This window comes from Jaculus jaculus, chromosome 18 (assembly GCF_020740685.1).
Source record: "Jaculus jaculus isolate mJacJac1 chromosome 18, mJacJac1.mat.Y.cur, whole genome shotgun sequence".
Lineage (NCBI taxonomy): Eukaryota > Metazoa > Chordata > Mammalia > Rodentia > Dipodidae > Jaculus > Jaculus jaculus.
This window is the reverse complement of record NC_059119.1, coordinates 14,562,457-15,089,727: the sequence shown is the minus strand read 5'-3', so window position 1 is coordinate 15,089,727 and position 527,271 is coordinate 14,562,457. Positions and strand designations below refer to the sequence as shown.

The 527,271-nt window shown below is 44.7% G+C and overlaps 11 protein-coding genes, 2 long non-coding RNA genes, 3 other non-coding genes and 1 pseudogene across 63 annotated transcripts; 10 read left to right on the top strand and 7 right to left on the bottom strand.

The window, feature by feature from the left end:
* Positions 1-4,650: 4,650 nt before the first annotated feature.
* On the top strand, positions 4,651-4,756 carry LOC123455937. The gene has a single exon (XR_006634234.1). It is a non-coding gene; the product is annotated as a U6 spliceosomal RNA (small nuclear RNA).
* An 80,379-nt stretch (positions 4,757-85,135) lies between these two features.
* Plau (plasminogen activator, urokinase) lies at positions 85,136-92,593 on the bottom strand. Its single transcript, XM_004657947.2, has 11 exons — positions 92,504-92,593; positions 92,241-92,315; positions 91,654-91,684; positions 91,402-91,509; positions 90,779-90,953; positions 90,518-90,609; positions 90,172-90,388; positions 89,793-89,941; positions 89,059-89,199; positions 87,948-88,096; positions 85,136-86,275 (listed from the first exon to the last, which is right to left on the bottom strand). Exons 2-11 carry the CDS (start codon positions 92,295-92,297, stop codon positions 86,099-86,101), a joined length of 1,296 nt encoding a protein of 431 aa, XP_004658004.2. The 5' UTR covers positions 92,298-92,315; positions 92,504-92,593; the 3' UTR covers positions 85,136-86,098.
* Positions 92,594-135,565: 42,972 nt separating this feature from the next.
* Camk2g (calcium/calmodulin dependent protein kinase II gamma) lies at positions 135,566-211,665 on the top strand. 19 transcript variants are annotated; one of them, XM_045137354.1, is made up of 23 exons: positions 135,566-135,707; positions 137,252-137,346; positions 153,856-153,915; positions 163,585-163,639; positions 164,544-164,609; positions 172,583-172,655; positions 172,805-172,907; positions 173,326-173,409; positions 173,850-173,944; positions 175,123-175,245; positions 177,319-177,402; positions 177,734-177,776; positions 180,551-180,616; positions 182,486-182,529; positions 195,702-195,734; positions 197,804-197,872; positions 199,055-199,099; positions 202,093-202,141; positions 203,994-204,107; positions 206,155-206,230; positions 206,585-206,679; positions 208,637-208,881; positions 209,648-211,665. In XM_045137354.1, the coding sequence occupies exons 1-22, from the start codon at positions 135,643-135,645 to the stop codon at positions 208,867-208,869; spliced, it is 1,770 nt and encodes a 589-aa protein (XP_044993289.1). In that variant the 5' UTR covers positions 135,566-135,642; the 3' UTR covers positions 208,870-208,881; positions 209,648-211,665. The 19 variants fall into 19 exon arrangements, with proteins under 19 accessions (XP_044993289.1, XP_044993294.1, XP_044993292.1 ...); XM_045137355.1 differs by having other exon boundaries at positions 135,612-135,707; positions 137,276-137,346; XM_045137359.1 differs by lacking the exon at positions 173,326-173,409.
* Positions 211,666-212,282: 617 nt separating this feature from the next.
* Ndst2 (N-deacetylase and N-sulfotransferase 2) lies at positions 212,283-223,797 on the top strand. Of its 2 annotated transcripts, none has more exons than XM_004657933.2 (15): positions 212,283-212,364; positions 212,985-213,091; positions 216,090-217,406; positions 217,743-217,830; positions 218,135-218,289; positions 218,472-218,657; positions 219,444-219,572; positions 219,843-220,025; positions 220,115-220,211; positions 221,636-221,759; positions 221,900-222,074; positions 222,445-222,615; positions 222,708-222,817; positions 222,980-223,082; positions 223,174-223,797. In XM_004657933.2, the coding sequence occupies exons 3-15, from the start codon at positions 216,402-216,404 to the stop codon at positions 223,297-223,299; spliced, it is 2,652 nt and encodes an 883-aa protein (XP_004657990.1). In that variant the 5' UTR covers positions 212,283-212,364; positions 212,985-213,091; positions 216,090-216,401; the 3' UTR covers positions 223,300-223,797. The 2 variants fall into 2 exon arrangements, with proteins under 2 accessions (XP_004657990.1, XP_044993288.1); XM_045137353.1 differs by having other exon boundaries at positions 222,708-222,780; positions 223,174-223,315.
* A 106-nt stretch (positions 223,798-223,903) lies between these two features.
* Positions 223,904-241,191, bottom strand: Zswim8 (zinc finger SWIM-type containing 8). Of its 5 annotated transcripts, none has more exons than XM_004657928.2 (26): positions 240,692-241,191; positions 237,011-237,164; positions 236,681-236,775; positions 236,360-236,532; positions 236,084-236,191; positions 235,877-235,958; positions 235,638-235,758; positions 235,034-235,235; positions 234,724-234,899; positions 233,468-234,461; positions 232,471-232,602; positions 232,151-232,330; positions 231,867-232,050; positions 231,412-231,510; positions 230,142-230,266; positions 229,470-229,710; positions 229,214-229,372; positions 228,505-228,733; positions 228,037-228,329; positions 227,676-227,899; positions 225,880-226,368; positions 225,521-225,680; positions 225,226-225,402; positions 224,949-225,068; positions 224,516-224,626; positions 223,904-224,381 (listed from the first exon to the last, which is right to left on the bottom strand). In XM_004657928.2, exons 1-26 carry the CDS (start codon positions 240,897-240,899, stop codon positions 223,921-223,923), a joined length of 5,697 nt encoding a protein of 1,898 aa, XP_004657985.1. In that variant the 5' UTR covers positions 240,900-241,191; the 3' UTR covers positions 223,904-223,920. The 5 variants fall into 5 exon arrangements, with proteins under 5 accessions (XP_004657985.1, XP_004657986.1, XP_004657987.1 ...); XM_004657929.3 differs by having other exon boundaries at positions 224,045-224,381; positions 224,516-224,694; positions 225,497-225,680; XM_004657930.3 differs by having other exon boundaries at positions 224,045-224,381; positions 224,516-224,694.
* A 3,874-nt stretch (positions 241,192-245,065) lies between these two features.
* Chchd1 (coiled-coil-helix-coiled-coil-helix domain containing 1) lies at positions 245,066-246,914 on the bottom strand. The gene is made up of 3 exons (XM_004657927.2): positions 246,774-246,914; positions 246,513-246,631; positions 245,066-245,368 (listed from the first exon to the last, which is right to left on the bottom strand). Exons 1-3 carry the CDS (start codon positions 246,895-246,897, stop codon positions 245,255-245,257), a joined length of 357 nt encoding a protein of 118 aa, XP_004657984.1. The 5' UTR covers positions 246,898-246,914; the 3' UTR covers positions 245,066-245,254.
* Positions 246,915-246,980: 66 nt separating this feature from the next.
* LOC123455752 lies at positions 246,981-271,901 on the top strand. Of its 4 annotated transcripts, XR_006634124.1 has the most exons (6): positions 246,981-247,420; positions 260,768-260,923; positions 265,973-266,410; positions 266,939-267,161; positions 268,662-269,332; positions 269,919-271,901. It is a non-coding gene; the product is annotated as an uncharacterized LOC123455752 (long non-coding RNA). The 4 variants fall into 4 exon arrangements; XR_006634120.1 differs by lacking the exon at positions 268,662-269,332; XR_006634122.1 differs by lacking the exons at positions 246,981-247,420; positions 268,662-269,332 and adding an exon at positions 247,479-247,537.
* Positions 251,345-259,488, bottom strand: Fut11 (fucosyltransferase 11). The gene is made up of 3 exons (XM_004657926.2): positions 258,737-259,488; positions 258,008-258,633; positions 251,345-251,887 (listed from the first exon to the last, which is right to left on the bottom strand). Exons 1-3 carry the CDS (start codon positions 259,433-259,435, stop codon positions 251,740-251,742), a joined length of 1,473 nt encoding a protein of 490 aa, XP_004657983.1. The 5' UTR covers positions 259,436-259,488; the 3' UTR covers positions 251,345-251,739.
* Sec24c (SEC24 homolog C, COPII coat complex component) lies at positions 259,597-290,655 on the bottom strand. Of its 5 annotated transcripts, XM_045137257.1 has the most exons (25): positions 290,576-290,591; positions 289,390-289,488; positions 286,918-287,117; positions 280,482-280,617; positions 273,841-274,013; positions 273,295-273,666; positions 271,562-271,698; positions 270,287-270,355; positions 268,772-268,883; positions 268,412-268,539; positions 267,030-267,168; positions 266,702-266,817; positions 266,407-266,531; positions 266,077-266,268; positions 265,818-265,911; positions 265,490-265,606; positions 264,622-264,792; positions 263,887-263,983; positions 263,651-263,796; positions 263,397-263,535; positions 263,144-263,262; positions 262,869-263,048; positions 261,322-261,513; positions 261,018-261,107; positions 259,597-260,818 (listed from the first exon to the last, which is right to left on the bottom strand). In XM_045137257.1, the coding sequence occupies exons 3-25, from the start codon at positions 287,087-287,089 to the stop codon at positions 260,678-260,680; spliced, it is 3,357 nt and encodes a 1,118-aa protein (XP_044993192.1). In that variant the 5' UTR covers positions 287,090-287,117; positions 289,390-289,488; positions 290,576-290,591; the 3' UTR covers positions 259,597-260,677. The 5 variants fall into 5 exon arrangements, with proteins under 5 accessions (XP_044993192.1, XP_044993193.1, XP_044993196.1 ...); XM_045137258.1 differs by lacking the exon at positions 289,390-289,488 and having other exon boundaries at positions 290,576-290,655; XM_045137261.1 differs by lacking the exon at positions 270,287-270,355 and having other exon boundaries at positions 290,576-290,590.
* A 7,609-nt stretch (positions 290,656-298,264) lies between these two features.
* Positions 298,265-309,477, top strand: Synpo2l (synaptopodin 2 like). The gene is given in 5 exon segments (XM_004657822.2): positions 298,265-298,330; positions 298,332-298,370; positions 300,200-300,351; positions 300,939-301,453; positions 306,167-309,477. Coding segments are annotated over 5 exon segments (2,901 nt in total). The 3' UTR covers positions 308,296-309,477.
* Positions 307,578-328,959, top strand: Myoz1 (myozenin 1). 2 transcript variants are annotated; one of them, XM_045137770.1, is made up of 6 exons: positions 307,578-307,676; positions 316,855-316,945; positions 319,220-319,398; positions 326,765-327,005; positions 327,365-327,530; positions 328,449-328,959. In XM_045137770.1, the coding sequence occupies exons 2-6, from the start codon at positions 316,873-316,875 to the stop codon at positions 328,678-328,680; spliced, it is 891 nt and encodes a 296-aa protein (XP_044993705.1). In that variant the 5' UTR covers positions 307,578-307,676; positions 316,855-316,872; the 3' UTR covers positions 328,681-328,959. The 2 variants fall into 2 exon arrangements, with proteins under 2 accessions (XP_044993705.1, XP_044993704.1); XM_045137769.1 differs by lacking the exon at positions 307,578-307,676 and adding an exon at positions 314,798-314,858.
* Positions 328,960-335,436: 6,477 nt separating this feature from the next.
* Positions 335,437-447,632, top strand: Usp54 (ubiquitin specific peptidase 54). Of its 14 annotated transcripts, XM_045137201.1 has the most exons (24): positions 335,437-335,563; positions 367,698-368,538; positions 374,518-374,610; positions 401,723-401,857; positions 404,570-404,683; positions 404,819-404,901; positions 405,088-405,153; positions 405,340-405,445; positions 405,554-405,700; positions 408,773-408,922; positions 411,591-411,759; positions 413,210-413,380; positions 414,723-414,854; positions 415,037-415,417; positions 416,559-416,784; positions 418,099-418,232; positions 419,416-419,583; positions 425,982-426,101; positions 426,932-427,127; positions 431,585-431,798; positions 432,888-432,966; positions 435,604-435,725; positions 443,595-443,781; positions 445,983-447,632. In XM_045137201.1, the coding sequence occupies exons 2-24, from the start codon at positions 368,392-368,394 to the stop codon at positions 446,546-446,548; spliced, it is 3,906 nt and encodes a 1,301-aa protein (XP_044993136.1). In that variant the 5' UTR covers positions 335,437-335,563; positions 367,698-368,391; the 3' UTR covers positions 446,549-447,632. The 14 variants fall into 14 exon arrangements, 13 of the variants coding, with proteins under 13 accessions (XP_044993136.1, XP_044993127.1, XP_044993124.1 ...); XM_045137192.1 differs by having other exon boundaries at positions 431,585-432,966; positions 435,604-435,722; XM_045137189.1 differs by having other exon boundaries at positions 431,585-432,966.
* LOC123455861 lies at positions 389,711-389,812 on the top strand. The gene has a single exon (XR_006634176.1). It is a non-coding gene; the product is annotated as a U6 spliceosomal RNA (small nuclear RNA).
* On the top strand, positions 417,007-417,114 carry LOC123455869. The gene has a single exon (XR_006634183.1). It is a non-coding gene; the product is annotated as a U6 spliceosomal RNA (small nuclear RNA).
* LOC105943979 lies at positions 428,535-428,947 on the bottom strand (annotated as a pseudogene).
* A 2,229-nt stretch (positions 447,633-449,861) lies between the features above and the next one.
* On the bottom strand, positions 449,862-450,897 carry LOC123455780. Its single transcript, XR_006634136.1, has 3 exons — positions 450,834-450,897; positions 450,545-450,629; positions 449,862-450,067 (listed from the first exon to the last, which is right to left on the bottom strand). It is a non-coding gene; the product is annotated as an uncharacterized LOC123455780 (long non-coding RNA).
* Positions 450,756-524,439, top strand: Ppp3cb (protein phosphatase 3 catalytic subunit beta). Of its 4 annotated transcripts, none has more exons than XM_004657917.3 (14): positions 450,760-450,846; positions 472,033-472,233; positions 472,907-473,031; positions 477,821-477,932; positions 484,675-484,820; positions 485,453-485,592; positions 485,696-485,773; positions 485,879-485,973; positions 488,771-488,896; positions 505,479-505,556; positions 514,406-514,487; positions 515,393-515,490; positions 520,913-520,942; positions 522,824-524,439. In XM_004657917.3, exons 1-14 carry the CDS (start codon positions 450,762-450,764, stop codon positions 523,000-523,002), a joined length of 1,575 nt encoding a protein of 524 aa, XP_004657974.1. In that variant the 5' UTR covers positions 450,760-450,761; the 3' UTR covers positions 523,003-524,439. The 4 variants fall into 4 exon arrangements, with proteins under 4 accessions (XP_044993327.1, XP_004657975.1, XP_004657974.1 ...); XM_004657916.3 differs by having other exon boundaries at positions 514,403-514,487; XM_045137392.1 differs by lacking the exon at positions 520,913-520,942 and having other exon boundaries at positions 450,756-450,846.
* Positions 524,440-527,271: the final 2,832 nt, after the last annotated feature.

Here is a 527,271-nt window from a genome sequence, read left to right as displayed (position 1 = left end):
ATATAAGGGTACAAATATTATTTTCTCTTAAGTATAAAATATCATCCCAGCCACTAATTTTGTAATCCAAGCTCATTGCTGGTCATACTAACCCCCTAAGATGCTATTTGGCACAGTCCTTTGCTCCCCTCCTTCCCTTATTTGCACTTATGTTTCTATCTTCACATTTACATGCGCCCTCAAAAATCATTCTTTTATTTTTTTATTTTTTATTTATTTATTTGAGAGCAACAGACACAGAGAGAAAGACAGATAGAGGGGGAGAGAGAGAATGGGCGCGCCAGGGCTTCCAGCCTCTGCAAACGAACTCCAGACGTGTGTGCCCCCTTGTGCATCTGGCTAACATGGGACCTGAGGAACCGAGCCTCGAACTGGGGTCCTTAGGCTTCACAGGCAAGCGCTTAACCACTAAGCCATCTCTCCAGCCCTCAAAAATCATTCTTGACAGTTGTTAACACATGTCAACACCAATGCCCTCTACAATCTGAGCTCAGACCAACCTTACTGCTTCTACAACCTAAGCCAGAGCCACATATAGGTTAAATAGCCTACCTACCAGAACGCACGTAAACTCAGAACAATCAGTGTTCAAACTATAATTATAGCTTTACCATTTGACTGAAGTATGAATGTCTCTGACCATATTTCTTTCCTGTAAAAATGGGACAATCCATTTTCATAGATCTGATGTAAGGATCAGTTGAATGAATTTTGGCATCCAGGAGACCTTCAGCAAAAAGGAGCCATTGGCTGGGCATGGTGGCACACGCCTTTAATCCCAGCACTCAGGAGGCAGAGGTAGGAGGATCGCCGTGAGTTTGAGGTCACCCTGAGACTACATAGTGAATTCTGGGTCATCCTGGGCTAGGATGAGACCCTACCTCAAAAAACCAATATATATATATATATACCATTGCCTGGAGAGATGGTTCAGTTGTTAAAGGCCTTTTGTTTGCAAAGCCTGGTGGCCTGGGTTTGATTCCCCAGTACCCACGTAAAGCCAGATACACAAAGTGGTGCATGTGTCAAGTTCATTTGCAGTGACAGGAGGCCCTGGTGTACCTATATCTGCTCTCTCTCTAAGAAATAGTTTTTTGTTTTGTTTTCTTCAAGGTAGGGTCTCATTCTATCACTCTAGCCCAGGCTGACCTAGTCTATAGTCTCTATAGTCTCAAACTCATGCAATCCTCCTACCTCTGCCTCTCAAGTGCTGGGATTAAAGGTATACACCACCATGCCTGGCTTAAATTTTTTAAAGTAGCCAATATTACTATTGGGACAATCACAAATGAGCATATTCAGACTCCAGAAACTCTTGGTGGAATTTAATGTTGAAGGTTTTGTGTACATTTCCTTTTCAGCCCAAAAGCTTTCTATACTTGTATAAATCTTGCAAATTGGGCTGGAGAGATGGTTTATTGGTTAAGGCACTTGCCTGCAAATCTTAAGGATCCAGGTTCGATACCCCAGTACCCACAAAAGCTAGATGCACAGGGTGCCACATGTGTCTGGAATTTGTTTGCAGTGGCTAGAGGCCCTGGCATACTCATTCTCTATCTGCCTCTCCATCTCTCTCTTTCTCTCTCTCTCTAATAAATAATTAATAAATAAATCTTGCAAATTATAGTAAGCAAAATTCTAAGATTTCCCCCAAGATTAAAGGATAGTGTTCTCTAGCTGTATGCTGCTGACATTCCAATAAGGAGATACCATGGGCCTGTGGTTAGGAGTAAGGCAATGGACTTAACTTTGCAAGAGAGCAGACATTCCAGAATGAGCAAGTCTAGAGGTAGGTGCATGTTCCAGGACAGTGCTTAAATGAATCAGACTGGAGTGAATGTTCATGCAACTCAAAGATAAGGGTGAAAAAGTAAATTTCCACAAGGTTATAACCTACCAGCATTAAGGACTGTGGCATATGCTTTTTTCTGTGGCTAGCTCGACATATTGTTAACTATGTAATTAGTATGAGGACCACTAATGATAAAGAACATTGTAAGATATGTAAGAGAATTTGTCATTTTTAAGCTACCAGTAATTAGGAAAGAAGTTTTGATGGTGACAGATATATACAAAACTATCTATTCTTTGAAGTCCATAGCAATTCTGGGGTGGGTGGAAAACATGAAGTAGAGCTCTCTTTCATATGCATACTGAGAAATTATAACATAGTAACAACTGTCCATTTGTGAATACAATTTGTGGGGACTTAAGGATAGAGCTGGATATAAAATCTGAGTTTTCAATATTTACTCATGACACTCAGTTTCTCTCCAGGTTTTTGTGCTTGCTCTTGATTACGTTTGGACTGTTCTATGTCAGTTACAGGCCTGAGTTTATATTCATCTGCTCAGCATACTCCATGCATGAGTGAAGATACAACTTACACACATGAAAACTGCATCCTTCAGCTTACCTCAACTCTTTCTGTACTTAGACCACCTTACCAGCTCTTTCTCCACATGTCCCCACATCAGAACCACATAGTGGCTTGATTAGTAACTCTTCCTTCCCCTCTCAAAGGCTGACATATACAGGCCCCACCCTGCACCCAAAACCACACACACTTCCCCCTTCACTTTGAAAACAGTTTGGTTTTTTTCTTTTTTTGACCAACCATTTTTTTTTATTCAGTGTGCATTTAAGTCAGTATGCTTTATATTTTCTCCAATTTTCACACTTTTTGGTTTGATTTTGTTTTTCTTTCATTGTTTTTATTTTTTATATTTTATTTAGTTATTTGAGGAGAGATAGACACAGAATGAGAATGGGTTCACCAGGGCCTCTTGCTTGCCCCTGCAAAGGAACTCCAAACACATGCATCATCTTGTGCATCTGGCTTACTAGGGTAGTGGGGAATCAATTCTGAGTCCTTAGGCCTCCCAGGCAAGTGCCTTAGTCACTAAGCCATCTCTCCTGACCTTGTTTTGTTTTTTTTCTTTTTCGAGGTAGGGTCTCTCTCTAGCCCAGGCTGACCTGGAATTCACTGTGGAGTCTCAGGGTGGCCTTGAACTCACAATTATCCTTCTACCTACCTCTGCCCCTCAAATGCTGAGATTAAAGATGTGTGCGAACAAGTGGGGAACATTTCAAGCTTATGTGTTATGTGACAAAGTTACAAAAAAGGCTATTAAAATTATATAAAATTCTAGCTCCTAGAACTGGTAGTTACTGTTAACATTTTCTTTTCTTTTCTTTTCTTTTTTCTTTTTTTTTTTTTTTTTTTGGTTTTTCGAGGTAGGGTCTCAGTCTGGTCCAGGCTGACCTGGAATTAACTCTGTAGTCTCAGGGTGGCCTCAAACTCACGGCGATCCTCCTACCTCTGCCTCCCGAGTGCTGGGATTAAAGGCGTGTGCCACCACGCCCGGCACTGTTAACATTTTAATATATTCTCTTAACCTTTTCTGTTCATATTTATGGGTATGTACAAATTTTTATCATACACTTTTTTTTTAAACTGAGATCATACAAATAGTATAAAATCCACCTCAATTTTTAAAAGATTTTATTACTTATTTATTTATTAGAGACAGAGAGAGGGAGAGAGAGAATGGGAAGAATGGGCATGCCAGGGCCTCTAGCCACTGCAAACGAACTCCAGATGCATGTGCCACTATGTCCATCTGGCTTACGTGGGACCTAGAGAATCAAACCTGGGTCCTTATGCTTTGTAGGCATGTGCCTTAATTGCTAAGCCATCTCTCCAGCCCTAATGTTCAATTTTTGTTCCTGATATTTTCATATTAACATTATTATATAAAGAACTTGGAAGCCGGGCGTGGTGGCAGTTCGTTTGCAGTGGCTGGAGGCCCTGACACGCCCATTTTCTCTCTCTCTCTCTATCTGCCTCTTTCTTTCTCTGTCACTTTCAAATAAATCAATTTTTAAAAAAAGAATTTAAGGGGCTGAGGATGTAACTCAGTTGGTAGAGTGTTTTCCTAGTATACATGAGCACACCTTATTAAAAAAAGAAAAAGAGGGCTGGAGAGATGGCTTAGCAGTTAAGCACTTGCCTGTGAAGCCTAAGGACCCTGGTTCAAGGCACATTTCCCCAGGACCCATGTTAGCCAGATATACAAGGGGGTGCACGTGTCTGGAGTTCCTTTGCAGTGGCTGGAGGCCCTGGCACACCCATTCTCTCTCTCTCTCTCTGCCTGCCCCTTTCTCTCTCTGTCGTTCTCAAATAAATAAATAAAAATGAACAAAAAAAAGAAACAAAATAAAAAAACTGGTGTGATGGCACACACCAGTAATACCCACACTAGGAGGTAGAGATAAAAAGTTCAACATCTGGGGCTATAGCCGTGGTGGCACATGCCTTTAATCCCAGTTCTTGGGAAGGTGGCAGCGGTAGGAGGATCGCTTTGAGTTTGAGACCACCTAAGACTATATAGTGAATTCCAAGTAAGCCTTCGCTAGAGTGAAACCCTACCTCAGGCGGGGAGAGTTCAACATCTGGGCTGGCGTGATAGCTTAGTGACTTAGGTGTTTTCAAAGCCAAAGAACCTAGATTCAATTCTCCAGGACCCACATAAACCAAATGCATAGGTGGTACATGTATCTAGAATTTGCAGTGGCTGGAAACCCTGGTGTGCTTGTTCTCTCTCTCTCAAATAAATAAATAAAAATATTTTTAAAAAGTTCAATGTTGTGCTCACTTTGGCAGCACATATACTACAATTAGAATGATACAGAGAAGATTAGCATGGCCCCTGAGCAAGGATGACACCAAATTTGTGAAGCATTCATATTTTTTTAAGTTTGATTACAATTAAAAAAAAAAAAACATAAAAAACAAGTTCAGTGTTTCCAGGCATAGTAGAGCATGCTTTTAAAAAATTTCAAGGTCATCCTTAGTACATAGCGAGTTTAAGGATACGTGAGACCCTGCCTTTAAAAAGGTGGGTGGCTGGAGAGATGGCTCAGAAGTTAAGTCCCTTGCTTGGAAAGCCTTATGACCTGAGTTCCAAAATCTGATTCCCCAGTACCCAAGTAAAGCCAGCTGTGGGTTGCAACTCCACATGGGGTCACATAACCGAATGTAGGTGTCTCAAACAAACACTAGGAGGTCTGTGAACCCACAATGACCAGGAATGAATTAAAAATCAAATGCACAGTGATTCGGAGGTGCCTGGCAGCACTCTCCCATGTTGTATCTCATGCCTCACTGCAGCCTTCCATGGAACATGCCGTCACACTGCACATCCCCGGTGAATGCTGCCAGTACCTTTTTGACTCAGATTCCAGAGCAATATAAGTATAATTTATTTCCTGTTTTGCTTTGTTTTTAGAGTTAGGGTCTCACTCTGGCCCAAGCTGTCCTGGAATTCACTATGTAGTCTCAGGGTGGCCTCAACTCATGGCAATCCTCCTACCTCTGCCTCCCAAGTGCTGGGATTAAAGGCATGTACCACTGCACCCAGTTTATATTATGAATTATAGTATTTTTTACTATATATATATTTATATATTTTTTTAAATAGAAATTCTTCTGCTCATATACAAACATAATTATGTACTTTCAGAAAATAAATACTTGCAGCAGGATGTGGTGGCACATGCCTTTAATCCCAGCACTTGGGAGGCAGAGGTAGGAGGATTGCCATGAGTTCGAGGCCACCCTGAGACCACATAGTGAATTCCAGGTCAGTCTGGGCTATGGCAAGACCCTATCTTTAAAAACATAAAAGAAAAGAAAAAAGAAAATAAAGACTTTCAGTATTTTCCTCATATCACTGTTCAGCATATAAATAATAAGTCAGTATCTTTGGATTGGATTTTGTTAGAATGTTTGAGAAATTGCTGTCTTGAGTTTCATGAAAAAAAATCATTAAATGAATTTTGGCTTAGGATTAGGTAAGAATTTCCAGCAATTTCTGCAATGACACACTGAACGTAGTTCTAATATCTTGTACTATGTATTCATACAAAATGACATTCTTCCCATTGACAATTATAAAATCAACATATCAATCAATTCTGAAAAACATTGATGTTATGTGTCCTATAAGATCAAATGTTTAGCCAAGATTTAATTATTTGTATAAAAATAAACAAGCACATCCATCTCACTTGCATGCAACATTGCTATCATATTTAAAATGATGTATGTCAAAGAAATACCTTAAAATTAATTTGTCATTTATTATCAGTAAATGTTTGATTTATGTACCTATCTTATATACGTTATACCTGGGTTTCAGCAAAACTATCTGGTGAAAAGAGTGGAACAAGAGCCGGGTGTGGTGGTGCACGCCTTTAATCCCATCACTTGAGAGGCAGAGGTAGGAGGATCGCCATGAGATCAAGGCCACCCTGAGACTACATAGTGAACTCCAGGTCAGCCTGGGCTAGAGTGAGACCCTACCTCAAAAAAACAAAAAAAAAGGAGTGGAACAAGTTTAAGAAGATCTGGGTATAGATATAAAAATAAATACAGGGCTGGACAGATGGCTTAGTGGTTAAGGCACTTGACTGCAAAGTCTAAGGACCCAGGTTCAACTCCCCAGTATCCATGTGAGCCACATGTACAATGTGGCACATGCATCTGGAGTTCATTTGCAGTGGCTAGAGCCCTGATGAACCCATTCTTTTTCTCTCTCAAATAAACAAGTAAAATATTTTTTTCAGAAAAAGAATAAATGTAGACATATATAGATTGAGAGAGAGAGATCTTATCTCTGCTTTTCCTTTCTGTAGTTTTGGTTACCCAAGTTCAATTATGGTCTAATACTGTTAATGGAAAAGTCCAGAAATAATTTACATGTTTTATTTTATTTTGTGGTAGGGTTTCTAGCCCAGGCTAACCTGGAACTCAATCTGTAGTCCCAGGCTGGCCTCAAACTCACAGTGATCCTCCTACCTCTGCCTTCCAAGTACTGTGGTTAAAGGCATGCACCACCACACCAGTATACATGTTTTAAACTGTGTTCTGTTCCATATAATATGATAAAATCTTGTATCTTCCTACCATGCCTACCTGGGACATGACTCGTTCCTTTGTCCAGTGTATCCACACTGCATATGGTATCCATTCATTAGTCATTTAGTGGTGATCTCAGTTATCTGATCAACTTTACATTACTTGTGTCCAAGTACCCTTTATTTTGTTTAATAATGACAACTCAGAGAGACCAGAATACTGTAATGTGCTTCCTTTAAGTGAAAGGGTAGAAGTTCTTGGTTTATCAAAGAGGGTTATAGCCAGTGCTTTAGTTACTGCCCAACTCACTACCCTCAATAAACTATTTTCCCTAAAAAAAAAATTAAAAATAGGTCTGGAGAGATGGTTCAGAGGTAAGGTGCTTGTCTGAAAAACCTAACAACCCAAGTTCAGTTCCCCAGTACCCTTGTAAAGCCAGATGCACAAAGTGGCACATGCATCTGGAGTTCATTTGCAAGTGGCTAGATGCCCTGACATGCCCATTCTCTCTGTCTCCTCTCTGTGTCTTTCTGCATCCAAATAAATAATTTTTTTTCCAGTCATGGTGGTGCATGTCTTTAATACCACCTCTCAGAGACAGAGGTATGAGGATCACTGTGAGTTCAAAGCCACCCTGAGACTACATAGTGAATTCCAGGTCAGCCTGGCTAGAGAAAGACCCTACCTCAAAAATAAATGAATAAAATACTATATGTGATGGTTTATATTGACTGTCAGTTTGATAGGACCTAGAATCGTCTGGAAGGGATTACCTCGACTAGGTTAACCTCTGGGAAAGCTTGGGAAGTATTATCTTTTTTTTAAATAAATATTTTATTGATTTATTGGAAAGAAGGAGAGAAAGAGGCAGGTAGAGAGAAAGAGAGAATGGGCGTGCCAGGGCCTCCAACTGCTGCAAATGAACTCCAGATGCATGGACTCCCTTGTGCATCTGGCTTATGTGGGTCCTGGGGAATTGAACCTGGGTCCTCAGGCTTCTCAGGCAAACACTTTAACCACTAAGCCTTTTTCCCAGCACCCATTTCTTTTTTAAAAAAAATATTTAATTAATTAATCAATTTGTTTATTTGAAACAGGAAGAGAGAGAGAAAGAGACAAATAGAGAGAAAGGATTATTTTGATTAGGTTAATTGAGGTGGGAAGACCCACCTTAATGAGGCAGCAACATCCCATGGGCTGGGATCCTGGACCATGTAAGAAGAGAGCTGGCTGAGCACCAGCATTCCTGTCTGCTTCCTCACTGTGCTGAGTGTGACCAGCTGCTTCAAGCTCCTGCTGCCATGTATTCCCTGCCAAGATGGGCTGTCACCTCAAACACTAAACTGAAATAAGCCCTTCCCTGCTTTTAATGGATTTGTCTTAGGTATTTTGTCCCAGCAATGAGAAGGTAATTAATACACTGAGGTGGTTAACATCTACCATAAGAACTAACCTTCCATCCAGGAAATTGTGAAAGAGGAAAAGCAGATTCATGCTAGTTTTACTGTCATGCCCCAGACTGCAAGAGTTAAGACCACAGTGCATCAGTACCCATGTAAAGGCAGATGCACAAAGGGGGAAAGTAGGTGTCATGCCCATTTCTTCTCTCAATCTCTTTCTCTCTCCTCCTCTCTCTCTCTCTGCTTGCAAGTACAAATATTAAAAATAAATTAAGGGGGAGGGTGCTGGAGAGATGGCTTAGTGGTTAAGTGCTTGCCTTTGAAGCCTAAGGACCCCAGTTTGAGGCTCACTTCCCCAGGACCCATGTTAGCCAGATGCACAAGGGGGCGCACACATCTGGAGTTCGTTTTCAGTGGCTGGAGGCTCTGGCTTGCCCATTCTCTCTCTATATATATTTGCCTCTTCCTCTGTCGCTTTCAAATACATAAATAAAAATAAAAAAATAAAATAAAAAAAAATAAGTGTTGGAGAGATTGCTCAGTGGTTAAGGCACAACCTGAGTTTGATTCCCCAGCCAGATGCACAAAGTGGTGTCTGTATCTGGGGTCCATTTGCAGCGACTGGAGCCCCAGGCATACCCATTCTCTCTGTCTCTCTTCTCTCTCTCTCTCTCTCTCTCTCTCTCTCTCTCTGCTTGCAAATAAATAAAAATATTTTTAAAATATTTAAATCAATCTGGGTATGGTGGCACATTCCTTTAATCCCAGCACTCGGGAGGCAGAGGTAGGGGATCGCCTTGAGTTCAAGGCCACCCTGAGACGGCATAGTGAATTCCAGGTCAACCTGGGCTCAAATGAGACTAAAAAAGAAAAAAAAGAAACAAAGAAAAAAAAAACAATAATAAAGAGAAAGAATAACACCTAAAGCAAGACTTTGATGTTTAAAAATGTTTTATTTATTTATTTATTTATTTATTTATTTATTTATTTGAGAGACAGATGGGCACACTAGGGCTTCCAGCCACTGCAAATGAACTCCAGATGCATGTGCCATGTTGTTCATCTGGCTTACATGGATGCTGAGAAATTGAACCTGGGTCCTTGGGCTTCATAGGCAAGTGCTTCAACCACGAAACCATCTCTCTAGCCCAAGACTTTGATTTTGACAAAAATAGCTCTTCTAGAAGATACCCAATAATGCCTACATTTAGGTACAAAGAAGGTACCAGGGCATACAACATGGATAACAACCCTGGTACCATTTGGCAATGCTTCAGAACAAATGATTGTCAGAAGTAATGTACACAGTAAGGAATACACACACTCTCAGGGCTGGAGAGATGGCTTAGTAGTTCAGGCACTTGCCTGCAAATGCTAAGGACCCAGGTTCGATTCCTGAGCCTATGTCATTTAGATGCACAAGGTGACACAAGCATTTGGAGTTCATTTGCAGTGGCTAGAAGTCCTGGTGCGTCCATTTTCTCTCTCTTATCTGCCTCTCTCTCTCAAATAAATAAACATGAAAGTTAAAAAAATATATACACACTCTCAAATTCAAACAAAAACTAAATTTCAGAGAGAACATGTGTTCATAAAGCTCTTATTATATTGTAGTTATAATTGTTTTATTTTTAGTATCAGTTATTAATTTCTTAATGTGCCTAAATTTATAGGTTAAACTTTATTATAGACATGCATATACTGAATAGGAAAAAGCACAATGTACATAGGATTTCATTCTATCTGGGGTGTAAAGAATCCACTGAAGATCTTGAAACATCTCTTGGAGATAGCATAAGGAATTGGCTCACATGATTATAGAGACAAGCAAGTCCTAAATTCTGCAGGTTGGGTTAGCAAGCTGGTGACCTAGGAAATCATTAGTTTAGTTGTGGTAGGAGGATCACTGTGAGTTCAAAGCAGCCTAAGACTTCATAGTGAGTTCCAGGTCATTGTGGGCTAGAATGAGACTCTACCTCAAAAAACAAACAAAAAATTTAAAATTTAAAAAAGAGAAGAAGATCACTGTGAATTCAAGGTAGCCTGAGCTAGAGAGAGACCCTATCTCAAGAAAACAGAAAAAGAAAAAATTTACAAAACAGAGATATCAGAACTAATACATTCAGTAAAACATTCCCACAGACATGATACCACTTTACTCATGCCCAGTTTCAGCCTGGATTATGTAGGAGTCTCCCGGTCTTCTTGTCTCCAGCTTTGTCCAGTAGATTGTTAACTGTGTCACACAGTCTGCCTCCCAAGTGCTGAGATTAAAGTCATGAGCCACCACTCCCAGCCTGGGCTGGAGAGATGGCTTAGCTTCTTTGAGATCCTGCTTCAAAGAAGAGAAAAAAGCCCTCTTGAAATAAACATCAAAAATGGATAATTTGCTTCACTGTAGTAACTATTTTACTATTTGTATGGATCACATATCCTCATGTAATAGCCTTAAGTACATAAATTAATTATTAAAGGGCTGGAGAGATGGCTTAGTAAATACAGTTGTCTGTAAAGCCAAAGGACCCAGGTTTGACTTCCCAGTACCCATGTAAAGCCTGGATGCACAAGGTGGTGCATACATCTGGAGTCATTTGCAGTGGCTAGAGGCCCTGGCATACCCATTCTCTCTATATATATCTGTCGCTCTCAAATAAATAAAAATAGGGCTGGAGAGATGGCTTAGTGGTTAAGCGCTTGCCTGTGAAGCCTAAGGACCCCAGTTCGAGGCTCGATTCCCTAGGACCCACGTTAGCCAGATGCACAAGGGGGCACACGCGTCTGGAGTTCGTTTGCAGTGGCTGGAGGCCCTGGCACGCCCATTCTCGTTCTCTCTCCCTCTCTATCAGCCTCATTTGAGAGAGAAAGAGAGAGAGGGAGAAGGAGATGGAGACAGAGAGAGAATGGGTGCACCAGGCACTTCAGCTGCTGCAAACAAACTCCAGACATATGTGCCACCTTGTGTATCTGGCTTTATGTGAGGCTACATAGTGAATCCCAAGCCAGCCTGAGCTAGAGTGAGATCATACCTTGAAAAAGCAAACAAACAAAAAAAAAAAAGAAAGAAAGAAAAAAACACTTGCTTACAAAGCCTTCTGGCCTAATTTGTCTTCTTTGTAGATACTTTTTAGGAAAAAAGAATGCTACTTTTCTTTATTTTAGATTTTTTTTTTTTTTCACAAGATAGGGTCTCACTCTAGTTCAGGGTGACCTGGAAATCACTCTGTAGTCTCAGGGTGGCCTTGAATTCACGGCAATTCTCCTACCTCTGCATTTCATACCTGAACAACCAAAGCCTGTTCCCAAGGCTATAACCACATGAACTATCACTTAAATTTATCTATTTCCATTTATTTGAGAGAGTGCTGGGATTAAAGGTGTGCGCCACCATGCCCGGCTTTTTTAGATTAAAAAGGGAGAGAATGGGTGTACCAGGGCCTCCAGCCACTGCAAATGAACTTCAGATGTGCGCCCCCTTGTGCATCTGGCTAACATGCATCCTGAGGAATCAAGCCTGGGTCCTATGGCTTTGCAAGCAAATGCCTTAACTGCTAAGCCATCCCTCCAGCCCTCCTTCTCTTTTAGATAAATAAATAAGTTTTTTTTTAAATCTAAAAAAGCCGGGCGTGGTGGTGAGAGCGTGAGACATAGTGAATTCCAGGTTGGCCTGGGCTAGAGTGAGACCCTACCTAGAAAAACAAAAACAAAAACAAGCAAAAAAAGAAGATAAATTATTCTATGTATATCACATTTCCAGAAGTTCACAGCCTCTTAAGAAGCACTTGCCTCTTCTCTCCCTAAGAGACTGAATAGGTCTTAGGAGTAGATGGAGCAAGACATGATGGCATCACTTAGAGGCTATAACAGCATGTTCCCATTTCCTTCATCACTCTGGGCTGCCGTAACAAAACAGCCTGCATAGCTTAAACAACAGGAATTATTTTTCATAGTTCTAGAAGCCTGGAAGTCCAGCTGCATGATTTTGTCACCAGGATTTCTTCCTGGCTTGCAAATGGCTGTGTCATCCTTATAACCTCACATGGACCAGTGGTATTGAGGAGTATGCTCTAGTCTCTCTTTTCTTTTTAAAAAATGTTTTATTTATTTATTTGAGAGAGAGAGAGAGAGAGGAAGAGGCAGAAAGCATGCTAGAGCCTCCAGCCACTGCAAATGAACTCCAGACACATGGACCACCTTGTACATCTAGCTTTATGTGGGTCCTGGGGAATTGAAGCTGTGTATTAACCACTAAGCCATCTCTCCAGCCTTTTCTTCCTCTTATAAGGACACTATACACATCATGAAAGTCCTACCTTTCTGATTTCATCTAAACCAAGTTACCACCCAAAGGCCTTACCTCCAAACATATCACATGGAGACTAACCCCCATGTTACACATACATTAAGTCCAGATCATCTCCATTTCAAACGGAAAAGTTAGAAGTGCATATAAACTAATAACTTTTATCTGTAGCCTCTCATACCTTAGCAAAACTCTTTTTGTTTGTTTGGTTTTCAAGGTAGAGTCTCACTCAAGCCCAGGCTGACTTGGAATTCACTATGCAATTTCAGGGTAGCCTCAAACTCATGGGGATTCTCCTCCCTCTACCTCCCACCTGCTTGAGATTAAAGGTGTGAACCACCATCATGCCCGGTTCACAAAACTGCTTTTAATAACTATGTTTGCCTCCTAATCCTTGGTAAAAAGTATAGTTAGATTAAATTAAAGTGTCCTAAACCAGACCTGTGCATGCCTTCAGTTCCAGCCTGGATTACAGAGTTCTGGGTCAGCATGGGCTAGAGTGAGACCCTACCTAGAAACACACACACACACACACACACACACACACACACACACACACACACACAGTGTTCCAATAGTAGAGGAGGAACTGGAAAAAGGAAAAGTGATTGATTTAGTCTTAGGAGCATGATTTAGAACACAGTACATGCATTATACTTATTAGGTCACTTACATTCATACCAACTCCCTTAGAAAAGCGCTATTACTTTTTCTTTGAAACAAAGGAAAAAGGTTCAAAAAGTTCAGTTACTTACTGATGGTTATTCAACTGATTATATGCAGAGAGCTGAGAATTTAACTTAAAATCAGAGTAGCTTTTCCCCCCCATTCTGAACAGTCAGCAAACACCAGTGAGACTTTGGGAATAGAAGGAAGGAATGGAGAAAGTAGGGCTGTGTAGCAAAGTCAAACTCTTCCCTGTTATATTTTTGCATGATCCTAGTTGCTGCAGCCACTTGCTGCAGCCTCCCCGCAACCCCTAGTGTTTCAGCTGTGCTGAGGTGCTAATGAGTCCCTAAATGCTGCCTGTCTTAGCCTAGAAGCTACCGTACTTGACTAAGTTAGGACGCTGACAACTGCTGTTGGCTGGACCACACACTCCAGTAAAACTTCCTTATTTGGTAAATTCTTTTCCTTCCTATTTGGGCAAGAAGACTATAATCTCGCATATAAGACAAGCAAAATGCCTTGACCTATATCAGAAAGGGCACTCAGAAACACCAAAACAGAGAGACACCAAAAAAAAAAAAAAAAAAAATCAAGTATATTTCTAACTATTTTGCTTCAAGGAGAAAATGGTGGAGGCAGGGAGTGTGCCTCATCAGAGTTAAAAGGACATTGATGAATCTGTATTCCATCATCCCCAGAAACTGTTCTGATCAGCCCAACACTTTGAATCTCAGTTGTATGAAATTTACTAACTTTATGCTGTAGTTAAGAAAATGTATACACTGAGTATGGTAGAACATGCATGTAATCCCAACACACCTGTGCCTGCCTCTGATCTCACTGTCAGTGTGCCAGGCTTGTAGAAGCCTGCCAGAACTTCCAGCTTTATACATGGGGTCTGAGGACTGAACTCCGGTTCTCCAGTTTGAGTGGTGTGGTGGTTTGATTCAGGTGTCCCCCATAAACTTAGGTGTTCTGAATGCTAGGTTCCCAGCTGATGGATATTTGGGAATTAATGCCTCCTGGAGGGAGTGTATTGTTGGGGGCGGGCTTATGGGCTTTATAGCCAGTTTCCCCTTGCCAGTGTTTGGCACACCCTCCTGTTGCTATGGTCCATCTTATGTTGGCCAGGGGGTGATGTCCACCCTCTGCTCATGCCATCGTTTTTCCCTGCCATCGTGGAGCTTCCCCTCGAGCCTGTAAGCCAAAATAAATCTCTTTTTCCCAGAAGCTACTCTTGGTTGGGTGATTTCTACCAGCAATGCGAACCGGACTGCAACAAGTGGCAAGGACTTTACCCACTGAGCCATCTTCCCAACCCGTGTGTGTGTGTGTGTGTGTGTGTGTGTGTGTGTGTGTGTTTATGTTTTGTTGTTGTTGTTGTTGTTTTTGGCTTTTTGAGGTAGGGTCTCGCTTCTAGCCCAGGCTGACCTGGAATTCACTACATATTCTCAGTGTGGCCTCCAACTCTCTGGCAATCCTCCTACATCTGCCTCCCAAAGTGCTGGGATTAAAAGTGTGCTGCTCCACCACGCCTAGCTCTGTTTGTTTTATCAAGTTAGAGTCTTACTCTAGTCCATGCTGACCTGCAATGTACTCTGTACCCCCAAGCTGGCCTCACACTCACTGCTGTCCTTCTACCTCAGTCTCTCGAGTGCTGGGATTAAAGACATGCACTCCTATGCCTGATTATATGTTTATTTTTAAGATTTTCTTTCTTTTCTTTTTCTTTCTTGGTTTTGCATGAGTATTTGAGTGTGTCAAGGAGGGGGTGTATATGTGCATGTGGAGGCTAGAGATTGATATCACTCTCTACCTTATTTTTTGAGCGCATCTTTCACTAACCCTAGAACAACCTAGTCAGCAAGCCCTACGGGTCTTCCTGTCTCCACCTCTGCAGTGCTGGGATGACAGGTGCATACCACCATGCCCAGGTTTTATGTGGGTGCCGAGGATCTGAACTCAGGTCCCATACTTGAACAATAAGCACATTATACTGAGCCACTTCCCTAACCCTAATATTCTTCCTTCCTTCCTTTCTTTCATATTTAATTTAATATGTGAGAGAGAAAGAAAAGAGTGAGGAGAAAGGAGAAAGAAGCAGAGCAAGAATGGGCACCCAGGGCCTCTAGCCACTACAAATGAACTCCAGACACATGTGCTACCTGGTGCATCTGGCTTTATGTGGGTACTGGGGAATCGAACCTGCGTCCTTAGGCTTTGCAGGCAAGTGCCTTAACTGCTGAGCCATCTCTCCAGCCTAATTTTCTTTTCTTTTTTTCTTTTTTGTTTTTTTGAGGTAGGGTCTCACTCTAGCTCAGGCTGACCTGGAATACACTCTATTCTCAGGGTGGCCTCAAGCTCACTGTGATCTTCTACATCTGCCTCCCAAGTGCTGGGATTAAAAGTGTGTGCCACCACACCCAGCCTCTAATTTTCTCTCTTGAAAAAGGCTGGCCTGGAACTTGAAGTAATCTTCCTGACTCAGCCTCCTGAGTACTGCTATTATCAGCATAAGCCACCATGATCAGCTGAAGGTATACACTTTCAAATTGTGTAAGGTGTTAAAACAGAGAGATCTGAATAACAGGAGAATATATATGCTCAAATGTAATTCAGTACAGCTTCTAATACCCCAAACAGAAGTTATACCTATTTTTGAAAATATTTGTAGGGTGGCCCAATGGAATCAACTTAAGTGTCCATCCCTGTCACTCTTGGAAACTATGCCCAGAAATAGCATGGGAGAATGATGAAAAGAGTATGGGTGTGCCAGGTGGGGAGGTATGACTACACAGGGACACTCAATCTCTATAATTGAATAAGGAAGAAAAAAAGAGGGACAGGGAGAGAGAGGAGACAAGTCACTAACTTCTAACTTGCTAGATGAACTTAGGCCAATTATTTGACCTCTCTAGGCTTCAATTTGGTCTTTTCTCAACAATCTTCAATGGCCTGTCCGTAACTGTCATTCTGTTTTATAATTCCCATGATTGTGGAAAGGACTTGTCTAGGCTAAAGTGTGCAAGAGGGCTTCCAATACCCTTTAGACTCACCCCTTATCTCCTATCCCCTCTTGGTCCCTTCACCTCCTCAGCCCCTCTAAAGCCCAGGTCTTAATGTTACTCTTGCCTTCCTTCCCAAAGCTACTTCCTAAAATGCCCATTGGTATTCAAAGCATAGAAAGCTTAGTACCAGGCTGGAGAAATGGCTTAATAGTTAAGGCACTTGCCTGCAAAACCTAAGGACTAAGGTTCAATTTCCCAGTACCCACGTAAGATAGATGCACAAGGTAGCACATTCATCTGGAGTTTGTTTACTCTAGCTGGAGGCCCTGGCATGCCGGTTAACACTTTCTCCCTCCCTCTCTCTCAAATAAATATATTAAAAAATCTTTTTAAAAAGAAAGCCTAGTACATTCTAGGGTGCTTATCAGATCTTATCTGTGCCATGTTCTATTCCCTCATTCTGCTCTCAACCACCTGGACCTGGGTAATGATGGTAGTGATGGAGAAAATCAAATAAAATAACCCCCTTTGGGTTGTGAAGATGGCTCACTGGTTAAAGTAAAGGCTTTTGCCTACAAAGCCTGCTAGCCCAAGTTCAATTCTCCCAGGACCCACATAAAGCAAGATTGCACAAAGTGGCTTAAGCATCTGGAGTCAGTGCAAATAATCAGAACACACATGCTTCCCTTCAGAGGCCCTTAATAGTGGCATTCTTCATTTAGGTAGAAGGGTAGTATTATAGAAGGGTAGGTTTCTTGTGCCCCTCAGACTGCATAAAAGGGCTGGGGCATGGCTCAGTACTTGCTACACAAGCATGAGGAAAGGCAAGCATGGCTGTCCATGCTGATCCCCCAAGCACTGAGGTGAGGCAGAGACAGGATCTCTGGGGTTCACCGGTCAGCCAGCCTAACTAGAAAAGCAGCTCCGGGTTCTCCCTTGAGAAACCTTGCCTCTATGACCAAAGGCAGAAGAAGAGTAGACAGATTATCCTCTGGCCTCTGCACGTGTGTACACAGAGCTACAGGCATCTGTACACACATGTGTGTATACTTCACCCCCCCCACCAACACAACACACACACACACACACACACACACACACACACACACACACACACACAAGATTGCATAATGGGCTGCCTTCTCTGCTCTGGTGGACCCAGGGAAGTTGTGTTATCTTGGCAGGAATATTGTAAACCCAAGATGGAGTTTTGTTTCCTTCTGCATTAATCTGCAGCTAATGCCAGTGAACATTATCCTTGTTTAATTACATTCACTAACCAACTGACACAACTTCCCCTGGGAAGACGCTTATCCGACTCTGACTCATGCTTTACAGCATGTTAGATTTGAGGAAATGGATAATATACGCCCCGCTGGCTTTGGAATTTTAAACAGAAACCCACATGCTGTTGAGCCTCCTGCTTACTCCCAAATATGGGAGAATGTGTGCCCCAGCCACAGTTGCAAGAGGCATGCTCAGTGTGACAAAAGGCAAAACCCACAGTGTGAACAGAGTGCCAGGCAGGGAGGGCCATAGCCAGCAGCTACTCAGAGGCAAGGGAACAACCATAAGAAAGGGGAGAGAGGCACCCCTCAGGACTATATCCCTTTTCTGTTTCCTAGATGATGTAATAGATAGAGTAAGACACATTTCCCAGCAGCAGGAACTAAGGAGGGCCCAACCTTTAAAAGGCTTGTACAGTAGAGCTCATAGACACAACTAATCAGCCCAGGAGATGAAACGGCATGAGCCTTGTACTGAGTTTGTCAGGTCACTCTGATCCCAGGTCACGATGAAAAACCCTGTGTACCCCAACATTCTCTACAGAGTAATGGGGCAGGGAGGGTAACTGTCCTGGTACCTGAGCAAAGGGTGGAGTCAGAATCTCAGATCAGAAGGAGATGGCCCTCAACTAGAGGCCAGAGATGCATACTTTTTGTTGCTGTTTGCTTTGCCCTTTTTTTCCCCCCTTTTACTTGAGAGAGAGATAGAGATAGACAGAAAGAGGCAGAGAGAGAGAAAGAGAGTGAGTGTAGGTGCACCAGGGCCTCCTGCCAATGCGAACCAAGTCCAGATGCATGCACAAAGCCACTTTGTGCATCTGGCTTTACAAGGGTCCTGGGGAATCAAACTCAGGTCATCAGGCTTCACAAATGAGCACCTTTAACCTCTGAGACATCTCTTCAGCCCTGTTTTGCTTTTTTTCTCTTTTTTTGTTTTTTTGAGGTAGGGTCTCATTATCGTCATGTAGTCATGGCAGGCTATCACTCTGGAGAGCAGAACTGATGATGCTACTGCTGCCCCAAGTTTGGGGCCCTTGCTATAGATGGAACCCTGCTGTCGTGGCTGCTCATGAGGAGAGAAACTTTGGGGACAGAGGTAGTCAGACAGAGGGCAGGTCACATGAGACAGGGGAATGGAATTGCCAGAATAGGACCTCAGTTGAATGGCACGTTGAGAGCTCACAGGACCTCTGTCATCTGAACACGCATGGCTTCAGGAAGCTAGACAATCACCAAGAGCCAATGAAGGGACTACCTTCAGGGACAGTGCCATTCCTTGCTAAGTCATGAGATGTTACTGAGCAAGTAGAACAAATGTTAATCACATAAAGGCAGGTCACGACAGAAGCTAGTCATGAACTGAAAAATCTGTCTCTCCTTCCCACTTTCCACTAACCAGCAGCTCTCCTGCTATAACACAACCACTCTCTCTTTCTCTCTCTCTCTCTCTCTTTCTCTCTCTCTTTTTCCCCCCAGTGCAATGGATAGAACCCAGCATGCTAGACAAGTGCTCTACCACTTAGTTATATCCCCAGCTTCCATATTTTCTCTTTTAAAAAAAGATTATCGGGCTGGAGGGATGGCTTAGCGATTAAGGCATTTGCCTGCAAAGCCAAAGGACCCAGGTTCGATTCCCCAGGATCCATGTTAGCCAGATGCACAAGGGGGTGCATGCATCTGGAATTCCGTTTGTAGTGGCTGGAGGCCCTAGTGTGCCCATTCTGTCTCTCTCTCCCTCTTTTTAGTCAAATAAATAAAAATAAAATATTTTAAAAAAAGAATATCAAGCCAGGTGTGGTGGTGCATACCTTTAATCCCAGCATTTCAGAGGCACAGGTAGGGTAATCACTGTGAGTTCAGGCCATCCTGGGACTACAGAGTTCCTGGTCAGCCTGGGCTAGAGTGAGTCCCTACCTTGAAAAACAAACAAACAAACAAAAGAATATCACAAAATGGTAAATTTTCTCCATAATTTTAAGCAAAGATAGCAAACCAAATTAAATATTCAAAGGTTCTATTCAAGTACTAGCCAGGTACCTGACCATGCTTAGCTTCCAATATCAGGCATATTGGAGGTGGTATAACCATAGACAGATATTCTATTCTCTGTCCTTACTCATCATATATGTTCCTTAGTTCTTTCCCCAAGCACTATAATATACATTATTGCATTGAATCCCCTCAAATTATGAGTATTTATTGTTATTTCCTTAAGCAAATTACTTATTTTTTTGCCAGCTTTAAAAAAATATTTTATTTTTATTTATTTTAAGATTTTACTTTTATTTATTTGAGAAAGAGAGAGAGAGAGAGAGAGAGAGAAATAAGCAGTAGAGAGAGAGAGAATGGATGCACCAGAGCCTCCAGCCACTTCAAACGAACTCCAGATGCATGTGCCCTCTTGTGCATCTGGCTTACATGGGTTCTGGAGAATCAAACCGGGATCCTTTGGCTTTGCAGGCAAATGCCCTAACCACTAAGCAATCTCTCCAGACCCTGTACTTTTTTTAAAAAAAAATCTATTTATTTATTTAAGAATGGAGAGAAAGAAGCAGATATATACAGGGATAGAGAGAGACAGACAGACAGAAAATGGGGGTGCCAGGGCCTCTAGCCACCACAAACTAACTCCAGAAGCATGTGCCACCTTGTGTATCTTGCTTTATGTGGGTACTGGGGAATTAAACCTGGGTCCTTTGGCTTTGCCAGCAAGCACCTTAGCCAGTAAGCCATCTCTTCAGCCCAACTATGTCTCTTTCATCTACTTTCTTCTTCACATATTTGTGATATTCACATGTCTACTGTGTAAAATTATAGGCTATTTATTCCCAGTGCTGTGTTGTATACCATCATGTGAATTCACCACAATTAATTAAGTAATTAATTTTATTTATTTAATTTTGGATTTTTAAAATTTTATTTATTTATTTATTTATTTATTTGGTTTTTCGAGGTAGGGTCTTACTCTGGCTCAGGCTGACCTGGAATTCACTATGTAGTCTCAGGGTGGCCTCGAACTCTCAGCGATCCTCCTACCTCTGCCTCCCGAGTGCTGGGATTAAAGGCATGTGCCACCATGCCCGGCTAATTTTGTTTTTTTGAGTCAGGGTTTCACTCTAGCCCAGGCTGACCTGGAATTCACTATATAGTCTCCGGGTTACCTTGAACTCACAGCGATCCTCCTACCTCTGCCTCCCAAGTGTTGGGATTAAAGGTGTACACCACCATGCCCGGCTTCTCAATTAATTTATTTATACTATTTGTTGGTGGATATTGGATTGTTTTTTTCCTGTTGCATAATAGTCAATAGGACCAGTGTGAACACTTTTATATGCTTTTATGTACACAAGCTTACATATATGTAAACATGTAATTCCTTATCAGATTGTATGCGTATTTATTGAGCTTTGATAGATCATACCAATTTACACTCCCACTGCAAGTGTGTGCGTTCCACTTGCCCCATGTGTCCACCACTACTTTGTATTGTCTTTCCATGTAGGCTTTGTGAGAGTATATAGAATATCCCATTGTGCTTTTAACTTCGTTTCCACTGCTTGATGAATTGAGTACCCTATCACATGGTTTTTAGCCTTTTGTATATTCTGGCTGACTTTCAAAAGTTTTTTCTGACCTAAGGATATAGCTCAGTGGATAGACTATCTGCCTAGCTTGCACAGCGTCCTGAGTTTGAGCCCCAGCAGTGCATAAACTGGGAATGGTGGCACGAGGGAGGTAGAAGCAAAAGTTACCCTTGGCTACGTTGTGAGTTCAAGGTCAGCCTGGGATACATGAGACAATTCTTTTTCTATCTTTTAAAAAATATTTTATTATTTATTTATTTATTTATTTATTTATTTATTTATTTGAGACAGACAAAGTCAGAGAGAGAGAGAGAGAAGGAAAGAGAGAGAATGGGCATGCCAAGGCATCTAACCACTGCAAACAAACTCCAGGCGCATGCACTATCTTGTGCATCTGGCTTACGTGGGTCCTGGGGAATTGAACCTGGGTCCTTTGGCATTGCAGGCAAGTGTCCCAACCACTAATCCATTTCTCTAGCCCCATGAGACACTTTTTTTTTTTTTTTGAGGCAAGCCCAACAGACTGGCGAGAGCGAGAGAGAGAGAGAGAGAGAGAGGAGGGGGGGGAGAATTGGCATGCCAGGGCCTCCAGCCACTGCAATCAAACTCCAGATGCCTGCGCCACCTAGTGTGCACGTGCGACCTTGTGCACTTGCTATGTCAAGTTGCTTGTACTATGTCAAGTTAGCTAAGCTGACATGGTGTTTGCAGAATTCCATCCCTTGCTTCTTGGCCAGGGTTGGCCACAAGGAAATCTATAGGATTGGGAGGGCACAGTGGAGCAGCTACAATTATGCTCAGAGGGCTGATGGAGGTCAGGCTACTGCCGCTCATTCACAGTGACCCAGGTCCACTTTGTCACCCTGGGAGAGTCGTTGGGACCATGCTGCTTCAGCTCCCACCAGGATCTTTAGGTTTTTCAACTCCTGAGCCAAGAATGTGCTCCCCTTCACAACAAAGGACTCTGAGACATCAGCAGGCCACCCACACAATTGAAGTAGGACACTCTAGAGACAGTGGGAGGTGGTGCAGATTCGAGTTCATGCTTATGGGTGCCCTCTTTTCTTTCAGGTTCCCGTTTGTGTTCACTCGGCCACACCTCACAGTTACATGGTCTTCCTGACTTCAAGTCTAATACTAGAAGCAGAAGCAACAGTTGTACAAACTGTTAAACCAGCTCCCACAATTGTGTAACATAAAACCCCTAGAACGAACCTCTTATTCTATGCCATCCCTAGCAGTTCTGCTTTCTGATACCAGGTATTAAGAAGAAAGCCAGGGACTGGAGAGCTGGTTTAGCAGTTAAGGTGTGTGCCTGTGAAGCCTAAGGACCCATGCTTGACTCTCTAGGTCCCATGTAAGCCAGACGCACAAAGTGACACAAGCACACAAGGTCACACATCTGCACAAGGTGGCACACGCATATGGAGTTCAATTACAGTGGCTGGAGGCCCTGGTAGCTAGTTCTCTTTCTCTCTCTCTCTTTCTCTCTTTCTCTGTTGCTGTCACTTTCTCACATAAAACAAAAGGCAGCTGGGCGTGGTGGCGCACACACGCCTTTAATCCCAGCACTTGGGAGGCAGAGGTAGGAGGATCGCCATGAGGTCAAGGCCACCCTGAGACTACATAGTGAATTCCAGGTCATCCTGAGCTAGAGTGAGACCCTACCTCAAAAAACCAAAAAATACATAAATAAATAAAAAATAAACAAGTTAAAAAAATAGCCGGGCGTGGTGGCACATGCCTTTAATCCCAGCATTCGGGAGGCAGAGGTAGGAGGATTGCCGTGAGTTCGAGGCCACCCTGAGACTCCATAATGAATTCCAGGTCAGCCTGGGCTAGCGTGAGACCCTACCTTGAAAAACCAAAAAAGAAAAAAAAGTTAAAAAAATAAAGAAAGCCAGCCAGGCATGGTGGTTCATGTCTATAATCCTAGCACTGGAAAGGCTGAGGCAGGATGATCTTCAAGAATTCTAGGCCAGACTGGGCTACATAATGAGTTCTAGGCCAGCCCGGTCTGCAAGATAAGACCTGGTTTCAAACACCATCCCCCACCAAAAGGATGAAGGGAGGAAAAAAGAAACCTAAAACCCAAGTAATGGTTTTCTCTAATCCCACTCACCATGAGGGCCATTGTCAACATCTTAGTGTGGCTCCTTCCTGCCCCAGACACTTGAATTGTGGAAAATAGATGAGATTCAGACAGTCTCTAAGTGAGAACTCAGGGCTTGACTAGCTGTCAGCAGAACTGGACATTCAGAAGACTGGCTTCATTCCTACCAGCTGGGTGTCAGAATCCCTGAGTGACCGTAAGTCCTCTGACCTTCCTGGGAAATACTCAAGCTCTGAGCTATGGAACATATAAAATAAACTTTTCTAGGTTTTATTTTTATTTTTGTTTTTTAAATATTCTATTTATTTACTTGAGAGATAGAAGAAGAAGCAAATAGAGAGAATGAGTGTGCCAGGGTCTCCAACCACTGCAAACAAACTCCAGGTGCATCCGCCACCCTGTGCATCTGGTATATGTGGGTCCTGGGGAATTGAACCTGGGTCTTTAGGCTTCATAGGCAAGTGCCTTAACCATTAAGCCATCTACCCAGCCCTGTTTTGGTGTTTTCTGGATGTTTTTAGTGTCTCTCATGCATCCCAGACAGGCTTTGAATGCATTAAGTAGCCAAGAATGACATCGAACTCATTTTTTTTTAATTTTAATTTTAGTTATCTTATTTAAAAAATATATATATATATATATTTATTTATTTATTTTGGGTTTTCAAGGTAGGGTCTCACTCATTATGTAATCTCAGGGTGGCCTCGAACTCACAGTGATCTACCTACCTCTGCCTCCCAAGTGCTGGGATTAAAGGCATGCGCCACCATGCCCAGCATAAATTTTAATCATTTTAAATTTATTTGAGAGAGCAAGAGAGAAGGAGGTGCGCGGACACACACACACACACACACACACACACACACACACACACACACACAGAGAGAGAGAGAGAGAGAGAATGGAAGAGAATTGGTGTGCCAAGGCTTCTAGCCACTGCAAACAAACTTCCAGATGCATGTGCCACCTTGTTCCTCTGGCTTACATGGGTCCTGAGGAATCGAGCCAAGGTCCTTTGGCTTTGCAGGCAAATGCCTTAACCACTAAGCCATCTCTCCAGCCTGAACTCAAACTCTTTTTTCTTTAATCATTTTTATTTATCTAATTTTATTTACTTATTTGAGACAGAGAGAGGGAAAGAGAGATAGTGAGAATGGGAGCCCCATGGCCTCCAGCCACTGCAAACAAACTCCAGACACATGCACCACCATGTGCATCTGGCCTTTGTGGGATCTGGAGATTCGAACCTGGGTCCTTAGGCTTTGTAGGCAAACTCCTTGACTGCGTAGCCATCTCTCCAGCCCCGACCTCAAACTCTTGATCCTTCTGTTTTATCTCCTAAGTGCTGGAATTACTGGTGTGCACACCCAGAAACTTTTTGCTATATGTTTTTCCTGGGCTTTGTAGCCACTTGCTTTTACAGCTTCCCTGTTTTGATCTAACTAAATTTTAGGAGTGTGAACTTCCTATACTTTTTGGGGGGTAGAGGTGGGAGAAGAATCCTCTAAACTAGGGACGTGCTCTGTCATTGATGTTCAGAGCACTAACCACAAAAGTGGCAACCAACAGGGGGCCAGAGTGAGCCCAAAGGTTTGCTCCTCTCACAAAATGTTTCTCCAGACATCAGAGAGAAACGTAGTCCTTTGATTTCAAAATTACTCTTTCAAGGTTCTCTTTAAAATATATCAGAACTAAAGAGATGGCTCAGCAGTTAAAGGTGTTTGCCTACAAAGCCTGATGACCTAGATTTGATTCCCCAGTACCTACATAAAGCCAGATGCACAAAGTGGCACATCCATCTGGAGTTTGTTTGCAATGGAAGGAGGGCCTGGCATACCCATTCTCATTCTCTCTCCTTCCTTCCCTCCCTCTGTTTGCACATAAATAATGTTTTTAAAAAATTAAATATAATCTAGGTGAGGTGACACACACCTTTGTTTTGGTAATTTTTTTTTTATGAGAGTGAGAGAGAGAGAATTGGAGTACCAGGGCCTCCAGCCACTGCAGTTGAACTCCAGACACCTGGGCCACCTTGTGTGCATGTATGACCTTGTGTGCTTGCGTCACCTTGTGCATCTGGCTTCAGTGGGGACCTGCAGAGTCGAACATGGGACCTAGGCTTTGCAGGCAAGTGCCTTAACCACTAAGCAGTCTCTCTAGCCCCTGCACACACCTTTAATTCCAACACTAGGGAGGCAGAGGTGGGAGGATCACTGTGAGTTCAAGGCCACCCTGAGACTACAAAATAAAATTCAAGGTCACCCTGGGCTAGAGTGAGACCCTATCTTGAAAAACAAACAAAAAAAAATCAACTAAAATATAAATACTCCTTAGAGAGGAAATACATGGAATTTATAATTCCTCCAAATGAATGATATGGTGTCATAAATGTTTTCTTATACCTGGTATGTGGTGTGGTACACATCTGTAATCACAGTACTTGGGAGGTTCTGGCAAGAGGAGATCATAAATTTGAGGCCAGCCTGGGCTACATAGCAAGACTTTGAATTACAAAAGAAAAATTAGCTGGGCGTGGTGGTTTATGCCTTTAATCCCAGCACTTGGGAGGCAGAGATAAGAGGATCGCTGTGAGTTCAAGGCCACCCTGAGAATACATAGTTAACTCCAGGTCATTCTGGGCCATAGTGAGACCATACCTTGAAAAACAAAAAAATTGGCCAGGCATGGTGGCGCATGCCTTTAATCCCAGAATTTGGGAGGCAGAAGTAGGAAGATTGCTGTGAGTTTGAGAGGCCACTCTGAGAATATAGAATGAATTCCAGGTCAGCTTGGGCTAGAATGATACCTTACCTTGAAAAATAAAAAATAAAAAATAAATTGTTGATAGAGGACAGGAAGACAATTTGCAATTTGGCAGAGCCTTCCAGACACCGAATTTTCTTATTTATTTGTTTATTAGAGAGAGATAGAGAATGAGTGAGAATAAGTGCATCAGGGCCTCTAGCCACTGCAAATGAACTCCAGACGCATGTGCCACCGTGTGCATCTGGCTTACGTGGGACTTGGAGAATTGAACCTGGCTCCTCAGGCTTCATAGGCAAACGCCTTAACCACTAAGCAATCTTTCCAATTCCGAATTTTCTAAGAATAAGGGTGAACAAGACATTTCAGCTCAAACCCTAGTCCTGGGCTGGCCACTGCTCCTCCCCTGGAGGGTGGACACACCGGGTCAGAATTGCTTCCCTGAAGTGAAAAAGTGGGGAACAACTAGGGCTGGCCTGTCAATTAGAAGCTACTGATGATGAGCAAAGGCTGGTGGCACACTCCCTCCCAGCACGTCAGTTCTGCCCGACTGGTTTCTTGAAGAGGAACAAAAAGTAGACGTTGTGTTTAAGTTCTTTTGTGGCTTTGTTTCCTTTTCTCTTCCAGTAGCTGCAGATACTGGTTGCCTCTCTGGCTCCTCTGCTCCTTGTCACTGCCCCTCAGTGGAGGGGACAGTTGCCCCACATGTCGTCTGCTGAGCTGGAACCCGAGGCTGGCAGGGAGGCCGCAGCTCAAAAGCACAAGGGCATCCAGGGGTAACATTATCCTGCCAGAGCTGAACAAGGAACTGAGTGTTTAGAATAACTTCAAGAAAAGTCGTGGGCGTTTCCTCTGTCAGGGAAACGAGAAACCACAGTGAGATAATGGATAGCTATATTCAGGTCACAGATTATCAGCTGCCACTGCTGCTTCCTGCGCAGAATTCGATGAAACTTCTTTCTAGTCACTCACCGAGCCTCCTGGGTTCTGTGAGCATGAGTGGCATGGGGCTCAGAGTTCTGCCTGGGGAGCTGATGTAACCGAGAGGTGGGAATTATTTTTTCACATTAAAAAAATTTTTTTCAAAGACTTAAAAATTTATTTATTTTTATTAACAACTTCCATGATTGTAAACTAAAATTATTTTAAAATACTTTTTGGCTGTAGAGATGGCTTAGCGGTTAAGCGTTTGCCTGTGAAGCCTAAGGACCTTTGTTTGAGACTTGATTCCCAAGGACCTATGTTAGCCAGAAGCACAAGCGGGCACACGCATCTGGAGTTCATTTGCAGTGGCTGGAGGCCCTGGTGTTGTGCCCATTCTCTCTCTCTCTATCTGCCTCTTTCTCTCTGTGTCTGTCACTCTCAAATAAATTAATAAAAATGAACAAAATTATATATAATTTATTTATTTGAGAGAGAAAGAGGTAGAGAATGAGAGAGAGAGAATAGGTGCACCAGGGCCTCCAGCCACTGCAAACAAACTCCAGATGCATGTGCCCCCTTGTGCATCTGGCTTACATGGGTTCTGGAGAATCGAACTGGCATCCTTTCACTTTGCAGGCAAGCACCTTAACCACTAAGCCATCTCTCTAGCCCTTTTTCATGTCTTTGTTTATTTTGTTTGTTTCATTTCTCAGACAAGGTCTCTTGTAGCCTAGCCTGGCCTCAAACTTGCTATGTAGCTGAGCATAACCTTGAATTTCTGATCCTCCCAAGTGCTTGGATTGTAACAATGTACTATCACACTGGGGTTTATACAGTGCTGGGGACTGAACCCAAAGCTTTGTGCACACTAGGCAAGCACTCTATCAACTGAGCTATACATTTCAAGTCCCTAGAAACTAGTTCTTGTTTTTTTTTTTTATTTTTTATGTTTTTAAAAAGTATTTTATTTATTATTTGAGAGAGAGAGAGGCAGATCAAAAGAATGGGCAAGCCAAGACCTCCAGGCACTGCAAATGAACTCCAGATACACGTGCCACCCTGTGCATCCAACTTTATGTGAGTACTGAGGAATTGAACCTGGGTCCTTAGGCTTTGCAGGCAAGCACTTTAACTGCTAAGCCATCTCTCCAGTCCCCCTTTTTTTCTTTTTGAGGTAGGGTCTCAATCTAGCCCAGAATGACCTGGAAGTCACTCAAAAGGCCAGGCTGGACTCAAACTTATGGTGATTCTCCTACCTCAGCCTGGCAGGAGCCAATTCTTGATGGGGAAGATGGTGGATAAGAACCAACAGGAAGGATTATTATTACTAAGCTTTTGCTATTTTTTACCAAAAAAAAAATGCTAATAAATTTTCATGCATTATCCCATTTAAGCCTCAAAATCACCCTACGAGGGCTGGAGAGATGGCTTAGCAGTTAAGCGCTTGCCTGTGAAGCCTAAGGACCCTGGTTCGAGGCTCGGTTCCCCAGGTCCCACGTTAGCCAGATGCACAAGGGGGCGCACGCGTCTGGAGTTCATTTGCAGAGGCTGGAAGCCCTGGCGCGCCCATTCTTTCTCTCCCTCTATCTGTCTTTCTCTGTGTCTGTCACTCTCAAATAAATAAATAAATAATTTTTAAAAAATCACCCTATGAGAAATAGGCTATTATTACTTCATTTTCTAGAATAGGAATGGGATTCAGACGTGGCAAGTAAAGTGCAGTGGTCACAGTGACAGCTGAGTACCAAAGCCTCCCTCTCTACCTTCCATCCCCCCCCCCTTTTTGTTTGTTTTTGTTTTTGGAGATAGGGCCTCACTGTAGCTCAGGCTGACATGGAATTCACTATGTAGACTCAGGGTGGCCTTAAACTCACATAAATCCTCCTACCTCTGCCCCCCGAGTGCTGGGTTTAAAGGCGTATGCCACCATGCCCAGCTTAGCCTCCCTCTCTTTCTTCCTTCTTTCATTTCTTCCTTCCTTCCTTTCCCCTATTCCTCAATTCCCTCTGACCTCTTCCCCCTCTCAATACTGATCTATGACTCACATAGCCATGTAACCACTAACCAAGAAACCATGTGACCACTGACCAAGTAACCATGTAACCACTACCCATGTAACTATGTAACCACTATTCATGTAACCACTGTCCATGTAACCATATAGCTACTATCCATGTAACCATGTAACCACTATCCATATAACCCCTATCCAGGCCTAGGCTGGACACTTCCATCAATTCCCAAAGTTCCATCATGCCCCTTTTCAGCTACTATCTAGTCTCCAAACCCCAAAATAACCAATTTGGGGTGTTTGGAGGGATGGCTCAGTGGTTAAGCGCTTGCCTGTGAAGCCTAAGGACCCTGGTTGGAGGCTCGATTCCCCAGGACCCACATAAGCCGGATGTACAAGGTGGAGCATGCATCTGGAGTTCGTTTGCAGTGGTTGGGGGCCCAAGCATGCCCATTCTCTCTCTCTCTCTGCCTCTTTCTCTTTCTGTCTGTTGCTCTCAAATAAATAAATAAAAATGAACAAAAAATTTAAAAATATAACCAATATTTTGACTTCTGTCCTCAGATTAGTTTTATGTATTTTTTAATTTTATACACATGAAATTATACTTTTGTATCTGAATTGTTTTGCTCAACAAAATACGGGTTTTCCCACAATATTATTTTTGTTTGTTTCTTGGTTCTTTTGAAGGCCCTGCTCTAACCCAGGCTAACCTGGAATTCATTATGTAGTCTCAAACTGGCCTCAAACTCAAAGCAAGATTCTCCTACGGATTGGCCTCCAGAGTGCTGGACCTAAAGGGGTGTCCACATTATTTTATTTATTTGTTTGTTTGTTTGTTTGAGAGAAAGCGGCAGATAGAAAAAGAGAGAATGGGCATGTCATGGCCTCTAGCCACTGCAAATGAACTTATCACATATGCCACCTTATCAATCTGGCTTACGTGTGTCCTGGGGTTGAACCTGGGTCCTTAAGCTTCGTAGGCAAGCACCTTAACTGCTAAGCCATCTCTTCAGCCCCACATTATTTTAAGTGTCAGCACTTTGTTCCTTTTTTACTGCTGAGTAGTATTTATTCTATGACTATATCTCTGAAGTTATTTATCTATCCTCCTGTTTATGAATTTAGAATTTCTCCATGTTTTAAACTATTTTGAATACCATTGTCATCAGCATTCTTTTTAGTTAGGAGTATTGCCTAACTGTATTTCCAAAGCGATAAGAACATTTTATACATCCAGCAACACTGTACAAAAGAGTTATAGTTCCCAGCTAGAGATACGGTTCAATGGACAAGGTGCTTGCTTGCAAATCCTGCAGGTCTGGATTCAATTTCCCAGTACCCATGTAAAGTCAGACAGACAAAGTGGCGCATGCATCTAGAATTTGTTTGCAGTGGCAGGAAACAGTAGAGTACCTATTTTCTCCCACCTTTCCCCCTCTCTTTAATAAATATAATCTTGAAAAAACAGTTCTACTTCCTTTACCTTCTTGTCAACACATAGATTGTCAGCCCATTCATTCTAGCCATTAGAGTGACTGTGAGAATCAGGGCTAAGTCCAAAGCTGTTCATAAGATACATTTACTTATTTATTTTTGTTTGTTATTTCAAGGTAGAGTCTCATTCTGGTCCAAGCTGACCTGGAATTAACTATGTAGTCTCAGGGTGGCCTCGAACTCTCCGCAATCCTCCTACCTCTGCCTCCCGAGTACTGGGATTAAAGGCGTGCGCCACCACGCCCAGCTAATAAAATGCATTTAAAAATATGATACAAAGGTTGTATCATAAAATTCTGGACTGGGTGTGGTGGTGCACACCTTTAATCCCAGTACTCGGGAGGCTGAGATAGGAGGATCACCCTGATTTTGAGGCCACCCTGAGACCACATAGTGAATTCCAGGCCAGTCTGGGATAGAACAAGACCCTGTCTCGAAAAAAACAAACAAAACAAAAAATACTGGACTGGGGCTACTGCTACCTCCATGGCTCTTTATCTTGGGTGGGACTAAGAGACAAAAGAGATGCAATGCTGGCAGCAAGAATAGAATGCAGCTGCTAAAGTCAGGTGAATGCCAAGAGGTCTGCTCCTCCATCATTTCTACGAGTGCCCACCATGTTCACGATCATGTACGTGCTTTTTCAGGGAAAAGCTCTTTTGCAGAAAGCTCTTTTGTGGCTTCTGGTACAAGGGAGTGCCAAGTGTGTGGCTAGTGTGGTCAGAGCCTGCTGACAGGGTCAGCCCTGTCTTTCCTAACAGCTTGAAGTGGTTCAAACCAGAAGACCAGGGGGCTTTCAAGGGTTGGCCTGTCCCAGGAACACTGTGGCCCAAAGCATCAGGACCTTCCAACTACATGACCACATGTCCCATTCCTTGGAAGGTTCTTGAGCAAGTCTCTCTCAATCAGTTTTCTTGACTCTTTTTGTTATTGTTATTGTTGTTGTTTTGAGGTAGCATCTCGCACTAGCCCAGGCAGACATAGAACTTACTCTATACCTCTGTAGCTCCAGGTTGGCCTTGAGCTCATAAGGACCTGCCTTACTTCTGCCTCCCCAGCACTGGGATTAAAGGCATGCTCCACCACATCCTTTCTGGGGTATTTTTTGACTCTTAAATGGGAGCAACAATGCATATACTGTCCACACAGGCCTTTCACAGGCTTAGTACAGTTTCTAGGCTGCCCGTTCTACCAGCTCAGCTTCTCTCCATGTCCCCTCCTGTGCTTCTGCCACATTGACTTGTTTAATGCCTATGAGCAGGACATTTTCACTTCACAGTGTTATAAAAAGAGTTCTTGGGCTGGAGAGGTGGCTTAACAGTTAAGGCACTTGCCTGCAAAGCCAAAAGACCCAGGTTCAATTCCCCAGAACCCATGTAAGCCAGATGCACAAGCTGGCACATGTGTCTGGAGTTTGTTTCTAGTGGCTGAAGGCCCTGGCACACTGTTCTCTATCTGCCTCTTTATCTCTCTCTCTCTCTCTCTCTGCCTGTTTGAAATACATAAAATAAATAAAAATATAATTTAAAAAACTGTTATTGGGCTAGAGAGATGGCTTAGCAGTTAAAGCTCTTGCCTGCAAAGCCTAAGGACCCAGGTTTGATACCCTAGTACCCATGTAAGCCAGATGCACAAGATGGCTCATGCGTCTGGAGTGTGCTTGCAGTGGCTGGAGGCATTGGCACACTCATTCTTTCTATCTGCCTCTTTCTTTCGTCCCTCAAACTAATTAATTAATTAAAATGAAAAGTGTAAACTGGATGTGGTGGCACACGCCTTTAATCCCAGCACTCGGGAGAATTGCCGTGAGTTCAAAGCACCCTGAGAATACAGAGTGAATTCCAGGTCAGCCTGGGCCAGAGTGAGACCCTACCTCGAATAACCAAATAATAATAAATAAATAAAATGAAAAGTGTTTGTAGCAGACAGCTTCAGGTTCACTGAGATGAACTTCCAGACCAGGCACAGTTATGGAGGAAGGGATATTTATTGAAGCTTACAGATCCAAGGGAAGTTCCATCATGGCAGCAGAAGCTGGCCTGCCTTCACAGGTCCAAGCAGAGAGAGAAGCACAAGCCAAAAAGCCACACAGCACAGCGCACTTCAGGAACTCCAGGTGGAACTAGGCACTTGGCATATCTTTAGATATGTACCACACCTTGAGATCCACCCAGTGACACCTCCTCTAGCCAGGTGGCTACAGATCCAAACTACAAACTAATAAAATACTGAATATATTGGGGGCCATCTATTCAAACTACCACAGTGTTCTTAAACAAAGTGTTCTCTTTCTCTGGAATACCCTCCTTACTGGCAAACTCCTCCTCAGCTCTCAAGATTCAGCCTAAGCCAAACCTGTCAAGCTTTCTTGACCATTTCCTACACTCTCCTGGAAGATGAGCAAACCTGTGACACTCTGTATTAGACATCTTCTCTCTGCACTGTGTTCTTGTGCATCGTCCCACCAGACCAGGAATTAAGTGTATTTCAGGAACATAGCTTAGTAAACATCTATTGAGGAAGAGAGGGGGCACAAAAGGGAGTGAGGGAGGGCTTAAGATGAAAATGAAGTATATAAACAATGAAAAAGAAAAATTAAACCATTATTGTCTTTGATAATAAAATAAATATATTGGGGCTGAAGAGATGGCTTAGCGGTTAAGGCACTTGCCTACAAAGCCAAAGGACCTAGGTTCAATTCCTTAGTAACCACGTAAAGCCAGATGCACAAAGTGGCACATGTGTCTGGAGTTCATTTCCAGTGGTTAGAGGGCCTGGCATGCCCATATCCATTGTCTATTTCTTTCTCTCCCAAATAAATAAAAATATTTTAAAAATTTTTTTATTTGCTGTGCATGGTGGTGTACCCCTTTAATCCCAGAACTTGGGAGGCAGAGGTAGCAGGATTGCTGTGAGTTTGAGGCCACCCTGAACTACATAGTGAATTCAAGGTCAGCCTGAGCTAGAGTGAAACCCTACCTTGAAAAACCAAAAAAAAAAAAAATTATTTTTATTTATTTGAGAAAGAGAGAGAGAAAGAGGGAGAGAGAATGGGTACACCAGGGCCTCCAGCCACTGCAGATGAACTCCAGATGCATGTGCCCCCCTACCCTGTGCATCTGGTTTATGTGGGTTCTAGGGAATTGAACTGAGGTGCTTTGGCTTTGCAGGCAGATGCCTTAACTGCTAAACCATCTCTCCAGCCCCCAAAATATTTTTTTAAAGAAATATATTCATACTGCAAAGCATTCAAGTGATGCTTTTTCATTTTTGTTTTGTTTTGCTTCAAGGTAGGGTCTTGCTCTAGCCCAGGCTGACCTGGAATTCACTATGTAGTCTCAGGGTGGCCTTGAACTCACGGTGATCCTCTTACCACCGCCTTCCCAGTGCTGGTATTAAAGGCGTGTGTCACCATGCCCAGCAACTCCATATCCTTTTTTTTGGGGGGGGGGTCGTTGAGGTAAGGTCTCACTCTATCCCAGGCTGACTTGAAACTCACTATGTAGTCTCAGGGTGGCCTTGAACTCATGGTAATCCTCCTATCTCTGCCTCCCGAGTGCTGGGATTAAAGGCGTGTGCCACCACGCCCAGGTTTTTGTTGCTGTTGTTTATAAAAATATTTTATTTTATTTATTTGAGAGAGAGAGAAAGAGAGATGAAGAGGCATGTAGAGACAGAATGGGTCTGCCAGGGCCTCCAGCTGCTGCAAACGAACTCCAGAAGCATGTGCTACCTTGTGCATCTGTTTTACGTGGGTCCTGGGGAATCAAACCTAGATCCTTTGGCTTTGCAGGCAAGCACCTTAACTGCTAAGCCTTCTCTGTAACCCTTTTATCATATATTTTTAAAAAATATTTATTTATTTTTATTTATTTGACAGAGAGGGAGAGAGAGAGAATGGACACACCAGGGCCTCTAGCCACTGCAAATGAACTCCAGATGCATGTGCCTCTTGTACATCTGGCTAACGTGGATCCTGGAGAATCAAACCTGGGTCCTTTGGTTTTGCAGGTAAACACCTTAACCGCTAAGCCATCCCCCCAGACCCTTATCATAGATTTTAAATCCCTAAAGTATTTTGCTGTTGAGTTGTGTTCATGAAAATATTTGTTTCTATGTTCTTTTTCTACCCAATTTTCATTTCAGATTATACCATCTTCCAGAATCCTATGGTACCTGAGGCAAAATGAATGGGATTCAGTTCAAGGACATTAAGAAAATAGTGGAGGAAAAGCTTCAGACATCTGGAAGTAACTATCTGTCACTTGAGGTCCTAGTCTCAGATCTCGTGAGTGCTCAGAAGGAAGATTCACAAGGTAAGTCAACTCGGACTTCATTGCAGAGGTGTGCACTTCTCCTGTGAACCGTGAATCATCCTCATGTCTCCTACTTTGAGCGTCTGCTCGTAGCAGTAGATCCAGAATTTTTTCTCGTTGTGCAGTTATTAGTACTAAAAAGCAGTTAAGACACCTCAGACTGGGGCCAAGGGCTCCTTGTATAGAGCATGGAGACTCCAAAGAAACCACTGAGCTACCTTCTGCTTAAGATGGTGGCAAGGGGCTGGAAAGGTGGCTTAGTGGTTAAGCCCTTGCCTGCAAAGCCTGAGGATCCCGGATCAAGGCTCGATTCCCCAGGACCCACGTTAGCCAGGTGCACAAGGGGGCGCACGTGTCTGGAGTTCGTTTGCAGTGGCTGGAGGCCCTGGCATGCCGATTCTCTCTCTCTCTCTGTCTCTTTTTCTCTCTCTGTCGTTCTCAAATAAATAAATTAAATAAACAAAAATATTTTTTAAAAAAGATGGTGGCAGGGACTCAGTGCCAAAGCAGCCATTTTGGGTTTCAGTCCACCATGGCTGGGAAGGCCTAGCAGCAGTAGCTGGTGACAGCTGGTCACAGTCAGTCTATGGTGAGGAAGCAGAGTGATGAATGATGCTGTACAGCCAGCCCCCCCCGCTCTCTGTATGCTTTTAAAATTTAACTCACGGACATATTTCTACATCAGTAAAAATGTATTTATCCACTTCCTTTTAATAGTTTCATAGTGTTCCATTGAATAATGAGCAATAGCTTAGATGTTTCCTAAACCTGTGTGAGTTTAAATGCCTATGGAACACCAATAAAAAAATAAATAAGCTTGAGGCTGGAGAGATGGCTTAGTGGTTAAGGTACTTACCTACAAAGCCAAAGGACCCTGGTTCAACTCCCCAGGACTCACGTAAGCCAGATGCACAAGGGGGCGCATACATCTGGAGTTTGTTTGCAGTGGCTGGATGCCCTGATATACCCATTCTCTCTCTTTCTCTCTCTGCCTCTCTCTCTTTCTTTCCCTACCTGCCTATTTCTCTCTCAAGTAAATAAATAAAACAGTAAAAACAAACAAACAAATAAATAAACTTAAAAGGCAGTGTGGGTCATAAGTTGGTACATTTACCCCAGGAAGGATCCCATAGCATCCAGACTGCAAACACCCATTTGATAGTACCTGCACCGGTTGGGGACAGACTAGGAAGGCCTGAAGCAAATGGGCCAGCTACCCAGCTCACATTTCACTGGCTAGAGTATGGCAGGATCCAGGACCCCCAGCAGGAGCATCCGGGTCCATAAACTGAATGGAACAAGCTTAATTTGCTTTACATGAACAAACTGGTTTTGCAGAAACAGGAAATGTCTCTCATATTTCAAGTCCTAAAATAGAAGAAATATGCTAGATACACAGGGATTTGGGGAATTTGGCTAACAACATGAAGTAACTTTTATGTGCATTTTGAATCTGAGGAGCTCAGCATGAGCTGTTATGCATTTCTCAAAAAGGCGGTTAAGTGAGAATCAAGGAATGTTCACACAGTAATCGGATGGGGAAGGAAATACCTCTAAATGTGTCTGTTCTCAAAGGTGCAGGAAATGGGTCCCTTTGTGCCCTGTTGGAGAGACTGCAATTCAGTAGCAAGGGGGTCAAGCAGGGCCGGGCCTGGCCTTTCCCTTCAACCTGGCTTCAGTTCTGCACACTGGCTCTGGTGTGCCCCTACTTAGCACTGTGCTGTACCCCAGGCTGTGGTCTGGAGGCTCGTTCACCCTCACACGTCCTCCAGCTTCCTCAGCTATTCCTATTTGTTCTCTGCTCTCAGCTTACTGGAGGATGGCCCTGAGTGTCTGTGTAAGTCCCCTGTCTACATTCCATGACAGCGCTGCTCTTCAGAGCAGTGACCACAACCACAAGTAACATGTCGATGTGGACGAGTATTTGTTTCGTGACGGTGTCCTCCCCTGGGAACTGTGTCTGTTTCTTCATGGATGGATTCCCAAGGTCTCATAGACGTCTGACACAAAATAGATTTCCAATAAACACTTGTTGAGTGATTAAATGCTTTCAGAGGGTAATCTCTATCAAAATTATAAATGTGGGCTGGAGAGACAGCTTAGAGGTTAAGGCACTTACCGGCAAAGCTAAAGGACCCAGGTTCAATGTCCCAGGACCCATGTAAAGACAGATGCACAAGGTGGCACATACATCTGGAGTTCAGTTGCATTGGCTAGAAGCCCTGGTGTGCTCATTCTTTCTCTATCTGCCTCTCTCTCTCAAATAAATAATTTTAAAAAACCTACGAATATGGGTTGGAGAGATGGCTTAGCAGTTAAGGCATTTGCCTGCAAAGCCAAAGGACTCAGGTTTGATTCCCCAGGACCCACATAAGACAGATGTACAAGGTGGCACATGCATCTGGAGTTCATGTGCAATGGCGGAAAGCCCTGGCATGCCCATTCTCTCTCTGTTTGCCTTTCTTTGTCTCTCAAATAAAATAAAAAATGCTTAAATTTTTTTTAATCTACAAATAATACCAATAGGGAGTTTCAATATAAACTATGGACTTGGGTGATAATGTGTAAAGTAGATTTATCAATTGTAACAAATGAACCACTTTGGCTAGGGTTATCAATAGTAAAGCTATAGATAACACACACACGTGTGTGTGTGTGTGTGTGTGTGTGTGTGTGTGTGTGTGTGGAGTTGTATAGATTTTTTAAAATTTTTATCTATTTATTTGAGAGAGAGAAAGAGAGGCAGAGATAACAGGCTCACCAGGGTCTCTACCCACTCAACTCTACCCAAACAAACTCCAGATGCATGCACATCTTGTGCATCTGGTTTATGTGAGTACTGGGGAATCAAACCTAGGTCCTTAGGCTTTGCAGGCAAACACCTTAATCATTAAGTCATCTCCCAGCCCTGGATTTTTTTTTTGAGGCTGGGGCTTGAACCTAGGGCCTTATGCATACTGACCTACATCTCTAGCCCTCTTTTTATTTATTTATTTTTAATCTTGAGACAGGGTCTCATTAAGTTGTCCAGGGTGTTCTTAAACTTGCAATCTTCCTACTTCAGCATCTTGAATAGTCAGAATTACAGGCCTGCACAACTAGGCTTTATTTGAGATTTTTGTAATTCACACTCAAATTTAGCATGGACTTAAAATTTCTTTAAAATTGAAGTCTAGGAGCTGGAGAGATGGCTTCGCAGTTAAGGCGTTTGCCTGCAAAACCAAAGGATCCTAGTGGATTCTCCAGGACCCACATAAGCCAGATGCATAGAGGGGCACATTCATCTGGAGTTCATTTGTAGTGGCAGGAGACTCTGGCACTCCCATTCGCTCCCTCTCTCTCTCTGCTTCTTTCTCTCTCTCAAATAAATAAATTAAATTAATTGAAGTCTAGAGCCGGACATGGAGGCGCATGCCTTTAATCCCAGCACTCGGGAAGCAGAGGTAGGAGGATCTCCATGAGTTCGAGGCCACCCTGAGACTACATAGTGAATTCCAGGTCAGCCTGGGCCAGAGTGAGACCCTACCTCAAAAAAAAAAAAAAAAGAAAAGAAAATTTAAGTCTAAGGGCTGGAGAGATGGCTTAGCAGTTAAAGTGCTTGCCTGTGAAGCCGAAGGGCCCATGTTTAACTCTCCAGGTCCCACATAAGCCAGACACACAAAGTGACACAAGCACACAAGGTCACATATGTGCAAAAGGTGGCAAATGCATCTGGAATTCAGTTGCAATGGATGGAGCCCCTGGTACACCAATTCTCTCTTTCTCTCCCTCTCTCTCTGTCTCTGTCTATCTCATTAAAATAAGACAAATTAAAGTCTAGTACCAGATGTGGTAATACATGCCTTTAATCCCAGCACTTAGGAGTCAGAGGTAGGAAGATCACTGTTGAGTTCAAGGCCAGCATGAGACTACATAGTGTTATGACAAGACTCTACCTCAAAATAAATAAATAAATAAATAAATAAAGTCTAGAGCTGGGGAGATCTCTCAGTGATTAAAGGCACTTGTTTGAAAAGCCTGATTCTATTCTATGCATACCTTTAATCCCAGCACTCAGGAGGCAGAGGTAGGAGGATCACTGTGAGTTTGAGACCACCCTAAGAATACAGAGTGAATTCCAGGTCAGCCTGGGCTAGAGTGAGACCTTACTTAGAAAATAAATGCCCCCCAAAAATAGTAGTTAGCTTAAAGCCAGGCGTGGTGGCACACACCTTTAATCCCAGCACTTGGGAGGCAGAGGTTGGAGGATCGCAGTGAGTTGGAGACCGTGGTGGTTTGTGGGAGGAGTGTGGGCACTGTAGCTGGGACAACATACATAGAGAGTATTCTGGACATACTGACAGGTTCATTTCTTAATCTGGGTGTTTTACCTTATAATAATGGGCTAAACTATACATTTGGCTTAAGTGGTTTACTGTTTTATTTTGCAACAAACTGAGAAGATGGTTTCATGGGCAAGAGCACTTGCCATGCAAGCCTAAGGGCCTCATTTGTCCTGAATTTGATTCCCTGGCACCCACATAAATAGCTAGGCATGGCCACACATCCATGCAACCCAAGTTCTGTGGGGAGCAGAGACCTTATAACCACAGGGGCTAACTGGTCAGGCAGTCTGACCAAATAGAAGAGCAGCTCCAGGCTCAGTGAGAGACTCCATCTCAAAGAAACACAGTTAAAAAGAGGACACTTAACATTCTCCTCTGGCTTCTGCATACATAGGCTCAGGGCCCAGGGCATGGAGCATGTGCATACAGCATGCACATACAAAATTAAATATATATTTTTTAATTTTATTTATTTATTTATTTATTTGAGAGCGACAGACACAGAGAGAAAGACAGATAGAGGGAGAGAGAGAGACAGAATGGGCACGCCAGGGCTTCCAGCCTCTGCAAACAAACTCCAGACGCGTGCGCCCCCTTGTGCATCTGGCTAACGTGGGACCTGGGGAACCGAGCCTCGAACCAGGGTCCTTAGGCTTCACAGGCAAGCGGTTAACCTCTAAGCCATCTCTCCAGCCCCCAAAATTAAATATTTAGGAGCTAAGTATATAGCTCCATAAGAGAATGCTTGCCTAGCTGAGAAGTGACAGTAGAGACAGCACTGAGGCATCTTGATCACACCCCCCAAGGATCAGGGACCATTTCGGAAGAAGGGGCAGAAAGAATGTAAGAGCCAGGGCTGGAGAGTTAGCAGTTAAGGCATTTGTCTGCAAAGCCAAAGGATCCTGGTTCGACTCTCCAGGACCCACGTAAGCCAGATGCACAAGGTGTTGCATGTGTCTGGAGTTCATTTGCAATGGCTGGAGGCCCTGGCACACCCATTCTCTCACTCTCTGCCTCTTTGTCGCTCTCAAATAAATAAATAAAATAATTTAAAATATTTATTTATTTATTTATTTGAGAGCCAAAGAATGGGTGCACCAGGGCTTCTAGCCACTGCGAATGAACTCCAGGTGCATGCACCACCTTGTGCATCTGGCTTATGTGAGTACTGGAAAACTGAGCCTTGAACCAGGGTCCTTAGGCTTCACAGGCAAGCACTTAACTGCTGTATATATATATAGCTATCTCTCCAGCCATAAATAAATAAATAAATATTTTTTTGATAGAGAGAGAGAAAGAGGTAGTTAGAAATGTGCATGCCAGGGCCTTCAGCCACTGCAAACGAACTCCAGAAGTGTGTGCCACCTTGTGCATCTGGCTTATGTGGGTCCTGGGGAATCGAACAAGAGCTCTTAGGCTTCACAGACAAATGCCTTAACCGCTAAGCCATTTTCCCAGCCCCTAAAATATATATATACTTTTTTAATTAAAAAGAAAGAATGTAAGAGCCAAAGAAAGGGAAGAAGTGCTTATGATGCTGTCATCCAAACACAAAATGGCTTTGATATTCATGACCTCATGGTGGCTGAAGCTACCTACACAAAACCTACATCATAGGAGAAGAAAAGATGATATCAAAATACTAGTGAGACTAGTTGGAAAGAAGGGATTCAGTGGAGGGGGGATTTAGAAGGGAGGAAAGAGAGGTGTTTGTAGGGGATTATGATCATGGTCCATGTTTATGGAAATTGTCAACAAAAAATTTAAAAATATTTTTTTTTTTTTTGTTTTTTCAAGGTAGGGTTTCACTCTAGTCCAGGCTTACTCACTATGTTGTCTCTGGTGGGCTTGAATTCAGTGATCCTCCTACCTCTGCCTCCCAAGTGCTGAGATTAAAGGCATGTGCCACCATGGCTGGCCTAAAAAAATAAAAATTTTTTGTTGTTTTGTTTTTCTGAGGTAGGGTCTCACTCTAGCCCAGGCTGACCTGGAACTCACTATGTAGTCTCTGGTGGCCTTGAACTCACAGTGATCCTCCTACCTCTGCCTCCCAAGTGCTGGGATTAAAGGCGTGTCCCACTAGGTCTGGCTATTTTTTTTTTTTTTCTAATTTACTTTCCACATCAATCTAGTATGTGCCTCAGTCAGAGCAAACCTGATTCTTATACATAAACTGCTTTGGAGAATTTTTATTCAATTATTACTAATCGGCTTTTCTTCTTTATTGCATTGATAAAACTGGCCACCCTCCTGTGGTAGAATCCACAGCTATGACAAGGCCCTGTGAAATAACTCTGTAGGCTAATTTGGGTACATGAGCAGAGAAATGCAAGACTTCAGGAACTTCTGAATATGCCTCATGGACCGTATGGGTTAGCTCTGCCACCACAGCCAAAAGACTCAGACTAATATAAAATAAAGAAAAAGAAGCTAGAGAGATGGCTTAGCAGTTGAAGACGTTTGCTTGCAAAGGCTGCTGACCCGGGATTCAATGCCCCAGTACCTACATAAAGCCAGGCGCATAAAGTGGCACGTGCATCTGGAGTTTGCAGTGGCAAGAGGCCCTGGTGCACCCATACTCTTTCTTCTCTCTCTCTCTCCCTTTCTTCTCTCATAAATAAGTAAATACGTAAATAAGAAAAAGAAGATAATCAGGAGAGGGTTATACCCACATCCCCAGGGCCCAGACTTCATGCACCTTTGATTATATGAAATTAAGCTAGGCCCAAGGCCCAGCACTAAAGAGGCCCAGAACTGAGGAGGGGAATAAAAAGAACCTAAGCTATTTTTTTCCCCTACAGTTTAGAGATTCATCTTCAATACTGAATGAGATTTGGGTGAAGGGGGGCAAAGCAGGCTGTGGTGACAGAAACTGCTCTACTCGTGATGACCAAAACCTCCATCTTCTTGAAGTGAGACTTCGCCTGACTTTAAATGCTCTGTTTTCCTAATAACTTGACGTGACTCTGGTCAAGGCACTAACCACAGCAGCTGCACTAAGCTGTGGGCTCCTTCCTATGTGTTATTTTTATCTTGAATGCTTACTAAGACCCACTTGGTCACCAGTATACTGAGGAGAGTTTGGAGGCCTGAATCCTGCTGTGATCCCCACAGAGATAGACACTACATGGACAGTTAAGATATATTTTTAAATTTTTATTTATTTGTGCATGTGTGCCCATGTATGTATGCATGTGGGGTACATGTGTGGCATACTGCACATGTAGAAGTCAGAGGACAAACTCAAGGTGTCTGTGATCTTTCTCCATCTTCCTTTTTTATTAAATTTTTTTAAAATTTATTTTGTTTGAGAGCAACAGACACAGAGAAAGACAGATAGAGGGAGAGAGAGAGAATGGGCGCGCCAGGGCTTCCAGCTGCTGCTAACAAACTCCAGACGCGTGCGCCCCCTTGTGCATCTGGCTAACGTGGGACCTGGGGAACCAAGCCTTGAACCAGGGTCCTTAGGCTTCACAGGCAAGCGCTTAACCGCTAAGCCATCTCTCCAGCCCTTCCTTTTTTATTAAGGCAAGCCCAATAGACTGGCGCCTCTCTCTCTCTCGCTTGCTCGCTCTCTTTCTCTCTCTCTCTCTCTCTCAGAGAGAATTGGCACACCAGGGCCTCCAGCCACTGCAATCAAACTCCAGGTGTGTGCTCCTCCTCATGCACATGTGTGACCTTGCATGCTTGTGTCACTGTGCATCTGGCTTACGTGGGACCTGGAGAGTCAAACATGAGTCCTTAGGCTTTGCAGACAAACTCCTTAACTGCTAAGCCATATCTCCAGCCCTTTTTGGGGGGTGGGGGGGGGTTATGAGGTAGAGTCTCACTCTAGACCAGACTGATCCAGAATTCACTATGTGGGTGGCCTTGAACTCACAGCAATCCTCATACCTCTGCCTCTCCAGTGCTGGAAGTAAAGCATGAGCCACCAAGCCAGGCTTTTCTTTGCCTGCTTTGAGACAGGGTGTCTTGCAGCTGCAAAGGAATACTGGCCCCTGAGCTTTGGATTCCCCTGGCTCCACCTCCCATTGTCTTAGGAGCCACTTTGCATCCAGCTTTACTCAAATGCTGGGGGATTGAACTAAGGTTGGTGGGTTTTGCAAGCATGTGCCTCTAACCACTGAGCAAACCTCCCAACCCCCAGGGAATGCATGCATTTTTATTAAATGGCTGATTTAAGTCTCCTGAGTGCCCTTAGAACAAGGTCTTTTACTAAAAGCTGGATCACAGAGCTCTACTTTAGCCACATGGGCTCATCAAGAATTCCTGCTCCCTCTTTCTCCATTCGAGATTTCATGACCTAACCAGCTGTATGGAGGAGGATGTTCGGCTTGCTGGGAGAGGCCAGGCTCCTGATGGTAACCATACAGAGTCAGAAAGCAGAAAGGGAGGAAAAGAGTCTTAAGTCCCACATAGCAGTAAAACATGTCATCTCGGGCTGGAGAGATGGCTTAGCGGTTAAGCGCTTGCCTGTGAAGCCTAAGGATCCCGGTTTGAGGCTCGGTTCCCCAGGTCCCACGTTAGCCAGATGCACAAGGGGGCGCAGGCGTCTGGAGTTCGTTTGCAGAGGCTGGAAGCCCTGGTGCGCCCATTCTCTCTCTCTCCCTCTATCTGTCTTTCTCTCTGTGTCTGTCGCTCTCAAATAAATAAATAAATTAATTAATTAATTAAAAAAAAAAAACATGTCATCTCTCAGTGGTCTTGCTCCTGAAACCACTGTCAGAATGCTTCTTCAGCCTCCATCATGGCATAAACAGCCTCGAGGCAAACTGATCTTTCTTGAATCCCTTTCCACCCCAAGGTCCTCTTCACATTGTACCCAGGCCTTCCCACTCAGCCTCGGCTCCTATCCCACTTCTGGCCAAGTCGCCTTTCACCACTAGCCCAGCAGAGGGCGCCAGAGTGATGTAGATGAAGCCGGAGTTGACAGGTGCTGGGAAAGACAGGCTCCCAGAGGGCCCGGGGAACCAGTAGAACCTTAGGCTATATCTGAAGCCCTAAATAAATGCGAGGCCCTAGTCAAATGATCCTTCTACTGAGCTGCTCACTCTCTACTCCCACATCCCACAGTCCAGGCCACTGTGAGATAATACAGCAAGTGTAGAGTAAAAAAGGGGAAGAGGGGCTCAAAAATTAGATGTCATCACAGTGGAAAATACTCTTGTTGCTTTCATTTTTGTTTTGTTGGTCTTTAAATTTTTTTTTAATTTATTTTTACTTGAGACAGAGAGAGAGAAAGAGAATGGATGTGCCAGGGCCTCTAGCCACTGCAGACGAACTCCAGGCACATGCACCACCTTGTGCATCTGGCTTCGATGGGACCTGGAGAATCAAACCTGGGTCTTTAGACTTCACAGTCAAGTGCCTTAACCGCTAAGCCATCTCTCCAGCCCTTGTTCTGGTTTTTGAGACAAGTTCTTGCTATGTAGCCCCCACTGACCTGAAACTTACTATGTAGTTTAGGCTAGCTTCAAACACATGTGCAATCCTCCTGCCTCTGCTTCCTGAATGCTGATATCACAGGTATGTGTCCTCACACCAGGTTTGGTTTTTGCTTTTCGAGACCTGGCATCTCTAAATTACAAAGGCTAATCTCATACTCCTATGACTTAAGTGATTTTCCCACCTTAGTCTCCCCAGGAGTTGGGGGATACAGGTGTGCACCAATATGCAGACTTGGAAAAATGTCCTTACTTCGCTTGGGGAATAGAGCTACATGGAGAGAGGGAAGATTCCTTGCTGTCTGGCTGCTTTCTACATAAGCCTCCATCACAAAAGTCTACTCTGGACCGTTATCCACCTCTTTTTAGGCCCCAGAACATTTTCCTGTGTTTGTGTGGTTTCTGTCAGAACAGGAAGTCTTCCTGGAAGTCCTCCAGAATTCCAATATCCTCTTCCTTACCCAGGGGACACTGGCTTTAGGCTTGCACTCCACCCCACCCTGCCTCCATTCCAGACCAAAACAACAGGAAATTATCTTCCCAGGAACCCCTGGGGTCCTGCCCTCAGGATGAGCATCAAGCTGGGCCTGCCTTCCCAATTTATTGCACTAAGCAAACAACAGCAAGAGAGAAAAAGGTTATCCTTAAAAAAAAAAAAGTTAAAAACCACAGGAATGCAAAGAAGAAAACAACAATGACACACACTTCCTCAACGATGCTCTTCATTGCACTTTTTTTTTTTTTTCATTGTCCATCTTTTTGACCTGGTGCTTGAAGGCTGAGTGCCTTGTGTGATACCTCAACCAGGTCTTCCAGTTCCACTCAATGCCCCAGGCCCTCAACCTTTCCACACTTGCTCAACTGCTGCTATACTCATGGCATCTACTCATCAAGGGAGAGGATAAGGCTGTATGACTTACTGACTGACTGTGCTACAAGAGCTGTGTTACAGACTCAAGAGTCCATGAAACACGGGCTGCAGACATAGCTTAGTGGACAGAGCACTTGCCTAGGGTACACAGGACCTTGGATTTGATCCTAAGCATCACAGGAAACAGAGTCTCTCTAGGTGCTCCTGGGAAAAGAGGTTCTGGAGTCAACCATGTTTGTGAGACATGCAATTCGGGTTCCCCATCCCATATCCAGGGTTGACGTTCAAAGAATCCCAAAAACTAAAAGCCATTTTAGAACTTGGGGCAAAATTGAAATGCAACATTTCAGGTCCTTCATGTAACCTAACTAGTGTTAGTGTCTCTGTTTTACCACAGAAGTACTTTGTTTGATAGTAGTCCCCCCACCCACCAACTGGGTGCTATGGAATAAGTGGTACATTCCCCATATTACCTTATTAAGATATTAAAAAAATCTAAATTCCAAATATATCTGGCCCCAAGAATTTTGGGATACTGTGAACTATATAAATTCCTCTTAGGGACACTTAACCTGTTCACATCATATTAAAGGCTTTGAAAAGTCTTCTTTTTTACTTTTTTTTTAATGTTCATGGCAAGAAGAGCATGGTAGAATAGAGCAACCCATGTCATAGTAATCAGGAAGCAGAATAAGAGAGAATGCCTCTTCTCATGGCTTTCTCGTGATCTCCTTTGATTCCCTCGAGGCCTCTAGCATATGGGATGCTGCCATTCATGTTCATGGTAAGTCTTCCTCCTTTAGTTAATACCTTCCCAGAGATGAACTTTACTAACATTCTAGATGCTTCTCAGGAAGATGGCGGCGTAGGTACCACGCCAAAGCAGCCTAGGGGGAAAAAGACCAAAAAAACTCAGCAAAATACACACTTTTACTAAAAAGTAAGGTGTATAGGAAATTGAAGCAGCAGCGGAGAAGTAGAAGAGATTCAGAGCATCCAGAGCCCACACAGGCCGGCAAAAGCGGCCCCGGCAGCTCCTCCAACCGCGGCAAGTGCACCAGAAAGCCGCCAGACTCGGCTCCAGCTGCAGGAAAAGCCCGGTGCTGGAGCTTCCACTCAACGGAGCTCTCTGTAACTCAGGAAACGTGAAGGGAGAGTGGCAGTGAGCAATGGAAGAGCAGACCACGAGGTAGAAGAACACGTGGAATAGCGAGAGAACCAGAGCAGCTGCGGCTCCCTCTCCCCCCCCACCCCCACCGCCTGAGCTCAGCTCCAGCGAACAGAGCAGTGTCCCGGAGACCTGGCCACGCCAACTTGAGCCAACAGCAGGACCCAAGCAGGAGCAGAGTTCAGCAGCAACATCAGCGGCTCCAGCACCGGTATCAGTGGCCCCAGCAGTAGCAGATCCAGTAGCAGCAACAGCGGCAGACCCAGCAGCAGCAGACCCAGGAGCGGCAGCAGCAGCAGATCCCGCAGCAGCAGCTTCAGTGGCAGCAGTGGCAATGGACCCAGCAGCAGTAGCTTCAGCAGCAGCGGCTACAGACCCAGCAGTGGCAGCTTTAGCAGCAGCAGTTCCAGCAGCAGGGATGCTGATCTGCAGGGCCACACTTGCCAGGCCCGGTTTGCCCCACAGGAAAAGCCAGTGCCCAGCTCCAGAAATCAGAACAGCAGCCCGACGACCCAGGCAGCAACTTGACTGAGACCAAAATCATCCAAGGTAACTGGGCTTGCACCAGGGAAGGGTCTCACTTGGTCACAAGCTGACTTGGATCCCTCAACAGACCAGAAATCTTAACCTCTTTGTTGATAGAGGATCTGGTTGTTATAATAACTACTCTTGCATACATACTTGGGGCTGTTTGTGATTGAATGTGTACAGTGTTTAGTTAAATTTTAGAATCTACCTGTATTTTATTCCAGTCAGCCTGCTTGAATACTCCCATAGCAGGGAAACTCAACCCCTAGGAACACCTTTGTAGATACTCTGAGAGTCTTAAGAGCCACACCTAACACCTTAAGCTCCTACCCTGAAAATATATAACACCAAATCAATTGATACAGCTAAGAATACCCAGCTAGCTAGAAAATCCAAGCTTTGACTTAATCCAAGATGCAAAAATATATACATTATAACACAAGAAACACTAAAAAGCAAGACGATATAAATCCACCTAAAAGTATTAATGCATCAGAAATGTCCTCCAGTAAGAACGAGCTAGAGGAAATGCCTGAGAAAGATTTCAAAAGAATGATTGTAAATATGTTCAAAGAAGTCAGAGAACAAATCAAAGGAGTCAAAGAGGAACTTAAAGAGGAAATCAAAGGAATCAAAGAAGTTGCAGGACACCAATTTCATGAAATAAAGAGGGCAATACAAGACATAAATAAGGAAATAGAAATAATAAAGAAAAACCAGTCAGAATTACTAGCAATGAAGAACACAGTTAATGAAATAAAAAACTCTGTAGAAAATCTCACCAGTAGAATGGATGAAGGAGAGGACAGAATATCTAAGCTAGAAGACCAGGTGGCAGATCTAATACAGTCCAACAAAGAGAAAGACAAACTTATAGAAAAGTATGAGTGGGAATTTCAAGATATTCGGGACACTATGAAAAGATCCAATATAAGAATTCAGGGCATAGTAGAAGGAGAAGAATTCCACTCCAAAGGCATAGTAGGCGTCAAAAATCATAGAAGAAAATTTCCCCCAAATTGGGAAAGAGGTACCAACGCAGATACAGGAAGCCTTTAGAATCCCAGCCAGACAAAACCTGGAAAGAACCTCTTCTCGTCATATTATAATCAAACTTCCAAACACACACACCAAAGAAAAAATATTGAAAGCAGTTAGAGAGAAAAATCAAGTTACCTACAAAAACAAGCCCATCAGGATTACAGCAGATTATTCAACACAAACTTTTAAAGCCAGAAGGGCTTGGAGTGATATATTCCAAGTTCTGAAAGATAACAACTGTCAACCAAGGTTACTTTATCCTACAAAGTTATCCATTCAAATAGACGGAGAAATAAGGACATTCCATGACAAAAGCAGGTTAAAGGAGTATTTGAAGACAAAACCAGCTCTACAGAAAATACTTGATAGAATCCTCCATGCTGAAGAAAAGGAAAAGCACACATATAAGGAAACTAGATGCTTCTCAGCCCAATCATTTTGACAATCAAAATGAACCACAAGCTAGAGTGAAACCCTACTTCAAAAAACTAAAAAAAAAAAAAAAAGAACCACAAGTCTACCCTCTGTCAATGGTGATGCCCAAACACTACTACCTCTTCCTCCTCCTCCTTCTTCTTAAAAAATATTATTTATTTATTTATTTATTTATTTGACAGAGAAAGAGGAAGGGGGAGAGAGAGAGAGAATGGACACACCAGGGCCTCCAGCCACTGCAAACGAACTCCAGACATGTGCACCCCCTTGTGCATCTGGCTAACTTGGGTCCTGGGGAATCGAACATGGATCCTTTGGCTTTGCAGTCAAACGCCTTAACCGCTAAACCATCCCTCCAGCCCCTTCTCCTCCTCTTCCCCCTCCTTCTTCTTTTTATTTTTGAGGTAGGATCTCACTCTAGCCCAGGCTGGCCTCGAACTCATGGTGACTCTCCCACCTCTGCCTCCTGAGTGCTGAGATTAAAGGCGTGCGCCACCATGCCCGGCTCACACCTTCTTAAGCTAATATTCTGCCCCTTGCGTACACCTCATAACGAAAAATGTAATGTATTTCAAAGAATCTTCTCAGTAGTTCCAACATTGCTCAGAAGTCCCAGTCTTTGGTCGGAAAGCTGGCTCAATGGATAAAGCACTTACCACACAAGCAGTGGTACCTGAGATCAGGTCCGCAGACACCATGTGAAAGGTGGAAGCTATGCCAGGCTTCTGGAACCCCCAGCCCACCTACAACAAGACGGGAGGTGGAGACACCAGCCAACAGAGAGCTAGGCAGTGAGAGACCCTGCCTCAAGTAAGGTGGAAGACAAGGACTGACAGCAAAAATTGTCCTCTGACTTCTACATGCGCATGCACACATATGTATCTGTACACGTAGTAACACACACGTGCATACACCACACACAAGCACATACTTAAAAAAGTTTCTTTGGGGCCTCAAGGCAAACTATTACTTGTGAGCCCCTGCAAAATAAAAAATAAGTGTGGAAGCCGGGCATGGTGGTGACACATGCCTTTAATCCCAGCACTCGGGAGGCAGAGGTAGTAGGATTGCCATGAGTTCAAGGCCACCCTGAGACTACATAATTAATTCCAGGTCAGCCTGGGCCAGAGTGAGATCCTACCTCAAAAAATTAAAAAAAAAAAAACAAAAAAAACCCGTGGGGCTGGAGAGATGGTTTAGCAGTTAAAGTGCTTGCCTGCGAAGCCAGATGCACAAAGATGGTGCATGCGTCTGAAGTTCATTTGCAGTGGCTAGAAGCACTGGAGCGCCCATTCCCTCTCTGTGTCTTTATCTGACTCTCTCTCTCTCAAATAAATAAATAAATAAAATTTAAAAACATACAGGGGCTGGAGAGATGGCTTAGCAGTTATGACATTTGCCTGCAAAGCCAAAGGATCCTGGTCTGACTCTCCAGTATCCACATAAGCCAGATGCACAAGGGGGCTCACACGTCTAGAATTCCACTGCAGTGGCTGGAGGCCCCAGTGCGCCCATTCTCTGCCTCCTTCTCTGTCTCTCTCTTCTTTCTCTCTCAAATAAATACAAAAATAAAATATAAATAAATAAATAAATACATACATACAAAGCCAGGCATGGTGGCGCATGACTTTAATCCCAGCACTTGGGAGGCAGAGGTAGGAGTTTAAAGCCACCCTGAGACTACATAGTGAATTCCAGGTCAGCCTGGGATAGAGTGAGACCTTACCCCCAGAAAAACAACAACAAGAAAGAAAAAATAATAAGTACATTATTCCCAAGATCTAATGACACAAAGTAAGCATTCTCATTCCAAAAGGGAAGAATGGGGACATAGATGGGAGGAATTGGTTCATACCAAGACTGATACCCAGCAGGGCAAACATTAAATGCTATAATACTGTGTCCAGCAACCAGAGCATGTGGTGGCATGATCTGAGAGACCCCAAGGTCCGGGGCAGCCTGACTCCATGGCACTTTAAAAAATTTATTGGCCTGGGGAGATGGCTTAGCTGTTAAGATGTTTACCTGCAAAGCCAAAGGACCCGGGTTCAATTCCCCAGGACCCACGTAAGCCAGATGCACAACAGGGCACATGCATCAGGAGTTCATTTTCAGTGGCTGGAGGCCCTGGAGCACCCATTCTCTCTTTGTGTGTCTCTCTCTATTTCTCTCTCTTGCTCTCAAATAAATAAATAAAAATAAACCAAAAACATTTGTTTAAGGTTTAAAAAAATAAAAAATAAAAGTGAATACCCTTGTTTTGTTCCTGATTTTAGTAGAAAAGCTTCAAGTTTTTCTCCATTTAGTATTATGTTGGCTGTAGGCTTGTCATAAATAGCCTTTGTTATGTTGAGATATGTTCCTTCTATTCCCAGTCTCTGTAGGACTTTGATCATGAATGGATGTTGGATTTTGTCAAATGTCTTTTCTGCATCTAATGAGATGCTCATGTGATTTTTGTCCTTCAGTCCACTTATATAATGCATTGCATTTATCGATTTGCATATGTTGAACCATCCCTGCATCTCTGGGATAAAGCCTACTTGGTCAGGGTGAATCTCATCTTTCTGATATATTCTTGTATTCTGTTTGCCAATATTTTGTTGAGAATTTTTGTATCTAAGTTCATGAGGGAGATTGGTCTATAATTTTCTTTTTGTGTTCTGTCTTTGTCTGATTTTGGTATCAGGGTGATGCTGGCTTCATAGGAGTTTGGTAGGATTCCTTCCTTTTCTATTTTATGGAAAAGTTTGAGAAGCAATGAAGCAATGAAGGTCTGGTAAAATTCACCAGTGAATCCATCTGGGCCTGGACTTTTTTTAGTTGGGAGATTTTTGATAACTGCTTGGATCTCCATACTTGTATAGGTCTATGTTAATCTCATCTTGATTTAATTTAGGTAGGTCACATAAATCAAGGAAATCATTCATTTCCTTTAGATTTTCAAACTTAGTAAAGTAATATGTTCTTATAGTATGACCCTATGATTTTTTAAATTTCTTTGGTATCTGTTGTGATGTTGCCTTTGTCATCTCTAATTTTATTAATTGTATCTTTTCTCTCTTTCTTTTGGTCAGATTTGCTAAGGGTTTATCAATCTTGTTTATCCTTTCAAAAGAACCAACTCTCTTTGTTTCATTGATTCTTTTTGTTGTTGTTGTTTCTATTTCATTAATTTCTGCCCTAATCTTTATTATTTCTTCCTGTCTAGTGATTTTCAGTTTGCCTTTTTCCATGACCTTAAGGTGAAGCATTAAGTTGTTTCCTTGCGACCTTTCTAATTTCTTAATATAGACACTTAAAGCTATAAATTTCCCACTTAGGACTGCCTTCATTGTGTCCCAAAGATTTTGGTATGTTGTGTTCTCATCATTTGACTCTGAATTTTTTTGTTGTTGTTGTTTTTACTTTTTGGTTTTTCAAGGTAGAGTCTCACTCTAGCTCAGGCTGACCTGGAATTCACTATGTAGTCTCAGGGTGGCCTCGAACTCACGGCGATCCTCCTACCTCTGCCTCCCGAGTGCTGGGATTAAAGGCATGCGCCACCACGCCCAGCTGACTCTGAATTTTTTTTATTTCCTTCTTGATTTCTTCATTGACCCATTCATCATCTAGTGGTATATTGTTTATTTTCCATGATTTTATGTATGCTTTATAGCTTTTCTGGTTATTGATTTATAGTTTGATCCCATTGTGATCAGATAGAGTGCAAGGAATTATTTCAAATTTCCTGTATTTGTTAAGATTTGCTTTGTGCCCTAATATGTGGTCTATTTTAGAGAATGTTCCATGTGCTGTTGAAAAGAATGTGTATTCTGCAGCATTTAGATCAAATGTCCTATAGATATCTGTTAGGTCCATTTGTTCTATAACATCATTTAATCCAGATTCACCTCTGTTTATTTTTTCTTGGGATGACCTCAGTTGATGAGAGTGGGATGTTGAAGACACCCACAACTGTGTTTGGTGTTATCTGTGACCTTAGTTCTAACAGCATTTGTTTGATGAAATTGGGAGTCCCCATGTTAGGTGCATATAGGTTTAGGATTGTAATGTCCTCCTGTTGGAGTGTTCCTTTAACCAATATAAAGTGACTTTCCTTATATTTCCTAACTAATGTTGGTCTGAAGTCTACCCTGTCGGATATTAGGATGGTGACCCCTGCTTGTTTTGTAGGCCCATTTACTTGAAACACCATTTTCCAAACTTTCACCCTAAGATAGCGTCCATGCTTTGTAGAAAGGTGAGTTTCTTGGAGGCAACAAATTGAAGGATACTGCTTTTTAACCCAGTCTGCAAACCTATGTCTTTTGCTTGGGGTAGTGAGGCTGTTGATATTAGGACTTATTATTGAAAGGTGTGTATTTATTTGTGCCTTCTTTATTCTTTTTTAGTTCTTCCAGGTTTATCTTTGCTCTCTTGTATTAACTAGTATTTGAGTATGGTTTATTTTTTCCAGGTTCCTTATATGTGTGTTTTTCTTTCTCTTCAGAATGGAGGATCCTTTCAAATATTTTCTGTAGAGCTGGTTTTGTCTTCAAATAGCCCTTTAGCCTGCTTTTGTTGTGGAATGCCCTTATTTCTCTGTCTATTTGAATAGATAGCTTTGCAGGATAAAGTAATCTTGGTTGACAGTTATGCTCTTTCAGAACTTGGAATATATCATTCCAAGCCCTTCTGACTTTTAAACTTTGTTTTTGTTGTTATTTATTTATTTATTTAAGAGTGACAGACACAGAGAGAAAGAGGGAGAGAGAGAGAGAAAGAGAGAGAGAATGGGCACGCCAGGGCTTCCAGCCACTGCAAAGGAACTCCAGACACGTGTGCCCCCTTGTGCATCTGGCTAATGTGGGTCCTGGGAAATCGAGCCTTGAACCAGGGTCCTTAGGCCAGAGAGATTGCTCAGTGGTTAAGGCACTTGCCTATAAAGTCTAACTACCCAGGTTCGATTGCCCAGGACCCATGTAAGCCAGATGCACAAGGTGGCGCATGCACCTGGAGTTCATTTGCAGTGGCTGGAGGCCCTGGTGTAACCATTCTCTCTCTCTGTCTCTGTCTCTCTCTCTCTCTCTGTCTCTTTCTCTCTCTCTCAAATAAATAAATAAAAATTTTTAAAAATTAACCCTCACAATTCCCATGTAAACATTTAGGAAACAGGATGTTTAGAAGAATTTAACTGTCTTGAGTTTTCAGATGTAGGAAAAATGTAGATCTTTCTGAAAGCTCTTAGGTTCAAGAGCCAGTTTATCCTGCTCATGGATAAGGCTGGGAGCAAGATGAGATGAGAAGTTCAAACGGCAATGATAGAGTCAAGAGTTTGATGGCTCACATCTAAAGACAGGGACACAGGATTCTGAAACATCCAATTAGAATGAACTGGTAACTGGAGAGTCAAACCAGAGAATCAGACAAGAACCAAGAGGGAGACAGTTAAAGGTTGAGCTAAAGATCAGAAATGAAGAGATTTGCAGGATCCAAAGCATGCAGAATTTGAGCTGGACATGGTGGTGCACACTTTTTTTAAAAATATATTTTACAGGGGCTGGAGAGATAGCTTAGCAGTTAAGGCTCTTGCCTGCAAAACTAAAGGACCCAGGTTCAACTCCCCAGGACCCTAGATGCACAAGAGGGCGCACATATCTGGAGTTTGTTTGCAGTGGCTGGAGGCCCTGGTGTGCCCATTCTCTCTCTCTCTACCTGCCTATTTCTGTATCTCTCTCTCTTAAATAAATAAATAAATAAAATATTTAAAAATATATTTTATTTACTTGAGAGAGATAAAGAGGGAGGGACACAGAGAGAGAATGGGCGCACCAGGGCCTCCAGCCACTACAAACGAACTCCAGACACATGTACCCCCTTGTGCATCTGGCTTATGTGGGTCCTGGAGAGTCAAACCAGGATCCTTTGACTTTGCAGGCAAAAATGCCTTAACCACTAAGCCATCTTTCCAGCCGTGGTGCACACTTTTAATCCCAGCACTAGGGAGGCAGAGGTAGGAGGATTCATGTGAGTTCAAGGCCAGCCTGGGGTAGAATGAGACCGTGCCTGGGGTGAAGGGGAAAGCACTCAGGAATTGAAGTACCTCACAACAAAGATTCCTTGAAATGAAGGCAATCTTTGCCTCATCCTGTGAACTTTTTATAATTTTTAAAAATTTATTTATGAGAGAGAAAGAATGGGCACCCCAGGGCCTCCAACCACTGCAAAGAACTCCAGACACATGTGCCACCATGTGTATCTGGCTTACATGAGTTCTGAGGAGTTAAACCTGGATCTTTAGAGTTTGCAGGCAAGTTCCTTAACCACTAAGCCATCTCTCCAGCTTCTGTGAGATTTTATGTGCACCTAGTAAAGGCCTGTACCCATTTTGGAGTTGATAAATAGAATTATAAGGGAGCATTCCTGGTGTGTCAAATCAATGAACAGAGGACGTAATGTCCTCTCTCGATCTAGGAAAAGGTATTACCTTATGGTATGACACTAAGAGATGTGTGAGAACAGAAGATTCAGACAGTGAAGGTTTTGGATGTGCTTCTTGAGTCTCTGGTCTTCCAGCTGCTGGATGTTAATATTCTTTGAAATTATGACCAAAACATTGTGTTTGGGTACTATGTCTTAGCAGAATCAGAGCAGGGCATCCTGGCGCTCGGAACATGCATGTGAAGAGGTAGCCAACTTGACTAGTATTCATTCATAATCCTGGGCCTGTTAGATAGTGATAAGAAACCCTTCAGAGTTAGCTGTGGATAATACTAGGGTAATTCATTGTCTCCTCTGAGCTCCTACAGCTAGGGCATGGGAGGAGCAGGAACACACTGGTAAAACATATGCTGAGGCCATCCCAGGCTTTGCTGTAACTGACCCCTAGCTCTTGCTGCCATGACAGTGGTATGTATAAGACCTTCTATATTTTATGTCATTTATTTTATTTTTTGAAAGGGAGAGAAATGGACAGATAGAGCGTGGGCACTGCAGGGCCTCTAGCCACTGCAAGCGGCACATGCTACCTTGTGCATCTGGCTTACGTGGGTACTGGAGAACTGAACCTGGATCCTTAAGCTTTGCAGGCAAGCATCTTAACCACTAAGCCATCTCTCCACCCCACAAGACTTTTTAAAGCAGGCACAAGTGGCTCGCACCTATAATCCCTGTACTTGTGAGGCTGAGGTAGGAGAGTCCCCGTAAGTCTGAGGACGGCATGGGCTATCTAGTAAGTTCCAGGTCAGTCTGGGCTATAAAGTGTGACCCTACCTCAGAAAACAAAATGAAACAAGAAGTCTCTCAGCTTCCTCAGCACATCACAGCCTCTAGCCACCACCCACTGGCTTTCCAGACCATGGAAATGAATGCATTGTGTACGGCGGGGCCCAGTGGGTGCGATCATCAAGCACTCAGAGCAGAAGGGAACCTGTCAAGTGGCCACAAAGGTCCTTCGGGCCTCTGGAGAACACCTGCAGCTGCACTACATTGACCTGAAAGACTGTCTTTTCTTCCTGGGGCTGGTGAAGTGCATGAACTCCGGGCCTGTGGTGGCCATGGCCTGGCAGGAGGGGCTGAATGCCATGGAGGCTGGCCCAGTGATTCTTGAACAAGGGCCTGTGTTTGGTTGCCAGCACAGGAAAAAAAAAAAAAAAAGTCCTTTCCAAAACTGTCACATTCACCATTTGCTACCTTCCAGAGCCTGCCCCCAACGGCTGTCTCATGTTTTCTAAACCTTGGCACATTGATTTTGATTTTTGTTTTTTGTTTTTGTTTTTGTTTTTTGAGGTAGGGTCTCCCTCTAGCTCAGGCTGACCTGGAATTCACTTATGTAGTCTCAGGGTGGCCTCGAACTCAACAGGGATCCTGCTACCTCTGCCTCCCAAGTGCTAGGATTAAAGGCGTGCGCCACCATCCCTGTCTGACACATTGGTTTTTAAAAATATTTATTTATCTGATAGAGAGAGAATAAGATAGACAGTGAGAGAGAGGGAGCGAGGGAAGGAACGGGGCACCAGGGCCTCCAGCCACTGCAAATAACCTCCGGACGCGTGCACCACCTTGTACATCTGGCTTGTGTGGGTCCTAGGGCATTGAACCTGGGTCCCTTGGCTTTGCAGATAAGCACCTGAATCATTATGCCATCTCTCCAGCCCAACACATTGATTTTGAGCAGCTTATTCTTTGCTATGTGCAGCTATTCTGTATGTTACAGGATGCCAGTTACCCACTAGATGCCAGCAACATTCTCCCAGTTGTTACAACCAACCGTCACCTCCCCCTCTGGGAGGCACTATTTCATCCGAATGGACAGGGAGGTCACACGACAGTCTGAGCATCTGTCTGGGTGAAAGGAACAGCTGTGTCCTGGGCTGGTTGTACCTAGACATCTATACCATTCTCTATATGATCCTGCCCACTGTAACTAACCTCTGTAACCCTCATAAAGTAGAGAAAATAATAAAAGTGTCTTGTGGAAAAGGTGGCAGGAAGAATGTAAGAGCCAAAGGAAGGGTAGGACTCCTCACAATGCATTCTTCCAGACACAAAATGGCCTGGATATCCATGACCTCACAGTGCCTGGCAATACCTATACAAGACCAGTATCATAGGAAGAAAATATGATGACACCAAAATAAAAGAGAGACTGATTGAGAGAGGGAGGGACGATGATGGAGAGTGGAGTTGTCAAGGGGAAAGTGAGAGGGGGAGGAAAGTATGGTTTATTGTCTGCTATTTTAGAAGTTGTCAATAATTAAAAAAAAATTTAAAAAAGAATCTCAGGACCTTCTGGGAAGACTGAATTAGCTAACTTGTGTAAAAACATTATGAAAAAGAGCCAGGCGTGGTGGCGCATGCCTTTAATCCCAGCACTCGGGAGGCAGAGGTAGGAGGATCACTGTGAGTTCAAGGCCAGCCTAAAACTACATAGTGAATTCCAGGTCATCCTGCCCTAGACCGAGACCCTACCTTGAAAAAGAAAAAAGGCACAAAACATTATAATATTTGGCACAGGTGAGCATTCTCCCATACCTGTGGATTATTATTAATCCTGTCCCCCCCCCCGCCAGGGCACCACACCTGCCGTGAAGGTGACCACTAACTGCCCTTAAGCTAGCTTATAAAACACGATCTGACCTTGCCGTTCTAATTTCACTGCTCCACTCCTAACATGTCACTCCAGTACTGCTGACTGCATTTCCAGGGCAGCAGCCAAGGTTTTTTTATGGCCCCTGTGGTCTTCCCATATGCTGTTACTCCCTTTGTCTGGACCTCTCTTCCTCTATCCTGACTAACTCCCACGCACCCTCCAGGTCCCAGCTTGGACAGCATCAGGTCCAAAAAGGCTTTTCCTTGCCGGGTCTTGACAGAAGAACTCCTTTGGCAGTTCCCTGGTGTCTGCACTTCCCATCATCGTGCGTCTGACACTGCGGTCATAGCCTGGTTATGTCTGAATCACTCTGCCGACTGCGCTCTGTGAGGCAAAGGCGGCACTGTCTTGCACAATACCGAGTCTCCAGAACCAAGTGCGGTGCCTGACATCCAGCGGGGCCTTCTTAACATTGGTTACTTCATTTTTATTTTCATTTATTTATTTATTTTCGAGATAGGGTTTCACTCTACCTCAGGCTGACCTCAAATTCACTATGTAGTTTCAGGGTGGCCTCGAACTCATGATGATTCTCCTGCCTCTCCCTTCCAAGTGCTGGGATTAAAGGCGTGTGCTACCACACCAGGCTTCATTTTTATTTTTATTTTTATTTGATGTTTTGAGGCAAGCCCAACAGGCTGAACTTTTTTCTTTTTTATGCAAGAGAGTGAGAATGAGGACTGGAGGGATGGCTTAGCGATTAAAGCATTTGCCTGCAAAGCCAAAGGATACAGGTTTGATTCCCTAGGACCCACGTTAGCCCAATGCACAAAGGTTGCATGTGTCTGGAGTTCATTTGCAGTGGCTGGAGGCCCTGGCTTACCCATTTTCTCTCTCTCTCTCTCCCCCCCTTCCCTCTTTCTCTGTCAAATAAATAAATAAACACAATACTTTTAAAAAGAGAGACTGAGAATGAGAGAGAGAGAGAGAGAGAAAGAATTGGCATGCCAGGGCCTCCAACCATGGTAATTGAACTCCAGACCCCTTGTGCGCATGTGAGACCTTGCGCATTTGCATCACTATGTGTCTGGCTTACATGGGACCTAGAGAGTCAAACATGTGTCCTTTGGCTTTGCAGACAAGTGCCTTAGCTGCTAAGCCATCTCTCCAGCCCAACATTTGTCTACCTCATGATGGAATTTCTAAACTGTTTCTAGCATGAATATAGAAGACAACTGTCTTTTGCTCTTCCTTCCCAGGTAACCAAGTACTGGTCTTCCCATTTGAACAGGCCATACTTGCAAACAGAACAATCTTTAAAAGTTACCTAACAGTGTAGGGAGAAGAGGAGGGCTTCTTCCTGGTCCTCCAGCCACCGACTTTCCCTCCTGGAAGCAACTATATTTATTGCCTGTTTTCATGAAACCTTCCAGAGACTTCCAAGAGCATATTTTGTTTTATTTTATTATTTATTTACTTTTGAGACAGGGTCTTTCTGGGTAGCCCTGGATGGTTTAGTACTCATTATGTAGCCCCAGGTGACCTCAAACTTCTATGAATCCTCCTGCTTCAACCTCTCAAGTACTGGAATTACAGGTATACATCACCATACCCTTCCAAATGAGCATTTTAAAATTTATTTGTTTGTTTGTTTGAGGCAGGGTTTCATATAGCCTAGACTGGCCTTGAACTCATTCTGTAGTGGAGAATGACCTTGAATTCCTGATCTTTCTGCTTCTACTTCCCCAGTGCTAGGATTTCATGCAGCACCATGCTGTGGGTTTATACAGGGCTGGGAATCAAACCCAGTTTCCTGCATGCTAGACAAGCACTCTACCAGCTGGGCTACATCAGTACCAAATTTTCATTTAAAAACTATTTAAACCAGGCATGGTGGGCATACCTTTAATCCCAGCTCTCGGGAGGCAGAGGTAGGAGGATCACTGTGAGTTCGAGGCCACCCTGAGATTACATAGTGAATTCCAGGTCAGCTTGGCCTAGAGTGAGACTCTACCTCAAAAAAACAAAACAAAAGAATCTTTTTGTGAGGTACGGTCTCGCTGTAGCCCAGGCTGACCTGGAATTCACTAAGTAGTCTCAGGGTGGTCTCAAACTCACGGTGATCCTCCCACCTCTGCCTCCCAAGTGCTGGGACTAAAGGTGTGTGACACTACACCCAGCTTAAACTTCTTGACAACTTCCAGACATATAAAACAATAGTACATGATCATAATACCTTCCCACTTCTCTCCCTTTTCCCCTTCCTGAATTGCTTCGTCTTTACAACTAGTCTCCCACTTTTTTAAAAAAAGTTTTGCCGGGCATGGTGGTGCACGCCTTTAATCCCAGCACTCGGGAGGCAGAGGTTGGAGGATTACCATGAGTTCAAGGCCAGCCTGAGACTACAGAGTGAATTCCAGGTCAGCCTGGGCTAGAGTGAGACCCTATCTCGAAAAACAAACAACAAAAAAAAAGTTTTGATTGTTTTTCAAGGTGAGGTCTTGCTCTAGCCCAGGATGACCTGGAATTCACTATGTAGTCTCGGGCTGTCCTCAAATTCACTATGATCCTCTTACCTCTGCCTCCTGAGTTCTGGGACTGAAGGTAAGCGCCACTACATCCGGCTTCTCTTCTATTTTGATGCCATCAGGTTTTTTCCTCCAATTATGCAGATCTTGTATAGGTAGTATCATCCACTGTGAGGTGATAAATACCACGACCACTTAGTATCTAGAAGACACTATTATAAACACTCCTACCCTTCCTTTGACTCTTACATCTTTCCACCACCTCTTCCACTGTGGTCCCTGAGCCTTGGAGGGTATGTGATAGTATTTCTTAAATTTTATTTATTTATTTGAGAGAGCATGAGAGAGAAAGAGGCAGAGAAAGAGAGAGAGACAGAGAGAGAGAGAGACAGAGAGATTGGGTGAGCCAGGGCCTCCAGCCACTGCAAACAAACTCCAGATGCATGTGCCCCCTTGTACATCTGGCTTACATGGGTCCTGGGGAATTGAACCGAGGTCCTTTGGCTTTGTAGGCAAATGCCTTCACCACTAAGCCATCTCTCTAGCCCCCAACAGTATATTTTATGTGCCACATCTTCATTATCCACTCATCAGTTGAGGGATATCTAGGCTGTTTCCATTTCCTAGCTATTGTGAATTGAGTGGCAATAAACATGGTTAAGCAAGTATCTCTAAGGTAATGAGATGAGTCCTTAGGATATATGCCTAGGAGTGCTACAGCTGGGTCATATGGTAGATCTATTTTTAGCTGTCTCAGGCATCTCCACACTGACTTTCACAATGGCTGGACCAGATTACATTCCCACCAACAGTGTAGAAGGGTTCCTGCGTTTCCACACCCTTGCCAGTATTTATGGTTATTTGTTTTCATGATGGTAGCCAATCTGACAGGAGTGAGATGGAATCTCAATGTACCAACAGTGTATTTTAAGTGGAACCTTTCTAATCTAGCTCCCAGGCTTTTCTTAAGGGGCACCCCAGTCTAGGAATCCAGTCTAGGTAATCAGCAGAGTCCTTCCCTTTTGTCCAAATAAGCTGTCCCTAGTCATTAGCATGGACTCACTGAAGCAGAATACAAACTTGACTCTCCTCAGAGGGCAGTAAGATGAGAGATGGCAGACAACAGGGGTGACTACAAGGGAGCCATCAGGTAGACCCCTTCTCTCAAATGTTTTAGATGGTCTATGCACATACACGCAACAGGTAAAAGCAAAGGTTGCGGGGACAGTATGCTCTAGGGTCACCCTTTTAGAGCAGTGCCACCTGCAAAGCCCTACCCTCTCCCTCACTGCCTTGAGAAATCCAGGAGGGTCAGACCCAGCTTCAGGCTTCCTTCTCCCTCCCCAGTTAGAGGAAGAGGACCTCAGTGCTTAGTCACTTCCCATGGGGCTGGGTTCTACCTGGGAGTCTGAGTCACCACACAGGTGCCACCAGGGAGAGAGGAGTTGCCCATTGTGACACATCCCTTGCCCAGGGAGGAGATTAGCCACTGGGGGTAAGATGTGAGGATTCCAGGGACCACTCCAAGTCCCTGTTTTATTTTTTTGAGACAGGGTCTCATGTAGTCCAGGCTTCCTTCAAACTCACTACGAAGTTGAGAATATAACCTCTGATCCTCCTGCCTCCACCTTCCAAGTACTGGGATGACAGGCATGCGCCACCACCACATCCAGTATATGTAATGATGGAGATCAAAACCAGGGCTTCATGCATGCCAGTCAAGCACTTTGCTAACTGAGCTACATTCCCAAGCCACCACCCACTCCAAGTCTAACCCTACATGGTAAGAACTCCTGCTGTTCTGCGGGTTGGGAGTCCCAGGGCAAGGTGAGGGCTTCTCTTCTTTTCCCTTCCTCCCCCTCATTTGCATCTTGAATTACCTCAGTGGGCATGACCACCAGTCTCCTGACAGAGCTTGGGAAAAAGTCCCCATACTCCTAGACATAACAACAACCATGTTTTATTTCCCTTCTCCTCTTCCTGAGTTGAGAGTAAAGTCAGGGAGTGCAGAGAACCAGTAAAAGTGATGAATCTCAAAGCAGCCTCAATTGCTGACCAAACCTTCTAGCTGTTGCCAGGGGCTTCCTGGAGCTGGCCAGAACAGCCCAGCCCTGGGAGGAGCTGGACTCTGTGCTGGGGATTTCCACTTGATTTCACAGTCCCTCCAGCAACTGTCATGACTTCTATTAAACTTGACTAAATGTGGTATAATGAATAATGTCCTCTCAAACATGTCTATGTCCTAATCCTTGGGCTCCGGGTATCTTACCTTGCATGGCAAAAGAGACTTTGAAAATATTAAGCTAAGGATCTTGGGATAGGGAATGATTCTGGATTATCCTGGTGGGTCCAATACAATTCTCAGTGTCCTTCTAAGAAGAAAACAAGGACTAGAGTTAGTGAAGGGGTGCTGTGACATCATTAGGTTAAGAACCAAGGAATACAGGCAGCCCCTGAAAGCTAGGAAAAGCAAAGAAACATTCGACTGGAGTATCTAGTTCTGTTAGCCCGTTCTGGACTTAACTTCCACCTTCTCTCTCCCTCCCTTCCTTCCTCTTTATTTTCATTTTATTTTTTAAATTTTTATTTATTCACTTACTTGAGAGAGAGAGAGAGACAGACAGACAGACTGACTGACAGACAGACAAGAGAATGAGCATACCAGGACCTCCAGCCACTGCAAACGAACTCCAGATGCATGCGCCACCTGGTGCATCAGGCTTACATGGATCCTGAGAAAACAAACCTGGGTCCTTAGGCTACGCAGGCAAGTAGCTTAACTGCTAAGCCATCTCTCTAGCTCTCTCTCTCTTTCTCTCTTTGAGGCAGGATCTACTGTAGCCCAGGCTGATCTGCAACTCACTCTGTATCTCCAGGCTGGCTTCAAACTCACAGTGATGTTCCCACCTCATCCTCCTGAGTGCTGGGATTATTGGTGCACTCCACCACGCCCTGAAGTTCTCAACTTTACTTTATTTATTTGTTTCTTTTTATTCATTTATGAGAGAGAGAGAGGGTGAGGGAGGAAGAGAGAGAGAATGGGCGTGCCGGGGCATCCGGCCACTGCAAACAAATCCCAGATGCACGTGTCACCTTGTGCATCTGACTTATGTGGGTCCTGAGGAATCGAATCTGGGTCCTTTGGCTTTGCAGGCCAATGCCTTAACCACTAACCAATCTCTCCAGTCCTCAACGTTGCTTTTAGAGACAGCACCTCACTATGCACCCCTGGAAAGCCTTAAAGTTGCTATATAGACCAGGCTGGTCTTGATCTTTGGTGATCCTCCTGCCTCTGCTTCCTGAGTGTTGGAATTATAGGCTATACACCTGGCTCAATTTTGGGCTTTGAACTTCAAAAACATAATATATTTGGGGTTTTTGTTTGTTTGTTTTAGTTTTTCGAGGTAAGGTCTCACCCTAGCCCAAGCTGACCTTGAATTCACTATGTAGTCTCAGGCTGGTCTTGAACTCACAGTGATCCTGCCATCTCTGCCTCCAAAGTGCTGGGATTAAAGGCATACACCACCACGCCTGGCTTATTGTTTTGCTTTAAAGACACTGAGTTTATGGTCATTTGTTACAGTATCAATATGAAATTAATGTGGATGTTGAACAAGAGTAAAGTATTAACAATAGTAATTAAGTAATTTTTTAAAACTAGGTAGCATTGGAATTGGGAAGTACACAGTAGACCAAAGAATTTTAAGAGTCATGATACCAAAATACACAGACATTAAAGATTCTGCTGGTGGGGGGCTAGAGAGAAGGCTCAGCAGTTAAGGTGTTTGCCAGCACAAGGTGACACATGTGTCTGGAGTTCTTTTGTAGCGGCTGAAGGCCCTGGTGTACCCATTCTTACTTTCTGTGTCTCTTTTTCTCTCTGTCTCATTCTCTCAAACACATAAACAAAATATATTTTTTAATTATTCTGATGAGGAATCAAAAAAAAAAAACAAAAATGAGGAGGGCCTGGAGAAATGGCTTAGCAGTTAAGGCGCTTGTCTGTGAAGGCTAAGGACCCAGGTTCAATCTTCCAGATACCATGTAAAGTCAGATACACATGGTGCATACATCTGGAGTTCGTTTGCAATGGCTGAAGGCCCTAGTGTGCCCATTCTCTCTCTCCCCTAAATAAATAAATAAATAAAATTAATTTTAACAAATGAGGAGCACAGTAGAAAAACACAAAATATGGGTAGAGGTATATACCTAAAAGGTAGTTCTGGTGAAGGCTATTACAGGAATGAAAAATATTTCACTGGAAGCTGGAACAATGAGATGAAGGGATTATTCCTGTTAAATAGTGGCAGAAAAAATAGCTGAACTGTGTTGTGCAGTTACACAGAATGTAGCCATGGTAAGCACGGAGCTTGGATATTTAACTGAGGAGAAAGCAAAGTACTGGAACTGCATCCGGCTTATTCTCACCCTTTGCAGTAAGATTCAAGAAGAAGAAAATTAAGGAAAGAGCTATAAATTTAAAAAATGCAGGAGAGGGGCTGGAGAGATGGCTTAGCGTTTAAGCTCTTGCCTGTGAAGCCTAAGGACCCCGGTTCTAGGCTCGGTTCCCCAGGTCCCACGTTAGCCAGATGCACAAGGGGGCACATGTGTCTGGAGTTTGTTTGCAGAGGCTGGAAGCCCTGGCGCGCCCATTCTCTCTCTCTCCCTCTATCTGTCTTTCTCTCTGTGTCTGTCACTCTCAAATAAATAAATAAATAATTTTAAAAAATGCAAGAGAGATCTGTGAAGCACTCGGCTTAAACAAATTGGAAGAGGTGCTAAAATTAAGAGATCCATGGGCTGGAGAGATGGCTTAGGAGTTAAGTAAGGTACTTGCCTGTGAAGCATAAGGACCTAGGTTCAACTCCACAGACCCCACATAAGCCAGATGCACACGGTAGCACATACATCTGGAGTTCATTTGCAATGGCTAGAAGCCCAGGCATGCCCATTCTCTCTTTCTCTCTCTCCCCTTCTCTCTAATAAATAAGTAAAAAATAAAAATAAAAATAAAAATAGGGCTAGGGAAATGGCTTAGTGGTTAAGGCATTTGCCTGCTAAGACTAAGGACATCGGCTTAATTCCCCAGGACCCGCATAAACCAGATACACAAGGGGGCGCATGAGTCTGGAGTTCATTTGCAGTGGCTAGAGGTCCCAGTGTGCCCATTCTCTCTTTCTCTCTATCTTCCTCCAAAATAAATAAATAAAATATTTAAAAGAACCTCACAGTCTTTATAAAAAATAAAATATATTTTTAAAGAGATTTGGGCTGGAGACATGGCTTAGCGGTTAAGGCACTTACCTGCAAAGCCTAAGGATCTATGTTCAACTCTCCAGATCCCATGTAAGGCAAATGCACAAAGAAGCAAGCACAAGGTCACACATGCCCACTAGGTGGCAGAAGTGTCTGGAGTTTGATTTCAGTAGCTAAGGCCCTGGTGCACCAATTCTCCCTCTCTCTCTCTCTTTCTCTCTGTCTCTCTCCCTCTGTGTGTGTCTCTCTCTAAAAGAATTAAAATAATTAAAAAAGAAAAAGAAATTCAGGGGGCTGGAGAGATGACTTAGCAGTTAAGCACTTGCCTGTGAAGCCTAAGGACCCCAGTTTGAGGCTTGATTCCCCAGGACCCACATAAGCCAGATGCACAAGGTGGCACATGCATCTAGAGTTCGTTTACAGTGGCTGAAGGCCCTGGCATGCCCAATCTATCTCTCTCTCTCCCTCTCTCTCTCTCTTTCTCTCTGCCTCTTTCTCTCTCTGTCTCAAATAAATAAATAAAAATAAACAAATTTTTTTTTAAAAAGAGAGATTCATATCAGGGAAGACTGCTCTGTGGGGAAAGCCAGAGTATCCTATACAAGCTTTTGCTCATACCTTAGAAGAATCATAAGGTATTTAATCACATAGGCTTTTAAAAAAATTAAGCTGTGACTAATGGATCTCATCAACCATCTCAAAGATGGGATTAGTTCATGAAGTTGGGGAAACCTCTTATCTAATGGAGTGAATGGGATTTAAAAATAATTAAATAAGTAATACATGATGATCCATTAGGCTCCTTTTTAATGTAATTTAATTTATATTATATTATATTATATACATATATATATATAGAGAGAGAGAGAGAGAGAGAGACAGAGACAGAGACAGAGACAGAGAGACAGAGAGAGAAAATGGGTATGCCAGGGGTTCTTCTTGTCTCTGCAAATGAACCCTAGACGTGTGCTCCACCTTGTGCATCTGACTTATGTGGGTAATGGGGAATTGAACCTGGGTCCTTAGGCTTTACAGGCAAATTCCTTAACTGCTAAGCCATTTCTCTAGCCCATAGGCTGGCTCCTTTTCTTATAGGGAGGGGCATTGCACAATATCTTGATATGTAGCCCAGGCTGTCTTCAAACTGACTATAGACATGCACTCAACCTCATAAGGTTCTTAAGAATCTAATATCAAAAGAAACACTACCAGCTGGGATGAAAAGAAACAAAAAGAGAAGGAAGTAAAAGAATGCTGTCTTGCTGGATGTGGTGGCACATGCCTTTAATCTCAGCACTTGGGAGGCAGAGGTAGGAGGATTGCTGTGAATTGAAGGCCACCCTGAGACTCCATAGTGAATTCCAGGTCAGTCTGGGCTAGACTGGGACCCTACCTCGAAAAAACAAAAACAAAAAGAATGCTGCCTCCTAGCATTTGAGAAGTTGAGGAGAACCTAGCCTGGACAACATAGTGAGACCCCATCGAAACAAAGAAACCTGTTTTTGGCTTCCTGAAGGACACCATGGTAAACTTATCCTGCTGCACACTGGATGTGACAGTGTGTACCTGTCCCCTCTAGTCCAGAGACTGAAGCAGGCTCTTGCTTGACTGAGCCCAAATGTTTATGACTATCTTGGGCAACATGTCAAGACCCTTTCTCCTAAAATATATAAATAAATAAATTAGTCGCATGCAGACATCTGATACTCCTTAGGAATAAGGACTCACTCCAAGGATAGAAGGGCAAACCCAGAGAGCCAGTGTTGAACCACACATGATTATTCCCCAGCCTTGAAATCTAAAGGAGTTTTCCCAGATGGATTTTAAAATTGTTCACAACTGCTGCTTTCTTTTCCCCTTCCATTTTGTCCTTTTTAAAAATCTTTTATTTTTATTTATTTAGTTAGTTGACAGAGAAAGAGAGAGAGTGAGAGAATGGGCGTGCCAGGGCCTCCAGCCATTGCAAATAAACTCCAGACCCATGTGCCCCCTTGTGCATCTGGCTAATGCGGGTCCTGGGGAATCAAACCTGGGTCCTTTGGCCTTGCAGGCAATTGCCTTATCTGCTAAGCCATCCCTCCAGCCTCCATTTTGTCCTTTTTTAAAATGGGAATGTCTATAAATGCTACCCTAAATCTGTTCCTAGGAGGAACTCTCTCTCTCTGCTTGCAAATAAGTAAATTTAGATAGATAGATAGATATTGATAGATAGATAGGTATTGATAGATTAGACATAGATATAGATATAGAGCAAGCAGAGAGAGAGAGATGGTGGGGGGGATGGCCTGCCGGGGCCTCTTGCCACTGCAAACAAACTCAAGATATATGCATCACTTTGTGCATCTGGCTTTACATGGGTACTTGAAAATTGAACTCAGGCTGTCAAGCTTTGCAAGAAAGCTCCTTAAACAATTGAGCCATCTCTTCAGCTCTGAATTGTTTTGTTGTTATTGTTGTTTTCAGGTAGGATCTTGCTCTAGCCCAGGCTGACCTGGAATTTCCTATGTAGTTTCAGGCTGGTCTCAAAACTCACAGTGATCCTCCTACCTCAGCCTCCTGAGTAATGGTACTAAAGGTGTATGCCACCATACCCAGCACTAAATTGTTTCTTGAGTTTCCCAGGTTCACAGATAGAAAGGATATGTGGGGTTGGAGAAATGGCTTAGAGGTTAAGTTGTTTGCCTGCAAAGCCAAAGGATCCAGGATAGATTCCCCAAGACCCATTTAAGACAGCTGCACAAGGTGGTACATGTGTCTAGAGTTTGTTTGCAGTGGCTAGAGGCCCTGGCATTCCTATTCTATCTCTTTATCCACCTCTTTCTCTCTCTCTCTCTCAAATAAATAAATAATAATAATAATCTAAAAAGAAAAAAGAAAGGATATGTGCCTCATGATGGACTGTCCCTAGCATCTCACCCATTTCTTAGTTATTTTTCACACTTCTGTGACAAAATACAAATAAATGAAAGATCATATGTACTAGTGAACATCTGCAATCTCAGTACTAGGGTAGCTGAGACAAGAAAATTTCTAAGTTCAAGGCCAGCCTGGTCTATGTGGCAAGTTCCAAGCCATCTAGGTGTACATAATGGAACTCTGACTCAAAAACGACATTTTTGGAAAATCAGCTTACGGGAGGAAGGGTTTATTTTGCTTCATAGTTTGAGGATATGGTCCACTATGGCAGGGAAGGCAAGGCATCAAGAATAGGAGTGGCTGGTTTCATTGCCTCTTCCGGTTAGGAAGCAGAGAGAGATGAACGCTGGAGCTATGAATGCTTTCCCTCTCTCTCTCTCTCTCTCTCTTTTCATTTCTTGTTTTTTCGAGGTAAAGTCTCTCTCTAGCCCAAGCTGACCTGGAATTCACTCTGAAGTCTCAGTGTGGCCTCAAACTCACGGTGATCCTCCCACCTCTGACTCCCAAGTGCTGGGATTAAAGGCGTGTGTCACCACGCTCAGCTTTCATTCTCTCTGTCTCTTTTTGTAATTTTTTTTTTTTAATGAGAAAGAGAGAAAATTGGCATATCAGGGCCTGCAGCTACTGTGATTGAACTCCAGACACATGCACCACTTTGTGTGCATATGTGACCTTGCACACTCGTGTCACCTTGTGCGACTGGCTTATTTATGATCTGGAGAGTCAAACGTGGATCCTCGGGCTTTGCAGGCAAGTGCCTTAACCACTAACCAATCTCTCCAGCCCTGCTTTCTCTTTTATTCAGTGTGAATGGAAGATGTCACCCACATTCAGGTTGGGTCTTCCCTTTTCAGTTAAACCTTTCTGGAAACACCCTCATAGACACATCCAGAAGTGTGTTTCCATGGTGATTCTCAATCCAGTTCATCGACTATGAAGATTAACTATCACAAATGGTGAGACTGAAATTAAAATGAGGTTTTTGGACTTTGAATTGATGTTGTAATAGGTTGAGACTTTGGAGAATGTTGGCATGAGGTAAAACTATTATGCATGAGACAAATGTGAATCTTTGGAATTTAGTGGGCAAATTGTAGTAGACTGCCCCCCTGGACTCTGTGAATATGTTAGTGTACATAGCAAAAGGGATGTAGCAGATATGATTAAGGACTTTGAGATAGGGAGATCCTATATTCCTTGGGTAGATCCAGTGTAGTTGCGATGCATGAGAGGGAATGGAGGGCTGGACATGGTGGTTCACACTTTTAATCTAAGCATGCAGGAGGAGGATCTAGAGTTCCAGGCCAGCCTGGGTTACATCTGAGCTACACATTGAGACCCAGTCTCAACAATGGGGAATGGGACAGAGAGAAAGAATGTCAGGGTTATAGAGAAGATGTAATGAAAAAGACAAAGATCAGTGATGTGGGGCTGAAGAGATGGTTTAGTGGCTAAGGTGTTTGCCTGCAAAGCCAAAGGATCCTGGTTCAATTCTCCAGGTCCCACATAAGCCAGATGCATAAGGGGATGCATGCAGCTGGAGTTTGTTTGCAGTGGCTGGAGGCCCTAGTACACCCATTCTCTCTCTCTCTCTCTCTCTCTCTCTCATAAATAAATAAAATATTTTTTTTTAAAAAAATCTGTGATGTGGGGTCATAAGCCAAGGAATTAGAGCAACTTCTAGAAGCAGTTAAAGGGAGACACTCAACTTTCCCCAGAGCCTCTGGAAGGAACCCAGCACTGGGTCCTTGCCGACCTTGAGAATTATAAGTTATTTGTGTTTTTCAAGTTTACAGTGACTTGTTACAGTAGCAATAGGAAAGTAATATACTAATCTGTTCCTTTACTAAGCTCCATACAATCAAAGGCAACCTACTCACACCTGAGGCTCCCCCAGCCTCTTTTTCTCTCCTGAATTTCCAATAAGAAAATCCATATCTAGCCTCCCATAGGTTGTTTCTTTCCTGTTCTTTCACTGTTTCCATTTTCCAACCCTTCCCGGATCTGCATCTTCCTTTGAGTTGATGGTTGTCAACTCTATATGTGTTAAACACTCACAGAAGGGGTAGAATATTGAAGAGCCAACTCAGACCTGATTCTGTCAGACTCTAGGACAAAGTCTCTAGAGGTAGGGATAAGCTTAGCAGGTAATGTCTTAATGGTCCCAAAGTAAGGATTTTGTTGTTGTTATTTTGGTTTAGTTTTTTGAGTCTCATTCTATAGTCCAAGCCAACTTCAAACTCAAAGGTTTGAAAGATTGTCCAGCCTTCAGCCTCACCTAGTCGTGAGATCATAGACATGTACCTTCACACATAGTTTCCCCAGATAATTCTAATGAGCATGCAGCACTGAAAGAAGCTGTCAACCTGTTGCTCTGTGATAATCCAACTTTAGCATGCCAAAAGATCACCTGGAGAACTCTAAATGTAAGTGCCAGGGTTTCAGACCCAAGAGTCAGATTCAGTACATCCGATGTAGACTCAGGATCCTGTTCCTTTAACAAGCTCCCCAGAGATTCAGATCAGGTGACATCTGGAACATTGAGAGACATTTCCACAGCCCTTCTGTCTGCTCCCTCCCCAAGAGACTCAGCTAATTGATAAGATGAATTCATAGATCAGTGAGTCTCAAGCTTTGATAAATATAAGTATTACCTAGGGAACTAACTAAAATTACATACCAGATACCAGTCCAGTTTTAAGCCAGGTTGTGCATAACATGGTTCTAAGGAGGTGCATTGCTTCTTGACCTTTCATCTAAGATCAATTCAGGCTGGCTGGGCTGCATACTGAAGCCTGAGAATTAATGTCTAGATCAGTGGTTCTCAAGCTTGACTGCAACAGAATTCCCTGAAGGGTTGTTAAAATACAAATTGCTGGGTCCCACCTCTAGGGCTTTTTGTGTAAGAGATCTGGGGTGGGGACCTGATAATTTGCATGACTAAATGCCAGATGACATAGAAATCACTCATGTAGAGACCATATTTGATTAACTACTGCTTTATTTTTACTTTAGTTTTAGTTTTTTGAGACAGGTCTCATGTAATCCAGTCTGGCCTTGAATTCACTATATAACCAAGGATGACTTGAACTCCTGATCATCCACCTCTATCTCCCAAGTATTGGGGTTACCAGTATGTGCCACCGTGACCAGCTAGAATTACTGTTTTAGATTAATGTTTTAAGCAAAATATTTATCTGACTGTGTCTGCATTCCATTATTTCTCCTCTACTTCTCAACCATGAAAGAGATCAGCTAAGGAAAGAGAAAGGTCCAATGGAAATAAGTACTCAAAGAGGTTGTGGCCTGAGTCCTCGATATGGTGTAAGTTCACTATAAGAGTACCATGGAATAACTCGTGTGTGTGTGTGTGTGTGTGTGTGTGTGTGTGTGTGTGTGTGTTCATACATTAGTGGGTACACATGTGGGGGGGTATACATAATATGTACATAAATATGTACATAATATGGCAAAAGGGACTTAGCAGCTATGATTAAGGGCTTTGAGATAGGGAGATCCTATATTCCTTGGGTAGATCCAATGTAGTTGCAGTGCATGAGAGGCAATGGAGGGCTGAGCATGGTGGTTCACACTTTTAATCCCAGTGTGCAGGAGGAGGATCTAGAGTTCCAGGCCAGCCTGGGTTACATCTGAGCTACACATTGAGACCTAGTCTCAACAGTGGGGAATGGGAGGGACAGAATGTCAGGGTTATAGAGAAGATGTAATGAAAGAGACAAAGATCAGTGATGTGGGATCATGAGCCAAGGAATTACAGCAACTACTAGAAGCCAGTAAAGGGTCAATGTTGGGAGTCTTAATCGTTCACTAAACCCAGATTTCACTAGTTGGGTAGACAAAGTAGCCAGCATGCCCTGGGTATCCTCCTGTGCCCACCTCCCCAGGGCTGTGATTACAGGTGTGTGCCACCATGCCCAGCATTCTGCATGGATCCTGGGGATCTGAACTCAGGTTCTCATAATTGCATGGCCAGCATTTTGCACACTGAGCCCTCTCCCAGCCCCATCCTAGAATATTTCTAATAACTTTCCAAGGCCAGAGATGGCAAGGGTAGTCAAATTATTCCAATGAGAATAAAAGTTATCTGCTATTAACCCCATATATCCAGCCCCAATAGAACTTTCCAGGAGGAATCTCTCAGCTGGTGATACTGAGGGGGATGGAGGTCTGAGGAATGAGAGAAGAATCTGAGGCTGGGGCTGACACTCATCACCAAGATAGTTTAGGAAAAAAAAATCAGGCTGAACCTACAGAGTTCTCCTCTCCCGACTTATACATACCCTGGAAAGGAAATGTTGAAGAGACAAGGTAAGGATGAGAAGAGTCAGGTGAGAGATATGCCATCCCCTTGGTGTCACATGAAGAGGAAGTGAAATTTTAGAGCAACTGGCAGACCACAGAAAGAAAGGATGGGGGATTGGTCTGAGAAGCCCACTAGCCAGGGTCTTCACAAGATTTCCACTCCCATAACCTGTAGCATGGCTGTCTGCTAAGTTCATATGATTTTCTAAGCCACCGTAAGTCACATTTCAGTTTTAGGAACTCAGAAGGCAGCCAGAACCTAACATCTGCTGATCTCCTTATACGTGCCAGAGACTCAGCCTTTAATTCTCTGTCGGTGCATCTCGGGACAGGAGGCTTGGGGGAACTTCTTGGATTTGGATTTAGAACCACAGTCACAGGGCTGAACACCACTGAATTATTTAGGGGACTAGCACCAGCCCACACAGACTAGAATATCATCACTGCTTGGTGATGGGAAAGTTCTCCAATTAGCTGGACAGTAAGAGGTCATGTTTCCTGCCTTGACATACTAATACCCCCAAATTCCATGAATGATAGCCCTAACTTGGCCAGCCAATCAAATATGGCCTTAGGGCTGTCACTTATAGTGGAGCCTCAGTTTCTTACCTGTGAAATCATAAAGCTACTGTATCTATCTGAGGACAAGACACCTAAACCAAATGCTAGTCCTTCTCCCCATATCTCAAGCCAGCACTAAGTCTGCTCTACCTCTACAAATCTTGAATATGTGTTCTCTCCCTTCAGGCCCCACAGCTGTGGGTCCCTTATATAGTCTCACCTAGGCCCCCAAATCTTTTTTCCATCAATTTTTTTTGCTAACTTTTTTTTCAAGTATCTTTTAAAAAATATTTTATTTATTTATTTGAGAGAGAGAGAGAGAGGAAGAAGCAGAAAGAGAAAAAGAGAATGGGCATGCCAGGGCCTCTAGCCACTGCAAATGAACCCCAGGCACATGTACCCCCTTGTGCATCTGGCTTACATGAGTCCTGAGGAATCAAACTGGGGTCCTTAGGCTTCACAGGCAAGTGCCTTAACCACTAAGACATTTCCTCAGCCCTCAAATATCTTTAAAAAAAAATTCTTCCTTCCTTCCTTCCTTCCTTCCTTCCTTCCTTCCTTCCTTCCTTCCTTCCTTCCTTCCTTCCTTTATGAGAAAGAGGCAAACAAAGAAAGTAAATGGGTACACCAGGGCCACCAGTCACCGCAAATGAACTCCAGATGTATATGCCACCTTGCACATCTGGATTACATGGGTCCTGAGGAATCAAACCTGGGTTCTTTGGCCTTGCAGGCAAGTGCCTTAACTGCTAAGCCATCTTCCCATCCCCATCAATTTTTATTTTAATTAATTAATTAATTTACTTGAGAGAGAGAAAGAGAGATAGGTTGAATGGGTACACAAGGGCCTCCAGCCACTGCAAACAAATCCAGACTCATGAGCCACCTTGTGCATCTGACTTACATGGGTCATGGGGAATTGAACCTGGGTCACTTGGCTTTGAAGACAAATGCCTTAACTGCTAAGTCGTTTCTACAGCTCTCCATCAATTTTCTTTATGAGGCAATCCCAACAGACTGTCTTTGTTGTTTTTAATGTGTGTGTGAGAGAGAGAATTGGCAAGCCAGGGCCTCAAGCCACTGCAGTCAAACTCCAGATGCATGTACCCCCCCGTATGTACATGTGTGACCTTGCATGCTTGTGTCACTGTGAGTCTGGCTTATGTGGGACCTGGAGAGTCAAACATGAATCCTTAGGCTTTGCAGGCAAGCACCTTAACTGCTAAGCCATCTCTCCAGCCCTCATTTTTTTAAAAATATTTTTATTCTTACTTATTTGGGAGAGAGAGAGGGAGAGAATGGGCACACCAAGGCCTCTAGCTGCTGCAAATGAACTCCAGACAAATGTGCTTCCTTGTGCATCCAGCTTACATGGATCCTGGAGAATTGAACCTTTGGCTTTGTAAGCAAGCGCCTTAACTGCTAAGCTATCTCTCTAGCCCTCCATCAACTTTTTTTTTTTTTTTTTTTTTTTTTTTTTAGTTTTTTGAGGTGGGGTCTCACTCTAGTTCAGGCTGATCTGGAAATCACTACATAGCCTCAGGGTGGCCTCAAACACATGGCAATTCTCCTACCTCTGCCTGAGTGTTGAGATTAAAGGCATGCGCCACCATGCCCATCTTCCATCAATTTCTTTTCACACTGCTCCAAGCTCTTTAATGGCTCTGGGTCACAATAAAGTTCAAAGTCCTTCTTGTGGCTGGATCCTCTAGGTCCTAAGGAGCCTGCTTTTCCTCATTCCTCCAGGCAGCCCTCCTCTCCCATGTCACCCCTACCTCACACACTCAAACTGCCTGCTGTTCGTGGAGTGTTCCAAGCTTCTTCCTCTTCACGCTTGCACTTGCTGCTCCTTCTATTCAGTGTCATTTCTTCCTGAAGGCTCCATTCAAGGTCACTCCCTCCACCTTACTCTTCCAGCTCTCTAGGCCCATCCTGCTCATCTTCCTCACTGATGTTCTCAGCATGCTCTGTGGCTGTCCCAGTACACAGCCAGAATTCCAATCCCATGACCAAGTGCTCAGTGAATGAGTGAAGATTCAAAATCAAATGAACCAGGCACATCTCAAACCTCATTATCTTGGATTAAGAGTGCATGCTCAGGGTGTTGTTTTGAGGGGAGGTTGTTTTGTTTGTTTTGTTTTTAAATTGGTTCTTGTTGATCCCAGGATAGCCTTGATCTTCCAGCCTCTACCTCAGGAGTGCGTTACAGGCATGTACCACTGTGACTGGCTTTTTTTTTTTTTTTTTTTTGGTTGTTTTGAGGTAGGCTCTCACTCTGGCCCAGGCTGTCCTGGAATTAACTAGGTAGTCTCAGGGCGGTCTCAAACTCATGGTAATCCTCCTACTTCTGCTGAGTGCTGGGATTAAAGGCATGCACCACCATGCCCGGCTAGAACATTTTTTTAATACAAACCTCCTTGGATTAGTAAGGCATTAAAGTTAATGAGTTATTTTATACCCTAACTAGGTGATCAAGCGGAACAAGGGCACAAGAAGAAGAAGAAAAAGAAAAAAATACAATAAGGAAAATAGGTAGAAAGGCAGGGGTGGGGAGGGCACCTAAAAGAAGTTAACCCACATTTCTTTTAAAATGCAAATGATACTGTCTCATATGTACATGTTTACAAAGACTTTCACATACTTTATCTCTGATGCCTCAATCCTGAAAGGTCGGTTGGGCGAGTTTTATTATTAATTATGTTGTAATATCAGGCATGGAGAGATTTATTATGACAGGAAAAGACTAATAATAAAATACATAAAGAAGATAAGATGATAAAATGTTCAGAATATGAACATAACTATTTTTAAAAAGATAGAAAGATATGCTGGGTGTGGTGGTACACACCTTTAATTCCAGCACTCAGGAGGATTTCAGTGAGTTCAAGGCCACCCTGAGGCTACAGAGTGAATTGCAGGTCAGCCTGGGCTGGAGTGAGACCCTACCTAAAAAAAAAAAAAGAAAAAGAAAAGAAAAGAGAGATAGTGGCTGAGAAATAGCAAAAGAAAGGGGAATTGAAGCCCTAGCACACACCTTTCTTTGATCCCAGCGCTCAGGAGGATCTCAGTGAGTTCAAGGCCATCCTGAGGCTACATAGTGAAGTCTTTGTCAGCCTGGGCCAGAGTGAAACCCTACCTCCCATCTCCCTCAGAAAGAAAAAAAGGAAGGGGGAATTGGAGACCAGGTGGGATTTAAGGCAGGAAGTAAGGAACCTACCTGCCCAGGCTATAACCAGGGCACAGACCACTATTAAGCACAATCGGAGTCATTAAGCAAGTTCACATTTTCAGAAGCTTACTCTGCTTAAATGAGCACTATGCATCGGGGAGGGTGTAGGACTGGAAGGAAAGGTAAAACCACGAGGGAGATGGGAGGCTGTTGCATTCAGCCAGGCAGAAGTCGAGGGCAGCTTGGCTCAACTAATGTGATGGTGGAGATGGAAGAAAGAGATAGTAGGTGAATCCTCAGGATTGGGTGATGGATAGGATTAAAGGGGTGAGAGGAATGACTCCAAGGTTTCTGGCTTGTATAACTGTATGGAACTGTATGGATGTGGTTTCATCATCAGAGAGAAGGGGGGGTGTTAGAGAGAGAGAGAGAGAATTGGCATGCCAGGGCCTCAGCCATTATAGTCGTACTCCAGATGCTTGCACCACCTAGTTGAGCATGTTCAACCTTGTGCTTGCCTCACCTTTGTGTGCCTGGCTGACGTGAGATCTGGAGAGCTGAGCATGGGCCCTTAAGGCTTCATAGGCAAGTGCCTCAACCACTAAGCCATTTCTCCAGCCCAAAAGTCAGCTTTAAGGTAGTGTATGTCAACAGGCCAAGGTGCCAGGTCGGCAATAGAAGATATGATACTAAACCGGGTATGGTGGCTCACTCCTTTAATCCCAGCACTTGGAAGGCAGAGGTAGGAGGATTGATGCGAGTTCCAGGCCACCCTGAGACTACATAGTGAATTTCAGGTGAGCCTGAGCTAGAGTGAAACCCTACCTCAAAAAACCAAAAATAAAATAAAAAGAAGGGACTAGCATTCAGAGGAAGAGATGTGGCTAGAGATCAACATCTGTGAGTCATCTGTTGGTGGTAATTTAAGCATGAATATGAGAGAGAAAGTTTAGGTTGGGAAGAAGAAAACATTTAGTATTAGGCTTTGGAGAGCCCAATATTCAAGGTCAAGAAGAGGAAATTTAAATTTAAAAAGAAATCCTGAGGGCTCAGGAGTTAAAGGTGCTTACTTGAGAAACCTGTTGGTCCAGGTTCAATTCCCCAGCCATGTAAAGCTGGACAGGCATTTGTAGCAGAAAGAGGCCCTGGCATACCTATACACATGTGCAAATAATTAATTAGCTAATATATATAAATAAAAACCAAGTGTGGTGGCACATACATTTAATCACAGCACCACTGAGAGTCTTGAGTTACTTGAAGACTGTAACGACAGGCTTAGTATTGAAAGAAGGAAAGAGAAAGAAAGAAAGAAAGAAAGAAAGAAAGAAAGAAAGAAAGGAAGGAAGGAAGGAAGGAAGGAAGGAAGGAAGGAAGGAAGGAAGGAAGGAAGGAAGGAAAGGAAAGGAAAGAAAGACCCAAAAGCCAGAGATGTTAGCAGTGACAGTGGATATAATGAGAAAGTTTTACTTGGATAATTATTTTTACAATGGAGTAAAATTTGTTGTTGTTATCGTTGTTTTTGAGCTAGGGTCTCACTCTAGCACAGGCTCACTAGAACTAACTCCCTCTAGTCCTAGGCTGGCCTTGAACTCACAGTGACCCTCCTACCTCTGCCTCCCAAGTGCTAAGATTAAAGGCACACACCACCACCTCTCCTGAATGAATGGAAATTTTTAGGTAGGAAAAAAAAATTTAATTCAAAGTGCTTTGATCCTCATTAGCCTTCTAGATTTTGAAAAATAGAACCTGGAGGCAAGAAGTGATATCAAAATGTTGACCTAGCAGGACTTCCCAGTACTGCCCTTTAGCAGGCATCTAGAGGAGGGAGAAGGGCTCTCAGAGGCGCCCGCTAGGCCAGGCACTAACCCTGTGATTTCTGGATCACAGAGTACAAAGAGGAAGGATGGCAGGGCGCCTCTAAGGAGATCTTAGGACAGAAACTACTGCATTGGGTTTGAAGGGAAGCTGGTGCCCGCATGAGCATCAGCTTTGCATAAGGATCCTCACCAGCTGGATGCCACGAGCCCCTTCCTCTGCCAGCTGCTTCCTCTTTCCCTCTGTCTGCCCACAGCCTCCTAGAGGCTTTGCACTGCTGCTATAGTGCACTTGCCATTTCTTTCTTTTCTTTTCTTTTGTAATATTTTATTTTATTTTTGTTTTGTTTTGTTTTGTTTCGAGGTAGGGTCTCACTTTAGCCCAGTCTGACCTGGAATTCACTCTGTATTCTCAAGGTGGCCTCAAACTCATGGTGATCCTCCTACCTCTGCCTCCCAAGTACTGGGATTAAAGGCACATGCCACTATGTCTGGCTTAATATTTTTATTTATTTATTTGACAGAAAGGGTGGGTGAGAGAGAGAATGGGCACACCAGGGCCTCCAGCCACTGCAAACGAACTCCAGACACATCTGCCCCCTGTGCATGTGGCTAATGTGGGTTCTGGGGAACCGAACCTGGGTCCTTTGGTCTTTCCTTGACCTAGAATGTCTTTCTCCTTCATTTGGCAAATTCTGTGCACCTTTAACAGCCCAAGTGAAATATCATCTCCTCTGTCAAGTCTTTGATTCCCTAGGCAGAATAAAGAGCTTCCTTATCATTATTTCATGCATACTTTTATTGTAGCTCTTATCTCCTCAGATTGCCATTGTGGCTCTGTTTCCTTTGCAAAGTTGTTAACTCCTTAAGGACTAGGGCCATCTATCTCATCTGTTCTTATAACCCTAGCATTTAAAGAATACCTGGCATGGGCTGGAGAGATGGTTTAGCTGTTAAGTGCTTGCCTGTGAAGCATAAGGGCCCAGGTTCAAGGCTCGATTCCCCAGTACCCATGTAAGCCAGATGCATAAAGTGGCACATGCATCTGGAGTTCATTTGCAGTGGCTGGAGGCCCTGGTGTGCCCATTCTGTCTCTCTGCTTCTTTCTCTCTCAAATAAACAAAAACAAACAGCAACAAAAAGAATCATAAAAGAATACCTGGCATATAGTTTATCAAGAAAGAAAGAGGCCGGTTTCGGTGTGGTAGCACACACCTTTAATCCCAGTACTTAGGAGGCAGAGGTAGGAGGATCGCATGAGTTTGAGGTCACCCTGAAACTACATAGTGAATTCTAGGTTAGCCTAAACTAGAGCGAGTCTCTGGACTAGAGCGAGACCTGACCTCAAAAAAGGGGTGGGGGGAAGGGCTGTGGAGATGGCTTAGTGGTTAAGGCACTTGCCTGCGAAGCCTAAGGACCCAGATTTGATTCCCCAGAAATCAAATGTGAGCCAGATGTACAAGGTGGTGCATGTGTCTGAAGTTTGTTTGCAGTGGCTAGAAGTCCTGGCACACCCATATCTGCCTGTCTCTCTTTCTCTCTTCTCAATCAAATAAATAAAATATTTGTTTAAAAAAAAAAGGAAAAAAGAAAAAAGAGAGGGAGAAAAAATGGGTAGGAGGAAGAAGGAAGGAAGTTATTGAATGATTGCCAATGTGAATGCAAGGTCAAAAAAGGGCCTAGGCTATCTTTTCTCCCAATTTGTTATTTCAAACTCAGCAACATTATTGACACATGCTGCAGCATAGCTGAAACTGGAAAGCATGATGCTAACTGAAGGAGGCAAGACTATGTATTACGTGCTTCTATTTATGTGACACATTCAAAACTGGCAAACCCACAGAGACAGAAAGTAGATAAGAGGCTGCCTAAGGTTGAGGGAATGGAGAGAAAAGGAGCATTGCTTATGGGTTCACGCTTTCTTTATGAGGTGATGAAAATGCTCTAAATTGATTGTGATGGTGCCCAACTCTATAAATATACCAGAAAAAAAAAAAGCATCAGGTTGTTTACTTTAAATGAGTGAATTGTGTAGTATATGCATTCAATCTCAATAGAACTGTTATTTTTTTGTTTATTTTTATTTATTTATTTGAGAGTGATAGAGAGAGAAGGAGGCAGAAAGAGAGAGAATGGGTGCACCAGGGCCTTCAGCCACTGCAAATGAGCTCCAGATGCATGCGCCCCCTTGTGCATCTGGCTAAAGTGGGTCCTGGAGAAACAAGCCTCAACCCGGGGTCCTTAGGCTTCACAGGCAAGTGTTTAACCACTAAGCCATCTCTCCAGCCCAAGAACTGTTATTTTAAATATCGTCAGTAACTCCTCACCCAAGTCTGATTCCAAGGAGTGCTCGGATGTGTTCCTGCTGGGAAGGAAAGTGGACTCAATGGGAATGAGTGTGCAGGAGTGGCTATTGTGGGGTTCTTGGCTTTGAAAATGAAAACAGCATAAATGGAAATCAAGTTGAGTCCTAGTAACAGAGTGGGCCACAGGTATCTCAGGAGGAAGGATTCTGGTGAAAACGGAAACCACTTCAATGAAACCAAATTTCAGCATAAAAGGCTGAGGTTGCTTGAGCAGAGTGAAGTTGTTCTTTGAAACTGGTGACTAAGTGTAGTCCCCTCTAGTAGAGCCCATGATGGAGCCAGCTGGCTGGATTCAAACCCTGGCTCTGCATTGGCGGTTGTATTGCCCTGTGCAGGTCCATCCGTCTGCCTTTGCCTCCGTTTTTTTTTTTTTTTTTTTTTTGTACTTTGCAGTGAGACTAATAACAGTATAGTCCCCTTCCTTCCAGGGCTGTGGTAAGGATTAAGTCAGACACTGTGTGAGGAACTTAGTTAGCATGGTGGGGTCATAGCACTGACAAGAAGACAGTCCCTAAAGTGTGCATTGAGAGCCCCGAAACAGTTGTGGCAGAGGCTGGTGTCTGCCTGAGTGCACTCTGAGGTTCAGGGAAGAGAGAGTTGGGACTGAGGATTGCTGGCCGCCTCATTGCTCAATAAACCAGTGGGGCTTGTGCTTCCTGCCTTCAGTGTCTGGGAGGCCTGATGCTGCTTGAGCTGTTCAAGTTTGGACAAGGTCTTTCTCAGCCCTCCGGGGAGAAACAGAAAAGCAGCTCAGCCTGGGCTGGGCCCTTAGCTTCCAATCATGCCCCTTCTTTTCCAGTTAAGTTCCTGTTCCCACAGAATCCTCTTTGCAATCCTGGGATGAGAGAAAGGGAAGGCGTTTCCCTTTCTGTTCTATAGAAATTGACTCAGTTTTATAAAACCCACTGATTGGATGCTTTTATTGGGTGTCAGGATAAACCTTAATAGAACCTTAAAACCATCCTAGGGGGTAGATATTCTTATTACTTTATTTTTATTTATTTATTTATTTATTTATTCATTTATTTATTTTTGAGGTAGGGTCTCACTCTAGCCCAGTTTGACCTGGTATTCACTATGTAGTCTCAGGGTGGCCTTGAACTCACGGCAATCCTCCTACCTCTGCCTCCTGAGTGCTGAGATTAAAGGCATGTGTTATTTTATTTATTTGAAACAGAGAGAGGGAGAGGGAGAGAGTGAGAATGGGTGCCTCTAGCCACTACAAACGAACTCCAGATGTATGCCCCACCCTATGCATCTGGCTTACATGGGACCTGGAGAATCGAACCTGGGTCCTTAGGCTTCACAGGCATACGCCTTAACCGCTAAGCCATCTCTCCAGCCCTGTTATCTCTTTTTTTGTTGTTATCTCTTTTTTAAAGTTAAGGAAGCTGGACTACAGAGAGACTAATGGTCTTTTTTTTTTTTTAATCTTGTTTGTTTGTTTTTGGTTTTCGAGGTAGGGTCTCACTCTAGCCCCGGCTGACCTAGAACTCACCATGTAGTCTCAGGGGGCCTCAAACTCATGGCGATCCCCCTACCTCTGTCTCCCAAGTGCTAGGATTAAAGGCATGAACCACCACGCATGGCATTGGTTTTTGTTTGTTTGTTTGTTTTTTGGTTTTGTTTTTTATGAGGGAGGGTCTCACTCTAGCCCAGGCTAACCTGGAATTCACTAGGTAGTCTCAAGGTGGCCTTGAACTCACAGTGATCCTCTTACCTCAGCCTTCTGAGTGCTAGGATTAAAGTTGTGTACCACCATGCCCAGCCTAATGGTCTTTTCCAAGCCACATAACTAGTGTTAAGATTGTTATTCTTGTCTAGGCCGCCTGATTCCAGAATGCATGCTGAGCCACGGCAGCACACCATGTGAAACAACGTGCTACATTATGGGGATTAAAAACTCAACACTCTGGGCTCTTGACCTCGGGGAGCCACAGCCAGGAGACCTTGTACCTTCAAAACCTCACTCAGAAAACTTACCATTCACACAGAGAGCTAGCCCTGGCCAGATCTTGAATTTTCTGGCCCTTATATTCTGACCATTTGTTGCCTAAGGGGCTCAGTCAAGGACACATATCAGAAGCACCTGGTGAGCTTTCCTAAAATCACGAGCCCTGGCACCAGCTCTGACCTGAATCATAATCTCTACAAGTGGGGCACAGACACGTATATATTTTTGAAAGGTTCTCAGGTGACTTGGTTAAGAAACATTGCCAGACTCATTAACGTGACTTGGAAATTCCCATATTTTTGGCATCTAATTATATCTCCCTCCCAGACTGCCTTCTACACCTCAGTTCTTCATAACCTGATGCTTGGGTTGAAGTATATGGATACCCTATTAGCCAGGACATTATCTGGCTCCACGTTCTGAGCCCCTTGGTATTACGGATAACAACCAGCTGCATTTTAACATACTGAAAAATCAGCCCCATACTGGGATGAGGGGAAATTCTATTTTCTTTTCTTTCTTTTTTTTTTTTTTTTTGAGGTAGGGTCTCACTCTAGTCCAGGCTGACCTGGGATTCACTATGGATTCTCAGGGTGGCCCCCAACTCCTGGCAATCCTCCTACCTCTGCCTCCTGCATGCTGGGATTAAAGGCATGCGCCACCATGCCTGGCTCTTGTTTTTTTTTTTTTTTTTTTTTTTTTGGTTTTTCGAGGTAGGGTCTCACTCTGGTCCAGGCTGACCTGGAATTAACTCTGTAGTCTCAGAGTGGCCTTGAACTCATGGCGATCCTCCTACCTCTGCCTCCCGAGTGCTGGGATTAAAGGTGTGCGCCACCACGCTCGGCTTCTTGTTTTTTTTTTAAAGAGGGTTTTTGTTTTGTTTTGTTTTAAAAAATATATTTTATTGCATTTATTTGAGAAAGAAGGAGAAAAAGAATGGGTACGCCAGGGTCATTAGCCACTGTGAACAAACTCCAGATGCATGTACTGCCTTGTGCCTCTGGTTTATGTTGGTCCTGGAGAATAGAACCTGGGTCCTTTGGATTTGCAGACAAGCGCCTTAACTACTAAGGCATTTCTCCAGCCCGAAATGATATTTCCTTTTCCCTGAATGTCACAGATTGATGTCAGGGCTGGAATCAGCAATCTTCATGCCCACAGGGGTTCTATTTGGTTGAGGTCAGCCCAAGGATCTTGGAGAGCAGAGAGAAGAGAATGTGGTCCAGCCAGTCCTGAGGAGGACTGCTGCGCACTAGGTGTAGTGGACTAGGCTGCAGTCAGCTACTTGGGCGGCTGAGGCAGAATGATCATAAAGTCAAGGTTTGCCTGGGCAACAGTTTGAGTTCAAGGCTGGCCTAGGCAACTTAACTAAACCCCATCTCAAAATAAAATAAGATTGGGCTGAAGTGATGGCTTAGTGGTTAAGGTGCTTGCCTGCGAAGCCTAAGAACCCAGGTTCAATTCCCCAGTATCCACGTAAACCAGCTGCACAAGGTGGTACAAACGTCTGGAGTTCCTTTGCAGTGGCTGACGACCCTGGTGTGCCCATTCTCTCTCTCTCTCTCTCTCTCTCTCTCTCTCTCTCTCTCTCTCTCTCTCTCTCTGCCTCTTTCTGTGTCTTAAATAAGATTAAAATTAAGTAATATAATAAAATAGGGGCTGGAGATACAGCTCAATGGTAAAGTACTTGCAGCCTGTAGGAAGCCTGGATTCAATCCTTGGTACCACAAAGAGAGAAGGAAGAGAAGGAGGAAGGGGAACACTGTGTACTGTTGTCCAAGGTGTACACTGCACAGTGGCATCAGGCTGAGGAGGCAACTGGGAGCTAAACTTGGCCTGACAGCATTTACCAAGCCCTGAGTCCCTGACTTGTTTTGTACCTTTTGTGCCATAGACGCATTGCCCTATGAGTCTCCTTACCTCGCCTTCCCAAAGCCACCTAAGTACAGACGTGCTCCATACACTCGTAAAACTCACCACCAGCCCATGCACAGAGGGCAAGCAATTGTTTGCTGTTTCCTGAATGCCACAGATTCACAGGTTTTTGCTATCTTAAGACAGAATCTCACTCTGTAGCCCAGGCCTGGAACTTAGTAATTGTAGTCCTTCCTGGTTGGCCTCAAGCTCCAGGAATTCTCTGCCTCATCCTCTCAAGTGCTGGACTTGCAAGTGAGTCACTGCACCTAGTTTGGATCTGCAGGGTTTTATTTATTTATTTATTTATTTATTTATTTATTTATTTATTTATTTGACAGAAAGAGGGAGAGAGAAGAGAATGAATGGACGCGCTAAGGCCTCCAGTCATTGCAAACTCCAGACATGTGCGCCCCCTTTTCATCTGTCTAACGTGGGTCCTGGGAAATCGAACCTGGGTCCTTTGGGTTTGTAGGCAAACGCCTTAACCACTAAGCCATCCGTCCAGCTCTGGATCAGCAGTTTTTACTTGTGAAAATGTTCTTCTTGTTCAAGAGGGGTTCCGTCCAGTCCCCCACGAGAAACTGGAACACGCTCTTCTTTCAATGTTCCCTACTTCCCTTCCATCCAGGCACCAGAGAAAAGCCAGAATCTTCAGAAAAATCACATTTTATTGATCATCTTACTCAGATTATAAAAAATGGATAAAATTATAAAAATAACAGAATATAATTAATTAAATAATCAGTACGTAGCAGTGGTTCTTTCCTCATCCAGTGAGGATTGGATGAACTAGACTAATAAGTCAGATAGAATAACTGGCCAGAAAAAGGGGGTATCTATATTAAAGTGAAACAGACATTTAGTGCTGGTCACGGGTCATGCCTAAGGAGGGTACATTCACATGGAGACCGAGAGGCCCCAGCATCACAGTAAGTTTAGGGAAGTACCTAGACCTTCAGTTAGACACAGGAACACACCAGCTCTTACTTAGGCTTACCACTCACAGTCAGTGCACAGCGAACAAACACACACACACACACACACACACACACACACACACACACACACATATATATAATTTCCTGATCCATTCATAGAATGCCAGAGTCCTTCCTTCAAGTTATTAGTGTCTCTTCCCCAAACCACTATTCCCACACTGGCCAAGTTCCCTCAGAAGACCTCAGCTGATACATTTCCTTCTTGGGAAATGATTCATTTCCCAATAGCAGGCTTCATGGATGACCCCTATTGGGGCAAATAGCTCTCTTCCCACCTATGCACAAGAGACATGATTTTTAACCCTAGGAGGATTTAGTCCAGAAAAAAAAAAAAATAGATAACTCCTGGTCAATCTCATCCTGAGTCAGGACCACCTGTCCATGCTGGTCAAGATGGTCTGGGTTACCAGCACCCAGATCCATGCCTAAGGGTAAAGCTGTTGTCTCTTACTCTGGTGGGCAGCACAAACTAATCATTTCGGCACAGCCTGTTTTCCCCAGCCTCATCGCTACAGCTGATGGAGATGACCTTGCTGTGGCAATAACGATGGCGATGACAGTTCAGCATGGAAGCAGGTAGTCCATGTGTTTCTTCCTTCAGCTCCCTGGGAGCCTTCAGAGGCTTAGGCTATTCTCTTCTCTAGTATTGGCTCGGATCCAGCTCAGGAACTTTGAGACCCTGGTGTAGACACCTGGTTTGTCCTTCCAGGCACATCCACGGCCCCAGCTCACAATCCCACTCAAAGTCGGATGGCCATTGACAGAGCAGACCAAGGGTCCTCCAGAGTCTCCCTAGGAAGCCAAAGACACAAGAAATGAGCTGTAGGAGAAATGAGGAAGGGGCCTTCGTATCCCACCACCCAGTCATGCCTGAGAGAGCAAGGAGAGGTTCCTAGAGTCACAGACCTGGGTGAGTCCCTATTTTCTACCCTATCAGCTATAAAATCTTCTGCCTGGACTTTATCTGCCACCATTGCACCCACTTTCCCAGACCCTTCTAGTCCTACCCACCATGAAACATAGCATTCTCAGTCTCAGTTTTAGATCTTTCAACTAAAACACCCTTCTCTCTTTCTTCCATTAATATATTTATTTATTTATTTATTTAAGAGAGAAAGAGGCAGAGAGAGGGAGAGAATGAGCATCCCAGGGCCTCCAGCCACTGCAAATGAACTCCAGATGCATGTACCCCCTTGTGAATCTGACTTACATGAGTTCTGGAGAATCAAACTGGGATCCTTCGGCTTTGCAGGCAAACACCTTAACCACTAAGCCATCTCTCCAGCCCCCTCTTTCTTCCACTTCTTTCAATATGCACCAAATTACATTCTCCTAAAAGCATCTCTTTCCTAACAACTGACCTTTTACAATTCATATTGTGTGTATCATGAGTACCACATTATATTGCCACTGTTCCCTATTTCCCTTTTTAAAAAATTTTTCCTTTTATTTTATTTTAAGACAGAGTCTCACATATCCCAGACTGACCTTGAACTTGCTGTGTAGCTAAGGATGACCTTGAAGGGTTTTTTTTTTTTTTTTTTCCAAGGTAAGGACTCATTCTAGGCTGACCTGGAATTCACTATGTAATCTCAGGGTGGCCTTGAACTCATGTTGATCCTCCCACCCCTGCCTCCTGAGTGCTGGGATTAAAGACGTGTGCCACTACACCCAGCAAGAATTTGTAACCTTTAAAGTTTTGGGGAGGGGGTTGTTTGTTTTTCGAGGTAGGGTCTCACGGTAGCTCAGGCTGACCTGGAATTTACTATGTAGTCTCAGGGTGGCCTCAAACTAATGGTGATTCTCCTACCTCTGCCTCCCGAGTGCTGGGATTAAAGGTGTGTGCCACCATGCCCGGAAACCTTGAAGTTGTGATCCTCCTGCCTCCACCACCAGGTTTATATGGTGCTAGGGATCAAACTTCTTTCATGCAAGGCAAGCACTGGATCATCTGAGCTGCATCTCTAACCTACTTCCTTTTTCTTGTGGTCTCCCCTCACCACTTTGTGCATCTGTCTTTACATGGGTACTGGGGAATGGAATCTGGATTGTTGGGCTTTGTTATTTAACCCCTGAGCTCCAGCAGTTTTTTTTTTGTTTGTTTGTTTGTTTTTGTTTTTGTTTTTGAGACAATCTCTTGCCATGTAGCTCAGGCTGGTCTTGAACTATGTGACCCAAGCTGGCCTTGAACTCCTGATCTTCCTGCCTTAGCCTCCCAAATATAGGTGTTCTCCATCCACTATGCTCAACTGTTCTTATGGCTTTATGGTCTTATGCCCCCTGTCTTAAAGAGAGTGGCGCGTGTTTGAACATATAAGGATTGACACAAGCCTCAGAGCTCTGAGTCCTTGATTCTGACTTCTTAGGGTTTTGGCTAGAAAGAGCGTCCCCAAGGCTGACAGGATCGGGTCTAGAGCTCTGGGGAGACTTGAGGGTGATGAAGAAAGATGTCTGGGACTCTCACCTGGCAAGAATCTGTTTCCCACTGTGGGTCAGCAGCACACAGCATCTTGTGGGTGACTTCAGAGCCATAGTAGTGGGGCTGCTGACACTCCTCATGGGGAATGAGCTTCACAACACCAGTCTTCAGGTTCTCTGGATAACGGTAGTCAGCTAGACGGAGGAAATGGGGAAAAGTTTGTATTAGGATATGTCTGTCCAGTGGGACTCTGTAAGAGAGAGAAGTCAAAAAATTGTCTCTACATCAAAATAAAAGAGAGACTGAGCTGGGCGTGGTGGTGCATGCCTTTAATCCCAGCACTCGGGAGGCAGAGGTAGGAGGATCGTCATGAGTTCAAGGCTACCCTGAGATGACAGAGTTAATTCCAGGTCAGCCTGGACCAGAGTGAGACCCTACCTCGAAAAACCAAAAAAAAAAAAAAGAAAAAAAAAAAAGAGAGAGATGTGGAGGGGATATGATGGAGAATGGAGTTTCAAAGGGGACAGTGGGGGGAGGGAGGATATTACCATGGGATATTTTTTATAATCATGGAAGTTGTTAATAAAAATTTGAAAGAAAGCCAGGTGTGGTGGCGCATGCCTTTAATCCCAGCACTCAGGAGGCAGAGGTAGAAGGATCACCACGAGTTCGAGGACACCCCGAGACTACATAGTGAATTCCAGGTCAGCCTGAGCTAGAATGAGACCCTATCTCAAAAAAAGAAATTGAAACAAAATGTCTCTAGCTGGGCATGGTGGCGCACACCTTTGATCACAGCACTCGGGAAGTAGAGGTAGGAGGATCATCGTGAGTTCGAGACCACCCTGAGACTACATAGTAAATTCCAGGTCAGCCTGAGCTAGCATGAGACCCTACCTCAGGGAGAAAAAAAAAATTGTCTCTAGTAGAAAAAGTCCTACTTTTTTTCATCCCAGTCTGAGCATTTGCCCCATCCATAACTGCTCATCCTCTATTTACCTCAGTGGCTCATCCTTTCCTACTCTATCCCTAGACCCATCTGCCACCTCTATAGTGCTTCCATCTCTGTCTCTAGTCTTTGCTCATTGTGCTGTTGTGCTTACTACTGAGGTGCAACACCCCCAGACCCTCTCAATCAGCCTCAAATGTCACTTACTTGCATTCTCTTTTCCAAAGCCGGTGATCTCGCACTTTGAGCCATATTGGGCATCACCAAAACTAGGGGGCAGGCAGATAGTTTGTATGGTCCGGGATGGCTGCGCGCACTGGCCCCTGCTGGTACTAATCTTCAACAAGGCTGGGAGAGGAGAAGATTGGAAGGGAGAAATCGTTACCCACTGCATCAAGTGGTCACCATCTCTTCCTTCCAATGCTGAAAGACTAGCTATGTCTCTTAAGGCCACAGGTCATCCAAGGAGGTCTGTTGGTAATTTGTCACCTGGAAGCCTCTCCTGGCCCATACGCCAAGGGTTTTGTTCTGGCTGCTGCTGAAAGCTCAAGCAGACAGGGGTGCCCCACACAGCTGAACAGGTTGTTCCCTGCAAAAAGCTCCTGCTGTGGAGCTGAGCTGAAATCCAGCCAAGGTTTTACTCTGCATACTCTATAGACATAAGCTGCATCTATCCTTCCTTGCACAGACAGGGCATTCCCAGTCTCAGCCATATGTCCATAGAGCTTTTTCCACTCAAAAGGAGCTACCTGTTTGGGAAACTCAAGATCTCTACAAAGGAGTACTATACCTTGCTGCTCCTCATACATTTTACTCTGTACATTTCTCCACCATCCCCTTCTTACATAAGGCCTGGGCTTCAAGTTCCCCTGACAACTTCCACTTCTACCTAGGTCTCCTCTTGGACCCCTCTTTTGCTGGCCACCCTCACTGTAGCTCACCAATATCATTATGGTGGGCCAGGTTGTCAGCATTGTAGTTATCATGCAAGATGAGCTGCTGCACCTCAAACTTCATCTCTCCAGGAGTTTGAGAGTTGAGCTTTGAACGACCCAGGTAGACAATGTAGTCCTCCTTGTGTTGGTAATTACTGTGGGAAATGAGATGTGTCAGACAGCCTGGTCTCAGGAAGTCCTGTCACTTCTCCCTCCCCATCACAGAGACCTCAAAGTGTGTCTCACCCCCCAGGCTGTGTGGGCTACATGGAGACAGGATGAGGGGAAGAATCATTGTGGGATCTTCCTCATTGTAGAAAGGAGAAAGGGACACGCTGGAGTTGGGATAGAAGAGGGACAGAGAGGAGAAGACAGTGGGACGTACATAAAACAGTGTGTGGCGCTGACCACCCAGCAAGGACTGATGAGGCTGCCACCGCACACGTAGCTGACAGAGCCTCCTCGGTGCTTCCTGTAGATGGCCGCAAACCAAGGCTGATCCTCAATGGTGGTGAATTCTCCCCCAACAATCTTAAAGCGAGGCCTCAGAGCTTTCTGGCCACAGTGGAACTTTTGCTGGTCTAAATAAGAGGGCTTTGTTCCTAGAAGAGAAAGAGTTGGACGTTTTGGGGAGGCAGGCGTCATGATTCCTCCCTCCTGAGATGGAAGAGGAGGACATGAGAGTTTGTCTCCTTCCACTCCACTGTCAATAAAGGACCCGTGACACTCACCAACAGAGCAGTCATGCACCATGCACTCATGGACAAATTGCTTTAGGCCAATCTGCACGTAGCACCAGGGCCGTCTCTGGTTGTTTGGGTTCCTGGCAACATGGAGGAACCGGGGATGTCATTCTAACCCAGAAGACCATCAGAATACTCAGCCAGAGAGGCCTGGCTTTCCTCATGCTCTAGCCAGCACTCTGGGCATGGAAGGGGATGAAAGCAAAGATTTCTGGATAGGCTCCCGGTACTTTTTGGTCCCCACCTCACCTGCAGTAATTGTGTTTCCCCAGGCCTAGGTCAAGAGCATCATGTCTGTGGGCATGGTATGTTTGCTGAAGGACGGTGGGAGAGTTCCAGGCCAGGCAGGGCCGACCCTTGGTGTCCATGTTGGCCTTTCCTCGGTAAAAGCGACCATTCCCCTCATAGCAGGTTTTTGATTTATCTACAAATGATGTAAGGATTAAGAGAATATTAGAAAAAGGTGAAAGTTCAGACCAGCATTTCAGAGATGACATGCTATCGGACCTGGCAGATGACACTGGACACTGGAAAAGCTCTTTTTACCTTACGTTTCATGACATAGTATGTATTTGGTGGGGGAGGGGTTGGCTGTATGTCTCTCCTGACTTTGGCACTCCCCCCCTCCCCCCAGGTAGAGTCTCACTCTAGCCCAGGCTGACCTGGAATTCACTGTGTAGTCTCAGACTGGCTTCAAACTCACAGCGATCCTCCTACCAGCTTTTTTTTTTTTTTTTTTTTTGAGACAAGATCTCACCTTGTAGCTCAGACTACATGCCCAGCTTCTGTCTACTCATGCATCCTATCCACCTTTCCCTATCCTGGAATCTCTAGTCCTCTCTCCTTCCCAATTAGACTCCAGATCTCCATACCTATTTCACAGTGCTCCCCTTGGAATTTCTTTGGGCAGCTGCATCGTAGAATGTGGGAGAAGTACTTGTAGGTCACACACGTTCCTCCATTCAGACAACCACAGTTTGCTAGAGATCATAAAGGTGGGGTGAGCTAGGAGCTTAGGAGGAAGCAAGGGGAAAGCCCACCCCACAGCAGGGACAGAGAGGGGATGCATCCCAAGGCTTTCCAAGATGTTTGTGCAGCCAAGTGTGCAAAGGGTGGATACTCACATGCATCAGGTGCTTCAAGTTCATGGCTGTCCTGCAAGAGACGGAGGTCACGGTCACCAGAGTTTTCTTATGCGGGGCTCCACAGTGACCATAAACTGGCCCAACTCCCAAATCACTCACCACCTCTATCATTTATCTATCTCCCTATCTATCATCTATCTATCTATCTCCCTATCTATCTCCCTATCATCTATCTATATCTTCCTCCATGTCTGTCTGTCTATCATCTATCGATCTCTACCTTCCTCCATATCTACCCAACTCTGCAAAGGAAGCCCGCGGTTCCCAGTGAGGAGTCATGCATTCACTCAAACAAGCTTCACATACCAGGTTCCCCTAGGCTAGGGGCGTCCCAGTGGCTTCTTCCTGCCTTGCCACACAGCGCAAACTCTGGATCTTCACCCCCCCCCCATCAACTCCCCTCCTCCCAACGACAAGCTGTTTCTACGTCCCCCAGGGAAGAGTCTGGACCTGTGACACCCAAGGACTCCAGCTCCTTGTGCAGTCCCTCCCCCTGGTTCTGTTCAGGGGTCCCACAAGACCCTCGCTTCAACCACCGTCAAAGCCGAGAGAACCGTTCCACTCACTTCGGAGTCGCTCACCACCGGGGCGCACAGCATCAGGCACGCCAGCAGGACTTTCATGGTGGCGAGGTAGGGATCCTATGAAAAGGAAAGGAGAAGTCAGGGCAACGAGACGCGGCTGAGGGTTACTGCAGTTCGGGGGAGTCGCTCTGGGTCCACTGCGGGACGGAGCCGGCCGGGGCCAGGCTCCCCAAAGGGACGCGCGGGAGGCAGGGGAGGCGCGCCCGAGCATCCCACCCTGCGCCCTGCCGGCCCGCGGCGCTCACCAGACTGCAGCCGAAGGATGCGGGCAAGCCACGGGGGTCGGGATGACTCTCACTGGCCTCCCGGGTGGCGGTGTCTGCACTGTGCGGCTCGCTGGCCGAGCCGGCTTTATATTAAGACCCGCCCCGGCCCCGCCCAGCTCGGCTCGGCTCTCCCGCCGCACTCTTCCTTCCCTTGCCTGCCCTGCGGCCCACAGCTGTCCGGACCGCTCTAGCTTTCGCCGGTTGGACAGACAATACTCGGCCTTGCCATCCGAGGGCACGAACGCAGTCTGCACTGAGACAATGTTCATTCTCCGCTTCTTTCCTTCACCTGGTCCTCCTGGCATAGGGCCCGGGGCGATGCCACCGCCTCCGGAATTGCAGAGTGGAGAGGGAGCTGGGGTGACTCGCTCCCTGCCCCTGAAGCCTGCTCCTTTGGAGTCTCCAACGCGCCCATCCTCCATCCCTACCAGCCTAGGAAACGGGTTCATATCTCTGGTTGGAAGGGTATGGTCTTGCTGTTCCTGTACTCTATGGACGTGAAAAAAATGTATGGTACATAACGTGTCCTGAAACGCCGACACAAAAACACCTGCTAACCAGGGCTGGCCTTTGGACGAATGTTGGGTCCCCAAATATCACCAACAGAAAGTGAGCAGTTGACAAAGATGAGTTAATTGCTCGCCGCAGTAAAGAGTTTAATCGTGTCATTAGAGGGGGAAAGGATAGTCAGATTTTATTGACGTGTATTGCTTGGTTTAATATGTCTCTGACAGGAGGCTTCTGAAGGCATGGTAAGGATTGGATAAGGGTCATAACAGGCTTGTAGCAGCAAAGTCTAAGGATGCAAACTGTTGATGCTTCCCATTGAATTATCCATGGATTCCCCCCACCCCCAAGTAGAGTCTCACTAGCCCAGAACCTGGAATTCACTATGTAGTCTCAAGGTAGCCTCAAATTCACAGCGATCCTCCTACCTCTGCCTCCCCAGCGCTGGGATTAAAGGGGTGCGCCACCACGCCCTTCCTATCCATGGATCTTTAGGGATTTTTAAAAATTATTTATTTATTTGAGACAGAGAGAAAGAAAAAGAGGTATAGAGAGAGGGGGAGAGAGAAAATGGGTGTGCCAGGGCATACAGCCACGAACTCCAGATACACACATCTCCTTGTGCATCTGGCTTATGTGGGTTCTGGGAACTCAAACCTTGGTTCTTTGGCTTTGCAGACAAGAGCCTTAATCACTAAGCCATCTCTCCAGCCCAAGGGAAATATTTTTTATGGTGACATGTGTTCCTTTTTTTTCCCAAATATTTTTTTATTTATCTATTAGAGAGAGAGAGAGAGAGAGAGAGGAGAGAAGGGGTATGCCAGGGCCTCCACCTGCTGCAAACAAACTTCGGATGCATGGGCCACCTTGTGCATCTTGCTTACGTGGGTCCTGGGGAATCTAACCATGGCCCTTTGGCTTTGCAGGCAAGCACCTTAACCACTAAGCCATTTCTCCAGCCCTCAAGGGAATTTTTTTTTATATGAACTATCCATTTATTTGCTGGAAAGAATAATAAAGACAATGAAAATAGGGCTTGTCATGTATTTTAGCAGTAGAGTACTTGCCCTGCATGCTCAAAGTCCTAGGTTGAATCCCTAGCACCATAAAAATTAAAAAAAAAAAACATATCTTATTAATGTGGCAAGGTAGGAAAGACAATGGAGTAGTCGCCAGTGGAATCTGGGCTGTAAGCTGCCGAGCAGTAGGAAGTTCTTCCTCCCTTCAGAGTAGAGCAGCACTGGGTCTGGAGGGCAAGATAAAAAGATTTATTTTTCACTGTATGCCAATTTGCACTATTTTTTTTTCTAAATTTAAACACATCCTTGTGTCACTTACTCCAAAAAGATAATTGTACATTTTGAAGTGCATAGGCATTCAGCTTTCTACTTCATCATGAGACACTGCTTATATTCAGGTAAAACAATTGTTTACCAAATAAAACTGGCCTCAAGAAAGGCAGATCATTTGTAAATGGCTCCACTTGAACTTCCTGAGGACAAGCACATACATGGTGCCTACAACACATGCACACACATGCCCCGGGCACAGTGGGAAGTACGCAGGAAGGACTCCATGGTTCAGTCACCTCCATCTCTGTTCTGCCATCAGATAACAAGGACTTGGGGTCATTTTGATGCTACCCAGCAGCACTGGCTCCCTTCATAGGAGAGGGGAACCAGGTCCTACTATTTCATGAGGGCCCAAGCCTTGGTTTCTTTCCCTGTCTGAGCAGCATAGTTGAGAGAGGCAGAAAGAAAGCAAGGAAAAGTGCCACCAGGTAGGAAAGAGGAAGGCCCCTTTTTTCCACCCCAGGCCAAAGGTCGAGGTATAGCAGACTCTGGATGGGGAAAGTGCAAGTTAACCATTCAGCTTAAGGGAGGCAAGTGGCCCATCATCCTCCAGTTAGTTTCCCTGTGCCCGCTGAGCTGCCCGTCATCCAGGGGACCACTGAGTCAGAGATTCCGTAGGTCTTACGGCCCACTTGCTACTTCCTCTACAAGACTGTGGCCAATTTTGTTTAGCTCTAAGAACCCATTAATTGTAAATAAACGTGATCAAAATGTAAACAGAGAGACGTTACAGCCTGAGGATTTACCCCGAAACTCTAGGATAGCTATCAGGAAATTCCCAGCAGGCTACTGTGATTCACATAGCTCCCCCATGACCCCCCCCCCAGCTCTCATGACTCCGAATTACTTGGCTGGAGGCTGTCATGCTGATTCTTTGAGTGCAGGGTGACCTCATTTCCTCCTGGACAAACCGTTATGCAGCGTGACACTCCTCTTCTTCCTCTTTCCCCTGCCACTTCTTCACCTGGGTGAACAATCGCCACTGTTGAGCTTCAGAGATCTCTGAAACCTCTGGTCACCTTTTGGTGCAGTCAGTCTATGCCAGACAGTCTATGTCCACAAAGAACTCATCCTGGATATCTTGGTTTCCCTTCGAAGTGGTATGTGCTTTATTCACAGAGGTACTTTATTGTGAATGAATCAGTGAATACATAGGAACAAAGCATTTGGGGCCATCCTGGAAGGTCTTTCTTTGTCTCTCAGAAACAGTACCAGCTTTTATTATAGTATTTCTGTCTTGTGTTTAAAGACATTTGGGGGCGGTTGGACCCTGCATGCATGGGGCATGGAGGAGAATACGGTGGAGAACAAGGATACATCACTACATCAAGAACAGAGAGCTGACTGTCTACCAGGAGACACCTCCACCTCATCTGTGCAGGCCCAGAAGTCATTACAGGGGAAGCAGTGACACGAATACTGCTCTTGTGGCTGGCCTGAAAACCAGTTCCAGGGAAATGGCAAACCTCATAAAAACAGAGATCTAGAGTCTACAGAGAAAACAACCCTAAATCAGATCTCTATCTGGCCCACCAAGGCTCAGGAAGCATCGTGGAAGGGAGTGTTTGGAAAGACTGTAAGAGCCTCTGGATGGAAGGGAGTAACCCAACACACTACGTCCCTCCCATCCCTGCAAAGACTGACTGAGGCCTCTTGGTCCCCACAATGAATACCAATAATCCCACCGAAGACCCTTGGTAGAATTGGGGGGGGGGGGAGAGGGTCTATGTGTGCAACCTTTTCATAAAAAAACTAATAAATTTATGCTGGCATGGTGGTGCACACCTTTAATCCCAGCACTCGGGAGGCAGAGGTAGGAGGATCACCATGAGTTCAAGGCCACCCTGAGACTACATAGTGAATTCCAAGTTAGACTGGGCTAGAGTGAGACCCTACCTAAAAATAATAAAAAGGCATCATTTTGAGATCTTTAAACTCAGAACTGTCCTGTGATATAGACAGGTTTTGTCACTCTAATTCTACAGATAAGGAAAATGAGGTGGTGAGAAGCTGATGAGTAGGCTGGAGAGATGGCTCAGCAATTAAGGCACTTGCCTGCAAAGCCTAATGTCCCAGGTTCGATTTCCCTATACCCATATAAAGCCAGATACACAAAGTAACAACATGCATCTGGAGTTCGTTTGCAGAGGCCCTGGTGTGCCAATTCTCCCTCTCTCTCACACACATCTCTGTCTCTGCTTGAAAATAAATAAATTTGGCCGGGCATGGTGGTGCATGCCTTTAATCCCAGCACTCGGGAGGCAGAGGTAGGAGAATTGTAGGGAGCTCAAGGTCATTCTGAAACTACATAGTGAATTCTAGGTCAACTGGGCTAGTGTGAAACCCTACCTTGAAAAAAAAAAAAAAAGAATAAATAAATTTGAAGAAACCTACCTTGGGGGGTGGGGAAAGAACAAGAAAGAAAGAGCTGATGAGTGACAAAGACCACCAGGGCCCAGGTCTTTTCTGTGCTGTACATCTCACTGTCTCCATCAGGAGAGGAGAAAAGCTGGTGGGTGATGTAAGGGGTTCAGGCAGGTGGTATGAAATGATCCAGCTCAGGTGTTCAGCTCAAACCTTCCTACTGAATTTAGAGCTCTCATTCCAGAAGCACTGCTTGGACTTAGGCCATGAAGCGAATTAGGATGCACACTCTGCAATGCAAGTTAGTTACTGATATGAATTCCAGGAACTTACTTTGTGGTTTAGACTAACTGGAGTTTCTGTTGAGGATGAGAAGATAAGGAAGTGAATGTATATGATTTCATTTTTTTGTTTGTTTGTTTTGGACATAGGGTCTCACTCTAGCCCAAGCTGACCTGGATCTTACTCTGAAGTTTTAGGCTGGCCTCGAACTCATGGCGATCCTCCTGCCTCTGCCTCCTGAATGCTTTCATTCTTTTCATAAGTCCAAGAGGGAAGACACTAACCTCTGCCTCTGTGTCTCAGGGGTCCAGTCCTCCTGAATCACATGCAGCAAGAGAAGACGACAGAGGGGCCCCTTGCCAGGAGCTGCTTTTTAAAGGGCAGGCAGATGTGGAACAAAGTGTCTGGACCTAGTGTGGTCTTGGGACTCTACTCAGGAAACTGGGCCTCTGAAAGGCTTTTGTGTTTGTTTGTCTGTTTGAGACAGGTCTCACGTAGCCCCACGTTGGCCTCAAACTTGCTCCTACCTCCGTCTTATAAGTGCTAAAAGTACAGGCACATGCCACCTTTCCCAGGCTCTGAAAGGCTATTTTCTAACTAGCTGGATCCAAGGGGAAGCTCACATTGAGTCACAGGATATATTCCTGGGCTGGTATACTAAGACTATTCAGCATTGTACTGTAAATGAATGATCTCAGACAAGTCACTTAACTGTTTTTGCATGTGAATGTATTGTGGTGTGCATGTGAATATGTATACATGTTGGTATGTGTATGGGCACACTTGTGTGTGCACCAGTGAAGTGTGTGTGAGTGTGTGTGTACCAGTGCATATGAAGGCCAGAAGTCAGTAGCAGAGTTCTTCCTCTATCACTGTGCACTTCCTCCAGTTTATTCTTTGAGACAGGGTCTCTCACTGAACTCGGAGCTTACCAACTCAACTAGACTAGCTATCCAGTGAGCCCTGGTGATTCTCCTGTCTCTGCTTCCCCAGAACTGGTATTGCAGCTAGGTGGGGCTGTGCTCAGCTTCTGCATGGATAGTAGAGAATCCAAGCTCAGGTCCTCATGCTTGTAAGTAACACTTTATACCAATTCAGTCAGCTTCCCAGCCTTTCACAATATATGTATTTATGTATTTATTTATTTATATATTTGAAAGGAAAGAGAGACAGAGAAAGAAAGAGAGAATGGGCACACCAGGGCCTCCTGCCACTGCAAATGAACTCCAGACACATGTGCCACTTTGTGCATCTGGCTTTACATAGGTACTGGGGAATCGAATCCAAGGCATCATGCTTTACAAGAAAACACCTTTAACGGCTGAGCCATCTCTCCGGCCCCCTCACTTAATATTTTGTTTGTTTGGTTTGTTTTTCGAGGTAGGTTTTCACTCTAGTCCAGGTTGACCTGGAATTCACTCTGTAGTCTCAAGATGACCTTAAACTCATGGCGATCCTCCTACCTCTGCCTCCTGAGTTCTGGGATTAAAGGCAACTGCCACTATATCCACTTAATTCATTTGAGAGAGAGTGAGATAGAGAGAAAAAGAGGCAGCCAGCCACTGTAGTCAAACTCCAGACGCATGTATCACCTTGTGGTGTTACATGGGTACTGGGGAATCGAACTCCACTCCTTAGGGTTTGCAGGCAAGTGCCCTAACCACTGAGAAATCTCTCCACCCCTTCCACATACCTCTTTTTTTAAAATTTTTGTTTATTTTTACTTACTTATTTTAGAGCGACAGACAGACAAAGAGAGAAAGAGGCAGAGAGAGAAAGAGATAGAGAATAGGTGCACCAGGGCCTCCAGCTACTGCAAACAAACTCCAGATGCGTGTGCTCCCTTGTGCATCTGGCTTACATGGGTCCTAGGGGAATCGAGCCTCAAATCGGGATCATTAGGCTTCAGAGGCAAGCACTTAAATGCTAAGCCATCTCTCCAGCCCCCCACGTACCTTCTTGATCTCAGTTCTCCCATCTGCAAGATGAATCAAAACAGGTCCTACCTGTGACTTACTTTTCACATTGAGTGAGATCGTAACTGTGTGAAAGTGTTCCTTCCTTCAGTATTTATGATGGACCTACTATGGGCCACACACGGTTCTAGTTGTGAGAGAGGAAAGATGAGTTTTATAAGCTATAATTCCTGTCTGGAGTGCTTCCCTTCTTTTCTGGACTGTGGCTACATTGGCCCAGGTCATGCTGGAATCCATCTCAGGATTCCAACTAAGTAGGGATGCCGTGTCCTTGGCCCACAGTTCCCAGCAACTGGGCAGCTGGGACAGACAGCTGCATGTGCAACTCGCCCCACAACGCTGACTCCCACTCACTCCCCCTCCCTGCCCCGTCTATGGCTCTGGTCATGGAGGAGCTCTTCTACATGCTGGCAAACAGATGCCTCAGTAGCTGTGGAAGGGGCCATGGAAGACGGGTCATATAGTTTCCTTAAGTCTGTGGACCCCCTTCTGCCTGTGTATTTAGTGGCAGAGGCGCAAAGCTGGCCATGCCTGGGCCTGCAATGTGATAGGGGAGGTGCTGGAGCTGCTGAGCCCCCAGCAGCCTGTGGAAAGGGGCGGAGGGAAGCCACATACTTGCCTCCTTACTCATGGAAAGCAACGCACCCGGGGGCAGGACCCTGAGGTTATGCGATGTCGTCAGTAACACAGAGAAGCAAGGGTCAACTTCAGCCTATGACTCCCTAAACTTCCCTGCCCTTGTGGGGCTCACCATTACTGGCCTGATTTCTAGCCCCACCCAGGCCAGTCAGCTCAGACCTTAGCACGAATATCTGTTACCTTGGCAACTTTCCCTCTGTCCCTAATTCAAAACACAGTATTTCAGAAATATACTACCTTGGACTGGAGGGATGGCTTAGCAGTTAAGGCACATGCCTGTGAAGCCTAAGGACCCAGGTTTGATTCCCCAGTACCCATGTAAGCCAGATGCACAAAGTGGCACATACATCTGGAATTCATCTGTAGTGGCTGGAGGCCCTGGTGTGTCCATTCTCTCTCTCTCTCTCTCATTCTCTCTCTCTCCTTCTCCCTCATAAATAAAAAAAAAAGAAAAAGAAAAAGAAATGTACTACCTTAAAACAGTATTGGCCAGGCGTGGTGGTGCATGCCTTTAATCCCAGCACTCAGGAGGCTGAGGTAGGAGGATCACTGTGAGCTCAAGGCTAGCCTGAGACTACATAATGAATTCCAGGTCAGCCTGGACTAGAGTAAGACCCTACCTTGAAAACCCAAAATAAATAACATAACATAACATAACATAACATAACATAACATAACATAACATAACATAACATAACATAACATAACATAACAGTACTGGTCATGACTTTCCAGACTTCCAGGATGTTGATTCCCTCACCAGGAAGCAAAGTTAGTCCCAGTCAGGCCTTCGTCCTAGAGCCACTACTTTGAGCTGACATTATCGGGTTGGGTAGTAATAAATCTGAAGTGGAAGAAACTAAGGGGGCGAATAGCCAGGGACAAAGAGTTGGAATGGAAAACCAGAAACTGATGGACTTGCTGAAAACTGCCAAGAAATCAGTGATGTTTAGGGAAATATGTTCAGCTTAGGACCTTGAGTACTAAGCAAGCATTCTTGTTCAGAAGAAAAGCAAGATAACATCCATAGCCCTTATGATGTATACCCACGTGTGTTCACAGCTCTCTTAAGCCAGATTCTACATACTACTATTCTATCTTTAAAGCAATTGCCAGCACTTCCCTTTCCATTCCACAGAGAGGAAAATAGAAGCTAATGAAGGGAAGTGAATCACTGAGTCCATTCACTGCAATGAGATTCACGACTTATAGAGTTTGAAGGACCTCGTGACACATTTCCACTCTCTCTCTTTCTATTCTAAATCCTCACCTCCTTCCTTCCTGACCACCCTTTGTCCTTGCCCTTGGTCTCTTTGTCTTCTGTACCCACCTGCAGATGATGTTGCTTTCCCCCACGCAGTAACAAGCAACAATTTGATGAGCCTCTGAGGAAGGCTTGAGGTTGGAAGAGCCAAGTCTTCTTTTTTTTGAGGCAAGCCCAACAGACTGTTTTTTTTTTTTGTTTGTTTGTTTGTTGTATTTTTTAATATGAGGGGGAGAGAGAGAAAGAATGGGCGCACCAGGACCTCCAGCCACTGCAGTCGAACTCCAGATGTGTGCACCCCCTCGTGCATATGTGCAAACTTGGGCTCTTGCATCACTGTATGTCTGGTTTACATGGGACTTGGAGAGTCAAACATGGGTCCTTAGGCTTATCAGGCAAGTGCCTTAACCACTAAGCCATCTCTCCAGACTGAGACAAGTCTTTGAGGAGAGGTCTGTCTTCTTTCAAAATATGCCATAGGGCCAGGCATGGTGGCGCATGCCTTTAATCCCAGCGCTCGGGAGTCAGAGGTAAGGGGATCACCAAGAGTTCAAGGCAACCCCTGAGACTACGTAGTGAATTCCAGGTCAGCCTGGGCTAGAACAAGACCTTACATTGGAAACACACACACACACACACACACACGCATACACACATATGCCATAGGACTAAATGCATACATAACTGTGGGAAGAGGGAACAGGGACTTGGCAAAGACCCCAGGAGGCAGGTGTATATGCAGCAAAAATGGAAAAACAGGATATGAATATTCTAAACAGAATTCCTTATTTATTTTGGGAGCAACGATAATGAAAAGTGCAATAGGAACTAAAGAAAAGGTCAGTTGCCTGGTACCTGCCTTGAATCCAAGCACTTAGGAGGCCAAGGTAGGAGAATTGCCATGAGTTCAAGGCCAGCCTGAGACTATAGCATGAATTCCAGGTCAGCTTGGGCTACAGCAAGACCTTACCTTAGAAAAGAAAAAGATGTTTTCTCCAAGGAGATCTTTTTTTTTGTTGTTTGTTTGTTTTGTTTTTTCCAGGTAGGGTCTTACTCCAGCCCAGGCTGACCTGGAATTCACTATGGAGTCTCAGGGTGGCCTCGAACTCACAGCGATCCTCCTACCTCTGCCTCCCGAGTGCTGGGATTAAAGGCGTGTGCCACCATGCCTGGCTTATTTTTTAAAAATTAAATATATATTTATTTATTTGCAAGACGAGAGAGAGACAGAAGCAGAGATAGAGAGAATGAGAGCATTGGGCTTCTTGTCACTGCAAATAAATTCCAGACGCATGCACCACTTTGTGCATCTGGCTTTTCATGGGTATTGAGGAACTGAACCCAGGCCATCAGGCTTTGTAAGAAATCACCTTAACTGCTGAGTCATCTCTCCAGCCCCTTATTTAATTTTTTTGTGACAGGTCTCAGAGTAGCTGAGACTTTGTATGCCACTGTGCCTAGTTTTGTTATCTATGTTTAACAAGGGATAGAGTATAAGATCTCCTTGGAGCTGGGCGTGGTGGCGCACGCCTTTAATCCCAGCACTCGGGAGGCAGAGGTAGGAGGATCGCTGTGAGTTCGAGGCCACCCTGAGACTCCATAGTGAATTCCAGGTCAGCCTGGGCTAGCTTGAAACCCTACCTTGAAAAACAAAAAAAAAAAAAGGTATGGCTGGAGAGATGGCTTATTGGTAAAGGTGCTTGCCTGCAAAACCTAAGGATCCAGGTTCAATTCTCTAGCTCCCACATAAGCCAGATGCACAAAGTGGTACATGCATCTCAAGTTCATTTGCAGTGGCTAGAGGCCCTGATGCACCTATTTTTTCTCTCTCTCTAATAAATAAACAAAATAAAAATAAATCTTTAGCTGGGCATGGTGACATACACCTTTAATCCTAGCACTTGGGAAGCAGAGGTAGGATGATTGCCATGAGTTCAAGGCCTGAGACTCCATAGTGAATTCCAGGACAGCCTGGGCTAAAGTGAGACCCTACCTCAAAAAACCAAATAAAATAAAATAAATCTTTAAAAAATTAAAAGATAGATAATAATAACCAGTTTTTAATTGTGTGAACATTTCTTTTCCATTTTTTTTTCTTTTGTTTTTGTTTTGAGGTAGGGTCTCGCTCTAGCCCAGGCTGACATGGATACTTATGGAATTTAGAAAACTGTCTCTGGGCTGGAGGGATGGCTTAGCGGTTAAGGCATTTGCCTGCAAAGCCAAAGGACCCAGGTTGGATTCTCCAGGACCCACATTGTCCAGATGCACAAGGCGGCACATGCACTTGGAGTTCCTGGCACACCCATTCTCTCACTCTCTCTCCCTTTCTCTGTCAAATAAATGAACAAACAAAAATAAAATGTTTTTTTTTAAAAAAGAAAACTGTCTCTGAAGTGATAGGAAAACAGTTGAGTCAATAAAGTGCTTGCATGAAGACCCGAGTCCAGTCCCCAGAACTCACATGTAATGGGTATATGATGGTGTGCACCTGTGTCCCAGCACCAGGAAGGTGGAGACAGGAGCATTCATGAAGCTTGCTGGCCTTCTACTCTAGCCTAATTGGTGATCTCCATGCCAGTGAAACACCTTGTTTCAAAAATAAAGGTAAGCTGGGTGTGGTGGCACATGCCTTTAGTCCCAGCACTTGGGATGCAGAGGTAGGAGGATTGCTGAGAGTTCGAGGCCACCCTGAGAATACAGAATGAATTCCAGGTCAGCCAGAGCTATAGTGGAAAGAAAGGTTGGGTGGTTGGGGGTGAGGTGCTGGAGAGATGACTTAGTGGCTAAGGTGCATGCCCGAGAAGCCTAAGGACTCAGGTTCAATTCTTCAGGTCCCGTGTAAGCCAGATGCACATGGTAGCACATGCACCTGGAGTTTGTTTGCAGTGGCTGGGAGCCCTGGCACACCCATTCTCTCTCTCTAATAAATAACTAAAAATAAAATCTTAAAAAAAAAAAAAAAGCCAGGTGTGGTGGCGCACACCTTTAATCCCAGCACTCGGGAGGTAGAGGTAGGAGGATCTCTGTGAGTCTGTGGCCACCCTGAGACTCCGTAGTGAATTACAGACCAGCCTGGGCTAGAGTGAAAACCTACCTTGAAAAAAAAAGGTGGCTGACATACTTGAGGAATGAAGTCCAAGGCTGTCTTCTAACTACCACACACACTCACAAGTGTGCCCACACATACAAACACACACACAAATGTCCCCCCTGCACACAACTCTGAGACAGTATTCCATTTAGTCAGGAAGTTGGGGGCATTTGTCCTTATACCGGGGAAGTTTCTACTTTTAGTTGTATGTTTTTATTTGATTTGGTTTGATTTTTTTTAAAGACAGGGGCTCTTGTAGCCAGCTGACCTTGAATTTCATTATGTGGCTGAGGCTGACCTTGAACTCCTGATTCTCCTGCCTCTCCCTCACAAGTGCTGGGATTAGAGGTGCATGTCAGGCTCATGGGGACTTCCTACTTCTAACCTATGACAATGGCCCAGGAAAGCTTTGGCTGTCCAAGTCCTGTCTGTTTTGGTTCCTGCCTACCCAGCTGGAGCCAGACTTTAATAAAAATGTTCTTCGTTTTGTTTAATATAACCAGCCACAGTTGTGTCTGCAGGGTTTAGACAGGAAAGTGATCACGGGTGTTCTGGCTATATGTGGATCCTGGGACCTGTCCACACCAGTCTTCCTTTTTCACAATCATTATTTATATGATTTTATATTCCACTATAGGGAAATATCAACAGTACCTACTTACTGAGCATACCCTTTGTTTAACAGACTTTGGGTTAACAGCTCTGTATGCCATGTCATTCCCATATTATGGTCAATGAAACTAAAGCTGTCTGAGATTAAATAACTTGCCCAAATTCACACAGCCAACTGTGTTGGGGATGGAACCCAGGGCTTTGTGTAGTTCTGCCAGACTTGTGTGATGATAGAAACAACTTGGTTTTCAAGTCTTAAAAAGTAGATATTTTTCTGGTTAGGCATGGTGCTGCATGCCTTTAATCCCCGCACTTGGGAGACAGAGGTAAGAGGATTGCTGTGAGTTTGAGGCCACCCTGAGACTACATAATGAATTCCAGTTCAGCCTGGGCTAGAGTGAGACTCTACCTCAAAAAACCAAACAACAAAAAAAGTAGATATTTTTAAGTTTACTTCCTTTAAAATTTTAATTCATTAGATTCATGGTGGTGTCCTGGATATATGAGTTTTAATATTTTCTCTCTCTCCATATATTTTTTTCTATTGAAATATACTTTTTTTTTTTTTTTTGAGGTAGGGTCTCACCCTATCCCAGGTGACCTGGAATTCACTGTGTAGTATCAGGGTGGCCTTATACTCATAGTGATCCTCCTACCTTTGCCTCCTGAGTGCTGCGATCAAAGACGTGTGCCACCATGCCCGGCTTTGAAATATATGTCTACAACCACAAAAGCCATGTAAAAATCATATCCCCCAATGCATATGTAGTGTGTGTTGGTTTATGTTTCCTTCCTGGGAATGCCCAGTTAGACCACCAACCTTCTATCTAGCAGAGCTTCTCCAACCTTACCCTTTAAGATGGAGGCCAGGGCTGAACAGCAAACCTGTGAGCAGAGCTCCCCAGACAGTGATGAGTCAAGGAAGGGGATGTACGCTCAAGAGCCCCATGCCAACCAAGCCACCCTGAGGCACTTTTCTAAAAAGAATCTATTCTCAGAAAGTTAATTGCTTCAGTACTTTTGTACTTGTGCTTTTTTTTTTTTTTAAGATTCCTAGTGATAGCTGCGTTTAAAAAATGCCAAATGAATAATAGCTAAAGCGAAGGGACTTTTCTATAGGATGATAAAAAAAAAAAAAAGCTTGAGGAATGCAAAGAACCCTCAAAGTCACAGCAGAGGGCTTCTTATGACCTCAGGAAAATAAAACAAAACAAAACTGGGAACAATGCAGTCAAAGAACAATGCAGAGTTGAAGGTAGCTGTTCTTACCAGTACTTTTCTATCTGCATGACTTCCTCATAGACCCTGTGTTGGCTCCTTCTTGAACTTCTTGAGGTCTGATTTTGTTTTAATTTTGTTTTATTTTTTTTTATCCTTGCTAAATGTAGGAATTTCTCTTTTTTTTAAATTTTTTTTGTTCATTTTATTTTATTTATTTATTTGAGAGCGACAGACACAGAGAGAAAGACAGATAGAGGGAGAGAGAGAAAGAATGGGCACTCCAGGGCTCCCAGCCACTGCATACGATCTCAAGACGCGTGTGCCCCCTTGTGCATCTGGCTAACGTGGGACCTGGGGAACCGAGCCTCGAACCAGGGCCCATAGGCTTCACAGGCGAGCGCTTAACCGCTAAGTCATCTCTCCAGCCCTTGTTTTAATTTTTAAGGTTCTTAAAAAATATTCGTTTATTTGAGAAAGAGATGAGGGGGGAGAGAAGCAGAGAGAATGGACATGTCAGAGCCTCTGGCAACTGCAAATGAACTCCAGATGCATGTGCCACCTTGTGCATCTGGTTTATGTGAGTACAGGGGAATCGAACCTAGGTCCTTAGGTTTCTCAGGTAAGCACCTTAACCACCAGGCCTAAGGTTTTTTGTTTTTTTTTTTTTTGAGACAGGGTCTCATGTAGCCCAGGATAGACTCAAACTTACTATGATACAAGGATGACCTTGAACTTCTGGATCCTCCTTTCTCTCCCTTCCAAGTGCTGTATTCCCGGTATGCGTCACCACACCTGCCTGATTCATGCATTGCTAGGCATTGACCTTATCCTAGTGCAGACCCTCCGCTCCATGCTGTAACATCCTGAAACGTTACTCAGTCTGAGCACAACAGTCAGCTTGTGCTATTTGTAAAGAAAGTTCTACCCCGACTTCTAAAATTAGAAGAATCAAGATCAAATCAAACTGTTCATTTCATTCAATTAACCAGAAAGCACTTTAAAATACCTAACACGTGAGCTGGAGGAATGGCTTAGCAGTTAAGGCGTTTGCCTGCAAAGCCAAAGGACCCAGGTTTGATTCCCCAGGACCCACGTTAGCCAGATGCACAAAGAGGCACACGCATCTGGAGTTTATTTGCAGTGGCTGGAGGCCCTGGCACGCCCATTTTCTCTCTCTTCCTCCCTCCCTCCCTCTCTCTCTCTGTTAAATAAGCAAATAAATAAAAATAAATTAAAGACACCTAACACACACTATGGTCTGAAGAAGAAGACAGCTCTCCACTCTGAAGATATATATATAGTGCATACAAATATATATATATATATATATATATACACACAATGTACTATTATTACATCTCTAAAAGGGAAATCATGTCAGATGCTACAACATGGCTAAACCTTGACAACATTATGGTAAGTAAATACTGCCATACAAAAGGCCAGTTACCTGTCCAGGCATGGTGGCACACTTCTTTAATCCCAGCACTGGGGAGGCCAAGGTAGGAGGCTTGCCGTGAGTTCAATGCTACCCAAAACAACATAGTGAATTTCAGGTCAGCCTGAACTAGACTGAGACCCTACCTCAAAAAAAAAAAAAAAAAAGGCCAGTTACATGTGGTATCTAGAATAGTCAAATTCACAGAGACAAAATAGAATGATGGTTCCCAGAGGCTCAGTGAGGAGTGGGAAATAAGGAGTTGCTGTGTAATGAGTATTAAGCTTCCATTTTTCAAAATGAAAGAGTTTTGGGCTAACATCTATTGTCCAGCCAAGTGAATATAATTAACACTGTAGTCTAGGCTGACCTGGAATCACTCTGTAGCCCAGACTGGTTTCGAACTCATAGCAATCCTCCTACCTCAGCCTCCTGAGTGCTAAGCTTAAAGGTGTGTGCCACCATGTCTGGCTTGGAAAGGTCCTACTTTTTGCTTTTGAGTCTTAAAGAATTCATTTAAAGGGCTGTATCATGAAAACCCTATCCCATGGACTGGAGTGGAAAGAACTAGGGGCAGAGAGCCATCCAGTGTCACTTGTTAAGTCCAAAAGCTGAACATTAGCTGAGGCTTTCTCTGGAGGAAGAGGTGAAGGTTGTGGTCGCTGATTCCATCTGCGAGCCTCGCTGACTCACTTCCCTCCATAGACTCCATTTTCCCTTTTGCGAGTGCAGACGGGCGTTTTTTCCACCTGCTTCTGCAGAAGACAGAAATGGCTATAAGAAAGAGCAATTCACTGGGCGTGGTGCCACATGCCTTTAATCCCAGCACTCGGGAGGCAGAGGCAGGAGGATCACTGTAAGTTCAAGGCCACCCTGAGAGTACACAATAAATTCCGAGTCAACCTGAGCTAGAGTGAGACCCTACCTCAAACACACACACATGCACGCACGCACACGCACACACATACACACACAAACACACACACAAAGAGCAATTTAAAGCTGAGCATGGGAGCTCATACCTATTATTCTTCCACTTCGGAGGCTAAGGTAGGAGAGTATTGCCATGAGTGTAAGATTAGCCTGGGCCAGGTGAGACCCTGCCTCAAAAGAGAAAAAAATGGCTGGAGAGATGGCTTAGCACTTAAGGAGCTTGCCTGTGAAGCCTAAGGATGCAGGTTTGATTCCCCAATACTCACATAAATCAGATGCACAGTGTGGGTCTGGAGTTCATTTGCAGTGGCTATAGGCCCTGGATTGCCCATTTTTTTCTCTATTTGCACCCCCCTCTCATATATAAATAAAATATTTAAAAAAACTTTTGAGAGAAGAAAAGAAAAAAGCTGGGAGTGGTGGCACATGCATTTAATCCCAGCACTTGTAGGAGGATGGTTGTGAGTTTGAGGCTAGCCTGAGACTACATAATGATTTCCAGGTCAACCTGGGCTAAAAAGAAAAAAAGAAGAAAGAGAGGGAAAGAAAGAAAGAAAGAAAGAAAGAAAGAAAGAAAGAAAGAAAGAAAGAAAGAGAAAGAGAGAGAGAAAGAGAAAGAAAGGGAGGAAGGGAGGAAGGAAGGAGGGAAGAAAGAGGGAGGGAGGGAAGAAGGAAGGAAGGAAGGAAGGAAAAAGAAAGGAAAGAGGGAAGAAAAATTAAGGAAGGAAGGAAGGAAGGGGGGATTAATTTACATCAGACTCCTTTTTCCTTTTTGTGGTAATGAGCCTTGTGTGGTTCTGGGCAAGTGTTCTGCCATTGAGCCTTACTGGGCGCCTTCAAGCAAAGGGAAAAGGTATGGACTGACGCAGCCTACAAGGTCCAGGCTTGATATGCACATGGGAGGCAGGTTTGACCTATTCTTGACATCGGAAACCCTTAGAGAGGATGTAAGTTTTAAACAATATAAACAAATGTTGCCCAGAGAGGCTAGGTTCTGGGAATATGCATAGGGCATTCTGACCAAAATTCCAGGTCTCCAAGTTCCCCTTGAGGAGTCAGGAGGATCATGATATGCAAGAGGTGAGTCACCACACCCAGCATCCGTCCTGAAGACCTAAATCACCATCTGTGAGTCTTGGCAAAGAAAGGGGCTACAGGGAGTCCTAATTCAAGTAGTTTAGGGGCTGAAACAGAGGGATAGAAAATATTCCCCTGGATTCTAAAGGGACTAAGAAATAACTTTGCCCAAAGATCTGGATGCCATTCTAACGCTGAGGTCGGTGGCAGGGCAGAGCAAGGGTTGGTCCCCATGGACTCAGCACAGTTGCCTCTGGTCTGGAAAACTTCATGGAAAAAGGAGCTCAGAAAATTGTGGGCCTAAAAAAATTGACTATATCCTTCCTAAAGTCTGTGTTATTTCTTAGTCCAACTATATATAACCAAAAGGCAGAGAAATGGGCAGTTTTTCAAGCCTGGCAGACAGACCAAGAAATGCAGGAGAAAAGCATTACTGGGCTATGGCAGTTTCATTGCAATGGGGAAATGTCAGTTCTCAGACCTGGAAAAGTTTAGTAGGGTCTCAAGAGGAGCGGACCCCAGGAATCTGGAATACTCAGATTTCTGGTGTACAGTGTTCCTAAGGATTTTACATACCATTTCTTAACATGCATTAAAGGAGCAATTTTTAAAGATTTAATTTAATTTTTTTCAGTATTTTCATAGTTTATGTTTTACTGATTCCATAACATAATGGAGTTTTTTTTAATGTATTTAATCATTTCGTTAAATACATTTTAAAATTCCCCCCCACCTTTTTTTTTTTTTTCAGGTAGCGTCTCACTCTAGCCCAGGCTGACCTGGAGTTCACTATGTAGTCTCAGGGTGGCCTTGAACTCTCAGAGATCCTCCTACCTCTGCCTTTCAAGTGCTGGGATTAAAGGCATGCACCACCACACCCAGCTTGTTTTTATTTTTTGACATTCCCATATATGTATATAATGTATTTTGGTCTTATTCTCCCAAATTACCCTTTCTTATTTATCTGCATCCATCTCCCACTAAAACCCTTATTCTTTCCAATTAATATCCATCCACTTTCATGTTCCCCTTTTTTTTTTTTTTTTTGTGTGTGTGTGTGTGTGTGTTTGAGATAGGGTCTCACTTTAGCCCAGCCTGACCTGGAATTCACTATGGAGTCTCAGGGTGGCCTTGAACTCACAGAGATCCTTCTCCCTCTGCCTCCCAAGTGCTGGGATTAAAGGCGTGCGCCACCACGCCCGGCTTCATGTTCCCCTTTTTTGACCCACTGAGTTAAACTAAATTTGCCTGCGTGATCGTGGGTGGGAGATTACTTACTGGAGAATGAGCCATTTACCACTGGCTACCCCACTGAAAGCATGACTCCTGGGCTAGAGAGATGGCTCAGAGGTTAGGAGCACTTCCTGTGCAAGCTGAAGAGCCTGAGGAGGTCTGAAAGGCCTCTGGAGTTCTATCCCCAGGACCCACGTAAACAGCTAGGCTTGGCTACACAGTAGCCCCAGGCCCATGTGGAGCAGAGGCCTGAGAAGCATCAAAACTCTGGGATCAGTGAGAGACTCTGGCTCAAAAACAAGAGGGTGCAATGGTGTGAGACACAGCTAAGTGCCACAGGGGCGCAAACACGTGCACACACCACATTATGCACACACAAGCAAAAAAAATAAAAAGAACATAACTCCCTCTCCCCAGTGACTGTTAGCTCCCATTAACCACTCTGGGAGATGTGGGACCTTTTAAGCCAGGAAAACTTTTTTTTTTTGAGACAGGGCTCATGTATCCCATGGGTGACTTTGCACTCACTTTGTAGCTGAGAATGACCTTGAACCTCTTGAACCTTTGAACTTCTGACCCTCCTTCCTTCGCCTCTCAATTGCTGGGATTAATATAAATATAAGTACATACACACATACTATTTTTTAAAAAAAATTTATGGGCTGGAGAGATGGCTTAGCGGTTAAGTATTTGCCTGTGAAGTCTAAGGGCCCCAGTTCAAGGCTTGTTTCCCCAGGACCCATGTTAGCCAGATGCACAAGGGGGTGTACACGTCTGGAATTCGTTTGCAGTGGCTGGAAGCCCTGGCGCGCCCATTCTCTCTATATATCTGCCTCTTTCTCTCTCTGTCTGTCACTTTCAAATAAATAAAAACAAACAAAAAATATTATTTATTTATTTATTTGAGAGAGAGAGAGAATGGGCATGCCAGGGTCTCCTAGCCACTGCAGATGAGTTCCAGACACATGTGCCACCTTGTGTATCTGGCTTATGTGGGTACTGGGGAATCGAACCTGGGTCCTTAGGCTTCACAGGTAAGTGCCTTAACCACTAAGCCATCTCTCCAGCTCCTATACATACTATTTTATCACTAAAAAAAAAACAAAAACAAAAACCCAGAACCCTATGGCATAGCTAGTAGCTATCTACCAGGTTCTAAGAATGGAACTTAGGGACCCAGGACATGAGAAAGCACAGTAAAGATTTCCAGAGATATAGGTGGGGATAAAGACATAGAAACCAGCTCACAAAAGGAAAGGATAAAGTACAGGTGTCAGAGAGGAAAGACCAAGTTGACCCAAAGGGAGCCCTGTGAAAAGATCAGGCTGAGGGCTGGGGGTGTGACTCAGTTGGTGGAGTGCTTGTCTAGCACACATAGAGCCCAGGGTTTGATGCCAAGCACCGCATAGATTGTACATAATGGATCACACTTATAATCACAGTACTTTGGAGATAGAGGCAGGAGGATGAGAAGTTCAAGGTCATCCTTGGCTATATAGCAAGTTTTAGGCCATCTTGGGCTACATGAGACTCTGTCTCAAAAACAACAACAGGGCTAGAGAGGTGGCTTAGCAGTTAAGGTACTTGTTTGTGAAGCCTAAGGACCCAGGTTTGATTCCCCAGTACCTATGTAAGCCAGATGCACATGGTGGCACATGCATCTGGTGTTCATTTGTAGTGGCTAGAGGCCCTGGCATGTCCATTCTCTCACTCTCGCTCTCTTTCTGTAATAAATAAATGAAATAAAATATATTTTTAAAAAACAAACCTGAACATGGTATGGTGGCAGTGCGTGCCTTTAATGCCAGCACTCAAAAGGCTAAGGTAGGAGTGTGTGAGGCCACTCTGAGATTACACAGTGAATTCCAGGTCAGCCTGGGCCAGAGCAAGACCCTACCTCAAAAAAACAACAAAACAAAACAAATAAACAAACTTCTAGTTGTGATAGCTCATATACCTGTAATCCCACCACATGGAAGGCAGAGGAAAGAGGATTGAGACAAGTTTAAGGCCAGCCTGGTCCATATAAAATTCCAGGCCAACCAGGAAAAAAAAAATCTTCAATCTGGGTCTTTTGTTTGGAAGGCACGTGAGTTTCCGAGTTTAACCCGCAAATGACACATGATAGTATGCTTCTGGGGTCTTACAGTACTCTACTGCGATCAGCCCACATTTCCCTTCTCAGGCTTCCTGTCTGCTTCTAAACCAACAGACACCACCACAATGAGTAATCCCTACCAAAGCTTGACTCATTTTTAACCTAAATTTGGTGATCAAACCTAAATACCCTGGAATTTGGCATTATGGCTCCAAAGGTATGGTAGGAACATAGTTGGGTATATTTTTGGTGGAGTTAGGTTTTTTTTTTTTCTTTCTCTTTTTCTTTTTCTTTCGAGATAGGGTCTCACTCTAACCCAGGCTGATCTGGAATTCAGTACATAGTTTCAGGGTGGACTCCAACTCAAGGCAATTCTCCTACCTCTGCCTCCCGAGTGCTGGGATTAAAGGCATGTGCCACCAAACCCATCTGGTTTTTTAGAGACAGGGTTCCACTCTAGCCCAGGCTGACCTAGCAGCACTCATTTATTTATTTGAGAGAGAGAGTGTATGGGCTCTCCAGAGCCTTTTGCCACTACAAGTGAACTCCAGACACATGCACCACCTTGTGCATCTAGATTTACATGGGTGCTGGGGAAATGAAGCCCAGCCACCGGCTTTGAAACAAGTGCCTTTAACCGTTGAGCCGTCTCCCCAGCCCAAGAGATGCAGCCTAACCTTTTTGTTGTTGTTGTTTGCTTGTTGTTGTCCTTTTTCATTTTTTTTTTTTTTCAAGGTAGGGTCTAGCTCTAGCTCCTGTAGCCCCAGGCTGGCTTCAGACTCACAGGGAGCCGCCTTCCTTTAAGCTGTATTTGAACTCAGAAAAAGGGATTAGGGAGGTAAGTGCTCAGCAGATAAGAGCACTTGCTGCACATGCACGAGGGCATGAGAGGGTCTGACTTGCCCTGAGTTTGATTCTGCCAGCATCCATGTTAAACAGCTGGGCACGGCCACACATGCTTGTAACCCCAGTCCTGTGACGAGTGGAGATGGGAGGCTGGGGCTCTCTAGTCGGCCAGTCGGTCTGAAAGTGGCAGTGAGAGACTTCTTCTCAAGGGAACACGTGGAAGAGGGGCACACCTGATGTTCCCCTCTGGCTTCTGCTTGTCTCTGCACACATGCACACGGGGCACACACGTCTGCATACACATGCATACTCCACACTTCATACATGAGTGTGCAAAGTTAAAGTCAGAAAAGAAGAGTGGGCAACACAGTACTTACCCAGTATACGTGAAGCTGTAGGTTTGATCTCAGGCGCAGCATGAAATGGCCATGGTGTAGAATACCTGTAACCCCAAATCAATATGATATACGTAGCATCAGAAGCCAGCATACACCTGGCTCAAAGCGAAATGACTTTGTTTGTTTGTTTGTTTGTTTGTTTGTTTTGAGATAGGGTTTTTTTGAGATAGCACGTGCCCCGCCACGCCCGGCCCAAAGCTAAGTGAAAATGAGGGTCAAGGTTAAGACTGGCACCGCGGTTCTATAAGCAATGGTGATCAAGGTTGGGAGAATAAGGAGTGTATTAGAGTAAAGATCACAGCAGAGTTTGGGTTGGGTTTTTGCTTTGGGGTAGGAATTCATGCTGAGGTGTGCACCGTCTAAGCACTAGGGCCGACAGCCATTCTGTGCAGTGACTCATAGACAGCTGCCCTTCCTCCGGTGATCTTGGTTTGAGGGAAAGGAGGGAGTGTATGTGTGTGTGTTCACATGTGGACAAAGCCCAACAGACTGGCCTTTTTATTTATTTATTTATTTATTTTTATTTTCTATTTATTTCTTTGAGAGCAGCAGACAGAGAGAGAAAGAGGCAGATAGAGAGAGACAGAATGGGCGTGCCAGGGCCTCCAGCCACTGCAAATGAACTCCAGATGCGTGTGCCCCCTTGTGCATCTGGTTAACATGGGTCCTAGGGAATCGAGCCTTGAACAGGGGTCCTTAGGCTTCACAGGCAAGCACTTAACCACTAAGCCATCTCTCCAGTCCTAACCTTTTTTATGCAAGAGAAAGAGAGAATTGGTGTGCCAGGGACACCTGCTACTGCAATTGAACTACAGACACCTGTGTGCCACCTTGTGCATCTGGCTTACATGGGTCCTGGAGAATTGAACCTGGGTCCATTGGCTTTGCAGGCAAGTGCTTTGACTGCTAAGCCATCTCTCTAGCCCTTTTCTCTTTTTTATAAGATAGGGTCTCTCATTAGCCTAGAACTCACCAATTAGGCTAGACTAGCTGGCCAGAAAGCCCCAAGAATCCTCCTATCTTTGCCTCTCAGCGCTAAGATTACAGGCATGAAGCTGGCTGTGGTAGTGCACACCTTTAATACCAGCACTTAGGAGGCAGAGGTAGGAGGATTTCCATGAATTCAAGGCCACCCTAAGACTACATAGTGAATTCCAGGTCTCACTCTAGCTGGGCTAGAGTGAAACCCTACCTTGAAGAAAAAAAAAAAAAAAAGAAAGAAAAGGTTACAGGCATGAACCACCATGCCTAGCATGTTTCTCTCATGTGTCCATTTGAGTATTATATGGGAAGGAGAATGCATGTGCCATGGCTATCAGTCCTCATATATATACATATATATGAAAGAGAACAAAATGGACATGTCAGGGCCTCTTGCCACTGAAAAAAACACTAGAGGCATGTGTGTGGCCTTATGTGGGTACTGGGTAATCAAACCTGGACCAGCAGGCTTTGTAAGCAAGCACCTTTGACCTCTAAGCCATTTCTGCAGTCCTCTACTACTTTTTTTTTTTTTTTTGAGGTAGGGTCTCTATCCCAGGCTGACCTGGAATTCACTACGTAGTCTCAGGGTGGCCTGGAACTCATGGTGACCCTCCTACCTCTGCCTCCTGAATGCTGGGATCAAAGGCGTGCACCACCATGCTCATTTTGGATTTTTTTTTTTCGGTCAGTTGTTTTTGTGACTTGATTGTTCAGTCTGGCTGGCCTAGAACCTTCCATATTCTGCCTCTCAATAAACTCATATGCCACTTTGTATCCAGCTTTCTGTGGGTGTTGGGGAATCAAAATCAGGACATCAGACTTGAAAGCAAGTGTCTTTAATCTCTGAGCTATCTCCCCAGCTCCTACAACTGGCATTTTTATCTGGGTACTAGCGATCAAACGTAGGTCTTCACACTTGGTGTGGCAAGCACTTTATGGACTGAGCTATTTCCCTAGCTCCATTTCTTTTCCTTTGGTTTTTCAAGGTAGGGTCTTGCTCCAGTACAGGCTGACCTGGAATTCACTCTGTAGTCTCAGGGGGGCCTCAAACTCACAGTGATCCTCCTACCTGTGCTTCCCGAGTACTGGGATTAAAGGCGTGCACCACCACGCCCGGCGCTAGCCCCATATTTAACAGACTTTAAGAGATCTATAAAAGCATAGGCCTTTCACAGGAAAGTTCAACCACTGCATCTCCTTCATTCTCCTTCCCCCACCTTGGGAGGTTAGCCCAGTGAGACTGACTGCAAGCCAATTTTCAGGGCATCCTGCAAGCTCTAGTCCTTATAGCTTTGATCACCCCTCTTCCATCGATCAGCCATCATCCATCCATCATCATCCATCCATCTCTCCATCAAACAAGATTCATTAAGTACTTCCTGGTATGCTCTGCTGTGTCCAGAACTTTGCTAGGCTCTGAGATCCAACAATGCAGGAGAGGAGAATGTTGTCTGGCCTCCCTGAGCGTCCATCTGTAGGGAGAGACAGGTGGTGAGGTGGCTTTCTTGTCCATTTTTGTATTTGTGGGAGCAATGGTAAGTTCAAAGGCCAATTTAGGAGAAAGATTATAAATTAAACTAGGCATGACAGCCAATAACTGTAATAATAGTACTTGGGAAGTGAAGACCAAATGACCAGGAGGAGCCCAAGGCTAGCCTTGGCTACATAGTTGGTTTGAAGTCAGCCTAAGCTCTATGGGACCCTGTCTCCAAAAAAAGTGAAAAATTATTTTTTCTTTGCCCAAAAATTACTCTTCCCCTAGCAACCAAACTGTGAGTGTGTGTGTGTGTGTGTGTGTATCTGGGCTGGAGAGATTGCACAATGGTTAAGGGACTTGCTGCAAAGCCTAAGTACCCAGGTTTGATTCGCCAGTACCCACGTAAAGCCAGATGCACAAGGTGGCACATGTGGCTGGACTTCATTTGTAGTGGCTACAGGCCCTGGCATGCCCATTCTCTCTATCTGGCTCTCTTTCTCTATCTGCCTCTTTCTACCTCTCAAATAAATAAATAAAATATTTTTAAACTATATATGTAGACAGAGAGCTGGATAGATAGAGACATAGATATAGTTTGTTTGCTTTGCTTTTTGAGGTAGGGTCTTGCTTTAGCCCACGCTGACCTGGAATTCACTATGTAGTCTCAGGCTGGCCTCAAATTTACAGCGATCCTCCTACCTCTGTTATCGGTGGTGCATGCTTTTAATCTCAGCACTTGTGATGCAGAGGTAGGCCTTGTTGCAGGGTAGCCAACCTAAGGACACAAAACATCCATGTTTACATTGAAGGATGGCTTTGTAGCTCAGCAGTGGTGTTGGGATAATGTGTGCAATGTCCTAAATTCAATTCCCAGCACAGCAATAAAATAAAAAGGCTGGGGATCGGGATTAGCTCAACTAGCAGACTGCTTGTCTAGCATGCACAAAGCCCTGGGTTGCATCCCCAGCCCTGCATAAAACAAGTCTGCCTGCAATCCCAGTACTACAAAGGTGGGAACAGGAGGATCACAAATTCAAGGTCATCCTCAGTTACATAGTGAATTTGAGACAAGCCTACTTTACATGAGACCTGTCTCAAAAATAAGTAACTAGGGGACTGGGGAAGTGGCTTAGTAGTTAAGGCACTTGCCTGCAAAGCCAAAGGACTCAGGTTCAATTCCCCAGGACCCACGTAAGCCAGGTGCACAAGATGGTACGTGTGTCTGGAGTTTGTAATGGCCGGAGGCCCTGGTGTGCCCATACTCTCTGGCTATTTCTATCTGCCTCTCTCTCTCTAAAATAATTAAATAAATATTTTAAAATAAATAAATAAATAGGGCTGGGGAGATGGCTCAGCAGATAAACGTGCTTGCTAGCAAACCCTTACTTGGCTCAGGTTTGATTCCCCAGTATCCACATAAAAGCCAGCTGCACAAAGTGGCACATGTGTCTGAAGTTTGCAGTGGCTGGAGGCCACTTGTTATCTGACTCTTGTTCTCTCTCTCCCTCTGCCTCTCAAATAAGTAAATGAAATATTTAAAAAGATGGTCAGCAATGAAGCCCTTTAGTTAAGAACAGCCATTCCTACCCGTGGCTCCTGCTGCAGCCTTCCCTTGTTAATGTGGCCTCAGCAGCCACTGTTAAGTCAAATGAGGTCCCCTGGGAAGTCTCAGAGTCGAGCCTGGCCCAGCGACCCATGAGGAGACACCTCAGCAACTACAAGCCAAACTGGTTCTGTAGCTACAGTGACAAGCCAGGGCCTGCTGGCTGCAGGGTCCTCAGAATCAGACTTTCCTGGTATCTATTCCATCATCTCCACCAGGGCCACAGTCACAGCTACTGCTGCACGTGCTCTGATCCCAGGTCACCTGGCCTCTTGTCACAACAGGAGGGACCAAGAGTGCAGGGGTGAGGAGGACCTGGTGCAGGGAGCAGTGAGTTCCCTCCCCTGGCACCTCTAGCCAAGCTGGCACTCTAGGTAGTCATGCAGTTCATCACCCAAAGTGGTGACGGGAAGCTCTGTCATCTTGGGGCTGCATGAAGACAGACAGGCCAGACCCTGGAGGATAGAGGGTGCACCTGGCCGGGATGCCCAGACAGGCCCAGGGGGTGACAAGCAACACGTTAGGCCCAAGCCCTGTCTCCGGGAGTGTTTGCAGAGCCTGTGCTATTTTCGGTTCCTTTGTCACCACTGCAGGCAAACTGGACTGGAGGAGTCTGATTAGAAGGGAAAGAACCGGTTTAGCAGAGCTAGGGTGTGGGCATTTGCTTTCCCTAGTTGGCGTTGTAGCACCAAGCAGACGAACCTGCTTAGGTCAGTACTTCTGGGCCCAGGACTGGGTCAGAATTTCAGATTTCAGCAGTAGTTTCAGAGCATGTTGTAAGGAAAAGAAAAAAGTAAAGAGCGTCCAGGGTCCAGAGGCTGTCATTCCGTTGTCCTTCTTTCTTTCTTTCTTTTTTTTTTTTTCAAGGTGGGGTCTTGCTCTAGCTCAGGCTGACCTGGAATTCACTGTGTAGACTCATAGTGGCCTTGAACCCATGACGATCCTCCTACCACTGCCTCCCCAGTGGTGGAACTAAACGCATGAGCCACCACGCCTGGACAGGACAGGGTCTATAATTCCTACATCAGGATTAATCATATCAATCATAACACCTTATTTTTTTGGGAGGGGGTGCTGGCTTGGAGGTAGGTATTCACTTAGCCCAGGCTGACCTGGAACTCATTCTGCAGTCCCAGGCTGGCCTCGAACTCACAGTGATCCTTCTACCTCTGCCTCCAAGTGCTGGGATTAAAGGCGTGCCCCTGGGCTGGAGAGATGGCTTAGTGGTTAAGTGCTTGCCTGTGAAGCCTAACGACCCGGGTTCGAGGCTCAACTCCCCAGGACCCACGTTAGCTAGATGCACAAGGGGGCGCATGTGTCTGGAGTTCGTTTGCAATAGCTGGAGGCCCTAGTGTGCCCATTCTATCTGTCTCTTTCTGTCCCTCTCTGTCTCTCTCAAATAAACAAAAATAACACAAAAAACATTTTTTTAAAAAGGCATGCCCCACCATGCCTGGCTGATCCCATATTTATGAATGTGCTTTACAGGTATACAAGATGGCCTCATAGACGTTGTCTCATTTGATACTTGCTACAGCATCCTTGCTTGCCTGTGAGGCAAGCATATATTACTATTCACCCACCTGAAACAAGAGAAAGCTAGATCTCACCAAAGTAAATGACTTGCCCAAGGTCAGGCTGTGGTAGGTCCTGAATCAAGGAACACAGAGCTGATATGGAGGGATCGTTACAGAAAGATAACTTAGGGAATGAGGGCAATCTCTCATTGTCTACTGGTGACCCCAATAAATGTGAGAGGCCTTATGAGTCTGTGGTCTTCAGAGTGGAACCCCCCCCCCACACACAGCCTGTTGGTCTGCTCTGGAATTACAGGGCCATCATAGTGGGCCTCTGGACAACCTTGTCTCATCTTTTGGCTGGTGGGTGGAGAGGGTTTTTCTGTTCCCTGCATGCTGGCCCCTGAGTCAGCTCTCTGGCATTGCCCTGGCATGTCCCGGGCCCCACGCCCAGGCAGTGAGGAGGAGCTGGCAGATTGCCCAGGGAATGCTGCTGTCTTAACTCAAGCCAAGTCCTAATTACGACCCCCTTCCCAGAGGCAGCTCAACAATGGCTTCATTGGCAGCTGTGACTTACAGACACAGGGTGAGTCTCCCCTGCCCCCTGGACTTCCTGGTACAGATGTCACTGGGTACATACATGCCTTTACCTGATGGCTGCAGCCCAAGGGGGTATGCAGGGATCAAATCCATTTTTATAGACTTTAGCTGAGCCAGGCTCCTACCCGAGGGCTCTGCTTGGGTTTCTGGTCACATCCAAATAGCTTGGGAAGGAGTTGCTTTTGGATAGAAAGGGAGAGAACAGAGCCAAAACTGTAGCCTGAAGCTGCCTCAGCTGTTTCTGGGGCTCTGACTCAGAAGCTGCCTCTCAGGGATGTTGAGCACATGGGTCTTGGAGTGTCTCATCCAGGCACAGTGGAATGACCATATGGGCAGAGCGATTTTACACTTCTCTGTCTCTTCTCAGAACACCCCTTGTGTAGAAACCGCCATGGGATGGACTGAAGGCTCACCTTGGAAGCCCCCATCAGGATAAAATGAAAGAAGAAAGGGAGGAAGGAAGGAAGTGTGGAAGGAACGGAGGGGAACAGAAACCCTTCCAACCCTTCAGTCCCCAGAGATCTGTCCCTAGTAGTGACTGACCTCAACAACAAACTTACACTAAGAAAACCCTACATTGAGTGACAGTTTGTCTCTAGAGAGATGGGTTCCATTCTAACATTCCCAACCTTTTGTTTCTGGGTGAAAGACTGTCCCTCACATCACATTCATTTGATAAACATTAGTTGACAGATAATCAGAAGAAAGACACTGCCTCCCTCCCTAAGCAAATCGCCCAAGCCACTTAGAGAAAGTTAAGCAGAAAAGCTGTCTTGAAGTGGTCTGGCACGTCCTCATTCCCAGTGCCCACTACAATCTCATGTGCCTCAGACCTGTCAGGAGACACTGGGGATCTTTCCAGCTCCACAGAGGCAGGAGCTCTATACTGATGGAGTTCATTTTGTTTCCCTAACATCACCTCGACAGCTGATCACACAATGCAATCATTAGAGGTTTGTCTCAGTTAGATCCCCAAAGCTTGAGGATGGGATAGGAAGAATTTGTTCACCAGCTCGTCCCAGAGTCTAGCATGCTGCGTGGAGCACAGTATGTGTCAGCAGAGTCCTCAATAGAGATTTGTGGGTTTGGCTAGCTGAAGGAAACTGGAAGTATCTAGCTGCCACCTGAAGCTTTGGTCCCAGAGCTTATTCCAGCTTCACAAATCAGATTGGGTCTGGAGAGATGGCTTAGCAGTTAAGGTGTTTGCCTATGAATCCTAAGGACCCATGTTCCACTCTCCAGGTACCACATAAGCCAGACACACAGTGATGCAAGCCCACAAGGTTGCACATGCATCCAGAGTTTGACTGCAGTGGCTGGAGGTCCTGGTACACCAATTCTCTCCCTCTCTCCCCCCCCCCCTCTCGTTTTTACATTTTAAAAAAAGGCAGTGGCTGGAGAGATGGCTTAGCCGTTAAGCACTTCCTTGTGAAGCCTAAGGACCCTAATTCGAGGCTCGATTCTCCAGGACCCATGTAAGTCAGATGCACAATGTGGCGCATGCATCTGGAGTTCGTTTGTAGTAGCTCAAGGCCCTGATGCACCCATTCTCTCTCTCTGTCAGTCTGTTGCTCTTGAATAAATAAATAAAAACAAAACAAAAAAAATTAAAGCAATCTGTTGGGCTTGTCTCAAAAGAAAAAAAAAGAATCTGATTGGATGACACAGAAGCTGGAAACATGGATAGACTGGCTCTGGCCTCGGGTTCTAGAATACACTTGGTGGTGCTAATGACCCTTGGGGTGGGTCAAATAATTGTTATCTGGTAGCCCAGTTGGCTCTTTAAAACAGGGCCTACAGTGGCCTCTAGTGGACAAGGAAATCACTGGTTTTTTTGGAGCTTTTTTGTTGTTTGTTTTGTTTTGTTTTTTGGTGGTTTTGTTTTTTTTGAGGAAGGGTCTCTAGCCCAGGCTGAGCTGGAACTTGATCTGTAGTCCCAGGATGGCCTCAAAATTGTTTAGTGGTTAAGGTGCTTGCTTACAAAGCCTCACTTCCTGGGTTCAATTCCCTTGTACCCACAGATGCACAAAGTGGTGCATGCATCTGGAGTTTATTCACAGTGGCAAGAGGCCCTGGTGTGCCCATTCACTCTCCCCCTTTCCCTCTGCCTGCAAATAAGTTTTAAAATAGTTTTTCACTTTTTGTTTTATTTTATATATTTTTAATGTGTACTTCATTTTTTTTTTATTTTTTTTTATTTTTCGAGGTAGGGTCTCACTCTAGCCCAGGCTGACCTGGAATTCATTATGGAGTCTCAGGGTGGCCTCAAACTCATGGTGATCCTCCTACCTCTGCCTCCTGAGTGCTGGGATTAAAGGCATGCGCCACCACGGTACTTCATTTTTAAATATACTTATTTGAGAGACAAAGAGAGATAAAGCCAGGTGTGGTGGTGCATGCCTTTAATCCCAGCATTTGGGAGGCAGAGGTAGAAAGACCTCTGTGAGTTCGAGGCTACCCTGAGACTACCTAGTGAATTCCAGGTCAGCCTGGGCCAGAGTGAGAACTTATCTTGAAAAAAAAATCAAGAGAAAGAAGCAGAGACACACACAGAGAGAGAATGGGTGCACTGGGCCCTTCAGCCACTACAAATGAACTCTAGACACATGTGCCACCTTGTGCATCTGGCCTACATGGATACTGGGGAATCAAACCTGGGTACTTAGGCTTCTCAGGCAAGTGCCCTAAATGCTAAACCATCTCTCCAGCCCCTATTACCCATTACCCTGGGTGTTCTTCTTGGTGGGGTTATGGTACTCACTGTGGGATCATGGAGGCCTCAGTTGGTCCCTGTGGCATAGTGGGGGAAATGTCCCTTAGGATATTCCCACCCACTCTGTGGCTCTTACAGTCTTTCTTCCCCCTCTTCTGCAATGTTCCCTGAACCATGGCAGGCCTGGTAGCAGTCTGATTTAGTGTTGAGTTCTCTGCAGCCTCTGGATTTCTGATTTGATAGGTTTTTACTAAACACTGTGTCTGTCACCATCACCCTGGAGCTGGTTGTCAGGTTAGCAGTAAGAGCAATGTTCATGATGTCACTTCCTCTGCAATTTCTCCTGGGCCATGGCAGATGTAGTAGAGGTGGCACATCTTGTGGTGGGCTGTTGGCTATCTTCTTGTCTTATCAATGGATCTTAGTTCACCATTTTCTGTCCTCTGTAAAATAAAGCAGATTTGCCAGCAGAGTGAGAGCAACTTGGATTAAAGGGGGTATGCAAAGTTATTTGAGAGCCCATTCTACTTCTCCAGAAAGCAGTGGGAACTTCCTTCTGAAGTCTGACTTTCCTGACCATGGGATTTTTACTTGCTTTCCAGTACGAGATATGAGTTCTCTCCTACTGAGAAAGCCTCATGTCCAATCATAGAACAGCTGATTACCCCCAGAGGCTATATTCCACTATTGCACAAGTGTGTACTTCTTGTCTGGCTGGTTGATTTCATAGTCTGTAGGGCCCTACTTTTTCAGGCTGTCGGTAACTTTTGTCCTCCAGTAGCTCCCATAGGACTTTTCAGCACTATGAAGGCTAGCCAGAAGGGAACTAATTTCCCTTTTGGTTCCAGCATGTTATTCCGATGTCTTATGACTGTAACCTGTAATGTCTTCAGCAATAGGGTCTTACCTTTTAGCTCTGGCTTGCTAATAAATAAAGTAGAAAAAAAAAGACAGGGCTGGAGAGATGGCTTAGTGGTTAAAGCGCTTGCCTGTGAAGCCTAAGAATCCAAGTTCAATTCTCCAATACCTACATAAGCCAGATGCACATGTGTCTGGAGTTTCTTTGCAGTAGTTAGAGGCCCTGGAGCACCATTTTTTCTTTCAAATAAATTAAAAAAAAAAAGTTTAAGATACACAGGGCTGTAGAGAGGTCTTAGCATTAAGGCACTTGGCTGAGAAGCCTAAGGACCCAGGTTCAGTTCCCCAGTATCCACGTAAGCCAGATGCACAAGGTGGCACATGTGTCTGGAATTCATTTGCAATGGTAAGAGGCCCTGGTATTCCCATTCTTTCTCTCTCTATCTGCCTCTTTCTCTTTCTCTCTCATATAAATAAAAATTTTTAAAAATGATTTATAAAAAGACATACATCGGGCTGGAGAGATGGCTTAGCAGTTAAGCGCTTGCCTGTGAAGCCTAAAGACCCCGGTTCAAGGCTCAATTCCCCAGGACCCACGTTAGCCAGATGCACAAGGGGTGCACACATCTGGAGTTCGTTTGCAGTGGCTGGAGGCCCTAGAGTGCCCATTCTCTCTCTCTTTCTCTCTCTCTGCCTCTTTCTCTTTCTGTCACTCTCAAATAAATAAGTAAAAGTAAACAAAAAAAATTAAAAAGGCATACATCATGTATAGTATACACTGCATGGCTGAAAACTAAGAAAGAAGACAGTAACAGAATATAACGAAGACTCTGCCCTTAAAGAACCTATAGCCCTATGATCTCAATGAGGAGAAAAAATTTTAAGTCTGGATATATAAATATATATGTGTGTGTGTGTGTGTGTTTACACTGAATGTGTGTCTGTACATGCCAGGGTCTCTTGCTGCTGCACATAAATGCCACACATGCCTCTTTTTGTATCTAGGGCTTTACATGGGGGCTGGAGAATGAAATCTGATCTAGCAAGCTTTACAAGCAAGTACCTTTAGACACTAGGCAATCTCCCTGGCCCAAAAGACTTTTGTGCTTTTTTGTTTGTTTTTCAAGGTAGGGTCTCACTGTAGCCCAGGCTGACCTGGAATTCACTATGTAGTCTCAGGCTGTCTGCAAACTCACAGTGTTCCTCCTACCTCTGCCTCCTGAGTGCTGGGATTAAAGGCATGCGCCACCATGCCCGGCTCCCAATTTTGTGTGTGTGTGTGTGTTTCTCTCAAGCTGACCTGGAATTCACTATGTAGGCTCAGGGTAGCCTCAAACTCATGGCAATACTCCTACCTCTGCCTTCCAAATGCTGGGATTAAAAGCATGTATCACCATGCCTGGCTCCCAAAATATTTTTCAATATTTTATTTTTATTATTTATTTGACAGAGAGAAAGAGGCGGGGGGGAGTTGGTGAGGGAGAGAATGGGCACACCAGGGCCTCCAGCCACTGCAAATGAACTCCAGATGCATGCAACCCCTTGTACATCTGGCTTACATGGGTACTGGGGAATCAAACCTGGGTCTTTGGCTTTGTAGGCAAGCTCCTTAACCACTAAGCTATCCCTCAGCTCCCAAAATAATTTTAAACTGAGCCTATAAACCAGACATGCTGGAACGCTCCTGTAATCCTAGTATTTGGGAAGCTAGACAGGAGGATCATGAGTTTGAGGCTAGCCCGAGCTACATAGAAAGACCCTGTCTCAACAAGCATAAAGTAAGGCCATAATCAGCTGTCATTCCAAGGACTGAGTTTGAAAAATCAGTGCAGCCTTTTGTATCTTAGTTTTTGTTTTTTGGTGTTTTGGTTTGACTCTTTGATAAACAGTCTTATGTAGCCCAGGCTAGCCTAAACTCACTATGTAGTCAAGGTTAGCCTTGAACTCCTGATCCTCCTCCCTCAACCTCCCAAGTGCTAGGATTACAGGGATGTGACATCATGTATGAAGCTGAGGTAGGTGCAGTGAGTTTGAGACAACCCTGAAACTACATAGTGAATGTCAGGTCAGCTTGGGCTAGAGCAAGACCCTACCTTGAAAACTCAAAAAGAAAAAAAAAAAACAGGGCTGGAGAGGTGGCTTAGTGGTTAAGCGCTTGCCTGTGAAGCCTAAGGACCCCAGTTCAAGGCTCGGTTCCCCAGGTCCCACGTTAGCCAGATGCACAAGGGGGCGCACGCGTCTGGAGTTCGTTTGCAGAGGCTGGAAGCCCTGGCGCGCCCATTCTCTCTCTCCCTCTATCTGTCTTTCTCTCTGTGTCTGTCGCTCTCAAATAAATAAATAAATAAATGAACAAAAAAAATTAAAAAAAAAAAACAGTAAGAAGAGGACTCGGTGTGGTAGCTCGAGCCTGGGCCTGTAAGTCCAGCACTCAGGAGGCTGAGCAGAAGGAATTCCTGGAGCTGAGACCAGCTATACACTGCCATTATTTTAAAAATATTTTATTTTATCTATTTATTTTAGTTTTTTGAGGTAGGGTCTCACTCTAGCCCAAGCTGACCTGGAATTCAGTGTGTTCATCTCAGGGTGGCCTTGACCTCACCGCACTTCTCCTACTTCTGCCTCCCTAGTACTGGAATTAAAGGCGTGTGCTACCACACCCGGAAAAAATATTTTATTATTATTTATTTATTTGAAACAGAGAAAGAAGAAAAAGAGGGAGAAGAAAAAAGAGAGAGAATGGGTGCGCCAGAGCCTCCATCCACTGCAAGTGAACTCCAGACACATGCACCACCTTGTGCATCTGGCTTATGTGTGTCCTGGGGAATTGAACCTAGGTCCTTTGGCTTTGCAGGCAAGTGCCTTAACCGCTAAGCCATCTCTCCATCCCTAAAAAAAAGGTTTTTAAAAATCTATTTATTTGCAAGCAGAGGAAAAAAGATGAGAGACACCTAGCTAATTGTATTTTCAACAGGATACAACCAGTTAGTCAGAGTCAGAGGTGGAAATGGTCTTCAAGGTTTATGTTGGGGGTGGTAGTGGGAACTGAACCTAGGAACACATATGTGCTAGACAAGTATTTACCACTGAGCTATATTCCTAGCCCTCTTTTTCTTTCTTTTCTTTTTTCTTTCTTTCTTTCTTTTTATTTTATTATTATTATTTTTATTTTATTTTGTTTTATTTTGCAGAGCCTCCAGCCCCTGCAAATGAACTCCAAACACATGAACCACTATGCATCTGGCATTACATGCTGTGATAGTTTGATTCGAGTGTCCCTCATAAACATGTGTTCTGAATGCTAGGTCCTCAGCTGGTGGCAATTTAGGAACTGGAGCCTCCTAGAAGCAGTATATTGTTGATGGTGGGCTTATAGGTGTTAGAGCCAGCTTCCCCTTGCCAGTGTTTGGCACACTCACAGCTGTTGTCTACTTGATGTTAGCCAGGAGGTATGTCCACCTTCTGCTCATGCCATCAGTTTTTCCCTGCCATCATGGAGCTTCCCCTCAAGTCTGTAAGCCCAAGTAAGCCCTTTTCTTTTCTCCCACAAATTGTTCTTGGTCAGATGTTTCCTGCCAGCAATGCAAAGCTGACTGCAACATGTGATTCCTGGAGAATAGAACCCAGGTCATTAGGCTTTGCAGGCAAGTGCCTTAACCACTGAGCCTGCAAAACTCCAGACCTTACACTGCCTTTTTTGTTTGTTTGTTTTGTTTCTCAAAGTAGGGTTTCACTCTAGTCCAGGCTGGACTAGAATTCACAATATAGTCTCAGGGTAGCCTCAACCTCACAGTGATCCTCCTACCTCAGCTTCCCAAGTGCTGGGATTTAAGGTGTGTGCCATTAGGCCCAGCTCATTCATACATTTTTAAAAGGCAAATAGTGAGGAGGGTGCTTTTTTTTTTTTTTTTTTTAACTATCTAGGCATTTATTGAGTACTGCCACACACCAGGCACTGAGGAAACCAGGTTGAACATAAACAGACACTGCTCTCATGAGAATCATAATCCACAAAGACATGAATAAAATTGTACTCGGGACAAGAGCTTTAAAGAAGTGGTAGTTGGCACTTTGGGGGATGTCATGACAGAGATCTGATTTGTCAAAAGGTCAGGGAAAGCTACTTGGAAAAATCAATGCTTGAACTGGAGGACTGACAAAAGTGGTAGAGGTAGGGAGAGTCATTAGACATTTTAGACGGCCATTTGTTCAAAGACCTAGAGTTTACCTGTGGCACTTATCTTTTCTCTTGTATCCTGTGTATTCCTTTTTTTTTTGGTTTTCAAGGTAGGGACTCACTCCTTTTGCCTAGGCTGACCTGGAATTCACTCTGTAGTTTCAGGGTGGCCTCAAACTCATGTTGATTTTGCTACTTTGGCCTCCCCGGTTCTAGGATTAAAGGTGTGTGCCACCATGCCTGGCTCAAACTTGCCTTCTTCTTTTTTCTTTGTTAAATTTTTATTTATTTAATTAATTTGAGAGAGAAACAGGCAGAAAGAGAGAGAGAGAGAGAGAGAGAGGATATGGGTGTGCCAGGGCCTCCAGCCACTGCAAACAAACTCCAGATGCATGCACCACCTTGTGCACCTGGCCTACGTGGGTCCTGGGGAATTGAAACTAGGTCCTTTGGTTTTGCAGGCAAGTGCCTTAACCACTAAGCCATCTCTCCAGCCCTTCCTTTCTGTTTTAAAATTTTATTTATTTGAGAGAGGGAGAGAGAGAAAAAGGCAGAAAGAGAGAGAAAGTGGGTGCACCAGGACCTTCAGCCACTGCAAATGAACTCCAGATGTGTGCACCTCCTGGATGCATGTTTGACATTATGCACTTGCATCACAGTGTGTCTGGTTTACATGGGACCTGGAGATTTCAACGTGAGTTCTTAGGCTTTGCAGGCAAGTGCCTTAACCACTAAGCCATCTCTCCAGCCCATACTTATCTTCTTATGCCCAGGCAGTAAATCTCTTTTTAGGCAGGCTGTCTTTCTGGCCCTTTTTTCTCTCCTCTACAGCAGTTAGGACTTAAGCGTGGCAAGGGCAGGGACACAATTGCCTACAAGCCCAATGAGGGGACATTGGCTATCCCCACAGAGACCCTTAACATATCATTCCCAGGGTAACTGAAGCACTGACACTGTGCCCACATCTCTGTGGTGGCAAAGTAACAGCTTCATTTCTGGCTACAGGCCTATATTTATGCCTGTGCTTGGTGAAGGAATCTCCTCACATTGCACTGGGGATTCAAGTCTCATGTGTTTGTGAGCATGGAGGTTTATAAGCTTACATAGGGACTAGGGAATCGAACCTAGGTCCTTAGGCTTTGCAGGCAAGCGACTTAACCGCTAAGCCATCTCTCTAGCCCTAGTTTACCTTTCTACACTTCAGTTTCCTCTTTTATGAAGCAGGGCTGGTCATTCCTGCACTCACAGAGTGATGGTGAGGATTAAATGGAATAGTTTATATAGAGCATTTTGAAGTCTTTATGGGCTGGGGAAATAGTTTAATGGGTCAAGAGTCTGAGTTCTATCCTCAGCACACCCATATAAAAAGCCAGGCAAAGCCAGGTGTGGTGGCACACATGTTTAATCCCAGCACTTGGGAGGCAGAGGTAGGTGGATCACCATGAGTTCGAGGCCACCCTGAGACTACAGAGTGAATTCCAGGTCAGCCTGGACTAGAGTAAGACCCTACTTCAAAAAAAAAAAAAAAAAAATCAAATGAAGTCAGGAGTGATAGCACACACCTTAAATCCCAGCACTTGGGAGGCAGAGGTAGGAGAATTGCTGTGAGTTCAAGGCCAGCCTGGGACTACAGAATGAGTTCCAGGTTGACCTGGGTCCTGCCTTGAAACAAACAAACAAACAATAACAACAACAACAAAAGCCAGGTTTGGAGCTGGAGAGATATCTTAGCCGTTAAGGTGCTTACCTGCAAAGCCAAAGGACCCAGGTTCGATTCCCCAGTACCCACGTAAGCCAGATGCACAAGGGCACATGTGTCTGGAGTTTGTTTGCAGTGGGCGCACCCATTCTCCCTCTGTCTGTCTCTTCTCTCTCTCTCTCTCTCCTTGTAAATAAAATAAAATATTTTTTAAAGCCAGGTGTGGCCACCTATGCCTGTAACCTTGTTCTCTGGCAGACAGAGACAGGGGAATAGCACTGAAAAAAATGGCAGTGTCAGGTTCCGTCAGAGACTATCTCAAAGAAATAAAGTGGAGGACTGATGGAGGATACCCAGCGTTCTCCTCTGGCCTCTACCTCACATGTGCACGAGACCAGTGCATTTGCATACACATGTGCATACACACAGCACACATACCACACACAAAATAAACAACAACCACACACACACACACACACACACACACACACACACACACACACACAAAGTACTTACATCCCAGGACTGATTGTCATTCCCACCACACAGTAGCTCACAGCGGCTCCCATTCCAAACCTTTGCTTGCCGCTCCTTGCTGCCTTCACATCCACCCACCAGGGGGCCCCACAGGCCTTTTTTCTCTCTGTGTAGTGATGCCTTCTAATTACCTCCACACCTTTCTTTCGCCTCTCAGGAGGTTCTCTCACCTCTCCACCGTGCTCCACCTCTTCATTCCATATAGCTTATCCTCGTGCCCCGAGTTCTTCATTCATTTCACAATATTTACTGAGAGCCTCGTTGGTGCCAGGCCTTTGTGGTAGGAGTTGACATTCTAAAGGGAACAGATTCGATACCTCTTGCCTTCAAGAAGCACCTAGTCTATAGGAAAAATAGCAAAAACAATTCCTGGCCTAGACTTGGGAGGTGTAAAGGGCAGTTTAGTCCTTTAGAACCACCCTCTTCTCTGGAAAATGGAAGCTTGTTCCTCCTTGTTAGTCTTTCCATGTGATAATTTTAATTTTCCAGTGCTGCAGTTGAAATTCAAGCACCACTGAGCTATAGCCCCCTCCTCACTCCAAACACCTTAGCTTCTCATCTTACACGCCCTTACAATTCACTGAGTTTTTGAGCTCAGCTCTTCACCCCGGTACCTCAGACTATTCCACATTCCTCAGTTTCTCACAGCCAATGATTCAGCCCTCACTTCAAATAGCCTCAGCCTCTCACTCAAAAAAATCTCAGTCCCCTTTCCCTGAGTCTTCAGGAGCTCAGCCCCCTACCTCAAATACCTCGGCTCTTCCTTTAAGAAATACCAGTGATTAGTTTTATTTGTGGCTCTTAGCCCTTTTCCAGCAATTAGGAGATGGATGGGAGGGAAAATATTCCTACCAGAAACAGCGACTTAGTGGGAAGTAGTTTTCACTAGGAATGGAGCCTATCATATTTTCTGCACATGGCTGTAACAACAACAACAACAACAACAAAAAAAACTGGCTTATTTATTTATTTGAGAGAGAGAGAGATGAAAGCAGATAGAGGTAGAATGGGCATACCAGGGCCCCTAGCCACTGCAAACAACCCCCAGATGCCTGTGCTGCCTTGTGCATCTGGCTTACGTGGGTACTGGGGGATCAAACCTGGGTCCTTAGGCTTTGCATGCTAGCACCTTAACCGCTAAGCCACCTCTCCAGCCCAACACTGGCTTTTCTGATGTGGCTGTCAAGAGGAAGGGTATTCCTCACTCCCAATTTTGGAATCATTTAAATGTTTTTATCTGACTTGCTTTCCCATCCCTATTATCACATATTCGCTATTGTTTCAAATACTTCAGCACTTAATAATGTGTTCTCTCAGAGAGAGTTCCTTGAAGAGAATTCATGATGTCATCACTCCTAATTCTCCAAAACTTGTGATAGCGTGTTAGAGCTGGAGGGGCTCGGAGCATATGCTAGTCCAATGGGTTTCAAACCCAAAGACTTTGACCTTCAATCAAGTGTGTGTGTGTGTGTGTGTGTGTGTGTGTGTGTGTGTGTGTGTGTTGGTCAGTAGCCGGAGCATGGCAGTCAGTGTAACTGAAAACCCCTTATGGATACAAGAGCAAATGGAGCAAATTAATTCCATTAGAAATGATTTTACAACACCCCCCTCTGTTTCCAAGGGCATCAACCTCCTTGCATTTACTTAGGTATTTGTTTATCCACTTATTTGTTGAGGCAGGGTCTCACTATGTAGTCCTGGCTGGCTTGGAGCTCATGGTGTAGGCTAAGCTAACCTCAAACTTGCTGTGAACTTTCTGCCCTGGCTTCCGCAGTGCTGGAATTTACAAATGTACGTCATTACACCTGGCTCCTCTTACATTTAAATACACCACTCCTGACTGCTCCTTTTTCCTTAGTTCTGAAGCATCAGTACCTAAAATTGCTGGAGAGATGGCTTAGCGGTTGAGCGCTTGCCTGTGAAGCCTAAGGACCCCGGCCAGATGCACAAAGGGGCACATACGTCTGGAGTTCATTTGCACTGGCTGAAGACCCTAGTGCGCCCATCCTCTCTCTCTCTTTGTGCCTCTTTCTCTCTCTGTAACTCTCAAAAAAAAATTTTTTTTAAAGGCAGTGTGGGAGACATCTGTCATTCAGGGGGCACTATGCAATTTCCAGTGGCTTCGAAGAAAAAGATCAGAACAAGGGAGAGGGTCCTGGGGTCCCACCCAGTTGGGTACCTCGGTAATTATCAGGGCATGTCACGCCTCCATCAGTCACTGTTCTCAGAGCTCTGGCATTGCCTGAGTGCTGGCGCTGCCCAGGGGACTGGCTGCAACCGGAACAGCGTAGCAGCCCGCAGACCCCACGAGGTTGCCATAGATACTGATGCGCAGGGAGCTGGTGAGCTCGTTATTATTTGTACGCATCTTCCCTCTACTTGCTGGGGGGTAGCTGGAGGTTGTGTGGGTGCCCCAGCAATGGGGACCAAGGAGGGTATGTGTGTGTGTGAGAGAGAGCACATACAAATGTCTGTGGGCTGACACAGGGACATGTCCGAGCCTGTGCTATTGACAGAAGTCGTGGAGGAAGGGGGAGAGCAAGGTAGATCTAGAAAGGAAAAGGAACAGAATAGATTCTTCCGAATACATGGATGCTCAATTTCTACTTCATTAGGATCTTGCACTGAAAGAGTGAAGCACAGAGTAGGCAGTTGGACATTTGTCAGAAGGCAAGTATCTCCGTTGACACAGTAATGACAGTCATTCCCAAGGTTTAGCCCTAGATACCACCCCCCATCATCTTTCTTTTTACCCAGAAAAATTGATACACAGTGCTTTATATGGTTACCCCAAGACATCTAGTGTAGAGACTTCATCCTCAAGTGGGGTGACAACCCTCTCATGGCAGGCAAGTAAGACTGGTCAGGTTACTGTCTTTTTTTTTTTTTAAGATTTTATTTTCATTGTTATTTACTTGTTAAGAGACAGAGGGAGAGCGAGAGAGGGAGAATGGGCACACCAGGGCTCCAGCCCCTGCAAACAAACTCTAGATGCATGTGAATCTGGCTTACATGGGACTTGGAAATTTGAACCTCGGTCCTTTGGCTTCATAGGCAAGCTCCTTAGTCACTAAGCCATCTCTTTAGCACCCCCCCTTTTTTCTGGTTTTTCGAGGTAGGGTCTCACGCTAGCTCAGGATGACCTGGAATTAGTCTCAGGGTGGCTTCGAACTCACAGTGATCCTCCTACATCTGCTTCCCGAGTGCTGAGATTAAAGGTGTGCACCACCATGACCGGCTGTCCGGTTTTGTTGTTGTTTATTTATATTTAATTATTTTAATTTTTTTAAACATTTTCCTCTAGGTTACTCCTAAAAGACTTCACCACAGCCCCGGTCTGTACTTGTTCTGACCTCTCTCCACCTCCTCATTCCACCTTACATTAATGAATATACAGTTTCAAGTATCAGCGTCTAGAGGTCAGGACCAAGTCGCCTTGAGCACTCTGGAAGGGCATACTGCGGATCATCTGATATGCAGCCTCCATTTCTGGGGGCAGGCTAGCAAACAGTCACTCCTGCCTTGACAGCAGATGACAGAGACTTGAGACTTACTGGCATCCCCATGTTCACAGCCTCCTTACCTTACCCAAGCTGAGACTTGGGACCTGGCTCTCAGCCTACTGCTCTGAGGTAGGAAGTGGCCTTGCCCCCACTGCTTTACTTCCTGTTGCCTTTGGGAGGGAGGTACTGTAAGGCATAATGTTCTGCTACTTGGACACTTTTCTTAGTCTTTCTTTGCTCTTCTCCCAGGTAATTAGTTAATGCTTTTCCTCTTGGGCTCTACTCCCCCACTATTTCCTAAACAGCTGCCCCTCCCCCTTGACAGTCTGATTATTGGAGCAGCTTCCAAGACTCTGGGGTAAGGAGAGGAGAGGACCCCCTTCTCCCAGGGAGCTTCGCTCTTCCCATCCCTCCAGGAATTGGCTTGAGAGCCTGGGATGCTACTCAGACTCTCAGCTGCCTCCCCTGGCAGCCGGAGCTGCTGACGGAGAAGACCTGATTCCCAGTGGGCTCCTGCTGTAATCACATCTGAGCAGCAGTTGGCTGAGCTGCACCCTGCCCAGTTGGGGTTGGCCCTTGACTTGGGGTTCAGCTGTCTGGACAGGTTGGGAACTTGCCCAGCCTGTTTCTCCTCCATAGAGACAGTTATGTGGCTTTGCCTCACCAACCTGTGATGTCAGGGTGAGACATTCAGCCTCTCTCATTCAGCTAATAGTGAGGGTCTGAGGATTCAATGGCAAGTGGAGGAGGAGGCCCTACCCTTCCCAAGTCCTTCCGGAGCGCACAATTTTATGGGAAGACAAATATCAGACAAATAATATTCGCAAATAGTTTTAATTAGGTACTCAGCACTATTCTGAATACTATATGTGATTTTATCTAGTAAGTGTTCACAATCCTACGAGGTAGATAGTATTATTATTCCTAATACTAAGATAAGGTAGAACTGAGGCGCAGATAGATTACATGAATTGCCCAAGGTCATACTGGTAGTCAGTGAGTTGTCCAGAAATCAAGCAGGGTAGTCTGCTCCACTATTGTGCTCATACCAGAAAAATACATCATTACAAAATGTGAAGTGTCATAAAGTAAAAGTGCAGGATGCCCTGAAAGAAAACGGGCATGTTTTCATTTTATTTTCTTTTGCTCTTTTTGTCACCAATGCAGTCCTTTGAGTCATTCTCCACCCCTCCCATCTCTTCCCTTTCATTACTAACCTATGAGAGAACGTTAATTATTTTTTCCCCCTTCTAAGATTGGAGTATAGGAAAGTCAAGTTCCACCTGCATCCTTGCCCCGGGTCTGGTCTCCCTGATCAAACCGCGCCCCGAAGGTTTCTGATTCCTTGTTTTTATTTGCTATTCCTAAATCAAACCCCTGCTGTTTGCACAAGTCCAAACCGTTGGCACCCTTAGGGAAGGGCTTGATGGGTGGCCGTCTCTGCACAGCCTGGGTGGTGGTGGGGGGAACGGAAGAGAGAGACCCAAGTGTACAGCTTTTCTTTGACCTTGGCATTCTCTCCTCCTGTAAAACAAGCTGCTCTGCGGGTTCGAAACCCACGTGGTTGGTTTCTTCCCAAAGCTCCGTGCTTCAGACCCCCCCCAACACACCACTCCAATACATACTTTCGCACACACACGTCCCTGAGCGCTTACAAGGGCCGGCCCCGGGACAAGCCCACAGGTCGCAAACCTCCCTGCTCGCTCCTCTCAAGTGGGGTGGTCGTGAGTGGGGTGGACACCACTCCCTCCACCAGCTTCCTCCGCTCTGAGGTTGGTGTTGGGGGGGGTTGGACCCAGCTCGGGCGGCTCCCGGGGCCCAGGGCGTGGCCGGTGCCTGGAGCCCCTCCCCCGGGGGGCGTGCCGGGGGGGGCCGGCGGGGCTGGGGGCGGGGCCGGCGGGCGGGCGCGGGGGTGTCCCTCCCTCCTCCCTCCTTCCCTCCCTCCCTCCCGCGCCCGCTCGCTTGCTCGCTCGCTCTCCCCGGTAAAGTCTCGCGGTGCTGCCGGGCTCAGCCCCGTCTCCTCCTCTTGCTCCCTCGGCCGGGGCGGCGGTGACTGTGCACCGACGTCGGCGCGGGCTGCACCGCCGCGTCCGTCCGTCCGCCCGTCCGCCCGCCCGCCACTATGGCCACCACCGCCACCTGCACCCGCTTCACCGACGACTACCAGCTTTTCGAGGAGCTTGGCAAGTACGGCCTTCCAGCCGCGGGCCCTCCTCCTCCCCGACCCCTGCCCCAGCTGCCCGGGCTCGCTGCGGTTCCTCGCCCCGCCTCCCCCCCCCACCGGCCCTGCACCGGCCGCTGCAGCGCCCCCCTCGATCCGCCCCACCCCACCCCACACTCCCCCCAACCCGGCCAGCCTTTTCCCGCGTGTCGTCCCGGTGTGTGGGGGAGGTAGGTGGGTGGTCCTCTGGCCTCCCCATCTTCCTCCTCCGCTTCCCGGTCCCGCAGCCCCCTCCGCGCCCTTGCAGCAGCTCTTGCCCCGGGGTTGCTGCACGCCGCGCTCTGCCGCGGAAACTGCAGCCCCGGGGACCTGCTCCTGGGCGCCCTCCAGCCCCGCCCCTCCCGCCCCCTTTTCAGGTGTCCCCCTCTGGACCCCATCCGCTTACAGACCCTTCCCCACCCTGCTCCATCTCATTCTCTCTCTCTCTCTCTGTCTGTCTGTCTGCACCCAGTCCCCAGCTCCCATGCGCTTGGCATTCAGGACCCTCCTCAGCTCTGCAGCTCGCAGCCCGCTGCGGTTTGCCCGGGTGTGGGGAAGATGTTTGGTGCCCGGCCCCGCCCCTCCACTCCCCCCCTCCCAACCCCCTCCCGCCCAAGCTAGTGACCGCGTCCAGGATCCCAGCCTCGCTGCTGGGCAGTGCTGCGGCACCCCCGGCCCCTCCCCCCACCCCTGCAGTGGTCCCGGGAGCCGAGCCGCGCGCCGCAGCCGCAGCATCCCCCTCCTCTCCGCACCGAGCTGGCCGCCGCCGCCGCAGCCCCGGCCCCGCCACCCCCACCCCCGCCCGTGGCGCACAGCCTGCCCACTGCAGCCCCTGCCCTGCCAGACCCCCCGCCCTCCACCCCGTGAGATTATTTCCAGAGCCCAGAAGTGCGAGCTCCTATTTGGCGGGTCACGTAGAGGGGAAAATGTCCATGGGGAAGGGGAGCGATGGATGCTAGACTTGCAGCTGTGCCCCCCCCCCCCCCGCCTTGCTGTCAGCGGAACTGGGATGCAGTAGGGTTGGAAGGGGTCTCTGGGGTGGGGCGGGGGAGTGAGGATGTTGAGCCTCACTTTTCCTCTACGCTTGAGGAAAATTTCTCCCAGGCAGTCTATACCTTCGCCTGCCCTCAACTATGTCTGCTGAGGAGGGCAGGGTGGCCCTTCTCTCTCCTGGTTGTCTGTGTGTGGGACCACGAGGCTGTCAGTGAGATGCAGCAGGTGTGTGTAGCATCTGCCCACCAGCTCCCGGCCCGAGGTCGAGGCTGTTGCTTTGCCCAGGGACCTGATGAGGGGGTGGGAGCCGGGTGGTACTCCACCCACATCTGTTCAGTATCATAGAGTGGCCTCATCCTACCTTATGTTGGGTCTTGGTTGTCACAGTGTACTGGTGTGTGTGTGTGTGTGTGTGTGTGTGTGTGTGTGTGACCAAAAGTCTGGTGGTGGGAACATCATTATTGTCCTCAAACCTTAAATGTGTCTGTGTCACTTTGCCCTGCTCCGTGTCCCAGTTCTTTCCCCCTTCTCCCTCCAGGGGTGCTTTCTCTGTGGTCCGCAGGTGTGTGAAGAAAACGTCTACGCAGGAATATGCAGCAAAAATCATCAATACCAAGAAGTTATCAGCCCGAGGTGAGTGGACCCCAGACTGACCTTTCTCCTGCAGTTAGGACTCTTCTACAGATGCCTTAGGGGTTGGGGACAAAGTGGTAATGTGTTTCAGCATGTACAGATAAGTTAGAACTTTAGGGTGGGTGGACTTTGACCATAAAGGAGTGCTGTGGAGAACTGGAAGTGTTCAGGGAGAAAAGAATGGCGATGTAAGAGATGTGTGCAGCTGGAGTGATCCTCAAAACCTTGAGGGAGTTTGGCCTTTGGTGGGAGATCTAGGCCTGGTGGGTGGTGTGGAAGAGAAAACTCTATCTAAAATTTGGGGCACTTGGAGCCCCTTCTCTGGAGGGCAGTGGTGGCCTCTGCAGGCCCAAACTAATCCTTGTGCCCCAGTAGTGACTTAGGATGGAAATGCAGTCATTGAACAGTTCTGATGAATCCAGGCCCCCCCTGCCCACCAGGCAGCAGAACAGACTCCCAAGGGAAAGAAATCTGTAAACATCAGGGGAGGCTGCTACTGGCGAGGGCTTCTCGGGAACAGATCCTGCCAGATGAACTTGATTGCTGTTTTTTTGTTTTTTTTTTTTTTTTTGATCAAATTACAAAGTTATTGGTGCAGCAGCAGATGTAGTCTGTCCTGGGTGGAGGGTGATGATGTCTCGTGGTCTGGAAATCCCAGTGGCCTGGTCTGGGCTGGAGCTGCATTCATTGCCTTGGGGTGTGAAGAGCTTTAAGGCTCAGGTCCTAGAGCCTCGCTGTCAGATCCTCACCAAGTACCCGAGAGTACCTGAGACTTGGAAGGCCAAGGACTGTCTTTAACACCTTGAACCATATACACTCTGAACCTCGTGTTGGGTGCTTGCCAAGCTCTCCTCATTTGATATGTGTAGACCCAGCAGTGTGTGAAGTGCTCAGCGACTGGGTCTCATTGGTACAGAGGTCAGGTCCTGGAGAACTGCAGGGTGCAGACCAGGGACAAAGGTAAAAAGATGCAGAGGAGTCAGGGCTGGGGAATGGGACACCCATAAACATATTAGGAGACAGGACAGATGCCCTGGGGAAGATGTGGTCTCCAGCCAATAATGACGTAGGCAATCTCTAGAGCAAGAGATGTCATAGTCCCCAGTATTTAGAAGCTATAAAATTCCACAGAGATGACAGTGGGCTTTTGTCATGTTGGCAGTTGTTCCAGTTGTCCTGGGACCTGTTTCTCAGGGCTGTATCTGCCTTCTGGCCTGGGAGTCTTTCTCTGTTCCCACTACCAGGCCTTGTTTTGCTTTCTTCTACCCAGCTCCCTGTCTCTCACTGTTCATGTACGCTGGCTATAAAGTTGACTTTTTTTTTTTTTTTTTTCCTCTTGGGCACCTCTAGTCCAAGGCAGTGGTTGCCATAGAGATATGTGGGTGGTCAGGTGCCCTCCTCCCCTGGGATGGGGGAACAGCAGTGGTTGGGCTCCGTGACAGACATCTTCTGGTAAAGAATGGAAGATGCAGGCAGGAATAGCCAGTTGATGGATACCTCCCCAGGCCCACATAGCATAGCCGATGTCTGCTGTCCCCTACTGATGGTGCATGGCTTTTCATTTCTTGTATCACCAGTGTCCTGACCCAGGGTTCTGAAGGTAGCTGGTGTGGTGACTGTGGAACTACCTGCTTTGGACTTTGATTTTTCTACTCTTTACCTACCCTCCTGAACTTCCTGATCTTGTGATAGCATCTCTTTTCTTCCTCATCCTCTCCACCTTATCCTGTCTTTCCCAACTGGTATCTTTTTTTTTTTCCACTGCCCAAATTGGGTGAGATTTAATTTTTCTGCTTTTCTTTTCCACTTGAGAAATCTTGTATAAGATCATATGCACCAGGCAGCAACTCCCCCACTTGAGAGATGGTTATGCCAAGACTGAGGCTCTGTTGCATGGCTTATGTACCAGGTTAACTTTAGGACAGAGGCTTGTTCCTGGTGGATGGGCTCAGATGCCAACAAGAGGGGTCAGGAATGTTAAGTGCCAGTACTGTTCAGAGATGGGCGAGTGGGAGGGTGTTGTCTTGGAGATAGTGGGAGCAAGGAGTGGGCTGGGTCATAGGCACTAGCTTATGGGATTTGAGCTTCTGGAGAGAGTTGGGTCAAGATCCCCACTAAGCTAGTGCCCGTGGGGTTTGGGAGCGAAGGCTGCGGCTTCCCTGCAGCCTCTCAGTTTACGCTGTATATTTTATAAAGGTACAGCAGCTGGGGCTGGGTTTCACTCGCTGCTGTCTGTCTGTCTAGGGCTCTGCAGGTGTTGGATTTCTGTGTCTGGGAATGTCATGGACCCACCAGGGTCACCTATGAAGGTCTGAAGGGGTTTGGTGTGTCTGCTGGGACTCTTTGCCAGCTTGCGTTCTTTGTGATTCTTCATGTTGCAAACTGAAAGGAAAGAAAGGGTATGGAGCTGCTTTTCCTTGGTATCTGTGGTAAAGTGCCCAAGAGGCCTTGGGGAGAGATCACTTAGTCTTCCAGGGGATCAGATCTGGATAGGAAGCCTTTCTTGTAGTCTACCATTTCTTGTCATTGTGGCCTCTGAGGCCCATAGAGGTGGTTGGATTGCCAGGGTAGGGTGTTCATGCAGGCGTACATTGGACACTTGTTTGTTTATTTTTTGGCCTGCAGGCTACCTACATAGCTGGTGAAAGTCATGTGACATCCTCACTGTATTTGCGTCAGTGTACTGATAGGTGTGGAGTTGAGTCTCTTACAGAAGTCTGTGGTTCTGAGCTTAGCTCTACTGGGCTGAAGGAGGTATTTAAAATAGGCTTGGATGCAGGAGCTAGTGGGCCAGGTGACGGCAGTGATAAGTCGTTATTTTAAGATTTAAGAGCACCCCCCCTCCAAGGAGCCTGAGCCCTTATGTCTTTTTTTATTTTTAAATCTTCGTATTCCCTTCTTATCTTTATTCATATGCATACAGATTTTCACCTCGTGGAGCATAACATTTTATATCCTGTTCTCTTTGCTTATATCCAAAGCATATCCCCATATTGCTACAGTTGAAGGGCAAATGGTCCTTTCTGATGCCTTTTTTTTTTTTTCCCTGAGGTGGAGTCTCAGTCTAGCCCAGGCTGACCTGGAATTCACCATGTAGTCTCAGGGTAGCCTCAAACTCAAAGAGATCGTCCTACCTCTGCCTCCTGAGTGCTTGGATGAAAGGCATGCGCCATCGTGCCCGTCTTCTTTCTAACTTCTGCATAACTTAAGATAGGTCCTTGCAACATTCTAAGAAACCTTTATATTTTTACTTATCTGGATTCCAGTTATTTTACTACAGTAATACCCTTGGCCTTACTGAGAGATGCTACCAGAAATAGTGTCATGAAATCTGTTACAGTAGTTTCTCACTGTTCCGTCCATCTATATCAGCTACTTATCTACTCCAGGTGAAGAGTTTGCTGTATGTAAGAAAAGCCTTCCTTTTGAGGAGAACCAGGAAGGTGAGGGAACGGACCTCATCTGTTTCTTTACTTTTATATAAACAGGCATGAGTAAAGTGCCTGGTACATACTGCATATACATGTTGAGTGATGAGTGAAGAGGACTTTGTAACCCATCATGGTTGCTGCTTTGGCCCCTGAGTCAAGTTGCTGGAGCCCTTGTTCCCTGTTTCTGGCTAGGGTTCCCCCTTTTTGTTCCAGGGACCAGGCTGCTTTGTAGAGGACAGCTGAGGATAAAGACCTGTACTTGAGGCACAAGGCAGTGCAGCTTATGATTCCTCCTTCCTTGTCATTAATGACTTTATAAGACCACTGTTGGGACTTCCACTAAGCAGTGACGTTGAGTTGTAGGGAGCATAAGGCTCACTTTGAGTACTAGTTGAAAATGCAGCATCTAAGGTAGGAGAGATGGCTTAGCGGTTAAGGCACCTGCCTGCAAAGCCTAAGGACTTATGTTCGAATCTCCAGGTCCCACATAAGCCAGATGCCCAGTGATGCAAATGCACAATGTTGCATCTGTGCACAAGGGGGCGCATGCATCTGGAGTTTGTTTGCAGCGGCTGAAGGCCCTGGCATGCATATTCTCTCTCTCTCTCGAAATTAATAATAAAAAAAAGAGAGAGAGAAGAAAATGCAGCTTCTTGGGTTCTATCCAGAGACCGTTCTTCAAGAACCTGTATTTTCTTTAATTTTATTATTTATTTATTTGAGAGAGAGAAAGAGAGACAGTGAGAATGGGCATGCCAGGGCCTCCAGCTTGCTGCAGATGAACTCTAGATGTATGTGCCACCTTGTGCATCTAGCTTATATAGGTCCTGGGGAATCAAACCTGGGTCCTTTGGCTTTGCAGACAAGCACCTTAACCACTAAACCATCCCTCCAGCCCGAGTCTGTATTTTGTTTTGTTTTTGGTTTTGTGAGGTAAGGTCTCACTCTCTAGCCCAGGCTGACCCAGAATGCACTATGTAGTCTCAGTGGCCTCGAACTCACGGCAATCCATCTACCTCTTCCTCCCGAGTGCTGGGATTAAAGGTGTGTGCCACCACGCCCAGCTAGAATTTCTATTTTTTTGTTTGTTTGTTTGTTTTGGTTTTTCGAGGTAGGGTCTCACTGTAGCCCAGGCTGACCTGGAATTCACTATGGAGTCTCAGGGTGGCCTCAAACTCACGGCAGTCCTCCTACCTCTGCCTCCCGAGTGCTGGGATTAAAGGCGTGCGCCATCATGCCGGCTCAGAATCTCTCTCTCTATATTTTTTTTTTTTTTTGGTTTTTCGAGGTAGGGTCTCTCTCTAGCCCAGGCTGACCTGGAATTCACTATGGAGTCTCAGGGTGGCCTCGAACTTAAGGCAATCCTCCTACCTCTGCCTCCCGAGTGCTGGGATTAAAGGCGTGCGCCACCACGCCCGGCTCAGAATTTCTATTTTTAAACACAGGCTTCAACAAATTTCATGCAGGTTATACACGAACCACTCTTTAAGAAATGTTATGTGTAAGTAGGGGCAGATGCTACATGTGATGGTACACACCTCTATTCCCATCATTTGGGAGGCTGATGTAGGAATATTGCTGCAGGTTCTGTGGCAGCCTGGGATATATAGCAAAACTGTGTCTCTTTTTTTATTTTATTTTATTTGAGAGAGAAAGAGGCAGAGAGAGAGAGAGAAAGAATGGGTGCACCAGGGCCTTCAACCACTGTAAATAAACTTCAGACGCATGTGCCACCTTGTGTGCATCTGGCTTACGTAGGCCCTGGGGAATTGAGCTTGAGTCCTTTGGCTTCACAGGTAAACACCTTAACCGCTAAACCATCTCTCCAGCCCAAGGCTGTGTCTCAAAGCAAACAAAAATGATAAAAACACAAAATCGGCGGTGTCAGTTGCTTCTGTCATCCTCCTGGAGTTCACCAGACACAACTTCTCCCTGTAGTGTCTCTGCTTCTGTGTGGCCGTCTGTGTGTATGAGCAGTCCTCTGATTAGGAGCCTTGTTCTGGGACCCCAGTTTGGGGTGTCACTCTGTGTCTGAGGCTGAGTGGCTGGTGTTGTGGTATGTTGGCCACCAGAAGGGTAAAGGCTGTCCCTTTCTGGGTCCAGCTGGCCCAGGGGACTGAAATGGGATCCCTTTGGATAGTGCCAGCTGAAAGTCCCCACCCCCTTGGTGTTGGCCTGAGTAGCCCCCATGACATTTGTGTCCCCTGTGGTATCTCCAAGTAAGACTTTCCTGTTAAGGATCGGGGTGAAGTGAGGGGACAAGAAGGCAGAGTGGGGTGGCATTGAAGGGAGGGGTGCAGGAGGAGGCTGTGTGTGGCACTGGAATGCTGGGACTCATGTTGGGAGATTCTGTGCAAAACCACGTTTTCCTTTTGAGGATAAAACAGGGCAGTTTCTGGTAACAAAGTAATAGCATCCCGCATATAAGTGATCGGGTCTCTGACTTCTACAGTGGGTCGGGGAGTAGGTGGAGTTGCCTCCTCTTGTGTCAAGGCTTCTGCTTGGCCATTCTCATTGTGTGGTCATGATGTGAGACGTGGGACTTAAGTCACACAGCACTGGCCCATCACTCTGCCCAGGCATGCACTTTTCCCAGAGGGACCTGGGATACTGGTGGGTAGGGGTAGAGGCTGGAAGGTGCCTCTGCTTTTCTTCCTGCTGCGTCTTCTCATCCCTTGTCATCATAATAACCTTGTCAGAAGCTGTGCTGAAACCCTAGAGGTGAGTGGCTGACCCCATTCTCGGCTGAGGCTGGAGACGGGAAGGGAGGGCCGGGTGTGACCAGCTCCTGCCCCCTTCTCTGTGCTGACTGCTCTCTGAACAGCTTTGGCAGGCGGACAAGGACCTGATCCCATAGGTGCCAAAAGGGTGGTGACAGCAAGAGATGGGCACTTTGCACCTCTTGAGCGCCTCTCTGCAGAGGTCCCTTGTCACCTGCCCATGGCCAGACAGATCTGTGCCAGGACCGTTGGGGAAACCAAGGCATGGGAGGTTGGTTAGGAGTTTGGTTTTGGTTTCGTTTCAAGCTTTTGCTGGCGCTCAGACCCTAGAAATCCGTAGGCAGCGATGGCCTTCGCTTCCCCTTGGGCTGTACCTTTTCAAGCACAGATTTTGGTACTTGGTTCCCGTGACAAATCCTGGTGTGTCATCCCACACCTCTCCACCTAGCCCCCAGAGCTCTAAGCCCAGAAGAACAGATCCCTCCTTACTGCTGGCTTGGGCTCTGCCCTCATCTGGGCCCATGTTTCTTAGATTCGGTGCTGGGGGCATTTCCAGCCACCCCCTCCTCCCCAACACTGTTTCTACTTCCTGGGCCCTGTCACCATCAACAGCAGCAGTAGTAGCTTCCCATCTGCTCCCCTCTTTCCTCCTCTCTCTCCTTCCCCTCCCCCTGCTTGCCGCTGCCCTGGGAGGAGCTATTTTTAGGGGCTGCTTCCTGGGATGTTTTACTTGGGGCTGGTTACCATGAAGGAAATGTCACCAAAACAGTGGGCAAAGGCTATGGGCACCAGGAGACCTGCCGGGGGCACAGAGAACTCAACAGCTGACCCGGTTTTGGCCCATGAAAGTGGCCAGAGTGTCCGCAGGCAGAGCCTTGCCTTCTTGGGGCTTGCCAATGGCCCCATGGGGATTCTCTCCATCAAAAATGGTTGGGAGCTTGAACAGTGGGCAGTGTCTTGCCGCCTCTTGCCTTTCCTTCCTTAGTAGGCTTCTCCTTGTCTTAAGACCCAAAGGCCACAGTGGGGATCAGGACTTAGTGTTACCTGATTAGAATTCTTCAATTTAGAGCTGAAAAGGTACACGCATGCATGCGTGTCTGTCTGTGTGGACAGTTCAAATGAGCACATTTCAGGCCCTGTTCCCTGTAGTCCTTGGTTACTCCTTAGGTGTACTAGTGTGAAGGAGCCGGGCGTGGTGGCAGCACTCAGGAGGCAGAGGTGGTAGGATCGCCGTGAGTTCAAGGCCATCCTGAAACTACGTAGTGAATTCCAGGTCAGCCTGGACTAGAGTGAGACCCTACTTTGAAAAGAAAAAGTGTGAAGAAACCAGAAGACACAGATCCTGCTCTTACATGGTAGACAGACTGTGCCTTTAATTGGAGAATCTTTGCCCCTTTTGAGTGAGATTCAAAGAGTGAAGGAACATGGCGTCGTTGAGTCAGGGAAATGTCAGTGGGGTTATGGCTTGAGATTCCCACTGGCCAGTGCCTAAGGCTCAAGGTTGTTTATAAGAAGTTGGGGAAGGTGGACTATGGCACCAAAGGCCTATATAGTGCCCTCATTTCTCCTTGTCAAAGTAGTGCCCAAGGAGGCAAACAGGACTTTATTGTTGGGAAGGAGGTGGGGGCACTCAGGAGGGCAGCAAAATGAGACTACCCCCCATATCAAGTGTCATAAATAGAATGGGTCTGCTGAGAGCTTCTCATAATGGTTGGGGTCTCCAGCATAGGTTTCTTTGAAAAGGGAAGGGTGCCTTTGAGATTTGAATTTAGGGAGAGACCTCATAGCCAGAGTATGACCAAATTCTTATTCCAAGGTACTACTAGAGAAATGTCACTAAATCTGTGGGCAAGTTCCTAGCAGGGCTGTGGCATCTTGGCATCTTCCCTGGCCTCCAATTTTGAGGAAGGGGAGGAAAGGGTATTTGGAATACGTAGGCTTGCCTCTTGGGGTGGAGGGGCAAGGTGGCGCTCCATGTGAACCTTTGCCGTGTGCTGTTACCTTACTGCCCGCTTCCTCTTTTCCGCTCCCTGGTTGCACCTGGTCACTTCTTGCTTTGCTACCTGTGTGATCGTGGTGTCTTGGACCAAGTCCTAAAGCACTAGAGCAGAAGATGAGAGCCCAAGTTTCTTAGGATTCCTGTTTGTCAGGACCTGGCTGAGCTCCGGTGGACTGTTGGGGAAAGGTCCAAGCAGGAGCTGGAAGTCTGGGATGACGCCTTCATAAGGCTGCGTCTGCTGTCTGCTCCTGTTGCCACCTCTGCTTTTGAAAGGGGGAAAAAGTCTTGCAGAGGGCTGTGGTTGGAGCTGAGCTGAAGGCCAGCAGGGTGGGTCTCCATGGCAGTAGCACACAGGCTACACAGGCAGGAAGTGGCCCTGTGCGAAGTGGGAAGTGGCTGTTGTCAAACAGGAAGGGGGGGCTGGGCTGTGGGAGGGAGGATGGGAGGAGCCCAGTAGAAAGGTAGGCCGGAGGAGGGTCAGCCTGGGAAGGTCCCAGCTGTTCCCTAGTGGTGGCTGACAGGAGGGCTGTGTGAAGAGATGAGGCTGGTGGGTTCTCACCTACCTTGGGATGCTGGGCCTAGTCCTCATCACTGTGGACCAAGTCAGCTCAGCAGACTGAGACCTTTTGGTGTCAAGGATGCCTTGCCACACAGGGACACCCTTGTATGTAGGAAAAGATATGCTACAAACTAAACTACTTTTTATTCTTGCTAGGGTGGAATAGTCCCTTTTTCCTCAACTGTGGACCTGTCCTGAGGTAACTACAGGACAAGAGGTGTAGGGAGAAAGAGACGGGAGGCCACCAGCGGGAGGCCAGGCTGGGGCGTGGCATAAGAAGCTGTGGTAGGCAGAAACCACATGGCTCATTGAGCAGAGAGCTTGGGGATGGCAAGGTGCCACTGCCAGTGAGGCCGAGGAAGAGGAGGGATCTTGTGGTCAGCAGCACTCCCTGGGGTGGCCCTCTCTCTGAGGAGACTGTTGTGTGCATTCATCTGCAGGCTATAGACATGGGCAAACTTGCCTCTAGAATGGCAGTAGAGGACCTCGTGGGAAGCCAGGACAGATGGTATATTTCAGAACCCGCGTCTGCCCGGGCAGAGGGGAGAGCAAGCTGATCCTGTCCTCTAGTCTCTGGCCATAGCTGTGGCCACATGCCCAGCCCAGGAGACCTTGTTCTCCTTATTACTTTGCTCTTTTTTAAAAATTAATTAATTAATTTGCAAGCAGAGAGAAAAAGAGAGAGAGAGTAGGCACTCCAGGGCCTCCAGCTTCTGCAGATAAATTCCAGTCGCATGTGCCACTTTGTGCATCTGGCTTTATATGGGTACTGGGGAATCGAACCAGGGTTGTTAGGCTTTGCAAGCAAGTGCTTTAACTGCTGAGCCATGTATCCATCCCAGTTACTGGGTTCTTGGAAAGAAGGCATTTGCTATGTGCCAGACCCTATGCCAAGTTCTCTGCCATATTACCTCCTTTAAACTTAAGGTGTTGATGCCTGCCATTGTAGTAATGCTAGCACTCAGAAGGGAAGGTAGGAAAGTCAGAAATTCAGGCATAATCCCTGTTATATAGCAAGTTTAAGGCCAGGCTGGGATACATGAAAATCTGCCTTAAAAGAAAAAGAAGGGGGCTGGCGGGATGACTTAGTGGCTAAGGTGTTTGCCTGCAAAGCCAAAGGACCCAGGTTCAGTTCCCCAGGACCCACATTAGCCAGATAGATACACAAGGGGTGCACGTGTCTGGAGTTCATTTACAGTGGCTGGAGGCTCTGGCACACCCATTCTCTCTCTCTCTCTCTCTCCCTCTTTCTCTGTCAAATTAAGAAAGGAAGGAAGGAAGGAAGAAACAAAGAAAGGAAGAAAAGGGGCTCAGTGGTTAAGGCACTTGCCTGCAAAGTCAAAGGACCCAGGTTCAATTCCCCAGTACCCATGTAAGCCAGATGCACAAGGTAGTGCATGTGTCTAGAGTTCATTTGCAGTGGCTAGAGGCCCTAGCATGCCCATTCTCTCTCTCTCCCCCCCCAATAATTTTTTTTTTTTTAAGAGAGAGCAGGGCTGGAGAGAGCTTAGCGGTTAAGTGCTTGCCCATAAAGCCTAAGGACCCTGGTTTGAGGCTTGATTTTCCAGGTCCCACATAAGCCAGATATACAAGGTTACACATGCATCTGGAGTTCGTTTGCAGTGGCTGGAAGCCCTGGAGCACCCATTCTCTCTCTCTCTCTGTCTCTCTTTCTGTCTGTTGCTCTTAAATAAATAAATAAAAATAAACAAAAGAGAGAGAAAATGTAAAGCTCCTTCCCAGATATGTAACTGCTAGCTGGTTCATTTACCTCCTGTGGGTCCTTATCAGATATCATCTCCTTGCTGAGCCTTCCCCTTACCACCTCACTTAGACTTTCTCCTTCCCCTGCTTTATTTCTATTTATTTATTGTTGGCTTTTCAAGGTGTAGGGTCTTACTCTAGCCCAAGCTGACCTGGAATTTACTCTGTATTCTCAGGGTGGCCTCGAACTCATGGCGATCCTCCTACCTCTGCCTCCCTAGTGCTGTGATTAAAGCCATGCGCCACCACGCCCGCCTCCCTGCTTTATTTTTCTCCACGGCACTTGCAGCAATATCTGATTTGCCCTTGAGTTTCTTCCTTCTCTGTGCCCCCTCCACCACCTCCTTCCTCATAGAATGTGTGCTCCATGAAGGCAGGTCTGGCTGGCTGGTTTATTCACCACTGGTTTCCCTGCATCTAGAAGCAATGCCTCCTAGCTGGTAGGTCTCACTAAATGTTTTTCAAAGGAATGAATGAGGCTCAGGTGAGTCTAATAACTTACCAGATATAGCAGCCCTGGACTCGATCCAGGGCTTTCTGACTCCAAAAACGATGTGTTAATTGCTGTACTTCGTGGCTTAGAATCAGAACAGGACCAAGGCACAGCAGTGGGGTTTTGAGAAGACATAAGCCTTGCCAAGATAGGGAGATTTGGCTGTGGGTTTAGGGTTGAACGACATGGTGACACGGGTTCTTTGGACCCTGGGCAGCTCTTTCGAGGAGCTGGGAGCCTGAATCCTCTTGTCTCCTCTCTCCACTCTGAGTCATTGGTAAAGCCAGAGCGTCCTTCCTTATTTTTAGTGCTGCTGCTGTTGTGGGGCTGTAACCATTAGCCAGTAAGAGACTTAAGAGAGGAGATAAACATTAATCTTCTGGGCCTTCCCCTCAAGCTGCCACCTCCGCATTGCAAGATGCTATTCTCCTACACCTGCCCAGGCAACATAACCCAAAAGTTGTGGGTCAAGCGTGGTGAGGTGAGTAGTCAGAGATAGAGTGGATGGATCTGCAGCTTGGGGGTCTGGCTTGCTTGATACCTTGGTCTCCAGTCAAAGGCTGGGAGGAAAGTGGGTTCTCCCTGATGTGTGACCATATTTGGAAAGAGCAAGCCCCCCCCCCTTCCCCATTAAGTGAGGTTATTGCTTTTTCCCTGCATGCTTCCTGACCACATCCTTCTGCCTGGAACCAGGGGATACCAGGCAGTGTGGGAGTTGAGAGTTCACTTGGGTTCTCCTGGCTGAATCCTGATCCTTGGTCTTGGTAAACTCAAGGTGAGAAGAAAGGCCTGACCCAGATCTTTGGCCAGCTGGGATGGATTAGTACTGGGTAGCAGGAACTAAGCTCTGTTTGTTCCCACCTCTTTGCACGAAGCACAGCTATTGCTAAAGGGAAAGTTTAGGACAAAGCTGGGGGCCGATTGGTAAAATGATCTATGTGAGTTCTTTCTGTCTACAATCTTTATATTATCTTAGACTGACAGGCCAGAGGTTGAATCCTAATTCTGTCACTTTCCTACGGGTGAGTCTTTGTTAAGTTCTTTAACTTCCTTAGGTCTTGGTTTCATCATTAGTAAAATGGGAGCAACCACAGCTCCTGCCTGGTGGGATCATTGTGCACATCGCAGGAGGCTGTACAGAGGCTCTCTGCAATGTAGAGTGGAGGTAGGCTGGGGAGAAGCCCCAACCAAGAGAGACAGGACTTGCTTGGCCCGAGGAGTTGGACTGTACTGGATTCTGACCCCTAAAAACTACAGTGTTTGGCTGATGCTCTTACTTTTCTTCATTCTGTTGTCACAGCATAGTGATGGAGAAAGAGGGAGCTAGGTTCAGACCATCTGTATTGACATCCTATTCATGTAAGCTTCTCTCTCTCTCTTTCTCTTTTTTTTTCCCTTCAACGTAGGGTCTTACTTTAGCCCAGGCTGACCTGGAACTCACTATGTAGTTTCATGGTGGCCTCAAACTCATAGGAATCCTCCTACCTTGGTGCTGGGATTAAAGGCGTGTGCCACCACAGCTGGCTCATTATGACTTTCTGCTTTTGAGCCTTTTTTGCTTCATTTGTAGGTAATAGATCTAGTCAGATCCCATTTACAGTTTCTGCGAGGATGAACTATACTAGTTTTTTTTAAATTATTTATTTATTTGAGAGAGAGGTGGGGGGGGGCAGGCAGGAATAGGCAGATAGAGAGAATGGGTGTTCCAGGGCCTCCAGCCACTGCAAATGAACTGCAGATGTGTGCACCACCTTGTGCATCTGACTTACATGAGAACTGGAGAATTGAACCTGGAGTTTTTAGGCTTCACAGGCAAGCGTCTTAACTGCTAAGCCATCTCTCTAGCCCTGAACTGTAATAAGTTTTGCCTCTGCTGACATGTAGTAAATGCTCAGTAAATGATGGTGGTTACTAATGCTGCTGTTACAGTTAAGGCCTTATTGAGAGTCCCTGTTTACAGAAAGAATTCTAGGAAATACAGCTCCCCTCCAACGCTTCTGAAGAATTTATAACTAAAAGATAACTGTTGTGATACATGATGTGGGAATCATAACACAGTGAGAGAGAGGAGGGAGGGTCACGGAAGGGAGAAGTCACAGCCTGCCAAGAAGAGTGAGGACGGCTTATGAGAAGGTAGCCTTGGCTGGATTCCAGCAGGTAGCAGTGAGGCAGAGTGCGGAGGCTTCTAGGCTTCCTTGCTCTGAGGAGCACCCTCTGCTTCTTGGAGCTCTGTCTTCCTGTGCAAGGGATTGGCCTCCACCGCTCGTTTGGATCTGAGTACTAACAGATTCTGGTCGTTTCCTCAAAACAGTAATCCCGGGGCTTGAGTTCAAAGAAGTTAGAGCTCAAAGGGTGGGTACCCCAAGGATTCTGGCAAGAAGCAGGTTTTGTGTCCTGGTTTCTCGTTCTATGAAATGGCTCTCATAGTTGTGCCATCCTCTTGGAGTTGTACTAATGATTAATGAAAAGATGTGTCTGTCTGATTTAGAAGTGAGCCCTCAATAAAGCTAGCTATTATTTTAAGTCATCACTATCTTTTGATTTTTTTTTTTTTTTTTTTTTTTTTAGGATTGGAGAGATGGCTCAGCTGTTAAGGTGCTTGCCTGCAAAGCCTAATGGCCTGGGTTTGGGAGAGCTGAATGCATTAGGTGGCACATGCATTTGGAGTTTCTTTGTAGCAGCTAGAGGCCCTGGCATGCTCATCATATTCTTTCTCTCTCTTCTTGCAAATAAAATAAAAATACTGAAAAAAAAGTCTTTAATTTAATTTTGGGGTTTTTTTTTTTGCATGTGCTTAATGCCCATTGCTACTGCAGATGAAGACCCATCTGGCTTTATGCGGCTGGCAGGAGAGTTGAACTTGGGCCAGCAAGGCTTTGCAGACACGTCCCTTTAACTGCCGAGCCATCTCCCCAGCCCCAGTTGTTGTCATCTTGGTCGTCCACTCCTTTGTGGTCAGCACCACTCTGTCCCAGGGTTGTCATGAGGGCTGCCTAAGAGAACATACAGAACTTCTAACATAGTGCTGTCTCATTACTAGGCTTAGTGCGCCTTAGCCTTTCTTTTATTTTTTTAGATTTTAAAAATTCGTTTGAGAGAGAGAATGTGTGTGCACACTCCAGGGCCTCCTGCACTGCAAAGGAACTCCAGAAGCATGTGTGGGGACTGGGGAATTGAACCCGGGTCCTCGGGCTTCACAGGCAAATGCCTTAAGTGCTAAGCCATCCCCCAAGCCCGCACCTTAGCTATTACTCTAGTCCCCCTGTGTCCTTGGTTGTTGCTTTCCACAGTTGCAGTTACCTGTGGCTATGATCCAAGTTTCTGGAAAATTCCAGAAGTAAGCAGTTGAATTTTAAATTGCATGCTGTCTGAGTAACATGTTAAAATGTCTTGCCATCTGCTCCATCCCATGCAGGACCTGAATCATCCACATACCCATGCTGTGTAAGCTACCCGCCCGTTAGTCATTTAGTGGCCTTCTTGGTTAGCCAATTGATCAACTGTTGTAGTATTTTTTTTTCTTCTTTCTTTCTTTCCTTTTTTTTGGAGAAGGGGAGCAGTGATTGGACCCAGGGCCTTGCACATGCTAGGCAAGTGCCTCGCCACTGAGCTATATTGCCAGCCATTGTTTTTTGGGGTTTTTTTTGAGACAGGATTATGCTATGATACTATATAACCTAGGCTGGCCTTGATCTCATGATCCTCTTGCCTCTGCTTCCCACATGCTAGGATTACAGACCTATGCCACTGTGCTTGGATTCACAGTGCTTTTACACAGGGTTTAGTACTACCTGTGGTCTCTGGCACATCTTCTGGGGAAATATGCCTGGCCCAGTGAGTCCCGTCATAGAGGAAAGAGGACCAGAGTTTTAGATGAAGGCCTGGATTCAGATTCTTGTCTGCTTCTCACAGATGTTTAGCTGCTCAAGTCATTTTTTTACTTTTATTTATTTATTTGAGGGGAGGAGAGAAAGAGGTAGATAGAGAGAATGGGCCTCTAGCCAGTGCAAATGAACTCCAGATGCATGCGTCACCTTGTGCATCTGGCTTACATGGGTACTGGGGAAACGAACCAGGCAAGCACCTTAACCACTAAGCCATCTCTCCAGCTCTCAAGTCATTTTTCATTTTTTTTACGATTTATTTTTATTTAATTATTCATTAAAGGCACAGAGAAAGAGAGAGAGAAAGAAAATGGGTGCGCCAGGGTCTCTAGCCACTGCAAACGAACTCTAGATGCATGTGCCACCACATGCATCTGTCTTATGTGGGACTTGAAGAATTGAACCTGGGTCCTTAGGCTTCGCAGGCATGTGCCTTAACCACTAAGCCATCTTTCAAGCCCTGAAGTCATTTTTTAAAAAAAATGTTTTTATTAGGCGGGCATGGTGGCGCTCGCCTTTAATCCCAGCACTCGGGAGGCAGAGGTAGGAGGATTGCCAAGAGTTCAAGGCCACCCTGAGATGACAGAGTTAATTCCAGGTCAGGCTGGACCAGAGTGAGACCCTACCTCGAAAAAGAGAGATGGCTTAGTAGTTAAGGCACTTGCTTGTGAAGCATAAGGACTCATGTTCGACTCTTCAGATCCCTCATAAGCCAGATGCACAAGGTGACACAGGCGTACAAGGTTGCACATGTGTACAAGGTGTCACATGCATCTGCAGTTCGATTACAGTGGCTGGAGACCCTGGCATGCCCATTCTCTCTCTCTCTCTCTCTCTCTCTCTCTCTCTTGCATTTAAAAAAAAAATGGCCAGTCTGTTGGGCTTGCCTCAAAAAAATAAAAATAATTAAAAAAAAAATATTTGCAAGCAGAGAGAGAGAGGAGAGAGAATGGGCACACCAGGGCCTACAGCAGCATGCTGCAAATAAATTCCAGACACATTTCACTTGGTTTTACATGGGTACTGGGGAATAGAGCTTGGGTCATTAAGGCTCTGCAGGCAAGCGCCTTAACTGCTGAGCTCTCTCTCCAGCCACTCAAGTCATTTTCTTATCTGGAAAAGGTGGACTGTCTCTGGGTTTACTGTGACTTCCTTTGTTAATTTAGCAAATTGCCACAAGTGCCTAGTCAGTGCCAAAAAATTAAAGGAATATGGGGCTGGAGAGATGGCTCAACAGTTAAAGGTGCTTGCTGGCAAAGCCTGACAGCCTGGATTCAAATCCCCAGTACCCGCATAAAGCCAGGAGACTCTGGAGTTCATTTGTTGCTACAGGAGGCCCTGATGTGCCTGTTCTCTCTCTCTCCCTCCCCCCTCCTTGCTCATAAATAAATATTTTTTTAAAAATGAAGGAAAGCCGGGTGTGGTAGCACACACTTTTAATCCCAGCACTTGGAAGGCAGAGGTAGGAGGAACGCCATGAGTTCGAGGCCACCCTGAGAATATAGAGTGAATTCCAGGTCAGCCTGGGCTAGAGTGAGACCCTACCTCAAAAAATAAAGCAACAACAACAACAAAAAAAAAAATTAAAGGAATATGAATAACCAGGTAACCACAGATAGAATGGGCAATCAATTTTTGTTTTCTTTTGTCTCCTTTTAGATCATCAGAAACTAGAACGCGAGGCCCGAATATGCCGACTTCTGAAACATCCAAACATTGGTGAGTGCACTGCAGAGGATTCTGGGAGTGTTTTAGGTGTGGAAGGCAGGCAGAGCAGAGGTCCGCTTTGTGCAAGGAGTTACTACTTTCAGTCATGCGTCTTCACCTGGTATCTCTTCTTGCCTAAGCAGAATGGCGCTGCGTGTCAGAATTCTAGAGCTTTTTGTCGTGAGGCCTGAGTGTCTCCATGGCTGCTGTGCCATCTCAGGGCTGGGATGTGAGGCCTCTGACTGGGCTTCAGACTCCCTTTCTCTCCTTTCTCCTGCCTTTGGGCTGAAGTCCAAGGCCGTCAGTGTGTGAGGTTCCGGGCTACCAGCCTGCCAGCATCCCTCACCGGGAACCATCCATAGCCTGAGCTTGAAAGACTCAGGATTTTGTTTCTGGTCCTAAAAAGAGTTTGTCCCTTTGCAGTGTCCTTCCCACTCTGGGGGTTTCCATGGCATTCCCGTTTGTGTTCCCTGACTGCCTGGCTTCTCTGGAGAAGGAGTGGCAGGAGCTGCTCAGATGGGGAAGGATCAAAAATGGGGGGGAATTTTTTCCCTGCTCCCACCCTGAGTGGGGTACAAGAGCACATTGTTGGTTGTTCTAAAGCTCGAGGAGGTTTGCCTGCCACAGCCCACTCTGGCTCTGTTTTACATTGTTTAGCTAAAACCTCCTTTGCCAGAAGCTTTGGCTCTGATTTGGCGCTCCTTACAGAAGGGACAGAAACTGGGCTGGCTGCAGGGTCTGAGCAGAAACTCCAGTGTTGTTGACTCGAAACAGACCAGGGAGCATCTCCTAGGTTTTCCTGAAAGCCCTGAGTCATCACAAAAGACAACACGTGGTCTGTGCTCCTCAGGCATGGCCTAAATATCAGGGCTCCCACAGTGCCCTGAGGCTTCCTGCCCTGTTCTTGGCGCTAGGGCTCCGAAGCAACTTGCTAAAGCTCCGTGCTGCCTCCAGATCTCAGAAGGCTTGGTGAGAGTTCAAATGTGAGAGAGCCCAGGTTGCACACCAGCCCATGGGGAGAGCAGCAGCTCCGAGGTAACCAGAACTCCAGCCATGCAGGGCTTTATAGATCGCAGTCAGAGCAGATTGGCATAGCCAGGGCTGCTGTGCCGCCTGGTGTGGTGTATTCCATGCAGCCAGTACCTCTTAGCCAGTGAGTCCTGGCCTTAGAGCAGTTGGAGCTCCCCTGTCTTTGGCCTCTGAGGTTAGACCTTCACCTAAAAAACACAGTAGGTACCAGTGTGTGGGCTAGGACAAGAGAGGACCAACAGAGAGAGAAGCACTTAGAGCAGCAGTCACAAATCCAGGCATGTTTCCTTTGGCTGGTTCAGTGGTCTAAAAGTATTTTTTTATTATTATTTGCTAGTATTTAAAAATGAGATTTCAAGGCTGGTGAGATGGCTTAGTGGATAAAGCTCTTGTCTGCAAAGCCTAAGGACAGTTCGAGTCACCAGTAGCCACATAAGCCAGGTGCACAAGGTGGTACATGCATCTGGAATTTGTTTGCAGTGGCTGGTGTGTACCCATTCTCTATCTGCCTCTTCTTTTATTTATTTATTTATTATTTTTATTTTTATTTTTTGATTTTTGGAGGTAGAGATTCAGTCTAGCCCAGGCTGACCTGGAATTCACTATGTCGTCTCAGGGTGGCCTCGCATGTGCCACCATGCCCGGCTCTTTTTTCTTAATTTTTAAAAAAATTATTTCTTTTTATTGACTTGAGACAGAAAGAGAGAGAAGGAATGATGCACCGGCCACTGCAAACCGACTCGACACATGTGCCACCTTCTGCATGTGGCTTATGTGGGTTCTGGGGAATTGAACCTGGATCCTTTGGCTTTGCAGGCAAGCGCCTTAACTGATAAGCCATCACTCCAGCCCCTTTTTTGTTTCTTGTGACTACTAAGCCATCCTTCCAGCCCTCTACTCTTTCTCCCTATTTCTATCTCTCAAATAAATAATTTTTTTAAATGAGCCAGGCGTGGTGGTGCTTGTTTTAATCCCAGCACTTAGGAGGCAAAGGTAGGAGGATTGTGTTGAGGTTCAAGGCCACCCTGAGACTAAATAGTGAATTCCAGGTCAGCCAAGACTAGAGCAAGACCCTACCTTGAAAAAAGAAAAAAGAAAGAAAAATGATCCAGGTGTGATGATGCATGCCTTTAAATCTAGTACATTTTGAAAACATTTTACTTATCTGTTTTTTAAATCAAAAGGTTTGTCTCCAAAGCTACCCACCAGCCCAGGCAATTTGATGTCATAGTCACAAGTCTCAAAGTTCAAGGATAGTCATGTCCTTTTCTTTTTGCTGCTTTAAAAAAATGTTTATTTAAAAGATACAGAGAGAGGCAGATAGAGAGAGAGAGAGAGAATGGGCGTGCCAGGGCCTCCAGCCACTGCAAACAAACTCCAGATACATGTGCCACCTTGTGCATCTGACTAACGTGAGTCCTGGAAAATCGAACCGGGGTCCTTTGGCTTTGCAGGCAAGCGCCTTAACTGATAAGCCATCTCTCCAGCCCCTTTTTTGTTTCTTGTGACTACCTCATATATCAGTGATGAATTATGCACACATAGGGAGGAGAACAGAGGTATAGAACTTGATGATAGAGCGAGCAGACCTACCTCATCTTCATCAGTGATGTGGCAAGGCAAACCATGAGGGGTGAGGGCATAATAATGCCAACTGGGAAATGAACAGGCCTGTCACAAGTGAAGTGCCCCCTTTTTACGTTTTTGACCTCTTAGGCTTCACTTGGGTGCACTTTGGGTGCCCCCTTCCTTTTAGCTCAGAGTAAAGACACAGAGGAGACCATGTATCCCAGGTATTTACACTATCAACCAGGCTGTTAAACCCAGGAAAGGCAAGCTTAATGGAGTCATTTTGTTAGCATTGGTTCACTTAGGACTGTGCTTTTGTTTCATGACTGCTCACAGGTCCTGAGGGATGTTTTGGTCCAAGGACCAATTTCAGGGTCAAGGGCAGGCAGAGAGAAGGGTGCGTCAGGACTGTGTCCTAGGAGCATTGGCTGGCTGAGCGCTCCAGCTTCTAGTGGGAACCAGGACTCCTAGAGATGTGGCTCAGCTATGGGTCCAGGAGGTTGCCATGGATCCAGACCTGGCTTGTGGCTGGAGAGAAGGCAGTTTTGTGCCCCCTTAATTCACTGTTCCTCTCTTCTCCACTGCAGTGTCTTTAAAAGTCCTTTAAAGCAGTGGCCCTTTTGGCTCTGGCCTTTTTAACTCCATCCCAAAGGGAGACAAGCAAACTATCCCAACAGTGGTACACAGTTGAAGAAGATGAGAGCAGATATTTAGCCTCAGACTTGGAGGTGCTTGAATTCAGAAAGGGTGGGCTGGGGAGTTGATTCAGTCATTAAAGACGCTTGCTTACTTGTGAAGCTGCTGACTCGAGTTCAGTTCCCCAGTACCCAGGGAAAGTCAGATGCACAAAGTAGCACATGCGTCTGGAGTTCCTTTGCAGTGACAAGACACTCTCTTAAATAAATAAATAAATAAATAAAGAAAGAAATACGTAAATAAATAAATAAATGTTTTAGCCAGGTGTGATGGCTCAAACCTTTAATCCCAGCAGTCGGGAGGTAGCATTCAACCCTTACCGCAGCGTCGTAACATCGCTGTGAGTTTGAGGCTAGCCTGAGACTGCATAGTGAATTCCAGGTCAGCCTGAGACCCTATCTCAAAAAACAGAGAGAGAGAGAGAGGGAGGGAGGGGGGGAGGGAGGGAGGGAAAATCTCACATGAACAGAAAGTCAATACAGATGGTCTGAACCTACCTCCCTCTTTCTCTGTCACTATGCTGTGACACCAGAATGAAGAAAAGTTAAGAGCATCATCCAAACACTGTAGCTTTTAGGGATCAAAATCCAGTACAGTCCAACTCCTCAGGCCAAGCAAGTCCTGTCTGTCTTGGCAGGGGTTTCTTCCCATCCTGCTTCCCACTCTACACTGCAGAGAGCCTCTGTACAGCCTATTGTGCTGAGAGCCTGTTGGAAGAGACAACCCTTAAACTGTGGATTTTGGGTAATGGTGTGTCATTATAGGTTCATCTGTACAAATGTACCACTCTGGTGTGGGCTGTTGATAGTGGGGGAAGCTGTGCATGTGTGGGGTTGGGGCTGTGTGATCCTTCTGTTCAGTTTTGCTGTGAACCCAAAACTGCTCTAAAAAAAAGTATATTAATTAAAAACAAACATAAGGCCTGTTGGGTAGATGGCACACTGTTGAACTCAGAGAGCCCTGGGAAAGTGGCCAGCTGCTGGGAGTTGAGCGGAGGAGCTCGTAGTGCTAACAATCTGAAGTCTGAATGGAGTGCGTTCTACCTGTGATCTGTTTGCTCTCTGCTCAGAATTCCTCTAATGAATAGACTCTGTCTTCCTTTGTACTGAGCTGCCCCAGCAGTTTCGATCATAGTCTAGTGTCTGTGGTTTAAAGCAGCACTTCTCAAACTTTCATGTGCTTATGAATCAGCCAGGGAGTGTGTCAAAATTCATATCCTGATAAAGTAGGCCTGAGGGAGGAGCCGAGATTTCCCATGTCTTTCCCATCTTTAGGTGGTGTTAATACTGTGTGGTCCATACTTGGAGAAGCCCAGGTTTGTGGCTTAGGAGCCATGTGTGGGATTGAGGCTATGTGAACCTTCTGTTCAATTTTGCTGTGAACCCCAAACTGCTCTAAAAAAAAGTCGCAATAAACTTCATGAAAAGCTGGGCATGGTGGCACACGCCTTTAATCCCAGCACTTGGGAGGCAGAGGTAGGAGAATTTCCATGAGTTCGAAGCCACCCTGAGACTACGTAGTGAGTTCCAGGTCAGCCTGAGCTAGAGTGAGACCCTACCTTGGAGGGAAAAAAAAAAAACAAACTTCATGGAGTTGTTAAAGGGATCATCAGAAAGTAAGAGGAGTGGGGATAGAGGTGGAGATGAGGAAATGCAAATCAATAGTCCAATTCTCAAGACCTCCCCCCAACTCAGTTGATAAATTATTCAAGTCAGGCTTCCATTTACCTTGGGCCCAGGGCCCATTCAGCTGATACTAAGCATAGCAAATATAATTGTAAGAAAAAATAAATTTTTAAAATATTTTATCTATTTACTTGAGAGAGAAGGAGAAGGCAAATGGGAATGGGCACGCCAGGGACTCTAGCCATTGCAAAAAAACACAAGACACATGTGCCACCTTGTGCACCTTGCTTTACATGAGTACTGGGGAATTGAACCTGGTTCCTTTACCACTGAGCTATCTCTCCTACCTGAAAAAGGAAATTCTGAATAATGACTGATAATAATGCCCATGGGTAGAGAGGGCTGAGTCCTGCCACAACTGGGCCTTGGGCAGAAGACTTAGTTCCCCAGAATCCTCTGTAGTATTAGGTCTCCCCACTATGTCTCTGATAGAGGACATTTAAAAATATTACTTATTTGAGAGAGAGAGAATGGGCATGCCAGGGCCTTCAGCTACTCTAAAAAACTCCAGATGCATGTGCCACCTTGTGCATCTGGCTTATGTGGGTCCTAGGGAATCGAACCTGGTTCCTTTGACTTTGAAGGTTAGCACCTTAACTGCTAAGCCATCCCTCCAGCCCTGATTTGGACATTTTTAGCAGTGATACTTTTTTTTTTTTCAGTGTTATTTGGAAAAAGATTTGTTAAGGTTGTGCGGTATATTGTTTGGTGGTTTTTGAAGAATTAGAAATAGCCACACATGGCATTTAGGTTGTGAAGGTTTCTCTGTCCTTGAAGATGTTTTTAAAAACTGTGAGAGTTTTTTGTTTGTTTGTTTGTTTGTTTGTTTGTTTGTTTTGGGTTTTTTTTCCTGTCCTTTCTCCCACTCATTTTAGAGAAGAGTAATTTGGTTTGCTTCTGATGTGCAGTAAGTGATCCTTTTTGTTTGCCATCTGTAGACCTGGTGTGTTCTTCCCTTCACGTCTCGTTGTTAGCCTTGGAATTGGCTGGGCATCACACGGCTTTATTCCATGCATCTGTAGTACCCTTTATGTCTGCCTTTTCGCTCTCCATCTAGTTGTACTATGTTACATATGTGTATAGTTTCTGATTGAAATCTTTTGGCCAGGCGCGATGGAGGCACTCGCCTTCAGTCCCAGCACTCAAGGAAGGCTGAGGTAGGATTGCCACGAGTTTGACCCTGCCTCCAAAACAAAACAAAACAAAAATTTTAAAAGCCTGTCTTCCCCCTTTACCTGTAAGCTTTCTGGTGACAGGGCCTGGCTCTTTTTCTTCATAGCAAATGTATTCAGTTGTGCTTGCTTGCTTCAGAGTAGCTTCAAGCCAATCAGAATGGCCAGGGCAGGTAGGAGCAACATGAACAAAGCAATTTCATAGTCATTCTGTGACGTTAAGAGTCTAGGTGTCAGTTTGTCTTCAAGTGTTGGTTTTGCCACATAGTGTGACTTTTGGGCTGGTTTCCTTGTCCTTCATATGGGGACATCTTAAATAGCTAAGTGGCCAAGTTAAGGCAAAGATCCAATAAAATAATGCATATAAAACATGTGACATGGGTCAGAGATGTAGGTCAGTTGGTAGAGCACTTGTCTAGCATGCAGCAGGCCCTAGGAACTACCCCTAAGCACAGAGTCAACTGGGTGTGGTAATCCCCTACCTCTAATCCCAGCAGTGAAGGTGGTGGGAGACCCAGAAGTTCAAGGTCATCCTCAGCTACAGAGTGTGTTCGCAGTTAGCCTGGGCTCCATGAGACCCTATCTCCAAAAAAGGGAGAGGGGACCTAATACTTGGAATACAGGAATAGGTCAATTAAATTTTAATCATTACAGTTTCAGCCTTGATTGTCAAGAACTGACTGTGTTTAAAACAGCGACTAAATTGTGCCTCTTGAGCCAGGTGTGGTGGCACACGCCTTTAATCCCAGCACGTAGGAGGCAGAGGTAGGAGGATCGCCATGAATTTGAGACCATCCTGAGACTACATAGTGAATTCCATGTCAAGCTGAGCTAGAGTGAGACCTCTACATCGAAAAAAACAAAACAAAACAAAATTCTCTTCCTGTCCTATTTCTTTTTTTAAAAAATTATTTTTTATTAAGTTGCAAACAGACAAAGAGGAGAGAGTGTGTGCGTATGAATGCACCAGGGCCTCTTGTGTGCACCACCTTGTGCGTCTGGCTTTATGTGGGTACTGGGGAATTGAACCTGGGCCAGCAGGCTTTGCAGGCAAGTACCTTTAGTCACTGAGCCATCTCCCACAGCACAGTAAAATAAAAGGGAAAGATAACAGTGTTAGAACTCCCTGGTCTTGATGTGTGCCAGGAGCCTTGCTCTGGGTTTGCATCCGGACCACTGGAGCTGGGTGGCCTGGAGGGATTAGTCTTCCCTTGCCGCTCTTCTGCTAATCCCTTCCCACCTGCGCTCTGTGTGTGGCCTTCCTGGAGAAGGGCAAACCAAGTGCCAGTGATGCCCTGTCTGGGCAGAGGCCTGGAAGTCTGTGACTCTGGCACAGTTCTCTGGCCTGTGGTGCTGGGGTAGGGAGTTGGCGGGGTATATCCAGGTGAGACCGTGCTCAGGGCCATGCCTAGCAGGGAGGGTGCTCCGGCTCCCCTGGGAATGGTCGTTAGCGTCCTTACCTGCTGTCTTGTCAGCTCAGCATCCTGCCGCTGTTAGTCAGCTCCCTAATGAAGCTGCTCTTTGGCTTCTGGGACAGCTGATTTCTAGGGGATTATTTGTATTACACACTTTAATGCTTTTTAATAGCAAATTTTTAATTAAATGGAAAGTCCTTTTGGAAGCAAGGGAGCAGCCGCGGCAGGACTCAGTGTGAGATGCCAGTCTGAGAACAGAGAAGCAAAGTGAGAAAGAGTGGAGGCAGGGCTTTGGGAAGCTTAGCTGAGCCTGGTTTTGGTAGGTAGAAGGCATAAGTCGGGCGGGGGGGATCTGATTATCATTCCTTCCTTCTGTCCTAAAAGCACACCTAGCCCACCTAGTTATCTGCTGGCTAAAGAAGCGTGCAGGATTGAAAAACCAGAGAGGGTCATACTGGGTAGGCAGTGTAGTAAGTGTAGTCATTAGGCCCTGGATCCAGCCTGGTCTCTTGAGTCCTCGTTTTTCACTTGAAGACAAGGACTATGGTGACGTGTACTGCTTTGTGGCAGCTGGGCCATGTATTTTGCTTCCTGGCTGATCTTGGTTCTTTGGGTTGAAGGGGAGGATCTGTAAAGAAGCCATTCAGTTCTGAAGAGATACTCTGGCACTGGGAAGGGGAAAGCAGTCTGGGCCCACCAAGGAGGAGGCGCCACGATTTCTTTGTACCCAAGCATCTCACCAGTTGGCTTGGTGTCGGGCCATTCCTGAAATGCTCCGAGAGGTGCTCCTGTAGCTGCTGAGGACTGGAGCAAAGGTCAAGCAGAGGGAGCCCTTTAGAACAGAGGCTCCCCATCAGGAGAGTTCAGGTGAGGGGAGAAACCGGGACATTCGGACAGACAGCCAAAGCAAGCCCTGCTTGCATTAGAGTGATGCTCGGAAGTTGGCATTTAACCCAGAGGTGGCTTTGTGGGCAGAAGCTAGAGAAGAGACCTCAGAAGACATTAGGTTGGTGTTTTGCCCAAGCACTTTGGAGGTGGGGACTGGGAAGGAATCCTGTTGGCCAGCTGTCCCTTGCCCTTGGTGAATTGCCCCAGTCTTCTGCATGTACTGTCCTCTTGAAGCCAGCCATGATGCCATTGTAGGCACATCTGTGAGCTATCTCTGGGCGACTCTGTTGCTTCGCTGCCTGGCACACGCGGACTGCCCTGTGTTTCTCAGAGGGCTCAGTGGAGGGAACCTGCCGTGGGAGTCAGAGAAGCCTGGCTTCACATCTTGACTCACCACTCAGTAGCTCGTTAGCCTTTCACAGGAGACTTTTAAGGCTCTGAGCCTCTACTGCTATCTGTGGAAATGAGGACCGCATCTTAGGAGGGTATAATAAACTTCTTAAAGGCAGGTACCATGTCTGTCCCTCCTGAGATGCCACCACTTGGCTTGGGATATGCACACAGTGGTGCTCAGGGTGTTCTTGTGGGATCAGTAGTGAGCACAATAGCCTGACACGGGAGTTGGCGCAGGGTGTAACTGTGCCTGTGCGTGGTCATGCATGCTGGTAATCTTTCAGAGGCGAAGGTGGATTGTCACAGGTGTGAGACCAGCCAGGGCTACACACACAGCAAGACTATCAATAAACAAAGTTACTGTGTTCGTTGCCTGTACGTGTATGCAGCCTTCGGGGCTCACGATCCCTTACTTACCCTGCTCCACGTGCCCGCCTGCTGGGCTCCACCTTCCACCCGCCTTCATCCTCCTGTGCCCGTGTGCTGCTGCAAGCGCTCCCAGGCTTTCCCATCCTGGCATTCTCCATCTCCTTGCTGTCATCCATTCGTCATGAGTTGTGTCTTAGGACCACCGCTTTAGGGAGGTTTCTTTTCTCCCTCTCGGCTGACTTCTAACCCTGTCTCTTGCCTTGTTCAGAGATAGACCCGAGCCCTGGTCTCTTGATGCGCCTGCGTGCTCGTGGCCTGGGGCTTTGGCCACTTTTCTTTGCAGTGTCTTCAGGAGGGAGCCGGGTGAGGCTGACAGGAAGGGACCCAGGGTGGGGTTGTCTAAGGAGACTAGGATTTCCGCGTTTTTCTCTCTGTTAATCTCTGTCCCCGTCTCCTCTCTTGCAGTGCGCCTCCATGACAGTATTTCTGAAGAAGGGTTTCACTACCTCGTGTTTGACCTGTAAGTGCCACTCTCTCTGAGGGTATGCGGGCCCTTTCCCTCCAGCTGGTTCAAGACGAAGGCTTGAGAAAAGGTTAAAATTGAGTCTTCAGCCTCTGCCGGGCTTTCTTCTCCGTTGCCCGAGGAGAAGGACTTGATTGTGAACTTCTTATGGGGACAAGGGTGCCAGCCCGGAGCGCCCCCCCCCCAGGGGTCTCGTTGCTCACTTGTGCTCTCCCCACAACTCGCACCTCGGGAATGGTGCTGCTCTTGCATTTCTGTTCTACAGTGCGCCTCCTTGTGCATTAGCTTGTGTCTTGTTCCTTTTGTGTTGTCCTCAGTGGAGAAGTACAGTACGAACTCTGCCTGCCCTGAAAATCTCCAGGAAATGGAGGGCAGCTTGCGTTACTTGTGAACTGGGCTCCACTTGGTTCTTCTTCCATTTTGGTTGTGACCTAATGTCTTAAAAGTGGCTCTTGACCTCCTGGAAATCCCTCCCCAGGATTATGGTTGAGTTTCTATGTCTCTGCTGTCATTTCTGTTCAACTTCAACAGGAGGTCTGTCTGTCTTGGACAGCTGTATAGTAGTGTTCATATTTGTCTTGAAAAGCTATGACTTCGGGTGGAATTGAATATTTTTTTTTCTCTTAGATCCCCTGTATCTTTTATCACTGCATCAGTGTTAGCAACTCTGTAGGTTTTAGGAACAGAGCTGTCTGGAAGGGTCAGCCCGTGACACCACATTGAAGAAGCCTTATTTATGGCATTGAAATACTGAGCATGTTCTGGGGTCTCGGACAGAGCACACATGGAATTAGGACTGGCTCTAAATGATACTCTGTAATATGACTGTGTTACATGTTGGATGCCGCAGTGGGCCAGGGAACCCCTGTCTCCCCTTGACCATTTCATCTGTTACTTACAGTGTCACTGGCGGGGAGCTGTTTGAAGACATCGTGGCCAGAGAATACTACAGCGAAGCAGATGCCAGGTGAGGGGAGGGCTGTGGGGTTCGTGCAGCTCTGGTGTTTAGGACTAAAAGAAGTCTAGGCAACCTTAGGGGGCCAACATTGTATTTTACTTGACTCGTCTTTGGGGAAAATCAGAAGAGCTCTTGTCTGAAAAAGATTCTGTAGAGTTGGGCTAAGGTTATTTTGTGGGTGATATTAGAAGTCAAAAATTCAGCCAGGTGTGGTGGCACACGCCTTTAATCCCAGTACTGGGGGCGGGGGCAGAGGTAGGAGGATTGCCATGAGTTCAAGGTCAGCCTGGGACAACATAGTGAATTCCGGGTCAGCCTGGACTAGAATGAGACCCTACCTCAAACAAACAAACAAAAAATTTTCAACACTCGGGGTTGGGAAATTGGCTCATTGTTTAAAGGCACGTGCTTACAAAGCCTGCCAGCCTGGGTTCAGGTCTCCAGTCACCCATGTAAAGCCTGTTGCAAAAAGTGGCCCAAATGTCTGACATTCCATTTGTAGGGCAAGAGACCCTGGCACACCTATGCACACGTATACAAATAATTAACTAGAAAAAAATTCAATTTCCCCATATCAGTTTCTTGTAAGGCGTCTTCCAGGATTTCTTTATCTTGTAACCCTAAAGATGCCTGTTCTTTCTACTACTGTGTACTCAAAAGCATATATAAGAGCCATCTCTGTACCTCCTCATTATTTTTGGGGGTTGGGGGAACAGGGTCTCATGTAATTCAGTCTTCCCTCCAACTTGCTATGTAGCCAAGGATCATCTTGAACTTGTGATCCTCCAACCTCTAACTCCCTGGGTACTGGAATTATAGGCATATGCCACTCTGCCTAGTTTACATGATGCTGGGGATAGAATCCAAGGCTTTGTGCATGCTGGGCAGTCACTTTACATCTTCATCTCTTTCCGGCATCTCTACATTTTGTTTGTATTTTTAAAAATTTTTAAATTTATTTGAGAGTGAGGGAGGGGCAAGTAGAAAGAATGGGTGCAGTAGGGCCTGTAGCTGTTGCAAACAAACTGCAGATAAACGTGCCACCTTGTGCATCTAGCTTACATGGGGAATCGAACCTGGATGCACATGTGCGATGTCATGTGCTTGTGTTGCTTTGTGCATCGAGCTTATGTGGGATCTGTAGAGTTGAACATGGGTCCTTGGGCAAGCACTTTAACTGCTAAGCCATCTCTCCAAGCCTACTTTTTTTAAGCTTTCTTTTCTTTTTTTTTTTTTTTTTTTTTTTTTTTTTTGTTTTTTTGAGGTAAGGTCTCACTCTAGCCCAGGCTGACCTGGAATTCACTGTTTAATCTCAGCGTGGCCTCGAACTCATGGTTATCCTCCTGCCTCTGCCTCCCAAGTGCTGGGGTTAAAGGTGTGCGCCACCATGCCTGGCCTAAACTTTTATTTTATTTTATTTTCGAGGTAGGGTCTCACTCTAGCTCAGGCTGACCTGGAATTCACTCTCCATTCTCAGAGTGACCTTGAACTCATGGCGCTCCTCCTGTCTCTGCCTCTCGAGTGCTGGGATTAAAGGCGTGTGCCACCACGCCCTGCCCTAAACTTTTATTTTTATTTTTATTTTTTTTTTAATTTTTTATTTATTTATTTGAGAGCGACAGACACAGAGAGAAAGACAGATAGAGGGAGAGAGAGAGAATGGGCGCGCCAGGGCTTCCAGCCTCTGCAAACGAACTCCAGACGCGTGCGCCCCCTTGTGCATCTGGCTAACGTGGGACCTGGGGAACCGAGCCTCGAACCGGGGTCCTTAGGCTTCACAGGCAAGCGCTTAACCGCTAAGCCATCTCTCCAGCCCAACTTTTATTTTTTATGAGAGAGAGAAAATGAATTGGCACACCAGGGCCTCTAGTCACTTCAGTTGAACACCAGACATGTGCGCCACCTTGTACACACGTGTGACCTTCTGCGCATGCATCACCTTGTGTGTCTGGCTTACCTGGGTTCTGGGGAGTTGAGTCTGGGTCCTTAGGCTTCACAGGCAAGTGCCTTAACCGCTAAGCCATCTCTCCAGTCCTCTAATTTTTTGTTGGAGGGGGGGAGTTTCCAAGATAGGGTCTCACTCTAGCTCAGGCTGACCTGGAATTCACTATGTAGTCTCAGGGTGGCCTCGATCTCATGGCAATCCTCCTGCCTCTGCCTCCTGAGCGCTGGAATTAAAGGCGTTCGCCACCACCACATCTGACCTTTTTTTTTTTTTTTAAATCATAGTACGTACAAGCCACTGAACTGGGGACCTGGGGATCAGAGAGAGAGATGATGGAGCAAGTGTGGCATCTGTTTTGAAGTAGTATGAAATTGAAGAACCTCTTTGGGAGCTTTCAGCTTCTGTCACCTTGTTCCTTGACGGTCATAACCAATGCAACATGGGTCTTTTCATCTGGCAAAGTGTTCTGTGGTCCCCAGCCCTCCATGGAAGCCCTAATATCTCCTTCATGGGACATAGCAAAATTCCACACACACCATAGCTCTCTGGTGCTTGTTTTGGCCTGCCTTCCCCACCTTGGCTCTTCCTCCAGCCCCACTTCTCTGAGTGATGTCCCTTACAACCCGGTTTTGATCATCGTGCCTGCCTCCTTTCTGGTTTATGGGGTAGCTCAGGCTGTCTCTGGAGAATGGGGGAGTGCAACTTCCTCACGAATTTCTCAACCCTGAACAGCCAATGTTTGCTGATCAACTTCAGATGCTTTAAGCCTCAGGAAAAATTCTCAAGTAGAGAGATGAATTCCAGTGCCAGCAGGGGAGGACCAGGCTGTGGGCGGGAGGAGGCTGCGCTAGCTCAGGGAGCTGCGGGTAGGGTGGGGGACTGTACCAGTGAGCTTGGCCTGGCTCTGCTGGGACACTTCGCACTTTTGCCATTTTTGGCCAGAAGGCTCTCCCTGCTAGCCGGACTGTGTTCTAATTATACATTTCTGTGGAGACTCTCCTAGGCAGCTCCGTCTTAAAGTTCCTTTGGGGCACTCTTGGGCCCTGTTTTGTGGGAAGTTCATGCTTCAGTTTCTAGGAGCCTGATAAGATCCCTTAGCCTTTGGGTCTGGTAGGTCCCCCATCACCAAATTTTAAGGAGTCATAGTGCAAACCACCCAGCCCAGCACACCTGGATATTCTGTAGACCTTCCCAGCACATCTGGATACTGATCTGCAGATCTGGTGTTATTTGGTGACTAGCATGTGTTCTTTAGACCAAGCTTCCTTGGCCTCAGAGCTACTGACCTTGATGTCAGGTAATTTTGTGTTGTGAGGGTCTCTTCTATGCATGGTAGAAACTTAGAAATATCCCTGGCCAGAATACACAAAGTAGCAAGTTGTGCCAACCACAGTTGTCTCCAAACACTTCCGTATTTCCTCTGGGAGGGGTGTAAATTCACCCCCACTGGAAAAACCACTGCTGGGGCTGGAGAGATGGCTCAGCGGTTAAGGTGCTTGACTGCAAAGCCTAATGACTCTGGTTCAGCTCCCCAGTACCCATGTAAAACCAGGGCTGTTGGGAGTTCATGCAGCGGCTGGAGGACCTGGCATGCCCATTCTCTCTATCTGTCTTCTCTTTATCTCTGCTACAAATAAATAAAAATATTTAGGGCTGAAGAGTTGGCTTAGTGATTAAGGCACTTGCCTGCAAAGCCTAACAACCCTGGTTCAATTCCCCAGTACCCATGTAAGCCAGATATGCAAGGTGATACATTCATCTGGAGTTCATTTGTAGTGGCTAAAAGCCCTGGTGCACCTATTCTCTCTTTTTTCATATCTCTCTCTCTCAAATAAATAAATTATATATATATATATATATATATATATTTTTTTTTTTTTTGAGGTAAGGTCTTGCTTTAGCCCAGGCTGTGTAGTCTCAGGATGGCCTTGAACTCATGGCGATCCTCCTATCTCTGCCTCCTGAGTACTGGGATTAAAGGCGTGTACCACTTTGCCCAGCTAAATAATATATTTTTTAAAATATATTTTTAAAAAGACAGAAAGCCGGGCATGGTGGTAGATGCCTTTAATCCCAGCATACGGGAGGCAGAGGTAGGAGGATCACTGTGAGTTCGAGGCCACCCTGAGACTACAGAGTGAATTCCAGGACAGCCTGGACTAGAGTGAGACCCTACCTCAAAAAACAAAACAAAATAAATAAATAAATAAATAAATAAATAAATAAATAAATAAATAAAAATTAAGAACAAACCACTGGTATAGATTGGCCACACCTACTGCCAGGAATTGACTGTAGGGCTGGCAGGAGGTTTGCAAGGTGGATAGCCTGTTCTAAGCAACAGCAGCTCAATGGGACTCAGAGCTAGGTTGTCTGTGTCTATGCATAATCTTCAGAAATGCTCCATAGGTGTCCTATCGAGAACCCTCTTAAGTGTTTTATTTCTGGAATAATCTGTGTGCTTCTTCTATCTCCCTAGTGGATGATAAGTCTAAACACAGCATACTGTGTCTTGTTCATCTTTATGTTTTTTGTGGTACCAAGTACACCTTACGGTCACTTAATAAATGTTGAAGCAATTGAAGGAGTGCACGTTTCCCCAGAACAATTTAGGTGGCTTAATTGAACTCTTTTTCCTAAATTACAACATAAACTTCTTTATGAGAATCTTTGCTGGGGGCTGAGGAGATTGCCAAGTGGTTAAAGGCACTTGCTTGCAAAGCCTGCCCACCCTGATTCAATTCCTCAGCCACCCACATAAAACCAGATAGGCATTGATTTGAGAAGGCGAGAGACCCTCATATATTCATACACACTTGAGTGCAAATAAGTATTTTTAAAAAATGCTTTTATTGGGCTGGAGAGATGGCTTAGCAGTTAAAGCACTTGCCTGCAAAGCCTAAGGACCCAGGTTCTAGTCCTCAATACCCATGTAAACCAGAGGCACAAGGTAGCACATCCATCAGGTTTGTTTGCAGTGACGGGAGGCCCTAGCATGTGCTTTCTCCCTCTCTCCAAAACAAATAAATAAATCAATATTTTTACTTACTTATTTGCAATCAGAAATAGAGATAGAATGGATGTGCCATGGCCTCCAGCCACTGCAGATGAACTCCAGATACATGCCCCACTTTGTGCCTCTGGCTTTATATGGGTTCTAGGGAATCGAACTTGGGTGGTTAGGCTTTGCAGGCAAATGCCTTAACTGTTGAGACATCTCTCCAGCCCAAATTGTTTTTATTGTTGTTGCTTTGATTTTTTTTTTCCAAGGGAGGGTCTCACTAGGTCAGGGTGACCTGGAATCAATATGTAGTCTTAGGGTGGCCTCGAACTCATGGTGATCCTCCTACCTCTGCCTCCCAAGTGCTGGGATTAAAGGTATGCACCACCATGCCTGCCTCCAAGTTTTTTTTTTAAATATTTTTAATTTATTTAATAGAGAAAGAAGCAGAAAGAGAGAGAATGGGCATGGCAGAGCCTCTAGCCAATACAGATTCCAGATGCATGTACCACCATGTGCATCTGGCTTACGTGGGTATTAGGGACTCGAACCTGGGTTCTTAGGCTTCACAGGCAAGCACCTTAACCACTAAGCAATCTCTCCAGCCCCCAAGTATTTTAATTTTTGTTTTTCAAGGTAGGGTCTTGCTCTGGTACAGGCTGGCCTGGAATTCATATGTTATCTCAGGATTGCTTTGCACTCATGGCGATCCTCCTACCTTTGCCTTCCAAGTGCTGGGATTAAAGGCATGCACCACCATTCCTGGCTGCTGCTGCTGCTGCTTTTCTTTTGGATGAAAGAATAAAATACAACTTGCAGAGAAAGAGAAAAAATGAAGGAGTTGAATGGTCTCACCTTTCTTAGGAGTTATGTCTCCTGATGTCTTGCAAACAGATTTATCAAAATAAGAGCTTCTGTTATAGTCTCTTCTGTGCCCTTTAAGTGGCTCACTCTGGAGAAACCATGGAATCTACTTAGGCCTCAGTTTTCTTTTCTATGAAGTGCATGTTGATGAGGATAAGGAGAAAGGGGGACTTTTAGGTGGGAGATGGCACACACCTAGCATTCAGGAAGCTGAGAAGTGAGAAGATCATGAGTTCAAGGCCACCCTGGGCTACCAAGCAAGTTCCAGACCAGCTTGGGTGTAGACAAAGACCACGCCTCAAAAAGACAAAAATGGCCTGGATATCATGACCTCACAGTGCCCGACCCTACCTACACACGACCATCATAAGAGGAGGAAAAGATCATGACATCAAAATAAAAGAGAGACTGATTGAGATGGGGAGGGGATATGATGGAGAATGGAGTTTCAAAAGGGAAAGTGGGGGGAGGGAGGGTATTACCATGGGATATTGTTTATAATCATGGAAGTTGTTAATAAAATTTTGAAAAAAAAAGGCAAAAATGAAAACAAAAAACAAAACCAAGAGGGCTGGAAAGATCACTTAGTGGCTAAGACACTTGTTTGCAAAGCCTAAGAACTAATGTTCAAATCTGCAGGTCTCATGTAAACCAGATACAGTGATGCAAGTGCACGATGTCACACATGTGCACAACGGGCATGTGTCTGGAGTCCATTTGCAGCAGCTAAAGGCCCAGGCACGCCCATATTCTCCCTCTCTCTCTCTCCCTCCTTCTCTCAAAATAAATAAATTTTTAAGTTGGGCTTGGTGGCACACTCACTCGGGAGGCAGAGGTAAGAGGAGTGCCATGAATTTGAGGCCACCCTGATACTACATAGTGAATTCCAGGTCAACCTGAGCTAGAGTGGAACCCTACCTGGAAAAAAAAAAAAAAACAAAATTTTAAAAAAGAAGAAGAAAAGGGAACCCTTATACACTGTTGGTATTGTAAATTAGCACAGCCATTTTTGGAAAACTGTATGGATGTTTCTCTGGAAACTAAAAATAGAACTACCATATGATCCAGCAATCCCACTACTGGGTAAATACCCAAAGGAATTAAAATCAGTATGTTAAAGAAATGTCTGTACTCCCACATTCATTGCAGCATTATTCACAATAACCAAGATATGGAAACAACTTAAAGTGTCCGTCAACAGATGAATGATGATATAGGGCTGGAGAGATGGTGTAGTGGTTAAGGTGTTTGCCTGCAAAGCTTAACTACCGGAGTTCAGTTTCCCAGTACCCATCTAAAGCCAGATGCACAAATGGAGCATGCATTTGGAGTTTGTTTGCAGCGGCTAGAGGCCCTGGCACACCCATTCGTTCTCACTCTATCTTTCTCACTCCCTCTCCTCTGTATCTCTGCTTTCAAATAAATTATGAAAATGTGATGTATACTACTGAGCCCTGAAAAAAAAAAAAAAAAGGAAATTCTAGCCAGTTGTGGTGGCACACACCGTTAATCCCAGTACTTGAGAGGCAGAGGTAGGAGGATCACTGTGAGTTTGAGGCCAGCCTGGGACTACAGAGTGAGTTTCATGTCAGCCTGAGCTAGAATGACCCCACTTGGAAAAAGCAGAAAATAAAAATAAAGCAAATTTTGTCATTTATGACTACATGAATGGACTTGGACAAAATAAGTCAAGTACAGGAAGATACATACCATATGATCTCACTTATATGTGGAATCTAAAACTAGATGATCTCATAGAAGTAGAGTAGAATGGGGGTTACCAGGGGCCAGAGATGGGGATGGAGAAAGGGGAGAGGAGCCAGGCATGGTGGCACATGGCTCAGTGGTTAAGGCATGTGCTTGCAAAGTCTGCTGGCCCATGTTCAATTCCCTAGTACCCAATAAAGCCAGATCCACAAAGAGGCCCTGGTACACACATTCTCATTCTCTCTCTCTCTCTCTCTCTCTCTCTCTCTCTCTCTTCCCTTTTTGAAAATAAATATATTTAGTAAAATAAAGTGAAACTTGGAAAATAAAATAAAAACAAAATAGGTTACGTTAGATGCTGTCCAAAGTGATAGCTCCTCATTCAGTGATTTTGGTCCACAGCATGTGGTCTTGGATGTAGTGGTTTAACAATATGCTGGTATTTTTCTCTTTCTGCTTTTTCAGCCACTGTATACATCAGATTCTGGAGAGTGTTAACCACATCCACCAGCATGACATTGTTCATCGGGACCTGAAGGTACATACTGCAGACGTCTCTCCTTTGCCCCCTGTTTGTGACGCGTTGACGCCACCTGCTGCTTGGCAGTGGTACTGCATGAGCCTAAAGTGGGCTCCCTCTGCACTCCTAGTGGGTGTCTCATACAATGCTCCCCATTCCTTTGACAGCCGGAGAACTTGCTGCTGGCAAGTAAATGCAAGGGTGCTGCGGTCAAGCTGGCTGATTTTGGCCTCGCCATCGAAGTTCAGGGAGAGCAGCAGGCTTGGTTTGGTAAGCTGTCCCTGTCTTCTTGGAATGCAGCCCCCGCCCTTCCTCCTCTTCCTGATCTGCCTTCCTCTTTCAGAGCTAGAAGCCAGACCTTTAATGGTCCTGGACTCCTAGGAGAGTGGAGGAGGGTGGGAAGGCACAGAGATCCTTTCTGGCCCTTCGTGACTCAGTACAGTGCATCTAGCTGCTATCAGCACTGTGTCCTGGGTGCCTCTGGGGAGATGCTGGAGTTCCTGGTAGGAGCAGGGCCTTGCCCTCTGATTTAGATTCCAGGCACTACAAGAAGCCCAGCCTGTGTGCTGAGAGCGCATACAGCAAAAGCAGTAGGAACGAGAGGGACTCTGGAGGAAATTGTGGATGTGGATTTGCTCAGAGGAAAAAAACTGGGTTCAGTGTGGCTCTGCCCTCTCTTCTGCTACAGGTTTTGCTGGCACCCCAGGTTACTTGTCCCCTGAGGTCTTGAGGAAAGATCCCTATGGAAAACCTGTGGATATCTGGGCCTGCGGTAAGCCCATTCCACACCCTCAGCTTTTTGGTGTTAAGGGCCCTTGGCTTCCAGTGAAAGAGGCATTACTGTTCCCTGTGGGTCCCTCAAGGGCCCTGCTGCGTGTGAAATCAGTGTTTGCTCTCATTTCCCTGGGAAGGCTGTTGTCATTACACCCTCCTCCCTGGAGCAACTTCCTGGATTATGTTGCATCCTTCTTGGAGAGGGACTTGCCCACACCTTAGAGGACAGGAAGTGCCGAAAGAAATCTGACGTGATGTGGTGACATGAGGAGCGAGGCACTGAAGGAGGGGCTAGTGGCACAGCACTTTGATCTGGCATCCATCTTAAACTCTGGCCTGGCTTTACCTTTCTGGGTGGTTCTGAGCCATGCATGGCCTCCTTGGTTCCTCGGGGAAGTAGGTGGCTGACCCCAGTGACTGGTGTGTTCTGTCTCGCAGGGGTTATCCTGTATATCCTCCTGGTGGGCTACCCTCCCTTCTGGGATGAGGATCAGCACAAGCTCTATCAGCAGATCAAAGCTGGAGCCTACGATGTAAGGATGGGTTTTCTAAGAGCAGAGCAAACATTCCAAAGGGGTTGTGTGTTGTTATGTCACCTGAGAATGGGGCATCAGGGGACTTTGAGGACCCAAGGATGGGCATACAGGACTCAATTCTTGCCACCCTGTGGGACAACTTTTCTTTTTAAATTTTGTCTATTTGAGAGAGAAAGAGGCAAAGAGAGAAAGAGAATGGGTGTGCCAGGACCTCTAGCTACTGCAAACAAACTCCAGACACATGCGCCACCTTGTGCTTCTGGCTTATGGGTACTAGGGAATTGAACCTGAGTCCTTTGGCATTGTAGGCAAGCGCCTTAACCATTAAGCCATCTCTTCAGCTTTTCTTTTCTTTTTCTTTTTCTTTTTTTTTTTTAAATTTATTAGCATCAGAGAGAGAGAGGGAGAATGAGAATGGGCACACTAGGGCTTCCAGCCACTGCAAATGAACTCCAGACGCATGTGCCACCTTGTGCATCTGGCTATCGTGGGTCCTGGGGAATTGAACGTGGGTCCTTTGGCTTTGCAGGCAAGTGCCTTAACTGCTAAGCCATCTATCTCTACAGCCCTTCTTTTCTTTTTTTGTACCCTTCTTTAGTATCTGTAAAATTAAGGAAGCACTGAAGCCCTTTGATCTATATTTACAAAGGGTAGAGAAGCAACATGGTGTGTTGCATCACACAGGGAGGGTTCTGGAGGCTCCCTTCACTACAGTGGTAGTTGGTCACATTGCTGAGCTTGTTTTTCCTTAGTAAGAGAGAGAACTTGAAAAGGAGAATGTTGGGGTCTCCTCCCTGCTGTGACCTGATATTTTTGCATTCTAATCATTATTATTCTCTTTCTTTCCTAGTCCTTTTTTTTTTCCTTTATTCTCAAGGAAGGGTCCACTCTAGCCCAGGCTGACCCGGAATTTGCTATGTAGTCTCAGGCTGGCCTCAAATTCACAGTAATCCTCCTACCTCTGCCTCTTGAGTACTGGGATTAAAGGTGTGCTCCATCATGTCCGGCCTCTTTCTTAGTCTTTAAGTTAACAGTGGCTCTGGGATCTTCCCCAGATTTCTCCAACTCTTTGTCAGGCAACTTAGGGGACCATAAGGTATCCCAATTACAGGAATTACAAAGGAGACAGCCTGCATTTCATCATATCTCCCTTCTCCCATGTTCTCGATCCTTAGTTCCCATCACCAGAATGGGACACGGTTACTCCTGAAGCCAAGAATTTGATCAACCAGATGCTGACCATAAACCCAGCAAAGCGCATCACAGCTGACCAGGCTCTCAAGCACCCATGGGTCTGTGTAAGTGTCTTTGCCCCAGGTCTTGGAATTAGAATGGCAGCCCTTGATGTGTCTTCAGTAACCCTTTTACACCGAGCGTCATTCCAGCAGGAGGGCTGGGCAATGAATAGACCCCTGGGGTCAATAAATGTTATCAGAGGAAATGGGCTAGAACAAGACCCTACCTAGTAAAGCCAAACCAGAATAAACACAACCACCACAAAGACAAAGAGCGTTCCAAGTTCAGCCATGAAGCTTCTATGCTGGATTCCTAGGCAAGCCCCCTAGGCTGTCAATGTGGGTTGGTAGGCTGTCTTTTTATACGCAGTCTATCAAACTGAAACATCTTATTTCCAGACCAAAAAGGGAGTGTGTATGTGTGTGTGTTTGGCGGGGGGGTGTCTGGCATAGTTAAGGATCTCTCTTTTTTTCCCCCAATTTTTTATTTTTATTTGAGCCAGGTGTGATGTTACATGTCTTTAGTCCCAGCACTTGGGAGGCAGAGGTAGGAGGATTGCTGAGAGTTTGAGGCCACCCTGAGACTACATCGTGAATTCCAGGCCAGCTGGACTATAGTGAAACCCTACCTCAAAAGAAGAAAAAAATTATTTATTTATTTGAGAAAGAGGGTGCTGGAAAATCAAACTCTGGTCCTTAGGCTTTGCAGGCAAGTGCCTTAACTGCTCATCTGTCTATCTAGCCCCTTCTTTATTTGAAATAGAGAAAGGATACTAGGGAATAGAACTAAGGTCCTTTGGCTTTGCAGGCAAGTACCTTAACAGCTAACCAACTCTCCAGCCCCATATGTATGTATGTATGTATATATGTGTGTGTGTGTATATATATATATATAATTTGAGATAGAGAAAAAAGGTACTGGGGAGTCACACTCTGGTCCTTAGGCTTTACAGGCAAGTGCCTTAACCACTCAGCCATCTATCTAGCTCCAGGATCTTTTCTTTTCTTTTAGTATATTTTACTTACTTATTTGAGAGAGAGTTGGTTATGGTGGTGCATGCCTTTAATCCCAGCACTCAGGAGGCATAGGTAGGAGGATCACTGTGAGTTTAAGGCCACTCTGAGACTACATAGTGAATTCCAGGACAGCCTGGACCATAGTGAGACCCTACCTTGAAAACAAAAAAATGTTAAGTAGTTTGAGTGTCAGTAAGACTATGACTATAGAAATGCAAGAGAATGGGGCAAGAAAGATTTCATGACATACAAGTTTTTGTCTAAGGAGTTGAAATTTAATTCTGGAAGCATAAGGGTTTTAAAGAATATGAGCTTTGCATTTAAGGTCGCTTTGGAAGCCGTGTAGAGAACAGAATTGATGAGGCAAGACCTGGAGGCCAAGCCAGGCATGATGCCGCATACCTTTAATCCCAGGATTTGGGAGGCAGAGGTAGGAGGATTTCCATGAGTTCAGGGCCACCCTGAGACTACTTAGGGAATTCCAGGTCAGCCTGGGCTACAGTGAGACCCTACCTTGGAAAAAAAAAAAAAAAAAAAGCAGCAAGGCCAGATGAAGTAAGTTTTGGCTGAGGGGAGAGAGAGGGGGGTGGGCAGCATATAGTGAATAGTCTACAAATTCATTAGATAAAGGATTTAGTGTCCAGTTAGATTTAGGGCATGAAAGAGGAGTGGGCTTGATGGGTACTGCTGATTTTCACTTTGGGTCAGTGAGCAGATGTCTGTACAGTTCACAGACCTAGAAGAGGAAATGGTTTTGTGAGAAAAGGTGATGACTGAGGGGTTTTTTGTTTTTGTTTTTTGAGGTGGTCTCACTCTAGCTCAGGCTGATCTGGAATTCACTACGTAGCCTCAAGGTGGTCTTGAACTAACGGTGATCCTCCTACCTCTGCCTCCCAAGTGCTGGGATTAAAGGTGTGCGCCACCACATTTGGCAGCCTTGAGTTTTGGGCAGTGCCGTGTCTAAGCATTGTTGTATCGGTGACCTTATTTGATCTTCAGAGTAACTCTGTGGTAGCAGAGTGCACACCTTGTCATGGCACAGCCATTTGTGCCAAGTCTGAAGTGAAGGGCCAGGGATCTGCTCTGGGTATCTCATGGGCCTGTCTGTTTGGCTTCTAGCAACGATCCACGGTGGCCTCCATGATGCATCGCCAAGAGACTGTGGAGTGCTTGCGCAAGTTCAATGCCCGGAGAAAATTGAAGGTGAGTCTCCCTTGTAGGTCACCAGCCTCCTTCACTATATAGTCTCAAGATGTCCCAGAACTCATGGCAATCCTCCTACCTCTGCCTCCCTAGTGCTAGGGTTAAAGGCGTGCTGGCCACTTTGGGACTTATAACTGTGTAGCTCCTGTCCCATCACAGGAAGAATCTCCTCCCCCTGCTGGTTCTAAGCTGCGAAGGTTGTGTATGTTTGGGTCTGTGGTTTGCTAGAAAGATGATGTCTTCAAACCCTAGCCAGGCACTCCCTTTGCCTGAGGCCAGGCTAACCCTCTTTAGAGTCCATCTGCACTCATGACACCATCTCTTTCCCCAGGGTGCCATCCTCACGACCATGCTTGTCTCCAGGAACTTTTCAGGTACGTGTTCCCCACTATGTGCTTTAATTCTGCCAAGGTGAGTGGGTCAGAAATGGAGCCTGTCTGTACCAGGCAACGCTAGTGTCTTAGCAATACCTTGACCAGGCTCCATGATCCTGATTTCTGATCCTGATCTGAGGTACTGCTGCTACTGGGCCATATTCCTGAAATTCTTTGCAGAGGAGGGAGCCTTTTCTGGGAACTCAGACTGATTAATTCTTTTTCTTAAAAATCTCCCAAGGAGTAGCTTGTCCAGCCTTCCTTGCCCCTGTACATTGTTACTTAATTCTCTGAGGACTATCAACAGGAATATTTTAGCCAGTCCAAGGTATCCAGGGAGAAAAAAAAAGAGAGAGAGAAAGAAATAAAATATAGTGAATCTTCCCAAATGTACCCACTGAGATAATTTTTTACTTCATTGTGTCCACTGAGATGATCTTTTGCTTCATTGTGTCCAAGCAGAGGGTTGCTTAGTTGAAATTATTCCAAGTGTTTTATACTTTCACAGAAATAAACTTAAAATATGCCTTGTGACATTAGCTATAAAAGTGAAGAAGTTGGGACCAGCAGGTGGAAGGGGCAGGAACTTTCTTAGGTGGGCATGAGGAATGGGGAGAGTTGGGGATCAGTACTTTATAAATCACACTTGACATTTCTTTTTTAAGATGCAAGACACTCCAGTCCCCTCTGCCCCGCCTTCACCCTCACCCTCACCCTCATCATTGTTTGCCCTCAGCTGGGAACACAGTGGCTTTTCTATGAGGAAAAGATTAATGTCAAGACTTAACTGAAGACAGGTCTCTCCCCGGCTTGCTATTGCCCTGGTCTTCCCTGTCTCTAACCTCCAGCCTCGCTGTTTTGGTTCAAGACCCACCCCATCCCCTTTCTCATCTTCCTAACAAGACTCCTTCCCTCGCTTACTACCTGCACCGCCATGGAGAGGGGCTTGTGCAGGAGTGCCAGCCGCTGCTCAAGGTGGACGGCCTCTCTGGACAGGGCTTGCTTCCTTGAGCTCACGTTTCCATGGGCTCAGCTGGGCTGGATCCTCATCCTGGGTCACCCAAGGGTTTTGGCTTAGAGGAGGCCACAGGCAGGAAGGCCTAGGGGTTCACCAGCTCCGAGAGCCACGGCGCTCCAGAATGTCAGGACTGGACAGTGAGTAAACCAGGGATTTACCCTGGTTTGGAGGCTGGTTCCTAATCTTGTGGGTAGACACCAAAGGAAGATCATGGCCCTGGATTTGTCCCCTCACAGAGGGGACCAGAGGCATGTGACTGGCTGCCTCCCACAGAGTTGTGGCCCCATGCTGATGGTCCTTGCCCTCTGATCACTGTCAGCTTCGACTTTGCGGGTTTAAGAGCCTTCCTAGAGGACATGGAAGGGCATTTCTGTGCTGTCCACAAAGTGGTGATATTTCCTTCTTTCCTCTGAGTCAAAGAAACGTGAGGGCACACTGCCGCTGCCGCCTCTTGTTTAGCCTGGCCGGTCAGTCGCGGTGGCAGCATGCCCTGTCCTGAAGCCTTGCGCTTCACGTCAGCCTCCCTCTCCCATTTAATGAAATCAGCGTCCTGGTTTCAGGCAGTCGGGCTGTCTGTCAGGAGAGCGCACTCGTGCGTTCCACAGAGAGCCTCCCAGCCCTTGAGCTTACTTGACCCTGGGTCAGTGGAGCCGAAACAATGCAGTGATGCAAGGGCTCCAGGGTGGCTTCTTCTGCCCGGACTTTCAGACAGATGAGGACGGAGCTTACCTATCTCTGCAGTCTTCTGCAGAAAGAACTGTCTTTCAGGTGTAATGAAGGGCCCTCACCTGTTCCTTTAGGCCGAAGCTATGTTTCCCACAGGAACTCAAAATGGTGGTTCTCTGTAGCCCTGGATCGTGTAGTAGCTTGGTGAATGGTTTAAAAAAAAAATGAGGGCTTCCAGAAGTTATTATTTTGTCAGCCTGAGCTTTCTGGAGCTCATTTCTTGGGCATCTTCATCCCCTCAATGCATTAAGAAATACAGGCTGAGCCAGGCGTGGTGGCGCACGCCTTTAATCCCAGCACCGTGAGGCAGAGGTAGGAGGATCACCGTGAGTTCGAGGCCACCCTAAGACTACATAGTGAATTCCGGGTCAGCCTGGGCTAGAGCAAGACCCTGCCTCAAAAAAACAGAAAAAAATACAGGCTGAGACAAGCTGCCTCTTTTGGCTACCTCCCTTAAGATGGAAAGGGACCTGCGACTTGGAGGAGCTGGAGATTTTCTGTAAATGTAGCTGCCCAAGGGCCATGAGCCCTCTCAGGCCCCAGTGCCTTGCTGCTGTTGGAAAAGTGAGGGGAAAGGGGCTGCTCCAAGCTCGCCAATAATGAATGGGCTCATGTCAGCCAAAACTGGGTAGCCTCAGAAAGACACCTGCCTCCCACCAGGTCAGGCTCTTTACCTGTAGACTGACCCCTGAGGCAACCATGGGGCCAGCACTGGAGCAGTTACCATGAAGTAGACGTGTGGTATCCCTTCACCCCGTCCAAGCCTGGTCCACACAGGCCGCCAGTCTGCCGCAGGGCTGGGTGCTCCTGTCTCCTCAGCCTGCCCCCTGCTGCCTCCTCTCTTCCCCACCCTTGGCTTGGCTGTCTTGGCCACGCCACCTGGGCCCTGCTGTGCGTGGGCGGCCAGCGGTTCCCACGCCTCCTGCCAGGGGGCATGCTCGCTGCTGACTGCCCCCCCCCCGCCCCGCCCCGCCCCGCCCCGTGACTACATTGCGGCAGCTCTGTGCACTGAGAGACTGTATCCCCTCAGTTGGCAGGCAGAGCTCCGCCCCCGCCTCGCCTGCCGCGAGCGCCGCCGCCGGCCTGGCCGGGCAAGGTACGTGGCATGAGTCCTCCCTGACCGCCTGCCTTAGCTCCCTGCCACCCCAACAGGAAGGCCAGCATGCCAGGCCCACTCACCAGGGAGACGAGTCCCATGCTTGTGGGCTGAGATGGGCATGCCAGACGGACCACCTAACTTGGCATCTGCAAGCACATTGGTGTTATGAAGCCCCCCTAACCAGCCATGCATGCTGGGCGCTTGCCAACTCTCAGGAGGCAGTAGCCTGGGGACGTGGAGCTGGGCAGTAGGAGCCTTTCTTCCAGATGGCCTGACCTGCAGACAGCCCGGTGCTAAGACTAGACTCTTGCAGCACTCTCTAATGAATGCCCCACAGAGGAAGCCCGCAAACTTGCAAAGTCTAAATTTGTAAGCTGCCAGGTCTACAAGGCTATGGAGTGCAGAATCCTCAGCCAACCAACCACCCCTCAGCTTGGATCTTACTTAGCCCCACTGTACCCTAAGCCACATCAGCTCTCCCTGCCTTAACTTTCCTCATCTCTGTAATGGGGATAACAGGTAACACAGTAACGCATAAGATATGTATGTTGTAGATTTTCAACTCTTGTCTATTCAGGACAGCTATCTGGCAATCCTGATGTCAGGGCACCATCCCAGACAAATAAAAGCAGAATCTTTGGTGGATGGAAGAGGCATAAGTATTTTCTGAAGTGCTCCAGGTGTTCTCATGGGCAACCAGAATTGATAACTGGCCGGTACATTTAACAATAGGTAGTCAGGCTTACTAATACACACACTAAATTTTAAAAAAGACCTTTTTTTCAAATCCATCAAGACTGGAAGTAGGGATAAAGTCCATTTTGCGATGGAAGGACCCCTAGTCTCACTGGAGAAAGACAGAGCACAGCTTAGATAGGAATAGCCACCTCAAGGGCAGAGGGCAGTAGCAATAGTGACAACAGTAGCCAATGGTCCTTGGTTCCTGTGTGCCAAGCATTCCAGTAAATGCTTTGCAAGCATAGACCTATTGGATCCCCACCATTATCCTGTGACCTAGATTCTGTTTTCTACACAAGGAATTTAAAACTCAAAAGTGGTTAAATGACCCACTTAAGGTCACACATTCAGCAGTTAGTGGAATGAAGATATGAATCCAGGGCCTTCCAGGCGGATCAGACAGTTGGGCTGACCCGTGCCTCAGGACTTTCCCACCCTCTGCCTGGAGTCCCGCTCCATGCCTGGCTAGAATCTATTTGATAGTTCATTATTTTCTGTCTGGTCCTTCCTGCTCATAGGTTCAGACAGTCTGGGAAAAAAGGGTAACATCTAGAACCCAGTACACCAAGTGAGATCCTGCCCATTGAAAGCTTCAGCCCCCTTGGCAAAACCCTCCTGTAGGTGGTCCTGGTGTCTGTGTCTGTGTCTGTATGTCCTCACGTCTGGTCTCCTTCGTGAACCGTGACACTGTTTTCTTGAGAACACCCTGGAGATGTCTTGCATCCTGCCAGGGCGGCTGTCCAGAGAACCTCCGTGGGGCCCTCACCGCTTCACCCCGGCACTCGGCTTCATGGCCTGGGTGGAAGATGTTGAGGATACTGCTCCCGAGAGCCCCAGGTGGTTCCAGTTCCAAGTGTGGTTTTTCCTCCTAAAAAGCACAGGGTGTCTGTTTCTTCCAAGCCCTCCCTCTTCTGTGGCAGAAAAGGTCCTGAGGTGCCATGGCTCTGACTCATCCGAGATGCCCATCGTGCAGGGAAGCCACTGGGAATGGCTTCTTTCAGGGGCCTGGAGACCCTCGGCCTTTGGCCCCTTATCAGCACAGCAGTCTTTTGCAGAACCAGCTGCCAAACTTCAGGTTGGAGAGAGGGTACGATGCAGGAGACATGACTTGCTTCTTTGTTTCCACAGCTGCCAAAAGCCTACTGAACAAGAAATCAGACGGCGGTGTCAAGGTAGGTGTCTCTCCAGCCTTCTGAATAGAAACTAGCTTCTCTCCCAGCGGTTACTGGTGAATTCTGGGCACCTTGTTCTCCCTTCTTGTCCTGAATGTTCTGTTTTAATCCAGAAGCCTTTGTACTCAGAACAGAACAGCGGATTCTACTTAGGGAACAAGGGAGAGGTGTCTCTCCTGGTCTTAGCTAGATAGGCAAGATGCCGGGGAAGTGATCTAAACCATATTCTTACTTGAGATAGTCCTGAACCTGACTTCTACACACCAGCCTCATCTCCGGGGCAGAATCCTGGGCTTTTGGTCTGCTTAGGCCATTTAATCATTCTGCCCACCCTTTTCTTTCTGAAGCACAACTCCTTTTAATCAGATTAAGTCAGTGAGCTATGGTAATTCACATATGGTACCTTTCTGCTGTTTTTCTTTACCTGTGAAACATTTCCAGAATCCAAGTCAGATACCACTGAGAAAAAGCATCTCAAACATTCTTAAGGGTAGTGACATGGTGTGTCACAGCTCATTCCCTTCTAGTGTTGGAACTTTTTCCAAGGACCACAGGGACCAACAGAAAGCCCTTCTGGGATTGGTGGCTTGGCTGAGGTGAAGACAAGAGTCTGGGGTACCCACAGTGCCTGGGGTACATATAAATGTTTCAGAGGTGGCAGAAAGAGTCCTGCAGCTGGGACGTTGGTAGGAGTTAATGCTGTCTTGAAAGCCACCAACTGACACCACAGAGAATTTTAAACTAATAAATAATCTAAACCTTCAAATCTCCAAGAAAAATAAAATTGGGCCATTTCCCAGTATCTTATGTGCATAGTTAAGATATCCACTTATGCCCCATTGTTCTCTGCTCCTTTCTCGTTCCCCTTTTCTCTGCAAGCCTGCTTCTGTCCCTGTGCACCTAGTAGGAGAACCGGGGCTCTGCACATTCCTGCTGACATAGAGCGTGGGAGCTAGGTACCCCCTGGTTCTAGGCATGAGTTCTAGCCAAGCAGAGAATGGGATAGATTTAGTTGGAGAATTTGGATATTTATATGTGGCTAAGAAACTAAAATAAAAAACAGGTAAGAACTTACTTTTACAATTATTTAATATATATCTATCAGGTCTGGTACTGAACATGGTTCTGAGGGCACAAAGGAAGTTTGTTCATTTTTTTTTTTTTAGAGGTAGGGTCTCACTGCAGCCCAGGCTGATCTGAAACTCACTCTGTAGTACCAGGCTGGCCTCTAACTCACAGTGTGCCTCCTACCTCTGCCTCCCAAGTGCTGGGATTAAAGTGCCACCATGCCTGGCCCACAAGTATGTTCTTGTTTCACCTTAGAAAGAAGAAAATGAGCACATCTGGAATCAGCTAACCACTGTCATTGTTTCCTCATCTACTGGTTCAGTCCAGAGAGCCTGTGGTGGAAAGCTCAAGGCATGTAGGAAGATGAACCATTTCAGTGATTACCACTAGGATATGGAATTGGAGGGAGGAAAGAACACTTTGAATGCGTTTTATTTGTTTTGTTTTCATCTCGGAGAGAAAGGGAGTGTGTGCACACCAGGGCCTCTTGACACTGCAAACAAACTCCAGATGCATGTGACACTTTGTACATTGTGGGTCCTGGGGAATTGAACCCAACTCAGCAGGTTTCATGAGTTCTCATAGCATGTTGATGTTCTCTGCTCAGCTGATAGACAGATGTCGGGCAGACATGGTGGCACATTACTGTACCCAGTATTTGAGTCTGAGATAGAGGTGGTGGTGGTGAATTTGAGGCCATCCTGGGCTACATGGCAAGAGCCTGTCATTTATGTGTGTGTGTGTGTGTGTGTGTGTGTGTGTGTGTGTGTGTGTGTACATCATATTTACATCATATGCATATATGTGTGTGTATATGGGGGCCCAAATTCTAGGGCTGTGGAGGTGTGGATGGAGATGAATGGTAAAGTACAACAAGGTCCTGGGTTTGATTTACCAGCACTGCAAAAAATATTTTGCAGTTTGAGCAGACTTGAAGGTTTGTGTGTTAGACTGTGGGAAGTAATGCAGGCCACTGACTGGTAAAGCTGTATTAAGAGTGACAAAGCTTTGAAGGGCTTAGAGGACTACTCATTAATAGAACACATGTTTAATGTGCACGAGGCCCTGGGCTCAGTCCCTAAAACACAAAAGCAGATTTGCCTGAGTGTCTGTGAGTGAATGGAAGAGAAGAAGAGCCATGGATAGATATTAGTTAGCATTTGGTACATTCTGGAAGTATGGTTCAAAAGAAAAGGTGGTTAGAGGGCTGGAGAGATGGCTTAGTGGTTAAGCGCTTGCCTGTGAAGCCTAAGGATCCCGGTTCAAGGCTCGGTTCCCCAGATCTCACGTTAGCCAGATGCACAGGGGGGCACACGCGTCTGGAGTTCGTTTGCAGAGGCTGGAAGCCCTGGCGTGCCCATTCTCTCTCTCTCTCTCTCTCTCTCTCTGTCTTTCTCTCTGTGTCTGTCGCTCTCAAATAAATAAATAAATAATTTTAATAAAAAAAAAAAGAAAGAAAAAAAGAAAAGGTGGTTAGAAGTAGCAAGGGATAATAGTCAAAATACTTAACCAGCAGAAAAGTGCAGGTCCTGACTAATCAGAGTAGGAGTTGCCTAAAGTCATGGCCCAGCTATACCCGTGATACGGAATACCTGCTCTGATCAGAAGTAGATCAAATGCTCACACTGATTGCCGACTGTTTTTAAAAGATCAACAGGTTGGTCATGCTAGTATGCTCCTGTCTGCACTCTGTAGGCTATAGCAGGATGAAAATTTTTGTTGTTTTTGTTTTCTGTTTCCGAGGTAGGGTCTCGCTCTAGCTCAGGCTGACCTGGAATTCACTATGGAGTCTCAGAGCAGCCTCAAACGTGTGGCGATCCTCCTACCTCTGCTTCCTCAGTGCTGGGATTAAAGGCGTGCGCCACCACACCTTGCCAGGATGAAATTTTTGAGGCTAGCCTAGGCTACATGATACCCATCAAGGCTGGAGAGGTAGCTCAACAGTTAAAGGCACTTGCTTGCAAAGGCTGATGGCTTGAGTTCAATTTTCCAGTACCCATGTAAAGCCAGATTGACAAAGTGGCACATGCATCTGGGGTTTGTTTGCAGAGGAAAGAGGCCCTGGCCTGCTCATCCCTACACCCATCTAGTCTTTCTCTACTTGCAAATAAATAAGTTTTTTTTTTTTTTTCAAAACACATCTGCTGGGCATGGTGGTACACACCTTTAATCTCAACACTGAGGCTGAGGTAGGAGGATCACTGTGAGTTCTAGGCCAGCCTGAGACTAATTCTAGGTCAGCCTAGCCTAGAGCAAGACCCTACCTCAAAAAACATAAAATAAAAAGAAAAAAATCCATCAGAGTCAATGTCAAGGCTCCTAATCTTAATTGTTGAACAAAATTGGTGCCTGTACTAGAAATGGGAATGATATGAAGAAAATGCACATTTAAGAGGGAAGAGTTTTGTTTTGCTCATGGTGGGATTAAGGAGAAGGTAGCATATTTGGTGGAGATGTATTTGGGAACCACCTGACACAGCCCAGGGGAACGTCTAGCACTGGACATGTGGATTTGGGACTCAAGGGAGTACATTACGTGAGCACATCCTCTTAACCTGTGTTTTATAGATGCTTGCTGCGTGCCTGGGAGGGGGCGAGGGCAGCATCTCCCCTTTAGATGCTTCTGGCAGGAGAGAGACAGGGCAGCCTCTAGTAGTGGTGCAGTCTGAGAGGTGGGAGGATCGCAGTAAATTCGAGGCCAGCCTGAGACTACAGACTGGATTCCAGGTCAGCCTGGGCTAGAGTGAGACCCTACCTCAAAACAAAACAAAACCAGAATTCTGGGAAACATGTTCACAGGAGAGACATTGGGGGAGTGGAGTGAAGCCTCCAAACCAGATCAAGAGATCTTCCTGAAGGACATAAGTGAGTTTGAAGGATGAGTTGGATTTTGCATGTGGAGGAAGCTGAAGCCTATTGCAGGCAGAGAGAATAGCACATGTGAAGGGCACACATTTGAAAATCGCATGGGGCCAGCATGGTGGCACAACCCTTTAATCCCAGCACTTGAGAGGCTGAGGTAGGGGGATCCCATGAGTTCGAGGCCACCCTGAGACTACAGAGTGAATCCCAGGTCAGCCTGGGCTAGAGTGAGACCCTACCTCAAAAAATGGAAACCAAAAACAAAACAACAAAGAAGAAAAAAAAAAAAAAAAACCTCATGATTCTTGAAACTTCCTATCTTCTGACTAGAGGGAAGAGTGACCACAGGAAACAGAACGTGAAATATACCAGGGACTCAGAGCTGCAGGGGAGATGATAAATGAATAGAGAGCCCATTGTGAACTGGGTTTTATTGTTGCTGTGGTTTTCTAAGACTGGATCTCAGGTAACCTAGGCTGGCCTTAGACTCAAGTCTGTAGCTGAGGATGGCCTTGAACTCCTGATCCTTCTGCCTGCACCTCCCAAGTGCTGGGGTAACAGGAATGTGCCACCACTTGACCTGGGTTTCTTACAGAACTCATGGCTTTATATATACCACCCCAAAGAAGAATATCAAACACAGCCACGTAACATGAGCTAATTAACACATGGATGCACTGTGTACTACAAACACAAAGAAGCTAATTTAACACATACATAGATTCCAGAGCCAGGGCAGAGCATTTGCTTAATATACACAAGACTCTGAGTCTCAAATTTCCAGCACCACAGAAAGAAAACAAAAATACAGATTCCAGCCAGCTGTGGTGATACACACCTTTAGTCCCAGGCACCTAGGAAGCTGAGGTAGGAGGATCACCATGAGTTTGAAGCCAGCTTGGAGCTACAGAGTGAGTTCCAGGTTAATCTGGGCTGGAGTAAGAATTTACCTCAAAAAAAAAAAAAAAAAACAGATTCCAGCCAGGCGTGGTAGAGGATCACAGAGAGTTCAGGGCCACCCTGAGACTAAAGTGAATTCAGGTCAGCCTGGGCTAGCACAAGACCCTACCTCAAAAAAACAAAACAAAAAATACAGATTCCAAGGCATATCCAGGAATGCAGATTTCAAAGGCCTTAAGTGGAAGACAGAGTCAACCACTGAATTTCTTTTAATTTATTTACTTGAAAGCAGAGAGAAGAGAAACAGAGAGAATGGGCTCACCATTTTCTCCAGCCACTGCAAACGACCTTGAGATGCAAGTGCTACTTTGTGCATCTGGCCTTACGTAGGGACTAGAACATTAGACCTGGGCCATCAGGCTTTGCAAGCAAGCACCTTTCACTGCTGAGCCATGTCTCCAGTCTTTATTTTATGTTTTGTTTCACTCTAGCCCAGGCTGATCTGGAACTTATTCTGTAGCCCAGAATGGCCTCAAACAGTGATCCTCCTACCTCAGCTTCTAACATGCTGGGATTCTAGTGTGAGCCACCATGCCCTGCTTCTGTGCTCCTTTGAGAAAAAGGTTCCAGCTGGGTGTGCTCGCGTCTTTAATCCCAGAATTTGGAAGGCAGAGATAGGAGGATCACTATGAGTTTGAGGCCAGCCTGAGACTTACATAGTGAATTCCTGGGCACATCAGGGCTTCTAGCCACTACAAACAGACTCCAGATGCATGCACCAGCTTGTGCATCTGGTTTTACATGGGTACTAGGGAATTGAACCTGGGTCCTTTGGCTTTGCTGACAACCACCTTAACTGCTAAGCCATCTCTCCAGCCCTTGAAATTAATTAATTAATTAATTTATTTATTTATTTGTAAGCAGAGAGAGAGATGGATTATGAATAGGTGCACCAGGGCCTCCAGCCGCTGCAAATGAACTCCAGATTCATGCACCATTTTGTGCATCCAGCTTTACATGGGTACTAGGGAATCAAACTCTCAGGTCATTAGGTTTTACAAACAAGCACCTTAACTGCTGAGCCATCTCTCCAGTCCAGTAATGTTTTATGGTAAGTGAAAATTGGGATATATGAGACAGGTGCTTTAATCAACTAAGTGATAGAACCAAATAAAAGTCTATGACATAAAAAAAATTGTGGGGCTGGAGAGATGGCTTAGTGGTTAAGATACTTGCTTGCAAAGCCTGACATCTGGAGTTTGATTCCCCAGTACCCACATAAAACCAGTTGCACAAAATGGCACATGCATCTGGAGTTTGTTTGCAGCAGCTAAAGGCCCTGGCATGCCCATTCTCTCTCTCCCTCTGTCCCTCCTTATCTTTCTCTCTGTGTATGCAAATAAATAAATAGTTTAAAAAAAAAGAAATATTTGCACTGCTGTCTAAATTTATTTATTTATTTTGCTTATTTTTAAGGTAGGGTTTCATTCCAGCCCAGGCTGACCTGGAATTCACTATGTAGTCTCAGGGTGGCCTTGAACTCATAGCTATCCTCCTACCTCTGCCTCCCAAGTGCTGGGATTAAAGGCATGCACCACCACCTAAATTTTGTTTATTTATTTATTTGACAGAAAGAGGGAAGAAGAGAGAGAGAGAGGAAGAGGCAGATAGAGAATGGCATGCCAGGGCCTACAGCCACTGCAAACGAACTCCAGATGCATGCACCACCTTGTGCATCTGGCTAATGTGGGTCCTGGGGAATCAAACTTGGGTCCTTTGGCTTTGCAGGGAAATGCCTCAACCACTAAGCCATCTCTCCAGCCCCTAAATTTTGTTTTATAAAAACAATGAACTTGGGCGAGGAGGTACTTGGCTCAGTAGGTAGAGTGCCTGCCTATTCTGCAGGAGGGCCTGAATGGTTCCTAACACCACACATAAAGACAGGCATGGTTTTATGTGCTCACTGCAGTCCCAGCTCTCAGGAGGCAGAGACCAGAGGATCACAAGTTCAGAGTCATCCCCAGTTAAACAGTGAGGCCATCTTGGGCTGCATGAGACCCTGTCTCAAAAAAATGTACTTGTTGGACTGGAGAGATGGCTTAGTGGTTAAGGCCTTGCCTGTGAAACCAAAGGACCAACATTCAATTTCCCAGAACCCACATAAGCCATATGCACATAGTAGTATCACGTGTGTCTGGAGTTCATTGGCAGTGGCTAGAGGCCCTGGTGTGTCCATTCTCTCTATCTGCCTCTTTCTCTCTCTCCAATAAGTAAATATAAATAAAGTACTTATAGTTTCTTACTTAATATATAACTTGGAGAATGAAAGAGACCTGACAGAAGCCAGGCATGGTGGTGCATGTCTTTAATCACAGCACTCAGGAGGCAGAGGTAGGTGTATCACTGTGAGTTTGAGGAAGTAATGTTTTTTTGTTTGTTTGTTTTGAGGTAGTGTCTCACTCTAGCCCAGGCTGACCTGGTACTCACACTTAGTTCCAGGCTGGCTTTGAATTCATCATAATCCATCATAATTCATATTCATAATAATAGGTCATCCACCCGAGTGCTCACATGTACCACCATGCCTGAGCATCTAGGGGTTTTGAAATATTTTTATTTATTAATTTGTAATCAGAGAGAGACAGAATAGACGTGCCAGGGCCTCTAGCTGCTGCAAATGAACTCCAGTTGCACGCGCCACTTTGTGCATCTGACTACAGGGGAATTGAAACTGGGTTGTTTGGCTTTGCAGGCAAGCAATTTAAACACTGAGCCATATCTCCAGCCCTGTCTATGTTTTTTTTTTGTTTGTTTGTTTTTGTTTTTTTGTTTTTTGTTTTTTGAGGTAGGGTCTCACTCTAGCCCAGGCTGCTCTGAAATACACTTAGTCTCAGGCTAGCCTCAAACTCATAATGATCCTCCTACTTCAGCCTCCCGAGTGCTTACATGTATCACCATGCCTGCCTGTCTAGGGGTTTTAAGGCAGGAGGATCAAGAGTTCAGTGTCAGGGCTAGAGAGATGGCTTAGCTGTTAAGGGGCTTGCCTGCAAAGCCTAAGAACTCCTGTTCGAATCTCCAGGTCCCACATAAGCCAGATGCACAATGATGCAAGCCCACAGTGTTGCACATGCAAGCACACGACGAAGTGCATGTGTCTGGAGTTTATTTGCAGCTGCTGAAGACCCCAGCATCCTATTCTCTCTGCCGCTCTCAAATAAATAATTTTTTTAATTTTATTTTTCCATCTTTTCACAATTTTTATTAACATTTTTGATTATAAAAAAAATTTTCCATGGTTCAAATAAATAATTTAAAAAAATTTAAAAGAGTTCAATGTTATCCTCTGCTATATTGTGACTTCAAAGCTTGCCTGGGCTACAGTTCCAAAAGAGATTGCACGTGGTGGTGCACGACTTAAATCCCAGCAGTCGGGAGGCAGAGGTAGGAGGATCGCCATGAGTTCGAGGCCACCCTGAGAATACATAGTGAATTCCAGGTGATCCTGGGCTAGAGTGAGACCCTACCTCGGAAAACTAAAAAAATAAATAAATAAAGTATAAACTTATGTGTAACTTACGATGATATTTTTTTAATCACATAAGAAAAAAAGTACTAAGAGCTGTAGAAATTTGGGTTATTTCCCCTTCATCTCTTGTTTTCCAAATCATTTGAAATGTGATTGCAGTCCTTTTTACTCAGAAGCATGAAAACAATTAATAGTGTGGTCGCATGAGGGCTGAGGAAAGGAAAGAAGACCAAGTAAGACATGAAGAGGCTGACCTCTGTGGCTCTCATGGAAGTTGAAGTGGTGACCTAGCTTGTGAGGGAGGCCCGGAAGGTTGCCTAGAAGGTCCTGAGCTTTTAGCATTCTGGATTCTTCTTCCAGAACCCATCATCCCATCCCACTTCCCTCTTTGATTTGTCTGCCTTCTCACTGTTCCTAATAGGCGTGTTGAACCTGCATCCCAGCATAGCTATGAACGTAGCCCAACACACTGTCAACGGCATCATTTCATGGTCTCAAAGATGGGACATGCCTGGTTTAGAAGCTTTGGGCAAGATGTTTAAAGTTACCAGCATTGGTGTGAGCAGGCTCTGTCGTATACTCTTGAATTGGGGCTTTCTTTAGATTTTTTTGAGGGTAGATTGTCTGACCCAGGGCCTATAGAAAAGTGAGATCTACTTTTTTTTTTAAATTTTTATTTATTTATTTATTTATTTGACAGCGACAGACACAGAGAGAAAGACAGATAGAGGGAGAGAGAGAGAATGGGCGCGCCAGGGCTTCCAGCCTCTGCAAACGAACTCCAGACGCGTGCGCCCCCTTGTGCATCTGGCTAACGTGGGACCTGGGGAACTGAGCCTCGAACCGGGGTCCTTAGGCTTCACAGGCAAGCGCTTAACCGCTAAGCCATCTCTCCAGCCCTGAGATCTACTTTTGAGGACAAGACTGAAGGAGTCCCAAATGCTGAAATTCTGAGAAGCCCCTAGGCTACAGTTGCTTGGCATTCTGCTAGTCTTGGGCCATCCATGCTTAAATAAATATTGCCAGGTGTGGTGGTGCACACCTTTAATCCCAGCACTTGGGAGGCAGAAGTAGGATGGTTGCCATGAGGCCACCCTGAGACTACATAGTGAATTCCAGGTCAGCTTGAGCTAGAGTGCGACCCTACCTCGGAAAAAAAAAAAGTGTGTACATACATACGTACATACATGCATACATACATGGAAGGAAGGCAGGCCAGGAGGACAGGTTATAGTTATTTCCCTACATATTGATGGAAAAGAGGCTTGAACCCTTTCCATTGTAAAAATTTAAGTATATGTGTAGTTTTTAACTAAAAATGAGACGTGGTCCTTTAAAAGTGGTCTTGCATTTAAACAATGCAGTGTTTTGTCTGAGGAGCTCAGCTGTGCGTGGCTGAGGGCAAAGCCCTGAAATGATAGAGGGAGAAACCAAAAGATGGGCACTAGCCTGGCAAATACCCTTAGAGTGGTCAGGGGTGATGGTGGGTTTTCCTGAGAAAGCAGATGGCCAGCTAGGAGAAAACTGAAAACAAACTCCCCATGAGATTGAATCCACAGCTGAAAGCTTTCTACTTTAAAGTCCAGATAAGAAAACTGGCCCGGGGACGGGGGGAGGCTGGAGAGATGGTTTAGTGGTTAAGGCACTTGCCTGCAAAGCCAAAGGACCCAGGTTCAACTCCCCAGGACCCACGTAAGCCAGCTGCATAAGGGGCACATGCATCTGGAGTTCAGTTGCACTGGCTGGAGGCCTTGGTGCACCCATTCTCTCTCTCTCTCTCCCTTTCTCTATTAAATCAATAAATAAAAAGAAAATGAGTGTTACCTTTAAAAAAAATAGAGCTGGGGTGAGAGTTTATGGCTAAAGGGTCTTGCTTGCAACCTGCCAGCCAGGGTTCAATTTGTCAACACCCGTAAAGAGAGTAAGACAGGAGAATCTGAGGTTAGCAAGCCAGCTCATCTGACATTATTTGTTTGCAGCAACAAGAAACCCTGTCTCAAAAGAAGGAGGAACCTTGAAGTTGTCCTCTGACCTGCATATGCATGGCACACACAAATAATAAACTTTTTTTGTTTGTTTGTTTTTCAAGGTAGGGTCTCTCTCTAGCCCAGGCTGACCTGAAATTCACTATGTAGTCTCAGGCTAGCCTCAAACTCACAGCGATCCTCCTACCTCTGCCTCCTCAGTGTTGGGATTAAAGGCATGTGCCACCATGACTGACTAATAAACTAATTTTTTAAAATTTATTTATTTGCTAAGAGAAAAAAAGAGAGAGAGAGAGAAAGAATGGGCACTTTAGGGCCTCTTGCCACTGCAAACAGACTCCAGATGCATGTGCTACTGTGTGCATTAGGCTTTGCAAACAAGTGCCTTTAACAGCTGAGCCATCTCTCCAGCCCCTAATAAACTAATTTTTTAATTTTTTTGACACAGAGAATTGGTGTGCCAGAACCTCCAACCACTGCAGTTGAATTCTAGAGGCGTGCATCATTTTGTGTTCATGTGCAACTTTGAGTGCTTGCATCACCATGTGCAGCTGGCTTATGTGGGTGCTGGGGAATCGAACCTGGGTCCTTAGACTTTGCAGGCAAGCACCTTAACCGCTAAGCCATCTCTCTAGCCAATAAAAAGAGATAGCCAAGCTGCATGTGGTGGCATATGCCTTAATCCCAGCACTCAGGAAGCAAAGGTAGGAGGATCGCCATGAGTTTGAGGCCACCTGAGACTACATAGTGAATTCCAGAGCAAGACCCTACCTCAAGAAAATGAAAAAAAAAAAAAAAACCCAAAACACAAAAAACTTAAACACTATTTGAGTAAAGGGATAAAGATAATAAGTAAGCAGGAAAATAGATAAGTAAGTAATTGTCTAGATAAATGATAGATACAACTGTAAGGTAACTTTTTCCTTGAGAAATAATTTTGGAAATAAAATCTCGTATTTGAGCTAATGCCATCTAGACATGGTGGTATACTCTTGTTATAAGAGCTTGGGAGATGGAAACAGGAGGATCACGGGTCATTCTTAGCTACACAGCAAGTTCAAAGGGGGCTTGGCCTACATGAAATCCTGCCCCCAAATAAGCAAGCAAAGGCTGTTGTGAGCCCACTGTGGTGGCACATGTCTGTATTCCAACTACCTGGGAGGCTAAGACTGAAGAATCTCAAGTTCAGGACCAACCTGAACTACATTTAGACCTTATTTTTAACTACATGAATGAATGGCTAATGCAAAAGAAGTCTAATCTTGAGGGGTTTTACCCCCTTTAGTTCAAAGTATGGAGCAGTCTTTTAAATGTTTGCAGTCACCTTCGTTTGATCATAATACATTGCCAAAACAATTCATTGTACTTGGGGGCCAGGCATGGTGGCACATGCCTTTAATCCCAGCCCTCAGGAGGCCGAGGTTAAGAGGATCACTGTGAACCTTGAGACTACCTCAAACAAAACAAAACAAAACAAAACAAAAAAACAGTTTTGAAGTAGAATGTTGGTCCCATGAGGGCAGAAGCCATTTCTGATGTTTACTATCCCAGAATGACCCCCAGTAAGTGGTGTTGGATGTTGTTAAGTGAATATACAAGTCATACAACAGACAGACATATTCCAAGGGGATTTCTGCCTCCCAGTGCACTAATTATAAAACTCATAATTAGCCTTTACCTCTTAGACACAGGCTTCAGAGGTGCTGTGTAGTCTTGATTTTTGATGCCCTTGTTTCAAATCAAATCAGACAAAGTCAGCATGTAGAGAAGCAGAGGAGCCATGTTTTCAGCATTCCCAGTGGTGGCCACCTCCGCATCCTTACGACTGCCACATTCTCAATCACCAGCACTCCTGTGTTTCCAAGTTCCCAGTAATTGCAAAATGTAATCGAACACTGAGATGCTTTAAACAATCATGGTCATAGTGACCAAGAAGTTGTCAGAATCCAGACGTAAGCTAGTTTCCAAAGGCTCAATGTGGTAGCACACGCCTTTAATCCCAGCACTTGGGAGGCAGAGGTAGGAGGATGGCTGTGAGTTCAAGGGCCCCCTGAGACTACATAGTGAATTTCAGGTGAGTTTGGGCTAGAGTGAGACCCTACCTCGAAAAATCAAAATAAATAAATAAATAAAAACAGCATCTTTATGTGAGAGTAGCTCAGGAGCACAGCGAAGTCTGGGTGCAGAAGTCAAATGTTAGGAAAGCTGAGGCTGTCATGTAGCAGCTTTTGAGGTTTACCTGGTAACTGCTGGAATTTCAGACAGACTTTAGCATTGAAAATGTAAATGCCCTTATAGGCTCCCCAGTCCTGTGAACCCAAACTTGTAATTTTGCAGTAGCCGGATGTTACTTACCCACATAGACTTGTGACTTAATTCCCCTGACCAAGGGAGTGGGTTTGGTGGCACACTCTTTTAATCCCAGCAGTCGGGGAGGCTGAGGTAGGCGGATTACAGCGAGTTCGAGGCCACCCTGAGACTACATAGTGAATTCCAGGTCAGCCTAGGATAGAGCGACACCCTACCTCAAAAAAAAAAAAAAAAAAAAAAAGCAAGGTTACAACTTCTCAAAATATGTTTGTGAACTGAAGGAAGAGCAGTAGTTCTTCAGGCTCTGAGGGATGCGTGTGTGTGTGTGCGCGTGCATGCACACGCCTGTTGGTCTATGTGCTGTTTTAACTCCTCTGGTGCTAGACTCTAGATCTCCTCCTCCTCCTCTTTTCTCCGTGATGGCAGAGCCCCACGCTGGTGCACTAACCTGCAATGTCTCTGTGCTTCTCTTCTTACCTCCTCTTTCCCCTTCTCTTTCCCCTTTGCTGTGGTGTGTCCAGAAAAGGAAGTCGAGTTCCAGCGTGCACCTAATGGTGAGCCTTGCCTGCCCACCCATATGCCCACTCCATGCTGCCTGCACCCGCCTGCTCGCCACGCAGACCCATTCTGCCATATGTGTGTGCGTCACTCATCCTTACCTGCATGTTTGTGCTGTCTGGGCAGGTGTGGCCTGTCCTGCCAGGCCTGAGTCCATTGCCCAAGGTCCCTGTGGCCTCAAGAGTGGGCATTAAAAGGTGCGCTATGACACTTCCTGCTGTGGCAGTTGGGTGGCCTCCAGCTGCCCAGGGTAAGAACTAAAAAGGCTGGCTAGGGACTCAGGATCAGGTAGCAAGCACAGAGAGAGAGAGACCCTCACCGAATGTCACTCAGAAGGCAAGGCCTGATTCACCAGACATGAGTAGCTGATACTCAGTGAGTGGTATGTGGTGGGCAGAAGAGCTGGCTCTTAACTCTCATCCTCCTGGCTTTTCCTCTGTGCAAGTCTCATTCTCCCACTGTGCCAGGGTTGTAGCCTGCCTGCCTGCCTGCCCAGTCCTTAGGGGAAATATCTGAAAGACTAGAGTGAATGCCCCCTTCTTTCTCATGAGACACCAGGGCACCAAGGGAACACTGCAGCCCAGGTCATTATGAAACCATCCATTAAAGCCAGAGGTGTGGCCACTTGGGTATCATTTCAGCCCTCTACACAAAAGGCAGGTTTTCATAGGCAGCCTGGAATTCTTGTTCTCTGAGAGGTCTTGGCGTCAGCTGGGCCTTGCGGGAAGTACAGCCTTCTCCGGAAAGCCAGCTTCAGCAGCTGAGCTAGGAGGGCTCCACTTTCTTCCCTCTCTGGAACAGAAGGGAGCAGCTTCTGCGAGTTGGGACCCGCAGGGACTCACTCCTCTTTCCAGCCCGTGGAGCTCAGTGGAGTCTTGCAGTACTTGGTGGTATTGGCTCAAGATTCTGTGCTTAGCCTTGGGTTTTGGAGTGGGGTCTCTCGGCCTCTGACAGCAAGCTGGGGGTGGTTGGCTTCAGGTCCATGAGACGGGCAGGTATGATGCAGAAGAGTCTAGACACCTTCGGCGTGTCCTAAGAGAGAAGCAGCACATTCTGGCTTGTCGGCATGTCTTCATGCAGCGCAGAGAGGCACATTTGTCTCCACCTGTTGAGTTCTCAGAGGCATCTGGCTGCTCCTTGGTGGCCGCTATTCCACTGGGACACCCAGTGAGACAGTTACAGCAGGTGGAGCATTGTAGGAGGCAGAGCACCTTGACACGGTTCCCTGCACGGAAGGTTGGCCTCCTTCCTTCCTCTCCAGCCTTTCTCCGGTCCTTCCTGGCTGTGCACTCGAGTGTTTTGGAAAAGAAAAACAGAAGACAAGGAGATATCCCTGATGTTCACTTACCATTCGGAATATCAGCTTGCTGGGTAGCCTGCTCCTTTCCAGAGGCTTTTCCTGGGACTACAGCCACACAGTCCCCAACAAGATCTGCCTGCCCCTCCTTGGAGCTCTGACCTCACTTCCAGATGCTCACGTCCAAGATTTATCAGGTGGAGGGTGACACGCTTAGCCCGATCTCTGTTCCCTACGGCCCATGGCTACGTTTATATCCAAAGTTGAATTCCATTTCTTTCCTTTCTGGACACCAACTCCTAGGCCAGGTTTTCTTGCTTGTCACCTCTTCTCTTCACATCAGGCTTCAAGCTGAGGGGAAAGAAATGCAGGTGACAGGTGGAAGGACAGCAGGGGAACCAGGGTTTCTGAATTTTGTTATGAATCAACATCTTTTCTACTTGTAACAATGGGAGAAAGGTCCTGAATTTCTTTGGATCTGGTATGATTGTACCCTGAATAAGCAGAGATTACCGGAGAGATGCTTTAAAACAAGTCTTCTGTCCGACAGTGAAGATGCCTGCAGAGCTAAGTCTCTGGGGCTCCCCAAAATACTCCCTTTCTTCAGTCATCTCTCCAGCCATCACTCCCATCTGCACAGTGTTAATGCTGGCCACCTTGGGCCTTAGTGCCTCTAGGCAGGGCCAGGGGGCAAGGGAGGTCTGGGAACCAAACCTGAGCAGCTTCGGTGAGTCTGGAGGAACTAAACCATCTGTTTTCTTGTCTCAGCCACAGAGCAACAACAAAAACAGTCTCGTAAGCCCAGCCCAAGAACCCGCGCCCTTGCAGACGGCCATGGTACCTCCTGACTACAGCTTTTCTCCACCTGTGCCCCTGGCTGCCTCCTGCCCCTTCCCCTCTTCCTCTTCTTGCCTTCCCCTCGAGGAATCCTTAGCTTCTTTCTTTGTGTGATTTCCACAGAGCAGGCTGCTCCGTGTGCTGTCCCATAGGCCCCTCGCCCTTCATTGTCCTGCTTGGCCACTCTCCATCCTGCATGGCAGAACCACTGCTCCGGCACCTCTTACTGTTGGGGGAAAGAGTGATCAGGGCTCAGCTAACCCTCCCAGCCCCAGACTGGCATTCCAAGTGGGTCTGCCATGAGGGCCGGGAAGGTGAGGCACTACTATTAAAGGAGAAAGCAGGCACTCTCTTGATCTCTCTTCATAGTACTTAGAGGCCTCTGTGTGGAACCTGCCTGTGCCTCTCTCCTTTGCAAAGGCAAGAACAAGAACCAGCACTGGGATCCCACACCTTGGATGGTTCCAAGTTTTCTGGGGTCCTCAAGACCCCACTCCCCCACCCCTGAGTTCTCTCAGGGCTCCTGCAAGGAGCCTTGTGCGTTTCAGAGCTCTCTGTCTGCGAGCGGTAGCTAAGTGGAGGGTTAGCAAGGGAAAGAGAGGAAGGGATTCTCGTGCCTGCTTTTTCCTGTGACCCATCATGCTGCCTGGTATGATTCCGCAGGGCCACTGGGGAAGACAGACGGTGAGCAAAGCAGGCAGCTCCCTGGGCTCAGCTTGCTGAGGGGCATCCTTGGTCTTCCTAGGAGACTGCACCATTCTGCTCGCCCTGTATCCCTGTCTCCTGTCAGCCCTCCATGAACACTGTTGGCAAGGCGTGACCTATGCCCTGAGTCCACAGCCGCTCTTGCATACTTGCCTTATGCACCCCTGCCCCCAGCCCATGTGGAAAGACTCCTAGTAACTAGTAGGGTTCATGGACAGAAACCCTTGACCTCTAGGCACTTGCCTCTACCCAGCTTCTACTCCTTAACAGCCAGTGCTGCCATCTAAATCCAGGGCTTCTCGGCTCCCTGGGATGTTAGTTGAGCCAGGATATTTTATCTTGTGGGGAGGGCTAGTGGGCAGGCCTCGGTGGTCATCATAGGGTCTCTGAAGGTACTGGGGTGAGGGTGGAGGTCCCTCAGGGAGGAGCTGAAGTTTCCAAGTCAGGAAGGTAATTATTACTAATCTTCTCTCCCAGGAGCCACAAACCACGGTGGTGCACAACGCGACAGATGGGATCAAGGTGAGTGAGTGGCAGCAGCTAAGCTTGTCCTGCTTTCTGGCTCAACAGGAGACAGGGAGACTCTGTCTTAGCTGGGGCCCAAGAATCCTGTGGTGTCACCCTGAGGCTGAGGTGCTTGTGGAGGCCACACTGCCAGCTTAACAATTGCTCCATTCTGAGGAGGAGCAAAACTTTAGGGGTCTGTGGTCAAATCAGTCGGCTCTGAGTCCTGGCTTTGACCCTTAGGGCAAGTCACTTAGTCATGGTGTACCCCAGTAGTCTTACCTGTAAATTGGAAATAACAATAATAGAGTTTTTCCTGCAAGAATTGTGAGGTTTAAGTAAGAATAGAAGTTAGCTTTGCCAGGCATGATGGTGTATACCTTTAATCCCAGCATTTGGGAGGCAGAGGTGGGAGGATATCTCCCTGCCTATTTCTTATCTCTCTCTCTCTCTCAAATAAATAAAATATTTTTTAAAAAGTTAGCTTAAAAATTCAAAAAAGGGCCGGGCATTGTGGTGCACGCCTTTAATCCCACCACTCAGGAGGCAGAGATAGGAGGATAGCCATGAGTTCAAGGCCACCCTGAGACTACATAGTGAATTCCAGGTCAGCCTGGGCTAGAGTGAGACCCTACCTCGAAAAACTAAAAAATAAAAAAAAATTTAAAAAACTCAGAAAGGGCTGGAGATATGGCTTGGCAGCTAAAGCCCTTGCCTGCAAAGCATAAGGACCTTGGTTCAACTCCCCAGAACCCATATAAGCCAGATGTACATGTTGGTACATGTATCTGGAGTTCATTTGAAGTGGCTAAAGGCCCTGTTGCCCCATTCTCTCTCTCAAATAAATATTTTTTTTTGGTTTTTCTTTTTTTTAAAAAAATTTTTATTTATTTATTTGAGAGCAACAGACACAGAGAGAAAGACAGATAGAGGGAAAGAGAGAGAATGGGTGCGCTTCCAGCCTCTGCAAACGAACTCCAGACGCGTGCGCCCCTTGTGCATCTGGCTAACGTGGGACCTGGGGAACCAAGCCTTGAACCGGGGTCCTTAGGTTTCATAGGCAAGCGCTTAACCGCTAAGCCATCTATCCAGCCCTCAAATAAATATTTTTTAAAAATCAGGCTAGGGCTAGAGAGATGGCTTAGCAGTTAAGGCATTTGCTTGCAAAGCCAAAGGACCTCAGTTCAATTCCTAAGGACCCATGTAAACCAGATGCACAAGGGGACACATGTCTGGAGTTCATTTTCATTGGCTAGAGGCCCTGGCACATCCATTCCCTCTCTTCCTCTCTCTACCTCTATCTCTCTCAAATAAATTAAAAAAAAAAAATCAGTGCTCAGGAGGCAGAAGTAGGAGGGTCACCATGAGTTCGAAGCCATCCTGAGACTACATAGAGAATTCTAGGTTAACCCAACCTAGAAGTGAGACCCTACCTAGGAAAAAAAAAAGACTATAACCAGAACTTGTAACATTGCCCTTTACTACATACATTATGTGCATATATGTATATATGCATATATTTTTTTGAAGTAGGGTCTCATCTAGCCCAGGCAATCCACTATGTAGTCTCACAATGGCCTTGAACTCACATTGATCCTCCTACCTCTGCCTCCTGAGCACTGAGGTTAAAGGCGTGGGCCACCACGTCTGGCTATACTCCTGTATTTTCACAAACATTAGTCTATTGGGCCCCACCACTCAAAACTCTACAGAGATGATTAGACAAATTTCCTGCCCATGGAAATGGTATGGTGGCAGATGGAGGTAAGGAGGTAAGGCATAAGAAACCAGTAATCAAATAAGGTAAAACCCAAAATCTAATAGTGATAAGTGCTCTGGGGGTGGGGGGGTACTACCTAAAGAGAATGAACAGGGTCTTTAATTAAGTGGTCAGGGAATGGCCTCTGTGGTACAGATATCCCAGCTAGAAACTAAACATTAGTGGAAGGAGGCTGCCAGGCAAAGTACCCTAGGCATATTGAACTGCAAATGTACAGGCTTGGCCTAGGTAAGGGCTGGAAGGAGCAAGTAGAACTGAGCTTGATGAGCAGGGTCCAGAGCTAGGTGGGAGGGTCATGAGGCTGGAGAAGCAGGCTGGGCTTTCAGTAAGGATTTACATTTGTTCCAGTAGCACAGAGAAGCTATTGGCAATTCTTAGCAGAGGAGAAGTATAATCACATTTGTATTATAGGATCTCTGTGACCACATTATAGGCAAGAATTTGAGGGAGGAAGCAAGAGTGGAAATAGTGAGACCTGGAAGCTATGTTAGAGATTCATGTGCAACGGGTTGATAACTTGGACAGATTATGATTTATGCTTTTATTTTTTCTTTTTAATTTTTTAATTTTTTTATTTTGTTTTTCAGTTTCTCGAGGTAGGGTCTCACTGTAGTCCAGGCTGACCTGGAATTCACTATAGAGTGTCAGGATGGCCTCGAACTCACGGCGATCCTCCTACCTCTGCCTCCCGAGTGCTGGGATTAAAGGCATGCGCCACCATGCCTGGCATGGTTGTGCTTTTAAAGAAAAGATGTGGGATTCACATTTGAGGTAGAATTACAGATTTTATTTTTGATTGGCCAATGAGGATATAAGAGAGAAGAATTAAGAATGGTTCCAGGCCGGATGTGGTAGCAGAGGTAGGAGGATCGCCATGAGTTCGAGGCCATCCTGAGACTCCATAGTGAATTCCAGGTCAGCCTGGGCTACAGTTAAGACCTTACCTTGAAAAACAAGAACAGCAACAACAAAAGATGGTTCCAGGGGTTAGCTAAGTGAGTGAGTAAGTAAGTAAGTGGGTGAGTGAGTAGGTGAGTGAGTGGGTAGATAAGTGAGTGGGTAAGTGGTGGCATCTGAATTGGAGATGCCTAGGAAGGGCATTTGAGAACCTAGAATTTTCCAAGTCAGAGTAAGGCTGGAACTGGAAGCATTCTTCTCATAGGAACTCATGCTCTGCTTTTCTTCTTGGACCTCCAAACTTCCAAGGGTCTGAGCATACGTGTTCTTTCAGGGCTCCACAGAGAGTTGCAATACCACTACAGAAGATGAAGACCTCAAAGGTAGGTGCTGGCCCTTGGAGAAGAAGCCCAGGCTGTGACCCAGGTACCTTATCACTAATGGAGCATCTGCCTTTTCTGTCCCCAGAACTGGTGGGGGTGGAGGGTGGTGGTGGTGACTTTTTACACCACAGAAGAGGGTTTGGCATATAGCTACTTTCCATGGGCTGAGACACAAGGCCCCCACCTGATGTTGCTGGGCTGGGCTGGGCAAGCAGCCTCTCCTCTTTAACCCAAGTATAGAAGAGTAGCTTACTTCAGAGAGTGGTTGTTGTCACTGACAACGGTGGAGCACTCAGAACATGTGCCTCTCATGTCCCTGCAGGAACAGAGTGACCAGTCTGCCTGATTTTCTCAGGAAGAAGGCAATTCCTAGGATGTAAGACTCTTGAGTTTTAAACCTGGAACAAATGGTAGAGGTGTAGATCAGTGATAGAACACTTTCGTGGCATGTTCAAGGCCTGGGTTTAATCCTCAGTATCATGACACACACACGTGCACACACACGATAAAATTACAACTGGGCATGGTGGCACACGCCTTTAATCCTAACATTTGGGAAGCAGAGATAGAAGGATTGCCATGAGTTCAAGGCCACCCTGAGACTACATAGTGAATTCCAGGTCAGCCTAGGCTAGAGTGAAACCCTACCTTGAAAAACCAAACCAAACAAAAAACAAAAAAAACAGGGCTGGAGAGATGGCTTGGTAGTTAAGGCACTTGCCTGTGAAGCCTAAGGACACAGGTTGTATTCCCCAGTACCCACATAAGCTAGATGCACAAGGAGGAGCATGCTTCTGGAATTCATTTGCAATGGCTAGAGGCCCTGGTGTGCCCATTTTTTCTCTACCTCTTTCTCCCTCTTTCTCTCAAATATATTAAATTAAAAATATTTTTAAAAACATGTAGGACAGTTTGGGCTCACTGGGATGAACTGGCCACTCTAGTCCTGAGGTCTGGCCATGAATGATGGAGTCAGAACTGATCTGGTATCTTTGCCTGCCTTTGCAGATCCATGAGGACCCTCAGCCTAAGCTTGGGGCTAACTAGAGTGCCAAGGGCTGTAGGGGACATGATTGGCCAGACCAACGGCAGTTTTCCTGCGTTTTGGATTGGCCTCCTGGAACTGATCTCTTTGTCTTCAGTAAATGACTTCCAGCTAGGCCATCAGAAAAGATAGAAGGTGTTTTAGGACAATGCTGTGTGCACACCCACAGCTAGTAAGGGGCACCAAATCTTTGGGAATCAAAAACATTGAAAGTGTCTGGGTGTGGTTGTGCACGCCTTTAATCTCAGCACTTGGGAGGCAGAGGTAGGATGATCGCTGTGAGTTCAAGGCCAGCTTGAAACGACAGCAAGTTCCAGGTCAGCTTGGGCTGGAGTGAGATCCTGCCTAAAAAAAAAACTTAAAATATTGAAGGCATATACGTATAAGATGGTAGGAATAGTGCCACCAGGGCTGCTGGGAAGGAGATCAGGTCAGTTCAGTTCTGGTGATAGGTGCTGGCAGAGGAGGAGGCCCCTTCGCTGCTGGGCGCTTGGCCTCATGGTCTGGCCCTCTTCCCCCAAACATCTTCCCCAAGAGTAGGGGTCTTCGTACAGGCTGTTGTAAGGCTTCTCTGGAAGCTGCAACCCCCCCAGGTCTGTGCACCTTCCCGGTGCTTCCGCCTGGGAGGCCTCTCTGGCAGGGGCAGCGGAGTGGGATGTGGTCCAGCGTCCACAGCAGCCCCAGGCATCGCCTCGCCCCGGCTCCGCAGTGCCACGGGCTTGGGTCCTGTCCGGCTTGCTCGCTCACCTGCCTTATTCTGTTTGTTTTGGCTGCTCTGCCTTGCCCTGCCCTGCCCTGGCTGGCTAGCTGCCCCGCTCCGCACTGGGAATGGCAGCTCGATGCCTGAAGGACGGAGCTCCCGGGACAGAACAGCCCCCTCTGCAGGCATGCAGCCCCAGCCTTCTCTCTGCTCCTCAGCCAGTAAGTGTGAGGGGAGGCACATTCTGGCTTCCAGCTCCCTGGCTTTATCCTAAAGCACCTCAGGCATCCCCACCCCGAGAACTATCAGTCTAGCTCAGCCGCCTATGTCAGTCAGCTTCAGGGGCATGGCCTCTGCCAAGGGGTGAGGGCAACTGCCGCAGGCACTGTTAATATCAGGCAGGGCCCCGACTTTAGAACCCAAAGAAATACCAGGAGAGAAAATGGAAAAACATGGGTATGGAGGGAGGGAGTAGAAAGCTACTGGGAAGTTTAGCAGGCCTCTCCTTGGCAGCAGCTAGGAAAACCAATACAGAATTGGATCCATGAGTGTGGGAGTGGGTACAGTGGTGAGCTAGAACAGCCGAGGCATTGTGTGGGGTTGTAATTGTCCCCCAGGCTTAACCCGCATGAAGAGCATGGGTGAGACTGACCCATTTAAATCTCAGCTGTGCTAGCCCGGTGTGGTAATACACGGCTGTACTCCACCACTCAGGAGTCTGAGGCTGAAGTATCACAAGTTCAAGACCAGCCTGTCTCAAAAAAAAAAAAAAAAAAAAGCTTTATTACCTGTTACCTTAGCTCCCCAGAGCTTCAGTTCCTTTCTGTATTGGGGGAGGAAAGGCACCTACTCTAAGCATCGTAATTTTAAAAAATGAGGTTAAGTGTCTACCTGAAACTGGCAGGAAGTTCGTGTTTATAGTTTTAGTTCTGTATTGAAGAGTGCCTTTTCCTCCCACTATCTATCCTTGTAAGTTTCTAAACAAAATCCTCCTCACCTAGAGGGCCCCAGTCAGGTCCTCCAGAGGGGTTTGGCAGGGTTGGGGCACATACCTGCTTGCTTGCTCTAGAAAGGGAATAGAGCTCATTGGTTCCCCTAACGTGCTGTCTGCTTGCCCATAACTGTGACCCAGTGGTGATGACCGTTGGGTCCCCCTTCAGCTGCACCTCTGGCCATGCTACCCGCTGCAGCCCTGCCCCTCGGCCCTGTCAGCCCAGCAGTTCCACGCTGGTGCTGTTCTAATGCTCACATCTGTCTTGCAGCCTCTTGCTTCTGTGAGGAAAGGCTTGTGGCCTGGCCTGGCCTGGGGTTCCAAATCCAGTCAGGGTTAGCCTGAGCTTCATTCCGAGCTCGCCCCAACTGCTGCTATTGGTGGCGCTGTCTGTGAGTGAGCTTGCCCGAGAGCAGGATGTCACCGGCTGTCCTTTGGCTTGGAATGGGATGGGAAAGGAGGTACTGAGGGCACCAGCTTTACCCACCTTTTTCAGTCTGAGCCTTGTCTTGGTTTTCCTCAGGGACATTTCCTGGCCTGAAAGCTGGTATGAGATTGAATAGCTTTTCTAAGACTTGTTCAGGGTAAATGGAATCACCTCTCTGGTGAGAGGCTGCCAGAGGCGTTTTTTTTTAATAGTTCCAAGGTCTTTGATCCCAGAAAAGTCCCATTGAAGGAGATGAGTAGGATAAAGAGAATTAAGCATCTGCCCTAGGGTTCTGTTCAACCCTCTAGCTAGATTCTGCTCTCAGGCCAGTGCCCAGAGCTATGTTCTGGATCACTAAATAAGAGGTTAAGAGTGTGGGAACCGAGACCTGACTGAGGCCCTTCCGGTGAGAGAAGTAAGCGGAGGCAGGTGGGGAACGGCCACATCAGGATCTGTTTCTCAGAGAAACTGATCTGCTGGAGACAGGACACACAGGCTTTGGCTAGAACATTCGTGATAATGCAGCACCACCACCACCCCCACCCCACCCCCGCTGTTAAAAGCAAGGGATTTTCTTCAACCTAGTTGTTGATGGAGGGGGCAGAAAAGACCACAGATCTGTAACTAGTGGGTGGGTTTTGAAAAGAAGTGACCATTGTCCTGCCAGATGTCACATGGCTTGGAGAGAAGGGTAGGTTCACTCCTACAGAGATTCATAAAGACAGAGGAGGGATGTCTTTGACAGAGAGATCACAAGGGACTCCCTGGAAGACCAGGGATGGCTCTCTTGTCTCTTGGGAGATTGCCAGCAGGTAAATTGGTGAATTTTTTTTTTTTTTTAACCTCACAGTGCGAAAACAGGAAATCATTAAGATCACAGAACAGTTGATTGAAGCCATCAACAATGGGGACTTTGAGGCCTACACGTGAGTAAAGACCCATTACCTTGAGATGGTTGGTCATCTCTCAAGGCCATCTGTGTTTCCAAAACGCAAGTGGGACCCTTAGAGAAAGGGCAGGCAGGGCCTTGAGTCATGTCTGAGTTAGGCTGGGAGCCCTCCCAGGTAAGTTCCTTGTGACTGATAAATTCCCTGTCATTCTGATACCCAACCAAAAGAGCAGTACTGAGTGGCACATCCCTAAGATTGTAGCTCTCACATGCAGCATGACCCATAGCTAACCTCCTATGGGATAAACATCATTGATAAGAAAAATATGACTCTCATAGAGACCTGACAAACGGGTGTCTTTTTTCTTTTCTTTTCTTTTTCTTTCTGCAGGAAGATTTGTGACCCAGGCCTCACTTCCTTTGAGCCTGAGGCCCTTGGTAACCTCGTGGAGGGGATGGATTTCCATAAGTTTTACTTTGAGAATCGTGAGTGGGTTCGTGCTGCTGATATACTCCTGCCTGCCCCTTCACCCTCTTTGTGTCTCTAACCCACCTCACCCATTGCCCATTCCCCATCCCCCCACCCCCTTATTTGACCTTCCTGCTGCATCCTGCTCTGTATGCTTGCCTCCTTATGTCCCGCTGGTCTTGTGCTCTGCTGGTCTTAAACTGACACACTGCTCCAGAGCCAAGTGTCCATTCATTCTCCTGCCGTATCCTGGCGGAGTTGTCGCCACAGTTAGGGTCACTATTTCTTGAGGCATCACCCCTCTCCAAGACAGATTTGCAAACCTTTCAAGATTAAGTTGAGATGATCTCTGCAAGTAATAATGAAAGTCTGTGGTTGAAGGTTTCACACTGGAGGGAATTAAGACCAGAGTAAGAATGTACAAGCGAGGTCAGAAATTGTGGCTAGGACTGGGTGTGGTGGCGCACACCTTTAATCCCAGCACTCGGTAGGCAGAAGGTAGAAGGATCTCCGTGTGTTCTAGGCCAGCCTGAGACTACATAGTGAATTCCAGGTCAGCCTGGGCTAGAGAGAGACCCTACCTCAAAACAACAACAGATGTGGCTAGGATCTTCCTGGACCTTAAGGGAAGCAAGCATCCTGGGTGTGTTTTTTTTTGGGGGGGGTATACATGTTCTAGATAGCTCCTGATAGTGGTGGGGAGGATAAGGAATTGAATCATCATACCCTCCCATCTTTCTCCAGTCTGAGACCCTTACTACTCCTTGCTTTCTCCTCTTGCCCATTTTATCCTGGGTCTTTCCTATTCTGCCCTGAGTTTTCTTGTGGTTATTCCCACCCTCCACACAGTGACTCCTACCTTCTAGGTAAGGATATTAGCCAGAAACAGAACTTATGTCAGTTGCAAGGACTGTCTCCTGCAGTCTCTGTGTAACGCTGGAATGAACTAAAGCGTGAATCTGTATAAAAGTGTTGCAGTCAGGTTTGCATTGCTGTTAGAAATCACCCAACCAAGAGCAGCTTCTGGGAAAAAGAGATTTATTTTGGCTTACAGGCTCGAGGGGAAGCTCCACGACGGCAGGGGAAAACGATGGCATGAGCAGAGGGTGGACATCACCCCCTGGCCCACCTAAGGTGGACCACAGCAACAGGAGGGTATGCCAAACACTGGCAAGGGGAAACTGGCTTTAATACCCATAAGCCGGCCCCCAACAATACACTCCCTCCAGGAGGCATTCATTCCCAAATCTCCATCAGCTGGGAACCTAGCATTCAGAACACCTAAGTTTATGGGGGACACCTGAATCAAACCACCACAAAAACCATCACCATGTGTGTCACAGCTGATAACGGGCAGTTCGAGTTCCTTTGCTTTTCCCCCAGAGAGTACTGGAGACTCAGGGGAGATCCTAAGCAGGGTGTTCTGGTGACTTTAACTTTTGTGCCCTTTCTTTTTAAGCCACAAATTGTGATGATGAATATTTTGAGCTCACGATTTGCTCTGCAGCCTTAGTGAAGGAGAAGCCAGCCTGATGAAATCTAAACATCAGCCTGAGTGGAAAGACTATAGGCTATGTTTTATTTTATTTTTAACCATAGGTTTTTATTAGAGCCACATAGTCCTGAGTTTAAATAATTGATTTGGACAGATTACTTAATCACCTTGAACCTGTTTCCTCCTTATAATGAATAAAATGTTAATGAAGAAATACAGCTCCTGCATGTAACCCCTCCTCCCTCAGCACAATGCCTGATTACAAGAGCAGCTGCTATTATTATTATCACCCGTGTTTCTCTTTGTTTTGGATTAAACTAATGAAATGTGGCATCCTGACCTGGAGGGTATGTTGGAGGGACTCGGGGTTTCTACCAGTGGCTGCTGGAGGGAGGGCAAGATGGAAAGTACAGGCTGGGAGGAAAATGCCTTTGCCCAAGCCTGACACCCAACTACCTCCCTTTCCCTGCCCCCTACAGTCCTGTCCAAGAACAGCAAGCCCATCCATACCACCATCTTAAACCCACATGTCCACGTGATTGGGGAGGACGCAGCTTGCATCGCCTACATCCGGCTAACCCAGTACATCGATGGGCAGGGTCGGCCTCGCACCAGCCAGTCAGAGGAGACCCGGGTCTGGCACCGCCGGGATGGCAAGTGGCTCAATGTCCACTATCACTGCTCAGGGGCCCCTGCCGCACCGCTGCAGTGAGCTCAGCCACAGGTGCACTTGGTGGGGGAGGAGGGCCTGGTGGGGCTTGGGGCAGGTCAAACCAGACAAGAAAGAAGGCTAGAAGGTAGTACTCTGGGAGGAAGTACGGAACATCCAAGAGAAAAGCCAAGACTGGGCATGGTGGCACATGCCTTTAATCCCAGCACAAGGGAAGGCCAACCTGAGACTACATAGTGAATTCCAGGTCAGCCTGGGCTAGAGAGAAACCCTACCTCAGAAATCCAAGCCGGGCGTGGTGGTGCACACCTGTTAATCCCAGCACTCGGGAGGCGGAGGTAGAAGGACTGCCGAGAGTTCAAGGCTACCCTGAGACTACATAGTGAATTCCAGGTCAGCCTGAGCCACAGTGAGAGCCTCCCTCGAAAAGCAAAAACAAAAAAAGTATCCAAAAGAAAGAAAGAAAAAGAGAAAATCCAAAGACTGGGCAGTATATATATAATTTGTGCTCTAAAATCAGATGCCAGGAGTCCAAATTGATTGGATGCATGCAGACTGCCCCTCGCTATATCTCAGTTTCCTTGGTTGTCAAAAAGAGAGGGAAATGATGCCTACTTCCTTGTAGGAGTGAAGATTAAGTGGCATAAGATAACGTGTAACAGGTGCTCCACAAGACAATGCTATAGTTTAACGTTAGCCCCTCCCCCACGCCCCACCTTCTCAGGGAGACTCGGCCATGCGTGCTGTGCTAAAATCCCAGGAAGTCATCTGTGTGCTCACTGTCCTCTGTTTTGTTGCCACCTTCTGTCCTGTTTGACAGGGGCATTAGGAGATTCCAGCTGGAGGTCGAACCTTCGCAGCCAGTGGCTCTGGAGGGCCTGAGTGACAGCGGCAGTCCTGTTCGTTTGAGGTTTAAAACAATTAAATTACAAAGCGGCAGCAGCCAATGCACGCCCCTGCATGCAGCCCTCCCGCCCGCCCTTCGTGTCTGTCTCTGCTGTACCGAGGTGTTTTTTACATTTAAAGAAAAAAAAAACCAGAAAAAAAGATTGTTTAAAAAAAAGAAATTCGTACCATGAAGCGTTTTAAAACCATCGATAGCCCTTGGGCTGGCAAGAAGGCAGGAGTTTGTGTGACGCCCATCCTGGCATGAACACTGGGCTCACCCACCAGCCCTCAAGAGGTGAGCCCAGCCTCAGGCCCCCATGGACTCAGGGGGACCAGGCAAGGGCTCTGACGGAGCTATGGGGAGGCCATGGTGTGACTGCAGCCCCTGAGGCGGCCTGCTTGCCCCAGATCTAACAGTGGACTTCTTCAGAACATGCACAGGCACCTAGAATGAAGCTGATGAAAACACCGTGGCCATCAGACTTACTTAGGAGAGAGCGCAGAGCTGCCAGCCTGCTACAGAGACCGCTGAGAAGCAGGGGCCTCGGGACTGAGGGCCCAGACTTTGCTGTGCCGTTCCAGTTCGTGTAGGAAGGAAGAGAATTGGTGCTGCAGAAGTGCGTCCACTATGAAGCCAATGAGAGAACTCGTGTGAATCTGACATGCACTCACTCACTCATCCATTTCTATGGGATGCACAATGCACGTGGGCCCTGTTCCTGAGGCCTGATTCCTGCAGTTGGGAAGAGGAAGGGGTTGCTGCTTTGCTTCATGTTTGTTTTCTTAGCAAGGAGAGAGCAGGGGCTCCTCTCGCCACCTCTGACAGTTCTGTTTCTGTGCTGATCTGGACCATCTTTGTCTTGCATTTTCACGGTGGTGGCCCCCACGCTGACCCTCATCTGGGCCCGGGCCCTCTGCCAAGTGCCCCTGTGGGATGGGAGGAGTGAGGCAGTGGGATAAGAGGTGGTGGTAGTTTCTATGCATTCAGGCTGCCCTCGGGGCTGCCTTCCCTTCTTTCCTTGCTGCACGTCCATCTCTTTCCCTGTCTTTGAGATTGAACTGACTGCTCTGCTAAGAAGTGTCCTCTCTCAAGAGGCCTCTTTACTGACCAACTGAAGTATAGACTTTTCTGCTGGACAATCTGCATGGGCATCACCCCTCACCTGCATGTACCCCCCCCACCAAAAAAAAAAAAAAGTGTCCAGAGCCAAGGCTCCTACATTCATTGTCCTTCTCTGTGCTCATGGAGTGCCATTCCAGGATGAAAAGATCTGTACCCTCAGCAGGTAACAGAGAAGATAATGAAGGAGCAAATTGGCCACAGCTTTGGTTTCACCCTCTATAAAAGTGTGTGTATTATTATCAGCACAGCTATCTGCACTTGGGGGGAAAGGTGGGTAGATGACAGCTTCCTGGACAACCTTCAGGAGGCATACACAGGAGCTGGACAAGAGTCAAAACTACAGGCTTTGGAACAAGCTAAGAAGAGGACAAACTCATGGGTGCTGGAGCTTGGATTTAGCCAGGTTCCTTAAGCACCCTATGCATGCCCCAAACCCTACACCTACCTAACCCCTTCCTGCCCTGCAGCCTGCAGTGCCAGCTCGCAGTACCTTCACCAGAGTTTTGGTTTTGCTGGCTTGAAGACAAAAATAAATGGTCTTAGAGTTCACTGAGACCCATAGCTTCATATGGCTGCTCCAAGCCCCACTTCTTAGCATTCTTTCTCCTCTTCTGGGGCTAATGTCAGCATCTATAGACAATAGACTATTTAAAAAAAAGAAATCACCTTTTAAACAGGAAATGGAAGGCATTTGATGCAGAATTTTTGCATGATGACATAGAAATAATTTAAAAAAAATAGTGTTTGTTCTGAATGTTGTTAGACCCTTCATAGCTTTGTTACAATGAAACCTTGAAGATATTTAATAAAATAACCTTTAAACAGTCCATTGCGTTAACTGCTGTGGGGAGACAATGGCCAGGGGTGTTTGGATTCTAACGGCTTCAGACGGAGCCCCAGCATCTTTTCCCACTGTCTTTGGGCCCTTGGAAGAAAAACTTGGGCATACACGGGAAGTCTCCAAGCACTCACAGGGACGGCCTGGGAAACGGGAGGGAGGAAGTGGGCTCGTCAGTGGTGGGAGTGATGGTTTGGCCCCGCCCCCTTCCGGGCTGGTCCCGCCTCCCCCCACCCCCCCGCGTGGGGCGGAGTGGACGAGCCCGTCCCCACTCGGCCCGCCCCTGCTCGCGAGTGTCGGCGCCTGACGCTCGGCGGACTGTACCACCCTGCGTGGAGCCGTGGGGGGGGTCCGCTTCGGGTGGACGCGCGCCACGGGCCGCGTCGGGGAGACGCGAGGGGCTCGGCCGTGCACCGCGGGCGGGCGACGCTCGGAGCCTGCGGGGTAGCCGGGTGGGGGCTTCCGTCCCTCCTCGAGCGGCCGGCCGCACGCCGGCTCTTCCCTCCCCCCACCCCCCGCGGGCGGCAGCGGTAGTCGGGTCCGGCTGCGGCCCGGAGCGTTCGCTTGGGAGATGGCGGAGCCGCCGCGCCGCGGCCCGAGGAGGAGGCCTCGACAGCACGGGAGCCCGGCAGCCCCGGGACGCGGCGGCCGAGCCCGGGGACCGCGAGGACGCCGCCCACTCGGCCGGGTGAGCCGCTGCCTCCCTCCACAGGGACTCTCGGGGGTCTCTCTCCATCACTGTAACCCCGTGAGTGCCCGCCACCGAAACCACCCACAGGGTCGGCGTCCAGGGCGGTACGGCCCAGCGAGATAACCCCCCCCCGCCATGGGGAGTTGGGGGGTCCCCGTCCACCACCCTCCCGCACTTGTCTCCTCCTCTCCTGTTCGCCACCCAACGCCTGGGGCCCCCTCCTGCCCTCCCCACTGCCTGCCTGGATGTCACCGCAGTCCCCTCGCCTCTCAGCGCCCCCCAGTGCCCCGTCCTCCCCCCCCCCACGTTGATGCCCCCGTCAGTGCGTTCAGCTCCACCAGCGACCTCGGGTTTACAGGGTCTCCCCACCCTGGAGGCCACGTCCCCACTCGGGTACCACCTTTCCATACCCATGGCATCAGCTCTGCTGGCTTTCCAGCTGGCGGGCCCACAGACGCTCAGCCCTCTCCTATTTGCTGTCCGGTTTGTCCGATGACCCTTGAGAAACTTCCCACTGTGACAACACATGTTCCTCTTCCAATATTTATCATCCTGCCCCCCACCGGCCCCAGTAGCTCTCCCATGACCCCTTCCCTAAATGTTGCTGTCTTCTCTAGGTATGAAGCTAAAATGCAGCGGTTAACAGTACCGTGCTCTGGAACCTGACAGGCCTGACCTTTGAATCCCAGTTCCTCCACCGCCTGAGCTGTGTGATCCTGGGCAAGTTAGTAAACTTCTTTGAATCTCAAATTATTCATGGGTAAAATGGGAATGAGCATGGCACCTGGGTTTTTCCTACCTCTTAGAGCTGGTATGAAAATTAACTGGATACTTCCTTTTTAAAAGAAAAAAAAAAAACTATGTCTGCCGTGGGGGCACACGCCTTTAATCCCAGTATTCGGGAGGCAGAGGTAGGAGGATTGCCATGAGTTAAATATATATTTATATTTATTTACAGAGGGAGAGAGAAGGGTACACCAGGGCCTCTAGCCCCTGAAAATGAACTCCAGGTGCTTGTGCCACTATGTACATCTGGCTTTACATGGGTACTGGGGAATTGAACCCAAGCAGTCAGGCTTTGCTAGGAAGTACCTTTTTAACCATTAAGCCATCTGTCCAGCCCAAATACGGATACTTTCTGATGTACATCCTAACAAACTTATCATAAGTTGAGGAGATCCTAAGTCAGAAATGCATTTGATACACTTAACCTACTGAGCATGATAGCCTAGCCACACAGTGCACTGTGGAGTGTCAGTCCTGTAACCTGGTCATGTGGCTAACTGGGAGCTGCTCTTCGTTGCTTGACATCACATGAGAGTATCCCACTGCCCATCCCAGTAGCCTGGGAAAAGATTAAAGTTCAAGGTGCGGGGTTATAAATACTAGCCTGGCATGTGCAAAACCCAGGTCATCCCCAGCACTAAAAACCAAACACAAGACACTGAAGTACAGTTTATGCTCTGTGTTTATCATTTGCTCTCTGTAATGAAGCATCAGTCAAGGCCATCTGTAAAGCTCCTGGAAGAATGTCTGACAAGTAGTACTCTCTCAGCGATATTAGCTATTACTGACGTAAGTGATAGAGCCCCAGATACCACCTTGCCCTTGGTGACTTCTCCCTACTGTGAGTCCCTAGTTTCCTCTGATTCTTAGAATTCAGTGCTGTCTGTCTGTCTCTCCTCTCAGATTGAATTCAGGAGCCTCCTGCACTCTGTGTGCTTTGCCACTGATCTATGACTCTAGCCCCATCATGGTTTTTACGCTCTCTCCCAGCTCTCCTGTCAACTAGTTATACCCAGGCCAAAGCTGAGCTCTTCTTCCATTTTGTGTCTGAATTCTGAAAGACTGTCTCTCCCTGTTCATCACTGAGGTGTGTGTACTGGGATTGTCAGCCACAGGGCTTACTAGGAGTAGCTAAGATAAAGAGTGACTGAAACTCGTAGAAGCAGTCTATTTATGAAAACAATAGAGCTAGAGAGATGGCTTAGCAGTTAAATGCTTGCCTGTGAAGCCTAAGGACCCAGGTTCAAGGCTCAATTCCCTACATAAGCCAGATGCACAAGGTGGCACATGCATCTGGAGTTCATTAGCAATGACTGGAGGCCCTGGCACTCCCATTCTTTCTCTGTCATTCTCAAATAAATAAATAAAAATAAACAAAAAGAAATAAAAAGAAAGAAAGCCCCGAGTTAGGTCTCTTTGAACCTTTTTTGTTTGTTTGTTTTGTTTTGTTTTTTGAGGCAGGGTCTCACTCTAGCTCAGGCTGACCTGGAATTCACTATGTCGTGTCAGGGTGGCCTGGAACTCAACAGCGATCCTCCTACCTCTGCCTCCCAAGGGCTGGGATTAAAGGCGTGCGCCACCATGCCTGGCTTGAAACTTTTGTTTTTGTTTTTCGAGGTAGGGTCTCCCTCTAGCCCAGGCTGACCTGAAATTCACAATGTAGTCTCAGGGTAGCCTCGAATTCACAGCGATCCTCCTACCTCTGCCTCCCAAGGGCTGGGATTAAAAGTGTGCACCACCACACCCAGCTTTCTTTTTTTAATGTAATTGTTTCTGTTTCTGACATTTTCATGCATGTATGTAATGTATTTTTCTTTTTTTCTTAAAACTGTTTTCTGATCACATTGTCTTACTCTTTCTTATTGACTGGTAAGATATAAGCTTCTGCTGCTGTTATCTGTCACTCTGTTCTATAACAGGACTCAGTCCTTCCTGTAATTCCAGGCTAACTCGGACCTGTCTGTGCTATTCTGGAATAAGAACGTAATACCACCTTGGTTACTGTAGGAAAGAGAACTGGCATGGACAGAAAGAGACTGTAGACTTAGTTTTCTGACTTTCTTGGGTGCTAGTAACTTGGTCTGCTTTGGGGCCACACAATCCTGGCGCAGATGAGGTGAAGGGTAAGGGTTAGAAAAATTTTCTCAGGCAGTAGAAAGGAAAATCTCCAGGTTGTGGATTCAGAAGCTAATAGAACAAGCAGGTAGCTAGTAGTACCCTTTCCCCTCTCAGGTTCTCCTACCCTCCTGTCCTCATGACTGCAGATTCGTTGGTGCTGTTGGGTGTGATAGTGGGTTTGATTGATGTGGAAGATTAACAAGCTCGTGGGTTTCCTCCTATCTGATGTTTCGTTGGGCCACGAGACTTCCGAAGCTCTCCATCCCGTTCTTAGAGAGAAACCATAGCTCCTGCTCATTGGCCAGCTGCTCAGTCACGGTACTGGGAACCAGTTCCTTCCAGAACAGACCTACTTGCACCTTCCTGGGCTGTTTGGTCTCTTTTAGCCCTTGATAAGCAGTTGTAGTACACTTCTCTGGCTTGAACCAAGAATTTGGACATTCGTGCTAGGTATTCTAGGAACGGATAAAGCTATGACTCTAAGGTATGGGACTCAGCTTGTCTTCCTCTATAGGAGCTCCTCCCACCCCACTTTTTTTTCTTTTTGTTTTTTGTTTGTTTGTTTCGGTTTTTAGAGGTGAGTCTCAATTTAGCCCAGGCTGACCTGGAATTCACTATGTAGTCTTAGGGTGGCTTCAAAGTCATGTGGATCCTCCAACCTCTGCCTTCTGAGTTCTGAGGGATTAAAGGCGTGCACCACCATGCCTGGATCCTTTTTTTTTTTCTTTAGGATAAATCTAGTGAGCTGAAGGTGAGAGATAGGATGAGGAGGAGAAGGATTAATGACAGACTTTCACGTTAATTTCTTTTTCTTACAGATCTACAAACCTGCCTGACTTCTGATGTGAATAGCTCCACCTGAGCTGAGGGAGCTAGATTTTCAGCCTGAAGCATGGGCCAGGAGGCCATGGTGACCTGAGACCAGTGGACTCTGTCCAGTTACTCCTTGCTGTCTTTCTGCCCCATGTACCGCCTAAGAGGATTTGCATCCATCTCTTCAGGGAACTGACCCTGAGGGAATCCATTCCCCTATTGTCCTATTTTTCTGTCCTCCCCAAATAGTTCCACCCTACAGAACTCCTGTCTCCCATCCCCCGAGGTGGTCCCCATCCCTCCCTCATCCCCCCGCCATGCTCCAGCTGTGGAAGGTGGTACGCCCAGCTCGGCAGCTGGAACTGCATCGCCTCATACTGCTGCTGATTGCTTTCAGCCTGGGCTCCATGGGCTTCCTGGCTTACTACGTGTCTACCAACCCCAAGGCCAAGGAACCTCTGCCTCTGCCCTTGGGAGACTGCAGTAGCAGTGGGGCAGCTGGCCCTGGCCCTGCGCGGCCTCCAGTCCCACCTCGGCCTCCTAGGCCTCCAGAAACAGCTCGAACCGAACCCGTGGTCCTTGTATTTGTGGAAAGTGCATATTCTCAGCTGGGGCAGGAGATTGTGGCCATCTTGGAGTCTAGTCGCTTTCGTTACAGCACTGAGCTGGCACCTGGTCGAGGGGATATGCCCACGCTGACTGATCATACCCGTGGCCGCTATGTCTTGGTTATTTATGAGAACCTTCTCAAGTATGTTAACTTGGATGCCTGGAGTCGGGAACTGCTAGACCGGTACTGTGTGGAGTATGGCGTGGGCATCATTGGCTTTTTCCGAGCCCATGAGCACAGCCTTCTCAGTGCCCAACTTAAGGGCTTTCCCCTGTTTCTACACTCAAATTTGGGGCTCCGGGACTACCAAGTGAATCCTTCTGCCCCCCTACTGCATCTCACGCGCCCCAGCCGCTTGGAGCCAGGGCCACTGCCTGGTGAGGACTGGACCATCTTCCAATCCAATCACAGTACATATGAACCAGTGCTTCTTGCCAGCCTTCGGCCAGCTGAGCCCCCACTACCAGGACCAGTGCTGCGTCGGGCCCGGCTTCCCACTGTCGTGCAGGATCTAGGGCTTCATGATGGCATCCAGCGGGTGCTCTTTGGCCACAGCCTTTCTTTTTGGCTCCACAAACTTGTTTTTGTTGATGCTGTTGCATACCTCACTGGCAAGCGCCTCTGCCTGGACCTTGACCGCTACATCTTAGTAGACATTGATGACATCTTTGTGGGCAAAGAAGGTACTCGCATGAAGGTAGCTGATGTTGAGGTCAGTATTGCCATCTCTGAAATGTTTTTTCTTGAAATTTGTTTCTGGCTTGTCAGACTCTGTCTTTATTCTGAGCTTGTCATAGGTACAAAGCTCCTGTGCTTTGCGTTGTGCAGGCAAGGAGAGTGGCAGTTATAGTTCTTCATCTGCTTTGTCTTTTTTTTTTTTTTTTTCCTGAGGTACGATCTCGCTCCAGTCCGGGCTGACTCAATCTCAGGGGGGCCTTGAACTCATGGTGATCCTACCTCTGCCTCTGGAGTGCTGGGATTAAAGACGTGCACCACTGCGCCTGGCCTGTTTTGTCCTTCTCTCTGATGTCTCTACTACTCTCCTCAGGCTCTGTTGACCACCCAGAACAAACTCAGGACTATAGTCCCCAACTTTACCTTCAACCTGGGCTTCTCGGGCAAATTCTACCATACTGGTGAGCTTATTCTTAACCCTGATCCTTCTACATATCAGTTTTAGTTTGATCTGTCTCTTCACCGTTCCCCCTGGATAAGAGGGGCGAAGTTTGGGGTCAGAGTGCTGTGAGGAGCTAGTGGTGGACTTGAAGTTAGCTGGAGCTGGATGGCTGGACGGCATGTTGACAGTGGGGCACATACAAAGTCTTGGGCCTTGGTGCAGGGGACAGGAATGTCCCAAGGATGGAAGATAGTCACTGTTGTTACAAAACAAGGGACATTGGGGCTGACTGGTTGTGGTTAACTCTTAGTGTGTGGTCACAGGGACAGAGGAGGAGGATGAGGGGGATGACATGCTCCTGAGGCACCGCAGAGAGTTCTGGTGGTTTCCCCACATGTGGAGCCACATGCAGCCACACCTGTTTCACAATCGTTCTGTGCTCGCTGACCAGATGAGGCTCAACAAACAGTTTGCTTTGGTGAGACCCTTGAATCTTTCCCATACTTTCTCCCAAAGATAATGCTTCCTTTTCATCTTCCCCTAATGAAACACCCTTAACCTTCCCTTTCCAGTCGTCTTTCTGTGGAGGCATCCCCACCCTCTTTACCCTCTATTCCCCAAACCTCACCAGGTCCTGGTGAGAGTCTATGCCATTCCCAGGAGCATGGGATTCCCACGGATCTGGGGTATGCTGTGGCCCCCCACCACTCGGGTGTGTACCCCATCCACACGCAGCTCTATGAGGCCTGGAAATCTGTGTGGGGCATCCAGGTGACCAGCACTGAAGAGTACCCGCATCTCCGCCCTGCCCGCTACCGCCGTGGCTTCATTCACGATGGCATCATGGTGAGGGGCTCCTACTACAAACTTGAATCAAACTCTACACTTACAGCCTTCAGCCTGCACTGACATGACTTGTTAATTTGCCATTTCAAACTCATCCACATAATAGAAGCTAAAAATTAGGAAAAATAGGGCTGGAAAGATGGCACAGTGATTAAGACATTTGCCTGCAAAGTCTAAGGACCCAAGTTCAATTACCCAGTACCCATGTAAAGCCGGATGTACAAGGTAGCACATGTGTCTGGAGTTCATTTGCAGTGGCTAAAGGCCCTGGTGTGCCCATTCTCTCTCTCTTTCACAAAAATAAGTAAAATATTTTCTTAAAGAATTATGAAAAGCTAGGCTTTCTTTTTTAAAAGTTATTTTGGTTTTTCTGAAGTAGGTTCTCACTGTAGCCCAGGCTTACCTGGAATTCAGTCTGTAGTCCCAGGCTGGCCTCAAACTCACAGTGTTCCTCTGCCTCTGCCTCCTGAGTGTTGGGATTAAAAGTGTGCGCCACCATGTTTTATTTATTAGAGAGAGTGAGTGTACACATTCCATTGGCTCTTGCCACTGCAGACTAACTCCAGACAGTTGAGGCACTTTGCACATGTGACTACGTGGATGCTAGGGAATCAAGCCTGGGCTGGCAGGCTTGCAAGCAAGGGCCTTTAACTACTGAGGTACCTCCCCATCCTCACACTAGGTGTTCTACAAACCCAGGAAATCCCTATGACTGACTTTTCCTTCATCTATTTTCCATTCTACCTTTCCTGTCTCATCTGTTCTTGTGTCCTCTTTGCCTCTTAGGTGCTCCCCCGTCAGACATGTGGCCTGTTCACGCATACAATCTTCTACAATGAGTATCCTGGAGGTTCTCGTGAACTAGACCGGAGCATCCGAGGTGGAGAGCTCTTTTTGACAGTGCTGCTTAATCCGGTAAGGTGGCAAGAAGAGCTAAAAGAGCCGGGCGTGGTGGCGCACGCCTCTAATCCCAGCACTCGGGAGGCAGAGGTAGGAGGATCGCCGTGAGTTCGAGGCCACCCTGAGACTACACAGTGAATTCCAGGTCAGCCTGGGCTAGAGTGAGACCCTACCTCGGGGGAAAAAAAAGAGCTAAAAGACTGAGAGCCAAAATGTTTGCAGACTGAGGCTCCTGATTCTGAGGTGGGTTAGGCTCTCTAAATCTAACATAAGGTCACCTTGCAGATCAGCATCTTTATGACTCACCTGTCCAACTATGGAAATGACCGGCTGGGCCTGTACACCTTCGAGAGCCTGGTGCGCTTTCTCCAGTGCTGGACGCGGCTGCGTCTACAGACTCTTCCACCTGTCCCTCTTGCACAAAAGTACTTTGAACTTTTCCCTCAAGAGCGAAGCCCACTATGGCAGGTTAGGGTGGAACTCAGGTGGATGAGGTCCTATGGGAGTTGGGGTTTAAGTAAAGGTTAGTCCTTATCAGATCCTTGCTTCATCTTCAGAATCCCTGTGATGACAAGAGGCACAAAGATATCTGGTCCAAGGAGAAAACCTGTGATCGACTCCCTAAGTTCCTCATTGTGGGTCCCCAGAAGACAGGTAAGTAAATTGTCCTTAGCCCACTTACCTTACCCTGCATTAAACCTGAAGGGTCCCTTGTTAGCCCTACTCCTGGTTGATCTAGTCTCTTGAGACAGAGTCTATGACTCATGTCCGTAATTTCGACACTTGGGAGGCTGAGGTAGGAGATAGCCAAGTAGTTCAAGGCCAGTCTGGACACATAGTGAATTCCAAGCTATTCTGGGCTATAAGGTGAGATTCTGTTTCAAAATAGCAGGGTGTGGTGGTGCACACCTTTAATCCCAGCACTTGCGAGGCAGAGGTAGGAAGATTGCTGTGAGTTCAAGGCCAGCCTGAAACTACATAGTGAATTTCAGGTCAGCCTGGGCTAAAGCAAAGCCATACCTTGAAAAACCAACAAGTTGGAGAGATGGCTTAGCAATTAAGGTGTTTGCCTGTGAAGCCAAAGGATCCAGGTTCGATTATCCAGTACCCACATAAGCTAGATATACAAGGTGGCAAATGCGTCTGGAGTTCATTTGCAGTGGTTGGAAGCCCTGGTACACCCTGTCTCTCTCAAATAAGTATATTTTTAAAAGTCTGGCCAGGCATGGTGGCACACATCTTTAATCCCAGCATTAGGGCTGAGGTGGGAGGATAACCATGAATTCAAGGCCAGTCTAGGATACATAATGAGTTCCAGGTCAGCCTGGGCAAGAGTGAGACCATCTGTAAAAAACAGCTGGGCATGTTGGCACACACCTTTAATCCCAGCACTCGGGAGGCAGAGGTAGAAGGATCACCATGAGTTTGAGGCCACCCTGAGACTACAACCTGGGCTAGAGTGAAACCCTGCCTAGAGAAAAAAAATCATCATCATTTGAAGTTTTGACCATGTATGTGTAGTTATTTTGTTTTGCTTTTAGGGTGGAGGTTGAACCCAGGGTCTTCATGTGCTAGGCAAGTGCTCTACCACTGAGTTTACCTCCAGCCTCCACATGTGGAGTTTTAAAAAGATCTACAAATAGCCAGATCTGATTGTGCAGGCCTGTAATCCCAGCTACTTGGGAGGCTAAGATAGGAGGATCTCAAGTTCCAGACTACACAGTAAGTTCAAGAAAGCCTGAGCAACTTAATAAGACCCTATCTCAAAACAAAGAGATGTAAGGGTATAGCTCAATGTTAAAGTACTCACATGCCTAGGTGACACCTGTGACACCCTAAGTCAATCCCTAGTGCAAATACGTTGTGTGTGTATGTGCATGCATGTATGTATACACACATACACAAGTGCTTCTCATACTGTCAAAGCAGAGGTCCACCATTTTAACCTTTCCCGAGCCTCTCACTGTAGTTTGGCCAAAGGGATTTTATTACCTAGAATAATTGTTGTCTTCATTTCTTCAAATTCATGCTGTCCATCTGACCTTGGCTGCAATGGCCTGTCTTTCTGTTCCATTTAGGCACCACAGCTGTTCATTTCTTCCTGAGCCTGCACCCAGCTGTGACTAGCAGTTTTCCTAGCCCCAGCACCTTTGAGGAGATTCAGTTCTTCAATGGCCCTAATTACCACAAGGGTATTGATTGGTGAGATTGGGATCCCTTTGAGTGCCTCTCAGAGAAACATTTTTTCTCCAAAAACCCCACTGCAGCAGCTTCTATCAGCTCAGACATCTTGCTCCTTCATTCTGAAAATTCCTCTGCCTTTTTTCTGTGCTCATTCTTAGGTACATGGACTTCTTCCCTGTCCCTTCCAATGCCAGCACTGACTTCTTGTTTGAAAAAAGTGCTACCTACTTCGACTCAGAGGTTGTACCACGGAGGGGTGCTGCCCTCCTGCCACGAGCCAAGATCATCACTGTGCTCACCAACCCTGCTGACAGGGCCTACTCCTGGTATCAGGTCTGCCTACAGCTAAGGATATATTGGGCCTGAAGGGAGGTGGAGGAGCTAGTAACTACCAAGAGGGTAGGGAAAACTAAACTAGTCCCTTGGGGAAGGTAGCTATTACCACACCAAGAATGAGGAAAATAATTTTGTCAGATCCGAAGTCCTGGGGCTGGGAAGATCATCAGTTTAAGGTACTTGCTTGCAAAGCCTGCCAGCCTAGTTTCAAGTCCCAAGCCACCCAAGTAAGCCAGATGCAAAACGCAGCACAGGCATCTGGTGGTGTAGAGGCAAGAGGCCCTGGCATACCCACACACACACAGGTGAAATAAATTAAAAAACAAAACAAAACAAGTCCCTTCTGCTCCTATATGTTGTCTTTCAGCATCAGCGAGCACATGGAGACCCAGCTGCTCTGAATTATACCTTCTACCAGGTGATTTCAGCTTCCTCTCAGGCCCCTCTGGTACTACGCTCCCTCCAGAACCGCTGTCTGGTCCCTGGTTACTATTCTACCCATCTACAACGTTGGCTGACTTACTATCCCTCTGGACAGGTATAATCCCCCAAGAGCCCTCACTGGGGTCCCCCTAACCTACAGCCCAGAGTCTTAGGAATCCAGAGGGAACCACATCCGTATCCCTTTAGTTGCTGATTGTGGATGGGCAGGAGCTGCGTATCAACCCTGCAGCCTCAATGGAGAGCATCCAGAAGTTCCTGGGTATCACACCCTTTCTGAACTACACACGGACCCTCAGGTGGGAGAGCATGACCCAGGGAAGGAATGACTGGGAGAAATGGGGAAGTAGATTGTCCTCTTTGGAAGAGATGTGTCCCTGCGCACTGGGAGAGGTAGCATGCATTTATGGGGCTTGGATCTCTCTTCTCCCTGACATCTGATGACCTGTTTGTTTGAGCAGGTTTGATGAAGATAAAGGATTTTGGTGCCAGGGACTTGAAAGTGGTAAAACTCGCTGTCTAGGGAAGAGCAAAGGCCGGAGGTACCCAGACATGGACACAGAGGTAAGTAAAATCTAGGGCAGGGAACTCTGCTCCCTCTCTGGGGAATGATCTTACCCCGCTCCTGTTCATTTTTTTTTTTTTCTCCTGTCAGTCGCGCCTTTACCTTACGGACTTTTTCCGGAACCATAATTTGGAACTATCAAAGCTGCTAAACCGACTTGGCCAACCTATCCCCTCATGGCTTCGGGAAGAACTGCAGCATTCCAGTGTGGGCTGATGTCCCAGCCTTCCTCTACCAGCAAAAAAAGCCTGCAGCTTCCCTGAGGGGCAAGCTTAGAGCTGGGTCCACAAGGGGGATTTGCTTGGTCTGGCCCTCCCCTTCTACCTCAGTGGCCCTCAGGACTGAGATGGCTGAGAAGGGAAGGGCATCCCTTTCCCAATAGCTCTGGGGCTAATTAAGGGGTGTCCTTTACTACCCCATACCATGGTACTAAGTACCTTTGATCCATGAACCTGGGAGGTGGGAAGGAGAAGGTCCAGGCAGGGTGTAGAGGAATGTATTAAGTCAATGATTTCCCTCTTCATCCCCAGCAGTGTATCTGTCTACACCTGGCTATGGGAGGGACCCTTGCTGTGGCAGTGGGAACTACCTGTGGCCCGGCCTCCCTAATGTCGTTCACATTGAATGGGGACGAGGTCGGACAGTGGCTCAGAGAGCTGAGTATGAGCCCTAACTGTGGGCTACAGATAACCTGAATAAACACCCTTATTTTTCTGTTTTGTCTGCTTTCCTACTGTGAGAAAAATCTAAAAGCAAGCACCAAATGTTTTCCCCTTCTTGAACTGTACAAGGAGGAAAAGAAAGGACAGGCTTAGCAGAATAGAGTAAAAAACGAGTTTATATATTTATAAATGCCAAATAAATATCAGAGGCCACCCAACACCCCCTCCCAGACAAGGCTGTTTCCCCCAGCCCTAGGTTTCTAAGGTCTGAGACATTTTGGTCCCAAGCTACAGCCCAGGTACAGCTGCAGGTCTGGGTTACCAGGGAACTGTGTGGGGATGATCTGTCCAGCCAAGAGTCACTCCCTCTGTGTGAGGGGCCCCCATAGCCACAGGCCTGTGTCCCGGTATAGGGCCCTAGAGGGGCCAGACTCAGGGAGAGAAGGTGGTCATCTCTAGGGAGACCCGCTGCCACAGCTCCTTGGTCTGCTTGCTGCGCTTGAGGTTCTGCAGGATGTCGTTGAACTGCATCATGCCCATGGGAGTCAGGCAGAAGGCGCTGCGGGCACTGCGGATGGCATTCACAAAGTCGTCGTAGTCGGCAGGGGTCAGGTGAATCAAGCGGTGGTGGATGTACTGGAGGAGGACAGGTGGAGGGGCGCCTCAGTACAAAGCCCAGAACTGAGCCCCTCCTCCCTTCCATGCCTTGGCTCTGGTCCGGGACTGCCCAGTAGGTGCTCCACCCTGCCCCATACTTCCTGTGTTATCACCTGCATGTACGCCTGCTGGCAGCGCTGCACCAGCTGGTGGAAGGCCGGGGCACGGAGGTGGTTGTGGGCCTGAGCAGGGCTCAGCCGAAGCAGCGTCTCTATGATGATCTCCTGCAGCACAAACGGGCTCAGCACCCCCTTGGCTGCCCCCACACAGAACTGGTGCACGTAGTTCACTCCTGGGGGGCAGGGGGAGGGGCATGAGACGGGGGTGGCCACTTCTGCCCTAGGGTCCCAACTTCTGTATCTCAGCTCTGGTATGGCAGAGAGCATCCATCCATCCCAGGAGCTGAAATAACCTTCCGCCCCCCGCGCACGCACACATACCCGACCAAGGCCTCAACTCTGAGCAAGAGCTAGGAAGGAGGTCTGGGATAGGAAGGTAAGGAAAGCAGGTGGGGAGGACAATGGTCCTGGGGAGAGGAGATGTTACCCAGCTTTGTTGCCAGCCCCAGCAACCATTTGACATCATCAGTGTAGGGGGGGGAGCGGGAGAAGTTGTTGGGGTGATCGTTGTGTGCCCGGCGACCCAGCATCTCCAGTGCCAGCATTCCTGGGGGATGAAGGTAGACAAGTAATGGGGTACACACCTTTTTACCTTCCACCCTACCCTGGGTCCTGACCCACAGTAAACAAGAGCTAAGCCCAGGAAGGGTCCACTGAAGAACTGGCCCAGCTGCAGGTGGCAGTAGAGAGAGACTTTCTCTCACCAACACGGTAGGCAGCGTGCAGGTGGTGCATGCTGTGGGGATTGACAGGCTGGCTGTGCGTCTCCTCCTCAGGTGGTGGAAAACCTCCGCTCACCAGAGGGCTTGGCTGTGTGGTCAGGGCAGGCAGTGAGGCACCCTGGATGGCTGGAAACGTGGATGCTGGGTGGACACTGCTCACTACGGGTGGGGCAAAAGCCGTACTGAGAGTCAAAGGGGCAGAGAAGATTCCCTCCCCACCTCCCCTGTCCAGTGTGCCTCCCCCTCCATTCACCTGCTCCCTGTCCCCACAACTCACAGGCCACACTGGTGGGCAGTGGGAGCCCTGGCTCTGTGTGGTAGGGATGGACTGTGATGGGAGCCATGGAAGGGACAGGGAAAGATACAGCAGTGGCAGCAAGTGAGGGAGGAGTCACTGAGTAAGGGTACTGAGCCCCCAGGAATGCAGGATGCACACCCTAGAGACAGGAGGAGGAAGAAAAGATGGCAAGTTAGGGTACAGCTCTCCCTTCACAATACAAATGGGTGCCTCCACATTTACTTCTAAGGACTGGCCATCCATTCTCCCACCACCTCACCACGTTTGTGCGCAACCCTATTACACTCCCAGAGTGTACTCTCCCACACGCCCCACCTCCAGCAGAACACTCATCTCACCTGTGCGTATGCAGAGCTGGGCACAGGGAAGACGGCAGGCCGGGGCATATGAGGCATGGGGTGGGCAGGGTGAGCTGGGTGGGTGAGGTACTGAGGGCTGCAGGGCAGGTGGGGCTGTAGAGCAGTATAAGGGTGCAGGCCAGGGGAGTGACCATGCCCCAGGCCTGGACCTGGATATAAACTGGACCCCACTGAGATGACTGGAACCACGGTTGCTGCTGCTGTCACTGCTGCTGCAGCCACTGTAACGGGTTCAGTCCCAGGGCCCCCTCTGCCCTCAGGCAGCCCTCTCCCAGCCTCCCCAGCTGCCCTGATCCCACTGGCACTACAACTTGTGGGCCCTTCACGGGCTGTGGATGAGCCACCTGCTGTTTGCTCATACAGCCAGAACCACTGGTGAGCAACCTCAAACAACACTTCGGGGTACACGCCCCCACCCTTAGCCGCCTCTTCCACTGCCATGCAGGCCTTCTCCAACATCAGGTTATCCTGGAAGGAAGGGGCACAGAATGTTAAGGGGAAAGGGCTTACCCAAGGAATGGTGTCAGATGACATTCCCAATCTCCCTCCAGGTGGCTAGCAGAGGGTGGGCCCCAGAGGTCAGAGTCAGTTAGCATCAAAGCAGCAGGTGCTTCACAAGGACACTGAACGCGTACTTGCTGACCAACAGGTGTCAGTACCCAGGTTATGGTCTGAGTTCCAAATAAACCACCCCTCCCATCCAAACCTCCTCACCTCTTGGAGGCCTTCCCCAAGTTAGCTATCCTGGGTGATCATCTTGTTTCCTGAACTAAACACCTCTTATTTCTTTGTGTGATAATAATCCTAGCTTTAGGACTGTGACAGTATGCATGTAATAGACATAATATAATGCAATATTTAAAATAGAATAGGATGAACTAAATACATATTAAGGGTTGAGTATCTCTGAGAATTTTAAATGTTCCAAAATCTAAAACTTGGGGGCTGGAGAGGTGGCTCAGCGGTTAAAGGAGCTTACTCAAAGCCTGATGGCCCGGGTCCAACAAAACTTTTGAATACTTAACATAATGCTTCAAGTGGAAAATACCCTGAAACTTGTTTTTAATGCACAGAATTGTTTAAAATATTGTATAGAGCTATGGATTGTAGGTCTGCTTGCATAGCATGCATAGGGCCCTGTGTTTGGTTACCTTCAGGCTGTGTGCAAAAGGTATATATTTGAAATTTCATGTTTAGACTTGGGTCCCATCCCCAAGATACTCCTTATGTGTATGCAAATACTCCATACCCCAAAAACCGAGCACACTTCTGGTCCTAAACATTGCAGATATTCAACATGTAATGTGGAAAATGTCTCCATGAAAGGAGAAATTCAGTATGCTTCATAAACTCCTGGATCTGGAAATCAAGACTAGAGCCCTTAAACCCCTACAGTAGTATGTGCCTACAGTTCTAGTTCCTTGGGAGACTAAGGGAGGAGGATTTCAAGTTCAACTTAGTGAGAGTGCATCTCACATTAAGAGAAAAAGAAAAAAAAAGGGGTAAAAAGCTGAAATTGAAAAAAAAATGTTTTTGAGGCAGGGTCTCACTCTAGCCCAGGCTGACCTGGAATTCACTCTGTAGTCTCAGGGTAGCCTCTAACTCACGGCGATCCTCCTACCTCTGCCTCCCGAGTGCTGGGACTAAAGGTGTGTGCCACCATACCCCGCGAACTTTTTAAAAAAGGACAAAAAGCTGGGTTCTTAGGCTCCCCATGCCCAACCTCCCCGCAGAGATGATTGTGAGAAGGTGCCCAAATTGCACATAGAAATTACCTGTTCCTTGCACTGCACCAAGGCCCGCTGGATTTCATTAGGATTCAGTGCATGGGCATGAGGCAGGCAGCTTAGAGCCAGCTCTGCCGCTGCCCTCACCATATTGGAGTCTCGTGCTCGTGATGCTCTGTCAGCCAGGGATGCAACCTCAGGGGGTGTCAGATGCCCATCCCAGCATTCTACCAGTATAGTCAGAGCCGCACTGCCAATCTCCATTGCCTGCCCTTTGGGGAGAGGAGAGAACCTCAGTGGTTATAACTGGGGTATGGAGATGATGTTTTTCATCAGATCATTCATATCACAAAGGCTCTTATTTCTAATTATCCTCCATTTTGTATCCAAATCAGGACACTGGACTTACCTGTAATCCAGGAAACGTGGGAAGAATAGGTACGTGAAAGCCAGTTGGGAGAAACAAAGTTGTGCAGGCCAAGGGCATAAAGCCCAATCTCGAAGGCGCAAAGGTGCAGGTTGCGGTGAGGACCCTGGTGGCCCCCTGAGGAAGATGGATGTGTGAAAATGGAAGTGCTGCTGTTGCCCCCTGCCTTGATCAGCACGGTCTTCGCCAACTCGAAGTAGAAGTGTGCAGCTGCCTCTGATGGCTGATTGGGTACATGAGGGGCATGACTCTCGGGGCGGCGACCCTTGTAACACCTGAGGGGGCAATGGGGTAGGGACGGGGTTGGGGTTTCTTCAAAATGGGTATCCAGGTAGTCTGGTTAAGACTATAAAATAAGTGAGAGATGTTGGGGGACAATGGTGGATCACACTAGGGATGAAGCTGTGAGAGTAGGCTAAGTCAGACAAATTGGTATTTCTTCTTACTGACCTGCCAACTTCAACTGTTTTGGCCCGGGCCCCTCCACTGGCACTGGCCCGGCGACTTCCACTGGAGGATGAGGAGCCCAGGGAGTCCGAGGAAGAGCTGCTAATGCTGTCACTGTCTTGTCCTCGACCCCAGGAGGTGGGGGCCCAGCCTCCTCGAAGTGGCCTTCGGCTTAAGGTGGGGGAGCTATCCGACGTTGTTTCAGGGGCACTGCTGTCAATGCTGGCCATACCTAACCGCCGACCCCAGAAATCAGTTATTGTTCTTTTCTTTTTGTTTATGAGGTAGGATCTCACTCTAGCCTAGAACTCACAGTGATCCTTCTACCTCTGCCTCCTGAGTGCTGGGATTAAAGGTGTGTGCCACCATATCTAGCTAGAAATCAGTTTTTGAACTTGGGAGGCAGAAGTAAGAGGATTGTCTTGAGCTCGAGGCCAGCCTGAGACTACATAGTGAATTCCAGGTCAGCCTGGGCTAGAGTGAAAACCTACTCAAAAAAAAAAAAAAAAAAAAAAAAATGCTGGGGGTGATGGCACATGCCTTCAATCCCAGCACTGGGGAGGCAGAGGTAGGAGGATTGCTGTGAGTTCGAGGACACCCTGAGACTACATAGTGAATTCCAGGTCAGCCTAGGCGAGAGTGAGACCCTACCTCAAAAAAAGAAAAAAAGTAACACCCCTTCCCTCCATGCCATTGCATGGGCTTTTCCTACCTGTGTGCTTCTTTTTAGGCCGCCCAGGGGACCCCCAGCCCCGTCCATTATATCCTCCACGACTGCCAAGAGCCAGGCGGCTGGGAACCTTCCCCTCAGGCCTTGGAGTCAAAGCTGCCTCAGGTGGGAGACCCTCACAGGGCGAATGTGGAGAGCTTTCTGGGTGAGAAAATAGAACACTGGGATAAGTTCAGGAAAGGGCATACCAACATGACTGTGTATTACTCATCCCCCCTGCCCAGTGCCCCCACCTCACCAGGCACATTCTTCTCTGTGAAGCCCTCAGTGGGGCCTGGCCCAGCCCCTGCCACATTCCCTGGCTGAGCAGGCCCTGCAGAGCCTGAAGTCAGTGGTTGCAGTGCCCCTGGGGCCGATGGGGCCCCATGCTTTGAAGGAGACCTCTGGTTGGCTGTGGCTGGGCGGCTAGATGAGTAGAACGAACTCAGTGTCTGTGGCTTATGCGTCTGGCTCTCCCGGTCCAAGAGTTTGTCTAAGATCTAGAGGACAGAGAAGCAGTGACAGGATGTCCTTTATCTCCCGAATTCTACTGTCCTTTCTTCCTTGACACAGCCTAATGCTACCTCTTCAGGAAGCCTTCCCCAATTATAACTACAGGATAACCTCCCAGCTTACATGTCTTGATAGCCTCCGTACACTTACCTCAGGACTGAACATACTGATATTCAATAAATATTGAAATAAATGAATGATTGACTTTATGCTCTCTGCTTCTCTTCTTCCACCTCATGCCCAAGCACACCTATAAGAACCATTGGTCTCTTGTTCTTTATGAGAAGTCTCCAAGATTGCTTACTTACCTCTTAGGGGTAAAATGGTATTTTTCTCATAATACTGGAAACTTCTGAGAAAAATGCTGACATTTGCTTTCTTTCTGCCCAGCAAAAAGCCAAGTACCTCAGTTCCTTACCTTCTTGAGCTTAGCCTGGTCGTCCTTGTAAGTGATCATGAGTGCTAAGGCCAGGTCACCCTTCTCCCGACGTGTGCCTTCGCATAGGAGGGGATGTTCTGCCTCACTCACTGTTGTCTTCATGCCTGTCAGGACAGCCTCATGGAGATTAAGAGTGATCATAGCTCCCAAGACAGTAAAATCAAACAAATCAGAATCAGCCACAGCACATGAGGTAAAGAGTTCTCTTGACCCATCCCCTATCACAAACAGGTCCCCATTGTTTATCATATCCAGCTATAAAGCTGTCCGCTATTCACTGGCCCACTCTACCTAAGCAGCATGCACCTATCACTGTAGGAAGGATGAGCTCCTACTTTCATGAGGACTTGACTGCAGCTGGTTTTCAATTTAGGATTTTTTTTTTCTTTTTTGGTTTTTCAAGGTAGGATCTCACTCCAGCCCAGGCTGACCTGAAACTTAATCTGTAGTCCCAGGTTGGCCTCTAACTCACAGTAATCCTCCTACCTTTGCCTCCCAAGTGCTGGGATTAAAGGTGTGTACTACCACAACCAGCTAGGGGTGGAGGGTGGGGTGTGTGTGTGGTTTTTCAAGGTAAGGTCCTGTTCTAGCCCAAGCTGATTTGGAATTCACTATGTAGTCTCAGGGTGGCCCTGAACTCAAGGTGATCCTCCTTCCTCTGCTGAGATTAAAGGCATGTGCCCCCACACCTGGCTAGGATTCTGCTGGCTTGCAACCCAACTATGTAGCTGTGGATGACTCTGAACTCCTGATTCTCTTGTCTCTACCTCCCAAGTACTGGGATAACAGGTGTGTACCATCATTCCTGGTATTAACAACTCAGTATAACATTTTTCTATCTAGAATTTACTAACCATTTGAGCCCACAATCCATAACCTGCCAAATTCTTGGGAAATTTCCCTAGATTTCTGTTTTGCTGCCCTTGTAACACCCACCATCTTATAGCAGACATTTGCTCTAAATTCGTATTCTTCTTCTTTTTTTTTTTTTGAGGTAGAGTTTCACTTTAGTCCAGGCTAATCTGGAACTCACTCTGTAGTCCCAGGTTGGCCTCAAACTCACAGTGATCCTCCTTCTATCAGGTCCAGCTTCCAGCCCTAAATTCTTGATTATATCATTAGCACTAACTAATTGGTTCACACAAGTCATTCTGACTTTCCCATTGCAGCTCCTCAGGAACAGACCCAGGTTTCATGGCCCTTGGGCACTGGGCTAAGCTCATCTCATGGACTTGCTCAAGACACTCACCCAAGGCAGCAACTGCTGCTTCAAATCCCAGCTCCTCATCTCCAGGCATCTCATTATTCCAGTTGCGACTGGGGGGCCGGGAACCCGTGGGAGAAACCACTGGATGAAAGTTGGGCTAAGTCAGGCATACAAAAATACCACAGGAAAAGCCCGGCGTGGTGGCACACGCCTTTAGTCCCAGCACTGGGAGACTGAGGTAGGAGGATCGATGGGAATTCAAGGCCAGCCTGAGACTAATTCCAGGTCAATCTGGGCTAGTGCAAGATCCTACCTCGAAAAACCAAAAAATAAAATAAAAATAAAAACACCACAGGCAAGAATGCAAAGGAACCCAAATCCCTCATCATCCCAGAGTACCCATGAAGCCACCTGGGGTCCTTTAAGTGATTGGGACAGCATCTTGGGGCTCTAAGAAAGCTTCCCTCCTCCCCCATTTCCTGTAGGGACAGGCATACCTGGAGTACAGAGAACGTCAAAGATGAAACTAGCCAACATGAGGGGCAGCACAGGCCGATAGTCACAGAGTGTGCCCTCCCGAAGTTCTTCTGCCCGGCACCGCATTGTGCTCATCTCACTGGGACCCAAGGGGAGCTTCTTGAGTAGGGCAGCCACCTCAGATTCCTGGTATGCCAGCTTTACCTGAGCAACAGAAAGTAACTCAAACCTCCTATACTTCAGTGGAGAACAAGGCACAAGGATCTGAAGAGATTAGGGTATAGGCTCAGAGAGAACCTCTGACCTCCAAGGCCTTGGTAGAAGCTGGGGGCCGCTGCAGCTCCAAGGCAAACATGCCAACTCGGAAGGCCAGGTTGTGGTGCTCTGGACGCTCACTTAGCACTGTCAACAGGAAGGCTGCCTTGGTCAGGGTGTTGGTAGCCACCCAGGTCTGACGGCTTGTGGAGACCTTGTTCTTCTTGCCCTGAAGTATAAAGTACAAGAAAGTGGGCAAATGAGTCTGACTTACCTCAGTGGAGGTAGGAGGAGGCTCTCACTTGGGGTGGGGTACAGGAGCAGGGGTGAATGGGGGCCAGGAAAGTAGAGGAAGGAGGTCTCTCTCACCTTGGCAGGGGGCGGCTCTACCTTGAGGTCGGGTGGGTTGGCTAGCAGGTCCTGGGCAAGTTCCACGGTGAGGCGGGAGGCCTCACTGCTGTAGCCATGGGCGTGTAGGGCCTCAGCACAGGCAAATAACACCTGAAGAGTGCAATAGGGCCAAACAGGTTGAAGACCCCCAACTTTGAGGGCAGGTCCTCATGTTTATTCGTATACACATTCCCAGACCATTAATGCTAGATACCCTGCTGATCCTCGACATACCACAAGAAACCAGTCTGGGTTACAGAGACACACCAATATGCAAGCTCTTGTAATGCTAGCTACTAATAAGTTCAAAAGAGGAGCAAAAGGGTAGGATGGCTCATTGGGACTTGAGGCAGAGGATGGTCTAAGGGAAGACTTCCTAGAGAATATCATCTTTTGTTTAATACTGGATCTCACTATGTAGCCCCGGATGGCCTTGACCTTGAGATCCTCCTGCCTTAGCCCCCCACCAAGTGCTAGGATGACAGGCATGTGCCACCACACCTGGCAGGGAGGGGATTCTGAACCTAGCCTTATGCCTTTCTCTCTCAGACATGGTCTGTAAGGTTTTGAGACTCAGAAAGAACAAGAGCACACCAGGCCAGGTGAGAAGAGCATTCCAGGAGAAAGGCCAATTTGTAATAAATCTGGGCCATGAGGGAGTGCAGCAGTCTTCATGCATGGGTCCCAATGAACCATCCTACCCTGGAGAAGCTGGCACAGGTCAGAGTGGAGTCTCATGGGTCATGCCAAGGGCCTTCATTTCTAGTCTAAGGCCAATGGAAAAGTACTGAAGAATTTTAAGCAGCAGAATGACACAGTAAGTTATTTAAAAATCCTCCAATGTGGAAGCAGTGGCAAGAATGGATTGCAAACTAGGCACCAGGTGAAATCTTGTTGCAGACTTATAAGCCATACTAACAGTCCTGACACTTCCAACTAGAACCCAAGGCCCCTCCCAGCCCCCAGGACCCCTCACCTCCATTCGGCTCTCCTGTTCCAGTGGTTTCAGCCCAGCAAAGAGGTCGTGCTCCTCCCCAGCCCCGCCCTCAGCCTTCTCCTCCTCGCCCCCAGCACCATCTTGGGCATTCAGGTAATATGCTTGATAATCATCATCTTCCTCTCCGACTGCAGGGGTTGTCTCTTTGGTTTTGGCAAGGCCACTGCCACTCTCATCTGTTGATGGGAGGTCATCCCGGTTACAGACCTCCCCAGGCAGGAGGCCAGGGGGCCCAGCAGAGGCTGTGGGAGGTTCAGGCCCTTCCGAGAAGTACACGCCAGCATCTTCCTCATATGTATCTGGAGGCTCAGGAAGAAAGGTGGAAGGTCCTCTGGAGCCAACAGGGGGAGGACAGGGTGGAGGACTCTCGGGAAATCCACCGAAGGTGCTGGCCTCCGCACCCAAGGCCAGGCTGCTGTCATCCAGGCTCATCTCTGCCAGATCCGGTTCCAGGGAGCTGTCTTCACTGCTCAGCCGTCGCTTGCTCCCACCGCCTGCTGAACCCTTGCCCCCACTACCAGCCCCACCCAGTGCTTTTGCCTTGCTCCCACCTGGACCCATCTTATGCAAAGCCTTATCTCCCCCTTCAGCAGAGAGGCGGCGAGGACCTCGCTGTGATGAGGAGACCCCCTCACCCAATCCCTTGCGCTTAGCCCCAGGTTCCTTGGGCCTCACAGCTGGCTCAGCAGGAAGGGGTCGGGGCCGGTCCCGGGACTCCTCCAGACCCCCAGAACGGGAGGCTCCTGGCCGAGGGGGCAGGGCCCGAGCCCAGCACAGGGCCAACTTCCGATCAGTACCACTGTAGGTAACACCAGGAAGTGGGTAGGCCTCTTCCCAGTTAAAGTAGCAGGCTTCCACTGCTGGCCGGAAGCCAGGGAAGAGTCGTTCTAGGGTCTTCTTGTGCTGCCCTCGCTTTACATTCTCTATCACCTTCAGCTGCCACTGGCGCAGCTGCGCACACAGTTCCCGGCGGCTGTGGGAACAAAGAACAGGAAGCTGCTGGGAGATGACCAGCAATCTGCACTGCTTGTGGAAAAGAAGGGCTGGATAGGGGGTACCCTGAAGAAAGGAAAGAGGAAGTGCTTCTTGAGTCATCAGTGCAAGAGGCAGGAGTTTTGGAAAGTGGGAGCTATTAGCGAGGGAAGGAAGAAGGCCTCTGAGAAACAATGCTCAGCATTTCCCAGATATATGTTCAAGGAGGAGAGGGCCCAGGCTGTCCTGGAGGGAAAACTCACCGCTGAGGGCTGAGGGCAGGATCCAACACAGCCAGCCTCCATAGTGTGACCATCTCATCACACATGCTTGCACATGCATGGGCTGCCACCTCTGACTGCCCATTGCTACGGCCTGTATGCCCACTGGCACTACTGTGTGAGGCTGAAGTGCGCACGCTGTACCACCAGCCGGTTATCTGGAAACAAAGAAGGCTGTGACATACACCTGATAGCTCAGAAAGTCAGAGCATGTTCCTGTCTGAAAAGGGAGAGTGAAGCTGAGGAAGGAAGAGAAGGAACAGCCTGTAGCTCCCCAATGCTGGGGCATTACCTGTTCATAGGTGAGGCACTGGTCAGTGAGGATTTCCAGCAAGGGAGCAGCATTGCTGTCCCTCCGCTTAAACATCTCTCGAACAATGCTAAGCAGGTTCCAGACACCCTCTGGCTCACGGCCCCTCAGAGGGCGCAGCAGACATGCCCACTCAGCAGCGGCTGGAGGCTCCGTGGAAGACAGATACATGGAGTTCACATCACTGCAAAAAGAGTGGGGAAGATGGTGACTAAGAGGGGGCTTAATGAAGTGGGTGACAGTACAATAGGGCTTTCATTCAATGGCAATCTTGACCCAAAATACAGAGTGTGGGGGCAGAGGGAAAGGATGGCCATGGCAAAACTTCCTAATCTTTCTCTGCTTCAACTTCCTAATCTGCCAAAGGAAAAAATGACTCTCACTGTACCCAGATAAGAAAGCACCCTGGGACTGTACAAGGTCATCATCATCCTTGGATTCATCAATGACATCTATGTGCCACAAACCATGCCAGCGAGGGTAAGAGAAGGTGTGAGGCATAGACCTTAGTAGAACAAAGCAGCTGTCAGCAGTGCGAAAGAGGTTCCCCACCCACCACAGACTCAGGATGCAGAAATCCAACTACCTGAAGACCACAGGCGAGGGGCCACAGAACTTGTGCAGCGTCTTCTTGATGTTGTCAGTGAGTGTTGACTCATCCAAATACCAAGTGCTCTGGTCTGAAGCCGAGGGCCCTGCTGTAGGGTCTGGGGATGACAGGCAGTCAATCAGCTGAGTGTCTGGATTCACCCAGCTGGATTCAGGGAGACTTCAGTGTTGCTCTGCATTAGCAGCTCGCTTGTTTCTACTGCCTTCCTTTCTCACCTGGCGCTCCACATACTGTGTTGATAGCTGTTGACTGGGAAGAGAGGAGTTCATCTAGGAGGCGCTGGGCTGTGGGGAGAATCTGAGGGGAAAGGGACAAAGGCAGAGAGAACAAAGCACAGGTGAATCTAAGCAAGCCTAGACCCAACACAGAGGCTGACACACAGCCTTGGAGCCAGCTGGGGAGGATGTGCCAGCCTCACTCACCTGCTGAGGGAGCTCACTGATAAGGTACTGAGCAAACTTCTGAAGCTGGTCTCTCTGAAGCCGAGACAGGGACTCCGAGACTGGGGCCCGCAGGCAGACTGCAGAAGCCTAAAGGGAGCAAAGAAAAACAGAACCATCTGAGAAAAGGTTTTCTGAGGCTAGGGAAAGATGGGCAGAGTAGGGGAGGCAAAGGGGCTCACATTGTGGCCAGGCATGCAGCAGAGAAGGGGGGAATGGAGCGTAGGATAGGGCCAGGATAAATTGGGAGGGCCTCACGTTGTGGATGCGGAAGAGACAGAGTGCCACGACATGGGTGCACCATTTGGCGCCAGCCCCACAGGTGCAGCTGCAGGAAGTAACCCGGCAGCGGTCAAACATCACAGCCACATTGTAGGCCCCTTTAGGAGGGACCATCTGCGGTGGCACCACTGTAGCACTCAGATGGAACCCTGGGGAGAAAGAAGGGTATGGTCAAGGAGGACTGTGATGACCTAAGTATCTGCCTTTAAATAACCCCACTTTTGCACAGAGGTTCCTAATTTATGTCACAAGAGATGGAAGGAACAAGGCTGCCACAGGGCTCATTGAGGCCCTTACCTATCTGCAGTGGGTCCTTCACAGCCCTCATGCGGAACAGCTGATCCCCTCGCTGGAACTCATCTGCACTGCCATTGGCTAAACATGAATACAACCTGGGAGAAAGAAAGGGCATTGCTACAACCCAGCAATAACTTTCTACGAACCCTGTTAGAAGCTATAATGCCCTAGGCTCTCTCTCCATTATCTCTCCTTCTTGGAGAAAATCCCAAGCACTCTTTTCCCCTCTCAGCACAGCCCAAATACAGTATCTCTTTTGTTCTGCAGAAAGCCTAGCAGCCTGTGTGGGATATCAGAACCCACTCTCCACCATCAGTTCTGTGGCCTCACCGAATGTCCTCTTCATTTTCAGGAAAGCTCCAAAAAGCAATTCGGAGCTGGAGCTGTTCAGGCACTGGAGGATAAACTTTCTCCACCACTTCAAATGGGATGTGAAATGCCACCTGCTTTGCTGAGAGCTCCACCAACGGGATCACCAGTCCATCTTTGGAAACAAAAATTGCGGTGGGGGAAAGGGAAGGGGATATTAAAAGGGCCATAATTACTTGCTATTGATGTTAGTGCCACATACTGGGCCCAGAGAAAAAGAAACACACACACAGACACACCTTCCTGGGGGAGGGGAGCCAGGTAGTCTCCCTGCTACCTCAGGCCCAGAAGAGACCAGGGAAATTCCAGGAAACTCCTGGCCAGACAGATGTGTTATAGGACTCTAGCAAATAACCTCACAGAACTCAGCATCAAATTTCCACTGACCCCAAATACTTTAGATTCATATTACACTGTTACTGTCTCTGGCATTCTCACCCATAACTGCCTTTTAACTCTCCCTTCTCTACATGACTACAAGCTTCCATCAAAGGAAGGAAGACAGGCCAGAGCCCGAAGAGTTATTTAGGTACCTCAAGAAGCAAGAGATTTCTGGAAAGATGGCTTAGCAGTTAAGGCATTTGCCTGTAAAGCTAAAGGACCCAGGTTCGATTCCCCAGGACCCACATAAGCCAGACGCACAAGGGGGCGTACACATCTGGAGTTTGCAGTGGCTGGGAGGCCCTGGTGTGCCCATTCTCTCCTACTCTCTACCTCTTTCTCTCTCTCAAATAAATAAATAAAGCAAGCATATTAAAAAAAAAAAAAGCCGGGCGTGGTGGCGCATGCCTTTAATCCCAGCACTTGGGAGGCAGAGGTAGGAGGATCACTGCGAGTTCGAGGCCACCCTGAGACTACATAGTGAATTCCAGGTCAGCCTGGGCTAGAGTGAGACCCTACCTCAAAAAAAAAAAAAAAAAAAGAAAGAAAGAAGGAAGAAGAAACAAGAGAGCCTGCACAGTCCTTGGCATACCTAAAGGCTGACTTCCAAACTGGAAACCCTCATAGGGAGGTAGTTATCCAGGAGACCTAGTTGTTTGTTCCTAAAATCACCTGTACTAAGAGGATGGAATTAGCACTCAAGTTTTCCACAGTATTTTAAGAAAAAGCAGCAATAACAGAATAGATTGCACATCTACCAAATGGCCAATCAGATTAGAAGGCAGATCAGAAAAATCACATAACTGCTGAACAGGGGGCGTGGTAGCCCACACCTTTAATCCCAGCACGTGAGAGGCAGAGGTAGGAGGATCGCCATGATTTCAAATCCGCCCTGAGACTACATAGTGAATTCCAGGTCAGTCTGGGCTAGAGCAAGACCCTACCTCAAAAAAAAAAAAAAAAAAAAAAAGCCAGGCATGGTGGTGCATGCCTTTAATCCCAGCACTGGGAAGGCAGAGATAGGAGGATCACCTTGAGTTCAAGGCCGATCTATATATTATATAGTGAATTCCAGGTCAGCCAGGGACAGAGCGAGACCCTACCTCAAAAAACCAATAATAATAAAAAAAAAATGGGGGGGTTACACCTTTACCATATGAGTAAGCAACTGAAGTTGGCAGAGGAGGGCCTAGGATAGAAATGATCAAGGTAGGCCTGAGAGGCTGCAGCAGGAGTATTCAAAGTCCAAGGACAGTCTGGGCTTTGCCTTCCAAGGAAAGAAAGAAGGGAGGGAAGGAAGGAAAGGGGGAGAAAAAAGAAAGAAAAAGGCAAAAAGTTAAAGCATTAACCTATTCAGGAAGGTAACAACTGCTAAAAGTCTTCATCATCATGATTTCAGTTACTTCCTCCAAAGTGAGGGAGCTTTGAGCACCAAGGCCACATACACATGCAAATATAAAAGAAGCAGGGAGGCCACAGAAGATCCCCACTGAAACTGTTTATAATCGCTGTGTGTGTGTATATATACAGATGTACTCTCTCTTCAAATGGGGGACTATGCCCACTCTTGTGACTCCTAGAAAATCAGCACATGCAAATCTCTATCCCAGAGGGGCTCCAGAAATCTCTGCAGGGCAGTTTGCAAACCAGGACTCTTGGAATGGTTTGTCTGAAATCATATCAATTAAACACCTCAAATCTTGAAGAAAGCCAACCTTGGGAGCTGAAGAGATAGCTCAGCAGTTGAAAGTGCTTGCTAACAAAGACTGACAGCCCAGGGTTCGATTTTCTAGTACCCATGTAAAGCCAAATGTACAAAATGGCATATGTGTCTGGAGTGTTAGCAGTGGCAAGAGGCCCTGGCATACCCACGCTCTCTCTCTGCTTGCAAATAAATACATTCTAAAAAGAAAAAAGAGAGCTGGAGAGATGGCTTAGCTGTTAAGCGCTTGCCTGTGAAGCCTAAGGATCCTGGGTCAAGGCTCAATTCCCCAGATACACGAGGTGGCACATGCATCTGGAGTTCGTTTGCAGTGGCTGGAGGCTCTGGTGGGCTCATTTCTCTCTCTCTCTCTCTCCCTCCCTCCCTCTCTCTCTCTCTCGCTCTCAAATAAGTAATAATAAATAAAAATTTTAAAAAAAGAAAAAAAAATAAACAAAGAAAAAAAAAGCTAGCCAACTTCTACCGAAGTCTAGAAGAAAATATAAGCAGAACAGGGAGAGGATGTGGTGAGTCCTGAGCCAATGGGACTCCTCGTGATCTTCATTCTCCTCGAACAAAAGTAAAAATCTTCACAGCATCAGCAGTTAAGGCATTTGCCTGCAAAGCCGAAGGACCCAGGTTTGATTCCCCAGGACCCACGTTAGCAGATGCACACCGGGGCAGGGCGCAGGCATATGGAGGTTTTGTTGTTGTTGTTGTTTGTTTGCAGTGGCTGGAGACCCTGGCGCACCCATTCTCTCCCTCCCTCTCTCTCTCTCTCTCTCTGTGTTAAATAAATAAATAAAAATAAAAATATTTTTAAAAAATCTTCACAGCATTAACCACCAGTTCACTAAAGGCCCAAGAATGAAAAATTTACAGCCAAAAAAAAAGGCAGGAAAAAGGTTCATGAGGAGAGCTCAGAAACAATTACCCACTCTTGCCCAGATCTCAAAATACAGGAATCAAAGTCTTCAATTTACTGGTCCCAGGCTGGGCTTCTGACTGACTGACCCCCTCTAACTACGAAAACTTAACTCTGAGCTATGGAATCTCTCACAGGCCAGTTCCCTTCCACTTTCCTCCCGGCGGGATCCTTTTCTGAGTGCTGCCGTGATAAGAGATCTAGTACGAGCGAGAAGCGCTTTTTGCAATGTGGGTGACAACACCTCAAGTGGTCACTTCTGCACCATCCATCCCTCACCGCATTCTGTTCCGCCCACTTTCTTGATTGGCCAAGTTAAGTGTTCTTAAATCAAAGAAGGGATTCTTCTCCCTTAAGTCCCATCTTCTCAGGCGTAAAGGAACGATTAAAAAAAAAAAAAAAAAGGATATTTACAGTCCAACCCAGGACGCCCCTGACACAACGCACGCGTGCACACACACTGCCGTGGAGAGATGCCACCTCCATGCCGGAAAGACCGGTCAAGCCAAGTCCTGAAGTCCGTTTCTGTGGTCGGGACAGCTCCCGAACAAGGCCCGGGGAGGGCCCGCCGGCTTCCCGGCACGCACCCTCATATCCTCGCCCGCCGCCGCCCGCCCGTCCCGCTCCTCCTCACCTCGCATCCGCGTCCCTCCACCGCCACCTCCGCCACCGCCGCCGGTGGGCGAGTTGGGCCCCGCCGACTGTTTGCGCCATCCCCGCCAGTTCTGGCAAAGGCTCTCTGCCTCGGAGATGAAGGAGCAGAGTGAATCCTCCTCGAAGCGGTCGGAATCCTCGAACGAGAAACGCTCACCGTCCTCCCACTCGGCGAACATCAGCTCCATAGGGCCCGCACCCCCCGGGGCCGGGTCTCCCCCCGCGGATCCGGGGCCTGCACGGCCACCGTCCGGGGACTGAGGGGAGGCCCGGAGCCTGAGGGGCGAGCCGGGGCTGGGGGTGGCCGGGGCGCTCAGGGCGGCCGTGCCGAGTGAGGAGCTCAGACCTGGGGGAGATACGGGATCGGGCCTCGCCCAAGAGCGTGCTGCGAACCGGGACTGCGGCCAGTCTTGCAAGACTCAAGGCCCGGACGAAGCGCCGAGCGGACAGGGCCTCTAAAGCGGCTGCTGCTGCGGCGGCGCCGCCTCCCTCCCTCCCCCCATCAGCTGATCCGAACTTCCGGCCGCGCCGGCCACCACCACTTCCGCCCTCGCGCGCTCGGCCACAGCACCGCCGTACGGACGAGGGTAGGGGACATGTTTGTGCACCTGCTACGTTTCCTTCTGTTTTTCTCGAGCCTATTCTCGGACAGCGAGGAGAAACCGCTCTCCAAAGCTATATGAAACAACGACAGATGCCAGCCATGACTCGATGTCCCCCAAAGAAGTAAACAACCGCTGTTCATGTCGACAAGTGTAGGCTGTCAAAGACAGTGTGCGGGGTCCATTGCACTGTTTATTGTCCTAACTAGATAGGCCCTGGGGCCGCAGCGCCTTCTGGGAATTGTAGTTCAGAAGCCTATATATATATATATATATATATATATATATATATATAAATTCAGCCAACTTTAGGGTCTAACTGGGAAGCCCTGGAAAGAACGCAAATGCTTATTCTTTTTGTCAATACTGCCTCTGGCTCTAGGAAATCTCACTCTCCTTTGTGGGTGTGCGCTATAGAACCTTAAGGAGTGTGTTGAAGTTCATGGGTACACACACACACTTCTGTTTACTGTTGTGAATTATACAACAATTATGCAGAAATACAATTATCAAAACATTAAGGGTAAAGTATGGTGGCGCACACCTTTAACCCCAACGCTGGGGAGACTGAGGTAAGAGGATTGCTGCAAGATCGAGGCCAACCTGGACTGCAGTTAGTTCCAGGTCAGCCCGAGCTAGAGTCAGACCCTGCTTCAAAACAAAACCAAACCATTAATAAAGAAAAAAAAAAATGGCTTTTCGAGGTAGGGTCTCGCTCTAGCCCGGGCTGACCTGGAATTCACTATATAGTCTCAAGGTGGCCTTGAACTCCGGGTGATCCTCCTACCTCTGGCTTCCCAGTGCTGAGATTAAAGACGTAAACCCTCTTAATTTTAATATCCCACTGAAGCATTAAGAACTCCACTCATCTCCACAATTAGTGCTATGAACTATATAGAAAAGGTTAACACTAGGTGGGGAGATGGCTCAGTGGACAGTGCTTGCCATGTGAGGCAAGTATGAAGACCGGAGGTTGAAGACCCAGCTCCTGAGCCAGACAGGGAGGGATGCCTATTTCTATAATCCCAGAGCTTGGCAGAGGGAGACGAGGGTCCCCTGGGACAAGATATCTAACCAGTTTGGCCATCCAGATCTGAGTTCAACCAAGAGACTGTGTCTCAAAAAGCCAGGTGGACAGAGGGCTGGGAAGATTGCTCAGCTGTTAAAGGTGTTTGCTTATAAAGCCTTCTGAACCAAATTCACTTCCCCAGTACCCAAGTAAACCAGATGCACAAGGGGGTGTGTTCATTTGCAGTAGCTGTATACTCTGGCCTGCCCATTCCCTCTCTATAAGCCTGTCTCTCTCTCAAAGTGGATAAATAAAATAGAAATTAAAAAAGAGAGTAGACAGAGGAAGATACCTAACATCAGCCTCTGGCCTTCACACACACACACATATGCGTGCACACCCACTCACAACACATACATACAAAAAAAAAAGATTAAAGTTACGGTGGAAAGGGCAGAGTACATATAAAATACTATACCGTTGTTCCTTGTAAACAACAGACAAGAAAAGTGAACAGATAATACACAAAGAAATTTACTGCATATAGTCTGTTTCACCATTTGAGAGAATTAAGTGTGAAGTTACTTCAATGGGATTATTAGAACAAATGATAATTAATTCTGCCAGATTGCTGCCAGGTAGAATAAAACTAGTTGGGCATGGTGGCACGTGCCTTTAATCCCAGCACTTGGGAGGAAGAGGCAGGAGGATTGCTGTAAATTTGAGGCCAGCCTGAGAATCCATAGTGAATTCCAGGTCAGCCTGGGCAACCATGAGACCCTACCTTGGGGTGGGGGAGACTATGTAGTCTCATGGTGCACCACCATGCCCAGCTATTTTTTTTTTTTTAATGGGGGAGGGCTTAGGTAAGGATCACTGGGCTGGACAGATGGCTTAGCAGTTAAGTGCTTGCCTGCAAAGCCTAAGACCAGTTCAAGGTTCAATTCCCCAGGACCCATACATAAGCCAGATACACAACATGGCACATGCATCTGGAGTTCATTTTCAGTGGCTGGAGGCCCTGGCATGCCCATTCTCTGTTTCTTTTTCTCTCCTTCAAATAAATAAATAAAAGTAAAAATATATAAAAACATTTTTGGGCTGGAGAGATGGCTTAGCAGTTAAGGCACTTACTTGCTTGTGAAACCCAAGGACCCAGGTCCAATTCCCTAGAACCCACGTAAATCAGATGCACATGATGGCACATACATCTAGAGTTTGTTTGCCCGCATATTCTCTCTCTCCCTAATCAATAAAATTAAAAAAATAAAAATATTTTCATTAATTTGTGAGAGAGAATATATGAGAGGAAGTGGTGTGCCAGGGCTGCTTGCCACTGCAAATGAACTCGACATGCATGCACCACTTCATGCATCAAGCTTGGGCAATCAGGCTTTGCAAACAAGCACCTTATAACACTTGAGTTATCTCCCCAGCCCCCAAAACTTTTGAGAACCCAAAACGTTTTTGTTGTTGTTAATTGTATATGTCAAAATATATCTGCAAGGCTGGTCATGATGGCGCATGCCTTTAATCCCAGGAGGCAAAGGGAGGAGTATTGCCCTGAGTTCAAGGCCAGTCTGCAGCTACAGAGTTCCAGATCAGCCTGGGCTACAGTGAGACCATACCTCAAAAAAAAACAATGTGGTGGTTTGATTCAGGTGTCCACCATAAACTTAGGGGTCCTGAATGCTAGGTTCCCAACTGATGGAGATTTGGGAATTAATGTCTCCTGGAGGTAGTGTATTGTTGGGGCCGGCCTTATGGGTATTATAGCCAGTTTCCCCTTTCCAGTGTTTAGCACACTCTCCTGTCACTGTTGTCCACCTTATATTGGCCAGGGGGTGATGTCCACCCTCTGCTCATGTCATTTTCCCCTGGCATCATGGAGCTTCCCCTTGAGTCTGTAAACCAAAATAAACTTTTTCCCAAAAGCTGCCCTTGGTCACACACACACATACATATATACACATACACGCATCATGGAGAGGCTAAGCATGAAAATATGCTCTCACTAAATACAGTTGATGACAAAATGTATGTATACAGGGAGACTTAATCATCCTTAATATCCAAGGGCAAGAACACTAAATGGTGAAGGATTTCAAATGCATACTAACTATATACTTAACCATACTTAACTACCCTAGGAGGCAATGAACTCCCAGTGTATAAGGGAGAAAACAGAGTTGAATGGCATAGCAGTTAAAAGTAGGGATTCACTCTAGCCCAGGCTGACCTGGAATTAACTATCCAGTCTCAGAGTGGCCTTGAACTCACAGCAATCCTCCTAACTCTGCCTCCTGAGTGCTGGGATTAAAGGTGTGTGCCACCACTCCTGGCTCTTTTATTTATTTTTTTTGGCGGGGTGGAGGGGGGGTCGGGGGGGAGGCCCAGGGCCTCTAGCCACTGCAAATGTTCTCCAGCCACATGTTCATCTGGCTTACTTGGGTTCTGGGGAATGGGACCTGAGTCCTCAGGTTTCACAGGCAAGTTCCTTAATTACTAAGCCATCTCTCCAGCCCAATGGTGCTTCCTCATAAAGCCTTTCAGCCCAAGTCCAAATCTGGAATTCCTTTGCAATGGCAAGAGGCCCTGGTATTCCCAAACACACATGTGTACCCAAGCATATAAACATTAAAAAGAGAGTTCTAGGGGCTTAGTTTAGCTCAGTGGTTGAGTTCTTGCTTAGCATTGGAAAGGCCATGGGTTCCACTTCCAGGAGAAAGAGATAAAGAGATGGTCAATTTCCCTTCAGTTTTATTTCCAGACAAAGGAGAACTTCCATCCAGAACGTGATTCCAAAGAGCAAAAGAAGTGCTTTGCTCATTTCACCCTTCAGAAAGGGCATGGCAGTACAGATGCAAGCATCCCTGAAATGCCTGTGCATAGTTCTCAGAAATGATCGTCCATTGTAGATGCTCCTCTGCTTTCAGCTGAGGTGAGGTTTGTTAGGAAACTTGTTTAACAACTTGTTCATTTTGTGGGGAGGTAAACTCCCAGACTGTCCCAGGCTTTCCTGGATTGATCTCATCCGTCGGGCTTCCTGAAAAAAAAACAACCAAAACAACAGTAACAGCTCTAAACTTTGACCAGACCTAGGCCCATAGTTTTAAAATACTCCAAAACACACTGAAGATATTAACCAGCCCCAAGAGATCAATGTTACTAGCTTTCAACAAAAGGGACTTGGGTCCTACAATGACTGTATGATTTGAAGTTTACTATTCTGTCTGGCAACTAAATGGAGGGTGAGAAACAGCCTGTCCTTAGATAATTACACTCTCTTAAGTTCTACTTCAGACAATAATGTCTATGTGAGCAGCAACCTAAATTTGTCACAAGTACTTTCCCAATTTGTAATGTTAGGATATATTGCACCTCAACTCGGAATCATGAAATGAATCAGTTAAGATTAGCTGGGTGTGGTGGTGCACACCTTTAATCCGAGCACTCTGGAGGCAGAGATAGAAGGATCTCCGTGAGTTCAAGGCCACCCTGAGACTACATGGTGAATTCCAGGTCCACCTGGGCTAGAGCAAGACCCTACCTCAAAGAAACAAAAGAAAAGAAAAATCTGTTAAGATTTTTAAAAGGAAGGGGAAAGTGGGAGGAGGGAGGGTACTACCCTGGAATATTTTTTATAATCATGGAAGTTATTAATAATAAAAAAAATGAAGAAAAGAAAGACTTAAAAAAGGAAAAAAACAATGAGATGGAGAGGTAATATGATGGAGAATGGAATTTCAAAGGGGAAAGTGTGTGTGTGGGGAGGGAGGGAATTACCATGGGATTTTTTTTTATAATCATGGAAAATGCTAATAACAATAAAAAATAAAATAAACAAAATAAATAAATATAGGGGAAGAAAAGTCTTTAAAACTCTACTTTTCCACTTTGACATGGGTAAAGTAGTTCTCAAATGAATTAAAGGACCTTTCGATAACTTAGCCAAAGGCAGGGAAAGCCGGGCATGATGGTGCACACCTTTAATCCAAGCACTCGGGAGGAAGAGGTAGAAGGATGGCCGTGAGTTCGAGGCCATCCTGAGACTACATAGTGAATTCCAGGTCAGCCTGGGCTAGAATGAGACCCCACCTTAAAAAGTAAATAAATAGATAGACAAAAGGCAGGGAGAACCATTCTTTGTATTCCCCTTCTCTCTTCGCAAGCACCCCAGGAACTGTCACCTGAGCCCTAGAAGCACAGTCGAAGAAGTCCTGGATCTCTTTTCGGCACGCTTCGTCGCGGAATTCATGCTGCTTCCAGCAAGCCATCATCACCGACATCTCCGTGATACAGGTGGCCTCTGGAGAGGAAGAACTGGGAGCCCTTCAGTCCCAAGGAAGACAGTCGGCACCTTCGCGTCCTGCTCCCCAGCCGTCCCCTGCCCTCCTCCACGGCCGTCCGCTCCAGGCCGCCCTCCCCACCCCCGGGCTCCGAATGCTCACCGCCTTTCTCCCGGCGTCGGTTCCCCACGCGATCAGCTAGGATGAGGGGTTTGTTGGGCTTCAGCACCGGCTTCCGCGGGTTCCCAAGACGCACCAGGCGGCCTCGCAGACTGGGCGTCGCCATTTTGCAGCGCGCTCCCAGCAGGCTCCGCGGCGTCGTGCGTGCGTGCGTGCGTGCGTGACCCCGCGTGACCTGTACGCGCTTGGCGCCCCGCCCGTGTACAGCGAGGCGCACTCTTCCGTGTTCTTTTGTTTTTGAGTATTTTTTGTTTTGTTTTGTTTTGGGTTTTTGTTTGTTTGTTTTGGTTTCCGCTTGGTGGACGCTGGGTTCCTGCGCCGGCGAGTCCAAACCGTCAGGTTAGGAAACTCGGGGCCCCTTCGCTGACCTGGGCCGCTCCTTTAGGGGCCCTGGGCCTTGAGGACTTAAATACTGGGCAGAGAACATCCAGGAAAGGGTCGCGAAAGATGGACAGACATTGTTGATGGTAGCCGGTTGCTCTAGACTCTGAGGAACATTGGCAGGGGCAAAATCACAGAGGACAGGATCGGAATGAGACGCTAGTGGTGGTGCACGCCTGTGATCCCGGCGCGCGGGAGGCAGACCTCGGAGGATCGCTGTCAGTTCGAGGACAGCCTGAGACTATAGAGTGTGTTCTGGGCTACCTAAAGTGAGATCCTGCCTCACAAAAAGAAAAGTAAGAAAAGTATGGCTGGAGACATGGATTACCGGTTAAGGCGCTTGCCTGCGAAGACCAAGGACCCAGGTTCGATACCCTATATATAGTACCTACTTATAAACCAGATGCACTAAGTGGCACATGCGTCTGAAGTTTGTTTGCAGTGGCTACAAGCCCTAGCGTGCCCATTCGTTCTCTCTCTCAAATAAATAAAAATAAAACAAAGTATAACTAAAAAAGAAAACATAGCTGTGCATGCCCTTACTCCCAGCACTTGGGAGGCAGAGGTAGGAGGATCACCGTGAGTTCGAGGGCACCCTGAGGCTACATAGTGAATTCCAGGTCAGCCTGGCCTAGAGTGAAACCCTACCTTGAAAAACCAAAAAAAAAAAAAAGAAAGAAAGAAAGAAAAGAAAATGAAAGCATAAAAAATAGATAAGAGAAGGGAGAAGGAAAGAAAACAAGAGCATAAAACTATCAAAAAAAACCAAACATTTCGGTTAAAAAAAAAAACTTTCTCCTTTTATTTTTATTTTATTCTTTTGGTTTTTCAAGGTAGGTTTTCACTCTAGGCCAGGCCAACCTGGAATTCACTATGTAGTCTATATATTCATTTACTTACTGATTTATTTATTACTATTTTTTGGTAAGGGCATGCACAGCTATGTTTTCTTCTGCCTCCTGAGTGCTTGCACCACTAAGCCCTGGCAATATTTTTGAAATTATCCAACACTCTTAGCCATCAGCGAAGTGCTAAATAAATCGACTTTGAGACTCCATCTTACCCCAGTCAGAATAGCCATCGTCATGAAAAAAATGACAAGTGCAGGTGAAACAGGAACTTTTATTCAGTAGTCTAAACTGGTGCAGCCATTACGGAAATCAGTGTGGAAATTTCTCAAAAAGCTAAAAATACAACTACCATACCTACACCAGTCTAGGCACATAACTAAAGGCCTCGTTTTCTGTAAATTAGCCAGCAAGCCTTTGGGGACCCTCCTATCTGCACCTCCTCTAGTGTTAGGATTACAGTATATGGTGCTTTGAATGTAAAATGTTTCCCATAGCCTCATGTGTTTTGCCTGCCGGTGATAGTTTGGGAAAGTTGTGGAGCCTTTGGGAAATGGCACCTTGCTATGTCTTGGGGAACAGACAATGAGGTTTATCAGTCCAGGCCACTGGGTGTTCAAAGCTAGCTCACCCTGACTGTCTCCTTCCCTGCAGCCCACTTTCCTGCTTGTGCTGTTTTCCAGGCCACGATGAAATTTCCCTTCAACACTAAGCTGAAAGAACACTTTCCTCCCATGTTTTCAGTTGGGTGCTGGAGCTCTGAACTCAGGTCCTCCTAATTGCATAGCAAGCACCTTACCAACTGATCCACCTCCCCTACATGCTAATTTAATGTGTGCAAGTGTACCTGAGTGTGGAGGCAGAGACCACAGGCCCAACCTCAGGTGTCCTTCCTTGGGCATTATCCTTTTTTTCAGTCAGTCTGTCATTGACCTAGAACTCCCAATTTGCCAGACAGGGAACCCACCTCTCTGCCTCCCTAGTGCTAAGATTACAAGCACGCACCACCGCAGCAGCTTGTTTCAGAGTTCCTCATGCTTGCAAGGCAAGCACCTTACCAAGCGAGCTCTTTCCAGCCCTACTTTGTGTGCTAATTTTTTAAATTTATTTTTATTTATCTACTTGAGAGAGAGGGAGGAAGAGGGGGAGAGAGAGCATACGGGCATGCCCAGCAACTGAACTCCAGACGCATGTGCAACTGGCTTACATGGGTCCTGGGGAATCTCTCCAGCCCTTGTATGCTAATTTAAAAATAAAGTTAAATTTGTAAAAGAATGAGAATTTCCCTCTGATATCTACATTGCTGGTTTTCTCCACATCCGACAGGTTTCCCTTTGTCACACTTAACCATCATCAACCTGTTTTCTTCAGAGCACCTATCCCAATCTGAAGTTACTATTTATGACCTTCTCTACTCTGAGCACTGTGAGAGAGGAACCTCTGTGTATCTTCTTCATTGCAAATTCCCACGCCTTCTAGGTGTTGAATGGAAAAAGCCAAGTGTGGTGGCACATGCCTATAGTCTCAGCACTCAGGAGGCTGAGGCAGGAGGATCACTGTAAGTTCAAGGTCAGCCTGAGACTACATAGTGAATTCCTGGGCTAGAGAGAGACCCTACCTTAAAAAAAAAAAAAAAAGAGGGGCCTGGTGTAGTGGTACACGCCTTTAATCCCAGCACTTGAGAGGCAAAGGTAAAATTGCAGTGAGTTTGAAACTACATAGTGAATTCCAGGTCAGCCTAGGCTCGAGTGAGACTCTACCTTGGGGGGGAAAAAAAAAAAAAAAAAGATGGAGAGATGGTTTAGCGGTTAAGGTGCTATCCTTCAAAGCTAAAGGACCCAGGTTCAATTCCCCAGAACCTACATAAGCCAGGTGCACAAAGTGGGCATGTGTCTGGAGTTCGATTGCAGTGGCCAGTGGCCTTGGTGTGCCCATTCTCTTTCTCTCGCAAATAAATAAATTATTTTTTCAAAAAGGTTACATGAACAAATGCCTAATATTTTTTACAAGTCTCCAACTTTATTCCAGCTGCCAAAAATAACCAGGTAGAAGGCATTATTTTAAAAGTGGTTTATTATATAAAATAAAGCAAGAGATAATAAAAAAAATAGTAACATTAGCCAGACGTGGTGGCACACGCCTTTTACTCGAGAGGCTGAGGTAGGAGGATTGCTATGAGTTCGAGGCCAGCCTGAGACTATTCCAGGTCATGCTGGGTTAGAGTGAGACCCTATCTTGAACTCTTCCCCTCCCCCCAAAAAATAGCATTAAAATAATAAAGCCATCAACCTCGTGTTCCCCCCTACTCGGGTAATATAAAACAGATACTTCTGCCCCAGTACCCACAACCTGCTCCAGGTACTGGCTGCTGTTTACAGAATGATTGAGCCCCAAACCAGAACATTAACTTGGCGTGTTTTCTCCACAGGGAAAGTGAAGTTTCTAACTGAAAAGTGCCATTCCTAGTTCTTTCCCATGTGGGAATGTAGCACCTGGTTTACCCTGTGAAAACTTATACAATAATAGGAATAAAGGAGTCTGGGACACACTGAGTACAATCTGAATTTTCAGCTACAATCATTCATAAAAAAATGCTTCATTCTGCATAAAAGTGCTAAAGGAATGCTAATGTGAGCTGTTACAATCATGGAAGGATGAGTCTATGCCTTGTATAACCATTTCTTACCTTCCTAATTGCATATAATGACATGAGTCCTAATTTAGGGTTTTTGGGTTTTTCAAGGTAAGATCTCACTCTAGCTCAGGCTGACCTAGAATTCACTATATAGTCAGTCTCAGGGTGGCCTCAAACTCTCAGTGATCCTCCTACCTCTGCCTCCCAAGTGCTGGGATTAAAGGCATGAGCCACCATGCCCAGCTGTAATCTAGGTTTTAATTTCTGCAATATTTACTTTGTAATGTGACTCCATATCTGCACTAAATTGAGTTGCAAGCTTAGAAATCAGAGTTCTGTGTTTGACTTCTCTTGAACTATATGAAATACTTTTCTAGTCCTTACTGACCTGGAATTCACTTTGTAGTTTCAGGGTAGGCTTGAAATCATGGCGATCCTCCTACCTCTGCCTCCTGAGTGCTGGGATTAAAGACGTGTGCCACCAGGCTGGGCTTCAGATGTGGGTGGGTTGGTTGTTTTGTTTTTGTTTTTATTTATTTATTTTTTTTTTTTGAGGTATGGTCTCACCCTAGCCCAGGCTGACCTGGAATTCACCATGTAGTTTCAGGGTGGCCTCAAACTCACAGTGATCCTCCTACCTCTGCCTCTTTTGTTTACTGCCAGAGACAAAATAGGTTAAGCAAATTTTCCATGCTATTATGAAAGACATCTTTTATTAAACAGTAAAATGAAAGGCTGAACAGCACATGCTTAGCATGTGTGAGGCCCTGGGTTCAAAGGTTCAAACTCCAGTCCAGCCAGGCGTAGTGACGCATGCCTTTAATCTCAGCTCTCAAGAGGTAAGAGGACTGCAATGAGTTCTAGGCCACCCTGGGACTACATAGTAAACTCCAGGTCAGTGGAAGAACACTCGTTGAGCACGCTCAGAACTCCATGTTCTATTCCCAGCACAAGGAAAAAGAACATCAGAGGACATAACCACCATAAGACAGTGGTGGTAAGGGACTGTGTGGCTGATGCTCCTGAGGTGCCATGGTAGAACATCTCTTCAAACTGTCCACGTTAAAGGCTCTTGCAAGGGCATTTAGAAATTTTGGTTCCTTTTCATGAAGATCTGATGGAGGTAATCCCAAAATTTCCTCTGCTGTGTTTCATTGTTGTGGATCATGGCAGTGAGGGCTTCCCCCTGGTCCAGACTTTGCCAATAATCTTGCAGCCACATCTCTTTCCAGCTGAAATATCAAAATGGAAGGGGAGTAGATTATAGAAACACAGCAGTAATGGGTCTTGTCTTTCTTTGAGTCAGACCAAAGAAATCTTAGGCAGATACTGTGGCCTCTGGCTAGGGTAAGACTGCTGTGAAGGGAAGGACAGGTAAAGGAAATCTAGAACTGCTCAAGTATGAGCCCAAGTGAGAGGAAGCCAGCCACAGACACCAGGTTATCGCACAGTCCCATGCAATGAGGTAAATTTGCCGACTGGCCTCCTCCTGGCTCCCAAATGTGGAGGCAGTCACAGCAGAGGCCAGACTATGGCATCACAGCAGTAGTATCACGGAAAGCAAGGGAGTAGGCAGTGTCTCTGATACAGAAGTTTATTTTATTTCCAAAATCAAAATGAATGTATAGAGACAGCTAGTGCCTAGAAGAAATATTCTTTGAAGGTTTGTGTGCAGTGTGTATGGTATGTGTGTGTGTTGTATGTATGTGTACAGACGCATGCACCCTATGCAAATGCAGAGGCCGGTGAGAAGTGTTGTGTCCTTTATTCTTCCTTGCTGCCTCCTTGAGGTGAAGTCTCTTTTTTTTTTTTTAATTTTTTATTTATTTATTTATTTGAGAGCGACAGACACAGAGAGAAAGACAGATAGAGGGAGAGAGAGAGAATGGGTGTGCCAGGGCTTCCAGCCTCTGCAAACGAACTCCAGATGCGTGCACCCCCTTGTGCATCTGGCTAACGTGGGACCTGGGGAACCGAGCCTCGAACCGGGGTCCTTAGGCTTCACAGGCAAGCGCTTAACCGCTAAGCCATCTCTCCAGCCCGAGGTGAAGTCTCTTACTGAAACTAGAGCTGCTATTTTCATTTTTTGTTTCCCTGGTCCGAATGGCTGACCAGTGATATCCAGTGATTCTCCTGTCTTACAAGATTGTGGTTACAGGTGTGCACTGCCACACCCAGGTGTTTACATGGGTGTAGGTGAATGAACTCGGTCATCTCAGGTCCTCATGTTTGCACTGCAAGGGCTGTGACACACTGAGCCATTTCCTCAGTTCCTGGTTGTTTCTGTTGTTGTTTTCGAGGTACGGTCTCACTCTAGTCCAGGCTGACCTGGAACTCATTCTGTAGTCCCAGGCTGGCCTCAAACTCACTGAGATCATTTATTTCTGCCTCCCAAGTCTTGGGATTAAAGGTGTGTGTGCCACCACACCTAGCTTCCCCCCCCCACACACACACCAGAGGTAGGGTTTTACTGTAGGCCAGACTTACCTAGAGTTCACTCTGGAGGTCCCAGGCTGGCCTCAAACTCATGGCGATTCTCCTACCTCTGCCTCCCAAGTCCTGGGATTAAAGGCTTGTGCCACCACATCAGGCTCGTGTCTGCCTTTAAATTTTTTTATTTTATTATTTTATGTTATTTTTTGGTTTTTCAAGGGAGGGTTTTGCTCTAGCCCACGCTGACCTGGAATCCACTATGCAGGGTGGCCTCAAACTCAAAACAATCCTCTTACCTCTGCCTCCCAAGTGCTGGGATTAAAGGTGTGCAGGGTGGCTGCCTTAAAAAAAAAAATAGAATTCCAGGTCAGCCTGAGCTAGAGAGAGACCCTACCTCAAAAAAATAAAAAGGACCTTATGTACTACAAGCTGGCCTGGAATTCACTATGTAGCCCAGGCTGACCTTGAACTCCAGGCAGGGTCTCACTCTAGCCCAGGATGACCTGGAACACACTCTACAGTCCCAGGCTGACCTCTAACTCATAGCATTCAGCCTACTTCAGCCTCCTGAGTGCTGGAATTAAGAAAGATGTACGCAACCACTCCTGGCTAGCTATTTTCTTAATGTTTTACACTTCCCTTCTAGAAAAATATGTCCAACATAACCTAAATTCTTGGTGGAGGACTCATAAAGACCAGGCTTTGCCAGCATCATATATGAGCAGCCCTCTGCTGCCATCCACTGTTCAGTCAGCTTCTGCAGGCCATTCTCTCCCCAATCTTCCACGTGGAACTCCGCCCATGCAGGCCTTATTTCCTAATGCCACTATTTTTCTGGTGCCCTCCTACGTGACCTACTCATTTTCTTCCGTCAAGAACTGACTGCTACTGTTAATCTTTTTTTAAAAAATATTTTTTTGTTCATTTTTTATTTATTTATTTGAAAGTGACAGACATAGAAAGACAGATAAAGGGAGAGAGACAGAATGGGCGCGCCAGGGCTTCCAGCCTCTGCAAACGAACTCCAGACGCGTGCGCCCCCTTGTACATCTGGCTAACGTGGGACCTGGGGAACCGAGCCTCGAACTGGGGTCCTTAGGCTTCACAGGCAAGCGCTTAACCGCTAAGCCATCTCTCCAGCCCTAGTGTTAATCTTTTGAAAGCATTCCTTCAACTCTATCTAGTGTGAAGGTAATATAATTTCTCATCCCAATCAGGGTATTTAAGACTGAAAGAAGTGCTGGCAGTGCAACTCACTGGTATGGCACTTGGTTAGCATATTCAATGCCGTGGAAGCAATTCTCAGCATTGTAACAGGGAAGAGGAAGTAGGAGGGTCACCATGAGTTTGAGGCCAACTTGGGTTACAGAGTAAATTCCAGGTCAGCCTGGGATAGAGTGAATCTCTGCTTTAAAAAAAGAAAAGAAAAAAACAAGCAAGATGTTGTGGCACACACCCACACCTTTAATCCCAGTATTTGGGAGGCTGTGGTAGGAGTTATGAGTTCAAGGCCACCCTGAGATGACATAGTCAACTGCAGGTCAGCCTGGGCTACAGCAAGACCCTACCCTGGAGTGGCAGGGGGCTGAAACAGAGACTGGAAAAATGGCTCAGTGATTAAGGTGCTTGCCTGTGAAGCCTAAGGATCAAGGTTTGATTCTCCAGTATTCTCGTAAGCTAGATGCACAAGGTAGCACATGCGTCTGGAATTTTCTTTGCTGTAGCTAGAGACCCTGGTGCACTCATTCTTTCTAACTGCTTCTCTCTCTCTCTCTCTCTCTCTATATATATATATATATATATGTGTGTATGTAAAATGTTTATTAAAAATCAGAGCTGAGTGTGGTGCCAGCACTCAGGAGGCTCATGTAAACAGTTTGCCATAAGTTCCAGGTCAGCCTGGGTAGTAAGATCTTGCCTCAAAAGAACAGATGTTGATCGGGCGTGGTGGCGCACGCCTTTAATCCCAGCACTCGGGAGGCAGAGGTAGGAGGACTGCCATGAGTTCGAGGCCATCCTGAGATTGCATAGTAAATTCCAGGTCAGCCTGGGCCAGAGCGGGACCCTACCTCGAAAAACCCCCCGCAAAAAAAAAGAACAGATGTAGGCTGGGCGTGGTGGTGGATGCGTTTAATCCCAGTACTCAGGAGGCAGAGGGAGGAGGATCGCAGTGAGTTCAAGGCCACCCTGAGACTATGTAGTGAACTCCAGGTCAGCCTGGATAGAGCGAGACCCTACCTCGAACCCCCCCCCAAATAAAAAAAACAGATGTGCTGGGCAGATGGCTAACTGGTTAAAGGCGCTTGCTTACAAAGCCTACTGGCCTGGGTTTGATTCACCTCAATTCATCAGTAACCATGTAATACCTGATACACAAAGTAGCACATGCATCTGGAGTTCATTTGCAGGGGCAAGAGTCCCTAGTACACCCATAGTCTGTCTCTGTCGGTCTCTCTTCTGGAAAATAACTAAAAATAATTTTAAAATAAAATTTTGGTTTGGTGGCACACACCTTTAATCTCAGCACTCAGGAGGCTGAGGTAGGACTGTCATTAGTTCAGTTCAAAGCCAGCTTGAACTCGAAAGATCCAGTGAAAAGTGAGACCTGGAAATACACACACACACACACACACACACGCACGCTAAAACTCAACCAAACAAAAGGTATAATTAGGGATAGAGAGATTGCTTAGTGGATAAGGGACTTGATTGCAAAGCCTAAGAATTACTTTGATTCCTTAGTACCCAAGTAAGCCAGATGTACTAAGTGGTACATGTGTCTGGAGTTCATTTGCAGTGGCTAGAAACCCTGGTGTGCCCACTCATCTTCCTGTTTCTCTCGCTCTCTCTCTCAAATAAATCGACAAATGTTTCAATTAATTACTTTTTGGGTTTTTTGTTTATTTATTTGATTTTTTTTTTTTTTGGTTTTTCGAGGTAGGGCCTCACTCTGGCTCAGGCTGACCTGGAATTCACTATGTAGTCTCAGGGTGGCCTCAAACTCTCAGTGATCCTCCTACCTCTGCCTCCTGAGTGCTGGGATTAAAGTGTGTGCCATCAGGCTCAAGATAAATATTTTTTTTTAATTTTTAAAAAAAGTGCTTTTAATGCCAGGCGTGGCACACCTTTAATCCCAGGTCAGCCTGGGCTAGAGCAAGACCCTACCTCGAAAAACCAAAAAAAAAAAGTACTACTAATAATTATGTATAAACCCTAACTATTGCATGCAGAAAAAATCCTTCTAGTAGCTAGTAATGGTGGCATACACCTTTAATCCCAGCATTCAAGAGGCAGAGGTAGGAGGGTCACTGTTTGTTTGAGGCCAGCCCTGGAGTATAGAGGGAGTTCCAGGTCAGCCTGAGCTAGAGTGAGACCCTAGACTTCGATCAACAGGAGCAGCAACAACAACAAAAGCTTTCCTAGGCTGGAGGGATAGCTTAGTGCTTAAAGCACTTGCCTGCGAAGCCAAAGGATGCTGGTTAAATTCCCTAGGACCCACATCAGCCAGATGCACAAGGGGGTGCACATGTCTGGAGTTTGCAGTGGCTGGAGGCCCTGGCGTGCCCATTCTCTCTCTCGCTTTCTCTCTCCTTCTTTCTTTGTCAAATAAATAAATAAAAATAAAATTTTTTTAGAAGGCTTTCCCAATGCTCTTGTTGGGCTGGGGATCCAGAGGTGTAGCCTTGGTGGATGAGTACTTGCCTCTCATGCACAAGGCCCTGGATTCAGTCCTTAGCACTGCCAAGAAAAATACTTCACCTTTGTAATCTCCATTCCCACCACCATATCAAAGGTGCTCAAATAACTAGTAGGGTTTTTTGTTTGTTTGTTTGTTTGGTTTTTCGAGGTAGGGTCTCACTCTGGCCCAGGCTGACCTGGAATTCACTAGTCTCGGAGTGGCCTTGAACTCACGGCAATCCTACCATTGTCCACATAAGCTTATTTTCATGTGTTGCCTACACAGGCCTGAAATGCAATATGTAGCCTAAGGTGGCCTCAGTCTTGTGGTCCTCCTGCCTCATTCTTCCCCAAGTGCTGGAACTCTAGAACTACCATGCCAACTGGAATTTGCATATTGTTTTTAATTTTTTAACTTTATTTATTTGGGAACAACAGAGAGAGAAAGAGGCAGAGAAAGAGAGAGAGAGAGAGAATGGGGTGCACCAGGGCCTCCAGCCACTGCAAACAAACTCCAGATGCATGCGCCCCCTTGTGCATCTGGCTAATGTGGGTCCTGGGGAATTGAGTCTTGAACCGGGCTCCTTAGGCGTCACCGGCAAGCGTTCAACCGCTATCTCTCCAGCCCAGCCTTTTCCCTTTGTCTTCTCTTCCCAACTACTTCTTTTTTTCTAAAATATATTTGTCTGCGAGCATAGAGTGTGTGCACTACAGCTAGAATATGGATGCACCAGGGCCTCATGCTGCCGCAAACGCACTACAGATGCATCTGGCTTTATGAGGGTACTGGGGAATTGAGTGTAGGCCGGCAGACTTTACAAGTGTCTTCAACTACTGAGCCATCTCCTCATCCCAACTTTCTTTTATCTGTGTGTGGATGTATGCATGTATGGATGTACACAGACACACGTGTATTTTGAAACGGGGTCTTGCTATGTATCAGTCTGGCCCAGAGCCTGAGCTGACATTACAGGGCATCGTGCCATCGTGATAAAGTCTTACTGTGCAACTGAGGATGACTTCTGACTCCCCACTCTAGTCTTCCTGCCTGGGCCTCCTCAGGGTTAGGGTTACAAATGTATGCCACCATGCTCAGCTAGCTCGCCAGCTACTGTCCACATCATAGAGTGAGCCCACCTCACAATTTCCGCATACTCTCCACATCCAGAGTTAGATCCTTCTCCACAGCAAGCAAGTAAAGCATTTGATCTGAAAGCTGCAGGGAACCCCAGCAACCGTACCTGTCATTCTCGGGAATGTCTTCAATGTTGCCAAAGCCAGGTGTGGGCATTGGACAGTTCATGTGTGAAGGCTGGGCAATGTGAGGCTCAGGGACAGGGACGTCCCCGGGAGAGGCCGCGTGGGCTTTCTCCGCGCCCAGCCGAGCCAGTTCGTGGTCACAGACGAAACACTCAAAGCCATTGAGGTAGTTGGGCATTAAGGGGTCATTCACTCCCCACTCTCGGTGCTCCAGGCTATCCAGAAGGAACTGATTGGTGATGCCCCCAGGCTGCTTGTATGCCAGGTACTTCATGTACTCCTCGTCATTCTTGTCCAGAAAGTCAATAAATTCTGCCAGCTTCTGAGGGGACTCGAAGTCGTCAATGAGGATGATGGAATGGTTATTTGGCATCCAGTCCCTCACAGAGGGTGAGCCGCGGTACACCGGCACAGCACCTAGGTGCATGGGGCGCCACAGCTTTTCTGTCATGTAGTCATTGCAGATGGCATTTTCGAGGGCCAAGTGGAACTTATAGCGGGACAAAAAGGCCAGGAGCTCTGGATCCTCGGTGGTGGCCGTTGCTGTGTCCTGTAAGCGCGCGGTGGGCAGCTCCCGATTCTGCAGGCATTTCCCGTACGAGTCCACCTAGGCGGGGCAGAGTACGGCCAGCAGTCAGAAGGGTTCGGCGCTCCGCCCGCCCGGCCCGGCCCGGCCCGTCCCCTCCCCGCCGCACGCCGCGCTCACCCACCGGGATGTAGCGCATGAGCTCGCGCACGTAGCGGTCCCGGTCCGCGGGCACGTCGCAGTGGGACTGCAAGTAGAGGAGCGGCGCGTACCCGCGGCGGCGCCACTCGGCGCGCTCCCGGAGCGGAGGCGCTGGCCGGCGCAGATAGGCGGTCCCCGGAAGCCACTGCAGCGGCAGCGGGTAGTCCGAGTGGCGGCTGAAGGTGGCAGTGAGATTGAAAAGGCGGATACCCGGCCCGTGGCTCAGCAAGAAGTTGTTGAGCGGCGACTCTTCGTGCAGAAGCGCCCAGCTCTGGTGCGCCAGGCGCGGAAGCGGCGCGTCGGACGCGCGGAAGTCGGTGCCGTAAAAGAGCAGCGCGCGCGTGCGCGGGTCGGCGCGCGCCCGTCGGTCCCGGGACGCCACGCACGCGCCGCGCGCGCACTCGATGCGCTCCGAGTCGCCGGGGAAGTGGGGGAACAGCCCCGGGCTCCACCACAGCAGCACCGGTAAGTTCGCGGTCTCCTCCCTCCCTGGCGGCCGAGCCCCAGCACCGCGCGCCGTCCCCACCGCGCCTAGCGCCGAGGGAGGCCGGAAAACCGTCCCGTCCCACGGCTCCGCCCACTCCGCCTCCCCGCCCTGTGCCCCAGGCCCAGAGCTGCTAGCTGTGCAGATACCGAGCACCCCCAGGGCGGCCAGGACAACCCCGGTGCGCCCGGCAGCCATGTCCACTCAGGCAGCCCGCACCACTCGGACAGCTGCAGACCCCGCCCTGGGCCAGACGGGACGAGGTCCTACGCCACGGGCACGGCATGGGGCGCATGCGCGGCTCTGCTCAGCCCCAGGCCGAGCTGTGAACCGAAACGACGTGGAGAGAAACGATGAAGTTAATGGTTACATCTTATTTTATTTCTTTACAAATTAAAGATGCATTGAAAAATAAACCAATGAAGAGAAATGAGAGGTCCAGAGCAGGGGCATCCCAGGCTGGGAGCAGGCAAGCCTGACCACCATCAATCCTAGCCCTTGTCCTGCCCCAGCCTGTTGGGGTTGGAAGATAACTGTCAGCCACTCAGTCAATACTGATGCCAAGTGGTGTCCCGGCACAAGACAGGGCTCCAGCCACCTCTGCCTCTCCCCACAACCCCCAGTTTGGAGACGCCATGTTTCCAGTGGGAGCTGAGTGGGATGTGGGCTGGCCGCGTGAGGTATTGCAAGTTGATGATCAGGCTCCCTACAGAACCATCCAGTGTTGGGCCTCTCCAGGTGGAAAGAAGGTTGGTACCTCTCTCGGGTGTTAATATACTTTGCAATTCAGCTCCCAAGCTCATCCATCTCTGACAACGTGCTTCTTATCCACGAGGTGATCGCCAGTCATTCCGGGGCGAGCAGGCACGCAATGGGAAGCAGAGAGACAGCTAACCATTCTCAGTAACTGACTTGGCTACTGAGCTCCAGGGCCAAAAAGGACCATTTTTCTCTACACCACTTGGAGTCTGCACCCCAGCTCTTGCGCAGCTATATGTTTTATCCCTAACATAGGAAGTTGCTGATGACACAGCTGAACTAGCCACCTCTTGTAGTAGTAACGCTGGACCACCCTCCCTGCCTGTCCTTTCCTCTTAGAGGCTGGTCCACAGGGACCCAATACTGCCAGAGTCTGGGTGCCTCCAGACCCCAACACCGAATCATATACAGTGAACTGAGAGACTACATTCATTACAAGAGGATTAGCAGGAAAAGGAGGGTAGTGAGGGGACAGGGTCACCTTCCATCAGCAGGACATGACAGAGTGGCAGAATAGTTGAGCCCAGAAAGAAGGTGTCTCCTTATATCTCTCCCTCCCCACAAAGAGACTGAGGTCAGCTTACATGACTTATAAGATATAGAACTGTCCCGATTTCTCTGGCATCCTGGGGCACTTTCTGGAAGCTGGCCTGGGGACCCTATACCATTTACCCACTTGCTTTAGCTCAGTAGCTGCCGAATCTCTTTGTGCATGTGACAGAGAAAGTCCACATAGGATGCTCCCCCACTCAGGCTCTTGTCTTCCACCAGGAAGTGCTTGAACAGCATCTCCAGCTTGTCCTCCTGCTTCACCACGATGAGCTACGGCCAGAAAGCAGGGTTGTGAGACAGGGCTGAAGAAAATGAAGCATCCCCAGAAATCAGCAGATCACTTCCCACCTCCCTTCCAGCTGAGGACTTGACAAGGTAAGAAATCTAGGGTTCAGATCAGTTTTGCTAGCATGTGCAACACCCAGAACCGCCAAACACACACACACATACACAGTCTGATCAGTGTTACCTTCATGTACCGCATTCTTTGTGCCCTTAAGCTAGCAATGAGGCCTCGAACCTTCTTGGAAAGTGGATTATCCAGAACTGGCAGAACACCCTGGAACACACAATCCATTCATCACTGTGACACTGAAGGAGCAGCACAAATTCAATGCATTATCTGAAACAGGGAAGCCTGAAAGAAACTTACACATCTTCCCTTCCCCAGAGCATCCCTTGGTATATAAAGGGGCCAGTACAGTAACAATAGTGGCTCTCCCATCACAAAGTATACCTCCACACCCATATTAATCCTGATGCCCTTTTCTCACCAAGCCACTGGTGATCTGAGTGAAGGAGGAGACATTGAAAAGGCTCTGGACAACGCCCTGTTGGACACTTGCTCCCACCCAGAGGAAGAGGTTGAGCCCATTCTCCAGCAAATATATATCGCCATTGCTTAGACGCTCTTCAGATGCTCGGACTGCTGGTGGTTCACTGGTACTCTCGATGGGAGACTTTGTCTAGACAAATGGAAGAACCATAAGATACACACCTACCCTCAGAAAGCTATATCCCCAGTAACTCGGTCCCCTCTGTAACTCAATAGGCAGTGTACATAAAAACAAACTCTTAGGGGCTGGAGGGATGGCTTAGCGGTTAAGGCATTTGCCTGCAAAGCCAAAGGACCCTCGTTTGATTCCCCAGGATCCATGTAAGCCAGATGCACAGGTGGCACATGTGTCTGGAATTCGTTTGCAGTGGGTAGAGGCCCTGGTGTGCCCATTCTGTCTGTCTGTCTGCCTCTCTCTCTCTCTCTGACTCTCTTGAAAATACAAAACATAAAAATAAATAAAATATTAAAAAACAAAAACAGGGCTGGAGAGATGGCTTAGCGGTTAAGCGCTTGCCTGTGAAGCCTAAGGACCCCAGTTCGAGGCTTGGTTCCCCAGGTCCCACGTTAGCCAGATGCACAAGGGGGCGCATGCGTCTGGAGTTCGTTTGCAGAGGCTGGAAGCCCTGGCGCGCCCATTCTCTCTCTCTCTCTCTCTCTCTGTCTGTCTCTCTGTGTCTGTCACTCTCAAATAAAAAAAACAAAACAAAACAAAAAACAAAAACAAATTCTAGGGCTGCGGAGTTGGTTCACAGGTTAAAGGTGCTTGCTAACAAAGCCTGACAACCCAGGTTTGATCCCCCAGTACCCACTTAAAGCCAGATGCACAAAGTAGCACATGCATCTGGAGTTTACAGTGGCAAGAGGCCTTGGTATGCCCATACACTCACTCACTCTCAAGTAATAATAATAAAAATAATATCAACATTGAAAGATTCATCCTTAAAAAAAAGGGAGGCCGGGTGTGATGGTGCATACCTTTAATCCCAGCACTGGGGAGGCAAAGGTAGGATGATCACTGTAAGTTGAAGGCCACCCTGAGACTACATAGTGAATTCCAGGTCAGCCTGGGCTAGAGTGACACCCTACCTAGAATCCCCCCCCCAAAAAAGGGGGAGAGGGGACTATGATGGGAGAGGAGTTGTGAAAGGGAAAGTGGGGATGGGAGGGAATTAATCATAGTTTATTGTCTATAATTATGGAGCGGCGCAGTTAAGGCACTTGCCTGTGAATTCTAAGGACCCAGGTTCAATTCCTCAGTATCCACATAAGCCAGATGCACAACGTGGCACATGCATCTGGAATTGGTTTGCAGTGGCTGGAGGCCCTGGCACACCTATTCTTTCTACCTTTGCCTCTTTTTTCTCCCTCCCTCCCTCTTTCTCTCTCTCAAATAAAATACTTTTTAAATAAAACCTTAGTGTCAGAGATTACGAATCTCACACCCTTTCCTCAGTGCAATATCTCACAGTCTGTCAATCGCACCAGTGGTAAGAGGCGAGGGTAAAAGAAGACATTGGTCTCAGCCACATCCATGGAGGTAACCAGCTGCCGGACATAGGCACGGTCATCAGTAGTGACTTCAGCTCCAGGCTGCAGAACATCACTCTTCAACACACAGTTCAGGTAAACTGGGAGTAGCTTCATGCACTCAGGAAGGATCAACTGAGGAATTGGTAAAAAAGAAAAATGATCATGAGAAATCTCTCCCAAATGCAAAAGTTTGTCCCACCATCCCCTCCACTAACATCATGCCCCACCTGTCCTGCAGAAGAGGGGCTGGCACAGTTCTTTCTGTAACAAGCCAGGATCTGGGCACACTGGGTGATGAGAGTGTCCCGTACAGTCTTCACGGGGCTATTCAGCACACCACGGTATGCTAGGTGGAAAGTGGACATAGCAGGTACTGGTCAGCCATATACCACATGTCTTTCCACCATCACAACTACCCAAGAATGTGGAATGTTTGACCTGGACCTTTTTCTCATCCCCAATCCCACCCTTTATCCTTACCAAATTTGGCCATGTAGTTGATGAGTGTGTCAGTCTCACAGTTTCGATACAGATCAGCCAACTGGGTGCAGCAGTTCAGGGCCAGGTTGTGGATGCGGAGCCGACGCTGCCCTGCACAGCTGGTATAAAGCAGGGCACACTAGGGGAAGGGAGAAAGGGGGAACTCATACCCCTCACTCACAACTCCACCCACTCATCTTCCTCCCAGTGAATGCACCCAGCACTTCCACCCCAGCCCATCTCCTGCCTGCCACCTGCAGGACAGCGCCACTCTCTTCATTGAGCCGATCGTCATGTTTAAACTCCACGGTCACTGTCTTGTCCCCATCCAGCCCAGCCAGCTCCACATCTGTTGTGTTGCTCATGTAGAAAGCTCCAAAGAAATCTACAGCACGAATACCTGAGGCCACAAGGACAGGTCAGGGCTAAAGGTATGCCATGTGCCTCCCCCTCAGACTTAGCCCCCACAAGTTCTTGAACCAGAACTGACCAGTACTTGTCCGAACCCGCATCACAGCATCAAAGCCAACAACCTTCTGTATGTCACGACGCAAGTCACTCAGGAACCGTTCTTGATCATTCTCCACCTGCAGCCCCCAAACCCAGAGGCATATTACTGACCATACAGCTCACCCTGCAGCTGGTCTTCTGTACCCCTTCCATTCCACAAGCCGGCTTTGTCACAATAACAGTGAAAATGAGAATGGTGATCATGATAGCTTTTAAGCTCTTATTACATGCCAAATATCACATAGAATATGGGTAATTACTTGGTTCTGTAGACAAAAATCCAACTAACAAAACTCTTTTGCAGATTAAATAACAAAGATGGGATTAATTAAGTATTTTATCCTAGGATAGTAAGTGGTGGGTGGGGCTTGAATATCAACCCAGGACTGACTCTTAAGATTTATGTGCCTAATCATGACACTTACAGCTCCCTTCCAGCACAATTCTTTTTTTTTTAAGCTTTGTGAATTTTTTTTAAATTTTTATTAGCATTTTCCATGATTATAAAAAAATATCCCATGGTAATTCCCTCTCCGCCCCCCACTTTCCCTTTTGAAATTCCATTCTCCATCATATTACTTCCCCATCACAATCATTGTACTTACATATATACAATATCATCACAATTCTTATGAATGAGTCAGTAGCTAAAATGTTACTCCACATAGTACAGCATTTCCAGCCCTGCTGCAACCTGCCATCCAGAATCCCATACCTGAAAACAGGCGTATTTGTAGACAGAGCCACCAGTGAGCTGGGGTACAACAGAGAGTGTGGCCACATCCACATACTGATTAGGGAAGAGGAACAGGTCCACACAGCAGCCCTGGGCCACACAGTCTTTGGCCAGAGTCTGATAGGCACCTGTCTGAGGCTGGAACAGAGTCTGGGGAGGAACAGAAGACATGTTCAAATAAAGCTAGGTGTGGTAGCTCACCCTGTAATCCCAGCTCTCAGGAGGCTGAGGTAAGGGATTGCACTGAGTTTGAGGTCATCCTGGGCTACAGACTGAGTTTCAGGTCAACCCGGACTAAAATTCAAACAACTCTGCCCTACTTGAGAACCGTACATGCAATAAGGAAAAGTACTCCTATTTTAAGACCTCAAACGTACTACTTAGCAGTATGGCTCAGAAGGAGGAGAGCAGGGGAAAGGGAATGGAAAAGGAAAGAAGGAGAAAGGGAAGCAGGAAGAGAAGGAAGAAGAGGGGAAGGGAAGGAAAAAGCTTCAGGTTGAGGTGGCTGCATGTTTGTAAACCAGCATGAGAGGCAAAAGCAGGAAGATCACTGCAAGTTTGAGGCTAACCTGGATGATACAGTGTGTGTGTGTGTGTGTGTGTGTGTGTGTGTGTGTGTGTGTGTGTGTGTGTGTAGGGAGTGAGGGGGACAGGGAAAGAAGGGTGGGTCAAGTTCAGTACACCAAGAGCTTTAGGATGGGATAGGGCAGAGAAGAGAGAGCAGTGGGTCAGGTTGGCAGTCACAGATGGGAGATGTGGAAGGGCAGAATGTGATCCTAATACCCTGGGAAAGAGTTAATACCTTCTTCTGTAATGGAAAGTCCTCCCTCACTTCCCAGTGCCCCACCTTCTCCTTATCTGTGTTGATCAGCTTTCTGTCATCTCTGTTCTTCAGCCTTCCTGGGGCCTCAGCCACAGGCAGGGATGTGTGGAACAGAAACAGCTTGCCCGCACACTCAGCAGCCTGGGAAAGAAGACAGGGTTACTTGTTCATTGCTCCCTTGAATCATCCAATACTCACCTATGCCTTTCCTTACACTTACTAAGCACCAACTCTGTCACACAGACTGACTTATAGCACAGTCAGTTACTGAAGAAATGGGGGCTGTTTCTCAGGGGATAACATGGCCAGAGAAAACAAGACAAGAGGAAGTTGTCAGGGACTTGAGCCTTACCTTCAGAGCCTCCATCCCAGCCTGGATAACTGGTGCAAATACTGTCTCTGTTTCCCTTGTATCTGCAAACATTTCTGGAATCTGATCCAGTAAGCTGAAAAGACAACCAAAATTGCTATCCAGATTTTTGTTGCTTCAATTCTCAATACCCCCAGGTGCCACCAGACTGAAGACTCTCCATCTATTGGCCCTTCTGCTCAATTCCTGGCCTTCAATGGTGGGATTTTCCCACCCTACCTCTCTTTACCCCCACCATTACCTGGTGATGACTGCTCGAGACTCATTGACATTGACCAAGAAGCCATCCAGCAGCGGCACAAACATGTCAGCCACGTCAGATACAACCATCATCTGTGGCTGAGCCAATGAGCTCTTCACATTGTAGAAGTGGAGCACCTTATTGTAGGTGACAAAGCCAACCCGGATTGCTGATTCTTCTGCCCCGCCCTCCCTGTAGAAGGTGACATTGTTACCCAGGCTGGCCACCTTTATCGCCACCCACTTCATCATCACAGTGCACCTGCCCGGTCAACCCAGACATCCCGCCATTAACCAGAGGAAAGCGGCACCCCAGCTCCATGATTCTCACCTAGGTAAGTAGTCCAAGAGTGACTTGAGCTCCTCACAGAGGAGCCTAACAAGACCAGTCCTAATGGCATTATAGGAGACATCAATCATGAAGATAAAGGCAGGAGGGCTAGGGAACTTATTGTTCTGTACAGGAAAGAAACGTTGGGGGCAGAGGAAACCAGTAAGCAGGCCAGCAGTCTAGAGCTCAATCTGAATTGAAGGGGACAATGAAGGGATGAGGGCAATGAGAATAGCTAGTTTGGGCCATCTCCTTATCCTCCCCCCAGTGCTCCTTTCCCACTGCCTTCTCTCACCTTGCAGTAATCGACAGTAGCCAAGAATTCATAAGAGCCCAGGGACAGCTCAGGACGGTCATAAGCATCCACACGTTTGCCAGTATGATCCAGATGTTGGAAATACTGGGGGGGGACTGAGGGGAGAATATAGTGTGTCACTCAAAGGCCCTTCAATCTTGCTATGTCTCATTCTGGTGGAGTTGCCCTCACCACTACAATGCCCCACATCTCTGTGTGTGTCCTCCTGACCCACAGCTCCTGGAAATGGACTTGCATCTATCTGACTGGAGGAAGAATGAAGATGCACTGAAGGCCCTCACCCAGAATGCCAGCCTCTGCCACGTACCATCGTTGACACAGCTGCAGAAGCAGCACTGGAAACGCCTCCCTCCCTCAACGAACTGCATGAAGGGGCACATGTATGCTTTGCAGCGATTACAGCGCAGAGGGCCAGACTCCCCATGGTCCACGACATAAGGTGAAGCCTAAAGAGCAAAAGAAGGGGCTGAGACAGAGAGGCTACAGTGGGGTCAGACTTGACAACAGATGAATAGAAACAGACTGCAAGGGCATGACAAAGATTTCTTTTGCCTGGGGAAGTACAGTAGATAGGAATGAGGACAAAATGGGGAAGGTCCCTAAGAGTCTATAGTCCATCCTCTCTTCTTGCTTCCATCCCAGAAGGCAATTCTCCCTGAAAATAGAAGGCTCTGAAACAGGCCATAGCAAGCCAGGGTCTGCCAGAAGGCGGCCAAAGATTATCCAGGACTCCCGCTCCTGACACTGCCATCCAACCCTTCCCTGCTTCTCTAGAGATGACTCCTGCTTCCTTCCCTAACGCTGATGATACTTCTTCCCTATCACCCACAGAATTCTGGGACACCTGATGTCTCAGGCCAATGTCACCTTACAAAAAAAAGAATTATATTCAGTCATCCCCACTGGGACCCAGAGAGGAAGGAGAAGCAGAATATAAACTAAGCCTTTTAGGTGGGCGTGGTGACACACATCTTTAATCCCAGCACTTGGGACCCAAAGGCAGAAGGATCGCTGTGAGTTCAAGGTCACCCTGAGACTACACAGTGAATTCCAGGTCAGCCTAGGCTAGAGAGAGACCCTTCCTCAAAAAACAACCAAGCCGGGTGTGGTGGCGCACGCCTTTAATCCCAGCACTCGGGAGGCAGAGGTAGGAGGACCACCGTGAGTTCAAGGCCACCATGAGACTACATAGTGAATTCCAGGTCAGCCTGAGCTAGAGTGAGACCCTACCTCAAAAAAAAAAAAAAAACAACCAACACTGTGATCTGGAGATGACTGTGGAAGAAGTGATAAGTTCCTACAGCAGTCTTCACCCAACCAGCTGTCTGCTGGGTTTTGTGTGTGTGTGTGCCAGGGTCTGGCTATGTAGTATGGCCTGGCCTGGAACTTGAAAGCCTCTTGTCTCAGCCTTGTGAGTGCTAGGATTATAGGTGTACACCACATGCATAGCTGACGTTAACTCTTTCCATAAGGCATGTTCCTCCTATGAACCCTGGTCTAACATAGCTACTTGTTGGCTTTTGCTTTCTTCTCAACCATTCCTTCCTGGCATTGGCCTTGAGAAAGAAAGCCACTGAAGACACTGTCTGTCCCACCCTGACCAACTGAGATGCCAGCCAGAATCACATCTAGGAAGAAGCCTTGTTCCCCCTCCGTTTTTATTGTCTCCTAGCCCCTTCTCTGACTTACCTCCTCTGGAGGCAACCTTGCCAGAGGCTTGATGACAGCTGCCAGGGGCACCTGAGCTTGCTTAGCCATGTCAGATGTGCAAGGGATATTATAGGATGTGCATCGGATGTATCGGGGGCTTGCATTCCCTGAAGGAGGTAGAAGACCTGAGTCACATTACAAAATCCCTTTGGATACCAGCTTTCCATTGGTGATACACTCATCACCTCCACAAACACTAGAGCTGATGGTGGCTTTTCTCCCTCTGAAGGCTCTGAAGGTGGAAGGCCTGGTCTCTGTTAAAGACTGATGAAAGTTGCATCCACAGCTGACAACCACAGTGAAGAAACCGCCGTAGGGAGGAGTTAATGCCCCTCTCACCTTGATCTTTCACCAGGAAGTTGGTAGTGACTAAGGGTGGCACCTGGCCCCGTACACCGGTAACAAATGGCTCTGAACCCCGGTTGTTCCTGTCGTCCTCAATAACCTGAATCTGCAGGAAAGAAGTGAAATGAGTGATGGGATAGAAGAAAAGGAAGTGGCAGATCCCAAGGTGCCAGGAGAATGGCAGGCGAGAGCCGCAGCAGAGAAACCAACAACTCGTGCACCGGGCCTGCTCTCCTGGAGACCACATCAAGCTGGACAGACCATGGCCAGCCGGGGTTCCGGATGAATCCGCCACGGGCCCCAACAGCTGGTGAGCCCCAGCTCTGATCCCAGACATCAGACATGGTTGGATTCGCCTCTCCTCCCCCACCAAGTCTTTCCCTCTTCTTACCCAAGACACATTGAGTCAGAGCAGGGAGAACAGATGATACTAACTCATGTAGAAATGAAAACTACCTGGAATGGCTCTACACTCAATGAAAACAACAAGGGAGAGAGAATTAGCAGCCAGGAATGATAAGGAAGGCAAGGAAGCCGATGCTGCCCTCCTTTCAGGTAGGCATCAGTGGGTCATACAGGAGGGTAAGAACCCCAATCCTTATGACCCAATCCTCAGCCCCCACATTTTAACAGACAATGAAGGAAACAAACAAAAAAAAGGATATGCAAAGCTGGTAATCAGACCCTTGTTCAGGCTGGTGATCTTTGGTCAGTTACTTCAAGATATTTTTGATAAAGCCAGAAAAAGTCAAGACAATCAAGACTATCACACAGCAGAAATGGCTGAAGCTTAGATGTACACCGGAGTCAAAGCCGGGCATGGTGGTGCACGCCTTTAATCCCAGCACTTGGGAGGCACAGGGAGAAGGAGCACTGTGAGTTTGGGGCCAGTCTGGAACTACGGAGTGAGGGCCAGGTCAGCCTGGGCTAGCAAGAGACCCTACCTCAAAAAAAAAAAAAAAAAAAAAAAGTCATAGAAACACACCAGAGTCAAAGACTCTCCAGATAAGAACATGGCCCACATTCTCCCAAACTAGTAATCCCTTGCCCAGGAAGAAATGAGGAAATGTGGTATCCCTAATTTGGGATGCCATGAACCTGTACATTCATAGCCACCCACACAAATATTTCTTCTCAACAGGCTACAGACAAACCAAACTGGAAGGTTCTGCTGCTCAACTCAATCTGGTTCCATCAAATGCCACACACAGGCTCCAGGAGGAGCCAGCAGGACTAAAATCAAAGCTGAACATGCCACCTGCCCCCATCCCTTAGAACCTGACCGTCCACCGTCCCACATTCAAGGCACTGCTAAACAGCTTGCTTCTCTTCATTACAGGTGACTCGAGGCATGCATATCCTTTAGCTTGTAAAGCAAGGATCTAGAAGGACTAAGGGAGGAGGATGGAGAGGGATGGACATGGTGGATGAGGTGGAGATGAGGTCACAGGCATGCATGAGTGGCACTGACACAGGATGACACGCACACACTCCCACCACTGCACTTACGGGACTGGGAATGGCATCAGGGTCTATTCTGTGCCTGGTTTTCTGCTGTGGAGGCAGCTCATTGAGTTGCTTTTAGTGTTTTAACAATAAAGGCAGCAGGGGAGTACAGGGAGGGAGACAAAAGAACAAGAGGCAGATGTTACTTCTCTCGACCCTGAGGAGTTAAGCTGAGCTGGCACCCAGCTCAGACTATTAAAATCAGAGTCCATTTAGAAATGTCAAGTCTCTGTAGTCCAACATAGAGAACTCAGTAGCTCAGACTACAATGAAAAAGATAAAGGGAGGGAGGAGAACCAGGAGGCAATGGGGGGCTAGATGGGAGAAACCTCCAGGAAAAACAGGAATGCTCCTCCACAAGGCCAACCCTCCTGTCTAAGGACACTGCTGAAAGATGCCTGGGATGTGTCCAGCTAGACTCTCCTTCCCACCATGAACGATGGGACAGAAAGGAGGGGCTATCAATCCTCTTGTGTTCCCCTCAGTCAGCAGGCTCCCTCACCGTGGTGGTCCCCAAAGTCAAAAGGAAAAGAACAGAATGGAATATGACAATGGCTAAGTATGGTGGGGTAACTGACATAGCAATGTTACAGACAGGATATAAAGTGGCCCCTGTTGGGAATACTCCTCTATCCCCCCACTCTGTTAAGGAGGGTATGAAGATTCTGATGGCTCTACGGTGAGAAGCACCATCTTCCTGGGAGAAGCAGCTTCCCCACTGGAACATTACTTGCGTACTATCCTCATACCTACAACGGCAGATTCCTTTTCTCCATCCATACTGCACAGACTTGACAAGAGGAGGGCACCCTACTACAACACTGGCCAAGCAGGAGCAGAGAGGAACCAGTGACACTTTCCTGTTCTGACTATGTAACACCAGAGACCTCACCTGTCCTAGCAATCAGGAAGAACGATGTCCTTCTAAAGCAAAGGGGACAAAAACTAGTCACTACTCCACAAACGAGCAAAGGTAACCATGGTATGTATGTCCAAGAGTGACTGCGCACAGCCCTCACCCCATAGGCCTATCAACACTGCTCAGCACTGTTGGTTTCTCTTTCTACCCTGAGCAGCTGTAGAGTAAAACTGCCCCTAAAAGACCTCTGGGATTTCACGTTCTAGGCCAGACTCGAAACTTACATCTAGATTCTAGGTCTTCCAAGATGATGAATGGAAAGGGAATGTTGTCAGAAAATGCTAAGCACCTTATCTAGGTCAGCCTGCTTTTCTGGTAGATATATGCACTTCCTCAGGACTGCATAAGCATCTACTTACAGGGCTGGGGATGGCATCAGGGTCCAGGCGCTTAGGAGGCAGTGGCTGAGGAGGCCCGGGCTGACTGCCAAAGTTGGGCGCTCCAGGGTAGGGACCCCCATAACTGGGCTGAGGGCCTCCGGCTGGTCCAAAAGAACCTGAGAAACAAGTGCACAATGTTGATGTACTCAAAATCCCCTCCTGGTCTCTTCTAAAGCCCTTGGGGGAAATAACTAGATACCTTTAAACCTAGAATTATGAGGTATAAGCTGGATATGGTGGCTCATGCCTTTACTCCCAGCAATCAGGAGGATGAGGTGGGAGAATTACTGTGGGTTTGAGGCCAGCCTAGGGCAACAAACCAAGTTTCAGGTCAGCCTGGTCTAGACTAAGACCATGCCTCCAAAAAATAAAAATTAAAAAAAAAATTTTTAAAGGACTGAAGAGATGGCTCAGTGGTTAAAAGCACTTGCTTGCAAAACCTAACGGTCTGGGTTCAATTCTCCAGTATCCAGGTAAAACCAGATGCAAAAAGTGGCATGTGTATCTGGAGTTTGTATGCAGTGGCTAGAGGCCTTGATAAGCCCATAGCCCATTCTTCCTCCTTTTTTTTTTTTTTCTTTTGGTTTTTCAAAGTAGGGTCTCACTCTGGTCTAGGCTGACCTGGAATTTACCATGTAGTCTCAGGGTGGCCTCGAACTCACGACAATCTTCCTACACCTGGCACAAATAAATAAATAAATATTAAAAAAAATTTTTAAAGAATTATGGAGCCAGGTATGGTGGCACATGCCTTTAATCCCAGCACTCGGAAGGCAGAGGTAGGAGGATCGTCATGAGCTTGAGGCCACCCTGGGACTACATGGAGAATTCCAGGTCAGCCTGGACCACAGTGAGACCCTACCTCCAAAAAAAAAAAAAAAAAAAAAAAAAAAGAGTATTATGGGGCTGGAGAGATATCTTAGTGGTTAAGGCACTTGTCTACAAAGCCAAAGTACCTTGGCTCAATTCGCTAGGACCCATGTAAGCCAGATGCACAAGGGGGTGCATGCATCTAGAGTACATTTGCAGTGGTTGGAAGCCTTGTGTGCCTATTCTCTCTCTCTCTCACTCTGCCTCTTGCCCTCTCTCAAATAAGTAAACAAAAAAATAAAATACTTTTTTTTAAAAAAAGAGTTATGAGGTACACTAGTGTCTGACAAAGACAAAGCCATTCATGGATAAACCATTCTCTCTGGACTATGAGAAAAAAAATACAAACTTCACATCCCAGTAATACCCTGAAGCCATCCATCTAGTTCACCATCCCCCAAAAGCATTACTAAACAACAACAAAAAACCTACTAAAGCCTGGCTTGGTGGGGCATGCCTTCAATCCCAGTTGGGAGGCAAAGGTAGGAGGATCACCATGAGTTAGTTCGAGGCCAGCCTGAGACTACATAGTGCATTCCAGGTCAGCCTGCACTAGAGTAAGACCCTACCTACGTAAAAAAAAAAAAATAAAAAACTACTGGGCTGGAAAGATGGCTTAGTGGTTAAGGCATTTACCTGTGATGCCTAAGGACCTAAGTTCAAGTCCCCAGAAACCAAGTAAGCCAGATGCATAGGTTGGTGCATGTATCTGGAATTCATTTGCAGTGGCCAAAGGCCCTGGCATGCCCAGTCTCTCCCTCTCTCATAATAAATATATGAAAAAAACAACAACTGAATAGCTCAAGCCTTTGGCTTCTAGTCAGACACTGGTGAAAACTCACCATTTTGTTGCAGCTGATAGCCTGGCTGCTGGGGGGAGTGCATAGGTGGCGGTGGTACTGGGGGCCCAGTCATCTGGGTTCCTGGAGGCAGAGCTTGAACAGGAGGTGAGGATACATGGTTGGGCTGGCTTACTGGGGGACCCCCAAAGCCCTGTCCAGGTGGGAGCGGACCAGTCATTGAAGGCATCCGAGGACCCCCTGAAGCTGGAGGTGTGAAGCTGGAGGCCAACGGTGGGGCAGATCGCAGGGGAGGCTGGACTCCAGGATGACCTTGGGCCTGACTAAGGGGAGAAGCCTGGCCCTGAGGATAGGAGCCATAAGGACCAGAGTTAGGGAAACTTCCTGAGGCCGAGGCCAGCGATGTTGGTGGGCCTAAGAAAAAGAAAAAACAGAGGTAGAGGCAGAAGCCCAGTTACTCTGCCTCCCTTTGGGGTAAATCACTTCATTCCCTGCAAGACTGTCCCTGCATCTGGGACTCAAAGGCACAGGAAATAAAACACACACAGATACTCCCACAGTCACATTGCTGTGGTCATCACTACTCACCATAGCCCAACCCAGAAGGGGGAGGGGCTGGGGCCACAGCACCACTGAGCTGCATTCCAGCCAGCTGCGCAGTCACCTGTGCACTTGTTGGGGGGGGACCATAGGGCTGAAGCACAGCTGGCTGGCTGACCACAGGGGCCAGTGGGGACCCAAACTGCTGAGACCCAGGGAGCCTGTAAAAGAAGAAAAGAGGTGAGTGACAACACAGTTGGCATGTCTTCAAAGTTGGCAAGAATTCCATATTATTACAAGAAGCCACATTGTGTTCTGGCATTTCATGTTCATCCTGAGTTCTTTGATGACTTCATACTTGTATATCTGTAGGCAAATTACATTCCTAATTATCTGTACAAATAAGATCTATGGCAGAACTTATTTTTCACTATGCTTACTTCATAAGCATATCAAGTACCCTCCAGTCAAATACATTTCTTTTTCTTTCCTAAGGTAGGGTCTCTAGGCCAGGCTGACTTGGAACTCAGTCTGCAGTCCCAGGCTGGCCTTGAACACTCAGCAATCCTCCTACTTCTAGGGGCTGGAGAGAGGGCTCAGCAGTTAAGGCACTTGCCTGCAATGCCTAATGACGAGGGTTCAGTTCCCCAGTACCCATGTAAAGCCAGATGCACAGAGTAGTACATGCATCTGGAGTTCACCTGCAGTGCCTATAGACCCTGGCGCACATGTGTTCTCCCTCTCTCAAATAAATAAATACTTTTAAAAAAAGAAATGTGAGTTTAAATAAGCCAAAATATTAATCACTTTATCTTGGGTTAAGTTTTAGAAGAATCAGGTCAGAGCAGCAGGTCTGTGGGGTCTGGCATTTCAAGCTGTTTGGAAAGATGGATATTCTGCCAGGAAAGGGTTAGAAAAAAGATGAAACTGAGTAGCCTTTCAATGGGGTCTACTTAGCAACACCTTGTTACTTCAATAGCTATATGGGACACTCATATGACAACACATAAATATGAATACAGGGACTGGGGAGATGGCTCAGCAGTTTAAGGTGCTTGCTTGCAAAGCCGGCCAACCGGAGTTCAATTTCCCAGCATCTACATAAAGGCAGATGCACAAGGTGACACGTGTCTAAAGTTTGTTTGCAGTCCTGGCATGCCCATACTTTCACATTCTTACAAATAACTAACTAACTAACTAGTTTTTTTTAAAAAAGGCTGGGGCTGGAGAGATGGCTTAGCGGTTAAGTGCTTGCCTGTGAAGCCTAAGGACCCAGGTTCGAGGCTCGATTCCCCAGGACCCACGTTAGCCAGATGCACAAGGGGGTGCATGCATCTTGAATTCGTCTGCAGTGGCTGGAGGCCCTGGCGGGCCCACTCTCTCTCTTTCTCTCTCTCTGCCTCTTTGTCTGTCGCTCTCAAGTAAGTAAATAAAAATAAACCAAAAAAAAATTAAAAAAAAAAAAAAAGGCTGGATGACTTAGTGGCTAAATTCACCTGCCTGCAAAGCTGAAGGACTCAGGTTCAATTCCCCATGACCCACATAAGCCAGATGTACAAGGTGGCACATGCGTCTGGAGTTCATTTCCAGTGGCTGACGGCCCTGGCGCACCCATTCTCCCTCTCTATCTGCCTTTTTCCCCCTCTCTCAAATAAATAAATTAATTAATTAAAAATAAAAAGCCAGCCGGGCGTGGTGGCGCACGCCTTTAATCCCAGCACTCGGGAGGCAGAGGTAGGAGGATGGCCGTGAGTTCGAGACCACCCTGAGACTACATAGTGAATTCCAGGTCAGCCTGAGCCAGAGTGAGACCCTACCCCGAAAAACCAAAAAAAATAAAAAATAAAAAATAAAAAAAAAAGCCAGGCAGGCAAGGTAGTGTACATTTTTGTTTGTTTTTCAAGCCTGGCCTAGGCTGAGCCCCTACCTCAAATAATAATAATAATAATAATAATAATAATAATAATAATAAATAAAATAAGTGTGAATATAAATCATCCCAGTAGCATTGGATACCAACTATAGGAAGCTGTACTGGTGTTTCACAGTGATATTATTGCAGAAATCTACTATGTAAGACATTATATATGCAAGCTCTGTCTGGAACTTCAGGTGAATCAAATCGTTCATAACAGTAGTTATCTTCCCTTTCTCTTTCAACTTTTCAAAAAATATTATATTATTTTTTTGAAAAGATTTTATTTTTATTTCTTTATTTACTAGAGAGAGCTAATGGCACACCAGGGTCTCTATCCACTGCAAACAAATGCCAGATACATGTGCAGTTGGCTTACATGGGTTCTGGGAGTTGAACCTAGGTCTTGAGGCTTTGCAGGCAAGCACCTTAACCACTCTGCCATCTCTCCAGCCCTCTTTGGTTTTTTTTTTTTTTAAAGGTAGGGTCTCACTTTGGCCCAGGCTGATCTGGAATTGACTATGTAGTCTTAGGCATGTCTTGAACTCACAGCCATCCTCCCACCTCTGCCTCCCAAGTGCTGGTTTCAAAGGCATGCACCATAGCTGGGCATCATGATACACGTCTTTAATCCCAGCACTTGGAAGTAGAAAGATCACTGCAAGTTCAAGGCCATCCGGAGATTACATAGTGAATTCCAGGTCAGCCTTGGCTAGAGAAAGACCCTACCTTGGGGGGAGGGGGGGAGGCATGTACCACCACATTTTGCCAGGCATGGTGGTACACGCCTTTCAACAACACTCTGGAGGCAGAGGTAGGAAGATCACCATGAGCTCAAGACCACCCTGAGAGTACATAGTGAATTCCAAGTCAACCTTGGCTAAAGTGAGACCCTACTTTTATTTAAAAAAAAGAAAAGAAAAGAAAAGAAAAAGAACCCAAAGAGGGCTGGAGAGATGGCTGAGTGGTTAAGGTGCTTGCCTGCAAAGCCTGAGCATGCATACATGCATACATACATATATTCTCCCAGACCACCTGGCTTTGCACTCAAGCACCTTTAAACTGCTGATCCATTTCTCCAGCCCAGCTTTATTTTATTATTATTTTTTTTCCCCCTGAGGTAGGGTCTCACTCTAGCTCAGGCTGACCTGGAATTCACTATGTGGTCTCCGGGTGGCCTCGAACTCTTGGCAACCCTCCTACCTCTGCCTTCCTAAAGGCGTGCACCACCACCCCAGCTTGGTTTTGTGTGTGTGTATGTTTTGAGATAGGGTCTCACTGTAGCCCAGGCTGACTCCAGGATGGCCTCGAACTCACAGCAATCTTCCTTCCATTGCTCCTGAGTGCTGGGATTAAAGGTGTATGCCACCATACCCAGTTAGACATGAGTTTTTAAGACAGAATCTTCCTATGTTACCCAGGCTGGCATTAAACTCTGGAGCTTAAGCAATTACCTGCCTTAGCCTTGGCAGTAGTTGAACCTACGGCATGTGGCACCATGACTGGCTTGTGCCCAGCCTTACACATGAGGGTTTTTGTTGACGTTGTTTTGTTTGAGACAGGATCTCACTGTGTAGCCCAGGCTAGCCTCAAACTTGCAGTCCTCTTGCCTCATCTTCCCAATGCTGGTGTAAGCCATCACATCTGGCTTGGACCATTTTTGCTGTTCCAAAATATTCAGGCTAGAGAAATGGCTTAGCAGATATGGCACTTGCCTGCAAAGCAAAGGACCCAGGTTCAATTCCCTAGAACCCACATAAGCCATATGCACAAGGTAGTGCATATGTTGTTCACAGTGCCTGGAGGCCCGGGTGTGCCCATTCTCCCTATCTGCCTCTTCCTCTTTCTCTCTCTCTCTCTTTCAAATAAATAAATAAAACACTTTAAAAAAATTCCCTCATGTCCATTTGTTTATTTTTAATTTTTTGGTTTATTTTTATTTATTTATTTGAGAGTGACAGAGAGAAGGAGGCAGAGAGAGAGAGAATGGGCACTCCAGGGCCTCCAGCCACTGCAAACGAACTCCAGACGCATGCACTGCCTTGTGCATCTGGCTTACGTGGGTCCTGGGGAATTGAGCCTCGAATTGGGGTCCTTAGGCTTCACAGGCAAGCACTTAACCGCTAAGCCATCTCTCCAGCCCCTCATGTCCATTTGTAATCCCCAAACTTCTTCTCCCCAATCACCACCAGCCACCATGAGAAAAGCAGGGCTCCTTTCCACTCCCCTCTGACAGTGAGCAGATTTTTTTCCTACTTCATAAACAGTTTCAACCTCAAACATCTCACAGGAAAGCCCAAGGACTTCTTATCCCCAAAGCCTGCTTAAACTCAAGTTCTTGGCTTCTCAAAATGGTAATTCCCAATCTACAGGCAGGCCTATAGTCAACTTGCCACCCTGACTTTCCATCATCCCCACTTGGCCTCTGGAACTTGAGGATTTCATTTTCTAAGAGCTTACCTAAGAGTTCAAAATACTATGAGTTTGTAGCAAAAAAAAAAAAAAAAAAAGTTTTCCAGTTATAGTAATCTATCCCCCACCTGAAAGGCTCTAACCCACTCCAGGTAGGCAGTTTTCTGCATCTCCCCACTGAAGCTGTCTTTATCAAACCGAGCTGCCAGTTCTCAATCCTCATCTTAGGTTTCTGCAGCAACTGACAAAGCCTTCTTGAAGTGCTCCTCAGGCCACCACTCTCCTGGCTTATCTCTTACCTCACTAATGCTCTTCCCCTTTGTCAGGGAATAAGCCAGGGCCTTGGGCATGGTGAAGAAGGGCTCTACTTCTGAGCTCACCTCAGCCTGTACCTTGACCTTGACCCTCATATCAAATTAATTTTACCTCAGGGAACTTACATTTGTTGTACTGTCAATCTAAGACACTCTTCCCTCTTTGCAAGCTTACTCTTCATTTCAGGGAAGTTTCAAATACTTCAGAGAGGCCTGCCTGACCAGCATATTTAAAACAGCTCCTGGGCTCCTCATCAGTCACCCTCCATATAGCTTCACCCTATTTTGTAACTTTAGGCATATGTGTCTACCTGTTATCTTGTATATGTTCCACTTGTTTGCCTTATCCAGGCTTATATTCAGTGCGAGCAATATGTATTCTGTATACTAAGTTAGAATCACAAGGTGACTTCTCCCTTACCACATCACCTGCCTCAGTATACTTTCTTGTTATTATATTTGTGTATTTGTATGATGTATGTGCATATATGTGCCATGGTGTGTGTATGGAGGTCTACGGACAACCTTGGGTGTTTACCCTCACCCGTTACCCTGCTTGAGAAAGGATCTAACTTGTTATTTTGTTTTTGCCACTTTGCTTCATGTGGGCCAGTCTAGCTGTCTAGCAGTCTAGCACATTCCTCTGGCTCTGTTTCTCAAAGCTATAGAGACCTTGATATCACAGATGTATGTGCCATTGTGTGTGTGTGTGTGTGTGTGTGTGTGTGTGTGTGTGTGTGTATTTTGAGGAAGGGTTTCTCTACAGTCCAAGCTGGCCAAGAACTTACTCTAGCCCCAGGCTGGCCTTGAACTCAAGAGTGATCCTCCTACCTCAGCCTCCCAAGTGCTGGGATTAAAGGTATGCACCACCACATTTGGCTAAAAAAAAAATCTTTTTTTTTTTTTTTGAAGTAGGGTCTCACTCCAGCCCAGACTGATCTGTGACCTTGAACTCACAGTGATCCTCCTATCTCTGCCTCCCAAGTGCTGAGATTAGTGCTGTGCACCACCACACCCAGTGAATTAAAAAAAAAAAAATATATATATATATATATATATATATATATATGAGACAGCAAAGAGTGAGAGAGAAAAAGACAAAGAACTGGTGTGCCAGGGCCTCTAGCTACTACAATCACACTCCAGATGCATGCATCCCTTTTGCACATGTGTGACCTTGAGAACTTGCACCACTGTGTGTCTGGTTTACGTGGAACCTGGAGAGTCGAACATGAGTTAGGCTTTGCAGGCAAGTGCCTTAACCACTATGCCATCTCTCCAGCCTAAAACTTTTTTAAATTTTGGTTTTTGTGGTAGGGTCTGGCTCTAGCCTAGGCTGAACTGGAATTCACTATGTTCACTATGTAGTCTCAGGATGGCCTCAAACTCACAGTGATCATCATCCTACCTCTGCCTCCTGAGTGCTGGGATTAAAGGCATGTGCCACCATGCCCAGCCTTAAATCTTTTTTTTGGGGGGGGTGGCGGGGTTGAGGTAGGGTCTCACTCTAGCCCAGGCTTATCTGGAATTCACTATGTAGTCTCAGGGTGGCCTCTCATGGTGATCCTCCTGCCTCTGCCACCCAAATGCTGAGATTAAATGCATGCGCCACCACGCCCAGCCAGTCTTAATTTTTTTGAGACAGGGTTGCACTATGTAGCCCTAGCTGGACTGGAATTCACTACGTAGATCAGACTGGTCTCAAACTCAAGGCACCTGCCTGCCTCCTGAATACTAGAATTATAGGTATGAGCCACCGCACATGGTTCATAGATTCTTAATCTTTCTACTTAAAAAAAATATATTTTTTAATTTATTCATTAGTGAGGAAAGAGAGAGGGAAAAAGATGAGAAAAAAATGGGTATACCAGGGCCTTCTGCTGCTGCAAACAAACTCCAGATGCATGCACCACTTTGTACATCTGGCTTTAAATGGGCACTGGGATTTGAACCTGGGCTGGCAAGCTTTGCAAGCAAGCACGTTTAACCACTAAGCCAACTCCCCAGCCCTTTTCCACTTTTATCAGATCAATTTTAGGTTAACATACCTTTGCATCTGAACAGTGGAGCTTGGCCCATTCTGTATATCACCTTGGCCAAACTGGCCATATGCAGCCTGGCCACAAGGGGCCTGTGCTGTTGAGACTGGAGGTGCCCCTGAAGAAGGTGGGGCTCTTGACACACCTGAAGGAAAAGGACAGAAATTTAATGATTGGTTAAGAACTTTTTCCTCCATCCTCAGCCAAAGCAAGAATCAATAAGCAGGACCTTCACCAACCCAATCCCACAGCTACATAAAACAAAGGACATCATATAGGCCTCGCTACAGCACTATTCTGAACGTGAATGTCTACGAGACAGGTTACTCTCACAGACAAGCAGACCATGGTGAAGCTGTATACACAGCCACAAGAATGTAGGGCCTCACTCTGTTTAATATGTTCTCTCTACAATCCAGAAGAGCCCTCTACTTTCATATTTTTATTTCTTTATTTGTCTGTTTTTGTTTTTGGAGGTAGGGTCTCTCTCTAGTTCAGGCTGCCCAGGAATTCACTATGTAGTCCCAGCATGGCCTCAAACTCATGGTGATCCTCCTACTTCTGCCTCCCTAGTGCTGGGATTAAAGGCATGAGCCACCATGCTCAGCTTCAACTTTTTTTTTTTTTTTAATTTTTTGTTTGTTTATTTGAAAGCAACAGAGAGAGAAAGAGAGAGGGAGAGAGCGAGAATGGGCGAGCCAGGACCTCCAGCCGCTGCAAACGAACTCCAGACACATGCACCCCCTTGTGCATCTGGCTAACGTGGGTCCTACGGAATCGAGCCTCGAACTGAGGTCCTTAGGCTTCACAGGCAAACGCTTAACCGCTAAGCTACCTCTTCAGTCCTCAACTTTTTTTTTTTGAGGCAAGCCCAACAGACTGGCTTTTTTTTTTTTTTTTTTTTTAATGCTAGAGAGCAAGAGCAACATTGAGCGCGAGAGAGAAACAGAGAACTGGCTTGCCAGGGTCTCCAGCCGCTGTAGTTGAACTCTAGACATGTGCAACACCTTGTGCGCATGTGTGACCTGGCACTTGCATCACCTTATGCATGGCTCATGTGGGATCTGAAGAGTCAAACATGAGTCTTTAGGCTTCACAGGCAAGCATGTTAACTGCTAAGCCATTTCTCTAGCCCTTCAGCTTTTTTTTTTTTTTTTTTTTTTTTTTTTTTGGTTTTTCAAGGTAGGGTCTCACTCTAGCTCAGGCTAACCTGGAATTTACTATGTAGTCTCAGGATGGCCTTGAACTCTCAGCGCTCCTCCTACCTCTGCCTCCTGAGTACTGGGATTAAAGGCATGTACCATCATGCCCGGCCCCTTCAACTTTGTTTAAAAATATTTATTTATTTATTTGAGAGAGAGAAACAGAGAGGAAGAGGCATGCTAGGGCCTCCAGCCATTGCAAATGAACTTCAGACACATGCACTATCTTGTACATCTGGCTTATGTGGGTCCTAGGGAATCCAACCTGGGTTCTTAGGCTTTGAAGGCAAGTACCTTAACTGCTAAGCCATCTCTCCATCCTGCCCTGAACTTTGTGTTTGTGTGTGTGTGTGTGTGTGTGTGTTTTGTTTTGTTTTTTGAGGTTTGATCTTGCTTTATCCCAGGCTGACCTGGGATTCACTATATAGTCTCAGGGTAGCTTTGAACTCAAGATAATCCTCCTACCTCTGCCTCCTGAGTGCTGGGATTAAAGATGTGCACCACTGTACCTGGCCTCCCTGAACTTTTAAGGAAAGTCTTACTCTACGATTTAGAGTCTTGGAGCATTTGTGATAAAGGTGGTACAGAAGATATCCAAGTAATAAACTGAACTATGCTATAAAGCAACTAGGCATTCTTTTCTTTTCTTTTTAGTGCTGGGGATTGAATCTAAGGCTTTGTACTCTTCCACTGAGCTACGCCTCCAATTATAAGAAAGGCACTTTACAGGGAGACTTTTATTCTGCCACTCTCTTTTTAATTTTTTTTTTTTTTTTTCTTTTTGGTTTTGCAAGGCAGGGTCTCACTCTAGGCCAGGCTGACCTGGAATCCACTATGTATTCTCAGGCTGGCCTCAAACTCATGGCAATCCTCCTACCTCTGCCTCCTGAGTGCTGGGATTAAAGGCGTGCACCACCACGCCTGGCTCACTCTTTTTTTTTTTTTTTTTTTTTTTTTTTTTTTTGAGGTAGGGTCTCACTCTGGCCCAAGCTGATCTAGAATTCACTACATAGTCACAGAGTGGCCTTGAATTCATGGCGATCCTCCTACCTCTGCCTCCCGAGTACTGGGATTAAAGGCATGCGCCACCACGCCCGGCTTCACTCTCTTTTTAAAATATTTATGTATTTACTTATGAGAGAGAATGGATATGCTGAGATCTCCTGTGCTGCAAACACACTTCATGGGACCTGGAGAATCAAACCTGGGTCCTTATGCTTTACAGGCATATGCCTTAACTGCTAAGCCATCTCTCCAGCCCTTTTTTTTTGTTTGTTTGGTTGATTGTGTTTTTTTTTTTTTTTGGTTTTTAGAGGTAGGGTCTCACTGTAGCCCAGGCTGACCTGGAATTCACTATGGAGTCTCAGGGTGGCCTCGAACTCACGGCAATCCTCCCACCTCTGCCTCCCCTCCCGAGGGCTGGGATTAAAGGCATGCGCCACCACGCCCGGCCTCTCCAGCCCTTTTTAAAAAATATTTATACTGCCAGGCATGGGGGCACATGCCTTTAATCCCAGAACTCATGAGGCAGAGGTAGAAGGATCGCCATGAGGTCAAGGCCACTCTGAGATAACACAGTGAATTCCAGATTAGCCTGTGCTAGAGACAGACCCTACCTCAAACAAAACAAAACAAAAAAACAAACAAGCAAATATATATATATATATGTATATGTATATGTATATGTATGTATGTATGTATTAAACTGGGTGGGTTGGTGTACACCTTTAATCCCAGCACTTGGGAGGCAGAAATAGGAGGATCACCATGAGTTCAAGACCACCTTGATACTACATAGTGAATTCTACGACAGCCTGAGCTACAGTGAGACCCCACCTCGTAAAAAATAAATTGAGGGCTGGAGAGATGGCTTAGCAGTTAAGGTACTTGCCTGTGAAGCCTAAGGATCCAGGTTCGACTCCCTCAAACCCATATAAGCCAGCCACACAAGGTCACACATATGCACAAGATGGCACACATATCTGCAGTTTGACTGCAGTGGCTAGAGGCCCTGGCACACCAATTCTCTCCCTCTCTCTTGTTCTCTCTCATAAAAAAATTTGTACTTGTCGCGCATGGTAGAGCATGCCTTTAATCCTAGCACTTGGGAGGCAGAAGTAGGAGGATCACCGTGAGTTCCAGGTCACCCTGAGACTACATAGTGAATTCCATGTCAGCCTGGACCAGAGTGAGACCCTACCTCAAAAAAACAAATAACAACAACAACAAAAAAAAAAAAAACCTGTACTTATTTGCAAGCAGAGAGAGAGAGAATGGGCCCACTCTCTTGTTTATACACTATATATATTAAGCACATTCTTTTTACCAACTTCTATACTTAGTAATTTGTTTGTTACAAGTCAGAGACCTAATTACTGTTGAAGAGTTCAGTCAGAACAGTTGGCCTGTCCTCCCTCCCACTAATACTGTCAGTCACCTGCAGCCTCACAAAAGCTGGACTCTTATCCTTTCCATTCATCAGATCTGCCATCAAAACAACTTGACTACCCTTAATCATCCTTCCCACATCAAGTGCACCAAGTGACAAGTTATGTGGCAAATCATTTTTGAAATGCTGCTGACCCATGTTCAAACATTCTTTTCTTTTGCTTTGCCTTCAGTAGAGATTAAACATAGATCCTGCCTGTAGGACAATTAATCTGAATTTGCTCATTAGCCATAACAGAACCAGATAGGTTTTCCCCTCAATAACAAAGCTCTCCCAAGAGAGAATGACAACTCCATTCTGCTAAGTCAGAACCTGACAGAGCAGACATGGACTCTGTCCAGTCAAAGTCCCAACCCAGAATAAGGATTTCCTAAAAACTGGGACCTACGCCAGGCATGGTAGTGCATGCCTTTAATCCCAGCACTCAGAAGGCAGAAGTAAAAGGAATGCCATGAGTTCAAGGCCACCCTGAGACTATACAGTGAATTTCATGTCAGCTTGGGCTAGAGCAAGACCCTACCTCAAAAACAAAAACAAAAAACAAACCCTGAGACTGACTTTTGCCACTTCGCAGTATTTTTTTAATCTTTTTTTTTTTTGGTGGGGTGGGGATATTTTTCAACATAGGGTCTCACTCTAGCCTAGACTGACCTGGAATTAGTCTCAGACTGGCCTTGAACTCACAGCAATCCTCCTACCTTGGTCTCCTCGGTGGTGGGATTAAAACTCATGCACCACCATGCCTAGTGGTCACAGATATTTTAACAGGTATGATTAAAATAATACTTCACTTTCAAAAAAGCTTATCTATGCCTTCTTGGTGTCTTCTTTTTCCCGTATTTTTTTTTAAACATTTTTTTTTATTTTTTTTAATTTGAGAGCGACAGACACTTAATATATATAGAGAGAAATATATATATATATATATATATATAGTGCTTAATATATATAGAGATATATAAATATATATATATATATATATATATAGTGCTTAATATATATAGAGAGAAAGACAGATAAGAGGGAGAGAGAGGGAATGGGCGCGCCAGGGCTTCCAGCCTCTGCAAATGAACTCCAGATGCGTGCGCCCCCTTGTGCATCTGGCTAACGTGGGACCTGGGGAACCAAGCCTCGAACCGGGGTCCTTCGGCTTCACAGGCAAGCGCTTAACCGCTAAGCCATCTCTCCAGCCCGTTTTTCCCGTATTTTTTACTAAATTTTTCTATTCTATTGTGAAAAATATTTTGTTGTGGTTCTGGGGATTGATCCTAGAGTCTTATACATGCTAGGCAAGAGTTCTGCCACAGAGCTATATCATCTTTGTAACTTTTTTTGGTTTTCTGAGGTAGAGTCCCACTCTAGCCCAGGCTGACCTGGCATTCACTATGTAATCTCAGACTGGACTCAAACTCATGGCAATCCTCCTACCTTGGTTTCCCAAGTGCCAGGATTAAAGGCATGTACCACCATGCCAGGCCCCTTTTTTGGATTTTCTATGTAGGGTCTCACTCTCTAACCCAGGGTGACCTGAACTCACTCTGTAGTCTCAAGATGGCCTTGAACTCACAATGATCCTCCTACCTCTTCCTCCTGGGATTAAAGATGTGCACCACCAGTCCCAGCTTTCTTTAAACTTTTTATTTTAAGACAAAGTCTTGTTAAGTTTCCTAGGCTGAACTTAGCTTATTCTGTGGCCCAGACAAGCATTGGTCCTACCTTAGCCTCCTACATTGCTGGAATTACAGTCCTGTACCACCAGGCCTAGTGGAATCTACTCTTTTAAATATAAAAAGTCTAACATACCCTGAGTCCTCAGCTAGATTAACCAACCAAAAATCTGCTGTCTACTTTCCAAAAAGATGCTGTGAGTGATGTGTAGAGTATCAGCTGCTCTTCTTGAAAACACAATAACATCAAACGTAGGGGACTGGGACAGCTCAGTCTGTTTATAGTGTACACAGTGCCCTAAATTCAATCCCAGAAAACATACACATACACACACACACACACCCTCCCCCCCTCCCTCCCTCCCTTCTTCCCTCTCCCTCTCTCCCTCCCCCCCCCCCAATCTAATGCAGCATCAGGTTATCTTGTATTTTCCTGGTATTACACAGCATCTAAGAAGACTGAACTCAAACAAAGGAAAAGGAATGACATTAGAAGGAAGATGAAGAATACCAACATTCAGGTACACAAATACACTTTTCATCCCAGTGTCAGTTCATAGACAAAATCTCTAGTCCAGTGAGAGGCATCATCAAGATATATGAGGAACAGGGATGGAGAGATGGCTCAGCAGTAAAGGTACTTGCCTATGAAGCCTAAAAACCCAGGTTCAATTCCCCAGGACCCACTTAAGACAGATGCATGAGGTGGAACATGCATCTGGCATTGTTTGCAGTGGCTAGAGGCCCTAGTATGCCCATTCTATGTTTCTCTCTAACAATAAATAAATAAACAAAATAACATATGAGGAACAACTAACTTCAGGGAGCCTTTAGGTCAAAGGCAGTGGAAAAGCTGTAACTACAACCCTTCTATTTTAGCTCAACAATTCAACCAAGTGAGGCTGTCGGGGTGGCACCACAGAAATGAGCCACCACTGATTCCGAAGATGCCCTCTCACTAGAAGTCTTAAGACAGAAATATAATCACACAGACTGCTTGCTCCTAGGGCTCTCAGTTTCAGAGAGCCAGGTTCATGTTCCTCTATCCCAGCTTTTCCAGAGCAATCCATTTCAATCTCAAGACTATTTATTCTCATCCTTAACCCAGTAGGAATCTAGAAATGTACCTTGAGGATGTGTTTGCTGATAGCCTGGCACTGGGCCATTATAGGCTCCATAGGGAGTAGGGGGGACTGCAGACCCTGGTTGCCCACCATAGCTGGACTGATGATACCCTGGATAGATAGGCTGTGACTGCCCAAATGGCGGCACCGGTGGAGCTGACTGGTTGACATTCATTATGAGAGCATCCCCGATGTGGTCTCACCTATTAAATGAGAGACAAGAGAAATGAGTTGAAATAAACTTTCTTTTAAAAAATTTTTTTTTCTTTTCAAAATTTTTTTATCAACAACTTCCATGATTATAAATAATATCCCATGGTAATGCCCTCCCTCCCCCCACTTTCCCCTTCGAAGCTCCATTCTCCATCATCTCCCCTCCCCCTCTCAATCAGTCTCTGTTTTATTTTGATGTCTTGATCTTTTCCTCCTATTATGATGGTTTTCTGTAGGTAGTGTCAGGCACTGTGGGGTCGTGGATATCCAGCCCATTTTATGTCTGGGGGGAGCACGTGAAACAAACTTTCTAAAGAGAGAGCAACTGTTCGGGGTAGGAAGTAGAGTCAAAGAGAGATTGGCTTTTTCAGGCAGTGATCAGCTTAATCATTCCCACACTAACACAGGATCTCAGTTATTTTCTGCCCAAGCCAGTACCCAGACCCCGTCCTGAAAGCCAGGATTTTGTTACTGTGAACCCCATGCCGTGTCACTGCCAAGCAAGTATAAAGTGCAGCTTCACACAGACCCAGTGGAATGAACAGCAGCCTCCATTCCCCAGTGGTATGATTCCCAGTGGGTAGTCACACAGGGAGTTCTGTGGCTGATAACTATCATGATGTCACAAGTAAATAAAGCAATGTTCCTTCCCACTTTCCATTCATTCTTTTCTTTTGTTTTGTTCTGTTCCTCAAGATAGGGTTTCACTCTAGCCCAAGATGATCTGGAATTCACTCTGTATTCTCAGGGTGGCCTCGAAGTCACGGAGATCCTCCTATCTCTGCCTCCTGAGTGCTGGGATTAAAGGTGTGCGCCACCACACCCGGCTCATTCTTTTCTTTAACATCAACTCATCCAACTAGTCACTAACCACTCATTCACCTCTAGCTTGCTAGTCATTTGGGGAATTTTTTTTTAATATTTTATTTTTATTTATTTGAGAGACAGAAATAGGCAGGTAGAGAGAGAGAGAATGGATGCACCCCACTGCAACTGAACTCCAGATATGTGCGCCCCCTTGTGCATCTGGCTTACGTGGGTCCTGGGGAGTCAAACCTAGCTCCTTTGGCTTTGCAGGCAAGTGCCTTAATCACTAAGCCATCTCTCCAGCCCATTTGGGGAATTTCTGAATAACATTTTTTAAATTTGTTTTTGTTTTTCGAGGTAGGACCTCACTCTAGTTCACTAAGTAGTCTCGGGGTGGCCTAGAACTCATGGTGATCCTCCCACCTCTGCTTCCCAAGTGCTGGGATCAAAGGCTTGTGCCACCACGCCAGCTAAATTATTTTATTTATTTGAAAGAGAGAGAAACAGGCAGATATAGAGAGAATGGGTGCACCAAGGCCTCTAACTGCTGCAAACAAACTACAGATGCATGTGCCACCTTGTGCATCTGGCTTACAAGGGAACTGGGGAATCAAACCAGGGTCGTTAGGCATTGCAGGCAAGCACCTGAACTGCTGAGCCATCTCTCCAGCCCCATGAGTTTTTTTTTTTTAATTTTTTTGTTTATTTTCATTTATTTTATTTAAGAACGACAGAGAAAGAGGCAGAGAGATAGAGAGAGAATGGGTGCACCAGGACCTCCAACCACTGTAAACGTGCATGTGCCCCCTTGTGCATCTGACTAATGTGGGTCCTGGGGAAATTAAGCCTCAAACCAGGGTCCTTAGGCTTAACCGCTAAGCCATCTCTCCAGGCCCCATGAGTTATTTTTAACTACTCAAGCAAAGTGAATGAATCAACTAAAATCCCTTGTCCCCAAAAGACAAACTTAATAGGCTAATAGTTTTAGAGAAATTACATTCTGCTTAGCCAGGCATGATGGCACAAACCTTTAATCCCAGCAGGATTGGACAGCAGGAGGATTGTCATATGTTCGAGGCCAGCCTCGGACTACAGAGTGAATTCCAGGTCAGCGTGGGCTAGAGTGAGACCCTGCCTAGGAGGAAAAAAGGAAAGAAGAAAGGAAAACAGGGCTGGAGAGATGGCTTAGTGGTTAAGCGCTTGCCTGTGAAGCCTAAGGACCCCGGTTCAAAGCTCAATTTCCCCAGGACCCACGTTAGCCAGGAGCACTAGAGGGTGCACGTGTCTAGAGTTCGTCTGCAGTGGCTGGAGGCCCTGGCGCATCCATTCCCTCTTTCTCTGCCTCTTTCTCTCTCTCTCTGTTGCTCTCAAATAAGTAAAATAAAAGTAAACCAAAAAAAAAAAAGGGGGGGGGGAAAGGAAAACAAATGACAAAAGTTACATTCTGTAACTAACCTGCAATAATGCAAATGTTACTCCAACACCAGCCTGTCCACTAAAACTGTATGTTAACCTGAGAACTGAAGCATTACCATCGCCACATGTGACGAATACCTGAAAAGCCAAGCAAAGTAAACAAACTACATGGATTGGTGGCAAAGTAGGACTCCACAACGATCATGCATCTCATCCCTCAAGCAGAGGACTGTGAGCATTGGGAATCCCAAAGAACTTCTCCAATTCTGTTTCTGTTCTAGTCCACTCGATCTGACAGACCACTATCAAAATTACTACAATCTTGCCCAGCAACAGAAGGATGAGCTAGAGGGCGTTTCAAAGACCCTTCCAAGAAAAGGGCTATCTGATCACATCGACTCTACAGAACTGTGTCACTGTAATTATCCAGGAGGCAGGAGACCTCACTCACAGGTGCGCTGCCAGGGGACAATGGGCTTCTCTCTCCCTTTGCTAGGAAGTTTAATCTCGACGACAGAAACGCTGAGCTGCTCCTGGACCACAAGTCTTTCATATCAAAGCCATTTCAGGAGCTGTTCTTCCAAACCCTAGAGCCCTGCTCAGGTCACCAACACTACGCTAAACAGATATCCTTCCCCCGACCCCCTGGCCCCGACCACCACCCCTTTATTTTCCTGAAGTCAGAAAAGAAGGGGTGAAAAAGACAGAAGCTTCTCTACTGGAAAAGAATCTCCTTAAACAAAAGTCTCGGAGCCTGGAGTCAAACTCCGGTCTTGACTCCGTTCTAGGTGGCCCACTGGAGGGTGACAAGGGGGCGGGGCCAGCTTCCTAGAACTCTCCAAGTGGCCGAGATGCGGAGGGAGGCGCCGCCGGGGATGGAGATGGCCCAGGGAAGCCGGCCCGAGGAGCCTCGGTCGGGGGGCGCCGGCTCGCTGAGCATTACGGACCGAGCGTGTCACACGCGCCCTCCCCCGCGCCGCGGGCGGCGACCGGGAGCCGGGCTCCACGGACCGGAGGTGAAGGCAGGGTCCAGGACCGAGCCCGGGCGGTGGACGCGGGAGGTGAGGGTCTGTCTCTGCCCAGGCCCCGCCCCCAGGCTCCTCCCTTCCCTCCCTCACCGCCCCCCTCCGCCCCTAAAGAAACCGGCCCGCGATCTGGTCACAAATACCCTGGCCCGTCCTCGGCATTCCTCCTCGCCACGCAACCTCCCCTTGCCACTCCTCACCCGGCTCCAGATCCAGGTTCGACTTCGTTCCTAACGTCAGGGCTCCCAGGCTCCACTTCCGGTTCCGAGGAACCTGTGGGTATCGCCCCCGGAAGTCCCGCCCCGTCCTTTTAAGCGGCCCTCGGCCCCTCCTTCTGCCACGTCGGCCTTAGGCACGCAGTCGGGTGCCCGGATGCTGCGCATGCGCCACTTTTCTCGCCTGTCATGGCTGCCCTGTAGGAAGCTCCGCTCGTTTTATGCTTCCCCCTCCCCCCAGGCATCCTGGTCATTTTTATGGCTTTACGAACCGTATGTGATTGGGACGTCTAGATCAGACTATCTTTAGTAACTCTCCCTCCGAGCTGGGACATGTGAGTGACCTCTGATCTGGAATCTTGTGGCCACTTCCTGCTGACCCTTGACCTCATCGATTTCCGTGTTTCCAGGTGTTTCTCGTCCCTGACCTTTGCGCGAGGTGTTGTGGAAGGGAGCTGGCAGTTGCTGTCAGACTGCGCTCGCTTTTCTGTTTTTGTTTTGTCTGTTTTTCTGAGGTCGGGTCTCACTCTAGCCCAGGCTGACCTGGAACTCAGTCTGTAATCCTCAGGCTGGCCTCGAATTTTGTACGTGTGTGGACACACACGTGTATAGGCTCTTAAGTGCATGTGTAACTGACACTAGCAGATGTTCCCTTCCCAGATGGCTGTCTTGCCCACTGAAGTCTTGAAAACTACATGTCTGCCGGGCGTGGTGGCGCACGCCTTTAATCCCAGCACTTGAGGGGCAGAGGTAGGAGGATCGCTGTGAGTTCAAGGCCACCCTGAGACTCGATAGTGCATTCCAGGTCAGCCTGGGCTAGAGGGAGACCCTACCTCAAAAATCAAAAAACAAAACCTACATGTCTGAGTTTTTGTTTGTTTATTTGGTTGGTTGGTTTTGTGTGTGTGTCTTTTGTAAGATTTTTATTTTTATTATTATTAGAGACAGAGTGTGAGAATGGGTGCTCCAGGGCCTCTAGCCCCTAGCATTCACTATGGAGTCTCAGGGTGGCCTTGAACTCACCAAGACCATCCTACCTCTGCCTCACCAAGTGCTGGGATTAAAGGCATGCACCTCCATGCCCAGCTCTTGTCTGGTTTTAATAATTTACCAAATGCAATTAGCATTGGTTGATCCCCTGCCCTGGACACGGCCCTCTGCTCAGCATTTTCACATGATTTGTCCCATGTATCTCATATGGCCACAAGTAGTTATCTAATGTCTTGCTTAAGATTGTACTCCTAGGAAGAGATAGAGCCTAGATTCATAGTTGCTTGAGGACAAAGGCAGCAAACTGTCTTTTATTATTTTCAGTATCTTCAGTGGTTCTGAACTTTGCACATTAGAACCATCTGTAGTGCCCTCAAAATGTTAATATCACTGTCATGGTGGTGCACACCTTCAGTCCCATCCAGCACTTGGGAGACTGAGGTAGGAGCATCATATTGAGTTCAAGGTCACCCTGAGACTAGAGTGAATTCCAGGTCAGTCTGGGCTAGAGTGAAACCCCCACCTCAAAAAAACAACACATAACTTGAGCACTGGGAGACACAGCAGATCCCTTGGATTTTCTGGCTAGCTAGTCTAGCTGAATCAGTGAGCTGTAGGTTCAGCAGGAGACACTGTTTCAAAAAAGTAAATAAGGCCAAACAAGACTTTACCAGAGCCAGACAGTTAGACCCTATTGCTGAAGACTCCACATGTTTGGGCTACAGGTCACTGAGAAAACAAGCTAGATCTAAGCCAGGAGCCTCCTCCCTGTTGACTAGCTGTAGGATGCTGGCGAGAGCTATACAGTCTATTGAGGGAGAAGAGTCATGAAGGGTCTCAGGCATGGCGGGGCAGGCCTTTAATCCCAGCACTTGGGAGACAGAGGTAGGAGGATATCTGTAAGTTCAAAACCAGCCTGAGACTACATAATGATTTCCAGGTCAGCCTGGACTAGAGTGAGACGTTACCTCGGAAAAAGAAAAGAAAAGTCATCAAGGGTCTTAACCAACAGTGCAGCAGTGGACCCTGCAAGCTTTTTAGCTGGATAACCAGGCCAATTATACCAACTGGTGCAATGGTGACATGTCTGTTACAGAGGAAACCAACTTCTTTCTGGGCTTGAGGTCTGCCCCATTGGAAGGTATTCATGCCTGGTACTGAAAAACCTAACGAAAAGCCTAAGACTTTGGAAGTCATAAGCCCCAATGGGGAAACTACTGCTGTTGTCTAGCTAAATAAACATACCCACCAAACTGCCCTCTAAATACTTACATTCATGCCCATTTATTAAAGCTATTCTCACTTTTTGGTTAAAGAATCTTCTCTTTTCAGATGGCAGTGACTATTGCTGTGTCTCAAAACTCATCAAAGTTCTGAGAAGTGACATTGGAATGTTCAGCACTAAAGGAAACATCTATGTCACACCCTACAAGGCTCAGGGACCATTGCCAAAGAAGTGGTAGAAAGAATGTAAGAGCCAAAAGAAGGAGGAGTGTTTACAATGCTGTCTTTCAGGCACAGAGTGGCCTCGATATTCGTGACCTCACAGTAGCTGATGCTACCTACACAAGACCTGCAGCATAGGAGTGAAAAAATGATGACATCAAAACAGAAGAGAGACTTAGTTGGAAAGAAGAAGGGATTCAGTGGAGGGGGGATTTGGGAAGGGCAAATGGAGTGTGGTGGGAGGGGATTATGATCATGATATATTATTTATATTTATGGAAGTCATCAATACAAAAGTTTTAAATTATAGAACAACTAAGGTAAACACCCAAGGTCTACCTGCCACCTCCATACACACGTACATACATGTGCAAAAGCAACTGCACCCATGTGTGTGCCCACATACATACAAACACACATACACCTTCCAAAAATGCTAATACCAAGTGGATATGGTGGTGCATGCGTATAATTCCAACACTCAAAGCTTAGGCATGATCTCAGATTCAGAAGTTCAAGGCCAGAGCCTTGGGGTTAGCCAGGTGTGGTGGCGCAGGACTTTGTTCCCAGCACTCAGGAGGCAGAGGTAGGAGGATTGCCGAAAGTTCAGGACTACCCTGGGACTACATAATGAATTCCAGGTCAGCCTGAGCTAGAGTGAGAACCTACCTCAAAAAAAAAAAAAAAAAAAAAAAAAAAAGCCCTGGGGTTAGTAACCAGATATGACATAGGCCTGTCAGGTCAGCACTCGAGGTGGAGACCACAGGACCAGAAGTTCAAAAGCATCCTCAACTACATAATGAGTTTGATGCCAGACTAAATCACATGAGATGCTGCAAAAATGAATAAATGAAACACTAATCCCAGGAGGATCATAGCTAGTTCAGGGCACTTACCCATCATGTGGAAGCCTACTATTAGGTACTAGACCTATAAAATCAGAATCCCTAGACCTAAGGTGTATGTGTGTGTGTGTGTGTTGTTTTAAGAAACTTATATTAAAGCACTAATATATCACAGTGGCTGACCTGTAGCCAGCACTTAATTTTTTTGTTGTTTTTATTTTTTCGAGGTAGGGTCTTACTCCAGGATGACCTGGAATTTACTCTGTAGTTTCAGACTGGCCTCAAACTCACAGTGATCCTCCTACATCTGCTTTGGAGCCCTGGGATTAATGGCATGTGACACTCCACCCAGCCAAGTATTTTTTAATGTTTTTTAAAAAATATTTATTTGTTTGAGAAAGAGGCAGATATATAGAAAATGGGCACATGCAACATGTTGTGCAGCTGGCTTTATGTGGATACTGGGGAATCAAACCAGGGCCCTTTGGCTTTGCCAGCAAGTGCCTTAACCGCTAAGCCATCTTTCGAGCCCCAGTTGTTTGTTTTTTAATTTTTTTGTTGTTTATTTATTTTTAAATTTTTTGTTCATTATTTATTTATTTATTTATTTGAGAGAGAAAGAGAAAGAGGGAGATAGCAGAGAGAGAGAGAGAGAGAGAGAGAGAGAATGGGCGTGCCAGGGCCTCCAGCCACTGCAAACGAACTCCAGACACATGTGCCCCCTTGTGCATCTGGCTAATGTGGGTCCTGGAGAATGGAGCCTTGAACCAGGGTCGTTAGGCTTCCCAGGCAAGCGCTTAGCCACTAAGCCATCTCTCCAGCCCTAATTTATTTATTTATTTGAGAGTGACAGATAGAGGGAGAGAGAGAATGGGCACACTAGGGCTTTCAGCCACTGCAAATTAACTCCAGATGCATGCGACCCCTTGTGCATCTAGGTAACATGGGTCCTGGGGAACTGAGCCTTGAACCGGGAACCTTAGGCTTCACAGGCAAGCGTTTAACCGCTAAGCCATCTCTCCAGCCTCCCGGTTGTTTTTTAAGATGGGTCCTTGCTATGTTGTCCATTCTCATCTTGATCTTCTGAGGCTAGCCAGTCCTGCCTTAGCCTCTTGAGTAGCTGTGACTATAGATGTGTACCACTCTGCCCCGCTTAATAAATATTTGAATAGGGAATGAACAGTCTCTAAGTCCTCCTTTTATTGGGGGGGCAGTTGTCATAGGCCAGTCACCATCATGTTTATTTTCAACGTTTCATTGGTTTAATATGTCTAAAGTGAATTTTTGTGACTAATCAATAGCATCATTTTTATATAAAATCTTAAGAAATATTTAGGGGCTGAAGGAATGGCTTAGCAGTTAAGGCATTTACCTGCAAAGCCAAAGGACCCAGGTTTGATTCCTCAGGACCCACATTAGCCAGATGCACAAGGGGGCACACACATCTGGAGTTTGTTTGCAGTGGCTAGAGGCCCTGGTGCATCCATTCTCTCCCTCTCTCTCTCTCATTCTCTCCCTCTTTCTCTGTCAAATAAATAAACAATAAAAATAAAATATTTTTTAAAATATTCAGGATAGTTGGAAAAGTCACAATTCAAAATGTGATCCAGATACTTTTTTTTTCAAGGTAGGGTCTCACTCTATCCCTGGCTGACCTGGAATTCACTGTGTAGTCTCAGGATGGCCTTGAACTCACAGAAATCCTAACTCTGCCTCCCAAGTGCTGGGATTAATGGCAAGTGCCACCATGCCTGACTACCAATATTTTTTTTTTTTTTTGGAGGGGGGAGAGTTTCAATGTAGGGTTTCACTCTAGCCCAGCTAACCTGGGATTCATTATGTAGTCTCAGGGTGGCCTCTACTCACAGCGATCCTCCTACCTCTGCCTCCCGAGTGCTGGGATTAAAGACATATGCCAGGGCTGGAGAGATGGTTTAGTGGTTAAGGCATTTGTGGGCAAAGCCAAAGGATCCCAGTTTGATTCTCCAGGACCCACATAAGCCAGATGCACAAGGGAGCACATGCATCTGGAGTTCATTTGCAGTGGCTGGAAGCACTGGCATGACCATTGTGGCACGGCCATTCTTTCTCTCTCTAATAAATTTTTTGTTTTTCGAGGTAGGGTCTCACTCTGGTCCAGGCTGACCTAGAATTCACTATGTAGACTCAAGGTGGCCTCAAACTCACGGTGATCCTCCTACCTCTGCCTCCAGAGTGCTAGGATTAAAGGCTTGCACCACCACAGCCAGCCTCTAATAATTTTTTTTAAATATGTTATTTATTTATTTAAGAAAGAGAGAATGGGCATGCCAGGGCCTCTAGCCACTGCAAACAAACTCCAGACATGTGCACCATCTTTTTTTTTTTTTTTTTTTTGGTTTTTCGAGGTAGGGTCTCACTGTGGTCCAGGCTGACCTGGAATTAACTTTGTCATCTCAGGGTGGCCTTGAACTCATGGCAATCCTCCTACCTCTGCCTCCCGAGTGCTAGGATTAAAGGTGTGCACCACCACGCCCAGCTTTTTTTTTTTTTTTTTGCACCATCTTTTACATCCAGTTTTACGTGAGTACTAGGGAATCCGACTTGAGACCTTTGGCTTTATTGGTGAGTGCCTTAACTACTAGCCATCTCTCCAGCCCCAAGACACATTTACCCAAATTTACCTAAATTACCCAAGACAGACGCTTGCATGAATTAGTACATGTACAAGAAACATACAAAACATACAAAAACATAGCACTATAAAAATAATTCAGCCAGGTGTATATAATAAGACTACATAGTAGTGAATTCCAGGCCAGCCTGGGCTAGAGTGAGACCCTGTCACCAAAAAAAAAAAAAAAAAAAAAAAAAAAAAAACAGGGTTAGAGAGATAGAGATGGCTTCCAAAGGCCTCAGGTTTGATTCCCCAGAATCCATGTAAGTCAGATGCACAAGGTGACACCTGCATTTGGAGTTGGTTTGCAGTGGCTCAAGGACCTGGTGCGCCCATTCTCTCTCTCTCTTTCAAATAATAATTAAAAAAAAAAGCTGGGCATGCAGTGTAAATTGAATTCTAGATGTCTTTGGAGCCCTAGGGAAAGCTTTGTCCTAAGCCAGTGTATGATGTAGCTGAGGTCTGTACTGTCCACCGAGCTGGGCTTCTGCCTCGGCTCGGAAAAAACTGCAGAATGAACCAGTGTTCCTTTGCTGCTGGAACTGTCAGTTCGTGGCTCCTTGCGCCTGTGTTGCGGATGGTGCTGACACCCAGGTCCCAGCTGCGACCCTGCTCTCATCTCCATAGCCACGGAACACCTTGTTTCTACATCAGTCCATTCACACGACGTTCCACCTCGCTGGCAGGTGCTGCCATGGGCGATCTTCGTTTTCAACTACCAGCTGGTGATTGTTTCCAAGTCTCAATATCAGCACACCGAACAGGCAACCCACCACCCCTTGTTTTGAAAACATCACCCTTACTTTCATCTGGACCTCCCGTCAGCGGCTAGATCCTGGTGTGTCAGCATGTTCTTGTTGCGCTTAGCTAGTGCCTTCTCCTTTGCGACAGATACTGTGATGGCCTCTTTATAAATAAATTCTTGCTCTTTTACAACAACAACAAAAAATAATTTCTGGGCTGGAGAGCCGGCTTAGTGGTTAAGGTGCTTACCTGTAAAACCAAAGGATCCAGGTTCCATCCCCCAGGGCCCATGTAAGCCAGATGCACAAGGCGGCACATGCATCTAGAGTTCGTTTGCAGCCACTGGAGGCTCTGGCATGCCCATTTTTTTTTTTTCTCTCTCTCTCTCAAATAATTAAAAAAAAAATAAAACTCATTATTTCAATATCTAATGTACTGTACACTGAGAAAAATAGTTCTTAGTTTAGTAGCAAATTCAAGTGGGTACTCTTCCCTGAGAACTTCTGCAGCAAACACACAAAGGTATTTTTGTCAGCTCTAGAACTGAAGCCCCTGCTACTGCTTTCAGAGGGCTTTGGAGGGGAACAACTGGGGTTAGCCCATGATCCCCTAGGGAAGATGCTATCCCTGAGAGGACGTATATTAGGTAGAGAGTCCACAGAACTGGCATTCTGACTCAGGTCCATGTAGTAGGAGGGAGGACACAGAGGGCAGAAGTTTGTACTATAATTAGTTGTACGTGTAACAGATGAGAAGGAGCAGAGTTCAGCCGGCAACTATTTTGAGCAAGCTGCGATTGACAGGACATGTGTGCTGGACTGTACTGATCCCGGGGCCAAGCTGCCTGCCTGCCTGCAGTGTGCGGTGTGGGGGGGAGGCCTGGGGCAGCAGGCGTAAGACAGCCAGACAGACAGGCCGGACGGGGTACCAGCGCCTCAACTTCTCTCTCTGGGACACTATCCAAACTCCAGGGGCCATAGGCCAAGCTGAGCGATGGGTGCTGAGGAAGAGGTGCTGGTTACATTATCAGGGGGAGCCCCCTGGGGTTTCCGACTTCAGGGGGGGGGCCGAACAGAGGAAACCCTTACAGGTGTCCAAGGTAAGGGGCAGCCCCCTGAAATGGAAGTTTCAGGGAGAGGGGAACCCAAGGGAACCTGGAAAGAGTCGCGTGGTGGCCTACTTGGGGTGGTGGGCAGGGAAGCATGCTCAAGTCTTGTAGCAGGGAGCGGACTCCAACCATAGGCTGCTTCTGTGAGCAAAGCCCATTCCTGGGTGCAGGGAGCAGAGTAAAAGAAAGAGCCTGCTGTGGTAGCAGAGGCCAAACCTGGTCATCCAGTGTTTTCTGCTCTGTGCTTCTCTCTACTTCAAACTCCAGGAATGTAGGGAAGGTCCTTATTTCTCTCTGACTAAACTGATAGGTGACAAGCCGAGGCTGTCTCACTGAGCCCAGCCCAGCCCAACAGTGCCCTGCCCTGCCCTGCCCTGCCCTGCCCTGCCCTGCCCTGCCCTGCCCTGCCCGTCTTCAGTACTCCACTTTCCTCAGTCAGATCTTTTCTCTTACTAGGCAAGATGTTTTTAGGCGTTAGAAGGGTTGTGGCAAGTTCTGACCTCTTAGATGAAGTCATTGCCTTTTTGGTTTCATCCTGCAGACTTAAGTTTTCTGGACTGAAAAATGTGGCTAATAATAGTATACTTTATAAAGCATTTTAAGAATTAAATGCAATAATGCAGCTGGGTGTGACGGCACAAACCTTTAATCCCAGCACTGGGGAAGCAGAGGTAGGAGGATCGCTGTTGAGTTTGAGGCCACCCTGAAACTACATAGTGAATCTCAGGTCAGTATGGGCTAGAGCGAGACCCTACCTTAGAAAAAAAAAAAGCAATAATGCATATAACTCAGCGCTTAACTAAAACTCCATAAATAACCATGTATGTACTCTGTGCACACACACACACACACACACATACACACACACACACACATGCAATCACAAGCTCTCAGAAGCTAGCTAACTAGAGCTAGGCTACCTCAATCTGGAATACTGTTCTCAAATATTAACTTTTGTCTTTTTTCTGTGAGGTGGGGTCTCACTCCAGCCCAGACTGACATGGAATTCACTATGTAGTCTCAGGTGGTCTTGAACTCACTGATCCTCCTACCTCTGCCTCCCCAGTACTGGGATTAAAGGTGTGCACCACCATACCTGGCTCAAATATTAACTTGTAATGCCACCTAGGATTCCAAGGTCTAGAAAGGATTGTTTAATTAATTAATTATTTTTTATTTTTTGGTTTTTTGAGGTAGGGTCTCACTCTAGCTCTGGCTGACCTGGAATTCACTATGGAGTCTCAGGGTGGCCTCGAACTCATGGAGATCCTCCTACCTCTGCCTCCCAAGTGCTGGAATTAAAGGAGTACGCCACCACAGCCGACCCTGATTAATTTATTTTATTTATTTATTAGTGAGAAAGAGAATTAGCACACCAGGGCCTCTAGCCACTGCTCAGTTGGTAAACTCCAGACTCATGCACCACCTTGAGCATCTGGATTTATGTGGATACTGGGGAATAGAACCTGGGTCCTTCGGCTTTGCAGGCAAGGGCCTTAACCATAACCACTAACCTCTCTCACCAGCCCCAAAAGGAACTATTGGCCAGTCAAGAGATCATCCTTAGAGAAAAACCTTGGGATTTTTTTTCATATCCTGTGCATGCTGTTTTCTCCAAGCCTGTTTCATTCGGTGGTTGCTTTGTCCCCACCAATCTCCATTAGCCCTCTAGACAGGCCTCCTTAGCTGCAGCCCCAGGCCCTCTCTATCCTTGCTACCCTTCAACATAAATCCCTTCACAGAGGTCCTTGCTGTCCTTTCTTTCATTCTGTTCCCATCGGAGCCCTCCATCATCTACAATCTCTCCTCCAACATCGCAGATCCGGAGACGGAGCCAGGCTGGCAGAGCAGGACTCCACGAGCGGGACCAGCTCTTGGCGATCAATGGGGTTTCTTGCACCAGCCTCTCTCATGCGAGCGCCATGAGCCTCATTGATGCCACAGGGAATCAGCTTGTCCTCACTGTGCGGAGGTATGGTCCCCTCCCTTTCTTTTCCCTTGGTCTCTGGCTCCTTTTGCCTGTCTCAGATCTGTGGTTCACTGGCCTGGCTCCAGCAACTAACAAATATTGTATGTTTTCCTGTTGGAATATGCCTCCCAAAGGGTTTGAATGTACCTGCAATTAAGGGATGAGGTGTCAAGTGGGTCTTGTAGGGACTGGTCTTCTCCAAACCTCAGCCTATCTTTTCTTTAGCACATCTTCCTCAAAGTCCACTTCCACACAGAGCTCTCCACCAAGCATACTTGTACTCTTTGTGTGGGTGTGGGTGTGTGTTTCATTTTTTGAGGTAGGGTCTCACTCTAGCCCAGGCTGACCTGGGATTCACTATGGAGTCTCAGGGTGGCCTTGAACTCACAGCGATCCTCCTGCCTCTGCCTCCTGAGTGCTGGGATTGAAGGGGTGCGCCACCACGGCCAGCTCGTGTATTTGTCTTCTGATCTTCCCTCTTCCCAACCGTATGCCAGTGCTCTCTCCACTGCCTCCTGCCCTCACCCTCTCTAGATCTCTCTAGCTGTTAGTCATGCAGCCCCTCAAGGTCTGTCATCTTTCCCATCCAGGGTAGCAGAGGAGGGGCCTGTGAGATCTCCATCCCCTGGGGACCTTCAGGTGCTATCACCGTTATCTCCACTGAGTCCTGAGCCCCCTGGTGCTCCTGTTCCCCAGCCTCTTCAGCCTGGGAGCCTTCGCTCACCCCCTGACAGTGAAGCTTACTACGGAGAGACAGACAGCGATGTCGATGGCCCTGCTGCCCAGGAGAAGCCGCGCCGACCCCGCCGCCGAGGCCCCACGAGGCCCTTCCTCCCAGGAGCTCCGTCGGATGAGGTCTACCTTTCTGACAGCCCTGCGGAGCCAGCACCTGCTAAGCCTGGCACCCCTAGTCAGGGAGACAGCCGAGTGAGCTCTCCATCTTGGGAGGAAGGGGCAGCCCTTCAACCACCACCAGCAGAGGCTCTTCTGTTACCCCATGGTCCACTCCGGCCCGGCCCTCATCTCATCCCTATGGTGGGACCTGTCCCCCACCCAGTGGCAGAAGATCTTACTACCACCTACACCCAGAAGGCCAAGCAAGCCAGTGAGTGCCTAAATGCCTAAACCCTCATGTTCCTAGTCAAGACCTGAGCTCTAAACCTGTGCTTCCATTTTATCTACCTCCTGCCCCTTGGGTAGTCTTTGGGACAAGTAGAGAAGAGTAGTAAGGGGGAGGGAAAAATAATTTTATTTAAGGTCCTTACTTTTTTTGGGGGGTGGTGGAGTATGGTCTTACTCTAGCCCAGGCTGACCTGGAACTTACTCTGTAGTCTCAGGCTTGCCTTGAACACACAGTGATACTTGATACTCCTACCTCTGCCTCCGGAGTGCTGGAATTAAAGGCATGTGCCCCCATGCCTCATTCTTACTTTTTTTTTTAATTTCTTTATTTATTTATGAGAGAGAAAAGGACAGATAGAGAGAATGGGCATGCCAGGGTCTCTAGCTACTGCATACGAACTCCAGACATGTGTGTCCCCTTGTGTATCTGGCTTATGTGGATCCTGGGGAATTGAACCCAGGTCCTTAGGCTTCGCAGGCAAATGATGCTGTAACCGCTAAGCCATTTCCTCAGTTCCCTTACTTCTTTTAAAATATTTATTTACTTGAGAGAGGCAGAGAGAGAGAGAGAGAGAATAAATATAGGTGCTCCAGGGCCTTTAGCACTGCAAAGGAACTCCAGACACATGGGCCACCTTGTGCAGCTGGCTTGTGTGGGTACTGGGGAATCGAACCTGAGTCCTTGGACTTTGGAGGCAGGTGCCTTAACCCTAACGCCCTCTCTCCAGACCCAGGTCCTTACTTCTTTTGCTGTGTGAACCAGTGTAGCTAAAAGGTACAGGTGGCTCAGTCCATGCCAAGAATTGACTGAGCGGGGAAATTGGGAAAGAACATGAAAAAGCAAAGGTTTTGGTGGTGGTTGCTGTTGTTTTGCTAAAAATCAGGATGGGGTGAGGCGGAGGATAGATACAGGGTGGGGAAGCATCTGAAAGCAGGGTAAGGTCATTTAGGCCCTTTACAGTGTTGATTGTAGACATGGCATCAGAGCAACCTTGGACCTGTAAATTCACTTGGGTTTCCTGCAGACTGGGAGGCTTGAGATGATCATGAGAACCCTAGTTAAGTGGGAGAGGGAGGAATCTTTGACTCCTTATCTCAGGCAAGAATGTAAGTCCGGGCAGAAGAAGAAGCCAGATCCACTTATCTCTGGCTCTTTGCTATTTTTTGATGTGGGCTACAGAACCAAATCTTAGAGTGCAGTTTCTCCCTGCCTATGCCTTTTTTCTTTTATTTTCTCCCCAAGCCCCCTTTTCTGAGGTAGGGTCTCACTCTAGTTCAGGCTGACCTGGAATTCACTGTGTATAGTCTCGGCGTGGCCTTGAACTCACGGTGATCCTCCTAGCTCTGCCTCCCGAGTGCTGGGATTAAAGGTGTGTGCCACGACACCCGGTGAATCCTTTTTTTTTCCTGTCATCTCTAAATTGTCAAGATTACCCTCTAGTTCTCATCTTTTGCCCCTCTGCAATTTAGATTCTGGCTCTAGAATTTTGTATCTCTAAGTATTAATAGAGAGGGACAAAAGGCATGAGAGACTCTGACGTCGTTGAGAGTGTCTAATATCCGACAAAGAAATTCCAGAGGAGCTGGGTGTGGTGGCACACGCCTTTAATCCCAATACTTAGGAGGCAGTGGTTTAATCCCAACACTTAGGAGGCAGTAGTAGAAGGATCGCCATGGGTTCAAAGCCAGCGTGAGAATACAGAGTGAATTCCAGATCAGCATGGGTTAGAGTGAAACCCTACCTCAAACACCAAAACAAAAAAGAAGAAAAAAAAAAAAAAAAAAGAAATTCCAGTGGAATGCTCAGGATCCCGTACTTATCCCCGATTCTCATTTTAGTACCCCTCCTCTCTCCATCATGCTGGGCGAGATTGTAGTTAGTGGCTCAGGCTTATTTTTAGCCAAGCAGACCTCACTGTCCGGTGGGGCGGGGTGAGGGGAAGGGAAGGCAGGTGCCCATGTCTGTCACACAGGAACTTGTGGGGCAGGGAAAGAAGGGAGGGGGCCAGACTCCCAAAATAGCTCAGTGAGCTCATTCAGCTGCCAGCTCTGGGGCCAAGACAAAAGGGGCTTTAAAAGGCATTGGGGGGTGGCTCAAGCTGGTCCTGCTCCAGCCAACACTGCCTTTCTCGGCATGGAGACCTTTGAGCCCGTCATCCAAGAACCTCTCAGTCAAGCCAACTGCGAGAAAGCCCCAGACCCAGTTCCTGAGCTCCAAGATCCATTCTATGCAGGTACCACACCCTCTCCCATTCAAGGGAATCCTGGGGTCTAGAATGAAGAGCAATGCCTTACGAGTTTAGAAAGGGTGGTCCTTAGAAAAGATTCATACTCTCTTATCCCCTGTCTTTTCCTCTTCTCAGGAGTGTCATTGCTCCTTGCTCAGAATGGTTTGATGCTATCACACATGTCCAAGGGTTTATGGCCACATGAACTGTAGAAAGCTCATAGGAAAAGAGAGGTGGGAGTACGTTGTGTTTACTCGAAGGCACGCGTGTGTAAGTCTGTGGGATACAATGTGTGTGAATATTGTGAATAACAAGCAGTATACATGAGCAGCTCATGTCAAGAAAAGCTTGAGAGTAGGCCTTAGCAGTGTGTTAAAGTGCTAAATTTACTTACCTCTCTTAATATTCATAGCAATCTTATGAGACAGCCGTTATCATCCTCATTTATAGATGAGGAAACCAAACTTCAATGAAGTGAAGTAATTCTCTATGAATGGACCGCTGAGTGCCTGTTTCCTCATATACTGTATTATCCTGTTATATACACATTGGGATGAAAGGAACAAAAGCCCTAGTTAGAAAGTAGTTTGGTATCATGACTGGAAGTCAATGGAATTTCAAGAATTTTTCAGAAGGGACTGGGCACCATGAACCAGAAAGTATCCATGTCTAAGGTAGTCTTAGCAGCAGGGCAGCCTTCCCATTTTCTGACTCCACCTACCCAGGCCCCACATGGCATGGGAAGCCCTGCCCCAGTTCTTTAGCACAAAGCCCCTTGCGTGCCTGCCTAATGGTGGCTGCCAGAGGTGTTCTCTACCCAATAGGCTTGGCAAATGAGGAAGCAGTTCTGACTTCCAAAGAAATCTGCCCCAGTGCCACCCTCATCTTGAGGGAAAAGAGAAATATATGTACCTGGTAACCTTGAAAGTGTCCTAAAGATTTGGAGGGTTGCCTTGGAGAGCACTTTGGCTTTTCCTGTCTCTTGGATCCGAGACTATCCCTGCCTGTGAGTAGAAGGGGTATGAAGGACAGGGGAATGCTCTGGCAGTTGGAGGGTCAAGATCAACTAAATTTCTACCTAAATGGTGACAAGAGAAAAACTCTGGGAGGAGCTGCCTGGACCATGTAGATGTGTGCAAATATTGTTGAATGACTATTTTCATGTGGGCATGTGTATGGGAACTGAAGTATACCTTAGTATAAGAAAATGATATTGAGGACTGGCGAGATGGCTTAGTGGTTAAAGCACTTGTCTGTGAAGCCTAAGGACCTGGGTTCAATACCCCAGTACCCATGTAAGCCAGATGCACAAGGTGGTTCTTGCGTCTCTGGAGTTTGTTTGCAGTGGCTAGAGGTTCTGGTGTGCCCATTCTCTGTCTCTTTCTCTCATTGAAAACAAAAAAAAAAAGATATTGAGCCAAGCATGGTGATACATGCCTTTATCCCAGCACTTGGGAAGCAGAGGTAGGAGGATCGCTGTGAGTTTGCAGCCAGCCTGAGACTACATAGTGAATTCCAGGTCAGCCTGGGCTAGAGTGAGACCTTATCTCGAAAAACCAAAAAAAAAAAAAAAAGATATTGGAGAAAATGCACTGCCGTTGGCTTTCAGTAGATTGATATTACTGAGATAATGCAAGATGGTACTTATTTCTATGACTGTCCCTAATGGAAACACAATGGTGGTGGAATTGTGAATGAAGAGCCTCATGTATCTTGATTGCAGGGTTAACAGGTGAGAAATGGGGTAAATCCTGAACTTGCTTTAACTTGCTTTTTTTTAAAAAAAAAACTTCTGGCTTTTGCTGTTCGGAGTGGGCATCAGCCAGCTTTTATTTTATTTATTTATTTGAGAGAGAGAGATAAAGAGGCAGATAGAGAGATAATTGGCGTATCAGGGCACTCAGCCACTGCAAATGAACTCCAGAAGCATGCACTGCTTTGTGCATCTGGCTTATGTGAGTACTGGGGACAGGAAGCGCCTTAACCGCTAAACCATCCAGAAAATCCCAAACTTTCTGAGAAGCCTGCTAATAGTATCTCTGGGGTAAGATAAGTGTCCCCTCTCATCTTTTGTCTCCCTGGGACCTGTCTCATTTCCATGCCCGCCATGGGGTGACACCTCCCCCCACTCCCACTGCCAGTCAGGAATGGGAGGCAGGTGAAGAATGTGTGGGGTGGGTAAGGACACATCTCCGGGCAGATAAAAGCGGAATAGAGGGAAGAGAGGACAAGAGAAGAGCTGTGCTGAGATCAGTGTCCCTGTCCTTGGGTTCACCTCCCCCCCTCACTCCACTCTGCTCCCAAGTCAGAGGACCTGAACACAGGCAAGGGACCTTGTCGGGCCTGCCAGCGGAAAGACAGGTCTGTGAGGGAACTGGCTGGAGCGGGCATGGGGTCAAAGCTATGTGCAGCAGTGTTGGAAGAGGCCGGGACGCCCCACTGACCAGTCCCCCTCTTGGTCTCCCCAGAACTTCAGCGTGCAGAAAGCCTCCTAGAGAAGAGCGTGAAGGAGGCCAAGACCAAATGCCGGACCATTGCATCTCTGCTAACTGCAGCCCCCAACCCTCACTCCAAGGGGGTGCTTATGTTTAAGAAACGGCGGCAGAGGGCCAAGAAGTACACCCTCGTGAGTTTCGGGGCCGCGGCTGGGACAGGCACGGAGGAGGAAGACGGTGTCCCTCCAACGAGCGAGTCGGAACTGGACGAAGAGGCCTTCTCGGACGCCCGCAGCCTAACGAACCAGTCCGACTGGGACAGCCCCTATCTGGACATGGAGCTGGCCAGGGTGGGCGCGGGCGCGGCAGAGGGTCAGAGCCCCGGGGTGGCAGGGCACCTGAGCGAGGTCTCCGGGCGAGGGGTCCAGCTCTTTGAACAGCAGCGCCAGCGCGCGGACTCCAGCGCCCAGGAGCTGCTGGCCCAGGCGGGTCCCGGGCAGGGCGTGCAGTCACCACCCCGGGCCCGGAGTGCTCCCCCGGAGGCGGCGGCTCCCCCTCTCAGCCCGTCGCCGGCCCCGGTAGCCAGCCCCAGCCCCTTCCTCCCCAGCGGTGGAGCCCCGGCCCCGGCCGCGAGCATCTTCAACAGGTCAGCCAGGCCCTTCACCCCAGGCTTCCACGGCCAGCGGCCACCGGGTACCACTTCGGTGATCTTCCGGCCCTCGGCTCCGAAGAGGGCCGGTGAGAGTGGGGGGGCCCTCGGCCCCGCCCCGCCCCCCTTCGGGTCCTCTCCGCCGGGGCCCGCCGCCAGCCAGGCGCCCGGCTCGGGCTCCCCGGGCCTCCCACGCTCCTCGGGCCCCGTGACGGCCACCAGCTCCCTGTACATCCCGGCCCCGAGCCGTCCCGTCACGCCGGGGGGAGCTCCAGAGCCTCCCCCGGCTCCGGCCGGCGCGGCTGCCATGACCTCCACCGCCTCCATCTTCTTATCGGCTCCCCGGCGAAGCCCCGCGCGCGCGGAGGCCCCAGCCGCGGACCCCGACAGCCCGAGCGCCCGCGAGCAGCGCATCGCCGTGCCCGCCGCGCGCACGGGCATCCTGCAGGAGGCCAGGCGCCGGGGCACCCGGAAGCAGATGTTCCGGCCTGGCAACGACGAGCCCAAGAATTCGCCCAACCCCGAGCTGCTGTCGCTCGTGCAGAACCTGGACGAGAAGCCCCGGGCCGCCGGCGGCGCGGAGTCCGGACCCGAGGAGGACGCTTTGAGCCTCGGCGCGGAAGCGTGCAACTTCATGCAGCCGCCAGCCGGGGGCCGGGGTCCCAAGACCCTGCCGCACGCGACCCCGAAGACCCCGCCTCCCACGGCTCCCAAGACCCCCCCACCCGCTGTGGCTCCTAAGACTCCACCCCCTGTGGCTCCTAAGCCTGCGTCTAGAGGTTTCCTCGATGGGCTGGTGAATGGGGCGAGCCCCTCGGCTGCAATCCCTGAGCCCCCCAGGCTGCAGGGCAGGGGTGGGGAGCTGTTTGCCAGGCGGCAGAGCCGTGCAGACAGGTATGTGGTGGAAGCTCCGCTGGGTGCTGGCCTTGGCCCTCGCCCTAGGAGCCCTTCTCCCACACCCTCGCTGCCCCCGTCGTGGAAATACTCACCCAACATCCGAGCCCCACCTCCCATCGCTTACAACCCGCTGCTCTCGCCCTTTTTCCCCCAGGCTGCCCGAACGCTCCCCAACAAGGCCCAACCCCAGGGGCCACGGGCAACCCCCAAGCAGGGCATCAAGGCGCTGGATTTCATGAGACACCAACCCTACCAACTTAAAACTGCCATGTTCTGTTTTGACGAGGTTCCTCCAGCCCCTGGGCCCACATCGGGCTCCCCCAAAACTGCCAGAGTCCAGGAGATCCGCAGGTTTTCCACTCCAGCCCCGCAACCCACGGCAGAACCCCTGGCTCCCACTGTGCTCGCCCCCCGAGCGGCCACCACTTTGGATGAACCCATCTGGAGGGCAGAGCTGGCCTCGGCCCCTGTCCCTGGCCTCGTCCCGCAAGAGTCTCTCAGGGGCCTTGCTGTCACCCCTAGCTCCTGTGGTTTCCAAGTCGCCAGGCCCCGGTTCTCAGCCACCAGAACAGGATTGCAGGCTCACGTGTGGAGGCCTGGGGCTGGGCACTCGTGAGCAGGGAATCGGTCCCAGGACCAAGAGATGAAGCATCCAGCCCCAGAAGTTGCTTCTGCCCTTATCCAACATCCTCTTTCAGAAATCTGAGGCAAGTTCCCTCCAGCCAGATAGTTAGCGTCCCAGCCCCCAGCTCACTCATCACGCCCCAGCTTTCCCCTTCTGCTTTTCAACCCGTTATCTTGGCTTTGGTATTTTTGCTTTTCTGTGTTTTTCCTTGCCTGGATATCTGGCTTTTATCTCTAGGACTCTCCACCGAGAGGTCTCCGTTTCTTTACGTTTCTATTTCTCTCTGTGGGTCTCCCATTAATATTCAGTGAGGTACACAGTAAAAGTGACCATTTGGATTTCAGGCAAGGTCACCCCTAGGCAGGCAGCCTAGAGACTGATCCCGGTGTGTGCTAAGCTCCTCCCCATTCCTCACTCTGCCTTTCCTAGCTTAGTTGGCATATGCCTAGGTGGTGTGTGTGTGTGTGTGTGTGTGTGTGTGTGTAAAACTGTGAGTGAACAGAACTGATCTGGAAAGTGATCAGATGTGCACAAATGTGCTGAGGCCGAATAAGAGGGTGAGATCTTATCAGATACCCCACCTGGGTCTTTCCCTCCTACTCCACAAGGAGTCTAGGAGAGAAAGCTTCACTGAGAATGACTCAATAGAGGAGCAATATCAGTATTGATATCAATAGAGTCTTAGCAGGTGCCCAGAATCTTGTAAAGTTGATGGAGTCTGACAAGGCTGAAGGCAGCAACAATTTGCATGAGGCGAGTAATACCAGCTTGACCAGAAATAGAACTAAGCATTCTTTTATACCTCTGCATTTCAGGAAGTCAGCAACCTGTGCTGAGCAAGTCAGTATCCAATAAATTTTTTTTTTTTTTTAAAGACAGTTTACTGTGAGAACAAGTTACTATCAAGCTCATTCCTTCATGAGCCAAAGACAAGATGGATGGTGAAGAGAGTGAGGCAGAAGCCAGAGCAGAGCTGAAGTGAGTGAAAGTGATTAAGATGGAAAGGGCAGTGTTGGCTGAGAGTAAAGTTGGCTCACAAGAATCCCACTGTGTAGCCTGCCGTGGTGGCACACGCCTTTAATCCCAGCACTCAGGAGGCAGAGGCAGGAGGATCGCCTTGAGTTTGAGGCCACCCTGAGCCTACATAGTGAATTCCAGGTCAGCCTGGGCCAGCGTAATACCCTACCTCAAAAAAAAAAAAAAAGAAAAGAATCCCACTGTGTGTGAGAGGAGCAAGTCTGAGGGTGAAATGAGGCAGGCATGAGTGTGTGCGTGCGTGAAGAATGTTGATATTTTTTAAAGACAGTTCTCATGTAGCCCAGGTTGGTCTGAGATTCCCTATGTAGCTAATGATGGCTGTGAATTCCTAATCCTCCTGCCTCCGCCTTCAAAAATGCTGGATTACAGGCATGTGTCACCATACCTGGTTCAGTATGCTATGAAAGCTGAAGGAAAATTTGATGGTTAACTTACCTGCTGAGAGTCTAACCTTCAATTTATTTGTCTTCTTGTTCTGACTACCTGAGGAAGGGCGGGGAAACACTGACCTCACATTTCTTTTAGTTCTGCCCCACCCTTAGAAACCCCAGCTCTTGTTCCTTTTCAGCTACAGTACCTAAGTTCTGATCCTAGAAGGGTAAAGACTTTCCTTCCACAACGACCACCAACAACCATGTTTGCTGTTTGACCTGGGAAGTAATCATTTCCTTTGTGTATTGGGTGTCACAGTTCTTTGGTTTGTGCACAAGAATAAATGTATTCCCATACACTTCTGTTGCTATCATCTCTTCTGGTTTTACACCCCAGTCCTGATCTCTCCACGCTCTTTTCTAACCTGTCCTACTTACTATGTTCCTGCCCTCCTTTTGCTCTTTTCTACTTATTCTGTTCTGCTCTGCTTAAATCAACTCCCCACCACTACTGTTTGTTTGTTTTTTTTTAAGTTTGAGAGCGACAGACATAGGGAGAAAGACAGATAGAGGGACAGAGAGAGAATGGGCGCGCCAGGGCTTCCAGCCACTGCAAACGAACTCCAGACGCGTGCGCCCCCTTGTGCATCTGGCTAACGTGGGACCTGGGGAACTGAGCCTGGAACCGGGGTCCTTAGGCTTCACAGGCAAGCACTTAACCGCTAAGCCATCTCTCCATCCCACCACTACTGTTTTTCAAAAAGTACTTTTAAACCGGGCGTGGTGGTGCATGCCTTTAATCCCAGCACTTGGGAGGCAGAGGTAAGAGGATCGCCATGAGTTCAAGGCCACCTTGAGACTACCGAGTGAATTCCAGGTCAGCCTGGCTACAGTGAGACCTTACCTCAAACAAACAAAAATTACTTTGAAAATATTTTATTTATTTATTTGAGAGAGAGAAGCAGATAGAAAGAGAAAGGGTATGTCAGGGCCTCTCGCCACTGCAAACAAACTCCAGATGCATGTACCCCCTTGTACATCTGGCTTACGTGGGCCCTGGGGAATCGAACCAGGGTCTGTAGGCTTTGTAGGCAAATGCCTTAACCACCAAGCCATTCCCCCAGCCCACAAAAAGTACATTAAAAAATTAATTTGGGGCCAGGCATGGTGGCCTTTAGTCCCAGCACTTGGGAGGCAGAGGTAGGAGAATTACTGTGAGTTTGAGGCCAACCTGAGACTACTTAGTGAATTCCAAGTCAGCCTGGGCTAGAGTGAGACCCTACCTCGAAAAACGTGGTTGTTTTTTTTTTTTTTTTCATGCATATATACAATGTATTTTTAACTATTTTTAAATTTTATTTTATGTTTTAGAAAGAGAGAGAGAGAGAATGGGTGCACCAGGGCCTCCAGCCACTGCAAACAAACTCCAGACACATGTGCCACTTTGTACATCTGGCTTATGTGGGTCCTAAGGAATTGAACATGGGTCCTTTGACTTTGCAGGCAAGTGCCTTAGCTGCTAAGTCATCTCTCCAGCCCTATATAATGCATTTTGATCACATTCATCCTCCCATTGCCCCTTCTTGGCTCCCTTCTGCTCTTGCTGAACCCTTCTTTCTCCACTAGCCCCCCCCTTTTTTTTTGGCTTTTTTTTTTGAGGTAGGTACTGCCACACCACACTGGTCCCTGTTCCATCGTGTGTGTGGGTGTGGGTGTGGGTGTGGGTGTGACCTATTGGATTTAATTAGGGCTACTTACTCAAACAAGGAGGGAGATTATTTACTGGAGTTTGGGCAATTTATTAGTGGTTACACCACTGAGGAAAATGACTCCCTCCTCTCCAGGGGTGGGGCCTCAGAGCCCTCCCCCACCCACGAGGGAATGCTGGTAAGCCCCAGCTGCTGTGAGTTCAGCGTGCGGTGGCCATGCCATGCCCAGGAGAAGGTGTCTCACGGCTCTCCTCCCATCCTTCCGCTCTTACATTCTTTCTGCTCCCTCTTCCTGGACACTACCTGGGCTTTGGAGTGTCCAGAAGTTCTCTGGCTTCCAACTCTCTCTCTCTGAAGTCTCCATCCAGGTTCTTCCTTTCTCCCGCTGCTCCATTCTTTCCAGGTAGGGCTCACCTTGCACAGATTACACCATGTTAGGAAGGCACTTTGCCTTCAGTAATTCGTCACTCCCTGGAGGAAGTGACCACATTTTCTCTGGTAGTTAAATGAAGGGAACACAATGATTGGAGGTGGCAGTGGAATGTGACAGGAAAGAAAGCCCTAAGCCCCTAGGCCAGGTGTGGTGGAAACTGCCTTTAATCCCAGCACTGGGGAGGCAGAGGTAGGAGGATCACTGCCAGTTCAAAGCTACCCTGAAACTACAGGTCAGCTTGGGCTAGGGTGAGACCCTACCCTTCCAAAAACTGAAAAGAAAGAAAGAAGGAAAGAAAGAAGCCAGCCAGCCAGCCAGCCAGCCCGCCCTCCCTGGATCAGTGTTGACTGAGGTACCATTGCTCCATTTACCAGCAGAGGGCAGGGTTGCATCAATAGTCAGATGCTACCAACCACAAAGTAAGAATTCCGAAATTCCAGAAACCTTTGGCTAAATGGCTGTCTTCACTTGAGTCACAGATCAGATTTTGAGTTTGTTTTTCACAGGAATGTAGTAGTGATAATGAAGTCTCTATTTGCTGCTTGCATTTTTTTCTTCTAAATGCTTCCTTGGGTTTGGAGAAAATGAAGGACCTAAAAGATTAAGGGTCTGGAGACAGAACTGGTTTGTGCAGAGGTAGGTGGGGAAGACTTTCGGCCCCAGCAGGAGCAGGAAAAGAACAGGAAAGGTGCTCTGCCCGATGTGGTGGAGCACACCTTTTACCCCAACAACTCATGAGGCAGAGGGAGGAGGATTGCCGTGAGTTCTGGGCCACACTGACTCTACATAGTGAATCCCAGGTCAACCTGGGCTAGAGGAAGATCCTACCTCAGAACAAGGGCATAATGAGATGGATGAAGCATACTATGAAACTTCATAAACCACACCCAGGGACCATGGCTCGGTGGATGAGTGCTTACCTAACGTGCATAAGGCCCTGGGTTTGATAATGAACATTGAATAAAGTGAACATTGTGGTGTACGCCTGTAACCCTGACACTGAGGGAATGGAGGCCGGAGGGTCAGGAGTTTAAGGCCATCCTCAGCTGCCCGGTGAATTTAGGAGAGCCTGGGTTACATGAGACCTTGTCCCCAAAACAAAATAAGACTCTTCTTGAGGTAGCATGAGGACAAAGAGAAGTGGCTATGAGCAAAGTACAATGGTAAACATGTCAGAAAATGTCATAAAGAAACCCATTACTGGGCCAGGCGTGGTGGCGCACGCCTTTAATCCCAGCACTCGGGAGGCAGAGGTAGGAGGATCGCCATGAGTTCGAGGCCACCCTGAGACTACATAGTGAATTCCAGGTCAGCCTGAGCCAGAGTGAGACCCTACCTCGAAAAACCAAAAAAATAAAAAAAAATAAAATAAAATAAAAAAAAAAGAAAAAGAAACCCGTTATTGGGCTAGGGATTCAGCTTAGTGGTAGAGTGCTTGCATAGTGTGAACAAGGCCCTGGGTTCAATCCCTACTCCATCCCTAAAAGAAAAGAAACAAAGAAATCCATTATTTTGTGCACCTACTAATTTTGCACTGCCCCCCAAGCCACTTCCCTAGGCAACTGCAATAGGGCAGAGGTGCAGTGGCAGTTGTTTTCAGAACCTGAACTGAAGATGGAGAGGATCCAGGTTATTTGTAGCTAAGAGAAAAAGAGTGAGGCAGACAGATCTTCCCCACATTATCCCTCACTGCACTAGGTCCTGCCAAGATGTGCCCTCTAGGGACAAAGAGTAACATATCTAGGAAATTTAAAAAGCAGTTTTTGCCAGGTGTGGTGGCACACACATTTAATCCCAGCACTCTGGAGGCAGAGGTAGGAGGATCACAGTGAGTTCAAGGCCACCCTGAGACTCCATAGTGAATTCCAGGTCAGCCTGGGCTAGGGTAAGACCCTACCTCGAAAACCAAAAACAAAACAAAACAACAACAAAAGCAGTTCTGGACTGGTGAAATGGCTTAGCAGTTAAGGCACTTGCCTGCAAAGTCTAAGGACCCAGGTCTGTTTCCCCAGTACCCACATAAACCATATGTACAAGGTGGTACATGCGTCCAGAATTCATTTGCAATGGCTAGAGGCCCTAGCGTGTCCATTATCTCTCTATCTGCCTTTCTCTCTCTTTCCAATAAATAAAATAAAAAACACTAAAAATATGCAATCTGGATAAGCAGAGGAAATAAGGACAAAATAAATTAATAAATAAAAATTTTTTTAGGGCTGGAGACATGGCTTAGTGGTTAAGCGCTTGCTTGGGAAGCCTAAGGACCCTGGTTCAAGGCTCGATTCCCCAGGACCCACGTTAGCCAGATGCACAAGGGGGCACACACGTCTGGAGTTTGTTTGCAGTGGCTGGAGGCCATAGCGTGCCCATTCTCTCTTCCTCCCTCTCTCTCTCTTCCTCTTTCTCTGTCTGTTGCTCTGAAATAAATAAAAATAAACAAAAAAATTTTTTAAAGAGCATTTCCACTGTGAAGATTTCCATCCTGTCCTTAAACACAGGGCCTTACTCTCTCTCACTCCCAAATACATCCAACGTATTATTTAGGCTCCATCCCCAGTCTAAATTGGTCAGACTACCCCACAGGGCATGTTCTCCTGGTCTGAGTTCTTTCCCTCGCCCACTCAGAATAGCTACCCACCACTTACTGCCTGCTCTCTCTCACCCAGGCTGTTGATTTCTCCCTGAGGGCGTCTTTGGAGCTATGACATAAGGTGCAAGGCAAAGGGAAGCCCGTGGCCCAGAGAGCCCGGTGAGAGAATCCCAAAGACCTTTCTCTCCTTCCTGAGCCTCTGGGCAGGGAGGGTAGGATCTTGGTTCCAGGGTCTTAGTACCCCCCGTGCCATTTGAGCTGCTTGCGCTCATCAGCTCTATTAATAACCATCCTCCCTCCCCCACTGCCAGGGCTGCCCCCACGCCTGCCCAGCTCAGGTTCTCTGGTCACAGCAGCTCAGTCCTCCAAAGCTGCTGGACCCCAGGGAGAGCTGACCACCAACCGAGCAGCCGGTAAGTCTGCAGCTGTGTGGTGTGAGGGGCTGGAGCCCAATCTGTTGACTTCTGTGTCTGCAATTGTGATTCTTGATCCTGGGGGAGTAGTCCTGCTCCCTAACTATGCTCTCCGCTCCCAGCTGTCCAGTTCAGAGGAGTCATGGAGTTGGATAAAGAGAGGCCCAGGAGTTTGGGGGAAAATGGAAACATGTTGGGAGATCGGAGGCTGAGGTCCACTCATCAGCAAAATTGTGTGTGTGGGTGTCTAGAAACAGGACTCCACAGAAGACAGCTCATCTCTGCATACCAGCTCCTGTAAGGAGAGGCTAGAGTCTCTGTCTGGTCCCAGCTTGTCTCCATCCATGACCAGATCTTATTACCATGTTCCTGTCCTCCCCAGTTCCTTCCTTCTATAATGCTGAATTGACATGTTAGGGCTCAAATGCCCCCTGGTTCTCTCTCCACTCCAGGTCTGAGGCTTGGGGTATGAGACGCTTAGGGACACCCATGACCTCTCAGGCCACATTTCAGTCAACTCTGGTAAAAGATTTCTCTACCCCTTTGGGCCTTGCGGGAAGACTGAGGCGAGAATAGAGCCTGGAATCATAACCCTAGTTTGATATCCCAATGCAAATAAAGAGTTCAAATCATGTCAGGACCCTTAAACCTGGGTGCATTGCTGTACTTGCATTATTGACTTAAAACACTCCTCAATCCCAGCTATGATTTTTGTTTGTTTTGTTTTATTTTTCAAGGGGTCTCACTGTAGCTCAAACTGACCTGGAATTCACTGTGTATTCTTAGGATGGCCTCAAATTTACGGAGATCCTCCTACCTCTGCCTTCCCAGTGTGCCACCACACCCGGCTTATGCTTTTTTTTTTTTTTTTTTTTTTTTTGGTTTTTCGAGATAGGGTCTCACCTCACTCTAGCCCAGGCTGACCTGGAATTCACTATGTAGTCTCAGGCTGGCCTCGAACTCACAGCGATCCTCCTACCTCTGCCTCCCGAGTGCTGGGATTAAAGACGTGTGCCACCACGCCCAGCTGCTTTTTTTTTTTAATGTTATATTTACTTATTTATTTGAGAGAGAGAGAATGGTCATGCCAGGACCTCTAGCCACTGCAAATAAACTCCAGATGCATGCACCACCTTGTGAATCTGGCTTATGTGGGTACTAGGGAATTGAACCCAGGTCCTTAGGATTCATAGGCAAGCACCTTAACTGCTAAACCATTTCTCCAGCCCCACAGCTATGTTTCTAGTCCTTGCACAGGTTATATGTAAAGCAGCCCAGAAGAGGTTAGTAGAAGGCAGGAAAACCAATGCTACCCAGGAAACAGAAGCCCTAAACCAGTGGGGTTTCATCTTTTAGGGGGATATATATTTCTTTAAAAATCTGATGGCTGGTGATATAACAGTAGTAAAGCACTTACTTGGCATGAACAAAACCTTGGGTTAGATCTTCAGCACTGAAAAAAAAAAATGAAAGGAAGAAGAAAGAAGGAAGAAAAAGAAAGAAAGAAAGAAATCATCTAGCCGGGTATGGTGGCGCATGCCTTTAATCCCAGCACTTGGGAGGCAGAAGTAGGAGCATTGCTGTGACTTTGAGGCTACCCTGAGACTACATAGTGAATTCCAGGTCAGCTTGAGTTAGAGTGAGACCCTACCTCGAAAAACCAAAATAATAATAATAACAGTAGTAATAAATAATAATAATCTGGCGACATTTTATCCTTAACCCCAAGTTAAGAAATACCGGAAGGCAGGTGTAGTGATGCACACCTTTAATCACAGCACTTGGGGAGGCAAGAGGTAGGAGGTTCTTGGTGAGTTCGAGGCCAGCCTGAGACTACAGAGTGAGTTCCAGGTCGGCCTAGGCAAGAATGAGACCCTATCTAGAAAAAAAAAAAAAAAAAAAAAAAACAGAAAGGAAAAAATAAAAAAGAAGCACTCCATACATTCACTTCTCCCAGTCAGTCTGTCCATCCTCTAAACCCACTTCCAACCCTCAGGCTGACTCCACCTCCACGATGCCGCTCTCAGGAACCCCGGCCCCTAACAAGAGGAGGAAATCCAGCAAGCTGATCATGGAACTCACTGGAGGTACGGTAGGCTTGCAGCTCTCCAATATGGGACTGACTCAATAAAAGCATCATTGTGTAGTGGCACACACCTTTAATCCCAGCACTTGGGGGGGGGCAGAGGTAGGAGGATTGCCATGAGTTCAAGGCCACCCTGAGACTGCAGAGTGAATTCCGAGTCAGCTTGGGCTAGAGGGAGACCCTATCTTATAAAACGGGGTTGGGGGGAACCCTGCCAAGCATGATGGTGCACATATTTAATCCTAGCACTGGGGAGGCAAAGGGAGGAGGATCACTGTGAGTTCAAGGAGGCTGGCCAGGAACTGTAGATTGAGTACCAGGTTGGCCTGGGCCAGAGGGAAACCCTACCTTGAAAAAAAAAAAAAGAAGAAAGAAAGCCAGGCGTGGTGGCACATGCCTTTAATCCCAGCACTTGGGAAGCAGAGGTAGTGGGATCGCTGTGAGTTCAAGGCCACCCTCAGACTCCATAGTGAATTGTAGGTCAGCCTGGGCTACATACAGTGAAATCCTACCTTGGAAAAAAAAAAAAAGCATCCCAGAAATAACTTAAGGTTGAACGTGCTTGAGGGTTAAAAAAAAGGGAGGGGGCTGGAGAGATGGCTTAGCGGTTAAGCGCTTGCCTGTGAAGCCTAAGGACCCCGGTTCGAGGCTCGATTCCCCAGGACCCATATTAGCCAGCTGCACAAGGGGGCGCACACACATCTGGAGTTCATTTGCAGTAGCTGGAGGCCCTGGCATAACCATTCTCTCTCTCTCTTTCTGCCTCTTTCACTCTCTGTCTGTCGCTCTTAAATAAATAAATAAATAAATAAATAAAAAGACTACTGGGTATGGTGGCACATTCCTTTAATCCCAACACTCAGGAGGCAGAGGTAGGAGGATTGCCATGAGTTCGAGGCCACCCTAAGAATACAGAGTGAATTCACAGGCTGGGCTAGAGTGAGACCCTATCTCGAAACACACACACACACACACACACACACACACACACACACAACAATTCAGGGGTGGAGGGAAGAGGGATAAGGAAGAAGAGCAATGAGAGAAAGGCAGAAAGGACTCAGCATCAACTCCTCATCCTCCCACCTGTTCACCTTGTGCTCTGAGACAAGTCTGCCATATTGCCCAGCACAGGCTCTGGAGCACAGGATCATGTCAAGTGAGGTAGGTCTGAGGAAGAAAGTACAAAGGAGATTGACATAGACGGAGACCTCAGGGCATGGTTAATTTCTCCCCAGTGCTAGGTAACTTGTGTAAGCACTTAAAATAGGAAACTGTGCAGTCATGTCCCCCGGGGGTAGACACACGTGCTCACATGGGAAGAGTTCTTTCAATACCTCTGGAGCCAGAGTTCACTAAGGGGAAGAAAATGGACAGGAGTCTGTATTTAGAGATGGCCACATAGGATGGAGCTATCAACTTTCTCCTGGGCTATGCTTTCTTCAGTAATCCCCATCTAAGATGTTCCTTGGCATTTTGTTTGTTTGTTTTTGAGGCAGGGTCTTGCTCTAGCCCTGGCTGACCTGGAATTTTCACTGTAGTTACAGCGATTCTCCTCACTCTGCCTCCCAAATGCTAGGGTTAAAGGCAAGCACCACCATGCTTAGCCCTTGCATTATTTAATATATATTTTATTTACTTAAAAAGAAGGGGGGGGCGGAGAATGGGTACGCCAGGGCCTCCAGCCACTGCAAACAAACTCCAGACGCATGTGCCTCCTTGAGCATCTGGCTTACATGGGTCCTGGGGAATCCAACCAGGGCCCTTTGGATTTGCAGGCAAATGCCTTAACCGCTAAGCCATCTCCACCCCTGCATTTTTTTTTTTTTTTTTTCAAGGTAGGGTCTCGCTTTAACCCACACTGACCTGGAATTCACTATGTAGTCACAGGGTAGCTTCAAAGTCAAGGCAATCCTATCTTTGCCTCCCAAATGCTGGGATTAAAGGTGTGCACCACCATGTCCAGCCTCCCTTGCATTTTTTAAATCTTCCGCTCCAAGCTCACCTCCCTTTGACCCTGCTCACCTCTAGCAGTCCCAGTCTCTTTTTCTAGAACCCCTGTTCCCTTGCATTCTGTTTTAACTCCAAACCCAGGATATGGAAATCTCTCAAGAGCCTTGATCAGGTATCAAAGTTCCTCTGCCTGATCCGCCCCACCCCCAACCCCTCACCTCTGCCAGGACACACGGTTGTGAGTGGCATCAGCAGTTGGAGCCCACAAAAATCCTACTTTTCTCTTTCCTTTGCCTCCCCCTCCCCTCCATTTCCTTGAAAGGTGGACGGGAGAGCTCGGGCTTGAATCTGGGCAAGAAGATCAGCGTCCCAAGGGACGTGATGCTGGAGGAACTGTCACTGCTTACTAACCGGGGTTCCAAGATGTTCAAGTTGCGGCAGATGAGGGTGGAGAAATTCATCTATGAGAACCACCCCGATGTTTTCTCTGACAGCTCCATGGTGAGTTTGAAAATCAACCACACGCCCTCAAAGCATAGTGTTGGCTTTGGTGGTTACTTGGTAGGCCGGGAACCTATCAAATATGATCAACTTCCTCTCTATGAGTCCCCCGGCAGCTCTAGGGCAAGTTACAACCTATTTCTGAAACTCAGTCTTCATCTTTGAGCCAGTGAAGAGGTAGGGGAGTACCACACCCATAGGGAGAAAATTCCTTTCCGGCATGGGTGTTAAAAATAAGGTTGCCAGATAAAACGCAGAACAACCAGTTCTTTATTTTGAAGATACACATTGAGTTTTTAGTGAAGTATGTTCCTTGCAATATTTGGGACATAATAATAAAATTTAGGGCTGGAGAGATGGCTTAGTGGTCAAGGCATTTGCCTGTGAGGCCTGGGGACCAAGATTCAATTTCCCAGTGCCCATGTAAACCAGACGTACAAGGTGGCACATGCATCTGGTGTTTGTTTGCAGCGGCTACAGGCCCTGGCTTGCCCATTATCTCTATCTGCCTCTTAAAAAAAAAAAAAAAGTAGCTGGGCATGGTGGCACACACCTTTAATCCAAGCACTGGGGAGGCAGAGGTAGGGAGATTGCCATGAGTTTGAAACCATCTAGAGACTACATGGTGAATTCCAGGTCAGCCTGGGCTACAGGGAAACCCTACTTCAAAAAGTCAATAAATAAATAAATTAATTAATTAATTAGCTGGGTGTGATGGTGCACACCTTTAATCTGAGCACTTGAAGGGCAGAGGTAAGAGGATCACTGAGAGTTCAAGGCCACCCTGAGACGACGTAGTGAATTCCAGGTCAGCCTGAGCTAGTGTGAGAACCTGCCTTAGAAAACCAAAACATAAAAATTAAAAATAAATAATAGATTAATTAAAAAGAAAAGAAGGGGCTGGAGAGGTGACTTAGCAGTTAAGGCTTGCAAAGCCAAAGGATCCCAGTTTGATTCTCCAGGACCCACATAAGCCAGATGCACAAAGGGGTGCATACATCTGGAGTTCGTTTGCAGTGGCTGAAGGCCCATTCTCTCCCTTTTTCTCTCTTCATCTTTCTCTCTCTCAAACAAACAAATAAAATATATTTTAAAATACATATTAAATTTAAAATAGCTGGGCATGGTGGCACACGCCTTTAATCCCAGTTCTTGGGAGGCAGAAGTAGGAGGATTGCCATGAGTTCAAGGCCACCCTGAGACTACCAAGTGAATTCCAGATCAACCTGGGCTAGAGTGAGACCCTATCTCAAAGAAAAGGGGGCCCATAGGGATGGTTTAGTGGTTAAGGCACTTGCCCACAAAACCAAAGGACCCAGGTTCAATTACCCAGAACCTACATAAGCCAGATGTACAAGGTGGTACATGTGTCTGGAGTTTATTTGCAGAGGGTGGCATGCCCATTCTCCCTTTCTCTATGTCAAATAAATTAATATATATATTTTTTTTTAGTTTTTCGAGGTAGGGTCTCACTCTAGCCCAGGCTGACCTGAAATTCACCATGGAGTCTCAGGGTGACCTTGAACTCATGGCAATCCTCCTACCTCTGCCTCCCGAATGCTGGGATTAAAGATGTGTGCCACCACGCCCAGTTAAATAAAAATAAAATAAAATAAAACAAAATTACAGAACAGCACCGAGCATGGTAGTGCAAACTTTATTTTTGTTTATTTTTATTTATTTATTTGAGAGTGACAGACAGACAGAGAAAAAGGCAGAGAGAAAGAGAGAGACAGAGAGAGAGAATGGGCACACCAGGGCCTCCAGCCACTGCAAACGAACTCCAGATGTGTGCGCCCCCTTGTGCATCTGGCTAACGTGGGTCCTGGGAAATCGAGCTTCGAACTGGAGTCCTTAGCCTTCACAGGCAAGCGCTTAACCACTAAGCCATCTCCAGCCCTGGTACACACTTTTAATCCCAGCACTGGGGAAGCAGAGGTAGGAGGATGGCAGTGAGTTCAGGGCCAGTCTGAGACTATAGAGTGAGTACAAGGTCAGCCTGGGCTAGAATGATATCCTACCTGAAAAAAAAAAAAAAAAGGAGAGATGGTTTAGAGGTTTAAGTGTTTGCCTGTGAAGCATAGGACCCAGATTCAATTCCCTAGGACCCACATAAGCCAGATACATAAGGTGGCACATGTGTTTGGAGTTCATTTGCAGAGGCTGGAAGACCTGGCACACCCACTCTCTCTCTCTGCCTTTCTCTCTGTGTCAAATAAATAAATACAAATTAAAAAAAAATAAGGCTCAGCGTGATGACACATGTCTTTAATCCCAGCACTCGGGAGGCAGAGGTAGGAGGATTGCTGTGAGTTTGAGGCCACCCTGAGACAACATAGTGAATTCCAGGACTGCCTGGGCCAGAGTGAGACCCTACCTCAAAAAAAAAAAAAAAAAAAAAAAAATACAGGGCTGGCCTGGTGTCGTAGCACATGCCTTTAATCCCAGCACTTGGAAGGCAGAGGTAGAAGGATCACTGTGAGTTCGAGGCCACTTTGAGACTACATAGTGAATTCCAGGTCAGCCTGGGCTACAGCAAGGCCTCCCTCAAAAGTAAATAAATAAAATTTGACTATCAAGTTTATACAATAATTAGTGACTCATGCTTGTAATCCCAGCACTTGAAAGACTGAAGCAGAGGATTGCTTATGAGTTTGAGGAAAGTTTATTTATTTTATTTATTTTTGGTTTTTTGAGGTAGGGTCTCACTCTGGCTCAGGCTGACCTGGAATTCACTATGTAGTCTCAGGACGGTCTTGAACTCACAGCCATCCTTCTACCTCTGTTGCAGGAGTGCTGGGATTATAGGCACGTGCTACCATGCTCAGCTTGAAAGTTTATTTATATATTTATTTATTTGAGGGAGAGGCAGATAGAGAGAACAGACACAACAGGGTCTCTAGCCCCTGCAAACAAACTCCAGACCCATACCACCTTACGTGGCTTATGTGAGTACTGTGGAATAGAATCTGGGTCCTTAGGTTTTGCAGGCAAGTGCTTCAACCCCTAAGCCATCTCTCCAGCCCTTGACAGTTTTTACAGTGGATTTTTTTTTTCTGTAAGTATATCTCCCGCTATATATATCACCATGCCTGGGTCCCTGCAATGTTTGAGACAAAAATAACTAAGATGAACCGGGCATGGTAGTACACGCCTTTAATCCCAGCACCCAGAAGGGAGATAGCAGGAGTTCAGAAGGAGATCGCTGTGAGTTCAGGGACACACTAGGACGACCTAGTGAATAGGTCAGCCTGGGCTACAGTGAGATCCTACCTCGGAGAAAAAACAAAAAACAAGTAAGCTAGGCTTGCGGAGATGGTTCAGTGGTTAAAGGCACTTACAAAACCTGCCAGCCCAGGTTCAATTTCCCAATACCTACCTAAAGCCAGATGCACAAAGTGGCACATGTGTCTGGAGTTCATTTGCAGCAGTAAGAGGCCCTAGTGCACCAATACTCACTCTTTCTGTTTCTCCTCACAAATAAATGATAATTTTTTAATTTTTAAAAATTATTTATTTGAGATAGAGACAGAAAGAAGAAAGACACACAGAGACAGAGAGAGAGAGAATGAGAGAGAGAATGTGCACACCAGGGCCTCCCACCACTACAAACAAACCTCAGATGCATGTGCCACCTTGTGCATCTGGCTTTGTGGGTCCTGGGAAATCAAACCTAAGTCCTTTGGCTTTGCAAGCAAGTGTCTTAACTGCTAAGCTATCTCTCCAGCCCCAACTTTTTTCTTTCGTTTTTTCTCCTTACATGGTGTTTTATTTTCCCCTCAATTTTTAAAAAAAACTTTTTTGGTTTATTTTTATTTATTTATTTGAAAGCAATAGACAGACAGAAAGAGAAAGAGGAGCCGATAGAGAAAGAATAGGTGCATCAGAGCCTCCAGCACTTGCAAAAGAATTCCAGATGCATGCACTCCCTTGTGCATCTGGTTTGCGTGGGTCCTGGGAAATTGAGCCTCGAACTGAGGTTCTTAGGCTTCACAGGCAAGTGCTTATCTTTTAAGCCATCTCTCCTGCACCCCCTCGAAGTTCTTTTTTTAATTTTTTAAAAATATTTTATTTTTATTTACTTATTTGAGAGAGGGAAAGAGGCTGAGCGAGAGAGAGAGAGAAAGAGAGAGAGAGAGAGAGAGAGAGAGGGTGCTCCAGGGCTTCCAGCCACTGGACACGAACTCCAGATGCATGCACTACCTTGTGCATCTGGTTTACATGGGTCCTGGGGAATCGAACTGAGGTCCTTTGGCTTTGCAGGCAAGCGTCTTAACCGCTAAGCCATCTCTCCAGCCCTAGGGCACATTTGTACTAAAAAAAATTCTTACACATCTGGACATCGAATATAAGTGGTAAACTGGGCATGGTGGCGCATGCCTTTAATCCCAGCACTTGGGAGGCAGAGGTAGGAGGATCTCCGTGAGTTCGAGGCCACCCTGAGACTACATAGTGAATTCCAGGTCAGCCTGGACCAGAGTGAGACCCTATCTTGAAAAACAAGACAAAACAAAAAAATTAAGTGGTGCCCTGTAATTACTCTTGAAAAGAGTTAAATGAGTTTTTATAGCTAGCTCCTTGTTTGAAAGGGTCAGCCTTTTCCCTAAAGACCCCAGATGAGGTGACTCAAATCATCTTTCTATAAGATCAAGTATTTTCTAGTCAGGTTCTTTCTCCAAAAGAAAGAGAAGTAGGGCATGGAGAGAGGCCAAGCATAGGACATTACGGCTGAGGAGGAGGGGACCGGCTCCCTTTCCTTTCTTCTTCCTTCACCTCTTCTGGGTGGCTGGGGAACAGTGGCGATAGAAGCCTACAGGGTCAGGAGTGTCTGTCATTGGCCCTTCCCTAGGAGCAAAGTAAAAGTGCTGAGCCCGTCAAATCTAACTTTAGGAGGCCAGAAGCCCTCCTCTCTGCTGGATCTGGTTACAAACTGGGTGGAACATGGGGGTATACATGTTGAGGTGGCCGAGAGAGCCTCCTCAAGGAGTTGGCAGGGTTATTTTTAGGCTTTGGGGCTGAATCCAGTGTTGCCCTTCTGGCTCCCCTCCCCCCATCACCTGCTACAGTTTCACTGTCAGGAAGTCCTGGTCCAGTAGACACCAGAGAGAGGAGAGAAAGAGGGAGAGGAGCAGGGACAGAGTTCTGACTGCCCCAGAGCAGAGGAAGGGAGGAGACAGATCTTTCTAGTTCTTCAAAGTAATACTGGTTTCAACATGAGCCAGATGCAAAAGGGCACACGTGTCTGGAGTTTGTTTGCTGTGGCTGGAGACCCTGGCATGCCCATTCTCTCTCTCCCCATCTTCCTCTGTCAAATAAATAAAAATAAAATAAATATTAAAAAAAAAACAAAGTAATACTGGTTTCAGAAGGGCTGGGGATGTGGCTTAGTTGGTAGAGTGTTTGTTTATCATATACAAAGCCCAAGGTGCCATCCCCAGCACCCCAGGCACAGTGGCACGTGCCTGTAATCCCAGCCTGTAATCTCAGGAGGTGGAGGCAGGAGGATCAGAAGTTCAAGGTCATCCCCTACCACATAGATACATGGGGTACATGAGGAAAGACTGGTTTCTCTCTGCCAACCTATCCTGGCATATTCCAGTTAAGGAGATAGCTTGGCTTTCTTTGCCTCGTTGAGGATGGTAAAGGAGAGTAGAGAATGAGATAACCCACTCTGAGGTGTAACTAAGGAATTAAATCCCCTGAAGAGGTCAGATAATCTGCTATCCAGTTATGAGAAGGGATTTCTCAGGGGATTCATAGTCTTCTGATTGTCCCTTGTTTCTGACCACTTTCTTCTTTTTAAAAATTTATTTAAAAAAAATAGCCAGGAGGTGGGGCGTGGTGGTGCACGCCTTTAATCCCAGCACTTGGGAGGCAGAGGTAGGAGGATCGTCATGAGTTCAAGGCCACCCTGAGACTACATAGTGAATTCCAGGTCAGCCTGAGCTAGAGTGAGACCCTACCTCAAAAAAAAAAAAAAAAAAAAAAAAAGCCAGGGGTGGTGGCACATGACTTTAATCCCAGCACTACTCAGGAGGCAGAGGTAGGAGGATCACTGTGAGTCTGAGGCCACCTTGAAACTACATAGTGAATTCCAGGTTAGCCTGGGCTAGAGCAAAACCCTACCTTGAAAAACAAAACAAATAACAACAACAATATATATTTTTTGAGGTAGGGTCTCGCTGTAGCTCAGGTTGACTTGGAGGTCACTATGTAGTCTCAGGGTGGCCTTGAACTCATGGCAATCCTGCTGGCTCAGCTTCCTGAGTGGTGGAATTAAAGGCATGTGCCACTATGCCTGGCTCTATTTATTCATTTCAGAAAGTGAAAAAGGTAGGTAGAGAGAGAGGGGAATAGACCTGTCAGGTCCTCTAACTACTGCAAAGGAACTCCAGATGCATGAGCCACCATTTGCATCTGGTTTACATAGGTCCTAAGAAACCAAACTTGGGTCCTTATGCTTCACAGGCAAGCTTCTTAACTGCTAAACCATCTCTCCAGCCCCTGCCTTTTTTTTTTTTTTTTTTTGGTTTTCTGAGGTAGGGTCTCACTGTGGCCCAGGCTGACCTGGAATGTACTATGTAGTCTCAGGGTGACCTCAAACTCACAGCGATCCTCTTACCTCTGCCTCCCAAGGGCTGAGATTAAAGGGGTGTGCCACCACGCCCTGCGCGGTGAAATATTTTTTTTTTAAATTTTGGGCGGTGCTAGAGAGATGGCTAAAGGACCCAGGTTCAATTCTCCATGACCCACGAAAGCCAGATGCACAAGGGGGTGCAAGCATCTGGAGTTTGTAGCAGCCAAGGGCTCTGGTGCTGCCATTCTCTCTCTGTCTACCTGCCTATTTCTTTCTCAAATAAATAAATACAAAAAAATTACAATTTTATTCTTTAATTGATTTTAAACTTTTATTTATTTATTTGAGAGTGATGGAGAGAGAAAGAGGCAGAGAGAGAGAGAAAAAATGGGTGCGCCAGGGCCTCTAGTCACTGCAAACGAACTCCACACGTGTGCGCCCCCTTGTGCATCTGGCTTATGTGGGTCCTGGGGAATCAAGCCTTGAACTGGGGTCCTTAGGCTTCATGGGCAAGTGCTTAACCACTAAGCCATCTGTCCAGCCCTATTTTATTTTATTTATTTATTATTATTTTTTGAGGTAGGGTCTTGCTTTAGTCCAGGTTGAAATGTAGTCTCAGGTTGACCTTGAACTCACAGCAATCCTTCTACCTCTGCCTCCCGAGTGCTGGGATTATATGTGTATATATATATATATATATATATATATATATATATATATATATATATGGCTTTGTGTATTTTTCATACCCATTGCTAACCTTTCCTTTGCTTTGTACTTTCTTTTCAGGATCATTTCCAGAAGTTCATTCCCACAGTGGGAGGACAGCTGGGTACAGCTGGACAGGGCTTCTCCTACAGCAAGACCAGTGGTGGAGGCCATGCAGGAGGCAGTGGCTCTGCTGGACAGTATGGATCTGACCACCATCATCAGGGCTCTGGATCTGGAGTTGGGGGTGCAGGTGGTCCTGGCGGCCAGCCTGGCAGAGGAGGAGCAGCTGGCACAGCAGGGGCTGGTGAGCCAGGATCAGGCAAGTCCTCACCCCCCCCCAAAAAAAATGTGTCTGGTCCCTAGAGCAGAGATGTCCCCAAATTAAGGCCTCATTTGGATATTTGGGTATGGGGAGCAGGGAGGCAAGTGGAGATGTCTTGGAACCAGGTGACTGGGACACAGGGATATATTTATTTCACCCAGAAGCTTTGTTGCACAATCAGTTCAGTCACATATCTGATTCTAAACTATCACGATGTCACAAACTTCATGTAACTTCCAGATTATTATACTTTGTGTCTCTGTCCCCAGCATCCTCCCTAGGGCCAAGGCAGAGGATTAATTCATTGACTACTAACTGCTATTATTTGATTGACTTTTCTCTCCCATGGCTACCAGATGGCCAGACAGGTGGAGAAGGAAAACATATCACTGTGTTCAAGACTTATATTTCCCCGTGGGATCGGGCCATGGGGGTTGACCCCCAGCAAAAAGTTGAACTCGGCATTGACCTGATGGCCTATGGGGCCAAAGCTGAACTCCCCAAATATAAGTCCTTCAACAGGTAGGATGGTGGGAAGAAACCAGACGTGTTCCAGTGTGCAGTACTGTGTCTTTAGCTGGCTTTGGACTGTAGTTCAAGCATGTTAGAAGGAGCCTCAGATGGGATGGAAGACGGCAGGGCATGGGGACTGTACGCAAAGCAAGCCTGTTAACTCTGGATCATCTTCATCTGAGCGGTGTGAGGAAGGAGACAGTATGAGGGAAAGCCACCCTGCTTCTGAGTCTTGGGTGCATAGTGTGGTTGAAGGCTGCTTGGGACTCCCTTCCACTCCCAGTAGGGAAGCCATTATTCTCCCTGCCTTAAGAACCTGTTCTTTTGGAATTGGACATCTCTAGGCCATGGATAGATCTGTGTGGAAGCAGGGTGAGGAAGGCTTAGAGAAGTGCCTTGGCATTTGGTTAGTTCTTCTCAGCTTGACATCCACTATTCAATTGAGGTGAGGGCGCAGTTGGGTTCCTCTACACTTTAATTTTGTTTGTTTGTTTTTTTGAGGTAGGGTCTCTCTCTAGCCCAGGCTGACCTAGAATTTACTATGTAGTCTCAGGGTGGCCTCGAACTCACAGTGATCCTCCTACCTCTGCCTTCCCAGTGCTGGGATTAAAGGTGTGCGCCACCACGCCCAGCTCTACACTTTAATTTAAGATGATCTCAGATTGTTCTGTCTACAGTTTGGGATTACTTCCTCTAAAATGTTGCTGTGGGTAACTACTGTCCATAAGAATATCTAGAACCCATGAGATTCTTTTTTTCATCATTAATTTTGGGGGAAACAAGCAAACCAGGAAGGGGAACATGGTGCTAGGAAGAAGTGGGAGAATACGGAAGCAATCTCCAACTACAGTTTGTGGACTTCCCCATCCTCAAAACAGGGTTAGCATTTCACTGATAAGGCACTGTTTCCTTTGTTCTGATCCTCAGGACGGCAATGCCCTACGGTGGATATGAGAAGGCCTCCAAACGCATGACCTTCCAGATGCCCAAGTTTGATCTGGGGCCTCTGCTGAGTGAACCCCTGGTCCTCTACAACCAGAACCTCTCCAACAGGCCTTCTTTCAATCGAACCCCTATTCCCTGGCTGAGCTCGGGGGAGCATGCAGACTACAACGTGAATGTTGGCATTCCCTTAGATGGAGAAACAGAGGAGCTGTAAGGTGCTTCTTCCTTTAACTTGCATTATTTCTCCTCTCTGGCTCCAACTGGGAGAAGGAATGCAGAGCAGGATGTCCCCACTATTAATCCAGTATTTTTGTGGCAGTGGAGGGAAAATAGGGGAGGGATCTGCCTTTTCATCTTTTACCCCACGTTCCCACTCCAAAGGGTACTTCCTCACCAACTCAAAACTCCCTTTCTACTTGCTCCATGTGAAGCCTGCTCGTTCATGGATTGTGCTCTGCCACTGGTAACAGTCAATAAACTTCAAGGAAATGAACTCATTCTTCCTCTGATATCCGACAGCAGATGAAAGATGAGGCTAACAATGCACAGAGACTAATTAGTGCCAACTACTAAGCACTTATTTTTCAAACTTTAAAGTCCAGACCTAAGCTCTCGATGTTTATATACCTACATCCACAAGCACAAAACCACATTCATTAGGTAGATACAAAGACATACTTTATTCAACAGTACATGAGATAAATTATCATGTGCAAGCACACGTGCTGGCTCATACGTGAACAAAGCTAAGATGCTATTGTGTATAGTGGTTAAGAAATATGTGCTGGTAACACTGGTGTTAGCTCTCCCTCGCCAAGCAGGCGCAAACAGGAAAGGAAACGGGTTGTTAAGGAAGGTCACATTGTAAGAGAGCCAGATCACCCTATAAAGTTTCCAGATACCAGATTGGATTTAGGAGCATATATGACAAAGGTAGCAGATTCCTCAAAGGATGAAATAGAATAGGGCACCATGTGGGATGCAGAAAGTGGGAGAAACCAGCTTTAAAGTACCCCTGGTTCTGAATGAGCACAGCAAGAAAACACCTGAGGGCTCCAGGGGCACTGCAGTGGTACCCAGTGAGCACAGGGGCTGAATGCAAACCATCCAAACTCAACAGAAAAGAGTAACACTAGGGGTTTCTCTAGAATCTTAGGCTTCAAACCAGGTATGGTGGCGCACGCCTTTAATCCCAGCACTTGGGAGGCAGAGGTAGGAGGATCATTTTGAGTTAGAGGCCACCCTGAGACTACATAGTGAATTCCAGGTCAGCCTGTGCGAGGGTAAGACCTCGAGAGAGAGAGAGAGAGAGAGAGAGAAAAAAAAAAAATCTTAGGCTTACTTTTGTGTTTCACAAAGTTAAGATGCAGGAGCTGGGAAGATGGCTTAGAAGCTAAAGGCACTTATTGCAAAACCTGCTGGCCAGGGTTCCTTTCCCAAGCTGCTCATGTAAACTGGACATAAAAAGTTGCACAGGTGCCGGGTGTGGTGGTGCATGCATTTAATCCCAGTACTCGAGAGGCAGAGGTAGGAGGACTGCCAAGAGTTCAAGGCCACCCTGAGACTACATAGTGAATTCCAGGTCAGCCTGGGCTAAAGCAAGACCTTACCTCAAAAAACTAAACAAAACAAAAATATACTTGCATAAATTTATGGTGTTTGCAGTGGTAATAGGCCGTGGTGCACCTATGAGCATGTGTGTGCATACACACTCACTGCAGATAAATAAATATATATATTTTAAGAGTGATGCTGACTAGAAAGAATAATAAGATGACAATAGGGTTTGGGAAACTATACTTTTCCTCCCTTGGTACTGAGGATGTAATTTGGGGCCTCTTGACCATTAGGTGAATGTTATACCACTGAGCTATATCTTCAGACCTGGGAAAATAACGTCTTAAAGACACCTGACCGAATTTAGTCAGCTCCAAGATCTGTTGATAGTTTACATTAGAGTGATTGAATCTTAGCAGACCTTGGTTACATGTCATTTACAGTGCTCATCTTCATAACCTACAGAATGAATTATGGACGAATCAGGGTGTTGGAGATATAGCTCAGTTGGTAGAGTGCTTGCCAGCATGTACAAGGTCCTGGGTTCAATCCTCAGCACCACATGAGCTTTGTTAGAAATGAAAACTCTTTTTTTTTTTCAATTTTTATTTGTTTGAGAGCTACAGACAGAGAGAAAGAGACAGAGAGAGAGAAAGATAGAGAGAGAGAGAAAAAATGGATGCGCCAGGGCCTCTAGCCACTGCAAACAAACTCCAGATGCCTCTGGCTTACGTGGGTCCTGGGAATTGAGCCTCCAACCGGGGTCCTTAGGCTTCACAGGCAAGTGTTTAACCACTAAGTCATCTCTCCAACATCATCTTTATTTATTTATTTATTTATTTATTTTTTGAGGTGGATTCTAGCTCTAACCCAGGCTGACCTGCAGTTCACTGCGTAGTCTCAGGGTGGCCTTAGACTCATGGCAATCCTCCTACCTCTACCTCCCAAGTGCTGGGATTAAAGGCATGCACAACTGTACTTGGCAGAAATGCTCAGTGTGTTAATGTGCTCTTTCTCAGTGTGTTAGTGAACGCCTGAGACTACACAGTGAATTCCAGGTCAGCTTGGGTTAGAACGAGATCCTACCTCAAAAAAACAAAAAAAATAAAAGAACAAAAAAGAAACACTTAGGGCTGGGAAGCTGGCTCAGCTGTTGAAGGTACTTGCTTGCAAAGCCTTCTAGCTGGAGTTCAATTCCCAAACCTCCAACCGAAGCCATAAGAAAAAAAAAAATGTTGCAAGCATCTGGTGTTTGATTGCAGCAGCAAGAGGGCATGGACCACACATGTGCATGCCCTAAGTAAATAAAAATCTTAAAAAAGAAATTCACTGGTTGTCCATGTTAATTATACTGATAGAGACATAGTAGTATATAATTGCAATCTAAAAATATTAAGTGGAAAATTCCAGAAATAAATGACTCATAAGGTTTGCATTGCACACTGTTCTCTATTAGTGTGATAGAAGCTGAAGCTGATCTACTCTGTCTTTCCTGGATGTGAATCCCTTTATCCAGAATTTCCATGATATAAACACTCTTTTCCTTTTGTTTTTCTTATAAAATTTTTTTTTTTTTGTTTATTTGAGAGCAAGAGAGAGAGAGAGAGAGAGAGAGAGAGAGAATGGGTGTGCCAGGGCTTCCAGCCACTGCAAACGAACTCCAGACACATGCGCCCCCTTGTGCATCTGGCTAACATGGGTCCTGGGGAATCGAGCTTCGAACCAGGGTCCTTAGGCTTCACAGGCAAGCGCTTAACTGCTAAGCCATCTCTCCAGCCCTCCTTTTGTTTCTTTAGGGTCTCCTTCTAGCCCAGGTTGACATGGAATTCACTATGTAGTCTCAGGGTGGCCTTATAATCACGGCAATCCTCCTACCTTTACCTCCCAAGCTCTGGGATTTAAGGAGTGTACCACCATGCCCAACTTGAATTTTACCTTCCTATTAGCTTTTTAGCTTACTATCACATTAACTGTTGATGTGTGGTAGTACTCCTGTTCAAGTAACCCTTATTCTGAGAATTTTATTACAGTGTATTGTTATAATTGTTCTTTTATTATTGTTAACTTCTTACTATCTGTAATTTATAAATTAAACATTTATTTTTCTAGAGTTAAAGATCAAACCAGGGCCTTAAGAATGCTCATCAAGTGCTCTACTGCTGAACTATACTGCCAGCTGTACAAATGAAAATTTTGGGCTGGAGAGATGGCTTAGTGGTTAAAGGACACGTGTTCAACTCTCCAGGTCCCACATAAGCCAGATGCACAAAGTGATGCAAGTGTGCAAGATTGCACATGCATACAAGGGGGGGCACACACATCTGGATCTGGAGTTTGATTTCAGTGTCTGGAGGCCTTGGTGCACTGATTCTTTCTCTCTCTTGCATAAAAAAGAAAAAAGGGCCAGTCTGTTGGGCTTGTCTCAAAAAGAAAAAAAAAAGGGGGGGGGATTGGAGAAATGTCTTAGTGGCTAAGATGTCTGCCTGCAAAGCCTAAAGTCTCAGGTTCAATCCCCCAGTGCCCATGTAAGAGGCCCTGGTGCATCCATTCTCTTCTCCTTTCTTTACCTCTCTCAAATAAATACAATAAAAATAAAAGAAAGAAAATCTGGCCAGGCATGACGGTGCATGCCTTTAATCCCAGCACTCGGGAGGCAGAGGTAGGAGGATTTCCGTGAGTTCGATGCCACCCTGAGACTCCATAGTGAATTCCAGGTCAGCCTGGGCTAGAGTGAGACCCTACCTCAGAAAAACAAACAATTAAAAAAAAAAGAAGAAGAAAAGTCAAAACCAAAACAAACCAAAAACAAAACAAACAAGCAAACAAAACCCTGAAAAACTAGTCTATGCAAGGCTTGGTAGTATTTGAAGCTTCAGGCATCTAGTGGGCAAGGGGTCTTGGAACTTATTCTCTGCAGATAGAGGGACAACTATGCCCAGATACCCACCCTCCCCTTTTTTTTTTTTTTTTGTCTTTGAGGCCTGAAAAGAAGGGTTAATGAACCACTAACCTGGGTGGGCCATAAAACTTTCTGGGACCATAGCATAGTAAGGGACTTCTGTTGAAAAGCAAGCTCATCAACAGGGCATGGTGGTATGTGCCTTTAATTCCAGCACTCGGGAGGCAGAGGTAGGAGGATCCCCATGAGTCCCAGGCCACCCTGAGACTACATAGTGAATTCCAGGTAGGCCTGGGACAGAGTGAGATCCTACCTCGAAAAAACAAAAACAAAAACAAAAAAAAAAAAAAAAAAAAAAACAAGCTCAAAGATCCGGTCTCAAGAGCCATCAGGCCACGTGAACAAACAATTAGTAACAAAAGAAAAAGTCTTACCTTCCCTCCATTCTCCTCTCCCAAAGACACCCCCCCATCCCTTACCACATTCACAAGCTGCAGTGGCCACGTCACCCAGGAAAGCTGCTGTCCCTCCAGTACAGAACAGTCTGTGCTGGCGTTCTCTCTCTCTTGCATGTCTCATGTTGCTCTAGTCAATCCCGAATTCTAACAGTACCCATATCCACTCTCTGCCCTGGCATACTCACTCATTTTCTCTCTTTGCAAATAAATTAAATTAAAGCGGTGAGGGGCTGGAGTGATGACTTAACGGCTAAGGTGCTAGCCTGCGAAGCCTAAGGACCCATGTTTTACTCTCTAAATCCCAAGGAAGCCAGACACACAAGGTGAGGCAAGTGGGCAAGATCACACAAGGTGGCCCCCACGTCTGAAGTTCGAATGCAGTGGCTGGAGGCCCTGGTGCACCAATTTTCTCTTATTAAAAAAAAATAGCTGGGGAAAGACAAATAAATAATAAATAAACAAAAGGGGGAAGGCTGGAGAGAGAGTTTAGCAGTTAAAGCCTGCAAAGCCTAAGAACCCAGGTTCGACTCCCCAGAGCCCGTGTAAACCACATGCACATGGTGGCACATGCATCTGGAGTTCGTTTGCAGTGGCTAGGAGTCTCCGGCACACACATTCTCTCTGTTTCTAATAATGAAAAAAAAAAAAAATTAAAGGTGGGGCTGGAGAGATGGCTCAGACATTTGCCTGCAAAGCCTAAGGACCCGGTTCAATTCTCCAGTACCTCAGATGCACAAAGGGGCACATGCATCTGGAACTCCTTTGAAGTGACTAGAGGCCCCCCGGTACGTCCTTTCTCTCTCTAAAGAAAGAAGAAGCTGGAATCTGCTGCTGAGCTGCTTGCTTTCAGCCATCTTGGATGAGACTGGATCAGACTGAAGTTGTAGTCCTGACAGGGCAGGCAAAACAGCAGTCATGTCTCTGTGGGCCAGACCTTAGCAAAGTGCTTATCAGAAAACAAAATAAAATAAAAAAGGTCACATTGCTTGTAATCCCTTATTTATACTGGATCAGAAGCAGTTTAGACTGAAACTCTGCAGGAGTACTACTCAGGGGCTTCAAGAGGGGAAGATGAATTATTTTTAATCTCTATTCCCTTCCGTCTCATTCCTCCTGGTTCACCAATGTTCTTTGAATGCCTCCTGTTTCCGACGCTGCTTACTGCGCATTTGCAGTTGTTTGAGAGCAAATCAAGTCCTACAAAGTGCGTGTTTTCCACCAGCCACTAAGTAAGGCTGTGCTCACAGTGGGGCCAGCAACAAGTACAAACCACCCACCGGTGAATCTAATTCATTCCCTTCCGCATCCAAGAGCAACACCTGAGCTTACGTGTTGGTTTTTATTGGGGGAAGAGGGGAGGAGAAGGAAGGGAAAGGGGAATTAATTTACTTCCTATTTTGGTCTCGCAGATTGATGGGGCGGGGCACCTGGGATAAAGTTGTGTGTGTGTGTGAGGGGGGGGGAGGGAGAGATTGAGAGAGAGAGAGAGAGAGAGAGAGAGGGAGGGAGGGAGGGGGAGATAGAGAGAGATAGATAGAGATAGAGATAGAGAGAGAGAGAGAGAGAGAGAGAGGGAGGGAGGGAGGAGACACGGGGAGGGAGGGAGGGACACCAAATACTTTTTGCAAACCAGGCTAGAGGAAGAACAGATGGAAACTTCTTGCAGGAAGGTAATAAGGAGATGGGATAGGTTAATTTCTAGCTTGCTCGCTCCATTTCGAACGAAATACTCGGCCAGGAGCAGGGGGAAATGTCAGGAAAAACGTGAGCCAGCTGGTAGGGGACGCAGCTCCCAAGTTTGAGGAAGTTTGGAACCGGCTACATTCCCAAAGCACACAGGACTCTCCGGGCCATCACAACGTCCCCTTGGCCCCCGAGCAGACCACCCCGGCCAGCCACGGTTCTCTTATTCTGCGTCGGCTCAAGCTCCACGTCGCCACTGGCACTCCACGTTCAAACCTTTCCGAAGCTAACAATTAAAAAAAAAACAAAAAACAAAAGAACGCCTCGCGGCTGCCATGTTCCACAGCACTCTCGCGAGATAGGCGCCGCGCTCTGGAGCCTTAACCCGTCCACATCCCGGCTGTTCTCGCCGTCGCCGGGGCAAGTGTCGCGAGACTTGGTTGCCTTGGCTCCCTGTAGCTATAGCAGCCGCGGCGGTTCAGGATGCGACGGCGGGAGCGGTGAGTGCGACACCCTCAGGGGGGCGGGGCCGGCGGGAACGGGGTTCTGGGGTGGTGGTGGTTGAGGGGGGGGGGGTTGTGAGCGCTTGGGGAGGGGGTGTGGGAGGTCCGGGTCTCGGGGACACGGACCCGAGCGTGACGTGTTTGGGACGGACCCGGGGTCCCGTGGACAACAGGGGGGACATAATCGCGGCTGGCTTTCTGCGGCGGGGCGCGGCGGGCAGAGCGGGCTGGTGCTGCCGGGGAGGTCCAGCGGGCGGGAGCCGGGGGTCACCGGGGATCACCGGGGCCGGAGGGGAGGGGAAGGGGGAAAGGGGCGTGTTTGGAGCTGGGGGAAGGTTAAAGGGGACTCGGACGCCGCGACGGGGCTAACCTCGGAGAAGTAGGCAGAAATGGGGGTACAGCGAGGAGGAGGAGGAGGGTATGTTGAATGGGGAGCCGGGAGGTTGGGCCCAGTTTGCTTCTAACTGTTTGGGAGCATCTCAGAGATGGGAGCAGGGGGGAGGACCAGACCTTTGCAGCTCCCCAGGCTCCGCCTCGGGGCCAACTCGGCGGGGAATGAAGCGCCGAGGACCGGAGTCCTACATGGCCATGGCGGGAATGGTGGCGTCCCAGACCGTCACCACCTTCCTTTCCTCTGGCCAAAGAGGCATCCACCCGACAAACGCTCAGACATATGAAAAAAAAAAAAAAAAAAAAAAAAAGGGGGAGTCTTAGCAAACTAGTATCACTTGGGAAGTTTTTTTTTTTTTCTTTTTTCCCTCCTGGGCGGATAGACTGAGTAGGATAATGAATGATTGCTACTCTAAAATAAAGCGTGGGGGTGGGGGCGGGACAGACATTCTTGAGGGGAAAAAAAAAGCGAGGTGTGCTTCCTCCGGAGTGTATTGGATTGAAAGAAGGGTGTGTGTGTGCACGCGTGCTAACGCCACGTTTCTTCCCAGATTCATTCAAATGTAGAGTTCTTTCAGGATGTGCTTCCGAAATTATGTATGCAGTGTAAAATCAGTGTAGATGATGCAGCGAAATAATGTACAGCAGATACTTAAACCTTTTCCAAATACAACTTAAAAACTAAGGAAGTGTTTACGTTACAGCAGGAAGCCCAACACTAAATGTTATTTATTTTTATTTATCTATTATATATGAGCGAGAGAGAGAGAGGGCGCGCCAGATACAGAGAATGGTCTGACCATTGCCTCCATCCTCTGCAAACACTCTAGATACATACACCACCTTGTGCATCTGGCTTATGTGGGTCCTGGGGAATCGAACCCAGGTCCTTCAAATTTACGGGCAGTGCCTTAACTGCGAAGCCACTCTCCAGCCCCCAACACTAATATATGTATGTATGTGTGTGTGTGTATGTATGTGTGTGTGTGTGTGTATATATATATATATATATATATATATATGGTTTGTTTTTCGAAGTACGGTCTCACTGTAGCTGAGGCTGATCTGGAATTCACTATGTAGGCTCGGGGTAGCCTCGAACTCACCGTGATCCTCCTACCTCTGCCTCCTGAGTGCTGGGATTAAAGGCATGCGCCACCACGCCTGGCTTTTAACAGTAAATCTTAAGGAGAGTTTTAGTTGTTTTGAATACCTGGAAAGAAAAGCAGTCTCCAGTCTCCCAGAGGGTAAAATTGCTGACTCTCAAGGGTTTTTTTTTTTAGCCAGGTTTGGACCATTTGATTGGTCAATTCATTTCTAGTGAAAACAGTGGCTTCACATCAGGCACAAAATGAATTTGCCTATTTTAATATACAGATTCAATTAAAAAATATATATTTAAGGGCTGGAGAGATGGCTTAGCGGTTAAACACTTGTCTGTCAAGCCTAAGGACCCCAGTTCAAGGCTCGATTTCCCAGGACCCACGTTAGCCAGATGCATAAGGGGGCCCATGTGTCTGGAGTTCCTTTGCAGTGGCTAGAGGGCCCTGGCATGCCCATTCTCCCCCCCCCCCTTTTTCTCTGTCTGTTGCTCTCAAATAAATGAAAATGAATAAAATATTTAAAAATATATTTAAATTTTTTAAATTTATTTAAGAGACAGAAAGCGAGAGAATGGGTGCAGCAGGGCCTCCAGCTGCTGCAAAGGAACTCCAGACACATGTGCCACCTTGTTTATCTGGCTTATGTGGGTCCTCAGGACTCAAACCTAAGTCTTTTGGCTTTGCAGGCAAGTGCCTTAATGGTGAAGCCATCTCTCCAGCCCCAGATTCAGATTTTTAAATCATTTGTCTTTTTTGTTTGTTTGTTTTTTAGTTTTCTGAGGTATGGTCTCACTTTAGTCCAGGCTGACTGGAATTCACTATGTAGTCTTAGGGTGGCCTTGAACTCATGGCACTCTTCCTACCTCTGCCTTTTGAGTGCTGGGATTAAAGGCATGCGGCACCATGCTCGGCTTCATTTGTCATTTATAGGCATAAATTTGCAAGGGATAACTGCTCTTGGTGATATAACTGGATTTCACCATGTTGGGATTTATAAATTTATTAATTAGATTAATGGCTTTTAAATCCTTGAGCTAGTTTATGTGTAGTCATTTATTTCACATATTATAGTAAAACATTTGTCATGTTAGTAGCTAACCTTTAAAGTAGAAACACTTTAAGATTAACAGTGGATTACCAAGATGGACAGTTTCTTGAATCTAAGACTTTATTGTAAAGGTGGGAGAGGGAGAAGGGTGGGGAAAGAGGGAAGAGAAGGGGGAGGGGGAAATAGAGAGGGAGAAAAGGGGGGGATACACACCTGTGGCATGAGAGTCAAGAAGAGGACTAGTGAGGGTCTGGGAGAGGGTTTCATGGGAAGAGGTGAGAAAATGCTCTGTGAGGGAGGGGCCTTGGATTGTGCAAAGATGTGGATTGGGGGAAACATGGCCTGCCCTACTCGTAGCCCAGAGGTTTGCTCAATTACCATACTATCCAGCAGTCCTAGAGTCCCAGGGTTAATATGGCCAGGATGGCAGGGGAAAGTGATAGGGGAATGAGTAGAGAGCTCTGGGACTCTTTCAATAGGATTGTTGGCATGTATATGTATTATGTAGGGGGTGTGTGTGTGGGGGGGCAGAGGAGAGAATGTGTGTCCTCTTATCATTCTTTGGCATTATTTCCTTGAGATAGAGTCTGTCACTGAGCCTGGAGTTGCTTTTCTGTTCAGACTGGCTGCCAGCCTGAGTGATTCTTCAATCTCTGGCCCTGACAAGATGGAGATAACAGGCACATGTGACCATAGCCAGCTTTTTACATGAGTGCTGGGGATTGAACTCAAGCCAGCTCAGTTACTCTGGCCCTCATGCTTGCACAACAAGCGTTTTTACCCAATGAGCCTTCTCCCTAGCTCTTTGTGTGGTGGTTGGACACAAAACTTTTCTGGAGCTGGGCATCGTGGTGCACACCTTTTATCCAGTACTTGGAAGGCAGAAGTAGGAAGATGGCTGTGAGTTTGAGGCCATCCTGAGATTGCGTAGTGAATTCTTAAAGGCATTTGCCATCACACTCTGTTAATTTTTTATTTATGTATTTATTTGCAAGCAGAGAACAGAGAGAAGGAGAGAGAGAGAGAAAGAATGGGCATGCCAGGGCCTCCAGCCACTGCAAATGAACTCCAGATGTGTGGGCCACTGTGTATCTGGCTTTGCTACGGAATTGAAATCTGGTCATTAGGCTTTTCAGGCAAACACTTTAGCTGCTAAGCCATCTCTCCAGCCCTCAAACATCTTTTTTTTTTTCCTATAAAATTCAACAGCAAGCTATACTGAGTTCCTGTTATGTGTAGGGTACTGTTTAAAGGTATTTCAGGGAGAAAACGGTGAATGAATTTATATAAACATTTATTGATACCAATTTTGTGTCTGACTACTAAGCCCTCAGGATATAAAAGAAATAAAACTTGGTCTCTCCTTTAGAATTGCTCAGAACCTACAAGGTACGCCAATGATGAAACATAATTACAATGTAATAAACACTTGAATAAAACAGGATTCTGGTCTTGAGTTTATATAGGAATTAACAAAGCTAAAAGGAAATAAAGAATTTAAAAAAGTTAGGATGGCAGGGCATGGTATTGCACCCCTTTAATCATAGCACTTGGGAGGCAGAGGCAGGACGAGTGACATGAGTTCAAAGCCACCCTGAGACAACATAGTGAATTCCAGGTCAGCCTGGGCTAGTAGAATGAAACCCTACCTTGACTCCCCCCTCCAAAAAAATTAGTATGTATGAAGCAAATTATAAACTGCTACCTTTATAAGACCTTAATTTTCTTTTTTTTTTTAATTTAAAAATTATTTATTTATTTATCTGAGAGTGACAGACACAGAGAGAAAGACAGGTAGAGGGAGAGAGAGAGAATGGGCGCGCCAGGGCTTCCAGCCTCTGCAAACGAACTCCAGACGCGTGCGCCCCCTTGTGCATCTGGCTAATGTGGGACCTGGGGAACCGAGCCTCGAACCGGGGTCCTTAGGCTTCACAGGCAAGTGCTTAACTGCTAAGCCATCTCTCCAGCCCCTTAAGTTTCTTTTTTATCCCTGAGGAAGGTTTTATTCTAGTCCAGGTTGACCTTGAATTCACTGTGTTGTCTCAGGGTGGCCTTGAACTCACAGTGATCCTACCTCTGCCTCCAAAATGCTGGGATTAAAGGAATATAACACCACGTCCTGCCCTTCACAACATTCTTTTTTATTTTTTATTATTGACAACTTCCATAATTATAGATAGTAAACCATAATTCTCTCCCCTCCTCACTTTCTCCTTCACAACTCTACTCTCCATTATATTCCCTCCCCCCTTTCAATCAGTCTTTTATTTTTTTCATGAATTATATACATTTTATTTTTTTCTCAATTTTTATTAATATTTTCCATGATTATAAAAAGTATCCCATGGTAATACCCCCCCACTTTCCCCTTTGAAATTCCATTCTCCATCATATCCCCTCCCCATTTCAATCAGTCTCTTTTATTTTGATATCATCATCTTTTCCTCTATTATTATACTGATCTTGTATAGGTAGTGCCAGGCACTGTGTGGTCATGGATATCCAGGTCATTTTGTTTCTGGAAGAGTGCATTGTAAGGAGTTCTGTCCTTCCTTTGGCTCTTACATTCTTCCCACCACCTCTTTTGCAATGGACCCTGAGCCTTGGAAGGTGTGATAGAGATGTTTCAGTGCTGAGCACTCCTCTGTCACTGCTTCTCAGCACCATGATGCCTTTTGAGTCATCCCTGAGGTCACCACCATCTGAAAAGAGAAGTTTCTCTAGCCAAAAGTGACAGTAGCATTAATATATGGGTATGACATTAAGAGAAATGTTTACCAGGCAGTTTGGGGAGCATAATATATGCATTTAGCCAGACACCAGCAGACATTACACCCTTAGGGCTCATGACTGCCCCAGTCATAGGTTTTCAGTTTCAGGCATGTATTCTGTTCTGTGGAGCAGGCTTCCAGTCCGATTAGAGAGTGGTTGGTTCCCCATAACAGACATGCCACTATTGCACCCGTTGACTCATTTGGCTTGGTTGGCCCAGCTTAAGGCTTGCATTGTCCACTGTTGTTTATCTCCATCGATGACTTCTCTTTCTCTCCCATGGAGCTGCATGCAGCATAGCTTTTTCCATCTTTCTGTCAGCTGGTGTATGCCTTAAATCCCAGCACTTGGGAGGCAGGTGCAGGAAGATTGCTGTGAGTTTGAGGCTACACTGAAACCACAGAGTGAATTCAAAAAGATAGAACTTACTTTTGGAGCACCAGATCAGAGAATACCTGGGGAGTTTCTGTTACTCATAAGCATAAGTTTCAAGATACATAATCTTTTTTCTTTCTTTTTTAAAATATTTTATTTATTTATTTGGCTGAGAGGAGGGGGAGGGAGGGAGGGAGGGAGAGGGAGCAAGGGAGGGAGGGGGCAGGCAGATAGAAAAAGAGAATGGGTGCGCCAGGGCCTTTAGCCTCTGCAAACAAACTCCAGACGCAGTCTGGAGTCCCCTTGTGCATCTGGCTTACATGGGTCCTGGGGAATTGAACTGGGCTTGTTAGGCTTCACAAGGCAAACGCCCTAACTACTAAGCTATTTTGCCAGCCCTCTTTCTTTTCTTTTTTTCTTTCTTGTTTTTTTGGTTTTTGGATTTTCAAAGTAGAGTCTTACTGTAGCCCAGGTTTACCTGGAATTCACTATGTAGTCTCAGGCTGGCCTCCAACTCATATTGATTCTCCTTCCTCAGCCTCCCAAGTGCTGGGATTAAAGGTGTGTACCACCATGTCCAGCCTTGTATATTTATTTATTTTTTTCTTTTTGTTTCTTGCAATAGAGTCTCATTCTAGCCCAGGCTGACTAGGAATTCATTATGTAGTCTCAGGGTGGCCTTGAACTCACAGTGATCCTCCTACATCTTCCTCCTGAGTGCTGGGATTAAAGGCATGTGCCACCACATCCGGCTCCTATTTTTTATTTTATTTTATTTTTTATTTAGCTTGATGCTGATGATTCAACTCAGGGCCTAGGGTATGCTAGACAGGCACTTTACTACCTGAGCTGTATCTCCTAGCCTGAATCCTTTGGTTCCTAATATAAGAAAGCAAGGTTTGTGGGTTGGGGAGATGGCTCAGCAGCTAAAGGTGCTTGTTTACAAAGTCTGTTGGCTTGGGTTTAGTTTCCGAGCACCTATATAAAGCTGAAAGAAAAAAAAAAAGTGATGCAGGTATCTGATGTTTGTTTTCACTGTATTGAGACACTGGTGTGTGTACGTACACACACATAAAATTATTTTTAAACAAAACAACAGGGATAGAGAGATGGCTTAGTGGTCAAGGCATTTGCCTGCAAAGGCAACAGATCCAGGTATGATTCGCTGTGACCCACTTAAGCCAGATGCACAAGGGGCCACATGCATCTGGAGTTTGTAGTGGCTGGAGGCACACCCATTTTCTCTCTCTCTTCCCTCCCTTTCTCTCTCAAATAAATAAATAAATAAATTGGTACAAAAAGCAGGCCATCGTGGTGCACGCCTTTTTTTAATCCCAGCATTTGAGAGGCAGAGGTACGAGGATTGCCCTGAGTTTGAGGCCACCCTGAGACTACATAGTGAATTCCAGGTCATTCTGGGCCAGAGTGAGACCCTAACTCAAAAAACCACACATACACATACACCCCCCCCGAAAAAAAATAGCAACAACAACAAACAAACGTGGTACAGCAGTGCATGTGTAGAGTCCTAGCCACTTGTGAGGCTGAGGCAAGAGGATCTCAAGTCTAGGAAATTTCTATAAGTGTGCACATAAAACCCAGTAAGGCCTTTCTCCAAAAGAGAACGTATGGCCTGGACACGTAGTTCCGTGGTAAGGTGCTTGGCCTAGTGTGAGCAAGATCCTGTAAACAAAACACCAAAAAAGAAAAAAAAAAAAAAAAAAGTTGTCTTCTTTTGCAGGTAGTAATCTTGGTATGGAGATTGAAGAGAGAAGTTGAATATAGTTGGAATTACCCAGGAGAACAGAATTCAGCAGGTTAACTGGGGTGGGGGGGAGAGTACACATTTATGAATGGGGGAATCTCTTTTTATTCATAGATTTTTTTCCCCCTAAATATTTATGGTGCACATAAGAAACTAATTTGAATATTAGTATGATGCTAAATATGTGGTTTATATTGTTGTACAGAGAATTGAATAAATTACTATATTCATGCTGTGTATAATTGTATAGGGAGCTATGCTTGAGAAAATAGTTGTAACAAGCAGTTTTTAACTAACATTTGCAAGCTTCCAGAAAATGATCACTTTTGTGGTAGAAATGGTTATATTCACATACAGGGAAAATGGCATATTTAAATTTTAACTTTTTTGTTTATTTTTCGAAAGTGACAGAGAGAGAGAGAATGGGTGCACCAGGCCCTCCAGCCGCTGCAAACGAACTCTAGATGCGTGCGCCACCATGTGCATCCGAGCATCAAACTAGGGTCCTTAGGCTTTACAGGCAAGCACCTTAACCACTAAGCAATCTCCCTAGCCCCATATTGTCAATTTAAAAAAAATTATTTATTTTTTTTGTTTTTATTTATTTATTTGGGAGTGACAGATAGAAAGAGGCAGATATATATATATATATATGGAGAGAGAGAGAGAGAGAGAGAGAATGGGTACACCAGGGCCTCTAGCCACTGCAAACGAACTCCAGATGCGTGTGCACCCATGTGCATCTGGCTAAAGTGGATCCTGGGGAGCCGAGCCTTGAACTGGGGTCCTTAGGCTCAACAGGCAAGCGTTTAATCGCTAAGCCATCTTTCCAGCTCATATTGTCAAATTTTATTTAATAATTTTTTAAAGATTTTTTAAAAATTATTTATTTATTAGAGACGGGGGGGGGGAATGAGAATGGGCATACCAGGGCCTCTAGCCATTGCAATTCCAAACTAATGCGCCACCATGTGCATCTGGCTTACGTGGGATCTGGAAAATCGAACTTGGGTCCTTAGGCTTTGCAGGCATGTGCCTTAACCGCTAAGCATCTCTCCAGTCCCTATTTAATCATTTTAATAGACAAGAGTTACAGATAGCATCAGCTAATTTTGAGAATCCAGAATTAGTTGACAGAACCTATTTATAGAAGATTGTGTGAAAACTGATTATCTATTTTATTTATTTTTTTTTTTGAGGTAGGGTCTCACTCTGGTTCAGGCTGACCTGGAATTAACTGTGTAGTCTCAGGGTGGCCTCAAACTCATGACAATCCTCCTACCTCTGCCTCCTGTGTGCTGGGATTAAAGGCGTGTGCCACCACACCCAGCACCTATTTCTGTTGTATTTATACTGCCAATTTAGAATAGATGCATTCAGATAATATACCTAGGTTCTAGTTCTGTTTATATTTATTACTATTTTACTTTTCTGTGCCCAACTTTATTACTGAGCCATTTTATTTTAATTTTTGTTTTGTTTCTCCTCCTACCTCTGCCTCCTGAGTGCTGGAATTGGAGGCGTGCACCACCATGACCTGCTCCATTTTATTTTTTTGAAGTAGAGGCTTAGAGCTATGTTGTAATATAGAATATTCTCATGAAATACATACAGATTTGAGGATGAATCAATGATAGAGTTTTTTCATTGAGTCTGCTTTCTATTAACAGTCCCCTCATCTGTATACATTTTAGCTGGAGTAACGTATTTGTATGAATATGATTTTGTTAGTTTTCTATTTATTTACCTATATTTATTTATTTACTTATTTACTTATTTATTTATTTATTTTTCAAGGTAGGGTCTTGGTCTAGCTCAGGCCGATCTGGAATTCACTATGTAGTGTTAGGGTAGCCTTGAATTTACGGTGATCCTTTTACCTCTGCTTCCCAGTGCTGGGATTAGAGGCGTGCGCCACCATGCCTGACTTTTTAAATTTATTTTACTTTATTTTTTGTTTTGTTTTTGCGAGGTAGGGTCTCACTCTGGCCCAGGCTGACCTGAAATTAACTATGTTGTCTCAGGGTGTCCTCGAATTCATGGCAATCCTCCTATCTCTGCCTTCCAAATGCTGGGATTAAAGGCATGTACTACCACGCCTGGCACCTTTTAAAATTTTTATTTATTAGAGAAAGAGAGAGGGAGTGAGAGAATGGGTGTACCAGGGTCTCCAGCCACTGCAAATGAACTCCAGACATGTGCGCCACATGTGCATCTGTCTTACATGGATTCTAGGGAATTGAATCTGTGTCCTTAGGCTTTGTAGGGAAGTACCTTAACCTCTCATCCATCTCTCCAGGCCAGTTATTATTATTATTATTATTATTATTATTATTATTATTTGTTTTTTCAAGGTAGGGTCCCTTATTAGTCCAAGCTGACCTGGAATTCATTAGGTAGTCTCAGGGTGGCCTTGAACTCATAGCTATCCTCCTACCTCTACCTTACCAGAGCTGATATTAAAGGTGTGCATCACCTAGGCCAGGTGTGGTGGTGCATGGCTTTAGTCCCAGCATTCGAGAGGCAAAGGTAGGAGGATCACCATGAATTCGAGGCCACTCTGAGACTACAGAGTGAATTCCAGGTCAGCCTGAGCTAGAGTGAGCCCCTACCTCGATAAAACAAAAAAGGTGTGCATTACTATGCCCAGCTGGTTTTATTGTTTTTGTCCATGTCCAGGTATGCATGTCCCATGGCTGATGTGTAGAAGTCAGAGACAACTTTTGAGTTTCTACCACATTTAAATTTAGACTTTGCTCTCTGGATCTGGATCTCCTATCGTTATGGCTTTGTTTTGTTTTTATTTTTCTGTTTTGTTTTTGAGGTGGGATCTCATTCAATTCCAGGCTGTCCTGGAACTTGCCCTGTAGTCCCAGTCTGTTCTGAAACTCACAGTGTTCCTGTTCTCACTTTTTATGTGGCATCTGGGGATTAAAGTTCATCTTGAGAGACAAGTGCTTTATTCACTGAGCCATCTCCCTAGCCTGATTTCTGGGTTTTGATGCTTGCTTTATAAGAAGGCTCTTGCCATCCCCAAATTATAAAACTATTTTATATATGTATGTATGTGTGTGTGTGTGTGTGTGTGTTTAAATATTTTATTTGCAAGGAGGCTGGGGGGGGGGGGAAGAGAATGAATGGTATCACCAGGGCCTCTAGCCACTGCAAACAAGCTCTGGATGAATGTGCCATCTTGTGCATCAGGCTTTACCTGGGTATTGAGGAATCAAACTCTGGTTGTAAAGGTTTGCAGGCAAGTGCCTTAACTGCTAAGCCATCTCTCCAGCTCCACTATCTTATATTTATACTGACACTTTAATAGGTTAAAAGTATTTATCATGCTGGGCATGGTGGCTCATGCCTTTAACCCCCCAGCACTTGGGAGGCAGAGGTAGGAAGATTGCCGTGAGTTTGAGGCCACCCTGAGACTACATAGTGAATTCCAGGTCCGCCTGAGCTAGAGTGAGACCCTACCTCGAAAAACAACAACAACAACAACAACTTACATTCCTAATGATCAAAGAGAAAAATACTGTGTTTTTTTTTTTTTTTGGTAGGGCCTTGTTCTAGCCCAGGCTGACCTGTAATTCACTCTGTTTCAGGGTGGCCTCGAACTCATGGTGATCCTCCTACCTCTGCCTCCCGATTGCTGGGATTAAAGGCGCACACCACCACACCTGGTTTAGTTTTTGTGTGTTTTCCTTTTTCTTCAAATTATGCTATTGACCCAACCCTGTTTGTTAAAGACATTATTCTTTCTTCACTGATAAGAAATCTTATCTTCACATGCTTTAAATTTCTTTCTTTATCTCTCTCTCCCCCTCTCTCTATTTGCTTCTATTTTTTTCTGATGCCGGGGGCAGCCTGAGCTAGAGTGAGACCCTGCCTAAAAAGCAAAAAAAAATTTAGCTGTGATAACCTGCATGTATCACCATGCCTGGTTTTACAAGGTGTTTCATAGCGTCTAGTACCATTGTTTTGTTTTAAATGTTGGCTTAGCTCTTACATCATGGTCTTTGGTGGTACATTCGGACCTGCTTTTTGACGACTGGAGTTAAGAGAATTATAATGCCAAGTGATGATTAATTCTTTGCTTCTCTTTAGTAATTTCTTTCATCCTTTTCTATACCTTTCATTCGTTGCCACTGAAGACTGAAGGTTGTTTGTCAACTTAGAACTATGATATTCCTGAATTGTTGGAGGAACCCTAAAGGCAGTGTCTTTGTTTTTCTTTTTTCCCCTCTAGAAGTAGGGTCTCACTCCCTGTGTAGTCTCAGAAGTGGTCTTGAACTCACAGTGATCCTCCTACACCTGCCTCTGGAGTGCTGGTCTTAAAGGCGTACTCCACCGAGCCCTGCTTTCTCTTGCATTTTTTTTTTCCCCCTTGAGGTAGGTTCTTGCTCTAGCCCAGGCTGACCTGGAACTCACTATGTAGTCTCAGGCTGGCCTTAAACTTATAGTGATACTCCTACCTCTGCCTCCTGAGTGCTGGGGTTAAAGGCATGCCACCACACCTGGCTTTGTCCCTCAATTTTTGTTTATTTATTATGTATTTTTTTTGAGAGAGTGACATAAAGGCAGATAGAGAATGGGCATGCTAGGGCTTCTATGTAGCCCCTGTAAAGGAACTCCAGATGCATCTGGCTTTATGTGGGTACTGGGGAATCGATCCTGGGTCCTTTGGCTTTCAGGCAAGTGCCTTAACTGCTAAGCCATCTCTCCAGCCCTTCCTTAGTTGTTTTGAGACAGAATGTTTTGTTTTGGTTTTTGAAGTATGGTCTCACTTCTAGCCCAGACTGACCTGGAATTCACTCTGAATTCTCAGGGTGGCCTTGAACTCACAGCAATCCTCTTACTTATGTCTCCTGAGTGCTGGGATTATAAGCATGTGCCACCACGCACAGCTACAGCAGATTTTTATTTGATTTATTTTATTTATTTATTTATTTTTTGAGGTCGGGTCTCACTGTAGCCCAGGATGACCTGGAACTCACTCAGTATTCTCACGGTGGCCTTGAACTCATGATGATCCTCCTACCTCTGCCTCCTGAGTGCTAGGATTAAGGGCGTGCACTACCATGCCCTGCTTTTTTCTTTTCTTTTTTGAAGCAAGCCCAACAGATTGCCCCACCCCCCCCTTTTTTTTTCTGGGAGAGAAAGAGAGAGAGAATTGGCACACCAGGGCCTCCAGCCACTCTAAACGTGTGACCCCTTATGCGCATGTGCAACCTTGTGCATTTATGTCACTGTATGTCTGGCTTACCAGGAATCTGGAGAGTCGAACATGAGTCTGAGTCCTTAGGCTTTGCAGGTTTAGTGCCTTAACTGCTAAGCCATCTCTCCAGCCTTTGAGACCGATTTTTGCTTTGTAGCTCAGGTGGACCTATTACTCACTATGCAGCTCAGGAGTTGGAGCCTCCTGCCTCTGCGTATGCAGTTTTAAATTTTCACCCTTCATGAAATTTACCAGATCCAAGGAAACTCCAGACTTACTTCATAGTCTCAGAATGAGAAACTTTGTGACTACAAAATTCACTGGTTGTCTTAGTGTTATATTCTTTGTCATCTGGAATACTCATTTGATTATTCAACGTTTATCAGCCAAGGCCAAAGTATAAGCTACAAGTTGTACATAGGCAATGATTTTGAGTAGAAATTTATTTAAGCCAAATGTTGGCCATGATTTTAATTAAGCTGGGAGTAAGGAATCTGATTTAGAGTAGTTTCTTATGCTTACTCATAAAACTTTATAAGAAGAAATAACTCCTGACTGCTTTATTGTTTACTCAGGTTGGAGTTATGCATTTCTCAGAGTAGCCTCCAACTCAGTGATTCTCCTACCTGTGTCTCCTTAGTGTTGAGATTAAAGGCATGTGCCGCCATGCCCAGCTTTGACTTTATTATTATTATTGTGTTATTTTTGCGTTTCAAGGTAGGGTCTTGCTCTAGCCCAGCCTGACCTGTAGTGTCGGGGTGGGGGGAGGGCAGCTCTAACTCATAGGTATTCTCTTACCTCAGCCTCCCAAGTGTTGGGATTAAAGGTGTGGGCCACCATTCTTGGCAGATGAACTCCAGATGCATGTGCCACTGGCTTTCTGTGGGTACCGGGGAATTGAACCCAGGTTGTTTGGCTTTGCACTGCAAGTGCTTTAACAGCTGAGCTATCTCTCCAGCCCCCTGACTTTTTTTTTTCCCTCACAAGTTCTAGCTTTGAGTTTAGGTCCTCAAGTTTGTAAGGTAAGCACTTACTACTTGAGCTTTCTCCCCAGATGCTAATCTTTTTTGTGACAGAGTTTGACTCTTTAGCCAGGTAGGCCTTGCTCTTGAGACAGTCTTTCTGCCTTATCCTCTTGAGTGCTGGGGATATAGACATGAACTGCCTAGGCTGGCCTTGAACTTGAAGCAATCAAACCTAACCTTCAGAGTGCTGGGATTACATGGGTGAACCACTAGGTTCAGCTATTTATTTCAGTAGATACTTACTGAGCACTGTTAAGATATAACAGCTTTATTGAGGTATAATTCACTTAGCATATAATTCACTCTACCTGGATGGGGAGATTGGCTTAGTGGTTAAAGGCATGTGCTTGCAAAGCCTGATGGCCCAGGTTCACTTCCCCAGTGCCCATGTAAAGCCAAACATACAAAGTGGTGCGTAGGTTTGCAGTAGTAAGAGGACCGGGCGCACCCATACATAAATAAATAAAAACCTATCTATCATTTATCTGTCAATAATCTATCAGTCATTGAGGCATGGTGTTACTGAGTGGCCCTGTCTGCTCTGGAACTTGTTTTGCCACATGTTTGAGGCCATTTTGGTCAACAAAATCTTCCTACCTCTGCCTCCTGAACCCATGTCCATCTCCAACACCCATTGCCCCCCCCCCATTGTTTTTTGAGTTAGGGTCTCACTCTAGCCCAGGATGGCTGACCTAGAATTCACTATGTAGTCTCAGGGTGGCCTTGAACTCACAGTGATCCTCCTACTTCTGCTTCTCTAGTGCTGGAATTAAAAGCATGCGCCACCATGCTCAGCAGTTACAACATTTTGAAATGAGTTAAAATCTGTGTATTTTTGGCTGGGATTATTTTGTGCTTAACCAATAAATAGACAGCTATGGTAGACTTAATATTTCCTCAGAGATGGTAAATTTGAGGGCAAACAGAATGGGAGGACTTAGTTCTAAGTGCATTCTGTGCATTTAGCTGCTTTGGCTAGTTCAGATTTGTGGAATACAATGAGACAGTGGAAAAGAACTATAATTCCCAGTTCAGGAAAGTAGGTTGTGAAATCTGTAAGAAGCAGTGATTTCTTTTTTTTTTTTTTTTTTTTTTTTTTTTTTTGATTTTTCGAGGTAGGGTCTCACTCTAGGTCAGGCTGACCTGGATTTCACTATGTTGTCTCAGGGTCTCCTTGAACTCATGGCAAGCCTCCTCCCTCTGCCTCCAAAGTGCTGCTGAGCCACCACACCTGGCAGAAGTAGTGATTTTGATAAGATCTGATTGTGAGTAGGATAGTGGTCAGAGACCTGACCTCCATTATAGCTGAATAATGAGGCCAGGAAGGCAGCAGCAGCAGTTGTTGACCCTGCTACCTGAATTCGGTATGGTGACCAGAGGCCTATGCAGGAAATGAGTCTATGAACCTAGGCCTGTGCAGGGAAGGACTTGGTTGGCTGGCCAGGTGGTTGCACAGGTTGTGGGTGTCACTTTAAACAAAGACCTGCTTGCTGGAGGAGGAGCAGCCTGTCTTGAGGATCAGGTGTGCATCTGAAGGGATGAGCTCATCCTCTGACCAGGCCTGCCACAGACGCTGAGTGAATATTTTCCTAATTGCAAGTTCTGCAGCTGGGAGGAACAGGAAATGATTGAGGCTTCAAGCACTTTGTGAGTATGGGGGAAAGCATTTTGGGGAATCTTTTGGAATGAGTGGCTGTGACTCTCTGGTGAAGGTGACATATGTTCATACTTAAGTCTTTCTCTTAAGTTGAGGACTATGATAAGGTACATGATTGGGAAAAGATTTGGTGTTCTTTTTTTCTAATGTTGCTTTTTGAACTAATATGCTTGCCCCAACCCCCAATGTGTGTGGATCTTTCAAGCCATCCAACATTGAGCTACATACATCCTTAACTGGTTGAGGCAACTTTTTAGGCTCGGTATACTTAGCTATATATAGTGAGTTCAGCCTGAGCTATTATCTCAACAAAAAAAGCTGCATGGATAATCAAGCTAGAGTCTGAGTTGCATCTCCAGACCCCATGTAAGAAGTTGAAAGCTATGGCAGGTTTCTGTAAAGGTGTGTGCTACCATGCCCGGTTTATATTGTCTTTAAATTAAAAAAAGAATATGTAATTTGGGCTGGAGAGATTGGGTAGCGGTTAAGCGCTTGCCTGTGAAGCCTAAGGACCTCGGTTCCAGGCTTGATTCCCCAGGACCCACGTTAGCCAGATGCACAAGGGGGCACACGCATCTAGAGTTCGTTTGCAGTGGCTGGAAGCCCTGGCATGCCCATTCATTCTCTCTCTCTCTTTGCCTCTTTCTCTCTCTGTCTGTAGCTCTCAAATAAATAAATAAAATAAACAACAACAACAAAAAAAATTAATTTATTTATTTGAGAGAGACACAGAGAGTGAGAATGTGTGTGCCAGGGCCTTCAGCCACTGTAAACGAACTCCAGATGTGTGCGCCCCCTTGTGCATCTGGCTTACATGGGTCCTGGGGAGTTGAACCTGGGTCCTTTGGCTTTGCAGGTAAGTGCCTTTAACCACTAAGCCATCTCTCCAGCCCTTATGTTGTCTTTAAAAAATTTTTATTTTATGAGAGCGAGAGCAAGAGAGGGAAAATTGTTACACCAGGGCCTGTAGCCACTCCAATCAGACTCCAGATGTGTGTACCATCTTGTGCTCATGTGTCACCTTGTGTGTCTGGCTTATGTTGGTTCTGGGGAGTCAAACCTGGATCCTTGAGCCTTCATAGGCAAGTGCCTTAACCACTAAACCATCTCTTTAGCCCTTGTCTTTTTTCTTTCCCAAGGTAGCTTCTCGCTCTAACCCAGATTGACCTGGAATTCACTATGTAGTCTAAGGGTGGCCTGGAACTCATGGCGATCCTCTTAAGTCTGCCTCCAAGTGCTGGGATTAAAGGTGTGTGCCACCATGCCTGGCCCAGTCTTGTTTTTATTAGGGTGTATTATTTCCTTCTTGCCTCCATGGCATATGTGTAGCATAATGTAACTGACGTTGATTTGGCTGTTCTGATTTAAATAACATTGTTAAAAGTAAGAATGTACAAACAAGTTTTCTTATGTATCCTTTAAAAATAATTATTCAAAATCAGCACACAACACAGAACTTGTCTGCCATTAACAGTTGTTTGCCAAGTATTTGAAGCCATCCAGTTTTACCAGGTGGCAGCTGCTATTGTTTATGGAGACCTAATTTAAACCACAGACACAAAACAAAGAGTGTCTTGTACAAAAAGGGAAGCTGTGATCAAGAAAAAGCTTTCTTTATTGAGATATAATTCACATACCATACCATTCAACCATTTAACATGTACAGTTCAAGCCGGGTGTGGTGGCGCACGCCTTTAATCCCAGCACTCAGGAGAGGCAGAAGTAGGAGGATCACTGAGAGTTCGAGGCCACCCTGAGACTACATAGTGAATTCCAGGTCAGCCTGAGCTACATTGAGATTCTGCCTTGTGGGGGAAAAATTCTTTGGGCTGGAGAGATGACTTAGTAGTTAAGGTATTTGCCTGCAAAACCAAAGGATCAAAGGTTTAATTCTCCAGGACCCACATAAACCAGATGCACAATGGGTCGCGTGCATCTGGAATTTGTAGTGGCTGAAGTCCCTGCGTACCCATTCTCTCCCTCTCTCTGCCTTTTTCTCTGTATCAAATAAATAAACAAATAAAATATATTTAAAGTGTACTGTTCAGGGATTTTTAATATAGTCAGGGTTAAAAATGTGGTTCAGTTGGTAGAGTGCTTACCTACCACTCTTGAAACCCTAGTTTTGATCCCCAGCAACGCATATGCCAGGTGTGGTACATATACACATTTGGGAGGTGTTGGCAGTTGGATCAGAAATTCAAAGCCATCCTTGGCTGCATACAAGTTTGAGACCAGCCTGCTACAAACACACATACACCTGAAATGAAAAATAAAAATAAAAGTGAGTGTGAATATATTCAGAGTGTTGAGCACATGATACTACAGTTACTGTTAAAACATTCTATCACTTCACTAAAAAATGCTGTACAAGCCAGGCTTGGTGGTGCATGTCTTTAATCCCAGCACCTGGGAGGCATTGTTGTGAGTTCAAGGCTACCCTGAGACTACATAGTGAATTCCAGGTCAGCCTGGGCTAGAGTGAGACCCTACCTCAGAACAAAGCAGACAAGCAAACAAAAAACCCAAAAAACAAACAAAATGCTGTACATGCCCATTGTGGTAGTGCATGCCAGTAGGATATTGTTGAAGAGGCAGAGGCAGGAGGATCAAGAGTTTGAGACAAGCCTAGGCTACACATTAAAAAGCATGCTGTACATATTAGCAGTCATTTTCTGTTTCCTTCAGATACTCTGTTTGTCCTAGATGATCAGTGATGTTTCTGTCCGTATATATTTGTCTATCTGAGCATTTCATAGAAATTGAATCCTATAGTAGGTGGTCATTTGTGTCTGACTTCTTTCACTTATAATGGTTTCTAGGGTTTTATTTAATGTTTTTAAAATTGTTATGTTTAATTAATTTATGAGAGAGTGAATGGGTATGCCATGGTCTCTAGCCATTGCAGACGAAATCCAAATGCATGTGGCATCATGTACATTTGGCTTACATGGGTTCTGGGGAATCAAACCTGGGTCCTTAGGCTTCACAGGGAAGTGCCTTAATGGCTATGCCATCTCTCCAGCCCAAACTTTTATTCCCCCAAGGTAGGGTCTCAGTCTGGCCAAGGCTGACCTGGAATTAACTTTGTCGTCTCAGGGTAGCCTCAAACTCACTGCAATCCTTCTATCTTTGCCTCCCGAGTACTGGAATTAAAGGTCTGTACCACCATATCCAGATTAAAAAAAAATTTTATATATATATATATATGTATATGTATATATAAAATTTAAATATTTATTTATTCGAGAGAGAGAGAGAGAAAGAGAGAGGAAGAGGCAGATAGAGAATGGGCATGCTAGACCTCTAGCTATTGTAAACGAACTCCAGACGCATGCACCTTCTTGTTCATCTGGCTTACATGGGCACTAGGGAATCGAACCAGGGTCCTTAGGCCTTGCAGGCAGACACTTTTACCACTAAGTCATCTCTCCAGCCTCTTCTTTTTTAAAATTTTATTTATTTGTTTATTAGAGATGGAGAGAGTTAGGGAGAATGGTTGAGAATGGTTGCTCCAGGGCCTCCATCTATGGCAAACTACAGATGCATGCGGCACCATGTGCATCTGGCTTACGTGGGACCTGGGACCTTAACTGGGCTAGAGAGATGGCTTAGTGATTAAGCACTTGCCTATGAAGCCTCAGGACCCTGGTTCGAGGCTTGATTCCCCAGGACCCACGTTAGCTAGATGCACAAGGGGGCACATGTGTCGGCCCTGGCATGCCCATTCTTTCTCTCTCTCTGCCTCTTTCTCTCTCTGTCACTCTCAAATAAATAAAAAAAAAAAAAAATTAAAAAAAAAAAAGAAGAGAAAAGGTGCTGAACACCTGCGTTCCTCTTTCTCTTCTTTTTGACAGAAGATGTGATGTAACCATCTGCCTCTATCATGCTGACCCCATTATGCCTTCCCTGACTTACTGGACCATACGCCTTTTTTTTTTTTTTTTCCGAGGTAGAGTCTCACTCTAAACCAGGCTGGCCTGGAATTCATTATGTATTCTCAGGGTAACCTCTGTGATCCTTCTACCTCTGCTTCCCGAATACTGAATACTGGGATTAAAGGTGTGCACCACCACGTCTGGCCTTTTTTTTTTTTTAATGTGAAAGTGAGAGAGAGAAATGGCATGTCAGGGTCTTCAGCCAGTGTAATTGAACTCCAGACACATGTGCCACCTTGTGTGCTAGCATCACCATGTGCATCTGGCTTATGTGGGACCTGGAGAGTCAAACATGGGACCTTAGGCATTGCAGGCAAGTGCCTTAACTGCTGAGCCATCTCTCATCTTCCAAACTCCTTCTTAAACTGAGCTAAAGATAACTGTCCCCATCTTGAAGATGCTTTTGCCAGATATTTTGTCATAGCAGTGGAAGAGCTAATACAGTATTTGTCCATCTTTCTTGACGTTAAGCACTGATCAGTAGAAATCCTGTGCTTTTTTTCTTTTCTTTGTTTTTTCCTTTGGATTTTTTTCAATTAATTTTTTTTCTTTGTATTTTTGAGGTAGGGGCTCACTTTAGTCTAGGCTGACCTAGAATTCACTAGTTTCAGGGTGGTCTCAAACTCTCGAACCCTGGTGGAGCTACCTTTTTTTAAAGCTACTAGTTTAAGCATATTGCTAAAATGTAAAAGCTGCTGTGTGTGGTGGCATACTTTAATCCCGGTACTTGGGAGGCAGAGGTAGAAGGATTGCTGTGAGTTCAAGGCCGCCCTGAGACTCCATAGTGAATTCTAGGTCAGCCTGAGCCAGAGTGAGACCCTACCTCAGAAAGTAACAAAAAAGCTTAATTAGTATCAGTGTCAATGGTTATTTTAATTTTACCATTAAATTTTATTTTAGTGTGCTGGACAGATGGTTTAGTGGTTAAGCACTTGCCTGTGAAACCTAAGGACCCTGGTTTGAGGCTTGATTCCCCAGGACTCACTTTAGCCAGATGCACAAGGGGGCACACACGTCTGGAGGTCCTTAGCAGTGGCTGGAAGCCCTGGTGCAGCCATTCTTTCTCTCTCTGCCTCTTTGTCTGTCGCTCTCAAATAAATAAATAAATAAATAGTAAAATAAAATTGAAGCCGGGCGTGATGGCTCACGCGTTTAATCCCAGCACTCAGGAGGCAGACGTAGGAGGATCGCCTTGAGATTGAGGTCACCCTGAGACTCCATAGTGAATTCCAGGTCAGCCTGGGCTAGAGTGAGACCCTACCTCAAAAAACCAAAAAAAATAAAATAAATAAATAAATAAATAAATAAAATAAAATAAAATAAATCTGTTGTGCTTGCCTCAAAAAAATTTAAAAAAATCTTGTTTTAGTTAACTCAAACATTTTCATTCAATGTATAGAAATATAACAGGCTTTAGTTTTTTTTATTTTTATTTTTTTTATTTTTGAGGTAGGGTCTACTCTAGCCCAGGCTGATCTGGAATTCATTATGAAGTCTCAGGGTGGCCTTGAACTCTGGGTGATCCTTCTACCTCTGCCTCCTAAGTGCTGGGATTAAAGGCTTGTACCACCACACCCAACTCATGCTTTAGTTTTTGGTGAGAATTCTGCTGCTGAATTTTGTCACCAATATGATTATAAAACAGCTCCTGTCAGTAAAGCTGTTTTAAAATTAGAAGGGTGTGTGTCGGTCTTCTGGGTCTTGGTGCCCTGCCTTCAAATGCCAGTTCTGGCTGACTGATGACATTTGTGGGTGTGACCTTACCTGCTGTTTGTTCTTGGTGATACAACTTGGTTTCTTCCCTGAGAGACGGGTGGAGATCTTTCACTGTCCTCATCATTGTGGTTGAGAACCTTTAGACACCAAGCATTGTTTTAAATTGACCCACAATTCTAATAGCTCATTTTATTTAATAATTTCTGTTTATATAATTGTATAATGGTTTTCTTTAATACTGTGCCCCATTCTAATGTCAAAGACAGCCCATGAAGATGATTTGGTTTTTTTTTTTTCGAGGTAGGGTTTTGCTGTAGCCTGGGCTGACCTGGAATTTACTATGTTATCTCACCGCGATCCTCCTACCTCTGCTTCCTGAGTGCTGGGATCAAAGGTGTGCGCTATCATACCCAGTTAATCTTGGAATTTTGAATTAGGGATTCAAACAAAACACTGTTTTAGTTAAAGCAGTGCAATAGTGTCTTGTACATTCCTTTTGAATGTAGGGCAAAGGAGTGCTTTTTAGGGCTGGCCCTTTGGAAGCAGCTGCCACCCTGCAAATCTTACTGCTTAATGACCTTTGTGATCAGGAATGCCCTTGGAGGAAACAGTCTCATAATTGTTTTTCTTACGCTCTAGTAAAGTTTGTCAATGCTCTTTCAAGTTCGCTTTGTTCGTTTTTTTCACTTTGTTTGTACCATGATTTTAGATTTAAAAAGAATTGTCAGTGTTCAGTTCCTGGTAGCTGGCAAAAAGAATTGTCTTTTCTCTGATATCCTGTTCTGCGGGAAGCCTTTGTGTTCAGATGAGCAGTTTCCCATTGTTGCTGGGTGCAGTTGTCTCCTCCCTCCAAACCCTTTCCTCCCCTTCCCTGTGTCATTTGCCCCACAAATGCCCTTTGACTGCTAGTGTTCTGCTGGAGGTTGAGTGCTGTCTGGTAAGTATTGAAGTTGTAAAAGTGGGTAGAGAGAGAAGGATGCGTCAACTGGCCAGTTTTTGTGAAGTGTTTTCATAACAAGAGTTGACACAGATTTTATGACTCAGTCAGTTTTCAGCAGAATATTTGATGTTTTGTTTCTCATTCAGTTGTTAAATTTTGGAAATTTGATTATTTCTTCCTTAAAAAAATCTCAGAGTTTATTGAGCTTGTTAGAATTAAAGGCAAGAGTTGTGGGATTAATATTTTAAATTTTCTTCAAACAGAAGCTTATTTGTGAAGTTATGTTTCTTTATTTTTCAGTATTAGCATACTAGTTAACAAAGTAATGAAGGTCATTTTTTGTGGCTAACCTCTAAAGTAGTATTACTTCCAGAATCAGACTAATTCTTTTTTCCTATCACCAGAATGTTGTTGGAAAAACTCATTCAGATTTTGGCAAAATCTTGTCAGTATGGGAAGTGGTTTGCTGAGTATTGCAGACTGACAGATGCATGCTTTTGGGAATTATTTTTGGGAAGTTAGACAGACTTGTTCACTGGTATGTGTTCTCTTCAGGTATGAGGTCTGGAACCCTCTTGAAATGAAATATTTAATTTTTGTGTTGAGGTTTAGCCAAATATCACTTTAACAGTAGTCTATAATTGGGCTTTCTATTTCATTGGGTTGTATGTTTAATTTTCATGGGGTGTGTGTGAGGTATGTGTGCACATTCATGTGCTTGTGGGTATGATATGGGATGAATGGTGCTGTGATATTTCAAGCGCTTGTGAGAAGTTTGGCTTTTGTAGAAGTGCTGCCAACAGTTTGAAGGAAAATTTGCTTGTGGGACTGGGCTGCTGTTTAGTTGAGTGCCTTATTCAAGTGGGGTTTTTCTTGTATAATAATAATATTCTGAGCTCCTACTGGGAGGTGTGCTCTAGATTCTATGCTAAGTGCTACACGCTAATTCTATTCCCAGTACAACTACAGGTAGATAGTATGTTCCACCGGGGCAATAATCATGCATAGATAGAAAGAACTTTCCCCTCCACTGCAGTACAAGGAAAATGATGACTACTTTAATGAATTAAGGACATACTTTGTGTCCAGTGAAGTTCCCTTATTACCTTTATTACAGTTTTATAGGGTAAAGAGCCAAGAGAGGTTATATAATGTACTGAAGGTCACTGTTGTTAAGTGGTGGAGCTAGGATTTGAACTGGCTCAAAGCTACCATTTGGTAGCTAACATTTGAGGGTTGTAAAGGCTGTTGTCGTTACTGCTCCACCGAGGAGTGTTTTCTTGATTTCCTGTCTTTTCTTTTATCCCCCAGATGCCTTTCTCCTTCCTTCCCAGTCATGTGCTCGTGCCATTCAGTACCAGTGTTCTCATAACAGAAATGAGGCAAGCTGGTGCTGTCATTGGCTTCCTCTCCTGTTTTTGTCTTGTTGATAGTGCTGTCACACATTACTGTTTGTACTGAAATAACTCGATACTGATGTGCCTATGATGATTTCATCATAATTCATAGTTGTAATCAAGTATCTAAATAAAAACCACATTCCTTTGCCATTTAAAGAATTGGGAGGAGAGATTCCAAGTTCCTGAAGCCGAGGGTTATATGGGACAATTTATGGAGCTTATGTTTATCATTTTGCTGTCCAGGAGCTTACGCAATTGCTTTGAAACACTTTTTTTTTTTTCTTTTTTTGAGGTAGGGTCTCACTCTGGTCCAGGCTGACCTGGAATTAACTCTAGTCTCAGGGTGGCCTTGAACTCAGGGTGATCCTCCTACCTCTGCCTCCCCAGTGCTGGGATTAAAGGTGTGCGCCACCACGCCCAGCTCTGAAACACTTTTTAAAACACTTTTTTTTTCTTATTTTTTCAAGGTAGGGTCTTGCTCTAGCCCAGATGACTTGAAATTCACTGTGTAGTCTGAGGGTGGCCTTGAGATCCTCCTACCTCTGCCCCCAGGAGCTGGGATTAAAGGTGTGTACCACCGTGCTTGGCTTATCTCTATTTTCTTTTTAATATGCTTTATTTATTTACGTATTTATTTTGTTTTTTTGAGGTGGGGTCTCATTCTGGCCCAGGTTGATCTTGGATTCACTATGTAGTCTCAGGGTGGCCTTGAACTCACAGCAATCCTACTACCTTTGCCTCCCCAGTGCTGGGATTAAAGGTGTGTGCCACCATGCCCAGCTGTAACTGAGATTAAATTGGAAAAAAATATGTTTTTGTTTATTTATTTGAGAGAAGGTGAGAGAATAGGCACTCTAGGACCTCTTGCCATTGAAAATGAACTCCAAACACGTGCCACTTTTATGCATTTGGCTTTTTACTTGGGTGCTAGGGAATTGAATCTGGACTACAGGCTTTGCAAGCAAGGGCCTTTAACCACTGAGTCATCTCCCCAGCCCCTATTACTTTTTTTTAAAATTGATTATTGTGGGCTGGAGAGATGGCTTAGCGGTTAAGCGCTTGCCTGTGAAGCCTAAGGACCCCGGTTCGAGGCTTGGTTCTCCAGGTCCCACGTTAGCCAGATGCACAAGGGGGCGCACGCGTCTGGAGTTCGTTTGCAGAGGCTGGAAGCCCTGGCATGCCCATTCTCTCTCTCCCTCTATCTGTCTTTCTCTCTGTGTCTGTCGCTCTCAAATAAATAAATAAATAAATAAATAAATAAATAAATAAATAAAAACAAACAAAAAAAATTGATTATTGTATAGGCTACAATCAGTAGTATAATGCTGAGTAGAAATGGTTCAATTAGACTTCTTTTCCTTGCTTGGGACCTAGAAAGGTAAGAGTGATTCTGTTAAAAAAAAAAAGCCACTTGAGCTGGGCGTGGTGGCGCATGACTTTAATTCCAGCACTCATGAGGCAAAGGTAGGAGGGTTGCTGTGAGTTCGAGGCCACCCTGAGACTCCATAGTGAATTCCAGGTCATCCTGAGCCACAGTGAGACCCAACCTTGAAAAACAAACAAAACAAAACAAAAAGCCACTTGAGAGCTGGGTTGGTAGTGCATGCCTATAATCTCAGTGTTCAAGGCAGGGACAAGAGGCACAAGAGAGGCAGCCTCATTTACATATTGAGTTCAAGGCCAGCCTAGGCTACATGAGACCTTGTCTCAAACTAACAATAATAAATTTGTTTTGGAACTGGCTATAGTAGTGCACACCTCTCTACTTGCTGCACTCAGGAGGTAGGGTCAGGAGGATCAGGAGTTTAAGGGCATTGGGACTGCTGTCTGTTTATTAGAAACTGTTCGTGATTTTACCATTAAAAAAAAAATACAAAGCTGGGCATGGTGGCACATGCCCTTAACCCCAGCACTCGGGAGGCAGAGGTAGTAGGATCGCCATGAGTTCGAGGCCACCCTGAGAATACAGAGTGAATCCAGGTCAGCCTGGGCCAGAGTGAGACCCTACTTTGGAAAAAAAAAATTATATATGCCTGGAGAGATGGCATAGCAGTTAAGTGCTTGCCTGTGAAGCCTAAGGACCTTGATTCAAGGCTTGATTCCCCAGGACCCATGTAAGCCAGATGCACAAGGGGGCATGCATCTGGCGTTCATTTGTAGTGGCTGGAGGCCCTGGCACACCCATTCTCTATCTATCTATCTTATCTATCTATTTATCTATCTATCTGCCTCTTTCTCTCTCTGTCACTCTTAAACAAATAAAGAAATAAATTTGAATATATATGTATATATACATCCATATATGTGTGTGTGTGTGTGTGTGTGTGTGTGTGTGTGTGTGTGTGTGTGTATTTTTTTTGGGGGGGTTATATTCGAGGTAAGGTCTCACTCTAACCCAGGCTGACCTGGAACTCACAGTATAGTTCCAGGCTGGCCTTGAACCCACAGCAGAGAAAATGGACACAACAGGTCCTCCAACCACTGCAAGCAGACTCCAGATGCATGTGCTACTTTGTGCATCTGGCTTTACATGGGTACTGGGGAATCAAACTCCGGTTGTTACACTGTGCAGGCAAGCGCCTTAAATGCTGAGCCATCTCTCCAACCTGATTTTCCCATTTTAATCATTGAGCACCTGAGTATGGTCAGTTTTTGTAGATCTTAAATGTGCCCCCATAATAATAAGGGTCATTTATTTGGCTTGAGTTAAACTTTGTATTTTAAGATAGCCATGAAATGAAGCCAGGCGTGGTTGTGCATGCCTTTAAACCCAGCACTCAGGAGGCAGAGGTAGGAGGATTGCTGTGGGATTGACGCCACCCTGAGACTTCATGCATCTAGTTTACATGGGGCCTGGAGAGTTGAACATGAGTCCATAGGCTTTGCAGTCAAGCACCTTAACTCCTAAGCCATCTCTCCAACCCTAAACTTTTTTTTTGGTCATTGTCTTTTGTTATGTATGCTTGATCCTCATAATTAGAAAACCATGTTCTTTTTTTTTTTTGCTTTATTTATTTATTTTTATCTTTTCACAATTTTTAATTTTCCATGAATATAAAAATTATCCCATGGTAAAAGCCTCCCCTCTGTACTTTCCCCTTTGAAATTCCATTCTCCATCATATTAACCTCCCCATCTCAATCATTGTACTTACATATATACAATACCAACCTATTAACTACACCCCTCCCTTCCTCTCTCTTTCCTTTATATCTCCTTTTTAACTTACTGGCCTCTGCTACTAAGTATTTTCTTTCTCATGCAGAAGCCCAATCATCTGTAGCTAGGATCCACATATGAGGGAGAACATGTGGCGCTTGGCTTTCTGGGCCTGGGTTACCTCACTTAGTATAATCCTTTCCAGATCCATCCATTTTTCTGCAAATTTCATAACTCCATTTTTCTTTACCGCTGAGTAGAACTCCATTGTATAAATATGCCACATCTTCATTATCCACTCATCAGTTGAAGGACATCTAGGCTGGTTCCATTTCCCAGCTATTATAAATTGAGCAGCAATAAACATGGTTGAGCATGTACTTCTAAGGAAATGAGATGAGTCCTTTGGATATATGCCTAGGAGTGCTATAGCTGGGTCATATGGTAGATCAATCTTTAGGTGTTTTAGGAACCTCCACAGTGATTTCCACAATGGCTGGACCAGATTGCATTCCCACCAGCAGTGTAGAAGGGTTCCTCTTTTTCCACATCCCCGCCAACATTTATGATCATTTGTTTTCATGATGGTAGCCAGTGTGGCAGGAGTGAGCTGGAACCTCAATGTAGTTTTAATCTGCATTTCCCTGATGACTAGTGACATAGAACATTTTTTTAGATGCTTATATGCCATTCGTATTTCTTCCTTTGAGAATGCTCTATTCAGCTCCATAGCCCATTTATTGATTGACTCATTTGATTCCTTATTATTTAACTTTTTGAGTTCTTTGTATTAGAAAACCATGTTCTAAACCAGTTATGTTGGTGTAGGCTTGGGAGGCAGAGGTAGGAGGATCAGTGTGAGTTCAAGGCCAGCCTGAGAGTATATAGTGAATTCCAGGTCAGCCCGGGCTAGTGTGAGACCCTACCTTGAGAAACAAACAACAGTAACACAACAGAAAACCCTGTTCCTCATATAATTGTCAATATCATCTGTCATAGCTCTTATCTTTTTTTTTTTTTTTTTGGCATGTGCATGTGTGTGTCTGTGTGTGTGTATATCTGTTTGTGCACATGTGTGCTTGGAGGTCAGAGGTTGATGCTGATTGTCTTTCTCATCTGTTTTCTATCATGTTTTTTGAGATGGACTAACTTTTCAGCTAGTCTAGCTAATCAGCTTGCCCTGGGGATTTCCTGTCTCTGCCTCCCAAGAACTGAGATTATAGTAGGCCACTATGTCCACCTGGCATTTACTGCATCCTGGGGCTTCCAAACTCAGGTCCTCACTCTTGCTTGATAAGCACTTTATCTACTGAGCTGTCTGCCTAGCCCCTGTCATAGTTCTTATATACAAATTTTATTTTGGCATGATTTCTGCATGGAATTATGAACACACCATTTTCTTTCTTTTCAAATATTTTGTTTTTATTTATTTATTTTAGAGAGAGAGAGAGAGGAAGAGGCAGATGTAGAGAGAAAGAATTGATATGCCAGTTCTTCTAGCCATTGCAAACGAACTCCAGATGCATGCGCCACCTTGTGCATCTGGCTTACGTGGGTCCTGGGAAATCAAACCTTGGTCCTTTGCCTTTGCAGGCAAGCACCTTAGCTGCTAAATCATCTCTCCAGCCCCCCTCCCCCCCTTTTTTAAAAATTTTATTTATTTACTTATTTATTTGAGAGCGACGGACACAGAGAGAAAGACAGTAGAGGAAGAGAGAGAGAGAATGGGCGCGCCAGGGCTTCCAGCCTCTGCAAACGAACTCCAGATGCGTGCGCCCCCTTGTGCATCTGGCTAACGTGGGACCTGGGGAACCGAGCCTCGAACTGGGGCCCTTAGGCTTCACAGGCAAGCGCTTAACCGCTAAGCCATCTCTCCAGCCCTTTTTAAAATTTTTTGAGGCAGCGTTTCACTCTAGTCCAGGTTGACCTAGAATTCTATGTAGTCTCAGGGTGGCCTGAAACTCATGGTGATCCTCCCACCCTTGCCTTCTAAGTGCTGGGATTTAAGGCGTGCGCCACCGTGCTCAGCTCTATTTTAAGATATTACCTCTTTTTTAACTTAAATATAATGTAACGCTTACAGAGAAGTTCTCAGAAATAGTAGAATACTCATATACTTTTAACAAAATATTTTATTTTTAATTTATTTATTTGAGAAAAGGAAAGAGAGGGAGGGAGAGAGGGAGAGAGGGGGAGAGAGAGAGAGAGAGAAAGAGAATATGGGTGCTCCAGGGCTTCCAGCTACTGCATACAAACTCCAGACGCATGTGCCACTTTGTGCACGTGGCTTATGTGGGTACTGGGGATTCGAACCGAGGTTCTTTGGCTTTGCAGGCAAGCACCTTAACAACTAAGCTATCTCTCCAGCCCAATACACTTTTTTTTTTTTTTAAACTGAGGTAGTGTCTCTCTCTAGCCCAGGCTTACCTGGAACTCTGGAGTCCTGGGCTGGTCTCAGACTCACAGTGATTCTCCTGCCTCAGCCACCCGAGTGTGCATCACCACACCCGGCCTGTTCATACACTTTTTAGTGAGGTTCACTTATTAACATTTCTCTGTGTTTGCTTTAGTGTGTGTGTATGTGTGCTTGTGTTTACCTGTTTTTCTGAACTGTTTGGGAGTAAGCTACAAACATGCTCTGTATTGCTGAAATATTTCAGTATTGCCTAAAAATTATTTTTCTCTTTAAAGCATGTCATTAGAGCCACAAAACTAGAAGCATGTAATTTACTTTCTCATCTTCAGTAGATGACACTGGAGAACAACTTTATGCTATTTGGTGCTGGACCTAGAACTAAGCATTCATTTTAAATAGTGATTTTTGTCATCATTGCTTCTTTGTACCATTTTCACTGCTTCTCTTGCCTTTGTGGCACACCTAACAAGTGTGAGAACTTACTGCTCGACCGTACATAATGCTGCCATTCAGAGCCTGAGAATCCTTTCTTGCTACTGTCTTTTCTCCCTAACTTGCTTTACTCGGGTATGTGTCATAGGGCAGGCAAAGTTTCAGTGAGCTCCTAATGTGGATACTGAAAGCCCCACCTGCTTGCCAAGTCCTTTTTACTGTGAGCCAAGTGGAGGCTTGGTACTTATCATTCTTTTGCAGTAGTTGAGCTGAAAGAATGCTGCATGGCTTGTGGAAAGCTGTTTAGTGGCTGGAGTGTGGTGTTCATGATGTAGAGAGGTGAGAGGTCTGCACAGGGGGAGTGGCTTCCTCCTGGTGCTGCAGCAATCACCAGAGTTTTCAGAGTGCCTTCTCATGACTAGCACTGTGATCAGGTGTATAATTAAGTGACAGTGTAGTAGCTGGACAACCCAAGCTCTGTCACATGCCAGGTAGGCAAGTGAATGTCTTTAAGTCTTAGTTTGTTCTTCTGTAAAGTTGAACTAATCATATCTGATAGGGTATTGTGAAGATTAAATAAAGAATGTCACTATAATATTTATTGTATTCTGATACTAGATAGAATTTATTTCATGTTAGTCATATTCAGCATATGTCACTGACACTGCCACATAAAACATTGAGAGTAATATAGACATAGTGAATAATATGATACTTTAATTGTGACATGTGGATTATAAAGAGCTTAGGAATTTAGAGATGGGAAAGAAAAGTCTTGTGCAACCATTTAATACTAACTGAAGTGCCTCAGCTTTTTCACTGGTCTCATTGAATAATGTCACCGGGAAAGATAAACTGTAAAAGCATTTTTTCTTTTCTTTTTAATTTTAAGGTAGGGTCTTGCTGTAGCCCAGGCTGATCTGGAATTCACTATATGGTCTCAGGGTGGCCTCAAACTCTTGGTGATTCTCCTATCTTTGCCTTCCAAGTGCCAGGACTAAAGGTGTGTGCCACCATGCCCAGCTGCCTTTTGTTTATTAAACTTTGACATCAGGTCTCAATGTGTAGCCAGGCTGCTCTGGGTCCTCTCACCTATACCTTTTGAATGCTGGGATAACAGGCATGTATGTATCATAGTAACATGTTCCCCTTCATTTAGTTTTTTTTTAATTAATGAATCACTTTTTTATGTTCATTGTGTTTTTTATTTTTGGTTGCTTTTAAAAATATTTTTATTTATTTGACAGACAGAGAAAGAGGGAGAAAGGGAGAGAGAGGAGGGAGAGAGAGAATGGGCGTGCCAAGACCTCTAGCCACTGCAAATGAACTTCAGACACATGTGCCCCCTTGTGCCTGTAGCTAATGTGGGTCCTGGGGAATCGAGCCTGGGTCCTTTGGCTTTGTAGGCAAATGCCTTAACTGCTAAGCCATTCATTCCTCCAACCTTTTTTTTGAGTTAGGATCTTGCTCCAGCCCAAGGCTGACCTCATGTGGAATTCACTTTGTAGACTCAGGTTGTCCTTGAACTCATAGGAATCCACCTGCCTCTGCTCCCGAGTGTTGGGATTGAATGTGTGCGCCACCACGCCTGGCTTTATTTAGGTTATTTATTTGTTCATTTATTTTGGTTTTTCGAGGTAGGGTTTCACTCTAGCCCAGGCTGACCTGAAATTCACTATGGAGTCTCAGGGTGGCCTCAAATTCATGGTGCTCCTCCTACCTCTGCCTCCAGAGTGCTGGGATGAAAGGCGTGTGCCACCACGCCCGGCAAGAAAGAAATCTTAATAGCTACACATGAGATGATTTCATTCCTGGAAAGTTACTTACTTTGTACTCTCAGGCATTTTGGTTAATTGAACCCGAAAGATAGTCAATAGGTGGACTCTGATTTTTGAGCCCCTTTATATAATTTGAAGATTAAGTCAGTATTTTTTTTTGTTTTGTTTTTTGGGGAGTTCCAAGGTAGACTCTCTCTTCTAGCCCAGGCTGATCTGGGATTCACTATGTAGTCTTAGGGTGGCCTTGAACTCATAGTGATCCTCCTACTTTGGCCTCCCAGGTGCTGTGATTAAAGTATGTGCCACCATGCCTGTCAGGTTAAGTGATTTTACAATACAAATTATCTCTCTGATTCTCTGTCAAAAGTTAATTGATAAAAAAAAAAAAAAATCAGGCAGTCAACCAAATCAGTAGATCTTGGAGTGGATGATAGGCTGCATGGTGTATTTACATCATTATTTACAACAGAGTCCAGACTGTTCACTTGTCCCTCCCACCTTTCTTCAGGGTTTTCATAACCATGTGTAGAAAGCACCTTTATAAAAAACTTAGCTGGGCATAGTGGCACATACTTTAATCCCAGCACCTTGAAAAACCAAACCAAACCAAACCAAAACAAAACAAAAACAAATAAACCAAAAAACCTTTTTCCATGCCATCTAGAGAAAGCAGAGTTCCTGGTTTCTTCCATACTTACTTAGCGACTTGCAGTGGTTGTCAGCCTGATTGTAACAGAGTTTGAATTTAGTTTCTGTTTTCACCCAAATCAACTTTGTTCTTCACAATTTAAAAGACTTTCCCATGAAAGTAAAGTTACTCATATTTTTTTTCTTTTAGTTTGTTTCCCTTTTTTGTTACTTTTTTTTTTTTAATTGTATTGTTTGCCAAGGATCCAAGTTTATACTGAGAGGTGAGGCAGCGTTGATTTTGGCAGAACAGTGCAACCAGTAGAGTCATTAAGTGACGCAAGCTTTTGACTTTTTTTTTTTTTTCTGTTAAAGCTCTCTGGTACAGCTGGCTGTTCTAGTCCCAGAAGGAAAGAGCTCTCTGAAGACCTGGTTGAGACGATAAAGACATTTGAGTCATATTGAAAGGTGCAGCCAGAAACATCAGCAAGATACCACTGGGACAAGCTTCTTGGCTTTGAGGGACTTTTCCGTGTTCAGAGTTGATTTTATGCTACAGAGGATGATGAGACCAGGCAGCAGAGGGCCAGGAAAGTTACTTTGGGCTCCTGCTTACCCGTCTGCCTCTGCCTCTGCCTCTGCCTCTGCCTCTGCCTCTGCCTCCTGGTTGGGACCATCTTCAGTGCACAAGCAGAGCAAGCCTGAAGAGCATGTCTCCCTTTGATCCTGGGTCTTGATCCTGCTACAGTTGAGTCCATATGTCTCACCTGGATGCTTTGGAGGCTGTTCAAGAAAAATAGAAGGAAGCAACCTAAGAACTTCTCTGCATTAGTCCTGTGCCGTGTTACTTTTGAACACTGGAGCAGGTGAAGGACGGCTTTGTCATCCGGATCTAAGAGGATACCTGAAGTCCTTGAGCTTATATATATGAAGGTTATAAATCCAGTCTTTCAATATAACCCCACTCAATTCTGGATTTTCTTTTTTTTGAGGACTTCAGCAGACAAAAATTCCAGTGAAAAAGAGAAAAAACTCTTTTTGTGTGCTTTCAAGCTAAATGTGAACAATAATGTCTTGGAAAAGAAATTATTTTTCAGGGGGCCGAGGGAGTGTCCAAGGGATGTTTGCACCTCGAAGCTCAACCTCCATAGCCCCCAGCAAAGGCCTCAGTAATGAGCCAGGGCAAAACAGCTGCTTTCTCAACAGTGCTCTGCAGGTAAGGGAACCTCTTTCTTTTTGATAAATATTGACTTTTAGTTGGTGGTGCTATATTTTTGGTGCTTTTTTTCTGTTGTTCTTTTGCCTTTTTTTTTTTTTTTTGAGGTAGCATCTCATTCTAGCTTAGGCTGACCTGGACTTCACTATGTAATCTCAGGGTGGTCTCGAATTTATGGTGATCCTCCTATCTCTGCCTCCTGAGTGCTGGGATTAAAGGCATGCGCCACCACGCCTGGCTTGCTATTTTTAAATATATATTTTAAAAAATATTTTTATTTGAGAGAGAGAGAGAAAAAAAGGCAGAGAGAGAGAGAGAGAAAGAGAGAGAGGGGAGGGAAGGAGAGAATAGGTGTGCCAGGGCTTCTAGACACTGCAAACAAACTCCAGATGCATGAGCTACTTTGTACTTTTGCACAGAGTACTCTGTACTCTGGCTTTATGTGGGTACTAGGGAATTGAACCTGGATCCTTAGGGTTTGTAGTAAGTGCCCTTTTTTTTGAAGTAAGGTCTTGCTCTAGCCCAGGTTGACCTAGATCACTATGAAGTCTCAGGGTGGCCTCAAACTCACTGTGATCCTCCTACCTCTGCCTCCCAAGTGCTGGGATTAAAGGCATGTGCCACAATGCCCAGCCTATTTTAAGATACTTTTAAATGTAATTATTGACAATTTCTGTTTGAGGTATGTACCTGAGATCATTTTTTATGCTTCCTGTGTGATCTTAGGGATCTTTATTTTCTTTGAATATCAGTTACCTTGTTTGTGGAAATGGGATCACCCTAACTACCTGTCTAACTACCTGTCTAAATAGGAACTGTTCTTTTGTTTTGCTTTGCTTTGTTTTGTTTTTTCCTGTGACAAGATATCTTGTCACCCTAATTTCTTTTCTCTAGTGTAGGAAGTAAATTTTTTTCCGTAAAATTAGAGGTGGTTAGTTTGTTGTTCTTATCTCCATATTTATGCTGTTAGCCCAACAGAGCAGAGGCCAATCTCTACTATATAATTTTTTTTTTTTTTTAAAAATAGGTTTTTACTCTAGCCCAGGCTGACCTGGAATTCACTATGTAGTCTCAGGGTGGTCTTGAACTCATGACAATCCTCCTACCTCTCCCTCCCGAGTGCTGGGACTAAAGGCGTGCACCACCACGCCTGGCTTCTACTATCTAATTTTTTCCCTGAATTCTGCTATATGGGCTCATGATTAGAGTCTGATTGGATAAGCAGCTAGTGAGAAGAGCTAGTGGAAAGTCAGTTGGGCAGTTGTAGGGCAGATTATCTACCCTAGATTTCCTTTTTTGCTGTTGCATTCTACCTTAGCAGTTCAGAAGCCTCCCATATGCCTATGTGCTCTGCCTAGTGTGGCCCATACAGTGTCCATTCATCCCTGTTGGCCCTACTCACTGCATACAATTATCTTCTTTTTTCTTCTGCCTTTCAGAGTAAAAGTAAATGAAATTTCTATCCAAGATAATGGTTTTTGGTAAAACTTAGCTTGAATTCTCAGATATAATTAGAAAATGGGTTGCTATGAGAGAACAAAAGACAGGACAGTATATTTGGTATAAAGAACACTGAACTATAATTTTAGCTCTTTTTGTAAGAAAAACCTTGTGGCCTTGGATAGGTAATAGTGTCTGAGTTTCCTCATTCATAATACAAGAATTCTGCCAACCTTATCTGTGTAATAAAAGCTTTATATTCTGTCTCAGTTTTAAAGTGAGTTTTTTGTTTTTTTTTTCCCCCTGAGGAAAGATCTCATTCTCTAACCCAGGCTGACCTGGAACTCACTGTATAGTTGTAGACTGACCTTGAACCTATGAGATCTTCTACCTCAGCCTGGGACTCAAGGTGTGTGTGCCACCATGCCTGGCTCTCACGTTCTTATTTGAAAACGTTAAAAAAGAATTTTGGCCGGGCATGGTGGTGCATGTCTTTAATCCTAGCACTCGGAAGGCAGAGGTGGGAGGATCGCTGAGAGTTTGAGGCCATCCTGAGACTACATAGTAAATTCCAGGTCAGAGTGAGACCCTACCTTGAAAAAAAAATTCTGTCCTAGCAGGTCTACAGAAAGAATGTAAATTCTCTGTTTAATTACTCCCACAAATTTTGTGTAGTTATATAAGGTTGGTTTGATTTTTCTTTCAGACAATACATATTAAGTCTTCATATTCGTCTTTGAATTTTTGAGACAAGATCTTTCCATATAGCCCTGATTGTCATGGAGCTCGCTTTGTAGACCAAACTGGCTCATACTTGCTGTGATCCTTCTGCCTCTGCTTCCCAAATGCGGGGGATACAAGCATGCACCACCATATCTGGCCTGAGGATACCTTTTGGAGTTTAAAAGCAAGCACTCAGGAGAGACAGATAGAGAAGGATTACTGTGAGTTCAAGGCCAGCCTGGGACTACATAGTGAATACCAGGTCAGCCTGGGCCAAAGTGAAACCTTACTTGAGGAGGTTTAGATGGGCTAAGCATGAGAATCAATTCTCAGCGTGTCCTTGGAGCAGGGGGAACTGAGGTCACTTCAGCTGCTTCAAGGACACACTGAGAATTGATTCTCATGCTTAGCCCATCTGAACCTCCTCATTTACTTTTTTTTTTTTTTTAAGTGTTACTAGGTCTGCTATATTTGCTATAAAATGTTGCTATCACTAATTCTATTTTAAAAACTTTTAGAATATGTATCTGGAGGGCTGGAGGGATGGCTCAGTGGTTAAAGGTACGTGCTTGCAAAATTTGACAGCTTGGGTTCAATTCCCCAGTATCATGTAAAGCCAGATGCACAAAATGGCACATGCGTCTGAAGTTCACTTGCAGTGGCAGTGGCAATAGGCTCTGGTGTGCCCCTCACCTCTCCTTGTAAATAAATAATAATAATAATAATTTTTTTTTTTTTTTTTTTTGAGGTAGGGTCCCATTCTAGCTCAGGTTGACCTGGAATTCACTCTGTAGTCTCAAGCTGGCCTTGAACTTACAGTGATCCTCCTACCTCTGCCTCCCAAGTGCTGGGATAAAGGCATGTGCCACCATGTGTGGCTCTTAATAATAATTTTTAATTATTTGTTAGAGAGAGAGGAAGAGGCAGATAGAGAGGAAGAGAGAATGGGTGTGCCAGTGCCTCTAGCCACTGCAAACAAACTCCAGACACATGTGCCCCTTTGTACATCTAGCTTAGGTGGGTTCTGGGGATTCAAACTGGGGTCCTTAGGTTTCACAGGCAAATGCCTTAAAGGCTAAGCCATTTCCTCAGCCCATAAAACTTTTTTTTAAAAAAGATTATGGGCTGGGTTTGGTGGTACACGCTTTTAAGTCCAGCACTTGGGAGGCAGAGCTAGGAGGATCACCATGAGCTCGAGGGTACCCTGAGACTACATAGTGAATTCTAGGACAGCCCTGGCTAGAGTGAGAGCCTACTTTGAAAAACAAAACAAACAAAAAAAGATTCACTGTGTGGTCTCAGGGTGGCCTTGAACTCATAGCAATCCTCCTACCTCTGCTTCCCAAGTGCTAGGATTTAAGACATGCACCAACACTCCTTCCCTGTTCTGTATCTATTTATTTGTTTAAGTTAGTTTAGTTTTTTTTTTTTTTTTTGAGGTAGGGAATTACTGTAGCCCAGGCTGACCTAAAATTCACTATGGAGTCTCAGGGTGGCCTTGAACTCATGGCCATCTTTCTACCTCTGCTTCCCAAGTGCTGGGATTAAGGCATGCACCACCATGCCTGGTTATTTATTTATGAGACAAAGAGGTGCAGAGAGAGAGACAGACAGACAGACGCAGTCAGAATAAATGAATGAATGAATTAGTGAATGGTTCCACCAAGGCCTCTCGTAACTGCAAATGAATTACGGATGTAGGCACCACCATTTCCATCTGGCTTACATGGGTACTGGGGAATCAAAACTAGGTCCTTTGGCTTTGCAGGTAAGCACCTTAACTAGTTAACCATCTGTCTCCAGTCTATGCCCTCCCTTTTCTTTATACATATTGACACTATTTTTCTAACAAAGGATAACTTCCAAGGTCATGGTATACATTAAATTTGTTTTTCTTTTTTTTTTTGTTCACTTTCATTTATTTGAGAGAGTCAGAGAGAGAGAAAGAGGCAGATATATATATAGAGAGAATGGGTGTGCCAGGGCTTTCAGCCATTGCAAACAAACTCCAGATGCGTGTGCCCCCTTGTTCATCTGGGTCATGGAGAATCGAGCCTTGAACCGGGGTCCTTGGGTTTCAAAGGCAAGCACTTAACCACTAAGCCATCTCTCCAGCCCTTTTTAAAATTTTTTGTGGTAGGGTCTTGCTCTAGCCCAAGTTGACCTGGAATTCACTCTGTATTCTCAGGGTGGCCTTGAATTCAGAGCCTCCTGAGTGCTGAGTGAGAAGGTGTGTGCCACCATGCCTGGTACCCATCATATTTTTTTGAGTTATTTATTTTATTTTTATCTATTTATTTATTAGAGAGAGAAAGAGAGGAAGAGAGAGAATGGGCCTGCCAGGGTCTCTAGCCACTGCAAACCAACTCCAGACGCATGTGCCACCATGTGCATCTGTCTTACGTGGGTTCTGGGGATTTGAACCTTGGTCATTAGGCTTTATAGGCAAGTGCCATAGCCACTGTGCCATCTCTCCAGCTGTATTTTTATTATTATTCATTTATTATTATTTTTAAAGATTTTTATTTATTTATTTGAGAGAAAGAGAGAGAGAGAATCAGCATGCTAGGGCCTCCAGCTACTGTACACAAGCTCTAGATTCATGTGCCACCTTGTACATCTGTCTTTATGTGGGTATTGGGGAGTCAGACCTGGGTCATTAGACTTTGCAGGCAAGTGCCTTAACTGCTGAGCCATCTCTCCAGCTTACATTAGTTATTTTTTAACTGTTTAACTGGAGTCCATAGTTTTTACAGATTTTCTCTAGCCCAGGCTGACCTAGAACTCGCTATGTAGTCTCAGGGTGGCCTTGAACTCATGGTGATCCTTCTACCTCTGTTCCCCAAGTGCTGGGATTAAGGGTGTGTGCCACCACACCTGGTTGATTTTTTTTTTTTTTTCAGTTTTTACCTAGGTTCTTGCTCTGTCCAGGATCCCCTCCAGATTTTCTTTTGTACATTTACTTGACCTGTTTGTTTAGATTCCTCTTGGCTGTGACACTTCCTGAAAAGTTTTGTTTTTTTTAGGTGTTTTGTATAATACTACATACAGAATTTATCCTGATTAGATTGGAATTACGGATTTTGATTTTAAGGAGGAAGGCCACAAAAGAAAAGTATCATTCTTCCTGCATCAAGGGCACATACACTGAATGTGATCATCACTGTTGGTAGCATTATTACTTTTTATCCTATTGACTATTAAATTCTAGTAGAGATAGAATTCCACATTTTGAGCTGGGTGTGGTGGCGCACGCCTTTAATCCCACCACTGGAGAGGGAAAGGTCAGAGGATCGATCTATCTATCTATCTATCTATCTATCTATCGAGAGAGAGGGGGGGAGGGGAGATATTATACCAACATTTTATATATATAATTTCTTGTGGGGACCATTAAAAAAACCTCCTTTTGCACGATTCATTTATTTATTGATGTTGGATATGGAACCTGGGACCTGACATGCCAAGCAAGGGCTCTACTGCTGACTATACCTTCAGCCCTGTTTTGTAGCTTGTCACCCTGTATTTCTTTGTAAGGATCACATTTGACATTTGTCAGATCATATTTGTGCTATGGACCTCCACTTAATGATTTTTTCAGAATAGGTCCCTTTTCCATTGTATTAGATATTTAATCTTTTCTGAAATTTGTTTTAATATACTTGAATGAACCTTTCTTTGAGGAATAAAGGTGTGTCTCCCCCCCCCCCCCGTAATCATTATTTGTTTGCTTGATCTCTTGAATTTAAGATTAATTTGTGGCTATTTAATGGGTAGTAATTTCTGTCTTTCTTTTATTTTCTTTTTGGGGGCAAGGTTTTGTGGCACTTGGACATCTTCCGGCGTAGCTTTAGGCAGCTCACAACTCACAAGTGCATGGGAGACTCCTGCATCTTTTGTGCTCTTAAGGTAAGCATTTCATGTTTGTTTCTTCTGACTATTAGGTTGTCACATGGTCAAAATTGAGTGGTTTGATTACTAGGGCAATTCCAGAGAATTTGTTACTTTGTATTGGGGAGGGGTTGGAGCAAAAATGGATTTGATTGTGTTGTTTATTTCAGGGTCAGTGTACACTTAGCCTTTTTCTTCAGAGCAGTTTCTGTCTGTGGAGTTGTAGTAAATGATAGGGTCCTACTGGAGAGTGCTTCTACTTTGAGCATTTACCTGGGAAATTTTTCTGTCTGTACTTTCATTTTGAAAGACTAAACACCGAGTGTTTGTGTTTGTATGCATGTGTGTGCACGTGTTGCATATGCTTGTCACAGTGGGAATGTGGAGGTCGGATGACAACTTTTGGGTTGATCCTCTGACTTTCTACCTCATTTGAGGCAGGGTTTTTCACTCTGCTGTTGTTCTTTGTTGAGCTGTCCTGGAACTTCCAGGAAATTCTTTTTCTTTTTTTATTTTTTTGAGATAGGGTCTCACTCTAGCCCAGGCTGACCTAGAATTCACTATGGAGTCTCAGGGTGGCCTCGAACTCACAGCGATCCTCCTACCTCTGCCTCCCGAGTGCTGCAATTAAAGGCGTGCGCCACCACGCCCGGCTTCCAGGAAATTCTTGTTTCTACCTTCATTGTTGCTGTGAGCTTGCTGGGATTATGGAAGCCTGTTACAGCTCCTGGCTTTTTATGAAGGATTGAATTTGAGTACCTATGCTGGAGCAGTGAGCCATCTCCCTAACCCCAACTAAGTGCTTTTAATGGCATTAACTGTTGTTTGTTAAAACTGAGTAGCCTTGGCTACAAAGTGAGTTCTAGGCCATCCTGGCCTATAGTGTGAGAGCTCATCCCCAAAACATTAACTTTGGATGGGGAGATGGCTCAGTGGTTAACAGGACTTGCAGCTTAAGCAGGAGGGCTTCTTGGGCTGCTGAATTCAACTCCCCAGAACCTACAAAAAAGGAGGGGTGGGGTGCTGAGAAGATGGCTTAGTGGTTTAAAGGCACTTACATGCAAAGTCTGATGGCTTCAGTTTAATTTCCAAGTACCCACATAAAGTGAGGTGCAGAAAGTGGCACAGCATCTGGAGTTCGTTTGGTCGGGTAACCCATGTGGGGAGTGGGTGGAGACTGGAGAATTCCTGGAGTTTACCAGTGGACAGCAGCTTTGGCTTGAGGAACGGACCCTATTCAAGGAAATAGTCTGATGAGATAGATGAGATATAGGAGAAGGACACCTTGTAGCCTAGGCTGACCTTGAATTTACAGCAGTTCTCCTACCTTAGCCTCTAGACTATTGGGACTTTGGATGTAAACCATTGTATCTGTCCCCCCCCCCCCCTTTTCTTTTAGCCTGCCTGGTCTGGCTCTAGCCCAGGCTGACTTGGAACTCACTGGCATTGGATTCATTGTGATTCTCCAACCTCACCCTCCTCATTGCTGGGAATATAGGTGTGAGCCACCACACCGGGCTGTTTTTTTTTGATGTTGTTGTTTGTTTGTTGTTTGTTTTATTTTTTCAAGGTAAGGTCTCACTCTAGCCCAAGCTGACCTGGAACTCAGTATGTAGTCTCAGGGTACCCTCGAACACATGTGATCCTCCCACCTCTGCCTCCTGAGTGCTGGGATTAAAGGTGTGAGCCATCATGCCCGGCTTGTGTTTTTAATTAATTAATTTTTAGAGAGAGTATGGGTGTGCCAGGGCCTCAGGCCACTGCAAATGAACTCCAGACACATTAGCCACGTTGTACATCTGGCTTTACATGGACACTTGGGAATTGAACCCAGGTCATCAGGCTGTTTTTGCAGGCAAGTGCTGTTAACTGCTGAGTCATCTCTCCAGTCCTGGCTGTGGCTTTTTTTTTTTTATTGACCTTGGAAGAACTCTAGAGAACTATCTGCCCTACTCATTATCTTTCATTTTCCAGAGTAGCAAATTGTTAATTTAATACAAATTAGTACCTTATAAACCAGAAAGAGGAAAACTAGCCATCAGATTTTGTGGTGTACACATAGATACCCACTTACAGAAGGGAAGTTGTTGTTAGTCTCTTTGTCCTAATAAGATATCTAGACCCTTTCAGAAGTTGCTTATGATAGATAGATAAATATGCTCAGTGGACCAAAAACTATATCTTCTGACTTAATAATTCTGGGGATGTGTTAGAATTCTGGAGTTTTCTTTTATAATACTCCTTTATTTTATGAAAGAATTTGCCTTCTTTGTGTACATTGGAAAGTATTTTACAGGGTTACAAAATATCTGTTTTAAATATTACCTCAAAATTAATTTCAGGATAAAACATCTCTGTGAAATTTTGTGAAACTTTTAAAAAAATCATGGACAAACAACTCTCAAACACAACTGGATTAATAAAATTTCTTTCTTTTTTAAAAAATTATTTAATTATTATTTATTTGTGTGTATGTGTACCTGGGCCTCTTGCCACTGCAAATGAACTCCAGGTACATGTGCCACTGTTTTTTTGTATTTAAATGTTTTTATATTAACAACTTCCATGATTATAAAAAATATCCCATGGTAATGCTCTCCCTCCCCCCACTTTCTCCTTTGAAACTCCATTCTCCATCATATCCCCTCTCCCTCTCAATCAGTCTTTCTTTTGTCTTGATGTCATCATCTTTTCCTCCTATTATGATGGTCTTATGAGTGTCAGGCACTGTGAGGTCATGGATATCCAGGCCATTTTGTGTCTGGGGGGAGCACGTTATAAGGAATCCTACTCTTCCTTTGGCTCTTAACATTCTTTTCGCCCCTTCTTCTGCAATAGACCCTGAGCCTTGGAAGGTGTGAAAGAGATATTGCAGTGCTGAGCACTCCTGTCACTTCTTCCCAGCACCATGGTGCCTTCTGAGTCATCCCAAAGTCACTGCCATCTGAAAAGAGAAAATTCTCTACCCAAAGTGAGAGTAGCATTAATATAAGGGTATGAACATTAAGAGACGTGTTTACTGGGCAGTTTGATGGGCATAGTATATACATTTAGCCAGACACCAGCAGATGTTACACCCCTAGGGCTTATGACTACTCCTGTTTTAAGTTTTCAGTATCAGGGATGTATTCCCTCCCATGGAGCAGGCCTCCAGTCCAATTAGAGGGCAGTTGGTTTCCACCTTGATAGATGTGCCACTATTGCACCTGTTGGATCATTTGGCTTGCCTGGCCAAATATAAGGCTTGCAGTGTTCACTGTTGAGTATCTTCACTGTTGATTTCTCTTTCTCCCATTGAAATGCATGCAGAATTGCTTCTTCTAGCTTTCTGTCACCTGGTCTACATGGAGGAGGTTATCAGCTCAGGTCCAGCAGGATTTCTCAGTGGCTTTGCAGCCCAAACATGTAGAGTTTTCAGCAATAGAGTCTTACCATCTATTCCTGGTGGGAAACCAAGGGCCTGGGCAATGGCCTATAATGTCTTAGGGGCATGAAGGACCTTCCTGGCCAACAACTCACTGGAAGGTATCCCCATGCCTGGCACTGAAAATTTTCTAACAATAATCTACGGCTCCTGAGTATTCCATTGTCCAAAAGTAGGTTTCCATATGATTTATTTATATCCTCTTAGATTTAAAAAAAATTTTTTTTGTTTATTTATTAATTTGAGAGCAACAGACAGAGAGAAAGTGGCAGAGAGAAAGAGATAATGGGTGCGCCAGGGCTCCAGCCACTGCAAACAAACTCCAGACTCGTGCGCCTCCTTGTGCATCTGGCTAACGTGGGTCCTGGGGAATCGAGCCTCGAACCAGGGTCCTTAGGCTTCACAGGCAAGCACTTAACCGCTAAGCCATCTCTCCAGCCCTCCTCTTAGATTTTTATTAGCCCCATTATTACTTATTTTTGAGAGAGAGAGAGACAGAGAATGGGCATCCCAGGGTTTTTCAACTGCTGTGAACGAACTGCAGCCGTGCCCGCCCCCCTTGTGGTGCCAGTGCAACATGCCACACTTGTGTCGCCTTGCGTCCGGCTTGGGTGCGACCTGGAGATTCAAACGTATTTTCTTAGACTTTGCAGGCAAGCAAACCACTAACTCATCGCTCCACCCCATTCTCCTGCCTTCTTTTTTGAAATTTAATTGTTAAATTTCTTAAAATTTATTGTTTTATTTGAGAGAGTGAGGGAGAGAAATAGGCAGGTACAGAGAGTGGGGGGGGGGAGAGAGAATGGGCACACTAGGGCCACCAGCCCCTGCAAATGAACTCCAGATGCATGTGTCCCCTTGTGTATCTGGCTTACATGGGTCCTGCAGTATTGAACTTGGGTACTTTGGCTTTGCAGGCAAGAACCTTAACTGCTAAGCCATCTCTCTAGCCCTTCTGCCTTCTTTTTGAAGCAAGATCTCTTGCTGTTGGACTGTGTGTTTCCCATTCTGGCCATCGGCATGCTATGATCACAAATGCCTATGCAGCTTTATGTGGGTTCTAGGGAATTGAACTTGGGTCAGTAGGCTTACATGCAAGTGCCTTTAGACACTGAGCCATACCCCACCCTCTATGAAGTAGCATTTGTGTGTGTGTGTATGTGATAACAGAAAATAGATAAAACCTTTTCCAACCATAGTAAAATAGATTTTAAAGTAATGTGTTTAGGGCTGGAAAAATGGCTTAGCGGTTAAAGTGCATGTCTGCAAAGCCTAAGAACCCTGGTTTGATTCTCTAGGTCCCACATAAGTCAGATGCATGATGGCGCATGTGTCTGGAGTTCATTTGCAGTGGCTAGAGGCTCTGGCATGCCCATTCTCCCTCTCTCTGTCTCTAATAAATAAATAAATAAATAAATAAATAAAAATAGAATAAAACAAAAATAGTTGTGTGTTTATCCATAGTAAAATACTCTATGGTAGTAAAAATGATGACTTGCCATTGCATACATAACTTGTAACAATCTCAAAAACTGAGCACACTGGGGCTAGAGAGATGGCCCAGTAGGCAGTTACAGACACTATTTTGTAAAGCCTGAAAGCCTGACAGCTCAGGTTCAGTTCCCCAGTATCCATGTAAAGCCAGATGCACCAAGTGTCTCATGTGTCTCAAGTTTGTTTGCAGAGGCCCTGGTGTCCCCACACTCACTCTCTCTGCTTCTTTCTCTCACACAAATAAATAAAAAACATATTGAATCTGGGCATGGTGGTGCACACTTATAATCCCAGCACTTGGGAGTCTGAGGTAGGAGGATTGCTGTGAGTTTGAGGCCAGCCTGGTACTACATAGTAAATTCCAGGTCAGCCTGGGCTGTAGTGATACCTTACCTTGAAAAACCACACACGCACACACACACACACACACACACACACACACACACACACACACAATAAAAAATAAAAAACATTGAAAGAAAAAGCAAGTCATAGAATATATCAACTATAATTTTAGCTGGACCTGGTAGCCCGTGCCTGTAATCCCACTACTTAGGTGCCTGAGTCCGGCAGATTGCCATGAGTTCAAGTGCAACCTGGTCTGCATAGTTCAGAACTGCTTGGACTCTGTCTCAAAACATTAATAACAAAAAAGACATATATAAGTACAAATTAAAGCTAAGCAAAAAGCTGGCACGGTGGCGCATGCCTTTAATTCCAGCACTTGGGAGGCAGAGGTAGGAGGATTGCTGTGGGTTCAAGGTCAGCCTGGGTTACAGTGAGACCCTACCTCAAAAAAAAAAAAAAAATCAGGCAAAGCTAAACATTGCTCACATATGCATGTATGTGATAAAACTGAAGAGAGAAAAAGGGAATGAAGCCTCAGGATAATGGTTGCCTCTAGAAGTATAGGGAAGAACATAATTAACTGGGGAGTCTCAAGTGCATTGTTACCTTTTTAGTTTCTTAATTTGGCTGGTAGATCTGTGGACATTTAGTTCTCCTTTGGCTATATACATACGCATGCACATATTATTTTTCCTTTTTGTATGATGATTTTTGTTATGAAATGTAGAAAAGTATCATAATTACTCTAGAAAGCATACTAAAGTATAAAGTAACAAACCGAGAATTGCCTTAAGCCCCAGAGGAGACCATCATTTCTATAAAGCTCTCTCTGGCTTCTGATATTGCTGATTTAAGTCTTCTTGCCAATTGCTTTCATTTTAAAAAAAGTTGGGAGGGGCCATTGGGGAGATGGCTTAGTGTTTAAGGTGCTTGTCTGCACAGCCTAAGGACCCAGGTTCGGTTTTCCAGGTCCCACATAAGCCAGATGTACAAGGTGGCCCATGTGTCTGGAGTTTGTTCGTAGTGGCTAGAGGCCCTGGAATGCCCATTCTCATTTTCTCTAATAAATAAATAAATAAATGAATGAATAAAATCTTTTAAAAAATTCAGCTGGAGAGATGGCTCAGTGGTTCAGTGGTTAAGGTGTTTGCTTGCAAAGTCTAATGACCCATGTTCAATTCCCCAGTATCCACATAAAGCCAGATGCATAAAGTGAAACTTATATCTAGAGTTTGTTTGCAATGGCTAGAGACACTGGCATGCCTGTTCTCTCTGTCTGTTCTAACTCTGCTTGCAAATAAATAAATAATTTGTTTTTTCCCCCACAGATCCTTAATTTCCTCTTTCTTCTTCTTCTTCTTCTTCTTCTTCTTTTTTTTTTTTTTTTTGGTGTTTCAAGGTCGGGTCTCATTCTATCCCAGGCTGACCTGGAATTAGTCTCAGGCTGGCCTTGAACTTACAGTGATCCTCTTACTTTGGCCTCCCAAGTGTTGGGATTAAAGACATACGCCACCAAGCCCCAGCATTATGTTTTAAAATTATTTGTTTATTTTTATTTGAGACAGGGTCTATCTTGTTCACTGCTTTTGGGATTCTTCTGACTGGTATCGGCACTACTGTGTATGTGATCTGGGGATCCAAAATCTGGTCATCAGGCTTGCGTAGCGAGCACTTGTAACCCTTTGTGCCGTCTCCCAGCACCCTGCCCTTTAAAAATGGTCCTACTAATTTAGACCTTTCTTTCTCATTTAGAAAAAGGATAGGTGAGATGCATAGGTGTGCATGCAGGTGTTCAGTGGTGGGTATGGAGTTGCACAGAGAATAATGGTAAAACTATACTGAGTGAAGGCCAGAGATTTTGTCAGCAAACTAGTCATCTGGTATTCTACAGTTGAGTTCTAAGTTACTTTGTGGTACAGTGTTACTTTGTAGAAATATTTCTGTATTTTTAAAATCCCATTATTTTTTATTGTTGCTTATTTTAAACTTAAGGGGTGTTTGGTGAAGCTAGTAAGAATTACTTTCCTTGGGCTGGATGGATGGCTTAGTTTTTAAGATGTTTGTCTTCAAAGCCAAAGGAATCAGGTTCAATGTTCCAAGACCCATGTTAGCCAGATGCATAAGATGGTGTATGTATCTGGAGTTCATTTGCAGTGCCTGAAGGCCTTGGCATGCCCATTCTCTTTCTCTGTCAGTCTATCTGCCTTTTTCTCTCTGTCAAATAAATAAATTAAATAAAATATTAAAAAAGAGCCAGGTGTGGGCTGGAGAGATGGCTTAGCGGTTAAGCGTTTGCCTATGAAGCCTAAGGACCCTGGTTTGAGGCTCGATTCCCCAAGACCCACGTTGCCAGATGCACAAGGGGGCGCATGCATCTGGAGTTCGTTTGCAGTGGCTGGAGGCCCTGGCGTGTCCATTCTCTCTCTCCTCTCTCTCTCTCTCTCTATGCCTCTTTCTCTCTCTGTCGCACTCAAATAAATAAGAATAAACAACAACAACAATTTTTTTTTTTTTTTAAAGAGCCAGGTGTGGTGGTGCACTAATCCCAGCACTTGAGAGGCAGAGGTAGGAGGCCACCCTGAGACTAATTCCAGGTCAGCCTGAGCTAGAGTGAGACCATATCTTGAAAAACCAAAGAAAAAAATTAAAATAAAATAAATAAAAATAAAAAAGAATTACTTTCCTTAAAAAATATTTACTTATTTGAGAGAGAGAGAGGAAGAGACAGAGAGAATGGGCGCCCTAAGGCTTCCAGCCACTGCAAACAAACTCCAGACTCACACACCATCTTGTACATCTGATTTGTGTAGGTACTGGGGAATTGAACCTGGGTCCTTAGGCTTTGCAGGTAAATGCTTTAATCTCTAAGCCATTTCTCCAGCCCAGTAATTACTTTCTGTATGCCACTTATAACATGTTTGCATTTTTTTCCCTTGTTTTTGGTTTTCCGAGGTAGGCTGGCCTGAATTCACTATGCAGTCTGTGGCTGGCCTCAAACTCATGCTGATCCTCCTACCTCTGCCCCTGGAGTGCTGGGATTAAAGGCCACGCCCGGCTTATGTTTGCATTCTTTGATGTATAAAATTCTTACTAATCTTTTTTCCTAACAAGAAAGTCCAAAGTTCCTCAATTTGAAGTATGCTGTAACAATTTTCTACCTCTTTAAAGTCAGATTTCATTATGTTGGGGCATAATTGCTTACTCTTGTATCTACTGTTGAGGAAAAATAAACAAAAATCCCAGAAACACTCCCCCGCCCCTCTACACACACAGTCACACATGTTCCTATGTGAGCCAGAAGCTAGCTAACTCTCTTGTACTTCTTTTGATTTGTTTGTATTTGAGGCAGGGTCTCCCTCTAGCCCAGGCTGACCTGGAACTCACTTTCTAGTCTTAGGCTGGTCTTGAACTCACAGTAATTCTCTTACCTCTGCCTCTGAAGTGCTAGGATTAAAGGTATGTACCACCACATCTGGCTGAGGCTAGCCAACTTCATGTTCAGTGTTAGAATGAAGAATTTTCACATGTCTGATTCAAAGATACATAGCCCTGTTCTTTCTTTTTTCCAGGTTTTTTTTTTTTGTTTTGTTTTGTTTTGTTTTTGTTTTTTCAAGGTAGAGCCTTGTTCTAGCCCAGGCTGAATTGGAATTCACTAGGTAGTCTCAGGGTGGTCTCAAACTCGCAGTGATCCTCTTACCTCTGCTGGGATTAAAGGCATATGACACCATGCCTGGCTAGTGATGACTTTTGATGAAAATAATTGTATCGGTATATCATTCTGCTAACTGCTAACCTTGATGCCTATCAAGTGTGACTTAGCAAATAGAAGAGGTACCAAGTACTTTGCCTTCCCAAAATCCAACTTACTCCCATCTAGTATGACTAAAGGATGTTTCCTGACCTAAATTGTCATTGCCTAGAGTCCAGAGTTCTTATTCCTATTCATATTGGATCTGCTCCCTCAGCCCTTAGGGTATGACTTTATTTTGGTGCTTATTTATTTATCTCTTGTTCAAGGGAGGAAATCCGTGCTCTGTGCTTAGTTGCTACAAAGATTTTGTTCTCCTTCCAGGGATTGTACTCGAGTCTTTGCAGGGCCAGGATGTAGACCAGAGTGGTTTTTTTTTTTGGGGGGGGGACACTGAAAGAGGGGAGGGACGGATGGAGGGGGGCGGGGAAGAGAGAGTGGGCACTCCAGGGTCTCCAGCCACTGCAAACGAACTCCAGATGCACGTGACCCCATGTGCATCTGGCTAACATGGGTCCTGGGGAATTGAACCTGGGTCCTTTGGCTTTGTAGGCAAGTGCCTTAACTGTTAAACCATCTCTCCAGCCCCCAATTTAGCTTTTCATTTGTTTGTTTTTCAAGGTAGGGTCCTTAGGTTTCATAAGCAAGCGCTTAACCACTAAGCCATCTCTCCAGCCCTTACTTCTTTTTAAAAAATATTTATTAGAAAGACAAACAGATAGAGATAGTATGAGTGTACCAGGGCCTTCTACCACTGCAGACAAACTTCAGATGCATGTGCCACTTTGTGCTTTTGGTGTTACATAGGTACTGGGGAATCAAATCTGTGCTGCCATGCTTTGTAAACATCTTTAACAGCTGAGCCATCTCTCCAGACCTGACTCATTATTATTTTTTTTTTAAATTTAATTTATTAGTTTTCTTTTCAGTAAATACAGGCAGTTTGGTACCATTATTTAGGCTCATCTGTGATCTACCCCCTCCCATTAGACCCTCCTTATTATTGAAAATGGGTCGTGCATTGTGGAGTTAGCCCCCAGTTATTAGTATGATAAATGTCTCTGAAAATCATGACCCAACATGTAACTCTGACTTTCTTTCCGCCCCCTCTTCCGCAAGATTTCCCTGAGCCATGTTGGGTTCATTTTTGGTCTGCTTCAGTGCTGAGGTGTTGGGGGCCTCTGAGGCTCTGGCTCTCTGATTTGGTAGGAGTTGATTTTTCTCTGCGTTGATCTCCTTCCCCTTTGTGCTGGTATCCAGTTCACAGGAAAACATCACCCTTGCTTATTTCGCCAGTTGTCCTTAGTTTCAGTTGGGCCCCTTCTGAGGTATGTTGGGGCAGCTCTCTTCTTAGGATCTGCATCTATCTTTTTTTCCCTCGTTGTTTGTAGTGCAGCTAGGCGGTCGCCATCTTGACCGGAAGCCTCAAGGCTCTATCCTGACTCATTATTTTTAAAGTTCTATATTTTATTTTTATTTATTAATTTGAAAGAGAGAGAGAGAGAGAGAGAGAGAGAGAGAGAGAGAAAGAGAGAGAGAGAAATAGGCAGGTAGAAGAGAGAGAATGGTGCACCAGGGCCTCCAGCCACTGTGAACAAACTCCAGATGCTTGTGTCCCCTTGTGCATCTGGTTCATGTGGTTCCTGGAGAGTCAAACCTGGGTCCTTTGGCTTTGCAGGCAAGTGCTTTAACTGCTAAGCCATCTCTCCAGCCCTGCCTTATTTTTTTGTGGCTGTTCCTTTATGGATACTAAGTATTAAGCACAGAGAATAAAGTAGTATGAAAAATTACTTATTGCTTATTATTAATCTAGTCTTTTCTTTTGTAGACCATAGGAATGGAAGGTTCTTTGTTTTCCTTCATGGCCAGTATCAGAGAATAAACGTATTACCTTGAACTATTTAAACTAGGAAATTAGGGGACAGGGGATGGCTCAGTGGGTAAAAGTGCTTATTGTCCAGGCATGATAACCAGAGTTCTGATACCTGGGCCCATGTAAAGCCAGACATGGTAGCACAAGCATCTGTAATCCCAGTGCTCCTACAGTGAGGTGGGAGGCAGAGACAGCAGAGTCCCAGGAGCTTCCAGGCCAGCTAGCCTGGCATACGCAGTGGTGATTCTCAAGAGAGCCTGCCTCAAACAAGGCAGACCTATACATTTGTGCTGTACATACATATTCACACACAAATTTAAAAAAATATTTTTTTAAGGTAGGGTTTTACTGTATCCCAGGCTGACTTGGAATTCACTATGTAGTCTCAGGCTGGCCTATCTCTGCATCCCCAGTGTTGGGATTAAAGGTATGTGCCACCACGCTTGGCCACACACAGAGTTTTAAAAATGATATACAGTAAAACAGGAAATTTGACTTAGAAATAGGAGCTCGTAATAATCAACCGACATATAAGGAATTATGTCTTGATGCCTAATCCAAATATCAAATATTTGTGTTTAATGTCCTTATTTGACTACCTTTAAATATCAGCAAATTTATGTGGTCCTTGATGAACCTTCTTTATTCTTAAGTCCTCCTAGGTTATAAGGTATTCTGCTATTCTCAATGACTTCACCTAGTGAAATAATTTGGATAGTTTAAAACTGAATCCTTTGTGCTTAAAAAATAAATAAATAAACTTTTATCTATTTGCAAGCAGAGAAAGAAGGAAGGAGAGAATGGGTGCACAAGGTCCTTTTGTTTGCAAACTAACTCCAAAAGCATGTGCCGCTTTGTGCATCTGGCTTAATGTGGGTGCTGGGGAATGGAATGGCTTTGCAAGCAAGCACCATTAATTACTGAGCTATCTTTCTAGCCCCTTCATCCTTTGTAAAATTAGTTCAGATTGCATATAATATTCAGATAGAAGGGTACAACTGTAAAGAGACAAAGGAGATTATGATTGATTCTAGACTTTGTAGTAGACTCTTAAAAAGCAAATCATCTCAAAATCTTTTTAAAATTTTTATTTTATTTTATTTATTTGAAAGAGATAGAGAGCCAGCGAGAGAGAGAGAATGGGTGTGCCAGGGCCTCCAGCCACTGCAGACGAACTCCAGATGCATGTGCTACCTTGTGCATCTGATTTATATGGGTACTGGGGAATCCAGCCTTCGACAGGGTTCTTTTTTTTTTTTGAGGTAGGGTCTCACTCTAGCCCAGGCTGACCTGGAATTCACTATATAGTCTCAGGGTGGTCTTGAACTCACAGTGATCTTTCTACCTCTGCCTCCCAAGTGCGCCAGGGCTTTGAGCCACTGCAAATGAACTCCAGATGGATGTGCCAGGGCCTTGATCCACTGCAAAGAACTCCAGATGCATATACCACCATGTATAGCTAGCTTGCGTGGGTACTGGGGAATTGAATGTGGGTTTTCAAGCTTTGCAGGCAAGTGCCTTAACCGCTAAGCCATCTCTCCAGCCCAAGGTTTTTTTTTGTTTTTTTTTTTTTCCTCTCTCGGTAGGGTCTTGCTCTATCTAGCTCAGGCAGACCTGGAATTCACTATGTAGTCTCAGGGTGGCCTCGAACTCACGGCAATCCTCCTACCTCTGCCTCCTGAGTGCTGGGGTTAAAGGTGTGTGCCACAACACTTGGCTCCCAAGGGTTTTTATTAGCTGACAGGTAACCCTAGAACTTGAGAGGCTGAAGCAGTCACATTTCTGTGAGCCTGAGACTAGCCTGGCATACATAGTGAGACAGAAATTGTCCTGGATTACATATTAATAAGCTCTTGCCTCAAGAAGAACTCTGTCTCCTTAAAAAAAGAGGTTTTACTAAATCTAATAGATAATCATGACATTAAGAAATTCTTAATGCTCTTTTTAGTAGTAAAGTAGTATTATAGTTATGTTTTTAAAAGAATTCTTCGCTGTGTTTGGTGGTGCATGACTTTAATACCAGCGTTTGGGAGGCAGAGGTAAGAGGATTGCCGTGAGTTCGAGGCCACCCTGAGACTACATAGTGAATTCTAGGTCAGCTTGGGCTTAAGCAAGACCCTTCCTTGAAAACTGAAGATAAATAAATAAATAAGGAAAGAAAGAAAGAAAGAAAGAAGGCCACTCTGTTGGGTTTGGTAAAATAGGGAATTCTGGATGCACACAAAGATTTTGGGGGTTGGAGAGATGGCTTAGTGGTTAAGTGCTTGCTTGTGAAGCAGAGGTAGGTGGATCACTGTGGGTTCGAGGCCACCCTGAGACCATGTAGTGAATTCCAGGTCAGCCTGGGTTAGAGTGAGACCCTACCTTAAATATAAAAAAAAAAGAAGGACTGGAGAGATGGCTTAGTGGTTAAGAGCTTGTCTGTGGAGCCTAAGGACCCCGGTTCGAGGCTCGATTCCCCAGGACCCACATTAGCCAGATGCACAAGGCAGCACACGCGTCTGGAGTTCGTTTACAGTGGCTGGAGGCCCTGGCGTGCCCTCTCTCTCTCTTTCTCTCTCTCAAATAAATAAATAAAAATAAGCAAACAATTAAAAAAAAAAGAAATCTTTTTTTTAATTTTTTTTTTTATTTTTATGTTTTGGTTTTTCAAGGTAGGGTCTCACTCTGGCCCAGGCTGACCTGGAATTAACTATGTAGTCTCAGGGTGGCCTCGAACTCACAGTGATCCTCCTACCTCTGCCTCCCAAGTACTGGGATTAAAGGCGTGCGCCACCACGCCCGGCTTGTTTTATATTTTTATTTACTTTTTTGGGTGGGTCGGTTTTGAGGTAGGGTCTTGCACTAGCCCAGGCTGTTGTCTCAAGCTGGACTCAAACTCAGAGTGATGCTGCTACCTCTGCCTCCCCAGTGCTGGGATTAAAGGTGTGCACCATCACGCCCAGCTTGGCCTATTTTTGTTATAAGAGAGAGAATGAATGAATGAATTTGCTCACTGGGGCCTTCAGCCACTGCTATCAAACTCTAGATGTGAGCACCCCCTTGTGAGCGTGAGTGACCTTACACACTTGTGTTGTCTTGTGTCTGGTTTACATGGGACCTGCAGAGTAAAACATGAATCCTTAGATTTTGCAGGCATATGCCTTCACTAATAAACCATCTCTCCAGTACCCAACCTTGTTTTTTAAAAAATATATTTTACTTACTTATTTGCAAGTGTGTGTGGCAGGGAATGAACACATCAGGGTCTCTAGCCACTATAAACACACTCCAGAGGCATGTGCCACTTTTGTGCATCTGGCTTTACGTGGGTACTGGGGAATTGAATCCTGGTTGTTAGACTTTGAAGGCAAGTGCCCTAACTGATGTGCTATCTCTCCTACCCCTTCCACCTTGTTTTGAGGCAAGATCTATTGTTGTTCATTGCTGCATTTGCCAGGCCAGTTGGCCTATAAGCTTCCAGGAAATTACCCTGTTTCCCTTCCCTGCTTGCCATAGGCGTGCTAGCAAGCTGTATAGCATCCAACTTCATGTGAGTTCTGGGCATTTGGAGTCAGGTAGTTTTGCTTGTGTGGTGCCCCTGTTTATAATATTCTCTCTGTTCTTAGTATGTTTGAATTTTTTTACAGTAAGATGTTAACAATTCTTATTATTTGGGCTGCCAAAAGGGCAGATATTTGTATAATCATTCCCTATATTGAAAGATAATATTTTTTTTTTCAAGGTAGGGTTTCACTCTAGCCAAGACTGACCTGAAATTCACTCTGTAATTTCAGGGTGGTCTTGAACTCACAGCAATCCCACCTTTGCCTCCCAAGTGCTGGGATTAAAGGTATGAGCCACCATGCCCGGCTGAAAGAGAACTTAAAAATTTTTTAAAAAGATATTTATTTGAGAGAGATAAGGCAGGGACTGGGGAGAGAATGGGTGGGCCAGGACCTCCAGCTGCTGCAAATGAACTCCAGATGCATGCACCATCTTGCATATCTGGCTTATGTGGGTCCTGGGGAATCTGAGTACTTAGGCTTTGCAGACAAACATATTAACTGCTAAGCCATCTCTCCAGTCCTTGAAAGAGAACTTTTAACATTCTTCTACTAGACAAAACAAGTGAAAATTGTTCACTTTTTCTCAGCAGTCAGCAGTCCTCAAGTACTAGCTCCCTGGACTCCAGTGGGCTATGTTAACAGACTAGATTTTCCAGAAGGTATAGAAAAAGGGTGATCACTGCTTGTTTTAGCAGCATGTATACTAAAATTGGAATGATACAGAGAAAATTAGCTTGGCCCCTGTGCAAGAATAACAAGCAATTGGTGAAACATTCCATATTTAAAAAGAAAAAAGCAAAAGAGTGATCATGAGAGCTGAAATGGCAAGCAGTTTGGGAGGCCAGATCAGGAAGGGAAAACCCAAGAACAGAGCAAATGGCAGTGCATATGCCTTGTGCCTTTGTAGTGGGCTTGCTGGACATCTGCCAGGGATGATTTAGACCATAGGTCTGGCCTATAATTCACTGAAACTAGTGACCACCTTTCTCCTAACCCTCACCATCTCTGTTAAGGATTTCTTTGAGCTGTAAGGCTAGGTTATTCTGAGAGAGAAATAAACATCTGTTTTCTGCCCAAAGTTGGTGATCCAGGTTTTAGGGAAAAGACAGAAGCAACAGCTGCATTAGTACAGGCCAAAATACAAAGACTTCCCCTTTCTGGCACTTTTGTCTTATTTACGTGGTTTTTGCTAATCCTGATGATTACCTCCTTATGTGGACAGTATTGTTGCTACTCATCCAAGAGAGATGGGTGGGGAAGCACCTGCTTTGAGTCATTAAAGTCTTGTTGTCTTTGTCCTGTATCCAAGAAAATCATTAACAGACAAAAAGGAATGCCGTTCTTTCATGAGAATAAAAAGCAAGCCCTCTTTGGTTTCACGATGTGAGGAAGAGCAGAGAGTAATTTCAAAGATTGATCTTTTCTTTCTTTTTCTTAACAAAATGTGACCATCAAGGACCTCACAAGGAAAAATGATTCCTGGATTTTGGTCTTTCCTGCCTATTTATCCCTCCCTGCCATAGAACTCAGCAATTGGAAAAATACCAGTTTTTGTTCCTTATTGGTACTGCCACCTGTTCCGACTGCTGAACTAAATGTTCTTGGCTTTCTTTGGCGTGAACAGGATCTCCCTCTGGGAAAGGTGGGAGGAGGGTGAGAAAGGGAACCGGAGGAGGCCTGTTCCAGCCCCCATGCTCATGTGAGAGGGAGACACAGGGGTTAGTGTGCTGCCCTAACAGAGGGGCTTTGTGCTCCAGCTCCTCCCAGAGCTGCAGCTCCACGGGTGCATGCTAGGCGGGATCAGGCTCCTTCATTCCTAGCAAGGAACAGAGCAAGACTGACAATACTTAAAATAAGAAAAATAGAGAAGATTCAGTCAGAGGCCATTCTAAATGCACTCAAATTCTCAGTGTGTATGGGAAAGGCTGCCTGCCATTAATTGACGAGAAAAGAATATGGCATGGATACACTGATGCCATTGAACACGAGCCAGATCTGTTGCTGATCAACTGTGGGTACAGAACAGCTTTGACCTTGGACCTTCCTCATTCTTTACTGAAATCTGAATTATTTAGAGAATGGGAAATCTGCCCTTCTCCCCCCCCCCCCTCGAGGTAGTGTCTCTCAGGCTGTCCTGGAATTCACTGTGTAGTTTCAGGGTGGCCTTGAACTGATGATGGCGATCCTCCTACCTCTGCCTCCTGAGTGCTGGGATTAAATGCGAGCACCACCACGCCTGGCTAAATCTGCCTTTTTTGAACAAGGCCAACAGAGCAGAAAATAGTCCTTCCTACCCAGACCTCAGAGACAGGAGGAGTTACTCAGGTAGAAACATCTGACTCAGGGCTCTTAAGTACAGGGCAGTGACAGGCTTGTTTTGTTCTGTTTCAGGGGAGGGGCTCCTTTTAGCTCAGGCTGGTCTCTAACTCACAGTGACCCTCCTACCTCTGTCTCCTGATATGGGGTCAAAGGTGTGTGCCACCACATCTGGCTCAGTGACAGACTTTTTAATAACTTAGTAATAGCTGATACTTGATAGCACGTTTACTCCACACATAAATCCAAGGTAGCTATGTACTTGTTTAATTATTAACCTGTTCTAAGGTAACATGACAATTTATATGGATTAATTTAAATATCTTAGATTTATATATAGTGTTACATAAATATATGCATATATATATATATTCATTTAATGTTCAACTAACTATAAGAGGTACATACTATTATTTGCTTAAAAGGGAAACTGAGAAGTTAAACAAGCGGGGTTGGAGAGATGGTTCAGTGGTTAAAGGTACTTGCTTGCAAACCTGACTGGCCCTAGTTCTTCAGCACCACATAAATCCATATGCAGAGTGGTACACATGCATGTGAATCTAATGTGCCTGTGTCAATGGGAGGTGAGACCAGGAGAATCTGGAAAGAAGTTAGAAGGAGAGATAGAACGTCCTGAGGTTATTCTCTGACCTCTACACACACACCATGGTGCATGCATATGTGCGCGTGCACACACACACACTATATACATAAAAGTGAAAGTTTTAAAAAATAAAATAACTCATTTAAATTTAAGTGGTATCAAGGTTGAGACTGATTTATTTATTTATTTATTTATTTATTTATTTATTTATTTATTTATTTATGTATGTATGTATTTGAGAGACAGAGAAAGAGGCACACGCATGCGTACACACACACAGAATGGATGTACCAGCGCCTGAACTCCAGACACATGTGCCACCTTATACATCTGGCTTTATGTGGATATTGGGGAATTGGACTTGGGTCCTTAGGCTTTGTAGGCAAACACCTTAACTGCTGAGCCATATCTCCAGCCTTGAGACTGTTTTTTTTTTTTTTAAGATTTTTTAAATTATTTATTTGAGAGAGAAAGAAGCAAAGAGGGAGTGAGAAAGAGAGAATGTGCGTGCAGGGCCTTTAGCCCCTGCAAATGAACTCTAAATGTGTGCACCCTCTTGTGTGTATGTGCGACATGGCACTCTTGTATCACTTCTGTCTGGCTTACATGGGATCTGGAGATTTGAACATGAGTTCTTAGGCTTCACAGGCAAGTGCCTTAACTGCTAAGCCATCTCTCCAGTCCTTGTGACTGTCTTTTTAAGGACAGAGTTTTAGTAGGTAGCCCAGGTTAGCTTAAAGCTTGTCTTCCCCTTCCCATCTTTTTTTTTTTTTTTTTTTTGTTCATTTTTACTTATTTAGTTGAGAGTGACAGAGAGAAAAAGAGGGAGAGAGAGAGGGAGAGAGAACGGGCACACCAGGGTCTCCAGCCACTGCGAACAAACTACAGACGTGTGCGCCCCCTTGTACATCTGGCTAACATCTGGCTAATGATTGGGTCCTGGGGAATTGAGCCTTGAACCGAGGTCCCTAGGCTTCACAGGCAAGCACTTAACCGCTAAGCCATCTCTCCAGTCCTTTCTTTTTTTTTGTCTCCCCCCCACCCCGAGGTAGGGTGTCACTTTAGCTCAGGCTGACCTTAAATTCACTATGTAGTGTCAGGGTGGCCTTGAACTCACAGTGATCCTCCTACCTCTGCCTCCGAGTGCTAGGATTAAAGGTGTGCACCACCACGCCCAGCCTTTCATATATATGTGTGTGTGTGTGTGTGTGTGTGTGTGTGTGTGTGTGTGTGTGTGTGTATTTTATTTACTTATTGGAGAGAGAAAAAGAGAGTGAGCGCACCAGGGCCTCCAGCCACTGCAAACAAACTCTAGATGCATGTGCCACCTTGAGCATCTGGCTTACATGGGTCCTGGAGAGTCAAACCAGGATCCTTTGGCTTTTCAGGCAAGCGCTTTAACTGCTAAGCCATCTCGCCAGCCCTTGGGACTGTCTTTTTAAGGACAGAGGTTTAGTATGTAGCCAAGGTTAGCCTAACACTTGTCTGCCCCTTCCCATCTCTTCTTTCTTGTTTTTTTTTTTTTTTGAAACAGTTTCACACTGTAGCCCAGGCTTGCCTGGAACTTAAAACAATCTTCTTCTGCCTCAGTCTCCTAAGTACTGTGGTTATGGGTGTGAGCCACTACTTCCAGTCCACGTGACTTTTGGATTAATTCTTCTGTGTTGATAGATAGCTAGAATTAATGCTTAAAAGAGCTGAAATTTGCGAATACCCAGTTTGTACAGAGCTGTCTTGGAAATAATTTCCTGCTAGTTTCTTTTACAACCAGTTTTGGACTCTTAAGCAAAGCCAAACCTCGTCCATACCTTGCTTCAGAGCTAGTTTCTGTTAGCAGTAATGCCTTATCAGTAATAATAGAAAAACCCAGCAAGCTGGTGGCATTCACTAAGTTTTACCAAACTGTGGTTACTTTTTATTTTCCCCTATAAATTGACAAACTGTCATGCCTTTCTTCTCATTTCCCCATATTTTCAAAATCAATAGGCACTGGACAGATACCCAGTTGTTTAACTATGGACATAGGTCTTTTCTTTTGGTATAGTTTAAGAACTCTTTCATAGACATTCTAGATTTCCTTTTCTTTTTTTTTTTTTTTTTTTTGAGGTAGGGTCTCCTTCTAACCCTGGCGGATCTGGAACTCATTCTGTAGTTCCAAGCTGGCCTCAAACTCACAGGGATCTTCCTACCACTGCCTTTCGAGTGCTGGAATTGAAGGCATGTGCTACTATGCCTGGCTTTCTTATAGACATTCTTATTTATCTAGCAAAGAATTATGGAAGGTGTTACACTGCCTTACCTAACTTTGTAGTAGACTTGTAAGTAGATTTTCAGTTGGTCCAGAGTACTGTGGCTGGAGTGATTGTGGTAGATCCCCCCACAGACTGTGAAGTCACACTAAGTATGTGTTGCTACACTGACTCCTCTACCTCTCACAGAATCATTTCTCAAGAAGTAGTAGCAAGTTCTACCGTCTTCCTTTCTTGAGCTGCTTCAGAACAGATGGGCATTCAGCATGTGTGAAGAGGAAAGCTGCTGAGAGAGTAGAACGAGGAATTGGCAGAACTAAACTTAGTCCATTTTTGCTAGTTCATTGATTTCTATTATCTTATTTACTTTTTTTTAGCTTTCCTATTGTTATTTCTGTATTTACTTAGTTTCTTTTTATTTTTTCTTTTCTTTCTTTCTTTTATTTTATATGTTTTTTGTGGTAGGAGCTCACTTTAATCCAGGCTGACCTGAAATTAGTTTCAGGCTGGCTTTGAACTCACAGTGGTCCTCCTTTAAGTGCTGGGACTACAGGTACACATTACCAGCCACTGCAAACAAATTAAAGATTCATGTACCACTTTGTGCATCTGGCTTACATGGGTACTGGGGAATTGAATTTGGGCTGTCATGTTTTGCAGGCAAGTGTCTTAACTGCTGAGTCATTTCCCAGCCCCCCCTTTTTTAAAAAAATATTTTTTGTTCATTTTTTATTTATTTATTTGAGAGCGACAGACACAGAGAGAAAGACAGATAGAGGGAGAGAGAGAGAATGGGTGCGCCAGGGCTTCCAGCCTCTGCAAATGAACTCCAGACACGTGCTCCCCCTTGTGCATCTGGCTAACGTGGGACCTGGGGAACCGAGCCTCGAACCGGGGTCCTTAGGCTTCACAGGCAAGCGCTTAACCGCTAAGCCATCTCTCCAGCCCCCCCCTCTTTTTTGAGATAGGGGTCTCACTGTAGGCCAGGCTGACCTGGAACTCACTCTGTAGTTTCAGACTGGCCTCAAACTTATGGCATTCCTCCTACCTCTGTCTGGACAGTGCTGGGATTAATGGTGTATACCACCGTTCCCAGATTTGTTGTCTTTCTTAAAGGAAGGGAAATATTCCTTAATATTTCCCTTTAATAAGATCTACCCATGTGACATGATTCATTTACTAGTAACATAGGTATTGGGCTGGAGAGGTGACTCCGTGGTTAAGATACTTGCCTACAAAGCCTAAAGACCCGGGTTTGATTCCTCAGTACCCATGAACACAAAATGGCCCATGAATCTGGAGTTCATTTACAGTGGCTAGAGGCTCTGGCATGCCTATATATTTTTTCTCTCTCTTGTTCTTTCTTTATCTCCTTAAATAAATAAAATAAAAAATTTAAAAATATTTAAGTATTGGTTGCTCTTTATATTCCATTGCCAACCTAGGTGCCAGGACAGATCAGGGAATAAAAAAGCAAGACATAATTTTCTTTTATTTGTATTCTAGAGAGTAGTGACAGACAGTAACTGAAATATGCAATATGATAGTAATAAATGCCATAGAGAAAAATAAGTAGACAGGGGCATTTGGGGAAAGGGAGGGTAGAACTTGCGATTTTAAATAGATTGGACAGAAAATATTATACTGAGGAAGTAATATTTCCAAAAAACTGCTCAGAATATGGGTGATCAAGCCATCAGTTGTCTAGAGAAAGAGTGATCTTGGAGAAGAAACTCAAGTGCAAAGCCCTTGGATCTCAAACATGCATGATGCTAGAGGCTAGTATGGCTGATGTGGGTGAGCTAGAAGTAGATTAGTTGGCCAAATTATATGTAGCATTTTCACTTTGGCTATTTATTTATTTATTTGACAGAGAAAGAAAGAGAGAGAGAGAGAGAGAGAGAGAGAGAGAACGAACATAGGCACACCAGGGCCTCCAGCCACTGCAAACAAACTCCAGATTTGTGCATCCCCTTGTGCGTCTGGCTAATGTGGGTCCTGAGGAATCAAACCTGGATCCTTTGGCTTTGCAGGCAAATGTCTTAACCACTAAGCCATCCCTCCAGCCCCACTTTGGCTTTTATTGCATATTTGACGAGAAACTTTTATAGGGCTTTGAGCAGAGGACTGACTTGATTTTATTATTGTTGTTACTATTAATATTTTTGAGACAAGTTACCATGTATCCCAGGTTGGCCTTGAACTTGTGGTTCTGCTGTCTCTTCCTTCATGCCTGGTATGTACAATGCTTAGAGGTCAAACCCAGAACTTTCATGCATCCCAGGCAAATGCTTTACCACTTGATGTACATCCCCAGGCTGATTTTTATCTATAATTTTGTTGTAGTCAGCTCCTTTTTTCTGGAACGAACATCCAATCAATACAGTTTATGGGAGAAAGGGGTTTATTTCAGCTCACAAATTCAGGGAAGTTCCACCTGTGGTGGAAGAAGCTGACCGCCTTCAGTAGATCCAAGCAGAGAGAAACCACCCAAATAGCCAGCCCCACAAGCAAGCATGAGCTGCCAGAAACCAAACTGCTCTCCACACACCTCTGGGCTGGAATTAGGCCTGTTCCCAGTGTCACATCCCTGTAGCAGGAATGTACATGCTGGGGGCTGAAATGTAAACTCAGTTTTAATAAAACATCTGAGTCTGTGAGGCCCTACATTTACACTGACATATTCAAATACCACTTTTGACTATTATCAACTATTTTCTTGAGGCAGGATCTTACTCTGACCTAGAACATAGTCTATGGCCCAGGCTGGTCTTGAACTCATGACAGTCTTCCTACTGCAATTTCCTATGTGCTGGGAGCCACCAGCACAGCATGGTGTGTGTCACTATGCCCAGGTCTATGGTTTTATTTTATTTGTGTGTGTGTGTGTGTGTACCATGATGTGCATGTAGAGGTCAGAGGACAGCTTTGTGATGTCTGTGCTCCATCTTTGAGGCAGTTTCTTTTGCAAATGAGCTGCCAATGAATATCAAACTAGTTGGCTCATGGTCTCTGCATTCTCCTGACTCCATCTCTCATTTTTATAGGCGCTTTGGGATCACAGATCATGTACTACTTTTTCTTTTCTTTACTTTTTTTGTTTTTTGAGGTAGGGTCTTTCTCTGGCTCAGGCTGACCTGGAATTCACTATGGAGTCTCAGGGTGGCCTCAAACTCACAGCGATCCTCCTACCTCTGCTTCCCAAGTGCTGGGATTAAAGGCATGCACCACCGTGCTGGTTCCATGTACTACTTGCATCTGGCTTTACATGGGTGCTGGGGAGTTGAACCCAAGCTAGTCCAAGCAAGCACCTTTAACCACTGAACCATCTCTCCAGCCCCTAAAACTGTGATTTTAGATGTGACTTCTAAGAGTGTGAATGGTTGACTAGGAAAGTCAAGAGGTTGATGTCTGAGTCTGAAACTGCAAAGGAACCAATAAAGCAGGACGAGAAGGGAAATGGCCAATAAGAAAGAAAGAAGAAGGGAACCAGAAGCTGGGCATAGTGATTCTAACACTCAATTCCAGAAAACAGAAGGGTCTCTAGCCTGGGCTGCATAATAAGTTCTAGGCCAGTCTGGGCTACCTAGTGAGTTCCTGTCTCAAAAGAGAGAGACAGAAAAAAAGAGAGAAAGAGATAGAAAGAAAGAAAGAAAGAAAGAAAGAAAGAAAGAAAGAAAGAAAGAGAGAGAGAAAGAGAGAGAGAAAGAATAAGCTGGGCGTGGTGGCGCATGCCTTTAATCCCAGCACTTGGGAGGCAGAGATAGGTGAATCACCATGAGTTCGAGGCCACCCTGAGACTACATAGTGAATTCCAGGTCAGCCTGGGCTAGAGTGAGACCCCACCTCGAAAAACAAAACAAAACAAAACAAAAGAACAACACACCACCAGGAGAGTGTGATGCCCTGGAAGGAAAGGACATTTTATTTTTGGTAAATATTTTTATTTATTTGGAGAGAGAGAAAAGAGAATGGGCACACTAGGTCCTGTTGCCACTGCAAACTATATGCACATGCCACTTTTGGCATTTGGCTTTACATGGGTACTGGGGAATTGAACTGAGACTTCCAGCTTTTGCAAGCAAGTACTTTTAGCTGCAGAGCCATCTCCAGCCAGGAAGGACATATTTTTAAATATTTATTTATTTAATTTATGAGAGAGATTGAGAGGGGGGGGGAGGGAGAGAGGGAAGGAGGGAGGGAGAGGGGGGACATATATAGAGAGAAAATGGGTACACCACAACCTGTAGCCAATGTAAATGAACTCCAGACACATGTGCCACCTTGTACATCTATCTGGCTTACATGAGACCTGGAGAATCGAACCTGGGTCCTTTGACTTTTCAGGCAAATGCCTTAACTGTTAAGCCATCTCTGTAGCCCCTGCAGGAAGGACATATTTTAAAGATCAGCTAAATTAAGCTGGACATGCCTCTAATCCCAGCACTTGGGTGGTATTCTGTCTCTAACAAAAGCTTAAAAAGGAAAGGAAAAGAGAGGAAAGGAAAAGGAGAAGAGTTGCTTGTGGATATGGTTCAGTGGTAGGGTGCATAGGGTTCTTGACTAGCAATATGCATGGGCCTGAGTTTGATCCCTAGCACTGGGGAAAAAAGATTTTTTTTTAAAAAAGAAACATTTGGGTTGGAGAGATAGTTTAGGAGTTAAGGCACCTGCCTTCAAAGCCACAGAACCCAGGTTTCACTCCCCAGGACCCAGAGCCAGTTGTACAAGGGGCACATACAATACATCTGGAGTTTCTTTGCAGTGGCTGGAGGCCCTGGTGCGCACCAGTTCATTCTCTGTCTCTCTCAAATAAATAAAAATATTCATTTATTTTATTTTATTTATTTTTTTGTTTTTCAGGATAAAGTTTTGCTCTAGTCCAGGCTAATCTGGGATTTACTTTGTAGTACCAGGCTGCCCTTGAACCCACAGCAATTCCTCCTGCCTCTGCCTCTGCTTCTCAAGTGCTAGGATTAAAAGTATTTATTAAGGGTGGGCTGGAAGATGGCTTAGCAGTTAGGGCACTTGCCTGCAAAGCTAAAGGACCTCGGTTTGATTCCTGAGGACCCACATTAGCCAGATGCACAAGGTGGTGCATGTGTCTGGAATTTGTTTGCAGTGGCTGGAAGCCCTGGTGCGCCCATCCTCTCTCTCTCTCTTACTCTGCTTCTTTCCTTCTCTCAAATAAATAAATAAAAATAAAATATTAAAAAAAATTTATTAAGCTGGGCATGGTGGCATGTGCCTTTAATCCCAGCACTTGGGAGGCAAAGGTAGGAGGATTGCCTTGAGTTTGAGGCCACCCTGAGACTACATAGTGAATTCCAGGTCATTGTGAGCTAGAGTGAGACCTTACCTCGGGAAAAACAAAAACAAACAAACAAAAATTTATTAAAAATATTTATTTTGGCACTGGAGAGATGGTTTAGTGGTTAAGTGCTTGCCTGTGAAGCCTAACGACCCCGGTTCGAGGCTTGATTCCCCAGGACCCATGTTAGCCAGATGCACAAGGGGGTGTATGCGTCTGGAGTTCATTTGCAGTGGCTGGAGGCCCTGGTGTGCTCATTTTCTCTCTCTTTCTCTGTTGCTAAATAAATAAAAATAAACAAAAAATTTTATTTTGCTGGGCGTGGTGGTGCATGCCTTTAATCCCAGCACTTGGGAGGCAGAGGAAGGCAGATTACTGTGACTTTGAGGCCAGCCTGAGAATACAGAGTGTCATGTCATACATGTCAGCCTGGGCTAAAATGAGACCCAACCTCAAAAAACCAAAGGAAAAAAAAGTGCATATGCATTTGTGTGTGTGTGTGTGTGTGTGTGTGTGTGTGTGTATGGAATTTATTTATTTGAGAGACAGAGAGTGGCAGAGAGAGAATGGGCATGCCAGGGCCTCCAGCCTCTGCAAACGAACTCCAGATGCATGTGCCACCTTGTGCATGTGGCTTATGTGGGTCCTGGGGAATCGAACCTGTGTCCTTTGGCTTTGCAAACCAGCGCCTTAGCTGCTGCATCATCTGTCTATAGTTCCTGAATGGGCTTTTCTAAGGTGCTCAGGTAGCATCTATTAGCACACATCATTCCCTTCATCCTGATTCTTTTTTTTTTCTCAATTTTAATATTTTCCATGATTATAAAAAGTATCCCATGGTAATACCCCCCCTTTCCCCTTTGAAATTCCATTCTCCATCATATCCCCTCCCCATCTCAATCAGTCTCTCTTTTATTTTGATATCATGGTCTTTTCCTCCTCTTATGATGGTCTTGTGTAGGTAGTGTCAGGCACGGTGAGGTCATGGATATCCAGGCCATTTTGTGTCTGGAGAGAGCATGTTGTAAGGAGTCCTACCCTTCCTTTGGCTCTTACATTCTTTCTGCCACCTCTTCCGCATTAGACCCTGAGCCTTGGAAGGTGTGATCGAGATGTTACTCAGTACTCCAGTCACTTCTTTCCAGCACTATGATACCTTCTGAGTCATCCCAAGGTCACTGCCATCTGAAAAGAGAAGATTCTCTACCCAAAGTGAGAGTAGCGTTAATATAAGGGTATAAATATTAAGAGAAGTGCTTACTGGGCAGTTTGATAAGCATAGTATACACATTTTTCCAGACATCATCAGATGTTACACCCCTAGGGATCATGACTACCCCTGTTTTAGGTTCTCAGTATCAGGGATGTGTTTCCCCCCATGAAGTGGGCCTGCAGTCCAATTGGAGGGCAGATGGTTTCCACCATGACGGACTTGCCACTATTGCACCTGTTGGCTCATTTGGGCTGCCTGGCCAATTACAAGGCTTGCAGTGTCCACTGCTGAGTATCTTCACTGGTGCTATCTTTCTCTCACTGAACTATATGTAGAATGGCTTCTTTCCAGCTTTCTGTCAGCTGGTCTACATGGAGGAGGTTATCAGCTTAGTTCCAGCAGGATTTCTCAGTGGCCTTGCAGCCCAAGTATGCTGATTCTTTTTTAAAAATTATTATTATTTATTAATTTGAGAGAAAGAAAGAATGGGTGTACCAGATCCTCTAGCCACTGCAAACAAACTCCAGACAAGTATACCATCTTGTGCATCTGGCTTTATGTTGGCACTGGGGAATTGAACTTGGGGCCTTGGGCTTTACAGGCAAGTGCCTTAACCATTGAGCAATCTCTCCAGCCCTTTTAAAATATATTTTTTATTTTTATTTATTTGAGTGAAATAGGGAGGGTGTAGAATGGGCACGCCAGGGCCTCCAGCCACTGCAAATGAACTCCAGACATGTGCGCCCCCTTGTGCATCTGGCTAACGTGGGTCTTGGGGACTCGAACCTGGGTCCTTTGACTTTGCAGACAAACGCCTTAACCACTAAGCCATCTTCCAGCCCAATTTTGAGTTTTTAAATTCCTGACTGCCTGCATATCAGCCCTTGGGAAAGGCATTTGCTTCCACAGCTATCAGCCTGATGTGCTAGTGTTGCAGAATAAGCTGTGTGGAAGCCTCGACACAGCGGTGTATCTTTGCTCTCGTTTACCTCTTCTCTACAGGGGATCTTTAACCAGTTTCAGTGTAGCAGCGAGAAAGTGCTTCCATCTGACACTCTCCGCAGTGCCCTGGCAAAGACTTTCCAGGATGAACAACGCTTCCAGCTGGGAATTATGGATGATGCTGCAGAATGCTTTGTAAGTGCTGGCCTTGGCCCTCTTTGAAAGGGGTGGGACTGTTGATAGCTTCCATCAGTGCCTGCTTTATGATGGAATTAACTGTGCCCTCATCTCTGTAGTTAGAACTAGGAGTTTCTCTAGCTTCTCAGAGCTTGAGAATCTATATTACTGCATGTGAATTGCCAAGTGGGTTTGTTCTTTTCCTTCAGGCTTATGATAGTTTAGTGCTTGCCATTGCCTAAAGTAGTGGCTATCACCTTCAGAAGAGTCAAGGCATATTATAGTACATTGCTGGACTGGACTCTCAGAGTTTCTGATTCAGTAACCGGGGATAAGGCCCAGTGATAACCCGGCTAGCCATCTCTAACAAGTTCCCTGGTGATGCTGATATTGGTGTTGTTGGTCTAGGAACCACAGTTTCTTGCACATCTCTATTTCTAAAGATAATAAGTATGGAGTATAATGTGCTATAGAATATAGACAGCTTTAGTATTTTAAAAGAAGGTTTTAACTCTTGTTTTCTGAGGCAGGATCTCACTTTGCAGCCCTTGCAGAGTTGGAACTCTCTCTGTTGGCCAGGCTGGCCATAGAGCTGCAGGGATCCTCTTGCTCTGCCTCCTGAGTGCTAGCTTATGGACATGTGTCACCACACCTGGCCAGAAGTGCTAACTTCAACTCTTCTGAACTCTGTGGCCTATCTGTGAGACTTCAGAGACTGTCTGTGGTACTGTGTGTGGTGCTACACACTCGTAATCATCACTAAGGAGGCGGAGGGTCAGGAACTCAAGGCCAGGCTTGCCTCTATAATAAGTTACAGGCCACACTGGGCTACAAGAGGTGCTGTCTGAAAAAAAAAAAAAAATTCAGGGCTGGATGGCTCAGTTGTTCAAAGCACTTGCTTGCAAAGCCTGCCAATTCAGGTTGGATTCCCTAGCACCCATGTTAGGCCAGATGCAAAATGTATTGTATGCAAAAAGTGGTGCATGTGTCTTTAGTTCTTTTGCAGTAGCAAGAGAGCCTGGTACCCTTCCCCTGCAAATAAATTAAAAATTTTTTTAAAATTTAAGCCACCATGAACTTAATTAATTTAATTTTTAAATTTTTACTTATTTGAGAAAGAGGAGCGAGAAAGAAGCAGATAAAGAGAGAGACTTGGCACACCAGGGCCTCCAGCCACTGCAAACAAATTCCAAATGCATGTGCCACCTTGTATGTCTGGCTTATTTGGGTCCTGGGGAATTGAACCTGGGTCTTTTGGCTTAATATTAATCTCAGCACTCAGAAAGCAGAGGTATGAGGATCACTGTGAGTTGGAGGTCAGCATGAGACAACATAGTGAATTCCAGGTCAGCTTGGCCTAGAGCAAGACCCTACCTCAAAAAAATGCCAGCAAAAACTATTTTATTTATGAGAGAGAGAGTGAATGGGCATGCTAGGGCCTCTTGTCACTGTAAATGAACTCCAGACTCAGGTGCCATTTTGTGGGTACTGGGGAATGGAACCCAGCCTGCCAAGTTTTGCAAGCAAGCACCTTCAACTGTTGAGCCATCTCCCCAGCTCTTATACAATGAATTTGTGTTTGTTTATCGAGGTAGGGTCTCATTCTAGCCTAGGCTGACTTAGCATTCACTCTGTAGTCTCAGGGTAGCCTTGAGCTCATGGCGATCCTCCTACCTCTGCTCCTGAGTGCTGGGATTAAAGGCGTGTACCACTGTGCCTGGCTGTTCCCCCCGCCCTGATTTATTTTTATTTATTTATTAGAGATGGGGGAAGGGGGTAGAGAGAGGATGAACGTGCTATTGCCTCTAGCTACTGCAAATGAATTCCAGACACATGTATCACCATGTGCAACTGACTTATGTGGGACCTGGAGAATCAAACCTGGGTCCTTAGGCTTTGCAGGCAAGCTCCTTAACTGCTAAGCCATCTCTCCAGCCTTTTATATGTGTGTGTGTGTGTGTGTGTGTGTGTGTGTGTGTGTGTGTGTGTGTGTGTATATATATATATATATATATATATATATATATATATATATATATATATATATGGTCTCACTGTAGCCCAGGTTGATCTGGAATCTGGAATTCACTATGTAGTCTGAGGCTGGCTTGAGACTATTCAAGGCAATCCTCCTACCTTTGCTTCTCAAGTGCTGGGATTAAAGGCATGTGTCACTATGTCCAGCCAATGAATGTTCTTGAAATGAAAAAATGATACATAGGGAGAGCACATTCATGGTTGCTAGGGTTAGGAAAAGTAGATGGATAGGTAATGCTGTAAAGAGATAGCATAAAGGAGCTTTGTGGTGATGGAAGTGTTCTGTATTTTGATTGTGATGGTATGTAATTTATACGTGTTACAAAATTGCACAGAGCTTCAGAACCAGATGAATTCATTTAAAACAGGTGAAATCTGAATAAATGATAGATTGCATTTATGTCTATTTGTTGGCTTTACCCTCCCCCCCGCCCCAGGTAGGGTCTCATTCTCGCCCAGGCTGACCTGGAATTCACTATGTAGTCTCAGGGTGGCCTTGAACCCATGACGATCCTCCTACCTCTGCCTCCTGAGTGCTGGGATTAAAGACATGCACCACCATGCCCAGCTGGCTTTAATTTTTTTTAAAGGTTAGAAAATAGGAGTTAGTCCAACTTTAGGAAGGTTGTTATTTCTTTGCTCATTTGTTTATTAAATGTTATTGGAATACTATCTTCATTCTTTTTCTGTTAGGAAAATCTCCTGATGAGAATTCACTTCCACATTGCTGATGAAACCAAAGAGGATATATGTACTGCCCAACACTGCATTTCTCACCAGAAATTTGCAATGACACTGTTTGAGCAGGTGAACCCTATCTATCTCCATCTCTTCTTAGACTGTTTCTTGGAGAATCCTTTATCCTGGGATGTAGGGTCTTAAGTGGGTCCAAAACAGTTCATGACTCTGGCTGCTTGGTTTTCCTTTCTTCTCCTGGCCCAGTGTGTATGTACTAGCTGTGGTGCCACTTCGGACCCGCTGCCTTTCATCCAGATGGTGCATTACATCTCTACTACTTCCCTGTGGTGAGTCTTACAAAATTCCTTACTGTACTGTTGGGTGCTGCTCCAGTTAACTGGGTTTGAACTGAAGGCCACCACATAGTTATGTCCTTATTGCTGAGTCTGTGCAATATTTCAGGATCTCAGAAGAGTTGTTGAAAAATAACGTTTGTTTTCCTTTTTCCTTCTCCTATCCTCCCTTTTTCTTAGGCTCAGTACTGGCCAGCAAAGTGGGAGGAAAAATGGGGATTCTATGAGCTTTGGATTTTGGGACAGGTAGAGGCACTCACTGTGTTTGTGGGACACTGAGGCTAGTCAGGACAAGGGGCTGTGGTAAAGTGGGCAGAGGAAGAAAATCAACTGTGTGAGTCAGGAGTTTGCATGAATGTTTCTTGTTTTCTTTGTTTAGCCATAACTCAGTACAGCTTTCCCATGACCCTCTTTCTTTTTTCCATTTTGAAGCAATCAGGCTATTTGTATGCTAGAAAAGCGAGAAAAGCCTTCACCAAGTATGTTTGGTGAGCTGCTTCAGAATGCCAGCACAATGGGGGACCTGCGGAACTGTCCGGTAAGTAAGTTCAGTTGTGTGGGATTCAAGATAAGAGAGAAAACCTTGGCTCTATAGAATTGAGGCAGAGCCAGGTGGAAACATGTTGACCTACCTTATATATTTCAGAGCAACTGTGGAGAGAGGATCCGCATTCGCCGGGTGTTGATGAATGCACCACAGATTATCACAATTGGGCTGGTATGGGATTCAGACCATTCGGACTTGGCAGAGGATGTCATTCACAGTCTGGGCACCTGCCTTAAGCTAGGCGATGTGCGTATCAGTTGCCTTTATCTATAACTTAGAGTTCTTGTGTCTTAGCATTGTTCAAGAATTGAACAAAATGTATATTCTCTGTGACAGTTACTGTACAGGTTTGGATGCTTGTGTTTGTGTGGAGATACATGGGCCACATGTGTGCACTCACCTAGCTCCTCTGTGAGAGTCTTGTGGAAGAAATAGCACAACTTTGGTCTTAAAGGACAGGATGACAGAGCTTAGCTACTAGTAAAAAAGTCAATTAATTTATAGAATTACTGTATGCTCTACCCATCTGTCAGTTTATACTAATATGGTATATGGTAGTGTGTTTAACCATGGGTGGTGGTAAGATTCAAAGAGTGAGCAGTCGTGAGTAGAACTGCTGTGGGTACTGAAGGAGGTAAAAGATGGGTGGCCTGAGCTCAAGAGCATGAAATTTAGTCAGAGTTTTGTTGAAGGAGTCTTCGGTCTAGAAGGCAGTGAGACAGCTTGGAAGATAATTAAGTGGTTTAAAAGTTTTCTGTGTATTGATTTCAGAAGACAGGGGAAAAGATGTCAGACTAGGTCTTATCAGCTCCATGCTGTAGAGGAGGTGCAGCTGGTGTTTTCCTTCTGTTCTAGAAGAACCAGAAAGGCTGGTTTTGTTTGTATGGGTTTCTGCCTAGGAGAGTCTTTTTTTGTTTCATTGAAGCCAACGACTCAGAGTCGATGTACTCTTTGGGGTCTTCTTTTTGATTTTTGCAAGAAATCTGATGGGAGTAGGTTGGTTTTCCATCATAAAATCTTTTAAAGGTATTTCTGTACTATATATGTGTGTTTTGTACTGCTCCTGGTTTGTTTTTTAAAAAATATTTTATATTTCTTTATTTAAGAGAGAGAAAGGGAAAATGGGTGCACTGGACCTTTTAGTCACTGCAAACGAATTCCAGGTACCTGCACTACCATGTGCATCTGGCTTACATGGGTACTGGAGAATTGAACCTGGGTCCTTAGCTTCTCAGGCAAGCACTTTAATTAATAAGGCATCTCTACAACTCTGATTTTTAAAAAAATTATTATCTCCACCAAATAAGTTGCTCAAGTCCAGAATCGCTTTATTCAAATAATTTTGTCTATCTCTTAATGTTCAGGGCATTGCTAAGCAAGCACCTAGGAGTGGGGATGCTGTTAGCTCACACAGCTGTAAGCGCTTATTCTTTTTTGTTTTTGTTTGTTTGTTTTTCAAGGTAGGGTCTCACTGTAGTCCAGGCTGACCTATAATTCACTATGGAGACTCAGAATGGCCTCAGACTCATGGTGATCCTCCTGCCTCTGCTTCCCTAGTACTGGGATTAAGGCGTGCACTGCCACTGCACCTGGCCTGTAAATGCTTCCTCTAAGAGCTTTCTCAGCCTCTGCGTAGGACGGTGTTTATATTTATGAGGCCAGCAGAAAAAAAAAAACCTTTGAAATTTGAGAACTAGATAATGTTTTACTTTTCAAATTTCCTGGCTCTTCTTCACCCATTCCACCACCCTTGGGGTAGTGTTTGTCTGGTCTAGGCTGATGTGAAATAAACTGTGTAGCCTCAGGGTAGCCTCAAACTCATGGTGATCTTCCTACCTTTGCCTCCTGAGTGCTGGGATTAAGGTGTGTGCCACCACGCCTGGCTTCTCTGGTTCTCTTATGTTAGGCCCCAGAAAGAAAATATTGAAAGGTATAAGAACCATTATCACTTGAGAATTTACTCAACAATATCTGTCTTGCTTTTTGCCTTTTTAGGTTTTTTGCTTTTCTTCTCTCCTTACTCTTATTTTGGTCTGAACAGAAACTCACTATGTAGGCTAGGCTAGCCTCAAATTTATAATCCTTTTGCCTTAGTCTCCAGACTGTTGGCCTCTTCCCCCCCCCATTTTTTTTTTAAATTTTTTATTTATTTATTTGAGAGCAACAGACACAGAGAGAAAGACAGATAGAGGGAGAGAGAGAGAATGGGCGCGCCAGGGCTTCCAGCCTCTGCAAACGAACTCCAGACGCGTGCGCCCCCTTGTGCATCTGGCTAACGTGGGACCTGGGGAACTGAGCCTCGAACCGGGGTCCATAGGCTTCACAGGCGAGCGCTTAACCGCTAAGCCATAATCTCCAGCCCACCCCCCCCCATTTTTAAAAAGAATTTTAATTTTTAAAAAAATATTTATTTATTTATTTAACAGAGAGAAAGAGGGAGAAAGAGAGATGGGGAGAGAGAATGGGCGCGCCCGGGCTCTAGCCACTGCAAATGAACTCAAGACATGTGCACCCCCTTGTGCATCTGGCTAACGTGGGTCCTGGGAAATCGAACCTGGGTCCTTTGGCTTTGCAGGCAAACACCTTAACTGCTAAGCCATCCCTCCAGCCCTAATTTTATTGTTTTTAATTGACAACTTCCATAATTATTGACAAAGACCGTTTGACAGGCTTGGCTTTTGTGTTTACTTCAGCGAATCATCTAGACTATCAAAATTATCTTGGATCAAGGGGAGGAGAAACAATTCCATACCTTCATGAAGAAGTGTTGATGACCACCAGATGCACCTACCTGTATTCCCAGCCTTTGGAAGTTAAGAGAGGCAGAGAGTCAGAAGTTTAAGGTTACCCTTGGTTATGTGGTGAATTTGAGGCCAACCTAGGTTATATGAGGCTCTGTTTCAGCAAAACAAAATAAAGAAATGTTCTGTGAATGCCTACAGGCTCAGCATTAAGGAAGCTGAGGCTTGAGAATTGTTACAAGTTTGAGGCCAGCCTGGGCTATATGTAGTGAGTACCAGCCAGAGCTATAAAGAAGACCCCCATCTTAAAAAAAAGATGGCTTAGTGGTTAAGGTGTTTGCCAGCAAAGCCAAAGGACCCCTGTTTGATTCCTCAGGACCCGCTTAAAGCCAGATGCACAGGATGGTGCATGTGTCTGGAGTTTGTTTGTAGTGGCTGGAGGCCCTGGTGTGCTTATTCTCTATTTGCCTCCTCCCTTCTCTCTCATAAATCAAATCAAATCAAATCAAATCAAATAAATAAAATAAAATAGAAATGTTGATTGCTGTTTTTTTTGTTTTTTGTTTTTTTCCTGCAGCTGTTTTTCAGAGTCACAGATGACCGGGCCAAGCAATCTGAACTGTACTTAGTAGGAATGATCTGCTATTATGGCAAACATTATTCTACATTTTTTTTTCAAACTAAAATCCGCAAATGGATGTATTTTGATGATGCTCATGTCAAGGAGGTGAGAACATTATAGCCCTCTTGAAGGATATGCTGACTGACACCAAAAGCAAAGATATTAACTTATCATCAGTGTTTATTTTTTCTTTGATTTTTTATAATAGAAAAATATTTTATTTGTATTGTATAAAATATTTACAATCATATAGAATATATAGAGTTACTTTTTTTTTTTTTTTTTTTTTTGGTTTTTCGAGGTAGGGTCTCACTCTGGTCCAGGCTTACCTGGAATTAACTCTGTCATTTCAGGGTGGCCTTGAATTCATGGCAATCCTCCTGCCTCTGCCTCCCGTGTGCTGGGATTAAAGGCGTGCACCACCATGCCTGGCTAGAGTTACATTTCAATAGCAACTGTATACATCTCATGAAACCATTTCCCTTATCAAAGATGTAATTTGTAACCTCAAATAGTTATGTGTCTGTCTCTCCTGTTACAAGTAGACGACTTCAATTAAACAAACTTATGAAGGTACATTCCTCTGATTTATAAAAGTTGTAAACTAGCAGGTCAATCCAGACAAAACAGTAACTCTCAGGATCAGTCCACTTGTGAGGTCAGTGTTCTTCCACCCAGGCTGTAAGAAAAGGTGTCTTCAACGTCATGCTTAACATTACAGAAAAGACAAATACAATTCTGGTTGGTAATGAGAAAATGTCTACTTTTTCTTTGATTTTTCTTTTTTTTTAAGGTAGGGTCTCACGATAGCCTAGGTTAACCTGGAATTCACTATGTAGTCTCAGGCTGACTTTGAACTCACAACAATCCTCCTACCTTAACCTCCCACGTGCTGGGATTAAAGGGGTACACCACCACACTCAACTATTTTATTTTTATAGTTAGAATTGTATGATATACTTTGAAGTTTTATATCTACTCACCTGCTTAATTGTTGTTATCATTTTTTGTTGTTATTCTGAGACAGGGTCTCACTCTGTAGTCCAGGCTACCCAGCACTCACTGTGTAGCCCAGACTGGCCTGAAACATGTGGCAATCCTATTGCTTCAGCTTTCTGAGTGCTGGGAGTACAGGCAAGAGCCGTCACTCCTGGCTTTTAATTGTTAAATTTATGAGAGAATTAATGTGGTATCTTCTAATAAATGTTTAGTTCTTTGAGGATAAGCAGAGTATATCATTTGTTATTGTCTCTGAATCCCCTCACCAGACATTGGACAAAACTCTGTATTTAGGGTTGGCAAAGCATCTTTTATTTGTTAATTGATTGATTTCAGCAGGAATAATACAATGTTCAAATTAGGTTACATGGAAAAAGATCTGGAAAAATTAGGTTACATGGTTAACATAAAGGTCAGTATTTTACATCTTGGCATTATGCAGAGATAGTTTCTCTCAAGGTTGTTATAAATTATTTACTCTTCTAGTATAATTTCTGTCAAATGTTTTTATCAGGATAACATGCTTCTTAGGATAGTGTAGGGAAAATGGAAAATGTTGATACTTAGAGCCAGAAACTAGCTCTTGTCTAAGCCATGGACTTTCTGAATAAAATGGTTTAGTTGGTCTACATCAACTAAGAAGCCCCTTGTGATCACATTAGCAGCTATGAGTACTGATAACTATTAATATGTGTACTTAAAGCATTCTCTTATAAATAGTAAAGTCTTTGTCTCATGACCTTATTTCTTTTCTTTTATGTGATTTTTTTTTGTGGGATGTTATAATGAGGTACTTAAATTATTTAATCATTAGGATTTTTTGACACATACTTATAATATTAAATAAAATTTGTATGTGAAACCAGTTGAATCATGCTTTAATTAAAATAATGCTAAGTCAGTTTAAGTTTGGGGAACATCTTTTATGATGCTAGTTGTTTAACTGGCAGAGCACAGCTAATATCTCCAAATATGCCTGGATCGAGCTTGAGATGGTAGGAGATGGAAATTGGGTCAGATTGCTGTTTACATGGCTCTTCTGTCTCTCTTTTTGCACTGTGCTCAAAGAGCGGAATCCATCACAGGGCTAAGGGTGAGAGGTCAGCTGTCTATTCTAAGCAGCTTGACATTTGATGTCCTGCCTTGTGCGAACTCTTGAATTTGACAGTCATTTGTTTCAAGGCCACAGAGTTCCTGCCTGCCTTTCAAGTTCATAAATTAGAGGATTTTAAATTAGTTGAAAACTGTGGAAGTGCAAATTTTAAATGAGGACTTTAATCTGATATCTATAAAAAGAAGTCACGAGGACAAGTTCCTTCACATAGCATATCCACCTTTGAGAGCTCTTATTCATATTTCAAAACCAAGTTAATTCTTTTCACAAAAATAAAAATAATTGGATTCATACATTGTCATAGTATTTTAATGCTTTCTAAAAGGGTTTTTTAAAAAAAAGATTTGACAAACCGGGTGTGGTGTCGCATGCCTTTAATCCCAGTACTCGGGAGGCAGAGGTAGGAGGATTGCCATGAGTTCGAGGCCACCCTGAGACTCCATAGTGAATTCCAGGTCAGCCTGGGCTAGAGTGAGACCCTACCTCGAAAAACCAAAAAAATAAAATAAATAAAAAAGATTTGACAGAAAGTCAGTAAATTTAGGTCTAAGGTCATTTTTGTCATCTCTAGCCAATTATTTTGTTTAGGAAGTACAATGGGAAGGTGGGTTTTGAATGGATGTGAAGCATAAGTATAATGTTTTGGTGTTTCTGATTCAGATTGGCCCGAAATGGAAGGATGTGGTAACCAAATGCATCAAGGGTCATTACCAGCCTCTGCTGCTGCTTTATGCTGACCCCCAGGGTACCCCGGTATCTACCCAGGACCTGCCTCCCCAAGCTCAGTTCCCGTTGTACAGCAGGACATGCTATGATAGTGAAGATTCTGGTAAGCAATCTGACTCTCACCCTCTTCCCTCCCCACTCATACTTCCATGTTGAGCAGTACTGATCTCCTTGCCATGAGAGAGAAGTGCAGACTTGTGCGGAAATCTGACCCCTCCCTCTCAGGCTTTGTTTCCTTCAGATTGCAGTGCTACAAGATTGCAAGTGTTGACCAGATTAATTTGCACCAACCTAAAAGTGAGAGGAAAATTGTGCTTGTTGACAGATACAAAACTGATTAAGCGTCACTTCAGAAGTTAGCCTCCAAATATTATTGAAGAGGATTGATTTTTATTATCAGTTTAACGGTGACTTATGTGGTTAAGAAATAATGAGTTACTACAAAGCCATTCATTTTTTGGGGCAGATGAGAGTTTTGCTTTGAAATCCTAAGTACATGGTGATAATCCTCAGCTTAATTGTTTACTTCTAAGTTACTTATTTAGGATTTATATCATGTTTTCATATAGAAATGCTTTTCAGCTTGATAGCCAGTTGTAGCCCTAGTAGTTTGGTTTTGATTTCTGTGAAGGGGGAAGAAGAATATTCTTTCACTCTTCTCTTGTGGATCTAGGACTGGCTCTTAGTGTATTTTTTGAACAGAAGGTTTTTGACTTTGAAGTCTTTCCTCCCCTCCTTTGCTTCTCTTTCCTGCTTGGTCCTGTGTATGCATTTGTGTGCATGTGTGTGTCCCTCCCTCCTTCTCTCCCTCCCTCCCTCCCTTCCTTTCTGTCTCTTTCTTTCCCTCTCTTTCTCTGTCATTTGTTTTGAGACAGTGTTTCACTTTTTAGCACAGACATCTTAGAACTCACTATGTGCCTATGCTGTCGTCCATCTCACAGTGATCCTCCTGCCTCAGCCTCACCACACCCAGCAATTTTCCTGCTGTTTTGTATTCTACTCAGACCTGCACTGCTTCTCCCTGCAGTCAAACACCCATTTGTCATTGTCCTATTGTGCTTAGCTCAGCTCAGCTTCAGAAAAAAGCCTTCTACCAGACTAATTCATGTGAAAGATGAATGACAGCCCTATAATTTCTCAGCTATTCAAATGTACATAAAGTGACATTTATGACAGTATGGGAAGATTATAGTGGAGGTGAACAACTGGTACATATGGTAGGTTGACTTGGAACTTCCCATCTGAATAGATCGTATTATTTCTCACAACTTTTTCATTTCTTCTGCTCACCTCCTCCCCAATAGATTTTCTAGAAACTTCATTTTTTCACAGTGGCAGGAAAGTGAGGGCTTCACCAAGGTCGGGGCAGGGGTGGGAGGAATCGTATGTGTCTGGATTACTGGGAAGTTAGGTGTTGGCATATTCTTCTCATGTTTCCTTCTAGGAAATTTTTGAATTATGGTCCTTAACTATAGTCATCTCTTCTCCTCATCTCCATTACTGTTCTTTCTTTCCTCCCTCACTTTTGCCTATATGTCTCCTCCTTCCCCCAGGGAGGGAGCCCTCCATCTCAAGTGACACTCGAACAGATTCTTCAACGGAGAGCTATCCCTACAAACACTTTCACCATGAGTCTGTGGTCAGTCACTTCTCTTCTGATTCTCAGGGAACAGTCATCTATAATGTGGAGAATGATTCCATGTCCCAGAGCAGTCGGGACACAGGTAGGGACTTACACAGAAGACCTTGCTTACTTGATTTTATTTCTACTTAGGAAAAAAAACAAACAAACTAGGGGGCCTGGAGAGATGGCTCAGAGGTTAAGGTGCTTACCTGCAAAGCCTAAGGACCTGTGTTTGATTCCCTAGTGCCCACGTAAAGCCAGATCCACAAGGGGGCATATGTGTCTGGAGTTCGTTTGCAGTGGCAAGCCTATTCACACACACACACTCTCTCTCTCTCTCTCTCTCTCTGCCTCTTTCTCTCATAAATAAATAAGAAAAAATAAAATATTTTAACAAAAACTTGGGAAGTAGCCGGGCATGGTGGCTGGCACATGCCTTTAATCCCATCACTCGGAAGGCAGAGGTAGGAGGATCGCCATGAGTTTGAGGCCACCTTGAGAATACATAGTGAATTCCAGGTCAGCTTGGGCTAGACTGACTCCCTACCTTGAAAAACCAAAACCAAAACTAAACCAAACCAAAGTAAATTAAAAAAAAAACAAAAACCTGGGGAAAGTGAGAAATGTTTGCCATGCAAGGTAGAAAGGGTACAGACTTTGGATGACTGATTGGAATACAAAGAAGCAAGGAAAGAGATAGTCTGAATGAATGGTGATGCTCCGTTGCATGCCTCCTTCTGTCAGCAAGGACCAGGAATGTTATGGTCATGTGATTATTCTGAAGTCTGTCTTTGTCTTGCTATCCTTTTGATCCATTGTTTCCTATTAAAGCCCTTTACTTCATCTTATACCTAGCCTTGTTATCATGCTAGATTTTGTCTTTAGTGAAGGGCTTTAATAGAATGTATATGTGTGGGTGAGTGTCACTTGCTCATCGTCTTGATTGGTTTCTGTAGGACAGAAGTGCAATTGAAGAAGAGATGGACTGCTTATTATTGTGCATTCCATATAGGAGAAATCTTGGATTGTTCTATTAATCTGTAATGCACCTGTGCCTGTATAGTGGGAGAAATCAATATATGGTACAGAAGGAAAATATCAGCTGTGGGTTTGATTTCTCAGTATCATAAGAACAAACAAAAGTTACCAAGCAACATATCCTTAGTCCTTCTGGGTCACTAGGAAAGATTCGTGTAGTTCGAGACTAATGATTGTCAAGGAAACAGTGAATTTCGAAGCTACCATGAACTACTTGAGCTTCTCACCATTTATCTACTCAGAGATTCCTATACTTCAATACGATAGTTCTGCCCCTACAGTTTCTGATCCATGTGTATACTAAATGTGTTCTACTGCCACAAATTCTAAAGGGAGACTATGTTCTCAAGAGGATAGAGAACTATTGCAGAAACCAGCTTTTTCCCATCTCCTTGTTCTTTCAGGACACCTGACTGATAGTGAATGTAACCAGAAACACACATCAAAGAAAGGGTCCCTAGTAGAGCGCAAGAGGAGCTCTGGCCGTGTTAGAAAGAAAGGTGACGAGCCACAGGCCTCAGGATACCACAGCGAAGGCAAGCCATCTGCATTACTCTCTCTCTATCTCCTCTGCTAAACTCCGCTCATACTTCAGACTGTTTCTTTCTCCTTTCTGCTCAAAGGGATTTTCCTTGCTTTCTGAAATTTAGGATTTCGACATTTGTCATCACTTGAAATGTAAATATTTGCTTCTCTCTCTCTGTGTCTTTTTTTTTAGGAGAAACATTGAAAGAGAAACAGGCTCCTAGAAATGCCTCCAAGTTATCCAGCAGCACTAGCAGACTGAGGGACTTCAAAGAGACAGTCAGTAATATCATCCACAACAGACCATCCTTGGCTCCTCAAACCAATGTGGCTTCTTCCTTTGCGGGGAGGGGAGGAGACCAGCCTGACAGGAAACCTCCTCGGACCTTGTCTGTACACTCTCATGACTGGGAAATAGAAAGTACAAGCAGTGAGTCAAAATCCAGTTCTTCCAGCAAGTATCGCCCAACATGGAGACCCAAACGAGAGTCTCTGAATATTGACAGTATTTTTAGTAAGGACAAAAGGAAACATTGTGGCTATACTCAGCTTAGCCCCTTTTCTGAGGATTCAGGTGAGGAAATAATTAAGGAAGAATTGGGCTTTCAAATAAAGTTGATTTATGTGTTTAAAAATCCAGAGTTTAGGGGCTGGGGAGATGGTTTAGCAGTTAAAGTACTTGCATGGGAAGCTTAAGAACCCAGGTTCTATACCCCAGTACCCACATAAGCCAGGTATACAAGGTGGTGCATGTGTATGGAGTTGGTTTGCAGTGACTGGAGGCCCTGGCATGCCCATTCTTTCTCTCAAATAAGTAAATAAAAATATATTTTTAAAAAATCCACAGTTTCCTGATAGACCTGGTGTAGCAGACAGCTTCAGGTTCACTGAGATGAACTTTCAGACCAGGCACAGTTATGGAGGAGGGAATTTATTGAAGCTTACAAGATCCAGGGGAAGTTCCATAATGGCAGAAGAAGCTGGCCTGCCTTCACAGGCCCAAACAGACAGAAGCACAAGCCTAAAGGTCAAAAGCCACAGCACACTTCATGAACTCCAGCTAGGCACACTTTGCATATCTTTAGATTGAAATTGGAAACCCACCACCACACCTTAAGATCACCCAGTGACATTGCCTTCAGCCAGGTAGCCAGCAGATGCAAACTACAAACAATAAAGAACTGAATATATTGGGGGCCATCTGTTCTATTCAAACCACCACACCTGGCAAAAGCATTTTCACTCATGTCAGGTTTTTTTCTTTTTTTGGTGTGTGTGTAAGAGAAAAAGAGGGTGGGAGGGAAGGAGGGATTTAGAGAGAGAGGCATGTACGTGCCACATTATGCATGTAGTCAGAGGATAATCTAGTGTTGGTCCTTGGCTTCCATCTTGTTTGCTGCTGCACTTGACAGAGTAGCTGGCCCCCAAACTTCCCAGATTCTCCTCTCTCTACCTCCTGTCTTGTCACAGGTACTGGAGTTATAGGCATTTGTGCTACAATGATCAGCTTTGCATGGATGCTAGGGACCCAAACTCTAGTCTTCATTGTTCACAGCAATATCCAAGGAACCATATCCCTCTTCCTAATGACAGATTGTTTTGGAGGGGGATATGAGTTCAGTGAGTGTGTATCTGGAGGGAGGGGTTAGTTAGGTCTTGATTTAAGCAAATGCTCAATCTACCTCTTTTTCATACTTGCTCTTTGATCGGGATAGCTAAAGAATTTACACCAGATGAAGTAAGCAAGCCACCTGCGTATGACATTAAAGCTGGATCAAGCTCCCAGGACAAGCCCTGGGGCCCAGGTCGGCCAGGCTCTCTTTTAGAGCAACATCCTCGCCTCATCCAGCGAATGGAATCTGGCTACGAGAGCAGTGAGAGGAACAGCAGCAGCCCTGTCAGCTTGGATGCATCCCTGCCTGAGAGCTTGACTGTCTGCAGGTATTGTTTGGCTTTTAATAATGCTGCTGTTCCCTGAAGCAATGTGAGTAGTCACCTACTTAGAACTTTGAGCTGTGGCTTAAGACAGTGGAGGGATGGTTTTATGCTCTACCAACTTTTCTGTAGCAGCAGCACCCTCTGCTGGAAGAAGGAGCAAAAATACTTGAGAAGAGCACTCTCCTTTTCAAGTACTAGGTGTAATGTTATCAACATCAGTGTTTAGTGCTTATTTAAGTAGCACATTTACCAAAGTTGGAACAGTACAGAGAAGGCTAATATAGCCCTTTGAACAAGGTTGACTTGCAAATTTGTGAAATGTTCCTCATTTTTCAGACATGTAGGTTGAATAAGTCCAGTGATCCCATGTGCAAAATGAGGAATATGGTTATTAAAATTATACTATAGAGCTGGAGAGATGGCTTAGTGGTTAAGCGCTTGCCTGTGAAGGTTAAGGATCCTGGTTTGAGGCTTGATTTCCCCAGGACCCATGTTAGCCAGATGCACAAGGTGGCACATGTGTTTGGAGTTTATTTGCAGTGGCAGGATGCCCACTCTTTCCCTCTCTCTGTCTCTTCCTCTCAAATAAATAAAGATGAAATATTAAAAAAAAAGAAGTTGAATAAGATGAGTTGGGGATGTAGCACAGTGGATAGAGTATTTGCTCAGCATAGTAATATTCCCTAATGATATCCCTGCCTCAGAAAATGATTAGTAAGAAAAAACTAATATTTATGAGGATATGCTTATTAAATACATTTACTAGGGCTGGAGAGATGGCTTAGCGGTTAAGCACTTGCCTGTGAAGCCTAAGGACCCCAGTTTGAGGCTCGATTCTCCAGGACCCATGTTAGCCAGATGCACAAGGGGGTGCAAGCGTCTGCAGTTCGTTTTCAATGTCTGGAGGCCCTGACGTGCCGATTCTCTCTCTCTGTCTCTCTGTGCCTCTTCATCTGTCGCTCTCAAATAAATAAAAATAAACAAATTTAAATTCATTTACTAGATTTTGAATGCCTCCTACATACCATTTGAGATGAACAAGATGTGAAGGAAGTGAGGTGAGATGGAAAAATGAGCAGATCTTTCAGTTTTCTAGAAGTAGTTTAGCAGAAGCTTTGTATTTGCTTATTTCTGAGATGGGTTTTGGTTGTGTTGCCCAAATCTGAAATTCTTGAGCGGGACCCCAGGTGTGTACCATAACACTTGGCTCCCAGAAACTAATTATACTGATATGATGTTTTGCAACTTTAGTCTTAGGAATATTGCTAGAAACCATCCCCTCTGATACTTTTACTAGATTTTGATTCTCTTTTGAAGGGATCCAAGTGCAAAAAGATCATTTGGGTTTGTCCCTTCTTGGCGTCATATCCCCAAGTCTCACAGCAGTAGCATCCTAGAGGTGGACTCCACAGCATCCATGAGTGACTGGACAAAGACTCAACCCCTCTCTGGTAAGCAGAAAGCTGGGAACTGGATTTAACTGTCAGTTCTCTTTGGGGAATTTGGGTATACTTGAGCACATTTGAGCTAAAGGACAGCTGCAGTCTGACTATTCCATCAAAATCTAAATGTGGTGTCTTTTTACCTGCTCTGTCTTTGAATTTCTTCTACTTTTACTGTCAAGTACAGCTTACCTGAATGTTTTACCTTAAAGAGAGACTTTATGCAAACAGGAGACATAAATGTGGTGAACAGTAGTAATGGCAACTTCGGCCGCAGCAGACTCATTTCTGGGGCTTTCCTCGGTATGGGGCAGCCTCTTGAGAAATGGACTTCTCATTGATTAGTACTGTGAAGAAAGACACACAACATGGCTATGTAAGCAAAACTAGGGAATCAGCAATTCAACCTTAACACTGCTTTTGGTTCTGTATTATTACCAATTCTCTTGAGCCCGGGTGTGGTGGCACATGCCCCACACAGCCCCAGCACTCAGGAGGCAGAAGAAAGCATATTGCAGTGAGTTCAAGGCCATCTTGGGTCTACAGAGTGTGCTCCAGGTCAGCCTGGGCTAAAGTGAGACCCTACCTCACAAAAACTTATGAAACAAAAACAATTTTCAGGGCCGGAGTGATGGGATAAGGGGTTAAAGGCACTTACTTGCAAAGTCTGATGGCTTGTGTTCAATTTCCCAGTACCCATGTAAGCCAGATGCACAGATTGGCATGTGCATCTGGATTTCATTTGCATTGGCAACAGGCTCTGGTATGCCCATCCCTCCTCTTTGCAAATTAATAAATAAATATTTTTGTGAAAGCCTGGGTATGGTAGTGCACACCTTTAATCCCAGCACTTGGGAGGCAGAGGTAGGAGGATCACCATGAGCTTGAGACCACCCTGAGACTACATAGTAAATTCTAGGTCAGCCTGGGCCAGAGTGAGACCCTACCTTGAAGAAATTAAGAAAAGGATGTAATGCTTTTATAGTTTTATCAGGTGCCTTGCAAATGCTTTCACTAAGCACTCGGGAAGTGGCTTGGGTCTCACCCTGAATCCAGTAAGGAAAACAACATCCAAAACATGAACTTCAACCTGAAGGAGATTTCCAGAGGATAAACAGTGCAATGACCATGAATTCAACAATCCTTCATCTTGATGATGTGATGATTTATCTTTTCACTTGCTTGGACCCAGGTGGAGAAGTGTCCTCTAAAAGTGAACTGGATGAACTTCAGGAAGAGGTGGCCAGGAGGGCCCAGGAACAGGAACTTTGGAGGAAACGGGAGAAGGAATTGGAGGCTGCTAAAGGGTTTAACCCTCATCCCAGCCGCTACATGGACTTGGATGAACTGCAGAATCAGGGTAATTGCTGTGAGAGTTAGGATGTGGGTGATGGGGACAAAGAAAGGCAGGAAGTAAGATCCATGCTGTTTAAATTTGCTATCAAAATTTGTGTGTGTGTGTGTGGGGGGGGAGTTTGCTATTAATTTTTAGCAAGGTAATATTTAATTTTAGCCCAACTATTCCAGGGAGAGCTAGTTAAAGTAAAGATGGCAAATTTATTTATTAGAGATAGTACTTCCTCTAGGTATATCTGTCAAAAGCATATAGGTAAGAGACTGTGCTGTACTATTCATGGAAAATGTGTTCCATAAACATCTATAGGTGTAAGTAAAACAAGTCTCAATTAAGAAAGCAAAAAAGGTTAAGCTGAGCATAGTGACACACACCTTTGATCCTAGCACACTTGATAGGTTGGGATCGGATCACTCTGAGCTTGAGGCCAGCCTGGGCTAGAGTGAGACCTTGCCTTCAAAAACACCCCTCCCTCCAAAACAAACAAACAAACAAAGTGAAAAAGGGTGGTTGACTTTATTATTATTATTTTACTTTATTTACTTACTTATTTATGAGAGGAAGAGAGAGAGAGGCAGAGGCAGATAGAATGGGAACACAGGGGCCTCTAGCCACTGCAAATGAACTCCAGGTGTATGTGCCACCTTGAGCATCTGGCTTTATGTGGGAATCAAACCTGGTCCTTTGGCTTTGCTAGAAAGTACCTTAACTGCTAAGCCATCTCTCTAGCTCAGTCTTTTTGTCTTTTTTATTTTATTTTATTTTTCTTTATTTATTTGAGAAAGAGAGAGAGAGAGAAATAGGCAGAGGGAGAGGGAGAGAAGATGAGAGAGAGAGAATGGGCGTGCCAGGGCCTCTAGCTTTTGCAAACGAACTCCAGGCGCATGCACCCCCTTGTGCATCTGTTTCCGTGAGTCCTGGGGGAATCGAACCTGGATCCTTTGGCTTTTGCAGGCAAGGGTCTTAACCACTAAGCCATCTCTCCAGCCCCCTTTTTGTCTTTTTTCTTTTTTTTAAAAATATTTTATTTATTTACTTATTTGACAGAGAAAGAGGGGGGGAGAGAATGAATGCACCAGGGCCTCTAGCCACTGCAAACGAACTCCAGATGCGTGTGCCCCCTGTGCATCTGGCTAACGTGGGTCCTGGGGAACTGAACCTGGGTCCTTTGGCTTTGCAGGCGAATGCCTTAACCACTAAGCCATCCCTCCAGCCCCACTTTTTGTCTTTTAATGCAGTGCTGGGGATTGAACCAAGGCCTCACACATGCTAGGCAAGTTCTCTATCACTGACCTATGCTCCCAGGCTCTAATTTACTGAGTTTATTTATTGTTGTTGTTGTTGTTATTATTATTATTATTGGTGTTTTGATGTTGAATCTTGCTTTAGCCCAGGCTGACCTGGAATTCACTATGTAGTCTCAGGGTGGCCTCGAACTCAAAGTGATCCTTCTACCTCTGCCTCCCAAGTGCTGGGATTAAAGGTGTGCACCATCATACTGGCTTTTGTTTTGTTTTTTAATTTAATTTATTTATTTGCAAGGGGAGAGAGAATGAGGATGAATGAGAATGTGCACACCAGGGCCTCTTGCCATGACAAATGAACATGACAAGTGATAGATGTGCCACTTTGTGCATCTGGCTTTATTTACATGGGTATTGGGGAATCAAACCCAGGCCGTCAGGCTGTGCAAGCAAGTGCCTTAACTTCTGAGCAATCTTTATAGCCCTGCTTTTTTTGTTTACATTTTGAGGTAGGTTCTCACATTAGCCCAGGCTAACCTGGACCTCACTCTGTAGTTCAAGGCTGACCTTGAGCTCACAGTGATCATTCTACTTCTGCCTCTCATGTGCTGGGATTAAAGGCATGTGTCACCACTCCCAGCCTGGTTTGATTTGAAATGAGGTTTTTGTTTTGTTGCTCAGGTTGGCCTTTAACTCAAAGCCTTCTCTCTCAGTCTTTGGAATAACTGTGGTTATAGGCATGTGGCACCATGCCCAGTTCTAATTTATTTTTGATCATATAAAAATTAATTCTGTGAACTCTCATGATTTGCATGGACTTAAGTTTCCTCACCTTCCCCATGTTAGTCACCCTCTCCTATTAGGTGATTACTTGGTGCCAAGAGACTAGCCTTCAAAACAGGAGGTCAACATGCTAAGGTGTCTTCCTTAAATAAGTTGTGAAACATTTACCTCAGCTTTTCTTTTCCCCTTTATTTATCTTTTTTTTCTTTTTCTTTTTTGGGTTTTTGAAGTAGGGTCTCACTCTAGCCCAGGCTGACCTGGAATTCACTGTGTAGTCTCAGGGTGGCATTGAACTCACAGCAATCCTCCTACCTCTGCCTTCTAAGTGCTGAAATTAAAGGTGTGCCCTACCATGCCTGTTTCCCTTTTTTAATTTAAAAAAATTAATTATCTATATGGGAGGAAGTGAGGGAGGGAAGGAAGGAGAGAGAGAGGGGGGCACATGGAGAATGGGTGCATCAGGACCTCCAACCACTATAAACAAACTATATGCATGTGCCATCTTGTGCATCTGGCTTTACATGGGTACTGGGGATCAAACCTGGGTTCTTTGGCTTTGATGTTGCATGCGTCTTAATCACTAAGCTATCTCTTTAGCCCTTTTTTGTTTTTCATTTTTGACCTCAAGTTTCATCAATCCGGTGTCCCTTGTTTATATTCTTCCCTCCCCTCCCCTCCCCTCCCCTCCCCTCCCCTCCCCTCCCCTCCCCTCCCCTCCCCTCCCCTCCCCTCCCCTCCTCTTCTCTCTCTTATCTCTGTATGTGTCTGTTGTTTGTTTTGTTCTGAAACAGGTGCTTACTCTGTAGCCCTGGCTGACCTGAAACTTGCCATGTAGACCAGGCTGGTAGCAACTCTCTTGCCTCTGCTTTCTAAGCGCTAGAATTATAGGCATGCACCATCATGCCCAGCTTTGAGGTTAATAGTATGTCAGAAAGAGGAGTCTTGCCATCTCTCTCCATGTCATCTTTTCCCCACTTAAAAAAAATTTTTTTTTTATTTTAATTTATTTATTTTCGAGCAACAGACAGAGAAAGAAGCAGATAGAGAGAGAATGGGCGCGCCAGGGCCTCCAGCCACTGCAAACAAACTCCAGGTGCGTGTGCCCCCTTGTACATCTGGCTAACGTGGATCCTGGAGAATCGAGCCTTGAAATAGGGTCCTTAGGCTTCACAGGCAAGCGCTTAACCGCTAAGCCATCTCTCCAGTCCACCACTTTTTTTTTGTTTTTGTTTTTCAAGGTAGGGTCTCATTCTAGCTCAGGTTGACCTGGAATTCACTATGTATTCTCAGGGTGGCTTTGAGCTCACCGTGATTTTCTTACCTCTGCCTTTCAAGTGCTGGGAATAAAGGCATGCACCACCACGCCCGGCTTGTTTTCAGATTTCTTACAATCAACAAATGCTGTAAATGTCAGCTCTCTGTACTGGAAGAGCAAAGAATATAGTGCTAATAATCTGGATGATAAAAATTAAATCTAGTATACTAATTGGTTACCTAGAGCTTGCCTAGATCTTTATAAAGCTAAGAACTATTTTTTTTTTTTATTTGACAGAGAAGGGGGCTGGAAGAGTGGGCATGCCAAGGCCTCCAGCCATTGCAAATGAACTCCAGACGTGTGTGCCTCCTTGTGCATCTGGCTAATATGGGTCCTGGGGAATCGAAACTGGGTCCTTTGGCTTTGCAGGCAAACACCTTATCTGCTAAGCCATCCCTCCAGCCCTAATGTTAAGAACTTTTAAGTGGTCTTACTAGGTAGCCCAGGCTGATCTCCAACTTGCTGTCCTCCTATCACAGTCTCCTGAGTGCTGAAATTATAGTTATGCACCATCACACCTAGCCAAGAACTTGATTTTTTTTTTTTTTTTTTTTTTTTTTTTGAGGCAGGGTCTCGCTCTAGCTCAGGCTGACCTGGAATTCACTATGTAGTCTCAGGGTGGCCTTGAGCTCAAGGCAATCCTCCTACCTCTGCCTCCCAACTGCTGGGATTAAAGGCGTGTGCCACCACACCTGGCTAAGAACTTGATTTTTTTTAAAGCTACTACCTCAGTTTTAAGATGTTTAGGGTTAGTTGATTACAAATAAAATGAGAGAGTTTTGGGCCTAGAAGAAACCACTACTGTGGAAATGGGGTGAAAACTTGACTGCTGAACTTTTCAGAACCAACTGGCTACTTTCTACTGTCTTGCAGTTGCTCTCTCAATGCTATAGTGAAGTAGGAAGTAAATGCTAAGAGTGCAGAAGAGCCTTTCCTTTTTCTTATTTAAATGTTGTATTTGTTTACTTATCTGGGGTGGGGGGCAGATAGAGTGAGAATGGGCACGCCAAGGACTCTAGCCACTGCAGATAAATTCCAGAAGCATCCACCACTTTGTGCATCTGGCTTACATGGGTCCCAGAGAATTGAACCTGGGTCTTTAGGTTTTGCAGGCAAGAACCTTAACTGCTAAGCCATCTCTCCTTCCCAGAAGAGCCTTTCTTATCATGTCCAGTCGGAGGTAAGTTGAGGATAGGGTGAGGGTAACATGAAGAGACATAACTCAGACATTTTTTTTTTTTTTTTTTTTTGAGATCTTGCTATGTAGACCTTCTGCCTCTACCTCTAGAGTGTTTGGATTATAGGCATGAGCCAATATACCTGGATTTTTTTTTTTTTTTTTTTTCAAGGTAGGGTCTTGTTCTAGTCAACGCAGATCTGGAATTCACTATATAGCCTCAGGGTGCTCTCGGACTCAGCAATCCTCATTAAAGGCGTGCACCACCATGCCCACTACACATCTGTTTTGATTTTATTTTTATTTTCTGTATGTTCTCATGAAGGCTCACTGTCAGTTTAACTTATAGATGAATTCACATTCTAGCTTCCTACCCATTGATGATTATGAGTGAGTAGAAGGCAAGGGGATATGTATTAACTTGATGGTTCATTCACAGGAGGTTTCTTTACTGCACATCCTAGCCTTTTCATCAGGTCTCTTCTGTGCCTGCTTTGACACACCTCTACCTTGAGAGAAACAGGAGTATCCCAGGCTTGATATATAGGGAGGTGACTTTTTAAAAAAAAAATCTTTTAATTTTGTCTTAAAAAAAAAATTTTTGAAAAGAAAAACAGAAAAAAATTAATGAAAAAGTTTTTTTAAATTTTATTTTTATTTGATAGAGACAGAGAGAGAAAGAGAGAGAATGGGTGCACCAGGGCCTCCAGCCACTGCAAATGAACTCCAGATGCACACACCACCTTGTGCATCTGGCTTTCGTGGGTCCTGGGGAATCAAGCCTCGAACTGGAGTCCTTAGGCTCCGTCCTTAGGCGCTTAACCAGTAAGCCGTCTCTCCCACTCTAATTTTATCTTTTCACCTTTTTTTTTCTTTTTTTGAGGTAAGCCCAAGAGACTGGCCTTTTATTTATTTTTAATGTGTGTGAGAGAATTGGTGCACCAGGGCCTCCAGCTAGTGCACTCAATCTCCAGACATATGTGCCACCTTGTGTGCATGTGTGGCCTTGTGAGTATGCATTACTGTGCAACTGGCTTATGTGGGACATGGAGAGTCAAACATAGGTCCTTAGGCTTCACAGGCAAGCACCTTAACTGCTAAGCCATCTCTCCAGCTGTAATTTTTACATGTTAGAGAGGAGAGAATGGGTGTTCCGGGGCCTCCAGCCACTGCAAACGAACTCGGATGCATGCACCATTATGTGCATCTGGCTTATGTGGGTCCTGGAAAACTGAACCTGGCTCCTTAGGCTGTGCTGTCAAGCACTTTAACCACTAAGCCATCTCTCCAGGCCCAGGGATGACTTTTTGAGGGCCTGTTTTGGTGAATAAGACATGCTAAATAAAAGTAAAAACTTAGCATTGCTAGTGAAAGGTGTGTTTATGAAGCAATAAGTTCAGGTCAGCTGCTGCTAGGTACTTTGCGGTGGGCGCTGTAGACTGCCTGCACTAAAGAGATGTAGTGTAGTGTGGTGCAAAGAGGACTGTGAGTTTATGTAGACACGCGATGCGGCTACATTTCCTCAGAATAGTGAAACCATTTTTTCCATAAGAGCAGTTGAAGTCTGGGGTGTTCTGACTGTAGTTGACAAGCTGTATGCCATTACACTGAGAAACAGTCATTCAAGTCCAGGCATTAGAACCACACTGCTGCTGCAGACAATACCTGGTTCTTCCCTTGAGGGACTATCTAAGAGATCTTGGAGTTGGAATATGTGATGGCAGTGACATGCCTCTCTTTCATGGCCTCGTTCCAGACACTTCCCTCAGTAGCAACAGAGAGAATAAGAATAGCGCTCGGGATCTGTGTTCCCAAAGGGAAACAGCAGTACATAGGAGAGACTGGACTTAATTGTAATGAAAATGAAAAGTGCTGGCCCTTTCAGGGAGGAGTGACGGCTTTGAGAAGTCCTTGCAAGAGGCAAATTCAGTGCTTGAAGAGTCACTGCACCTGGAACAAAGGGGAGAGTGTGCTGCAGCTCTGGCTCTCTGTAACGAAGCTATCTGTAAGTAACTAACTGCTATGGCCTTGTTGACTAACTTCACAGCAGGGATTTGTGTTGATACACAGGTACCTCTGTCTCTTCGTTTTCATGTTCCCAAGCTAAGACCTTTAGCTATCTTTGACCTTTACATGGTGATATCTCTGTGGCCTGTGAATATTTACTGGAATAATTTCAATAGGAAGCCACAGCTGAATTCTCCAGCCATGTCTACCTTCTTATCCTGAGATAAAGTGAGACTTCAAATATGAGGTTAGTTTGCTGTTTCTGTAGTCCCTGACTCATAAGTTAGAGCTTATGGTAAGAAAACTGAGAAATGGCTGACTTCCTAGGCCAGTAACTTTTCACTGCCATATTCGATCCCTTTTGTTTCTCCCTGCCTCCTGCTATGCAGTACTGTAATGTTGCAGCAAGGAACTAGGTCTTAGAATTGGTATCTGACTCATTTCTGCTGTTGGCCACCGGGAAGGGGGAGTTGGGAACAAGAGTGTGCAGACCAGAGTCAAACAGGTCAGTTGAAAAGATGATAAGAGTGGTAACCTCTAAGCACTAGTTTATCTTCCTGATTCCTTTTTAATTTTTGTTTTCTTTTGTTTGTCTTTTGTTTGTTCAAATTTGAATTAACCTGTTTGGCCTCCATAGCTTCCATGAACGTTCCTTCTAGCCAGAGCCAGTTTGGTGCCAGGACAGCATATGCATGGTCATGCCTTGCATTCCTGCTGCATATTTTGAGTTTTCCCGCCTATCTTTGCTTGGTTTTGGTTTAGTTTTGTTCTTTTATTTTTGTTTGTATTTTGTGTTCTGTTTCTGCTATATTTTCTTTTGCATTTTAGCTAAACTAAGACTTGCCTTGCATGGTGCCAGCTCTAGCACGCACAGCAGAGCCCTAGTCGATAAGAAGTTGCAAATCAGTATTCGAAAAGCACGGAGCCTGCAGGATCGCATGCAGCAGCAACAACCATCGCAGCAACCGGTGCAGCCCTCAGCCTGTCTCCCAGCGCAGGGGGTCACCCTCCCTCAGCCAACCAGGTAGTGCTTGAGAACCACCTTAGCTTGTGGACGCCAGGGGAGGAAGTGACCATGGGTATGCCGTAGCAAGAGCTCTCATTGTCTTGGCTATTCCAGAAGAGAGAGAAGAGTTCGCTGAAAAGATTTTCTTTCAGGTCAGACATGCAGTGAAAAAGTCAATTCATTGATGGTCTTTTTCTTAATAATTCATAGAAAGATATAAAAAGTACAAAGTAATAGGCTACTTGGTCAAATTTTAATGGGTGAGTTTGTCCCTGGACATGCGTAGCAATATGGTTATTATATTTATACATAATACTCTTAGGCATGTTGATCTGGGCCACCTTCATGTTATGGTAGCAACCATTGAGTTTATTTTGGGATTTCAATGTTCTCATCCCTCCTGGAGACAAAGAAAGCAATCTACTTTGCTCTGATTAAACGATAGAGATACTTATTTCTTTGCTTGCGTCTGTAAGGTTAGGAATAGGAAAGTACCAGTAACCATTGGTCTAGCTCCCAGCACCTTTTCCCTTAAATTTGGCTTCTACTAGAATAAATGACTCCAAGTTAAAATTAAGTTTAGTACTTTTCAAAATATAAATAGCTAACTTTCTTCTTTTACCTTTTTTTTTTTGTTGTGCTGGGGATGGAACCCAGGCTCTTGCACCTTGTACATGCTAGGCATGTGCTCTTAACACTAGGTTACATCCCCTGTCCTATTGCTTTGGTTTTTGACTGTCAGTCCCCATAATATGCTTAACTTTTTTTTTTTTTCTTTAGTTTTTTGAGATAGGGTCTTGCTTTAGGCCAGGCTGACCTGGAATTCACTGTGTAGTCTCAGGTTGGCCTTCAACTCATGGCAATTCTCCTACCTCTGCCTCCCAAATGCTGGGATTAAAGGAGTGTTCCACCATGCTGGGCAGTATGCTTAAATTTTTTTAACATTTGCCTAGGTTCAGGTCTAAGCTAGCCACTTCATGGTTTTTGTTTTTTTGAGGTAGGATCTCACTCAGGCTGACCTGGAATTTACTATGTAGTTTCAGGGTGGACTCGAACTCATGGCGGTCCTCCTACCTTTGCCTCTTAAGTGTTGGGATTAAAGGTGCGTGCCACCATACCTGGCTTGTTTTTTGTTTTAAAATTTTTATTTATTTATTTGCAAGCAGAGAGAGATACACACACATACACCAGACAGAGAGAGAATGGGTGTGCAGGGTCTGTAGTCATTGCAAACGAACTCCAGATCCATGTATTACCTTGTACATCTGGCTTATGTGGGTACTGGGAAATCAAACCTAGGTCCTTAAGCTTTGGAGGCAAGTGCTGTAATTGCTCAGCCATCTCTCCAGCCCACTTCATGTTTTATTGTATTGTGTTCTCACAATAACCTTATGAAATAGGGAAAATTATTTAGCATAGTTTTTTTTTAGCTTTGAGACATTTTATTACAAAACAGTGCTCATATACATAATCTAATATGAACTTAAAATTCATCATACATTTACTTCATTTTTTAGCTTGACCTTCTAGTAAATCTTTAGCCTCATTGATTTTGGCTGCTATATATGGAGATCCACCTTTGTCTGGGTGATTTAAGAGCATAATTCGTCGATGAGCATCTCTTATTTTTCCTTTATTGGCAGTAGGGCTTACACCTAGTATTAATGCTGCTTCCCGTTTTGTCATTTTGGGTTCAAACCCGCCTCTGTAATAGCCTCCACTGAAGGCCTGCAAATCCTGCAGCAGCAATGGTCAATCCAACTGCTACCATTGTACTGGCCATGGCTCCGGCTCAGCTCCGCCGTGCCCCTGTGGGGACGCGGCTCATTCCAGCTCCGGCCCATGGCCACCAATCTCAAAGCTTTGCCGGAAAATGGCGCGGGCCTCTCCAGTCCAGCGCGGTGAAATACGGCGGGTCTGCCGCGCAAGAGGCCGGAAAGTCTTAGCATAGTTTTAAAATAAGGAAACTTGGGCTCAGAGAAGATAAGGAAGTCAAGATTACTTTGCTAATAAGTGGTAGAAATATACAATTCAAATCCAGATCTGTCTGGAGCACATGCTGTTTTTCAAAAAAATTTTTTAAACTTTATTTATTTGCAAGCAGAGAGGAAGGAGAGGGAGAGTGAGCAAGCTAGGGTGCACCAGGGCCTTTTGCCACTGTGAATAAACTCCAGGTACATGTACCACTTTGTCCATATGGTTTACATGAGTAATGGGGAATTGAACCTGGGCCATTAGGCTTTGCAGGCAAGTGCTTTTAACCACTGAGCCATCTCTCCAGCCTAGCACTAGTTCTTGACTAGTAAGGTTTTTTTTTTGTTTTTTGTTTTTTTTTTAAAGCCAGGTGTGGCAGCCCAGGCCTTTAGTTTCCACAATCGGGAGGCAGAGGTAGGAGGATCACTGTGAGTTCAAGACCAGCCTGGGACTGTATGAGTTGCAGGTCAGCCTGGGCTAGACTAGGTCCCTACCTTGGGCGGGTGGTTGGATCAGGGGAACTGTCTCATGTATTCCTAGCTGGCCTCAAATGTGCTATGTAGGTGAAGGATAAATTTCAACTTCTGATCCTCCTGCTTCTACCTCCTGAGTGCTGGGATTTTAGGAATGTGCCACAATGCATGGTTTATGAGGTGCTAGTGATGGGACCCAGGCTTTCATGCATGGTAGACAAGCACTCTACCAACTGAGCTACATCCCTAACCCAAATTTTCCTTTTTGGTTAGAATATAATTTCTATTTATTTATTTTGAGAAAGAGAATGAGAGGCAGATAGAGAGAATGGGTGTGCCAGGGCCTCTAGCCACTGCAAATGAATTTCAGATGCATGTGCCACCTTGTGCATTTGGCGTACGTGTATACTAGACAATAACACTTGGGTCCTTAGGGTTCACACAGGCAAATGTTTTAACTGCTAAGCCATCTCTCTAGCCTTAGAATGTAATTTTTATATTTTTATTCTATTTACTTGTGAGTAGAGAGAGACCAGGAAAGCATTGGTACAGCAGGGCCTCTTGCCATAGCAAATGAACCCCAGACACATGTGCCACTTTGTGCATCTGGCTTTACATGGGTACTGGGGAATCAAATATTGGTCAGCAGGCTTTATAAGAAAGTGCTTTTAACCACTGAGTTGTATCCACAGCCCTTACAATATAATATTTTTAGTAATTTTATAAGAATGACTGGATAAGAGCTGGGTGTGGTGGTGCATGCCTTTCATCCCAGCACTTGGGAGGCAGAGGTAGGAGGATCTCCATGAGTTCGAGGCCACCCTGAAGCTCCATAGTGAATTCCAGGTCAGCCTGAGTTACAGTGAGACCCTACCTCAAAAAAAACAACAACAAAAAAAGACTGACTGGATAACTAAACCCACCACAGTTTGTAGTATACAGGTTGTTTATCCTTTATCCAACATGCTTGGGACTAGAAATGTTTCAGATGCCATTTTTGTTGTTGTTGTTATTGTTTTTGTCTTTTGTTTTTTCGAGGTAGGATCTCACTTAGTTCAGGCTGACCTGGAATTCACTATGTAGTCTCAGGGTGGCCTTGAACTCACAGCAATCCTCGTACCTCTGCTTCCTGTGTTCTGGGATTAAAGGCGTGCACCACCATGCCTGGCTGCCTTTTTTTTTTTTAAGTTTGGAACACTGCCTAGATTGGTTGGACATCTCTAACCTAAAAATCTAAAATATTCCAAAATCTAAAATGACTTCAGCAATGTGTGTACTCATAAAGGTTGAAATTTTAAAGCATGTCAAATTTTGGATGTTCAGATTTTGAAGATCCAAAGTTTGAAAGGTTGAGGTTTTACTTAATTGCTTGTAATGCTGCATAATTTTGGTCAGAAATACAAAAAAATTATGGAAACCAACTAAATGAAGTTAGTCCTTATTACTATTCCTAAATCTGAAGACAGTCATAGTAGGCTCTGTAAGGCAACATCTGAATGAGGAATACAGTGAAATTCGGATATGAAATACTTACTCTCTTTATAATCTCATGAACCCAATCACCTTGTATTTTGTAATTGTATCTTCTTGGTTTTTTTGCTGGGTTACTTCACAGGACTTAAGGTAGCATTTTTCTCTTTGTATTGTATTTTGGATTTTTCCATTTTGTTATGAGTGGTTTTTAAGCTTTGTTTACCTTCCATATCATCTTGCATGTGAGAATAGCAATTTTTATTTGCAAGTAGAATATGATTGGAATAGGACTTCACCAGTAGTGAAGATATTGACATGGTCTCATTTCACTGTGTAGCTTTGGGGATGGCACTTAATAGAGGGTAAATAGTGTCTGATACCTGGGCACAAGCAGATCATGTGCCTTTTCTTGTGTAAATTCTTGACTTTGTACTTGTCTTTGCATTTTTTTTTCATTCTCTCTATAGATAGCTAAAAATGAGAATGGAGTAAACAGATCTTTTTGGAAGTACTTTGTTAATGCAGGTTATGACTGGCTCTCTCCATTTGTTTCAGTGAACAGTCTATCCCGTTCCAAGTATTGTTAAGCCAGGAGACCCAACTGGAACCCTGCAAGGATAAAGAGTTTGGGGCCAGTTCTTCTTTCTTCCACTCACCTGCTTCCTGCCATGAGTCTCATTCATCACTATTCCCAGAGTCACCTGCTCCATCTGTCTCACAGCACAGTTCTCCTAGTACATCTGCCTTGAAGCTTCCAACTTCAGTTGAGGTAGATAGCATTGATCCCTCAGCATTCCAGAGGCAGGGTTTACCTGAAACAACAGGGAGGATTGAGATGATTTCTCACCACAAGTGTCTCCCATTGGATGCCCTTGAGGGAAAGCTGCAAGGCCACAGGGAAGATAACAGCATCTGCAGTAAGCTCCCTCCACAAGAAGGAAAGGGCGTTGCTCAAGAACAGCGGTTCCAAGAAAAGACTCCTGCTGATGCATCCCTGGTGATGCCTTGGTCACACTCGACAGGAGAAGCCTCCTTGGAGAGAGGAGAGAAACATACCTTAGGCTATAGTCCTTCAAGCTCATCAGCTCAGCCCAGCATTCCCCCTTCCAGGGCCTGTCACTCTGTGATGCCTACTGCTTCTTCACCTGTGCTTCACTCTCCTGATCCTGCGCACAAGACTGACCAGTGTTTCCAAGCCCCATTGACTTCAAAAGTGGATGGAATCAGTGAGGAGCTCTATAGGCCAGACTTTCCCAGCACAAAGGGACTTGTCCGCTCTCTGGCAGAACAGTTCCAGAGGATGCAGGGTGCCTCTGCAAAGGGTGTTATAAGCTCCCAGGATCGAGGTTTGCCAAATGGTCCAAGGAAGAGCTCTTTCCATTCTGACTTTAAGCCTTCTTTCCTCCAGGGTTCAGGGAAAGGCCACTGTCCATGGGTAAAACATCAGCCCTCCCTGGATGGTAGGGAAAGTCTGCCTTCCTGGGAAGAACCTGCTGACCATTCTTCTCTTGCCATGGATTCAGGGTTGCCCAATGGTGAAACCTGTAGGGGAAGACAGCCCAGGATAGTAGAGCTAGGTAGACACCAAGGGAAACTGCCCCAAGTGACAGATGGTAGGCCCAAGGAGCTGGGTAGCAATGGCAACTTGGGGACTACTTTGCCTTTGGATTCCTGGGTGAATGTCACAAGGCTCTGTGATTCTCAGGTTAAACATAGGGTCCCTGGGCCAGGAGTCAAGTCCTCCCCTCATGATTCCCACACCTGTGTAACTTACCCAGAGAGAAATCACATCCTTCTGCATCCACATTGGAACCAAGACACAGAGCAGGAGACCTCTGAATTAGAATCTCTTTACCAGGCTAGTCTTCAGGCCTCTCAAGCTGGCTCTTCTGGATGGAGGCAGCAGGACGTGGCTTGGCATCCTTTTAGCCAGGCAGGTAAGAATGCTAGGGGTGTTTATGTGTTTATTGCTTGGGCATAATATGAGTTTTTTTTTTTTTGTTTTTGTTTTTTTCCAAGGTAAGGTCTCACGCTGGTCCAGGCTGACCTGGAATTAACTATGTAGTTTCAGGGTGGCCTCGAATTCATGGTGATCCTCCTACCTCTGCCTCCTGATTGCTAGGATTAAAGGCATGAGCCACCTCGCCTGTCTTTTTTTCCTTTTAACATTGTATTTCATGAAAATCAACCAAGTAATCTAGTTTAACTCAATTCACATTTTTAGTGGGTGGACACTATTTTATATATATTTTGAAGAGGCCATATTGGTGTTCTATCATTCTGTTGTAGGTGGACATTACTTCATTTTCAGTTCTTAGCTAACAAACAATGGCAGAAGAAAACATGTTTGTAGATATGTTGTTAGAAGCTGGTGCTTTTAGGCCTAAGAGCTGGCTTAGCAGTTAAGGTGCTTGCCTGTGAAGCCTAAGGACCCAGGTTTGACTCTCCAGTACCCATAAGCATAAACATGATGGTGCATGCATGTGGAGTGTCTTGGAGTGGCTAGAGGTCCTAGTGCACCCATTCATTCTCTCTCTCTTTTATAAGTAAATAAAAAAGAAGCTGGTGCTTTTACTTTAATTCCCAGGAGTAGGAATGTTGGGACAGAAAGTAAATGTACTTCCAGTTTTTGTTTTTTTTTCCAATATTTTACTTATTTCCTTTGAGGGCTGGAGAGATGGCTCAGTGGTTAAATATGCTTGTTTGTAAAGCCCAACAGCCCAGATTTGATTCCTCAGTACCCATGTAAAGACAAATGCACAAAGTGGCACATGTGTCTGGAGCTTGTTCACAGTGGTAGAAGGCCCTGGCATACCCATGCTTCTCCCTCCCTCCCTCTTTCCCTAGTAAACAAATAAGTAAATTAAATTAAATATGTTTATTTGAGAGAGAGAGAAAGGGAGAATGAGTGCACCAGGGCCTCTAGCCACTTCAAATAACGTCAGACACATGCTCCACCTTGTGCATCCAGCTTTACACGGGAACTGGGGAATTGAACCTGGGTCCTTTGGCTTTGCCAGCAAGTGCCTTGATCTCTAAGCCATCTCTCCAGCCCTACTACCAGTTTTAATTTAGAGTTCCAGGTTGCTTTTTAAGAATGTTGTAGCCGGGCATGGTTGTGCACACCTTTAATCCCAGCACTCAAGAGGCTGAAGTATGAGGATTGCTGTGAGTTTGAGGCCACCCTGAAACTACATGGTAAATTTCAGGTCAGCCTGGGCTAGAGTGAGACCCTACCTTGAAAAACAAACCAAAAAAAAAAGAAACAAAAAAAGAATGTTGTAACAATTTCTCCAGTATGTTCCCGTACCTTTCAGAGAACCTTTTTTTTTTGGTTTTTTTTTTTTTTTTTTTTTTTTGGTTTTTCGAGGTGGGGTCTCACTCTGGTCCAGGCTGACCTGGAATTAACTCTGTAGTCTCAGGGTGGCCTCGAACTCATGGCGATCCTCCTACCTCTGCCTCCCAAGTGCTGGGATTAAAGGCGTGCGCCACCGCGCCCGGCTGAGAACCTTTTAACAATAAAAGTTCCCAGGATTTGACCATAAGCATTTGGACTTCTCTTCCCTCTCTTCCTCTCTGTTCCTTCCTCTTTCTCTCTCTACTGTGGACCAAACCCCTAGGGCCTCATGTATACTAGGCATTGAGCTATGTCTCCTGTTTCCAGCGAACTATAATTCTAAAATCTCCTGGATGAAGTGGTGGTGGTGGTATTAGAACCACTGCAAAAAGTATCAGGAAATATTAAAAATAATTGATCTTCGATATTTATGTCAGCTGTACCATACTTGCATGTGTGTGTGTATGTACACATGTAGATACACATATATCACAATCAGAGGGTCAAACTGAGCCAGGAATTTGCTATGCATGTATACACCAAATACAGGTCAAGGGCAGATACACTTTCAGAAGACTTAATTAGTTGGATTGGGGACAGCACCTTGGGAGTCACATATCCCCTTTAGAGCAGCATTAGTGGTTGTGCAGGATTTAAGTGATTGAGAAAAGCTGGGAGGGAAGGGATAAAAGGGCATTATACACGTCGAATGTTCTTGAAGCGCTCCTGCTGAGAGTGCTAGGAGGGCACTGTTGAGATGACCATGGATAGATTTACGTCTTAATCCCAGTTAAAATAATAACCATGGATCAGAACTTGTTTTCCTGGTGTCTCAAATGAAGCTTGATATATGATATCTATGATTTAACTATTACTTAAGCTCTGAACTAAACTGGAGATAATAGTATCACAGGTACTCTAGAACATCACATTATCAAGTAATGTCCTCAGTGTAGGTATTGGACCTCTCTGAGAGAATCTGATTATGTTTACAAAAATAAAATAAGGTAGTATGAGGGACAGTTATTTCCTTTTCTATAAAGTTCTTCAGTGGCTTCAGTGGCCTATGGGAATCTGCTCATATTCTGAAAATTACTGCCTAAATTCTAGGAGCACATCTCTCCACTGGATTTAGGAATGTATATTTTTTCATTAGTGAAAGAACTGAGTTTGTGCTTCCAGGCTCCAGCCTTAGAAGAAAGATGGCTTCAGCTTGTTCTTATATTTTCTTCTTTAGGCTCTGCAGATGGCGTGGGGAGGAGATTGCACTCAGCCCCTGGTCTTGATCTTTCAAAGACCCCAACAGCGGAAATGGAGCACATTCTCCAAGGAGCGAGCACAGTGCCTGCAGCTCAGGTAGCAGCCTCTGGGGCTAAGGTGCTGGGCCTATGGTGTGCTGGAGAAGGAAGCATGGGTGGAGTAAGTGGTGGGAAGGCAGAGGCATGTGCAGAGGTTATGTAGGCCTGTCTGAAGAGAACATGGTGTGCTATTAGACTGCTTTTGAGTGAGATGGCCATTACCTTTCACATCTATCTCATTCAAGTGTTACCTAGTGAGTCTTAGTCCAATTTTCTTCCATATCTCTAAGGACAGGGCCAGGGGAAGGGGTGAAAAAAAACACCACAGGTCTGATGTTCTGTGTCTACCTGTGTGTTTGAAGGATCCAGCTTGCCAAGGCTTCAGTAGGGAATGTGGAGGAGAATCAACAGTATAGTACCAAGAACTTAGTTTCTGTGGCACCACTGTCTCCGAGCGGGAGGAGGCTCAAGTTTCTTCCCCATAGCTTCTAAGTAGAACCAGGTTTCACCTATTCAGAGCATCTCTTACTTGTTAGTAAAAATATAGTGTAGGAGAAGGAACAGCGAGAAAGTGAAGATTGTGACTTGGGGAAGCTATATACATTTAATGAAAATTAGAACACTTGGTCATTATTTTATTTACACACACTTATTTTAAACCCAGAAAAATGCCCCTTTCCTAAAGCAATTTTGAAGAGTATTTTGTAGGGCTCCTTACGGTGTGAGGAGTTGTGTTAGTCAGCTATAATTTTTGAAAAATTTCTGAGAAATCAAGGGAGGAGATGTACTTGAGCTCATGGTTTTAGAAGTTTCAGTCCATAGCTGCTGGTTCCATTGCTGTGGGCCTGAGTCTAGGCTGGCACACTGGAGAGGACACACGGGGGAAAGTTACCTCATCGCAGCGATGGGAAGGGCCAGGCGCCAGTTCACTCCTCAGAGGCGCACTTGGAGTGGTCTACTTCTTCCAGCTAAGCCTCACCTCCTAATGAATGAATGAATGGATTAATCAGTTGGTGAAGTTAGCACCCTCCTGACACAATCCACTGGGCATTTCTCAGGAACTTGATTTTCCAGCTGGGGACCAAGATCTTTTGGGGGAAATTTCATATCCATATCTTAACAGGACTCATGGAAACCTTAAAAGAATCTGAGAAGCAAAAGCTTCAGACTGTGTCAGAAGGAGCAAAGTTGGATAGAGGGTTGTTTTACCCTCTCCTCCCTTTGTCAGTACACTATTGAGTGTGTCTTCAAAAGTGAAGCATTGCTGGGCGTGGTGGCGCACGCCTTAATCCCAGCACTTGGGAGGCAGAGGTACGAGGATCACCATGAGTTCAAGGCCAGTTTAAGACCACGTTGTTAATTCCAGGTCAGCCTGGGATAGAGTGAGACCCTGCCTCGAAAAACCAAAAAAAAAAAAAAAAAAAAAAACCATGTGCTTACACGCAAAAAGAAAATTTCCATTATTTTTCCTTCCCTCCCTTTCTTCCTCCCCTCTTCTCTCTTTCCTTTCTCCTTCCCTCCCTCCCTCTCTTTTCTTACCTCCTTCTCTCCCTTTTTTTTTTTTTTCTTCTCTTCCTTTACTTACTCATTTTGGTTTCTTTTGTGACAAGGTTTGCTACGTATATAAACCTGATTGGTCTAGAGTGTACTATGTAGACCAGGTTGCTCTGAACTTGTGACAGTCCTCCTGCCTCTGCCTCTTAAGTGCTGGGGAGTGCAGTTATGTGCCACTATACCCAACCCTGTGAGGCTTTCCACAGAGTACTAATGCAATAATATGTAGTGGAATAGATAGGAGAGTACAAGTTGATAGAAATTAACAACCAACAAACTCAAATACTACCATTAGCTACATTTATAGGTAATCCATTTGTTATGAATTTCACATCCTTGTGTGATACATGTTGTCATTTCATTTTTTTTTAAATGAACTCCAGACGTATGCTCCACCTTGTGCGTTTGGCTTATGTGGATCCTGGGGAATTGAGCCTTAAACCGGGGTCCTTCAGCTTCACAGGCAAGCATTTAACCACTAAGCCATCTCTCCAGCCCCCTGTTGTCATTTCTATAGAGGTTAGGATGCAGTGCGCAATACACTGAAGCTTAGCTACTAGTTCTTTCTTTCTCTCTCTCTCTTTTTCTCAATTTTTATTAACATTTTTCATGATTATAAAAAGTATCCCATGGTAATACCCACCCACACACTTTCCCCTTTGAAATTCCATTCCCCATCATATTCCCCCCCCCCCCCTTTTAGGTATGGTCTCACTCTAGCTCAGGCTGACCTGGAATTTACTATGTAGTCTCAGGGTGGCCTTGAACTCTCTGCAATCCTCCTACCTCTGCCTCCCTAGTGCTGGGATTAAAGGTGTGCACCACTATGCCCAGCTCTTTTTTTTTTTTTTTTTTTTTTTTGAGGTAGAGTCTCACTCTAGCCCGGGCTGACCTGGAATTCACTATGTAGTTTCTGACTGGCCTTGAACTCAAAGTGATCTCACCTTTGCTTCCTGAGTATTGGGATTAAAGGCATGTCACCACTTTAATAACAGGTACAAACAGGTTTAATTGTATTTTTCATTTGTACTGCTGGGATTGAATCTAGGATACATGCTAGGCATGAACCATACCCTAACCCCTTTAAAAGGAATTTTAAATACATGTTGCAATTAAAAAGGTTCAAAAGGATGAGCTGGAGAGATGGCTTAGTGGTTAAGGCATTTGCCTGCAAAGCCAAAGGATCCTGGTTCAATTCTCCAGGACCCACATAAGCTAGATGCACAAGGGGGTGCATGCGTCTGGAGTTCTTTTGCAGTGGCTAGAGGCCCGAGCTTGCCCATTCTCTCTCTCTCAAATAAAAATTTAAAAAAAAAAGTTTCAAAAAGAAAAAAAAAACATAAGAGCAGGCGTGGTGGCTCACGCCTTTAATCTCAGCACTTGGGAAGCAGAGGTAGGAGGATTGCCATGAGCTGAAGGCCACCCTGAGACTACATAGTGAATTCCAGGTCAGCCCAGGTAAAGTAAGACCCTACCTTGAAAAAAAGAAAATTTTCCAAAGGTTATACTATGAAAATGATGTTTCTGTCCTATTAGCCCTTCATTTTCCTCCCAAGAGGCACTCATTCTCCTCATCCCTCAGTTTATTGTTAATTTATTTAATTGCTAAATAAATTCACATCTGCCATTCATTTTCAGAAAAGATGGGCTTTCTGTCATAGCTTTCTTTCTTTTGACTTATTTTTCTTTAAAAAATAAATGTTTATTTCAAGTATGAAAAGTAATGTCCAGACACCCAAAATTTGTGTTCAATTTAACAAGTACAAAACAAGACTTCTGAAGAAAAAAAAAACTACAATTAAGTACAAAATACTTAAAATATACTTTAACATTCACAGTGGGCATTTCTGAAAGTTGTGCTAATGTAGCTTAGAAACAAAATTATATTTACAGTCCCAGTCAAAATAACCAGGTCTTCAACCAATAGAGTTACTTCAGGAGTTAGCATTTTAAAACAAGACTCTGGCTACAACCCCCTTGTTTGTTTTTGGATACAGGGTCCCATGTAGCCCAGGCTGGCCCGGAACTCAGGAAGTAGTTTGACTTTTTTTTTTTGTAACTATTTTTATTTATTTGAGAGAGAGAGGGAGAGAGAATGGTCATGCCAGGGACTCCAGCCACTGCAAACGAACTCCAGATACATCCACTGCCTTGTGCATCTGGCTTATATGGGTTCTAGGGAATCGAACTGAGGTCCTTTGGCATTTGCAGGCAAATGCTTTAACCTCTAAGCCATCTCTCCAGGCCCATCTTTTGACTTTTTGTTTGTTTTGAGGCAGGGCCTCACTCTAGCCCCAACTGACCTGAAACTCACTCTGTAGTCCCAGACTGGCCTCACGCTCACAGCAGTCCTCCTACCTCTGCCTCCTGAGTGCTGAAACTAAAGGTGTGCACTATCCTGCCTGACTTTTTTTTTTAAATTTTTGTTTATTTTTATTTATTTATTTGAGAGCGACAGACAGAGAGAAAGAGGCAGACAGAGAGAGGAGAGAGTGGGTGCGCCAGGGCTTCTAGCCACTGCAAACGAACTCTAGACGTGTGCGCCCCCTTGTGCATCTGGCTAACGTGGGTCCTGGGGAATCGAGCCTTGAACCGGGGTCCTTAGGCTTCACAGGCAAGCACTTAACCGCTAAGCCAACTCTCCAGCCTGCCCTGTCTGACTTTTATATCAAGCATTTATTCATTGATTTAATGCAGCCTTTTAAGCAAAAAATTAAAAATAAAAATAAATAAGACAGAAAGAAAAAAACCTGTTGAGCTTATGTTTTTGGAATTGTGCCAGGTGCTGAAGCTGCTGTATGCACAAATTAGCTATCTTCCCTGTTTCATGGAGCAGGGAACAGATGAAGCACAAGTGGTTTTATAATGTAATGAAGATTTGATACTGTGGGAACATTGTAGAAGGGATGTCTAGCCAGGAGTGGTTGGTGCACGCCTTTAATCCCAGCGCTCTGGAGGCAGAGGTAGGAGCATCGCTGTGAGTTCACAGTCACCTTGAGATTACAGAGTGAATTCCAGGTCAGCCTGAGCTAGAGTGAAACCCTACCTTGAACAAAACAAAACAAAACAAAAAAAGAAGGGATGTCTAAATTGTAGTATCAAGGAAGGCTTCCTGGAGGAAGCAACATGAAAATGGCAGGCAAAGGGGGAGTCTAAAGTGTAGTTTAGTAGAATTAGAAGAGGTTCATTTGGCATGGCAGGATTGGAGACTGGTGAGGAAGGGGAGATGATGGAGAATGTTGGCAGGTGTAATGGAAAGGAATATAAAGCAAAGGTCAGATCATGGACCTCAAAATGTGCTACAAGTCACATAAGAATTCTGAAGGAGAAATCACTTCTCGGCCTTTTGGCTAATATCAAGTGAAGAATTTTGAAGGATAGAAGTAAATATATGATAGAGCCAGTTAAAAAGTAATGATAAGAGACTCCATGCCATCCTGCCTGCCTGGATGTAAGGAAGAGAATCAAGGATGGTATCCATGTTTTGTGGGTTGATGATTGTGTGTTTGGGGGAGTTGTTTAACTTTGGATATATTATGCATGAGCGGAGATAGTTGGTAGACCTTTGCTTATGAGACATTGGAACTAGAGATAGAGAATTGGGAATCCTGGCTGCTGAAAAGAGGCGGGGGGGGGGGGGGGGGGGTTGTGCTTAACAATGAGGAGACAAGCCAGGGCATACCTTTGAATAGCATCAGGTTCAAGGTGGTTCTTTTTCTGAAATAGAGAAAAAGAAACAAGATTGCTTAAAGAGATAGCAGGGAAGTGTGTTAATCTAGTGAAAATTCCTTTGTGAAACACTCTTCTCCTGGGACTCCTGATAATTATTGCAAGCATGCAGTGATTCTGCCCTTGAATAGTTTGTTGTCTATTAAATGAATTCAGTGTGCTAGTATATAGATTGTTTTATTTAACACATTGTTTACTAAGTGCCTCATTGCTCCAGTTGTAAGGGATATTGACATGAAAATAAACTTACTCTGCTAGGGGAGCAATACAATAAAGAAACAAATGGCATAACCGAAGACAGTGATAATTATGATGGATTATAAATAAGTTCAGGAAACAAGGAGTTAGGGAGGTAGTAGTGGCCTTCTTCAGGGCTGATTTTGATAGAGAGTGAGAGACATTGGCTCTAAGAGGTAGTAATGTGTCAGAGAGCTCAGTGATACAAAGGTTTGAGCCATGGGACAGTATTCCTGGTGACAGATAAGAAAGTGTAAAGTGCATGAGTTCTGATGAGCTGATGTGTTTAGAAACATGAGGGAGGTTAGGTTAGATTAGGTGTAGTGGTGCTTGCCTGGTAATCCTTGTGCTTAGGAGGAGGCGGGAGAATCTCGAGTTTGAGGCCAGCTTAGACACATAGTGACTACCAGATCAGTCTGGGCTACCTAGCAAGATGCTGTCTCAAATAATAAGGATGATAAGAGGAGGAGGGAAATAAGAAGAGTGTGTGTATAAGAGCTAAAAGGATGATGGAGGATTAAGTGAGGAAAATGAGCCACACTATGTCCCATAGGAGTTTCTAGGTCCTAGTAAGCAGGTTACAGGAGATGGGAAGATCAGATTGAAGGCTTTTGCTGTAGTCTAGGCAAATTTAAATATGAAATCCATAAGTGGAAATGCTAGTACTTGGCAACTATGGGAATTGTGTGTATGAAATAGGAAGTCAAGAGCAATGCCGGTATTTCTGTGCAAGTGACTTAGGAAAATGTGGTACCAGAAGGAATTTGGAAAAATGTCCATTCAGTTTTGGATGTATTAGTGTTTCAGGTGATAAACAAAATATTTCTGGGTCTGTCACAAAAGTAAATGTATATAGCTAGACTTGCTCATCTGGAACTCTCTAGACACCATACAAGAAGCAGCTGCGCGGAGTAGCAGTGGTACGGCAAGAAGGTGAACGGAACTGCTGGTTCTGTATTTCAACAGATGTGTTAAGTTAGTTCCCAACACTGAGAATAAGGAATAATTTAATTTTCTCAATCCCTTAGTCCCCTCCTCCCCCAACCCCCATGGTAGGGTCTCATTCTAGTCCGGCTGACCTGAAGCTTACTCTGTAGTCCCAGGCTTCCCTTGAACTCATAGTGATTCTCCTGCCTCCCAAGTGCTGGATTAAAGGAGTGAACCACCATGCCTAGCCTCTAAATTTTTTTTTTTTTGAGGTAGGGTCTCACTCTAACCCAGGCTGACCTGGAATTCGCTATAGTCTCAATGTTGCCTTGAACTCATAGCCATCCTCCTACCTCTGCCTCTCGAGTGCTGGGAATAAAGTCGTGCACCACCACACCCGGCCTTCAGGATTTTTAAAAGTATATTTTATTTAAATATATTATATTTTATATTATATATATTATATTTTATATTATATATATTATATTATATATTATGTTATATATTTAAATATATTATATTTATTTCTTTGCAAGGGCCTGCACATGCTGTGAACAAACTCCAAATGCATGAGCTACTTTGTGTATCTGGCTTTACATGAGTACTGGGGAATCAAACTTGGGTTGTTAGGCTGAGCCATCTATCTATCTATCTATCTATCTATCTATCTATCTATCTATCTATTTATTTATTGTGGCACTGGGATTGAACCCATGTCCTGGTATATGCTAGGTAAGTGCTCTACCATTGTGCAACATCCTTCTTACTATATTTGTTTGTTTGGTTTTGGTTTTCTTTTATTTACTTATTTATTTATTTGAGAGTAACAGAGAGAGAGGGAGAGGGAGGGAACACATGCGCGAGTGTAAGCAAATGGCATTAGGGCCTCCAGCTACTGCAAACGAACTCCAGGTGCATGCGCCACCTTGTGCGTCTGGCTTAAGTGGTTACTGGGGAATCAACCCTCGAACCAGGATCCTTAGGCTTCACAGGCAAGTGCTTAACCACTAAGCCATCTCTCCAGCCTCTGGTTTTGGTTTTCTTAAGATAGGATCTTCCTATGTGGCCCAGATGGGCCTTGAACTCACTATATGGGCCAGGCTAGCCTCATAACCACAGTGATCCCTCTGCTTTAGTCTCCTGAGTGCTGAGATTATAGGCATTCACCAACACTGTAAGCCCCAGCCCCTATTTTTAAATTTGTTTTGTTAGCATTAGAGAGTTTGCTGAGAATCTGAATGGTAGAGGTAGAGAAGTAAGGGATCTGATGAAACTGGTAAAAGAAAGAACATGTGAACTTCAGAGTTTACTAGAAGGGCTGACAGGGAAAGTGGTAAAGTACCTTGTTTTCCTTCTAGAAAGGGTTCGGTTTGTGCTCTAGTTCCCTCCATTTCCCCCTGCTTGCCTCACTGTGTTTATCCAACCACATCCTGCCATGTGTTAATCCTCATCTCTGTGTTTTTTTGTCTTGTCTCATTATAAGGATTCATCAAACGTGAGGAAAAAGACTTTGGAAACCGGGCACCATTGTTCCAGCTCCTCTTCCCTCCCTGCCATCCATGACCCTCCTGTATTTCTCTATGATCCCCATCTCTACCCTCCCCAACCACAGTTCCTGTCCCCAGATGTCCTGATGCCCAGCGGGGCAGGGGAGCCCTATAGACCCCCAGGTAACTCCTCCAGTCTAATATGTGCTGGAATATAGTACCTTTTCAGTGTCAAATCAATATACCTGGTGGGAAGGTGTGATGTCCCAAGTGGAAAAGAGTAAGACTATAAGAATATGAATTACTGCCTAAAGATCGAGCATTGATCTTGATGAGTTATTACTGAATCATACTTTAGACACCATGTTTCAAGCTCCTTACGTCAGGATCAAATTGGCGCCTCCAGCTTTGAGAATGTACTGTTTTAGTCATGATAGAATAAGGTGTTATGTGATGAAGGGTAGTTAACACCTAGACTTTGGGATCTCCCCACCAAACTGAAAGTGATTTATATTACCTCATTTTCTGTCCTTCCATTTATTGAGTTGTAGCTGAGGGATGCTATAGGAGACTAAGGGTGAATGGCATGCTGGAAAACCCCTTTCTCTGCAGATTTCTTGTCATTGTATAGACCCAGTGGTCCCTGGGGTGGCAAGTAGTATCATTCTGGCTTTTGTTGACCTCCACTGTAAGATGTTCTCCTTTTTCTCCTTATGTGTTCAATCTACATTAAAAAAAATTTTTTTTTTTTTTGTTTAGCTTTATTTATTTATTTGAGAGCAACAGAGAGACAGAGAAAGAGGAAGATTGAGAGAGAATGGTCATGCCAGGCCCTCCAGCCACTGCAAAGGAACTCCAGATGCGTGCGCCCCCTTGTGCATCTGGCTAACGTGGGTCCTGGGGAATGAAGCCTCAAACCGGGATCCTTAGGTTACATAGGCAAGCACTTAACCGCTAAGCCATTTCTCCAGCCCTCAATCTACATTTTAAAGCAGGGGTTCTCAGTGGGGAGAGAGGACATAAGACTTGTCACCAAAGGGGCAGAGACAAAGATGCTGCTAAACATAATGCAATGCACAAGGCAGTCCCTGTCTACCACTACAAAGAACAAATCAGCCCACAATGTCACTAGTGTGATGGTGGAAAAGACATTCTAGGAACTGAGGAGATGGCAAAGCTGGCAAGAGCACTTGCCTCATAAACAAGGCCTGAAAGGTACGTAATTGCCTTGGTTTCAATTACTGAGCACCCATGTGAACAGCTGGTCTTGGCCACATGCTTCTGCAACCCCAGTTCTGTGGGAAGAAACCAGAGACTGGCTTGGGCTTGCTGGTCAGTCAGACCAAAAATAGCAGTTCTGGGTTCAGGAAGGAAATGAGACAGGAGAGTAAAGGAGGAGGACACCAAGTGCTCTTTGGCCTCTGCACACGTTTTTGCATGTGCGTGCGCACACATGATATTCTATATTGGTATGGGGGGAGGAGTGGTATGAACAAAAATATTGATTTCAGAATTGTGCAAGTATTTAAGGAGAAGGAGCTTAAGTAGAGCGAAGGAGGTACCATGTTAAGAAAAGCCAAGTGAGATTTTACAGTATTTGCTCCAAGAGTTTGCAAGGAAATGTATTTGCTATCTTCATGAACCATACTTGGTGTCTGTTATGTTATGTGAAGTGTGTGTGCATGCATTCATGTGTGTTAGTGAAGGGGTTATATGGAGTGAGGCAGGTATGGCAACATCTAAGACTATTTCATTTGCTTGAGATGAAGATAAGAATTGATTTTAACATATTAAGAATTTTAGGGCTTGGGATATAGCTCACTGGTAGAGTGATTACTTAGCATGCATTATGCCCTAGGTTCAATCTCCATTACTACTAAAAATAGAAATAAAAAGAATTAAAAAGATAAAACTAGCCGGGCGTGGTGGCGCACGCCTTTAATCCCAGCACTCGGGAGGCAGAGGTAGGAGGATTGCTGTGAGTTCGAGGCCACCCTGAGACTACAGAGTGAATTTCAGGTCAGCCTGGGATACAGTGAGACCCTACCTCGGAAAACCAAAAAAAAAAAAACCAAAAAAAAAGATAAAACTAGCCAGATGTGGTAGCACACGCCTTTAATCCCAGAACTCTGGAGGCAGAGGTAGGAGGATCACTGAGACTTCAAGACCATCCTGAGACTACATAGTGAATTCCCGGTCAGCCTGGGCTAGAGTGAGACCCTATCTCAAAAAACCAAAAAAAAAGCAAAGCTGGGTTCCTGCTTTCCCTTGTGATGTGTGCTATTGGAGAAAGGAAGTGATAGGTAGACCAGCCAGCAGTGTCCTCTGGGAAGGAACACTATTTTCTAAAAATGCTTAGTCTTTGGGTTTCTTTTCTCTTCCAGGAACTTCGAGGAGTGTCCAACACTTTCTGGCTATGTGTGACAGGAGTGAAACTTCCCAAGGGATCAAGTTCACAGGAAGGACTTTGAACTACCGGAGTCTTCCCCATCGTTCCAGAACTGATGCTTCCTGGGGGCCATGGTCAGAATCCAACCAGCACGCTGGAGCCAGATTCCTAACTACTCCAGCAGGCACTCCGCATTTAACCCACACTGCCACACTGCCAGAAAGAAGCCAGGGCCTTCAAGTTCCTCATGCTCGGTCCTGGGGGGATCTTTGTCATTCACCTCCTCCCCTTCCTACTGCTCACCTGGTGTCCCCATCATCCAGTAGTCTTCATTTACCCCTGAGGTCAGGTTGGAATTCGGGTCCTGTCCAGGGGTCTCGAACACCTGGTCCTCGAAGAGTGGATATGCCCCCAGATGATGACTGGAGGCAAAGCAGTTACATGTCCCAACCTAGGTACAGGAGGATAGGGACAGGGGACGAGGGGTTTCCGTTTGTCCTAGCAGATGCCCCTGGAAGAGAGCAGAATAGGACTAGGATCATGCAACACAGCAGGTGGTAAGGGCTATCCCTTGATTTTCCTGGAGCCACACCTTTCTCTATTCTATATAAAACTGTACAGCGCCAGAGTTGATACCCTGCATCCCTGCCATGGTTGTGCTATTCTCATCCCAACATAGTATTGGCATTTTCTGACTAGGCATGGTGGAACACACCTATAATCCCAGCATTTGGAAAGTGGAAGTGGGGAAAACTAGTTTAAGGCCAGATCGGGCTACTGGAGACCCTGACTTTAAAAACAAACTAACAACAAAAGATTTGACAGTTTCTCCTAGGGGATTCCAGAACCTCTATAGAGTCCTGGCTCTTGGAGAATACTTGAAGTTTCAACTTTAGGACTGGGGATGCAGCTCAGTCAATAGAATGCTAGCATGCACGAAGCCCTTGGTTTGACCCCCAGCACTATATAAACTGGGCGCAATGATGCGCCTGTAATCCTTGTGCATGGGAGATGGAGGCAGGAGGATCAGGAGTCCAAGGTCAGCATTGGCTGTATAGTGAGATTGATCCCCCTAGCAAAAGGAAGTATTTGCTGTTTAGGGCTTTATTTGAGCCACTTTAAAATTGAGTACATTATATTAATCTGGACACTAGCCATTCCTTATCATTTTAAAGTCATTATTTTATTCCTGCATACTGCTATGCCCCTACCTCCACCTTATCCCTTATTTTCTGGTCCCTACTATCCTGAACTTCTATCTTTTGTTTTTTCTCCCCATCCCAATTACCTTACCTTAGGTCTTCCCTGTATCTCCCATCCTTGGATGGACACGTATCCTTGTGGTCATAGTTCTGACCACATTATTTAGGGCAGCCCACCTGTCCAGGTATTATGGCCTGTCAACTTTGGCTGTGCCCCAAACTTTAGGTCTACATTGTGGAGCTGCCAACATAACATTTGCCCTTCTAAACAGATAGAGTCAGGCATACTAACATACCCTCCTGTCCTCAGCAGCAGAGCCATTACTGCCACTTGCTCAGTCGCCGTTGTAAACCTTCAGAATCAGCTAAACTATTTTAGGGCAAGACATACTGTTTTTGTAAAGTATTTTTCATTAATAAATCTATAAGATAGTTCTATTTAATCCCTTGTCTTTTACTTTTGTATGTTCTTGCTGTTTTCTGTTGGGTGGGGAGGTGTGGACATCTATGTGAAATAGTTTTTACTTTATTTTTGCTTAATTAAAAATATTTTTTTGAGGCAAGCCCAACAGACTGGCCTCTTTTTTTTTTTTTTTTTTGTCCTTATACGAGAGAGAGCATTGGCATGCTGGGGCCTCCAGCCAGTGTAATCAAACTCCAAATATATGTGCCATCTTGTGAGACCTTGCATCACTTGTGCGTCTGGTTTACATGATCTGAAGAGTTGAACATGGATCCTTAGGCTTTATAGGCAAGTGCCTTAACTGATAAGCCATTTCTCTAACCCTAAACACTTTAAAAATTTCATTTCTGGCTTCTTTTTTTTAATATTTAATTTTTTTAAAATTTATTTGGGGAGGCAGACTGAGAGAGAATGGGCACACCAGGGCCTCCAGCTATTGCAAACAAACTCCAGACGCATGTGCTACTTTGTGCATTTGGCATATATGGGTCCTGGGGAATCGAACCTGGGTCCTTTGGCTTTGCAGACAAGCACCTTAACCACTAAGCAATCTCTCCAGCCCTGAAATGGCTTCAAAACATTTTTTTAAATTTTATTTATTTTAGAGAGAGGGGGGCAGATAGATAGAGAATGGGCATGCCAGGGCCTTCAGCCACTGCAGATGAACCCCAGAAGTATGTGCCACTTTGTACATCTGGCTTATGTGAGTCCTGGGGAATCCTTGGTCCTTTGGTTTTGTAGGCAAAAGCCGTAACTGCTAAGCCATTCCTCCAGCCCTCCAGCCTGAAATGGCTTTATTTTTCTTTTTAAAAAACTTACTTTTTATTTGAGAGAGCGAGAGAGAGAAAGAGGCAGAGAGAGAGAAAATGGGTGCACCAGGGCTTCTAGCCACTGCAAACGAACTCCAGATGCATGCACCACCTTGTGCATCTGGCTTACGTGGATCCTGGAGAATTAAACTGAGGTCCCTTTTTGGCTTTGCAAGCAAGTGCCTTAACCACTAAGTCACCTCTCCACCTTGACATGGCCTTTGGTACAGTGAAACTGAGAAGCCAAAGAGTTGAAGAATGGTTCTTTTCCTTGTTATCGCTGCTGTAGTGTTTCCTATCCCTTTACTGCCTGGAGGACCACATACATTGCATACTTCATTCTGCCACTCCTAAGGAGAGTTTCTGAGCTTTCAAATTACTCTGACAAACTCGTTCCTGGTTCGTGCACTCTTGGTGACCTCCTTCTACCTTACAGTCTGTGATGTGTCTCCTGTCTCTTGCTTTCTTCCTATGGTCTCCTGCCACTTTCCTTTCACCTTGAGTGTTACAGTGCTTCTATGCCAGAAAGAGCCATCTTCACCCCTTTCTCACACCCAAGAGTCCCTTCCCTCCCTCTGATATTTTTGAGTTCCCTTTGGAAAGAGTGTCCATTGGGCTCTCCTTCATTTTATTTATTAACAATATTTTATTTATTTGAGAGGGAAAGAGAATGGGCATATCAGGGTCTCCAGCCACTGCAAACAAACTCCAGATGCATGTGCCATCTTGCACACCTGGCTTTATGTGGGTACTGAGGAACTGAACCTGGGTCCTTAAGCTTTGCAGGCAAGTGCATTAACTGCTGAGCCATCTCTCCAGCCCCCTATCCTTCATTTTTTAAAACCTCAGGTCTCAGAATCTTTGCGATTCAAAGAAGTGAAAGGGCGCTGAGACCTTTATTCTACTTACCCAGTCATCACCCTCCACTGTGAACAGATTCTGAACATGAATGTTAGAGTAGGAGGATGTGCAGGGGTTTCTTGTTCCATTCTATTTGGATCCTTCACCATCTTGCTGTGTACATATGCTGATCCTTGAACATGATTTCAACATACCTGGTACCTGCACTCAGTCATTATTAAGCACTTTTAAAAACATCTATTTGTTTAATTACTTGAGACAGAAATGTAGATTGAGAGGAGAGAATGGGCATACCAGGGCCTCTAGCCACTGCAAACTGAACTCCAGACGCATGCACCACCTTGTGCATCTGGCTTATGTAGGTACTGGGGAATCGAACCTGGATCCCTAGGCTTCACAGGCAAGTGCTTTAACCACTAAGCATTTCTTCAGCCCAAGTCAGTCATTTTAAAAACATTTTTTATTAGAGAAAGAGGCAGAGAAAGAGCAAATGGGTGCGCCAGGGCCTCTATCTGCTATAAATGAACTCCAGACACATGCACTACCCTGTACATCAGGCTTACATGGGTCCTGGGGAATTGAACCTGGGTCCTTTGGCTTTGCAGTCAAACGCCTTAACCGCTAAGCCATCTCTCCATATCCATCCAGTCACTCATTATTGACGGAGCAGCGGTTCTTGTCTCTCAACCCCACGAATGTTTATCACCTTAGGTATCTGTATCTGTAAGCCACCTGGGCACAGGTCCTGTGGATGCACAAAATAATAATTTCCATTTCCTTTACAAATCCATTTTCTGAATGAGCCAAGAAGAGTATTGCCCTTTTGGGTGAATCTTGCAGATTCTTTGACTATTCTATCCCAGGCTGACCTGGAACTCCCTCTTTAGTCCCAAACTGGTTCAAGCTCAAAGCGCTTCTCCTACCACGTGGCCTCCTGAGTGCTGGGATTAAAGGCGTGCGCCACCACGCCCAGCTCAAATTTCATTTTGAATGGTCTTTTCTCAAAGGCTTTACAATCTCGTCCAGTGGTAGGTAAAGTGTTCGTTTGTTTTTTAGGAGACTCTGAAGTTTGATCACCCCTTCATTTTTACTGAGAGCTCATTGTGAGCTAGTGTCGGTTTTTTCCTTGCTCTCTTTTTAATCCCCGGGCACTCTAGCCTTACGTTTCCTCGTGCAAGTAATTTTAACCCGATCCCTTGTCCCGCTCCCGCGTCTTCTGTACCCTCAGTAATTTTGCAGGAGTCCCTGAAGCCTGCCCCGCCTCTGCCCCCGCCCCCGCCGGCGCGGTGCATGACGGTCTTCAGCCCCTGTGAAGGAAAAAAAAAAAAAGAGGGTCCGCCATGTTCCCCGGCGGCGCCGCCGCTTGGCTCTGGTAGCCGCCTCCCCCGCCCCCCCCAACCCTGCCCGGCCCAGCACTTTAGCCGAGCCCCGGGCCCAGCATGGCCGCCCCGGAGCCGGCCCGGGCTGCACCGCCCCCACCCCCGCCTCCGCCGCCCCCTCCCGGGGCTGACCGCGTCGTCAAAGGTGAGAGGTGGACGAAGCCCTGGGGGGCCTGGCGTGAGGAGCCGGGCGGGCGGGCGGGCGGGAGCCTCCCCTCGGGAGAGGGCCGGCTCGGGCGGGCGAGTGACTGGCTGCCTCCCTTGGGGAGTGGCCCCTGGGCGGGCCCCTGCTGGGCTGGGCCGGGCCGGGCCGGTGGCTCCACGGTGTCCCGTATGTACGTCTTCGGGCCCGGGGTGGTTTGCACCCGGGCTTCTCTAGCCGCCCGATCCCCCTCGGCCTGTCACCGCGGCGCCGCAGGGACCGCGGCACGAGCTTCCGGCTTCGCGACAGCTGCACCCAGGTCCCTGGCCGGGGGCCTGCGAGGTTCCCCCCCTCCCCCGACACCGTGAGCCACGCGGGGCTGGGGCGACGAGCAGTCGGGAACCGCTGGCTCGGCGCTGGCCCACGCCTGCTCCCTCCCCGGTGACAGCCGTCCTCCCTATCCGCGCCGGGATGCTGATGCCAGGCAGCCAGCGCCGGGGTTCGCGCTCGGCCCTCGGGCGCACCCCGCGCCCACGCTGGAACCATATGGGATTGGACCAGGGCAGGGTTTATAGCAGCCTCAGACTTTTGGAAGTGCAGAACAGGCTCGGGAGGCGGCTGCATAAAGAGGGAATAAATAAATATCAGGTCGTGGGCATGGAAAGAACTGTTTACCTACAATACCATCAGTATTGGCCAAAAGGGGTTAGTTATCCTTTCCCATCTTGCAACACACACCACATACTCCACAAGGAAAAGTGAGATGTTTCTGAGTCAGGGAAGAATTAGTGGGTGATTGTCACAGGACATAAGCAGATTTGTTTAAAATAGAGGAATTGAGGGCTAATTGAGAGTAGTTTAAGCCCGTCAATTTCAGATACTACTATGGATACTAAAAACAATTTCAAAATGACTTTTCTTTGCCATGTACCTTGATCAATAACTTGGAATTATAAAGGTTTCTGTATCTTTTTTACATTTATTTTTGAAATAGATGTCATTTATTTATTCACCTTCCCAAATATATTGGCAAACTGTTTAAACAGTTAGCCCAGTTTTGAGATATGACCCTGTTTTTCCATTAAAAGACTTAAAAACAAGAAAACTTTTTCCTTGTGTGCTTTATTTTTCAATTAAAAAATTTCAGTCTGAGGCTGGAGTGACACCTTACCGGTTAAGACTCTTATCTGCAAAGCCAAAGGACCCAGGTTCCATTCCCCAGGAACCATGTAAGCCAGGTGCACAAAGGAGCACGTGTGTCTGGAGTTTGAGTGCAGCTGCTGAAGGCCCTGAGGTGTCCATTCTCTCTCAAATAATTTTAAAAAAAGTAAAAAATTCAATCAGTTTCTTTGATGATGATGATGATTTTTTTTTTCAAGGTAGGGTATTGTTCCAGCCCAGGCTGACCTGGCAATATGTATGTACTCTCAGGGTGGCCTTGAACTCACAGTGATCCTCCTACCACTTTTGATTCTTTTTTTTTGGTTTTTCGAGGTAGGGTTTTGTTTTAGCCCAGGCTGACCTGGAATTCACTAAATAATCTCAGTCTGGCCTCCAATTTAGGCGATCCTCCTACTTCTGCCTCCCAAGTGCTGGGATTAAAGGCGCGTGCACCACCATGCCTAGCTCCACTTTTGATTTATTTTATTTATTTGAGAGAGAGGAAAAGAGGCAGATAGAAAGACAGAGAATGGGTGTGCCAGGGCCTCTAGCCCCTGTAAAGGAACTCCAGACGCATGCATCACTTAACATGGGTACTGGGAAATCAAACCTGGGTCCTTAGGCTTTCCAGGCAAATCCTTTAACTGCTAAGCCATTTATCCAGCTCTCCTGTACTGCTTTAATGCAGTAGAAATGAGACTCCAAGCCAAAGGCAGATTCCTTAGGGGTGAATTTTGAGTGCATGACCAGTCATTGACAGTTGATTGGCTATGAAATTAAAGCCTTTTTTCTTTTCTCTGTGTTTGTTTTTTTCAAGGTAGGATCTTGCTCTAGCTTAGGCTGACCTGGAATTCACTATGTAGTCTCAGGCTGGCCTCGAACTCACAGCAGTCCTCCTACGTCTGCCTCCCCAGTGCTGGGATTAAAGGTGTGCACCACCACTCCCAGCAAGCCTTTTTTCTTTTTAAGTTTAGTAGGAAAGGAGCTGTTTAGTCTGGAAAATTTTTGGTTCTATAACATGGTTAGCATATCTCATGCACTTAGTTCCATCTTCTTCGTGGAGACAAATTTTCATATTTAAGTTTTTTTTGTTTTTGTTTTTTTTTGAGATAGGGTCTTGTTCTAGCTCAGGCTGACCTGGAATTTACTATGTAGTCTCAGGGTGGCCTCACACTCAGCAGTCCTCCTGTCTCTGCCTCCTGAGTGCTGGTATTAAAGGTTTGTGCCGCCACACCCAGCTAACTTTTGTTTTGTTTTGTTTTGTTTTTTTGAGGTAGGGTTTCACTGCAGTTCTGGCTATCCTGGAATTCACTATGTAGTCTCAGGGTGGCCTCGAGCTCACAGTGATCCTCCTACCTCTGCCTCCCAAGTGCTGGGATTAAAGGAATGTGCCACCATGCCTGGCTCAGGCTCATTTTTTTTTTTTTTTTAATTATTAGAGAGGCAGATAGAGAAAGAGAATGGGCATGTCAGGGCCTCCAACTGCTGCAAACGAACTCCAGACACATGTGTTACCTTGTGCATCTGGCTTATGTGGGTCCTGGGGAATTGAACATGGGTACTTTGGCATTTCTGTGGTATGCACCTTAATCACTGAGCAATTTCTCTGGCCTGCCCCCCAGTCCCCCACTAACTTTTTTATTTTTTAAATATATTTTTATTTACTTATTTACAAGCAGAAAGAGAAGCAAGACAGGTGCGCCAGGACCTCCAGCCACTGCGAACAAACTCCAGATGCATGTGTCACATTGTGCATCTGTCTGTACATGGGTAATGGCGAATCAAACCCAGGTTGTTAGGCTTTGCAGGCAAGTGCCTTAACTGCTAAGGCATCTCCAGCCTGAATTTTCATTTCTTTATAGAATTTTTAGCCAGTTAGAATTTCTGATACAGATCACATGCTTAGAGGTAGTATGCAGCAGAATAGTTTGCTCTGTGCAAAGAGTCTTGTCTCTACCTTTCTCTGCAGTTATTTGGAAGTCCACCTTTCATATGGGTCCAAAAATCCACTATTTTTTTTTTTCTTTTTGAAGTAGGGTCTCACTCTAGCCCAAGCTGACCTATAATTCACTATGGAATCTCAGGGTGGCCTTGAACTCACAGCAATCTTCCTACCTCTGCCTCCCAATTGTTGGGGAAAAAGGCGTGCGCCTCCATGCCCGGCTACAAAAAAAAAATTTCATCTTCAGGCTTATATTTGTATCTTACATTTATTATTGTACCATACTGTTATATTTGATTGTGAATATTGGTTACCTGAAGATGAAGGACCACTGTGTATAGATAAGTTTAATTTGTTTAAAATGTAGATTTTGTTTATACTTGCTGGTTCACATCTGTAATCCCAGCACTATGGAGGCAGAAGCAAGAGGATTGCTGCAAGTTCAAGGCTAGCTATGCTGCATAGTGGCACAATGCAAAATTTACGGGAAAAAAGGGGTCTCAGTGGATTAAGCGGGACCCCATGTAAGAAGCTGGAAGCTGAGGATGTTTTAAGGTAGGAGGCAAAGGCAAGATGGGAGGTGGGAACACCAGTGTAGCAGGCCACCAGAGGGAGGGTAGATGGATTGATAAATAAAGCCACGCAGGCATACCTGAATTTGGATCACTAGATCCCACATAAAAGCTGGACGTTGTGGTGGGCACCTGCAATCCCAGTGCTTCCACCATGAGAAGGGAGGTACAGACAGGAGAGGCTCCCTAAAGCCCATGGGCTAACTAGCCAGGCAAAGGCAGTGGTGAACAGTAATGAAAACAGGGGACTCTGTCTCAAGGTAGAAGGCAAGGATTGGCACCTGAAGTTACCCTTTGACCTTCACACACATGGCTGTGGCATGTGGATGCCCTGACTCACACACATAATCATGCACGCATGCACATACATACCAAAAATAAGTAAGGTGCAGGTTTCTTTTAAGTCCAGGGTGTGGTACTAGTTTTACATATATAAATAATACAAGTGTCTTTTTTTTTTTTTTTTTTTTTTTGGTAGGGTTTTGCTCTAGCCCAGTCTGACCTGGAATTTACTTTGTAGTCTTAGGGTGGCCTTGAACTCACAGCAGTCCTTCTACCTCTGCCTCCCAAGTGCTGGGATTAAAGGTGTGTGCCACCACACCCGGTGTACAAATATCTTTTTACTTCCTGGAACTTTTCTTACTGTCTCTAAATTTTACACTTTATCCTTGTACTCAGAAGGCCCACATTTTGTTGCATGTAGAATTTATTTATTTGCAGGTAGAAAGAGAAGAGAAACAGACAGAATGGGCACACCAGGGCCTCCAGCCACTGCAAACGAACTCCAGATGCACATGCCACTTTGTATATTTGGCTTTATGTGGGTACTGGAGAATCAAACCTTTAGGTCTTACAAGCAAGTGCCTTAACCACTGAGTCATCCCTTCAGCCCTGAATGTCATGTTGTTTTGTTGTTGTTTTTTTTTTTAATTAATATTATTTATTTATTTATTTAAGACAGAGAGAGGGAGAGAATTTGCCAGGGCTCCAGCCACTGCAGACGAACCCCAGACACACGTGCCACCTTGTGCATCTAGCTTACGTGGGTACTGGGGAATTGAGCCAAGGTCCTTTGGCTTTGCAAGCATATGTTTTGTTTTTTGAGTCAGGATCTTGCTCTAGCCCAGAACTCTGTAGTTCCAGGCTGACCTCAAACTCACAGCAGTCTTCCTACCTCAGCCTCTTGAATGCTGGGGATTAAAGAGGTTCACCACCATGCCTGGCCTGCATGTAGATTTTAATTATTATTTTTTTTTAGAGTGAGAGACAGAGAGAGGGAGAGGCAGATAGAGAGAATGGGTGCACCAGGGCCTTCAGCCGCCGCAAACAAACTCCAGAAGCATGTGGCACCTTGTACATCTGGCTTACGAGGGTCCTGGGTAATTGAATCTGGGTCCTTTAGCTTTGCAGGCTAGTGCCTTAATTGCTAAGCCATCCCTCCAGCCCCTGTATGTAGATTTAAAAAATATATATATTATTTATTTATTTATTTATTTGAGAAAGGGAAAGAGGCAGAGAGAAAATGGGCACCTCAGGGCCTCCAGTCACTGCCAATGAACTCTAGATGCATGTTTACAAGGGGTATTGGGAAATCAAATCTGGGTCCTTTGGCTTTGCAGGCAAGTGTCTTAACTGACAAGCCATCTCTACAGCCTTGCATGTAGATTTTTAAGGGGATATAGATCTTATACTTACCACATTTTTGAAATTCACTTCTAAAATTTGGGAAATTTGAGTACTATAGAGCTTGTCACAGTTAATAGCAATTCCATGTCACTCGTTATGTGTAATTAGGTTTTCTCATTAAAGAAAACTCAATTCTGAGTCTAATACTCTAGTTGCTAGCTCATGTCACATGCCTGTAATCTCAGTACCTGGAAGGCAGAGACAGGAGGATCATGTGTTCAAGACCATTCTGGGGCATATAACAAAACAACAGCTACAAACCAAAAGCTTTTTATTTTTAGCACAAGTGCTTTAGGTGAGGTAGTTTAATGTCCCTTTAACTTCTGTTAGGCTTAAAAAAAAATGTTTTTTCTATTTATATATTTGCAAGTAGAGTACAGAGAGAATGGGCGTGGCAGGGCTTCTAGCCACTGCAAACAAACTCCAGAAACATGCGCCACTTTGTGCATCTGGCTTATGTGGGTACTGGGGAATCAAACCTGAGTCATTAAGCTTTGTAGGCAAACATATTAACTGCAAAGCCATCTCTCCAGTCCAGGCTTTTTTTGTTTGTATTTCAAGGAAGGGGTTATACTCTAGCCCAGGCTGACCTGGAATTTACTATGTAGTTCCTGGCTGGCCTCAAACTCACAGTGATCCTCCTACCTTTGGCCTCCCCAGTACTGGGATTAAAGGTGTGTGCCACCATGCCAGATCCCCCTTCCCCTTTTAATGTTTCAAATAAGAAGATGGAAACAAACAAGGTAAGACATGGGGCAGTTTTTTTCACATGTGCCTTACTGCTTCTTCAGCAACATTGACTTAAAACACAAAACCCTTTTGGGGGGCATAGTGGCCCCTTACAACTGTGATCTAAGCACTTGAGAGACTAAGGTAGTAACCCTGTGAGTTTAGGTCAACCTAACCTACAGAGTGAGATCCTGCCTCAATACACACACAACACCCTCCCCCCTTCCTCCCTTTTTCCCTCCTTGAGTTTAGGTATATTGCTTTCCTTCATCATCCTACAAATTTACTTGACCTGAATTGTCCAAGTTCTTTTCTTACTCTAAAATAATGTGGGTTTTGCTATATAGACTAACTTTCAAATTTGTGTAGCTGGATTGTCACTGTGCTTAGATTTTATTAATGTAAAACTTATTTTTATCATTTAGAGAATGTCTGAATTATGCTGTTTTTTAAGATTATTTATTTATTTGAAAGGGGTAGGGAGGGGGGAGGTGTGCATCAGGGCCTCTAGCCACTGCAAACAAACTCCATCCAGATGGCATGTGCCACCATGTGCATCTGGCTTATGTGGGTCTTGAGGCGTTGAACCTGAGTCCTTAGGGTTTGCAGGCAAGCACCTTAACTACTAAGCCATTTCTCCAGTCCCCATTATGCAGTTTTAACATCTACAGTGTGACAGTTTTCTCTTTTTAAAAATCTGTGTGTGTAACCGGGCGTGGTGGCGCATGCCTTTAATCCCAGCACTTGGGAGGCAGAGGTAGGAGGATCGCTGAGAGTTCGAGGCCACCCTGAGACTACATAGTGAATTCCAGGTCAGCCTGAGCCAGAGTGAGACCCTACCTCGAAAAACCAAAAAAGGAAAAAAAAAATCTGTGTGTGTTATATGCATGTATATGTGTCCTGGTGATGCCCCATTTATTTGCCTGGAGTGGCGGGAGTGGAACACAGAACATTCTTCCATCCTTCTAATTTAAGTCAAGTTTCTTAATGAATGGCAATTCCCAGGTCTCTGCTTCCTTACTGGACTGGCCTAAAAGGCTAAAATGACCACACCCAAATGTTTTTGTGTGGTCTGGAGATTTGAACACAGGGATCTCAGGCTCTTATGCTTGTGCAGAAAGTACACTTAACCACTAAACCATTTCTCCAGGTCCTCTTTTCTTTCCTTTTCTTCTCCTCAGCCCCTCCTTTTGGTTTTTTGAGGTTGGATCTTATGTAGGTTTGAGTAGCCTCAAACTCAATATTTGCCCAAGGCTGGCTTTGAATTCCTGATCATCCTCCATCTCCTAAATGCTGGGATTATGGGCATACACCCCACACAAGTGACAGCTTTCTTTTACATTCAACATTTCCTCCTTATTTCATAGACTTCATTGACCACAAATTATCACTTTCAGATTGCACCAAAATTCTGAAGTGCGTTTGTTAATGCTTTTGGTGGGCAGCCTTATGATTCATTTAGGTTCTTTTGTCATGTCCTGCTTGTAGATCTGAGGTCATTTGAGAAAACTGTTTCCAGCACCTTTACTAGGATTGTTTATTTTCATAATAATTTCTGGATGATCCACATAGGTCTTGGGGGTCACATAGCTACCTCAATGATGTTTGCTAGTGTTGTTTCTATTTTATAGCATTTTTAATTTTAGTTTTTATTTACAGAATATTTTGTAGACTTATGCATAAAGATAACTCCTTAAAATGATTTTTCTTTCTCTTTCCACCCCCGTTAAACTATAACTGTACTAAAATAAATCTTTAGTACCATGTGTCCTAGAGAAAGCAAAGGAACAGAGAATATAATGTGTATAAGAGAGGAGAGAGAACACTATGGTAACAAGTTATCTTAGAAGGAAAATGCCAAGTGGGAAATACAGCTGCTCAATAGAAATCCAAAAGCTTCAGGTTACAGAATTATTGAATGAATTGGCAAGAGTTGTAAGGCAAAGTTTGGTTAAAGGAACCTTGATTTATTAAATGAGGTGTTTTTTAGTTCCTAACATATGACTTCACTTCATTATAAAAATATTTCATACCTGTGTATATAAAATTTATTTTAGGATATCAGAGTTATCAAATAACAATTATTTCAGTTCCTGCCACATGCTTCAGAAGTATAAGAAACACCAAAAGTGTCAGAAGTAAAATAGTCTACTTTTTTTGGCTGTTTGAGGTAGTCTCACTGTAGCCCAGGCTGACGTGGAATTCACTATGTAGTCTTAGGGTGGCCCTGAACTCACGGCGGTCCTCCTACCTCTGCCTCCTGAGTACTGGAATTAAAGGCGTGCACCACCATGCCTGGCTATTTTTATTTATTTATTTGAGAGAAAGAGGCAAATAGATAATAGAGAGAATGGGTCCTCCAGGGCCTCCACCCATTGCAAATGAACTCCAGATGCATGTGCCACCTTGTACATCTGGCTTACATGAGAAATCGAACCTGGGTCATTTAGCTTTGCAAGCAAACGCTTTAACCACTAAGCCATCTCTCCAGCTCCCAAATAGTCTTGATTCTTGGAGAAATAATACTCATGAAAAGTTAGTGTATTTCATAAGGATGAATATGATTAGGCATGATTGATAAATACCAGATTAAGTAGCAAAGCCAATAAATTGAGTTTGAAGGAAGTGGTAATGACTTGGGGCTGGAATGGTGTGGGGAACTTTTATTTTACTTTTTATTTAGTATATATAAAAGGAAAGAGACCTTGAAGGATGGGTAGGATTGAAATCAGTAGAAGGTAGACCCATTTACTTGTACACCATTTGTTGAATACCTGCATGTACAATGCATTTTGCTAGGCACTGTAGATGTACAATTGAATAAAATACTAAGGAAGGAGCCAGGGATGTAGCCCAGTTGGTAGAGTGGTTGCTTAACACAAAACTCTGGGTTGATTCGCAGTGCTGCATAATGAAATACGGTAGCATGTACCTGTAATCCCAGCACTCAAGAGGTAGAAGTGGGGGGTATCATAAATTCAGAGTCATCCTCATCTACATAGCTTGAGGCCAACCTGGTATTCATGAGACCCTCTTCAAAAAAGAAAAGCTTAAAATGGATTTTTAGCTCAGGAGTGTAGACAAGAGACATTATTGTATATAAGATCAGTGAAAAACAAAGGGCTGCTGGAATGATAAAGGAATTGAGGATTTAATTTGAAAAGAGACATCAAAATGTTTTGACATACTCCTTGAAAGATTTCTCCAGACACAGAAGGTAGAAATGGAGTAGAGAAAACAGAAGTAGAAAGTTACAGAGTTTGAAAGAAAAGATGAAATATATGGTAAATAGTACCTAATGTACTTGACAAGGAGTGGCGGCAAGTGGTGAGGGTCTTTTTTTCTTTTCTTTTCTTTCTTTCTTTTTTTTTTTTTTTGCATACCAGGTTAAGGAGCTGAAATTTAAGCTTGTAAGCAGGATAGCCTCTGGATTATTAGGAACACAATTTCTGCAGTTAGACTGCCTGACTTTGAAAACTAGCTCTGCCCCTTAATAATAATAGCCTTCTCATATGAGCAAGATCTTAACATTCACAAGTCTTAGTTTTCTCATCTATAAACTAGAGCTAATAAAATCTTACTCTATAGAGTTATGTAACTGTTGAGGATAGTTTATATTAAGTATGTACCATAATGCCTAGCCTTGCATGTGATGAATACTGAACCAATAGTAGCTATCACTAGTACTGGTTTTGAAGGTTTTAATGTAGAACACCAATGTACTATCTTTTTGAAAGCTAACTCTGGTAATACTATGTGGAACAAATTATTAAAGAGACAGAGGCTTAAATTAGGCTTAGTTATATCAGCAGAGTAGTTCAAATGAGGGATGGCCAAAGCATGAATTAAGGGAAAGAAAAAAAACCAGATGTGAGACAGACTCTCAATATTAGAAGGTAGATGTTTATTGGATAAGTGATTGCATATGGGAGTGAAGCAGATACCAGTTGTTTAAAAATTTTTTTTGTTGATTTATTTATTTGAGAGCAACAGGCATAGAGAGAAAGAGGCAGATAGAGAGAAAGAGAGAATGGGCTCGCCAGGGCCTCCAGCCACTGCAAACGAACTCCAGATGCATGCTCTCTCTTGTGCATCTGACTAACGTGGGTCCTGGGGAATCGAGCCTCGAACTGGGGTCCTTAGGCTTCACAGGCAAGTGCTTAACCACTAAACCATCTCTCCAGCCCAGATACCACTTTTCTTATGAGAACATAAGATTAAATTTTCTTTAGAAATTTGTTAAATTGGCAATTATAGTTGGAAACAAAGATTGGAATTATATATAAAAGACTGAGAATAGTCAAATTGAGAAAGATTTTAAAAATGAGATTCGGGTGGTGGGGCTGGAAAGATGGCTTAGCAGTAAAGGCACTTGCCTGCAAAGCCAAAGGACCCAGGTTCTAACCCCCAGGACCCACGTAAGCCAGATGCATAAGGTGGCACATGTGTCTGGAGTTCATTTGCAGTGGCTCGAGGCCCTTCTGGTGCACCCATTCTCTCTTTCTGCCTCTGTCTCTTTCTCAAGTAAATTAATTAAAAAAAAAAAAAAAGATTCAGGGGTTTATTTTTCTTCAGTTTTTTAGTCATTAAGAAACTATTACCAGGCATGTTGTACTTGCCTTTAACCTCAGCACTTGGGGGTGGAGACAAAAGTTTTGCAATTTCCATGCCAGCCTGAGCTATACAGAGAGACCAAACCCTGCCTCAAAGACAAATTTTGGTCCGGAGAGATGGCTCAGTGGTTCAGGCACTTGCCTGGAAAGCAAAGGACCCAGGTTCGAGTCTCCATTTACCCACATAAAGCCAAATGCACAAGGTGGCACATGCATCTGGAGTTTGTTTGCTAGAGGCCCTGGCATGCACATTTCATTTGCTTTCTCTCTCTCAAATAAAATAAGTTTAAAGAAAACTTAAACACAAGTTTAAAAAATTTATTTTTCATGCATGTGTATGTGTGTGAAGGAACACATGCGTGCCATGGCATATGTATGGAGATCAGAGGGCAACTTCTGGGTGTCAGTCTTAGTCTTCCACCTTGTTTCAAGATAGGCTTCCTTGTTCACTGCTCTGTTTGCCACACTAGCTAGTACATAAACTTCTCAAGAAATTCTTTTGTCTCCACCTCTGTCCAGTCTAACCTTAGGCATGCTGGGATTGCAGAAGCCAGTCACAGCTTCTGACTTTTACATGGGCCTTAAGGTTTTCAACTCAGGTCCATAGGCTTGCAGTGCAAGCACTTCATCCATAGGAGCCAGCCCCTAAACTAATTTCTGACTAAGTCAATCTAGTTGTGCTTTGTTTAGTTGAGGATGAATGTAGAAATTGGTTTGTTTTTGTTTTTTCAAGGTAGGGTCTCACTTTAGACCAGGCTGACATGGAATTCACTATGTAGTCTCAGAGTGGCCTTGAACTCATAAGGATTCTCTCACCTCTACCTTCCAGAATGTTGTAATTAAATGCATGTGCCACCATGCCCGGCTTGATTTTTTAATTTTTTTTTTGTTAATTTTTATTTATTTATTTGAGAGCAACAGAGAGAGAAAGAGGCAGAGAGAGAGAGAGAGAGAGAGAGAGAGAGAATGGGCACACCAGGGCCTCCAGCCACTCACTGCAAATGAACTCCAGACATGTGCGTACCTTTGTGCATCTGGCTAACGTGGGTCCTTATTTGTTTTGTGCCTTGAACCAGGGGTCCTTAGGCCTCACAGGCAAGCACCCAGCTGCTAAGCCATCTCTCTAGCCCTTGAATTTTTTTTTTTTTGAAATTGGATTTTTTTTGTAGAGATAGATAATAAGAACATGAGCTAGTTTCATAACGTTAAGGATGTAAGAAAATTGAGTTTTTGAAGAATAAAAGATTTGGAGTTGAGAAAGTTAACAATAGCACTTAATTTTTTTTTTTTCAAAAAAATTTTTTTGTTTGGCTTTTCTAGGTAGGGATTCACTCTAGCCCAGGCTGCCCTGGAATTCACTATGTAGTCTCTCAAGGCAGCCTTGAACTAACTGCGATCCTCCTGTCTCTGCCTCCCAGGTGTTGGAATTAAAGGTGATAAGTAAAGAAGGAAACATGCCAGATGCTCAAGGTCACACATGTGCAAAAGGTGGTGTATACATCTGGAGTTTAATTCCAGTGGCCAGAGGCCCACCAGTTTTCTCTCTCGTAAAAAAGGGAGGGTTGGTGAGATGGCCTAGTGGTAAAGGCGTATGCCTGCAAAGCCTAAGTACCCAAATACGATTCCCCAGCTCCCATGTTAGCCAGATGCAGAAGGGGGCACATGTGTCTGGAGTTCGTTTGCAATAGATAGAGGCCCTGGCGCATCCTTTCTCACTCTCTCCCCCTCCCTCTTTCTGTCTCTAATAAATAAATAAAAATAAAATCTTAAAGAAAAAATAAAAAGGCCAGGGCTGGAGGGATGGCTTAGCAGTTAAGACACTTGCCTGCAAAGCCAAAGGACCCAAATTAGATTCCCTAGGACCCACATCCAGATGCATCAGGTGACACGTACTTCTGGAGCTCATTTGCAGTGGCTGAAGGCTCACTCATGCCCATTCTCTCTGTTTCTTCCTCTTTCTCTTTCAAATAAAATAAATAAAAAACAAAATAAAAAAAGCTAGTCTCTTGGGCTTGCTTCAAAAAATAAATAAATAAATAAATTAATTAATTAAAAAAAGTACTCCAGGGCCTCTTGCCACTGCAGGTGAATTCTAGATGCATGTGCCACTTTGTGCATCTCACTTTTTATATGGGTACTGGGGAATTGAACTCAGGCCATGAGGCTTTGTAAGCAAGCACCTTTACTGAGCCATCTCTCCAGCTCCCCCATTCATGTTTTAAATATTTCATTATTTATTTGCAAGTGGTGAATGGGGGGGAGGAATGAGAATGAATGAATATGAATTGGCATGCCAGGGCCTCCTGCCACTGTAAATAGAACTCCAGATAATATTCCCTACTTTGTGCATCTGATTTTACATGGATACTGGAGAGGCAAACCCAGGCAATCATGCTTTGTAAGCCGAGCCATACTCTAGTCCAGCACTCAAGTTTAATAGTGGGTGGATGAGTTGATAAGAAGTCATTCTCTGGGTTCTTAATGTAATAACTGGACAGATGGAGAACAAAAGAATAAAACCAGAGCAATAGAGGATCCTGAAGTTGTGGATTTTAGACATGAAAAAGTAACGATATTACAAAAGGCAATGGAGAGCTGAAAGAAGTAGTAGCCAATGGGACAGTAAGTACTGTCTACTTTGAAGAAAAGTGTTTTCCTTTAGGTGAACCAAGATTTAATTAAGCTACAAAAATAAACATTTTGTGAAGGGCTAGTTTTGTGTATGTGTTAGGGAAGAAGGTAGTTATTTTTATTTGAGAGAGAATGGGCATGCCAGGGCTTCCAGCCTATGCAAATGAACTTCAGATGTGTGTCCCCTCTTGTGCATCTGGCTTAAGTGGGTCCTGGGGAATCAAATCTGGGTCCTTTGGCTTTGCAGGCAAGTGCCTTAACTGCTAAGCCATCTCTCCAGCTCAGACAATAAAATAATATTTATTTGCAAGTAGAGAGAGAGAGGGAGAGAGAGATAGAATGGGCACCAGGTCTTCTAGCCACCACTAATGAACTCCAGATTCATGCACCAGTTTTGAGCATCTGGTAATATGTTTATTTACTTATTTACAAGCAGAGAGAGCAAGAGAGAGAGTGAGTGAGCGAGAGAGAGAGAGAGAAAGAGACAGATGGAATGAGCATGCCAGGGCTTACAGCTGCTGCATGTGAACTTCAGATGCATGAGACACCTTGTGCAGTCTGGCTTTATGGGGGTACTGGGGAATTGAACCTGGGTAGTTAGGTTTTACAATCAAACACCTTGACTGCTGAGCCATCTCTCTAGCCCAGAATATTGTGGGTTTTTTTTTTTTTTGTTTTGTTTTTTTGAGGTAGACTCTCACTCTAGCCTAGGCTGACCTGGAATTCACCATATAGTCTCAGGGTGGCCTTGAACTCACAGTGATCCTCCTACCTGCCTCCTGAGTGCTGAGATTAAAGGCGTGTGCCACCATGCCCCGTGAAAATACTGATTTAAAAATAAATCATTTATTTAAGAGAGAGGGAGAAAGAGGCAGCAAGAGTGAGTGGGTACATCAGGGCCTCTAGCCACTGAAAATGAATGCCAGACATATATGCCACCTTGTGCATGTGGATTATGTGTGTACTGGGGAATTGAACCTGGGTCCCTAGAGTTTGCAGGCAAGCACCTTAACCACTAAGCCATCTCTCCAGCCCAGAATATTGATTTATTTTATTTTATTTTATTTTTTTTATTTTTTAATTATTTATTTATTTATTTGAGAGCGACAGACACAGAGAGAAAGACAGAGAGAGAGAATGGGCGCGCCAGGGCTTCCAGCCTCTGCAAACGAACTCCAGACGCGTGCGCCCCCTTGTGCATCTGGCTAACATGGGACCTGGGGAACCGAGCCTCGAACCTGGGCCCTTAGGCTTCACAGGCAAGCGCTTAACCGCTAAGCCATCTCTCCAGCCCCCAGAATATTGATTTTTGATGGAAATTATTTAGATCTGTATAGAAGCATTTACTTCAATCTAAATTCTACTTACTAATTTTCTGCATGTGTATGTTTGTGTGGTGTGTGTGTGGTTGTAGAGGCTAGAGGTCAACATCAATTATCTTCCTGTATCGCTCTCTACCTTATTTATTTTCTTATTTATTTTTGCAAAAGGGCCTCACTGAACCTGGCACTCACTGGTTTGGCTAGACAAGCTAGCAGCAGTCTTGGGGATCATCTTGTCTACACCACCCCAGCTCTGGGATTACAGGTGTATGCCATGGCTCCCAGCCTTTTATGTAGTTGTTAGGGGTCTGAACTGATGCTTATATAGCAAGCACTTTACCCACTGAGCCATCTCCCAGCCTCTTATTTATATATGTGTGTGTGTGTGTGTGTGTGTGTGTGTGTGTGTGTGTGTGTGTATGTGTATTTATTTATTTATTTATTTATTTATTTATTTATTTATTTTTGTTTTGGTTTTTCGAAGTAGGGTCTCACTCTATCCCAGGCTGACCTGGAATTCACTATGGAGTCTCAGGGTGGCCTCGAACTCATGGCAATCCTCCTACCTCTGCCTCCCGAGTGCTGGGATTAAAGGCGTGAGCCACCACGCCCGGCTTTATTTATATATTTTGAGATAGGCTCTCTCCCTGTGTTGTAGCTCAGATAGGCTGGCTATAAGAACTTCCCCAAGAAGTTCCATTTTATTACTAAGTATACCAAGTCCTTCATAGTGATTAGTCCTGTTCTTGCTGGGATGACAAATGTGCCTCTGCTGTAGGCTCCAGCTTTTGTACTGGTACTTTGATACGTTTGTTATGCTTATGTAGGTCCTTGTGGACATTTTATTTCCAACTAGTTTTTTTCTTTTGGAAACAATGCTGTAATTCATTCCCTTTCCAGCCTTGAATCCATACCACACCCCTAATTAGTTCTTTTGGGTGCTTTTTAAGTTTCCCTGGCTGGAGAGAGGGTTTAGCTTTAAACTCTTGATCCTTCTGAGAATCCTGCATACTGGTATTGAAGGTGTGAACCACCATTCCTAACTTTTTTTTTAAAAATAATTTATTTATTTATTTGAGAGTGCCAGGGAGAGAGAGAGAGAGAGAGGGAGGGAGGGAGGGAGGGAGGAGAGAGAATGGGCATGCCAGGGCCTCTAGCCAATGCAAATGAACTCTATACACGTGTTAGCATCTGGCTAATGTTGGTCCTGGGGAATAGAGCCTCGAACCAGGGTCCTTAGGCTTCACGGGCAAACACTTAACTGCTAAGCCATCTCTCCAGTCCCCATTCCTAACTTTTTAAGGCCAAATTATATTTGGTCGATTCCCTTTGGCCTAGACAGGTTGTTCCTGCTGCAACCTCTCCAGCTGCAAAACAACACCATACATACCCCCCCAACTCTCATTTGTTTTCTTACTTACTGACACGTTGAAATATACTTTCTTTTGAGAAACTTTTTTTTACTTACAGTGTTGTATTGTTTGAAGAACACTAATACCTGATAGCTGTCATTGACTTCCCTATGAATGGGTAGCATTTTTCTACCACTCACTTTGTACCTGTTCCAGAGAGAGGAAGGACAGAAGGAAGGGAGGGAGGGAGGGAGGGAGGTTGATGAAGTATAGGCGTACAGGTAACTAGCTGATTGGTATGGAAGTTGTTTTTTTTTTTTTTTTTTCATTTGAATAATGACATGCTGGCACTCACTCAGAAATACATACATCATACTCACCGAAACAATTTTATTTTAAATTTTTCTAGGTAGGGTCTTGCTCTAGCCCAGGCTGACCTGGAATTCATTATGTAGTCTCAGGGTGGCCTTGAACTCACCGTGATCCTCCTACCTCTGCCTCTTGAGTGCCACCACGCCCAGCACCAAAAAATTCTTTTTTTTTCTCCATTTACCAAAAAATCCTTAAAAAAGTGTCAGCACCTCAAAGTGACTGCAGTGTAGCATTCACAGTATGTGTGAGCATGCAGTGCCAACTATGACTGGTTGAGTAGGGGAAATGTCCTTAGGGTGAGTTTTTAGGAAGTTCTGTATTTTGAGCAGAATCCATCCATTAATAGAATTATGTTGTTAGGAAAGAACGCATGGTCTAAAGTACAGCAACTGGGCTGGGAACATGGCTCAGCAGTTAAAGGTGTTTGCTTGTCAGCCTGTCAGCCCAGGTTTAATTCCCCAGTACTCAGGAAAGCCAGATGCACAAAATGGCACTCCCATCTGGAGTTAATTTGCAGTGGCAAGAGGTCCTGGTATACCCATATTCTTTCTCTCCTCTTCCCTCCCTTTCTCCCTACCTCTCTTTCTCCCTGTTTCTCTCTCCCTCTGCATGTGCATACACACACAATTTTTTTTGAAGCATGTGGTAGTGCACACATGCTTGTCATTCTAGTACTCAGGACGTGGAGGCTTCAAAGACTCAAGGCCACTGTAGTGAGTTTGAGGCCAGTCCAACTGCACAAGATACTGTCTCAACAAAATAAAATAAAGCACAGCATCTTAAAAATTAAGTACTCTTTCTTTTACTGGATAGAATGGTAAGTTTTCTTTGTTTAATAAGGAAAATGTATTCCTATCCTAATCTCAGAAATTTGTGTTTTAGGTTTCTAAAGAAACTAGAAATCAGTTCATTAACATTTATAAATTTTTTTTTTAAATATTTTTTTGTTCTTTTTTTTTTTATTTTATTTGAGAGCGACAGACACAGGGAGAGGGAGAGAGATAGAATGGGCGCGCCAGGACTTCCAGCCACTGCAAACGAACTCCAGACGCGTGCGCCCCCTTGTTCATCTGGCTAACGTGGGTCCTGGGGAACCGAGCCTCGAACCGGGGTCCTTAGGCTTCACAGGCAAGCGCTTAACCGCTAAGCCATCTCTCCAGCCCAAACATTTATAAATTTTAAGTGGGTCATAATGGCATATACCTTTAATCCCAGCACTTGGGAGCTGGATGAAGGTAGGAGGATTGCTGAGAGTTTGAGGCCAGCCTGAGACTATGTAGTGAATTACAGGTCAGCTTGGGCCAGAGGAAGACCCTACCTTGAACAACAACAACAAAAGATTATGAAGTTTTAAACAGTAGGTTTACTCATGGGAACAAATTTGATTATAATGTACATAATTATTTATCTTTGGTGATAAACATACTTTGAGTTTTTTAAATTTGAAATTTACTTGCCATTTAGTTGAACATAATGTGTTTTAAGGCCTTGTTCTAGATGGAGTAGAAAGCAATGGGGGCTGGGTGTGGTGGCACATTCCTTTAATCCAGCATTCTGTAGACCAAAAAAAAAGGAAAGAAAACTGAAATGGGGTTCCCATCTCTCTGAGATGTTAGTGGCAGTTAAGATTGTGATGGTTGGGGGAGACATTTTATTCAGTGGTGCAGCCACTGGTCAGTTGCTTGTGCTCTGGTTACTAACCACTTGCACCTGCTCATGGGAGTAACTGTAATTAAACTCAGTGGGTCCCCCCCACCCCTCGACATCAGCATGGAAAAGGTACTGGCTGGGAAGAAAAAAAGGTTGAGGGGAAGGGGGAAAAGAGTAGGTAATGGGAAGTGAGTATAATCAAAATATAAATAATGTATAAAAATTGTCAGTATATAAAAAAGCAGTTGAAATCATGTAGTCAAAGTTAAATTAAAAGTACAGGTTTTGCTTACTATCACAAAAAGAGAAAAAAATGGGTTAGGGATCAATGGAAAAGTGCTTATGTAGCATGCTGAAGGAGTAGCTGTAGGTGGAAAGGGCAGTAGAGAGATTATATGATTTCAGAGACTTAGAAATGATTGATACCCTTCTGCCTTGGTGAGTGTGTGTGTGTGTGTGTTTGTGTGTTTAACAGGAAGAAGGGATATATTGAAGCTTACAGATCTAGGGGAAGTTCCATAATGGAGAAAAAAGAGAAAACTCACCCAAAAGTAAGAGCAGACAGCAGACAGCCACACAGCAGGAAACTCAGGCAAAACTCTTGTTTTTTATTTTTTTAGTTTTTTATTTTTCGAGGTAGGGTCTCACTCTAGCCAAGACTGACCTGGAATTCACTATGTAGTCTCAGGGTGGCCTCCAACTCAGCAGTCCTCCTACCTCTGCCTCCCGAGTGCTGGGATTATCTCAGTCTGGCCTCCAACTCATTTTGAAGATTTTATGAGAGAGAATGGGTGTGCCAGGACCTCCAGCTACTGCAAACGAACTCCAAACACATGCGCCACCTTGTGCATCTGGCTTATATGGGTACTGAGGGATCAAACCTGGGTCTTTAGACTTCTCAGGCAAACTCCTTAACTGCTAAACCATCTCTGTAGCCCTCCAGCTCCTTTTGTAGCCAAAGATCATCTTGAACTTCTGATCTTCCTGCCTCTACCTCCTCAGTGTTGGGATAAGTGTGTGCCACTGTTCTGTGCTATGCTGGAGATTAGACCTAGAGCTTTGTGCATCCTAAACAAGTACTCTACCCACTGATTCACATCTCCACCCCTTATATCACTTCTTGAATGATCAATTTCTTCCCAAATTTTTTCCTAGTATGAGAAGGCTGTATGTGTTGGGTAATTGATATACTTCTAGCTCAGCTCACCAAGTATTTAGGTACTTTATGTTGAAATGTAAAAGACCAGTTGGTCTCTTTGCAGTTCCAGGCTCCTACATAGTTACTGATATCACAGTGATGAACATGTTGCTCCAAGAAAATACTATCTGTTGTGTGCCCAAATATTAGTGAAGGTTTTTTTTTTTTCTTAAAGGTTTGTTTTTTTTTAAACCGGAAGATAAGGACCTGCTGTGTATTTGAGTCTGTACTTATTTGACTTCTACTTTAAGTTTCTCTCACTTTAATTTGAAAACAATAGTCTATTTGATAAACTTTATTTTTATTTATTTATTAGAGAAAGAGAAAGGGGGGGGAGAGAGAGAGAGAGAGAGAGAGAGAGAGAGAGAGAGAGAGAAAATGAGCCCCCAGGGCCTCCAGCCACTGCAAACAAACTCCAGACGCATGTGCCACCATATGCACCTGGCTTATGTGACATGAAGAATTGAACCCAGGTCCTTAGGCTTTGTAGGCAAGTGCCTTAACCACTAAGCCACCTCTCCATCCCCGATAAACTTTATTGTGAATGCATGGAGTATACCTGTTCGATTAATATAGTACGTTTTCCTAGGTATATCTTTAAAATTATACTGTCAAAATAGACTTCATTAAGAAGGTGTGATGATACACACTTCAAATTAATTCTATAACTTGGGAGGAATAGGCAGAAGGATTGCCCCAGGTTCAAGGCCAGCTTGGTTTACATAGCATGTTTGAGGTTTGTCAGATGATGCAGTTACCTTCTTGTTGCTGGCATAAAACATCCGACCAAAAGCAGCTGGTGGGAGGAAAGTTGTTTATTTTGGCTTACAGTCTTGAGGCATGAGCAGAGGCTGGAACCACCTCTTTGCCAATGACTGACTGCGGCAAAAAGAGGTTTAAAAAATTTAACACTTCTTCACAATAATGAAGAAGAAACAAACTTTCTGCTCCCCCCCCCATTTATTCCTTATTAATTACGGACATACTTATTATGGATACATCATGAGCTGATAACATCCTTTTCCTCAGCTTTGCCCCCCCTTCTGCTGGGGGCACTCCTTGTGGGGATGCAGGTATTCCCCATGGGACTGTGGGTTATGCATTGTGGGAGCAGCAGTCAGTTGTTGGGGGAAGGCAATGCCTCTGGGCATGATGTCCCAACCTGTGGCTCTTAATATTTTTCTGCCCCCTCTTCCACAAAGTTCCCTGAGCCATGATGGGTGTGTTTTAAGTCTACTTCAGTGATGAGCTCTCAGGAGTCTCTGTATCTCTGCTTTGATAGGTGTTGAATGTCCTCAGCATGTCTCCTTCACCCTGGTGCTGATTGTCAGGCTCACCATGGAAGCTGCATTCTTGCTCATCTCCCCAATTCCTCTGTGGTTTCAGCTGGTGCTTGGCTGAAATGCAAGAGTCTTGCTATCCTGTAAAAGAGAAAAAAATCTTAGATTCTCCAACAGAGTGAAGTAAGCACAGGTTAATGGGATAAGGCTTATTAATTTAGGAGAATTTGATGGATGTAGCCCTTCTTTTAAACTTAATTTTGTTTTGTCTTGTTTTTAGTTTAAGTTTTGTTTTGTTCTGAGACTGAGTGCCATTTTGTAGCACCAGTTGTCAAGAATTCATTTTAGACCAGGCTGGCTTTGAACTCAGAGCAATCTCCACTTCAGACTCCTGAGAGCTAGGATTATAGGCATAAGCCACCCCACTTGTCCTTATATTAAAATTTTTACTCAGTTCAGATCCAGTGACTTTGTTTTTTTTTTTTTTCAAGGTGGGGTCTTACTTTAGCTCAGGCTGACCTAGAATTTACTATGTAGTCTCAGGCTGCCCTCAAACTCCTACCTCTGCCTCCCAAGTGCTGGGATTAAAGGCATCCACCACCATGCCCGGCTCCAATGATTCATTTTTTATGTTAATATATGTTAATGACTTATTTTTGTGTTAACTTTAAAAATTTACAGCTGTCCCTTTCCCCCCAACACATCGGTTAACATCTGAAGAAGTATTTGATATGGATGGGATACCCAGGGTTGATGTTCTGAAGAACCATCTGGTAAAAGAAGGTCGGGTAGATGAAGAAATTGCACTTAGAATTATCAATGAGGGTGCTGCTATCCTTCGGAGGGAGAAAACGATGATAGAAGTAGAAGCTCCAATTACAGGTAACTTATTTAATGTTTTGGATGTTATTACTCCAGTATTTAGGTACCTTTTAATTATATTATATACTGATTAATATTACATGGACAGTATCTTGATTTTATAAATTATTTTCTGTACTTTTGAAAAAAGTTTTTACCTGTTCTCAGTGCATAAACATGAAGTTAGTTTATTATGCTCTTGTGAAGATTTCATCAGTTGTATTGGCCATATTTATTTTCATTCAACACTTACTTGGCTTTTAATTATTAGGGGCAAATACCTTGAAGTCATATCAAAAGCCTAATCATTTAAAGGTCAATAGAAAATACTGAGTTGGAATAGAGATTTTGTTGCCAATATTATAGTTTTATCATCTTGTCATTTAAATACTTTCTTAGCTTCTTTTTTTCTCCCCACTTTTTTAGCTTCTTAAAAGTGGAGCTTTATAAATTTAGATGAAAAATTTGCTACTGACCACAAATCTTATTACTTCTGTTACATCTTGTTCTAGATTTTGAATGTATGAACACTTGATTATATATTAGACCTAGGGTGACTATTTATAAACTAGTGCTTTTCAGATGTTTCTTAATAGCATATACATTATCTCTTAAGTTCTAGAACGTAGAGTTTTAAGTATAATTTGTTAATTCAGAGGATTTTTTTTCATATCTAATAATCTTCTTGTTTCAGTGTGTGGTGACATCCATGGCCAATTTTTTGATCTGATGAAACTTTTTGAAGTAGGAGGATCTCCTGCTAATACACGATACCTTTTTCTTGGTGACTATGTGGACAGAGGTTATTTTAGTATAGAGGTAATAATCATATACTGTCATTTGATTTTTCTATTATGTGTTAACATAGATGGTTTCCAGTAATTCCTATTATAATAAGTTCTTGAAACTACCTGTATTGGGTTCTTTTTAATACCTGTACATATTCTGAAATTTGTAGAAAAAGCTATTATTTACTCTTTGTTTAGATGGTTCAATTAATTTTCTTTGTATTACTCTGTATAGTTATAAAAAATTATGAGCAGACCAAGAGGTCTTTAGTGCCTTCATATCTCATAGTCTTACGAAGCTAATTCTATTAATTTCTATATATTTATCTCTATTGCCACTAAAGGTCATAAACCATGTGAAAAACATTAAATTCTATTTGATTAAGTGAAGCATTTTGTGATTCTTTTAAGCCCTAGAACTTCTGTCCCATCATATAGCTATTAAGACTGAAGTATATCATATGTAATCTTTCTGAAACAAAATTAAAACATAAGAGGCATTAAAATGACCTGTTGATCATCACTTCATAATAGATTCTTTTTGCTCCTTTTTCTTTCATTCTTATTTAATGTATATTATTTAGCCGGGCGTGGTGTCACATGCCTTTAATCCCAGCACTCAGGAATTATAGGTAGGAGGATTGCTGTGAGTTCAAGGCCACCCTGAGTCTGCATAGTGAATTCCAGGTCAGCCTGGACTAGAATGAAACCCTACCTGGAAAAAAACTACAAAAAACAAAATAAATAAATAAAATAAAAATAAAGTATTTTATTTATATAGAACATCATATATGTGGGAAAAAATATATATATTACCATGTATACCTCTCCTTTCTTTAAATTAAAATGGGACCCTGTTATAACATGTTTTGTAACTTGTCTTTTTCACATCCCCACACTGTGAATATTCTATATATTGGCAGTTATAAATCTCCAGTGTCCTTTTTTACTGTCTTTTGTTTTTGTTTTTGTTTTTCGAGGTAGGGTCTCACTCTAGCTTAGGCTGACCTGGAATTCACTATGTAGTCTCAGGGTGGCCTTGAACTCACCGTGATCCTCCTACCTCTGCCTCCTGAGTGCTAGGATTAAAGGCGTGTGCTACCACGCCCGGCTTACGGTGTCGTTTTTAATATCTACATTACTTTCCATTGAATAAACAAGTCATAATTCATTTTATTGTTAGACACTTAAGGTGTTCCCATTCTTTTTCATTACAAATGATGCCTCACTGGGACATTTTATTCATATATTTCTGCAGATTTGGCTTGTCATTTCTGTTGGTCAGATACCTAGGTAGGATTGCTGGGTTAGAGTTCTATCAATATGTAATTATGTTGCACATTTAATATATTCCAAGCAGGTTCTAAGCACTTAACAGATATTGATTAATTTAATCCTCACAACATTGTTAAGAGGTAAGTACTGTTATTTTATCCATTCAATAGATGAGGAACCTGAGGCTTGAAGTTAAGTAACTTGCCCAAAGGTTATTTTGTTAGTAAGTGGCAGTGGCAGTCTGACTCAAGGCCTGTCTTAATAGGCATTGAAGCCTTTTTACCTAGTCTGTGCTAGTTATTGCTCTATCCACTTCTCAAGTATTTTCAATACACCTCATTTCCGAGGTGTGCTAGGATTCCCAAAATGGTCATCAATTCTGGGCTTTATCCATCCTGCCTCCCTTAGGAGTTTTATTATCCTGGGTGATGGTTCTTCTCATTCATAGTTTCATTATCAGATCCCCTAACTTTCTCTGAATTACCTAAGGGTTTGAAGAAAATCAGAGACCTGAGGAGTTAGATAGCTTGGTAGAGAAAGTACTTGTCTTACAAGTATGAGGACTTAGAGTTGTATCCGTAGAGCCTGCATAAGAATGCTGCATATCGTGGTTCATGCTTGTAACTTTAGCTCTAGGGAGGCACAGATGAGAAGATCTCTGGAGCTCAGAGAACCCTGTTTCAAAAAATGTAGACAACATTACAGAGGAACAATACCCAAGGTTGTTCTCTGGCTTCCACAGGCCATTCATGCACATGAGCACATTTATACACTTTTAAAAAAGAAAAAGAAGGGGCCTGTAGTGACAGGTTGGTGGTTAAGGCATTTGCCTGCAAAGCCCAAGGACCCAGGTTCGATTCTCCAGTACCCATGTAAGCCAGATGCACAAGGTACACATGCATAGGAGTTCTGGGCTGGAGAGGTAGCTTAGCAGTTAGGCGCTTGCCTGCGAAGCCTAAGGACCCCGGTTCGAGACTCGATTCCCCAGGACTCATGTAAACCAGATGTACAAGGTGGAGCGCATGCATCTGGAGTTCATTTGCAGTGGCTGAAGGCCTTGGTGTGCACATTCTCTAACTCCCTCTTTCTCTCTGTCTATCGCTCTCAAATAAATAAATAAATAAAAGAAAAGAAAAAGAAAATCAGCCAGGCGTGGTGGCGCATGCCTTTAATTCCAGCACTTGGGAGGCAGAGGTAGTAGGATCGCCATGAGTTCGAGGCCACCCTGAGACACCATGGTGAATTCCAGGTCAGCCTGGGCTAGAATGAGACCCTACCTCGAAAAAACAAAACAAAAAAAAAAAAAAAAAAAAAAAAAAGAAAGAAAAAAAGAAAATCAGAAAATAACCTTTCCTAACAAAAAGTTTTGATATATTTGATAGAAAAATAAAGTAAGCCTTGGTTGATAATTGAGTAAGTTGGTGTACTGAAAGAAGACTGTCTTGTGGCCTAGTCAATACACTATTATTACCAAAGGAAAATAACATATAGTTAAAAACAATAAGTTGAGTTTATTAGGTATTTCCTTGGTTTTATTACATGTCTTTTATGAATAAAATACCTGAATAATTATACATTCTTGTTAAAAAGTCTTTCTAAGCCGGGCATGGTGGTGTATACCTTTAATCCCAGCACTTGGGGAGCAGAGGTAGGAGGATCACCATGAGTTTGAGGTCAGCCTGGTACTATAGAGTAAGTTCTACTTCATCTTAGGCTAGAGTGAGACCCTGCCTCAGGAAAAAAAGAGAAAGAGGGAGAGAGAGAGAGAGAGAGACAGAAAATAAGTTTTTCTGGGCTGAGGAGAGGGCCTAGCAGGTGAGTGCTGGCTCTAACATGATAGTCTGAAAGTACCTGAAACTTTCCAAATTTGATTCCCCAGGACCCACATAAACACTTGTAGCTTCAATTCTGTTGGGAGCAAAGACTGGAGAAACGCTGGGGTGTATGAAAACCTAGGCTCTATGTGTTCAAAGAGGTATTCCATCTCAAGGAAATGCCCAAATGAATAATAAAGGAAGGACACCCGACATTCTCTGGTGTCCACACACCTTCAAGTGCATCTGTGCATACACTACACATATACCATATAACACCACACATGCATACAAAAAGCAAGATTTTCTTGTCAGGCATGGTATCACATGCCTTTAATCCCAGCACTCATGAGGCAGAGATAGGAGGATTGCTGTAAGTTTGTGGCCAACCTGAGACTACAGAGTACATTTTAGGTCAGCCTGAGCTAGAGCAAGACCTTACCTCAAACAATGACAACAACAAAAACTTTTTTAATATATATATGATTATATATCATATTTGCTTATATCCACATAAAATATTCCTTTTTTCCTAACCACGTAAGTAAAATGTTAGGATTTTTCAAATGGTAAATCTAGAGAAATACATATCCTGTTTCAATATGTTTTTAATATATATCTATTTATTATGAGAGACAGATAGAGAGAATGGGTACACCAGAGCCTATAGCCACTGCAAACTAACTCCAATGCATGCACTACTTTGTGCATCTGGCTTTTTGTAGGTACTGGGGAATCGAACATGGGTCCTTATGCTTTGCAGGCAAGTTCCTTAACAGTTGAGCCATCTCTGCAACCCTCAATATTTTTTACTATAAAACTGCATTTGTTACTTGGCAGCAGAGGCCAGTAAGTTAAAAAGGAGACATAAAGGGAAGAGAAAGGAAGGGAGGAGGATACTTAATAAGTTGATATTGTATATATGTAATTACAATGATTGTAATGGGGAGGTAATATGATGGAGAATGGAATTTCAAATGGGAAAGTGTGGGGGTGGGGAGGGAGGGAATTACCATGGGATATATTTTATAATCATGTAAAATGTTAATAAAAATTAAAAAAAAAAGTCAAAAAAAACCTGCATTTGAATCTGTTTGGATAATAGACACTGTGTATGAGGCAGCATTTGTAATCAACAAAACAAACAAAAGATTTGGCCCTTCCTATTGTTAGGCAGTATGAAACAATGCCTAAGATTAGAAGATAAGCATTCTATCTTCATTACTTAGAAATTGTGATTTTGGACAAGCTACCTAAGCTTATTGCTTTAGTTTCCTTATTTGTAAAATAGAAATATTATACAGTTGCTTTTCAGCATTTTGGCAAAGATCAGGTGGAGATATTATTACATACTTCATGGTATTTGAGGAATAAGGAGTATTAATTATATAGTGTTTGACAAGTTGTAAGGTCTTTATAAATGTTAGCTGCTATTAATTTTTACATTATATTTATGAATATACTGGCAGAGGCTTCCATTTTACTGATTGGTTTTTATGTAAGTCTGTAAATCTAAAGTAATTAAATGGATTATTTGATTTAGTTAAATATGAATTGCTCTTCTATTTTCTAAATATTTTCTATGTACAGCAAAGTTGTTTCACAGAGTTTATATTTTAGTAAGTAATAGTAGAGATTATAGTGGAATAGAGTTAAAGGAAAAAGCAAGGATCAATTTACTTCAACAAAACATCAAGATAAATTCATTGGAACTTTTTTTTTTTTTTGTAGTGTGTCTTATATTTATGGGTCTTGAAGATTCTGTACCCAAGCACATTATTCCTTCTGAGAGGCAACCATGAATGCAGACATCTTACTGAATATTTTACTTTTAAGCAAGAATGTGAGTACTTCCAGGAGAAAAAATTTCACTTCCTCAATATTCTTTTGGTATGGGTGTTAAGAGTAATGAAAGCTTATAGCGTATTACATAAGAATGGATTTTGTGACCACATATATTAAATCTTTGTGAAAAATTATTAAGGACTCTACTGTTTAACTGGTATTTAATTTTAAAGTTTTCATTTTAGTATTTCCTATTTAATTTCTATTAATGTACCTAAGAATAGTTTGGACTTTTTCATATATATGTGTGTGTGTGTGTATTTTTGTTGTTGTTTTGTTTTGTTTTGTTTTTCGAGGTAGGGTCTCACTCTAGCCCAGGCTGACCTGGAATTCACTATGTAGTCTCAGAAGGGCCTTGAACTCACAGCGGTTCTCCTACCTCTGCCACCAGAGGGCTAGGACTAAAGGCATGTGCCACCACTCCTGGCTTTGGTTTATTTTTAATACTTTATTTATTTATTTGCAAGCATGTACCACTTTGTGCATATGGCTTTACATGGGGAATTGAACCTGAACCATCAGGTTTTGCAAGAAGGTGCCTTTAACCACTGAGCAATCTCTCCAGCCTTCATATATATATATTTTAATTGACATGGCAATTTTATATATTCATGGGGCTGTATATAGGTTTTATTTATTTATTTTTTAATGAGAGAGAGAATATTAATACCTTGGCTACTGCAAAGGAATTCCAGACACATGTGCCACCTGTGTGTGCATGTGTCACCTTCGGCATCTGGCTTATGTGGGTTCTGGGGAGTTGACCTGTGTTCTTAAGCTTTGAGGGCCAGCACCTTAACCACTAAGCCATCTCCCCAGCCCTATATATAATTTTAATGTTAAAATTATTTTTCTGCTGGGTGTGGTGGCACATGCCTTTAATCCCAGCGCTTGGGAGGCAGAGGTAGGAAGATTTCCTTCAAGGCCAGCCTGAGACTACATAGTGGATTCCAGGTCAGTCTGGGCTAAAGTGAGACTCTACCTCAAAAAAACAAAAAAGAAAATAAGCAAAAAAATATTGGGATTTTTCTTTTTGTCATTTGATGAGTCTTGAGTCCCCTAGTATTTGCTACTATCTGTAGAAAGAATGTTCTCTAAGTAAAGGTGAAAATAGCATTAATCAAAGAATGTGAATATATACACTTAGAAGGCTTTTTGACGGGCATCATATCTCCATTTATCCAAATGAAGTGGAAGCTTCCCTGTAGGGTCTATGATCTTCCAAGCCATAGGCTTTGGACTCAGTTCTCAGTATCAAGCATGAATTCACTCCCAGTAAGTAGTCCTCATATCCAGTCAGAGATCAGATAATTACCCCCATAACTTATGCATTACCATTGCACTGGTGGGTGCATATTGCCTGACTGGTTGAATTTGTAGCTTTCCGGGTCCACTAGTTGTTCAGAGTGAGGATGACTTTTCTTCTCAGGAGCTCACATAACACCTTCCATCATTATGGCAGCTATTTGGCAGGATGCTGGCTTCTGTCTCAGTTCCAGCTTGATTTCTCCATAGCCTGTGACTGCAGTCTCTGGTGTTTTAGCAGTAGGGTTTTACCATCCCATTGTGGGTGATAATCAAGTGTTTTGACTTGGGCTGTATTATTTCGGAGGCCTCATGGGCTCCCTGACTAGCTGCTCTCTGGGTGGGGGGGGTGATGACTTGTCTTTGGCACTACTTTTTCATTGGGATTCACCTGAACAACCCATGGCTTCAAAGTCGAGCTTTCTCCACCCTTGCAGGGTGCTTCTGCCTAAGCTCTCTCTGTCTTCCCTCTCACTTTAAATTTGTCTTTTCATAGCTAAGTAAGTGATTTCTGCGGTACTTATACTGTCTTTTAGTCTTATGTCTCTCACCATCCCTTTCCTCTGTCTGCCTTAAACCTTTCCACCCGCTATATTTTGTATTCTGCACCCCCATTTGCCTGTCTACTTTATTTTCCCACAGTCCCTCCCCACTTCTCTTTCATCTAAGCCTCATTCTAGCTTCTTGATCACTAGTACTGATACTACAACATACAAACAAATCTAACTATTCCAAGTTAGTATTTATTTGCATGTGGGAGAGAACATGTGACCTTTTTTTTTCCCCCTGGGCCAAGTTACCTCAGTTAGCATCATTTTTATCTAGCCTATTAATTTTCCTTCCTTCCTTCCTTCCTGTCTATTCATTTTCTTGTGAATACCAGTTTTCCTTACTGTTGAATAGAACTCTACTATGTATATGTACCATATCTTCATTATCCATTCATCAGTTGATAGGCATCTAGGCTGATTCTATTTCCTAGCTGTTGTGAATAGAGCAGCAACAAATATAGTTGAGCAAGTGTTGTCTCTATAGTAGATATGAGAAAGGTTATAGAGGCACTGGAGGTGAGAATGGGAGATAAAAGAGTCCTCTAGTCCTTCAAGGTCCATAAGGGAGAGGGCTGCTCTGCTCTGCGTACTGTTCTAGCTCAAATCTGGGGTGGGGACTATGAGGTGCGGGGGGGGGGGGGGGGGGGGGGGGAGAGGGTGGAAGGCAGGAAGGAACTAGATAAGAGAATAAAATGGTAATTCAGGGTTGCCTCTGCTCAGGCCCAGAGCTTCTTTGCATCTGTGTTCTAACAATGTTTATAGGAAAAGATAGAAAAAAAACAGCATGCAATCTGACTTGAATGATGCACGTAACTCAGATAAGCAGATAAGCAGGAAAATGTATGCTTAAAGTAAAAGAGAACAAAATAAGGTTTTTGTAAAAATATTTTTATTCATAAGTTGAGAGAGAGAAAGAGGGAGCATGCAAACTCCAGACTGTGCATCTGGCCCTGCGTGGGCACTGGGGAATTCAATCTGGGCCTACAGACCTTGCAAGCAAGCACTTTTAACCAATGAGCCATCTTCCCATCCCTAAACTTTTTTATTAAATCACAGTGCTGGGTGTGGTGGTACATGCCTTTAATCCCTGCACTCCGGGAGGTAGAGGTAGGAGGATCACTTTCAGTTCAAGGGCAGCCTGAGACTACATAGAAATTCCAGGTCAGCTGGGCTAGAGCGAGACCCTACCTCGAGAAAACAAACTAAAAAAAAAAAAAAAAAATTATATGCTTGGTGTGGTGGCACATGTCTTTAATCTCAGTGTAGACTTCTGGTCTCCACTGCATGTGCACACATACCCACATAAACCCTGCATCCACATTCACATGTGTGCACACATGTATACAAATAGATCTGTCGCAGCATGTCAGGTTTTAACCTCTGGTTGCTAGATATATCGGGATTTTTCTTATGTTTGAATGTTAGAATATTAGCTAAAGATGATGAGCTAATTCTATTCCTCCTCCTCTTGCATGTTCACTTTTCTCCACAAGCAGACAAAGACATCGGTGCATCTTTTCCCAAGCTTCTCAACCAAGACATCCTGTGGGAAAGCTGTATATCACCACTACCAGGAAGTCAGAAACAAACAAGAAAGCAAACTAAGCTCCTTTTCTTTTTCTTTTTTTGAGGCAAGCTCAACAGATTGGCCTTTTATTTATGCAAGAGTCGTGGGAGGGAATTGGTATGCCAGGGCCTCCAGCCATTGTAATCAAACTCCAGATGTGTGCACCACCTACTGTGCATGTGTGACCTTGCACATTTGTTTCTGGTTTACATGAGTCCTGGAGAGTCGAACATGGGTCCTAAGGCTTCACAGGCAAGCACCTTACCTGCTAAGCCATCTCTCTAGCCCCTTCTTTCTTTTTTTTTTTTCCTAGATTTTTTTTTCCTAAATATTTATAGATCACTTTTATGTGCAGGGAATTATGTAGGCCTTTTCTTTTTGAGTTTTTGAGGTGGGGTCTCATTCTAGCCCAGACTGACCTGGAATTCACTATGTAGTCTCAGGGTGGCCTTGAACTCACAGCAATCCTCCTACCTTTACCTTCTGAGTGCTGGGATTAAAGGCATGTGCCACCATGCTCAGCTCATCTTTTTCTTAATTAATAAGTCACTCATCAAAAATCTCACTAGGGGGCTGGAGGGATGGCTCTGTGGTTAAGGCACTGGTCTATAAAACCTAAAGACCCGAGTTTAATTCCCCAATACCCACATAAAGCCAGATGCTGGGCTGGAGGGATGGCTTAGCAGTTAAGGCTTTTGTCTGCAAAGCCAAAGGGCCCAAGTTCGATTCCCCAGGACCTACATTAACCAGATGCTAAGGGGGTGCATGTGTCTTGAGTTCATCTGCAGTGGCTGGAGGCCCTGGCATGCCCATTCTCTTTCTCCTCCTCTTTCTCTGCAAAATAAATAAATAAATAAAAATAAAATAGTTTTACAAAAGCCAAATGCACAAAGTGGTTCATGTACCTGGAGTTTGTTTGCAGCAAGAGGACCAAGAGCACCCATTCTCTCTCTGTCTATCTCTGCTTGCAAATAAATAAAAATTAAAAAAAAATTTTCACTAGGGAGCCAGGTGTGTGGTGGTGCACACTATTAATCCCAGCACTTGGGAGGCAAAGGTAGGTGGAATGCCATGAGTTTGAGGCCACCCTGAGACTACATAGTGAATTCCAGGTCAGCCTGGGCCAGAGTGAGACCCTACCAAGAAAAACAAAAAACAACAATAAAAAGAATCTCACTAGGCTGGGACTGATGGCACATGCCTTTAATCCCAGCACTTGGGAGGCAGAGGTAGGAGGATCATTGTGAGTTTGAAGCCAGTCTTAAGACTATATAATAAATTCCAGGCAAGGCCCTGCCTCCCTGCCTTAAAAAAGGGGGGAGAGTATGATGGCACACACCTTTAATCCCAGCACTTGGGTGACAGAGTTTGGAGCATTGCCATGAGTTTGAGGCCATCCTGAGACTACATAGTGAATTCCATGTCAGCCTGGCCTAGAGTGAGACACCACTTCAAAAGAAATAAAAAAGAAAAGGAAAAGGAAAAGAACAAGAAAGGAAAAAAAAAAAAGAAGTCATTTAAAACAAACAGAAATTTGAAAGCATAATGGAGTAAAGAAGTGTGTATATCTTCCTAAAAGTGAATAGTAGTTTGTTTGATAGTGTTTTATCTTTCTAGTGTTTTTGTATTGGCTTCTTGCTTAACTGTCCTTTTAAAACATTCATTTCATTATTTTTATTTTATTTTATTTATTTGAGAGAGAGAGAGAACAGATAAGAGAGCGTTCCAGGGCCTTGAGCCACTGTAAATGAACTCCAGATGCATGTGCCAACTTTGTGCATCTGGCTTATATGGGTCCTGGGGAATGGAACCTGGGTCCTTTGGGTTTGTAGGCAAGTGGCTTAACCATTAACCCATCTCATCAGTCCTTAAGCATTTATTTTAGACAATAGGAATCTGTCAGTGCCTCCAACATACGTGTATTTTTTTTTCTTTTTTTGTTGTTATTGTTTTTTGAGGTAGGGTATCTGACTAGCTCCGGCTGACCTGGAATTCACTATGTAATCTCACAGTGTCCTTGAACTCACGGCGATCCTCCTACTTCTGCCTTCCAAGTGCTGGGATTAAAGGCATGTGCCATGTCCAGCGTATTATTTGTTATTTATAAATGAATGGACTTTTAATTCTATTGTGATTTCAGTCTTGCTCTAATAATAACAAATACAGAATCTTGGAATAAAGTCAAGTATTAAAGTTATTATCCTGAATATAGTTCTAATTCTGCCTTACTTAGCTCATGAAAGTGAATGATTGAGCTGCTTTTAGCAGTTTGACTTACTTTAGTAATTTTTTTGTTTTGTTTTGTTTTTGTTTTTTGTTTTACGAAGTAGGGTCTCACTCTAGCCCAGGCTGACCTGGAATTCACTATGGTGTCTCAGGGTGGCCTCGAACTCACGGCGATCCTCCTACCTCTGCCTCCCAAGTGCTGGGATTAAAGGCGTGTGCCACCACGCCCGGCTTTATTTTAGTAATATTCTATGACATGACAATATTATTGCAAAATTTTTGCCTCTAACATTGCTTATTTCTGTTAACTCTTACAGAGGAAGAGACTTGCCCTTTTAAAAATCTGTGCAGCAAAATCACTTTCTTGCTGCGAATTTTGACAAACACATGATATTGTATACCACCCTGTTCATGATACAAGTTTCCTTATGCTATAAATTCTTTTTTAAAAACATTTTTTGTTTATTTTTATTTATTTATTTGAGAGCGACAGACACAGAGAGAGAGACAGGTAGAGAGAGAGAGAAAATGGGCGTGCCAGGGCCTCCAGCCACTGTAAATGAACTCCAGATGCATGCACTCCCTTGTGTATCTGGCTAACGTGGGTTCTGGGGAATCGAGCCTCGAATCAGGGTCCTTAAGCCTCACAGGCAAGCACTTAACCTCTAAGCCATCTCTCCAGCCCCTTTATGCTGTAAATTCTTTCTGCTATCTTTTTAGTCACTCTCTTTAGCTAGTTTCAACTCCTTTCCACTGCTTATTTGTGTTTTCTGTAACTCTAATTTTCTTGATTTGCTCTTAGTAATCAATTTAGAACACTTACCTTTAATTATTGAAATTGTATTTTTCCAAATCTCACATACAAAAAAAGCAAAAATATAGTGGAGAGGCTTGGTGTGGTGGTTTAAGCCTATAATTCCATCACTCAGGAGGCTACCATAAAAGGATTGCCATGAGTTTTAGGTCAGCCTAGGTTAGAGACCCTGCTTCAAAATACCAAACACACACATACTGGAGAAGAGAATAAGAAATAAAATCTAATTTTCTCAGCTTTAAAAATAGTAATTTCTGATTTTCTTTTCTTTTTGTAGGTAAAATTAAATATTCAGAAAGAGTTTATGAAGCTTGTATGGAAGCTTTTGATAGCTTGCCCCTTGCTGCACTTTTAAACCAACAGTTTCTTTGTGTTCATGGTGGACTTTCACCAGAAATACACACACTGGATGATATTAGAAGAGTGAGTATATGTTAGATTTCTAAAGTTGATTCTGTTTTGTGGTCCTTTTTTTTTTCTTTTAAGTATTTTATTATTATTTATTTGGCAGAGAAAGATGGGGGAGAGAGAAAAAGAGAGAATGGGCACGCAGGGCCTCCAGCCACTACAAATGAACTCCAGACGCGTGTGCCCTTTGTGCATCTGGATAACATTGGTCCTAAGGAATTGAACCTGGGTCCTTTGGCTTTGCAGGCAAATGCCTTAACTGTTAAACCATCCCTCCAGCCCTTTTTTTGTTTTTTTGAGGTAGGGTATCACTCTGCCCCAAGCTGACTTGGAATTCACTATGTTGTCTCAGGCTGGCCTCGAACACAACAGTGATCCTCCTACCTCTGCCTCCTGAGTTCTGGGATTAAAGGCGTGTGCCACCACGCCCGGCTCGTGGCCTTTTTGAACAAAGTAACAGCTCCAATTTATCTCACTGGCAAGATTATGTAATAGTAAAAAATTAATATTCTGATTACAGATTTCAAGGAAATAGATCTGATTATCAAAACAATGTAGTTCTGACTACATTCAAAGTTTCTATCACTTTCTTATGAATATCTTGTTCTCACTTGAGTTATTTCCTTTTGTTGTTTCTTTTTTCACAGTTAGATAGATTCAAAGAGCCACCTGCATTTGGACCAATGTGTGACTTGCTATGGTCTGATCCTTCTGAAGACTTTGGAAATGAAAAATCACAAGAACATTTTAGTCACAATACAGTTCGAGGATGTTCTTATTTTTATAAGTAAGGAAAATACCCAAGATTAATTACATATTTATTATTTAAAATAGTTTATGCTTCATACAAAAGACATTATTTTACTTAAATTACTCTTTTTCCCCTACAGCTACCCAGCAGTGTGTGAATTTTTGCAAAACAATAATTTGTTATCGATTATTAGAGCTCATGAAGCTCAAGATGCAGGGTAAGAATTTTGTTTCCCTGACCCAAATTAACACCTTTAATACAAATCAAACTTAGTAATCATGATTGATGCTTTACGATGCATATTAAGCTATTTGTTTTGCAGCTATAGAATGTACAGAAAAAGTCAAACTACAGGGTTCCCTTCATTAATAACAATTTTTTCGGCACCTAATTACTTAGATGTCTACAATAATAAAGGTAAGATGTTGTTGATAAAAAACCTTGTAATAAACAACTTAGCATTTTAATATACTTTAAAAAATAGTATAAAAGCGACAGTGTTTGTAACTGTCCAAATCTCATTATAAGAAGCTAAGATATAAGTGAGGGGAGAGAATAAGAAATAAAAATCCAAAATGTGAAATCAAGTCATATGTACCCATTCCACAACTTTTCATGTACAAAACCTGTTTTGTAAAAAGTGCTTTACATTAAGCAAAACCAAAGATGATTTTCTTAAACTCCCCTTTCTTAAATCTTTCCCCTTATAACCTCGAGGATGTTTTCGTGTTTGTGAAAAGCGCCTGCTGCTTTTACCATTTTGTTTATTTGCACTGTCTACTTGTTTAGTTTAGCATGCTGCTTGTTTTATGTTTACTAGTCATAGGTTCTCTTTTTCTCAATTTCTCTTATTGCCACAATCTTTTCTTAGTACCCCAGAAATATTTGTATTTGAGCTTTCCTTATTAATCCACTCTGATCCTTTCAGAAATAGTCTTTTCTTTCCTTTTATTATCTTTTATCTTTTAATCTTTCTTTTTTTTTTAAAAAAAAAACAAACTTTACTTTTTGTTCCTGTGGCTTCCACTTCCCCTTCTTCCCTCTGAGTTTGATCTGCTATAAAGATTGGATTTCATTTTACTCTGAACATAACTATTGACAGAGAATGTCTCAGGGTCTTAATCTAGTTAAGTGTGTTCCAAAGACATGGAAGATGAGATGGGGATTTACGTAGTTCACATCTTCAGAAGAGGAAATTAAGAGGCCAGCTACTATTCTATCTTGACATGTCTGGAACTCAGTTGAGTATTTCATAGCTTCGGAGTCAGACTGGAGTAGATGTGCCAGGAGAAAAGAACAGAAGGTTAAAGACTTAAAAAAGTACATTTAAAAAGATAATGAGGTCATTGCTAAATACGGGTCATGATGTAAGAAGAGGATTTTTGGATGATGAGAGAAGATGGTTAAAAGATTAAAACATTTGCTTGAGATCAAGCAGTAGCATATAGGATTATTTTGATATAGAATATTCTCTTAAGAATTTATCGGTATCTAATGAGATGCATGTTCATTTTTTAGCATTCAATTTTAAAAAGAAACATCTTAAGTTTTGCCTCCATTCTCAAGACCAGAACTGATTGCTACATTTAACTTTTCATTAGTATTCTGAATTCCTCAACCATCTTTTCTCCTTGCCAGGAGCTAGTGTTTAGTGCCCAGCTGATTGCTGCCTTACTGGTTGTGCTTTGTCAGCTTGACTCAGGAGGTCAATTAAAAAATTGGATAAAATTGAAACTCAAACCATTAAATCTGTCCTGTCAAAAATCCGATGTCTCAGTAGTTTAAAATTTGTACATAAATGGTGTTAATGACTTGATTGTTTACAAAGAATGGGCATATTTGTATTGTTTCATTTCCACCTATAAGGCAATTTTCTAGATTTTCTTTGTCTTTTCTTTAAATGCGGTCTGAAAACTTGGTATCAGCCCATAACTTTAGAGGCTAATTCGAAACTATTTTTATTTAATGTGGAAATTTTATAAGGAAAACAAACATACCTGTTAAATTAGACAACTGTGAATATGTAGCAGAATTGCTTTTGGTTCCATATTACCCCGAATTCCAAATATTGAAATCTAACATCAGTGTTTTTCATTAAAATGAAAGAAAAAAATCTTAAACACATAATTGTTATGTTTACGTTAGGTGATTGTTATATTTACAGAGCATTTTATGTAGTTCACATAAAATGCATTCTTTGGACTTAAACTTGTAAAGTAGGCAGGGTGGACATTTTAGTTAAATAATTGATCATGCATTACAAAGTTAGTACATGCTGTTCTTTTAGAATCTATCCTTTTTAATTTTTCTTTATATGTAATATAACCAGTGACTGAAATTTATGTAGGTTAATATAAGATAATAAAAAATATATATGAGCCAGGTGTGGTGGCACACGCCTTTAATCCCAGCACTCAGGAGGCAGAGATAGGAGGATTGCCTTGAGTTCAAGGCCACCCTGAGACTCCATAGTGAATTCCAGGTCACCTTGGGCTACAGTGAGACCCTACCTCGAAAAAATAAATAAATTAATTAAAAAAAATATATATATATATATGATAACATATTGGAACATTAGAAAGAAATTTAAAATTGAGATACCTTTGGATTATTTAGTTAAAACAATTATTTTGTAGTATTTTAGTCAAGTTTTTTCTAAATGAAGTAAAAAAAACTTTTTAGAAGTTTCACTTCATTTCTTACAGTGAGTGAAACAAACACATACACACTTTCATTAGTAAATAGTTCTAAATTGGTAAGGTTTTTGGTTGGTTTGCCTTGTTGCCATTCAACTATCTTTCTCAGGTTACATGCAGCTAAATGGATTCTCTTTCATTACTCAACTTTTTGAACTTTAAAAACCTAGAAAATTGCTCACTGCCATTCTGTGTTTCTTCAAAAAATTGAGTTTTCACAATTTTGGATTTAGTGAAAGTGCATGTTTATTTTTAGATTATAAAATAAAGCAGGCTTTCTAGAAAGAATCTGGAAATTTCATTAATAGCAAGTAAAGATCTATTACTCTATATAAAAATATTTTTAAAACAAAATGTGTTATTGCAAAAACTTAGCTTCTATCTCCCTCAGTCAATCTAGATTCTTCTTGTTCCTCTTATCTCCCTCCTTCTTAAAAAGATATTTTTATACTTTTTATGTAGTTTATAATTTCCAGGCTCACAATAAATTTTTCATTGATATTTAATTTATCTTGCAGCTGCTGTATTAAAGTATGAAAATAATGTGATGAATATTCGCCAGTTTAATTGTTCTCCACATCCTTACTGGTTGCCCAATTTTATGGATGTCTTCACATGGTCTTTACCATTTGTTGGAGAAAAAGGTATGGTTTTTATTTTAAAACATAACTATTTTATTAGTGCTACATTTACTCCAGTTTACTATCACAGGCACTTACTTGCTAAAAAAACTGAAGTCTGATTTCACTGTGTTGCAGTTCTACTTGTGTCTGTGGGTGTGGATATGACAGCCTCAAAGATATTTTGGTTCCTGCTTCCAGCCCCCATGTGAGGATGTCTGGGGGACTGGGAGAAGACTTTTATAAATAGCCTGATGTTGTCTTCAGCTGTTAGATTTTCTTTCTTTTTGTCTTTAGCTTAAATCTTTTTATGGAGGCTTAGCCTTGCTTTAGAATGGACCCTCCTATTTATTTTCACACCATTTGTGGGAATTTCACAGCAATTTATGGGACCATTTAATAGCCTGTATTTTGGTAATGTTCATCATTTTATAGTACTTTTGTAAGAAATTCAGGTTCTATATAAGCCAATATTTCTTTTCCTATATATTACATATTGAGAATATTTATAAACTTTTAGTATTGATGCCTTCTGATAATTTGAGGAATACATACTTAGTAGGCATTTGAAGAGAAAATAAATATTTAAGGAATTTTGTTTCTGTTCCTTTTTGCCCCCCCCCCTTTTTGACAATTCTTCGTTACCTATTGTAATACCTTAGTTTTTATGTGGAGTAAATTGACAGTATATGAGTACAAATATGATTATAAACATTTTGCTCTACATCTCCGTCTATTTTTTCACACCTTTTCATGTTACAAAATGTTCCTTTCTGTATGTTACAACACTTCTGCCAAAATGAACTTAAGTTCTAAAATTCAGAATTAATACTTACACCGTTCTTCATTTACACAGTCAGTCTGATGTGAAGTTTATGTGGAGACAGTATTACCTGCTTTAGCATTTGAGAAGGGGCCAGTTAAGGGTTAGAGGGGAAGGGATGCACTACACTTACTGCCTTCTGTCTTTGGTATATGAGAATTGTTCAATCATAGCATCATTAAGCTAAAGGGAATTTAAAAATTCACCTTGCTCACCTGCTGCCTCCAGGCTAGATTGTAACTAAACTATCTTAGTGCAAGATTGGGAGGGTAAAGGATAGAATCACTAAGATAAAGTATTAAGAAAAGGACCATTTTGTGGATTTTAATTTGATTATCTGGTACTTTTACATGATATCTAATATTTTCATAATATCTAATGTTCATGGTATGAGTACTTAACAAAAGCAATAAATAGTAGCTCATAAATGAACTTAATATTTATGTTGTCCATTTCTACTTGAGAAATCAGAAATTTTAAAAAAATATTTATTTGAGAGAAAGAGGGAGAGAGACAGACAGAGAATGGGCACGCCAAGACCTTCAGACACTGTAAAAGAACTCAATATGCATGTGCCACCTTGTGTATCTGTCTTATGTGGGTCCTGAGGAATCAAACCTGGCTCCTTTTGCTTCACCTGCAAGCACCTTAACTGCTAAGCCATCTCTCTAGCCCAGAAATCAGAGAGAAAATTGGTGTGCCAGGGCCTCCAGCCACTGAAGTTAAATTCCAGACATGTATACCTCCTTGTGTGCATGTGCAACCTTGCACATTTGCGTCCCCTTGTGCATCTGGCGTACATGGGACCTGGAGAGTTGAACATGGGTCCTTAGGCTTTGCAGGCAAGTGCCTTAACTGCTAAGCCATTTCTCCAGCCCCAGATGATTTTTTTCTCTTTTTTTCTTTTAACATTTTTTCTCAATTTTTATTAACATCTTCCATGATTATAAAAAATATCCCGTGGCAATACCCTACCTAACACCACTTTCCCCTTTGGAATTCCATTCTCTACCAGTTGATTTTTTAGAGGAATTATACATAAACAAAACTTGCCAGTTTCTTAATATATAATCCTTTTGAGAAATAAAATGTTGATGTACAGTGATATAATATACAGAGAACATTTTTAGTATGTTCTTATATTTGAAACCAGTTGGTAACTTCGCTTAGGTTTATTGCCCTAATTTAAGAACCTCTGTTATAGAGGCTACAATATGGTGTAATTTTTTTCCGATAAAAGCTCTTGCATATAAGACCTAATTATTTAATTAAAATTTTTTTGAAAGTCTCGTTTATTCATGGTACAAGGAATGCAAAAATTCAAGTAAGATGTGGGCCTTTACAGATTAATATGAGTTTGAGGTAAATAAGTAATGACAGTAGGGAAGCTGGAGAGATGGCTTAGCAGTTAAAGCATTTGCCTGTGAAGCCTAAGGACCCAGATTCAATTTCCTAGTACCCATGTAAGCCAGATGCACAAGGTGGCACATACATTTGGAGTTCATTTGCAATGGCTGGAGGCCCTGGTTCGCCCATTCTCTCTTTCTCTCTCTCTTTCTCTCTCTCTTTCTCTCTTTCTCCCCCCCCCTCTCAAATAAATAAATAAAAAATAATATATATTTTAAAAAATAATGACAGCAGGAGGTAATCTAATAAGCATTTCAAGACAGGCATAGTTTTATAGAAATTCAGAGGAGAGAGGAGGTTATTTCTGTCAGAAGAATGAAATAAGATTGGAATTATGGAATTGTGCTTGTGAATATGAACAAGAGGTCTAGAGAACTTCTCAGTCCTTGTCTGAAAGCAAAGTAAAATGTTTCTGGAAAATACTAAGGGGTTAAATTTGAACAGTGAATAGGCTATATGAAGAATAGTAGTAGAAAAAGAATAAGATATTGGATCTGGGACTGGGGAGATGGCTCAGTAATTAAAGGCATATTCTTGCAAAACCCTCTGCCCCAGAATACCTGCTGGCCCAGGTTCAGTTCTCCAGTACCTATGTAAAGCCAGAGTGTATGCCCAGAGTGGTCCATGAATCTCGAGTTCAATTGTAATGGCAAGAAGTCCTACTGTGATCATATTTATTCTCATATTCTCTTTATCTCTCTCCCCCTACTCACAAATAAGTAAAAAATATTTTTTAGAGATGGAGAGATAGCAGTTAAAGGCTCTCCCTCTTGCCTTCCCTCCCTCCCTTCCTCCTATTCCTCTTCCTTCTCCCTCCTCTCCTTCCTCCCTCCTTTCCTTCCTTCTTTCCTTTCTTCTTTCTTTCTTTCTTCTTGAGGTAGGGTCTCACTCTAGCCCAGGCTGACCTAGAATTCACTATTTAGACTTAGAGTGGCCGCAAACTCGCAATGATCCTGCAACCTATGCCTCCTGAGTGCTGAGATTAAAGGTGTGTGCCACCATGCACATATCTTTATTCATTCATTTGTTATTGAGACAGAGAACAGGCGCACCAGGGCTTGTAGCTACTGCAAACCAATGCCAGATTCATGTGCCACCATGTGCATTTGGGTTATGTGGATTCTGGGCAAATGAACCCTAGTCCTTAGGCTTTGTAGACAAACTCCTTAACCACTAAGCCATCTCGCCAGCCCCCCCACCTCTTTTTTCAAATTTTTATTAACAACTTCCATGATTATAAAAAATATCCCACAGTAATACCGTCCCTAATCCCACTTTCCCCTTTGAAACTCCATTCTCCATCATACCACCTCCCCATCTCAGTCAGTCTCTCTTTTATTTTGATGTCATGATTTTTTCCTCCTCTTATGATGGTCTTGTGTAGGTAGTGTCAGGCACTGTGAGGTCATGGATACCCAGGCCATTTTGTGTCGGGAGGAGGGGGAGCATGTTGTAAGGAGTCCTACTCTTCCTTTGGCTCTTACATTCTTTCCGCCACCTCTTCCGCAAAAGACCCTGAGTCTTAGAAGGTGTGATAGAGATACTGCAGTGCTGAGCACTCCTGTCACTTCTTCCCAGCACCATGATGCCTTCTGAGTCATCCTAAGGTCACTGCTATCTGAAAAGAGAAGACTAGAGGCTGGTAGACTCTTGTCAAGGCAGTATTTTTTTTTTTAATTTATTTATTTGAGAGCGACAGAGACAGAGAGAAAGACAGATAGAGGGAGAGAGAGAGAATGGGCACGCCAGGGCTTCCAGCCTCTGCAAACGAACTCCAGATGCGTGCGCCCCCTTGTGCATCTGGCTAATGTGGGACCTGGGGAACCAAGCCTCGAACCGGTGTCCTTAGGCTTCACAGGCAAGCGCTTAACCGCTAAGCCATCTCTCCAGCCCTCAAGGCAGTATTTAAAGTCAGTTAGAGCCAGGTGTGTTGGTGCATGCCTTTAATTTTAGCATTTGAGAGGCAGAAGTAGGATGATTTGAGGCTAGCCTGACATTGCATAGTGATCTCTAGGTCAGCCTGGGCTAGAGTGAGACAGTACCTTGAGGAAAAAGAAAATGAATTAGGGACATAATGAAACCCTAGTTCCATTAGGCATTAGAAATGTAGAGAATCAAAAAAACTGTAAAAGTAGGCTCAGTGAGACTTAATGAGATTATTACATGCTTAAGGGGAGAAAGCGATTGGAGATGACATATTTTCAGTCTCTTAGACATAGCACCACTAACACTCTGATGAGAAAAAAAATTTTATAGCAACTGATGTGCATTCACTCAGTGAATTTCAGATCAGCCTGGGTTAGATCAAGACCCTACTAAACAAATCAAAAACAAAAGAATGATGGCATCAAAATAAAAGAGAAACTGATTGAGAGGGGGAGGGGATATTATGGAAAGTAGAGTTTCAAAGGAGAGAGTGGAGAGAGGGAGGGAATTACTATGGGATATTGTTTACAATCATTGAAGATAATTATAAAAAAATGGAAAAAAATCATTCAGGATGGTTTTCAAAAAAAAAGAAAGAAAAAGAAAATCAAAACCAAAAAAATTCTTGTCAGTAGTAGGAGTTTTCCTTGCTTATTGGACACTACAATGAATTTATCTTTGGTTTGAAAAGGTAACCCTATGGACTGGGAGGTGGCTTATTTAGTAAATGTACTTGCTTATAAAGGCTGCTTACCCAGTTTCAATTCCACAGCCACCCACATTAGGCTGAATGTAAAAAGTGGTGCAAGCATCTGACAGTCTGTTTGCAGCAGAGACCCTCACATACCCCTCTGTTGCAGTCCGGTTTGCATTGCTGATAGCAATCACCCAACCAAGGCTCGAGGGGAAGCTCCATAATGGCAGGGGAAAACGATGGCTTGAGCAGAGGGTGGACATCACCACCTGGCCAACAACTCTAGCTAGTGACAAATCCGATAATTCTAACCAGCAACAAGTCTCTGGCATTCCTATTCCGCCCCTCCAGCTAGGCTACTCACAGTCCTGGAAAATTTCACCAGGGCCGACAGCTTTCTTTAGCAGCCATCTTGTGGGCCCGGCATCTCCACTGGGTCTCCACCGCAACCCACAGTTCATCCTCATGGCCCTATGGGGTCTCCATGCAGGCATCCAGCAAACCTGCTTCACATTGCCCATGCCGTTTCTAAAACATAAGACCGTGTTGCAAACTCGGTGATCCTCTTTCCAGCATTTTTTATACTCCATAATACTAGGTAGGGTGCCAGTTTGTTAATCCAGGGGTAATAAAGCTGACTTGGAAGAACAGGACACTCCTTGAGCACTCAGGCCCCTTCAAAAGAGTCTACATTTTTCCTGTGGCCCCAATGCAGGTCAGCTAACCCAGTCTCAAAGGTTGTAATCTCTCAAACAATTTACAGGTGAATGGGCAGCAGTTTAGGCCCAAAGATTTCGTTTTTTCTGTGCCATATCTCTCTGCTGACACCAGTTCATTTCTACATAAAGCAACCCTGTACAAATTCTCAGGACACAGACATAAGAGCAAGCTTCCCACACAAACTGCTAGCCCAGTCCAGGTAAAGCTCTTTCTCATAAGCCAAACCTCACAGCCCATAGTTCTTACTGCATTCAGGTCTTGCAGCTCAGACCAGCATAGTCCATCAAACTGTACTTACAGCACTGCAAGGCATTTCTTAGGCCAAGGTTTCATATCCTCCCACATTCCTCTTGAAAACAGCTCTGAAAGGCCAAAACCACAGTCAGGTGTCTAGCAGCAATCCCACTCCTCAGTTACCACTTTACTGTTGCAGTCCGGTTCGCATTGCTGGTAGCAATCACCCAACCAAGAGCAGCTTCTGGGAAAAAGAGGTTTATTTGGCTTACAGGCTCGAGGGGAAGCTCCACAATGGCAGGGGAAAATGATGGCATGAGCAGAGGGTGGACATCACCCCCTTGCCAACATAAGGTGGACCACAGCAACAGGAGGGTGTGCCAAACACTGGCATGGGGAAACTGGCTATAACACCCATAAGCCCGCCCCCAACAATACACTCCCTCCAGGAGGCATTAATTCCCAAATATCCATCAGCTGGGAACCTAGCATTCAGAGCACCTAAATTTATGGGGGACAACTGAATCAAACCAGCATACCCTCCATTCCTTTCTTTCCTTTAGAGACAGTCTCTCTGTATAGCCCAAGCTGGTCTCAAACTGGAAGTCATCCTCTCTTTATTTCCCAGATTATTGTGCATTATTGTACCTGAGTTGCAAATTTTTTGATAGCTTAGCTATAACTTATTCAATCTATTTGATTTTTTTTTTCTCCTGAGTGTTTCTCACTCTATAGCCCATACTATTTTGGAACTCCCTATATATCCCAGGCTAGCCTTAAACCCAACTAGTGGTACTGCAAGAGTGAGCCATCATGCCAGACCTTTTCTGATTTTTTTTTAAGTTTAATTTTTATTTATTTGAGAAAGATAGAAAGAGGCAGAGTGAGAGAGAATGGGTGTGCCAGGGCCTACAGTGGCTGCAAACAGACGACAGGTGCATGCACCACCTTGTGCATCTGGCTTGCATGAGTCATGGGGAGTTGAACATGGGTCCTTTGTTTTTGCAGGCAAATGCCTTAACTGCTAAGCCCTTTTCTCCAGCACCCTTTTCTGATTATTAAATAAAAAAGTAGTTGTTATTTCTTTCTTAATGTCTTTCTTTCACAAACAAGCTTCTGGATGGAAAGTACCATACCTTTTTGTAAATTTTGAGACATTTCAACTATGCAGTTCAGGTTACCCTGTAACTCTCTTTGTAGCCCAAATTGGGAATTCACAATCCTTCTGCCTCTGCCCTCCCAAGTGTTATAATTAGAGGTGTGAATCATCATGCCCTGCAAAAGCCATTATTTAGTTATGCATTGGATTTTACCTGTTATTTCTTGTTTTGTTTTGTTTTTCAAGGTAGGATCTCACTCTAGCTCAGGCTGACCTAGAATTCACTGTAGTCTCAGAGTGGCCTTGAACTCATGGCGATCCTCCTCCCTCAGCCTCCTGAGTGCTGGGATTAAAGGCATGCACCACCACACCCAGTTTACCTTTACTTCTTCAGCCTTATTTTCTGTCTTTCTCTCTCATGTTCTCTGTGTTTCATACAAACACACTACATAGCCTGTTTCCTGACTGGACTTTGTTTCGTTTCGTTTTAGAGGTAGAATCTCACTCTAGTCCAGACTGGCCTCGAATTTACCATGCTACTCCTACCTCTGCCTCCCAAGTAAGTGCTGGGATTAAAGGTAAATATTTTTTGTGTGTTGTGTACATGCATATATGGCCATATTTGTGTATATACAGGTACATGTGCACACATACACACTGTTCCATATGGAGGACAAAGGTTGACATCCTCTGTTACTCTTCACCTTTTCTTTTGTGTTTTTTTGAGGTATGGTCTCCCTGTAGCCCAGGCTGACCTGGAACTCTGTAGTTGCAGGCTCTTCTCAACTCACAGCGATCCTCCTACTTCTGCCTTCCAAGTGCTAGGATTAAAGGCATAAACCATCACACTTGGCTCACTTTATTTTTTATTTTTATTTTTTGAAACTGGCTCTCACTGAACCTGGGACTCACTGATTTGGCTAGATAAGCCAATCCTAGGGAACCCTCCTTTATCCACCTCCCCAGCTCTGCGATTTCAGGTGTATGTTGGAGTAGCCAGCATTTTACGTGGATTCTAGGGTCTAAACTCAGATCCTCATGGTTATATATAATTAGCACCTTATTCATGAACCCTCTCTCTAGCCCTTTATATTTTATTTTATTTATTTCTTCCTTTTGTCTTTCTTTTTCTTTGTGTGTGTGCATTAAAAAAAGGGGGGGGTATTTTGGCTTACAGACTTGAGGGGAAGCTCCATAATGGCAGAGGAAAACAATGGTATGAGCAGAGGATGGACATCACCTCCTGGCCAACATCAAATAGACAACAGCAACAGGAGAGTGTGCCAAGCAGTGGCATGAGAAAGCTGGCTGTAACACCCATATGCCAGCCTCCAAACATACATTGTCTCCAGGAGGTTTTGGTTCCCAAATTGCCATTAGCTGGGGACCTAGTATTCAGAACACCTAAGTTTATGGGGGACACCTGAATCAAACCACCACATTCTGCCCTTAGCCCCCTATAAACTGATGTACATAATGTAAAATACAGTGCATTCAGTTCATCTTTAAAAATCACCATAGTTTTAATCAATACCAATGATGTTCAAACATCCTCATAGTCCAGAGTCTTTTTTTTTTTTCTTTTTCAAGGGCAAGGAGCTTTATTTTGGGCTTAAGCTTGGTCTCTTGACTTCACCAACGCAGTGGATCTGTACAAGAGCCCTGAGTAGTGGGAGGGTAGGGTTTTTATAGGGATTTGAACATAGAAGGGGACGAGTACATGATTGGTTGATTTTGGCGGGCAAAGTTGGTGGGCTGGGGCTAGAGGAATTGAACTTATCTATGACTGCAGGAATGTATGGCGTAATCAGTTTACAGTAAGTGTTAAACCCACCCTTACCAGAAAATTAAAAAAAAAAAGAAACTTAGATCTTGCTAGGAAACAGAAACTTAGGCCTTCTGAGGACTCTGAAGCCTGTCATGGCGTCCATCTGGTTCCTGAGTCCTTCATTGCCCCTTCTCTTTGTACCATGAGGAGCCAGGCTTGGATCCCAATGGAGTTAGTGAGTAGAATCTAATGGTATATACTGTGATCTTTTTTTTTTTCTTTTTTTTTTTTGGTTTTTCGAGGTAGGGTCTCACTCTGGTACAGGCTGACCTGGAATTAACTATGTAGTCTCAGGGTGGCCTCGAACTCTCCGGTGATCCTCCTACCTCTGCCTCCCAAGTGCTGGGATTAAAGGCGTGCGCCACCACGCCCGGCTTATACTGTGATCTTAAAACCATAAGCTGTACTGTATTAATGCATTCCCTAACAAAAGCAATTAATCTATTAATAATGCAAGGTCCTATTGTGATTAGCAACCAAAATAAAAGTAATGGCCCTGCTAAAGCAGACAGTAGAGTTGTTAACCATGGGGACTGACTGAACCATGACTCAGCCATCCTCTATCAGCTTCTCTTTCTTTTCTAAATTCTCTTGTCCCTTTACCATTAAGTCTGTAATTATACCTGCGTGGTTGATATAAAAACAACATTCTTCCCTTAAGGCCACATATAGTCCCCCTTGCTGGAGGAATAATAAGTCCAACCCCCATCTATTCCGTAATACAACCTCAGCTAAGGAATCTACATTTTTCTCTAAGTAATGGATGTTTTCATCCTCTGAATGTCTAAGTCTATACTTGATGTTTTCCTTGAAACTGAGCCATAATACCAAAAAATAAAAATAATAAAAATAATCCAGAATGGCACAAAGTAAACATTCACACTGCAGAAGATGGCATTGGATATAGCAAAGAAGTATTGAACCAAAACAAGATTTAAAAAGGGCAAACATCAAACTCTGTAGTGCCAAGTCCAATAACTAACCAGTGACAAGTCTCCAAGTCTGGTAATGCTAACCAGTGACAAGTCTCTGTAGTTTCAATTCTGCCCCTCTAGCTAGGCTACTTACAGTCACAGAAAAGTTCATCCAGTGTCAGTAGCTCTCCGTGGCAGCAATCCCATAGCCCTGGCATCTCCACTGGGTCTCCACTCCAACCAATGTCTCATCCTCATAGCTCTATCAGGTCTCCATGCAGCTAATCCAACAAGCCTGCTTTACAATGTCCATGACCATTTCCAAAATATAAAACTGTGTTGCAAAGTCAGTGACCCTCTCTTTCCTGCTTTTGTTATATGCCATAATATCAGGTGGGGTGCCAATTTGTTAATCCAGGGAATAAAGCAGACTTTGAAGAACAGGACACTCCTTCAGTACTCAGGCCCCTTCAAAAGACTCTGCAGTCTTTCTGTCATACCAGAGCTGGTCAGCTGGCCCAATCTGGTTGTAATCTCTCATATAATTGCAGTTGAACAAGCAGCAGTTTTGGCCCAAAGATTTCATTTTTTCTGTGCCATATCCCTCTGCTCATACCAGTCCATTTCTATGCATTGCAACCCTCCACAGATTCTCAGGACATGGGCATAACAGCAAGCCTCTTGCACAAACTGCTTCTAGCCCATTTCAAGTAAAGCTCTTTCTTACCCTCGTAAGCCAAACCTCACAGTCCATAGTTCTTACTACATTCAGGTCTTTCAACTCTGACAAGAATTGTCTATCAAGCTGTACTTAACAGCACTGCATTGCATCTTTTATGCCCAGGTTTTAAATCTTTCCACATTCCTTTTGAAAATCAGCTCTAAAAGGCTAAAAGCCATGCATTCAGGTTCACATTGCTGGCAGAAAACACTCTCCCAAGAGCAGCTTGTGAGGAAAAAAGTTTATTTTGGCTTACAGCCTTGAGGGGAAGCTCCATGATGGCAGGGGAAAACGATGGTATGAAGAGAATGTGGGCATCCCCTCTTGGCCAACATCAGATGGACAACAGCAACAGGAGAGTGTGCCCCTTTGTACTTTTGGAGACAGGCTTTCCCACTATGTTGTAGCTCATATTGGCCGTAAAACTCTTGATTCTTCTGTCTCTGAATCCTACATACTGGTAGCACACTCTTCGTTAACAGCCATTTGTCTAGTCCCTTTCTTTTCTTTTTCAATATATTTGTTTATTTCCAAGCAGAGAGAGAGAGAGGGTGAGAGAGTGGAGCCAGACACAGAATGAGTATGCCGGGGTCTCCAGCCAAAGCAAATAAACTCCAGATGCATGATGCATCTAACTTTACATGGGTACTGGGAAATCAGACCTGGCTTGTTAGGCTTTGTAGGCAAGTGTCTTAATACCTCCCTTTCTTATCTTTTTATTCCTTGTTTGTTTGTGGGGTTTTTTTGGTTTTGTTTTGTTTTGTTTCCTTGAGGCAGGGTCTTGCCATTTAGTTCATGCTAAATGGAACTTGCTATAATAGCTCAAGTTACAAGCCAGGAATGGTAGCGCATGCTTTTAATCCCAGCACTTGGAAGTTAGAGGTAGGAAGATCGCCATGAGTTCAAGGGCATCCTGAGACTACATAGTGAATTCCAGATCAGCCTGGGCTAGAGTGAGACCCTACCTCAAAAACAAACAAAACAAAAATAGTCCAGGTTGGCCTAGAACTATTTTTTTTGTTTTTGTTTTTTTCAAGGTAGGGTCTCATTGTAGCCCAGGCTGACCTGGAATTCACTATGGAGTCTCAGGGTGGCCTCGAACTCACAGCTCCTACCTCTGCCTCTCGAGTGCCGGGATTAAAGGTGTGAGCTACCACGCCCAACTGGCATAGAACTATAGATCATCCTGCCTCAGCTTCCTGAATGCTGGGATCACAAGTGTATATGACCACACCTGTCTGGGCTATGTTCTTATGCCTTCATACTTTTTCTTTATATTTCATAATGCCTTGATTGCATTATATCCAGATATCAAAATCTACATTTAAATTGTCCAGTTAAATGGTTTACACTATATTCTTGAGAGTTGTGCAGTTTTGAAATGTTTTATTCATCCTCTCAAAGAAACTCTGTTCATATCAGTAGTCACTCTTTATTTTGAGTCAGGGTTTGCTATACACTGGCTTGAATTTTCTGTGTAACTAAGTTGACCTGGAACTCGATAACCTCCTGTCTCAGCCTCCTGAATGCTAAGATTATACTTAATGTGCCATCACTCCTGTCTTCTCAAACTTTTTAAAGGTTCATTCATGTTGTGGCATGAATCATACCTTTATTCCTATGTATGTCTAAATGGTAATCTGTTGTATGGATGGATATATAATATTTATTATATATTAATATGTATATATTTTTTTCAAGGTAGGGTCTCACTCTAGCCCAGGCTGTCCTGAAATTCACTATGGAGTCTCAGGGTGGCCTTTAGTATATATATAATGTAATATATTTACATATTTGGTATAGATGTTGGAGTCTTTCTACTTTAAAAAATATATTTTATTTATTTATTTGAGAGAGAGAAAGAGAATGGACATGCCACAGCCTCCAGCCACTACAAACGAACTCCAGATGCATGCGTTCCTTTGTGCATCTGGCTTACATGGGTCCTTAGGCTTTGCAGGCAAACGCCTTATCCGCTAAGCCATTTCCCCAGCCCCGCTTTCTACTGTTTTTGAACTATTATAAATAACACTGAGGAGAAAATTCATGTACAAGTTATTTTTTTTAAATGCTTTTGAGATAGTATCTTATTAGCGCAGGATAGTCTCAAATTCTGCATAGCCGAAGATGACCCTGCACTCTTGGTCTTCTTGCTTTAACCCCCATGCACCATCACACCTTTCTGAAGTATAAATGTTTGTGTAAACATAGTTATATTTTTCTTGGATTCAGACCTAAGAGTGAAATTCCTGGGTCATACAGTAATTTTATGATTACCTTTTGAGGATCTGCCACATTGTTCTATACAGCAGCTACATCATCTTACAATCCTACTAGCAATTTGGAATTGTCTCTGTTTTTTCATATCCTGGCCTACATTTTGTTATTATCTATATGTATTTGTATCATCACTGTTGTAATAGATATCACTTGGTTTTGGTTTGTGTCTTCTTTTTTTTAAGGTTTAGTTTTATTTATTTATTGGGGGGGGGGTGAGAGAGAAAGAAAGAATGGATATGTCAGGGCCTCTAAGCCACTGCATAAAACTCCATATGCATGCACCACTTTGTGCCTCTGGCTCATATGGGATCTGGAGAATTGAACCTGGATTCTTAGGCTTTGCAGGCAAGTACCTTAACCACTAAGCCATCTCTCCAGCCCTGGTTTGCATCTTCTAAATAATAGTGTTGAGCGTCTTTGGGTGAATGTATTTTCCAATCTTGCTCATTTTATATTTGTGTTGTTTATTTATTATTAAAATTTGTTTATATCAGACAAATGGTTTGCAAATTCTGTGAGTTGGCCTTTTCCTTTCTTGATAGTGTGTTTATATTTTACAGGGGTTGAGGAGATGGATCAGAAGTTAAAGGCATTTGCTTGCAAGCATGGTGGCCCAAGTTCAATTCCCCAGCAACCATGTAAAACTGGCCACAAAATGGGGCAAGCACCTAGAATCCCAGTGTGCCTACCTTAATGGGAGTTGGAGACAGGAAAATCTGGAGACTAGTGGGCCAACTAGACTGCACACATGCAGTGGCAAAACAAGAGAACCTGTCTCATAAAAAAGATGGAGGGAAAAGACAAACACCCTGTACCCCGAGGTTGTCCTCTAACCTTCATGGTGCAAACACACATCATACACATTGACACATACATACCCTTTTTACAAAAATAAAAAAAATTAAAATAGTTCTTTATTTCTTTCTTTATTTTTGAGGCAAGGTCTCACCATAACCCAAGCTGACCTAGAACTCACTCTGTAGCCCAAGATAGTCTTGATCTCAAAGTGATCCTCCTACCTCAGCTTCCCAAGTGCTGGGATTCCTTTGTTTTTGAGACAGGGTCATATTTAAGAAATCATTACCTAATTCAATCATACAAAGATTTACCTCTGTGGTTTTATTTTTCTAAATTTGTTTTATGGTTTCAGCTTTTACCTGATTGAGTCTTTGTTCCATTGAGAATTAGTCTTACTATGTAATGTACTCTGCAAGGGGAAGTGTCCAAGGTTTTTTCTTTGGTTTTTTTTTTTTTTTTTTGTGTGTGTGTGTGTGTGTGTGTGTGTGTCTGTGTGTCTGTGTGTGTGTGTCTCTGTGTGTGTGTGTGTGTGTATTCAGCTTGATCATCTTGGGGGAGCATGTACATATGTGTGAGTGTGGGACACACATGTTCAATAGCACATACATCTTTGGGTATTAATTTTCACCTTGTTGAAGGCAGATCTTAGAAACCTAGAGAAGAAAGAAAAAATACATAGGATATTCAAGAAGGATTATGCCTAAGACTGAACTGTGGCTTCAGATTATTAGATAGTTATTAGTAATATTTAGGTAAGTTTCAACTGGGAGCTGGACAGATGAGGCAGAGGTTAAAATTCTTGCTGCTCAACCTGAAGTACGTTGTTTTCTGACCTTCACATGTGCTCTGTGGTAAACACATGTTGCACTCATACGTTCGTACATGAACCTGTGTGTGCGCGTGTGTGTGCACACAATTTTTTTCTAATAAAAGGAAAGAAGGGGCTGGAGAGATGGCTTAGAGGTTATGGCGCTTTCCTGTGAAGCCTGAGGACTCATGTTAAACTCTCCAGGTCCCATGTCAGCCAGATGCACAGTGGTGCAAGCACGTCATGTCACACATGCACATGAGGGGGCCACATGCATCTGGAGTTTGATTGCAGTGGCTCGAGGCCCTGGCATGCCAGTTGTATCTCACTCGTTCCTTCTCATTCATTTAAAAAAAGGCTGGGCGGCCGGAAATGGTGGTTCACGCCTTTAATTTCAGCACTTGGGAGGCAGAGATAGGATTACCCTGAGCTAGAGTGAAACCCTACCTCAAAAAAACAAAGGAAAAAAAAAAGGCAGTCCATTGGACTTGTGTTGAAAAAATGGAAGGGAAAGATCTTTCCAAGGAATTCCTGGAGTTTAAAAAAGACTGACTCAGCCAAGCGTGGTGGCGCACATCTTTAATGCCAGCCCTCAGGAGTAGAGGTAGGAGGATCTCTGTGAGTTCAAGGCCACCCTGAGACTACACAGTGAATTCCAGGTCAGCCTGATCTAGCGTGAGACCCTACCTTGAAAAACCAAAAAAGTAAAAAATAAATAAAAAGATTGACTCATAGTACTTAAAAAAATGTTATTCGCCAGCAGACTCTGCCTCTTTCTCTCCATTTCTCACAAATAAATAAGTAAATAAATAAATAATGCTTTCTTTGTAGGCAGAGACAGAGAATTAAAGAGAGCAGAAATGGACACACCAGGGCCTCTTGCAACTGCAGATGTACTCTAGATGCATTCACTAGTTTGTGTATCTGGCCTTATGTGGGTACAGGGTAATTGAACTCAAGCTGTTAGGGTTTGTAAGCAAGTGTCTTTAACTGCTGATCTATCTCTCCAAACCACTTTAAAAAATATTTTATTTATTTATTTATTTATTTGAGAGAGAAAAAGAGGAAGAGGCAGAGGGAAAGAGAATGGCTGCACCAGGGCCTCCAGCCACTACAAACGAACTCCAGACACATGTGCTCCCTTTGCATCTGGCTTACATGGGTCTTGGGAAATTGAACTTGGGTCCCTAGGCTTCACAGGCAAATGCCTTAACTTCTAAGCCATTTCCCCAGCCCCCACTTTATATATATATATTTTTTTCTTTTTTCTTTTTTTTTTTTTTCCAGATAGGATCTCACTCCACGCCAGGCTGACATAGAACTCACTTTGTAAATCCCAGCCAAGGTGGCCTCAAACTCACAGTGTTCCTCCTACCTCTGTTTACCGAGTGTTGGGATTAAAGGTGTGTGCCACCATGCCTGGCCTTAAAAAATTTTTTTTTCTCATTTTTATTTATTTATTTGAGAGTGACAGAGAGAAAGAGGCAGATAGAGAGAGAGGGAAAGAATGGGCTCGCCAGGCCCTCCAGCCACTGCAAATGATCTCCAGACATGTGTGTCCCCCTTGTGCATCAGGCTAATATGTGTCCTGGGGAATCGAGCCTCTAACCAGGGTCCTTAGGCTTCACAGGCAAGCGCTTAACCGCTAAGCCATCTCTCCAGCCCTTAAAAAATATATTTATTTATTTATTTGCAAGCAGAAAGAAAGCCGGGTGTGGTGCGCACACCTTTAATCCCAGCACTTTGGAGGCAGAGGTAGGAGAGCACCATGAGTTCAAGGCCACCCTGAGAGAATATATAGTGAATTCCAGGTCAGGCTAGAGTAGAGTGAAAGTGAAACCCTACCTCAAAAAAGAAAAAAAGAAAAAAAATCAGTACACCTAAGTTGTCATTTTTTTTTTTCAAGGTAGGGTCTCACTGTAGCTCAGGCTGACCTGGAAATCACTCTGTAGTCTCAGGGTAGCCTCAAACTCTTGGTAATCCTCCTACCTCTACCTCCTGAATACTGGGATTAAAGGCATGCGCCATCACGCCTGGCATTTTGTTATTTCTTAATGCTCTATCTATGAGTAAAAAGTTGAAGTGTTTACTACATTCAATTATTTCTCTTTTCTTGTCTCTTTATGTCTTTGAAGTTTCATTATTCCACAAAGAATCCATTTCTGTCAGAGTTAAGTTCCATTGAATTGCTTTCATTTTAAAGCTTTTCAGTTTTCATAATTTCATCATCCCTGCAATCAATGCGTTTGTCTTGTGTTAAAAATCATTTGGCCATTTGTATCAGTTATTGCTGTATGCACATATAGATTGTTGGATAGGGCAGCTAACATGACTTTCTTTTTTCTTTTGCATAGTGACAGAAATGTTGGTAAATGTTCTGAGTATTTGCTCTGATGATGAATTAATGACTGAAGGTGAAGACCAGTTTGATGGTATGATTTCTAATTTTACTCTTTTTATTATGAGATGGTATTTAATTCCTGTGTTGACTTGTTATTCACTATTGTGCACAAAAGTTACTACTTTAAGATGGATCTGCTATTTGAAAAATCACAAGTCATCTTTTTCCAGATACTGTTTATAAATTGAGAATAACTTTAGGTATTTTTATCATGGTATGTTGAAGAAGATGAATTTTGGTAAAGGGGAAATATGGGAGAAAGAACAGAAGGTCAAGAAAACAAGGTTATTAAAAGGGTGTGGTTCTTCATGAATATGAACCTTGCCTTTGTTGAGTGGATTTAGTACAATGTGCTTGGTGAATCAGACACTTACCAGGCACCCAGGATTGCTTTCATTCTTTGTCGATACCAAAGCAGGTTGTTCTTAACTATAGTGTAGTTATGTTCTAAAGGGCTACTTACCTTTTTGCTACAGTTTCTCAAAGTATTTTTCCATAGAAACAAGGTTATACATGGTGGCTAGTGCTTAGGTAACCAACAAGCCTGTGTATCTATATGTATAGTAAAAAGGAATAACATTAAAAATTCTTTTTTGTGTTCTGAAATTTTTTATTAAAAATATTTAAAAGCTGGTTGTGGTGATGTATGCTTGTAATCCCAGCACTTGGGAGGCAAAGGTAGGGTTGCTATGAGTTGAAAGCCAGCCTGGGACTACACAGTGAGTTCCAGGTACGTTTATTTATTTGAGAGAAAGAGAGAGAGAATGGGTATGCCAGGGCCTCTAGCCACTGCAAATGAATTCCAGATGCATGCACCACCTTGTGTATCTGGCTTTACATGTATGCTGGGGAATCAAACCTGGATCCTTTGGCTTTTCAAGCAAGTGCCTTAACCACTAAGCTATCTGTCCAGCCCTTTTAAAATTTAATATAATTTTTAATATTTATTTACTTGAGGGAGAAAGAGTAAAATACTTTTTAAATTTATTTATTTGCAAGGAGAGACAGACAAAATGGGCACACCAGGGCCTCTAGCCATTGTAAACAAATTCCAGATACATGTGCCACTTTGTACATCTGGCAATACATGGGTACTAGAGAATTGAACCCTGGTCATTAGACTTTGCAAGCAAGCATCTTAACCACTGAGCCATCTCTCCAGCCCTGTATACGTTTTCTAAAAGAAAAAAAACTGGTATGCCAGCCAGGTGTGGTGGCACATGCCTTTAATTCCAGCACTTGAGAGGCAGAGGTAGGAGGATTGCCATGAGTTTGAGGCTATCCTGAGACTATATAGTAAATTCCAGTTCAACCTGGGCTAGAGCAAAACCCTGCCTCGAAAAACAACAACAACAAAATAGTATGCCATACTTCTAGATAGTATTCAAATGCTTTCATGTGTTAATTATGGTCTTCATATTGGTTAGATTTAATAGGGAGGTACTTCTTTCTCTTTTTTTAAGTGTATGCAGTGGGGGAAGGGGCACATGTACACATGTGTTTGGAGCTTAAAGGATAACCTCTGGTACTATCCTCAGGAACACTATCTACCATCCACCTCTTTGTAAGATAGGGTCTCACATTGGCCCAGAACTTGTTGTTCGGCTAGACTGGCTAGTCATTGAACTGTGGGGATTGTCCTCTCTTTGTGTGGTTCTGGGATCAGTATTTTACATGGGCACTGGGTATCTAACTTAGGTCCTCCTGCTTGCAAAGCACACACTACCCACTGAGATTTCTCATGTTCTTTTTTTTTTTTTTTGAGAGGGTTGGGGAGAGAGAATGGACATTCTAGGGCCTTTCAGCTACTGTGAATGAACTCCAGATGTGTGCTTGCATGCATGGCACCACATGCTTGCATCACTGTTGCCTGTCTATACGTGGGATTTGGAGGATTTGATCAGGAGTTCTAAGTACCTTAAATGCTAAGCCATCTGTCTAGTCTGCCCTTGAATTCTTGATCCTTCTACCTCCCAAGTGCTGTGATTATAGACATGTACTACTATTCCTGACTTTCTTTTGTTTTCTTAAGACAGGGTCTGTATAGCCCAGGAAGGCATTGAATTCATGATTGTCTTGCTTTAGCCTTGGATTTTTTTTTTCTTTTTTCCTATGATAGGACTAAATTCAGGTCCTTCTTTTTTCTTTTTCTTTTCTTTGTTTTAGCTTAATTTTTAAGGTTTTTTCCCCTCTTGGGGGGGTGGTTTTGTTAGAGGGGGTTGGTATAGCATGGAAGATCATGATGGTGTTACAGAAGCCAGGAAGCGGCTTTAGTTCATGAAGAACATAAGAAGCTTCTTGCTTTCATAACTTCTCAGGAGGCAGTTGTGCCTGCCACTATGCCGCCAGTGCTGCACTATAACTTCACACGGCCAAGGGTTCGTTTGTTTGTTTGTTTGTTTCTTTCTTTTTAAACACACACACACACACACACAACATTTTATTTTTATTCATTTATTTATTTGACAGAGACAGAGAGAGAATGGGTGTGCCAGGGCCTCCAGCCACTGCAAATGAACTCCTGACAAATGCACCACCTTGTACATCTGGCTTTCATGGGCCTAGAGAACTGAAAATGGGTTCTTAGGCTTCCCAGGCATGTGCTTTAACTGCTAAGCCATCTCTACTGCTCCCCCCTCCTTTTTAAAACATTTTTATTTATTTATTCGAGAGAGTCTGAGAGAAGCAGATAACACAGAAAGAGAATGGGTGCACCCGGGCCTCCAGCCACTGCAAACAAACTCCAGGTGCCTGCTCCACCATGTGCATCTGGCTTTACATGGGTCCTGGAGAATCGAACCCAGGTCCTTTGGCTTTGCAGGCAAGTGTTTTAACCACTAAGCCATCTCTCCAGCCCCTTTTTTGTTGCTTTTTTTTTTTTTTTTTTTTTTTTGAGGTAGGGTCTCACTGTGGCGCAGGCTGACCTGGATTCATTATGTTGTCTCAGGATGGTTTTGAACTCACAGTTATCCTCCTGCTTCTACCTCCTGAGTGTTGGGATTAAAGGCATGCATCACCATGCCTGGCCTATATATATATTATAATTTTTTTTTTTTCTTTGAGATAGGGTCTCACTGTAGCCCAGGCTGACCTGGGATTCACTCTGTAGTCTCACGGTGGCCTCGAACTCATGGTGATCCTCCTACCTCTGCCTCCCAAGTGCTAGGATAAAAGGTGTGCCCTACCACACCCAGAAAGACTCGAGCCCAATTTTAAGTACTTTTAATTTCTTTTTCATGTTCTGCTATCACTGTTTATTCTTTAATATTGGGACAATGATTGAAATGTTTCTTGGTATATAGCCTACTAATTTGTTCATGTAAAGTTTTCAGGTAATTTGTCACATTTTATGAAATATTTAGAGGTCATTTCAATTGGTATTAAATTAAGTATATGTAACAGATGTGGTGATGCACACCTTTAATCCCAGCATTCAAGAGGCCAAGGTAGGAGGATTACCATGAGTTCAAGGCCACCTTGAGACTACATAGTGAATTCCAAGTCAGCCTGGGCTAAAAGTGAGACCATACCTTGAAAAGCAAACAAAAAGTTATATTGGGGGCTGGAGAGATGGTTTAACAGTTAAGGCATTTGTCTGCAAAGCCTAAGGACCCAGGTTTGATTCCCCAGAACCCACATAAGCAACGTGCACAAGGTGGCACATTCTTCTGGAGTTTGATTATAGTGGGTAGAGGCCCTGGTATACCAGTTCTCTCTTCCTCTCGCTATCATTCTCTCTCTTTTGCTCTCTCTCATAAAAAAGTTAAGTTACATATATGAATGTAAGTAATTTTAAAGTATATTTCATAATAATATTCTAAACTAACATTTCCTGATTTATTTCCTATATATTACATCATTGAATATATAATTATTCTACTTAGAATTCATTTTTTTAAAAATATGTTCAAATTGATGCTTTAGTATAATTTGCTTCTGTTACTATAACTGATATTTCTTAACATCATATAACGGAATAATTATAGTTTGTAGTTTTATTTTTTAACTTTTTCGTGGTAGGGTCTTGCTCTAGCCCAGGCTGGCCGGTAGTTCACAAATCTACCTCTGCCTTTCAAGTGCTGGTGTTGAAGGTCGTCTTTGTAATATCTTATATCAATAAGATTAGTACAGTTATTTCACAGGGTAATTTTTAACTTGTTTTCCATAAATCTTTAATATTAAATCAGTTGCATAAACCTGACATTATTATATTCTAATGTCCACATTTTAATTCTTTATGTGATATTATCAGTATTGCCAATAGCATATTAAGTAGGAATGGTAGTAAGTAATGCTTTTGTCCTTTTCATATAATAAAAAGGAAAAATGTTTTCTAGTTGAAGTTACCTGTATTTTCTTTGTTTAGATACTTATGATTTATGTATATAACAATAGATATAATCAATTTTTAAGATTAAGCAAGTGGTAAATTGGATGTTTGAAATATACTTTTTTATTAAACCAAGAGGAAGAACATATAATTTGTCACTTGCCTAAAGCATATAATTAAAATTCTGTAATTCCTTTAATAAGGTTTTATTTCTCTTAATATTTTCTCTATCATTAAGATATATTATGCTAGCTTATTCATTTTTGATATCAGTCTTTCATTTGAAGAATGAGTTGAATGTTACAATTACAGAGGCAGTATCAGGCTGGAGAGATGGCCCAGCAGTTAAGGTGCTTGCTTGTAAAGCCTAATGAACTGGGTCCAATTTTTTGGTACAGTGGCTAGAGGCCCTGGTGCACCCAGTCTATCTTCCTGCTTGCAAATAAATAAAAATATCTGATTAAAAAATTAAGAAGTAGTATTATTAACAATAATGGTTTAGGGAGCGTCTTTTCCTGACCATTCACCAGCTGTACAATCTTGGAAAAGTCACATAACTTCTTAGGATCTTCTCATTCATCAATTGAGGGAATGGAGAAGATGAAATTTTTTTTTCCAAGAAACTTGAATTTTTTTTTGAGGGGGGGTGGTTGGAGGTAAGGTCTCAGTCTAGCTCAGGCTGACCTGGAATTTACTATGTAGTCCCAGGATACTCTCAAGCTCATGGCAATCCTCCTACCTCTGTCTCCCAAGTGTTGGGATTAAAGGCATATACCACCATGCATGGCTGAAACTTTTGAATTTTTCAGTACCATTTATGACAGTGTTTCTTTGGGAAAATCCAAAGACATTTGATTTGAGTATTAGGTATAGATCTCCATTATCAGCATTGCTCCTCTTTTTTTTTTTTTCACCCTTATATTAACCAAGTATTAGGAGCAAGAACTCTAAGAAAAGATAAAAATACAAGTCTGGAGTAGGAAATCAGGAATAATTTAGGACAGAATGAACATTGAGAAGATCAAGGAAAGTAGAAGAGATTAGAGACTGAAGTATAGGCCAGGTGTGGTGGTACACGCCTTTAATTCCAGCACTAGGGATCTCTGTGAAGTGGAGGTCACCCTGAATTCACTACATAGTGAATTCCAGGTCAGCCTAGGCTAAAGCAAGACCCTACCTGGAAAAACAAACAAACAAAAAAACCTAAAATTTAGGATGGGATAAAGAACTACCAAGATTAAGTTATTACCTCTAATTCATAACCCTTTACTCCTCCCACTTCTTTCCTTTCACCTTCCTTTTTTTATGTGCTTCAGTGAAGTCATCTTATAGACTGAGTCTGACAAGAAAAACTTGATGGAAGGGCATTTGCTGTGGAGGTAGAATAAGGGGTTAGTATTTCTACAGAGAAAGGGAGAGAGCAGGATTAGACATTTCCCAGTGGCTGGAAATAAATTTTAAGTATTAAGATTTTCTAAAGTAATTGAGACTCTTTATTCTGAATTGATGAGTCTTTGGTAATCTGTTGTATAATGTATATGTGGAGTCATTTTGTACAGATAAATTTGCATAACAATTACATATAAAAATACACATAGCATTGATATTAAAGATTTTAATCATAGAAGAATTTTTGAACATTGATTTCTATATTAAAGTGTATATAATTTCTTTTATATACTTTTGTCTTTAGTTTGGTAAAGGAAATACATAATATGTATGTTATAATGTTAACTATATTAAACTTTGCATTTCTTGTAATGCATCTGTGAATCTTTGCATTCGAATGAAAAATAAGGAAAACTCATGAAACCATCCCTGCTGCCTACTTGTAGTTATTACTTGATTTGAAGCAATCTGTTGCTATTTTTTTGTAAGAAGATGTCCCCCAAACTCCCAGATTGGATTTGGAACAGAAAGCACACTGTTGGTTCTCAGTACATGCAAACATTCTACAATTCATATTCAAGAAATTTTTGTATGGAGTGTGGGAGGCTTAGCTTTTCTTTTACTTTATTGGGAGTAGGTAAGGTTTTCACTGAGGTAGTTTTTAAATTTACCTACATTTTTCTGTATATGCTTTAGATTTTGCTTAAATTGGTGTCCTTGAAGAACCACATGAGTTTGTAACTTATTTGTGTCATTACCTTTTACTTAAAGCATTTTCATGGGTGACACAGTTCCTTAAGGGTATAATATAAATGTGTGATTGTTATCAGTCTTATCTGTTTTCACGTGTTTTTTTCCTGTCCCTAATTATGTCTACTTTCATCAAAAATTATAATCATTCTGTCCATAATTTCTTTCTACACATATCTTTTAATAAATCTTTAGAGCTCTACTCCGTGGCATCCCTCTTTTATTCACGAAATTCTGCAGTACTACATTTGTCAAATTTTCAAATATAAGGGCCTTCATTTTTCTCCCTTTCTTTCTACATTCATTCTTTAGTACCACTGCCAAGTTAAATCTCTATCTTTTTATTTGTCTCAACCACCTCTTCTCCATCATTCACTTCCTTTTTTCTGGACTCTCCATCTGAAGAACGGCTCATATATGGCAATAAAAAAGGTACAGACCAGACAGAGTAACATTGTTTTGAAATATGACTTCATAAGTTTTCTTCATGTCATGTAAGTTAGCAGTTCGTTGAGTAATGTTTTGCGGTCCTTTTGGGCTTTGTAAAAATTTAGTTAACTTTTAACTGAGTGAGTATTTCATGGTTTTAGAAGTCATATTCCAAGATATCTGTCTTTCTGTGCATGGAAATATTTTTCCCTCTTTTCATTCCTCTTGTTTTAAAATTTCATTCCTTTGCTTATCTGTAATGTTTTGTACTTTTCCCTGCATGATTAGGGGTGTTTGATTGTCTGTCTTATTCCCCTAAAGTACTTTTACAGTGGCCATTTACTTTAATATGATGCATGATGTGTTTGTAGATTGGTTTTAAATTCTGATTTGTATGATGTTTTTATATTCCTGTGATTTTTTTTTCATTCTCATACAGTATGGCTTATATATCATATGGTTTCACAAATATATAAATTAAAGCTAAAAATACACATATACCTTGTTATAGCTATCCTTCCCAACCTGCTACTGCTCACTCCAAGTCTGGCTGTTTAAAAAGTTCTGCCAATTTTCAAATAAAATACCTCTATTCATTAGAAGAATATCAAACATTGTATACTTGGACAAGTCATTTAATAATCTGGTGGGTTTGGTTTTTTTTTTTTTTTTTTTGGTTTGTAAAATAAGGAGATTGAGCTTTACAATACCCATAGAGTGTCTTCACATTCTGATAGCCTATGGTTCTTAGATTTTTAGTTAAAAAAAAAAAATGTTATCTTTCCTTAGTGCCATGATCCATATAGTTTTATTGGAGCGTCAGTGCTCTCAGTATTTCCCTTCAGAATATAATAAACTAGTCATGGAGACATTTCTAGAAATAATACCTGTTCTTATTATTGAAATTGGACTTTTAAAATCCATTTCCTTTAAGTCAGGTCCAGTCATTGTCTTAGTTTTTAATTATATGCATTTGTAGTCTGCTTGAATTTTAAGTAAATGTTCTAGCCTACAAGATTTGATTGGTTAGACCTCTGTATACCTAAGACCCCTTTTGCTCTAATGTCTTTAGTCTTTGCTTAACCATCTCCTAAACCTTGGTGCTTCCATATGTGTTAAGGAACCACGCTTGGGTCCAGAGTGATTCTGGTTGCTATATATGAGATAACAGGACTGAAATTGTTGTTCTTTCTGGAGACCAAGGGAAGGAAGATTTAACCTAAGTCTTTGTTCTGCCAAGAGTCCAGTTATTTTGGTATGTTTTCTGTCGCTGATAGTGCAGCTGACCCTTTAGAAGTCAGATAGAGTGGTCTTTGAACTGGGTATTTCAGGGAGTCTTTCTCACTACTTATGTCAAAATCACCTATGGTCATAAAAACTTGCATGCCTTTAGAAGACAGCTAGTTCATGAGGTGGATATGTACATTGTTGCCAAAATGCTGATATAATCCTTAACTTGAAATTAACTTTATAATCGTTATCCTTTGTACCACTATTTTAGATTAATATAGAGAAAGGAAGCTTATTTTTTCATAGTTTAATAAAGTATTCCCAGCCTTCATGTTAAAGGCATTTGTGACAGTTCAACAGAGTGTCTCTTAAAGTGCATGTGATAGATGCTCATCGGAGTTAAAGGTAGTATAGGATTGTTAGTAGTTTTTGTCCTCTGGTGTGTAATCCAAGTTGGGCCCAGTACCCTGCCCCCTCATTACTCCTTTCTTGATTAGTCAGTGGTTTGAGATTAAGTGTAGTTTGTGGATTACTTTTTATCCAGATCTTTATCAGACCCTGGCATATGACCAGTGTTGAGCTCACATTGAAACAGCGGGAAATGTCTTGGCATGAGTACATCTAGTCTCCTCTATGTGAGCTGGTGGCAGGAGATTTGATATCGGTTCAGATGAGCCTGGACCAGACTAATAGAATAATGCGTGAATGCCCTAAACTTGAGCCTTTTTTTCTGTTTGTTCCATCGAAAGTAGGTTCAGCTGCAGCCCGCAAAGAAATCATAAGAAACAAAATCCGAGCAATTGGAAAGATGGCAAGAGTCTTCTCTGTTCTCAGGTACTGATAAATTTTCTTGTAGAAGCTATATTTTGATTGTACTTTTATGAGCTTTTTCTCCTTGATATCTAAAAACAACCTGGGATTCTTTCTATAAAGAGATTAGCTTCACATTTATGTTCTGAAGAAGGGAACACAGATCCCTTCGAATCTGTTTTTTGTTTGTTTCCTTGCTTTTGCTCTGCTCTTGGTGTTTTATTCTGTTTTCTTTTGTGATGCTGGGATTGAATCCAGGGCCTCACACATAATAAGCAATGTACTCCGCCACTAAAATTAGGGGTTTTGATCTTCGGTGTATTTTGTTCTTGTATGATGAAACCAATAAATCTATACCTTGAAGATTAAATGAGGATAAGGAGAGGATACTTTTTGAGTATTCCTGATGAGTTTTCTCATCTATATAGAATGCCCTTTTTCTTAGAGCCACACATTGCTTTTGTGAGGTTTACTCAGGAATTTCAGGTTTAAGGGTACGTATGAATAGGTCAGTCTTTAAATTTTGTTTGTAAAACTGATTGTATCAGATGTGAGCTTTAGAGCCTCTGAAATATATTTTCTCAATTGTATGTTACCTATTGATGATGACTATCACCACATATTTAATAAAGCTTTTTAGGAAAAACAAAATATGTTTCAATTGTAATGTTTACCTCTTCTGTCAGAAATATTTAGAATATGGGAAAATGTGTGTCATTGAGGAAAATAATAGTGAGTGAATGCATACATTATGTACATGGCCTATATTTGTGTCTTATTGCCCCTTTTAAATTGAGTACTAAATTTTTTTTTTTTTTTGCTTTTTGCAATGAGATTAAACCCAGGATCCCTGTGCATGCTAGGCAAATGCTCTAACACTGAACTACTACCCTATTCTTTCTTATGTTTATTATCTCTCTCTGCCATAGGGAGGAGAGTGAAAGTGTGCTGACACTCAAGGGCCTGACTCCCACAGGGATGTTGCCTAGTGGAGTGTTGGCTGGAGGACGGCAGACCCTGCAAAGTGGTAATGATGTTATGCAACTTGCTGTGCCTCAGATGGACTGGGGCACACCTCACTCTTTTGCTAACAATACACATAATGCATGCAGGGAACTTCTTCTGCTTTTTAGTTCCTGTCTCAGCAGTTGACCCAGGCAGGGTAGTATATCATTGGTAGTATCTAATTAATACCTGGCCAGGGCATAATATTGATAAAAAGGGTAGTTCTTTCAGTTGAAAATAAGGGCTAGTTCCTCAGCTTTTCATGAAGTGATATGGAATTGGCTCATATAAGAATGTTGGAAATATACATATATTTATTTATTCATTCATTTGTCTAATGAGTGCTTTTCTTTTAAAAGCTTTAGTTTAGAATGTGAATCAGGGATATATTTATTACTAAAGTGGAAATGTAATTCCAAGTTTCTTATTTTTTCAATTTATATAATTGTATTAGACTATGCTTATCTTTTCAAGTACTTAATTTTAGCATTAACAATCTGCTTAGGCCCAGGTCTTTACTTAAACGCTTCATTTACCAAAAGATTGTGCGAAGTTTTGTACCCTAGTAAATGGCGCCAAAGTTTGTTTTCTGTGGTGTTTGTCAAATGTTCTCTGTATTATTGACTGTCTGTAACATGCTGTTTCCTTCCTCTGCAGATGTAGCTGCTTTCCTAAATCTGTCTGTCTCTCTTTAGGCTAGCTGTATGTCTGTAAATATATGTTCAATTAAATTACTCTTATCAGGCATTTGACTGTCGTTTGCTATAGAAGCACCTTATTTTGTAGCACCTTATCTTGAGGTTTGCTGCATTTACTGTTGCACTTTGTGCATCCTGAACATGAATGTAACATTAGATGTTAAGTCATTGTTATAAGGGGTTGAATTTAAATCCTGTAAGTCAAAACTGCAAGGGTGTTATTAAGTGTGCCTTTATTCTGCATGAAATAAAAAAAATTATACGTAAAGCATTCCTGTAATCTGACTCATTGAGTATTTTATATTTTTTTAAAGGCTAACTTTATTGTTGTAAGTATTTGTGTAAATACTGGGTTAACTTTTTGAAAGCCCATTAAATAGATTAAATAGAAGAAAGGGGTGTGAATATTGTAGTCTATCTAGATTTCTTGCTCTTGTTGTGGTTGGAAAGCAAAAATTGTAATGTTGAAAAGCCTGAATATATATAGCCTCCTTCACAACCCTCCAAGGGGCTTCATTCTGTTAAAACAGGCAGCAAAACAGATCTGTTGTCCTTAGTCATAATCAATTATTTCTTTATGGTGGTTACAATTATTAAATTTTTAAAGTAACAATTTTAAATATTTGAATAAATTTGAAACTTCCTCATAACTTCATTTTACTCAGTCTCATAATAAATCCTTGTTAATAAAAGTTTTTTGGTAGATAAATAATTTTTATCCTGTATGTTATTGGATCTGTCACTACTGGGCTATGTGAGGAAGTCAATTGTATTTTGAAATTATAGCTTCAGAGTTTCATTCGGAATGAGGTGTTTCTTCTCTTTTTCTTTCGTACGTTGGTACTGGGATCAAAGAACATAGGACCTTAAGCATGGATTCCCCAGCCCCAAGTTTTTCTTTTCTTTCCTTTTTTTTCTTTTTTAAATTAAAAATGCCTGCTTTTGATTCTCTTTACATTTTTTACCCTTATTTTTGTTATAAATATTAGAAAAATGCTAAAGAGGATTTCATGAATATATATTAAAGCAAATTAAGGCCTTTAAATAAAATTTGCAGAAATGTTAATAGAAAACAGTAAATATGAGTTTAAAAAATTATACCCATCCTCTTTGTTTAGAGAAGAAAACAAAACTGAAAGGTATTATATTTAAATAAATTCAATCATTTCTGTTATCCTTAGATATATGGTTACTTTTACATTGTATCCATAGCAATCCTTCCTTTCAGATTTCACAATTAGCACCTGCTAATTACATGCTTTGTTGACAGCTCAGTGCTTCTATTTATTCTTAATTTGCATGCAGCCTGAAGCTCACTCCTTCATCTTGGGAACCACCCTCAGCTGCAGGGAAGGTTTGAAAGACAGCAGCTTTGCTGAAGGGACTGTCTGTTCCCAGCATAGAGTGAGTTACTGGAAGGAGCTGAGCTTAAGGGGTCTAATTTGGGAAACTGGATAGCTCCCTAGTTTTGCTAGTGATGGCTTTTGATGGTATGATTTCAGCATTTGACCCATTTTGAAACAAGATTTTTTTTTTAAAAAAAAAAGCATATAGAAAATGTATCTGTGTGATTTTTTTTCAAAAGATTATTTAATCTTAAATTCCAGTAGATAATATCTCTAATGTTAGTGTATATAACTCAGGGGTAATGCCAAAATAAATAAATGAACTTAATTCTGAGGCCTCAATCCTAGAAGTTGCCTTTTAGTGTAACTTTAAAGCTAATTTCTATGATATTTCTTGTTTGTTTGTTTGTTTGTTTTAGCAAACTGTACAAGTCTTTTAGATTTTCTGTTTATATTTTATGTATTTTCCTGTCATGGAAATTTGATTGGTAGCTATCCCTATAATGCTTTTCATCAGAACCTTTATCTCTATCTTAATAATACCAAATTCTTATTGACCATTTGTCCCATGTTATGTTTTAATTATGCTTAATATAGTTAAAAGTAGCACTGTGAGACCCTGCTTAAAAAGCAGCAGCAACAAAATCTATAGGCAACACTGTACTGAAACTTACTAGGGCTTTGTCAGGATGTCCTTTATAATTGAAAATAAATAAAGGAGAATAGTGCCTTCCAAATAGAATTTTGCAATTATCATATGTTTCTTTCCAGCTTAATACTTAAACTTTAGGTGCCCATACTTTAATTCTAAGCATTCAAACTGGACACAGTATACAGTATATCATATTGTATAATTTGAAAAAAAATCTATCAGTCTTATAAAGTTTTTTTTTCTTATAAAGTTTTGATATAAGATAGTAATTCTCTTAATAAGGTCAGTTTTTAGTTTTATTACTACATAAAAATTATAGGATGTTTCATATAAACACATTTGTATTATCACAAACTCTTTAAAAAGATATAATCCAACAGGCTTGTTTTTCCATTTTTTTTTTTTTATTATAAAGAGGGCTGGGGAGATGGCTCATCCATTAAAGGCACTTTTTTACAAAACTTGTCAAACTGGGTTCAGCATCCTAGTACTAACGAAAAGCCAGATGCACAAAGTGTTGCATGCATCTGGAGTTCATTTGCAATGAAAAGAAGCTTTGACATGCCCATTCTTTCCCTCTCCCCCACCTTCCTACCTATTACCCCTTGCAAATAATAAAATACATGTTTAAAAATTATAAAGAAAGCCAGACATGGTGGCACATGCCTTTAATCCTAGCCCTTGGGAGGCAGAGGTAGGAGAATTGTTGTACATTCCAGGCCACCCTGAGACTACATAGTGAATTCCAGGTCAGCCTGGACTAAAGCGAGACCCTGCCTTGAAAAACAAAACAACAACAACAAAAATTATTAATAAAAAATTCACATTTTTAAGAGTTAAAGAGTTACAAGTGGCTGAACAAGTTAATGTGTCAGTCATTTATTTAAATTTTCTGTCTGGCAAAAATATGTAATAAATGTACATGGCTATATATTTTTTCAGTTGTGAGTTGTATAGTAGGTATAATGAGAAGTGTGTGTGAGTGACAATGCAATTTAATAATTAATGACAGTTAATGTCATTCAGTATTCAGCCTATCTTTTTTGGCTCTCCAAGTCACTTTAATACCTGGCTAAGACACCAATCTTTTCTATATAGTTTATATTAGTTCTTTAGATTCATCAGTGTCCTCTCACATTTATAACTGCTTTGGATAAAGTAAGTCATTTCGAAATCCTGTTTTCTCCTAAAAAGACAACAGAGATGAGTATTCTAATTGTCTTCATTGTAGAAGAAGCAAAGTAGATGGGATAGGACATTATTACTATAGTTATTATTCTGCACATGCACACTTTGGGCCAGCTGCATGCAGTAAAAGCAATTATTATGAGCAGGCAATATTGTGTTCTGCAGTCTTACATCCTAGACCTCACTGTAAGCCCCTTTTTTACAGTTCATACCTAGAAATGATCTAAAAAGTAATTTGACTATAAAATGTATGGACAAAGTATTGAAGTTATTTAAATGGGCCAGTACATCTTATACCAATAACTTACTTCTCATCATATGACATACATACATATACACACACACCCATATTATGAAATAATTAGGACTCATTGCTTGAAAGTTATCAGTTCCATCTTTTAGTACTTCACTAATTGGTAGATGGGTTTGAAAAAAGCCTTTCTTACTGAAGAATGCCAGCTCCTAGTTTTCAAGACAAATTCAAATTCATGATAAACTGAATGTAAAGATAGTTTTAAAGATTATAGTTACCATTAGTATTAAAAGAAACCAGGTGCAGTGTCATACTCCACTCTCAGCTACCCTAGAGGCTAAGAAAGGAGGATCACTTGAGCCGAGAAGTTTGCGCCTAGCCTGGGCAGCATAATGAGACCCTGCCTCAATAAAACAGTGAGACCCTACCTCGAAAAACAAAGGAACAAGTTTCTGGCAGACAAAATTAGTCCTGTTAGGTTCTCTAGGAAAAAAAAACAAACAAACCCAGAACTATGAGAGTAATACTTAAAGTAATTCACCAAGTTTAAGGCACTTAAATTATTTTACAAGTATGCTGGGCGTGGTGGTGCACACCTTTAATCCCAGAACTCTGGAGGCAGAGGTAGGAGGATCTCCATGAGTTCAAGGCCACCCTGAGACTACATAGTGAAATCCAGGTCAGCCTGAGCTATGAGACCTTACCTCTAAAAACCAAAACAACAAAAAATACACTGTATCACAACTATATGATCTTTTTGCTGCTTATGCTTTGCTTTGTAATTTCGAAGTGACAAGAAAACCATTGCTGACCTTTTCTAGTTTGTATCTTAATGGAAACAACTGGTGATGAGTATTGTTAACGTTAGAAGTGAAAGGAAAGATTTTCTTGTTTGCTTTTCTGCTACAACTTTGTCATCATAATTTTAGCCTGGAGAATTTTCCTGTGGTTGTAATGGATGTAATATAACAAACATAATGGAAAATTCTAACACCATCAAAATATTGAATTCAAGATGGGTAATTAATACTGGAGTTCATTTGCATGGGTGCTGAAGTGTCTGTGTTTACACTAGGTCTATATGTTCTGTGCTCTGAGTGATGTCATAGTGCTGTGTGTAAACTGTGCTGTGTTAGGAATTGGGGGATTGGATTGGGGCTCTCTAATATGGGTACTGTTGATGTTCTATTGTAATGATGTAGTTTGGGGTACTGTGATATTAAGTGATCATTGCCTTTTCTGCTGTACAATATGACCCTTCTCATCTCTCTCATTCATTTTGCATGCCTCTGCTCACTTCTGTACAGCCACAGTTGAGGCTATTGAGGCTGAAAAAGGTACGATCAGAGTCCTTGCACTGGGCAGAGATCTGTGGTGTGGGGGTGGGCATCAGAGAATGTCCTGTGGGGGTCTGACTGCTAGTTTGCACAGATGAATCCCACATAAAGTCTTAACACATTTTTTTAAATCATGAGGTCTGATGTTCATAGTGAATCTTTTTCTCTTTTCTCATATAATCCAGGATTCATGTTTCTGATTTCTTTAGAACTTAGTGTGTTATGCTATATATTATAGCATTTAAAGTCACCTATTTTAATGGAAATTACTAATATGATGCTTCAAATATAGAGATGTGCTCCATATTTTGCATGATTCTGTATTGCTCAGATTCCCCCTGCAAATGAAACACTTACTAGATAGATGTGTGAGTTTTTTTTACAAAGTAAAGCAATTTTTTATTAAAATACACCTGTCAAAATATTTTCAAATTCCAATTGTGACATAAAACATACACGCCTCTTCATTAATGCCTTAAATAATGAAGTAGAGTAGCAGGTCTAATAATTGCTGCAATTTGGAAATAGTGGCAAATGTAAAGTAAATTTGAGAAAGTTGCTGCCACACAGCAAATGTGGTCTCAGAATATCAGAGATTTCTCCTAGTGAGAAAGTCACAGCAATTGCTGATTTTGTTATTGGCTGTTTGTAGTCATTATCTATAATGCTAATTTTCAGTTAGAGACCCACTTAAGTAATGTGACCAAAAATACAAGAACTGGTACCATATTTTTAAATTGCTACAGTTTGGACTATACTTTGTAGATAAGATGATCTTCATGTCTATCATGTATTAGCTTGTTTTTACATGCTACTGTATGTTTTGCTGCCCCAGCTATTTGTTTGGTTCATGTGTACAAACTGAGTCCTAGAGATTGTATGTAGCAAGCAATTAGGTTATAACTAGTTTTATGAAATATTTTTAAAAATAAATATTTAATAATGAAAATGCATCTTTTCAAATGAAATAAATGAGATTTCATAACAGTTGATTAAGCTGGGCATGGTGGTGAATGGCTGTAACCCCAGCACCAGGGAAGCTAAGGCAAGTAAATCGATTGTGAGTTTGAGTCCAGGCTAGGCCTGGGTTGTATAGTATAAGCCTGTCTCACAAAGTAAACATAGTCAAACCCCCTTCCTGAAAAATTCCCATAATAATTGTTGAAGGACTGCCAGTTATCTTGATTTGGCTTTTCTGAGAGTTTCTAGTAACTGACCAGTGAATTAAAAGGTGATGTTTCCTGAAATATGAAACTACAAATACCTTTAGCTATCAGCCAAAACCAAATTTAACTCCTCAGACATTTCCAACCTTTTTTTCATTTCATATTGGAATTGATGGGATGGTGATCTCCAAGATAGTTTTTAACATACTAAAGTTTAGCCCTACCTCTTTCCCCTCTCAAGTAGTTCTCAGCATATGTTTGTATGTTGAGGATTAACCTTGTTTAGCCTCTGTACTAGCCCCTTCTCTTTTTTGCTACCTTATTGGGATAGTCACTGTGTGGTTTTAGGATTGGGGTAGGAGGAGATACCTGGCATAATAGAAGTCAGACAGATACAGACCATCCATTGCCTACTGATTGATTTTATGGGCAAAAAAAGGTCTTTGTGTGTGTGTGTGTGTGTGTGTGTGTGTGTTTTTTTTTTTTTTTCCTTAAGAAAGCTATTCTGGCTTGTCATCTATGATACTACCACCTATATATTAGGTTTAGATATTTGATATTTTAGTGGGAAGACTGAAAAGGGGATAGGTTTCAGTTAAAGTAAGATTTAAATGTTGCTACTTACAGCTGTTTCTTTCTTAAAAATCATTAATTATGTTTTTGATCTTAGAATTGTTTTATGATTACTGACTTATCAAATTTGCATTTTGTTAAGCAATACGAGGATTCTCTCCACCACATAGAATCTGCAGTTTTGAAGAGGCAAAGGGTTTGGATAGGATCAATGAGAGAATGCCACCCCGGAAAGATGCTGTACAGCAAGATGGTTTCAATTCTCTGAACACCGCACATGCCACTGAGAACCACGGGACTGGCAGCCATAGTGCCCAGTGACCAGCGGCTTCCCAGGGACTCTCACATCTCGGGCCCCAAATGGACAAATCACCCGAGGAGCTGGAAGGGTCGGCCAAGCTGGCGATAAACGTCATAACCCATTGAAGAAACAACTGTGCTTTCTAAGACCCTAGCCCCCTTTCTGGATGGAGGCTTGAGGGCCCTGGGATATGTTGTGCTATCTAATGAGATTGGGTCATCGCTGCCACAGTGGAGAGCAGTGAGCGAGGGGCTTGGAGCAATTTCCAGTGGAGGGCATTTGCACCTCCATTTATGCTTGTGGTTCACACATTTTAAGTTTACAAATGAGATTTCTTTTTTCCCCTCAGTAGAATTAGATTTTTTTCAATCATGACTTTAAATGCAATCCTAAAAGTTAATGTGGACCCCTCCCCCATGAAATGTCTTTGAAGGATGAATTAGCATGGTCTTAAAATATACTTCTGAGGTTATTAGCTGTATTTTGAATTGTAGACAAAATACTGAGAAAACCCCAGTTGGCATTTATATAAAATGCTAACCTCAGGTCTATAGTTCTTAAATGTGGCTAATTCTGTAACATAGTCTTGGTATTTTTCAATTATGAATGCATAAACTATTTCTAAGAAAACTCTTACTTGAACACAAATCCAAAAACTAATTGAGAATCTTTTTTGCCCAGATCTTTTGAGATTTACACCCCAGAGATTTAAGAAGAAAACTTCTAAATTTCAAAATTATGAAGAATTACAGAATTACTCATTTAAGGTACTTTAAAAGAAGTTTGTACATTGTCAAAGTAAATTTTAATTCAAATCATGTCTGTAAAACTTGACGTATTTTGTGTATGCATGTTTTCATTTTGCAAATATTTAATATATAGACCTATAATGTACAGGTACGACATGTATAGGTTATCTAGATGTTATAAGAAAATTTTAGTTTATTGTGAGTATTCCAGTTGCTTAAAAAAAACCACCAGGGTGATTTGCTGCTGGCTTTCTATCATTTTTATGTTTTAATGCAAAGGAAAATTTAAAATGTCTGGAAATGTTTTTGATTAAGCAATGCAGCCTAAAAGCAATGGTTCTCCTCAATCTTTCAGATGTTAGTGGAAGCATAAAAGTCAAGACTGCATGTTGAAATTTTACTTTTGATAGTTACAGAACTGCTTGGTTAAACTAAATGGAATCATGTGCTAATTTTACATAATTATTGAACTATACTGATTGCCACTGTAGTTTGGTATTTCCCTTTACTTTGGTGGCCTGCTTCCCTCATGCCCTGGAATATAACTTAGAGCTCCAGGCAGCGGAACCATCTGTTGTTTGGTTTGCCAGAAAGTGCACCCTGTATGGTCTCCTGTCTAAGTTGGAAATATTATGCATGTGCAGGACTATTTGAGTATTTTATAAACAATAGCACACAATAAATTCCATGCATGGGCCGCTGCTCCTATCTCTGTGTTGGGTTTTATTTGGAAGATTCAATCTGATATGACCTTTTTATGCAATTTAAAAAATTCTATTAATGTAGCTGGGATATCCTTCACAGACAATTATCCTGTAGAAAGTTCATGGTGATTTGGTAAATTCTCATGTTTATAAATTTTGCTTTTTACTTCCCCTTTTATTATATTTGTTTTAGATGAGTAGCTGAACACTAGAGGACTTTAGATGCCTGGAATAGTCCTTCTGATCTAGTATTTAAAGTCAGTATTAGGCTGGGTTCACTGGTAGGGTACTTGCCAAGGATGTGCAAGGCCTAAGTGCAATCTCCAGCATCAGAAAATTAACTTATTACTTAATTACAAGTAAAGTCACTTTTCATTAACTTTTAATTCAAAGAAATATTATTGTATAGAACTTTGTTATAGTGGAATTGGAAATTGTTGGATATTTTATCAATAAGCAGAAGAAATAATTGTCCTGCCATTATACACCTCCTTTGCCATAATCCAAGTAATAAGATATTGTAAATTGAGAGATTTGGGGTATGGCTTTCCTAGCATGCATGAAGCCTTGAGTTCTATCCCTACCACAGCATCAACCGGATGGGGTGGTGCATGCCTGTAATCTCAGCACTTAGAGAAGATAGATGCAAGTGGGTTAGGAGCTCAAGGTAATCTTTGGGTACATAATGAGTTTGAGGTTACCTTGTGCTACATGAGACCCTATCTCTAAAAAAGGGGGGGAGGTTGCAAATTAAGAGAAATTCCTTACATTTTATAATATAATCATATAATCTATACTTTTAAGTAATGATATACATTATAACACATCTTTTACATCAGAATATATATACTTACAAAGCTTTAATTTAAAAAAAAATTTCTTTATTTATTAGAGAGAGAGAAAGAGGGAGAGAGAAAATGGGTGCACCATGGCCTATTGCCACTGCAAAAAAACTCCAGACACATGCACCACCATGTGCATCTGGCTTACATGGTATTTGGAGAATCAAGCCTTGGTCCTTAGGCTTTGCAAGCAAGTGCCTTAACCACTAAGCCATCTCTCCAGCCCCAAATTTTTAAAAATATTTTTTATTTTTATTTATTCAAAACTTCTTCAATTGATGATTGTAGTGTCTATTTAATCTCCATTTGAAAATCAGTACATGAACTGTCTAGAAAGTTATTATGTAATGTATACCTTAAATTTTTTTCTTAATGTTACTATTTTATGAAAATTATACATTGTTAAAGTAGAACTTGTATATCAGGTACTAAGTCCTTACATTTATCGAATGGTTATACAGTTTAAAAGCATCATCAAACTGGAAGAATTACGGGTTGGTGATAAAAATTAAGAAGAAAATAAGATAGGAGCACATCCGAAAAACACTGTACATGAAGATGGTAGATAGAGTATCACTCAGCCTCACAGTCTGCTTTCTACCTTCAAATAGGAACCTCTTTCTAGTTCTTTCTCCTCTACACAGTATATGTAGCCCAGGTTGGCCTTGAAATCACTGTTCTCTTCCCTCAGCCTCCTGAATGCTGGGATTACAGGCATGTACCATTGTGTACCATTCTAATCTTACCATCATGAGTATCTTTACCACAAACTTACATATTTAAGATATTATAAATGCAACACATGATGAATGCAATTTGTGAAAAGTTCAGATTTTTTTCTTTAATTGTCTACCAGTGGAATACTAATGACAAAATATAAATATACAGCATCAACCTTTTCTGTCATCCATTATGTAAACAGAAGATGACATTTCTGAGTTGCTAAGTCTGTGACTTCCCTCTTGAGTCCAGTCATTAGTAATACAACTCATCCTCTTTGTGGGAAAAGGGTGTAGGGTTCATAGTTTAATTTTGAGGCTAATCAAATATGAAGTTTGAAACCTCCACTCATAATGAATCACCCCCTATTTAATCAGCTTTTAAAAACAGACTGTGACTTCCTTTGGTTACAGCTATTCTGCATAATGTTATGCAGTATTTCATTGAAACTGTAATGATTTTCTTCCACCTGACCTGCTTGTAGTCCTGTTTTCTGTGTATCAAAACTATCTGGATTTGATGTGTCACATCCAAAGATCTTATCATGAGAGGTTGTTTCACAGCTTGATGTTCACAGGGGCAGGTAAGTGACATAAGCAGAAAGACAACTCTTGTAGATATAGAGGACTACTGTCCTAACATCTTTCATTAGATTCTTCAGCTCAATAGTTCTATGTGGAAAGAAGCCAGGAATGTAGACATGAACTTCTGGATCAGCATCCTTTATAAGAAGGAACAAGAAGATTGTTGAAATGATTCTTTTCTTAACTCTTTTTAAATTTTTTGTTGTTCTTGGAAACAGTATACATTTTCAGTCATTAGCTAACATATTATCTTTACTTATCTTGATAATCCAAAACATTTATTCCTCTTTTGACAGCATCATGTAGAATGCCTCTTGGTGATACTCCCATTTAGAGAATACCTTATTTTCCTTCAAGAAAAGTGAATTTTACAAATTTTACAGAGTTTCTTTCTACCATGAAGTACTCATTCTCTTCTGCTTTCTTGGGTAATTTTACTTAAGCCTAGATTGCACATTGGTAATTCTATTTGAGCAGCATTTGTTACTCTTAAAAAAGGACTTAGCTTGGGGAACTCATCCTAGGTCTAGAATGACATCCAGAAATTCCAAGTGTCCCCATTCCTTTGGACTGGCGTCTGTCCTTTCCAGCCAAGTACTGACTCCTGAAGTAATCCCAACGGATTTCCCCCTTCTGAAACTGTAAACTGATAGCAGAAATACAGTCTTGAGAGAAGTCCAAGAAACAGGA

What these genes read in the sequence shown, in the direction of transcription:
- Plau (XM_004657947.2), bottom strand. Translation starts at nt 92,297, where the DNA reads ATGAAAGTCCTGCTGGCGTGCCTGATGCTGTGCGCCCCGGTGGTGAGC. An exon ending in ACTTGAAGCACCTGATGCAT is followed by an intron (nt 91,510 to 91,653) that starts GTGAGTATCCAC and finishes TATGATCTCTAG; the next exon opens with CAAACTGTGGTTGTCTGAAT. An exon ending in GGGAAACAGATTCTTGCCAG is followed by an intron (nt 86,276 to 87,947) that starts GTGAGAGTCCCA and finishes TTGGCTTCCTAG; the next exon opens with GGAGACTCTGGAGGACCCTT.
- Camk2g (XM_045137354.1), top strand. Translation starts at nt 135,643, where the DNA reads ATGGCCACCACCGCCACCTGCACCCGCTTCACCGACGACTACCAGCTT. An exon ending in TCTGAAACATCCAAACATTG is followed by an intron (nt 153,916 to 163,584) that starts GTGAGTGCACTG and finishes CCTCTCTTGCAG; the next exon opens with TGCGCCTCCATGACAGTATT. An exon ending in TCAAAGCTGGAGCCTACGAT is followed by an intron (nt 173,945 to 175,122) that starts GTAAGGATGGGT and finishes CTCGATCCTTAG; the next exon opens with TTCCCATCACCAGAATGGGA.
- Ndst2 (XM_004657933.2), top strand. Translation starts at nt 216,402, where the DNA reads ATGCTCCAGCTGTGGAAGGTGGTACGCCCAGCTCGGCAGCTGGAACTG. An exon ending in TCATTCACGATGGCATCATG is followed by an intron (nt 218,658 to 219,443) that starts GTGAGGGGCTCC and finishes TTTGCCTCTTAG; the next exon opens with GTGCTCCCCCGTCAGACATG. An exon ending in CTTACTATCCCTCTGGACAG is followed by an intron (nt 222,616 to 222,707) that starts GTATAATCCCCC and finishes GTATCCCTTTAG; the next exon opens with TTGCTGATTGTGGATGGGCA.
- Zswim8 (XM_004657928.2), bottom strand. Translation starts at nt 240,899, where the DNA reads ATGGAGCTGATGTTCGCCGAGTGGGAGGACGGTGAGCGTTTCTCGTTC. An exon ending in TGGAGGGACGCGGATGCGAG is followed by an intron (nt 237,165 to 240,691) that starts GTGAGGAGGAGC and finishes TTGTTTCCAAAG; the next exon opens with ATGGACTGGTGATCCCGTTG. An exon ending in CACAGTATGTGGAGCGCCAG is followed by an intron (nt 235,759 to 235,876) that starts GTGAGAAAGGAA and finishes TGTCATCCCCAG; the next exon opens with ACCCTACAGCAGGGCCCTCG.
- Chchd1 (XM_004657927.2), bottom strand. Translation starts at nt 246,897, where the DNA reads ATGGCGACGCCCAGTCTGCGAGGCCGCCTGGTGCGTCTTGGGAACCCG. An exon ending in CCGACGCCGGGAGAAAGGCG is followed by an intron (nt 246,632 to 246,773) that starts GTGAGCATTCGG and finishes CTTCCTCTCCAG; the next exon opens with AGGCCACCTGTATCACGGAG. An exon ending in ACTGTGCTTCTAGGGCTCAG is followed by an intron (nt 245,369 to 246,512) that starts GTGACAGTTCCT and finishes TTTTTTTTTCAG; the next exon opens with GAAGCCCGACGGATGAGATC.
- Fut11 (XM_004657926.2), bottom strand. Translation starts at nt 259,435, where the DNA reads ATGGCTGCCGGGCGCACCGGGGTTGTCCTGGCCGCCCTGGGGGTGCTC. An exon ending in AGCTCATGCGCTACATCCCG is followed by an intron (nt 258,634 to 258,736) that starts GTGGGTGAGCGC and finishes TGCCCCGCCTAG; the next exon opens with GTGGACTCGTACGGGAAATG. An exon ending in GACATTCCCGAGAATGACAG is followed by an intron (nt 251,888 to 258,007) that starts GTACGGTTGCTG and finishes TTGATATTTCAG; the next exon opens with CTGGAAAGAGATGTGGCTGC.
- Sec24c (XM_045137258.1), bottom strand. Translation starts at nt 287,089, where the DNA reads ATGAATGTCAACCAGTCAGCTCCACCGGTGCCGCCATTTGGGCAGTCA. An exon ending in CAAGGTTGCCTCCAGAGGAG is followed by an intron (nt 267,169 to 268,411) that starts GTAAGTCAGAGA and finishes TTTGCTCTTTAG; the next exon opens with GCTTCACCTTATGTCGTGGA. An exon ending in TCTCGAGCAGTCATCACCAG is followed by an intron (nt 265,912 to 266,076) that starts GTAATGGTGGGG and finishes TTGTCTTTTCAG; the next exon opens with CTTACTGGATCAGATTCCAG.
- Myoz1 (XM_045137770.1), top strand. Translation starts at nt 316,873, where the DNA reads ATGCCGCTCTCAGGAACCCCGGCCCCTAACAAGAGGAGGAAATCCAGC. An exon ending in GATCATGGAACTCACTGGAG is followed by an intron (nt 316,946 to 319,219) that starts GTACGGTAGGCT and finishes TTTCCTTGAAAG; the next exon opens with GTGGACGGGAGAGCTCGGGC. An exon ending in GGCTGGTGAGCCAGGATCAG is followed by an intron (nt 327,006 to 327,364) that starts GCAAGTCCTCAC and finishes CATGGCTACCAG; the next exon opens with ATGGCCAGACAGGTGGAGAA.
- Usp54 (XM_045137189.1), top strand. Translation starts at nt 368,392, where the DNA reads ATGTCTTGGAAAAGAAATTATTTTTCAGGGGGCCGAGGGAGTGTCCAA. An exon ending in GGATGAACTGCAGAATCAGG is followed by an intron (nt 419,584 to 425,981) that starts GTAATTGCTGTG and finishes TGGCCCTTTCAG; the next exon opens with GGAGGAGTGACGGCTTTGAG. An exon ending in ACCCTCCCTCAGCCAACCAG is followed by an intron (nt 427,128 to 431,584) that starts GTAGTGCTTGAG and finishes CATTTGTTTCAG; the next exon opens with TGAACAGTCTATCCCGTTCC.
- Ppp3cb (XM_004657916.3), top strand. Translation starts at nt 450,762, where the DNA reads ATGGCCGCCCCGGAGCCGGCCCGGGCTGCACCGCCCCCACCCCCGCCT. An exon ending in GAGGTTATTTTAGTATAGAG is followed by an intron (nt 473,032 to 477,820) that starts GTAATAATCATA and finishes TTTTTTTTGTAG; the next exon opens with TGTGTCTTATATTTATGGGT. An exon ending in GGATGTTCTTATTTTTATAA is followed by an intron (nt 485,593 to 485,695) that starts GTAAGGAAAATA and finishes TTTCCCCTACAG; the next exon opens with CTACCCAGCAGTGTGTGAAT.